The sequence below is a fragment of the Podarcis gaigeae genome (genome assembly GCF_964106915.1).
Source record: "Podarcis gaigeae genome assembly, chromosome: 7".
Taxonomy (NCBI): Eukaryota; Metazoa; Chordata; class Lepidosauria; order Squamata; family Lacertidae; genus Podarcis; species Podarcis gaigeae.
This window is the reverse complement of record NC_139683.1, coordinates 23694069-24162202: the sequence shown is the minus strand read 5'-3', so window position 1 is coordinate 24162202 and position 468134 is coordinate 23694069. Positions and strand designations below refer to the sequence as shown.

The 468134-nt window shown below is 41.1% G+C and overlaps 3 protein-coding genes and 3 long non-coding RNA genes across 16 annotated transcripts; 4 read left to right on the top strand and 2 right to left on the bottom strand.

Moving 5' to 3' along the window:
- The first annotated feature begins 3056 nt into the window (after positions 1 to 3056).
- Positions 3057 to 4398, top strand: LOC310849566. Its single transcript, XR_014566984.1, has 3 exons — positions 3057 to 3338; positions 3625 to 3697; positions 4167 to 4398. It is a non-coding gene; the product is annotated as an uncharacterized lncRNA (long non-coding RNA).
- A 16135-nt stretch (positions 4399 to 20533) lies between these two features.
- OSR2 (odd-skipped related transciption factor 2) lies at positions 20534 to 32091 on the top strand. 2 transcript variants are annotated; one of them, XM_083749830.1, is made up of 4 exons: positions 20534 to 20977; positions 27437 to 28221; positions 29805 to 29904; positions 31620 to 32091. In XM_083749830.1, exons 2-4 carry the CDS (start codon positions 27515 to 27517, stop codon positions 31692 to 31694), a joined length of 882 nt encoding a protein of 293 aa, XP_083605956.1. In that variant the 5' UTR covers positions 20534 to 20977; positions 27437 to 27514; the 3' UTR covers positions 31695 to 32091. The 2 variants fall into 2 exon arrangements, with proteins under 2 accessions (XP_083605956.1, XP_083605955.1); XM_083749829.1 differs by having other exon boundaries at positions 20558 to 20977; positions 31538 to 32091.
- Positions 31987 to 48341, bottom strand: LOC310849563. The gene is made up of 3 exons (XR_014566981.1): positions 47990 to 48341; positions 45015 to 45452; positions 31987 to 35924 (listed from the first exon to the last, which is right to left on the bottom strand). It is a non-coding gene; the product is annotated as an uncharacterized lncRNA (long non-coding RNA).
- A 3330-nt stretch (positions 48342 to 51671) lies between these two features.
- VPS13B (vacuolar protein sorting 13 homolog B) lies at positions 51672 to 451343 on the top strand. 8 transcript variants are annotated; one of them, XM_083749735.1, is made up of 62 exons: positions 51672 to 51761; positions 90261 to 90427; positions 99444 to 99587; positions 126303 to 126420; positions 126627 to 126794; positions 127210 to 127391; positions 130418 to 130592; positions 135300 to 135556; positions 137707 to 137802; positions 138657 to 138779; positions 139198 to 139335; positions 142804 to 142891; positions 145613 to 145810; positions 147422 to 147591; positions 147858 to 148052; positions 149265 to 149389; positions 160204 to 160385; positions 197630 to 197764; positions 200508 to 200681; positions 229722 to 229831; positions 243298 to 243442; positions 249255 to 249385; positions 257307 to 257541; positions 262167 to 262387; positions 275462 to 275668; positions 281740 to 281911; positions 282977 to 283091; positions 285784 to 285925; positions 288440 to 288848; positions 292743 to 292854; positions 312703 to 312906; positions 318595 to 318721; positions 320367 to 320510; positions 339585 to 340287; positions 347200 to 347337; positions 354034 to 354438; positions 370758 to 370960; positions 373486 to 373693; positions 373995 to 374179; positions 383821 to 384017; positions 389501 to 389682; positions 391682 to 392031; positions 403115 to 403276; positions 412067 to 412222; positions 413119 to 413382; positions 414013 to 414096; positions 414260 to 414435; positions 414891 to 415061; positions 415686 to 415887; positions 417636 to 417824; positions 418555 to 418701; positions 420465 to 420748; positions 422480 to 422607; positions 422922 to 423121; positions 430488 to 430603; positions 431708 to 432531; positions 436472 to 436648; positions 437409 to 437579; positions 443719 to 443895; positions 447816 to 447918; positions 448536 to 448785; positions 448878 to 451343. In XM_083749735.1, exons 2-62 carry the CDS (start codon positions 90281 to 90283, stop codon positions 449124 to 449126), a joined length of 12090 nt encoding a protein of 4029 aa, XP_083605861.1. In that variant the 5' UTR covers positions 51672 to 51761; positions 90261 to 90280; the 3' UTR covers positions 449127 to 451343. The 8 variants fall into 8 exon arrangements, 6 of the variants coding, with proteins under 6 accessions (XP_083605861.1, XP_083605862.1, XP_083605860.1 ...); XM_083749736.1 differs by lacking the exon at positions 51672 to 51761 and adding an exon at positions 88526 to 88805 and having other exon boundaries at positions 415689 to 415887; XM_083749734.1 differs by lacking the exon at positions 51672 to 51761 and adding an exon at positions 88526 to 88805.
- Positions 329909 to 336099, top strand: LOC310848104. The gene is made up of 3 exons (XR_014566164.1): positions 329909 to 332991; positions 333119 to 334024; positions 334412 to 336099. It is a non-coding gene; the product is annotated as an uncharacterized lncRNA (long non-coding RNA).
- Positions 451344 to 453739: 2396 nt separating the features above from the next.
- Positions 453740 to 460587, bottom strand: COX6C (cytochrome c oxidase subunit 6C). Of its 3 annotated transcripts, none has more exons than XM_083749868.1 (4): positions 460445 to 460587; positions 454751 to 454878; positions 454506 to 454631; positions 453740 to 453858 (listed from the first exon to the last, which is right to left on the bottom strand). In XM_083749868.1, the coding sequence occupies exons 2-3, from the start codon at positions 454862 to 454864 to the stop codon at positions 454512 to 454514; spliced, it is 234 nt and encodes a 77-aa protein (XP_083605994.1). In that variant the 5' UTR covers positions 454865 to 454878; positions 460445 to 460587; the 3' UTR covers positions 453740 to 453858; positions 454506 to 454511. The 3 variants fall into 3 exon arrangements, with proteins under 3 accessions (XP_083605994.1, XP_083605993.1, XP_083605992.1); XM_083749867.1 differs by having other exon boundaries at positions 460452 to 460563; XM_083749866.1 differs by lacking the exon at positions 460445 to 460587 and adding an exon at positions 458653 to 458782.
- Between the last annotated feature and the right edge of the window lie 7547 nt (positions 460588 to 468134).

Sequence of the window (468134 nt, the reverse complement as noted above, 5' to 3'; positions counted from 1 at the left end):
TATGCTACTGACACATAGCCCTCAGAAGGGAATGCAGTGTGGGGATTTTGGGCTAAATACCCATGTAGCAAAAGTTGCCCAAGTTCCAATCACCACACAAAGGCAGCTTAAGGTCCAAAATAGTTTACCGCTATAGAAGATACAGTTCCAGACACACACACACACAGAGAGAGAGAGAGAGAGAGAGAGAGAGCTTGTCGGCTTTTGACTTTGGCAGATGCAAGCAGAAAGTATTTCTGTTGCTCCAGCTTCAAGACGTAACACAGACTCCGACTCCCAGACTCCCAGGGGGAAGGGACTCACTGGCTGACCCCAACACACAGCGCAAGACCACAGACACTAGTGAAATGACACACCTTAATCACTTATATAGACAACACTAGGTTGTTACTACAGTGGTACCTCTAGTTACGATCTTAATTCGTTCTGGAGGTCCATTCTTAACCTGAAACTGTTCTTAACTAGAGGCGTGCTTTCGCTAATGGGGCCTCCTGCTGCCGCTGGGCCGCCAGCAAACGATTTCCGTTCTCATCCTGGGGCAAAGTTCTCAACGCGAGGTAACTCTTCCAGGTTAGCAGGGTTTGTAACCTGAAGCGTTTGTAACTCAAGGTACCACTGTATAGCAACTGACTTGGCTGACCTTGTACCTGTTGACTTATCTCAGACCATGGGGTGATTTATCCTCATTAAGCAAATTAACCCCTTCTTCCATGTCCAATTCCCTCAACATGCAGCCCTCGGTTTGAAAATATTACTCCACCCCTACAAGAAATACTGCCAAGAAGAAAATTAGCTGTTATAATATGAGATAGGTAACCACAGGAGGGAAGAGTAATATTGCACTCAGGTCTTGCTTACACTGTTCCCATAGGCCTATGGTTGGCCCCAGTGAGAACATGATGATGGAATAGACGGGCTACCTGCCTGATTCATCAGGCTCTTCTTATGTTTTTAACTGCCTTTAAATTATATTTAATGTATATAGATTGTGAATGATACATGGTTTGATGTCAAGTTAATATTTCAGGTTCTTGTATTTCCAAATAGTCAGTAGAGCTGAAGATAAGCTGTTGGCATTTTATTCAAGGTTTTATCTTGGAGATAAGAGAAGCATATTTCTTCCTCTCTTTTTTATTTCTCCTCAGAGGGGGTAAATTCCAACCGTCCTGTCAAACACAAAATAACCTTGCATTCTTATCTTAACATGTACATCCTTAACCCTGGTTATAAATAATACTGTTGCAATCAGAATCTGAAGGCTCTTCAGGGAAGAGATTGCCCTTCAATCTTTCACACAAAAATTAGGTTTGATTGAAACAAACTGTTGAAGAACCTTAGGATTATATTGAAACTGATCCATATCATTTGTACTTGGCTGTCCCTTACTTTCACATTGGCCATTATGGCTGCTGATTCATAATTAATCCAGCTCTAAAGCAATAACAGCCACAGGTTGCCCATAACACACACTGATTTGCAATGTACAAGCAGCCTGCAATCCATGGGGGGAAAACAAGTTTTCTTTTAAAATGTTTTTAAAATTACACACTTTTTTTAGTCCCATCATGGATATTTTGTGCAGATTTTTGTTCTTAATTATCACACATTAATGGTGGTTGGACTATTAAGGTAGGTGTAAAATTTGGGGGAGAGGGAATCCTAATTTAGAATGCAGACCTAACCCCAGTTAGCTGAGAGCAGAGAAGATAAGACAGAGTCTGAACTATGACTAGCCATTCTATTCCAACTTGTTGTTATAAGAACTAAGAGCTAGTGTCTGAGCTTGCTGTTTTACTCCTTCTCCCTCACAATTCCCTTTCCTTCTGAGTTGTGTCTTTTATATTGTAAGCCTATGAGAAGGGATTGTCTCACCACTGACATTGGTAAGGTGCTCTGGCAGCCTTGCTTGGCTAAAGACCAGAGTTAAAATGTTTGAAATAAATTAAGAGCTATGGTGGAAAGCTCTGCTAAAATGCTGTCCAGAGTGCAATACATGTGGAAAAGATTAATTCCATCCTAGGAGTCTTTAGGAAAGGGAACAAATATGTAACTGCTGATATAATGTTTTCATACAAATCTGTGGTGTGGCCACACTTAACAAATGCTATGTCCAGTTAGATGCCTCTAACTGGTTAGAGGTTATTGTAGAGCTAGGAAGAGTGCATAAAAAGTCAACCAATGTTATCAGGGACCAGAGCATCTTCCACAAGAGGTAAAGCTAAATCATGGGAGGCTTTTTAGTTTATTTAAGAAAATGCAACAAAGTAGAGACATTATAAATTTATGCATAGTGAAAGTGGAGAAAGAGAGAGGTCTTTCAGACCTTATTATAATAGAACCTGGTTGTTGTGAGTGTCAGGTGTGCAACTCTGCTTGCACTGTTGGGTGATATACGTGCTTGGGGAGGGTAGAAGAGAGAAACCTCACTTCTTAGACTGTCCTTCCCATGCTGACCTCTTGATCTTCCTTCAGTGTTAAACTGACACTCTTAGGGTTGCTGATCTGACCTCCCTTCTTCACTTCCTCTTTCTTCTTCATCATGCCTTCCCCATGAGAAGAGACATACTTGAATCTCTCCAGCCTAATGCGCAAGAGCAAGCATGGCTTTAGGCATCTCCAAGAACTGGTACCTCAGGTTAAGTACTTAATTCATTCTGGAGGTCTGTTCTTAACCTGAAACTGTTCTTAACCTGATGCACCACTTTAGCTAATGGGGCCTCCTGCTGCCGCTGCGCCACCAGAGCACGATTTCTGTTCTCATCCTGAAGCAAAGTTCTTAACCTGAGGTAATATTTATGGGTTAGCAGAGTCTGTAACCTGAAGCGTATGTAACCTGAAGCATATGTAACCTGAGGTACCACTGTCTTTCCGGTAATAAACATTGCTTTCTTATTTAACAAACTCAGAGTTCCAGTGTGATTGTATGTAGCGTACGGTGTGCTCCTCCTGCAGGGATTTCGTAGCAAGTTTATGTCTGCTGATAATGTAAACTCAAAATGCCATCACTGGGATCATCCAGTTCATCTGACTGTGTTTCATGACATGGCATGTAATTCGTTTATAGAATGCTAAGCCACAGGATGTCACATCCAAGATGTACATCACTACATCTTAAAAGGGGAGTAGACAAATTAATGGAGAATCAGGCCATCAGTAACTATTGGTCATGATAGCTGTAGAGTACCTCCTTGTTCAGAGGCATTGTCTTGTTTGGTTGGTCACTGCAGAAAAGAGGATGCTGGACTAGGTAGACCTTGGGTCTGATGGTGTTGCAGGGCTCCCCTTACACTCTTAAGCCTGTGGATCATCCATACAAGGAATTCAGGAAGAAGCAGCAGGTGGGAAATGGTGTCCAAAAAATTAATATTTGTGTGCAATCTATGTATTCAGGAAGTGGGGGTGCTGGTTACATGTCTTTAAGTAATTCCTGATCAATATGTTGCTGATTGTCCATCTTCCTTTCATCTCAGTTCCGTGTTCCTTCCGGTTTTATTCTTCTTTGTATTTCTTTATACCAGCAGTCTGAAATAACTAGCCACAGTTCTTTTCAGTTTAAATCAAGACACTTCTGTAATGATTGGTCCGCTCTCCTTTCATACAAAATATTTAAACTTCTTCTTTAAGGAGATGAAGTTACTTTATCTGAGAACTGGAGTTTGACTTCAGTGTCAGAAACCTGCAGCTGCAACAATAAGAGGTAGAAATTTGACCCCCTCCAGGTTGAAGGTGATGTGGATTAGAAAAATAGTGTTAGAGAACCTTGCCCTGTGAAATTGTAGCCACCGCATAAATCAGCCAATAGCCTTGGCTAGCTTTTCCACAAATAACATGAAGATCTGCAGTCTCCCTGCTCCTATCAGTACTGGTCATCTTGTTCACTCATACTGAGACACCAGATGTAACTAAGGGGCCCAGAGGGAAAGTAGGAGATGAGTTAAAATTAATAATTGCAGTGGCAACAAACATGTGCTATTCTGATATGAAACGGAAACCTCTGTGATATTTGGGGGCACATTAAAAGCTCTGATAGTGCAGAAAACCTGCTGCCGACTTCAAAACAACCCCATTTTCAAACACTGCTGATAACAAGAGAGCAGATGAAACTTTGACTAGATTTATGTTTTCTTCTGCTCATTCATTCCTAGATCACTTTTTTTTCCTTGCAGCCGCTTTGATCTACACTTCAGAAGTCCTTGTACATCTAACTGGGGGGGGGGGGAGAGAGAGAGTTAGCAATGCATATCATCCCTATTCGCTTCCTAGATGTGGTTTTCTGTCACTGCATAGTGGATGGCATTTTAATGAATGAAAAGGGTGGGGTTTTTCTTACATTTCAGTGTTAAGCCAGTTCAGGTTGTTGTGAGAGGTTTCATTTCCTGCTTCTGCATACTGAATGAAAGAGCCAGGTAGACCAGAGGGAAAATTATAATCCTCACCGCCATGTGTTACTCGGGATAATGCCTTGTGCATCTGATGAAATCTGTTCCACAAAAGTTTATGCCATAATGTGTTTGTTGCTCTTTAAAGAGCCAAAAGACTCTGCTGTTTATGCATTTATAAATCTATCCTTGTATCCAGAAGAAACAAGACTGAAACATATGATAAAGTGGATTCTAGCCCATGAAAGATTATGCCATGGTAAATTTACTAGTCTTTAAACTAGTGTCCGAAGATTCTGTTGGTTTTGCTGAAACCAGCTAACCGTGCAGTCCACAGGAGCCAACTCCTAGGGGCCAAGGTCCCTTTGCCCCCTCCATAAAATATTTGAGGGGGCCTGGGGCCCCCAAAGTTGATGGGCATTGCCACTCAAATGGTGTTTGTGTGCCGAATCTTGTGACTGATTACCTGCCTCCTCCTAAAATATATTATTCAAGTTGACACCCCTGGTGCAGCCCTAATCCCATCTACTCAGAAGTAAATCCTTTTGACTTCAGTTACAGATAGGTAGCCGTGTTGGTCTGCCATAGTCAAAACAAAAAAAATCCTTCCAGTAGCACCTTAAAGACCAGCTAAGTCAGTTCTTGGTATGAGCTTTCGTGTGCATGCACACTTCTTCAGATCTGAAGTGTATCTGAAGAAGTGTGCATGCACACGAAAGCTCATACCAAGAACTGACTTAGTTGGTCTTTAAGGTGCTACTGGAAGGAATTTTTTTTTGTTTTGACTTTTGACTTCAGTGAGGCTTGCTCCCATGTAAGTGAGGCTAGGATTGCCCCTCTGAAAAATAAGATTGAAAGGCCTCCACTGAGAAATCAATAAGTATTCATGACCAACTAAGGCTTAGTCCTGCTAATATTACTTTTAGACTGAAAGCTTAGAAGGAATAACTGTGCTGTTAGAGCTATTAAAAATGCTCACTCATAAACCACAGTAGGGTAATACTTTCATTAGGACCAACCAAAATGTCACAGCGAGGTTTCCCCTTTTCCATAACTTTACTTCAGCCTTGGATGTTAAGCAAAACGGCATCTATTCTTAATAAATGTTCAGGAGAACTTGAAAGTTTCATCCCTTATATAGCAAGTCAATCACAGTCACTCTGTCGGTGAGGGCCTCTTGAAGATATCACCTTATTAGGAGGTCCATTCTGATGATACAGGGTTTGGGAATTGAGTGTGGAGACACCTACACTTTACACATTGGAGTTCCCTACTGTTATATATTAGACAGGTGCCGTCTCTGTGGTATTTTCAGTGTCTAGTGAAAACCTTCCTTTTTCAGCAAGCCTTTCAAGTGGAGATCTTTATCCAATACCTTATTCATATTGGAACTATTTTTAACTTTTTAAAATGTGGAAGTGGTTTTAAATGTTTGTATTTTTTTATATATGGATTGCTCTTAATTGCTTTATATATGGATTTTAAATTATTTTAACACTTGGTTTTATGGTTGTATATGTTTTCATTTCATTTTATGATATATCTGTGTATTCTGTTTATTGTTTTAACCTGCCCAGGAACCTTATGGTAGAGGGCAGGTAAGAAATAAAGATATAAATAAAAGTTTGTTCACCATTCCACGACATTTGGATCAGCTCTAATTACTTAATAATGGACCAACATGACTACTTTTGTTGACCATACCTACTCTTCATGATAATCTTGTTTCTCTTCAATCGAGTAGATTTCAAACCTTTCTCTCCTGGAATGCAAACTCACAGTATGACCATGGCCTCTCAGGAGGTACATAGCATAGCAGAATCAGAGTATGGGAACGTAAATGAATAAGAACTAGGAAAACAAAACAAATACCACCACAGCCGACCACAAATTAATAACCACACCCTAGGCCAACCACAACCTCTCTCACCATCAAAGGAACACAAGTGAACAACAAAGAACCTGCCCATATAGTAACTAAAATAGAAACGTCACCACCCAACCCCACCCCCACCCATCTTTCCCCCCCTCCACCTCTTTCCCCCTTTTCTTCCTAAGGTCCAGTGGCGTAGCGTGGGTTGTCAGTACCCGGGGCAAGGCAAGTAATTTGCACCCCCTAACCCGTGGATTTGCGCCCCCTAACCCGTGGATTTGCGCCCCCTAACCCTAACCCCCAGATGTTGCGCCCGGTGCGGCCGGCCCCGCCTGCACCCCCCACGCTACGCCACTGCTAATGTCTCAACAAATGAAACTGATTTATAAAAATGTTACATGGGGAAAAAATATGAGAGAGACATTGCACACCTTTGTAAATAAACAAAATTCTTTAATAAATTTAAAAAAGAACTAGGAAAACTTGGGAATATAATGTGGGAAGCTGCTCTAGGTGATCATATAAGAATAAACAGTAGGTGGAGACAGTAGTGTCACTAAGGCAGGACTTTGAGGCAGATGTTGAGGACCTCTCTCTCCAAAAAAACACAAAAAAAAAAAACAAGGAAGGCCCTCAAATTTAGTACTGGATTATTTTATTTTATTACTATTATTTTTAAAATTTTATATGCTGTTTGATTGTACAAAAGCCTCAAAGTGGTTTATAAAGAAGATAAAATTATCAATTAGAAATTACAATAATTTAAAGCCAATGCATGCAGAAAATGATCAGCTGCTTTCAGAGTAATTTCTGAAGTAAGTGGAATAATAGACATTATCATTAAAAGAGGCTCCTCTCGTAAATGCATTAGGTCTCTAAAAGTAGTCCACAGTAGTCTAATTGCACCTCTGGGTGGAGAAAGCAACCCTGTCTACTTCAATCCCCCTTTTTAAAGCTTCATTCTCAAAGGAAAAGCAATTATTAGTCCATCACAGTGGGAGATAAGTCCTGAGTTCCCTCTTCAGATGTTATTATATGCCAAAACAAAGCAATTTCATATGTTAGCCACTCATACTTTTGCTTTCCCCCATAACATTTAAAGTCACTTAAAATACCATAGTTACATTTGCACAGCACTTATAAATTTCCTACACTGGAATCACTACCCTCTAGAAGAGAAACATGCAAAACATATGTAGGTTGTCATGTATGATTATCACACAAGCACAGAGTTTGCAAGATGCACATGGAGGGCACACATGCTGCAAAGCTGAGACCAAAGGTGGTTTCTGGTATGTGCATATTCAGAAAAAATAGATGTGAGTGGAGGTGATTGTACGCAGTGAGCAGAAAACTTGTAACATATAGTGGCCCTTGGATGCAGTTGTTCTGGGAGGAATGATGCTTAAAAAATAATAATTAAGCCACATCCTATGCACCAGCTATCCGACTTCTGAGGATTTTTACAAATAATTTAGGAAATGTAGCTGTGACATGTCTCCCGCACCTCAAGCTTTTTACATCTTTACTTGACGTTGCTTGGAATTGGCATTGATTCCCATTGAAGTTACTTCCAGGAGGACCTGATAAAAGTGGCATGAAAACTATTCCACCATATACCCAATCAAACCGTAAACCTAACAAATCAAGTGCCTAAGCAAACAAATAATCAGAGCCTTCCACGTTGCATGATGCTACCCAACTTTTCTTTTTGTTTAATTCTAGTACAGTATGTTGAATTGTGGGGGGGTGGGGGGTGGCATAAATTCAGAAAGGGCGCGCGCTGAAACTTGCAACGATTTCCTTGGCAAAATTGTTTTTGCTGAGCGATTCCACTTCCCGCTGCAGAATGAAAAACTTTTACCCAAATGGTAACAGTGGAGAGACTCGCTTTGCCCCAGCCATGTGCTGCGGAACGTGGAACAAGCGGTATCCCCTACGCTGATATACTGTTCAAAACAATATTTGTGCGCAACGCGGACAAAATTCTACCGGATCTCTTCGCCGTGGGTAAGAGCTGGAATCAGGAGGACCAGGGAATGTGGACTTTCTGCATCTCCCTGCTGGAGTTGTGGGCTCTGCACATCCGAATATAATAACCAAAGCACGGGTGCATAAGGTGTACAATGATCAGAGTTGCCTCCTGCAACATCTCTGCAACCCCAAGAGCAGAAGCCAGGAAGCCTGGAGAACTTGAGACGTCTCACGCGATTGGCTGCGCGCCCCATTCTATACGTCCAATGCTACGTCCTCAACTTGTTTCTCTCGGTGAAAGTCGCTTAAGCGAATAACAGGAGGCGTGCAGAGACTCGCAGGGCTTCCATCAGATAAGGTGCCCAAATACTTCGCTCCTCATCATCCCATACACGCATAACGTTCATCTCGGCTCGTTTGTCCCGGGATGGATCCGTAGCCGCCCAGCTGATTATGGGCCGAGATTAAGATGGCATTAATCAGCTGATCGGTTCAGATTCATATAGCATATCTGAAGTGATTTAGCAACGTGTGGAGCAAAGGAAGGTCTTGGCTACCAAAAGCCGATCGTTTTTATTGTCTCCATAATTCATAAACGCTGGGGAGGAGAGCATCAGTCCAGTGAATGGAAGCATTGATTCCTTGACGCCTAAATTAACATTTTGATCTGAACTGTTTCACCCCATTTAGAAAGTTTTGTTACGTTCGCTCTCTTTTTCTTCTCTTTAGATCGGATTCCTCTTTCCACTGCTGTGGTTGTGGACTCCGTAATAAAAATCTTTAAATAGTCAGGTGCTTGGCGTCCTGTGGCCATTTTAATTGGCTAATCCACCAGGCAAAAACTAGATCCTTAATCTCCGAACATCTTAAGGGATAGGTAGAACTGTAGTAGTAGTAGTAATAATAATAATAATAATAGCAACAACAGCAGCAGCAAATCAGCAGCCTAACAAAGTTAAATAGTTGCATCGCCTTGTTTTTGCATAAAACAAGTATTTGTCCATCAATTATTATTTTTTATCTTCTTCTTTTCTTAGTTCTGCGCACAGACCACTTTAGGGCAACTACAGTTTGGGTTTCAGCTCTCTCGAATCCCAGCCGTCCCGTTTAACTACCTTGTGGCTCTCTGTCTGCAAGGGTGTTCAAAGATTAAATTCCTAGTGCTCTCCGTATTCAACCTGCTTCGCAGATTCTCTTTTCCTCGACTCTTAAAGGAGAGAAAATAGAAGGTGGGATCGGACGGGATAAAACTGCGGAGCCTCGGTTCGCTTTTCCCATTTCCCACATCGACTTGTTTCCAGGCTGGGCCTCTCTGAAGTCCAGACCCAGGCAAATTCCTACCTGAGCGCAAAAAGCGCAAGGCTCCTGGAGCCCAATTCTCGTAAAGCAATGCTACCAGAATGTATGGATTATAATTCGTAAACGGATCTCACATTCGCCCTCGGCTGTGTTTTCCCCCTGAGCCAAAACGCAGCTGCAGGTTCGGGAGGGCTGCGCTCCTGGAACTCTGCCCGAAATCTACTTGCAGGTCGCTCCCTGCTAAGTTTACTCAGGATTTCCATAGGACTTGCTTAGGTTTGCAGTATATTTAGGAAACAAATCCCACGGAACTCGGTGAAAATCTATTTAGGAATGGTCTGTGGGTGATCTTGGTCCGAATGGTACATTCAGAAGGATTAACAGCGCACAGCTATCCAAATGGTTAGTGTAGAATTAGGGGCGCGGAGGGGGTGCTAATCAAATCCATGCCTTTGGCGAGTATGGGGGGCGCGGGGCTGGCGGAGGAGTTAGGAGAGACTTGCTTCGAATTCATGGTTCACGGTAAAAGAAAGCAGCCCTTTCCATGTCTTCCTTTCCCAATAGGAATAAATAAACCTAAAATATTTTCATGCTTCTGGGACGAGGTCCAGAGATTATACAAATGTTGTTGTTTAGAAAACTCAATAAATTGAATTAAAGTAGCAAAGCTCTCTTGCAGCCTGTAATGCACGTTTCGCAATGTAAAGCCTGCATTCTTAGGTTTTGCTCTGGAAGGACGTGGGAAGCAACTTAAAGGCAAGCGATTCGATTTAACGGGGGTCTGACGTCGATCTGGATTGTTCAGTAGAGTAGTACGTTAGGAGCAGCAAGCGCGGAAAGGCAAGTAACTACAAAGTTCCCGGGATTTGACTTCACCAGAAACTCGAACGCAGGAAATACGTGTAAATCCAGATACTCCTCCTGGACTCATTTGGGCTTCAAAGGATGAGTTATATAGGGAAGCTGCGGGCTGTTCCGGGAGCTTTTTTCCTCTCGGGAAAGAGGCGGCCAGGTGGGCGAGGATTTTAGCTGTAGTGACAGATTCTGCGGCGCAGGAGCTTATTTACATTCGCCATAACCACGCCCCTTCTAAGACTGTATAGAGCAAAAGTTGATCTCCAGTCATGTAGACATGAAGGCTTCAAGATCAAGCCAAACTTTTTTCTCATCGCCATCCCTCCTCCAATTTTACTGAGCATCACCCCGCCTAGCGAGGAGTTCTGACAGTCTCAGAAGCTTGCTCCCTGGTTTGTTACATTTTCATTGGTGGTAATAAAGGCGCTGGGGATTTTCCAAAGTAGCAGTTTAGTTGGGGACCAAGAGCAATCTGCAGTCGCTCCTCTTCTTCCCGTGGGGGTGTCTCGACTGAAGTCGAGAATTTGAATATCCCGGGGGAAATTGTGGTCTCCTTTCTGGGTGAAGAAGGTGTTAGTCCTGCTTGTTCCTAACTCAGTCCCATCCCGAGACCACATAACACCGGTCTTGAAAGACCTACATTGGCTCCCAGTACCTTTCCTAGCACAATTCAAAGTGTTGGTGCTGACCTTTAAAGCCCTAAACGGCCTCGGTCCAGTATACCTGAAGGAGCGTCTCCACCCCCATCGTTCTGCCCGGACACTGAGGTCCAGCGCCGAGGGCCTTCTGACGGTTCCGTCACTGCAAGAAGCCAAGTTACAGGGCACCAGACAGAGGGCCTTCTCGGTAGTGGCCCCCGCCCTGTGGAACGCCCTCCCACCTGACGTCAAAGAGAACAACAAATACCAGACTTTCAGAAGACATCCGAAGGCAGCCCTGTTTAGGGAAGCTTTTAATGTTTAATGCATTACTGTATTTTAATATTTTGTTGGAAGCCACACAGAGTGGCTGGGGAAGCCAGATAAATAAAGAAGAAGAAGAAGAAGAAGAAGAAGAAGAAGAAGAAGAAGAAGAAGAAGAAGAAGAACAACCCTACAGACGTGGAAGGTCCGCTCCGCTGCTGCACCTCGGGACCAACAATGCCAGGTGATGGGAGCAGGCAAACAGGCCCGCCCTCAACATCTCGTCCACTGGTCCACCCCATCTTTTATTTCTTCATCGTCAGGGATGGAGACGCTCCTTGTGTTATTTTTTACTTTAAAAACGTTTTATTATTTCTACAACAAATTGGTGCTGCCACCTAAGAGACCCAGGTTCAAATCCTCCACTCAGCCACAAAGCTCTCTAGGCGGCCTTGGGCCAGACACAGCCTCTCTCCGCTTAGCCTTCCTCGCTGGGCTGTTGTTGTGAGGATAAAACTGGAGAGCGGGCATTCCGCGTGTCCGCCACCTTTGAGCTCCTGGGAGGAAAGACGGGAGTATTAAGGGAAATAATAAATGTGCTTAGCCTCGGGGCAGCAGAAGCAACTCAGTTGTATTCCTCTAGTATCTACAGAGTGAGAAGATTTATGCGAGAGCAAAAGGAGAAGCTGTGTGTGTGCTCAGAGTGCTTCTTTTTTTTTAATTCGGGGTTGGCAATTTCGGGAACGAAGAAACAGTGGGACGGCTGGGGAAAAGATGTGCTTTTAACGGTGTGCTTCGCAATTGAAGTAATGCACATGGGTCACCTTAAAGGGAGGAGCCGTCAAACCACTAAACCCAGAATTACCTATATGCGAGACGGATGGGATTGCATCAGACACGCCTCTCGGTTTTTTGCTCTCTCATCTCTGAATCGCCGACACTTCTGCAAGCTAAATGTGTGAACCTTTCCCCTGAAAAGCACAGCAATGATTTAATGAAAGAGGCTACACGTGGTGTTTGACCCTTAAGAGGTATTTCGCCCTGTATCACCGGGCGACTTGGCAAGCCGTCTGGGCATGTGTGAATAATCAGCTGTCGCCCTCGTGTTAGTTGAAAGAAGGGCACCGCTTCTTCCAAGCTCTGAATCCCTCGTTTCCTTTTGATTTCACGACACACACAGGTCTATGAGAACAGTAATGCACTTAAGTAATTTTAGACTGGGGACTTAAAGGTTTAAAAGCCCCCTCCCATCTTAATATGGCAACGGATATTGTTTCTCTTGCTTCAAAACCTAACCAGACAGACCTGCTGCGGGGCAGAGACCTGAGACGCAAATCGAGTTGCTTCAGAAAAGTCTCAGCTGGGTAAATGAAGCTGCCTCAAAAATTATTAGGTGTCAAAATTATTGAGAGCCAGTGTGGTGTAGTGGTTAAGAGCGGTAGTCTCGTAATCTGGTGAACCGGGTTCGCTTCCCCGCTCCTCCACATGCAGCTGCTGGGTGACCTTGGGCCAGTCACACTTCTCTGAAGTCTCTCAGCCCCACTCACCCCACAGAGTGTTTGTTGTGGGGGAGGAAGGGAAAGGAGAATGTTAGCCGCTTTGAGACTCCTTAAAGGGAGTGAAAGGCGGGATATCAAATCCAAACTCTTCTCTTCTTCAAAGGGCTTGATTTGTACCAGCGCCCAGCCCATAGTCTGTTTTCCGCAGGAGAGCCCAGTTCTGGGATATATGAAGAGCGTATCTCAGCATGGGCAGAGAGCACTTGTGACCACCATACTGGCTTAAAATCATCTAACTCTGCGCGAGTCCTGATGGGAAAATATAAAGCCTATTTAGTGACCTAACACGGGTGTTTAAGCCACGAGCAAATGTGGTTTAATGTTGTTTTTCCTTGGGCAAGTAGTTTGAGAGTTTTTATTCAAACGCAGCTTGGCAGCGCTATGAAATCGAAAGCGTGGAGATTCTTCTAAGAATCTCCGTTTGAGTTGCAGCAGAAGCCGGGAATCTGGATTAAATGGACCAGAAGCAGGTTAGGGAGCAGATGGGACCTCTGCAGCGTCTTGGTTCCCAGGCTGTCGCGCTGGGAGTTTTTGCCGGAAGCGCGAACTTTTGAGGTCTGCGCAGCAGAGGCTTCAGCCGAGCTCCAGCGCTGAGACCTAGATCCAACCTCCCAAGCAGAAACGCATCTGGGAAACGCGCAAAGCTTCAGCGGAGACAACAGGTCCATTCAAAAGACAACGTGGGATGAACTGAGCGGCAGTCCACGGGTGTCCCTCTGGGCAAATGAGCCGAGGCCATTTTGCCTTCAGTCATTACAGCTTTATACATTTTGACACTTATTCAAACCCACGCATAAACTAGCCCTGAATCATGCTGCTATAGGGAAAAATTGGTAGCAAAAAACGGGATAACAGACGCCAGAGCATCTATACTGTATTGGATTGTTGCTACAGCGCCATCAAAGTAGGACAGGACAGTCAGATTAATTTGTTTGCTTTCACACGTGTATATGTAATGGTTATTTCTTCACAGTTCTTTTCCATGCGTGTTTATTTCGAATTCAGGTCGCTGTGTTTAATGGGATTAATTCCTAAGGGAGTAAGCCTTGTGTTGCGACTTTTATTTCTACGGGTATTTACTTGGGAGTAAGCCCTCTCGAGCTCAGCAGGGCCTGCTTCTGAGTAGGCACGCTTAGCGTAAGTCATTTTCAGAGTAGGCCCATTGACACCAATTGCCTTAATTTAGTCGTGGCTAACTTGATTTCAGTGGGTCTGAGTATGGCTTAGTCGGAGACCACGGTCCTGCTCCTGTTGTACTAAAAAACAGCCACGTGTGTTTATCATATTTAACCGTATCCAAATATTTTAAAAATACATTTTTATTTGTATTATAAAGAGAGTAAAAGAGCTGTCTCGACACCCCTTTCAGAAAGGAACTCAGGGGGTTAATAAGACCCAACTCGGAAAGGAAAGTTCAGGTAATCAGAGCTTGGTTTTAAAACTGAAGGGGGCTGGAGTTCAGCCAGAGGTGCGACCTCGCTCTTGATTCCAGGTGTCTGAGCAGGGCCGGGTTTGTAGAAAGGGAGAAGCACTCTGCACATGCCTGGATGCACGCCCCTCTTTCTTAGGCCCTCACGTCTCCCTCCAACTCAAAAGGCGTTCTAATCTGAGGGCTGTGCTCTGGGTCCTTACCTGGAGACGAGTTCACCTGCTGTAGGAATTGCCACACCTTTGTCCCGGGTTGGCTAGTGAGAAATAGCATTTGCGTCATTGGCTGCATGGCAAGGAGCTACTACAGTACTGTATATAACCGGGCACACCCAGTTGGTGCCCTCGCTCTGTCCTTAGAGCTTGTTTTCCCCCGTCTGTCCCTCAATCCGCTCATCAGTCCCCATGGAAAGTCTTGTGGTACCTTAAGAACATAGAACAGAAGAAAAACCCGCTGGGTCGGGCCAATGGCCCTCCTCCTCCTCCAGTGTCGTGGTATCGCAGTGGCCACCCAGATGCCGGTGGGAAAACCCGCAAGCAGACTTCGAGCGCAATAGCCCTCTCTCCTCCTGTGGTTTCCCTTTTATTTATTAGATTTATATACCGCTGTTCATCATAAGATCTCAGGGCATTGCTGCCTCCCAACTAATAGTAATCGATAGCGCCCCCCCTCTTCCTTGGATGTACCTAAGCCTCTTGTAAAGTCATTTAGGTTGGGGGCCATCACTACCTCCTATATAGTTTAAGTATGAGCTGCCCTGAATAAATATACTGTACCGCCTTTTACGAGTTCTAGGGTTATGAGAGAGGGAATAAAGCTTTTCTCTAACCGCTTTCTCCATGCAATGTATACTTTTGCAAACTTCTGTCCCTCCACCTATTTCACAGTAGGCGTCGATCCTTGCAGAGCATCCTTTCGGGGCTGCTTCAGAACAGCGTTTTTGTCTTGTCTCAGATATGCCATCCTATTGTCTATTCAGAAGTAAGTTGCTCCGAACTCAATGGCTGCAATCCTAAACCCACTTTACCAGAGAGTAAGCACCATTGAATTCGATAGGACTAACTTCTCAGTAGACATTTTGCGCTTGGCACATCAACTCTATGCCCTGCTAGCGTCCAAACGAAGACACGTTTACTCAAGAAGTAATTAAGTGGCACTGAAATCAATGAGCCTTCTTGCAAGCACAGGAAAGCAAGGCGCACTCAGCTCAGTCTGCAACCCCAAATGCACTTTATTGGGAGTAAGATCCAGCGAGCTCTGTGGGGCTTACTTCTGAGTAGGCATTTACTGGAGCGCGCTGTCCTACTCAGCCCTTTTGAATTTCACAGGATTTATTTCGGAGGGGATCGCGCTGTTCCTTAGTCCTGCGAAATGCTGGTCCCGAGCCCTTCTTTATCAATATCTATGTAGATAAAAGTCTCTATAGAGTGGCTCGATTCTCTCTCGTTTGGATCCTTAGTCTTTCGTGCTGTGGTTTTAAATACACACAACTCTCCGCGCCGCAAGGGGCACAAAGTAACCTGAACAGAGTGACCGTGGATCCTCAGCCTTAGTATCAGTTAGCGAGGAAGTGCAAGAGTGAGCCGGAGCTCCGCCCAAGCCGCTTCTTTCTTACGTGTTAGGGAAGCATCCTGAGCCTTTTCTGCCCCTTCCGCGAGCCGCAAAGCAAACAGATGCCTCCAGGGGGCGCTGGAGCTCTTCGTTTCCCTGCTGCTGCTGCTGCTTCCTAAGCGGACCTGGACAGCCGCTAACCTCCGCGCTTCCCTGCCTTGGCCCCCCAGCCGAGCGCCCCGCAGGCATTTCGTGTCCCCCAGCCCACCCTGCGGGCTCCGTCCCCGGTGCTCAGGAGTCGTCCTGCTCCCCTCGCCGGCTTCCTCTGGTCCTGCTTCCTCTGGTCCTGGTCCTGCAGAGGAGGGCAGGGGCGAGAGGAAGGGGGGCGCGCGCGCGCGCCGGCGCTGCGCAAAGCAGGCAAGTAAGTGGCCGCGTTGCGCGCGCCCGCCGCACCAGGCAGCTTGACAAGCCAGGGAAACGACGCGCCGGGAAACTGCCCAGGCGCCGGGTGATTCCGCCTGATACTTATTTTATTTTATTTTATTTGAGTCGGAAGCTGATGTCTATTTAAACCTATTTATTTATTTATTTTATCTATTTGGGCCTAATCGCTGACTACTAGCTGCCTGCCTCTACATCCGTCCTCCTCTCACTACCTGGTGTCCCACCCACCCGGTTCAGCCAGCCTGCCTAGTGGTCAGGGATAATCGTCGTCGGTGGAGCCCAGCAGAAAAGGTCTTGGAAGGTCACGCAGGTTTCCCCAGGGCTGGTTTTGCGAATGGTGAGCCTTCCAAGGCCTAGAGCGCGTCGCTCCGACCCAGTGTCTCCTAGCTTTTAAGAAAAGCGTAGCGGCGAGAGAGCTTCCGAGCATGGGCAGAGCGCCTTCCGCTCGTCGGGGTGCGAATCCCACACCGCACTCGCCATCTAGGAGATCAGGGCAGAAAGTGAAGCGAGGAAAAGGGCCCGGCGCGCGCCTTCTTGATCTTGCAAAACGAAGCGGTGCGCTTTTCGGTTTGAAACCTCCCTCCCTCCCCTCTTCCCTGCAGGACTCCGGATCGGGCTTCCTGGGTGGCATCACCAAAGGGGGAAACACCGGCTCTGCGAGAAGGGGGTCCCGCTGCGTTTGCATTGCTGCCCCCAGGCTCGCGGGGGGGGAGGGAGAAGCGGGCTGGGGGCGAGCAAGGGGTGTGCGCGCTGCTTGGATGGGAAAAGTCAGCCCCAGCGAGCGAAAGCGGCGGGTTTAGAGTGGGATGCCCTTCCCACCTCATTGCCCTTGGAAAGGAACGCAGCCAAGGCCGGATCCGCTCCCGGAGGGTCTCCTCCGGCTCCTGATTCCCTGACAGCGGCCACCGGTGAGGACTTGCAGCCGCTTTCCCACCGCGCTGACTCGGCTTCGGGAGCGCCTTCTTGCTTGGAAGGAGAAAGTTCTGCTGCAGCCAAAGCGAGCAGTTGCTTGCTGGTCCTGGGTTCCAATCCTGGGCACAAGAAGTTCCTCGGGTGGCCCGCCCCCCCTCTCTGTCCCACCCCCGCCCCAATCCCCTCGGCCTAACCTATCTCACAAACTTGTTGTGAAGATAACACAGAGACACACACCGCTCCCTCTGCCATCACCCGCAGCTCCCTTGCGCACTCAAATGCCCCGCAGAGATTGCGCACCGAGAGAGTGCGGAGTCTTCCTGCCAAGGTGTAGGATGCCGCCGGTCTCGACTGCGCCCAATGGGGCTTCCTCGCAAGTAAGTGTGCGGGCTCAAGCTTCGTCCATTCAGAACCAACAGGACAGGTCCCAAATCAACTCTACAGTATTTAGGGACTGGGAGGCCGAAGCAGTCGTGCATTTGTTTGCGTGTATATTTGCTTGTGTGTGTTTGTTGTCGTTGCTGTTTAGCGGCAGACCGTAGGAAACACACATCAACAGCCTTTCAAACGTCGAATGGATTCGACCCGACTTTGCACCAGATGCTGGGATTCGCTTTTAGCGTCTGAAAGAGTAAGCGGAAAGTCTCTGTTTGGGAAACCAGAGCGAAGGAAAAGCAAAATTTGCTAGCTCTCACCCAGCTTTTGCCCCGCTGAGACACCTGTTGTGCCTTGTAAATTAAAACAGTCTAAGCCCAAGGATTGGGGCCCAAAACATTGTGCTCTCATCGTCGCCGTTGCTCTCTATTACTTGCGACTTTGATAGTGGCATAGAGGCAACGGCAGATTATTATTATTATTATTATCATTATTAGCCTCAGCAGCAGCAGGAGCAACCTCGTGAATTGTTTTGAAGATTCCTTCTTTCACTCCAGTGCCAATACCTTACCCAGCCACTGTAATCCGTGGGTGATTTTGTTTTCTATTATTGCTGAACCTACATAATATAGGGGAAATAACAGCGGGGAAAGATGGTCAATATATTTCCCCTCTCTTTTCATTTTGGGGAGGGGGGACCCAACCACCATGGAGCGCCGACGGGAATTTAATTTATTATGGCTAAAGGGAGTCAATATTGCGCGGGGTGCGGGGCAGAGACATTTGCCGGCGACGAGAATTTCGCTCAGATCCTGCTGCTCTCCGGACATGGGTTATATTTTTAAAATGATAAAAGGTTGGGATTGTTCTTCCTAACTTACGTAGCCATGCCAACACATCGCAGCTATGGCCACGCATGCATTTATCGAATAAATATAGCGTAGCCTCGCCCGGTGGCTCGCTCCTCTTTCTCCGCGCCGTCCTCCGTTCACCTTTGGAGTCAGCCGTCTAGGGAAGAAGTCTCACTCTGCGCCCGTGGTGCTGTTGCAAAAGGCCGCTGGCGCGCAGGAGCAGAGCCACCAAGTCCCACTGCTATCCATGGAACTGAATGAGAAGGTTCCTTAGGACTGCAGCCATTGGGGTCAAGGGGCCAAGATGATGGCCAGGCAGTCCCTTTAACCCCGAAGTTGGGGACGATAAAATTGTCTCGCTGTCTGCCCTGATCGTGCATTCACATCCATTATTATTTTTCTTCCCACCCCTTATTTTCCTGCTCATTGCCATTCTCCCCCCGCCGCCACTGCTCCCTCCGCCCTCTGCATCTTCCTTCTCAGTTTCTAATCATCTCCTGTTTTCTTTTCTGTGCAGGGAAATTCAGGAATCCTAATTGCTTTAGGACAGGAACGGATCCTTCAATGCCCACTCAGTTCCTTATCAATAGGAGACTGGAAACAGGGAGATCTGGGTTTTTTTCGTTGCCTCACTCAGCATCCCACATTTTCCAAAGTTTCCATCACTGGCGTGTTTATGGAGAGTATTTGTTTCGCGCTCATCGTTTGAACCAAACGCGCTTTCGCATCTGGCCCATTTGCCCGAGATCTCTCTTTCTCTCCTTCCCTGTCTCTCTCCCCTAGCTCTTAAGCAGCACGATCTTGCTCCAAGTCCCGAAAGGTGGAGGGTGATGCGGGTGTGTGTGTGTGTGTGTGTGTGTGTCTTTTAACATCATTTCGCCATGTGGATTGTTTTAGGTTTCAGGGAGCCGGTCCTGCACGGTTCCGTCTGGGGGGCATAATCAGCCCTCCGCGCTGCGCTCCGTGCCATTAATGAGTAGTTAACAAATATTCGTCTAAAACGCCGCTTGCATGCAGGGAAAAAGGAGCCCGACCGCAACTTAACCACGAACAGTAATGTGTTTCTATTTATCCAGGGGCTCAAGTTAAACAACCTGTGATTGGTCACTTGGGATAAGTAAAAACAACAACAACATAAAAAATCCCTCTTAAACTGAAAAGGAGGAAAAGTGGTAGCAAAAGCCCCCGAGGTCCCTATAATCTGCATGTATATGCTTCCAACAATTAAATGTATATAAAATATATATTTTTATGTATATATATTTGGGGCAACTTTCTCATCTAACAGAACAAAAGCATTTCCGAATTATAGTCACTCGGGAAGTTTAAAAACTACCTTTCAATATTTTCCTAGATGCGAGATATTTTTATTTATTTCGCCCGGGTAATGTTGGCGGTTCCTTGGGATTCACCTGTTTCGGGTAGAAGAAAATCGTTTGCTCACGAAAGCCAGGTTTTGAGAGAGGATTTCTTCAGCTGGGAGATGATGATGATGACACTAATACTTTGAAATGGATATAACAAAGTGGCGCCCTATATTTTTGTTTTTAAAACACGATTCTCTCGGGAACCTTACAGTCTAACAAATTAAATAAAAAAGAGGCAAAGGAGGGGGGGGAGAAAAGAGTGGAGGGAAAATATAGGATTAGATAATTCAAAGAAGCCTTCTAACCTATCGAGTTCACATTGCTCTGCTTCACACGAAGCAGGAAAAAACCGTTAATGCTCTGAAGGTATTACTCGGAGTGTATAGAGAACATATAGCCAGCATATTTAGTCCATGAAAACGGTGTGTTGGACACGTTCAACTTCTAGGGCTTAGCCTGAGAGACAGCTACCGAAGTTTCTGCAGTTGGAGTAGCCAGAAGCACTAAGGAAGGAAGATCTTGATTTATGCACTGATCGTGTTTTCTCAAAGGGGAAAAAGTCACCTTAGGTAACGTTGGGGGTGGGGAGGGAAAGTGTGGGGCGGGGGGGTGTAGGGGGAGAGAAAGGAGCTCTGCCCCTTTAAAGCCAAGTTGCTATCCAAACAGAAGTAAACAGTGGTGGTGGAACAGGGAGGCGGGGCTTCGAGGGGCGGCCCTCGGAACGTTCGCAACCTCTCGAGCGTTCGGAGGGGGGCGTGGCTTCGAACGCTGGGGCGGCGAACGTTCGAATTGCTGGGGCTCGGGGAGGGACTGCGGGCGGGGACAGAGCCCGCGCCGCGGCGAGCGCTGAAATGCGATGGACCCGCGAGGGGGAGGTCCAGACTCGCGCCGAGCTCCGCCAGAGCCGAAGGCAGGACGGGGCTCCCGGGGAAGCTCTATGCCGGCACTTGACTCGCCGCCTCCCAGCCGCCGGAGGAGCCTGAAAGCCCGGGCCCGAGGCCTCCTGGAGCCGCCCCTCTGACTCCGCGGAAGCCGCCCCTCGGAACATGCCCGGAGCCCCCGGGACTCGACGGCTCCACTGAGCGAGCTCCTCTCCCGAGTGGATCTAATGACGCCGCGAAGGCACTTGCTGGCCTGAGAAGCGCCGGGACAACGTGGGTCCGGGAACGAGGCGGAGGCCCCGTCGGAAGAAATTGGCAAGGGGGAGGTAGGTAGAGTGACAGCTCCGGAATGGTCGCCCTGCTTGGGAACGGGGCACCTGCGGGTGGGAAGTGAGGGATCTGGGTAGGAAGGGGCTTTAGAGGGGCAGAACAGGGGAAGGACCCGATTCTAAGCTCCGCAGGGAACCCCAACCCGGAGAATTGCCCTCGGAACCGTCCAGGAACGGGCTTCTCCAACAACCAGAACCTCCTTGCACTTAGTAATGTGACTGTTAGGATCCTTTGCTCGTTTTACCTGGGAGTAAGGCTCGCTGAGCGCAGGGAGACTTCCTTCCGAGTAAGCGCGCGTGTAGAGCTCAGGCTGGCCGCAGAGGGCTTTGTCAGCCAGCTCGGTCTCTCGCCGAGGAGGAGCGAGCAACTCCTCGCCTTTACTTTCGGTTTGACTCCTGGCGGCTCACACCAGAACAGGGGCAGACCTGTCTTTCGGTGCACAGAGCCGGCTGTGTTCTGCGCGCTCCATAACGCTCCGGGCAAGTGGAAGGGCCTCCAGACCCCCCCTTAGAAAGTTCGCACTCCAAAAGCTTCCAGGAAACCCCAGGTGAAGTCGCATTGCTCGTTCAACAAATCTTGGGCGAAAGATTCCCTTTCCTCCTCTTGATTTGTTGGAGATAGCCTTTGGGAACGCCGGAGCGGGACGGAGGTCTTGGTATTGGCGAGGATAAACAAATACAAATCCGTGGGATCTGGCAGAGATAGTTTTCCCCAACTTCAGCCGGCGTTTGCCTACCTGATAGCTGAGACCCTCGGCGGGCTCTTAGCCTTTCTCCCACCAAGAGCGGTTATTTATTTCTCTCTGACATCCAAGCAAAAACTCCTTTTAAGTCCTTAGCCGTCGGAAGCCCTTGAAAAAGCAAGGCAGAGCCAGCCAAAGATCACGCCGGGAAGACTCTTGTTTCTGCAGACACTGGCCTTAATTAAATTAAGGATTCGGAGTAGAAAGGGAAGTGACAGTGTGTCTAAATAACATCCGTGTTTGATTCGCACCCTGACTACCTCTGCTCTCAAAGGGAAACACTGCACTTTCTGGCCTAATTTCAACCCCCATCCCACCCCCACCCCCACACTTTCTCATTGTCAAGTTTGGCACTTAAACGTATTTACTTTGTACTGCGCTGCTTGCTTTCCGTGGAAGGAGGGTTGTGAATATAGGACTGCAGCCTGCAAGATGGCTCAGAGGGCAGTCAAATCTGTATCTAACGTTGTTCGGGGTGCAGTCCTACGCCTTGTTTTCATTCGATTCTGTGAAATACTGCCTTATGCATCAGTATGGATACAGCAGGTAGAGAAATTCTGCTATGTCTTATTTTAAAAATATACCACCTTTGGGTTGTGCTGAAGCAAAAACAAGATCGGTGTGAATATTTCACAACTTAAACACGTGGCTTTGAAAGTAAACTTTAGCTTTTTTTAAAAAAAAACTTATAGGCTGTAATGGATATCCCATTGAATCAAAGGGCAAACGTGGGCAAAATCTTGTAGAGAAGCGATCCCATGTAAATGAGCAGGTTCTCCTAAAACCTGCGCCACTATTTTCCACGTAAATTTATAAAATGTACGCCTAAAGATCATACTTGTATGAACACTTACTAGGGAATGAAGTTGCAGTGGTTTAACTAGTATCAAGCCCCATTGAATTCAACAGAACTCATTTCTGAGTAGCAATGGTTAGGATTGTGCTGAAATAAATGGAACCTACTTCCAAATAAACATTAATCGAATTGTCTTTTTTTCTTGCAATGGGAAGCTCTGAATATATTTGCTTTTTTAAAAATAAAAAACTAAAATTATATTCAAAAAGTGGCGTATTTTTTCATCATATGCCTTTAATCAGAAACGAAAATGTCGGTGTTAAACAAAAAACCCTCAACTTTGTTGAGAACAATTAATATAAAATAAACCATAACTGGATTTTTATGTGAGCGGCCTAATCCCCAAGTCCTGGCCCTCGGTCTTAAAACAGGTTAACATTAAAAGTAACTCTCGCTTGATTCATTGGGATTGTTTCACTTAAATGTGTATTAAGGAGCACAGCAGCAGGAAGTAAACTCTAATTAGATCAGTAGCACTTAAGTTTCTGATGGATGTGTTTTTAGGAACTGTGAGGGAATCATTTAAACCGACTCAAATTTTCAAGCCGCTTCGAAGGAAAATGTCAAAACGAAATTGGAGTCTCTATCCTTAGCACATTTGCTTGGAAACAAAGACCATCGAAATCCGCAGGACTTCTAGAAAATGTGTGCGGTGAAAGTGTTTGGGGACAAATTGCATCGTGGGCGTGTAAAAGCTGCACATCTGACATATAAATACCTAGGCATAATACTAGTACTTTGGTGCTATGCATTACAGCTATTTTAATACGGAACAGAAAGAGTTTTTTTTTAAATTAAAAAAATCACGTGCTTTCTGGGTGTGTCCCCCCCCCCTTTTAATCTCCGAGAAAACATGTTTTTCTTTCAAGCGTACATTTCAGTTTTTTGTGTCAAGGTCCTGCAGCATGATGTTTTATCTAAATCAAGCAGTCCAGCCCAGATGGAGAGGGGATCCCCTCCCCCCTCGTTAGGAAAGGACGCCCTTGAGTAAGTCTGGAAGCCCCTTGACCCTAGCACTATGGGAGCTCCAGCATGAAAAAGTAAACGAACCTCTTTCCTTTTTGCTTCCCATCTCTGCGTGGCGATGTCTCTTATCAGGATAGCCAGCCCTTGTGCGGTCGCGTTGCAGTGTCGAGGGGGTGGCGGCGGTGGTGGTGTGGGCGCCATGATTTGTGCATTTATTTATTTATTTGCAAAAGGGAAAGTGATGAGTGGTGGGAAAGTCGTCGGGGGGGGGGGGAACGGGAGTTAATAGTTTCGGTTGAACGGGCTGAGTGAAACCCTCTGACTGTCACACACCTCTCATTAACCCCCTTCCCTGCGCACTCGGATCGCATACCAGAGGCAAGGAAGAGGCTGCGTGTTTTGTTTTGGGGTTTTTTTTTTTGCTACCCCTTTTTAGCGCTGCATTAATTTAGAAATGGTCCGTCCCCTCCTCCAACCCCCAGAAGCAAAGCTCTGCTCGGCCCGGGCGCGAGTGGGAACCCGGGCCGAAGGCAACCAGGGCACTTCGGCCCCTTTGGCCCATCAGATGTTGATGCAAAAGAGGAAAATAATGCACGATCAAGTGCGCTTTATGTTGGCACACGTATAAGACCCTGATGGTCTCTGCTCCTCCTTCCCTCTTTGCAAACTGGCGGTGCAGAGAGGCCTACGGCTGCCATTGGAGAAATCAATTAAGCCTTTTGCGCCCAGGAGCGCTTCTATCCAAACTGGTTACCCCTGCAGACTCACAACCCAGCCTCACGATCCTCTATTTTTTGAAATACAAAAACAAAAGACGATGCCTTTAAAGAGGGGGGGGGGTTCAGATTATTTCCACTTCCCGCAAGGCGCAATTCGGGGATAGAGAACCGGTAGCTTTTTTCCGACCAGGCATTTGGAATAAAGCTCAGTTAAGCTCCTGTGACCATCTTCCAACCGGATTATTATTGTGTGTGTTTTTAGAGAAAAGTATCTGGGGATGCCTAGAAAGGAGCATCTGAAGGCTTTATTTCTTTTCTTTCGAAAATTGCCTTGTGAGAGCGAGCGGGACTAACAGATGTGGCCGAGCCCAGCCCGTCCCAGAAGCCCGTTTAAATGCTTAACTCCCAATTGGATTTTAGGGCCGCTTTTATTTTTCTCGAAGTATCACATTTCCCACACTCCTTTCGGGAGGCTGCAGGGACGTTCCAAATGCAATAAGAAAGCGGAGCAAGGAAGAGCCGCCAAGATCCTGGGGCAGGAATGGCCGCGAAACTGAAGTGCTGGATGAGAACAGGGCGGGGGGCGAAAGAGTAAGCCTCGCCCGCCTCCTCGAGCGAGCAGGGCAGTGCTTGCCAATGCTGCTTCTGCGGGGCTACAGCACCCCCCAAAAATAACCTCGACCCCAGATTAAGGTCCGGCTGCCTGCTGGAAGCCTGGGAGCTGAATCCCATGTGGGAGATCCTCGGGGCAGCGCCCTGGTGCGCTTGCCTGTCGCAGAAAACCATCCCCGAGCGAGGTGGCTCTTCCTAAGGACTCTCAATGGAGGGGGCTGGTGTTTCCCCTTGCAGAAAAGCGGCCAGCTGGGCCCTTGGCCAGGGCGCGCGGCTACCACTCGCCTTTCCCTGAAGGCCGTCTGGGAGAGTCCCTGGGGGTGTCCCTCTTGGGTGGCGCCTTGGCCAGCTGAAAGGGATCTACGAGAGAGGAGGAGGGAGGGGGGTATTCCGAGCCTGGAGCGCTTGGCGTCGAGGGGCGACGGGGGAAGTGTTGCTTTTCTCTCTTTCAATTATCTTGATTAATGAGTTGTCGCTGAGGGAAGAAAAATAAGCGCAGCAGCACCGGGGAGGGCCAAGGCGGGCAGCCCCACTGCGGAGAGCCACCAGCCCCTCCTCTCCAAACGCCCCCGCCTTTCCTCGCCTCCCGCGTCGGACCTTTGCTTCCCCGCCCATGGAGACCCCTCTGCTCCCCTCCCCCTGACTTAACCCCGCCAGGCCAACCTCAACCGACGACTTCCAAGGCCCGGGAAAAGGCGCTATATCAGTTCAGGGCCCGCGAAGCTCGCCATTGAAACCTCGTGGACACTTCCGACGGAGCCGGTGGAACTGACTTTCAGTGGCGAGGAGGATCCCAGGCGCTGACCCCCCCTACCCCCTATATGCGACGAAAGAAACAGCCCCCAAGTTGTAATTGTTCTTGCCCTTTCATTCAGCACCGGCCGGCCCTGATCGGTTGGCGTTTTCTATCCCCATTGCCCTCCTGAGATGATGGGTGTCTCGGGCAAGCGCGCCAATTCGAGGCCCAGGCTGCAATCCTGGGTCCACCTGCTTAAAAGCAAGCTCCGCCAAGGCGAACGAGCCCTCCACCTATGTCTCCTCGGAAGTCACGTCCATGAATTTGAACCGGATTTCTCTTCCATGAAAGCATGGGCCAGGTCATCGGCCTTACCCGTAGGTGGTTGCTTACTTGGGAGCAAGCCCCCTTGTAGTCAGTGAGACCCCTATTTATTACATAGTAGGATCCTTTGGTGGGAAATGCACTGGATCGGGCTGCGCGCGTTTGGAAGTGTTTCAAGATGGGGCATCGGCGTCTTCGTTCAGTCTTACAACCGAGGCCAGCTTCCCAAAGGATTGCTGGTAATAGATAGCTGTGATCCATAATACAGCCAAGCAGTGCCGTCGTACCGGTTGGACCTCGTGTGCCCTTTGCATGGTGGAAGGAAGTTAAATCGACCCAACTGAACCTTACTCTCGTGTAATATGTTTGGGATCGGGGCCCCTCCGTTTTCACTGGTTAAATGAGTCGGGAGCCATGTTAGATGCACTGTGCTCGCAGTTATTTCCCTGTGCAGAGGGGGAATCAGCGAGTATTTATCACTTTCCCCTCTCCGCCCCCTCCCCCGCAAGCCCCTGACATGACTTATCGCTTCTTCAGACATCATGAGCTCTTAAAGAGCCTCTTGCTCCCCACCTAGGCGCATAAAAAGTCCATTCGAACAAGCAGGATCGCAGCCAAACGCCTTGAAAAAAAATCTATTTGTGAAGCTCGCTCATGTTGGACGGGAGTCAGTAGCTCGCTTGTAAGGGCGCGCGAACTTCCCTGCTTACACCACCACTGTGTGCGCTATGGCAAGGACGCAGAAACCGCACACCAAAGCAGCCCCTGCTTCCAAACGGCTCCTGTCCTGAGCCTCCAGCCTTGCAGGACACCCGCTTCGAGGGTTTAGTGGCCGGCACATCCCGCTCCTCCTGGGTCGTTTCAAAAATATGGACTTTGTAGTCAGTTCTGCCATCAGTACAACTCGCATTCAGAGAAATGATGGACCTGGGATCCCCCCGCCGCCGCCGCTTTCAAAGATTCTAGTCCTCGTGACCTTGCACGCAGACGCAGCCCTTGCCAGGAAACTCGGCTTTGATTTCCTGATCCATCTACGATACTGGAAAGAAAGAGTCACTCTGCCTAAACCAATTGCGGAGTGTGTGTGTTACAGGGGTCCGTGCGCTTGGCCGGCTTAATTGCTATTTGATATTTTCAGGTGATATTTTATTTGCGTTGGCCTCTTCCAGGTAATGCCGTTCCCTCTCAAAGTTGCTTGCATTTCTGAACATTATATATGATTCCGCCGGTTTGGGGCCCGCTTCACCAGTGAGATCCATTCGGAGTCTGAATTATTCGCCGCTCCAACGACAGCCCTCTCATTCGGACCCCCTAATTATTTATCCTGGTTGCGTATTATTGCTGTTAATATTGTTTAATTCTACTGTACTTCGTCTTAAGGGGCCTGCAACTGTACTAAAACCAGGCCCCTCTTGTCAAATCCAAGTGTAGACGCTGCCCTTGCAATAACCTGCCTCTTGTTTTGTTTCTGTTCCCTTCCCTCCCTCTGTCCCTGCTCAGAACCTGCGCCCGTGCGTGCGCCCCGAGGAGCCGCGGGTCGCCTCTGGCCCTCCGCGGCCAGGCCCGGCCGCTGGGACGATGGGGAGCAAAGCGCTGCCGGCGCCGATCCCGCTGCACCCGTCTCTGCAGCTGACCAACTACTCCTTCCTCCAGGCCGTCAACACCTTCCCGGCCGCCGTGGACCACCTGCAAGGCCTGTACGGCCTGAGCGCCGTGCACACGATGCACATGAACCACTGGACGCTGGGCTGCTACGCCGCGGCCGCCGCCACGGCCGGAGGCGGCGGCCCGGCCGAGATCAGCCGCTGCTCGGCGCTGAGCGAGATGGCGGCGGCGCAGGGCCTGGTGGAGCGCTTCCCCTTCCCGGCGCTGCCCTTCGCCACGCACCTCTTCCACCCCAAGCAGGCGGCCGCCATCGCGCACGTCCTGCCGGCGCTGCGCAAGGAGCGCCCGCGCTTTGACTTCGCCAACCTGGCGGCGGCGGCCACGCAGGAGGACCCGCCCAAGGCGCACCAGGCCGCGGCGGCGGCGGCGCATGGCGAGCTGGCCAAGCTGAGCGGCCCCCTGTCGGCGGCGCTGGGCAAGCTCTCCCCGGACCGGAAGCCGGCGCGCGGCAGGCTGCCTTCCAAGACCAAGAAGGAGTTCATCTGCAAGTTCTGCGGGCGCCACTTCACCAAGTCCTACAACCTGCTCATCCACGAGAGGACCCACACGGACGAGCGGCCCTACACGTGCGACATCTGCCACAAGGCCTTCCGGAGGCAGGACCACCTCCGCGACCACAGGTCAGCTCCGCTGGAGATGCAAAAGGGGGACTGTTGGGCTACTGCCCTCCCTCCAGCATCTTTGGAGAAAAGGGTGCCCATGGGGTTATGCCATGCAGGATCCAGCCACTGCCCGACCCTCCATTTCCCTTGTAAAAGTAAGCCTTATGATGGATGGCCTAGTAGTGGTTCTGAGGTTGAGCTGCATAGCTGTCAACTTTTCCCTTTCCTTGCGAGGAATCCTATAAGGGAATTTCCCTTTAAAAAAGGGAAACGTTGACAGCTATGGGTCGAGATGCCAACCAGCAAGTCCTGGGCTCCAGTTTCCCCCTAAACACACTTAGAGAGGCCTAGAGGAGGAAGGACTGTGTTTCTCAGCCTCTTGTCTGCAGTAGGGAGGTGGTTTGTGTTTTTAGTATGCTGCCCTAACTAACAGGGCAGTTCTCAGTATGTAGGAGGGGCGCCGGTAGGATTTATTTCCTAGGGAACAAGGTTGGGACTGGGAGTGTTGGGTTGATTTGCATAGAAGCAAGTGACGTTGATCAGAAGCAATTTTCTTCCACTTCAGTGGGCCCAACTGAGGGTGAGGGGTGCCTTCAAGGTGGTTGGCTTTCATGACACTTCTTTCCAGGGCTCTGCATCTGATCCCTACCTCCCGATGGGCTTTCCAATCTTTTCCCTTTTGCTTTCTTTTCTAGTCTGTAGGATTTGATAAAGGCTTGGTGATCCCAGCAAAAAGGCAGCAACAAACCATTTTACCTCTGTAGGAATAGCATTTGATAGAAGTCCAGTAAGGAAGCTGCAGAAAAAAAATCAGTAGATTTATAGCCTAGCAAATGTGGATGAAAACTCGAAGGGGAGGGGCAAAGAGAAGGCAGTATGTTCCTTGAAATGAATATTTCCTAACCCTAATGGGATGTTTGTTCTTTTCTGTCCCATACATGCCAGAGAAACAACATTTACAATGTGTTTGTAGCAATGTACAAATGGCCCTTTTCCTCTGTTGCTTGCTCTGAGAAGCTCAAGGGCTTTCTGCCTTTTCTCATCCCATCAAACGATAATGAACTGTGGGCCAGATCCTGTGGGGCTCTATAAACTTAGTAAGGCAAAATTCCAGCTGACCTCAGCTGGAACAAGTGGGACCACAGCCTTTACATGTTCACCTGAAAGCAAGTCCCAGTGCACACATGTGAAAGATTGCATACTTACATAGGACTTTTGTGCATTGCTACTCAGAAGTAAGTTCCACTGTTCTCAGTAGAACATACACTGTAGTAAGAGTGTTTAGGATTGTCTCCTTAATTTGTTAGCAGAAAAGGGCAATGAAGCCCTTTAGATAAACCACTGTCAAGTGGCTGTAGAAAAAAACCCTATGAAAATAAAATTGGAAAAGTAGATTTCAGTGTTGAGTTAGGCTTAGGCTGCAACCTGGAAGCAAGCTTCATTGACCTAAGTGAGACTTATTTCTGAGTCAACATTTATAGCATTGTCCCATTAGTATAATTTTCCCCCAGATACTTGAGCTACATAGAGACTACTGTTAACTGTTATGGCTCTTTCTGTGTCTACACATACTGATTCCAAATGCCTGCATTGGCTTTTAGGTATATCCATTCCAAAGAAAAACCGTTCAAGTGTCAGGAATGTGGGAAAGGATTTTGCCAGTCCAGGACTCTAGCAGTTCATAAAACTTTACACATGCAGGTAAGGTTAGATCCATATTGTTTTAGACAGTTTATTTTTATCTTAATTCTGTTTCAACTCTTTATACATAGCAATATTCATTATGAATAAGTAAAGATATGTAACTGTACCAGAGGAGTGGTGTTGATGGTTATTTAAATTAGATAATTTATCCACTACTGACCATCACTTCGCTTCATTGTGCAAAAAATATGACACAGTCTGAACTTTTATTCCAGATGTTCAGAGTCATTTAAATCATTTTTTGGGGGTGTAAATTGTCTTGACTCATTCTTTATGGTAAAGAAAATAAGCACACTGGGATCTTAGAAGGATTAAAGAAGCCTGCATAAGTTGTTTATGGTTGTGTTCCAATGCACAATTACTTGAGAGTAAGTCACATTGAATTTAACAGGATTTTATTCTGAGTAAACGTGTGTTGGCTTGAACATCAGTTCATTTAAGACTTGCATATTCCATAGCTGGAAAAGATTCTTTGGGAAGCCTGACACTTCTGAAGCAGATGAAATGTATGCTCTGTTTTTAACAGCTCAGATTAAAAAAGACTTGCTTTGTGGAAAGCTTTTCACTGATAGAGATGATGCAAGTATCTCTGGGAAGCTGGGTGGATTAGCAAGAAGCATTTTTCAGTAGATCCTAGAGATGGGGAAATGTGATGAAGTGAGGATTGTCCTTGACAGGCAAGAAGATATATCCGTGCTGTTAAGGCTGTAATCTTAAGCACACTTACCGGGGAGTTAGTTCCAGTGAGCTCAGCTGGACTGACTTCCGACTAAATGTCTATAAGGATCAGGCTGCAAAGAATTGTGATCTTGTACCTACAGCAGATACATGAGCTACCCCTGCCACCCCCACCCCCCCCAAATGCATTTACTGGGAAGTAAACTGTTAATAAGTTCAGTAGAACTTGTCTTCAAGTAGGGCTGAACTCCTAAGCATACTTGTTTCCTCCCTCTTTGTTTATTTTTATCTTCATAACAACCTTGTGCAGTAGGTTAGCTAGAGATATAGGGGATTGGCAGAAGTTCACCTGGTGAGCTTTCTGGCTGAAGAAGAATACAAATCCACATCTCCCTGGTCCAATCCAAGCTTATATGTACTATTCCTGACAAGCTCTCTATTTTATTTTTAGGGACTTACTTCCAGTTAAATGTGCTTATGACTGGGCAGCAAGCATGCTAGGATCCTCACCTTACTTTCAGGACTCTAATCATCTTCAAACTTACGGATATTTACTTTGGAGTAAATCCCACTGAATGCCATAGGATTTACCTCTAAGTAAACACACATAGGATCAGGCTACAAATGCACATACAGCCTAATCCTGTTTTGGGTTTATTTGTTGTTGTTGATTTAAAAAACTAAGAAGTAAACATTGTTTTCTGTGGTGTTTACTGCCCATTTAAATGTGCCTAGAATTGCAGCCTTATGTGGAAACCGCTTCCATGGCATTTAGGCCTGAGAAGGGGCACTTAAAATTTGTGAAGATTTATTTCCCGCTATGGCACTGGTGTTTTGAAGGGTAACGAAACTGGGGAGGGTGTGTGCATATAACAAGAGAAGTTTTGAGAAACTCAGTAAACCAGGTAGTTTGTAAAGGGTTTAATCCTTTGCTTGCTTCAAATCTGAACAGGAATCTCCACACAAATGCCCCACATGTGGAAGAACCTTTAATCAAAGAAGTAACCTGAAAACTCACCTTCTCACCCATACAGACATCAAGCCCTACAACTGTGAGCAGTGCGGCAAAGTGTTCAGGCGAAACTGTGATCTGCGGAGGCACAGTCTAACTCACACCCCGCGGCAGGACTTCTAGAACCCTCCACAGGGAGCTAACTCTGGCTCAAAGGACTTGAACTGTAGAGAAATCTTTAAGCCCATGCACATGTGGACAGATGTATGCAGGGCCCCAGCCTCTCTCCCTTGGCTCCTGCCAAAAGCAGCTGGTGTGGGCAGCAGAGGGGAAGTGACAGCAGCCCCAAGCTGCTTTCCTCGGCCCAAGAGCACCTCTTGTAGATAATAACATCGCAGCTCATTTTAGAGCTCTGTACAGAAACTGTGGCGTCATGTGTGTTTGTGTACTTCTTTTTTTTTTGTCTTACCAAATGCACATTGGTAACAAGGACAACGAGAGTGAAAAAATATTTTTAAAAAGTGTATTGCAAAGTAAACCAGTTTCCCCCCCAACTCTCTCACGTTTGATAATTAATGATTCCACGGAAAGTGTGGTTATTCAGTTCTTCTTTCCGTGTCGGTTAAAAAGCAGGAGAGTACGGTAACTGAAAGGTAAATGGCGTTTCTACTTAAGCTGGGTTGTTTGGTTTCATTTTTTTTGTAAGAACGGTTTTGATTTCTAAATATCGTCTGTACGTTTGTAAAAGGGATCTACATTTTCAAGTGTTTTAATGGTGCAATCCTTTGCATGTTTATTCAGAAGTGAACAGTTGGACCTCAAGATCAGTTTAATAGTACACCTCAAGACATGACTCCTCTTGAGTAAGCTCACTTGTGTTATATAGGATTTACTTTTAGGTAATGGATTTAAAGGAGCATATTGGGCACTAAGCCTCATTGAGCAAATATACAGGGGGAAACGCTGCAGAACTGCCGTTTCTTTACTTGTGAAGACATTTTACGAGCATACATACGGACAGAACATTTAAAGTACACACCAAAGAATTCTGGGGACTGTAGTTTTTAAGGGTGCTGGGCTTTGTGGCCCTGTGAGGGGCTAAACTACAGTTCCCATGAGTCTTATTGGGGGGGGGGCGTTAAATTTATGGTATGAATGGCACGCATAGGGCCAGGCTGCATTAAATCTGTAATGCAAAAAGCAAGCAAGCCCGGGTATCTTTCCTTAAAACGTTAGCACGTTTACCTATATATTTCCTCTCCTACGATTCCCCGTGCAAAGCTTTGAAAGAGAAACGGCAGGACGGGTGGTGGGCTGGCTGGGAAAGGCTTCAGAATCCTAAACCCTGAAGTTATTTATTAGTAACCTATTGGCAATCGAGCCTCAGAAGCAATAATCAGCTCTTCTCTACAGATTGCCTGAGATAGCGCCCCTGCTTAGACTTTGAACGCGGGCGGCGATTTGCCCGGTTTGAGACAGGGACTTTACACCGCCCAAGACGAGGCTGCGGGCCTGGCAGCTCCCTCGAAAACAAATACAGCGCGGTGGGGTGGGGAGGAAGGACCCTGCCCTCTCCTACCCTCCCGGCAGCCGAGCGGGGCTCCGCGGGGCCGCATCCGACGAGGCTGCCCAGGGGGAGCGCGCGGGAGCCACACGATCGCCAAGGCGCAGCAGCAGTGCTCACGTAGAGCGCACGGGGCTGCCGTGGGGAAAGGGAGCCCGTTTCCAAAAACGAGGATCGGGGCGGAGGGAATCGGCGATCACGAAGCGGAGGAAGGGATGCAAAGCGAGCACAACGGCAGCTGCCGAGGGAAGCCAAGCTGACAGCTCCGGGCAAACGCCTCTAGGCGGAAGGCTGCCAAGACGCGCTCTGGCCGGCTTCCCGCGCTGGGAAACACGCGGCGGGGGTGGAGAGAGAGCTCGAGGGAGCCTCGGCTCTGCCCGGGAAAGGCGGAGAGGTGGAGGGTCTGGTTGCTATTGGGTAGATCCGGGTTGTTATCGAAGGTGAGTTTTCTGAGATGGGCCCTTCTATATCCGTAAGAATAGATTCGGTTGCACTGCATAACAATTTTTCCTAAAACATGTGCTGCGGTTACTTGTTTCAGCAACTATAGTATAGTAAAGTTATCAATACAGGCCTAGACATGGGCGCAGCCAGGATTTTTGTAAGGGGGAGCAGTCCTTTTGTTAGAGGGGGAGAGCCTCAGTTAGCTATTTATTTTTTAATATATATATTGGGGGGGGCAGCTGCTCCTCCCTGCCTCCCCCCCTTTGGTTACACTTATGGGCCTAGAAGCCCTCTGTGGAAGGGAGGGGTAACCAAAGCAGCTGTGTTTTATCTGGGTGCCAAATTTAATGGCGTCACAGCCCGGATGTCCCCAAATGACCGTCCAGAGAGCGACCAATGTTGGGGGCAGAAGCATCCAGGCCCCACATAAGTACCTGGACTGGCATCTGGGCACGTGGGACCCAGCAGCGCCTACACTGATTGGCGCAGCATATTTTTTCTAAAAAATAAATAAATCCCACATTTTATAGTTTGGTGGGGTTGATGGCCATGTATCACTCTGATCAGGCACATACATGCTAACAGATGCCTATTTTATAATTTTTATTTTAAATGTGCACTATCTTTTTCTACAAAGTGGTTATTACTCCCAAGTGAATGTGCTTTTTACCAGATGCAGAAGCAAACCCCATTTTGTTCAGGATGGTGCTATGATTTAAGCGAGTTTAAAATGAGAAACTCCATGTGTTCAGAGTATTCCCCCCCCCCCATCACGGTTGGCAAACTTTTTTTATTTGCTCTAATGTATCAGGAATGCAGAAGCAGCTGTAAAACATGAAGTGATGGAGGAAGTAGAGTAATGTTAATTTTGTGCTTCACAACCAAAATAATACACATAAAGGAGGGAAAGGTTGTAAGATCACTGAGTCTGGGGACTAAAATTTCTGAGCTGTATGGGAGGGTGGGGGAAGGCCAAAGGGATTTGGGCCCTTGACATGCATATGTAAACTCATCTGACATATGTATAACCATATAGGTCTACTCTACACATTCTGAAGTGGTAGCAAGAAGGGATTGCTACCTTTATATATATATGAAGCTGCCTCATACCGAGTCAGACCATTGGTCCATCAACTGGATTGTCTACACTGAAAATTGAAACTGGAGTTTTTTCCAATCCCACCTGGACATGCTGGCTAAAAAACCAGGGACCTTCTGCACACAAATTATGCATTCTCCCACTGAGCTAATGCTTATCTGGTTTTTTCCTTTAAAAAAAAAATTCTCTGAAACTCAAAATCTCGCACAACGATGAAGCAGGATAGAATACACGTCTCCCTAGTCTGATATGTTTTTGCTTTCAGATTTTTAGTGTGTGGTGGTGGTCATCATGTAAAGTATGGGAGCATATAAAAATGGTGCGCGCACACATACAACTCAAAAAGTGGTAACAGTGTTCTGCCACCTCATTCTGCTGCAGGTGTAGACCAGGGCCCAGTGTGAAGAATCACTGAGTTGTCCCAAAATCTAGGTGCTTCTGTGAAACGATGCTATGAGATCTGAAAGACATCAGAATGTGACATTGCTGCAAATCGGTGAGGACAAGAGGTGGTTACTCAGTAATGAGGGGGGAGGCTATTCACGTGCTCAGAATACTGTATTATGACTTCACATGCTCCAAAGCTGAGCCATAGTGTGGAAAAAGAAAGGCTGGCTTGGAGCCCTGTCTCAGATTAAGTATAATAGTCACAGGGTCAGTAACATGTTACAAGCCAATGTTCCCAAAGTGGGATTTCAGCTTTGGTGTGACAAACTCAGAAGCTCATATACTAACTACATAACTGACACTGCTTTCTCCCTGTAAGTGCATTATTTTACAGAGTGACCCTGAAACACTGCCACTGTTGCCAGTGAAGATGTTTGCCATATCTCCATATTATTATAGTTTTAACCCAAACGTGTGAAGCATTTTACATTTACACTTTAAAAACTTAGGCAGGAACCCCAAGGCAACTCTTTACCTCCACACCCAACATTTCAAACCACACTTACTTATTTCTTAGGTGCTATATAGAAGTCATTAAAGGTAAGCACAACAAGATTACTTAAAATGCAATATGTTGGGACTGTTTAATCCTGGATATAGTCAGCCTTTGAACCTTGGCCATTGAAATCTCTTTTTTGCCCATCAAAACATCGAAGAATATCGTTGCATCCAAACTAAGCTGCTCTGTAGTTCCACTGAAATCAACAGGAATAAAGACTCTGTGACAGCTAAATTGTCAGAAAGCGTGATGAACAATCTGGATTCAACAGATTTCTCCTCCTTCACTAATCTAGTTCTCTCCCTCTCTGTAGATACTGATTCTTATGTTCAGCCTGCATTTGAGGAGTTAATAAATATAATGGTATAAAAGAGAAGGAACATTTGTGCTCAATATCTCCTTTAGCGTGGGTATTATGTAATAGCCTTGAGGACAGACGTATACTTGGCAAAGCACCTTGACACGAGCGGAATGGAGCTGTCTTCTCTGTGTAGTTTGCTGTTTTATTTACAACACTAGGTTTACAAGGCTTATCTTTGTAATGCTGACCTAAACATTTAAAACTCACATAAGACCATTCAAGTGCTCTTTGCTAAAAATATTCACACAGCTGGGAGCAGCAGTTCTATGAAGTGCGAAGAATGGGCCACTTATCCCCTGTAAAATAAAATTTTTGCATAATCCTAAAATGTAGACCTTTAGGATACATGTTACCAGTTTTAATCACAAATGTATGCTTTATGGGGAGACAGATAGCAGAGCATTCCCTTCAGCATCCCTGGTAAAAATTGGAGGGCAGGACCCAACTCTGATGATCGAAAATTATTACTATTATTTGACCACACTTTACACTAAGGTCCCCGGATAGGTTACAACATCTTGGGGGGGTGGTATTTTCAGCCCCCAGAAATGGGTGAGAAATGTTGGGTGGACCTGGAATGTTTTGAATTTGGAAGAGGGAAGGAGAGTCTTACTATGGGAACGAACAGCAGTGGTTTCCTCTCTCCGCCTAAAAAATGTATAAAATATATATTTGTTGCTTCCCGTGATGGTGGCAGCTGAAGAGTTCTTCTCAGCAGTCACAAAGGAAAGCTATGCAAAAAATGCATTTTAACATTTTTTTCAAGAAAGGAAAGCACTGTTCCCTGCTGCTAAAATTTCCCACAAAACCAGGGGGGTAGTCCCACTCCTTGACAATCTACAAATCCCACCCCTCAAGTTTGCCACTTTTTAATATAGTGGTGTGATGGAGTAATTCATTTCAGCCCTAGTACAGTCAGGGGGATTCCAGAGGAGTATTGGTACAGATTATGAAACATTTCAAGGTGCTCCCCCTTTCTATTCTAATGTTCCATGAAAGTAACACATAGGGGAGCAGCTAGAACTCTTTAAGAAAAAGCAATCTGAAACTGACAAGTTTTAAAGGCATCCTTAAATGCTTATAAATAAGAGGCTAGGCACAATTAAGTGGAGAGGGGATTCCATAGCTATGGGGCCACCGCAGGGAAGCTCCTGTCTCTCAGGCCTGCAAACTTCATTGATCTTACTAAATGTTGCATTGTCTTCAACAGGCGAGGAAGAGCAGATATTGCACAGCACATATGACAATGGAATGCTCATATATTCACTCGGGGTTCAGTCTAAACCACTTTAGAATATATGTAGGTAGGATGGCTGTTTTCCATGAAAGAAAACATCCTTGCACATAGAAAACTAATGTGTCATAGAGAGGGCTGGAGGGGGAGAGTGACTCAAACCTCTCTAGCTGATGTTTTGTGTTCTGAGGAGTTAGTTATATTATAGGAAACAGTATTCCATCAGGGAGCCACCACCTGCCATCTGAAATAGTACAGCCTAGACCTATGCTTGCTATTTCAATGGGCTCAAGGATAGGACTGCACTAAGTCATGCTGTTTGAAAAATGCAGAGCAATTTGTCCTTGACAATCACTCCATAACCATGGAGAGCAGTCATCCGGGATGAATGGTGCAACCCGCCTTAACAAGTGCTTCCTGCTAATGGATGAAGCTAATTTTCTGTGTCCTGAAAGAGAGAGGTTAAAAATTAAGAACCAGAACAGCAGGCCTGCGGCTTTATCACACTGAAGTGAAAAAGAATAGCAGTGACACAGGCTATCTCATAGCTGGATATAGAGTACCCAAACAGTGCAACTGTACATGACAAGGAACCAAATCAGTCTCAATAATATATTGAACTAGTGGGCTATTGAATGAATTATCCAAACAGAGAAGCAGCATATCCGCTTTAAATGTGAATTCAATACTATGAATTCTAAAGTGAGAAAGATTAGCAGCTGTAGCAGAACCACACTTCTGCCAAATTATAAAAAAATCAAAGGTATGAGTATCAAGGACCTTTAAAGCCTCCTGCTGCTACAATTACAGCCCTACTAGACAATTTTCAATGCGGGTGGCCCTGTGGGTTAAACCACAGAGCCTAGGACTTGCCGATCAGAAGGTGGGCAGTTCAAATCCCCGCGACGGGGTGAGCTCCCGTTGCTCAGTCCCAGCTTCTGCCCACCTAGCAGTTTGAAAGCACTTCAAAGTGCAAGTAGATAAATAGGTACTGCTCCGGCGGGAAGGTAAACGGCGTTTTCGTGTGCTGCTCTGGTTTGCCAGAAGCAGCTTAGTCATGCTGGCCACATGACCTGGAAGCTGTATGCTGGCTCCCTCGGCCAATAAAGCGAGATGAGCGCCGCAACCCCAGAGTCGGTCACGACTGGACCTAATAGTCAGGGGTCCCTTTACCTTTACCTTAGACAATTTTCAAAAGAGATTTAGTTGGCCTCAAATCTGCTATCAGGCAAGTCAAGATTTCTGTGTGTGGAGTTGGTTAGATTTTCTGTCCCTGGAGTTGAAGCACCTCCTTCTTGGCCCTTTTGGAATGTCACATTCTTTGGGGTGGAAGCCTTGCTCTGTCATCTGAAGCGTGCTGTAAGCTGTGGTTGCTCAGTGATTACAAGAAATGCATTCTGCCCATGTTTAGAAACACACTTTTCTGAACTACCGCTGTGTAGTCTGGTATCTAGTTTTCAGCCTAAAAGTTTCTCCTCTTCCCTGCTCCACTGAAACACACATTTAACAGCAGGCATTCTGGACCAGCAGGCCAAGTGAAGTTATATTTTTTCCTCCAAACTCTTCACATCTCTTTGGACCAAACTCTCTTACAATTCAGTGGATCAAAACATGAGTTTGATAGCTTACTCAGCATGATGCCTGTGTCATTTTAGATTGCTTCTCACACTGTGGGCAATATAAATGACATGAATTTGTTAGGACAGTGGTTTTCAGTCTCTGGTCAATGGATCAGGGCCAGCCCACAGACTGCTTGTTGCTGGCAGTAGAGGACTCACAGTTTTTTGCTGCCAGATGGAAACTTCACTTGTCTCTCATTTCTGTATTCTAGAACCAGAGATCAAGCACTCAATATCCTAGCACTGGGAATCTGAACCAGCCTCTATTGATTGGCTGGACTGGAGCAACACGTTTTCTCTCGTTAAAGAGGACCACTGCTGTATGGGGAGAGTGTCTAAGACAGGGATGGTTGACTGTGTCAGTTTCAGTTTCTCATTATTCTACATAATTTTTGCATCAGTTTGTGATTTTTATACCAAAAAAAGAGAACTGGCACAAAAGTTCATACACATTTTCCTGTGCATTTCTCAGCAGACCAATAAGTGAGGGAAGGATTCACTGAGGCCAGGAAGTCTGAAAAAGATATTTCAATGCCAATGAAGAATCATATCCAGTCCTCGTCCTACTCAGACTAGACCCATTGAAATGAATGAACATGACTACCTTAGCTCAGTTAATCTTAGTAAGTCTACGCTAAGTGAAACTTAGTTGGATACAATCCAAAGGCATTATCGCTGCAACCCTATCCTCCTTTACCTGGAAGAAAGTCCCACTGAACTCAATGGGGATTGCTTCCAAGTAGCCATTATAGGATTGGACTGTTTAAGACTTACAGAGATAATCAATGGAACTTGGCTGCCCCCCCCTCCTTAAATTTCCCCAACCGCAAACATAAAACAAAGGGAAATATTTTAATTAAAAATTAATAGAATACTGGAATAGGATACTAACACCTTTTGCCTACCGTCATTTTACACAGAGACCTCAATAAAACTCCACTGCTTAAGCACCACCATTTAGAGCAATGCTTTTTTGACATTGAATGCACTGGGATCAATAATATGGCAATATCCTTGTTGCTCATTTAGAGAAAATGGCTTCTGTCTCAAGCTTCAGTAGCTCTTAATTATGAGGTTAAAAGGTCTCGTCATTTTCCAGTAGTGGGAAACCTTTAATGTTTTGTATGTACACATAAGTGAATGGGGCTGAGTGATTTTATTAAAAAAAGAGAGGAAAGGTAGCATTTTTCTTAAGAAAAAAATAATCTGCGGTGGTTTACAAGGTGCAATCACTTGACTTGTCAACCGACATCCTTTGGAGCATTACTCGCTTGGTGAAAGGGTCAGGATCATTGCCCCAGGTGTTTGGAAGGTGCTTCAAGGTGTGTCAGCATATTCATGTCAATTCTGCACCTCTCTGGCATGGATTGAAAAGTACAGTTTCGAAATCTCCCCGTGACCCATTATCTATGGATCACTGATAAGCGAGAATGCAATTGCTCTTGTCTGTCATATTCATACAAGTTTGCCTCTGTGCAAAGCAATGCAGCTGCATTTCAACCTTGTATCTGGAGCTTCAAAGCTAGGGCAGAAACGTGTGAATTTATTTACAGACTGTGCATTAAGCAGTTTCACTTACATTATGCAATGTTTAGACTAGCTGTTGCATAAGTAAGTAAAACAGACTCCAGCTCTAATCCTAAACATATAATTTATTTCTCACATGTGCCTCTGCCCCTTTTCCAGTGAACTCTGGGTGCTGCGCACTTCGTTAATTTGTCTTATACTCTCAACACCTCAGGGAAGTAGGTTAACGAGAAAAAGTAATAGTCACGTGTCCAAGGCAATCTAGATTGCTCAAAGTGTAGTAGGGATTTTTCAGCTTCCTGGTTTCCAGGTTTACCCCTACCTGGTCTAATGCTTTAACCTAAGGTTGGCCATATGTTGTTGGTTCCAGATGCTGCAGAACTACAACTCCCATCATCCCCCACCATTGGCCATACTGTCTTGGGCTAATGGGAACTGGAGTCCGATGAATCTGGAGGGTGCCATGTTGGGTATCCCTGCTGTCACCAGAACTGTACACCACACTAGCATTAAATACTCACTTACTTGAAAATCTTATTCAATGGAATTGGGGCTGAATCACATGACCACCTCTGGCATGGTTACTACCTGTGTATGCTCACGGGTACCATATGCTAAGATGTCATGTAACTCCATGCACACAGAATTCTGTGCAAATTGGATTTTTCAACATGCTTACAAGAGCTTTTAAAGTCTGGTCGGAGCGAAACAATATAAACTTAAAGCCTTTGCAGATGACTTAGTTTTGACTCTGCAGGAGCCAGAATCTAGCACGAAAAGAGTATTACTATTGATTCAAGATTTTGGTCGGGTGGCGGGATTTAAGTTAAACAAGCAAAAGACTAAGGTATTAGGAAAAAACTTGACAGACACAGAGTCAGAACGGTTTCAGAGAGAGACAGAGCTAAATGTGGTTAAAAAAGTAAAATACCTAGGGGTAAACATAACAAAAAAAAAATCTGAGTTTATTTAAGGATAATTATGAGAAATGTTGGACAGAAATTAAGAGAGACTTAGATAGTTGGACAAAATTGAAACTTTCCTTGTTAGGCCGAATTGCTGCTGTTAAGATGAATGTATTGCCAAAAATGCTGTTTCTGTTTCAAACATTACAGATTGTGGACAAAACAGAATGCTTCCGGAAGTGGCAGAGAGATATTTCTAAATTTGTCTGGCAGGGCAAAAAGCCCAGAATCAAGTTTAAGATATTAACTGATGTGAAAGAAAGAGGAGGCTTTGCCCTGCCAGACTTAAGGTTGTACTATGAATCAGCAGCTTTCTGCTGGCTAAAAGATTGGCTACTTCTCGAAGACACTGACGTACTGGATTTGGAAGGTTTTAACAATGCTTTTGGGTGGCATGCATATTTATGGTATGACAAGGTTAAGATTCATAAGACTTTCAAGAATCATATTGTCAGAAAAGCAGTGTTTAATGTCTGGACAAAATATAAAGACCTATTGGAAAATAAAACTCCAAGGTGGCTTTCACCTTTGGAAGCTAAGGCCCGAAAAAGACTCAATATGGAGGCCAAATGGCCAAAATATTGGGAAATATTAGAAAAAGATGGAGATAATTGGAAATTGCAGAGTTTGGAGAAAATGAAAGATAAAGTGCGAGACTGGTTACATTACGCTCAGATTAAAGAGGTTTTTAAAAGTGACAAAAAGCTAGGGTTCCAGGTGGAGAAATCGAAGTTGGAAACGGAATTGCTGGAGCCTAAGACTAAGGTACTTTCAAGAATGTATAACTTGCTGTTAAAATGGAACACACAAGATGAAACGGTCAAATCGGCTATGATAAAGTGGGCACAGGACATTGGGTATAATATTATGTTTGAGGACTGGGAAAGGTTGTGGACCACTGGGCTGAACTTCACTGCATGTAATGCTTTGAAAGAAAATGTTATGAAAATGATATATAGATGGTACATGACCCCAGTTAAACTTGCAAAAATATATCATTTGTCTGACAACAAATGCTGGAAATGTAAAGGAAATGAAGGAACATTCTTTCACCTCTGGTGGACGTGCCCTAAAGTGAAGGCTTTCTGGGAAATGATATATAATGAGTTGAAAAAGGTATTTAAGTATACCTTCCCTAAGAACCCAGAGGCCTTCCTTCTGGGCATTGTCGGCCAGAGGGTGTTAAAGAAGGACCGAACTTTTTTTCTGTATGCAACAACGGCAGCAAGGATACTCGTTGCTAAGCATTGGAAAACCCAAGAACTACCCACGCTGGAAGAATGGCAGATGCAACTGATAGACTACATGGAACTAGCTGAGATGACTGGCAGAATCCGAGACCTGGGAGAGGAGAAGGTTGAAGAAGATTGGAAGAAATTTAAGATTTATTTACAAAAACATTGTAATTTGGTTGAATGTTAAGAAGGATGCTATATCATAAATAATTTGGCACCACTAAATTAGATGGAATTAGGAAGATAAGCGAGATTTAAGAAAATATTAATTTTTGGAGAATCACTAGATCATATTTAAACACTTAAATTTTGGGGATATAGGAATGTAAACAAGGTGATAAATTGCTGGTAAAATTTCTCAGTGATGAAAGTGAGAACGGGAGACGTGAGGGAGTCCAAAGAAGCTATGAAACTATGTTAAGATATATGTTATATTGTTTATTCTTTTTGCATTTATATCTAAAAAATCTCAATAAATATTTTATTAAAAAAAGAGCTTTTAAAGTCTTGTTCAACAGCACAGGTGTCAACAGGATTTTCTGGACCCAGCACACACTATTATACGGATTAGGCCCTGAAACACACTTGCAAACAAGGACACACATTTGCATTTGTTTTGTGCAGTATTCAAATTTATGTCCTCTTCTGCAGGTGGATTGGAGGAGCAAAAGATAAATCAGTGGCAACACATGTAATATATTGTCTGACAGACAGAATGTGAAGCTTTTCCTATAACATGTTAAACTTCTGCCTGCCACATATGCACTGTCGGTGTTAGAGGAATAAGAACCCTGCTTTCCCCCAATGCCAACCCTAAACTAAAGTTTAGGTTGCAGTCTTGTGGCTACTTACCTGGGACTAATCCTCATTAAACACAAAGAAACTTATTTCTGGGTAAACATGTTCAACAGTGTACTGTATTAACTATACAGTGAATTCTTAATGAGTGTTTGACCTTTAGCTCCTAAGTGGGATCTGTTATGTACTGAAGTTCTCACCCTGGACCAGCAGGGGGATACTGTAGATAGTTATGCAAATAAGGGATTGAAAGTGACGTTCAGTGATTGGATAGTTTTAGAAAATTGTTACAGTTACATTGTACTGGAGCGCTATATAAGCAGGCTGACTGAACCCAGGACAGTTCAGTTCTGTCCTGGCCTGTGAATAAACAAGAGCTGTTTGAAGAATCGCTGTGTCGTCTGATATGTTCACCCACAACTTAACAGGAACTATTACAGCAGGAAATATGCCTGAGCCTTATTGCAAAATTTTCATATTTTGTACTTACTATTGGAGGGAAGGATTCTTTAACATCCCCCCACAGTTGCTGTATAGCAGTATTTGAAGAAAATAACTTTTATGGAGATCTCAGATGAACTCACCATGAGAAAGGGGTATATTGGTTGCTATAAAAAAGGAACTGCAAATTATGCAGCTTCCAATGGCTAGAAAATAAGACAGAAGCAGGAAACATTCACTAAAGGAAAGGTGCGAAAAGACATCCCTTTGGATCCCAGGGATTCCTGCTGGGTAGCTGATGGTTCTCAAACCCTCTGGCAGATTGAGATGATGAGACCAACAGCGGATCCAATGGTCAAGAAGGCGGTTTCTGCACATGCTATAGAGGGATGTGAGGGGCAGATAGGACTCATCAACCTGGGAAAATAGCCCATCTAGGAAAAGGAAAACTCTGATCCTAAGCCTCCACCGCCTTGCAGGACATATTTGGGAAAAGAAAAGGCTAAGGAATAAACCCTGCAGAAACCTGGAGCAGAATTCCTATGATGTTTGGATGGCGCCTTGTACAGTGGTACCTTGGGTTACAGATGCTTCAGGTTACAGACCAGAAATAGTACCGCTAACCCAGAAATAGTACCTTGGGTTAAGAACTTTGCTTCAGGATGAGAACAGAAATCACGCAACGGTGGTAGGAGGCCCCATTAGCTAAAGTGGTACCTCAGGTTAAGAATGGACCCCCAGAACGAATTAAGTTCTTAACCTGAGGTACCATTGTATGCCTCCTTCCAGCGATTCCTGCAGCCGAGCTAGTGCCAAACATCTTGCTCTGCTTTTCTTTGAGCCACATCAGCAAGGCTGGGGGGGGGGGGTATTGTTCTCTGGGCAGCCCAGAACCTCTACACACACTGCCTGGGTTTGTGCTCTGGAGAGGTCATTTTGGTGACCGCAGCGTTTGACTTCACTCCCAAAGGCGCACTCCATTTTCTCTAGAGAAAGATGGACGCCAGCAACAACTGGTGTCCAAACAACTCACTTATCGTTGACAGCTCTGCCTTCACTCATAGGCTAAAAACACAGACAGGTGACAGCAGTCAGGCGGGCTCATCTCGCAGTAATCACTTAGAATAGTATCTACATTATACCTGCCTTTCAGGAGCCCTGCTCAATAGCATTAAGAAGGCTTTTCCGTGGGAATTCCTGGGCCACCTCCCTGCGTAGTACCAGGAAATATATTCAGTGCTTACCATGCCAATGATGTTTGTGTGACCCATCTCTTCTTCCCATGCAGTTAGGATCTAGCTATTGTTCCAGTGTGCCAACCATCTATGATCATGCTTCACTGCTTCCTTTAAGAGATTGAACCACTGATAAGCTGCACTTGTTACAGTAGTGTTGACAAGCCTCTTCCTTCAGCTCCATGCTAGTAGTGAACAAAATTCAAGCCCACTTTTGACCAACTTGTTTGGTGGTTCCACCTCTTCAAGACTGCTGAGATGAGCATTTTTCTTTTACCCGGCTTTTTTCCCACACTTTCCATGACTCTGAAAGGTCTTGTTTTATTTGTTGCTGCTCCTTTTGCTACACACTGCTATTTTGCATTTTGCCTTAAAGTGACACATCTTGATTTATTGCTCTTGATTGTCGTCAGACACCTTGTGCACCTCTGATTGGAATAACAGCCTCTAGACATGTAAGAAAAATAAAAAATAAAAAGTTGTATAAGGATGAAATGGCAGCAACGGCAGGTAATTGCCTTCAAGCTTCATAACCGGAACACTTCTACTCTGTGGATAAAAAGTCTTATCACTGAATACCTTGCTCTTCTGACAGTGCATATAGAAACTCCGGCCACATCTAAGCAAGGTCCATTGAATCACTCAACTTCTTTGGTCTCTCCACTACAAGGTGCCAAGTTGCCCCACTCTGGCTGCAATCCTGTGCACACTTACCTGGGAGTAAGCACCACTGAACACCCAGTGGGACTTACTTTCAAGTAAGCATTCAGAATATTGGACTGTACAACTTGATTGCTGGTAGCATTAAAGAGCCATTCTGTCAGTGTACAGATCTATGTGAGCAGCTGCCTTTTAAAAGTCAGACTCCTTGTCAATTTCCCCATATTGTGTGCTTTCTTTGTGTGCCTCCTCTGCGAGAGGTCAGGAAGATGGCAGCATGAGAACAGGCCTTTTCTGCAGTGGCACCCTGCTTGTGGAATGCTCTCCCCAGGGAGGCTTGCCTGGTGCCTTTGTTCCATATCTTTAGGTGCCAGGTGAAAACATTCCTCTTCTTCCAGATCTTTGGTTATTTAAACAATCGGTGGCTTTTTAAAGTGTGTGTGTGAGGGGTATTGTTTTTGTTTGTTACTATGGTATGTATTTTTGCATTTTTATATTGTAAATTGTCCTGTGATCCTCGGAATAAGGGTGGTATAGAAATTTAAACAGCAACAATGATGATGCTTACTCTGACAGCCAGCATGTCTCTGTTGTCTTAGGCAACACCTGCAACCGTATCCTTTTAACTGGAGACACATGAAAGTGTGTGCTCCACCACAAAGCAATGGTCTCTCCTCAGCTTAACATAGGGGTTAGAATCCTCATTGTATTTGTTCTACCCGCTCCGCATGGCAATCCTTGCTCTGATCCAGTACGATCCCTCATGGTGGGTGAATGGAGGTGGAACACTCACAGATATGTTGAGACCTGTGCTTTCAAAGCAATGTGTCTTGTATCAAAGGTGAAGTAGCTGAGGGCTAGACAGCAAACCTGGTGGGCCTCTTCTGTCAGGCACTTGCTGCAGGTGGATGAAACACGGCCCCGTGCTTCCATTCTCACCTTTTTACCTATTGTTTTTCATCCCACCTCTGCAGATCAGCTTTGATCAAATGTCCTAACATATTACTATAACACCTGCCTCTTCCTCATCTCTTTTTACATATTTCGCTGTGATTTGCCCCCCGCTCACTAGAATGAAAGTATTTCATTTTTAGCAGATACTAATGAATGCACAGTGTGATTAACAGTGCAATCCTATGTGTGTATACTCAGAAGTAAGTTCCATTGTTTTCAGTGCAGCTTGCTTCCCGGTTATGTGTTCAGTTTACAGGAGGTCAACTTGCAATCCTGCAGATGTTTATCAGGGAATAAACCTCAGTGAAAATAGCAGAAATTACTTCCAAGCATCAGTCATACTGTGCGGAGGCTTTCTCCAGCAAGGATTTTCTTTTCTCTTAAAGCACTTTCAGGGCTGATTTTTATCATCTGAGGTCCATCTCTATCTGCCCTCACCAAGGGAAATGTGGAGGGTGGCAACAAGAGAATGGGCCTTTTCAGTGGTGACTCCCTGCTTAAGAAATGTTCTCCCCAGGGAGGCATGCTTGGTGCCATCACTGGCTACTTTTATACACAACAACAACAACTTTATTATTTGTACCCTGCCCATCTGGGTTTCCCTAGCCACCCTGGGCGGCTTCCAACAGAATATAAAAACACAGTAAAACATCAAACATGAAAAGCTTCTCTTCAGGTGTCTTTTGAGGCAAAAACATTTATCCAGGCAAAAGCATTCTCTTCAGCCAGGCTTTTGGCCTTTAACATAGAGGGTTTTAGATATTATGGTTCCTTTAATATGTAGGATGTGTTAGACAGCCGTTTATGCATTGCTGTAGTTTTTATTTCATTTTATTTTTATGTTTTATATTATAACTCACTTTGAGTTTACTCTTTGAAAATATGTGACTATAACTATATGAAAAAGGAGTAAGCATAGCTGTCAACTTTTCCCTTTTCTTGCGAGGAATCCTATTCGGAATAAGGGAATTTCCCTTTAAAAAAGGGGCAATGTTGACAGCTATGGAAGTAAATGAGATGGATTGAAGAGTCGCAGCACTAGTGCTGGACCACCAGGAACAGGTCTCGGCCCCCCAGAAACCCTGAGAACCAATGACATCATAATAATCAGCAACTTTTGGGGTTGACTATGCTGCTTCAATTAGAGGAAAGCTTCTGGCAGTCATGTCTGCCATATTTTATTCTCCAGGGAGCTCTCTGAAAAAGGAACAAATAGGGGGCTAACAATCTAGAGATTTGCTCCACTTGATACAGCAAATCTACTCTCTAAAGGACTTTTTAAAAAGGAAAATGAGTTGTGGAGGCCCCCCTTCACCACCATTGCCATCGCCTGATAAACAGGAGGGGAAAGAGAGACTAGGGAGACCGACCAGGCAAGTTTTGAGGTGAAGTGAGGTAATGAGCAGGTCAGCTGGGACATCCAGGAATTTGGAGTCAACATGTAGACCACACCCAATTCTATCTCTTTGTTCTATCGGAGCTGGGAGAGGCATGGCTGAGGTTCTTGGAGGCAGTTCTTGGAGATGGTGATGGGCAGCATGTGGGACAATAAATTGAAGCTGAATCCTGAAATGACAGAGGTGTTATATTTCCTGAATTCTCAAGTCAGGGAGGTGGGGAGATGGCCTGTCCTGGAAGAATCAGGTCTGCAGACTGAGAGAGGTTCTGGATTCACTGGAGTCTATGGTGTCCTCGGTGGCTAAGAGTGCCTTTTTCAGCTGTGTCCAGTTTGCCAGTTACAGTCCCTTTTGGACAAAAATGATTTCAAGTGATCCAAAATGCAGCAGCTAGGTTACTGGCTGGGGGTTCTGTTTAGTACAGTACTAGCATAACCTCTGGCTCCATTGGTTGCCAATTAGTTTCTGGAGCCCAAATTAGTGTTTAAAGTCCTAAGCATCTGAAAAACCACTTATTTCCCTACAGAACCTCTCAGATGTTAAGATAGACAGAGGTGGGCCCACTTAGTAGTTCCACCACGCTCAGAAGCTCAAGGTGTGTTGGTGTGTGTGGCCTAGGAGAGGACATCAGTGGCAGACATTGGGCTCTCAAATTTCAGCATTGCCTAGTAATAATAATAATAATAATAATAATAATAATAATAATAATAATACATTTCATTTATACCCCGCCCTCCCCAGCCAAGACCGGGGTATAAATCAAATCTTCACCAAGGCCAACAGACTGGTCCTACGTGGGCCAGAAAAAAGCCAGGGAAGTCCCCAATTAGGAGTTCCATCACAGAAGGATAAAGGAAAAAGGAAAGGGGGAGGGGATCAAGTTGATCCAAGCCAAAGGCCAAGCAGAACAACTCTGTCTTACAGGCTCTGCAGAAAGAAATCAGATCCTGCAGGGCCCTGGTCTCATGAGACGGAGCGTTCTACTAGGCCGGAGCCAGTGTTGAAAAGGCCCTGGCTCTGGTTGAGGCTAATCTAACTTCCTTAGGTCCTGGGACCTCTAGGGTGTTACTATTTATGGACCTTAAGGTCCTCTGCGGGGCATACCGGGAGAGGCGGTCCCGTAGGTACGAGGGTCCTAGGCCATGAAGGGCTTTAAAGGTCAAAACCAGCACCTTAAATCTCACCCTGTACTCCACTGGGAGCCAGTGCACTGGAAAAGCACTGGATGAATATGCTCCCATGGCAGGGCCCCCGTAGGAGCTCGCTGCAGGATTCTGCACCCACTGGAGTTTCTGGGACAGCTTCAAGGGCAGCCCCACATAGAGCAAATTACAGTAGTCAAGCCTGGAGGTGACCCACACTAGTCACACTACCCTAAAACCACTTCTGAGGGTATTCCCTGTGGGAGCCCCTAAATGTGAGACTCCCTCTGTATGGATGTACATCTGGCACCTTCACTAAACAACTTTTACCTTTGCCTTCCTGCCATTTGCTCTCACAAAATAACCCCTCCCAAGCTTTATTGTCCCCACAGGAGAAGAAATTACGAGATTTCAGTCAGGTAAGTAGGAAGTTATAAAGGGGGGAGGGGGCGGAGAAGGGTACATTTTGAATGAGCAAGGAAATGGTTAAACAGATCCTTACTCCTACCATTATGAATTCAGCACCCCACAAGTGATTTCAATTTTTATTTTTATTTAAAAAACAAATCTTGACGGGAGGAAAAACCACTGATCTGCCCATCACATGAAGTTCAGCCCTACATTTTTAGTTTTTATTGGCTTGTTCCATGTGCGTTTGTGTGGAACTTCAATTCCAGATAATCATGATACAAATAAAACATTTCCTCACTGGAGTGAGGAAAATGAGTCAACTGAGATTTGAGGCAGCCTGTCTAACGTTATTTTGATATGCAACAGGCCCAGAGTTCCTGTTTTTATTACCTGCAAAGGACTATCAGAGAAAGCATCAGCTATTCTTACACTTCTGAGGTTTGGCCCGTTCATTTGCTATTCCAGAAAAAGCAGTTAGATTGCAATTTCTCAATCACTACCTTCACAAGATGCTGCTTCAGAGGACTGTGCAGTTTCGTATGGGCTCCATCTTGGAAACATCTACACACGCTTTGCTGATGAGACCAAGGAAATACAAAGGAAGAATTTGCATGACGAACAGTAGCTAGACAGGCGTACATGGGACCAGGATAAGACCATGTCAAAATTCTAATGCATTTTTAAGAACAGGTGGTTGGGCTCCTACCTAAATCATCACAAGACCAAACTAGGCAGAACTTTAGCTCCATATTTGTGCCCTAAAGTCAGTGCTTTTTGTTTTCTTTTCTAAAAAAATGTTTAGGGGTTCTCTCATTTTCCTACTCATATTGAAATACTGCCCCTCAATGAGGCCAAGCTTAGATTCACAAAATGTTTAGGGGTATGAATACCCCTGTGTCCCCCCAGGAAAAAGCCCTAAAGAGCAGGATTTTAAAAAAACATAGATTGCATCTGCGTGTGTGTGTGTGTGTGTGTGTGTGTGAGAGAGAGAGAGAGAGAGAGAGAGAGAGAGAGATCTGGATTAGGGGGGACTCTAGTGTATGGCTCTAGTGTATGGCTATGTAGTCCAATCTAGATCACACCTCTTGCACAGAAGAATAAAGGTAAAGGACCCCTGACAGTTAAGTCCAGTCGCAAAGGACTATGGGGTTGCGGCGCTCATCTTGCTTTACTGGCCGAGGGAGCTGACGTTTGTCCGCAGACAGTTTTTCCGGGTCATGTGGGCAGCATGACTAAGCCGCTTCTGGTGAAACCAGAGCAGCGCACGGAAACGCTGTTTACCTTCCTGCCGGAGCGGTACCTATTTATCTACTTGCACTTTGACGTGCTTTCGAACTGCTAGGTTGGCAAGCTGGGACTGAGCAACAGGAGCTCACGCCGTTGCGGGGATTCAAACTATCAAACTTCCGATCAGCAAGTCCTAGGCTCAGTGGTTTAGACCACAGTGCCACCTGCGTCCCTTGCGCAGAAGAATAAGCTCCTGTTAAAGAGAATGGGGCTTCCCCTCCTCCGTGCTTGCCAGTATTTGAGGAACAGTGGTGCCTTGGTTTTTGAACGTAATCCGTTCTGGAAGACTGTTTGACTTCCGAAACATTTGAAAACCAGGGTGCAAAGGGTGCTCTGCAGAAAACTGAAAAAAAATAACAGGTGCATTCGAAAACAGAAGCATTTCCTTCTGTGTTTTCTGTATTCGAAAACCGAAACGTTCAGCTTCCGATATGTTTGAAAACTGAGGTACCACTGTATTCTGAACTGATATTAAGGGGGGGGGGGTGCAAAGGATTAAAGTCCCACTAGCCACATCCAGATAAGGCCTCCTGTGCAGCCAATTTGTGTGTTTTAAAAACCAAACAATCCCCATAGTTAAGGGCACAGATTTGGAGCTAACATTATCAGCTAGTGTGGCCCTTGGCTTCGGGGCCCTGATTTTTAAAAATTTCATGCTGACGAGCACAACTTAATAATTAGATAATAAGGCAGCACACCATGTTATTGTTGGGTATAAGGAACCTTGCATACCCCCGGCCAGTAGAGGGCAGGCTTGAAACTAACAGTCAGGGGAAAATAAACTTTGTGGTTTCCCACTAACTCCGCCCCTACCTCCCATCTCTCTCCTTGAAGAAACAGCCAAGAAACTCACTGCCACTTGTAGGGTAAAAATATGAACTCATCCTTGTAAATATGAAGAAACAGTAAGTAAAGAACCTTTTTTCTTCTTCTTCAGTGGGACCTCTATGTGTTTTATTTTACGTTTTTAAGCAGTGCTGGTGAATTAAATAGAATGTGAGAGACACTGCCATTTTGGCAGCAGAACAGCCGCTATATCTTAAACCAGTGCACCTTAAAAGGCAGGGAAATGGCAGATATGCTCACAGCATCCATGGGAACACAGCCAAGGCCCACCAGTCAGGGATTGTGTTGGTGACAACACCCACACATAGTGAGAGCCAGTGAACCCACAAGAGCAAGGGACATGCCCCCTAGCCCAAACTACAAAATGACACCACAGCACCACAAATCCATCAACCCTAATAGTACGAGAGCGAGCGAGCCAGTGTGGTGTAGTGGTTAAGAGCGGTGGACTTGTAATCTGGTGAACCGGGTTCGCGTCTCCGCTCCTCCACGTGCAGCTGCTGGGTGACCTTGGGCCAGTCACACTTCTCTGAAGTCTCTCAGCCCCACTCACCTCACAGAGTGTTTGTTGTGGGGGAGGAAGGGAAAAGGAGATTGCTGGCCACTTTGAGACTCCTTAGGGTAGTGATAAAGTGGGATATCAAATCCAAACTCTTCTTCTTCTTCTTCTTCTTCTTCTTCTTCTTCTTCTTCTTCTTCTTCTGCTGCTGCTGCTGCTGCTGCTGCTGCTGCTGCTACCAGCCACAAGCTAGCTACATCTGAAGGCAACCCTGTACAGTGGTACCTCAGGTTAAGTACTTACCGTAATTTGTTCCGGAGGTCCGTACTTAACCTGAAACTGTTCTTAACCTGAAGCACCACTTTAGCTAATGGGGCCTCCTGCTGCTGCCATGCCGCCGGAGCCTGATTTCTGTTCTCATCCTGAAGCAAAGTTCTTAACCTGAAGCACTATTTCGGGGTTAGCGGAGTCTGTAGCCTGAATCATATGTAACCTGAGGTACCACTGTATCTGGAAATTTTTAATGTCTAATGTTTTATCATTTTTTATGTGCTGTAAGCCACCCAGAGTGGCTGGGGAGTGGCAGATGTGCTTCTTCCCTGGGCCACACCCATCTCACCTACAGCTCCACCCTATTTTAGCTGTGTCACCAGCACATCTTTGCCAGTAGAATCACTATGTTTTTAGAGCGTTCCACCAATGCATCTGTCATGGTGTCCAGGGATAAATGTGATGGCCACCAGATTTTGTTGGACTACAACTCTCATCAGTCCCAACCAACACTGCCAATGAGCAGACATGATTCAGCAACATCTGGAGGCCTCCACACTGCCTTGGCATATTTGTGTTCTGTCGGCATAGCGGACGTTCTGCCAAATCGTAGAGCCCTTTAACCAGCAGAATTTGAGCATAGGACTGTAACCTAATTCATTTATGTGGATTCTGAATATGCCTTATCGCTGATTGCTCATCAAAAAACAGTATAATTTTTCCACAACTATAGCTACTCATGACACCAGAAAATTAATCCTGAGAATATGACACATTTTCACAAAACGGAGTAAAAGCAAATAAATGAATTTATATTTATATTTTTTAACTCTGATGTCTCCTGTGGGTTAAATTATCAGGGCTTGATCTGGCTCCCATTGGAAAGAAAGGCAAAGCTCACATACATTTTCAATGTTTTGCTGATAGAACTATGAACAACTTTGCCTACGGTCTCAGGAAGGCAGGGATTACACATGATTGGAATGCTGTTGTTTATACTTCCACATGAACATAACAGGAATGTGAGGAATGCATGGTTTCATTAATCATGCCCAATCAAACCTATCACTTTTTTAGCATTTTAATTGCAGAATTATTCCAACCACAGAGTTATTTTGTTTTTATCTACTGAGAATACACATTTATTTTTTTCTAACAGTCTACCTCTTTTTATTGGCTCTGACCTAAAAGCCTGTCAGTGAAAATAGAAACTACTGTGAGGGTGTGATCCTGTGGGATGGATTAGTTTGCTGAGCAGCAGAAGGACGCTTGGGAAGGCCTCGAGATGCCCAGGTTTTGAAACCGCTTAGTCCGCCTGTGGGGCAGCTGTGGGGCAGGAAATGCCTTGCTGTCTAACTAGTGGATATACAGGGCCCAGAATTTGAGTATGCCATGGGCAAGGTGGGGACAGATGTCCATAGTGGATACATGGCTGTTGGGGGGTTGAATTCAATGCTAGTACTACCCAGCATAGACCCACTGAAATTCATGACCATGGCTAACTCCGTTCCATTAATTTCAATGAGTCTGCTCTGAGTAGCACTTAGCTACAACCATAGGCTGTACAGTACAGCTCAGGGAAGGTTTTACACACAAGGAACAGGGATCCTGTGTCAAAAAGAGAAAACCGAATTGCTGCCACTTGATTGCTGTCATTTGATTCAATTTATATGTAGGCCCCGTTAGCTAAAGTGGTGCTTCAGGTTAAGAACTGTTTCAGGTTAAGAACGGACCTCCGGAACGTATTAAGTACTTAACCCGAGGTACCACTGTAACAGCATTATAGACTCCACAGTTATCTGAATCCAACATAAAATTGATAAGCGTGGATAAATAACACTGCATGGATCCTGCTGTAATGCTTCCATAGAATTACAGGGGGAAATGTTTCAGGGCAGCTTCTCTTGTTCCTATCAATGGAGCATATCTTGGGAATTTCCCTCTGGATTGTGTTCCAGAACTTCCTGCCTATATAGCTGGGTGCTTAAAATGCTGGATGTCTTTCATCACAGGCAACAGTAACTGTAAATTTGCATTGGCATAATAAATAATGTTATCCTTTACTTTGTTGAGTCCAAACTCTCCCCTGCTACACAAGCACATACACACTTTCACACACCTCTGTTAATATCAGATAGGATCCTAGGTCAGTTCTTTTTTATCATAATGTGTCTGTTGGAGCCACTTTCCCACCCTTTCCAGTTTGGTGTACAGAGAAGATTTGTCAATGTATGTATATTTTAAAGCAGGGGTCAGCAAACCTTTTCAGCAGGGGTCCTTCAGACCTTGTGGGGGGCCGGTCTATATTTTGGGGGTGGAAAAGAACAAATTCCTATGCCCCACAAATAACTCAGAGATGAATTTTAAATAAAAGAACACATTCTACTCATGTAAAAGCACACTGATTCTCACACTGTCCACGGGCTGGATTTAGAAGCCGATTGGGCCGGATCCGGCCCCCGAGCCTTAGTTTGCCTACCCATGTTTTAAAATAACAACAACAGCACAGTATCTTACTTTCATTAAGCTAAGCTTCCTGCTGATGTCATTCTTACATTACAAAGGTCTTAATTTAAACCATGACATAAATGCTTTTCATCAGTTTAATTCTTTCTTCCTTCCCTTCCCCCCTTTTGCTTCTTTGTGCCAAAGTCTTGCATTTTTAAAAATAAAGGGTATGCTGTGTAATAATTGCTGCAGGACAGACGGCTTTATTCTTAAATATGAAAGACAAATGGGGTGTGACATGCATGTGTTTCAGCATGCAGAAGTTATTTCTACAGGACCTCACGTTTTTCCATTCTTCCTCCCCCCCCATAGAATATTCAGCTTCCTTTGAATTTGACCTAACAATAACACTAGATTTCAAGCACAATTCCCAGAAATGATTGGACCGGGAGGTGAAAACTAATTTGCCTTTTGAATTCTCCATCTCACTGTCACACATACTCACACATGCACACACTTCCACACAGGTACTTGTGGATTATATTTAATGACAGCCTTTTAAAAGAAGAGATGAGATGTTTCATTACACATACATATTCTGCTTTGTGTGGTGCCAATAAAGGCCCTTTGCAGCAATGTCAGGAATAATATAAGTGGTTTCTTTTGCTTTGTTTGACGTATGACAGACATACAGCACGGATTCAAAGGTCTTTCAAAGGTAATATTCCCCACCCCCCACAGAATGGACCCTAATTCAGCTTATGTACTGCAACACTTTATGGATGTTTCCCAGGAGTTTTAGAACTCATGAATATAAATTATGAAATGTACTTTGCGTTAACACCCAGATGAGGACACCATTCAGCACTTTCATTTTATTTTATTTCAAAAAAAAATTATTGGTTTTTACAATATTAACGACAAACAAAAACACAGAACAAACAAAACATAACAAACATAAATCATACCCTTATTGAAAATAGCAGTTATTGACTTTGTAAAACAACTTCCTCATTTCCCCTTAGTTGAATTTCATTGTATATCCTTATAACGGTTTTCCAAATCCCCATTTTGATTCCCTTTAAATTAAACATTAACACCTTTAATTCTTCTCCTTCTTGTATTAAACATATCATTTTATCAGTTAACATAAATACAATCCTAAGCCCAATAAGTATCTGGAAGCTATTTCCAGTTAGTTTAGCTTAACAAATTTAGCTAAATAATCATTAAATTTATTCCATTCTTCGTGGTGCACTTTCATTTTAAACCAATCTTTATGTTTCTTTTTAGACAAAAATTGATAGCAGTGGAGTTAGATTTATATTAGACATTGATTTAAAATTTATCTGAGATATTGATTTTGTTTATCCTAATTTATTATATTGTCTTTCTTTTTGTCTGTCTGTGTACACACATGCAAACATATAATGGTTTTAATCACGTTTTGTTCTTCTGCATATTAGTGATCTACTGTGTTTCTTTGAATCTTTAACATTTTTAATTGTATTAGTTATTTTATTATCTTAAAAGCTTAGATTACCTTGGGAATGTGTGCATACAAACGGATTCACAATCATAATATGCCAGGGCTTGTCACGACTTTTAGTCTTCGTAAGGGACCTGGGTTTGCCATGCTGTAACTTTCTAAGAATGCGTCTCAGATTGTTTTGTGTCTGTCCTTCCTTCACTACTGAATTTGGAATCTTGTTGTCTTCCCTTGGAAGCAACCACGTCTGAAAAAAATAGCAGATTATTAATGCACTTACAAAAACAAATAAGGCAGAATTAAAGCACAGAATACGGATATGCTGAAAAGCAGGCTTTTTTGCATTATATTTTTTAAAAAAATACATTTTTACAAAAGGGCAAAACTTGCTTCCACCCAACCAACAAACAGTCATGGTTTCCCCCAAGGAATCCTGGGAAGTGTTGATTGTTAAGCATACTGGGAGTTGTTGGAGACCCTATTCCCCTGCATAGAGCTACAAAGTTCAGAGTTCTCTGGAAAGAGCGATTGACTGTTAAACCACTGGAAAGTGTAGGGCAGGGCATGGGGTCTCCACAAACCACAACTCCCATGATTCTCTGGAGGCTGTTTAGAGTGCTATGATACTGCTTTTAAAAATGGTGAAGATGGGGCCTGGGACAGACTGGAGAGGAAACTTAGCTCTTTGTACCTAATCTCCCTGCAGAGGAGACGACTGAATGCTTGCCTCAAGACAAAGCAGGATGGGAGACAAGTTGCTCGTGCTTACAGTTCTCTTTGGCAAATAGGGATGATTAGGGTAGCAGTGACTCAGTTGGTTCCATTTAACTTAGAATTGTAGAGTTAGAAAGAGAGCTAAGGATCATCTTGTTTGTTGTTGTTGTTGTTTAGTCGTTTAATCGTGTCCGACACTTCGTGACCCCATGGACCAGAGAACGCCAGGCACCTCTGTCCTCCACTGCCTCCCGCAGTTTGGTCAAACTCATGCTGGTAACCTCGAAAACACTATCCTACCATCTCGTCCTCTGTCGCCCCCTTCTCCTTGTGCCCTCCATCTTTCCCAACATCAGGGTCTTTTCCAGGGAGTCTTCTCTTCTCATGAGGTGGCCAAAGTACTGGAGCCTCAGCTTCACGATCTGTCCTTCCAGTGAGCACTCAGGGCTGATTTCCTTCAGAATGGAGAGGTTTGATCTTCTTGCAGTCCATGGGACTCTCAAGAGTCTCCTCCAGCACCATAATTCAAAAGCATCAATTCTTCGGCGATCAGCCTTCTTTATGGTCCAGCTCTCACTTCCATACATCACTACTGGGAAAACCATAGCTTTAACTATACGAACCTTTGTTGGCAAGGTGATGTCTCTACTTCTCAAGATGCTGTCTAGGCCTGTCATTGCCCTTCTCCCAAGAAGCAGGCGTCTAGTCCAGTGCAATGAAGCAATCACAGCTCAATAATCCTGAGGGAGTGTGTTCCACTGTCAAGCAGCTCTTACCATGAGAAAGTTCTTCCTGATGTTTAGTTGGAATCTCCCTTCTTGTAACTTGAATCCATTGGCTTGGGTCCTACCCTCCAGAGCGGGAGAAAGCAAACTTGCTCCAACCTCCATGTGACAGCCCTTTAGAGATTTGAACATGGCTGTCATATCTCCTCTTAGTGTCTCCTCTTATCCAGGCTAAACATACCCAGCTCCATCAACCATTCCTCATAAGGCTTGGTTTCCAGACCCTTGATCATTTTGGTTGCCTTCCTCTGCACACCTTCCAGCGTCTCAATGCACATCTTAAACTGTGGTGCCGTTAATGGACAGGCAAAGAGAGACAAATGTTTAGCCACATGGTCTTAGTTTATTGACCACATCAATAAGTCAGCACAGTTATTGCAAACTCCTATAACATATGTACCCTGTATCTTTATGAAGAGCACTAATTAATGTCAGGGACTGGCAGGGCTCCAAGGAAGGGCCTGAAGAGGCAGGCACCGTGACCACTTCCATTTAAGAGAAGTTGCAGGTTGTTTGCATGCGCCCCATCAGATGAGGTTACTTAAGCTTGGGGGTGGGGAGACATAGTGATGCCGTTGCTCCAAGAGTCCAGCTTGGAGTGCAAACCTGGGGACGGAATGCCAGATACTTTGTCGCCCAGAATGTGTGTGCATGTTCTGTGCACCTTTGGAGCTATTGTAAATGCATGCTTTGCCAATGAAGAAGCAAACTACCGGCTGTTTGTCCTCCCTGGGCTGGGTGGCCTCAGGACAATTAATCAGTGATCCTACGATGTATGTACCTTACTGTTACTTTTTGTAACTGACAATCAAATAATATGTGTGTTACGTTTATGGTGTTGCTGCTGAAAAATTTAATACAAGTTCAAAACAAAACTGTGGAACCCAGAACTAGAAATAGTACTCCAGTTGGGGTCTGACCAAAGGAGAATAGAGTGATACTATTATTTCTTCTGATCTGGACACCATCTTTCTGTTGATGCAGCCTAGAATTGCATTAGTTTTTTTTGCATCTGCATCACACTGCTGACTCACATTCAGTTTGTGGTCTGTTAGGATCCTTTTCACATGTAATGTTGTCAAGCCAGATGTTCCCCATCTTATATTTGTGCATCTGATTATTCTTGCCTAAGGATAGAAGCTTATATTTGTCCCTGCCGAAATTCATTTTCTTAGTTTTGGCTCAGTTCTCCAATCAAGACAGTAGACTGTTCTCCCATCACCCTTGATTTATGATGGTGATCTAATTCATTATTTAAATTGATTTTAACAATAGTGAAATTTCCAGTTTCACCGTTTTTGCTTTGAGCAATTTGTATTTGTACTCTTGCTGCTCCCTTTAGGAAGAAGCAAGCATAGAAAAATCCAAATTATTTCCCCCTTTTTAGAAAAAAAAAGATTCCCTCCACAAAATAAAAGTGGCATCAAAGTCTTCTACCCTGAGGTTTGTCTCTTGAGGTTTAAATAGGGTAAGTAGGAACCTGTGTGGAATACTTAGCAGGTACTGGAGAGTCTTATGTTTAAGATACAACCTTATATTGTTCCAGAAAATGAAACAACCACAATGCTCCTGAATACCACAGATTATTAAGTTTCTATCTCACTCACAACATAATGAAATCCACATCTCCTATCGCTGGATGGCAAAAGAGGACAACAATTGCCCTAACAGTCACAAGTTGATCTTGTTTGGGCAGATATTTCTTCATGATCTCAGGGATGGCAGTTAGAGGAAAGGAAATTTCAGGAATGCATCCCTATAGTGAATTACTCTTGGCTAAAGCTATTCCACACATTACAACAGTGGCCCTCGGTCTGGGCCTCTTGGGAGTGTAGGACACTTGGATGGGGGAATGAACTTCTAGGAATAGATACAAATGAGGTAGATTGAGCCTTTGTTTGCCCCAATGCCTAGAGCTGGGTGGTTAAATGCCCTTGGCAGAGAACCTACGCTAATCAATGTTGGACTTCAAGGGATGACTACACCTGTGTAGCCCCATCATGCCATGGGAAGAAGAGAAACTTGCAATGTATTCCTGGGCATAATTTTAAGGGGTGTGTCAGAGAGACAGAACCTGTCGTATTCCTTTTCTTATGCCAGTGTTTGTTGGTGCCCCAGTCTGAACACAGTAGCAAGCTGGATATATTGCCCTTTGCAGATACACACAGCCTCTCAGTATTCAGGTACTCTGTCATGCAGCCAAATCTTTTGTTTATGTCTTGTGGTTATCAGAAAATCCATTTCTTGCCTTTACTTTGAGCAAGATTTTCACTCTGTGTTCATTAGATCTTACCACAGATCTTTGGCAGACACTCTTAAGTCACAATAAGATATATATAGAGTGTGGCGGGGGGTGGGGTGGGGGCTGATCCCTGACAGTTAAGTATCTTCTATGAACGCCCTCATAATACTGGCATTCTCATGTTTCAAAGAAGCGCTAATTTTCATGGTTCTTGACAAGCCATCTCTTTAGATCCACTATCACATTCTGATAGGAAGCTACAGGGTGTAATGTCATAAGAGAGATAATAATTCAAAGGCCTTTTCTCCCGTTATGAAGGGAAAGGAAGAAGCCCATAAATCTAAGAAGCAGGCATGTACATGCAAAGTATCTGTAACTGCACCGATGCTTGTGTGATGTCAGCCACTCCACTCATTCAAGTGTAGAAACTATAAGCTCAGTTGAGCAGCATTTGTTTACATTACTGAGGTGCAAGGGAAGGGCTGGAGCCGGTTTTACTCCTCTGTCAAGACCAGAAGAGGCCTAATTTGGTTCGTAATAACAGAAGAGCCGTGCAGCATCAGGCTCAAGGACTTACCTAGTCCAGCTCCTATTTCCCACAGTGCCCAGTCAGATGTGTATGGGAAACCCAAAGCAAAGCAAATATTTAATAAAAACTAATTAAAAACAAAAGAGATCCCAGCAACTGGTATTTGGAGGCAAGCTGCCTCTGATCCTGGAGGCAGGATATAACCATCATGACTAGTAGACATTGACGGCCTTATCCTTTATGGGTTTGTTTGATCTCCCTGTAAAGCCATATAATCAGCAGAAGTGTGTGCATTCTCAGTGTCTACCCAGTCTCCAGTCTAAGCGACTTGTCTTGAAAACCAGTACACAAAGCTATGCAAATAAAAAAATAAACAAAAACACCAACAAGTCACTCTGGGTAAAAGGTGCTGTTTCCTGTTTCTATCCAATACTGTAGGCTTAGATTTCTTAGGTGAGGAACTCCGTCTGCAGACCAGAAAGTTGGCCTTTTAAGAGGCTGTAGTTCTCAAGGAGGTGGAACCCAGGAAAGCTGGTCTGGAGGCAGAGGCTCAAAAGGCCTCTAGACTTCATTGGAACAGGTTGCTCACTCCATGGTGCTACCATGCCTTGTGGGCTTCTCTTCATGGCAGAACAGGGTACTGGTTATTTATTCTCTGGTCCTTCCTTTGGGTTTGCCTTGGATTCCCCCTGGCTCACTCCAGACCTCTGTTCATGACTGAGTCCTGGTAAACACTCGGCAGACTAGCAATACAATTTAAGAGTTCCCTTGTGTCTGACCATTTGGCTGAAGAAACATCTGCCTTCATTGGGAGCTCTCCTTGGTCCTGAAAATCCTGACCATGACCTTCTACATGGAAACCACTCCCTACTATCTGATTATTCCCGCTTAAAGCCCTGCTCTCTTTCTGAGTGTCCTTGAGGATGTTATGGGCTAGGGGTTGGCTTCACCTGCAGAGCAGCAGCCTGAAGGAGCAGAGGCAGGAGATCAGTAGGGGGGAAACGCTTCCCACTTCACTTTCCCAGGGCCTTCTGTTGTTCCATAGTCTGAAAAACAGCCACTAGGTTGTTCTATGGTGTCTGGACTGGATCCAGACAGTATTCTGCCTACTTTTTTATTCTGCTGTTGGTTTCTGTTCATCATTGCACTATCTGTCCTTGCCTTGCTGAGTCAATGGCACTGAGTCCACAAGAGTCCCTGACTTCTTCACAGCACAGGTTCTGTGCATTCTACATTTTCTAAGAGATTGAGCCGTGAACCAGAAAGTCCATGCTTCAGACCTCATCTGTATCAGGGATTAAGTGGAAGTCTTAGGCAAGCCACTATCTCTGTCACACTTTCCATCAGCAATATGGCAATAATAATAACCTACCTGTGGGTGTGGTGTAAGGGTTATTGAGAAAACTTATGTGGAACACTCTGAAAATAGCTACTACCATCATCATCTCATCTACATAACTGTGTTGCAAGCTCTCATATTTATCTAGGTGTTTTTTTTAAAATTAGTCAATGTGTCTGGAACCCAGTCCTTTAAAATGCCACAAATCCCAGAACCAGAGACAAAGGTGATGGACTATATGGGATTGGCAGAAATGACAGGCAGAATCCGAGACCAGGGAGAAGAGTCGGCGGAAGAAGATTGGAAGAAATTTAAAGACTATCTACAGAAATATTGCAAAATTAATGAATGTTAGAATGATGTCGGATAGAAATTAAGTGGTTTCCAGCTGTAATGTTTTAAGAGAATATGGAAAAAAAGATTTAGAAATAGGTTGAAATTTATTAATAAGGATTTGCTGAACTAATAATTTGAATTGGAATACAAAAAAGGGAGGTATGAGGAGGTCTGGGAAATAAGTTAATGAAAAATAAGTAATGGAAACTTTATGTGTTTTTTAATTATTTTTATTTTTGTATTTTTGTTATTATTATTATTTTTTACTTTTTGATTTTTATTGTATTATTATTGAAAATCTTAATAAATATTCTTGGGGGGGAAAAAACAAATCCCAGAACCAGAATGCTGAAATAACTAAAATACATTTTGTCAATTAATCAAACTTCCATTTGCTTTCGAAATTTGGAGTTTATTTACATGAAAGTTTTAGAATATGGTGGAAATGAGGCTTTTAATATTCTATGGGGGGGGGGGAATCCTGCAAGTAGAAAACTAGCAGAACAGGGAGTTGGTACAGTAAGAATCTTGCTTTTAGATGGGCTAGTGTTTTTATGGAGTTTAAAAATAAAAATAAAGAGAAAATTATTGAGAAGTAGCTTCCAATACCTGCAGACTGAAATTATAGTCCACTATAGCACCAAAGGATGCTACCATCTCTTTCTGCTGGGAGTAATGTTGTATTTTCCAACTCATTGAAAACTTTTTTTTAAAAAAGTGGTTTCAGAAACAGAGAGATTTAAGTGGAGAGCCTCAACAAAACATCACAAGTTATTCAGATTCATCAATAGAAGAGAAAACACCAATCTGTGCCTTATTCATGTTAGTTGTGAGAAACTTGTGTGGGGAAAAAGGCTTAAAGATCTGTTGCATGCAGAAGCTGAATCCCTCAGTGCTTCTAAACTTTTAAGAAAAACATCACATACATTTATAGTGTTAATAATCAGGACTAGAAACTTGCTTTTTAAAAACCTGATGTTCCCTGAATTCTTCAGGAACTGTTTCGTGATATGCCACTTTTAGGGGCATGTCTATATGGGAGTGTCCCTGACTACAAGTTTGGTAATTTACCACAGTGTTTGAAGCATGGGAATGAATCCCTGAGAAAAGTAGGGTAGGCTGTGGCGTGGGGATTACTATGCCAGCACTATTTGTGAATTATGATTAATGTTACTGAAACGGAACAACCCACCCCCATGTGGGGACATGTCACTAGACACTTTGATGTGAAGATACCCTGAGGCGTATCAGTCCTGATTCATAGATGGTTTTCTGTATTCCAAGTTACAATATGTGCATCTGATAAGGCTGTATCTTGGAGATGTTTGTCCCTAACATTGGAAGCTGTCAATACCCAGGGCAAAATAAACAATTTAAAACATGAACAGACTACGGTGTTTAGTAATCATGGAATGTTTCTAGTTCATGCAGGGATTGTCCTCAGGCAATTCAATCATCATAATTGCAGTTTCACATTGTCTTCTGACATATACTTCTCTGTGTACTCCAGAATCTGGGATACTTTATTTTGAATAATCATGGTTGTCTCCTTCAGGGTCTAAAGAAGCAAAAAAACCCATCAACTACATTCCAAAATAAACTCTCATAAATGAAAAATGACTGCTTGCAGCACTACTTCTCAACATCTTCTTTTTTTTTAAGTGTTTACAAAATTTCCTCCTCTTCAGAAGCAGTGAGGCACAAAGCTGATCACCATTAGGCTTATAGTCAATTTTATATTTGGATATTTCCTAGTGTTGCTGAAGTCAATGGGAGATTTCCCATTCAATGTCACAGAAAGTAGCTTTTCACCATTAATGTGCTGATTTAGCAATGTATTATGGCCAGTTAGTTGCAGCAGGCTGCAGGTAAACAGAGACATTTAAAGATTGGGTTACAGGAGCAGGCATTAGTGTCTGCTTGTCAACACGCTCAACAATTGAAAGCTCCCTGGCAGCCAATAAATTGTTAGGAAAGTGGCCACAGGAAAACTGATGGCTGGGGGCTGCTGCTGACATTATTATTATTTTCCTAGGGAGTAGAGGGAATAAAGCATCCAAAATGTAGAAGCTGATTGCATTCAGTTAAACTACAGAATTCTCTAGTACCACAAGGTGTAGTAATGGCTGTCAAGATGGATGGTTTTAAAAGAGGATTAGACATGTTCATGGAAGACAAAGATACATGCCATCTGCAGGGTTAAAGGTAGCATGTTTCCGAATATGAGTTGCAGGGGAATAACAGCACCTGTGTCCTGTTTCTGGGTTTCCCCATAGGCATAGGTATGAACTTCCTGGACTTGGGTGGACTTTTGGTGTAATTGGGCAGGGCTGTTGTTATGGAAGATTAACAGGATATACTGTAGTATATCACTTCAGATACATACCAATAGTTTGAAAAGTACACAGGTAAGCATTGAGTGTTTCCTCCCAATTTATTTTTTACTCACATGTGTGAGACTTCACGTGTATAGCTCACGTAGCAAACAGCCCCCAGCTGACTTTAGAACAGTGTTTCCCAAATGGTGGGTCCTGGTGTGTACCTGGGTATGTTGCACAATGTGGAACCCCTACCTGCATTTCCAGCGGCTTTTCAGACTCTGGACACACATGCTTTGGTCTAGAAAGGATTTTTGAATTATATGACTAGAAAGACTGGAATTGTCTCAGCGCAAGCATCATCCTGGATCCAAACAACTGCACAGCAGTTCCACATGCCCAAGGGGCCCCTGAGCTTAGGTCTGGCTGGATGCCAAAGCTTTTTTTTTTAAACTACTGAGAGAAGTTTCTCAAAAGCAGCTTGTGATAGGGCATGAAAGTCTGTCATTCAAAGAGCAGGGGAGTCAGAAGCCCCACAGGGGATGCCGAAAACCATGGGCGCACCCAAAATCCAAAACAGATCTTTGGCCATACAATGCAGGAATACTAGACCTACATCTTCTGCCCCTTCTATTTTCCTTCTTATCTCACAACTATTCAGTTTTTAGGGCATAAGGATTATCTACTTACTTTTCTTTCTCATCTCTCTCGTTACTTCTGTTTTTCTGTCGTTCTCGTGACTGGGCCAGTGGGAAGAGTTGAGTACAGTGGTACCTTGGGTTAAGTACTTAATTTGTTCCCGAGGTCCGTTCTTAACCTGAAACTGTTCTTAACCTGAAGCACCACTTTAGCTAATGGGGCCTCCTGCTGCTGCTGCACCGCCGGAGCACGATTTCTGTTCTTATCCTGAAACAAAGTTCTTATCCTGAAGCACTATTTCTGGGTTAGCGGAGTATGTAGCTTGAAGCGTATGTAACCTGAAGCCTATGTAACCCAAGGTACCACTGTAATTTATTCCTTGTTGGCAGTAAGCCTTGTTTTGTATGATATTGCTGAAAAATAAAATAAGATTACAGATATGTGGCCCAGGACCTTAATACCTCAAGGACCACCATTCCTCACGTAAACAACCCAGACACTGAATTCATCATCTGAGGGAGACGCGGAGGGAGGTAACACAAGAACAGACCTTTTTAGGGATGGCTTCCCGTTTGTTGAATGAATTCCCCAGGAAATAACACCTGGCACAATCACTGCCTGCTTTTAGGCAACAGGCAAAAACATCAGTATTTACTCAGGCTTATGTTTTTTAATTGAGAAGGTGGTTGCATAATGTCAGTGGATTTTGTTATGACCGTCCTTTAAGTGGGGTGGCTAAGAATTGTTCCTTTAAAATATGTTGTTGGAAGAGTACTTTAGTTTTCGTTTATTGTTGTTTTTGTCTGATTTTAATGCCGTCGTTATTTTATTTTTACTATGCGTAAGTCATTTTGAGGCACTTGAGTGCAAAAATGCAACTAATAAAAACAAACAATTTGGACTGAGCAACAGCAGCACACATACAATCACAGCAGCTTTTAGCCACAAGTTCATGTGGGTTTGAATAAAAAAACAACCCACACAATTCTGTGCCATAAGCCTAGAAGTTTGTGCAAATTGGCATTGAAATTATATGTCACATGTACAAGATATCTACAATGTATACTGGAATAGATAAAGATAGAAGCTTCACCATGATGCTAATTTGCTCATTGCACCCCTGCAATTCCCATTAACCACATCTGCAGATTATAGGTTGCCAGTCTTCTTAGTCATTTTTGTCCCTTCCAAGGGAGTGTCCTTGGCAGATAGCATGAATACATACTACCAACACACAAACATGATGGGTGGATCTGTTTACCTTATTATTGAGGACAAACAGATGAGCTTGAATAACAGCCCCAATGCCCAAGACATATTTTTATTTAAAAGTGAAGTGAAACTAAGGAGCTTTGCAATATTTAAAGATGCTAGGAACCTAGGTTTCAACCTTGAGTTTCAGGTTTTGCCAATGAGATCACGTGTTGAATAGCATTGAAGCTGAAAGTACAGTAAAATGTTAACAGCCAAAGAATGGGTGGGAACTGATTATATACCTACCTACCTACCTACACACACACAAAATTATAATATAATGTTGCCATTTCTGTACAATTGGACTTTGTAGGAAGCAAAAAAGGGACTGACAGCTAAAATGATAAAAGTGCAGTATAGGCAGAAGCCACACGTATTTGCAAAGAGAGAGACTCGATAGCTGAGTTGGTTAGAGCGTGGTGCTGATAATGGCAAGGTTGCAGGTTTGATCCCTGTATAGGACAGCTGCATATTCCTGCATTTCAGGGGTTTGGACTAGATGATTCTCAGGGTGCCTTCCAATTCTATGATTCTATGAACTTCTAGTGGTATCTGTTCCCTGGTAGGCTATTGAATAAACTCAGCAGTCCTGGAGTTACATTCTCTGCTGATGCTCTTAGGCCTTCATTCAGCCAAAATGTTCAGAAGTGTAGGAGAAAATCTTGAGCTTCAAGGGGTACCAAAATTACTTGGGAACTGGAGCAACTCCCCTGTGAGGAAAGGTTGCAACACTTGAGACTTTTTAGTTTAGAAAAAAGGTGAGTTTTGGGAGGACATGATAGAGGTATACAAAATTACACATGGTATGGAGAAAGTGGTTTAAAAGTTTTTCTTCCTCTCATAACACTGGAATTTGGGGTCTTCCAACATTCAGCTTCATTGAATGATTCACTAGTCTTCTTCACCCCTAATCTTTAGCACTTCTGAGAAGATATACATGCACTTGGGCTGTTAGTACCTCTTCTTGTCTGTCCTGAATCATCCAATGAAGTCCCATTGGGTTGAATGGGCTTACTCCAAGGTAAATTCATATAAGATTGCAGCATAAATGATTCAAAGATGTCTCATGTACAAAATCTAGCGTACTTATATCTATAAAAATATATATGCTTGGCAGTGTATTCAGTCAGCTTAAGAAGTAGAAAGAATAATAATTTTGTATTATATTTGTTCATCACTATTTTTGAAACGTCTCAAAGTGAGTTACAAGACAATTAAAATACAGTACAACTCGCAATTGTTCCTTATCAAAACTTGCACTAAGTATGGAAGTAAAATCCAGACCCAATTTGAGACACGTGACTCTACACCCGCCAGAGTTTGCACAGAGGGCAGTGACTGCTCTCATTCCTTGTGTCCTGCTGCCTAATGAGACTGATGCTGGTTCCTAGTTCTCATTTCCTTATTCAACACGAGCTGCACAAACTGCCTGAATAGGAAACTCAAGCTTCCACAACTTTGCATCTCAAAATCCTTGGGGACATACCAAATTATATATCCCTATTTCTGGAGACAGTCCCCTTAAAGAATTCCCAGCATTATTTTTTAGCTTTAATATGTCCAAGCCACTGAAGGGTTTGCCCCACAAATCCAGCTTCAACATCATCCCATTCTAGCACCTTTATTAGAACTGTTTGGGTGACTCTCCCTCCTTCCATGCCACCACTGCAGTTTTACAGCTCTGGGCTGTGAAAGGTGCATGTTCTGTGCCTAATGTCAAGATGACAAACTCTCCAGTTCCTTGGGGGGTGAGGGGAGTTTTGATTCTGCATAAATCAACCTGCCCCCCCTGTGTGTCTGCATGCGCTTCCTGTTCATATGGGGAAACTGTGCATTTCCCAGCCTTGGGGTTTACTTGTGCTGCCTTTGACAAGCTCTTTCATCAGTCTTGTGGTTCTGTTTTCTGACCTGTTCAGTGGGAACAATGGAATGCTCTTGTGATGATTTTTTTATGTTTGTGCGGCTCTCCTGGGAATGCATTGTCAAGCATGGCACAGGGTGGCATTTAGGTCTTTTTACCTCATCATTATTTGCCTGGAATCAAATCATATTGGCAAGGAAACAAAGAAAGAGATGGGGCGGGGTGAAGACAGTGCAGTGATTTGCTTTTCACAAACCAGAGAAGCTCTTGAGAAGCCCTTGTGATTTTTCTCTCTCATCATTCATTCATTCAGCCTGCCTCTTAAAGTCAAGCGCCACCATTCCATACCTGTATTTACACTTCTCAAGTATCCTTTACCCTCAGCTTTTCATCACTTTACAACATTATGTAAGATGGAACAGGGAGTACTCATTTCTCTTATTAGGGAAGGACATCATACTCAAATGTTACAGGCATAATTGCAAAGCTGTTATAAATCATGGGCTGTCACTGAATCTTAGCCTCCCATGGTGCCATATCCCTTTTGTGTGCTTGTTACTTTAGTGCCTTCTTCTGTGTTGGAAACTAAAAAGCTCTCTTTGCTCTTCTTTTCCACATTAACAAAATGCATTTCTCCCATTTGTACAACACAACGGCATTGCTGACAGCTGTGAACCCGCCCTGATCCACACCCACACACTTGTCAATCAGGCGTAATATTGCAAAAAAGGAAAAAAGTTTGTGTTGCAACATTAAATCAACATTAATCAATGGCTAATGCAGTCATGGTATGACGTTACTGTTATAATATATTTACTTTGAATTTGCTTTGATTAAGCAGCAGCTACAAGCTGAACACAAAGTATGTTGCCACTCCTGTTAGATATGCTGTAGAAACGGGGCTTCGAATATGACCTATCTTGAATAGTCAACATAAGAAGAGTGTGCTGGATCAGGCCAGTGGCCCATCTAGTCCAGCATCCTTTTCTCCCAGTGGCCAATCAGATGCCTATGGGAAGACCAAAAACAGGACTTGTGTACAAAGGCACTTTCCCCACATGTGATTCACGGTAAGTGTTATTGAGGGGCATAGTTTTGAGATACCTTCTGGTTCTCTAAGCCAGAGGTAAACATCTTGGTGCCCTCCAGATGTTTTGGACATCATCTCTCATTAGGTCCAGCCAGCATGGCCAACGAACAGGGAAGAATTGGAGCCCATGACATCTGCTCTAAGCTGTCATTTCACACCCATCATCCTCTTCCTTTGCCTTTTTACACAATAGCAGACATCTAGGCATCTTTCCCTTTTGCTGTTGAACATTCCAGGCTATGCCTGGCCATTTGCTACCAGTGTTTACATTTCTGCAGAACTGGGGACTTGGCACAGCCCTCCATCATGCAGTAAAGGAGCAGCTGAAGTTTTAAATAAGCTTGGTTTTAAGCTTCACTTCTTTGGTTTTAAGTATCTCTCACAAATACAGGCATGGAAATGTACAGCAATTGATTGGGATGAAGAAGAAACAGATCTATAATTTGTCTCCTAGCCCAGTGCGGATATGTATGGATCATGAGTTTGAGATAAAGAGGTTTCAGAAGAAGCTGGCATATTTCCCTAACACAGCTAGGGAGATGCATAGCCAACTTTTGGAACTGTGGATTTTTTAGTGCCTGCATAACTGTTAGATTGCATAATGATTTTATTCAAGGCAATTAGCTTTTAACATTCCTCAAAATAGAAGCAGAACTATAAAATGTGCAACCTTACGAAGGTAGAATGCTTTACCTGGACAATTCACAATGCAGGTATGCCTTTGGAGGACTGAACCCGAAGAAGGAAAAAGCATACTGGACAAATGCACTTTACTTAAAAAACAGTATTTTGTTTTAGCTTTTAAAAAAGTCATAATTAAGCATAGCTCAGAGATAGTTAAGCTTGCTATCAGGAAGAAAATATGAAATAACTGGGAACTCCCAAGCTGAACTGTATACCGCTGTCACCTGTGTGATAACTTCATGACGGTATTCACACCTTGATCTCTGCACAATATTATTGCATTCCTGGCACAGATAATACATGGTTTTTAGGATATATATTATAAATTGATTCAAGATAAACTCAGCCTATGGACAAGGACTGATAGAGTAAGCAAATACTGTGTGTGTGTGTGTGTGTGTGTGTGTGTTGTTACATTTCTTACTACTGTAGTCAAAGTTGAGTAATCTTATGCCTTTGTAAAATGCTATCTTCACTTAGATCTTCTTTAGTAGGCCATCCGTCAATCATAGAACAACAGGGTTCCAACTAAACTTTTTTTTACCAACAACACTCTTATGTCAACGCACCACTGGATTCTGTGTTCATTAGTGACTTCATCTGAGTTACAGGAATATATGATCTTGTGCAAACAGGAAGTAAAGGAAATCATCAGCATAAGTACTTCCCCTTTTCATACTGCAGTCCTTCCTTCCTTCCTTCCTTCCTTCCTTCCTTCCTTCCTTCCTTCCTTCCTTCCTTCCTGGCACTGGCCACTTTTACCTTTTATCTTAGTGAAATTGACAACCTGCTTCAAGTTACTTCCTCAATCTGTTTTCCATCATTAGAATATATACAAATGAGGGACTTGCAGGAGAACTGTACAAAAGGGAAAATGTTATGCAGGCAACTTGCAACTTCAACTTAAACTCATTAAACTTGTGTGTATTCAGCTTTACATGCATGACAAGATTTTTTTTAACTATTAAAAAGAGGGTGGAAAGGGAGGGGCATACCCCTGGGGGGTGACTTTAGCAACCCCACCCGCCATTGCACCCAATGTGTTTTGACTATATGCAATCTTGGGTTTATGTGCTATCTCCAGAACATAATCCCCTGCATACACTAAGAGTTGCCGGTATGCAGAATTGCAGAGTGATTCTGCAAAGACCAAAATGTGGTAAAGCCATACTTTCAAGTTATCATCTGGAGAAGCTGCCAAGGTTGATAGTACTGGGCCAGATGAAACACTGATTTTTTCAGTATAAGACAGTCTATAACATCCGGTTATCAGTATATATTTTAGCTACTGCACAGTCTTCCTTGGTGTGGACCAATGTTTGCTGGCATAACATTTGAGCGAGTCCTGGAAATGGGGAATGGTGTCACTGTGGATGTTGTTGGACTCAAACTCCCATCAGCTTCAGACAGCAATTCCAATGGCCCAGGAGAATGGGTTTGTAGATCAACAATATTTGAAGGGCCACGTTCCCTATTTCTGCTTTAAGCACAATACAGCCTATGCAGTAAGTGGCATCTTGCACGTGCAAAACTATATTAATGGGGTTTAATGCAATAGAAACAGCTGTATGGAACTTTACCTCCATTCTAGCATGGGCAGCAATTTGTCTTCTCCTTTTTGTTTGTTTCGTTCTCTTTTGCTTGGTTGGTACTCTCTTTTTCTCCCCCACCCCTGTAGTTCATATTTATGGCACATAAAGTGGATTGCTTAAAACGCTTACAAGAGCAAGTCAGGCAACAGTTTAACCTTTGACAAAGGGAGCATTTTTAGATTTAACTGAAAGCACTTAGTTAAGAAAAATCTGTTTCCACTTTGCTGATGAGATATTTTTAAACAAATGGCAGGTTACAGCTACATGTGGCAAAGCTATGGTTTTTCTAAAAGCCTGAACTTCCATTCTTTATTCCTGAGAAGTCCAGGGATGTAATCAGAGTCGTATGACCAAGGTACAGATTACACTTCCAAACAAGTTTGAAATGGTACTTCATCACAATGCATGCCCTACAAACCCATTAAATGTCCTCTAATTCTTTCCCAGTGAGACTATGAATGCAATCCTATGCATACCTAAACAGAAGTATATTCCATTAAATTCAACAAGACTTTTGCCCAGGTACATTAAGTGTGCCTAAGGCAGCAATCCTGTACCCACTTACATTGAAGAAAGCATCACTGAACTCAATTTGGACTTTTGAGTAGACATTAACAAGATTGGGCTATAACTCTCATAAGATTGATGCTTAGTAATCCAGCGCATGAGTCATAATGCAGTCTTAATATACTAATATAAAACCCTGCATGGTGGATTATATGTATGTTTGATGTAGGTGTTCTTGTAAACCTGTTGAAAAGCCAAGAAAATAAAGATATTACCTGTCAAACAGGTCAGATCTGGAGAATGCAGCACATCCAATTTGCATGCCCAGATCACTCTCAAAGCTGGAGAAACAGAAGTAACTCATTCTTTCAGCTAGCTATGTTACATCTGAGTTAAGGCACAGGTTTTCCTGGGTATGAAGGCTTCTGGGATTTTTATTTCTTACCCACCTTTTTTTTTTTGTAGAGATACAGCACCGCTATAACATAGATGTCTTCAGAATTTTTATCCACATTGTTCTGAATTCCTGTGCAGTTTTTGCTCTACATAAGAATGCAGTCTGATTTGGCATTTGGAAGGCATATGTTCTAGGTTATTTGAGAAGCACCAGCTTACTCCATTGGAAGACAACATGGCCACCACCCTGGTTAAACCAACATGCTCTGGCATATCTGCCTTGTAGGAAGTGTGGGGCGGAGGGGGGTTATTGGTTTTGTTCATTCGTTTATTATGTATTGTGCATTATGTATTTTTATCTTGCATTTTTATGCTGTGAACTGCCCTGAGATTTTTGGATGGTGATAATAATAGTAATAATAATAGAAGCATTATTTACAGTGGCGCTGTAAGGGGATATCTAGGGTGGGGGGTTGCTGAGCCACGGGTCTCTTGCAGTGGGTCTTAAAACTACTGCAGGAGATTTGCTTTCTCACATTATCCTAGTCCATGGATTTTCCTTGTAAAATCCAACTACAGTGGTTCCTCGGGTTAAGAACTTAATTAGTTCTGGAGGTCTGTTCTTAACCTGAAACTGTTCTTAACCTGAGGTACCATTTTAGCTAATGGGGCCTCCCGCTGCCGCCACACGATTTCTGTTCTCATCCTGAAGCAAAGTTCTTAACCTGAGATACTATTTCTGGGTTAGCGGAATCTGTAATCTGAAGCGTCTGTAACCTGAAGCATCTGTAACCCGAGGTATTATTGTAGACATGGAAACATCCCCCTCTCAGTGCAGTGTTGTTGATGTTGTTTTTAACTTGCAATGATCTTTCAATGAATACGACTTATACTGAGGGAAACCATTACATCAGAATCTATTCTGAGCTGCTGATTCCCTTTGAAACATATCATCTTTGTGTCTCCATTTGCACATGCAGCAAAAGCAGCTGAAGACGCATCTCTTAACACAGAAATGTTTCAAAAGATGCTGGGAGTGGAATGGAAGGAAAATCTGTGTTACTGTCATGCTAAGCTGGAGTGTGCAACGAATGATCCCATCCTTATTGGTATTTCGGATTCAGAACAGGCAGAGCCAGCTGTTTAGGAGTGTTGACTTTTTGAGTGTTAAAAGACACATTATGCCTTCTTCTGTGACCTCCTTTCAAAATTGTTCTTACTGTTCTTAATATATCCAAACCGATAGCGCTTAGGGAATTTGAGGAAACTATTTTACTGCTTTGCATCATCAAGCAAAAATGTATTACAATGCAATCCACTGTGTGCCTATGCAGAAGTAAACTTCTAGGTGTGTGTTTATTTATTTAATTTTTTTAATTAAAAAAACACATTTCTAAACTGCACCTTCATCCAAAACATGGATTCCGATACAGTAGCAAATGTGGCAATACATTTTTAAAAAGAAATCAAAACAATATATCTGAGAAATAATAGGATGTACAGAATTGCAACTTTAGTTTAATTGTTGTGGAATCTTTATTTTGAATGCTGACAAGAACTAGAAAAATGGTACTGGGCATGAAGTTACAGAATTAAGTGGTATATAAATTAAATTAAAGCAAAACAAGTAAAAATATGGGAAGTTCTGGCCTTTGCGTTCAAGCCTCTGCCTGCCGTGCAGCTCACTGCCTTGCAATTGGATTTCAGCCCAACCTGCCTCAAACGGTTGCTTTTGCGATGAGAAAATGAGATAAATATGACAAAGTGCTTTAAAAGGATTATAGAAGCAATTAATAATAATCCCCCCAAAGTTAGATTATATTCACAAACCTGTAGAGCAATTCTATGAATGTTTTCTCAAAAAGTAAGCAGAAGTAATTCACTTCAGTTAAACAATACACTGTAAACCAGACATAAAACATACACTGAATTCTTCATACTCTTAAGGTGAGGATTGGGGCAGCGAGGTGGGGGTTCTGCTGCCAAGAGCAGTGGTGACAATGACAGCTGCTTGTCATTTGGATGGTGGCAGAAGTCACCTGCCTTTTCACAAGAGCTAAATGTTACTAGGAAAATAACCTGGGGGATGTGGTAAACCAGACTTTTCTGCGTAAATTTAAAACTGAAGACCATTAAACAAATGCATATCCAAACTAGCAGAAAAATGAGTCTGTGGTGTCTGGTGGTGTAGAATTGTGTTGTTCTCTTTTAACAGGATATTGTCTGTTTAAATAACGAAGAATAAACCTGGACTGAATAAAATCTAGATTTCCTGTTCAATGCCGCTGACTTTAAAATGGTTTAAATAAAAATTACAGATTGTAGCCAAGTAAATTTGACTCAGAGTACACTTATTGAAATCAATTAACCTAATGTACTCCTTCATTATCTCCTGAGGTGGACGAATGTCAATAACAACAAGTAAGTCATGTGCAGTATAACAACAAGTAAGTCATGTGCAGTAATTTCAAGGGGCCCGCTTTGAGTAGGACTAACACTAGATACAGCCGTGTATTCCTCCACATTAACCTATATATTGGTCCTCATGACGCTTACATTAATGCAACTGCAGCTATTAATATCCTTTTTATATTTGGTTATTTTTGAAGCTTTAACACATCAGATCAGCAAAAAAAAAAAAAAAAAAAGAAAGAAAGAAAGAAAGAAAGAAAGAGAAAACAAAAAGAAAAAAGTGGGGGGAGAGAAGAGGGGGGGGGGGAAAGCTCTACTAAACAGAACCATCTTTGCCCAAGAATTGACCAAGCGGGTCTCCCTTGGCATGGAATTCCACAAAGAAGTCTCTACAACTTGAGGGGCCTTGCCACCAAACATATACTGTACCTTACATGCAAAAAGTCCCAGCAACTCCAAGTAAGGCTGAGCCTACGAAAGACTCTCTGAGACCCTGGTAGAGCTGCTGCCAGTCAGTGTGGGCAGCACAACAGCTGATGAACCATGTTCTGACTCAGTATAAGGCAGCCTCCTATGTTCTTAACTGACTTAGAGACAGTTCACATTCTACTGTTTTTCCTAATGTAAGAAGTCATTGGCTGTGCGCATGTGGTCACAGGGAGAAATGTTAAGTGTGATACAGGGAGAACGTGGATGCAGTCAAGACTTTTATCCAGCTGCATTGATCACAGGAAATGCTACTGGCTGTGTTCAGGCAGATCAAAGACCATCTAGCTGTGAGACCTGCTCCCTGTTTTCAGTCCGACTCATCTTCCACCTGGCCTGGAAGGGCCCTCACTGACTCCAGCTATGAAGTCTCCTCCTGCTGCTGAAGGTCCTTGAGGACCATCTAGCCGTCAACCCTTCAAGATCTGGTCCCTGCTCTCTGGCTCATTTCCTTCCAACCTAGCCAGGTGGGGCCCCAATTTGATAGAGGTGTTGTTGCTTGAGGCAATGTTTACTTTTGTTTTAAGGTTTATGGTTTTTGTTGCTATTTAGATTTCATTTTTGTATTTCTGTTATTGAGTCTTAGTATGAATGATCAGTGGGTTGTTTCATTGTGTAACAGCTCCGTCAATAGAACATGAGACTCTTAATTTCAAGGTTGTGGGTTTGAGCCCCACACCGGTCGAAAGATTCCTGCATTGCAGGGGATTGGACTAGATGTTCCTCACCAACTCTACAATTATATGATTTTATGATCTTAGTGCACATTTGTTAACATGAGACTGTTTTTGTAACGGTTAGTGAATTATCTTGAAATATTGCTAGGTTTTATTATGTGAGCTTTTCTAATGCTGTGAACTGCTTTGAGCATGTTTTACCCTGGAAAAGTAGTATACAGTACACTGGTGGTAGTGATGTGTTGTTGTTTTTAGTGATGATTTGCTCATAAATATAAAAAATGTCACAAGACACTGGAGTTTCTGCTGCAGTTAGTCTCATGCTGTATCATCCAATGCCACTTGACATGAAGACATATTAAGGTTCGTGTTTGGTTTAAGATTAAAATCTGCTGATACTGGTATCCAGTACACAGCTCTCTCTTCCCAGTCTACCACAGACCTTACGTAATCCTATCTTCAGGTAAGCAGAAATCAGCAAATAATTAGCATAAATATTCCCAGCTTTGTAACACACAAGAGACCTGTGTCCCTTTCACAGGATTTCCTTACCTCTACACACAACAAATAAAAACTAACTCGAAGCACAGTTGTAATATTATTTATATATAAACCAGAAACTTAACTTTCCATCCAGGACAGAAGCAATGAAAACAAGCAGACATCTTACTTGCTACTAGTGTTAAACAAGAGCAAGTCCCCAGCTGCCACATTGCATTGTATGGGGATATTTTTGGAGTTTGTTTTGTATGGGAACCCAGGTTTTATAGCCAGATTTCCTGGCAGCACGCTGTGCAGGTTGCATGTGAAATCTGATTGAGGTGAGTGAATTAATGTGGTGGCGGTTTGGAATGTCGTCCAGCTGCCAGTTAGAATTATGTTTGTTTGCCTTTGGCATAAGTGTGAACGGAGCAGCCATACATTTCAGAAGTGTGAGCGTACATTTTTACATCTCACACTAATGAATACATTTTTTTGTATCCTTCTCACTTGGGAGAATGCATTTGTGGCTGTTGTTTACCACTTGTGTGGTACGGGGTTGGGGGGACTTTGACCTCTGATTTAATGCGGCAAATACAGCACTAGATAGATGAACGAACTTAATTATGTCTGCAATTAAAAACATAAACGAGGCCATAAGATTTAGGACAAATTTTGGATGGCTGAAAGGCAGTGTTATAAGAATAACAAATCTTTAGAGACAAGGTTATTGAAATATTTATTTATTTATTTAGCGCAAAAAATGTATTTTCTTTAGAGGGATTTTAAAAAATAAAATAAAAAATCACCAGTTTCACACGCACACCCTATGTCTCATCTTCATGCACAACCTCTTTTATCCACAAGCTGATGGTAATGCAATTTACAACGTGTTTTTCATGTGGAAGGTACTATATAAAATTAAATTGCTGTTACTGCTGATATGGCCAGAATTTCCCCCCCAACCAAAGCTGTCAATAACTGACACTAAACCAATAAGTTACAAAGTACACTGCAATAGTGTCAGACACCATTGGCTTCGCTCTTTATCCTAGATAAACTATTTTCTTTCTTTCTTTAAACAGATTGGAGGTTCAGTAGGAGAGGTTACATTTATATACGGTGTAACCCATTTTTATCACCTTCTAATTAATGCATACAAAACCCCCTCCTTTTATTTGTTTTGTTGACATGATTTTTCTAATATAATGTAGATGTGTCTGCCTGGCCCTGTCTAAATTACTTCAGGACATGAACTTGGGGATTTGAATATGTAACTTACTTTCACAACAGCTGACACGCCAAATTGTGTAATAACAATTACAATTGGAAATAAACTCTCTTTGCTTGCAGTTCTTCACGCTGAGCAATTATATGCAGTGTTTTCTTTATTTGTTTTTAATCAGGATATTTCCTGTGTACAGAGTGTCAAGTACTTGCAATCTAATCAGTTGTGAAGGACACATTAATGCGTAAATCAGCAGGAGAGGATAATGCCCTGGCCTTCATACATTTTGATTTTAGAGAATGTACAAATCTTCAGATATTACGTAGGGCACATGTGTTTTGGTACTCAGACTTGTAGTACAAGACTATAAAATGTAGAAAGTCCCGTTCAGACTGTTGCAGTATGAATGCTTTCCAAGATGAAAAGAGGGTTTGCAATGGTAAAATATACTGCATTCAGTTTAAAACAAAATGTGTTCAGTACCTACTAGAAGAATGGGTAAATCAATCACAACAGATATAAACAGAGGCAATTTTGACAAACATGTTCTATAAAATATGTACAAAGTTCATTGCTTCTCCGATGTAACTATAGTTCTGGAATTTTTGGCACTTTACCCATCATTCTGTTTTCATACACAGAATAAGTCAGGGGAAAAAATATCTCCAGATATTTGTCTTTGACCATCCCCCCCCCCCCGCCCCAATCCATTTTGGACCAAATGTGGACTGTTGACCTATGGAAGAAAGTTAAAGTTGCTTTAATATGAAGATAGGGACATTTGATTGATTTGGAACAGAATGTCTTCATTTTCATGCAGTGTTGGAGAGTATGTGATTGAGTGATAGCCAAGAGGTATATATGCAGATCCTGTTAATTCACAGGCTTGTGAAAACACAATTTAAGGACTGTAGGATCACATGATAATAGATTCCCCTTTCCACAATGAGCTTGATCCAAGTCCCAGGTATGAAAGCACTTGGAACTGAGGTTCGAAATCAGAATGCAATGTTTCCAAAAATTTGTGGTATATGGAACTGGTATTGAGATTTGATAGGCAAGTCTCAAAATGCTAACACTGTGGATTCCATTTCCCCCCTTTCACTTTTACCCTTGTAAGTTCAAGAACATTGCAATTATAGTGTGTTCCATGAACATGGGAACTCCTCCTACATATCCTTTCTTTAAATTTAAACTTAGACCGATCCACCTCTCTTTGACTACTTCCTTGTTTTTGCCAAAATGGCTGCATTTGTCAGCAGCAAAACCTGAACAGAATTTTTAGCTGACCTGCTCCCTCTTCTGGCTGGCATCTAGCTTTGCAGCACCAGAAGGAAAAATAAACAGACTACACGTGCATAGGTTTATTTAAAATAATGTTTCGTGTTTATTTCTTCTGATTATCCGCAAGTTTAGTGGTTTTATTTTTCTTAATGAGAGATCTTAATCTTGAGTGTGACAAGAGAGGACACTGGTGTATAGGTTGGAGTAGCTCAATGTACCATTGGGTATATGATCTTTAGTTTCATTTTTTGAAACAGTGAATAAGTTGAGGTGTAGTGTGATAGCACCACAGGAGTGCAAGATGAGAAGTCACAACTACTAAGGACCTGTGACCAGTAGTGGCTAATTAATCCTTGTTCTTTGCGGGTCTCTGTTTGGGTTCCCTCATCAAAAACTCCCTTTCAAAAATGGCAGATTTCAGTCCCACTGTGTTTTAAGGACACAGTAGACGCCGCAGTGTCAGGCTTCCTGGACATCCAGTCAGCTGGCCCCCAAGTACCATTCTCAGGACACCAGGCCCTATATACCTCCTGCTTCAAAGCTAGCTCCTCAGTCCAAGGAACTAAGCTCTGGAATTGGATTTTTGCCTAGCCCATGCTCCGTATTCCGGGTTGCTGCTTTCTTTGCCTGAGCCCACTCCTGCTTCTGGTCCATTTGGGTGGATAGTCAACTCCTGAAACCTGATGGGCCAGATCCAACTGAGGCCAGAAACACATCAGACCATGTACGTTTTTTGCTCAGCTTGAGATTAAATGACCAGCTGATTCAATTCTGTCAATAGAGCTAATAGGAGTTTGGATTTGATATCCTGCTTTATCAATACCCGAAGGAGTCTCAAAGCAGCTAACATTCTCCTTTCCCTTCCTCCCCCACAACAAACACTCTGTGAGGTGAGTGGGGCTGAGAGACTTCAAAGAAGTGTGACTAGCCCAAGGTCACCCAGCAGCTGCATGTGGAGGAGCGGAGACGGCGAACCCGGTTTACCAGTTTACGAGTCTACCGCTCTTAACCACTACACCACACTGGCTCTCTACTCTAATAGAGAGTAATTACCTGTGCCCAGGGTGGTGAACCACCAAGCCTGCAATCCTTAGGCAGAAGATGAGAAAGAAAAGACTGTCTTGCCTCTTCCAGTGCTCTGCTGGAAATAAGAGAGAATGAGCACTCTTGTGCTTCTCTGTAGTTTCCCTGGTTTATATATATATAATTATTCTCTACTGTTGGGAAGACTGAATATACTCAATGCCCAGCTATTTGAATATATTGAACACTTTTCATACAATTTATATTGTTTAATTATGCAGTGACTGAATACTTAGGATTTCTTCCCACCCCTTCATCCTCACTTATACTTGGGAGCTAAACAGTAAAGAAATTCTTGGAAGTCAGCATAACAGTAAGTTAAAAAACACACACCAGAAGTTGAACAATACATGCAAACCAATGTACTGAATCTGCATAACTCAAAGAACAAATTAATACAATTGCACTCAGACAGAAGTGTACTCTGTGTATATATGGGCCAAATTAGGATCCCTGTTCATATTAAGCATATTAAGGCAACAGGAAAATACTTACTGCTAGTCACTGTTGTTTTCCATAATTATTGTATTTCTAACAGCGTGCTAAGTTTGCAGATTACTAGGATCAGTCCCAACCCATGCTTTTGTAAAAATAAAAACTCTTCCCATGTATTTGACTGTAGCCTCCATATTTTATGTTTTTAGTGAAATAACATTTATTGAAACTGTCCATGTTCCAGTGGGATCCAATGGGATTCCAAAGCGCACAATTAAGGAGATGGAAAACAAAGATATTGCTGTTGTGTCAGTGTGAAATAAATCTGCTTAACTTCTTCACCAATCTTGTGAGATACAAGTAGCCCTTTACTTCTGTTTTCCAAGGTGTCAAATGCACTTACTGCCTTTTTCAAAGAAGTCTGATGTTTCTCCACAAAGCTCATTACATTGTTTTTGGATAAACTTGGGTGGCATCAGTCATACTACAAAAAGACATTAAGTACCTCCCTGGAAAGCAACAGAATCATGCACATCATGGAGTAAAAAACTCTTTTCAGATATTTATATTGCAGTAGGATAGGAGGAGGAGGTGCTGCTCTGATTAGAAAGGAGTAGGAGGAGAGCAAACCATCAGGATGTCAAGTCCATTGAAGAAGAAAAGGGAAAAAAGAACACATCTGTTCTCTATTCTCCTTCTCCCAGTGTCTGGAAACACACAGATCTAATTTCTCATTGCAGCTGGCCACAGGGAGGTCAATTTGAGTGTATTCCTATTCTCTGAAGATTATCTCTAGAATTCTTTGGTTCCAGTCCCAATTTCTAGCTGTCTTCTGCTTTCAGCCCGGTTTGCAGAGTGCATTTTGCTCAAATGCACTTTGTTGAAATTTGTATGTGATTCTTGAATCCACTACAAAGTTGACTCCTGAGTTCCGCAGAGAGGAATCTAGTTCTCCCTTGTTGGTTCACATGTGGCTGTTGTTTCGTATGATTGCCTTTAAGCTCTCATCCCATGCGATTCTCCATGAATCACTGCCCACTTAGTTGCTCTCAACTTCCTCTGCTTTATGTTTAGATTTTAATCATTTTCCTTAGAATGTTACAAGGGGTTCATCTGTGCTCCTGAAAAGGAACTCTCCAAGGCTATTGACAGGATGTTTTGGTATTTGGTCAATAGGTTGCATTTCAGAAACAGGCAGAAAGAACTCTTGTCCAAATAGCACATGCTCTGAGCTGATTGGGTAACATCCCAAAGCTCCCCTTGTTGAGGGGGAGAAGGTTCAGCAATGGACCAAATGACTTTAGCGTGCATGTATTGCTCCTTTGGGGTTCCGATTATTTTTAGACTTTCAGCTTCAGATTAGGCATACTGGAAGAAGATTAATGAAACTTTGGAAGGATGGTGCAGAAGATGATTTGCTCCCGAATACTTGTTGGAATTATGTGGCCTCAATAGTTCTTTCCAGAGTGATTTCTATATATTCAGCTGCTTGTATTCCAAAAGTAGTTGAATAGACATTTCCTGGTTGAAAGGATAGGCTCACCAGCACAACCAAATACTTTGCTGCCCCAGCCAGTATGGCCAATGATCAGGGATGATGTCAGTTGTAGTGCAGCAACATCTGGAGGGCATCATATTGGCTTAGCCCTGCTCTCTACCCGTGGGCTCTAAGTAGTAGAAATGCATGCTGAAAAATCATTAAAAAATAAATAAATTCTGGAACACCAAAGTGGAAATTCTTCTTTTTTTGAGATTCTAGTTTGATCAATCATATGTAGCCAGAGCCTCTTGGCTCTACTTTAATCCATTTAAAAACAATATATCCTATAAATTGATTCAGCTGGATAAAGCATGTATGGGTGGCTAGGTGGTGGGGAGACAAAATGTGTTAATGGATGGATTTGTCTAGTTTAAACAATATTTTCGAATTGTTTGGCATTAGGGTGAAAGAATAAGAGCCGGTAGATGTACGGTGGGAATAAAGGTTTTAATTCTTTTTGGGTATCAATTTATGATACTGTCAGGCTGTTCTTAGCACTTTTGGCTCAGGAGAGGAAATGGACTTTAGTCTAACCTTAAAGACTTGAGATTTGGAAAAGTCAGCAGTTCCTTAATGTTTGCTGCTCACACGGGAGTTTTAACTGTTTGCCAAATTAGTGAAGCAACCTTTCCATCTCCTTCTCTAAAGATGGCAGAAAGTGTTTTGTTTCTGGAAGAAGGAAATGGGGATGTTGACCCTATGCATTGGAAGCATTTTCCTTCATCTCCTGTTGAGACATACACTTACATATGAGCAGGATTTACACAGCATTGTAGGAGGAAATGGTCATGCAAAAGCAGCATTTTTGAATAAACACAAATAAAAATGTGAGATCACTGCATATGTAGTATTTCAATAAGAAATCTACTATTTCTAACATCTATGTGATACTCTTTGAAAACAAATGGTTTCTGAGAAAGAAGTTGTCATTCATGTTTCACTCTGCAATAACGTTGTCCAACTTTGAAAAACAATGAATATTTAATACTGGTAGAAATGTTTCATTCAAAATGCCAATTTCCATTTGGGAATAATATTCATTTGTTGTAGCTCAAATCTTCCCAGAATATCTAAATGAGTATGTATTTTATTAAAAACAGGGTGAAGCTGCTTTTGAAAGTTCACAGATTTTATTTCTTGTAAGACCAAGGGCATAAATCTGAGGACATCTGGAGGTTACAATAAATCATGGACCGTTTCTTTAAAAAAAATATTTTAAGGCTATTTATCATATTTGTACATTGTATACTGCAACCAGAAACACTTTTGGGTGGATGCTTCTTGGTTTCAGAAGTATTCACTCATGAGATGTTCAAGTGAAAGATGTTTTGTGCAATGGAACAATAAAACACAAAATGGAAAATTGCAAAATTGCAAAATGACTTCAAACATTTTGGTCTCAAATCTGATAAGAAGGTTGAGAATTACTGTGCATATCCTTAATCCTCACAATCAGTTTTATGTTCAGGATTATTTTGCCAGCAAAACATTGAAGCATAGCTCCTGGAATACTTTATTTTTTTTAAAAAAATGTTTGATTAAGGATAAAGATGTTTATGATGTTTGTTATAACATCATAAAAGACCCCAGCAGAATTGTGATTTCCCCTTCTCTTTCCACTACATTAATGGATAGAAGACTGAAGGTTGTAAAGACATTATCAATAAGTTTCCAAAGTTTAATGCTTCAAATGTCTGTCAAAGGGAGTCATATCTGATAATAACTTTAGTCTCATACATGTTTTAATTGTCTGTTATTATTTCCAAATGTCTAATGTAGTTTGAAGATAATCTCCCTGTCCATGATATTAGGTGCAGAAAATAAAGGACCACCATCTTGTGTGAAATGTCTCTGGTTTTTCTTTTCCATGGGAAACCTTAATATTATGGATAAATTGGAATACTCTACTGCATTTCTAATCAAAGGTGCAATATAAGAAATGACTTTATTGCTGGCAAGACACAGCAAAATCTAAAAGATTGAAGTTCAAGATACACAGCCTAAATTATGTTAGCCTAAATTACTTTTTTGGAGTGTAGAGGAATCATATTATTTCCTCCACATTAATAATGTTTTTTTATTCTGCGTAGAATGTAAGGATTAACAGTTCTGTAAGATGTCTTGTGTTCCTGTTAGGAAATGTGGAGTACATTATGTCAGCAGGAGGCCAGCAGGTTGCCTCAGTGACACTTAACTTGCCATTGCTTACATTGTTATATCTCCTTATTCCTTTTGCTCAGGTTACCGTACAATGGTGTTTCAAGGCCAAAAGAAGATACCCTATTATTGCCACCTACTGGCTATAACATAATACTTCTCAATTATAATTGCCCATAAACTATTATCTTCTAAGAACTTCCACAAAATTGCCAGCACTTGACCCTAAAGATTTTTGTCCTGAAAGATATGACCCAAAGCTAAATTTAAAAGCTGAGGTTATTCATCTTGTGGAAAAGAAGCTCCCTCTCAAATAACCCTATACTGTACTTGATTATCAACTCTTTCTTCTACCCTGAAAACTTCGCAAAGTGCCAACCTATCCAACAGTGAGATAGCTATATGAGGTTATATAAAGGCTCCAAGACACCAGAAGCTGGTAAATTCTAGTTGGCCAGTTGGTATACATCCTATTGGATCATAGTTCTAGGCCAATGACGTGACAGAATCCAACCAAAATTGAAATTGAAATGATTGGCTGGAGTCAATAAAAGAGCAAGCCTTGGGCAAAGAAAAAGTGCTACTGGTGTGCAGCTGTTGGGTAGCTGAAGTAAGAGTTGGAAGTCAGGTAGTGGGTATTGAGGAACTTCAGAAGTGACTTGGACAGGCTTGGGAACCAAGAGCTATCATCACTAGACTAGGACTGAGAATGTTCATAGGGAAGAGTTTATGACTGTAGAGACAAGCCTCAGAAGAATTCTGTAGCCAATTGTCAGCAAGATTGCTGAAATATTGAGACAGAATGTTGGCTGGACCAGGGTAGAGACTGAAGCAGAAGTCCTATGAGAAGTATGAGAGACTCTAGAAGGAATAGGGCATTAATCAGATTGAAGACTTCATAGTCCTGAGTTCAGGACTGTTATAGGGAACCTGGCTTATGTTTGGATAGCGGGAGGAACTGAAGTGCAAGTGGCAGGAACCCTGTATTGTGTTGGTTATACTGCTTAAAGTTATAGTAACATATTGCTGTAGTGTATACATACTTATTTAAAGTAATTGTAGCAAAGTAAAGTTTATTACTAGCTTATTAAGTAACCAAAAATACATACATCACAATATGTTTATGTTAACAATTTTAAATAAAATGTAGTATACTCTGTATTTATATTTGGATAGCTGTGCCTTTTTGCCCTATGCTTAACCATAGCTACTGATGGATAAACATATGAAAGTGCTAAATGATAGTGAGATAACATGGTGGGTAGCAATAACAAAGGGTGAAGAAAAAAATTGATGGGTCATAGCAGGGAAAACTAAAAGTGTGAAATAACCCCCTCAATAATAAATGAGTGAGGTATTTTCCACGAGGACAAGTACATGGATTGGTTTAAAACTATAACGTGAATAATATTCCAAATTCCTTTGTCTCAGAACCCAGAAAAGGATTTTCATCAGAATTTTTTGTTACATTAAAATTAAATGTATGCTATACAGAGTTTCTTGTAATCCTTTCATTTGGCATCTGCACATCTATACTTCAGCCCAGGATTTCTATTCCCTCCCAGAGAGATTTTAACCCTTTTCAAGAGTTTCCTAGGGCAGCTTACAAAAAAAGTTTAAATTACAATAAGATTAAATCAAAACAGAACATAGCAGTATAATTGAAAATATACCCACACACCAGCATAAAAGCAGTGTACAAATTATAAGCCCTGGGAAAATAAAAAGGTCTCTGCATGGTGCCAAATTTACATCAAGGTATTTGCCAGGTGAGCCACCCTGGGAAAAGCCTTCGACAGCCAGAATGCCATTCCACTGAAGCTACCTGCCACACCTTAGAATCTTACGTAACTGTAGATTACATGAATACTGAAACACAGTTGTAGTTAATGACAAAATAAAAACTGACAAATCACCAGGACTGGATGGCATCCAGTTGAAAATTCTTAAAATGAACCGACCTGGACTCTGTGATCGTCATCTGAGGCCTTTCTTTGTGTGCCTTCTCCATGAGAGGTCCAGAGGTTGGCAACGTAAGAACAGGCCTTTTCTGTGATGGCTCCATTTGTGGAATGCTCTCCCCCCAAAGTGCCTTAATTACATATCTTTAGGCGTCAGGTGAAAATGTTTCTCTTTAACCAGGCCTTTGGATATGTCCTTCTAAATGTGTTTGTGCCAGGGAGGTTATTGGTTTGTTTTTGTTATGTATTTTGTGTTTTCACTTTGTATTTTTATGTTGTGAATTGGCCTGTGATCTTCAGATGAAGGGCAGGATACAAATTTAATTAATAATAGTAATAAAATTAAAAGAATGTGAATGTGAGAATATTCAAAAATATGCAGTTTGCTTCTAAGACCAGGCTCCATACCATAGAACTGGAAAGTGGCCAACATAACACTGATGATAAAAGGCAGATTTACTGGGGTTCATGAAAGTGAGACCAATTCGCTTAATATCTATCTTGGGGAAAATCCCATTGTGTTTAAACTACAGTGGTACCTCGGGTTAAGTACTTCATTCCAGAGGTCCGTACTTAACCTGAAACAGTTCTTAACCTGAAGCACCACTTTAGCTAATGGGGCCTCCTGCTGCTGCCATGCCGCCAGAGCACGATTTCTGTTCTCATCCTGAAGCATAGCTGTCAACTTACAGATTTGAAAATAAGGGACCAGCAGCCAAAATAAGGGACCTGCAGCCTCACCTGTTCCAGGCACTCCAGTCTTCCTGTCCTCCTGCAGTCTGGTCAAACTCATGCTGGTAGCTTCGAGAACACTGTCCAACCAACTATGTAACCAGAGCTTTGCACTGACTGCAAAGTTTGTAACAGCACGTGCAACAAAATGACGTCCAGCATTCAAAAAACCCCTCAGCTTGCATTAACTAGCCACACACAAGGCATACAAGCTCCACCCCCCAGTCGTTCTTAGACTTCTTATTGGGTGAGCAACACAGCCAAGCAACACAGTTGGAGCCTCCCTCCTCCCTGGCCAGCAGGGAGGGAGGGAGAGGAGCTGCTTCCTTTGAAATTGAGGGACATCATTTAAGGGACATCAATCAATAAGGGACAGCAGTGGGACATGGCGCTGGAATAAGGGACTATCCCTTCAAATAAGGGACACTTGACAGCTATGTCCTGAAGCAAAGTTATTAACCTGAAGCACTATTTCTGGGCTAGCGGAGTCTGTAACCTGAAGCGTATGTAACCTGAAGTGTATGTAACCCAAGGTACCACTGTATTTCAAAAGTCTTTCTGTGGCTCTAGGCAGACCACAGTGCAGGGTCCAGGAGAGCCTCTTCAGGAAGGTCCTTCCACCACCGGAGCCTTTTATGTTCCCCGAGGCTGTGCGGGCAGCGCGTGGGAAAAGTCGACAAAAGGCGCCAGCGAGGGATCCCAGGGCATCTCCAAGAGATAGGAAGAAGTAGTTAAGAGATGCCTGTTGTCTTTGTCCATGGAGTTTTCAAAGACAACAGGCATCTCTTAACTACTTCTTCCTATCTCTTGGATCGCCGAAGAATTGATGCTTTTGAATTATGGTGCTGGAGGAGACTCTGGAGAGTCCCATGGACTGCAAGAAGAACAAACCGATCCATTCTTAAGAAAATCAGCCCTGAGTGCTCACGGGAAGGGCATATCCTGAAGCTGAGGCTCCAATGCTTTGGCCACCTCACGAGAAGAGAAGACTCCCTGGAAAAGACCCTGATGTTGGGAAAGATGGAGGGCACATGGAGAAGAGGACGACAGAGGGTGAGATGGTTGGATAGTGTCTTCGAAGCTACAAACATGAGTCTGACCAAACTGCGGGAGGCAGTGGAAGACAGAAGTGCCTGGCGTGCTCTGGTCCATGGGGTCACGAAGAGTCGGAAACGACTAAACAACAACAACAACAAGTTAAGAGATGTGGCCCACGAATACAGCACTTTCCCCTCTCTCCCTCCCGCCTTGCACAGCCCCAGGTCCGGGCAGGAAGCCGTCGCCGGGAGCTCCGCGCGCCTCCTCTCCCTTCCTCCCTCCCTCTCTCCCGCAGCCCTTCGCGTCCCCAGCTGAAGCCTCTCTCTCGGAAGCTTCCCGCCGGATGGTGTCACCGCCAAATGCGTCCGGCGAAACGGAGGCGGCGTCGGCGGTTGTTGTTGTGAGGCTGGAACCCGGAACTGCCTCGGCGGACGACCAAACCAACCAACCTCAGGCTCTCTTGGCCCTTGGCGACGCCTTCTGGGCTGCTGAGCATGAAGGGCCGGGCTGCGGACGATGGGGCGCCTCGCGGGGAGTGAACCACCGCCGGCGAGCCGCTAAGCAGGGGAAGAAGCCCCATGAGGAAGCCGAGGCCGCGGTAGGGTGAGGGGCGTTTCGGGGGGGGGGGCGGCGAAGGGCGGCGCGCGCGCTCAGCTTGAGGGGTCTCGGGGTGCCTGGCGGGGGGCGTTGAAGCAGGAGGAAGGCGGCGGGGAGAAGTTGTCGAAGAGGCGTGTTGGAGAGAGACACGGGTCCTGAGCCTGGGGGGCATGAGAATCAAGGGTTGGGTTCCCCGTGGCAGAATACGCGCAGGGCGACTTGCCCTCCCGGAACCCACGTGCAAGAAACTGCTAAAAGTTTACACCTGGTTGGTTGGACGCTTCCCGTTTTTGGGTCGCGTGCCAACAAGGACGAAGTTTGTATGGTGGTGTTGGCATTAAGAGAGAATAGCGAAATAGCTTACAGCTGTCACCTGTGACGCTGTGTGCCGAATGCATTTGGTTGTGTTTAGGATGAAGAACGTTTGGGACATTACAATAATCCCATATGTTCTTCATCCTAAACAGAACCAACGCATTGTTACTGTAGTAACCTGCAGTTTGATAAGAGTATGGTATATATTTAAAGTAGGTGAATAAATGAGGAAATTAAGTTATTTTGGATATGCAGAAGATATTAAAAATAAATTTAAGGAACCGCAGAAAGAGGGGGAAGGAGGTCAAGTTTCAAAATGTTAAAATGATTGTAAAATTGGTGAAATATATAAACCTGAAAAGCATAAATAATGTTTTTTTAAAAAGGACAGAACACCCCTCATAGCAAAAACCCAATGTTTTTTTAAAAAAGACAGAAATGCCACCCCTCATAGCAAAAACCCAATGAGTGGCTGGGGAAGCCCAGCCAGATGGGTGGGGTATAAACAAATTATTATTATTATTATTATTATTATTATTATTATTATTATTATATATGTTTGCATGCATTGCTTCAGATTTGTTCCCTCCTACTAGGCACTTTAAAAGGAGTTGTTTTAAACTGATACAATAGATGCATTGTTTTGTTATTATGGGCCGCATACAAAACTTACTATATTTGGGCTGCAAATTGTCATTGGAAGTGATACACAAACTGGTGGTGAGATTACGTGAGCTACAAAACTTACAGCTTTGGAATTGCTGCTTAACAGCCTGTGCTGCAAACTAGTTAAGAGAGAGAATAACATTATTTAATAAATATTGTGTTCAGTCATCTGTAGGTATACTTTAGTGCTAAGATACAAAGTTTAAAGGGGCCTGCTACGATAGCCTAAGCCTGTGAATGCTTACTGGAAGTCTCCTGTATTTGCTGTTCTTAGTATAAACCTCACTGAATTCAGTGGGTCTTCTCAGTTGAAATGCATATGATTTGAATGATGCATGGCTGTTAAACTGCATCAGTTTAAATCCAAGTACATACTCTGATTTGAAGGTTTCTGGCAGTGGCAGTAAGTTTGCTTTGTACAGTATTTTTATGCATACTAGGAAGATATAACATGAGTTTCTTTTCTTTTTTAAAGGTTCCATCAACAAAGACACAATGCTTGAGTCGTATGTGACTCCTATTCTAATGAGCTATGTGAATCGCTACATTAAGAACTTGAAGCCTTCTGATCTACAGCTATCACTCTGGGGAGGAGATGTCGTTCTTAGCAAGCTTGAGTTAAAACTTGATGTACTTGAACAGGTATGTTGTTCGTTGTGCTTAACTCAAATAAATTAATGTAACATTAAATAAGCTGTCCTGAATTTACTTTGGGTGAATGATACCCCTTTTTAGCATTATTGAGACGTGTATATTCCATGTTTCTCAGGAGTAAAATCATGTGAATTTAGGGTGCAAACGGTGCCTTACTACTCTGCCATACTTTTCTATGTTAATGCATGAAGGTATTTTATAAATATTTTTCTTCCATGTTTGTGAAGCCTGGCCTCCATTCCTCTCTCAAGGCCCTCCGTTGCTCAGCTCAGGCTGCCTAATTCTATATTGGTGGCATTTCCTTCCCACAAACATCAAGCACCTTTGTACTTACATCTTCTGTTGCTCAGTACGCAAGAAGCCTTGCGGTACAGCACTATAGGCCAATTGAAGTTGTCTTCCTTGCAGTGAGTTGTTTGAAAAGACACACTTTATATTCCCCTGCATATTTCCAGCTGAATCTTGCTAATTTAAGCTGTTTCTCTTCTGAATATTGTGTTGAAAAGATAAAATGGACTTTCTACAGAAAAGACTGGCACAATATAACAACAGTCTTGTGTTGAATGCCAGCAACATCTTGTTTCTGTAACTGATGTTGCATGTTGTTGACTTGGGGAAAATAACTTTGGTTGGGATCCAGTGATGCAATGTATGTATACCATAGCTGTCAACTTTTCCCTTTTTTAAAGGGAAATTCCATTATTCCAAATAGGATTCCTCGCAAGAAAAGGGAAAAGTTGGCAGCTATGATGTATACAGGGGAGAACCATACCTGCACCTGTTGTTTGCTTTGGTACAGCAGTTCTATTGCTGAAGAGAGAAATTTCAAATCCTCAGATGTGTGAATTGTTGCATCATAACACAGAAATGTAGGGATGACTGTGCATGGTTCACCTGCTATGTGTGCAAATCTTGAACATTACGTCTTTCCTCTGGAGCAGTGTTAGAAACTGATATATGAAAGCTAGGAGCTAAATGGCATCTTAAACCTAGGTTATGGGCGCAACAATGGATTGTCTAGGCACACTTTTATAACAAGAATACAAAGCTGACAATGAATGAGCTGCAGCTAAAACGTATGTTCATTTTTCATATGGTCTAGTCCTTATCTGGAGCCTGCAAAAAACAAAGCCATGCTTCCCCTGCCCGTCTCCCTAATAGGGTCTCTGCTCCAGTATTCAGAGAGTGGCTGGAAGTGGGGAAGTCCTTCTTTTCTTCTACTCTGCAGACAAGCCCTGGATTCTCCCTATACCCCCTTTCCTTCATATAAATATACAGTGGTGCCTCGCAAGACGAAATTAATTCGTTCCGCAAGTCTTTTCGTCTTGCGAGTTTTTCGTCTTGCGAAGCACGGTTTCCCATAGGAATGCATTGAAAATCAATCAATGCGTTCCTATGGAAACCGCCTTCAGACCAGGTTTGGGGACAGTCTGTCCCCCGACCTCTTCTGAAGGCCGACGTGGGGGGGCGAAAGTCTTTGCTCCCCCCCCCTTCCCGGGACAGCGGAGACTTCTCTGCTGTCCGGGGCGATCTTAAAATGCTGGCGGGCGGCAGCGCTGCCGCCCGCCAGCATTTTAAAATCCCCCGGGAAGGCAGGCAGGGGGGACAAAGACTTTTGCCCCCCACCCGCCTTCAGAAGAGGTCCAGAGGGCTCTCCAAGCTGCGGATAGCAGCCTGCTGCCCCGCGCGAGGGGCGCTCTTAAGCAGAGCGCCCCTCGCGCGCCGCAGACATTCGCAGCTTGGGGAACCCTGCAGGACTTCCCCGCAGGGCTCTCCAAGCTGCGGATAGCAGCCTGCTGCCCCGCGCGAGGGGCGCTCTTAAGAAGAGCGCCCCTCGCGCGGCGCAGACATTCGCCGCTTGGGGAACCCTGCAGGACCTTCCCCGCAGGGCTCTCCAAGCTGCGGATAGCAGCCTGCTGCCCCGCGCGAGGGGCGCTCTTAAGAAGAGCGCCCCTCGCGCGGCGCAGACATTCGCCGCTTGGGGAACCCTGCAGGACTTCCCCGCAGGGCTCTCCAAGCTGCGGATAGCAGCCTGCTGCCCCGCGCGAGGGGCGCTCTTAAGAAGAGCGCCCCTCGCGCGGCGCAGACATTCGCCGCTTGGGGAACCCTGCAGGACTTCCCCGCAGGGCTCTCCAAGCGGCGAATGTCGGCCCCGCGCGAGGGGCGCTCTGCTTAAGAGCGTCCCTTGCGCGGGGCAGCAGGCTGCGCACCTTCCCCTCTGTTCCCGGACCTGTCCTGAAGGCTTGCGGTGGGAGGAGGGCTTTCCACCCCACCGCCAACATTCAGAATGCTGTTCTGAATGTGGCGGTGGGGAGGAAAAACCCTCCTCCCACCGCAAGCCCCAGGAACAGAGGAGAAGCGCTGCGCACCTTCCCCTCTGTTCCCGGACCTGTCCTGAAGGCTTGCAGTGGGAGGAGGGCTTTCCTCCCCACCGCCAACATTCAGAATGCTGTTCTGAATGTTGGTGGTGGGGAGGAAAAACCCTCCTCCCACCGCAAGCCCCGGGAACAGAGGAGAAGCGCTGCGCACCTTCCCCTCTGTTCCCGGACCTGTCCTGAAGGCTTGCAGTGGGAGGAGGGCTTTCCTCCCCACCGCCAACATTCAGAATGCTGTTCTGAATGTTGGCGGTGGGGAGGAAAAACCCTCCTCCCACCGCAAGCCCCGGGAACAGAGGAGAAGCGCTGCGCACCTTCCCCTCTGTTCCCGGACCTGTCCTGAAGGCTTGCAGTGGGAGGAGGGCTTTCCTCCCCACCGCCAACATTCAGAATGCTGTTCTGAATGTTGGCGGTGGGGAGGAAAAACCCTCCTCCCACCGCAAGCCCCGGGAACAGAGGAGAAGCCCTTCGCGCCTTCCCCTCTGTTCCCGGACCTCCCACCGCAAGCCTTAGGACAGGTCCGGGAACAGAGGAGAAGGCGCGCTGCGCTTCCCCACTGTCCCCGGAGATTTCCCTATGGGCTTTCGTCTTGCGAAGCAAGCCCATAGGGAAATTCGTCTTGCGAAGCCGCTAAAAAATCGGAAAACCCTTTCGTCTTGCGGGTTTTTCGTTTAGCGAGGCATTCGTCTTGCGGGGCACCACTGTATATATTTTTGGCACCACAAACAACACATATTAAAAGCCTATAAAACTGATGGCAGAGATACCTACCTTGAGTGTCTAGTTCGCAAACCTAAGACCTATAATATTTTTTTGTGTAGAAGATAACCCCTAGATCTATTGGAAGCCTAGCGAGGAAGAATTTCTCCTCCCACACCCTTAGCGCCAACAGGGGCAGTTTTAATCGGAAATCTTAGGCGCAGTACTGCACCCAGAGCTCAGAAATTCCCTGTCGCAAAATGTGCCTAGAACAATGGGAGTGTCGAACACTGCTCTGGAGAATAAACTCTGTTCATCAGTTGATATTACTTCTAACTCACTGTGCATTTTTATCATTGTCCTTTATAATATATAAAAAAACTTGCTTTGGCAAGTTTATCTACTTACTGTTAGTTTATCTACTTACTGTATATTTATCTACTTACTGTTAGTTCCCTCCCCTCTTTTGCCAAGTGTTTTTTTTCCGAGAATTAATTTGATTCAGTGTTGTTAGTCGTGTGTTCTGTGTTCTATGATTTTTAGAATTTTATGATTTTTTTTTTATACAGAACCATGATAGATAGATAGATAAGTTATTATGGTTGGAGACCAGCTTATAAAACACACTTGGGGGTACAATCCCAGAAGGAAAACAAACATTTAAAACAACATACAACAGTAAATTTTAAATTTATAAATGTGATAAGTGTATAGATACTTATAAGCTATAAGAAGCTACCGCAGAGAAATGACCCAGAATCACACATGGAACCGAGTTCGGGGATTTTCGTAATGAACTAGTTTGAATTGGGCGGGGGGGTGGTCTGCACCTACAGATCTGTATACAGAATCTGGTGGCCATCCGGGTCGTCTCATGATCTTTGCCTAACAGGAAAAGGTCAAATTTTTGCTTTTCTGGGAGGTCAGTGAGCCTCACCAGCAGGGGATCAATGGTCTCACTACGTGCCTCTTCGTAAAAGGGACATATAAAAAATAAGTGCTCTGGACTTCCTATATCCCCCAATGAACAGGTGCAAAGTCTCTGAGCATATGGGACTTTTTAAAAGGATCCTTCCAGGACCAGCGAGGGCAGAGCCGAGCTTCTGGCGAATGTAAAAGTCCTTCTTGCATTTTTGGATATGAGAAAGAAGAGATTTGCTGCCGGTGTGGCTATATCTCTCTTGATTTCTCCAATTTTATAGTCTGGGCACCTTGAGCAGTCCTGTTGTCTCTCGGTGCCTATGATTCTTTGCCTAACCGTAGCTTTTGCTTGGTCCAACGCCAGTCTTAGAAAGTCTTGAGGGGCAAAACCCAGTTTCTGAAGGGTGTTCAGGACTGCTGTCTGCCAGCCTGACTGGAACTGGTCGCAGAGGATCAGGGGAGCACATTCAATGACAACCATTTGTAGATTAATGTTAGCCTCCACTCTCATCATCCCCGTTTCTAGTCTGACCCATGCGTTTGAAATGCATCTGGGGGCTTGTAGGAGAGCTCTAACAAAACCATGATATATTTTTATGAACTAGATGTTTATAAATGGTCTTATAAATAATATATATATATGTCTACATCATATTCATGTGATTAAAATGAGGAATATTTTTTATCTCATATGGAAGTAAAAAAGATTAATAGATGAAAATGAGCTTTGTTGAGCAATGTTTATGAAGTTTAAAATTGCCACACATTGGTGTATCTGAAACACAATATAAAGAGCTACAGTAGAGCTACATTATAGAAAGGCTTTTGAAATTGAGAAAAGATTCAAGATCAAGTGTCACACATGGTGTGGAGGAGGCTAAGAGGAGGCTGCTTTTTGAGGAATATGTTCTGTGTTCTAGCATAAACATTAAAATAATAACTTCTGAAGGATTCTCAAATTGCTTGGCTAAATTGAACATATTTCTAGACCTAGAAATGAGTTTTAGAAAGAATGTGGGTATGATGTATCTGTTTAAACTTGCTTGTCATTAAAATGGATGTACACATTTGTTCTATGTAGCATCAATCAACATACTTAATAAAGATAAATTCTCATGTAAGATGTTGGACTATATTCTTTTTTGACATATGTATTCTTGGCAATCTTGCACTTTCGGTCAGCATATTAAAGAAGCTCTCTTCATCTAAACAAAACAGAGCATACAAAACAGATGTTTCATTTACTCAGGAGTAAGTTGTCGTTCAGTGGACTTTCTCTCAAAAAGCTGCATTGGATTGCAGCTTTAAGTGGTGTCTCCTGGGTTGTCAGCTTTTGACATCTGACATGATTCTACATTTTGACAACCTCACTTTGTTAAGTTGAAAACGTTTGTTGGAAAAAACACCGACCTGTATTTATACAACAAAGAGTGAGTTAGGCAGCTGTCATAAAAGGCAAACAAGTTGTTTTCAAACTTTCAGCAGCTTTCTATTATCCACTTTTATGTTTTCTTCACTTCTATTCTCTACCCTGATGAAGGCTGAGCTCCTGTGTTTCCTCTTGAAGCATTAGGACAGTGGCATTGAATCTTCTATCTTTTCAAAAGTTGTGAAATTGCTGTACACAATAGTTCATGGGAACCTATATACCTTAAAACCTAGCTTATAAACACAGCGGACCTGAACCTGATCTCAAGAAACAGTTGCACATCTTTCCATAAAAACAGAATTGAACAGTAGCCCCTAAAGTAACTTCTGTCCCCTGCAGCATGGTGCTATCTCACAAACTGCTGCCGTAATACTGTGCAAGGGAGTTGGTGTGTGTGTGTGTGTATGTGTACACACACACACACACGCACACACGCACACACACACACACACACACACACACACACACTGGCCTATGCATGTATACACTTACACCCTTTCCTGAATGGTTGCAAGTCTCTGTGTAAGAACACATGACCTTGATGGATTATCAGGCAGGTTCCTTTGATGTACCGTTTTTGGTGCCTGCTTAAATCATTTTTGTTTAGGCAAGCCTGCCCAGTCCCTGACATATAGATGTTAACATGTTTTTTGATTATTTTAACTGCTTTTATGTAGAAGTAGATCCCATTTCTCATTGGCATTACATCTTGAGTTCATGCATGATGGTTCCTTGTTCATTCAGCCTCTTGTTATTCAATTCAACAAACAGCAGTTCATGTATATGCCAGAGTGCTTATGGATCAAGGCAATTTTATGTAGGATCAGAATATAATGTTTCCCCTAGTCTAATGTTTGTTGTTAGTGACTTGTCTGGAGTTCCTTTTATATGTCAAAAGTGAACTGCAAATGTGCCATGCAATTCACAGTGCAACATCCCTTAATTATGACACAGTTGTGGAATAAGGGGCTGACTTGTTATACATTATTGAAACCTATTGGGTGAGCTACCTGGGCCTCACCTGACTCAGATTGGCCTGCCTTAGTATTTTGTGTGGCACCAATCCAGAGGGTGGAGGGCGGTTGCTCCTGGGGGGGTGGTCTTTAATATTCAAATTGAGTCCACCTTGTTAGGACCACCTCAGAACTTTATGGTCACCTTAACTATTGTGGGGCTATCTCAATATACCAGCACATATTGCATGTCTGACAACTGATCTGGAATTTGCTACAGAGTGAATTTGGAATGATCCAGTGGCACTGCAGAGTTTGACCCTATTGTGGGTGGAATCACTCACTGGTAAAGTTTGGATTAGCTGTGGCTGCCTCCCCCTATGGAGGTGCGGGACCCATTAAGATGGATTTTGGAGGAATAAATCAGCCCAGTTCATGGCTAGGTCTCAGGTGGTACACATCTCAGAGCAGCTACAGCCAGGCTGTGAAGGTGTATAATCATGCCTACCATGTGGCAACATTGAAAACACCTATCTCACAACTGTTGCCTCCTCAGTGAACTTTTTTTAGTGGCAAATTAGTGGTCTGGTTAAATCATGTTTGGTAATAAAGATAGATAATTGTGGAGGATGCTGAATGCTATTTGTTCTGACTGGTAAGGAGGAGTCAGACTACTGCCGAAGCCATAGGTATATTGTATGAAGCTTTCCAAGGAGAAGCATGGTGGAAAGTTGGATTTAATTACCTCTGAAGTTTTATTTTAGTCACTGGAGAGTAGAGCATGCAGGAAAAGGTTGCCTCCTCTTCTGGAAGGCAGGGTTAAAACTGGAACAAACTGTTAAAGGTGGCAAGAATGACAAAGAGGGAATCTTCTTAGCAGCCTTACAGGTCTCAAGGCCTGTGAGTTTTGTCAGGACCTCGGAAAGAGGAGAGAAACACCAGCTGTGGCATATTGCCACCTTTCTCTTTTGTGTGTGTTCTGTTTCTACTATGGAAAAGGAGTGGGAGATCTTTGCTGTTTATACTTGTGGGCGATGATTCATACCACTCAGGATAAGGTCCTGGATGAGTTGGAGAGAGGGGTGAAAGTTGTTAAGTTGCGCAAAGGTCACAAAGTAGAGTGGGGACTTCTTGCTGGGTTTTACCCAAGTTATTTTATTAAATTGACATTTGTAATTGCTGCCCTTATTGCAGTTGCTTTGTTTTCATTATCACGGAACTGTTTGTTGTTTACTGGGCGTGTTGATATGATTTTGTAACTGCTGTACATGGTTATATTTTTCTGTATGTCCTTTCTACTTTGTTCTTTTGTTTCCGCACTTTTGGATTGAAAATATTCAATGAATAGCAGGTTATAAATATTTCTAATAAAAAGTAAGTCACTCAAGCTCATTGTGCTTTATGTAGCACTTTGAAGGCAAAATTGCTCATATTTGCTTCAGACCTGGTGTCATAATTGTAGCAAGCCCATGTTTTTAAAAAGGAAGGCCCTGCTTTTCCCGTTGAAGGGGATGAACCCATGTGCTGATTATACGGGGCAAGGACTACTCTGTGGCAAATGCCCTGTATGTGGACTTCCTTTCTAGGGAATGTTCCGTTGTTTCTTTCCCTTGATGGCTTTCAAATGCCAAGAAAGATGTTCATCTCATCTTTAGCACATGGTTGAGGAAGTGGTGTTATGTTTTTATATTTGTACTTTGATACAAAATTTTAATTGATCTTCTAATTATGGTTTTGAGTATATTTTTGAATTCTCTTAAGAATTCTGAGCTCCTTGGAGAGGAAGGGTGGCATAGAAATTTAATAATAAGTGTTTATTTGAAGGGAACCTCAGGATCCACTGCCTATCTTGAGAATTCAAGTTTACTTTAAGCCTTTGAGTCTCATGTGTTTGTTTGGGGGGGGGAGGGGGTTGGATTAGCAGTGTAAGACCATTTCATTCATTCATTTATTTATTTTTGTTGGATTTTAGTGGCCATTGATAATTAGGCAGAGGGCCTTCTTGGTGATGGTGCCCACCCTGTGGTACGCCCTCCGATCAGATGTCAAGGAAATAAATAAGTATCTGACTTTTAGAAGACATCTGAAGGCAGCCCTGTTTAGGGAAGTTTTAATGTTTGATGTTTTATTCTGCTTTTAATCTGTTGGGAGCTGCCCAGAGTGGCTGGGGGAACTCAGCTGGATGGGCGGGGTATAAATAATAAATTATTATTTTTATTATTACAAGTTTGGATTAACTGTATATAGTTTATGGATTTTATTTTTATAAGTTGTGCTTGTTTTTTCAATGAGTCTTCAAGCTTAGAACTGAATAAAAGCCAAATGAATGAATGCAGTGTGTGTGTGTGTGTGTGTGTGTGTGTGTGTGTGTGTGATGTGTCAGAATAGATACAACTTGACACACATTGGTTATGTTCTTGGTTTATTTACGGTATATGAATGAGGTAGTTCCCCATTATCTGGGAAACTATTTTGAAATGCACCAAAATTTATGTCAGACAGCTTGCAGCCGAAAAACTTGCTAAATTGTATTTGGATAACTGCAACTACATGCTCAAGCCGCTCATTTTGTTTCATTTTGTTTTTAATAGCTAGCTTGGTAATTTGATATGACTTTTGTTTTCAAGGAGCTGAAACTACCATTTACATTTTTAAGCGGACACATTCATGAACTGCGCATCCACGTACCATGGACAAAGCTTGGTTCCGAGCCAGTTGTGATTACAATAAATACAATGGAGTGCATTTTGAAGCTGAAGGATGGAGTCCAGGTAAGAAAACAACACGCAATATATATGAACTTATTGGATTTTACAGGAACTTGGATACATGGTTAGTTTACCTAGCAAAAGGCTACCATGATGTTCATCTTATCCTTATGGGGTTTCCTCCTGAAAGTCACTTTCTATTGCTGTCAAATTGTGATTGGAAGCTCAGTTTCTTCTTGATTCCACTGAATCTTTGAAGAAGGTGAAATGTGTTTCTTGCTGTAGCAATCTTTTAGACTAGCTAAAATTGTTCCAGTTTTCTACTAACTAAAAATCTGGATCTCATTGGTGGAGTTGAGTACTGGCATCCTTCCAAAATGAGGAAGTGATGTAGGGAAACTAGTAGTTTTTTATTATCGTGCTTCAATATTTTCATACCAGTGCACTTACCACATTTAAATTTTGCTTTTAATTTTTATTTCAATTTTCTTCTTTGTCATCCTGGAATTGATCTTTGTAGTTGAGTTTTTTCCTTTTTTAAAAAAACAAAACTTTCCCATCAATAAGATGTTGAATGTGCAGAAGGGATGGGAGGGATGTTGAGATGGAACAACAACAACAACAACAACAACAACAACAACAACTTTATTATTTGTACCCTGCCCTTCTGTCTGGGTTGTTCCAGCCACTCTGGGTGGCTTTCAGTACGGTATAGTGAAATAGATTCTGGTGTTGTGTAGTAGCCCAAGTTTTACTTTCTCTAGATGCTAAACTTATGAATATGTGCTTTTTCACAATGATAAACAATTATTAAAGCGTTTAAAAATAATAATAATACTTATTATGAAAGAAGGTGGCCAAGGAGTGGAGCAGTATGTGAGCTTGGTTTAAACCAGTAATGCACAAAATTGTGTTTATTTAATGAAGTTTAAGATCAGAGGTCTGTGGTACATGCCAAAAGTGGAAAAGTACCATTCCCCTAATATATTTCTTCAGTTCTACTATGCAAAGCTCCTTTTTCTACCTGTTCTGCCCACACAATCCACTTTTATAACCCACAATAGTAAAGGGAAAGTTAGTGTTGAGACACAGTACATCTCTGAAGGTAAGACATGGAGTGGGGCTGTGGAGGGAAGACTCTTGGCTTCATTCCCTGCTTGTAAGCATCCCAGAGATGCCGGGTGGTATCCAACTAACTTGTCCCATCAGCAGAAGGAATTATGCTCGTGCGATGGAACGTCTACCCTCTCCTCCGCGCACCTCTCATTTCCCCCCTGCGCAGACCTGCCATTAATCTCTGGAATTCACCATCCTAAGGTGTAACAATGGCCACTAGCTTTGATTACATTAATTATCTCCCCACCCCCTGATTTATGGAAGATAAGAAACTGCTAACAGGGAGTTTCAAGGTGGTACACCACTAAAAAACAGATGCTAGGAACTAATGGAGAAAGGCCATTGCTCTGCCTTTGAGCTTCGACCAGCCATACACTGTTGGGAGCAGAACCCCAAATCACTCTTATGCCTCATATGCGCTGAAAAATACTTTTGTCTTTGAAGATTAGCTTTCCACACAGATTTACTTAGAACATTTTTACTTTGCCTTTCAATGCAATAGTCTCAAGACAGATAATAAAAACAAAAATAAATGTTCATTCACTCATAGTGGTGGTTCTCCACCCCAAGGGAGTTTTGAGTATATTCTGAAATGGATGCAGGGATAAGGCAAAAAGTGCAAGCGTTCAGGTGCTTAAAGTCTTGCACAAAGACTTGCATTCCTTCCATGCTCTACAATAGCAACCAACTGGAAAGGCTTACAAAATTCCAGTATTTCCGGGAAGTTTAAACACCTCTGGAGCCACTTAATGTGGAAATCTGGCTAATCAAACAAAGAAAGCAAAGGGATGGGTTAAGCCAGAAACAGTTTGAATCCTTTTTTCTAGATTATGCTATTCACTTATACATTGTGGCACATAGAAAAACACCGTTAGGTTGTTGCAGTATCCTCAAGGACACATGAATTACTTACTGGATTGATATAATTGTGTCCAAGTTTGTTTTATATCTGTTTCTGTGTTAGATACATATATATTGCAAAAAAACAACAACAAAAACCCCAGTGAAATAAAAAGTAACCATTTGAAGCAGCAATGACAAGCAGTGATTGCAGCTATAACTGGTATATTTAGTGGTCAAAAGTTAATCTGAATGAAAATATTTTAAGTCCCTGAAATGGACTGTGCTGCTAGATTTGGCAATTTCTTGTCAGAGATGGTTCTATAATCTCAGGGCAACATTCTCAGCTGTTGCCACTAATTTTTAGAAGGCAGTTGAAATACTATTCTTCAAATATTCTACACCTAGGCTTTAAAACCAACTCTCAGCATCTAGAATCAACCTGGCATCTAGTTGATTGTGTACTTAAATAATTGGTTTATTAAATCTCTTTACTCCATTATATTCTCTATTCTTCAGTCTCTGGTTTGTACAGTGGATGCTCGGGTTGCGAATGTGATCCGTGTAGGAGGCATGTTCGCAACCCGCAGCATCCACAACCCGCAGCGCCACGTCTGTGCACATATGGGTTGCGATTTGGCATTTCTGCGCATGTGCAAAGTGTGCTTTGCTGCTCCTGTGCATGTGCAAGTGCTGAAACCTGGAAGTAACCCGTTCCGGTACTTCCGGGTTTCGGCGTGTCCGTAACCCAAAAACGCGCAACCTTGAAGCGTCTGTAACCTGAGGCTGGAAATTTCCCACATTTGTATGCTATGTGAGAACTGGTACTTTTGGTTGGGTTGGCACATTGTGTACATTGATTAAGAAATTGCCACCGCGTTCCCACTTGAACTGTAAAACCAAAATGATCACATGACTAGGAAGGGAATTTCTCCAGTTAGAGTTCTCCTCCATTGCATGAGTTTAGTGTATAAAATTGCTATGTTCTGTCCTTCATACTGAGAACGGTAAAAGTGCAGAAAGTTCAGCATAGAGTTGCTATTATTTTTCCTAGAGATGAATTGATTTCAGAAATGATATTCATACTTGGACAAAAATATCTATTGTGTGCCCATCTTTTAGCAAATAAGTTATTTGCTCTTGTAGCAAATAGGTTCTTCTCACCTTTCATATAATCTACCTACATAAATTATTCTGCAGAAGGTGAGAAGAACCTATTTGCTACAACTCTATAAAACCATAAAACTCTACTACAAATGGGCTGATGATAGCTGATGTGCTTGTGATGGCTCTTAAATGCTTTGATATGCTTATGATTTGTGCTGAGATACAGGAAAGCACTTATCTTCATCTAAGTGCTTATGCACTAGTATATTTGGAGCACATAGCACAGTGCCTGCATTTTCTTACAGTGAAAAATGTGTTGCGCTACTAGGCACAACAGCATTTTGCTCTCCGTTTTAAAAATTAGGAGCACTACTAAATAAATACATCTATACGTACTATATATGTGTACATTTTATTCATTTTGTATTATCTACAAAGTACCAGGCTGCTGCATACAATGCTCTAATCTCCTTAACAGGCTCCTGTTTAATAATTAGCTTGGAAAAATCTGACTACCTCTGAAACATTATTTGCATACATTTAGATTATTTAATATTTCTGCATAATGATATAAATCTGTTTAAGAAGTCTGGTCCTCGTTATGCCACCCATGCAGTGACACAAACACACGTATATGTATGTATTTAAAATATTCAGAACACTAAGTATTTTTTTCAATGCAAAAGGTAGACGTTTCAAGGCCAGATGTCCCATAAGAAACACATTTTAGAAGCAGCAAATTACAACTAATTATAGAAGCTGCAGAAACAGATTTGTAACACATGACTTTGTGCAACCCAGAACTAATATTTGATATTGGACCATGCAGATGGCTACTGCTGGAATGATCATATTTCCTGCTTGCATGGTATTTGAAACTTGAATTTTGTGGTGCATACGGCAAAAGGTCAAATGTCACAAATGTAAAGCACTCTCAAAACAAGTATTTGTTACAGATGTTTAAGAATCTATAGTAAGAGGGGGATTTTGAAAATTACAACTGACATTTGGACAAATTATTCCATGGTATGTACAACCTTAGAGAATAACATTTGGATTTATGCCAATGATAGGATTTATCTTTGTAATAATAAGAATGTAAATGAAAGCAATCTCTTCTCTTTTTTGAACATGTATTTAGGAAGTTATAAATTCACTTCATTTCATGACAAATAACTCCTTTTGGATTTCTGGTTCCCAAGCTCCCCTGCCCCCCGCCCCAAGCTGCTTTTAAGAACTTCAGGTACCAGCTTAAGCCCCTTCTTTGTATTTTATAATATAATATATCTTAAATTTGTAAAGGTTTTGTAAAAGTTGATTTATGCATATGGCTTCCATGTAGCCCTTTACCCTGATAAGAGATGTAATATCTCTAAATCCACTTCCATATTATTTATTTATTGTATTTCCCTGTTGGAGAATAAATCTGATTAGTTCATAGGTTTAAACATCTGCACCAACAGATTTTTTAAAACCTGCACTTCTGTTTTATAGTTAATTGACATTTGACTTTAAGTCACCTTTTGACTATAAATCAACTTTTGAGTTTATAATATAGCAAATAGCATTGTGTCAAGAACCTTGTGGAAAATTACAGTAAGTAGTTAATTGGCATGAACTTACTTCAAATTTGGCTAATTATGAATAAGGCTATCATATCATGATACTTTATTCTGCATTTTTCTAGTTGTTCATGAAGCATATTGTTGTCATAGTAAAGTCATAGTATGCAGTATAGAAGAAGAAGAAAGAAGATAAGAGTATAATTAGATCAGAGGTGGAGAACTGGGTCTGGTCTGTGTCAGAGTTTTATTTTCCCCAGCACTCACAGGCCATGGTTGACAGGTGGAAAGGGCCATCCACTTGTTAATCACATGATGTCACAATGTCATCAGATGACTTGGTTTTGACCAATCATTCATCTGATTGTAAAGTACTGCAGATCCTGATTGATTGTTGGCAAAGTGCTGTGCACAGAGTTTTTCAGATGTCACTGATCACCTTCAAACCCCATTTGACACTGCCATGTCTTTACCTGCTTCACACTTGCAGGGCAGGTAGGTGTGGCTTGGCCAAAATGGCACCCCTGGCCAAATTGGGAGGTATGGAGGGACTAACTACGCATGTGGACTGAAGGTTCTTGTGATCTATATATCAATATAGATCAGGACCATATGGACAAGCAGTGAGAGTGTGTACTTGTTTTCTAAATAGATGGCTTCTTGTCTCTTTATTTTTCAAGCCTAATGTTTTGCAGAAAAATACTCAAGGGTTAGGGGAAATAATATTTAAAAATGGGTTGGGATCACACATGCTCTGTGACCTGTAGATATGACAGTGGTTTGCTTTGGTCTTCAGTTGCCTGCAGGTTTTCCCATTATTGTTAGTGACAGTTCCTCAACCACAAAGTTTAGGGTGGGTATCTTGGGAACAAATGGAAGAGAGCCGAAATCTTCATAGTGTCATTTATTAATGTGTACACACACCCTTACTTCAGACCATTTCCCCAGGGTTTGAGTGGGGTCATGTGTGTACTTTCACCAGTTTTATTGATGACCTTTTTGCTGGGAACTAGAATATGGAAAGAGAGTGGAGTGTTCCCAAGCGAGGTGGACCTGCAGAAACCTTACAGATTTCAGCTAACTAGCATGCCAATCATTGCAATCCAACCTTAAAACCTTCTCCTGTATACAGTATACCTACTATGATTATACCTCCTGCATCTGAAGAAGTGGGCATGTCCAGAAGAACTTATGCCATATTAGTGCCATAAGACTCCTTGATTGTATATGTGTTGCGAGTAATCAATGTGACATTTCTCAAGTTCTCATTTCTCTGTTCTGTTACAAAACTTACTAAATTGCGTGCAGTTATGATGTTGGAGCACAGACTTGGTTCAAGTTCCAAATGAAATGAGTACTTCTATAACATCCATCTCCAGTTGTTCAATTTGCTTTGAAATTGTTTTAATATGTTGACCTAGTAAACTGTGATGAAAGTTGTTTTAGACATTGTAATAATAATCAAAATGCATACTTTATGGCAAAACACTGATTCCTTCTCCCAAGTTCTTTGGTAAAAGCTTTCAGAGTAAGCAGTGCAGTCAGGAGAGGACAAGAGGAGCAACCATTTAAAATGCAATCAGCTAAACTAGTATGGCCATTTGCAGCAACGTAGATGTTTTGGAAGAGAAAGTAACCTGCATGTTGCAAAACACATTTATCAGTTCCTAACACATGAAGGGTGTGTGGTTCCCATTTATGGGGAGGGGAATGCTATCTCTGCCTACAGCTCTGGAAGCAGTCTGCCTCAAGCCATTACCACCAGGCAGCGGAATTCCTTCATCCCTGTTTCTTTTCTCCTCTGCCCCAGCCAGCTTTTAAAATGCTATTTTTTTCCTGTGTAGTTTCAGAGTGGCTGGAGCAACCAAGTTAGATAGGTGGGGTACAAATGATAAAATTATTAAAATTATTATTATAAGAATGTAAGAAGGGGCAATATTTTAGTTGCTAAGATAGAGGGTGATACCCAGTGATGTCATACTCCAGGTAGACTCCTTGAAATCAGTGGATTTGTCTTTGAATTTCATTGAGTGTACTCTTGAGTATGACTCAGTTGGATATAATCCAAATCAATGCTTTATATAATTTTATTCTGGTTGTGTTGCTTAGGGGCAAAGAAAGTTACTTACTGAAGTGAAACAGGACTGGGCACTGTCAGTACCAAGTTGGGAGATGGTTTGGGAACCCCTTGTATGCTGTTTTGAGCTTCATGAGTGAAGAAAGGACGGGAACATGAATGTAAATAAGTAAATAAGTACATCTAAGTTGTCATATCTGCATAGCTAATAAGAGCAAGAAATGTAATGCCCCCAATACCTTGGCATGTTACAATGTATAATACTAGGACTAAGTCTTGCCCATCCTTTTTTTTGTGAGAAAACTCATACATAAACATACGTTATCAATGATTTAAGGCTATATTTAAGCCAGTGCACAAAGTGACATTAGAAGCAAGCCTATTCCTTTTCTTATCAATATAGTCAGGTTACTAGAAGTAATGGGAGGACTGTTCAGTATTAGACCTAATCCTTTTCAAGCTTAAACTTCTAAGATGACTCTCCTTTTTTTAGCATGCTATGAGGCATGAAAGTAGGAAGATGCTTCCAGAGGACAAAAGAGAACTTCATCAGGAGTTCAACTATAAAGGAAAAGAATTAATCCGCTACAGTAATAAAAGAAAAAAAGATTGCCTCAAATAATTATTGTAAATTTGCAATGGGTAACTCAGAGGGGAACAAAATATGGTCCAAGAAAAGAAAAACAAACAAAATCAGCAACAGAAAGTGAACAAAATTAAGGAAGGAGGAGGGAACAATTCAGAGTATAATTACATGCTTAAGTCTTTACAAACAAACAAAATCTGAAACACATGTAAAAAATGAATTTTGCAAGAATATAACTTGGCTTGAAGAAGTGAGGGAATTGTGTATCATAAAAGCAATGTGAAAGAAAAAAGTCCCAAGGACCCTTAAAACATTAACACACTTTGGTTATGTAATTTTTCCAAGAAATCTTAAACGTCAACCAGTATGGGATGCACCAATTTAAACTACACATTTAGCCTTCATTTGCATGTAAAAGTTAAGCAAAGTTAGTATGACTGTAGTGCTAAGATTGATAGCATTTTAATAATACTTACATATATATTTCTTTATTTTTGAGGTACTATTGCATTTTGTAATCATGTTCACTTAAGAAGGATTATGTACTATTTCTTTCTCTTTGGGGTCTGTGCAGAGAGAATGCTGCTGATTGCTTTTGGTCATGGCTAAACACTAAATACATGAACTGAATGTATGGAAATGGTTCAAACTCTCCCTCCTTGTTTGCTTTTGAGCCTAATAGTGAATTCCCATTACTTTGGCAGCAGTGTTAATCACAGTAAGGGCAATCAGGAGCACTATTCAGGTGTTAACTACAATTGCACCTAAGCAGATCTGGGATGGGGAGTATATTATCAAGTCTCGCTCCTCTGGCATATTGTCCCCATTCTGTGTACAGCTGCCCACAAGCCTTAGGGTGAATGTCTGCAGTGGTGAGCTGCCTCTGTGCAATAACATTCCATGTGTGATTTAGATCAGGGTTTTAAATTGTGTGGAGTCTGATGTAGGTCTTCATCTGCAAACATGGAACCAAAATAATGTGACAGAGTAGGGGGTTGGCAGTGCACCCCCTTGTGTTATTGCTCACATGCAAGTGCAGTCAACGCTTGAATCGGCTAGGATTTCCTCTTACAATGAATTCAAAAACCCAGGTTAAAGCTGCTTTTAAAAAACCCACTGTTCAGTGGAAATCTGGGTTAGAGCTAGGTGGGATTTCTGTTTCACTGAGGACAATGTTACTACCAATGTGGTGGTTAACCCAAGTTAGGTCTGGTAGGAGGGCATTCACATCCAAGGGGGAGAGAATGGGAGAAAGAAAGGCATATGTTTTTGTAGCTTGCTTCCCATTCCTTAAACATGAGTTGGTCCTTTCCATTTTGCTGGTTCAATAAGTTCCCATTAAAGGGACTGATGTGGTCCACCCCTTCTTAGCTTCAGTGGTTCTCTGCATCAAGGATTCCCATTTGGTTCTTCTTAATCACATACCATCAATCTATCATTTTACTTCTTTCCTGTGCCATAGACTCTGCTGTCCAAAAATCCATAACATTCTAAAACGATGAACTTACCAATAAACCTGTGGTATTTTATAGCAGTTCAGCCAAAAATATATATACTGCATTGCTTTATTTTTTTAAAAAATGTTCTTCTAAAGAATAATATTTTTTTTTTGCCCAATATGCATTTGAGAAGGAAGACTACTAAAAGAAAAAAATAAATTCTAAATAAAGCTTCCTTGACTTGATAGCTTCATTTTCTTGTCACTTGCCTGGCCATAACTTTGTGCAGTTGTTCCATACATTAAAAGCTGAATCATGTCAATCTGTTATTTCCTGCAGTGCTTACATAGTTCAATTTCCACGTATTTACTTGCTTTGTAGGCTCTACTAAATCTTGGGTGTATTTCCTTTTATTGGTTTTAGGAAGCCGCCCTTGGGAAAGAATGTATAGAATCTTCTTAAAATTTAAATTTATTTCTCTTGCTGGAGAACATTTTATCAAAGAGGAAGGTTTTGCCATATGCCCTAAAGTTGCTTAAATTCCAAGTGTTTGAGTTCCTAGGGGAGAGCATTCTGTAGCTAGATCCTCTCAACCGATAATGCTTTAGCTCCGGATCGCATGCATTTGTCAGGAATTCATAAATGTCATTGTCCCACAAGAGTGCAGCTGTCTTGATGGGTCATGGGGATGTATTTGCAGATGTATTGGAGCCCTAATTAGTGTGTGTTATTTTATGTAGCAATTTTAAATCTTAAATGGAATACATTGCAAACTGTTTATGCTGAGCTGATTTGTTCATGAAATAATGATTGCACTAAAGGGAATGTATTTAATGTTGGCATTAGTTTTAGCAGTTCAGTGGAAAGCAACATAATGCATCTTATTTAAGTAATTGATTGGTGATTAATAGCATAATGACCTTTTTTTTTAAAAAAAGGAGCATGACAACCTCCTTATATGGATCAGGTTCTTAACAATTTTGTTGATTGTTAAAATAACCTTATTTGCAGTCCCATTGATTTTCAGTAGGACTTAAGGCTGCAGTCCTAAACATAATTGCTAATGAATAGTTCCCATTGAACAAAGTAGAACTTAAATGTTTACTCAGAAATATGGAATTGCACTGTAAGCATTCCAACTTCTGCGCTGAACTGAGTCTGCACAGTCCTTTCAGCTTTGTGTCTGATCCGACCAGTTGCAGGTTTTTATGCCCTTGCTATGGGAGACAGGTGTTCCCAGATCCTTTCTCTTGTAATAAATTTTATTAGTTTTCAATTACAGTCCAATAATAGCCTCATTATAACAATACCAATTTATAATACAATTATTAATACCAAACATTCAAATACTGAATTACATAATTTAGTTAAAGTGCCTGCTAGATTTGATGGTTTGATGATTTTCTTTATTTCTGCGTTCCAAAATCTTACTAGTTTCAATTACATTCCGGTCATAATAATAATCCCTCATACAGCAACTGCAATACTAATAGCTTCTATTTGTATTGACACATTAAATGGTTTATAAAACTGCAAGTAAATAACTCAAACTATATCCTTGTTCATCCTATGTGTGGCAATTATTCTGTCCGTGGAGTTTCTTCCTGTCCTTGTAAGATGTTATGTCTTTCTTTCCCCCTGATTGTTGCTGTTATCTGTCATGCCTTGGGCAGAGCTGATATCCCGTTGTCGTTCCGGAAATTTATCCATGTTCCTAGATCCTTTTTGCCGTTTTCCTGCCCTTCCACCTTATCAAAGTCCACTATCCACAAATGAGCTAGCGGGACCTACTCACAAGTAGGAGGGAGAGGGAGTCGGATATGTTATCACTGTGCACAAGAGGAATTGGAAACAAGTGGTGGCATCTTCAGGTAGGAAGGGCAGCAGCAAGGAGGCAGGGCTGGGCTTGCCTATGACACAGTTCTGTGTTTGCCGCATATTACTTTAGCCCATAGCTGTCAACTTTTCCCTTTTTAAAAGGGAAATTCCCTTATTCCAAATAGGATTCCTCGCAAGAAAAGGGAAAAGTTGACAGCTATGCTTTAGCCAGTTAATGTTCATGGTGCTCTAGAGCCAGTTTCTTCCAAGTTTAATTAGTGCCAGATGCAGGGAACGTGGAGACAGCAGTGAAGGAAAGCCGAGGGCATTGTCTGCTATCCAGCTTTTAACTTTGAACCACTTTGGGTGGATAGTTGGAAGCGGAGGCCAGATCTACCCACTTTTGTTGCCCTATTATGCTAAGTTATGTGGCCTAACTACTAATACATTGTGCTGGAAAAATATATGACACCAGTTGCTGAAAGTTGGTATCAATATATTATAATGTGTTACATTATAATAGATTGTCTTTAAAGCAGACAAATCAATTGATAGCAGTCAAAAGAGTTTGTGCATCTGCTTTGCATGCCGAAGGTCTGTGGTTCAATTCCTGCTATCTCCACGTAGGGCTAGGAAACCCCCCTGCTTGAAACCCTGGAGAGCCACTGCCAGTCTTTGCTCTGACTTGGTATAAAGCAGCTTCCTGTGCTACTAAATCCTTGTGCTTACTTAACTTACATCAGGCATCCCCAATCTTGGCCCTCCATCTGTTTTGGGGCTACAACTCCCATCACCCCCTAGCTAACAGGACCAGTGGTCAGGGCTGATGGAAATTGTAGTCCCAAAACAGCTGGAAGGCCAAGTTTGGGGGTGCCTGACTTACATAAAGAAGAAAGGAGAACTATGCCAGAGGTTTCATTTTTGGTAGTTGGAACAAAAGCTGCAACTAAACATTTGCATCTTCACTAAAAAGTTGTGTTTCAGTAAAAACGAGTTCTTATTGGCAAATTGTAAAATGTTCTGAAAAGGAGAGCTGAAATTCTGCTTTGATTGAATGTAATCTACATAATCTATTTCCAGGCTGAACATTTTTTTTGGCGTGCCAATCATCAAGAAGTAGGTGGGATAAAATAAGAATTGGAAAAGGCAAAATAACAGCACTTTAGTCCTTCACAAAGTAGTTTGGCAACAGCAGGAGCCACATTTTTCATCTGTTTTCTACTTTGCAGAGGCAGTAAAGTACACATTGCTGCCCCTTCAGCCTTGCAGTCTCTTTAGAGACATTGCCGTTTGTCCCCACTGATTTTCTTCCCCTTTTTTGGCTGGGTATAGAACTTGCAGAGGTGAAATTTGCAGAGGATGGTAGAACTAGGCACCCTTCTTGACTGAATCCTAGTTTCATGCGTGATTTTGAGGACCCCATTAATCATGTAACTTTGGAAATTGCTTTAGTTGTATGTGTTTTTGAATGATAGTATATCTTAAGATCACTCCAAGGAAAGAAGTGAGTGTCTATTTACTGGCAGATTTTGAAGGGGCTAATTTACTCTCTTGGCATGCTTACAAGAATTTCATTCCAAGATTAATGCCTATTATTCTTGTGTATATCTTCAGTGATTTATACTGGAATTATTCCAGATTTACATTAGTTCAGAACAGATCAAATTCTGGCCCTTAGTGTCCCATTATATTTTGCAAAGGCCTTAGATTGGTGCAGTTTAACATTGAAAAGGTGAGGTAATGCATTTAAAATTTTACCTCTGAGAGGAAGTGGGTTTTCCTTATTTGATGATTGATTAAAGAAGAGTTAAATTTCTGGGAGTGTGTTTTTAACATGTTTCTATAGCAGAAGTGGTAGTTGTGCATTAGGTATAACCACAGATTTTGTAGTGGGGGAAAAGTGTAATGTGCCTTAGTTTAATTCTTTAAGTGCCTTCTACAGGTCTTGTTACAGGTCTAAATATAATTTCCTTATACTTGAGAATAAAGTGGGTAATGACTCATTTCTATACCAGGCCAATATGATTCCCTTTTTCAATTATAGTCTCTTAAGACAGTAGGGTGGTGTTCTCTTAACCATTGTTAAGCGATTGGGTGGAAGGAAGTGCTTATATTGTATTTGATTTCATTTCCTATTAGACCTATTTCAGGGCATGCAACTGGTGCTCTTTAACTCATGGAAGAGCTTTTGATTCAGTGGATGCTTTCGCTAATAGAAGTGGAGTGCAGGTCATTTTTGCTGATGCACCCTCCCACCAAGTGCCCCTTGAAAATCAGCTCTGGATAGAACAGTGGCTGTGGGGCTTCAGAACCAAGGGAAACAATCAAAAATTGGCACCCATCTTCTGTTCATGGATCAGAGCTTTTCAGTGAATAGAAGGGCATCAGTTGTAGTCCACTGTCATTGTATTTTTTCTTGTTAGGAGATGGTAGCCTGGCTAATAATTCATACCGTATTGGCCTGAATATAAGCCATACCTTTAAAATTCAAGGGGAGGGGGAGATAATACCCGAATATAAGCTGCTCCCTTAAATTTCTGCAGGCACTCATACCCATTACGTTTTACCATATGTCTGTTTCAGCAGCGATAATGTAAAAGCCAATTTTTGTAAGGTCGCGAATTTAACTCTTCACGGTCAGAATTTGGGGGGGGGGGAGTGAGGCTTATATTCAGGCCAATACGGTAATTTGTTTACTGGCAACACTTTGGTAGGTACTTGATGGAGCACAGTACATCATAGAATTGTAGAGTTAGAAGGGACCATGAGGGTCATCTAGTGCAGTGTTTCCCAACCTTGGGTTCACAGCTGTTTTTGGACTACAATTCCCATCACCTCTAGCTAGGCCTATTTTGGGGCCATTATATGTTTTATATACATCCGCATTTTAGATTCCCGGCGCCGGCAACTAAATCTTTACATTATTGTCTTAGCATAATTTAAATGTCATAACGCCAGCAATATCGCTTTGAATCTTGTTTGGTTGCTTGTCTCTAGCATTTTTGTCTTATCCTGCTATGGCTGTATGCTAATGCAATAAAGGTTTGATTGATTGACCTCTAGCTAGGAAGACCAGTGGTCAGGGATGATGGGAATTGTGGTCCAAAAGCTGCCTGAGACCAAAGGTTGGGGAACACTGATCTAGTGTAATCCCCTGCAACGTAGGAATCTTTTGCTCAACTCAGAGCTTGAACCCACAAGCCTGAGATTAAGAGTCCCATGCTCTACTGACTGAGTTATTCCAGCTCCAGTCTGTCCCAGTCAGTCATAACATTTAAAGTAGAAAGGTCATGGAATGTGGAATAAACATAAAAATGAATCCCACTCTCTCCATAGGCATGCATTGAAAAGGCGAGGGGAAAGTTGAAAAAAACAGTAAAACAACAGGAAAGTTTTATTTCCTAGTCTTAGAATGGTATGGCTAATTCATGATCCTTGTCTGCCAAATGCCCATTAATCATCTGCTATCACTGCTATTGCTTTGAAGTCCCCACTATTTGCAGTTAAGTGATTAGGTGCAGAAGGGGGTTCCTTGTGCAGAACTCCCTCATGCAGGGCGCTTTGTGCAGACATTATGTATCCAAGGAATTTCCTTTGGGAAGCCAGTGGGTGCTTTCCCCTGCATATACACAACCAGGAGAGCACTTAAAGGCTCCCAATTTTTAACGACAACCATGTATCTCCCTGCCCCATACTGACATCACATATATATCCACTATACATTTTTCACTGTATGCTGAAGATGCACCTCTTTACCCTGGCCCATGACACTTGAAATGCAGTGGCGTAGCGTGGGTTGTCAGCACCCGGGGCAAGGCAAGGAATTTGCGCCCCCTAACCCGTGGATTTGCGCCCCCTAACCCTAACCCCCAGATGTTGTGCCCGGTGCGGCCAGCCCCCTTGCACCCCCCACGCTACGCCACTGTTGAAATGTATGTTTTTTTAATTACCCACCCAGTTATTGTGATTGCAATTTGTTTTTAATTGCTTTTAATCTTGAATTTTAAATTGTTGTGACCTGCTCTGGAACCTTAAGTCAGGTAATAAGTAAGTAAGTAAGTAAGTAAGTAAGTAAGTAATGCCGGTTAGGTGACTGGAATTTGAATCCCTGGCAGACCTGGTTTAGCCTGTGGACCAGAGCGCCCCTCACCTCTGGTTTATTGGAAGGGAAACAAGCCTTGTTCTTGCATGCTTCCTTTTTGGCATGCCTAAATTCAGCATTGATATAGGCAGGCACGTCCTACAGGTAGGTCGTGATCTATTGGTAGATCACTGGATGTCTGTGGTAGATCACTGGTAGATCACCGCCTGTTTTTAACTCTGTTTTTGACCTGAACCCCAAAAAAGGGGTAGATCACTGCTAGTTTTTAACTCTGTGAGTAGATTGCAGTCTTTTGGGAGTTGGCCGCCCCTGATAGTGATTTATTAACCATAGTTCTCCATGATACCCAAACCAGGAAACTTTGTTTTAACCACTCCTCACAGAGCAAGATGTCTGCCAGATAATATTGTAATAATAATAACTTTTACTTCTATCATAGTCTAGCTGCTTCATGAATGTTGCACATACGCATGCATACACAGTCTTCTATTCTGGACTACACCTGTGATAGACTTAGTGCAGGAACTTTATAACAGGACTTAATTCTGGAACCTGTTTCCATTGCTGGAAATTGATTTTAGAACACTGTAGAAAAGAAAAAAATAAGTTTGTAGCTGGTTGTGTGCAGAATATTCTAATTTTATTACTGAATAAAAGTAACTATTCACGTAAGACATTTTAAATTACTGGTTCCTTTGAGAGTGAACAATTTACGTTTCTTAATATGTTCTGCTTGCTTAGAAAACTGTGGTTTAACAAACCACCATATGTGGGCAAAAGCTAGGTGTGAAAGACAGCACATGAGAACAAGGCTTTTTCTGTATTCCGTGGTGAAATTTAAGAGCTATTTAAGTAGCACTTCAGTGCTAGCAAAAGATGTAAAACAACAGAGGTGTAACATACTAAGGGAATTTTCTCTTTTCAACTGAATTGGCTAAGAAATTTAAGAATCAATGTAGATAGATGCAAAAAAAATGTTAGGGAACAGTGATTTTCCTTGAGATTAAGTGTATACGGCTTTGGAAAATGTTCCCGCAAACGTTATAGTGTTTTCTATGCTGTTTAAACATTGTGGAATCTATTTTTCATGAGCCTAATAAACTTTAGTTTTATTTGCCACACAGAAATTATTGTAACCACTGCTTTGTCCTCAATAAATCAAAAACCAAAAACTCTGCATTCTTTTTGAGGCTGTGGTAACTAACAGAGACCCACATCATTGTGAATAAGATGGTAATGGCCTAATTCAAACCAACTTTTGAGAAAGAAGCCAGTGTGTGCTAAGTAAGGTATTTGGAGACAGTAAATGAAGTGACTTAATGATTCACTGCTTTAGAAAATGAATCCTTTCCCACCAGTAGTGTCAGGATTCAATTAATGTATTGCTAAAGTGGGCCTGTGGTGTTCATAGAAGCATGTGATTTATTCAGACTCAGATATGTTACTTTAACATTTCTAGTTTCGACGCGTGGGTTCCATTCCTGATAAATACAGAAGATTAATTCTATGGGCAAGGAGAAACCCTTGAATCCCATGGCGTTTTGGCAGGTGGAGTGCAGCTCATGAAGGATTTTCGAAATGAAGAATTCCAGCCCAAACTGGGTGACTCACTGGAGATCTGCAATGGGATCTCCTGTCTCTATTGTGCTGAGGGCTGATAATGAGCTGAAAAGCAGGATAGATATGATAAAATTAAAATTGAAGCAATGCCATGTCTTAACAATTTTTTAAAGAGCTAATGTAATTACTCTTTCTGTGGCTATTGGTGGTTCTACGTCTTAACTTTCTAGCAGTGTTGGCCTTACGCGTTCTCAGATTATTTTTCTGCCTTTACTGGTAACAATCTTTGCTGCTAATAGTGATCAGTAAGCATTGTACAAAACTCAACCTTTTTACAGAGAAGAAGGAGAGGCTAAATCTGCTCTGTGCTCTGGGGGCCTAGGAGATCTTGCAGCTCTGGAGTTCACAAGGCCTGGAGCAGGGGTCAGCAACCTTTTTCAACCGTGGGTTGGTCCACTGTCCCTCAGACCATGTGGTGGGCCGGATTATATTGGGGGGGGGGGAATGAAGGAATTCTTATGCCCCAGAAATAACCCAGAGATGTGTTTTTTAAAAAAGGACACATTCTACTCATGTAAAAACACGCTGATTCCTGGACCGTCCATGGACCGGATTGAGAAGGCGATTGGGCCACATCCGGCTCATGGGCCTTAGGTAGCCTACCTCTGGCCTAAAGTCTAAGAGGAATTTCAAGAGAGAGAAAATATATGGAAAAAGAACAGTTACCAGAATCCAAATTTTGTAGAAATTTTACACTTTTCCGGCAAGGAGTCTGAACCCATAATTTGAGGCCATTCATTTTCATGGTAGTACAGATCTTCAGGCCAAAGCAGTGTCCTTATATACCGGTAGTCCCTGTAAATCCATGTGGGAATCATTAGGACCTGCTTGGTGATAAAAGGGCTTAAGGCTGCAGTCTAGACCTTCCTTATGCTCTCTGCTCACTTCAGCTGGCTTCCTGCTGGCTGATCATATCTCACTGAGATGTGGACTCAGAAGCAGATAGCATATTCCAAAGGGATCTTTGCAAATATATGGGAATTGCACATGAAATAAGAATAGCGCATGAAATAACTTGCCCTCCAGTCAATGCTAACTGAAATAAGCAAGGTATATTACATCCTTTAGCTTTAAAGTTGAGACTTTCAATATTTTGGCAATTATTTGATGTGTAGGAGAATAATTCATTAATGTTTGTTCCTGCCTTTGATTTAGAGATCTGCCAATGGAACTATTTGATTTCTGGCAACTCGGCAATAGAGTTGAGCTTTACAGCGCTGCATATATAATTAACTGAAACGTTGCCATGGGATGCCTGTGGGAGTTCTTTTCATACTAGTTGGTTTGGCTGTCGCTCAGGGAGTTGCTTTCAAAACTGTTTCAAAACTATTTTGGTAAACTTAAGGATCATATGAGTAATGAGTCACATTGTAAAACCGAGAGCCCTGAGCTCTTGCAGTCAGGGGATCACTTCAAAAGTGGACAGGCGTGCATTAAAGGATTCGAGATCACTTGTATTCTTGAATCCAGTGTTTTGATTACCTTCATAAAACTCATTTTCTTAACTGAACAAAAGCTTCTGCTTTAAGTGGTGAGCACTGGCTTGGCCTTCTAATTGTAAACTCTAGTTTTTTGTGAAACACTGAATGCCACAGTACCTCACAAAGTAGTTGCTAAAGGTTATCATTTAGATTTTTTAAAAAGAGTTTGGTGACTGTGTATTAAAACGTAGGGTTGCAGTCCTTCTCACACATTGAATTCAATATGATTTACTTCTGAATAGATGTGTAGGCTACTACTAATAGCTACAAACATTCCCAAATATTGAAATTCTTACATGTTTGGTACTGTACACATTTTAGATCATCAGTTAATTTTATAACATGTAGCATGTCTGTTTGCTACACGTTGCTGTTACAGTAGATCACAGAAAACTGTCAAGCAACTTTATTTTGCACCATACTTAATGCTACTATTATTGTTAATTCCTTTATAAATTGCTTCCTATGAAGTATTCTGAAGCAATTTACAATATAATAAAACACAAACACACACACTGTGCGCAAACCTTGGTTACAGCTCATGGATTGTTTGGAGTGAGACAAACCACGAGCCTGGTTTGGATAGTGTGTTAAGACAAATCATGACTTTGCTCATGGCAGCGAAGCAGCAACAGGACAGGAGGAAGAGCAAAACCGCTGCAGTCTCCCATCAGGGAGTCTGACTGTATGTTTGCATGTTCACACCAAGACATAGGTTGACTTAGCATAATGTGCAAATCAGCTCACTGTGTTCGATCATTTAAGGCTTCTCCCTCTCAAATTATATTTTTATAAACTAGAAGAAACAGGTTCCTAAACCTTTACTCCACATTTAATGTGCTGTTATATCCTGCAGTATCTTCACGTATTCTCCCTGCAAATGTAAGCACTATTAACTTAAAATGCTTTTGATCCAAATCATCCTCCAGAGTCATTTTTAAAGCACATTTTTACTACTCGCTGTTGCTAAATCTAGCAAAATATTTATTTTTGGGTAGAGAAACATGATCCAGCATCTCCAGGAATATTTTGGGTTTATCAAGATTCGCAGGATTTGCTTTTCTGTCTTTTTAGGGGAAAGTTCTCCATACCTATACACTACTGATTAATTTTCCATGGCATTAAAGAAATTCCTGACTATGTCAACCTAGAAATATAGAAAGCCCAAAGCTGAGGTTCAATAACTCATAATGGTATAAAGTGATACAGATTTTAAATTATTTTGTTATCCAATTAAGTCAGGAATAGACCCTTTGAAGTAAATGGACTTAAATTCATCATGACATACCACCCTTTGTTTGGGCTTTTGTCATCTTTTGATACTGCATATTCTCATTGAAAATATCCTGGTAAAAGTTCTAGGTTTCTGTTATGTCTTTAGTAGCTGTTATAGCCATCCTAATTCCAAAGCCCATGATCCTAATTTCTCCATTTTGTTGCTCCAGTATCAATACTCTGATTGGTCCCCCTTTAACCATACCGGTACATATTATTTTAAACTCCATGAGCTATGACTTACCTGTTAAGACCCAAAATATCTTCTTCTTATTATTCAGTGTGTTTGTTTCCACTCCAAATTATTTGAAAGCTCTCCTGGGGTACATTATGAAGACTTCCATAGACATTTCACCTTGCTTTTAATTAGGTGTGCTGTATTCCTTTCCAGCAAAGCTACATGCCTATCAAATTGCACCTGGTTTTCATACATCATTATCTGCTTCCGACTTGTGAGAATATTACTTCTAAGGTCATGCCATTGAGTTTGTGGTCTTATCCTTGCATTTCTACATCAACTGTATTTGTCTGAGGAATTAAGCGACACCAGTGGATATGAGCCATGCATATGCACGCTCAGCAAAATGTTTGCTTTTCTTTTGTTTGTTCCTTTAAACATATGGCTCTGTTGTTGCCTTGTAGAACCTAGAAAGCAGGAAGCTATTCCTACCCTTGATTTACATAGAATGGGAAATCTAAAGTAGATTCTTAATCTGGACCATAGAGAACTTTGTGGTACCCCAAAAAAGATGTATGTGGGAGGAGTCAGTCATGCGGCAGAATGTCAGTATATAACATGAATTAAAGCAATTTTAACATATATAATGACAGAATAATACTATACTGTAATAGTAAAATTTGACTCTACCTTTGCTACAGACTATTACCATGGTTTGCTTTAATTTGAAACTTTACATTATTTTCTCTGTAAACACTCAATACTCCCCAAGCTGCTTCTATCTGGCATTATGTACGAAAATTGGAAGATGCATCCAAAATTTTACTTTCCCACACTTCCCTTTTCCCCTATGTCACTTGTAAATCTTTCTTACTCCATTCTGATCAGCCTGCTTTCCATATTTTTAGTAACCCTAGTTGAATACTGGAAAGCATCTCTTTGTTTTTTTTCCTTTTCTTAAAGTTTGAAGATCCCCCACACCCATTCTTCTTCTTGGTTCATCTGAAATAAGTACTTAGTAAAAGAAATTTATTTATTTGCTGTAATTATGGCAAAATAATCCGGATAATTCAGTAGCAGAGAGAGAGAGAGATGTGAATATTGCTTTTCATGTAGGCTGTAAAATCTTGCAACCTTGTGCATAACTTTTCAAATGAAATTATTTACACAATGGATGATTATGTATCTATTCAAATTATGTAGCATCCAAAAATAAATATTGTAACTTTTAACAATTTAGAGTGCAGTAATCAAGACTGGATTGGATCCAGAGAAGAACAAGCAAATTTATCTAAGGCAGCTGTGTTTCCCTGGCTCCTCCTCCCCAGTGAACCCCACTTGAACCCTCCCCAAACTCCTACTTTGCTAGACTGACACAATTCCAGAAGTATATTGGCGAAGTGAAACATATTCAGAGAACGGTTATAAGGATGGCTAAATATCTGACCATCAACTTATATCAGAAAAGTCTGAGGGAATTGGCTCAGGTTCTTATCTCAGTGCTTTGCCACACCTCAAAAAACTGAACAAGCACGGCACAGTAAGCAGTGCTGTAAGTAAGCACAGTAAGGACAGGATCACACTTCAAAACGACCTTGACAGATTGGAGAACTGGGCCAAAACAAACAAGATGAATTTTAACAGGGAGAAATGTAAAGTATTGCACTTGGGCAAAAAAAATGAGAGGCACAAATACAAGATGGGTGACACCTGGCTTGAGAGCAGTACATGTGAAAAGGATCTAGGAGTCTTGGTTGACCACAAACTTGACATGAGCCAACAGTGTGACGCGGCAGCTAAAAAAGCCAATGCAATTCTGGGCTGCATCAATAGGAGTATAGCATCTAGATCAAGGGAAGTAATAGTGCCACTGTATTCTGCTCTGGTCAGACCTCACCTGGAGTACTGTGTCCAGTTCTGGGCACCACAGTTCAAGAAGGACACTGACAAACTGGAACGTTTGTCCAGAGGAGGGCAACCAAAATGGTCAAAGGCCTGGAAACGATGCCTTATGAGGAACGGCTAAGGGAGCTGGGCATGTTTAGCCTGGAGAAGAGGAGATTAAGGGGTGATATGATAGCCATGTTCAAATATATAAAAGGATGTCACATAGAGGAGGGGAAAAGGTTGTTTTCTGCTGCTCCAGAGAAGCGGACACGGAGCAATGGATCCAAACTACAAGAAAGAAGATTCCACCTAAACATTAGGAAGAACTTCCTGACAGTAAGAGCTGTTCGACAGTGGAATTTGCTGCCAAGGAGTGTGGTGGAGTCTCCTTCTTTGGAGGTCTTTAAGCAGAGGCTTGACAACCATATGTCAGGAGTGCTCTGATGGTGTTTCCTGCTTGGCAGGGGGTTGGACTCGATGGCCCTTGTGGTCTCTTCCAACTCTATGATTCTAAGCTTTCAGCAGGTGGCTACAAATGTTGGCTAGGCTTGGTAAGCAAGTGTTGGTTTCTGCAGGTCAGCTTGTAACATCCAGTCCCACCATAATAGCACAACATTACATGAATTTATTAACACAGATATTCATTGAATGAAGTGATCTAACTGTTGATATTTTTAAACAAAACTTTTTATCTAAGATTATTTCCACCGCTTTTGACATGGTTTCCCCCTTTCCGATTGTACAACTATTTTTCCTTCTGCCCCCCACCCCCAAATAAGCCCTCCACATGTTTTACACAAGTTAAAATACTGAACAACATTTTTGTTCTTTTTTTTGATACAGTCACAAGTAACGAGGGGAAAGTGTGGCTTGAATTAAGGTAGAATACAGAGGATTTCGCCCATTCACCCTTTTTGAACTGAGATGTACATTGATTTGTTTTAAATAAAAATGTTTGCTGTTATGAATGTTAATAAATGGAAATATAGTTGATTCAAGCTACAATGCAATATAGCTTTTCTAAGCTGCATGGACAGAGAGTTTCAGTGATACAATCAGGGAAAAACTGCATCTAGAAGTAAACTCTAGCCTTAGCCTGTGAAAATTCATGCTACAGAAGTGTTTGCTTGGCAATTCTAAACACATCTCCTAATAAGTAAGCTACACTGGAGAAATTAGAAGTTACTTCCAAATAAACATGCACAGGACTCCTTTTTCAAATGTAGCTCATTCTAATGGTGAAATATTGCCAGGATTGCAGGATTGGACTTGCCTCCCTTTCCTTTTTTAATAAACAAAACCTAGGAGCACTTATTGCACCAGTAAAAACTGCTTGTAACCAGTTTGAAACCAGAGTTTCAGATATTAAATGGGGTGTGCATCCTCTGGGTTTGTATTAAACATGGTTCATGCTGGTGCAAACCATGATGAACCATGGCTAAGGACAGTGGGAGGAAATTCCTGTGGGGGTGGATAGGAGTTGCAGAAGTGAATTCATGACCCTAGGACCAGCTTCTAAACTTTAATGACATTACATCTTTATTTCACTCTATGCTGATCTGTATTCATGGGACAGTGCTATTTGAAATTGGTGTGTTTAATGTGCTTTCTTGAGATTTATATTTTTTAGCATAGCATCAAAATGTTTAAGCCTTTTAAAGTACTGATGATTATTTTTCCAAATGTCTATGTTTTCATTAGTGTGCCTTAGCTTTTGGTGTTATTTTTGGCAGCAACGGAGCAGAAATAATCTTGTTTTCAGTTATTTGATTTGTACGTAATCCAGGACATTTTATTTAATGTTAAGCCACTTAAAAATGCTACTTGTCTCTGCTTACGACTTATGAAGGAAGTACCAAGGCCTGGCTCTATCAACTTGGGATTGAGGCCCTTTGGATCTTAGGCCAAATTGATCCACTGAGGATACAGCCCATTGGTTGCCCTTCCCTTATCGAAACCACTTTCTGTCTCAGGAAACATGGAGGAGGGGAATAATCTTAGAGGATGCAATAGGAAAGAGAAGGGGGGGTGTACACGTGTATGAAGAGGGGTTTGTTCTTTAATGCATATATATTGCTGTTTTTCCCGCTCCTGCCTCAAATCTACAGAATGATTTCAGAAACTTACTTGGAGCCGTGTTAACAAATGCAGGATAAGATGCTGGCATGTGTAGACATAATACTAAGTTAGCTGGCATAATGTCATCAGATCAACTTGCAGCCCCCGACTCTTATTCACTAACATCTGTCTCAGGAGAGCACTTTGGAGTTGCAGAAACAAATAAGTATATAAAAATATACAGTGTTACCATATTTTTCTCTTGTATAAGACGCCCCCATGTATAAGACAACCCCTGTTTTTTTTAACCCAAAATTAAGAAATTAAGTTGTTTAGCTTTTTTGGGAGGTGGAGGAGGTCACTTCCGCCAATCGCTCACCTGCCTGCCCGCCACTGCCAGTTATACACCTCGCCGCAGCCGCCAAATGTCTGCTTGCTCACCGCCACCATCAGCCCCCGCTCACTTGCCGCAGCCGCCAATCGCCTCCCTGCCTTGCCACAGCTGCCAATTGCCTGCCCAATTGCCACAGCCGGAGCCAATCGCCAGCAGGCCTTGCTGCAGCCACCAATCACCTGCCCAATCGCCGCTTCCAATCTCCTGCTTGCTGCTGCCGTTAATCACACGTTCCCCCCCCCCCGCATTCATTATCCGTGTATAAGACGACACCCAATTTTTGCCTTTTTTTTAAAGCAAAAAGCATCTTCTTATACACGGAAAAATATAGTATATTGTATGTTTATAATATATATGTAAATATATATAAGCGTAATATATGTAAATAAATAGTGGGCAAAGTAGCATTATTCACCTTGGAAACCAGCTTTTCTCCTTTGTGAGCTATCCCTAAAATACTGGAAGCACCGACATCCCCTTTATCTTCTCTATATTTCCAATAATAGTCATGCAGACAGAGAAACCTCCCATTTTACTTACTAGCCACCTTTCATCAGGTGGCAGTCCCAGAAGTGTCAACGCAAAAAGACTCTTAAATATTTATAAAATTAAAGTTTGTCTTTTTTAAAAAAAGCCTGCTTCATCACGAATGCCATAGTTACAGGGGGAAACTCGGCAAAAGTAAATATGAGAGAGGTGGATTGTGAAACGATTATAGGAAAAAGTATTTAGAGTTCTTTCAGATTTAGGCACCTACAATCACAACTAAAGCTTTTTTGGAATAATTCCTACAGTTATTGAAACCTTTTCTTTTATGAAATCCTCTATTTGAATTCAAGCTAATAAAATGGGAAAATATCATTTACATTTCTTAAACTTTAAAATGTTTGTCATATGCTGTGACCTAGATTTATTAGACTGTAGTAGTTTTAGTGCATTTTGGCTGGGAAGTGTGTCATGACATCAGTGTAATCTATGCAGTATGTGATTTCAGTTGGTCCCAGTGTTAAATATTTTCATAATTATGCTGGTTTTGGCAGTTAACTTGGAACTTTTAATGAACATGTTTTATTTCTGGGCTTGTGAGCAGCCACATATGTTTCAAAAATTAATTGTGTGTTTTCAGAGTTAACATTGAGCAGAAATATGTATGACTGCAGATTGCTTTGACATAAAAGGTCTAAATAGCAAAATAGTTCTTGTAAGGTCATGGCCACATGTAATAATTAGGGTTTACATATTGTGTTAAAGATATCATTAGCTGTTGTTCACTTAAAAAATAATATTTTGAGAGCTTCACTTTGGGGTGATTCCCCCGCCCCATGTTGATAAGAACAAGCATGACTTGGTCTGCATGTCACATGAGCCAACATCTCAAACAGGTGGAAAAGTAGATCTGGCTAGTGGGTCCCGTTTTGCCAGGTGGCTAGCTGTGCTATAGAAGAAAAGCCAAGCCAAGCAAGGCTTGAAGTTACCGCCTGTGGGGGTGATCCAAGCCTGCTTTCTGCAGGGATCGGCTGTGCGACTGAGTTCTTCATGGGAATCTTGGTTGCACAGCTGACCCAGTGGGCTTGGAATCGCTGCCTCTTAGCTGATAGCTGGTGACTTCAAGCCCTTTTTGGGCAGAGGTCAGCTGTGCTACCCAGCAGTCTTGTTCTCACTGCCAGTCAGCTGATCAGCCCTGACAGCAAGTCTTCTTTGCCAGTGAACCATCAGGAGTACAGCTTGAGGCTTTTGATTTTCTGTTGACAGCCACATCTGTGCTTGCCCCACATATGACATCCAGTTTGGGGCAGATGTGCATGGTTTGTGGGAAGACTGTCTCACATATTAAATTGGGATCTGTGCTGCGCCTTATTAGGTCTGTGGGTCAGAGTGCTACTACAACATTCCGTAGAAGCCAGCACTTTTGATTTCTTTCTCTCCCAAACAAACCACAAAAGGAGGCCAAGGACAAACCTTAGCTGCCTCTCATGGATTGCTTTGAGAGAAACAAAGCGCAAATGCTTTCTTGCACAGAACGCTAAGATAGTGCTGCAGTTAGTTTTCTCCTGGTTTGGCAAAAGTAGGTGTGGCGTGGCTACACTTTGAGCAGCACGCACTTGTATGCTGCTCTTTCATGGTAAACTATAATGTATTTTAGGCTATGGCTTCCTATGATGTGCAAACAGGGCCAGAATTTGATAACCTTAAGATACACCTTTTGAATCCCACATTCTTCAGATATTAATTAAATAGAGATACAGTGGTACCTCAGGTTACATACACTTCAGGTTACATACGCTTTAGGTTACAGACTCCGCTAACCCAGAAATAGTGCTTCAGGTTAAGAACTTTGCTTCAGGATGAGAACAGAAATCGGGCTCTGGCGGCGCGGTGGCAGCAGGAGGCCCCATTAGCTAAAGTGGTGCTTCAGGTTAAGAACAGTTTCAGGTTAAGAACGGACCTCCGGAACGAATTAAGTACTTAACCCGAGGTACCACTGTAAACATAAATGCAGGGCTTTTTTTAAGCTGGAGCTCAAAGGAACTCAGTTCTGGCATCTCTCAGGTGGGCGCCATTGACATTCTAAGAGAAAGAGGGAGTCATTCATGGTGAGTTCTGAGCTCTTCTTTTTCTAGAAAAAAGCACTGCATAAATGACTTTTTCACATCAACAAATACAAAGAATTGAAAGAGGTGTCAAAATACCAAGGTTCTTTGTTTATTACATTAAATAATTTTATATTAAAAAGTGATATTTCCGTTGAAAGGGAGAATTCTAGGCATCTTACACTCTACAGATGTAGTATCCTTTCATATTGTTGTGAACAAGTACAAACAGCCATTGTGGCGGTCGTGTAACTGTGGTCTGAGAAATTTAAGCCATAACCCCCTCTGACCATGCATATATGGTTCTTTGAAACTGTTCTGTCCACCAATCCAACCATTATAAAATGTTTAAAATGGGATAAGCAATTATAGAGCACCGTTGTCAAATTGTTAGCACTTTTGTTTGTTTTCATTATCTCGTGGTCAACAGCTTTTGTTTCTAAGGTATTAGACCCCAACTTATCCATTCTGCTGTTCATTCCTTCCCCTATTACATATTTAATTAGTATGTATCTTTCTTACCTTTGTTACTTTTCACTAGCAATCTGTTTTTTATTCTTTATTTTCTTTTAAAAAAATTAATCCCCCCCCCCACTATTTTTTTGGGCCGTTGTGGATTCAGTATGAACATTTGTTAACTTTCATAGGATGATCATGAAAGCTGTGGTTCAAGTTCAACAAATCGTAGTACCACGGAAAGTGCAAAAGCAGCAGTGAAACCAAGAAGAATTCAACAGACTACTCCTGACCCAGATTTACCACCAGGTACTTTGTGATAAAAATTAATATAGTTATTTTTTAGGACTCTTTTGGCGGTTGTTAGTTTGCTTGAAGCTCAGGAAGCCTGATGTTTTGTTTTATTTAAACAGTTGATATCTCTTCAACTGGCATTTTTCCCCCCTTCTGTATTTGGTAACTTGTTAGTAAGGTTCCCAAGCAAAGGGTTTAATAAAACCATGATTTCTTTTTAGGCTATGTACAGAGTTTGATCTGGCGGGTTATAAACAATGTCAACATTGTCATCAATAATCTCATACTCAAATACGTGGAGGATGACATCGTTCTGTCAGTCAATATCACTTCAGCAGAATGTTACACCGTGGATGAATTTTGGGATCGAGCATTCATGGACATATCTGGTAAGCAGACTATTGAATTTTTAAATGACATTGTACATTTTTTTTAAAGATAATGTTCTAAAATAATTTTGCAGAAAAAGTGACCAGAGAGACAAATATTGATCTAGTTAAGAGGTGAGCTTTATTCTCTGAGTTTCCCCATTGAGTTCTTACAACATGATGCATTGTACAGCTTCAGGCTTTTCAGATTCTGCACAGACTTGAAGCAGATACCAAGTAGGCAGCATTTGTAACTTCCTCACTCCTGCAGTCTCTCCAGTGTTTCGAATAAAACTTTGGATATCTTAAACTTGTGAAGGGTCCTTTAAAAATGTTTCTATGTATTAAGTAGTGTGAAATAAATACGAGCGTTTGTATAGTATCTACTTTGCTTTATCTGCTAAGAACTGAGCAACATTTTTCTTTCTTTTGAAAGCAACTGATTTGGTCCTAAGGAAGGTGATAAATTTTTCCGACTGCACGGTTTGCTTAGACAAAAGGAACGCTAGCGGCAAGATTGAATTTTATCAAGATCCCCTGCTTTACAAGTGTTCATTCAGAACTCGTCTACATTTCACTTACGATAATCTTAATTCTAAGATGCCATCCACTATTAAAGTAAGTACTTTTCTAGATCTTTTAAATTTGATGTATGAATTGTTTTTCACCATGTACTCCTAAGAAAAATGAAAATTGACCACCTAAAACAGATTAATTTCTGCTCTGCCTTTGGGGACCACTCATCTCTGAGCCTCCAGATGTGAACATTGGGTGGCTATAGCCGTCCCAGGACTTTGTGTCCCAGGAAGAGTAGTTTGGCTGTTAGCGAGTTACTTCAACCATTCTATACATTTTTTTGAAATACAGCTTCTAGCATCAGTGTGGCTAATTCATCTTACTTAATTTAGCTACTTCTTCATAGTGTGAGCTTAAGGATACTTAATTCTGGTACTTGTATGGATAATAAAAAGGCTGACTGGGGTAATAGATAAGTGAGAATTCAAAAATATTATGATGTAATTCAAGGTACTTAATAGTCTTTAATGAGATTGTGTATTCTAATCCACTTCAAGAGAGGATGCACATACTGTATGTGGGAACAGTGGTGCCAGAGCAATCTGAAAGCCTATAACAGCATGTACTGTGGGTGTTTTGTGAATTTTTGAAATTAGATTGAGAAAGCGAAGTATTGTCTGTTCTGAACATGTTTCCAGATGTGTCCATGAGTACTGTAGTTTATCTGTCCCTGTGTGCAGCTAATTATCCTGATACTATTGATGCCAGATGCCGCATAGGAGTTGTTTTGCACATACATTTATCCAGTAGCATGTGGCTGTAGGGTCTTAATTCAGACTAACAATTCATTATTAGGTACTTAAAGCTATTCAGTTTAGTTTCAGTTTGTTTAACTGTAACAAACTTTCTCCTGTTTCTAAGCCAAGGATTGGAAGCAGATATCCAGAGCGGTTCAGGATCTATATGGCTCTTTCTAATCAATACAACTATCAATCTGGCATTCTCTGTAGCATTTATCCGAGCTTAATGTTCTCTCAGATCAAGCATAGGCAAACTCTGGCCCACCAGATGTTTGGGACTACAATTCCCATCATCCCTGATCACTGGTCCTATTAGCTAGGGGATGATGGGAATTGTAGTCCCAAATATCTGGAGGACCGGAATTTGCCTATGCCTCTTATAGATCTTCACAGTTTGCACTGCATGCTTTAGTTTCTAAATACAATGGTACCTCAGGTTAAGAACTTAATTCGTTCTGGAGGTCCGTTCTTAACCTGAACTGTTCTTAACCTGAAGCACCACTTTGGCTAATGGGGCCTCCCGCTGCCGCCGCTGCTGCACAATTTCTGTTCTCATCCTGAAGCAAAGTTCTTAACCCGAGGTACTATTTCTGGGCTAGTCTGTAACCTGAAGCGTCTGTAACCCGAGGTACCACTGTACTAAAATGGCGATAGGGAAGCTTGTGCAGTCCAAGGGCTGCATTGCCTCACGAGCAACTTTCCGGGGCTTCATCTTGGCAGGCAAGAACCATTATCACAGCTCAATGACACATTCCAGCCTGGCAAAAACACTCAAGAAGGGAATGAAGCTGGCCTAGGGAGCAGTGTTGACTGGTGAGAGTATCAAGGACCAGGCACTCAGCCTCCAGCCTGAGTTCCTCACACCTGTCCTAAAGTCTATGACAAGCACCGTAGACAAAATTACTTGTCAGATTCTGGAATTGATATTTTCTCAACTTGTCTACAACTTTACTGTAACACTAGATGGAAAGAGATGACAGCTAAAGTCATTTTGAGATATTTGTGCTCAGCAGCTTCTGAAACATAAACAGGTTCTTCTATTAATCATAATAAACTCTGACATGCTAAATGCACTTCACTGCAGTACTATGTGGCTATTGTAGGTAAGCAGAATATTAAATCTTGGCCTTCTCTCTCTCTGAATCTTAAAGTTTGCCAAATTTTTGTTTTTGATCGAGGAATGAAGTTCAGTTGTGGGCTTGATCATTAGCTTTCATGCCAGGTTTTAGCAGAGGGGATATTTTAATGGCAGAATCACAAACTTCTGACAGCATATAATGGAAATTTTGACACAGTCTTCACTAATGTCAATTGGTGCTGTGGTTCTAATAAGGAATTCTGTGTTTTCTATTCCTTCATTACTTATATAGATGGTTTTAATGAATTCTGAGTTACCATAAAAAGCATGCCAGGGAACATAGATTAGTGTGAGCATAATTATAACTACGTTTATAAATAACTTGCCTGGTTATCTCTGTTGGTGGCCACAGTTCCTCATCAGGGTACCCTGGAAAATCTGTCATTAAAAATGAAATTAACACAATGTTTAACATACTTCATAATTACAATCTTCATTTGCCTTAGATGTATATTAACATTTACTTTTAAAATCTGAATTTTGTCTCTTGTCGCTTATGTGGAGCCTGGTCCTATATGCATGTTTAAGTCTGACTGTGCTCAACAGAATTTATCCCTTATTATGCACAGGGACGCAGGTGGCGCTGTGGGTTAAACCACAGAGCCTAGGACTTGCCGATCAGAAGGTCGGCGGTTCGAATCCCCACGATGGGGTGAGCTACCGTTGCTCGGTCCCTGCTCCTGCCAACCTAGTAGTTTGAAAGCACGTCAAAGTGCAAGTAGATAAATAGGTACTGCTCCAGTGGGAAGGTAAACAGCGTTTCCGTGTGCTGCTCTGGTTCGCCAGAAGCGGCTTAGTCATGCTGGCCACATGACCCGGAAGCTGTACGCCGGCTCCCTCGGCCAAAAAAGTGAGATGAGGGCCGCAACCCCAGAGTTGGTCACAACTGGACCTAATGGTCAGGGGTCCCTTTATCTTTACCTTTATGCACAGGTCACCATCTAAGACTGGAGGAGAAAGGCACTACTGCTTGTGCAAGGCAGTTCAGCTGTATTCTTATAATTTCCCTGTCCTACTGCAACTCCGGTAGCCCACTTATGCTGTTCCAGAGGATCCATTGTTGCACAATTGGAGTTCCATTCATTCTTCCTTTCATGTATTGTAGGGAATTGGACCAGATTACCCTAGGGGGCCCTTCTCAGCTCTACATTTCTTCAGATCCAACTCAATGCTTTTCTCTGTACTTGCAGATCCACACTTTAGTAGAAACCCTGAAGCTCTCCATTACTGATCAACAACTTCCTATGTTTATTCGAATAATGCAACTTGGAATTTCACTCTACTATGGAGAAATAGGCAACTTTAAAGATGGAGAAAATGAAGACTTGGTTTGTCACACTAAGGATGTTTTGGGGAACATCTCAGGTAAGACAGATTGAATTCGTTCACAATCCTCCAAAACCATCAGAGAAATTACAGTTCAAGTGCAGATAATGCAAAACGAGTAACTGAATAACAAGTAATTAATATGTTAGCTTCCTAGAGAAGCTATATGTAAGATTGTGAAGGCAGAACAAATGTCCATATAAACCGTTTCATTTTGGTCTTTTATGGAACAATTTTTCCAAGATTAAACTGGAACTTTGTAATCCATTTAAACAATAACATTGTGTATTATTTTTAGGGCAATGACAAATATTTCAAATTGATTGCAGTCTGTGTTGTATTAAGGGCTTGATTCTTTCTAGGGTTGGTTAAAAGAGCTCTGTAACTGAGTTTGAGGGCCTCTGTACTAAAGGATTGCCACCAGTCATTTTCAAAATATGTACCAAAACATGAAATAAACAGTTCAAAATTCTTTCTTATTCTTACCTTAAAAGTACCTGGAATAATCTGATACTCTAGATTATTCTGTAAATCCCATATTTTAATTTATTTAGAAGTAGTCAGCCCTCAAGTCACATCAGCTAACTTTATTAAAGAACTGATTTAATAAGTCAATAGAGCAGTTTGCATCAGAAGCTATGTACTAAGTATTCTTTTTCATTATTTATAGCACCTCATTAGTATTAATTATCTAAAATGCAACATGACTATTTAGGCATAGTTGTTTGCTGCAACCTGCCATTTTGTGTGTGAAAAAATAGATATAATGTAGAAATAATGTAGTTACAGATGGGTGTGGTATCCCATGGTGCCGCCTCTACTAACAGAAAGGATCTTTCAATGGAATGGGGAAGGAGGTGGTTTTTGATGACGATCCCTGCAGCCCCATACAAAAACCCAAATTTATTTAACAAAATTTATATACGGTATCTTTTGATTGTAGTAAAACCTCTCAAGTAGTTTACACAAAATGTTAAGATTATTAATAAAAAACAGTTCAAAACATTTTGAATAATTAAAATTAACCGTAAGAGAGATTTAAACACATCAGCAGCTACATGCCGGGATAGGTTTGCCTAAACAAAAATGTTTTAAGCAGGTGCCAAAAAGAGTACAGTTGTACCTTGGTTGTCGAACGCCTTGCGACTCAAACGTTTTGCTCCTGAACTCTGCAAGTGAGTGTTCTGGTTTGCGAACGTTCTTTGGAACCCGAACGTCTGATGTTGCCTCCGTGGCTTCCGATTGAGTGAAGGAAGCTCCTGCAGCCAATCGGAAGCCGCATCTTGGTTTTCAAACGTTTTTGGAAGTCGAACGGACTTCCGGAACATATTCCGTTTGAGAACCAAGGTACGACTGTACAGAGAAGATGCCTGTCTGATGTCAAGAAGCTGTGAGTTCTAAAGTGTAGGTGTCGTCACACTAAAAGATTGATTTTATACAACAGTGGAATGAGTATTATGTAGCACCTGTATCAGTTCTGCAGATCGAAGCAGTTGAGAGAGCACATAATGGGGTAAAGTTATCCTGTAAGTACGTAAACTGGTTCCAAGCTATTCAGGGCTTACTGAAGAGGGTTGAGGAAATCCCTTGGGACAGATTCTTGAGGCACTACCAGCCAGAGAACACAATCCTGGCCTAGATAGTCTGACTCGCTGTAAGGAGCCCTTATATGTTTGATTTCATTGTCCTGGTAACTAGGGTAGGCTGGCTGCTTTCACAGTTTACATTGCCTTTATTTTCATTGGTCTTTCTTATAGGCTCTTTAAAAAGCACAAGATTCTGGAAGCACAGTACTTTTAAAGGGTTTACACATCTTGCAGAAAAATTATGGCCTGAGGCATCAGTTTGTCCGATTAATATGCCATGTCACTCTTGACATAGGAATCAAAAATAATCTCTACAGTTCCTATCATGTTCGGCTATTAGACCACCAGCTAATTCAGACTAATATAGCGATGCTTTATTTGCGGGGAAAGGCCATTTATAACAATGTGAGCTTTTTCCTTTTAAAAATATGCATCTGGACCATAGCTCTGAGCAATGCTTTCACTGCAGTGGTAGAAAAGCCAAAAGCATCTACTTTGGTTGCTACTCATGTAGGAATGTGTTGTTGAAGACTTTGTCTGCTTTTATTATGACCTACATTATAATATTAAATCCAATATCAATATGTATAGACAGGACGTGTGCCTAGGCAACATATCACATACCATTCAGTCTGTACAACCTCTTACTTTTCGCATTGTTTGTACTGCCTTTCTCATGAAATAGAATAATGAGTAGAACAAAAATGATAACAAAGGAGATATTAAGATGCATAACTGATTGTGCCATTTCTCTCAAATTAATAAAGTGTGCAAAAAAGTTGCTGCTTGTATCTGTATGGTGGTGGTTAGTAGATATTTTCTTGTTGTGCCACATATTCTGTGTTTGCTCAAGTATTTCATTTTCATATTAATTATAATTGCCTAGTTTAATAAGCTTTGTGGTGTCTAGTTTGTATTGGTTAATGTTAGGGGGAAGAAGCCAACTCTACTTCACTCCCACTCAAGTGGAACTACTGGTATCTGTGGTTTGGGTATATGCTGGTTCAGGCTCAAATGCAAATAGGACCCCCTACCCAAGCCATCTCCTGTTCTGAAATGTTCAGGATAAACTCTGCCTTTTATCTAAATAATAATAATAATAATAATAATAATAATAATAATAATAATAATAAATTTTATTTATATCCCTCCCTCCCCAGCCGAAGCTGGGCTCAGGGCGGCTAACAACAATCAAAATAGTCCAACATTCTAAAAACATTCATTATAAAATTAATTAAAATCAAATTAAGATCAAATTAATGGCAACCATCAAGCAAAATTCTGTGCAGATTGCCAGAGGAGGGGGTCAGGCTGCGCCCTGACCAAAGGCCTGGTGGAACAGCTCTGTCTTGCAGGCCCTGCGGAAAGATGTCAGGTCCCGCAGGGCCCTAGTCTCTTGTGACAGAGCGTTCCACCAGATTGGAGCCGCGGCCGAGAAAGCCCTGGCTCTAGTTGAGGCCAGCCTAACTTCTCTGTGGCCTGGGATCTTTAGGATGTTTTTATTTGCAGACCGCAAATTTCTCTGTGGGGCATACCAGGAGAGGTACGAGGGTCCCAGGCCGTATAGGGCTTTAAAGGTTAAAACCAGCACCTTAAACCTGATCCTGTACTCCACCGGGAGCCAGTGCAGCTGGTATAGTATAATGGGGAAGATATTACAACATTCAGATGGTACTGCTGACTGTCCCATCTCAAAATGCGCAGTCCCAAAGTGTCTGAATTAAATTCCCACCACCCCCTTCCCAACCTACTTCCAGATGAAAAAGATACCCCAACTGTGGTGAATTTGGGAAAATAGCACACACTATCCACAGTTTTCTAGGCTCTTCTGCAACATCTTTGCTACAAACCATAGTTGATTAAAAGTTCACATAGGTTTCTGAAGGTATGGATTTGATAACTTTATCCATCAGCAAATGGTGACATAAATGAAACCTAGCATTTTCCTGCCAGTCACAGTTGTCACTACCTTTAAAGGAATAAAATGGGACCATTTCTGCTGTTGAAGGAGGCCTGTTTGGACATAATATACTTGAAATTGTTCAAGAACAGTTAATCCTTGCATTAAGACTGTGCTGGTGATGCTGCCAAGGCCAGGGTCCAGCTTGTGTTAACAGCTATGTAAGCACTGATTGCATAAGTTTAGGGATTTTGCCTGATGTTTGATATCAAAGAACCTTTTAAGCATTTGCAGTTCATTGGTTTACTTTTCCTGTTCATCAGCTCCGGAAACTGAGTAAACGTTATCAGCTAAATTAGGCAGGGATTTTAAAAAAATATTTCTAATTGGTATAAAACATAGTATTTTTTGCCGTGTTTCCTCTGAAGAGAGTTTAGTGTGAATCGCTTAAGTTCACTATGAGAATTCTGACAAGGAATGTATTTCATAACTTGTGGAAGGGTGTATAGGGTGTCTTGTAATTTGCTGCTAATTTAATTCTTCAGTTTTTCATTATGCTGGCTATTGTGTTCAGTAGTACATTTCTTTTTCATAGTCCATACCCTCCAATGTTTATCCAATGAAAATAGGGACATTCCATTCCATAATGATAATTTTACTGTTTATACCCTGTATACATTATTGGGTTGCCCCAGCCACTCTCGGCAGCTCCCAACATATACAAAAACATAAAACATTAAACATTAAAAAAACTTCCCTATACAGGATTGCCTTCAGACAGCTCGGGGGTGGGGGGGTCGGATAACTCCATACCCTCCAATATTTCTCAAATGAAAACAGGGATACCCTAAGGAAAAGTGGGACATTCTGGGATCAAATCAGAAACCGGGGCAGCTTCCCTAAACCAGGTGGACCTTTATAGTTTGGATCAAAACAGAAGATTTAGGACAAAATGAAAGCCAGATTTCATAATTTTAATTAGAGTTTTAAATGTAAATTATTTAGTGTTCATCAAATGTGACTTATTTGAAATGATACCAGGAATGTAATATAAACAATATAAATGCAGGGTGCCCAATCCACATACAGTGTACTGGGCCCAGAAAATATTGTTGGCATCCCTGTTCATACTGCAAGGTATAGTATATATTGTTTAAAATACATGTTGTATGTAAGTATAAAATAAAATGCATCTTGTTTCTAGTTTGTGGCTAATACTGTATTTCAAGCTGAATAATCCCTGCTTTGCTTTTTTTAAAGGTGCAGAAGATGAAATAGGCCATGATATGCAATTTATTTCTCCAGAATCTTATGTTCAGCAAGATGATGATCAACAGCAGGGATGGGTGTCGTGGGCCTGGTCATTTGTACCTGCTATTGTGGGTAATGATGATGAAGAGGGAGACTTTCTTGGAATAGATGATGGAACAACAATGAATCAGCATAAATCGCCAGCAGTTAAAGATCCCATTGTTTCTATAGGATTTTATTGTACAAAGGCTACTATTACCTTCAAGGTAACATTAAAAAAAACCCAAAACCATAAGTATATTTCTAGTCATTTTGGCTAAGTGCTCGGACAACAAAAATAGATGGCAGTATATGGTCGTTAGTTCTCATTGCGGAAAACAATGTATGTTGGTTCACATATAGTTGAATACCTTTAACAGTGCAATCCTACATATGTCTATCTCACTGTTCCCCATGAATGTGTAGATCATCTGAAAGCTAACTTTGTTAGTTTTCAGATGATCCAAACGTGTAGGCATCAACTTTAATGCTTCCAGTCAAGAAGCTGATTGATCATTGGGTGTTCACAGTAGATCTATGTTCTACTCTGGGGATATGAAGAAGGAAGCAAGTATATTTTTTCCCAGAGCACCAGTCTCAATGCAATGATTCGTCAACATCAACTTCGTTGGACTGTTCATGTTGTGCAGATACCTGATGATCGTCTTCCAAAGCAACTACTCTATTCCAAACTTAAAAATGGAATGCGTAATGCTGGTGGTCAACAAAAGAGGCTTAAAGATTCTCTCAAGGCAAATCTTAAACAATGTAGTATAAACACCAACAATTGGGAAACACTTGCCTATGAGCGCTCCAATTGGAGAACAGCCTTTACCAAAGGTGTCATGCGCTTTGAAGACACTTGAACTCAGGACGCAAGGCAGAAATGCACGCTTGGCAAATCCACACTGTGATCAGCTCCCACCCAGAAACCCATGTCCCCACTGTGGAAGAATGTGTGGATCCAGAATTGGCCTCCACAGTCACTTACGGACTCATTGTTAAAACCATGTTTATGGAAGACCATCTTACTCGACTGCGGATGATCGCCAAAGAAAAAAGAAGAATGTTCTACTCTGGGGCTATGAAGAAAGGAGCGAGTATATTTTCTCCCAGAGCACTCACAGATAAAATATGTTATTTATAATCTAACATGGAACCCAGTGGCCTCAACTCTAGTTCGGATATTATTCCCACTAAATCTCATAATAAACTGCTAGTGTATAGAGCGTCCTTTGCTGAAGTAGGTAAAACCCATTAAAGGAGACTTTGTTTTTTTCCTTGTGCATTTAGGATTATACATTACAATAATTTTACCACATCCTAACATCTTGAATGTTATATTTTTTACACTATAAAATGGTATGCATAAGAGAATTATGCTGGCACTTAGAAGGAAAACATTAGAATTCATTGTTCTGCTTGAATGCTAAGAATGTATGGAATTAATTTGTGGTTCATATTTTGGTCAAAAACAAGCTCAGGTTTCTGCATTAGCATTCTGAATAGCTGATACCACTCCAGCTTAAAAAAAAAACCCCATGCCAAATTAAATGTTGCATTTTCCTAATAATGTCGAAAATTGTTCTTGCAATGTTTGAGTTCTTTTAATCAATTAATTGCTTTTCCTCTACAATGATTGCAGACAGCTGAAGGGCGGGTTTTTTAATCCTGTTTTACTTGAGCATTTGCTTTATAGAACTTAGCTTCAAAACAGCAACCATGTGTACACACAGTTGGAAATAGCTAAGTAATGAGAGCTTCTAGGAATTTTATGTTATATGAAAATTAGAAGGAATTATTTCAGCAGTTAAAGATGCCAGAGTTAGGAGCTGTTAGGGCTAAACATTTAAATGTTTCATTATTTTGCCCTTGTTTAATGAATGATGTTGAATAGTCAAAAGTGCACCATTGATCTCTTTTTGCTGCTTTATTCATGGTGATCAGAGCATAGACAAAATGTAGTAGATTTACTTATGATTGAGGTTTGCAAGGGTTGCTTAAGTACATCCATCTTGTGAATTACTTCCTATGCTATTATAATAAACTGTCAAGTTTATTCTGTCAAGTTCATAAACTGAGTTGCACCTGCGTATCTGTTAGATTACCTTTTTATTCATTGTTTATGTAACTGAGAAACTAAAAATGTTTCAGTGTTGTTGTTTTTTTTAAATTGTGTCAGTACATAGATTAAAGTTGTTATTTTCTAGTGTGGATAATATATTGCAGCTGTTTTAGCGCACCTGTTTCCTGCCCAATCATAATCACCAATAGTAAAATTTAATTTGTCATCCTCTCTTCTACACAGTAATAATAACTTATATGTAGCTAATACTAATGTTGACTAATGGTAAGTGTTTGGCATATTGTTACACAGCTCACAGAAATGCAAGCTGAAAGTAGCTATTACAGCCCACAGAAAGTAAAATCCAAAGAAGTAATATGCTGGGAGCAAGAAGGAACTACGGTAGAGGTAATTTTCCATTACTTCTGTATATTTATAGTAGATTTCTTGGCATCAGTATTTATTTCATCAGAATCATTACTTTGTACTGGCAGTTGCAGTATTGATTTTATATTCACTCGTTATTGGATGGCTATAATAAAAATATAACTTAAATAGAGCCATTCTTGGACTTTAGCTGTAGTACTCTAGGCAGTAAATAATAAGCTCTCAAATCTAGTGTACATTATTATTGTTCTTTTACTTCATTTGTTTCTTAATTAAGTGCAAAAACTGACCACAATATTCCTGCTTATACATTCATCCACATAAATATTAATTTTGGATAGATAGGTGTGCATTTATTTATGTATTTATTAGATTCAGACCCTGCCTTTCGTTCCAAAGGTGCCTAGGGTGGCAAACAAGGCATAAGATGATAAAAACATATTTTAAAAATCTTAAAAAACAATTCCAGACTGGGAAAATCTCAACTTAGAAGATTTGTTGATAGATGAGAGTCTTCAGTAGGGGCCGGAAAGACAACTTAGACAGTCCCTGTCTAATATTCAAGGGGAGAGAATTCCAAAGGATAGGCTTGGAATAGCCTTGATTCTCATTTTTCTCTTCTTGTCCCTTGTCCCGTTTGTTTTCTTTTCGTTTAGATTGTAAGCCTGTGGGTAGGAAATGTCTTGTTTTGATTTTATGTAAGCCTCTCTTGGAGTGGAGTGCAAATGCTATAAAAAAATAAAAAATAATAAAAATAAAGGCAACAACATGCAAGTTAGATAGGTGAGCCCAACAGTGTGTTGGTTCTTGACTAGAAGCTTAACTCTCTTCCGGTTTCTTTATACACACTCAGCATGTTAACATTTTCCCCCCAGGTCCTCATGAGTGGAGAACCTTTCTTCGATTGCCAAATAGGCTTTGTTGGTTGCCAAGCTCTTTGTCTCAAAGGAATTATGGGAATTAAAGATTTTGAGGAGAATATGAATAGAAGTGATGCGGTAAGTACAAGTTACGCTTTGCTAGCTTGCAGACGTGCTTTGTTAAAAGAGGGCATAAAATATTTTTAGAATTTTTCAGAAAAGCCCCAAAAGCCGCATAACTGGCTTAGCCCTTGGTAGTGTGGCAACAGCAGAAGCGGGGCGGTGTGGTAAGGAGTGAAGAAGCTGCAATTTCCAGCTGTCTACCAGCAAACTTGCTTGTTCATGCTTAGCTGCGGTTTGGCTTATCATTGTGCAAAGAAGACCATGGTGGGGAGGGGGGGGACAGTTTCTTCGATTGCCAAATAGGCTTTGCCAAATAGGTTTCTTCAAGTACCATGTTTATAAAGAAGAAATCAAATAACATGTTCTTTTGTTTGTTATGTTTTGTTACTATCTTTCTATTTCCACTGATATATTTTCCCCCCTTTTATAAAAGGAGGCCTACTTTTTCAACTGTGGTGAAAATCTGAGCACAAAAGGGATGACATACCTCACCAATTCACTATTTGATTACAGAAGCCCTGAGAACAATGGTGTCCGTGCAGAATTCATTTTGGATGCAGCCGCTCATAAGGTCTTAAATAAGTTTTCTTTTAAAATTTTGGATTTATGCTCAGTGTTCATATCCTGTTGCTTATTTTGTCCACATCTATGTTCAGCAGCTCTGATTATGGAGTCAGCGTTAACACCTTATTTCTACTAAAGTACTTTGTCACTTAATGAGTAGATGAGTTATGTCACAATGAGCTGCTTGAATTTACTTTTCTTGCACATTTACTTTTTACTTTTCTTGCACATTTTACTTGAATGCCCAAAGGCCATAACTAACTTAGACCTTAGTCTTCTTAAATTAAGCCTTATTGAGCTAAGTTGGAAAATGATTATTCGATAGCTGGGATAGCTCAGTTTGTAGAGCATAATCAAAACAAAAAAAATTCCTTCCAGTAGCACCTTAAAGACCAACTAAGTTAGTTCTTGGTATGAGCTTTCGTGTGCATGCACACTTCTTCAGATATACAACTAACTTAGTTGAACTAACTTAGTTGGTCTTTAAGGTGCTACTGGAAGGAATTTTTTTTGTTTTGACTATGGCAGACCAACACGGCTACCTATCTGTTTGTAGAGCATGAGACTCTTAATCTTAGGGTCATGGGTTTTGAGCCCCACATTGGGCAAGAGTCCTGCATTGCGAGGGGTTGGACTAGATGACACTTGTGGTCCCTTCCAACTCTAAAATTCTATGATTCTATGAATGAACCACTTTTAGGGCTTTCACTGGGATAGAAATTTGAAGAGTAAATAGATAAGAGTCAGTCTTTAGTAGTGGGCAAAGGCACAGAGTGTTCAGTTTGGAGAAGAGAGACCATGGTTCAAATCTCCTTCAGCTATGAAGCTCACTGGCTAATTATTGAAGAGTTTATCTCTTTCAGCATAAGCTACCTTTAAAAAGTTGTTGTGAGTAAAAATGAGAGACCTGAGAAAGCTGCCTTGAGCTTCTTGTAAGCAGGGCAGGGCAGGCACCTGATAACATGAACATAGCCTTAAGGCTTATTCCCGCTATAAGTTTTTGTACTCGGGCATGTGTATCAGAGTACAAATTGCTCAGGGTCGTATTCAGCTATGTTTTACTCAGAGTAAACCCATTGAAATGTGTTAATATTGACTAACGTCCATAAATTTCAATGGAATCTGAGTAAAACAGCCTCCAAGTTTTCACTCAAATATAAAGAGGTAGCAGAGGTAAAATTAGATACCTCTTCTTTTAAAATATTCAGTAGTATGGCTCAGATCCATTCCTAGTTGGCGCTTGCAAGTACTTTAGAGAGCTGCACTTGATAGGAAACTGTGAATCTATACTCAAGTCTAAAATGCTAAAATTAATACATTAAAAAGAGATCAACTCTTTAATCCTTAGTGTGTCTCCACTTTGAACTGGGTTGTCCTTCATATTTGGTTTCTCTGTTTTTGTTTTTTAATGAGATGTGCCCTTGTGAATTGGACTAAAGGTCCATTTAGTTTAGCTTCATGCAGTGGTAAACCAGAACAGCACGATCAGGGCAAAAGCTTGTGAACTACAGCCTTCTTTTGCTGTGGATCCCCAGCAACTAGAATTCAGTAGCATACTTCCTTTGAACATGAAAGTTCTATATAGCCATTTGATAGATTTATCCTCTGTGAATTTGTCTAATCCCATTTTCAAGCCCTCTAAGCTTGTGACCATTACCACATCTAATGGAAGTGAATTCCATAAATGAATAATGTGAATAAATACATTATTTTGTCTGACTTGAATCTATTATCAATTTCATTGGATGATCCTGAGTTATAGTACTATGAAAGGGAGAAAGACAAAACTTTTCCCACACCATACATCGCAACATTATGCTGTCCCTTTAATTGCTTTCTCCTGAAACAAAAAAGCTCAATCTCGTTTAGTCTTTTCTTTTAGTAAAAGTGTTCAGCTCCTGAGTATTCTGGTTGCCTTTTCTGTGCCTTTATAACTCTATGATGCCTTCTTTGAGTTGCGGCAGTCAAAACCACACACAATTTTCCAAATGTGGCTGCACCATAGATTTCTACAAGGGCATTATGATATGGGCACTTTTATTTTTAACCCCTTCTTAATGACATCTAACACAAAATGTACCCTTTTCATAGGTGTTGTAGTGGTTGATGTTTTGCCTGCCACACAGCTCAAATTGTTTGCTGGTTAAAAGGTAAAGGTAAAGGTACCCCTGCCCGTACGGGCCAGTCTTGACAGACTCTAGGGTTGTGCGCTCATCTCACTCTAGAGGCCGGGAGCCAGCGCTGTCTGCAGACACTTCCGGGTCACGTGGCCAGCATGACGAAGCTGCTCAGGCGAACCGGCACCAGAGCAGCACACAGAAACACCGTTTACCTTCCTGCTATTAAGCGGTCCCTATTTATCTACTTGCACCCGAGGGTGTTTTCGAACTGCTAGGTTGGCAGGCGCTGGGACCAAGCGACGGGAGCGCACCCCACCGCGGGGATTCGAACCGCCGACCTTTCGATCGGAAAGTCCTAGGCGCTGAGGCTTTAACCCACAGCGCCACCCGCGTCCCTGTTTGCTGGTTAGTCATCACCTATTAGCGAAGTTAGGATTTTTTTTGCTGCCTTGTTCATCATTTTACACTTTTTCATATTGAGCTGCAATTCCCATTTTGCTGCCCATTCACCTAGTTCAGATAGATTCCTTCAGAGCTCTTTATAGTCTGGTTGGGATATTGGTATTATTCATTAATCTAGCCTCAACTCACTGCTCATTCTTAAATCCAAATCATTTCTGAGCAAGTTAAAAAGCACTGGTCCCAATACACATCCTTGTGGGGCATCACTCTTTTTTTTATAACTGTGTGTTTATATCATATACTTCTTTTTAGTTACCTCATCCTTCACAGAGCAGGAGAACAGAGAATTCCATGTATATCATTACTGCCCAATAAACTCATTTTGTTAAAGCTGCAAATTCTCCTTTTATTGGTAGTAATAATAGATTCCATTTACTTAAATGTCAACCTTCATGTCTAATGATGTGATTAGAATGTTACTTACGACTCACTGCTTCCTAGGAAGACAAGAGCAAACAAATACCCACTGAGTCCAAATAAATCTGATTGTTTTCTAGCTAGATGTCCTAAAATGTTTCGGAAGTTGCAAATGTTAGATATGAAGTTTGCCCTAGTCAGCTGGTTTACTAGTGAGTGAGAGGTCAAGCTGAAATAATTGACTCCGCTAAAGACACTAATTAACTAGCTGCTTTGGAAAAGTGGACAAAACATCCAGAAGAGTTATAGATGTCTTTTTGTGTGGTCTAGTCTAGATGTTGCATTAGCTATCTGAAGGATGAATTCTTTGGCTAACCTCTGTCCTTTGTTTTGATAAGGTTTACCATGTATTCATGCACAAACCCAAACAAGTATATATCTCTAGTACTTGACTATAGCCCTGATACCATTGGGTTGTAATCTCAAGATTCTTTCTTAAGAGAACATTAGTTGTATGTACTTTGCTTTGTTGGTAGGAGATGTACACAGAGATAGCTGGAATGCAGAGGTTTGGGGCTTTCTACATGGATTATCTGTACACAATGGAAAGCACCAGTGGCAAAGGTACTTCATTGCTTTGTTTGCTTACTTTTTGAATAACAGAAACAAAGGCTTCTTCAGAGGCACCTGACAGTCCTTGACCGACTGTCCTCAGATTTACCTTTTTGACCTAATTTAAAAACTGGATAGACTTGCTGAAAATTTTGAATTCTAGCATGCTTGTTTGCTTATATACCCTTTTTCTGACTTTGCCCTAAGAAATACAGCAATGTGTGATTTGATATGACTGCTTTGCTCATGTGCTTTGTTATCGTACAACAATTTAGCTTGAGAAAATCTGGGTTCAAATTGCTGTTCAGCAGGGTTGTTGCGAAGGCACATCTGGAGGTGGGCAGAAGAAGATCCTTGCTGATTCTCTTAACCCCTGTGCTACACCTTGCTGTTCAGCAAACATATTTTAAAGCAGCTTTGCAAGCTTTATGCTGGCTTAAAGGAAATAATCCAGTCTGCAAAGGAATAAACTGTGATGATCAATTAAATTTGTATACTGTCCATTTAAGATGATAGGGCAGTTTACAACGTTAAAATGCAGAATGGGAACACAAAATACCTAACAAAAACAAATAAAAACAAACCAGTAACCCTCTGGGGGAGCATTCCATAAATGGGGAGCCACCGCAGAGAAGACCCATTTTTGTGTTGTCACCCTTCAGACCTTTTGTGGAGGAGGAACACGAAGAAAGGCCTCAGGTGATGATCGCAGAGTTTGGGTTGGTTCATATGGGGAGATTACATTAGAGAAAGATGAAAGCTTCTCTTTTGTGTGTTTATATTATAGTTACAGTCAGTGCTTTTTCCCTAGAAAAATAGGTGTCAGTACTCGCCGTGAAGTTGTTACAGTGAGTGCCACACTTTTTAACAACAAAAAAGAGGTGCGAGCACTGCGTACCCTTGACTACCCCCTGAAAAAAAAGCATGGGTTACAATATTACTTACAGTGGCATCCTATGCATGTGTAAGCAGCAGTAAATAATAGATGCCTTCACAGTATTAGGGCAGATGAATATGATCTGCTTTATGTAAAGGACAGGAGTCTAATAATCTCTCCAAAGTCAAGGTCCTTCAAAGTGAAGGACATGAACAAGCCTTGGGCTTCCTTGCTTGCTTTCCGCTTCCCTCTATGAGGAGGAGACTGGAAGCTCCCATTTCTGTTTTAGGTTAAGCAGAATTTAGAGCCCTATCTGAACTATGCTCTTAGACCACCTCAGTGTGAGAGGGCTCTGTGTGATCAGAGCACTCATGCTTATGGGTGTTCTAGTTCTGTGGAGTCCCTGCACATGAACAGGGGTTTGCATGTTGGGTCTTCTTTGTAGACAACTGTGTTCAACGTGAAGCTGAAGGAGGAGACTTGATATGTTTGGCGCAGTGCTAAAGGCATGGCCCTGCGTTCAATTAAGTACAGCATTGCCCTATATCTGAGTAACATAAATAGGGTGGGAACATACAGTGGTGGGAAACTTTTCCTAGCCCAAGGGCTGCATTTCTTCCAGGGGTTGCATGCCACTGGTGTGCAGAGCAAGTCCTTCCAGGGGCAGAGCAACAGATGTGTCTTCTAACTTGGTACTGTAGGATACATTCCATCCATGCAGAAATTAGAGATTTCTGCACACACACACCCATTTCTTTGTCTTCCAACAAAGCAAACAAGAGGCATTTTCACAGCTTGAGAGCACATTCCGGCCAGGCAGAAGCACTAAGGAAGGTACTGAGCAGAGCCTGGAGACAGCCTCAAGAGTTAGAGGGAGAGGCCTGGAGGATCCACATTTGACTCCCAAGCCTGAGCTTTCCCAACCCTGACTTAAACATGTTGTAAATTGTGGTTAATCTTGACTGTGACCAAAGTTCTAATGAACTTGAAATCAAAGCAGCTTTCTCATCCCATTAAGTGGTTATTTAAAAACACAGCTGAGTTGCAGTTGGCAAAAAAGCATGTGCACTATGGATATGGGTGGTTTAAAACCCTGTCTCCAATTTTGAGTATATAGTATAGTACAGTTGTTGAGACCATGTGATTTGAGCTTTAAGCCTCCCGTTTTTCAGCTCAATATTGCTATTCACCTCCTACTTCATCTTTCCTTCTGTAATGGACAGGGAGAAGGAAAAGTGGGCCTCCCTGTGAAAATGCATTGGTGATCTTGCTTGTATTAGTTTATCTTGAAAAAACAAAGTGCAGTTAAAGCTATTGTGTGAGAGCTTATAGCTGATCACTGATAATTGCAAGAAATTGTTTTTTCATAGGTAGTTTTTTCTGTCTCTACCATTCTCCCAATCAGTGTTAGAAACAGAGATATGAAAGCTAGGAGCTAAATGGCACCTTAAACCTATATCATGGGTGCAACAACGGAATGTCTAGGCATACTTTTAAAAAAATAACAATAATACAAAGCTGAAAATGAATGAACTGCTGCTTAAATCCTTATATTCATTTTTCACATGGTCTAGTTCTCATCTGAAGTCTGCAAAAAGCAAAGCCATGCTTCCCCTGCCCACCCCCCTAATATTCTTAAGAGAGTGTCTAGACGTGAGGCGGCAGAAGAAGGTCCTCCTTTCCTTCCACTCTGCAGTTTTTATCTGAAATCTTAGGCGCAGTACTGAGGCCAGACCTCAGAAACTGCTTGCGTTAATGAAATTCCATGTAGCAAAACACACCTAGAACATTGGGAGTTTCAAACGCTGGTCCTAATGCACATATTAACTATCTGTAAATGTATATATATATTGTAGTTTTAGTGTCTGGAAACCAGCCAGATGTGACTTCAGTAAAGAGTGAAGACTTTGGCCATGTTCAGGAGATGTCTACAAAAACCCTTATTGTGGGCCCTCTCAGTCTTCGGCTTGATAGCAGTGCAGTGCACAGGATTATGAAAATGATTGTTTGTGCTCTGGAACATGAATATGAACCATACAGCAAGTCTAAGCAAGGTATGTCGTGATTTAATTCTTTCTTCTTTCTTCTATTTTTTTACAAATAAAGTAGGAGAGCTTCAGTGGAAAAATGTTAACTGCAAATAATGTGTGTGCGAAAAAAGGGAAAGAGTGGTAGCGGTTTATTTGAATCTCTTCATTGTTATCTGTGGTAAGAGCCCAAACAGAATCTGTTTGTGGCACTACTGATCTGACCAATGCAGTGTTCCATTAAAGTAGCCATTTGCAGCACTTTTTGAGAGGGAACTTTTGCATGGGGTCAGCGGATTGGGCTCTGACTCCACTCTGATGAAGAGCAAAGTCTTCTTGGGAAAGTGGGTGGCTCCCAATCAAATTTTTGCTCCTGTCTGATTGAAGCAGTCATGTCACCTTTAGCTCCCATTTCCCCCACTCCTACTCAGGCTAGTTTCTTGAATCTTTTCTTTATCTGTTCCTGTTTGCCTTCCCTCCCTCCCTCGTTTGCTATCCCTACTAAAAAATACTTTACATAAAAACTTTTCCTTTTCCACCCACCCCACCCCTCTGTTAGTTCTGTTAGTTTTCCTAGTTCCATTGGTTGTTACTATATTTGGGGAAAGTGGATTCCTGTTATTTCCTTAATTATGCTGTCTCCATGGGCTGTTTGAGCTTGGCAAGTCTGCAAAACTTTCTCAAAGAATCTTTGTTCTTGCTTCATGATCACGGTGGAGTCAGAGCCCAATCGGGTGACCCCCATGATGCCATTTGAGATCCGCACTTCAGATGAGTACCAATTGTACTTTTTTAGGAAACTGGAGAACAAGCAATCTCTAACATAGGAATATCTTATTTACTTATTTAGCTAGTGCTATCACACTTTACAACGAATAAGAGGTCCCTTCCCCAAGAGCTTTCAGTCAATTTAAGAACTGTCACACAGGGCATAACCAAAAAGCAAATAACAACTCAGAACATCTGAAGAAGTGTGCATGCAAACGAAAGCTCATACCAGTAACAAACTTAGTTGATCTCTAAGGTGCTACTGGAAGGAATTTTGTTTCAACTATGGCAGACCAACACAGCTACCTACCTGTATCTAACCCAGAACTAAGACAGTCCCAACCCTCAGGCTCACAGTCTAAAAGGATGTGGCACATGAGGAAAAATGGTGGTGGAAGGGAAAAGCAAGCTCAGGCAGAAGTTCTTCAAGTTATAGTTCTTATAACACAGTTATGGCATTCTTTCTATGTGGAATCTGGCTTTCTAGAAGAGCAGCAACTCCTCACCGATGTCACTGGCAATTCTGTCTGTCCTGCCCATTCTTCTTCCAGATCAGATTTAGGAACAGAGCAGGTGACAATGTCCACACCAGAAGGACAGGAGAGCTCCTGCCACACAGTTTTTCCCTCATACCGCTGACTTGATGGCACTTAAACTGAACTGTGGTGACAATTTAAAGGCAAATATATAAAGAGCCAGTTTTATGTTCCTTGTGAGAAATGCAACAATGGAAATCTCTCTGCCCTTTTGACATCTAGAGGAGCACAGAGTGATAAAAAAAATAATAATAGTTATAGTAGTAATTATGGAAGACTATGTACATTCCCATTGATAATTATGTTAAATTTGAGTAATTATAATTTATTACAGATTCTGTAGATGGAACTAAAGCTATGCCAAGCCCAGAAGAAGTAGCAGCTTTGGAAGAATATATTCCAACTCGGATCACAAACTTCACAATTCTGAAATGCACTGTGACAATACCTATGGCTGAATTCAACTTGCTGGGCCACTTGTTGCCTGTTATCATGGGTCAAAAGGTACCATAATGTAGTCTATCATGAACTATATTTGGAATTAAAACATATGCACCCAGTCAGTTACATATGTTTATTTCATATAGGTTAATTTAGTGTGTATATATTTGCATACATGTTAGACGTGATTTTAAAAAAACAGACTATGCAGACATCTAGAATGAAACTTTTTAAAAAAGTTAGATTTGGAAATGTTGGGCTGTATTTTTAAATTTATGGGGTGTTACATTAATTTGGCTTGTATTTTTCCTCTACTATATTCCCTGAAGAGTTCAAGCAGCCTCTTAAATACTACAAATCTTCAGCCTTTGCGTCCTCTGCCTTGTATCCAAATACTGGTGGACAAAATGGCCCTGGAACACTCCATGCCAATGTATGCTGAACAGCTTGTGCAGACCGTCAGCAGCCTTAGCCAGCCATCTGATAACTTACTTCACTATTGTTACTCACACTGCTATCTTAAGGTAAAACATTTTCAATACTTTTTTTTAGTTCATTGAAAATTGCTAAGACTTCTCAGAAACATTATTACAGAGCAATTCTAATTCTGGCAGGGAAGCAGCAGAGTGGAAAGGAGTGGCATATCATCCACCACATTCCGAGTCCTGATGGAAGGGTGGTTCTGGTTTTCTGTTCACTGTTCACTGTACCATTTCCAAGCTTGTGCAACCGAGGACTCAAGGATCAGGCCTCTCGGGTTAACAGCAGGGCTTTGGATACAGTAAATTCAAAGGCTCTGGCATCCGAGACCTGACCTTGGGAGGTCCTTCTTTGTGTGACCCTCCATGAGATGTCTGGAGGGAAGCCACACTAAAAAGCCTTTTCCGCAGTGGCTCCATTTGTGGAATGCTCTCCCCAGGGAGACTTACCTGGTGCCTTCATTACATAACTTTAGGCACCATGCAAAAACTTTCCTCTTATCCCAGGCCTTTGGCTAATTAAGCAATCTATGTGGGGGAGGGGGTTATTTTTGTTTTGTTACTATGGTATGTACTCTTGTGTTTTTTTATATTGCAATCTGCCCTGTGATCTTCTGATGAAGGGTGGTGTAGAAATTTTTAATGATGATGATCATAATCATCCCAGACAGAAGCCCTCTGTTTTGCAGCTACTATAGTGGTACCTCTGCTTCTGAACTTAATTCATTCCGGAGGTCCGTTCTTAACCTGTAACCATTCTTAACCCGAGGTACTACTTCTGGGTTGGCGGCGTCTGTAACCCGAAGTGTTTGTAGGCTGAGGTGTTTCTAACCCGAGGTACCACTGTATTGGCAGTAGCCCTCTGTCTGCTAGGACAAACCTGGTGCCTCCACCATGGTGGAAAACTGCCATGGTTTCCTTTCTACCAGCAGAGGCTTATACTGCTGCCCCCCCAAGCCATCAATGTGGGTTGTTAGGATTGCACTGTTATACTGATATCATGATAATATCATGTAATTATAATACTCATTTTGGTTTAGATTTGTTAATGTTTAGTCAGTTATTTTAAGTCAGTAGGACATACTGTTCCTGTGATATAAATTGTGTGCATTTTCATAGAAACATGATTTTCTATCTTACATTTTTCTTGGGGATAAAAAAAATTGGCTTCAAATCGACATTGGTTTATATTAAAGTAAAATAATTTGTACTGATATTTTTTGTTACTGTACAGCTTGATGTTTTGGTTTGTTTCAGATATTTGGTTTTCAGGCAGGGCTGTCATCACTGGATATTAATGGATCTTATAACTCCCCAGTTTCAGTTGTTTCTCCATTCAGTACTGCTGTTTATGGCAAAATGCTTAAGCTTCCTAACTACTGGTGAGTATTAAATGCTTTATATTCACAAGCACTCTACGTGTGGGTGCATCATGGGTACATTTTTATTTTTACTGTTCTGTACTACATTGCATTATACACCTCTCCCTTTCTCTAGATACATGCACACATACAAATATATACAATGTCTGTTTATTAATTTTCTGCATTAATATGTTTTAAATATTGCTGTCTCTGACCACATTGCTTAGACTGCCATTACCAAAAGTGTTCTTTTTCTTGTTAGAATTTTAGACCAAAATGTTTGCTACTAATGCATGGATATTGCTATAGATTTGTTTTCATTTGTTCTGAAATGAATACCATAACTTATAGGTTGACACCAAGAAAAATGTGTTGAAGATGTCTCTTCTCATTCAACAGAGTATCCCTTAGCCCTGAGGGCTGATGCCAGCTGCAGCAATATCTAAAGTAATCTAGAGAGATGTGTGTGTTCCTTACTCACGGCATCTGTGAATGATATTTTAATCCAGATATTAGTGGTACTTTGCCATATTTTCATAACTGTCACAAAAATCTTGCAGTGTACTCATTGGCCACAGCCTCATTTTCTTCATATTTTGTATGAGTCTTGTCATATTTTGCTTCACTGGATAGTTCTTGTTTTATTGAGTAAAACCTTTGTCCATTCAGGTCTGTGGACAAATTCTGCTGTAAGTTCTGTTACAATATTAGATATTCAATGGGCTATTTCTGTATAATGACCAATAGCCACATTTGAACTTGAACAAATAGGAGCAGTTTACACTTGAACAAATACTGCCTATTTAATTTTCTTGCTCATCTGTTTCATTGGAAACAATTAATTAATTCAAAGTGATTGCTTTCTATTCAGCTGCTTTTCTTAGTAAAGGAAATGCTTCAGGCATTCAAGTTTTTGAAATTATGTCAAAGCTGAAAATAGTATTTATCTTTCTTGTGATGTGTATGAATACAAAAACTACTTTCCAGTGGATTTCAGATCACTGCACATACATGGATCTGTGTGTGCATGTAACATCTTTGTTTGCCCAGGTGTTTATAGATTGCTGGCTTGTTTTGCCAATCTTTACTGTGCTAAGTAATGTCTTACTTCTATTTTGATTGTTTTAATATAAGTGTTTTAGTCATGTTGTACACTGCTTTGGTATGCACATGAAAAGTCACATAGAAATCTGTTTTTATAAATCAATAATATCTGTATATTAATGATTAATTCATATTGGTTACTGGTATTTTAAAGTTAGTAAGAATAGTGCAGTGGAGAAAAACATTCCCAAGCTGTAACAGATGCATTAGTTAAACAGAGGGAGAAATTAATATAAAAAAGGTTTAACCTGACGTTTGTAGCTAGTGCAGTGATTAAACTGGATTAAATCATTGCCTGTTAATATATGCATGTACAAATGTGTGTGTGCATGCACACAAACACACATACAAACATTAAATTGTACTAAGAATGTAAACTAAGACCAAAATATAATAATTTGAGGATAATGAAGTAGAAACAAATGAATACTGCAGCCACATTGTTAAATGAAGTGCAGTATGAAGTGAATAAAACACCAGATGAAATACATCAAATAGCACTTGAACTAAATCGAAATCAGCATGCGGACTGAGAGCTTCATTGAAGTCATGAAATGAGTGGGAACTAGTCTGGTAGAATAACCTGGTAATGTCATTAAACTTCCACTCTTTTTTTCCTCCCAAAAAATTATAGCACCTGCTTTATTTGGATTTTGAGATTTCACATTCCAGAGTTGCCTAAAGTGCACACATCTGATGATACATATGTTCTATATACACAACAGGTCATAGTTTTTAAAAACAAAGACACTTTATGAACTGTTATGGAATCCCCTAGGTAGTATGTTTTGAATTAGCAGTGAAAATCTCAACTTTATTTCTGACATAAATCTGCAAAATAGCTTTCATTTTTCTTGTTTAAAAATAATTCCAAGCGATATACATCCAATATATGGTATTACTGTAATATTTGCGCTTTTCAAACTGTATTTGAAAAACTTGGATAACATACCTCATTGCCTAGATGAAATAGCGTCATTAGAAAGGAGCAATATTAACTTGTTTTTAAAATCAGCAAAGAAAAAAATAGTTCTGTAAAGTGTACTACTTGCTACTATAGCTTTCAGTGCTAAGATACACTAAATATCTCAGAACAATAAATAATGTTTACAGATATGACTTTATTGTCAGAATGATAACACTTACCTTACTAATTCCACATTTTATATATTTTAATTTTCAAATACTAAGTTTGTATTTTGCAGGCAAGAGAGTTGCTCCCCCATAAGCCATTTGAGTGGTGTTGCTTAAGAGAAGTAAAGTACCACCATGAGAATTGTCTTCCCAGAGAGAACAAATTTTCAAGATACTGTATTTTTCCATGTATAAGACTATATTTCCCCCCAAATTTTTTAAGGTTAAAATTTGGCGCCGTCTTATACATGGAATGTTTAAAATATTTATTTCTTAATTTTGGGCTCAAAAAATAGGAGTCGTCTTATACATGGGGGGGTCTTATACACGGAAAAATACGGTGCATTACACTTACCAATACACAATGACAAGGGAACATCTGAGTAAAAAATTGGATTATTTTTTGTTTCTCCAAGGAAATATTCTCAATTCTCACAGGGAAGAGACATGTCCAGGATGCTTAATAGGCTTTTGGCTCTCTTGAAATGAAGCTTGAGTCCTTCTAAAATGGAACATCTTTTGACTAAACTTTTAAAAGATGCAGCCTATGTTCATCACAGTGATGCCAACTGTGGTTGAGAAGTGATCCCCACACCTTGTTACATATCAGTCTTATTCAGCTTTAGTTCCACATGCTGAGGAATGCTGGATTAAACATTCCAGGGCATTTGGTCTTTCAAGATGCTACTGCATACCTATGTCACATTAAAGACTCCATTACTATTCAATATCATATAATTAATCAATTACATTTTTTCATTCCATTCCAGGCTCTCTCACTGATCTGAGGAATTGTTTGGTAGTATACCTTACATAAATAAATTACCATAAGTTTATATTTATTATTTTATTCATTTATAACACTTAAAAATACTTCTACACGATTTTCTACTGCAAATTCAATATTGATAAACAATATATCAACACACTTAAATTATGGAATCCTCCAAAATCAGTAAGGACCATCAGTTAAAATTTAGTTGGTCTTATGTTATTTTTCTTAACGTTTGGAAAGCTAAGAGTGCATGTTTCTTAGGTTCATTCACAAATTTTAGCTCAGTGAGTAGTCATCTTCTGCTTGCTGTTGCTGGACTGAAGCCCAGAAAAGAGAGACTACTTCCTCATCCTCAGATTCCAGGTTTTTGTTTTTCTGTGCAGCCTTGAACATTTTCTCCAGGTCTCACATAGCAGATAGAGTTACAGTAATTTTTCCTCTGAGACTACAGCTTCTGGCTTTACTGTGCATTGTTATTGTGTAGTATTATTCTTTGAAATAAGGAATCTGAATATCCAGGTCTGAAAATTTGAATATTTTTGACAAAACCAAATATTCCAGTTGTTATAGCCAAATGATCATATTGTTCTCTTAGGATTATGCCGTATGTTAGGTTTTTAATGTTTAGTTTGTAAGTTAAAACATGCTTGGTGTTGCAAAATATGTTTTTGGTACTGGTGTACACAGTTGGAAGGTCAGCAGTTTGAATTCATGTGACGGGTTGAGCTCCCGTTGATCTGTCCCAGCTCCTGCCAACCTAGCCGTTTGAAAGCATACCAGTGCGAGTAGATAAATAGGTACCACTGCGGTGGAAAGGTAAATGGCGTTTCCATGTTCTCTGGTTTCCATCATGGTGTTCCGTTGCGCCAGAAGTGGTTTAGTCATGCTGACCACATGACCCGGAAAGCTGTGTGTGGACAAACGCCACCTCCCTTGGCCTGAAGCGAGATGAGTGCCTCACCCTATATTCACCATTGACTGGACTTATCCATCCAGGAGTCATTTACCTTTTAACCTTTTATGTTTACACAGTTGCAAAAATATTTTTGGTCTCCCTGAGATGTCTTCCCATGTTAAATGTGAGGCTGCTCTCACACCAGATTCCTAAAACCGTTTTTATTTCATAGTGGTAGTATAATATAAATCAGTATATTCATAGTGGCACACAGTTTTTCATAAAACTAATTGGTTGAATGATGGCATATTCTACTGCATTCCCTTTTTTAGTTTGTTGCTTCCTTAATCCTAAATCTATTTACTGTAGTTAGAAATGTGTCCCACTGATGTTTTTGCTGATCTTGTCTAATCCTCTTTAAAGCCATTCAAGTTGGTGGCCATCACTGCCTCTTTTGGGATTGAATTTCATAGCTTAATTTTATACTGTGTGAAGAAGTATTTTCTATTGTCTCTCCTGAATCTTCCAACATGCAGCTTCACTGAATGCCCCTGAGCTTTACTACTGTGAGAGAGGGATAAAAATTCCATATTTACCTTCTCTGCTCCATGTATAATTTTACACCTTCATCATGTATTTCCTCCTCTAAACCAAAAAGCAACCAAACTTTGTAGCCTTTCCTAATAGGGGAGTTGCTACATCCCCTTTATTATTTGGGTTGCCCTTTTCTGAACCTTTTCCAGCTTTACAATATCTCTTTTTCAGGTGAGGCAACCAGAACCATGCACAATATTTCATGTACAGTTGCAGCATAGATTTCTATAGCAGCATTATCATAATGTTTTCAGTCGTTTTCTGAATGATCCCTAGCATTGAATTTACCTTTTTCACAGCTGCCACATACTGGGTAGACATCTTAATCAAGCTGTACATTACAATCCCAAGGTCTTGTTCCAGGTCAGATACCATTAGCTTCAGACCCCATGGGGCTATATGTGAAATTTATATAGTTTTGCCCCAGTGTGTATCATATTACATTTCCTTTCTTTGAACTGCTTTTGCCATTTTCTTATTTCATTAAAAATGCTGCCCATTCTTTCAATTTTGAGAGATCCTTTCAGACCTCTTCACAATCTATTTTTGTTTTAACTATGCCAAACAGTTTGGTATCATAGGCGAACTTCTCACATCTCAGCCCTAGCGCTGTGGGTTAAAGCCTCAGCGCCTAGGACTTGCCGATCGAAAGGTCGGCGGTTCGAATCCCTGCGGCGGGGTGCGCTCCCGCTGCTCGGTCCCAGCGCCTGCCAACCTAGCAGTTCGAAAGCACCTCCGGGTGCAAGTAGATAAATAGGGACCGCTTACCAGCGGGAAGGTAAACGGCGTTTCCGTGTGCGGCTCTGGCTCGCCAGAGCAGCGATGTCACGCTGGCCACGTGACCCGGAAGTGTCTCCGGACTGCGCTGGCCCCTGGCCTCTTGAGTGAGATGGGCGCACAACCCCAGAGTCTGTCAAGACTGGCCCGTACGGGCAGGGGTACCTTTACCTTTACCTAAAAAGCACAGGTTGCAATACTGATCCTTGAGGGACTCCACTTTCTACACCATTGTACAGTGGTACCTCAGGTTACATACACTTCAGGTTACATATGCTTCAGGTTACAGACTCCGCTAACCCAGAAATAGTGCTTCAGGTTAAGAACTTTGCTTCAGGATGAGAACAGAAATTGTGCTCCGACGGCGCGGCAGCAGGAGGAGGCTCCATTAGCTAAAGTGGTGCTTCAGGTTAAGAACAGTTTCAGGTTAAGTACGGACCTCCAGAATGAATTAAGTACTTAACCAGAGGTACTACTGTATTGGGAGAACTGTAATATATAATAGATTTGTGAGCAAGAAGCAATAGCCCCTTTCATGAAATATCCATGTGGATTTTCAATTGTGGACATGTATTTTAGTTAACTAACCTATCAAGCTCCTCTAAGAGCCAAACCATATTAGTTCCTCATGAAACAGTATTAGAAATTGTGTTGTCCCTGACTTTAACAACAAAAGAAATATGTTGGGAAGTGTTCAGAATCTTTTCCCCACCTTAAGTGTTTGCCTCCCTACAGCATCTCTGCCTGAATGCTTTTCTCCTTAGCCAGGCTGAGCTACTAAAAGACTGGGCCTAAACCATTTGGGATATTTGCTGTGGAATGAAATCGGCACTATGCATGGGAGGGTTCCCCACCCCTCTTTTACACATGCCTTCTGCTGTTAAAATTTGATCTCTTCCTGCTCTTTCTATATTAGCCTTTGCTAAACTGATGGCCAAGGGACCTGGGTGGCGCTGTGGGTTAAACCACAGAGCCTAGGACTTGCCGATCAGAAGGTCGGCAGTTCTAATCCCTGCAAGGGGGTGATCTCCCGTTGCTCGGTCCCTACTCCTGCCAACCTAGCAGTTTGAAAGCACGTCAAAGTGCAAGTAGATAAACAGGTACCGCTCCGGCAGGAAGGTAAACGGCGTTTCCGTGCGTTGCTCTGGTTTGCCAGAAGTTGCTTAGTCATGCTGGCCACATGACCCAGAAGCTGTACGATGGCTCCCTCAGCCAATAAAGCGAGATGAGCGCCGCAACCCCAGAGTCGGTCACGACTGGACCTAATGGTCAGGGGTCCCTTTACCTTAAACTGATGGCCTCCACATATTTTGGACTATAGTTCCCATCAGCCCTAGCCAGCACAGTCTGGGACTAATGCAAGTTGTAATCCAAAACATCCAGAGGGCACCAGCTGGTGAAGGCTGTTCTGCATGGTTGGGGAAGTTCTTTGTTTAAATGAATTGAACTGTTCCCACCACACCTAGTTGATACCATTCAGGAAGTATTCTTGCGAACAAATAGGGAGCACTGCACCCTCTCTCTTATAACACTGCAGTACTACTAATAACGATACAATGTTATAATTTTATTAATTGGCATTGGTATTTAATAGTTGGATCCTACATCAGTCAATAATCAATCAATCAATCAATCAATCAATCAATCAATCAGTCTCCTTTATTGGCATAGAAAAAGTGCATTGTATACATGGATCAGCCTTTAATACCAATTTGTTACCCTGAATGAACAGATTAATATGGAAAGTAGATAAAAAGTGCATATATACATGTATATTTAATTTAAAGACATGGTGCTCTCTCCATAATTTCTATGTTACAAAATCATGAGCATGTTTCTTCTTGTAGCAAAAGAACCTGATCACTAGTGATCCTTGAAAACTGTAAGGTACATGATGTTTGAGAGTGGTAAGGGAAATTGTGGTTGGATTTACAAAGTTAAGTGTGACATTCGTATTCCACAGTGTTGGTCTATCCATATGTGCTTGGGTATAAGTAAAAAATGGCAGACTTGCATATCTCTCTTTATCATCACCACCACTACCGTTATTAAATTTAAATTAATATTACTTCAAAGATGGCAAGGAAAAACAAACAGCCTTGTGACTGTACCGGAAGTGATGCACATTATTTGGCTGCTGACATGTGTAACTGATTGGTAAAATGAAGTTGGTGTTTTAACTAAATGATCAATACCACTATCAGTATACTTGCAAATATTTCTTTTTCCAAAGAGCTAAGCATGTTAAAACAATTTCTTAATCAATTGTGTAAGTGCCAACTGAAATGTATCCATTTTTTTAAAAAAAGCAACACATACACACACACCCTCGCCCCAAGTCATCACTAGGTTCTGGTAGCAGGTTACTGGTCTTGTGTTGGAAAAAATGAACTAATCTTATTTTACTGTACAGGATATGAGTAATAAAAAAAATTAATTTTTGGAAATACTTGGCAGGTTCCAGTCTTACATTTGGGGACTCTGTATAAACTTTTGGAGCCAGCTGTTCGCTGCTATGTTCATTCAATCACTATGAGGTGTTGATTTTAAAGGAATGGGTTGCTGTTTCTAAAGGTACACATTGCTAATATTTCACAGCGAGCCTGTGGACTTGCATGGATTGGTTACATTAGTCCCTTCACATAGAGGGTCAATTCATTTTCACATTCAAGAACAGGGATTAGAATTGCTTTAGCAGTATGTCAGATTTATCTAAACTCTTTAAGGCAACTTACATCAGGGTAAGCAAGTTAGAGAGAAAAACAAATGAATTTTAAAGCAATTCACTTAGGACAGAATCTTTTTTTAAAAGAAATTCCATGCCAAAGCATGGCAAACATTGCGTGTTCTTCTTTCCTTAAATTTATACTGGAAATGTTCCAACTTCAGCTTTAATGAGTGGCAGATTCCCTTAGCTCTACTAAGGTTTATTTCACCCTAAAGAATAATAATTGGATTGATAGTTTTTTAATCTGTTCTGCTAAATAGGCATATGTTGAAGGTCCATTTTTAAGGACAGAAGTTGTGAAACAGATGCTTTATAGACAATAAATGGAAATACCTTTTAAAACAATTTGGTGTTACAACAAATTCATAGCAAAACATTACCAAAACTAAAGATAAAAAGATGAGAGATCTATTTGACATGATAATGATCATTCTTACATTCATTTGCATTTTACTCTGACTACAGGAAAATGTTTTCAAAACTTTATATTTCAAAACAGTTATAATAAAATTATAAAATAGCTTTTCATCTAAAGGCAGTTGAAGCTAAAAAAAAATCCTTTCAGAAACATTTGCTGCACATATGGTACAGTAGAATGTACTGATTTTTTGTATGTGTCCTGCTTTTGAGTGTGTAATATTTTCTTTAAGTTCTCCCCATTCACTGAAAATCAGTATCTTTCTCCCAGAGGAAGTATTAAAAATACAGTAAGTTTTAAAATTTGCATATTGGTAATTTTTTTTTTATTTAATAAAGTGTTACTAGCCATCAGGGAACTTTTTATGTGAAAGCTGTAAGTTTAAACGTCACTGTAGTTCAGTACAGTAGCTGTATTTCACATCAAACCAGAGGCTTGTTTTAAAATAAAGTTATTCAAAGATTCTGCATTATGAATAGTTGTTATTGCTACTGATGTTTAAACCCACGTGCGTTTATTTTCATGAAAATGCTTCCTTGGAATTTAGAGATTCTCTGTCAATGCTTACGTCCATGCTTTGTTCATGACACTTTACATTCCCACTATGTGGTCTGCTCACAAATTACATGTAGTGTTCAATATTCAGAAGAGCAATTTGGTCCAATAAAACACAACTACGTAAAATATTTGAATTAGAATAATAGATTAGAATCAAATAATTGTAGAGCTGGAAGGGACCATGAGGGTCATCTAGTCCAACCCCCTGCCTTGCAGAAATCTTTTGCCCAACGTGGAGCTGAAACAGACAACCCTGAGATTAGGAATCTCAAGTTGTTACACTTCAGATATGGTATAGATTCTTAATGACAACAACAAAAATCTGCCCTTCATCAGCATCTGCTAGGGCAAGTTAAAACAGTATAAAAATTTAAACAGTCCAAACAGAACAGAACCACAGGAATAAGGTGGAACCTGAAAACACGTGTCAGGTGTCAAAGTGCACAGTAAGGGCTGTGTCTTTAACATTTGCCGAAAGCTCTATAGCAATGAAGCCACAGACACTTCTGCAATCAGTTTATACCAAGATCTGCTTGTTCCAGAAGTAATAATTAATGATAAATAAATAGCATTTGTATGACTTTCAAGTGTTCAAAGCACTTCACATACTTTATCTCTTTGTATAGGAATCCTTGCAAAACGTAAGGAGGGTCAGTATTATTATTGACAAGTTAAGAGAGACTGGCCACCATGGCAGATGCAAGATTCATTCTAGGACTTCCTGATTTGGAGTTCAGCCTCTTAGCAATCAGCTCTCTGTTTCATGACTTTGGCATGGGCCTTCTAAAATCCTCACTAACTTATCTTAAAACAAGCTTTTTGCAGACAGGCCCCGAAGCAACAAACAACATGGTGGCTAAGTTTTAGTCCATTCAAATTGGCATCTTGGGGCCAATTTTCTGAGAACTTCTGATGAACTAGAGGTAGAAGTACTCATTTTGATAAATACAAACATGCTGGAGGAGAGGGCAGCCCTGTGTTGAGTTGTACCTTTCCCTTCTCTCTCCATAATGTATCACGACACTTAATACTTCTCATTGGGCCAGTTCGGATGTAACAACCCCATGGTTTAGCAAACCGGGAATAAACACCAAGTTGGACCCACATGCTCTTGTCTCAGTTCTCTCATACTCCCATTGCAAGCTAGCTTCAGCTCCATGATCTTAGTTTGTTTAGAACAGAGTTCCCTGTCCGATCCCAGTGGGGATACCTGGCTTTAACATCACTTTACAGAGATCTCAACCAGAATTTATTCCTGTCTCTCTCAATGAACAATCTATATCAGTGGCTGTTGGGGCCAGAGAATGCACAATATGAGAACACAGTAAGTTTAATATGTGTTAGAGAGGGAGAACTTGACATAGGCTTTTTGGCAACAGCTCCATGTTGCTTGTAGTGTGAATCCTTATACAAGTTGACGTCCTTCTGCCTTAGTATGTGTTATTGTCTTAGTATGTGTAGAACTTTTGAATTGTTGAAGTGTCTAAATTGTTATATGCTGTTCCCCTTGTCTACATCAGGGGAAGGGGTGAATATTGTGGTTATAACTAAACATGGAAGTTATGTGGAATTCAAATACAAACCAGCTATAGGTTTTGTGAGAATGTGAAGTTCGGCAATTCATTTTTGGAACATTCAATGTATACTCTTTAGCAAAATAATTGTACTATTGCTTTCTGTTTGTTGTAAATCACTAATTTTTAAAGTTCACATAAAATGAACATGAACTAGCCATGTTTTCAGTGAGCTTTTCCAGTGTTGCCGCTCCTAGGGATTTGCCATTTGGCATTTCTGCCAATAAGCCTGTATACAGATTTAATCATATTTTTGTTTCTGTTGTATTTTCTAGGTCCAAGCGTTCTCATGTTGCAGTTAAAGAATGTATATTTGAGCTTCCAAGTCTGACAATTCAAGCAACAAGAGCCCAGACCTTCCTAATGCAAGCTATTTGGCAGAGTTGGGCTTATACTGGAAATGTTAGTTCACCAGTTGTGAATGAAGCTTTAGTGAATGAAGTCTTTCAACCATCTGGTAAATACTACTTTTTTTCTTACCAGTATACTTAACTGATATCTCTGCCCCAGTACAGTATTGCTTTTAATTTTCATATATTGAACTTTATCTTTAGAATCTAGCATTTAAATACATTTTAGTTGGAAAATCAGTTTGAATGTACTATCAATGAAACTTTCTGCTTATAGATTAAGAAGTCACCAGGCTTCACTCTTTGCAAAAGCTTCTACATGCTTTTAAAATTGCTTTTCTTCATTTTGGATGTGTCATAATATAGTAACCTAAGGAAATTTACATGTAAACCTTTGGAATAAAATATATAGATCTTGGTTCAGTGTTTCAACCAGGAGTGACTTGAACCACAGGACAGTGTATATATTTTACTGTATTATATTGGTTGCAGAATTGTAAATGTTTAGAGGTTGCAATGTTTGGAGGGAGGGTAGGATGTTTTGACTTTAAAGTATGAAGAGAGGCTTCTGTAACAGCTTTATATGCTGTAGTGAATGTTTATGTCTGTCTTCTAAATGTGTTTCTATCTTGTTCTGTTGTTATGCCTGGGGAAAATGCAAAACAACTTTTAGTGTAAAGAAAAATATGGAAGATACTCTGTTTCTTTCACTGCATGCGCCATTGCACCCACTCTACCTTGGACTTTTCTGTGTTGTGAATGGTGGTTGGGGCAGGTATTAAATTGAATGAGTAAATAAATACAGGCACCCCCCCCCCCCACTTACGTGTGACTGTGTATACGCATGGCACCAGGAATAGAATCATATCACAATATGGCGGGAGCTGGAGAGCCCTTGTGGCTTACGAGGAGAACCTCCGCAGAGCCCAAAGAGGACCCTAGTGAGGGCATAGGAAGCCCCAAATAGACCTCAGGAGCACCATAACTTTATTTAGGCTGCTCAGCCTCCCTGCCTAACAGCTGGCACACAGGTTAGCACAGCAGCAGCAGCAGCGTTCCTGCACATCCTCCAGCTGATTCCAGAGCTTCAACTCTATATATTTTGGTCTGGATTGGAGAGAGAGCTGGAGAGCAGGGGAAAATAGGCATTTACAGGCTTTTTAGAGGGTGCTCCCACTTTATGCGATTTCACTTATGCACATGGGGGTGCAGAATGTAACCTCTGCAAAAGTGGGGCTACGCCCTTACACTTTAAAAGCCTGAGAAGAAAACAGCATTCATCAGGAGAGATTACCCTCTGCCCCGTGGCTTACCTGGCTTGGTTTTGCGCACTTGGGTGCAGAGCAGGAATACACCCATTGTGCTGAATCAAAGAGACTAGTTAGAACCATTGGGGGCGGCTGTGCATAATTACTGTTCTTTATTAATTTATATACTGTTTAATGCCAAAATAGGTTTCAAAGCAGTTTACTTCAGAGGTTTATTTTTTCCTCTCTGCTTTCCACCTGTCTGGGAGCCAGGGCTGAGCAATAGAGCAGCATCATGGCACCCCCTGCAGTTGTTCCCTCACAGAGTGAGCCCTTTCCTCTCCTCCTTTGGGGGAGGGAGATGAAGGGACCACCCAAGATCCATGGCTGTGGTGTGACCCACCCAGCTGCCACACTCCCACAAGCATGCGCTTGGTTGAGGAAGGAGAGTTGGCATGCCAGTTCTGGTCCAGCGGCTTCCAGAAACCTTAAAGTGGCACCCAGCAGCAGCAACTAGAGCTCACAGATGCCAAGATGCTGCAATTAATACCCCCAAAATAATACTCCCGGGAATCTCTCCTATTTTCTCACCCTTTTTAACCTCAAGAATTTTACCAACAGCATTGTGGTTGCTCCAGTCTGTTTTTTTCCTCTCAGTGTCTCAGAGCAGGCATATGGGAGAAGAATTGCTCCTATTAGCGTTTTCTCTTTTGTAGCAGTTGCTCCCCCTTTCCCTCATCTGTGGGTGAAAGTGCCTAACTGCAGTACTGAGGCCTAGCAAATTTGATGGGAAATGGGTAAGCAGTACTGTACTGTTAGTGAACTGAGGGTTAGTATGTTTCTTAGTGGAGTGTAGGCTGCAGCACCTTGTGGTGGGTGCTTAAAATGGCTGCTGGATTTAAGCGTCATGAGAAGCTCAGGATAGTTTCCCATCCAGGACGGGCCGGTTGTTGCCAGAAAGCTGGTTTCTCTCCTTTGGTGGAAGCTTGGCAACCCTCTTAAACTCCATTGCAGCTTTGTGTGGAAACGAATGGGTCATCTCGCTCCTTATTCGCTCCAGAAAACACTACAGTGGTACTTCGGATTAAGTACTTAATTCGTTCCAGAGGTCCGTTCTTAACCTGAAACTGTTCTTAACCTGAGGTACCACTTTAGCTAATGGGCCTTCCGCTGCCACTGCATGCTGCTGTCGATTTCTGTTCTCTACCTGAAGCAAAGTTCTTAACCCGAGGTGCTATTTCTGGGTTAGTGAATTCTGTAACCTGAAGCGTATGTAACCCGAGGTACCACTGTACATTTTTCCTTTCAATCTTGAGACACAGAGGTAAGAACAGCATGTAAAAGTAGGCAGCTCTTTGTTACTCCTCTCATGAGCAGATTACCCCCCCCCCCGTCTTTTTGTTTTTAATGTGGTGCAGGGTGTAGTACGAAAAGGGGAAAATGGCAACTCTGAGGGGATAGCCTTTGAGGGAAGGAATGGTGGCTCCTAGACCTAGACCTCCTTCCCTCAGCAAAGCTGACCACCTCCCTCTGAAAAATTAGCACAATGTTGTCAAGGAGCTGAGGCACACACTGGAAACAGGCACACAAAGGGACCTCTCTCATTCTCTCCCCCCCCCCCGTGTGTGTGTGTGTGTGTGTGTGTGTGTGTGTGTAAATCCAAGGACCATGCTGCGCTCTCTCTGTGTGTGTGTGTGTGTGTGTGTGCGTGCGCGCACGCAGGGTAAACTACTCCCCCTGCAGACTCCCATGTCCCCTATTTGTGTTGCTTTTCCGTGTTCAGGCTTAATTCGATAGGGCGATTGTTGTGTTGTGAATGGAATAGGATGCTAAAAAGAATGTTCCTTCAGAATGGTGGGATGCTCGTGGGGGTGGTCTTATTTCTTTAAAGTTAGGCTAGCCCTCTCCAGATAGGAGGAGCGTAACTGGGCCACCAGCCGAGGCTAGTGTGCCCGAGAGGCCACTTGAGCCTCAAGTGACGCTGGTGGAGCCGTAAGTATTCCCAACCTAGTTACCTCCTCCTTCAGAGGGAGTGTAACTCCATCAAGAACAGGCTACTTCCCACCCATCTGGTCTAGGGAACCACCATGAACAGTGCCTCAGTCTTGTCTGGATTAAGTTTCCGTTTATCGGCTTTCATTCAGTTTTCCCCCAACCAATTTATTCTAAAGAAAAATTAAAAGTAGTTGAATTCTCTTTAATACTCCTTTTAAGGACCATTCAAAAGCAATGAATGATTTTTGCTCAGGGAATGCTGATTGGCTGTTGAAGGACCTATGTTTCAGAAATAAATAAATACAATGGGATATAAATATATTACCAGAGTTACAAGAACGACTCAAGAACATTTATGTTTTATAATCAACTGTTATTGTTAAAATATGTTTGGGTAGAAAATGTAAATTTATTTTTTTGCCTAAGTAAAAATCAATTTATCTCGGGAAAGTTAAAGTATATTGAATTAGTAGAGTGTGAAGTGGTCAAGTTTTTGTTTCAGCCCTGAACTTCTTAGATGATTTTAGACAAGACACTATATTTTGGTTTGCCTGTAATAATTATATTAGTAGCATAATTTTATTTGTATAACTGGGAAGAAAGCTTAGCAAAAAAATACTTGCTGCATACATTGCACAACATAATAAGTTTACCAGCGAAAGATTGCCACTGGCAATTCTAGGCCTTTCAGTATGCATTATGCATTATGTTTTCAAATTTCTGTTTATCATAAACCTACTTTACTTTTTATGTGTATCCTAGAATAATCTGTACAACTAGAAAGATGAAGATGTCCGAAGTGAAGATCTAGGTTTAATATTATTTGTTTTAAACTGAATAACTGCATTGATAAAAGCTATCATCTCCTGTTTTAGAGTTCTCATTAAATGGTTATATTTAGTGCACCTAAAATGTCTGGCAATAGGCCTGCTAGAATGCTAGGAAAGCATGGATGCAGTTGCACATGCTTTGGTTTTCCCAAGAAACTGGAATTGCTGCTGCACTCTCCTTGTACTGTTCAGGTAGTTCATAATTTTGTTGACAGTCCAGTTCCATTAATCTGGTATTTTTAGGAAAATTGCTTGCAGACTTTAAATTTCTCTGCTTAAGGTGATCAAATAGGCATTTGCATCCTTCATGTAAATGATGTATTTAAGTTAAAATAAAATCTACTTTCCAGAAAGTAACTGCAAAACTATTTTATGCAAGACTTCATGTGGGATACCTTAATGGTTGAATAATAAATTTTACCTCATAAAAATGAAATTCAATAATACAGTAGCTTTCTCAGCGCAGTAGCATCTGGTTAAATCTCAGGAGAGCCAATATTTTCCAACTCATTAGGATCATGTCATTCTGTATGTCGTCAACATTGACTTAGCCAAGCTACCTTTACTTACATAACCACCAAACTATTAAATAGGTCTCTTGTGGAGTGAAGTCAAATATTCCTCTTATTTTCCTTTTGCCTTAGAAGAAGAGAAGAAAATGTACATGTTGTAACATTTAAACATCTGGTCGAAACCACATCAGGGTAATGCTGAGGAAAGTAACAGGATTCAGAATTCTTCCCAGGTGTGCATATAAAAAGGGTTTTGGAGTTGCTGCATAGTTCTTTAACCACTTAGGAAAAAGATTGAAATATAGTGATTTGCTGTTCTAATGCCCCTGTTTGAAATCTGCTTTCCCCCTCTTTCTCCTCTTTTTAAAAAACATTTCTGAGTTCAGTTGTAATGCAGGTTGTTGAGCTTTAATCATTTCCTTCCAATGTACTGGTTGGAATGTGTGTTCCACATAATACAGCCAAGACTGGTGCTTATTTTGGGCGCTGCAAGTTTTGATTTTAAGCAGTGTGCAATCTGTGTTCAGGGTTGTGTTTTCATGAGTAATTGCTTGGTTGTGTTCAGAGCACATATGGAAGAACCTTGCAATGTGTAAATGTTTCGTTGTCTCCTGTAGATCATTGTACTTCCAAGAGTTTTGATTCCTGAATAGGCTCCTGTGCTCAGAGCTATTGTGCTGTCTTAAATCTGTATTTCACTGATGGGTTTAGCATGCCATTCCAGAGAAACTCATGTTTTGCCTGTGGCTTGCTAGAAGTTGGTATGGGTTGATATCTGTCACCATAAGGACTCTTGGCATTTCCTAGCCTCTTAGAAGCAGATTTTTTGTTGCTGGCTGAGCAGCAAAGAGGTGATCAGAATAGTTTGTAGCAGGGTTGCCAACTTGAATAAAATATTGTGGGGTCCCAGGTAAGTCCTGCCCCACATAATTGATCACATGATGCAGTGCACACGCTCCATTTGAATGGGAATGCCCATCAACTTTGCGGGGGCCCAGCCCCTCAAATATTTTATTGTGGGGGCCGAAGCCCTCACGGCCCCTGGGAGTTGGCTGCTATGGTTTGTAGGTATACTTCAGAGTGATTTAAATGGATCTCCTACTCAGATTGTCATGAACTTGGATGAACATTTCAGGTATTTTTCAGAATTGGGTTGCAGGTAGAGGAGGAAGTGGGAGAGGTAGGCAACACTGCACAAGCAAGATTCAGAAAGAAATATAGGGAATTACAGTGGTACCTCAGGTTACATACGCTTCAGGTTACATATGCTTCAGGTTACAGACTCCGCTAACCCAAAAATAGTACCTTGGGTTATGAACTTTGCTTCAGGATGAGAACAGAAATCGTGCTCCGGCGGTGTGGCAGCAGTGGGAGGCCCCATTAGCTAAAGTGGTGCTTCAGGTTAAGAACAGTTTCAGGTTAAGAACAGACCTCTGGAACAAATTAAGTACTTAACCCAAGGTACCACTGTACATAGAATATGTGTGGTAAGCCTGCTCAGTTTTGCTATTGGATGAGATCATGTCTCATGTAACCTAGTTCTTAAGCATTTAAAGGGCTTATGCTTAAAAAGTTTTCTTCGGTTTCTGTAGAAGAAAGGCAGGATATAAATTTTTAAAAAATAATTAAATTTCATTATTGAGAACCCAGCTTCGTCACTGACCACTTTGGTAGCTGCCCACTTTGAACGCAAGCTGCCTGCCTTTTTGTCTACTGTAAAGCCATTGTAAATGTTTATTTCATTTAGTTCCTGGAAGTCTAGGTGTTTTGTTAGCTATCCAGGATATTAATGCCCCAGAAAAGTGAAGTGTAAATATTGTAATTAGCAATCTGAAGATAGCACAGCTGATTTAAGATGACTGCAACAAGAAAATGACAGTCAAGCACAACTTCCTTGCAAATCTGTGCAAGAAATACACACTGCGTAGTCTTGAGCCAAGATAGATGCTGACAGCTGAGATAGCTTCAAAGAGTTGCTGTTCCAAATGCTCGCAGTAGAAAGAGCTTCAAAGGCAAACTGACTCAGCTGTTTCCCCCCCCCCAAAAAAAAGTATTCTCACACTCTTAATCCTGTGCTTTCATTACCTGTCACCTTTTCCCATGCAAAGTTGAGTAGTTAGTGTGTGCTATCACTTAAATTGGTAGAAGTAAGCTCTGAGATTGTTGAATTGTGTGGTACATTGTGGTGAAAGAGAGAAACAGGGTGCTTTGTTAAGCAAATAGTTCTGCAGTTCTGCTCATTCTACTAGGTACCCCACTGGTTATGTAGCATCGTGTGTTTTCCTGTGCTCCTTGAACCATTAATTCATTTTGCTGTTTCCCAGCATCCCCTACCCCAGTGGATTTTTCATTTTCATTTCAATTCATTTTGCTGTTTCCAGCATCCCCTACCCCAGTGGATTTTTGATAGCCTCAATGTTAAGAATTGGATGAGAGCAGCAGTGGTTCTCGTGCCCAGGAGGCACAGAAGGAAATAGAGAGAGGCCATCCTAGACTTCATTGAAACTGCTCTACCTGGTGCTTTTCATGGGCAATGGGCAGGATTCCCTCTCAGTAATCCTAAATTTAATTATGTATATGTAGCTCCTAATTTTTGACCACCTCATGAGAAGAGAAGACTCTGTGGAAAAAACTCTGGTGTTGGGTAAGATTGAGGGCACAAGGAGAAGGGGATGACAGAGGGCGAGATGGTTGGACAGTGTTATAGAAGCGACCAGCATGAATTTGACAAAACTCCGGGAGGCAATGGAAGACAGGAGTGTCTGGCATGCTCTGGTCCATGGGGTCACGAAGAGTCAGACACGACTAATCGACTAAACAACAACAAGCTCCTAATTTAAATTCATTAGCTTCATGCCTGTAAGCAGGAATACTGTTGTTGTTGTTGATGATGATGATGATGATGCAACATTCAAAGCATCAGTGATCAAATCACAATCATCAATAAATACAAGTAATCTTGCCTGAATTTCAGCAGTGCATGATTCCACAGTTAACAGTATTGTTTTTATTGATTATTGATTATTATTGTTGATTATGAGTCCTGGAATACCTGCTCCCTGCCTTGCAGGCCTTTTCCCACCTGGCCTGGGAGGGTGGGGTTCTGGCTGACTCCAGCTACAAAAGCAGAAGCTGCTGAACAGAATCTTGGGCTGGGGTATTGTTCAGTTTTTGTTGGAGGTGAGGAGTTGTCGCCTATGTCAATGTTTTGTAGCTTTACTTTGGATCTTAAGATTTATGTGTAAATTGTTCAGTGTGGCTGTGTACATTTTATGTTTTGTTTATTGTTTATGATTACTTTTTTATGCTTGTAGCCACTGCTTTTTTATTAAAAATAATGTTTAGAGATACTCTCTTTTTGACTCAAGAAAATCACCATTTTATAGTTCAAATTGGGAAAAATAAATACAGTAAATGGATAAAAGTACAAAGATTCACAAAATGTTTAGGCGTATGTGTACCCCTGTGTCCCCCCAGAAAAAAAGCACTGCTTGTAGCTATGTAATTTTTTAATGCTAGAAGCCGCCTTGAAGATGGTTTTAACCTTGGCAAGGTGGCATACAAATAAAATGATTGATTTCTTTGTGTGTCACTCCAAATATCCAAACCTCAAAAAGTTTGTACCTCCAACTACTTGGGTTAATGTCAGTCTGGATCTGTGTATTTTCTTGTTGAGTCGTAAACATAAAGAACCCCAGCTTTCTGATAGATAGTTTATATTGAATTTGCTGACTTCAACGAAGATAATTTTGGCCAGGCCTTCGAAACTTGCTAACAGTACTCTCTATAAAGGAATGGATGACTAAAACTTGAGATAGGTTGGTTTTTACAGCAAGAGCGTAGGAATCAAAATGCAGGATCTGTTGCTCATCAGAATTTCCAGGCGCTTACTACCAAAACACTTTAAGTTTATTCTTGAACCCGAGTTTCACCAGTATTGCTAAGGGCTGTTTAATGCTGTTACTTTGTACATTTCGGCACCTGTTTCACAGAAAAGAGTCTTCTTTCTAGGATTTATGTGCACAATAGAGTTGTCTTCTAGATTGTTTTCATCTGTGTTAGGAACTGTTTGATATTTAAGTTGCACAACTGTTTCCCAACAAAAGTCATGTGACATCAGCACTGAGGTGCAATAAGAGCTCTCTTAGGATTACATTAAACAGAATGGAAGACTTTGAGTATGTAAGGTTGTGTGGCCTTGAGTACAGTTTATATTTGATATATGAGCTGTCACATAGCTGTTGCATGACTGAGATGTGCCTGTAAGCAATGTACTATGCAGATGGGTTTTCTCTGAAACAAAGCCAGAGACTAAATCTGAATGTGTTCATTTGGAGGGTAGAGAAGGCTTCATAAAACATATGGAAGCATTTCTATGTTTTTATTAAATAGGCCTTTTAGTATTTAAGTGGTTTTGATAATAAGGTTGATGCCAGTTACCTGAAATTTCAATGTCTGAATCTAGATGTGGGAGATATAGTTAGAATAATATGGTGAGGAATTAATTTCTTTGTAAGTTAACAGTTTTTTAAAAAGTATGGTTAGTTATTAAGTATTAAGTATTGCAGTTAGTAAATGCCTCAAACGAGTAATTTTTTGTCTTCTCTAAGCATATTTATCCAAGGACTTCCTAGGTAAATTTCTTCCTACTCATTAAATAATAATATATTTTTGCTTTGGATGTAATCCTTTGGGGTCCTATGTAATTTATGGACCAAATTCCGCCCATGCATTGTGTTTCACTGTGGTTCCCAAGACTGACTGGACAAGACTTCCTTTCATGTTTCTCAACTGTTTTAATCTGTAATCTGATCTCTGATAAATTTCCACTCTGACTTGCATAAGCCCTTCAAGCTTCCACATGTCCTCACCCCTTTTCCTCTTTATTTTCTAATTGTATCTGCGGCTTGCTCATATTCTTTATACTTTTAATTTCCCCTCAGTGTTATATTGAACTAGTCCTCAGTTTCCTAGAATGTGCTCTATCATACATGATGGCCTCTTCTTTACACTTGGCACCAGTCCTCATCCCTTTCCTGCTTCATCCAATATTTATTGGTTAGTTTTCCTTTCTCAACTCACTTTACACATTTTTCTCTAGCACCTCCATCCTTCTTCCCTTTTTGGGATTGATTTTTAATGTCTTTTACCATACATACTCTGTTTTTGATTTCTGCTCTATATCTTCCAACCTCTGTTAAAGTGAGCCCCAGGTATATCCATTGCAGCATGCAATTTCTTATCTTTTATTTCCCATTTATTTCTGTTTACTAGATCATGCAGCTTTTTTTCTGTGTCTACCATTACCTATTGTTTGAATGTAAAACCATTATGAGATCTTGATTAGTTGTGGCTCCCATTTTTATAGCAGTGCTTTTCACTGAAGAGAGTTCTCTAGGGCTACTCACCTAACATCTTATGGATGTCAGTGAAGGTGTGGAGCATGCAGGAAAGGGTTAACTCCTCTTCTGGAAGGCAGAGTCAAAACTGGCCAGTCTGAAGAGGAGTGAACCAGCCTGGACTCTGCCTTTGTTGGAAGAACAGAGTTAATTACAGTGGTGCCTCGCTAGACGAAAATAATTCGTTCCGCGAGTCTAGCGGTTTTTTCATCTTGCAAAGCAAGCCCATTGACAGCTTAGCGGATTAGCGCTACAGCTGTCAAGCGGCTTCCAGCGATCAGCTGTTAAGCGGCTTATCAGCGGAATAGCTGATAAGCGGCTTAGCGGCTTAAGAAAAGGGCGAAAAAAGCGAAAAAACCCCGCGGGGGGATACAAGATTTTTTTCGTCTTGCGAAGCAACCCCATAGGGAAATTCGTTTTGCGAAGCGCCTCCAAAACGGAAAACCCTTTCGTCTAGCGGGTTTTTCGTCTTGCGAGGCGTTTGTCTTGCGGGGCACCACTGTAGTGGCTTCTACATGCCATTTCTGAGGGTGCAGGGCAGCTGCTTTTTCTTGAAAGATGTAGGGAAGGGGGTTGTTTTTGTTTGTGGTTTGTCCTGTTGCCTCCTTCACTTCTGGTATTCCAGTTACTGATGTTGTTAGGAAAGGCAAAGAAGGGTGTTTGAGTGGGAATAGCAGGTATTTACACGTGGAAAATGGGGCCCACAAAGTCACAGAGGTAGACAGCAGTATGTGTCTAAAAAGTGGCATGCTGCAAACCAGCACCACAAAGCCGGTCCAAGGAGGAGAACAGTAGAGCGGCTTGGCACCCTTACTGCTCACATGGCAGCAATTATTTTCCCAAAGCAAGCAAGGTAGCAGGAAAACAGCTTAACACACTTCTTGCTACCCTGCCAATGCTTGTTTCCCTATCACTCCTTGGAGGGGGTTGATCTCCTCCTGCTTCTGTAGCCCACCCTCATGCTCACTGGGATTCAGGTGGGGGTTTCTGAGGAGAATCAGGCAGGAGGACAGTCTCTCTCATCTCTTCCTCCACTTTAAAGGCTTCTATTACCTGCACACCCCTGCTTTGACTAAAACGTTGGGTTGCTACAACTTCTTGCCAAGTCATGTCCATGAGGGAGAGAGTAGGCTATGTGTGGGAGGCATGTGTCAAACTCTGGCTTTTGTCATGGGCACCATTTTGCTTCCCACTTCAGGGAATGAAGGAGGCATGGACAAAGCCTGAGAGTCCTCAAAAAGGTAATCTCCAGCTTGAGGCAGAGCTTTAGGGGGGGGGGGGAAACCAAAATTCTCTTCAGATACGTTAGGCTGGATTAATAGAGAGGTAGTTTTCATGTAATACCTCAGGCCCCAGTAAGTGATGTAGAAATAAAAGGTGTAGATGTCATGGCTCCATTTCATCCTTCATACTCTTCCAGTTTCTCATCTAGGAGTGTTGCAGTAATGGGAAGGGGTAAAGGTAGGTGGCACAGAAGTCATAGAAACAGCTGTTCCATGGGGACTGGGAATAGGAGTTCTTCTCCTTCCAAGTCCAGATGTTGTCTTCATGCCAAGGACTTAAACCCTAATTCAGAGGATTTTTTCCATTCCCTGAACAGCCACTATCAGCTCCAGTTCCACCCTCTATCTCAGGAGGGGGTGAGGAAGAGACTTCTTCGTAAAAGTTTGCTTCAGGGAGAGAAGAGTGCAAACTGTCAAGTGAACCATTATCTCCCCCTGCCATTACAAAAGCATCTTTTCCACACTGAATTTTATCTACTTCTACTCAGTAAAGCTATAAAGGCCTTGCTGATAGAGCCATACAAGTAGTCTACCAGTATTCCTGAAGGCGGAGGAGATAAGGCTTGGGGAATCACTCAAGGTTTTTCTTAGAACAAGTCTTTTAGACCCAGTAGTTTATTAGTGTCCTCAACTCATTTATAGCACTTTATCTCAGGAATGGGGAGAACCAGACAAACCCAATATGCCTGCCACTTTCACAGAAATTTTGTGTGTCTTACCCAAAGCTGTTATGGTCATTCTGAATGCACTTCCTGTTTCAATTCCTAAATCTGTGATTTCACAAAATGGTGTCAAATTTCTATTTGCTAGGCCATAGAATGAACAATGCTGTTTATAGATAACTTCATGACTGGCCATTAGCCCAACTTCATCATGACAAGGACTTCTTTCCTCTGTGAACTGCTGTTCTACTGAAAGTGCCAGCTGAAGCATCCCTCAAACTCGTGTCTGCAGCACCTCAGCTAGCTCCATCCATGGGGCAGCTGCCACATTCAACCCACACACTGATGCTTCTATAAAGCACTGTATGGCACCTATTTTGACTCACCAGTCCACCAGTTAATGTTTGTCAAACACTGTATTCCTCCGCTTTTGGCAGAAGGGTCCTTCAACAGGTAACAGAAAGTTCTCCCTGTCTTCTGGGCATCCCTTTCTTTTATCACCTTCCTGTTCCACTGACCAAGAATGGCAACTTGGATTTACTGTGAAGTGTTTTTTCCAGTCAGTGGAGAGTGGATAGTTAGGAGCAGACTGTTGGTTTCTGCTTCCTTCACTGAGCAGCGAAGTGCTTGTCACAAGACAATGTTTACATTCCACAGTCAAGTGCTGTTGGGTTTTCTCACGGGAAAGGTGACTGGATGTGACGTACACTGGTTTCCTGTTTTTCACTGTTCGTTGCAGTTCAGTGTGATTCTCTCCGTGCTTTAGAGGAGAGAGGATGCCTTTCTCTGCTCCGGCAGAGGGAAAATGTTTTTCTGTAAATTACCAGCTTTGAAGTGTAAATAAAGTAATATAGAGCATGTTGGCACGTACTTTTCATCATTCCGCTGTGCACTGGACACTGCTTATCTCCAACATTTGGTTCCGGGCCCAGAAAAACGCAGTGTTTTGAGAATGGACTCCAGAAGTCGGGCTCCTGGCAAAGGAACAAAGGAGCAAAGAATTGGAGTGCCGGCAAAGGATCGGAATGCAGAGGGCCGGATCGGACAATATCTCTGCGCGTCAAGATGATTTGATGAGGTATGTGCTACAGCTCCGGGCAGCCTGCCAGCTTCTAATTAATGGCTTTATGGCTGGACTTTGAACTTTTATAGCCGGTTTTGCCGTGGCACAGGCAAAAGGCTAGAGGGATAGATTTTTCCTATGCTGGGGGAAATCGAAAGTAAAGCAGCTGCAGCAGTGTCGCAGCATGAATTTAAGACAGCAGAGAGAACTTTCACTTTTGAACTTGCCTTTGGAATGCGGTTTGAAACAGCTGCAGATAAGCAAAGCAGTTAAGCAGAAAGGCACAGGTTCACAAAGCAGAGGCTGTTTTTGAATTTGCTTTTGGATTGAAGCAGCTGTACACAGACACAGCTTGTATGAAGCAGCCTGATTTAAAGCAGCAGAGATGACGCAGAAGGCTAATGCCAAAGTCATGATGGCTAGCTGCAGAAGGCTGGATGAGGCAAGTGGGGAATTTGATGCCAATCAGCCAAATGCTCAACTCACAGTAGCCTGTGATACTGCCATGATTCTGAATAAAGCAGATTGCCAGGGTGCTAGCTGCATCAACAAGGGGGAGACTTCACAGACGTCATCCCATAGTGCAGTGGAACCACCAGATGGCGCCAAAGCTTTGAAGGCAGTGAAATGCTACTCGTGTGGACGTCTAGGCCATATGAAGAGGGAATGCAGATATCCCAGGGCCAAGACAGAGCAGCGCAGCGAAAGCTCATCGCGTGGAAAAGGCCGAGGCAAAGGCAAAGGTCCGGTGTCCAGGACAACGCAGCACAAGGCAATGGTCTCACGCTTCACTCCAAAGGTTGCAGAGGTCCAGAAGACGTCTAGATCTTTCTTCGTTGTTGATTCGGCTGCAACGCATCACATGTGCAACGATAAGCGACTGTTCGTGTCTTTTACACCGCAGGAAGGTGCGATTCACCAGGCGGATGACCACACAATCCCCAGTAAAGGCTACGGAACTGTTGTTCTTCACAGTTTGGACTTATCGATACAGGATGTGCTTTATGTGCCAGATGCCAAACATAATCTGCTCAGCGTTGGACAGCTGAATGAGCGGAAAATTGACGTTTCCTTTAAGAACAAAAGGTGCATCATCACAAAGAAAAATGATTATGTATTGCATGCTGAATATGTTGATCGTTTGTATGTTTTGTATTTTGATGATGTTGTGCAGGATGACACTTGTTGCATTGCAGGTTCTAACAAAAGTTTGCATGCAGAATGTATTCACGATTTTCATCGAAAATTTGGTCATTTGCATTTTGAGGCAGTATCTAAAATGCCTGCCTTGGTTGAAGGTATGACTATTAAACCCTGCAGGTACCACATGAAGTGCAAGGCATGCGCAGCAAACAAGGTGAAAATGGCTGCGAAAGGTAAGGTGTCTAGTAGGCAAGCTACAGAACCATACCAGGTTGTTCATGCTGATTTGGTTGGACCACTAGCGCCCTCTTTGGGTGGAAACAGGTACTTCATGGTTCTCATTGATGCATTTTCCAGGTATATTTATGTGTACAATCTCAAGCAGAAATCAGAGGCTTTTCCAAGGTTCAAGGAATTCTGTGCTTGGTTGGGAAATGTGCATGGAAAGAAGGTAAAGACTCTTTTCAGTGATCGCGGGGGAGAATTCACTTCTCAGCAGTTTGAAGCTTTTCTGACTGAGAAAGGAATTCAACACGATTTGTCTAGTCCTCGCTCGCCATGGCAGAATGGACTTGCGGAACGAGCAAATCAGACATTGCTTCAAGGGTTAAAAACCTTGCTGCATGATGCCAATCTTCCAGAGAGTTATTGGGCCGAAGCTCTCTCATGTTTCACTTACAGTTATAATCGCAGGTTATCTTCAGCGATTGGTTGTACCCCCTATGAGAAGATGTTTGGCAAGAAGCCATACATCAAACACATGAAAATTTTTGGTTCTGACATGTGGGTTCACTCACCACAAAACTCCAAGTTAGACAAGCGTGGATTGCATGGTATCTTTCTAGGTTATCAGAAAGGGTCTTACAGAATAATGATGACTGACTCTAAGGCAATTAAGCTCACAAGAAGTGTTGAGTACAATGCCAAGTGGGGGGAGAATGTGGGAATTTTCCAATGTTATCCTGATGACAGTGATGAGACTGAGGATAGTCAAAAGCAACCACAACAACCCACACCCACTGATGAAGGTTCTGATTCTGAGTCTGAAACTGAATCGGGTGATTCAGAGGATTTCAAGAGTGCGAAAGCCTCTATGCGACCCTCTGAAAACTCTGATCAAGAATTGGAGGAACCATTGTTCACAATAGGTCACTTTTCTCCTAAGAAGGAAGAGGAGAGTGTTGAAGACTTAAGGCTAATTCGTAGGTCACAGAGAGCGACAAAAGGCAGACCTCCAAAGAGATTTGCTGATGAGTTTGCTAAGATAGCAGTAACAGCTGTTAAAAGCTCCAAGAAGGTGTTTGAACCTTCAAGTTTCCAAGAAATCCAGGATTAGGATTCAAAGGAAGCTGAGCCATGGTTAAATGCCATGAAGGCTGAGCTTGATTCCTTGGAAAGGAACAAAACATGGGACCTTGTTCCAGTAGTTCCAGGAATGAAACTGCTTGGAAGCAAATGGGTCTTCAAAGCGAAGACAGATCAAAATGGCAAGATAGTCAGACACAAAGCCAGATTGGTAGCCAGAGGTTTTGCACAGGTACCAGGTGAAGACTATCACGAGACCTACTCACCCACCGTGAGGTATGAGAGCATTAGGCTTATGCTCAAGCTAGCTGCAGAGGAGAATCTACACATTAGTCACCATGATGTGAATACAGCTTTTCTGTACGGATCTCTAGATGAATCACTTTATATGCTTCCACCTGATGGCGTACAGGTAAAACAGGGATTTGTTTGTGCTCTGAAGAAGTCCCTTTATGGTCTCAAACAAAGTGCACGGTGTTGGCACACAAAACTCACTGAAGTATTGTTTTCTCTAGGTTTTAAGCAAGGGAAAGCTGATCCATGTGTATTTGTCAAAGAGGAGGGGCAAAAGAAACTGTATTGTTTGTTTTATGTTGATGATCTTTTATTCTTTTGGGAAGATGTCACAATGTACAATAACGCCCTAGCTCAATTGAAAGAGCACTTTGACATGAAAGATCTTGGTGAGGTAAACAACTACCTATCTCTGGAAATAGAGAGAGATCAAGATGGTAACATTCTAGTACACCAGTCACGTAAAATTGCTGATGTGTTAAGCAAACTAAACCTGATGGATGCTAACCCTGTAGACACACCGATGACAACAGGTTATCAGGTAGATGACACTGGAGAAGCATTTTCTGATACTACACTGTACAGAAGTGTGCTAGGCAAGCTAAACTTCATTGCCAGATGTTCAAGACCAGACATTGCTGTTAGCTGTAATTTGCTAAGCAGACAAGTCAACAATCCTACTGTTAAGGATTGGAAAGCTCTGAAACGCATAGCGCGGTATTTGAAAGGCACTATGCATTACAGACTGAGATTTAACAATCAGAAGTCTGGTGGTCTTGAGATATTTGCAGATGCAAGTTTTGGAAGTGACACTACAGACAGGAAAAGTACGTCTGGAGTTTGCTATAAGTACAATCAAGGTCTATTTGATTGGTCATGCAAGAAGCAAACAACAGTTAGCTTAAGTACTTGTGAAGCTGAACTGAATGCACTGTCTTATTCACTTAAGGATTGTGAATGGTTGTTACAATTGTGCAAAGACATGAAAATTCCTGTCAAATGTCCAATCCAGGTTTACCAGGACAACAAAGCATGTTTGGCTTTGCTGAATTCTGAAGGTTGTAAGCAAAGCACGAAGCACTTGCAATTAAAGTTGCAACATGCTAGGGAACGTATTCAAAAGGGACTCGTAACGGTGTCCTATATGCCAGGTAATGAAATTCCTGCTGATGTATTGTCCAAGATTGTATCAAGGGATCAACACTGTACCTATGTGCAGAAGTTGGGTTTGTACTGATATTGTACGAACACGCTGCCCAGTGATGTTCACAGAAAGGGGGAGGATGTTGGTTTCTGCTTCCTTCACTGAGCAGCGAAGTGCTTGTCACAAGACAATGTTTACATTCCACAGTCAAGTGCTGTTGGGTTTTCTCACGGGAAAGGTGACTGGATGTGACGTACACTGGTTTCCTGTTTTTCACTGTTCTTTGCAGTTCAGTGTGATTCTCTCCGTGCTTTAGAGGAGAGAGGATGCCTTTCTCTGCTCCGGCAGAGGGAAAATGTTTTTCTGTAAATTACCAGCTTTGAAGTGTAAATAAAGTAATATAGAGCATGTTGGCACGTACTTTTCATCATTCCGCTGTGCACTGGACACTGCTTATCTCCAACAACCCTCCTGTTTAGTTCTGTCTACCTGTTTGGTTCCTTGTTTTGTAATTAAATTGGTCTGAGTTACAAGGTTCTTTGAATTGCAGCTGTGTTCTTTGTTGAGGCTTAATCTGGAGACTGGTGGAAGGTTGCTACCTCTTCGGGCTGGTCACCACGCTTGAGATGGTAGACAATTTTGTCTGCCTGGGTTCCTCCATAACCAACAACCTCTCTATCGACGCTGAGCTGGATAAGCATATTGGCAAGGCAGCTACGGCAATGACTCACCTCTCCAAAATGGTATGGGAAAATGTGGTGCTAATGTCCAATACCAAGATGGAAATCTACCAGACTTGCATGCTAAACATGTTGCTTTATAGAAGTGAGTTGCGGGCAGCTTACAACTGCTAGGAGCAGCACCTCAATGCCTTCCAAATGCACTGGGTCAGGAGGATTTTGGCTATCACATGGCAGGAGAGTCTCCAACAAGGAAGTGCTCTCCCAAGCCCACATTCCCAGCATGTTTGCACTCCTGTCTCAGCGACGTCTACACTGGCTAGCTCATGTCCATAGAATGGGAGATGGCAGGATCCCCAATGACTTACTCTATAGGAAGTTGGCTTCAGGAACGAGGCCAGTTGGCAGACCAACTCTGCATTACAAAGATAATCTGCAAACGTGACACGAGGGCTGGCATCATGAAGCCTGCTATGTAGAAATCCCTTGCAGACAACTGCAGTGCCTGGAGACAGGCAGCCTGGTCATGTATCCATAGCAGCGACCAGAGGAGGAATGACTGCTGGGAGAAGTGCAGAGAAACACCATGGTGCATGTGCAGCAGCACAACTGGACACCTTCATCTGCCCCTGCTGCAACAAAACATGTCTCTCCTGTAGGTACTGTAACCTTCCAACAGTTTGACTTCACCCTGAAAGGCGCCCTGTTCCATTGTCTCCCAAGGCAGACAGATGTCAACCAAGTACAAATTCCAAGTTCTCCCAGACCATTCACAGATGGCCTGGCATTTTGCACCTGGGAAGCGCATTTGTTGCTCTTTGTAAAAAGAAAAAGAAAAGAAAAGAATTCTATCTGTTCTGAAATGAGCTGGGAATGATGTTATGATTCTCTTAATCCCCTATTTTTCTTTCAATGTAAGAATTTATTATCATATTTCCTTGTGTATGAAATGAACATAGGAACTCTTTGTAATAATTGGTGTGTGGTATAGATTTGTAAATAAAGTGTATTTGTGTAAGTAAAGGTAATTCCCCCAGCTCTTAATCAGCTCTAACTCCCCCAGTGCTTAAACATCTCATACTGCTGCTGTTGGGGCTCAGGGGGCTTTTTTTTGTAATGCATACTTTAGTTATTTTGGGGGTGTTGAGCCAAACAGATTTTTTCTCTTTGTTTGATTTCCACTTTTAATTTCCCCTGATATTTTTTATTTCCTATGGCAGGGTTAACATTTATTTCAAATGCTTGCATATTTAGATTTCCCACATACTGTGTAGTCACTGGGGTGGAACAGCAACAACTGTTTTCTATTGTTCCCATCTCCTCCTCCTCCTCCTCTCCCCCGCCCCCTTCTCTCTACAGTCAGTGTGGGCACCACAATGGACTGTCTAGGCACACTTTTTTAATAGCAAGAATACAAAGCTGAAAATGAATGAACTGCAGCTAAAAACGTATGTTCATTTTTCACATGGTCCATTCCCGTAATATTCTCGTGAGGGTCCCTTTTCCAGTCTTCAGAGAGCGGCTGGACAGTGAGGAGGCAGAAAAGTCCTCATTTTCTTCCAGAAGTGGCAGTTTTAATTTGAAATCTTAGGCTTAGTACTGCGCCCAGAGCTCAGAAACTGCTTGCATTAATGAAATTCCCTGTCGCAAAACGCACATAGAACAATGGGAGTTTTGAACGCTGTCTACAATATGTCTTTTAATTTATAGATCCTGGTATGCTCATTTTAAAATACCAAGATAATGGCACAAAACTGATAGTTCAGGTTGTAAAAAGGGACACAATGCCTGTTATATCTTAAGCACATTTTCTCTAAATTCTTTTGTCATATGTTCTGGTCCTATTTAACAAAACTGCTTTCTGTTTCTTTGAAAAGTTAGAAGAACTGCACACTCTTGATTTTTTTGTTGCTTATTGATCAACGTGTCATCTAAAGATGAAATATTTGGAATAAGTGTTAGTATCTAGGCCTCCATGGTTGCAGTCCTATACACACTTAGATGCTAATAAGTCTCATTCAAAGTAGTATATCAAAGAGTGTCCAACAAGTTAAAATCTTCAAAGAGACCAGACTTTTCCACATAATCACTGTGGGTGTTAATATCGGACCTCAGTAGTAATTTAGTACTGGGGGCTTACTGTTGTTCCCCTAAACAAAATGTCTAGGGTAATATTTCTATGTTTGATAGAATTATATGCTTGATGGATCAGGGGGATGCTGTAGATGCAGTGTATCTTGATGTCAGTATGGTGTTTGACAAAGTAAAGTCCCTCATGATATTCTTGTGGAGAATCTGGTAAAATGTGGGCTTGATAATGTTACTGTTGGTGTATTTGTAGCTGGATGACTGACTGAATCCTGCATCATCCTGGAAAAAAGTAACAAGTGGAGTGTTTCAGGGTTCTGTCCTGTGCCTATAGTTGTTTAATTTCTTTATAAATGTATTGGATGAAGGAATTGAGGGGATTCAAATGACCGTAACAGATTGGAGAACTAGGCCAAAACTAACAAAATGAATTTCAGTAGGGACAAATGTAAGGTTCTACACTTTGACAGGAGTAATCAGTTACAAAAATGTAAAACAAAGGGCACCTGGCTTGCCAGTAGTATATGTGAGAAGAATCTTAACATGAGTCAGCAGTATGATGACATAGCAAAAAAAGCTAATGCAATTCTATCAACCGAAGTATAGTGTCCAGATCAAGGGAAGTCATAGTACTGCTGTATTCTGCCTTAGTCATACCAACTCCTGGAGTAATGTGTCCCGTTCTGGGTACCACAATTTACAAAGGATATCGACAATCTGGAACATGTGCAGAGGAGGGCAACCAAGATGATCAAGGGTCTGGAAACTAAGCCTTATGAGGACGCTTGAAGAAGCTGGGTATGTTTAGCCTGGAAAAGAGGAAACAGAGAGGAAATAAGATAGCCATCTTCTAATATCTAAAGGGTTGTCACGTGGGAGATGGAGGAAGCTTGTTTTCTCCTGCTCCGGAAGGTAGGACCTGAACCAATGGATTCAAGGTACAAGGAAGGAGATTCTGACTAAACATCAGAAATAAATTTCTGACAGTAAGAGCTGATTGACAGTGGAACTGAATCCCTCAGGAGGTGGTGGACTCTCCTTTATTGGAGGTTTTTAAGCAGAGGTTAGATGGCCATCTGTCATGGATTCTTTAGCTGAGATTCCTGCATTGCAGGGGGCTGGACTAGGTGACCCTTGGAGTCCCAACTCTACCATTCTGTGATTCTATACTGTGTTTAAACTTTGTTGTTGCCTACCTGGGTTACAGTAAACCTGCATACCGTACTAAATGCTCTTGATAACTGAATTCTAAATGCAAGTTTAGATGTGTAACATTCTGCTTAGTATTTTTGCTTTGAGGAATTTGTATGTGAACGGGCTCATACAAACAGCCCTAGTTTTAAGAAGTGGTATAGTTGCATACTTTAAGATAGTAAAGTTATACACTGGTTGTGCATCACTCAAATTGTAGGCCTCTTTTTGCCAGACAGAAAGGAGACCTTGGAAGTGATACTACAAGTTCTGAATGTAGTGGTCTCATTGCAAGTGTTCCTGAGAGAAATGTGGGTAAAACTCTTAGTGTGATGCATTTCAATATTGAATTAATTTCTAAAAGAATGTCTGCTTCTTATTTTGAAGATAATGCCATATTAATGTATGCTTGGCATATGAAAATGATTATGGAAATAAGGGTGTGAGATCTGAGCTGCATTTTCAGTTGGAATGTAATACAGCTTCTGTTAAAGACCCATGTAATTCAACACCTCTGCTAATAGAAATATTAATGTTTCTTGTTAAGGGTAATGATCTCTTCCATCTTTATATGTCTCTCTTGTTGTTGCTGGGAGTGGTATTATCGTACATAGTCATAGATAAATTGCAATTTGATTTTGACACATTTCCTCCATTTATTGTAATTAGGATAAAATGGATTCAATTTTGCTTCCCTTTGAAATGTATCTTGTAGACCTTCCTTTGAATGGAGAACTGGTGGCTCTTTCTACAAAGCAAGATATTAAAAGCATTATATATCATAAGAATTTCACTTTCCCCAGTATACCGAAGAGCAAAAAAAGTACAGTGATTAGGCTTAACTGGGTGACCTTGAGCCAGTAGTAACTGTCTCTCAGCCTAACTTACATCACAGGGTGGTTGTGAAGATAAAATGTATGCTACCTTGAGCTCTTTGGAGGAAAAGGTGATATATAAATGCAAGAAAGAAAGAAAAATTGAGATTGTTACTTCTTTTTCAACGCACTAAATGATCCAGGTCTTCTCATTGCCCAGATCATGAAGCATCCTAGAAATTTTTACAGGAGGTTGGGGAATATTTCCTGTCTGTTGATGTGTGAAAGTGTCCTTGTCAGCACAAATGAGATTGGGTGGTGGTACACAGGCTAAATTCCCACCTGAGTGATTTATGTCACCAGTTCAAGACCTGCTACGTGCTTGAGTCCAGAAAATAGGTTGGGTTTAGGTGACAGTAATCAGAGGTGAAACATAATTGCATCACCTCACTCTGTAGTTCTCTGTGTGTGATTTACCCTTAAATTAAGTTCAGACCTGAGAGCTTGAGATAAGGCCTATAATAAGGTAGTTACTTTAATTAAATTCACAGTGTTCACTTTTGTCTCTTGGATGAATTCTGCTGATATAATACTGGAGTGGAAACAAATACTCAACACATAATTTTGCCTACCAACAGGCAAGAGCAGCACTATTTCCTGAACACCTGTAGAATTTTCTGTGATGTTGTTTGCTGATCTGGGCAGTGAGGAAATCTGATCTTTTGTTATATATTATAGGAAGCCAGAAATGGAATGAATGAATGAATGAATGAATATGTGCTAGAGAAAATGAGGTTTAAGCCATGTTTTAGATTTTACCAAGTTTGAAAACCATAGTTATGACTAAAATTATTTAAATCCTACCTAAATTTAGAACTAAAGGTGTTTCAAAGAGCTCATCTCTTAGTTTTTAAGTATTTCAGTATATGCATGAGAAATTCTATGGGTGAGAGCCCCCTAACTAGCCCCATTAGTGGAAGCCCTAGTCCAAGCATAGGCAAACTCGGCTCTCCAGCTGTTTTGGGACTACCAACTCCCATCATCCCTAGCTAACCGGGCTAGTGGTCATGGATGATGGGAGTTGTAGTCCCAAAACATCTGGTGGGCTGAGTTTGCCTATGCCTGCCCTAGTCAATAACTTTTCCCTGTGTAACAGGACTTTCTGCTGTCTGCTCCCCCTACAAAGCCCCCTGCACACCCCAAAATTGACTCCGGGGGTCTGTACTGTATGCAAGGGAAGGAGAGGGAGGATGTTCTGTCTGTTAAGCTGAAATGCTTGTGCAGATGGGATGGTTGTATGAGCATAGCATTGAATTCCATCCTGTCTGACTATTATTGGTAGATAATGTATTAACATGGACATTTCATATATATTTTTAGTGACAACAGACAATTGGAGATTTTCAGCAAAGTGATAAGTGCAAATTGAGTCACAATGTCTGCTGAAAGAATATACTGTACTTGGATGTGAGACTGCATACCAGTTTCTGCTGTATCCAGCAGAATCTGTATCCAGATTTTCAAAAAAAGAAAAGAAAAGATAACCATTTTATATCTCATTGATCTTCCCTCCACATCCATGAACCTATTCAAGACAGATCCATGAATATATAAACTAAGTCTGTAGAAACAAAAAAAAAAACCTCAACCCATTTGTATTGTTCTTTCGCATTAAAATAATGCAAACTCAAAACAGTGGTAGTCCACTGATTTAATTATGAAGAGATGCAAGAGATAGTATTTACTGGAGGCGAAGGAGTTCTTGAAGATTAGGCAGTTGTGTAGGTTCCAAACAAGTAACAGAGCACACATTTTGCTAACTTAAGACATGGCTTAATTTCATTAACTGTGGTCTAATATGTTGTGCATCCCACTCTTGGTAAACCACAGTGGCATTTACTGGCTATTGCTTCAAAGCACTACTGTTTTTCATCCATTTTCATTGACGAAATGTGTCATAGCAACATTAGCTAAAGTCTGGAAAATAGTTCTCAAGGCTTTTGCTTTAATGAAAAATCTAACATGTACTGCACTTGCTGATATAATCAAGTCAATGGAATTTCCAAAATCTTGACTTAATGTCTTCTGAGTATGAAGCAATAATGTTTTTATGAAGTAGCTTTTAAAAAGCATTTGTTGAAGCAGAGAGCAGATGGATTAGAAGGGTCTGTTTGTAACAGCAATCAGCAATGATCATGGTATACTATTACAATCACCCTATAAAATAGCCCGTATTAAAAAAAAAGTGGAAAAGGAAAAGAGAGGTTGTGGGAGAAGGGGAAACATCCATATATGTGAAGCCTGTGAGGGATCTGGAGCTCCTTATATTTTGAGATTGTTTCTCCAGCTGTCTTGATGAACATTAGTTTTCGGTCTGCAAACTTCTATGACTTTAGCTTTCATTTTAACTTTGTTTATAGTAATTATGGTTATGGTGACTAGAGAGATATTTAATTATAATGTTTCCCAGACCCCTGTTCTCAAAGAAAAAATGCAAAAGCTAAGTTGTGTTTTAAAATGCTTCCATTTTTTTTGCCTGCACGGTCATGACAGGGTAAAATATGCCTGCCCGTTTCTGACTCTATAGCTACTGCCAGTTTCTAGAATCATTGGGCCCTTTCTGAGTTGTCTGATCTGTTTAGCTCAAGTTTGCATACTATTATTTCTTCTGTTGTGTCTAATAAGATAATCAAGCAATCCTATGCTCTATTTAAGCTGTGGGGGCACCTATTCCAGTGCAGACTGTGTTTCTTTGTGTGTGTGTGTGTGTGTGTGTGTGTGTGTGTGAGAGAGAGAGAGAGAGAGAGAGAGAGAGAGATCAAGGAAGGAACTAGTCAACTCACAGACATAGAGACACACTCTCCAACACCTCTCAATTTCACCTCACACACAACCCAGCATGCATGACTAAGTCCCTGGCACAGGGAAGAGTGACCCATTCTGTCAGAGTTCCTGGCAAGCCCTGAACGCAGTGGCTCAAATGCACACGTGCGTTTGACACGTGTAGACTCCTCAGAAATACCTTTTTGACAGAGACAGATTTAGGGCAGCACAACCTGTTTCCCTTCACAGGGCTCAGAGCCAAGGGGGGTGCCTTCGTGCCTTCTTCCCAAAGCCTAGTAAGCGCCTGCTTCAGGAAGGAGGTGTGAAGGCTCTGACAGGGTCCTAGAGTCCTTCCCAATGGGGAAACTGTGGTCCCCAAGAGGTTGTTGCTCTCACATAATCCAGCTAGTCCCTTTGGCTCACCACTCACCTAGCAAGCCATGTGACCATGCCCTTCCCTACTATTTTGTCTGACAGGCCGCTGTATTATCAGTGCAATTGTGCTGTCCTTGGAATGTGGTTGGCTTCTGAAAGGATATAGGATTTGACATGTCTGCTTCTTCCCTATTCCATCCATGTATGTACCTCATTTTGGGATTCAGACAGGTAGAGCAAACACTCCATGTATCGCTGTGGTTGTGTTGGCATAATTTATTTCTGCTGGCACAATGGGGCTTCCGCTATATCCTTTTGTATCTGACTCTCTTATTTCTGTTTAGGCAAATGGATCTTTTCTGTCATGCCAGTACTAATTTAAATGGCCTCTTTCTAATTTATTCAGACAGTAATGAATGCCTATTAGGTTGCAATTTTAGGGGTAATTTTCAGTGTTCTTTCTTAGATTGCCACATTCATTTTATTGAAATGTTTTTAGTTTCTGTCTACTAAATAATATCAGGTCCCCCCTCCCAAAATTTGAATTTTCATGAACACATTTTGTACAGATGAAATGTGATCGCTGAAGAGCAATTGTATTAAAGTGTGTATTAAAAGCGCCAATGCAGATATAATCCTAAATTACTGGGGTAGGTGGAGAATCTCAAGTTACTTTAGTGGGCCTTCTTTTAATTAGGATTTATTTGTATGTGATGAAATCACTGATGCAGTTAGAAAATGCACAGCAAAAAGTTTCACTGTTTCAAAAACTCACACAGGAAAAAACCTGAAAATGCAAATAGTAAGAAAGCAGTATAGTTTGGGAGAGTGATTGTAGCTGTGAATGTTGAGTTTTGCATCTTTTAAAATTAATAATTAAGCAGACTGAATGTAAGAGAAAGCAAATATAGGCTCCGAAATGTTACAAATAACAGCACCAAATAAAATTAGTATTTCATTGTGTAATGCATTTAGCCTTATAGAGGAACAGTAAAACTAAGTGGGAGGTAAAGCTCTTGTAAATAACTTAACATTTGTAGTTGTGATCACCATACACCCCTCTAACTTAGCCTAGGATCGCTTGTGCTGGGCACATTCCTAAAAATGTTCCCTACTCAGTAGAAATAACGATTTGATTGAAATACCAGAAAGCAGGATCCAACTATAGTGACTCACTAGCAGACTTGCTTGCTAACTTTTATTTCCAAGAAAGGCCACTAACCCCATTGCTTCAATAATCCTCTGTGTATGTTCTGGCAGGAAGGTGAGCCCCACAGCTGTTTAGCTCTCCGTGGGGCAGTCCTGCTCTCACCAAGCTGCTACTTACAGATTCTGGTTGGGCATTTGTCTTGCATTTTCACACATCACACCCTTAAAGGATCTTATGACTTCGATTGGGGAAGGTTGGCTTTCATATTCTTAATAGATTTGTTCAGAGTGGTGGAAAACAACACAAGGTTATGTAGACGCAAGGAAACATCTTTCACCCAGATGACTTCACCCTTTACAGAAATGTGGTGGTCTAATGATAAATGGATAGACAGATAGATACATAGTGGTGTTTACTTCTTGGTAAGTTTGTTTTGGATTGCTGCTAAATGGGAGTTAGTTCTACTGAGCACAGTGAAGATTACAGGATTGCTGAATATCGAATTTGGCTCTTTATTATTGTATTGCTACATTTCTTCTGTTCTGGATACACTGGGTTCAGGTTCCATCTTTAGAAGAAGTAACCCCCCCCCCCCCACTCCTTCCCTGTGTTGCTTAATTTATATGATAGAATAAAACAAAGATTCAGAGAACTTGCTCAGCAACATCTTTTTATGTTGTCTCCTTAGAAAACATTTAAGTAAAATCATTTCCCTTAAAAAAAATTCAAATTATATTTTCAAAATAAAGTATGTTAAAAACCTAACTCCAGGGGGAGTTTTCACAGCACACCTTAATATATTATTAACTAAGCCTTTAAGTCTCCACATAAGGATCACAATATTTAAAACATGCTTGCAATTGAGCTCCATCACACAGAGAGATTCACATTGGCAGGCATGATCTGTGCTGTCTTGGGATTTCAACTCTATGCATCTTGTTATGGCGTCCTATGAAACCATCATTGTCATGCAGATATTTTCTTGACAGGCGCCTCATGACAGTTTTAATGTGTGAAGCAACCCAGTGTCTCCCTATGTCATCTCTCTGGAGATGGTATAGCCTATTAGGGTAATTTGTTAGAGATCAAGGAAATCAGATTCTAAAGCTGTTCTCACTTCACTGTACCTCTCTTCATATGGTAAGCAAGCTATATTCCACCAGTTAAGGAGAAACCTGTTGACTCAGCTGCCTACCCTTAAAATGTATCCTTAATTTTTGGCCTGGGACACTGGAAATTTTTGGGTGATTTTGTAATTGCCAGATTCAAAGCTGTCAAAAATTTGCATAAACACATGATACTAGTATGACATTTTACAAGAGAAATCTTTTCTCCATAATTTTATGTCAGGCTCAGAACTCCGAAATATTTGTGCTCACCAAAAATATGTATAAACCTCTTAAGTCGGTTGATCTTAAAAATCCATAGAGCAGAGAACGTTGTATAATTATGGCAAAATAAAATATATAACCAACAGGAAGTTTCACAATATACTAATTTGAGTTGATTCCAATGATCCTGCTAAAGCCAATGCAAACAATTGTAACATCTGTCAAAAACCACCTCTAGCGTAAAACCCTTTTAACATTTTACACATAATAAACTATTTTATATATAAACTACCTTATTGTTTATATTGCAAACTAAAAAATAGCCACTCTTTTTCCAGCATTCAAACAAAAACTTTAATAAGTAGACATTGCATAAAAATGACACAATCCAGCAGTTATTTCGTAAGGCCGGCATAATCATAAATTTGCCATCCATGCTTTTCCAAAAATACTAACCCATATTGTTCTCTCTGGACCTGTTGCAGAGATGATTAATCCAGCTGCCGAGGTCTCCCTTTATGCGTTTGATGGAACACTTGGCTTGCTAGGCTACAGCTGTGTGTTTATGTGCAGTGCACACCTGCAGGGGTCTGACAAATAGCTGTAGTATGCACAGTATACAAAATTACCCTGGCAGTGCTGCAAATAAGGAAGTTTCTGTTTTGAAGTCCATATGTGTGAGAGCTTGAGATGCCAGCTGGGGTATTTTTGTTGCGTTGCACAGATGTAAAACTGCCAACTGATTTTATACCAAATAAAGGCTAATCTTTTTATACATACTTGGTGTCAGAGTTATGAAGTGGTACGTAAGAATGTTCTCACGACTTAAGCGTCTTTTAAAATAAAAGCTGATGTTTAAAAAGGCTCTAACTTAGAATGTGAGTAGAAAAATAGAAACAAAAATAGACTGCATTTGTTTAGATAAATGCTACATTAAAGTTCCCTAAAGGGGTTATTATCAATGATGTATAGTTATTAGGTGCAAATCATGATAAGGATTTGATTTATTGTATGCATATCCACTATATTACAGAACCTTTTTTCCTGTAGGTCACTTCATCTCTGTGTTGAATCCATTTTATGGGCTCTGAAATGTGAAAGCCAAATGTATATTGCTACTTAACTTGAAAGCTTTGCCTTCCTGTTTTCAGGAGTATAATTTGTAACAGATTGAAATGTATAAAACCAGACACTGTGTACACGTTTAGCATTTATTTTAGTAAATCAAACTTATTAAATATATTTTATTTTTCACAGAATAGAACTTGGCGCATTTCTTTTGAATGTGTGCTTAAAACAAATAAGTGTAAAGGTAGTAAATATTAGTCAGGCTTCTGTAGATGTTAACAGCCAAATCCTTGTTAGATATATGATTAGGGCATATAGCAATAAAGAAGATAAAATATATCAAGTGGCTTGTTAAATGGGGGCGGGGGGACTTGCCTCTTGTAAATGCTTCTATGCTGAATCTTGAGAGCATGTGCTCTAAGGTTCTGACTTCAGTGGAGGAGTTAAAAGTTTGAGGTCATATGAATTCCAGTGGAAGGCAAGGTACATATACAACCCAAAAGGTTCTATTGAGCAACAGAAGAAGAGTGCACCATTTTTCTATGCAGAAACAGAAACTAGGGAGTAAGGATCAGAGCAAAGTTTGAAAAAAGGGGAAGCAAGTCTGGAAAGCAAGAAAACTAAGTCTAATGTGGCTTTGATGAGTTGTTTAGATAGAGAGGGTAGTATTCAGCTAACACAGGATTCTCATTTCCTGTTGGCTGGTGGTGTGCAAAGAGGAAGAAAGGCAGCTTGGATAGGAATTTACCCCTTATTACAACCACTACTGTGATCTACAACCTGTCCCCCAACTGTTCCCCCCACCTACCGCTATGGGACATGCATAAGTGGGGATTTCCCTATTTGGCCCTGCCTCCTTTCAGTGCCATTTTGGGCGAGTGTGTGAGTGCATGTGTCAATGGGAACTCAAGCAATGCCACTGCTCTGCAGGGTAGAGCTGATGCACTCCACATGGGCGCCCTCGCTCCTGAAACTAGTGTGTGCATGGTGGGCGGGGGCTGGAGAGGGCAAAACAAGATTAAGATCAGAAGCAGAAATATTTCGTTATTGTGGGGAAGGGAAGTAGAAACACACATCACAGGACACACATGCAGACATGGTCCTTTCCTGCAACATGCTCCATGTCCCCATAAAGCTGGATGACTATTAAGGAGGAGGAAGGTTGCCTGCGGGGAGAGGTAGTGAAGAAGAGGGTAGATGGATGTTGGGGGTAGAAGGAGAGAAAAACACAGAAGACACTGTTCACTTTCAGAGTTATTTTTAAATCCCTACTTACAGCACACACATACATCCAGGTACACACATCATCAAGCTGCTTTGCTATTTTCTTGCATTTTTCAAGCCCTCTGTATAAAACCAAGGAACTGTTAGTTACTGAAGCTGGGGAGGATTTTTGTTTGTGCGTGGGGAAGAAGATTTTAAGAAAATGCAAAAGTGTTTCCCCACTTTTTTGCCACTGTTTTATTTCGGGAAGATGATGGGCTGCAAGTTTAAGCTGCTGGCTCCCCAGAATGTTCCTCAGAGAGAAAAGAGAGATAGATAATCCAGAAAGATGTGGTCTGCAAGTTAATGAAAGGACAGCCCCACTCCCCCAGGGCTCCCCTGAACGGTTGTCAAGTCACCCCAAGGTGCCACGGCACTCTGCTTGAAAATCAATGTCTTGGTTATTTTGATAGTTCCTTGAACAAAAGCCACCTTTTAGCATATTTTGTTTTCTCATTATCAGCAGATTTAGAAAACAGATATTTGTATTTGATACACAGCATGGGGCTCACTTAAAGTCAGGAGACTGAGGGTAGATGGTGAGTTTAAAAATTGTGAAATGAAATTCTGTTGGACTGTGATGCTAGACTCAATTAGGCATTATTTCCTTTATTGAGAATACTTTATTAAGCCATTTAACAAAGGTTATTTAAACAGAATATTGGACCTCCTGTGAGAGGCAATACTACAAAGATGGCCATTTTACTTAGTGACAACTTTAACACTTCTAAGAAGGTTTTCACTTCAAACAGCTTGCCGCCACTGCAGGTTGCATGTATACAGTTGAGAGTTTCTAGTTTTTGGCTCGTGCACAGATGTCTTTCAGTAATGCTGGCCTGTAATTTCGTCAAATTGCTTGGTTTATCAGCAGCACATGTCATCAATCCTAGAGTGCTTGCTCAAGTCAGGCCTCAGAATTCTTAACTTACAGATGCAGCTGCAAACAGGTGAACTGGCAGAAAGTAATTTGTGCAGCTTGGTGGCTGTCAGACAAAAGACAGACAATCTGTGTTTTAAACAGATTGCAGGCCTTGCATGAGCCAGACAAAAGGGATTTCTACAACTGCAAATAATTCCAAGGTTGACATATTTTCCTTTCTGCCATTAGGTGATTTGTTAAAATTGGAAACAATGAATGTAATAAATCTACACAGAAACCGGAGATAAGATGAAAGAAAAAAGGAGATCACTAAATAAGTTTACATTGCTTTGTTGAAAAGGATACAACTGACATTCATATAGCTTATTCTCTTGCCAAGTTACGGAGTTAGTCTTTGTAACTCACAGAGCTACTTATAGGCACATGCAGATGTTACACAAAGGCAAAACATCAAATAACAAGAATTATTTGTGCATTATATTTATGAGACACCTCATAAAATAAATTTTCTCGGCATCATACAAATAAAAAGCAACACACCTTACAACAAAGGTGGTTATCTTATACCCATTTACCTTGTAGCAAACCTATTGAACTCATTAGGTCTTACTTTAAAGTAGACACATATGGGATTACACAGTAAATGAGTTTAAAAAACAACTAATAACAGGTGATAAAAAATTAAAGAGCTTTTGTGAGGCAAATAGTGAGCTGCTCTATTTCCCAAGCTGCAAAAAGAAAAAAGAAGAAAAAGGGGGGGATTTACTTCCGAAGTTTATTTAGATATTATTTCTTCTGATAGCTAATTGTGTCAGATGAACATTTTATACCCGTGGGTATGATACAGTGTGCTGTGTGATCTGTGCCCAAAGGCTTGCATTGCATATGTTTGCAGAGAAGGTGAGATCATCATCTAATAAAGAATGGTTTCAATTTGTCTTAGTGAATCAAATGGATACCGTATTTAAGGGGGGGGGGGGAATGCACTCCTACAGGTTGCTGTCTGCAGTCCAAATCGCTGATCAGAGAGTCTTTATACACATTGGTAATGTGCTGTGCAACATAAGCTGAAATATATTCCACAAGGGAGGAAAACGGAATAGTTTACATACACTGTTCCTAAGTGTAATGAATATAAAACTCCATTACTCACTTTAAGCAGGTGCTTTTTATATGAGGCTTAAAAAAAAAAAAGACTTCTGGTGAAATTATTGGTTTCTACAGGCACTTAACTTCCAGTGGTCTGACCAGATAAAGAGGCTAAAAATACTATCAAAAACATTTCTTTAATGCTTTATGGGATGAAAGGTTAATATCCTTTTGATAGAAGGAACTGTCATTTTGGACAGTAAAGTCAAAAATCCAAAAAGACTACTGTTGTGTAGTTCTGCGGATCAGCAGGTGTATAGATCTCAGATAGGATGGGGTAAACAGAAACATTTCAAGCTTTTTTTGGATTAAATTCTAGTTGTGATTTCAGATACTCCTTTGTATTAACATCCATGCCAATGACTGAGGAACAGGGATAATCTGTATGTGTTTTACTTGTTTTCATAAGTGTATATTGTATTGTTGTGTTGTGCTGTGGGATCTCATGGTGAAGGGCAGAGAAAAAGTCTTAACCAAATTAGAGGGGATGAAGTAATAGAGCGGCTATGACCCTGTTAAATGGCATCTTGGACCATTTGCTCACTCCTCTTTTCCTTACCTTCCACACAAGATCATGTGTTTCTGTGGGGGTTGCAGGGGAGGAGTCTTTCCCCCTTTGGGTGGGTATGTATTTAATGCCTTTACATCTGCATACCTTGGGGTTCCCTCTTCTTTATGGGTGGAACAAGTTTGGCTGCAGTGTTGTAGGTACAGTGGTACCTCGGGTTACATACGCTTCAGGTTACAGACGCTTCAGGTTACGGACTCCACTAACCCAGAAATATTACCTTGGGTTAAGAACTTTGCTTCAGGATGAGAACAGAAATTGTGCGGCGGCAGCGCGGCGGCAGGCCCCATTAGCTAAAGTGGTGCTTCAGGTTAAGAACAGTTTCAGGTTAAGAACAAACCTCCAGAATGAATTAAGTTCTTAACCCGAGGTACCACTGTACAGCCAACCTGAATTCAGTATTAGAGGGAGTTTGTTCCTGTTTCCTATTAACTGTAATAACAAAAACACAGCACAGGACTGTGCAGATGAAAGGACCAATACTAGGTAGATAAGGACTCCTTTGGGTCTCAGTGCTCCTGTTCTGCTTCTGTATGACTGCCTATGTAGGTTGCAATCAAAGGCGTAGCTGAGGCATAAAACTCTATCCTTTCCTTATACTCTGAGATATCAAGGACGTATTTTGTTCCATTATTTTTCCCATTTATTTTCTCCTGTATGAGCAATTAGATGGGCATTTGCCCTCATGGGAGGAAAGTAAAGCACTGGACATAGCACTGTAGTGGGAGCAAACCTTTTCCACACCCCCCCCCTTTCTATTGTGTGGTTCACAGACACATCACCACTCTTAAATGAACATCTTACTAGAGCCAGTGTGGTGTAGTGGGTAGAGTGTTGTGCTAGGACCTCAGAGACAAGGGTTCAAATCCCCTCCCAGCCATGCAGCTCATTGTGTGACTTTGAAAAAGAATAAGACAGATTCAGGGAGAACCCCTGTGGCTATTAGTTGTGATAGGTAGAAACAAAAACTCACAGGCAAGTGAGATGAGCTGTTCCCATCATGACTCATTTCTGACCTTACTTGATGCATTTGTTGAGGATAGTACACTACGTCATACTTTTTGATTGACCGAATGTTATTATGATAGAATCCTTTAAAGTATTAGAGATGACAGAGTCAAAGTAAACCTACCCTACCAGCAGGGTATTTTAATAGAGGATTCTGAAAGCTAATTTTGTGTCCTTGCCCTCATCCCTGGGTTTGTATTTCTTTTCTTTGATCCAACTCTTTCTAATTCCTGATAGTGTTCAATTCTCCAAGAAGTCCATAAATAATTATAACTGCTGTAACAGGGTGTGGTGTGTTGTTAGGTATTGCTACCAAATCAGTATTTTTTCCTGTTATTTTTGATTGCAAATTCAGCAATCCACTCTCCACTATAATTATTCATTTTTATAGACCTTCTTTGATCTATTTTCTCTTATATTTTCAGTATCAACATTTTGTTCTCCATTGAATTCATAGGGTGGAATTCAACACTGAGCTATGACAGACGTTATGTTGGTGCAAGCATTTCAGATTGTTAGATGGAATGACATCCACTCCCTCTCCTGCTCCTATGCAGTGTTCTAGGGGATCTCCTGACATCCTCCAGAATCAATTTTGGGGGTTGTAGGAGGAGAGTGAGGAGAAGGAGAGGAGGAAAGCTGTGTTGCTCAAGCTGAAGTTTTTGCATTGATGGGGCTCATTAGATTAATCCCACCAATAATTATTACTATCTAATGGTTTTGTTATGCTAATTCCACTAGGGACTAAAATACATGCCCAGACATCTCAGGGAATCCAGACTTCTATTCAGCAAAGCACTATTATATTATACATACATGTAAGCCAGTTGTGGGATTTTGTCCCCATCTAGGTCAACATTTCTCAATCTTAGCTCCCTAGATGTTGTTGGACTACAACTTCCATCATTCATAGCTAGTATGGCTGGTGGTGAGTGATCATGTGAGTTGTACTTAGGTCCTAAATCAGGCATCCCCAAACTCGGCCCTCCAGATGTTTTGGCACTACAATTCCCATCATCCCTGACCACTGGTCCTGTTAGTTAGGGATGATGGGAGTTGTAGTCCCAAAACATCTGGAGGGCTGAGTTTGGGGATGCCTGTCCTAAATGCTGGGATGGTTAAGATCTGGAGCACAGAGCTGAAGATAGGAAGATGAGGTGCACTTTGTTCTCAGTGTCATATCAAGTCTTATGGGACAAAGTAAGCAACCTCCAATCACTAAGCATATATGTGATTGTAAATGGGAGAATATTCACAAAAGGCAAGGGCAGATTCCTCTTCCATCCTTGAGAACACCAGAAGAGTCACACCCTTTTGATGTCCCTCATACAAATAAATGGTTGCTATTCATTCCAAGTAAAGCCTTGAGCTTGAGGATTCTGGAGCAGTGGAAGCAGCATATGGACATGCTTGACATGGCCCATCCTCCATTGAGAAAAGGGACTTGACTCAGTGGTAGAACACACATGTTCAGCTTGCAGAAGTTCCCAAATGAAGTCCACAGCATCTCCAGAATGGCTTGGAGAAACCTCAGTCTGAAACCGTGGAAGGCTGTCGTCAATCAGTCTAGACAATACTGAACTAAATGAACCAGTGGTCTCACTCAGTATAAGGCAGCTTCCTGTGTGCTTTTTATCCAATCCTTGGGAGGCTTTTGAATTTTTTTGTGTGCAGAGCTTTACACACACACACACACACACTCTCACACTGATGGGCATTTTACTTCTACTTGGTGTTGAAATCAAGTTTTATTCTGGTTACAGCATTTGTATCTTGCTGTTCTACAGAGGAGCTCAAAGAATGTCACATAGTTCTCTCACCTCTCCCAGTTTATCCTACCCTGTGAGGTAGGCAAGGCTGAGAGATAGTGACTGGCCCAAGTTAACTCATGGCCAAGTGGAAATTTTAATCTGGGTCTCTCCGCATGGGCTCTAAATACAGTCGTACTTCAGAACTTGAGCACCTTGGTAAACATATTTTTCCGTTCCTGAACGATCAAAACCTGGAAGTGATCTGGTTTTCGAACTTTTTCGGAAGCCGAACGTCCAACGTGGCTTCCACTTGACTGCAGGAAGCTCCTGCAGCCATTTGGAAGCCACGCCTTGGTTTCTGAATGTTTTGGAAGTCAAATGGACTTCCGGAACGGATTCCATTCCAGTTTCGAGGTACAACTGTTTTAGTTTCCATGATGATGTCCCCTCCACCTCCTGAAACCATTGAATTGCAAACAAAAACTGATCACCTAATTTTATTTTGTCTCTGCTACTGAAATGGGATTTGATTCATAAAAATGGTATCTGTACAGTAGTGCAGCCTTATAACTGCCCCCTTGGGCCTTGTAACAGTGTTTGATTACATTGTCTCATGCTATTTTTCCACAGCAGGGATGGCTCTCTTGAAAAAGCACTGTTCTCATCTTTCGGTATGTGGCCCCATAGCTTTTAAATACCAGCTGGCCACAAGAGTTTATAGTGGAAAGAGGCCCACTCATTTATTATATAGCAATCGGTGCAAACTCACCAGCTTTGGTGTGCATGAATCTGCTACAACACCAATTAAGCAATTGGAAAGATATGGCCTGGTGTGCCATGTGAAATGAAAACCAACATTTGGTATTAGTGGTGTTGACCAAGTAGTAGTTGGTGTGTGTTAATGCAAATGTGTTGCACACTATGCAAATACTGCAGCCTACTTTAGCTAATGTGAGGGGTGTAGGCTTCTCTAACGGGTTTCATCTATGCTCTGCAGTATGCAGCTGTAGACTTTGTATCTAAATTTTAAAAGGCGTACTTTCCGGTTAGAGAATATTTTGTCCAGCATGCAGCTTAACAGAGCAATTATTTTATGTGGTTAATGGATGTTAAGGTGCATCATTTGAATATAACAGTCAGGCATGACGACTTCAAAGGGTCAAGCAGATTTCATTCATTTGGATTTTTGAACGTTATTCAACAACCTTCTTTTGTTTTGTTTTCCTGGTATACACGGAATATGATCTGCACCCCTTATTTCAGACAATGCACAACTTGTGGATCGTATTCAGTGGGTGGATGAGCTACCTGTGCAATCAGTCTCTCTCTGCTACCACTGCAACCTCCTGTACCCCCAAAAAGCGAGTCCAGAGGGTCTGGGAACCCACTGTGCCATGCCATAAGGGGCTGCAGAAAGAAGGGGGCATTGCTCAAGATTGCACAAGCAGAGCTCTGCTGTGTTTGGAATTCCCACTTTTGTACAAGGGAGATTTCCCCTCCTTCCCTGCAACTCACTTTTTCTCACAGGTGCCCAAGCTAACTTTTCCAGATACTGTGAGTTAATGCAGCTTTCCTGAATATTGCCGTTTATGAAATAATAGCAATGGATACAGCCAAATGTAATGTGGGTGGGTGTTCAGTTAGCTTTCCTGTGCAACTGCCAGAGTTGTGCACTCGTGACCTGTTACATCCCCCACCGTTGCAGTTCTAGGTCTCTCTTCAGAAACAGCTGCCAGTAAGTGCTGAGTTGTGCCAAACTGTGTGGTAGCCTCCTTGAGTGTACAAATGGAGACAGAAGAGACCACCAAACTGATTTCCACTTCTGACCTGAAGCAAAGTTTGAACTTTGGTTTCCGTAAAAAGATGACACGTGTAGTTACCTGCTGTGCAACTCAGCTGCAAAAGTTTAATTTTTATTTTGCTACTGAACCAAATGGTTTTAAGTGAAATCTTAGACTTTTTTTTTATAAAAAAACCTCGTTTTAACACTTTGAAATTACAGGATTAAAAAGAGGAGCTAGAGGAGCCTGGCTTGCCTTTATATGACAGTGAAAGCAAAGTTTAATGCATATATGAATATGACCAGCTAATTAATTTAATGCAACGTTCTGTGTTTTTATGTATAATAAAGATCTGTATTCTTATGTAGAAGAGATATTTGTATAGATCTATGCATATAATAATTGTATACTATAAATAAATTATCTTTAGAATCCAAAGAAAAATATTGTAAAGCAGATAATTAAAGTATAATTAAATTTAAATGTCTTGGTGAAAGAATATAAAAATATTTAAATTCAGCAGGCTAGTACATTTGCAGTTTTCTTTTATTAGGTGTGAAATCTAAGAATCCCCTGCCAACTCTTGAGGGCTCAATCCAGAATGTTGAATTGAAGTACTGCAGCACATCATTGGTCAAATGTGCCTCTGGGACCATGGGATCAATAAAAATTTGTGCCAAAGCCCCAGGTATGTGCAGCTGGACCATGTAAAAGTTTATAGCCTGTGTAGGAGAATTGGCCTTGCTTTTTACAAGGAGAGTTACTGAAACAAGAATTTATTCATTGTTCCTATGAATCAGATGTATTTTTAATTTTTTTGTTTTTAGAAACAGGATAGGATGATGTAGCATGGCATCGTCAAAGGTAAAAAATAAGAAACTATGTTAAGGTGTTTTGGTCACTACAGTTTTAAAGGCATTCAAAAGGCAGGTCAAAATCAAGAGTCTGCTTGATAATACTCTGAATGTGAGTGTAGAAATTCTGAATTCTGTATCTCCATAATGATTAAGTTTTTTGGGGGAGAAATGAAACATTATTTCCTCAAATGCCAGACACATGAAGTGCACAACATTTAAACTGTTTTGCATATGAATGTAAGATTTTGCTGAGTATTACCGATATCTAAAATTGGATGGATTCTGTATCTGTGCTTAAATATATTGAATGCTGGTTTTCCTGTGGTTTTTTGGACTAAGAATCACAAAATGTCAGGTAAGAGCTTCCAATTTATGCATCTGGAGAAAATGACAACTAGATAAATATAAGTGTCCTAACAGAATATGATTGTAGTCTTAGAATTAATGATCCATAAATAAGTTTCAGTTAAATAATAGAAAAAATAGGGGCAGGGAATCAATTGCTAAAGCCTATTTTGGATCCAGTTAAGAGAAAACAACATGGCTACTTGAAAGTGTACCACCTGCTATAATTTACTCCTTAGGTAGATTTGCTGCTGCTGGACAAAAAAGGAAAGAAAAAGCCCTGCTTCTGATTTTTCCCTAAGGCCCCTATAAATGAGGCCAGTACTATAATTGCAACCAGAAGGAGTGCAACACCACACAGCAGAAAGATGACAAAAAGGCCAAAGCCAATTTGTGCAAAAGGAGATAATTGAAGTATTAGCTTCAGTCTTTTATGGCAAATCAAGAAAACTGATTTATAGCATATTAACAAATGTTCAGGTAAATTCGCAACAATATAGTTGACTTGTGCACATTTCAACTATTAATCAAGAATAATAATTATTCCTTCAGACTAATAACTTATTATTCACCATTTGTGATCAAAACTAAGTTGCACCCACTGCAAATAATACTACCTTATAAGTCACTGTATTATTAATATAATGCAGACAAAACCAGTATAAATTTTGTGCTTATCTCACCATTTTGATTCATTACACATTAAATAAGGAGCCCTAATTTTGGCAGCTCATTTTCACTTGCTGGCTAGACATGCCAGCCTCCTTTGGCTATTCAATGGCCATAGTAATTCCATATTTAATAAAGAGGATACAACCAGTCTGGCCATCTATTCCCCAGGGATATCCATGCTAAATTATACTTACAGCATCTCTTAAATAAGTGAGGTACAGACAATTCTGTATTAGCAGCCCAAAAAGTGAGTGGTAAAATCTACAAATAATCACTGTTTCATACTGAAAATATATACCAAAGAGAGAACAATGTGTTCAGATTTTATGTCTTTGACCTCAGAGTTTGACCATATTGATAAATCAGATTTATGTCAGAAAATTGAAAAACTGGTTTTAAAATGTTCAGCATTCCTATGTTCTTCCTCAGGACACTGGATATAGAGTAGTTTAGTCATGGAAAAAGCTGTTTTCTTCTAGTTAGTTTATGTTGCCATGGTTACACACCGTGTCAACCCTCACGGTTTGCCGCTTACCACCCAGTTACAATATTGAAATGGCAAAACTGCAAAATCAGCCTAAGTTGGGGAGAACAGTGTTTTCTATGACCTGTCACTGTGAAAGAGCAGTACAACGTCCTCTGAGGAAGGCATTTCAAATGTGTTGGGAATTCAGATACATTTTAAAGCTAATCTTTCAATAAATCTGGAGTCTTTACACTGATTGGCCTTGCCCTTCTCTTATTTTCTGTATTGTTCAGGTATGTAGCTGATCAGGAGAGCAATGTATTGGACAGTCTCTCAGTCCTCTCAAAATATTTTTCTCCTGGTTTTGGGGCAGTTTCTCTAGTTTTTGACAAGTGGATGCGGCAGCCAGCAGCTGTCTTATCCAGTTTGTCCCATATGCAGAAGAAGCATTCATAATAATTATTTGGAGCAAGTGAATATTTTCTCTGTGATCTTTCAAAGAGACATTGCCTTCCACCTTACAAAGTCAGTAAGGCTGAGGTATGTCCAACCTACCACAGCATAGTGGACGGTTGGCAGATTAGTCCTAAGCTTGATTCACTTATCTTTGTCCTTTAGTCTTCATAATAGGGAGGCAGTAACCTCCTCACAAACTTTTGCTCTCTTTCCAAAAATTGATTTTGAGGAGGCTTCTATTATAAGTGAGCATATGTATGACTGGCGCTCATATGTTCAAGTAACACCGAGACGTAAACATTTAAAGATGTTTATTTTATATGTTGAAGCTCTGAAATCTAATGAATTTAATGCTTCCATAGAACATGGAACATAGCCCTGAAATACTTTGAATATACTTAAAATGTTTGCAGGTAAACTACTGATATCATCTTTTAACCTATGCAAATTATTTAATACATTCTGACCGTTTTTAGGAAATGATTAATTACAGATTATTTCTGTCCTTAGTAATAGAAAAGGCAGTGTTATCTGGTTTCTTCAATACAATAAATGTCATTGTGATTATATAGTTCTCTGAGGTTCACTGAACATCTCTTCACCAAACCACAATGTTGTTGTTATAATACACTTAGGAGATGGTGGAAAGGAGAAGCTGATCCCTTTAATTCAAGGCCCATCTGATACCAGAGACTTATACAGCAGCAAATGGCTTAATGAAAGCAGAAAGCCAGAGTCAATCCTTGCTCCAGATTTGTTTGCCTTCACAATTCAGATCCCTCAACATAAAGACTACAGCTACAGTTCTGGTGAGTGCAGAAATTATCAGAAATATTTGTTATGTTATGTTCCTGTATCTAATATAGTATTCAGAAGGATGGTAAATAGTGTTAAGGGAACCGATGGAAGCCAATGGAAACTACATGTTTCTCACATTGTTTGTGAAATACATTGAAAGGCACTGCAATCTCATTAGGAAAGCTGAAATTCAAGCCAGCTATTGGAATCTTCTTGTGTTCTTCTAAGGTATAGTATCTTAACACGGTCCTGGGTTGCTTTGCATATATATTGTCCTTGTGCTACTTTTATTTTTTAAAGGCATATGATTCATGCTTTACTGTAGGGGTTGCCAGCCCATTGTCTGCCAGGTTCCAATGTGCCTTCCAGTCATTTACGAAGCCTGTGAAATGTTTGAATAAATCTCCTTTGAAACCCATAATGCACACGAGTTTCTGTTTCTCCACTGGTTGACCTCTCCTATGCTGACCCCTAAACATGCCCACATTTCATTGGATGCCAGGATTGGGCACCTACCCTCCTTCTTTTCTGAACTGAGTAGGGATACAAAAAGCTTCTATCTGTCAGTGAGCACAGCAGTGGCTGACCTGCAGGTAGGTGCCTTTTTTCCCTTTTACTTTTGTGGCCATTCCCATGCAATTTTGTGTTTCTCTCTCTCTTTCTGCTCTCTTAAATGTGGCAGAAAATCCTGCAACAGCTGTTTTGTGTCTGCTGCCTATGACACGTTCACAAAATTCCAGGTGGACCTACTGGCCCCAAAAGGTTGGCAGCTACTTTAGTGCTATGTGGTCAAACCTGAGCCAAATGTTGAGCTCTCAGGCTGCCCCTTCTTCTCTAATAGATTTCATAGCAAGTCAACTTCAAACCATAGGTCGTAACGATGACTTGTTAAACTAACCAGGATTTCTGGTTCAGACACGACATTAAGAAAGTGATTTGTAACAGTCAGAATAAACTCCACCGAAGTCCTCCTCCCAACTGGGGGGCGGGGGAGGTGAAAGAGGAATGGGGCGCAAGTTAGCTTGATATTTCACTCAGGCTTGCTCAGGCAGCGCTAAACAATGGGTTAGCATAAAATGTGAACACAGTCTAAGTGTTTCTACATTAAATGACTGAAATGTTATTAGGAGCTCTTTAGAATTCTGTGCAAACTAGGTATTTAGCTTTTAGTCTTGCTTTTAGCTGTACACATTTTGAATGTTGTGTGGCAACACTGAGCCATTCCTTGCCGCTTTCCATCATTTTGTTTATTTATTTAACAAAATTTATATACCGCTTGATTGTAATGAAACCTCTAAGCAGTTTACAAGAAAACATACCCGTTTGCAGGATGTCATGGAGACCCTTTAATTGGGCAAGCATGAAAAATGCGGATGGAATCCAAGAATTTTAATTGGCTGAAAAAGGCCAGGCTTTGGTTTTAATTCTCATGCTCAGCATATTTTGTTAGTAATTCAATATATTCTTTAAACATTGAGAGCTGCCTCCAGTTTTTGAAAGAAGCCCCCCCTTTAGATCAGACCAAGATGCATGATGAGAGGAAGTGCTCCCTTGTCATTTCATTTAACCATCTGAAGTGGTTTCAGGATAGTGATATGCACTATACATACTCAGACATAATGCGGCATTTCATATTTGCAAATTAGCCTGATTTGTCCACCTGTTTTCAGAGGGCAAAAGCAATCAGGAAGGTTGTAACAAGTTTTGAATGTGAAGACTCAGAAACTGTTTTACTTGCAGAAAGGATGAGACAGTAAAAGTAATAAATGAGTTGGGAAAGCAGATTGAAATAAACCAAATCAAACCATAAGATACTAAAATGCAAGTTTCTTATTTTTACTTACGTAGTTTGGAAAATTTGTTCACCGCCCGAAGGTGGCTATTGTTCCTAGTTACTGGAGTCCGTTGCTTGGGACTCTCCCAATTGTGCATATACAATGTAATAATAAATCACTTGATTTTGCATTAATATTAAACTCTATGCCATATTTCCTTAGTAATGTTGAAGTTTGATCTTGTTTCCTTTTGTTAATCCTGTAGAAGCCATTCAAAAAACAACACTGTAAATTTGTTTCAAGTATTTGCAATGCAACAGATCGTATTTTTCAAAGCGATAACTTCTTTATCTTTCTTAAAATTTTATGGGAAAATCTAGGCCTTTCTGCATCCTAATAATGTTTGGTGTGGTGGGATATTTCACATATTACCTTTTTTACTTCTCCCCCAAAGTATAAGGAACAAGTCCCATACTGCAATCTGCAGAAACATAAATTATAGCAGCAACAACAACGTTACTTGATACTTCCATACTTTGTAAAGGTTAATTTTGTTCAGTGGGGTTAATTGGAAAGGAAGGGATGGGCATAAAATCCAGGTTTGCTGCCTCACTTTTTTTCCCATTCAGGAGAGGACAAAATGAAGTTGCCCACATTTCTCATTCATAATTCAGGTCCAAGATGCCATCAACTCTAAAAGGGCCTAGACTTGAAACAGTGTTGCTTTAAAAAAATATATATTAGGTAAATACACATGATCAAAATATTTAATTATTAATTAACTGGTGGGCTTTTAAAATGTATAATAAATGCATCAAAACATTGTAGTAATTAAAGACAATTCACATTTATGATTTGGGCATAAAAGCATAAAAATGATACCCATCTATCTTGTTACATTTCCTCTTCTCTCCCTGAGGACTTAACTATGTACTTTATCTGTAATTGTTGCCAGTTTTCTATCACGTTCCCACTGGATTTCTGGTGCAAAAAAAAATCTTATCCTCCTGCTGACAGAGCTTGCTTGAATGATTTCATGCTCTTAGCATTTTTGTTCACGGGAATTAGGAGCAAAATGTAACTGCAGCTGAACATAGCATCTATTTTTGTAATTTTGAAGTTTATATGCCATTATTGGAACTAAATGAAGAGATACAGGTGTTCTCCAGCTCTAGTCTGTTGGGATTTCTTGATGGCCGAAGCTTGAAAAGAAAATGCATGTGTTTTCAGAGTCAAACAGCAGCTGTGAGACAAGGATTTATGCTTTTCTCAGAACTTTGGGATTTCAAAATGTTACATTTAATCACAGGCACAGAAAGAGAGCAAATGTTAAAGATGTTACATCTGAAAGTAGGGATTGATCTCTTTACCATACCAGTCAGTTGTGGGAATAGAGGAACAAAATAGTCTTTAATCTTAATATGAATAATTTCAAAAGTATTATGATAGCTGCCAGTACTCCGTGGTCAAGGTACTTTCACTGGGGCACGGAATAATTTAATCTTTCCCACAGAATTTGATATATTTTCATTACTTTATCTTTGAATGCTTGGTAAGAGTCCTGTAAAGTTTGATGAAGCTAACAGTAATTATTTTAAAGTCTCATTGAATTTAAGTCTCTCTGAAATCAGTTGGACTTAAAAATGTCCTTTTGTAATTTTGAAGAGCAGATTAAAAATAGTTTAAATTCTTACATAGGGTTTGCTTAGGTAAAAATAATATCAAGATGAGTATTTGATAGTTCATTGTCCATAATCTCCATGAGGAATGAGAGCCATCTACAATTTCTAAATTGCTTCTGTCTCTCTTAGGGAGATTTCCAGATGGCACTGTGTAGAAATATATCATAATATTTTGTGTGAAACTAAACAAAACAACAACAACAACAACAACAACAACAAAATGTACATAATATAACAGAATACACTGGCAATAACAGAAAGTTGACGACATAAATGCTAAATAAATGAGTCTGTCTAGAGCAGAGTTTAGGAAAAGAGCCCCATCTGATTATGTCAGTCGCCCAAGGGGAAGTAATCTCTAAGGTACTTGGTGTCCAGGCCATTTCACACTATATAGCACTAGCACCTGATGATAGTAATATATACAGTGCGCACACACACACACACACACACACACACACACTTAACCTTTTTAAAGGCACAACAACATTCCAACAGCAGTCATTGAATTAGTACATGCTTTGCTGTGGTATGTTTCTGAATTAGGGTCTGTGTTTCATAGTTGCTATTAGATACTTTTATGGGTTGAAGAAATTGTTTTTTCTGATGCTATGCAGGTTCTCCTCCTGCCAGATCCTGTGGTGAGGTCATAGTTCTCTATTTATGATGTAATGTTCTGTTCCTATGGAAATTGTGATACAGCAAATTCAGCATTTCAGATTTATAAAGATTAAATAGGAGAAACAGAAGGGATATGAGCAAATGCAGTACTTTAAAAATGAAATCTTGCTGATTTAGAAACAATAGCAGCCATAAGAATTAAATTATAGCTATTCAAAAGGTTTAGCTAATGTAAATAGCTATAATCTCCTTTAAGTTGTTTCTACAAGTGTAAGTGATTTCTTTTGTACTCTGTAAAGGGGCTTTGGATACTTCAGAGAACCTTGTTCAGCCCCAAATCACTTCTGCATCTGCTAGCTTATAAAAATCTGTGACAGTTTTAGGGTTATGAAATGTTGTGATCTAGCTACCTATAGCAAGTGAGAAACAATGCATTTCCTGTGTTGCTCCTGTTGCAATTTCAGATTATGTTAGGGGCATGTTGTTGTTGTTATTTCGTCATTTAGTCGTGTCCGACTCTTCGCGACCCCATGGAACAGAGCACGCCAGGCACTTCTGTCTTCCACTGCCTCCCGCAGTTTCCTCAAACTTATGCTGGTAGCTTTGAGAACACTATCCAACCTTCTCATCCTCTGTTGTCCCCTTCTCCTTGTGCCCTCCATCTTTCCCAACATCAGGGTCTTTTCCAGGGAGTCTTCTCTTCTCATGAGGTGGCCAAAGTATTGGAGCCTCAGCTTCTGGATCTGTCCTTCCAGTGAGCACCCAGGGCTGATTTCCTTAAGAATGGATAAGTTTGATCTTTTTGCAGTCCATGGGACTCTCAAGAGCTTCCGACCATATTTTGCGCTCTCCTCTTTCACCCTCATTAGAAGGTTGTTTTAATTCCTCATCACTTTCTGCCGTCAAGGTTGTGTCACCTGCATATCTGAGGTTGTTGATATTTATTCTGCCAATCTTAATTCCGGCTTGGGATTTATTCAGCCGATGAATTCTGCATATGTTAAATAAACAGGGAGACAATATACAGCATTGTCGTACTCCTTTTCCAATTTTGAACCAATCAGTTGTTCCTGTAGTATCCAGTTCTAACTGTAGCTTCTTGTCCCACCTAGAGATTTCTCAGGAGACAGATGAAGTGATCAGGCACTCCCATTTCTTTAAGAACTTGCCATAGTTTGCTGTGGTCAACACAATCAAAGGCTTTTGCATAGTCAATGAAGCAGAAGTAGATGTTTTTCTGGAACACTTTAGCTTTCTCCATAATCCAGCGCATTTTTGCAATTTGGTCTCTGGTTCCTCTGCCCCTTTGAAATCCAGCTTGCACTTCTGAGAGTTCTCGGTCCACATACTACTTAAGCCTGCCTTGTAGAATTTTAAGCATAACCATGCTAGTGTGTGAAATGAGTGCAATTGTGCAGTAGTTTGAGCATTCTTTGGCACTGCCCTTCTTTGGGATTGGGATGTAGACTGATCTTCTCCAATCCTCTGGCCACTGCTGAGTTTTCCAAACTTGCTGCCATATTGAGTGTAGCACCTTATGTTAGGGGCATATTATAGTGTAAATCCAAAGTTTTCTCCATAGGCACAACTGTTGGTTAATCAGGGAATAGTGGTGGTTTTATAGACAAAGGAAGTTAGTTCCATTCACTACAGTTCTGTGTATGTAGTTCTATGCTTTATGGAATGTACCTGTATTTTTGTGGCTGTTCAATGTAGCGGCTGTAGCCTCAATAATCTGCCAGGACCAGGTCCACTACCCATACACTGAAATGTACAAACCCTTCCCTTGTTGTGCTTTTTATTTATTTGATTTATTTATCAAATTTCTATCCTGCTTCATGATACATAAGGACCCACAGGGCACTTTATATATGAAATAATACAGTGCAATTACACTAAGGCAATTTTTACCATCTCTAACAAATAGCATAGCTCTGAGGTAGCATATCCTCTCCACCTCACCCCACCCCATGCAGCTTTCATTAGGTCATTGAGGCTTTTTCCACTGCTATTTCATTCCCTCAATTGCTGGCAATGGCTGTGTGTTCCTTACTGCCTTCCCCTGTGGACTGCTGGTCTTTTTGCTATCTAAGTGCAGGGAAGGAGAAGTCCAATGCAGCCACTGTGAACTGCAGAATGATGGCAGCTAGAAGTTCCCTTGCCTTTCGGTTTCCTCGTTAGTCCCTTCCTGAAGGATTTCAGGTCCTTTTGCCATTCAAGTGCAGAGGAGAGTTTTAGCTTGTCTCCATGAGCTAGTAGTGGTGACAGGGAGGGAACTACAGTCATACCTTGGTTTTCAGATTCTTTGGGAGTCCAGCATTCTGGTTTCAAAAACCAGAAGTGGTTGTTCCATTTTTCGAATGTTCTTTGGAACTTGAACATCTTCCATGGCTTCCAATTGGCTGCAGGAGCTTCCTGCAGCCAATCAGAAGCTGCGCCTTGGTTCCCAAATGTTTTGGAAGTTGAACGGATTCCATTTGACTTCCAAGGTACCACTGTAGTTTGGACTGGTGGGAAATTTAGGACAGGAGTGGGGAACCTGATAAAATGTTAGCAGTGGTGTCTCCAGTTCTGTGTCTGCTCAGAATGAACTCAGGGAGAATGACCCTCAGGGAGGGAGAGAGTTGGCTATGTTTAGCTTGGAGTAGACTGAGAGGTGATGTGATGGCCATCTTCAAATATCTGAAGGGCTGTCACATGGAAGATGGAGCAAGCTTGTTTTCTCCTGCTCCAGAGTGTCGGACCCGAATCAATGGATTCAAATTATCAGAAAAGAGTTTCCGACTAAACATGTTTGGACCCATGTTTGGTTATAATGAAGGTTCTTACAGCCTTAATGCCAAACCGACTGGGACTGCACAGCTGCTTTTTCTCTAAAATAAAAATGGCCAGGTTGGACTCCTCTTGTGAAGCAAGAGTTCATCCAGCTCAGGCTGTGGAAGTGACAAAGCAGGAGTGAACACTTAACACACTGCTCATTCACAGTAAACTACAATAAGACACAAAGTCTGGCTAATTTTTGCATGTAAACACAGTGGCTGCATTCAGGCATATCATTGTGCTATGACCTAGTGTTAGGATCCAGCCTTAGCAAGCCTTGGTATTGTGGACTCTCCCCTCCACTAGCATGGTTGTGATTAGGAATTCAGAAGCTTTCATTTCCTTTTTCCAATTAATCAGTTTTTGCCATTCTATCTAAACACTAACTCTGAATGGTCTTAATGATAGTTTATTGAAACAAATCAGCTTTTTAAACCTAGGGTTGAAGATGTTGTTGTTGTTTAGTCGTTTAGTCGTGTCCGATTCTTTGTGACCCCATGGGCCAGAGCACGCCAGGCACTCCTGTCTTCCACTGCCTCCTGCAGTTTGGTCAAACTCATGCTAGCTTGTTTTAATAATCTATAGTTAAGACTAACTAAAGTTGGTTTAGGTTTGCATGAAACGTAAAACTTGGTTAGTCAACAGCAGATGTGAAAGCTTCTGCCCGGGTGGGGGGCTTTATGAGCCTTAGACTCATTCCTGTAATGATAAACTCTCATTTATTCTTATGTCCAAATGCAGGTATTGGCACAGTTACTTTTCGGTGTTACTCTCCAGCGCTTGGGTTCTTTTGGCTTTGAATCTCCAGTAAGGCAAAGTAAAATATATGTGAGAGGCAGAAATATTTGAGAGGGAGTTGAGGATGTAGCTGCGTTCAGATTCCCTTGCCTCTTTCTGCTTGTTAATAATTACTGCTAAATGTGGGTATTAATGATTGTTTTAGTACATATTTGTACGTGAACTGGTAACCAAGCAGCTGCATATGAATTGTATGTGTTATAATTTGCCTTCCAGCTGTGATTGTATAATAGATACTTGATTATTTCCAAAGAGAGAACAGGGAAGTCCTCAAGGCTAACTGCTGAGAATATGAAAATTTTATATCCCTCTAACCTAAACATTTTCTAGTCATTGGACGGACGGGGGAAGCCCTCCATTCCACCTCTTTCTCACTCATTTTGAAGACCTCAAAAAGCACATTTAGTGCTGAAGTCCATGCTGGTTATTAATGCTTCTCATTTACTTAAATGGTGAATATTTTGTCAATGTAGCCCAGCAATAATACATTTTTTTTTTATGCTGCTGACTGAAATGTAGTAATTTGTTTGCATGCAACAAGTAATTTAGCACATATTTGGCAACTTTCATACTAATTTTTGATGGTTTATATATTGGCAATATTTGCCGAAGAAAATGGTACTCTTGTTATGTGTTTTGGATTTTTTGGTAATGCATTTTAACATATGAAACTATCAAATAATTTTAAATCTTAAGTCTAAAATTAATAAAGAATTAAAAATAATTTATCTTAATTTCTCCCACTATTAGTAAAATATGGTATAAGGCAAACAGACCCTCCAACAGGGATGGCTAAACACAAATGTTAATGTATTTGGAGTGAAACATCTTTATTAAGTTAATACAAGATGTAGTCGTGCCCTACTTGAATTACTCATTTATAATAGCTGAGCAGCAGCCTGCATGTGGACTTTGAAATCCTGGGAAAATAAGATGCATGCATGCATTCTGAAGTCTTTGCTTTAAACAGCTGGAAAATGTTCCAGTGAGTAGTCAGCTACTAGCTGGTGTCTATTGTTTCTGTCTTCAGGGAGACATGATCAGTTTAATTACTGACTAGCTTCATTATTCCTTAGTCACATTCTGAGTTGTGAACTTGGTCAGTTTATATAACTTCAAGGTTTAATTGGCCGTATTAAATAATTATTCTTCTCCTTTGTCTCTTCTTTGTGACTGTCTACAAACATAAGCAACTCCTTCAGTAACTTGAACTCAATTACAGTTAAGTTTGACAAGTGAGTTGTCATTTTTGACATGTGCAGCCAGGATAATATCCAGAGCCAATGTTTTGGCAGCTACAAAGCCAAATATAAGAGCAAAAAAAGGTTGTTCAATGTTTTTTATTGTACTGTGGCACATAATTTTAATAATGATACAAGTTGAGGAAAATATGTACCTATTCTATATCCAACAGTGTGCTTCGTGGGGTGCAAAATACAATCTTTTCCTCAAAGGGATTTATTTAAGAAAATTGGCCCTAAAGTGGGAAAGCAGAAGAAGGAAAAACAATTCAAAGAAGTTATCCAAATAGTGGTTTGCCAACTGTTTGGTCTTTGCTTCAGAAGCAAATTTTCTACCTCCTTTTGCATCTCCAGAGAGCCAGTGTCATGGAATTTGACTGGAAGTACTCAGGCTGTTCCAAGTCTGTCCATTTCCTTAAGCAAAGCAGAATGAGGATATTTGATTTGTTGTTTTGAGTTGTAGAGCAATTTTGACAATTTTGGGTGTTTTGTGAGGTAGAACAATGTGTTTGGTTCCATGACATACCACAGTGATTTCCATTCCTGATATTTATTATCTATTATTTTTGGCGTTTTCTACCTGAGGGAGAGCCCTGAAGGAAACTGAATGTGATGATTTAGTTTCTCTGTGCTTATTCTTTTTACATCATACCAAATAATTTTAAGGTAAAGGTAAAGGTACCCCTGCCCGTACGGGCCAGTCTTGACAGACTCTAGGGTTGTGCGCCCATCTCACTCTGTAGGCCGGGGGCCAGCGCTGTCCGCAGACACTTCCGGGTCACGAGGCCAGTGTGACAAGCTGCATCTGGCGAGCCAGCGCAGCACACGGAACGCCGTTTACCTTCCCGCTAGTAAGCGGTCCCTATTTATCTACTTGCACCCGGGGGTGCTTTCGAACTGCTAGGTTGGCAGGCGCTGGGACCGAGCAACGGGAGCGCACCCCGCCGCAGGGATTCGAACCGCCGACCTTTCGATCGGCAAGTCCTAGGTGCTGAGGCTTTAACCCACAGCGCCACCCGCGTCCCACCAAATAATTTTACATCATACCAATATAAGCGTTAGAGTTAGAGCTTTATGGATATCATGGTGCACATAGTGGATGCAGAAAGACAGAAGCAACTGTGTTACGTTCAAGGATTTCTAGACAGATAATAAGGATTTTTAGACTTCAGCTGTTCATATGTATTCTGTATTCTCATCTGTTCAAAGTGGGGCTAAAGCTCAATGAATGAGCATCTGCTTATCACACTTAAGGTCCTTCTCACTGTTCTCTAGGCAGCACTAATGGAATTTTTTGTGACTAAGGGTTATCTACAGTGAAGCACTGTGGGAATATTTCATGTGTGCAAGGATATGTTTGTGCAACATAATGTTCTCTCTCTCTTCTTTGCCCGTGTGCCCCCTAATTCTGTTCTAGGGGTTTCCCCAACCATCTGGAGCAGATTTGGGCTGCACATGTAGGGGAGGGGGAGGTTCAGTAGTGCAAAAGGAGATCCTTGCACTAATGGAATTTGTTAGCTGAATAATTTACTTAGAGCTTTTTGAAGTGGTACTGTGATTGTTACTGTATTATCAAACAATTAAGTATGAGTGGTTAGGTCTCTGCTTCAAGAGAGTTATGATATACAATTCAGCATGGGGAAAACAAATAGAAAGGAGAGGGAAATAGAGGAAAGAGTAAGTGGGGAGAGATGTTGCCACTGCATCTCAAGTTTCCGAGGTGCCAACATTAAAAAACAAACACACACCAGTCCTTACTCACATGCTTACAGTTAAATAGATGTGGTACCAAAGGGAAAAGGAACAGTGAGGAAACAGGAAAACAAGCAAATCCAGGAGCTAATTCTTCATAAAGTTTCATACTACAGTGGTGCCTCGCTAGACGAAATTAATCCGTTCCGCGATTCTCTTCGTCTAGCGGTTTTTTCGTCTTGCGAAGCAAGCCCATTGACAACTTAGCGGATTAGTGCTAGAGCTGTCAAGCGGCTTCCAGCGATCAGCTGTTAAGCGGCTTATCAGCAGAACAGCTGATAAGCGGCTTAGCGGCTTAGGAAAAGGGCGAAAAAAGCAAAAAAAAAAACCCGCCGGGGGGCAAGATTTTTTCGTCTTGTGAAGCAACCCCATAGGGAAATTCGTTTTGCGAAGTGCCTCCAAAACAGAAAAACCCTTTCGTCTAGCGGGTTTTTCGTCTTGCGAGGCGTTCGTCTTGCGGGGCACCACTGTACATATAAATATTAAAAGTATTGATGAAAGCTCTTAGTGATGATTAAAAAGGTGCATTTCGAAGCCTTAGATGTGGTTGCAGCAGCTGCTATGGCAGTTCCAGTGTTTGCTCATTGAAGGTCCCGTGGTCAGGAATATATAGTTATTTCAATTAAATGCACTTAGGCTTATTTACATTAGGGTGAGGGCACTGTGATCACCTCAGTTCACTGCCCATTAACTACAGAACACCTTGTATCCAGTTATAGGAATTAAAATGAGGTTATCCAAGGGTACTAAAGGAATTTGTATTCTCAGAGCCTCTGTCTATAATCTTTGAGAATTCTTGAAGAACAGGTAAGGTCCCTACACACTGGAGATGGGCAAAATTTGTCTCCATCTTCAGAAAGGGTAAAAAGGAAGATCCAGGCAACCTACTGACCTGTCAGCTTGATGTCTATATCAGGAAAGGTCCTAAAACCTATAAGAAAACACTTGGTCTGTGACCATTCAGAAAAGAATGCTGTGATTTCTAAGAGCCATATGGGTTTCTCAAAAAAAAGTCTGGCCAGACAAATATCAATTTTTATTTTTTTTGGATAGAATTGCAATCTTGATGGACTAGGGGAATTCTGTGGACATAGTGTATCTTGATTTCAGTAAGGCTTTTGACAAAATCCCCCGTGATACTCTTGTGGAGAAGCTGGTAAAATGTGTTCTGGATGAGGTAACTTTTGGGTGGATTTGTAGCTGGTTGACTTGCCGAACCCAAAGAGTACTCGTTAATGGTTCCTCATCATCCTGGAAAAAGGTATAAGTGCGGTGCTGTAGGGTTCTGTCTTAGGCCCATTGTTGGATGAAGAAGTTGAGGGGGTGCTCATCGAATCTGCAGATGAATATAAGATGAGGGACACCTGGCTTGCCAGGTAAAAAGGATAATGTGAAAAGGATCTAAGGGTTGACCACAAGCCTAACACGAGTCAGCAGTGTGATGCAGCAGCAAAAAAGTTAATGCAATCCTAGGGTGCAGCAACAGAACTATGGTGTCCAAATCAAGGGAAGTAATAGTACCGCTCTATTCTGCCTTGGTCAGATCCCACCTGGACTACTCTGTCTCATCTTCTGGACACCACAGTTTAAGAAGCTTATGGACAACCTGGAATGTGTGTAGAGGAGGGCTACCAAGATGATAGAATCTGGAAACTAAGCCTTATGGGGGTGGGCTGAGGGAATTAGCTGTTTTTAGCTTGGAGAAGTCTGAGAGGTGATATGAGAGCCACCTTTAAATATCTGAAGGGCTGTCACATGGAAGATGGAGCAAGCTTGTTTTCTCCTGCTCCCGAGGGAGTGACCTGAACCAATGGATTGAAATTACAAGAAAGGAGTTTCCTACAAAACATTAGGAATAACTTCCCAATGGTAAGAGGTGTTTGAAAGTGGAATAGGCTACCTTAGAAGGTGGTGCACCATAAACAGGAGTTGGATGGCCATCTGTCATGGATGCTTTAGTTGAGATTCCTGCATTTCAGAGGGGTTGGCCTGGATAATACTTGGGGTCCCTTCCGACTCTTCAGTTCTGCTTCATGACACTTCAAATAGAGGACTGGGTACACAAATGAATGAGTTAGCACAAAAACCAAATTAATGAGCTAGCCACAAAAACCAAACTCCTTTTCTGACTCAGCAGGGGTGGGGGAACCTCAAACACACCAACAGACAAGTATCTGAAGCAGCTCTTTAGCCACCAATCTAACTAAATCATCATAGAGTAACGCCTTATCCTTGTATTTCCCAGTAGTTTCTCTACCCTCACAAGGGATTGTGGCAGCAAACAGTGGGGTAATTCAGGGATGTCCCACTATTCTTGTCTTTTATATGTGGGTTTTAAGGGCCGTTGGACACTGCCTGGGCATGGTAGGTATGCATCTTCTCTAGATGTTAAGCTCTTTTTTCATTATTGGCTGTCACTGAGTAGAGCAAGCTCCTCCATGGAATTTCTATACATAAGAAAGATTATTAAGACCTTTACGAATTTAGAAAAGGCTGCAGGAAAGTGATCAGCATTCCTGCCTAAAATTTCAGAGAATGCAGAAGGGGAAAACAATTTATTGCCAGCAGCTGAACCCCGTTTTCCTCTTGAATTATTCTAGCTGTTTGTTCAAGTAGCACATATACAAGTTGACCCTATAAAATAGCCTACCACAGTGTTAAGGAAATTACTAACAGCCTGATCATATCTAGAGCTTAAAGTGATGTGCACAAAATATACGAAGGAAAGTGGCACATCTGTACAGAGCTTTGTTCCACTTCACTCCCCAAATTGTTTTTATTTCTGCTACAACTATGACAGCATTAGATGGACGGAAATATCCCCAGGCTTTTCTGGAACCAACCAATGGGCAGTGTGTGACCCTTGTTTTGACAGGGACCCCTCTCCATGTTACTGCTAGTTATGGCTGCTGTCTTGGTACAAGGGAAGGGGACAGCTCCCAGTTCACATGGCAGATTTTTAACTCTGCTAAAAATATTAGCATATGCAGCATTCTGTTTTGGGGGAAAATGCTTTTGATGAGCATAATTCAGGGCTTATTTTTAGCCATAACTCACTGGAACTGAGTTCTGGCACCTCTGCGGCATTGTGGCACGTTGGCACATCGCTCAGTGCTGAACGACGGAGGCTGCTGGCGGCACTGCGATAAGTTCAGTGTGGCAGGTGGTGGTGGTGGTGGCGTAAGCAGAGAAGCTTTTTAAGGGGAGATCTCCAAAGCTCAACAGCTTCAGCTGGGTGCTCCCCCAAGTTTCGGCACCTCTTTTTCCAGAAAAAAAGCCCTGGTGCCATTTATATCTCTTCCAAATTTCTGTACGCTAGCGATTACAGAAAACAAACATGCAACTTTGCAAGTAACAGAAAATAATCCAACTTAAAATATGCTCTTAATCGGATACATGAAAAAAATAAGCGTTCAAGACTCAATTGTGTTGAGTGATACATTTTAAAAAGACATTTGCTACTATAAGTTTAATTTACTATTATATTCCATTTGCCATATATGTTCATTTGAATGCACTTAGATCTGATACACATGGTATACCTAATGTTTTGTTTGCTCAAGATCAACATTTAAATATACGTTACCACTTTATAAATTTTAAAATATATAAAAAAGGCTGTATGAGTCCAAGGAGATACTAGTTTCTTTCAATGCGTTTTGCATATCGTAATTGTTTTTGCTAGTAGGTGCAATTCAATCTGAGTTATCTGTAGTGCTCATTATATTTGTTATGCTTTGGATCAAAAGAAAGATAAAACAGATTCAGTTACCAAGCACAGAATGATTTAGGATTTTGTCCGTACGATAGAGGGGAGCTGAAGTTTAGACTTACAGTGAATAATTCTGAGTAGTTTTCTGTGCCATTAGCGGAACAAATTAAACTTTCACTGGTTGACTGCATATACCTAAACAGTGCAGTGTGGGAGGATTATCAGCCAGTTAGTCTTATTGGTTTATTGGCAGCAGAGCAGATTTAAACCAAATTTTCCCATGGCAGAGGTACTGTACTCAAAATTCCAAAAGTTGTACTAAGAAATTTATGAAGTGGTATGAAAGTAAATTACTGAAGAGCCATCAAAGTAAGCATGTTATTAATTGACAATTTATTGACTTCATCCTCAGTGCCAGTTTTTTTTTAAAAAAAGAGGATTAGCTTACAGACTGTGCTTTGAAAGCTGTGTGAGGTCTTCAGTTTAAAATACTTCAGTTAAGCTGTAATTAATTAACTTAATTAAACAAATATTAGTAAAAAAACAAAAACACACTTATTCTTATAGATCTGGAAAAGCAGTAGTCACGAAATCAGCATAAATACCTAATCGAAAGTGTGAATCTGGATCTGGTTAGGATTGAATGCAACACTGGCTATCTTTGATCTTCTGAGAAACTTGGGACTCACTCAAGTGAATCTTTTGCTGACAGCACTTGACTAATTGCCTTAAATTGCATGATACGTAGCCCCCTTGTTGCCTATGGTTAATAATGTATAACTTGTTCAAACTGCTGAGCTTGCAATTTATGTTGGCAAATTGTTGGAACATGTATAGCAGTAAAAATACAAAATCTGCTTTCCCAGCTCAGAGGCTTGTATGACTTCATTGTGGCATGCATTTTGGTAGGCAATAGTCTACTTGGTCGGTAAGACTGAGCTGCCAGCTGAGACTATTACCATGCAATGATAAGCTTCATGTTGTGAAGGAGCAACACCATCTCCACCATACACCATACATCCTCTCTACCATACATCTGAAGTAGCACATTGTGCAGATGCTGCATATGGAGGCTAATATGTGCAGCCACATAGTCAGCATATTAATTTGCTAGGGGAAGGATTGTGCAAATTGGGCAACAACACCTTGAGACCTCTGCATGGTAGGCACATCATATGTGTCAGGTGCCTGCTGAAGAAGAGGGCTGTCATTACCATTTATCCACCACACAAAATTCTGTTGCTACCTTTTAAACATCAAAACTTCACCTATGTCGAAATGAGTTCATTAGATGCAAGTAGCAGTTTTCATAGAAACGTAGAATTCTGGAGTTGGAAGGGATCCCTGCAGTGCAGGAATCTCAACTAAACAATCCATGACAGATGGTCATCCAACCTCTGCTTAAAAACCTCAAAGGAAGGAGAGTCCACCACCTTCTGAGGGAGTCGGTTCCACTGCATACCTGAAGGAGCGTCTCCATCCCCATCGTTCAGCCCGGACACTGAGATCCAGCTCTGAGGGCTTTTTGGTGGTTCCCTCATTGCGGGAAGTGAGGTTACGGGGAACCTGGCAGAGGGCCTTCTCGATAGTCATGCCCACCCTGTGGAACGCCCTCCCATTAGATGTCAAGGAAGCAAACACCAGACTTTTAGAAGACATCTGAAGACAGCCCTGCACAGGGAGGTTTCTAATGTTTGGGTTTTTTATGTGTGTTTTAATATTTTGTTGGAAGCCACCCAGAGTGGCTGAGGCAACCCAGTCAGATTTTCAGCATATAAATAATAAAAATATCATCATCATCATCATTATCATCATAACCACTGTCTGTCAAAGATCTCTTACTGTCAGAAAGTTCTTCCTGTTGTTTAGTTGGAATCTCCTTTCTTGGAACATGAAGCCAGTGCAGAGCAGGAGAAAGCAAGCTTCCTCCATCTTCCTTGCGACTTTTCATAGTTCCAGTACTTAGTTCCTTATTACAGTATAGGTCGGATGTCTCAACATATACTGGCCTGTTATGTATTTTATTAATAGTATTTATAATCCTCCCTTCACTCAAAGGTCCCAGGATAGAAATATGTGCAGTCTAAACCAAGATTAAACAATGAGATCAAAACAGCTTTACACAAAATTCATACTTCAGTTACATATAAAACCAGCAGTACAGTCGTCATCATCATCATCATCAAACACCTCCCCCTCTCCAGAAGTGTGGCCAAAGAGGTATATCTCCACTTTCCACCAAGATCACTTTCAAATGTATTGTAGTGATATGGTGACACCTCCACCAGATCATTATGTGTTTTTCCTTTCTTTTTAATACTCCTCCTTCTTTGGCGATCACTCGTAGCCGAGTAAGTTTGTCTTCCATGAACATGGTCTTAACAGTGTGTCCATAAGTGACTGTGGAGGCCAATTCTATTTCATTTGGGGCTGATGATGATCTCAAGTTCTAGGCAATTTCATATTAATGGGAAATGCATTAAAATGATATGCCTCTTTCTATAACAGCAGACTGCATGAAATAATTGGAGAGGTCATTGCAGTCATTACTTAGGAAAACTATGATAGTGTGGGTTAGGTTTTTCTTTTGGAGTTTTGAGATCAAGAAGTTTTCCAATATATTGCAATAAATAAAAACTAAAAATAGAAGAAATCACTAACTAGACAAAAGTAAAAGAAAGCTGGCAGAGTCTAAATGTATTTAGAAAGAACTGGACTTCTTTTGTTGAGTTTTGTAATAAATAAACTGTTGTATTCAGGGTGGGGTTAGTTTTTAATAAAAATAGATCTTGAAAGATATTTTCAAAATCTATAGTTTTCCAAAATTTCTACATGGCTAGATACAGATACAGATATAGAAGATTATCCACCCAGTTTTCTAATCATCACCAAGCAATTGGGAATGATCCTCATTATCTGTTCTCATTCTCTACCTTCTAGAGTGAAATGTTATGTTGTCAGAAATATTAGGAATGATTAAAGATAATTACTGGTCCCATATTTAGCATTTGAAATCAAATTTGAAGCTCCTTGTAAGTGCTGATCAACTGTGACCGCCGTTTAGCCTGAATTGTGGTTAACATTGTTGCTGGTATAATGTTTAACCATGGTTGAGGCCTTTAGTGGGAATTTGTGCTCCAGAAGATAACCCGTAGAAAAGGAAGTATTATCCCATGCCCTACTCACATGGTGCACTGTGAAGAAAGATGCAGAAATGTCCAGAGAAGCAAAACAAGGGGTTAATTGGTTCTTGGCCTTGTATTTCACTGTATATATGTACAACTTACAGCACAATTCTATATATGTTTATTATATTCAAAAGGAAGTCCCATGGAGTTTACTCCTAAGAAAGTGTACACAGAATTACAGCCTTGGTCTTTCAAGCTGTGTTGAGGTAACAGGTCTTGATCCTTTCAACTTTTATACCAAAGGAAACATTCAGAAGCATAAACTTACTACCTATTTAATTTCAAGGAATTGGATAATTTATAGGATATAGAGATCCAATTTGGTTTCGGAACCAAATATTAAAATGTTCACACTCCTAAGCAGTTTCAATCTTTAGAGACATCGAAGCATGCCTTAAACTTAGAAGCAGATGACCGTGGCTAATTTTTCTGCCTTACAGAACTTTTGAGAAACAAAAATCATCAAAAGGGGAAACAACCCCACCATTTTAAATGGACTACCAAGGTTCTCTTTTGAAGTTACAGAGCAAGTAAAAAATACACTTTTCTCAGTAATTATGTTAAAGAAAGGTTGGTAGGATACAGTTTAAACTGCTTATCAATTCCACTTTCGACAACAAGTTGCTGAAAGCAATTCCTACAGCTTGACTTAATGATTTTCTGATGTTTACAGCACTGTTTTGTTTCAGAGCCTGGGTCGCAGCAAAAAACTTCCCCCTGCTTTTATCTATTAATGAAGCTACTGTGTACTATGTGCCCCTCTCCCTCTTTATGACAGTCTATTCTATCGCACCCACCCTAGATTCATTACTTCACCCCATTAACAATCCGTGCAGAGTCCTCTGCTAGTTTTATGAGGCAAAACCACAAAATGTCAGGTTAAGAAAACCCTCTCCCAAACTTCTCTCATAAAATACTGACACATAATACATTACCTGTCAAGTATCTGTTTACACAGATTCTCACCGAACTCGCAACATGAAGTTTAATATTAGAAAAGGTGGATGATGAATTGTCTACTACTTTTTTTTAAAAAAAAGCCACTGGATGTAAAATATTTGGTAACTTTCTAATCATAATGCTGCAGCGATCCATACTTTAATTAAAGGAAATAAAAAACACGCTCAACACACAGCAGCATGATATGGTCTAGGATTGTGTTATTCAATTTGGATTCCTAGGTAGTGTTGGAATTATCCTTGACCATTGAGATAAGCTGGCTAGAGACGATAGTTGCAGTCCAACAAATCTAGGGACCCAGGGCTGAAGAACACTAGCCTAGGACACTTTATTCAGAAACAGATGTCTTGTAGTAAGATACTTTAATTATCAGCATTATTCTGAGGAAAAACCATCCCAAATGAATTTTCTTTTCTTTTGGAAAGCAGTTTTGCCACACGTAAGTGAGAAGAGAATCGTAAGTCACATATGTACACTTTTAATGGATTGGCTGGATGAAAATATTGATATCCCACCTCTTGGGCCTGAAGAAACATTTGAATGGTTCACAATATAAATGAAAAACAATACTAAGTACACATAAAGGTATACCCTTATATAAGATATAAAACTAAAATGTCTGGTGTTCTGTGTGGCTATGATACATCAAGAGATGCCGAAAGGTTTTTACAGAGCTGTACTGAAGATGATGTGATGTGTGTGCAGATTAAAATTTTTAAAAATAAAGTTGGAAAGATGTAAAATGAATCTTCATTTTTAGTTGCTTGTTGCATTACCTGTGCGAGTGAGGCATACGAAGCAGCGTCACTCACTCGGAATAACCTGTTGTCTAAAGGCACCTAAGGCCACCAGCTTGCTGAATCCGAGTCTGTCTGTCTCTGAATGGGTGACTCTGCATAGGAAACACCTGTGAGCTGCCTTGGGTTCTATGATGGAAGAAAGGTGGGACAGAAACACACTTCAGCTTTGGTTAAATCTGTGAGTCTGGACAATTCTAGGAGTCATTTCTCAAGCCAATTACTGCCCTGGTTTCAGAATTTAGTACTTTCCCCCCTTTCTTTTCTTCTTCTTCTTTTTTACAAAAGGTACTAAAAAAAGTATTTGCCTTTACTTCTCCAGGCAGCCATATGGCCTAGAATTTATTAGTTCCTCAATGTCCATCTCAGTAGAGCAGAATGTGACTGACCTGGGAATAACACAGTGGTCTCCCTGTAGGTGTGAAGCATGCCAACAAATTGTCCCAGTTCCCCCTATGAGGGGAGTGAATAAAGGCAGTGGTTGCCATGGGACAGAGCAAGGTTGCAGGAGAAACTGATGGACAAGATCCGAAAGTGTTCTCTAAACAGGGTTTAAAAAGGCTCAATCGTGAGAGTGGAGCATTCAGCCATATGTTACTTTTCTTGATGCCAGGAAATTTCAGTAGATGCTAGATGGTTTCTGAGGTGTGTGTCTTAGAGGGTGGGGCTGTGCTTGCTAGCCTTACCTTCTGTTGCACCTTCTGCTCCCCCTCCACCAGGTGTTGTGTGGGAAAGTCCAAAGAGGGCACCTTGCTGTACATGCATAGGCTCCTCATCTGATTATGAATGTAGATTGCGTATGGAGCCCACGGATGAATAGGGGAGCCTATTCCTGCTTCAGACTTCACCCACCCACCACCCATGCATAGATGGGGATGGGGACTGGGCTGGCTGGCAAAAGCAGCAAGAGGAACATTGGAAGTTGTCTTCTATGGAGTCAGATCCATCTAGCTCAGTATTGTCTACTCTGACCGACCATAGCCCTCCAGGGTTTCAGACAGCGTTCTCTCCCAGCCCTTCCTGGAGAATCCAAGGATTGAACCTGGAACCTTCTGCATGCAAATCAGATGCTCTGCTACAGAGCCAAGGCCCCTCTCCATCTCAGGGATAGGGCTAGCAAGCATGGCCCTGCTTTTCTTGCCATACGATTGTAACCACATGGGACATGTTTGCAAATCTGTTTAACCAGTTAAAGCCGGCAGTGGGAATTTACAATCTGGAAGGGAGGGCCTGAAAAGAAGGGAAATGTTATCTTATGTCTCACTCCCAATTAACTTAAGGATAATAATACAAAACAAACAAAAAACAGTAACCCTCACAACCATATTATCTCTGGTCATCAAAAATTGACATACTTTAAAAAAAAAATGTCCTTCTGTATTTTAGGAGTGCCACAAACAATTTATGCACAATCCCATAACATTTTGGAGAAATTATATGAGAGGATGGCTAGACAACATTTACTTCTACTGATGGCCCTGATGAAAGACCTTCTCCAAAATGTGTCAGTCTTTGAAATACATTATTTGTGGCATTCCTGATAACTTTTCTCTCTTTGTTTTGCTGGCTGGTGTAGTTCCCTCCCCACCCCTCTTTTTTATTTCTTCTGTATTTAAAAAAACAGCAACCATGCAGATTTTTTCCTGGAACAAAACAGAGGAAAGGCTCTTGTGAAAACAAAAATCACCTGATCCTAGTTACATATGTTTAATCTTGCTTTAATGTAATTTGTAACTGTAAGCAGGATTATAATAAAAATTTGCAAAGGTTGCAAATATGGAACAACAGGTTCATAGAACAGAGGGTTGTGAATGTCTGAGTTGATCTTACTGGTTATTTTGATATTCTAGATCATTCCTGGATCAGATTTGCAATTGAGAGAATTGTCAGCTTTCTGTTTCTGTGACTATACTTAGCTTCAACTGTTAAGGTCCTGCTTCAGTAGGCAGAGAAAATCCATCTGCCATAGAGGAAACTCCTTATTAGTTCCAAATTATGAAGAAAACTGATATCTTTTCAGTCTTTAAGCAACTTCCATCTGTAATGAACCCTACAGTTCCTTCTGGCAGTCAGCTGGAGTTATAGCTATCAGCTTAATCACCAGATATGCTCCATAGCTTTGACCCTCTTCAGCCCTGGATAGGGCAGTGTCTGTTCTTTGAGCTAACAACCTGACACAGATAAACTTTTCCTTTCTCTGCACCGGAAATCTGCATTAGTCTTAGTCTTAGCCAAGTCAGGTTGTGATTTAGTCATAGTACTCGTCTGTGACTTACAGCAAACAAATCTTTCCCATCTTTGACTTGCGTGCAAACCAAACTTTTTGCGCCATACCTTTTTAAAAAAACAAAACACAACAAAATTACTGTGGTTGACTCCTAGTTATAAACCTTCCTGGCTTTTTTTACACTCCAATAAATTTGACTAGTGGGTCTTTTTAATACATAATACATTTTCATCACATCCATGAGTAAACTTTCTTTCTTTCTTTCTTTCTTTCTTTCTTTCTTTCTTTCTTTCTTTCTTTCTTTCTTTCAATTTTAGGTGCAGTGATCATCACGACTTAATGCAAAGATTGCAGATTTGATCCCCTTAAGGGACAGCTGCATATTCTTGCATTGCAGGGCGTTTGACTAGATGATCCTCAGGGTTCCTTCTAACAGTACAATTCTATGACGTAGAGGCTTTGCATGTGGAATTAACATAAGTCCTGAGTTAAGATTGTGAAGTAATACGGAAATATCTCACCATCTCTGTGCTAATGGACCTTTGAACTCTTGAGAATCCAAACAGGGAGATTTGAGCACTGTGTCTTGATTTTGAATTTCCCTGATCCTACTAACTGACCCATCAGTGTATATAATGACATAAACAACAGGCCTCCATTTGCAAATTACAGATGGGAACTTAACTTACCTGGTGGCAAGGATTATTAATGTGGTTAAGAAAGGAAAAAAATTATTATCTTAAAATAAAATGTGCATACCTAGCCATTTTAGCTGTTAAATTGTATGTATAGATATGGAAAATGAAAAACAGCTCTGTACGTGATTTGTGTAAAAATAATTTGTACGCATTATTCTCAGGTTGCATTGCTGCCCCTATCCCAGCCATCCGTTAATGGTATCTTGTCAGTTTGGGATGCAGCACTCAGATAACTGGTTCTGTCGCTTTCAAGGGACACCATATGCAGTCCAGTGGTTTTTGATGATTTGGGACTTGCTTAGTCTTGTTGATAAGGCATGCATTATATCTTACCATGATACAGGTTCCTATACTTGGCAGTATTTCATGGTGGAAAAGTAGAGAGAACTGGGAAAAAAGATGGTAGAATCTCTTAACCATCTACTGTGATGTTTTTATGTTGCCTTATAGATCAGTTGCAAACACACAGCAGTGGCTAATCCCAGGAACATACTTCATCAGGATAACATCATGACTGAAACTCTGAGGTAGACATTAAGATGTGAAACTGCCAATATATTTTGTTGAGAGGAAAATCCTATACACACTGGAGACATAGCTGGACACTGGGTGGTCTCAAATATAATTCTTCAGTGTCATTTTAAAAGAGGGCTGTTTGGTAGACCATAACCTTAATGTTTTATATTTACTTCTTTCTGATGAGCAGCTTTATATATTTTTTTCATTGAGAAAACCCAAGGCAGTTTTCTGAACAAATAATTAAGGTAACTATAGCACAGTTATTATTTTTCTTAAACGTTACTGCCCCCATATGGACACAATGATGAACATACGCTAGCAATGTAGGTAAAGCTTCTCCCTAGGTTGCATGGCTTTAAAATATCTACTTTAAAGTTTTAATCCAGACAGATATAAATTAAGTTTGGGTGATTAATGGTTAAATCAAGTTGATCACGTCTCCAGACTTTGTGTTTGCCGTAATTACTTGTTTTCTGACATACCAAATATACTTCAGTACTCACCTCAACTGATTGCACCTGCAATTGCTTAGTGTAGTTTACTTTCCATAAAACTTTCTCATTTTTGTATACTGACCATCTTTCCTTTCTGAGGATAAATTTATAATGGGTTTTGAGGTGTTTAAGGTTTGGTAAATGCTTTTCATGGTAACTTGGACCCACAATAACTACTGCGTTACTTTCATAACCTGTAAAGCCCAATTAGAGGTGGCTTCATAAACCCCTGAAATTGCAAAGTCTACCCATCCTTATCTTTAAAAACATTTGTAGCTGCATCCATAGAATAGAATTGCTGACAATTGCCAGACATTTCTGAATGAGGCACACACAGTTTGCACCTCCCATTATTTTCTGGGATTCACTAGATTGTTATAAAATTTCCAGGCTTGAAATAGGTGGGGTTTAAAGATTTTTAACAAGCTATGTGTGCGTGCAGGGATTATAAGGTTTTAATAACATTAAAATTTACTGCTACTACCACAGCATTTTTAAAGTGGAAAGCTAAAGAACAGTCATACTTATTTTTAATCAGTTAGAAGTACTGCATGCCAAGTCAAGTGTTCTTTATTTATTTCAAGTAGTTCATTCACTGAATTCTTTGACTGTCCCAGAGGGCTCAGTGTGGAAAGGATGTTTACAAGTACAAAGTCTGAGTTATACACACTGCCTGCTCAACTCCAGTTTGTTTCATGTGCTGTGGAATTGGCTGTTCTTTTCAACTTTATAGCTGCATTTTCGAAGACAAAAAGCACAGCTGGATTTCAGAATCGGCAAATAGTTACAAATTCTATATTTTCTCATGCTTTTTGCTGTGATCAATACATTTCAGTACAGGAATATGGCATTGACAAATTTAAAGTAGCCTATATGTTCAGTCTTGGCAGAAAAGAGTTTGCTCCGTCTCTAGCTGTGTCTGTTAATGCACCAGAACTATAATCTTCTTAAAGCCCACTTGGAAATTTTAATGTGTGTGCCACCTTCTACATTTATAATGTTTAATGACAGTGGAATTCTGTTTGTGCCACTGTTTAGAAATTTGTCCATAATCATCCAGCATAGGAGGTATTCACATTGGTAGGTGCATACATGCATCTAGATTAATGTGTATATCACATTGATGTCTGTGTTTGATCATGGCCAGCTTTAGGTCTGGTGCCTAAAGGTGTACAATGAAGGTGCCAGTCAAATATCCCTGGGGAGAGCATTCCACAAACAGGGAGCTACTGAGATCTTGTGAACTGCCCTGAGATCTTTTGATGAGTGGCGGTATATAAATATAACACATAAATAACAAGTAGTAAATAAATACTTGTGTTGCCACCATCCAGACCTCTCATGGAAGAGGCACATGAAGAAGGCCCTCAGATTATGAGGGTCCAAGTGTGAGTAGGTTTATATGGAGAGAGGTGGTCCTTAAGGGTATGGTGGCCCTGAGCCATTTAGGGCTTTATAGGTCAAAGCTAGCACCTTGAATTGGACCCAGCAACTAATTGGCAGGGAGTGCAGTTGGGCCATGATTGGTGTAATAGGCTCAAACTTTCTTGCCCCAATGAACAACCTAGCTGCCGAATTCTGCACCAGCTGAAGTTTCCGAAACGTCTTCAGAGGCAGCCGTACGTATAACACATTGCAGTAATTTAACACAGAAGTTACCAGAGCATAGACAACACTAGTTAGGCTGTCCCTGTCCAGATAGGGGCACAGCTGGGTCACCAGCTGAAGCTGGTGGAAAGCACTTTGCATCACTGAGGCCACCTGAGCTCAAGCGACAGCAAAGGATCCAGAAGTATCCCCAAGCTGCATACCTCTCCTTCAGTGTAACCCCATTGAGAGCAGGCAGATTGTAAGGAGTGAGTTGTGTGTCATCCATATACTGGTGAAACTGCACTCCAAACCTTCCAATAGTTTTGTATACAGTGGAACCTCAGGTTAAGTACTTAATTCGTTCCAGAGGTCCGTTCTTAACCTGAAACTGTTCTTAACCTGAAGCACCACTCGATTTCTGTTCTCATCCTGAAGCAAAGTTCTTAACCTGAAGCACTATTTCTGGGTTAGTGGAGTCTGTAACCTGAAACGTATGTAACCTGAAGCATATGTAACCTGAGGTACCACTGTAAATGTTTAAAAGCATGGGAGACAAATAGAACCTTGTGTGGACTCTACAGCATAGCCACCATGGGGCCCGCAGAAGTCCCCCAGTGTTACTCTCTAGTAGCTGCTCTGCAACCAAGACTGAAGCCAGGCTGAAATGGGTTTAGATAACCCATTTCAGCCAGGAGAATTTCACTGAACTAGCACCACTCTCTAGATCACTTTATGGATGATATGTCTAAAACCATTTGGACTTGTCAAAGACATTTTGATGTCTGAAGTGAAGCAGCAGACAATGTCCCCTAGCCAGTCAAGGTGCATAGTAACTGGAACATGACATTTTCTGTAAGTTAGAGCAAACATAATCTACATTACTCTGCTTCTTGCTTTTCTTTCCAGAGGACTGAAAGCATGGCTTTACAAAACCTACATATAAAAAAGTTCCATCTATCACTGTGTCTGGCTAGCTTGTGCAAGGCAGCCCATGAGGGAAGGTGGTCATTGGGCTGAAAAGGTTTTAACCACCCTTGATTTAAAGCATTTATACTCTTGTCTTTTCTTAATAGAGTGCAAGGCAGCTAACAATAATTAAAATAACAAAAACTAAAAAGCAGCACACTTAACTAAAAATATAGGAAATGCAAACAGCCATTCAAAGCAAATTTACCAAGCATGTTACAGTAAGTTAAAAGCAGTTCAGTGAGAAAGCTATTATTGCTCATGGCCCAAAGCCCAAAAAGGAAGATTTCTACAATTCCATCTGAAGGACATTAAAGAGGGGGCAAGGTGAGTGCCTTTGTGGGGGAGTTCCAAAGCCTGAGTACAACTAGTGAAAAGGCCTTATTGCTCCAACTTGACATACTGGGTATGCCAGTACAGTACATACAGCGCAAGGGCATCCTTGAAAGTAGCCTTTAGAGAATAGCAGGGATATCAGATTATTTTTTCACAGAAAACTTTATTATTGCAGAAAATAATTTAGCTTCTTATAGTATGCATAGATGCTTAACAGGAGAATGGTTGATTTCTGGGAGTGGGGGTGCGTTTCCTGGTTTCAGAATGAAATGCAGGCACATTCCATTGAAGTCTATGGCAAAACCTCATGGAATTTTGATTCTTACCTGATAAAACTTGTGTGTGTGTGTTTGAATTTTCATGCTGTATAAGAGACTCTTTAGCCTCTGCTTCAGCTTCAGCTATAACTGAAAATTATCACAGTACTCTGGAGTATCCAATTGGAAAAGTATGCTTGGAATGTCAGTGTTTTGGCAGTATGCAGTAGCATCAAAACACCAAATGTTGTCTGCTACACTAAAATTAGAGACAGTTGGATATTTCCTTTTAGTGATTTATAGATCTGTTATGTACCAGATTGTCTTGTATACAAAATGAAAGTTGTTTGCTCACATTCATACGGGATAAGTTGTGCTATTTCTAGGCTCATGTGCATTAAAATCACACTCAAACATGCACCCATCCACACCCCTTCTGTGTTACATAGAGAGGCACCTTAGTTTTTCCATTGGATATTACAGGCACAGGCAAACACGACCCTCCAGATGTTTTAGGACTACAACTCCCATCATCCCTAGCTAACAGGACCAATGGTCAAGGGATGATGGGAGTTGTAGTCCCAAAACATCTGTAGGGCTGAGTTTGCCTGTCCCCAGGGGAAGCTGAATATGTTTAATTGGCCATATCAATTTGTGTAATACTAATAGGCTATGAATGTTTAGAATGCTTCTTGTTAGTTTACTGGAGTCTCTTGCTGCCACCTCCATTACTAAAATACATGCTTGCCGGAATCATATTCTTAGCTACAGAAACCTTTCACGTTATTAGAACGGCAAAGTTTGCTATGCTGTGTAGAAAACAAATGCCATGTAGTTTCATACTGAATATTTATACTGAGTATTAGATTACAAAAAAATTATTATTTTAGCTTTAAGAAGGTTAAATGCTTGGGAGTCATTTAAACTCTAATTAATTTCTCTTAATAGCTGTCTACTTGCAAAGGACAGTGGTATGATAATTGTTTTATGATGGTTAGTGTTTTACTTAGAAGCCTCCTCTCCTGGATCACGTGAGCATGAAAGAATATGACACTTCATATGAAAAAAAACCCAGGACTTCTGTATACATGAAATACATGTATACATGAAATACATATACTGCCTTATTCAACACATTATGGATTTTGTGATTGCAATAATGTTTCCAATATCTCTTTAATAAAAAAATGTAGAAGGTTTCTGAGCTGGCATATGTATGGCTACTTCTATGTTAATATACATTGTACAGAGGCAAGTGGTTTTAGCCCTGTATATTCCGTTATTTGCCAGATATAAGAGTGGCCAAAAAATCGACAACAAAGGCTGACTTGCTACTTGTTTGGAAACTGCAGTAAATTAAGGGCCATTGCACTCATACTACAATCATACATTTGTTTATTGCGAAAAAATCCTATTGAAATCCATGTAAGATTTATTAATAATTAAATATGCTTAAGACATTTTGGAATGCATTTCAATAAATTTGAGTTACTATAATTATTTCTAAAAAAGAAAAGGCATTTGTCTAACACCTGTCTCTAAAAATCTTCTGCAAATTTATGATGAGACCCTGATACCAGTAGAGCTGATAGAATTTTTTCTTCTTCTTTTACTAACTTTTAGGAGAACAAGATCAACTCTTCAGTTTTTGGTATTTTAATTGAATTAGATACTATGTAACCATGACCTAGAAGTCTTTTATGTTTTAATCTTTTGATGTAGTATTCCCATGGCAATATATAAGGGCTCTCACTAAGTGTTGCTCTCACTAACACACACACACACACACACACACACAGAGAGAGAGAGAGAGGGGGGGGAAGAAAGCCAGTGCTGTTGTAAAATAAACTTGTACCATACTTTTCCATCTATAAGATGCCCCCATGTATATGTTGCCCCCTATTTTTAGGGACTCAAATTTAAGAAAATTGGGGGTAATGGCACAGAGTTGTTGAGCTTGGGCGTGGGGAATTGCTCACCCGCACGCATCACAAAATCTGCGTCCCATCACTGGCAGAAGCTGCCTATCACCCACCCAACTGCCAGAGCGTCAGCCAATCAACACCACCCATTGACGCAGCAACAAACACACGCACAATAGCTACTGACAGCCACGGCAGCAACCAATCAAATGTCTACCCTATGCACTACGCATGTATAAGATGACCTCCAGTTTTTAGCATGATTTTTAAAGAAAAAAACATAGTCTTATAGACGGAAAAATACTGTGACTGGTGTGCATGTAAAATCACCTGATGCTCTAACTCAATAATTCAGTTTTTAAAGTGTATTCTGCTTGTGGCTACTTAATGGAAAATAATTGCAATTTTTGAACTTAAAACCATGGAATGGGTCCCTCCAAAATGTACTATGTAATGATAGAGTACCCAGCATTGCAGCTACCATTCCTCAACCTTCCTTCTAATGTTGACTTTTATACTGTTTGTTTTGTATTGGAAACTGCCCCAGAATTATATATGGGGTTCTGTAGAAAATAACGAGTATAGGTGTTTGGGATATTGCTACCCACGGTGTGTCCGAGATGAGAGGGATTTTTTAAAACATTTTTTCCCCATGTGTGTAATCTGTACATCTTTGTTATTTCTTTTGTCATGTAGGAGCCGTGCTTTTGGCCAGCATGCAGGGATTAACAGTCAATATTGATCCGATTTTATATACTTGGCTCACGTACCAGCCTCAGAAGCGAAGCAGCAGACCGATGCAGCAGGTAAGAAATACTGAAATTCCTTCTCTTTCTGTCTACTTAAGTAGAATGTCTTGTCTACATTAGTGGGAGAGAAAACGAATGCCATCATCCTGCATCTCTTATAAGTATCTTGCTGTTCTTCAATAGTAGAAGCACAGCTGTGCTTATTGTTAAAAATAGGAGTCTTCTGATTTGTTAGTTGTTGCCTTATTTTATCTATCTATCATCTATCTATCTATCTATCTATCTATCTATCTATCTATCTATCTATCTATCATCTATCTATTTTAGTTTACCCCCTTTGAGGACAGCATCATTGAAAATGTAACTAATAAAATCAACAGATTTTATCCTCTCTAATGTAAAAAATGTATCTTTAAACAGGTAATTTGTGTGAAAACTGACTTCATTTTAATGATTTATGCCCAGATTAAAAGAAAAGGTTACATTATTTTTAGAAGATAGCCAGATATATCTTTGGCTGTTCTCTAGGGGGTAAGCATGCCACCATTGAATGGCAGCCACAAAGAACATTTTTCTGACTGTGTGAAGTTATGTTTTCTGATCCCTGGGAAGTAAGGAATGAGGTCCACACACATAATAGGACTCCCCATCCTACTTTCCCTTCATGCCTCCTAAATCTTCTCTAGGGAGTTGGGGGAACTCCCATAACAGGTTTAGGGGGTGCAGGGGGTGAAGTCCTTACCCTGCTTAGTGATTGATATTCACGCTAAGTTTTCTGACCCGTGTGTAATAATATACTGTATAGGTAGCATACTTGGCAGCAGGAGAGGCTAACCTGTGGCTGTCCATATGTTGTTGGACTCCCAATTCCTATCAGCCCTAGAGAGAATGGCCAATAGCCAGGGAAGATGAGAGTTACACTTCAGCAACATCTGAATGATATATTTGCAAATAGGACTAATAAGAGTTTTAAATCAAAATGTTAATATGTTAAGCTGATTCTTTAATGGCTAGCTAAAAGTTGAACATGGCATTGTATTGTTCATGAACATTCTTCTTTAAACGTAACTTTAGTTAGGAGCCTTATGCTTTCAGAATATAGCAACATATGTCATATTTGTCCTTTTCCCACTGCAAATGAAAACGCAAGCCAAATCGTAGCGGCTGTTACATATTTGAATAAGGATCTATGTAGTTCCTGTTGCAACTATGTGGTTAGTGCTTTAGGGGCAAAAGAGGATGTTTTCCCATATCTGCATTTGGCTTCCGCATGTATCTGAACATTTCTCCCCATTTTGAATAGTGAACAATGTGGACATTCAGCTTAAAAAAAAATAGTAAAGGTCCATGAAAAAGTTGAATGCCTGCATAAATCTGCATAATACCTTCTGACTTTCCTTACTGATCACTAGTAAAATACAGTATTTATTTCTTTTTTATAAAGGAAAAACAGATAACTTAAGCTCAGCTAAAAGTGTTGATTTATGGAAAACCGAGTTCATAATCATCCAGTATAACATCCAGTTATGATTATTACCCTGGCTGTCCAGAGTCTAAGCTGTGCTGCTGATGCCACAACACCTCGGGACACACCCTATCTTTAAACAGGATATGCATTAACAAAGGGGAAGATTCAAGGGGAATATAAAGTTAGTGGGAAAAGTTTAGGAGCTGATGTCGTTGCACAAACTTAGCCGTCACAGAATGTAACAATAATAACTGCTGCCCTAGTGGCTGTGCAGCATCTGTCACAAGCACAAAACACTCAATAGATTGGGCTGTAGCACTGTGCTGAGAGCAATTTTCCCAGTAGCGGAATGGTTGTTGTGCTTGTGGGCTGCAAAAACAGGAGATGACCCAGTGTGAAATATGCCTTCAAAGTCTAATACAGTGGTACCTCGGGTTAAGTACTTCATTCATTCTGGAGATCTGTTCTTAACCTGAATCTGTTCGTAACCTGAGGTACCACTTTAGCTAATGGGGCCTCCTGCTGCCGCCGCACCACCGGAGCATGATTTCTGTTCTTATCCTGAAGCAAAGTTCTTAACCTGAAGCACTATTTCTGGGTTAGCGGAGTGTGTAACCTGAAGCATATGTAACCTGAAGCGTATGTAACCCGAGGTACCACTGTACTTATTTAATGGGGTGGCCAGTGCCCACTAGACTTAGTGGGGCTGCTAGGAGGTCATGGACGCATGGGCAGCGAGTGGCCAAGTTGTTCTGGTTCCCTACCCCCCCCCCCCCCGCAAATCACTGTGGACACTTCAAGCATTGCAGTTTGACTAAAAGCACCTAACTAAAAGTGTCTTACTTTGGTTCAGAAGGGGTCTCTGCTGTCACAATTTCTGAGTAATGTACATTACTCAGAAGTAAGCCCCACTGAATTCTATGGGGATTACTCCTTGGTAAGTATGTACAGGATCCTGAATTGGTTAATCTTAAAGGTACTACACAGGACTGTTAATAAGGGACCCCATAATTTTCCAGATCTACGTGAATAGATTATTTCCTTCTCTAGCTTATTCACTTCTACATCCCCCTACCCCACCCCCAAATGCAGGATATAGTGGAAGGATATTTAAGTAGAGTAGGACCTAGGAGACCAGGATTAAAATCAGCCATAAAACTCACCATGTGATTTAGCGCCAGTTACAATCTCTCAGGCTAACCTACCTCACAGGGTTGCTTTGATGATAGCATGGGGAAAAGAATATCACCTTGAGCTCCCAGGAAGAAAGGTGGGATGGATATAAATGTAATATCGGCACATAAGGAACAAATAAAATAAGTTTCTCTCCAGCTAGCTTGCCCCTGATTTTGAACTGGGGTAGGGGGTCAGGTTCAAAATAAGGAAAAAAGCCTAACCTGAAAATCAAAGGAAAAGTAATCAGGGACACAATCAAGATATTCAGGCCTTGTAGGCCCTCAGCAAATCCAATTTGTCTGCTGGGACAAGTTTGCCTAAGTGTGTAAGTCATGATCCCATACGACATATGGGCACTGCTGCCGGAATTCTCATCTGCAATGTCCTATTTTTTGTAATAGCATTTTAAGTTTCCCAAGGTGTCTTTTTATCCTCACAACAACCCTGTAAAGTAGACCATAGTCCAATTTTAGCAAAACAAACACTGCAGCGCTATCAAGTTTATTTTATTTTATTTTAAAATTATGGTATAAGCTTGGGGAGGGGGCCAAAGTCCACTTTATCATGTGCAGTAGGCTTGGTAATCCGTGAAAGTTCATGGAATAAAACATTTTCTAACCTCTAACATGCTGCTTCACTATTTCATTTCCACTGTAAGCCATGGTTAGTTGGCTGCCCCTTTGACTGAAAGCATACAAGAGTAATGCTCCCAGCACTGCAAAATGAGCCAGTGACAGAGAGGAACATTAAATTCAGTTCCCAGATCCTCTGGTGTGGCTCTTTGTTAAAGTTATGAGGACAAGGAGGCACTTGCCAATAGGCTTATTGAGAAAGAAAATGTGTAGGCAATATTCTACCCAATCAAAATGCTGTCTAAGTGGTTTAACAATTAGCACCACTGATTCCTCCTCTTCTCAAACCACATCTTCCTCTCTCAGAGGAGACAGCATTAGGAAGTATAAGTCCCAGAAATAAATGCCACGAACATGTACAGAATTCACTAGCATCACCAGTGAGGAACCTCTGCTGCTATGTAATAAGATGATTCCACAACAGGTATCCTTTGCATAAACACAGGAATGCAGAACCTCAGAACTTGTCTCAAACCTAAACACACATGGACAAAACCTGTAGTTCCAGTTACCCACAAATGTTAAAAATTGCAACACACACAGAATCCACCCACCATTTCTTCTCCATATCCTTCTCCCCCTGTCACAAAATATTTGCAAAGTATAAAGTTAAAAGTTGATAATATTGAAAGATATTTGCACACCTCACCATTGTTTTCTTCCTAACAAATACTAACGAAAAGCTAGCTGCTCTAAACTAGCAACCACACCCTTCGCCATGCTAGCTAAAACGAATGTGCTTTGAGGTCTGGACATTGCCCTAGGGCAGCCACGAGCATGCTTGGACTGCCCTTCAAGGTAGCCCTCCTAGGCTAATACTGAGACTGCTAGTTAGCCTCATAACAACAGATATATAGTGTGACTGACTTTCAGACCATCCAGTCACATGGTTTCCTGTTTAGAGACACAGGGGAGGGACCTGTGTGCCCTCTCTGTACCTTTACAGAGAACTGATTGGCTAGAGAGAACTGTAGATTGACAGAAATGCTTGCAGAGCTTCTCCACGTCCAAACAGAAGTATAAAATGTGTCTGGGACAGGAAAGAGTGTGTGACATTGACATTTTGTGGGGGATTTTTTTTTAATTGCTTGACATTTTCCTTGGGAGGGCTGTACCATAGTGGGCCTGCCTCCACTGAATGTTTTTGATATTGCTTTTGTTATATAATTAATAACATCAATTTTTCTAACATACTCCTTTATCAATCCAGTTGGTTACTTTTGTACCTTTACATGCTGATTGCAGCATCTGGGCTTGATGAGGCATGTGGCCCTCACCTGTTCTGTACCTCCTCCAGCTGAGGAATCACACACCTCCTCCCACAGCTAGCGAGCCTCACCTGGCCAGCTAGAGAGCTGGGCCATGGACCTTTGCCTGCCTTAGCCAACTAAAGCACCCCTCCTGCTGTTCCCTATGCCTCAGAGCCTGCCGTGTTCATGGGGACAGGGGCCCCTCTGGTGATGGGTCCTGCTACTCTGGTTTCTGTGAATTGACCCCCATTGCCTTGCCATCCTCCATCACCCTGTGAGTACTTCCTTCCCCATCCCCAGCAGTATGTTGTAGTCCCAGCTGCACCCCTCGTGGGATCCTCTTCCTCCTTCCCATCATCCTGCCAATTCATGGCAGGTATTGGTGTTGAAAAGAAATAATAATCACTTTAAATGCCGTTGCTGAGGTATAAAGAAGCTTTTTTTAAAAAAAATGAAGGAGACCATCAATAGTATTGCGTTAATTTTATACCATGTGTTGAACCACGAGGTAGGAAAATACTATTTTTATTCATACCAGCCTTCAAGGAGCTCAGAATGGCAAATTTGTCTTCTATCCGAAGTACCAGCAAGGCCCAGACTTCATTAATTCCCTTTAAACATCCTTAGACTGGTCTCTGATCTGCTATGTGTAATATACAATCTGTATGCCAGACACTTAACTAACTAACTAACTAACTAACTAACTAACTAACTAACTAACTAATTAACATACATATGGCACATGTTTCCTCCAAGGAGCTCAAGGTGGCACACGTCTCTCCCCTATGCATTTCCCCCTCTCAAAACAACTTTTTGAGACAGATAAGGCCAGAGATGGTAGCAGGCCCAAGTTCAGCAAATAGCCTTCACAGCTGTGTTGAGATTTGAAATTTGGACCTCCTAGTCCTGCGGTGACACTCTAGCCACCACACCAGCTTTCTCAGCATATGTATTTTTTAGCACAAATAAATAGTTTATTGATCTATAGCTGGATACTTTAATTTAGGACTTAAAATAGTTAACATTCATTCAGGGGAAATGTCAAATTGAGTACCCCTGATAAAGCTCACTTTTGAGGGTCAGTCTACTTTTTGCTACATTTTAGTTAATGTTTTCCAAAAAAAAACACATGTGGGTTTGGCCGCATTAATCCCATTGACTTCAACAAATAGAAAGCCTCTTCCCCAGCTTTGAAAATATACCCCGTAATGCTTGCTCTGTGGCTTTAGATATTTTCCACAGTGATGCATTAAAAGGTTAGGTAAAAGCCATGTAATTATTGTGCATTCTATACAATCTTGTGACTGTTCAAGAGGGGGGGGGAAGCATATGTCCACATGTGTTCTCCTCTAACCATCTGGTCTACATCAAGACAATATCTGCATTAAAAATAACTGTAGTGTTCTATATTTGTCAGCCTTCCTTGAAATACAATTTTCTAGTGGAGATCAATTTAGACACAAAATTAAGACACGTGTGCATTGCGTGAAGGGGAATTGTGAGTGGAATGAGGCTGCAGGGCTGTGCAGCATTAGGTGTAAATGTCTGTTAGAGAAAGGCTTTCCTTTGCAAATGTCTGTGCCTGATACGTTGCTGTCAGAAACAGAGTCAGACACACCTCATTACCTTGGGGCAGACCAGAGTTCTCCACTCACATCCCTTTGTTTGTGTGATTCCTCTTCATGCAGCATACAGTGTAGTGAAACGTCCTGTAGATACTTTCAACTACCATAACACTTTTGTTTGCACAAAGAAATGAGAACAGTGAGAGTTAATAGTTTATAGACATGGAAGGTTTATTTGTTTGTATGAGGACCAGTTATAAATCATCTCCATACTGTTGGTGATTCCGCGGTTCTCAACAAGAGATGACTCTTGCTGTTCTTTATTAAGCTTTGTCTTAGGGTCATCCAGAGAGGAGGAGGAGGCTTCATGACACAAAAAAAGGTCATTCAGGTCCCACTTTTCTGTGTGTGCAATTGGCACACAAACACTCAACCACTCTGCGTGTACTTAATCTGGACAACAGTGTTGAAGGACTATGGCCCACTTCAGATGTTAGGTACTCCACTTAACAAACCATACTAGGTAATAGTTTCAGTCTCTTGTCTGAGAGCCAACAATGGTTACATTGGTTCAGACATATTGTAAACCATACATGTGAGTGAGACCCAGGATGTGAGTTCTATAGAAGAGGGATCTGTGCCAAAAATGTGTCAGACATTTGACCTACTTCCCCTTAAGACAATTCCAGTGCTACACAACTGTTCTCCTATCCCTGGGAATTGGTAATAATGGTGGACTTGCCCCCTTGGCTCCAACTTGGGGCACCAAATAAATATGTAAAAATATGCAATTTCATTCTGAAATAAATGCTAATTTGTGCTCTGGTGGATGTTGTATAAAGGATACGTGCAGAATCAAAACAGAAAACGTGAAAAGCTGTTCTTATAATAAATATGCTATTGGATATTTTGCCGCTTCTTTATTGCTGTTTACTTTGCTATTAATTAGGTGAGTCACCTAGTTCAGTGTTTCCCAACCGGTGTTCCGCGGCACACTAGTGTGCCGCGAGACTTTGCCTGGTGTGCCGTGGGAGGGAGGCGGGCTCCATGTGCTTAGAGCAACAGGCTGCCGCCCCAAGCCTCGCGCGCCCGACGGGAGCTCCTGCTGGGTGCGCAAGGCTTGCAGACACTCGCCCGAAGCACGGGCAGCCCTCCGTAGGGCTCCCTGTGCTTCGGGCAACAGGCTGCCGCCCCAAGCCTTGCGCGCCTGGCAGGAGCTCCTGCCGGGCGCGCAAGGCTTGCAGACACTCGCCCGAAGCACGGGGAGCCCTCCGTAGGGCTCCCTGTGCTTCGGGCAACAGGCTGCCGCCCCAAGCCTTGCGCGCCTGGCAGGAGCTCCTGCCGGGCGCGCAAGGCTTGCAGACACTCGCCCGAAGCACGGGGAGCCCTCCGTAGGGCTCCCTGTGCTTTGGGCAACAGGCTGCCGCCCCAAGCCTTGCCGCCTGGCAGGAGCTCCTGCCGGGCGCGCAGGGTTGCAGACACTCGCCCGAAGCACGGGGAGCCCTCCGTAGGGCTCCCTGTGCTTCGGGCAACAGGCTGCCGCCCCAAGCCTTGCGCGCCTGGCAGGAGCTCCTGCCGGGCGCGCAGGGTTGCAGACACTCGCCCGAAGCACAGGGAGCCCTCCGTAGGGCTCCCTGTGCTTCGGGCAACAGGCTGCCGCCCCAAGCCTTGCCGCCTGGCAGGAGCTCCTGCCGGGCGCGCAGGGTTGCAGACACTCGCCCGAAGCACGGGGAGCCCTCCGTAGGGCTCCCTGTGCTTCGGGCAACAGGCTGCCGCCCCAAGCCTTGCGCGCCTGGCAGGACCTCCTGCCGGGCGCGCAGGGTTGCAGACACTCGCCCGAAGCACAGGGAGCCCTCCGTAGGGCTCCCTGTGCTTCGGGCAACAAGCTGCCGCCCCAAGCCTTGCGCGCCTGGCAGGAGCTCCTGCCGGGCGCGCAGGGTTGCAGACACTCGCCCGAAGCACAGGGAGCCCTCCGTAGGGCTCCCTGTGCTTCGGGCAACAAGCTGCCGCCCCAAGCCTTGCGCGCCTGGCAGGAGCTCCTGCCGGGCGCGCAGGGTTGCAGACACTCGCCCGAAGCACGGGCAGCCCTCCGTAGGGCTCCCTGTGCTTCGGGCAACAGGCTGCCGCCCCAAGCCTTGCGCGCCTGGCAGGAGCTCCTGCCGGGCGCGCAAGGCTTGCAGACACTCGCCCGAAGCACGGGGAGCCCTCCGTAGGGCTCCCTGTGCTTCGGGCAACAGGCTGCCGCCCCAAGCCTTGCCGCCTGGCAGGAGCTCCTGCCGGGCGCGCAGGGTTGCAGACACTCGCCCGAAGCACGGGGAGCCCTCCGTAGGGCTCCCTGTGCTTCGGGCAACAAGCTGCCGCCCCAAGCCTTGCGCGCCTGGCAGGAGCTCCTGCCGGGCGCGCAGGGTTGCAGACACTCGCCGGAAGCACGGGGAGCCCTCCGTAGGGCTCCCTGTGCTTCGGGCAACAGGCTGCCGCCCCAAGCGGCATATAGTCAATATAGGCACAGAGTTAATTTTTTAAACATTTTCTAATGGTGGTGTGCCTCGAGATTTTTTTCATGAAACAAGTGTGCCTTTGCCCAAAAAAGGTTGGGAAACACTGACCTAGTTATATTCTCTCTCTCCCCCCTCCCTCCCATTTATATTCCAACTTCCTTCTATAGAACTCAGAGTGGTATAAATAGGATTTCTTTTTGGTCTCCCATTCAGGCATTGACCAAACCAGTCCTGCTTAGCATTAACAAAGTTGCTGTATCATGTGTCTTCAGATCATGTCCATTATGGTGGCTGAGTCTAGATTTTAATGTAAAAAACCCGTAAATTGCCTTTGAAGAAAATGCAGCATCAGTAACTGCAGCTTGATAGTTGGCACGCATCCATTTCTTTGTATACCAGGAAATGGCTGTGACTTTATATTGAAAAGTATAAGGTTCTATTTTTATTGTTGTGTGACTCTCTTTTATTGCCATCATGTCAGTTCCAAAGCGGTAATGTAATAAAGGTAACAGGGTATTATTCTATGTAAGTAGAACTGTTTTTGAAATGTGGAGCTATTCATTATATTTTGCTCAGTTGTAGTAGCCTCCAGTAGAAAAGTGTTTTCAATAATGATGTTGAATAAGTAAGCTGAAATCTCACTTCTTTCATTGCTTTTGTTTTTATTCAGTTCATTTTGGATTTCCGAAATAGTGCACTAGTCTTTGTTATTTTAACTCATTTGCGACTACTCATTCTACATTCATATTTTATGGCTTTGTTTTTCATCTGTTAATTTTTGCCTGCTGTAATTGTTACCTCTGTTTTATATACATTATAAAATGAAAGAATATTAAAAAATACAAAAAAAATAATGCACTAATAAAACACACTGCATTGTTCAGGAGCCTAATTCAATTCTCTTTCTGGAGAACAAAATAGCATAAATCCGTCATCACAACCCTTTCTGAGCCATGAAATTAGTTTTTTTTTTCATGTGGGTCATACATCCTTAGCATTCCAGAGATGAGAATTTGAAATTTTTAATACTTCATACACGGTGCCATGGCACAGATGTTTTCAGAGCCCTAAAAATAACTGAGCACTTCTTTTAAATGATGCATTCTTTCAGAAAGCTCATGTGGCTTATTGAAGCAGAATGTTGTGACTGAGTCAGTCCAAAGTGCACATGCCAGATCTTCCTGTGTCCTCTGGCTTTTCCTTTCCTTTTGCTTCACAGCTCCTGTTGTTGAACTCACAGAACCTACTTTCCAAACTTGGGAGACTTTTAAAAACCATTTGTGGTGTGGTGTGGTGAGGAGAGCTGCTGAAGAAAACGAACGCATGCAAAAACCATTGCATGCTTCCTCTCTTTTTCACGTTGTGTTATTGGCTTCCCAGAATAGCAGTCTAATATGTTTGTGTTTTAATGTGGATTTAGATTTTGTTTTTATGTGCCTTTGCCCCCCCCCCCCCATTTCAATGCTGATCCTAAAGTTTCTGCATGGAACTAAGTCAGGGACAGCCTACCCATGAAGCAGGGTGAATCAGCTGCCTCAGGCAAGGCCCATGTGGGTCCCACCCCTAGCCTGCTGCCTCCACCACGGGCGGTGAAGTGGCACCGGCACCAGCACTGATTTCTGGAGAGAACTTGCCAAAATATTGCAAGATCTCACAGAACGCGAGAGATCATGTAAGATCTCACTGGTGGCGCTTCTCTGTGGTTTGTGCTGTTGGCAGAGGAGGGGGCAGAGGTGGCTAGGCGGCAGAGTAGGAACAGTAAGGTAAAGGTAAAGGGACCCCTGACCATTAGGTCCAGTCGTGGCCGACTCTGGGGTTGCGGCGCTCATCTCACTTTATTGGCCGAGGGAGCCGGCGTACAGCTTCCGGGTTGTGTGGCCAGCAGGACTAAGCCGCTTCTGGTGAACCAGAGCAGCGCACGGAAATGCCGTTTACCTTCCCGATGGAGCGGTACCTATTTCTCTACTTGCACTTTGACGTGCTTTCAAACTGCTAGGTTGGCAGGAGCAGGGACTGAGCAACAGGAGCTCACCCCGTCGCGGGGATTCGAACCGCCAACCTTCTGATCGGCAAGTCCTAGGCTCTGTGGTTTAGACCACAGCACCACCCGCGTCCCTGTAGGAACAGTACTTTGCAGCAAAATGGGATGTGCCATCCCATAAGTAAATGTCATTTATTCCACCTGATCTTGCTCTATTCACATTATTGTGGCAAAATTACTAATTTTCTTCTTTACAGTAAAGAGACATATAAAAGCAGGTAGACTAAAAAGACTCAACTATTTCTCAGTTTTGAAAAACAGGGAATTGTCGCTGAAGCAACTGCTAGGCAACTGTTGGTATAGTGTGTATTTTGTTCAAAGGACACTAGCAGCCTCATACTTGGTGTTGCTAGGGGATTCTAAGAAACAAAAAAAAAAGTTTTGAAATCAGATTGGCCTGCCATGTTGATGTGAAAGATGGATCCTGATGTAGTTCACTTGATCCAGTGAAGTAGATCAGGATCTACCTTGGGTGTTTGTCTGGCAGTTTTATGTGATGCAACTTACCAAAGAGGTGACAAGATTTAAACAGTAACTTAAAATTTAAAATGAAACCCTATTGATCATATCAGTGAATTGAGATGTTGTTAATTTTGTAAGACATTTCTGGTATCACTTAAATGTATATCAATACAGTTGAGTATCTTCATATGTTTATCAATTATTGTCAGATACTGTACATCATTTTCAAAATTAGCAGGAACTTTGGTGTGGATCTTTTTATTTGCCACATGCAAATTGCCATATTACCTCCTCATAATGCAAAACAATTCTGACTGAATGTATTTTCTCAATATTAAGCAGTTTTCTAGAGATAGTTGACATAATTAGCATAGTTATATTTGAATAATTGAAATCTTTAATTCTCATAAATACATTCCAGTTGCTTAGTTTTCTGTTAACTGGTGAGTGTTTTCTTCTTCTAACGTTAAGGTGGCTGTGCAGAAGTGATAGAGATAACAAATCAATGTTGTATCACTTGCATAAGAATCCTTCTCATGTTCTCCAGCTGCGGTGCAGTTGTCATTTGCTATTTTTTCCAACTGCAATTTCCTTGCTGGTTTGTGGCTAAAACCCAACATCTTGATCATTTTCCACCCAGTTTAAGATTGATCTTTCATTTACTTTATAGTTACAGCCAGTAGTGCCAAAAAGCTGGCAAAATTGTATTGGGTGTCATCAGCTTCAGCTTCAAGCCTGAGTGCAGTGAGCAAAGATGAAACAGCTGTTTCATTGTCCAGATCAGCACCCAGTACATGGCCATAATTTTTTCCATCTTTCTCTGGCTGTGATCATTTTTATTTCTCCCTCATTTCAAATAGCATAGTGTACAATATTTACCCTTCTCTACTGTTATACCAAACTGACTATATTTTCAAGTCGTATTTTTGCATCAAACTAGTTGTACTGTCTCCGGCTTTTGTTTTGCCAGGATTTCACCTTTATTTTATATTTGACATAGTAGCATCTTGGCAACAGTATGGTCAGTAGTAGAGAAAAGAGGAGGGAAATGCCTTGTTTCGTACTTTTTTTTTAAAGAGGACAGGTGTATGGGTTTTGTTTTTTTTAGAATTGTAACTCAGAATTAAAATGACATGTAGCAATCCTGTTTTCTGTATATTGGCATCCAATCATAGAATTAGGAGCTAGACTTCAGGTGTCACTGCAATCCTCTAGTCTTAGTATGAAGAACTGGCTGCATACATAACTGCCCAAGAGGAGAGCTCCTGTTATGGGTCAGGAAATGGTTAAGCAGTGGGAAGCAGGCAGTAGGAATAAACTGACATCTTTCCAAACAGAGTTATGTACATCGTTGAGTTTGCCAAGGATCGCTATTGGGAACTCTGCTTTTTAACTTCTTCACAAATGATCTAGAGTTAGGGGTAAGAATGAGGTGGCCAGGTTTGCTGATGATACTAAATTGTTCAGGGTCATTAAAACAAAAAGAGATCGTGAAAAGCTCTAAAAGGACTTCTCCAAACTAAGAGAATGAGTGGTAAAATGGCAAGTGCAGTTCAATGTAAACAAATGTAAAGTGATGTGTGTTGGGTCAAAAAATAATAATCTTAATTTCACATTTATGCTAGTGAGGTTTGAAGCGGCAGTGAAGGAGAGCTTGGGATCATAGCAAGTATCTTGAGGAAGATGTTGATCCTGTGTTTGGCAGCTGTGAAAAAGGAAAATTTTGTGCTAGGGATTATTAGTAAAGTTTTTCTTCCTCTCTCATAATGTTAGAACATCCAATGAATATGAATGCTGGAAGATTCAGGACAGATAAAAGAAAGTATGGGAAAGTTAGACTGTGGGACTTGCTCAGATAGCTGCCATCTTGAAAGGCTGTACAAGTGCATTAGATAAACACATGGATAAACACTGTTTATCTGGGAGCCTGTAGGCTTACACATTTGCACTAAGCCATGGTTTGTCTTAGCATGATGTGCAAACCAGGTTTCTGACTCCCATAGCTGTAACTCTGCTCTACGATATGAGGATAATAATCCTGAAGGATTTGCTTTGGGACAATTCTTAGACTGGCATCCAAAACAACTGCAGGGCCACCAAAACTGTTGACAGTGACTAACATTACAATGATGTGTAATGTTAGGGTTCTTTCAGTGGAAACTTGGTAAAAGCTTGTTTTCTGTAATTGTTAGGAAGAACAAACAGAGTGGAATTGTATACAATAATGTGACTATTAAAGCTTTTCATCATTCCATTTTCACAATTTGCTTTGGCATTCTATATGCTTTAGTTATTAAGTCAAAGCTTTTCCCTAGGAACTTATGGTGATAAAAGTACTGCTTTTAGTGCCCTTCCTGTGATATGAAGTATCTTTTCCTATGAACTGCTCATAGTTTCTGAGTAAGTCACTGTACTTTTCTTCTTTTTCTAGCAGTCTGGATCTGTTTCTCTGGGGACACCAGTGACTAGGAAAAAAGAGGATGAGGTATCAGTTGGAAGTACGCCTTTGGCTAAACAGCAATCAAATCAGGCCTCTGAATATGCCAGCAGCCCTGTCAAAACAAAAACTGTAACAGGTATGTTTTGTTTTCAGTTAAATCAACCCATTCTCCAGGAACTTATTCCCCCCTTGACATGTGTACATTCCTGCAGGGTCAGGTGTATGTATTGGAACACATTTCTGCAGTTAATGTAGGAAGCTTCATATACAATTTCTTCAGTTTTAATTGATATATTTTCAGTTCAGTTCTACAATGTTAGATCACATTTTCTAACTTTAATCCCAAATTATTTTTATAGTGTTGTTGTTGTTTAGTCGTGTCCGACTCTTCGTGACCCCATGGACCAGAGCACGCCAGGCACTCCTGTCTTCCACTGCCTCCCGCAGTTTGGTCAGGCTCATGTTTGTAGCTTCGAGAACACCGTCCAGCCATCTTGTCCTCTGTCGTCCCCTTCTCCTTGTGCCCTCAATCTTTCCCAACATCAGGGTCTTTTTATAGTACTTTTTTATAGTACTTCATTTTAATACATTATTGGGTCAGCTCAAGTTTGCTGGCCTCTCCAAAAAGATAGCTGTTCAGGGAATGCTTTAGTGAACATAGTGTATCTTAATTTTTTCAATGCTGCTGTATAAACAAGACACAATGTGGTATAATGGCAAAGAGTGCTGTGTTTGGTTGCAGGAAACTTGAGTTGAAATTCACACTTTGCACTAAGGCTTGCAAGATGGGTTTGTTTTTTTTGCAAGTGTAGATGGAGATAACATATTGTAAATAATAGGTCACCTGGTACATAATGCAGGAGGGTTATTATATTGCATGCCATGCTTTTGGGCTTCTTGGAGGCTCCTCTGGAAAATGGGATGCTGGACTAGATAGACCTTTGGTCTGAAGCAACAGGGCTGCTTTATTTCTTTTCCATTTCCATTTACATTAACATCCCTTGCAGTGGAGGCTTCTCTGTTGGATGAAGTGTAGCATAGACTGCCTGAGATTCTGAGCCACCCCAAACTCCAAAGCCATAGTCCAGTCTTTCTCCTGTCTCCCACAATCATTATTAATGCATTTTCTACTGATTTAGAGGCTTCCTATATACTGTTGCCCATCTCCTCTGCTTCGTCAATCAAAACAATCACCACCAGCAGGTTCCATCCCTTCCCTAGCAGCTCTCTCCCACAGAAATGACTTCAGTAGGGCAGTTGATTCTTTTGATGCTACTTAAGGCGTGGTCAGTGACTTAATTTCTCTTTATTTCTCAAGAACAGTCTCAGGGAACCAAAGTGTTGATGGCTGCATTAGTGGAAGGGAGTGCCCTGGGTTTTATGCCTTGCTGCTGTACTTTAGCACAGCTGAGGGTTTGGCCACTCATCTCTTTTAATTCAGCTATGAAGAGAAAAGACCACAACAAGTGTCTTTAATTTGCTGTCTCATCTTTTGAGGAAAAACTGTATCTTAAATCAACCCTAGAGATGGATGGAATCAGTTTCAAATTATTTAATGAAATTAATATTTGCTCATGAAGAAGGAAACTTTTCTTGGTGGGACTGATACATTTTTAAAACGTTTCCGTTATAATAACATACTTTCATTTACCAGCTCAACTTAAATCTGTTTCTTTTTCTGTTAATTGAATCTTTAGTTTTATTGTAAAATAATTCTGTGGAACTGAAACTTGCAATTAATGAACAGCATATGGTAGATTTTATTCTCTTAGGAGATTGTTTGGTTTGATAGCTGTTAGGCTTTATTGTAATTTTTTGGACTGTTTGCATTTGTTGATTTAAAAGTCTGCTGCTACCTATCAAATCTTAAAATTAAGATAGCAAAGATTTTTGGAGCCCATTTTTATGCATGCTAACTTGAAAGCCCCAGTGAGTTCAATGGGGAAATATTCCCAAGTGAGTGGGCATAAATTGCAGCCTTAATTTCACAAAAAATGTATATTTTAGAAAACTTTTGAGTGATTAACAAAACGTTCTGTGTACTGTCTTAAAAGTCCTTTATGACTTTCAGTTACAACATGAGTCTTAGGGAGCTGTCTTGAGAACTGCTAGAAACTGATATTGTATATTGTGCTCTGTGATGGCAACTTTGGTGGCAGCTGGTATATAGCTTAAACTCCTGTTCTTTGATTCTAGTAGTTTGGGAAGTAATGGCAACTGAAACTTTGTTAGAAATAAAGGGTGGGAAAATATGATTTACTCAGGAAATAATAATAAAAAGCCCAATGTTTTACAAACACACAGAGACACACAGCTCTTGGCCTTGCTCTCAAAATAAATGGCCTTGTCTCTTCTGAATTCCCAATAATTTTCTCAGCTGACATTTTCTTGTCCCTCTGCTGTTTGGAGACAAACAAAGGTTATGTCATCTTGAGGTCAAGACTTGCCACTTTGAAAATATTCCCTAGTTCCGTGTTTCCATTACTGAGCATTCAGCAGAGAGCCTTCCATCCAGACATATATCACTTTTTAAATATGGTAGAGCTTTTTATAAGTTCAGCAAAAGTTTTTGTGCCCGTAATAATAATAATAATAATAATAATTTATTATTTGTACCCCGCCCATCTGGCTGGGTTTCCCCGGCCACTCTGGGCGGCTTCCAACAGAGATGAGAAATACACTAAAATGTCACATATTAAAAACTTCCCTGAACAGGGCTGCCTTCAGATGTCTTCTGAATGTCAAGTAGTTGTTTATCGCTTTGACATCTGATGGGAGGGCATTCCACAGGGCGGGCGCCACTACCGTAAACTATTTTTATTGCTTGATCAGTATACAAGATTTGAACATTTTCACAAAGAGGTGTTTTAACAAAATGGCCCACTATAGTCCTTAGGTATCTTCACTTACTTTGAGCTTTTAGCAATGTGATTTCTCAAAATGAAAAATGTATAGGGAAACTACTTCCCTTCATTTCAAGAGATACTAGAAATGACCACCACCGCCAGTATGCAGTTTTCAGTCCATGGCTAGAATTTGTCAGTGGCTGAACAGACTATGTGAATTCTTATCTTCCTTTTTAATTTTGTTGGACTTCTGCCATCCTTCTCCATTGGCCATGCTGGCTGGGGCTGATGGGGGTTGTAATCCAGTATCTGCAAGCATCATGATGGCTATTCCTTGGATTAGAAAATTGGCTACGGAGAGGGACCGTTTAACCCTTTCCCTTGCTTGCTCTGCCCTGAATCCTTTAGCGTGCACGAGGACATCCTAACTGGCAGCTATATGAGGAAATTCAGAAAGTGCTGCTGGCAATTTAACCTCCATATCTTATGTATCATTAACTATGTATTATCACGGTCATGAGGGAATAAAACGTGGACACTTCAGGAGGCTAATTAGATGGTGAGACTTTTATAGTCTTTCTGCAACACTTAGTGGGGTTTGAGGTGTCTTAGAGTATGGTGTGTAAGTGTATGAGTTAAGTCTGAGCCCTGAAAGTGACATGTTCAGTCCAGCCCTGACTGATGGAGGCAGTGATATATGGAAATAATTCAAAGTTTCATCCATTCTTTGTAATGCGATATTTAATGTTATTTTTCTGTACGATAAAATTTATTCATGATAAAATTGCACCGTTATGTTAAGCTCCTCCTTTAAGCTTTTTTTTATAAATCACAATTTATTTATATTCCCTCTCCTGTTTCACTTTTGTGAGTGACATTCCCACACCTCCACTTCACCTCTGTGACTAAATCCCACCCACCCGTTTCTTTCCTTGCTGGGTTTGTCACAATCCTAAAAGGATTTCACATCCTAATTAAGAGGAAAGAGGTTTGTTTAACATTGGGGTTGATGTAATACTTAATTGCAGAAGTGAACAGTACATGCAATCCTGTGACCCTCTAGCAATTGAAAGACCCCTAACCATTACATCTACACCACCTCTTTGAATGGAGGAAGGGTGTTGCAGAAGTAAATAGAGTGAGCACTAATAAGTTGGGGCAACTGGAGCATTAAAACTAGCTGGAAAATACCCAGAAAATTTGGGGATTCAGTGTTGGGCATTTGATCCTTCATAGTTATTTTTTCTTGGTTTTGTTTTGTATAAACCTAGCAAGCAGACCCAATTTGAATACAAAACTGGATTCATTCTTAAACTTAAATGCTAAGACTTTGGTGGGCTGTGAAATCTTTTGGCAGAAGGGAAGCACTTAAATTAGGAGATCACACATTTCCGTTTAGTTAACTGAAGGGCTATTGTTTGTGTGTGCCTGCTGTGCAGTGGATGCTTGAACAAGGATGCTTTAGGTGGGTGAAGAATGTTAACTAGACATGAAAGAGCGCAATATTTTTATTTAAATCTGATATTTCCCACAAGATTTGGACTGGGGGAAGAACTTTTTCCGGTGTATTTTTCACATGCTGGCAGTAATCCATCAAAACAAGCCCAACCATGCTGTTTTGTAAAGATTCTGTTTTTGTCTTGCATACTGCTGACCACAAGTTTTTATTCATATTGATGCGGAGCACATTGTACTGCTTTCTCTTTTGTGTATCAACATCTTCATCCTTGGGAGCTGGTGAAAGGCACCACAAGTGATTAGAAGCAGCAGTATTTCTCTTATACAAAACTTATGCAAAATAACTTTTAGCAAAGGCAGCTTTTACAACTCAATAAAGTATGGAAACCATAAGATGCTTGGTTCAGGGGGGGAAAGCGGGGAGGTATCCCAGAAATTCAGGTATCTTGTTGGGGTTGTTCTGTCAGCAGTTTGCATACATAATAAAATCTACCCATTCACCACAGAAAATGTCTACTTTGCTCCCAAGGCAGTCAGACCTTTCGTGCTGTCTTTTCATACATTGTGAAGTCACAGAGCTTATCATACCATCTATCATTGTGCCTTCCAAGGTTTTCCAAAACCGTATGATTACAAGTCTGCCATCAGCATGAACCCAACCAGCTCCTTACTTTTAAGATTTTTGTTTTGTCCATCTGAGATGTTTAGCAAAGTCAGCGTAGAAATAGAAAAAGAACTGGTTTAGTGATCATGTTAATTCCCATGAACTCTTTCCCCACAAGTTTGCCACACAAGGGTATTCCAATCCCAACAAAGTTAGTAATATGGCAACACTAGCAAATCGGAAACAGGTTTTTATTTATGTAAGATAACTTACATAATTACTGGGGTGTAATGCCAATGATACACAGATTTTTACATCGTTCCCTTTAGTTACATGGAGATCAATGTTAACTGCTTACTACCTCAAGCTTGTTCCACGCTGAGAAAGTGAAGCAATTGATTTAAACATAGTGCACAGTTACTCTGTCATTGTAATTTATGTTGATATTTATTGAAATTTCCTATTGTCTTTTAATTTTGTTATCCTCATTCTTTGATAAAAGATACTTGGAAGATATGATGTTGTAATTGTAGAGGATCTATAAATGTGATATCCTGCTTGTTATGTGCTTGAAAGAGTGATGCTATTTATAAATAAGCAAATAATAAAATTATGAATAAAATGCATGTACAGATAGCATCAATTTTTAAGGAATGTGGTATAAATTGAAGAGACTTCCTAGATTTGATAACCAACTGCTGAATTGCTATTTCAGGTTCTTTGGCACAATCGAAGCTAAAATCTCCCTCTTATTTGCCAAATGTTTTTGTACTAAATTATTTGAATGTAACCACTAGCTTTATGAAATGGTGGAATGCTATTGGAATAGTTTAAAAATCTGACTTTTCCACAATTGCTCATTTAGTTCAGTTCAACTAAGGCCTGTTGAAACTAATGGAATAAGTTACTTCTGATTAATTAGAGTTACATAGGTTTAATTAGAACCTATGGTGACTAACTTTGGTTAGATTATGCTACTATGCACCATGTAAAACAAACTTAAGTTCTCAAATGTATTCTATTGTCCTTTTATTTTTAAGAATCGCGACCTTTATCAGTTCCAGTGAAAGCCATGCTGAGCTCATCTGAAAGCTGCAGCAGAAGTCCTGAGGAAAAGATGAAAGAATTTATTGGGGTATTGTGGAATGCAGTCAAGCGCCTTACACTTCAGGTAAGATGCTGGTTGGGGGGCGGTGAGAGAGAGAGTGGAATATTTGAAATACTTGATACTTTCTTGGATTTTAGCTTATTTTGAAACCCTTGTAAGATAAGTCCCCAGCGTTTGTTTATATAAGAAATGATGAAGCCAGTCTTAAGCACTTTAAGCCCCTTTGGTTGAAATAAGAGAAGAGTTAAGTATGGTCTTCTGCACATTGTCTTGTGTGTAGTCACATGTAGCAATAGCGGTGCATTGACTGTGAGCTTTCTGCAGTGCCTTGTTTGTTTGTATATTTTGCACAATATCTCATGGTCATTTATAAGCAGCAGATTAGCGCTGCTTTTAAGAACTCCCATCATCCAAATATCCAGTCAGACTGCAACCTATGACTATCTTTTGATTTAAAAAAAGAAATTAAACTTACAGGTTGTTGTGAGAACCCAGTAAACAGTGCTCCAACTCCAGTGTATGACAGACTTTTGCTCCATTGCATTTCCTGTTCCCTTGTATTTGAAAAGCACAGATTTCCAACTACTACAGATTGCCTTGATTATCTATATACTGTTTGAATGGGACGATTTGGACATTTAAGTCATAGGTTCCTCTATTCTCAGCAGAAATTCTTGTCAAGTGATAGCAGGGTGTTTTTCCCCCCCTGTTGGGATTGTCAGGGAGATTTGAGCTCATGGCACTTGGGTGCCTTTTATCATTCATTTCAATTTGTAACTAACAATGCGTTTGTACTTGGGGGAAGTAAAGTTATAAATCTAGCTCCTGGTAATGCAAATTGGTAGTCAGCCTCAGGAATGCATCCCTCCTTAGGCTTAAAATCTAGAAGACAGGATGCATGAGGAAAAAGGAATGGGAGGAGAGAAAAAGCCAGCTCAGGCACCAATTCTTAAAGTTTTACATTCCTATAGCACAGCTATACAGTTCTGCCTATGCAACTTCTGGCTGTCTTGGAGAGCAACCCCTTCCCCAGAAGAACTCCCTGCCCCACAACCAGATCTATGAGCAAAGCATGTAACAAACAGCACCCAGGCCAGGAGTTCAGGGCTGCTCGTGCTACACAATTATTTCCTCCAACTGCTGACTTGATGCTAGTTGGGATCATCAGTAGAGCGGGCTTGATAAAGTCCTCCTCTCTCATTGATGTCTACGGCAGTTCGTTGTTTTAAATATTGATTTAAGGGACTCCCTTGCTAACCATGTTTCAGGCTAACAGCAGTCCTGTCAAAGTGCTTAACTGCAATTGAGGAGGGATTTGCTTGAGATGCAGTTGAGGTGTGTATGTACCCAGTGTTCCTGATTTGCTAATCACATTTGCAGTGTGTTTGTGGAGCCAGTGTTGCATCTGTTCTGGCCCTTATTATAATGCCCAAGGTATTTTTTCTATTCCAACAATGGTATAGCATTCTCGGAGTTCCACCATCACTAAATATAGAACAACAATCTGAGAAAACTTGAAAGCTGCCCTTCTCATTGTAGTCAGCCAGGACTTATGTGGATGTATTTTGGCAGTATGGTTTGGGGATAGTGATTTACAGGAGATTGATTTTATAGGATGACAAATATAGACTGAAAAGGAGTCCTGAGTTGTCAACAGACTGTTGTCTTCATAATTTGAAAGCATGAAAGGGTTGTTCTTTGTATTTATAAATAAACACATAAATGCTTAGAACAGAAACACCTGGAAAATTTACTTTGGATCCAAGGCTAGTGTCTGCTTGGCTGTTTTGCTCACAGTAGTGTCTAGCATGACAACTCTGTGAACTAGGCTTGTTGTAAGTAGTTATGATGTAATTTTAAAAATGCTGTTATGCAAGGGCTTTTTTCTATAGCTGCTAACAATTTCAGCATAAACTTTGCAGTGTCTTTTGGCAACTATAGTATGAGGGAGGGAAGTGTTCACTTTGCATGTGTTCCTGGTACTAATAGCTGCTCAACTTATGAAGTAATGTAAACACAATTATTTTTAAATGGTTGTTAATGCTTGATTTCATTGAGAATAACAAGGGTTCCACATTTTGGCATGAGTTAATAATGAGTAATAGTATGTTAAGCACCAACCAAATAACTCCACATTTTTACTATGTTTCACATAAATACACTATTATCAAAATGTTCCTTAAGTACTTTATAAAATGAATCCTTAGTTACTTGAAAATATTTGAATCAGTATTTTAAGTCAACATGATTTGTATTAAATGACATATTGAAAACAAAATGAAATGGAGTTGGAAATATGTTGATGGTGTGGTGAGTGCAGTATGGAAGGCTCTTAGCATTGAATGAAAAGATAGCCAGAACTGGCGCACACAGAGTGCCTGTACTCTTAAGTGCTTTTTCCTGAACTGTCCATGTGTGAGACTTCCCCTTCCCCTCACCCCTTGCAGCGCTCCCCCTACAGCCTTAAAATCAATTCTGAAAGGTTGGGAGTCCCTCCTGAGCAGATTTTGGTAATACACAGGAGGCTGCAGGTGGAAGAAATGAAGGTGAAATTCTGTGGCATTAGCAGAAGTTCTCTTGTGCAGTTAGACTCCATCTTAACTGGCTATTCTATATACTTTGACAAATTATACTCTTGGGTTCCCTCACCTGCTTTCTGATTGTGACACAGTTCCTCCTTCATTTGCACTCATAGTTGTTCTAGTAGAATGTCTAAACCCATCAAGTCAACCTGACAGGGATCTTTGCTGCAGTACAGTATAATATTTCCAAAGGAAACATTCCCATTTCCTCTGTGTGTGTTCATAAGATCACCACAGAAAGCAAAAACATATGCACAAAATGTGACCTTGGAATCAACTCTTTGCTTCACCCTTTGGCCTTGTTCCTTCCTTCTGCCTTGCATTACTTGCTGCTTACCTTGGTCCTTCCATACCTGTGTTCATTGATCTCCATTCTTTTGATCACCGGCGCTGAATTCTTCTTGTTGGAGTTGCTCAAGATGCTGGTGTGGATCATCTCAGGATCTCTTGTGAACACCATCCAACAACTGGTTGTTGCTAATTTCTAGGCTGTACAATGTCATAAAATCATAGAATCGTAGAATTTTGTAGAGTCAGAAGAGGACCCCAAGGATCAACTGGTTCAACCCCCTGCAATGCAGGAATCTCAACCAAAGCAGATGGTCATCCAACCTCTGCTTAAAAACATCTAATGAAGGAGAATCCACAACTACCCAATAATATTCCTGGGTCCTCCCTCCCCCCCCCCAAAAAAAGCCCCAGCATAGATTTGTTTGAGGCTGAAAGCTGAGACGTTAAGGTGTTGGAGTTGATGATGGAGTTGTATAATAGATTGGAATGGGGGGGGAGGGAATTGGTCCAAGGACCATGGTCCAAAGACCAGCCAATCTTCCAGGCGCCATATACCAGGGGTGGGTGTGTCCAGAGGCAAAAAGTGGGAGGAGCAAAAGATGTGGCTCTTACCTTTTTAGTGAAGGATGTGTTAAAGCCATGCACCATTCGGAGGTTTCTATACATACATCTCTCCATCCTGGCAAGTAAAACATATTAGCACTGTTGATGGACACATCCCATCCAGGCAAAGACACTTAAGCAAGAGATGTAGTGGGGCTGATGAGGAGTGTGGTGTAGTCAGAGGGGGTGGAGCCTGGTGAAGGGAGCATGGCTAGGGTGGGTGGACTGAGGGCCAGACAGGGATCCCTGCAAGGCTGCATTTGGCCCCCAGGTGTGAAGTTTCCCATCCCTGTTATAGATGTTACCTCTCTCCCTCAATCCCACCTCTAGTGTTTCACAAATTTTAAATATTATATTTGTCATAGATTAATATATACAGTCATTACAATTTAAAGTGTTTGAGAAAATCCCTATTTTACAATACACAATTTAACATTTAAATCATGTGGACATATGAAGTACAATTCTTAAAAATATGAACCGGTGCAATAATTTTCTGGAAAGATCTTGTTCAAATGAGAGATGACTCATAAAATTACTGTGTTTTTAATATTTATTGTGTTTTTAATATTCTGTTGGGATTTGCCCAGAGTGGCTGGAGCTACCCAATCAGATGGGCAGCATACAAATAATAAAATTACTATTATTATAATAAAATTATTAGTGAGGGCACTTTTTCTCAGACTGTATATGAATTATGGAGACTGTAATGCTAGTCTCCTTTGCAGGTTTGGTGTAAAGATTGCTTAGAAAATGTAAGTGAAATATTTTGAAAATGTGCCATATCAATATTGATATTACCATTTTAATACTATATTGTTCTTTTTTTCTAATAGAAAACTAAAACTTCCCTGTTGTGTAACTTAAAAATCTTATTTGGTTCAATTTGAAGTCATACAACAGGAGAATTTTAGTTTCTTACTACAGTATAGACTGATTTTATTAGTGTGGAAATTGACACATTTTGAGACATTTTATCAAGAACAGAAAATAAATGCATATTTTGAATGCATGTTAGCTGCCCTTTGTTGTTCTTTTATTAGGGAGTGTTGCGTAGCAAGCACAATACTTAACATAATCAAAAAGGAGGTGATTTTGTTTCAAGAATTTGTAATAATTCCTTGTCTTTAACACACAAGTATGTTCGGTATTGGCAAAAGAACACGTTGCTACCAAAACTGAAATACGATCCTTGAAACAGAAAGGATGTTGCCATGGAAAAATGAAGTAACACTCAGTGCAGCTGTGATGCATTAATGAATAGGATATTTTTTTAAAAGATCATTTGTGTTTGGTGTGGCTTAGAGGGTCCCAACCAGATGGTTTCCATGAATAGGATCTGACCCCCAGCTTGAGGACTTCTTACTGGCAGATTACTTCATTTTCTTTCCCTTGGATTGTCAGATCCTTACATTAATGTAAGATTTACTGCTGCAGATTTATATTCAGTTATATAAATCAGTCACATTTCACATTAAATTCACAATTTTAGACACACAGTTTAATAGTTATTTTTAAAGTGTAAAAAGATTTATTTGATAGCTTTAATATAAGCTATTGATGTAACTTTAAGAGTACAGGAATTTTAAGATATTTGGATTACATATATTTTTAAGCACTATTTCTATCAATAAAGTGATACGTGATACATTCTTGTTTAATCAAACAACTAATAAATTTTTAGAAGTACTCTTCCTTTTCATTTACTCTCTCTCTCTCTCTCTCTCTCTCTCTCTCTCTCTCTCTGTGTATGTGCAGAGCACACACAGTTACACATCTGTGGTATCTGAAGAAGCTTTCATGCACATGAAAGCTCATACCAATAGCAAACTTAGTTGGTCTCTAAGGTGCTACTGGAAGGATTTTTTAAAAATTTTGTTTTGACTACAGCAGACCAACACAGCTACCTACCTGTATCTACATACACATGCATGTGCAGTTAGTTGGTGACCCCAACATAGAAATTTGTCCAGGTGTGAGCTGTCCAGGTGTGCATCAAGATCTTACATATTCATATGTTTTGCAGGAGTGCAAATGCCAGCTGATACTTTTTCATACAAATACCAATTTATTGTGAATAAATTGTTTCTTTTGTGGGGGCAGCAATTTCGTAATTTCAGTGCATGGGCTTATACATATGCACAAAGAAATGAACACTAATTGGGGGGTGAGATTCTAATTTGCATATGCCCCAGTCTTATTTTTTGACGGAACTGGTTAAAAAGCCGTCACGGCTTCAATTTCTGTTGTTGCTGTTTTTTTGCATATTCTTATAAGGGACGATTGAGTTGTTCTGGAATAAGAGCCTGGCAGAAGGAGGAGAGTTTCCTTAATATGGGTCTGAAAGTAGCTTCCCTAATACAGGTTTGAGCACTTAAAAGCATCAAGCCTTAAAACCAACCAACAAAACAAGAAAAAAATGTGAGGATGTCTGTGATTCAGCCGTCTAACAACATTCCAACAATGCATAGTGCTGGATCCTTATGGCAGCAGCATATGGGGCAGCATGGTTAGGTAGAATGAAATGCAGCTGAATGCTATGCAAAGATTAGAGCTTGCGACTTTCTAGTGCTTTCCTCCCTTGGTGAAGTACAGCAGTACCAGAGGACATGCAAAGTTCACTCCGTCTTCCCCATTCGATTGCCAGTAAAGATCCTTCTGATCTCTCATCACCCGATAGCCATCCTTAAGCTGTAACTTTGGTGCTGCTAACACAGTGGTTTGACTTCATCTCCAGAGGCACACTCCATTGTTTCTCGAGACAGACGTATGTCAACAATCGTTTCCCTGTACATACCTATGTAATATCTAGGTTCATTTAGGCTGCATTCTTAGCCCACTTAAAAAGGTAAAGGTAAAGGACCGCTGACAGTTAAGTCCAGTCGTGAACGATTCTGGGGTTGCAGCGCTCATTCTTCCTTTACTGGCCGTGGGAGCCAATGTTTGTTCGCAGACAGTTTTTCCGGGTCATGTGGCCAGCATGACTAAGCTGCTTCTGGCGAACCAGAGCAGCGCACGGAAACACCGTTTACCTTCCCGCCAGAGCGGTATCTATTTATCTACTTGCACTTTGACGTGCTTTCGAACTGCTAGGTGGGCAGGAGCAGGGACTGAGCAACAAGAGCTCACCCCATTGCAAGGATTCGAACCGCCAACCTTCTGCTTGGCAAGCCCTAGGCTCAGTGGTTTAGACCACAGCGCCACCAGTGCCCACTTACCTAGGAGTAAATCCATTGAATTCAGTAGGGCTTCTCTGACATGTAAGGAATGCAGCCTTACTATATCTTACTAGTTTTTGTGTAAATAGTATATATAAAAATTTATTTCAAACGTTAGTATTATTTCTAGAAAATGTTACGGATTGGCAAATTTATATTTCAACTGGTTTTTTGTCATGTAATTTTCTGCACATACACACACAGAAATTATTGTATTGAAAATATAATTTTTAAATTATAGGGTTGCATGTGTTTCTATATTATTCAAGTTCCTTTACCAACGCAAATTATAATGATTGGTTACATGAATAGTTTACCTGTTTTGTGCACAAAGCTACTTAAATTGTGATCTTTTATTCTAAATGTGATGATTTCAGTTATGGAAATTTTTGATAGTTTTTATTTCATGGGGGGCAAAGGAGAACTATATTTGTAATGGCAGATAAGGTAAGATGCAGCGAATGAGTAAGGTTTGCATGACTGATAGTACAGGGAAGGAGCATCTGGTCATAATTGAAGCCTATGAATACTATATTCTTTTTGGCCCACTGTGTGCACACTTTCCCTTCTAAACATGGACAACATGCACATTTTCAGACCTGTTTCTTGTGCAATGAAAGCAAGAAACCTTTTGATTCCCCCCCCCCCCAACATAAACACAAAGGCTAAATTTCCCAAGTTTCTGTGCCAGTTATCGCATTCCATCTACACATAACTGCAGAAGACAGATCATACTAGTAGTATGTGGTTTTGGCAATAATGAGCAATATTTGGCGAAATAATGAAAGTTGTACTTTCATTACATTTGTTGAGAACGATGCAGGCTTCACAAAGCACGAGCATCTCAAACTACAAAGAAAACAAAAAGTAGCAATATATGAGCTACTAGTCAAATCCGAAGCCTTAGCTAGTGCTAACAAAAAGGTAATAAATGGCAAATGGAGCAGGATTTTCTTCCCCTCTTTTTTGTGAGTTCACTTTCCAAATCAATCATCTCTCTTGGAAAGAGGTGTGGAAAGGTAGATATATATTCAGCTTTTTGTACAAACGGTTTTCTGAACAGGTTTATAGGCTAAAAAGACACCTCTTTAGGTGTGACTTCTTTCTAAAAGATTTCCAAAATACAAACCACCTGCAGCTTGGGGGCCTTCACTTGAAATTCGGTTCATAAGTCGTAGAAATATTTGTAGCTGATTTTGATTGTTGCTGTTGTGCGATGCTTAGATACAGTAAACACATCTTAAGGTCTGTTTATGAGATTCCCTTTATGGATTTGTTTTTGTTTTTCAGCTTGAAGTTCAGTCCTGCTGTGTGTTCATTCCAAATGACAGCCTGCCATCTCCTAGTACAATTGTGTCTGGAGATATTCCTGGGACAGTCCGCAGCTGGTATCATGGGCAGGCTAGCATGCCGGGAACTCTTATTCTTTGCTTACCTCAGATAAAGGTTATGAGTGCTGGCCACAAGTACATGGAGCCCTTGCAAGAAATCCCCTTTGTTGTGCAAAGACCAATTCTCGAAGAAGGTAGAGTATAAGATATTCTAAAAGAGAAAAGTTCATTCTATGGTCATCATTTTCCCTGTGTACATTTTCAACGTGCTCAAACCTTTATGTTGAAAAATGTCCTTCAGAATGCTTTTTTTGTGATTTTGCTCCTGAAATTGTGTTACTTGTTCTTCTCACTTCTCAGTCTTTAATATTTTTGAAGGTCATCGTTCCTTCTATTGCTGTGGTTAAGTTGCCTGTAACATCCAGGCTTATCTTGTTTATTGCAACAATTTATCTATATCTATCTATCTATCTATCTATCTATCTATCTATCTATCTATCTATCATCATCTATCTATTCTTTCATACATTATCTTCCTCTTGTAAACTTTTCCCATCAGACTCATTTTGTACCCTCTTTTATAGTTATCTTGATGTTCTTTTTAGTGATACAATATGAATGATTCTCTTGAAACCCTGCATGAATGAGGTAGTTGCTGCTGAGAGCTCCTCTTTGTTGACTTTTCGTAGCCTGAGGATCTGCTGTTCCGTTACATGTGCTTGCCCTGTTTTCGTTGGCTTGAAATGCCCTTCTAAGATGCATTGAATCTCTTCGTAGAAAATGTAAAGCTTGTTCCTTATTCTCTTTCTACTACTGGCAGTCCCCCCCCCCCAATATATGGAGGGGTTTTGTTCTGAGTAACTGCACACACTGGTGGAATCAAGTATAATTGAAACCCACTGAGCCTGTAAAGTCCTTCCCCGCCCTGCTCCACCCCTGCCCTGCCCCGCCCTTTTAGCAACATTTCAGTAACATCTTTATGATGTTTCCAGGTCATTTCCGGGCTCAATGTGATGCGAATATACACAGTCGCACACATATTAGATGCACGTAAGTGTGGGGCTGCCTGTACTTGTTCTTTAACACATGAAATTATTCATGAAAACTTGTGTTTAAGTAAACCTGTTCCAGAGGGACGCAGGTGGCGCTGTTGGTTAAACCACAGAGCCTAGGACTTGCTGATCAGAAGGTCAGCGGGTCGAATCCCCACAACGGGGTGAACTCCTGTTGCTTGGTCCCTGCTCCTGCCAACCGAGCAGTTCGAAAGCACACCAAAAAGTGCAAGTAGATAAATAGGTACCACTCCGGCGGGAAGGTAAACGGCATTTCCGTGCGCTGCTCTGGTTCGCCAAAAGTGGCTTAGTCATGCTGGCCACGTGACCTGGAAGCTCTACGCCGGCTCTCTCAGCCAGTAAAGCGAGATGAGCGCCGCAACCCCAGAGTCGGCCACAACTCGGCCTAATGGTCAGGGGTCCCTTTACCTTTACCTTTAAGCTTGTTTCTATCTATTGGTTCATCCAGCCAATAATCATTTACCAAACAGTCAATTATGGATGCTTTCAGCTGAATATATATTTGGGGGGGGGGAGGTGTGAGTTCATGGCAGCCAGTGTTAGGTATCTTCATGATTTTCATCTTCATCTGTGAGAGGAATAAAACACAGTGATCATGTTTAAGCTGCTATGAAAATTGCCACTGATAATTGTCATTCAAGTATGCTTCATATACATTATCATAGAAATCCTCAGAGTTAGGCCAATGCTAATATTTTCATATTGCAGTAGTGGGTCTGAGACAGCAAGGGTGATGGGTGTGTGTGTTATGTTTTTTAACTGAGATTTGAGCCAGGACTTCCCAGCTCATGGTTTAGTGGTTCCCAATAGCCATCTGTTTAGTTTGTAACTGAGGTAAGACTTGCCCCATGTCCTTTACAGGCCTTGCACTTGGCCTCTCTACTAGACAGTAGTTGTGAGAACAGTCAACATTAATAGTTGCTGTTTTTCAAATGTGTAGTTTGCCAATTTCATGTCATAACATGGCAACATTTGGGAAGGAGCTATGTTTGCTATTAAGCTCTGAATGGAACGTTCCTGACAATTGTGGTAGGTTTAAAGAATGACATATGTAGATTATTTATTTTTGTTAGAATAGGAAATACATGCTATCCATATTTTAGGCCGTACACTATATGAATTTCTTAAACCAGCTTATGTTAACCATAGACGTAAGTTTCATCTGTATTTGTGCAGTGTTGTTTAAAATGATAGTTTAGGCTGCAGTCCTAATCTCATTTACCTGGGAGTAAGATCTATCAAATTCAGATTTACTCAGATTTAGGTAGGGACATAGGTAGGGCTTGAACTGCCATGCCTGTTTTACTGCAATTGGCCTTTCTTAATGCACAAAATCAGATACAATGTTTCCATTCTGTGACTTTCCTTAAAATGTGATTTGGATGTATCAGAAGGTACGGTATATTAAAAGATGCATTCAATATTCATGAAATCCAGTGTTTTTGCAAATAAATAAATAAATAAATAAATAAATAAATAAATAAAATGCTTCACATGTTCTTTCTAAACTCTCAAGTAAAACTAGCTGTGTCCATTTAATTCTATCTCTACCCCTGCCTTTTGTATTATGAATTTAGTGTATTGTATTCACCAAATCACAGTAAATGTTGCCTATGTAAAGCTAGTGCTAATCTGTGTACATGGATCAAAACAAAAGTTGAACCCAACTGTGGCCATACACCTCATCATTTGAAACACTACTACCTAATGTTCTCGGAACTCGCTCAGCTGAATTTGTACAAATACCCGTAAGTCTGGATGAAAGCAAAACCATTTGGCTAGGTGGACTTTCAGCACAGTAACTCCCCACAGGTTACATTTTGGATGAAGCTACAGTGCTCATGTTTGTAATGAGTGGAATCATCATTCAGCACAGTTCCCCATTGAAAAAACTCAGTGTTCTTCTGATAAACATAATTTTTTGCTTTTCAATGCTGATGCCACCCTGCCTGATATAAAGAGAAGCATGTGTAGACATATATATCTGAATAATAATAATAATAATAATAATAATAATAATAATAATAATAATAATAATTTATTATTTGTACCCCGCCCATCTGGCTGGGTTTCCCCAGCCACTCTGGACGGCTTCCAACAGAGATGAAAAATACACTAAAATGTCACATATTAAAAACTTCCCTGAACAAGGCTGCCTTCAGATGTCTTCTGAATGTCAGGTAGTTGTTTATTTCCTTGACATCTGATGGGAGGGCATTCCACAGGGCGGGCGCCACTACCGAGAAGGCCCTCTGCCTGGTTCCCTGTAACTTGGCCTCTCGCAGTGAGGGAACCGCCAGAAGGCCCTCGGAGCTGGACCTCAGTGTCCGGGCAGAACGATGGGGGAGGAGACGCTCCTTCAGATATACTGGACCGAGGCCATTTAGGGCTTTAAAGGTCAGCACCAACACTTTGAATTGTGCTCGGAAACGTACTGGGTATTATAGACATAATGGGTGACATCCAATGCTGTCTGTGCAGCGAACTGCCCCTCGTGCAATGGGGCTTCTCTTTCCTGTTCTCTCCCCTCAGCATCCTGCATCCCCCCAAAAAATATATTCTCTGGAGGCTTAGGGGATCCTCTAGGGGCAATCAGCATTTTTAAAACAGATTCTAGGTCATTAAAGCATTAGAAATATATTTCTCTTTTTACTTACCCATATGAAGAAGGATAAACATTCCTTTAACAGAGTTTTTGCTCTCCATTGTTGGTAGGGAGGGAAATATTTAATTCATGGTACATTTGTAACATTGTAAATGATAGTGTTGATCAAGATTTCAGCTCTTTAAGAACAGGATGTAAAATGTTAAGAAGGTTTTGCCAAGAGCCGAACAAAGTAAATGGAGTGAAATATTACTTGGGGACTACTGAGAGTGTTCTTAGCCCACAGCTACCACTGCTATTGGTCTGGAAGGTTGCCATGCTTGGACTCTCCAGTTGCATAGTAGCTCTCCATGTTAGGGAAATACATTTCCCAAACTTGAGGCAGGTAGATAGCAAACACATTTGCGCTGATAGAATCATCTCCTTAGTGGTATGCTGACTTCTGCTTAATGGAACTAAGTTAGTTATATCCATTAATTGCAATGGGTCTACTCTGAGGAGGATTATAATTGCTACAGCCCTAAAATCTGTTCAATTATCTCAAATTGAATGATTACCCAGAACTGCCATGCCCTCTTCTCATATTCCTGTATTTGTTCTCTTTAAAAACTTTGCTGTCAATGATGTGGCATTTTAAGCAATTTTTAGATGTTTTATCTATTTTTGAACCCCAGTAATCAGAATTCTTCACTGCGGGAGATGTTTTAAATTGGAGGCTATAATCCATCTAAAACCAAATTATTCTAAGTCCCATTGAAGGGGAAAGCATAGTCTTAAATGCATCCTATTGAAATCAGTAGAAATTAAAAGTACTTATGTTGACAGAGTAATGGGTGATTGTTATAAAAACAATGGCAATATGGGGGTTCATTACATGGACAGGTGCAAAATATGGAATATAATAACAGATATTCTTGATATGTGTATTATATGTAGCAGGAGATGATAAGGGCTTTGTTAATTCTAAGTTCCACACAACACAATGTGGTTGCTGGTGATCATTATTTGATTTGAGCAATTTTTTAAAATTAGTTTGGTACAGGCATCGTCCAGTCATGAGGTGGGTTAATTTATTTAATGTATTAAGCTTTTGATATTTTCTTTATGTATTGAATATTTTGCTTTGTTCTTGATCCACTAGGTGATGCTTTCCCTTGGACAATTAATCTGAATCATTTCAGCATATATACTCTTCTTGGGCAGCAAATGACCCTGAATATAATAGAACCAATGGGCTGTACTTCTACTCTAGCAGTTACGTCACAAGCGCTACCTTCTGCAGGATCTGAATCCAGGCACTCATTCGTTGTGTGTCTTCATGTTGACCTTGAATCTCTTGAAGTAAAATGCTCAAATCCTCAGGTTGGTGCATTTGTTTGATTTATTGGGGCAAATCAAAAATGGTTGATTTAAGAATTACTATTCTGGGTTTTGTAAAAGAAATACCTTTTTTTAAAGCTCTCTCCCCCCAGCCTCAGAAAAAAGGAGCCATCAAGATCACTGTACTTAGATTAGATTACAATTTGCTTTGAAGCTCTTTTAACTTTCGTAATTTAAATTCGTCTCAAAGTGTAATAGCTACGGCACATAAATGCATCTTTTGGCTGATGGAGTGAAATGACTTGCAGATGTACTGTTCAGTGTTGGGGCCCAGCTTTGCTGTCACTGTGGATGCATCTGTTGAAATGATCTAATGTAGTCTTTGTGCAAATTAGCACATACCTGTTCTCGTTCAGCATAAAATACCGTCCGTTAAGGCGAAAGGCTATTTATTCCCTTATTTATTTATATAGTTTCACTCTGGCTTTCCATCCATGCACTCCAAGGTGCCTAACCACAACTGGAGCATAAAAGATTAAAATATACATAATTATTACATTTTTAAAAAGCCAGTAAAATTCAAAAAGGAAAGCAGGAAAATAAGTCTTCAGTCACTGCCCACACCAAAAGCACATTGAAATAACAGCATCTTCATCTTTTGTCCGAAGCAGGGGTGGAAGGAGGAAAACCAACTGGGTATTCCAGGGCAAAATATTTCACATCAGTACCACCACTGAGATGCCCCTGTCCCATGTATCCACGTAGCATAACACAACTAATGGTGAGATAAGTGGCATGGCTTCAAATAACAATATAAGCATGCCAAGTGAGCTCATAGGACATTCCTTTAAGCATTTGAGGCCAAAACCATTTTGTACTTTTAAGGTTCAGAACCAACACTTTTAATTTGGCTTAGAAGTTTTTCGGGAACTAATAAAATTGATATAATATCGGTGTAATGTTCTAAAAAAAAACCCCAAAACAAAACAGGCCCCAATCAGGCTGTTGTATTCTGTATTCTGTATTCTGCACCAACTCAAATTCCAAGTGCTCTTCAAAGACAGTTCCTTGTAGAGCAGATTGCAATAATCTAATCTGGATGTAATCAAGGCGTGTGTAACAGCGACCAGATCCAGGCCTGCGTATTAATTGTATTTGATTGCATGGGTGGAGCACAACACCTCCTCCCTGTTCTTCACCTCATTAGCAAGGTGCTGAGTTGGAGACAGTCATGTCAGGGGTTGCAGTTCAACCCGAAAATGGTTTTGGTAAAGAGGGTTTCTAATGGTAGCAGCATGCTGCCCCCCCCCCAATCTTCTTCCTCTTCTTTTTTAGCTAATAAAAGCTGTCAACTTGGGCAGCGCAGCGTAGCAGAGCTCTGGCCACTGTTCTTCTCATGCAAAACCAGCTCCTTTTAAAAAGAAAGAGGGAGAAAATGTTCAAGGAATATATGATGATGCAATTAATGCATGCCTACAGAGGACAGACATGTAATTAAATTGCTATGAATAATTATTTGCTAAATTATGATATGCATAATAGGTATTTAAAGGATTGCTCTATTGCATTTACATCACTTCTCTGTTACCTATTTGCAACCACCTGTGGCACATCACATATGCTTCTGGAGGGTTACCTAAACTTCAGAAACACCTCTGCAGTAGCTGGCGTGGAAGGCAGGGAAATGCAGTGGTGCCTCGCAAGACGAAAATAATTCGTTCCGCGAGTCTTTTCGTCTTGCAATGTTTTTCGTCTTGCGAAGCACAGTCCGTCGCAACTGCGCCTCTTCAAGCAGCTTTAGGAAAAAAGTGAACAAACTCGCAAGACGTTTTTGTCTTGCGAAGCAAGCCCATAGGGAAATTCGTCTTGCGAAGCGACGCAAAAACCGAAAAACCCTTTCGTCTTGCGCGTTTTTCGTTTTGCGAGGCATTCGTCTTGCAGGGCACCACTGTGTTACAAATTCAGATACAAATTGATGAGATTTTTCCTATGTATTTTTATATGTAAAGAGCACAGTGTATAGCAAAATAGCCAGCACAGTCCAGAAAACTGCTAATTGCACACCTGTGGGTCTGGTGTGCGATGTGATTTCCCCTCTTTCATCAGCATGGTACTATGTGACTTTCTCCAGCTGCTTTCCCTTCTTACATTGCCTCATGCATCTCTGTCTTTCTATTGTTGACACATTGCCAACAATTCATTGTACCTAGAACCTGCTCTAGTGGATAACCTCCATCGCCGAACAAGCCCCTGCCACCCTCAAGCTTCTCAGACAGAGGCAGTGAGGCAAAAGCCAGATACTCGTCTGGCCTGTATTTCATAGATCAACTTATGTTTCTTGCATGGAACCATTACTCCATGTTGCTAAGCAGTACACCTGAAAATGCCCCCCAGGACGAGATAACCTGTATCTCGAACATTCTGTGGAAAGGCAGGACAGTCCCTTAAATAACTTAAATGCCCGTTCTTCCTAATTTTCCCATTCCCAGGTCAGCAGGATGGGTTGTTGGCTCCGCCTCTTTGGTTGAAGGCAGGGCTCCCACCATGCATATTTTCATCAGTTCCTGTGTGTTTTCATCAGTTTCCTTTGAGCACCCACTTTGATGACAAAGGGCTTAACAGGGGTTAGTGTTGCTGCCACAAGCCTGGCCGGTCCCCGGAAATTCCTGTTGGTCATGGGAGGCACAATAGATTGCTCTGAATGACAGCTCATAGAAAGACCCAACAACTGCTAGTCTCCTTAGCTTGAGAATGCCTTGTTTCTCTGGGGTAGAGGCAGTAGTCTCTGCTTTCAAAAGCAAGAGTGACACCTAGAGCCAGGGGACTTAAGCCTGTTCCCCAGCTCAGAACATTCAGGTTCTAGGTTTAGCTGGTGTAGGGTTGCCTCAATTGCCAGAGGAGAGCTGTGTGCTCAGGCTAGGCTAGGCATGCACTAACTAGTGATTTGGAGCTAATAGGATCTGCACTGTGTCTAGCATGATTCTCAAAACAGCGCTTTCTCTCTCTTGTGCTGAGGTCCCTATTATAAGATTTGAATAGGGTGTGTACATTGTTAAAAAGAGATTTGCGCATCTCTGGATTGTTAGTCTTGCTTTTAATTATACTATACTTCTAATTTTGAAGATAAGTTTCCAAAGCTACCACAACATTTACGTAGTATTGCCAGAGTTGGGAATGAAAGGGACCTCACACCAGTACTGCCTCTCTTTAAATTATTATCTGCATATATGGGAACGATCAAACAGTTCACTTCAGAGTTGCCACCAACATGCTAAATAGAAACCACCACCCTCTTTATAATCAAATGCAGTTAATAAAATATAATCAGATACATTTCTAACCAACAAGTGAAACCTTAGGTCTTCTGCAGGGTTGTTTAGTGTTTCTTTCATGTTATAGAAATGGTATTGTCAGAGCCACCCGAGGTCCCAGCTCACAAGAGACCAAAGTCCAGTCCGGCTTATATACAAAAGCTTTTATTGAAGAACATTCTTGGTTTTACATCCGAGCTCCGTGGCTCTACGTCTGTTACCCTTAGACCGCTGAAGTCCCCTCTGAGTCAGTCCCGCCTCTACACCAGTTTAAGAGGCTTGTGCTGGACCACCTCTTCCTCTCCTTTCTTTTCCGCAGGGTCTTTCTGCCCCCTGTGTTCTCTCCCTCCTGGACTCCCCAGAGGCTGAATCCTCTGACGCCTGCTCCCCCCTCCTTCGCGCTTTGGGACCAGGCTCCTCCCCAGGACTCTCCTCACTTCCGCGCGCCTCCACATTTGAACTTGGCGCGCGTACGTTGCTTCTGACCTTCCTTTTGACAGTTACACTGCTCTCGGTACTACTCTCCGCCCCTTCCGGCAGGACGTCTTGCGCTGATCTCCTTCCCCCCTCTGCTTCCTGTTCTGCTGCTTCTGACACACTGGTAACTCCACCCCCTTCACTCCGTTCCGGCGGAGAAGCCGGTCCCGATTTCCAACTCCCACTGGGAGTTCCCCCTTCGTTCCCCTGCTCCTGACTGTTTCCCCCTCTAGCTCCCCTTGGCCTGACCAGGGGGGCTCCTCTTTGGGAGTCCTCCGATTCACTGGACGGACTCATGGACAACCTCGGGTCATTGTCATCCTCTTCCTCGTCGTCCTGGGATCCTTCCCCCTCGCTCTCTGTCTCCTCCCCCACCTGCGCCTCTCTCCCTGAACCCCTGACATCCATCCCCCCCTCGAAGCCCCCCCTTCCCCCCTCCCGCCCATCGGGTGCAGGTTGTGGGAGCTGCAGCTCTTCGGAGGTAGATGCAGGATACAGTTCGTCTACTTCAATGTCCTCTGCTTGCAGCTCGGTGTATGAGTGTTCGAATTCGGGTTCTTCACCCAAAGTGTTCTCAGCTCCCTCTTCCATTGCCACTTCGTCTGGTGCTGCCGGCCAAGGACCCGTCAGCCATTTCCTGCGCCAGTCTTCCTCTGGTTGCTCGTCCCACCAATAAGAGGGTTCTGTGTCCACCCCCGAGCACGATCCCCTGGGCGGGCTTGATTCTGGCGTTCTCTCCTCGGCGGAAGAAAAGCCCCGGAAAGTACTGTCTGAAAGTGTGGGCGTAAAGAGCCAGTCATCAAAGTACTCGGCTGGCATGGGTCTATGCGGGAAAAGGGCATGGAACTCGTCTTTTAGAAGAGGTTCGTCTAAAGCGTAGTCCGGCACCCAACTGTTGGCACTGGTCGGAGTACCCTCTCTGGCTAGAAAGTATTCTACCCCCTCTTCCCCCCATCTCGAGTCCAGGATTTCTGTGACCTCGTTGAGTGGTTCGGCCCTAGGCGCCCCCTCCCTTTCGGGCGACTCTGTGCGTGGGTCCGGTACTGTTTCAGACTCCTGAAACCTGTGCGGGGTCTTGTAGGGAGTGAGCACCGACCTATGAAAGACCGGGTGCACTCTGGAACCTTCGGGGAGAGCCAGTCGAAAAGCTACAGGGTTGATCCTAGCCTCCACCTGGTACGGCCCCAGCTGCCTGTGCCCTAGTTTCTTCTTAGCCAACGACTTGGCTGGCATCGCTTGGGCCGCTAACCATACCCAGTCCCCCACCTGGATGTCCTCCCCCACTCTCCTGTTTTTGTCCGCCTGCACCTTATATGCTTGTTTGGCTAGCTCCAAATGTCTCCGCAGCTCTTCGTGCACCTCCTGCAGTTCTGCTGCGAACTGGTCGGCCTCTTGCGGCACCCCCTCTCCCAGTGCTATGAAACCCGGGAAGGTTCTGGGATGACGACCATTGTTCGTGAAGAACGGCGTCACCCCCGTCGACGCGTGCTTCGTGTTGTTATAGGCAAACTCTGCCATCGGCAGGTAGTCCACCCAAGCTGCGGGTCGCTGATTGGCGTAACATCTCAGGTACTGCTGCATGATCGCGTTGACCCTCTCAGCTTGGCCGTTGGTTTGTGGATGTCTCGCCGACGCTAGGTTGATCTTGACGTGCAGGATACCTAGAAGCTTCTGCCAAAAATTGGAAACAAACTGGCGTCCCCTGTCGGACAGGATGGACTGCGGCAGCCCATGCACCCTGAACACGTGATCGATGAAGAGTTTGGCAGTCTGTTCCGCCGTCGCCACCTTTGCGCATGGAATGAAGTGCGCCATCTTGGTGAACAGGTCCACTACCACCAGTACCGCCGTCTTCCCCCTGGAGCTGGGCAGGTCAGTAACGAAGTCCAATGCTACCCTCTCCCACGGTTGCTGTGGTGTCTCCAGCGGTTCCAGCAACCCCGCTGGCTTCTGGTGTACTGGCTTGGACCTTTGACAAGTGTCACACCTGGCGACGTAATCCGCTACCTCTCCACGCATCCGGGGCCACCAAAAGTCCCTTGCCACCAGTTCCATTGTCTTCTCCTTGCCGAAATGGCCCGCACTGGGGGCGTCGTGCAACTGCTGCAGAACCTTTGCGCGGAGCTCGTCGCTTGGTACGTAGAGGGCACCTTTGCGAGTTAACAGCCCGTCGCGTAATTGGAACTCGTCGTCTCTCTGTGAACCCCTGCGCAGCTCCTCCATCTTGGATTGTGCGAACTGATCTACTTGCAACGCGCGTCGCACCGCGTCCAGGTCGACTGCGATGGCAGCGCACGCCCACGCCTGCGGTGCGAAAATGTGCTTGGCCGCTACTGGCGCCGCTTCATCGAGATATTGCGGTTTTCTGGAGAGCGCATCGGCTATAACGTTGGAGTCCCCCGGGATGTACTCTATCCTGAAGTCGAAATCCGCGAAGAATTCCGCCCAGCGCATGTGTCTTTGGCTCTGGAGCTTCGCCGTGCGCCAATACTCTAAGTTCTTGTGATCCGTGCAGACCTGTACTGTGTGCTTGGCTCCTATGAGGAAGTGTCGCCACGCTTTGAACGCTGCGTGAATGGCTAACAGCTCCCTGTCCCATATGGTGTAGTTTTGCTCCGCCTTGCTGAGCTTTCGGGAGTAAAAGGCACCGGGTCTCCAATTCCCTTGCGAATCTTCTTGCAGGAGTACGGCTCCAACCGCTCTGTCTGACGCGTCGGTTTCTACTCGCATGGGCCTGCCTGGATTCACGTGCAGCAGCTGCTCCTCGGAGGCGAAGAGGCTTTTAAGCTTCCGAAAAGAGCGCTCCGCCTGTTCCGTCCAAACGAACTTCTTCTTCTTGGAACTGAGAGTGTCCGTGATCGCTGCTGTCTCCTTTGCAAAACCTCTGATGAATTTGCGGTAGAAATTGGCGAAACCGACGAATCTCTGGACTTCCTTCCGATTGCGGGGGCTCTTCCAGTCCAACACCGCGCGGACCTTGACGCTGTCCATGGCCAGCCCCTTGTCGGACAGCTTGTAGCCGAGGAAATCCACCTCCGTCACATCAAACTGGCACTTCTCTAACTTGGCGTAGAGCCTGTGTTCCCGTAGTCTCTGCAGGACCTCCTTTACGTCCCTCTCATGAGCTTCCTGCGATTCCGAAAAGATCAGGATGTCGTCGAGGAAACACACACATTTCTTGTAGAGGAGTCCCGCCAGCACGTGATGCATAAAGGCTTGGAAGACGTGAGATCCATTTTGGAGACCAAACGGCATAACTCTGTATTCATACGTGCCCAGAGGCGTGAACATGGCCGTCTTCCACTCATCGCCTTCCCGGATGCGTATGAGGTTATACGCTCCACGCAGATCCAACTTGGTGAAGATCTTCCCTTTCCGCACGGTCGCTAGGAGATCATCAATCTTGGGCATGGGAAAGGCCTTGGGCTTGGTCATAGAATTGATGGCCCGATAGTCCACAATGAGTCTTTTCTGGGGCGTGTCCTTCTTCTTCACAAAAAACACAGGACTGCCCCCCACTGCTTTAGATTCCCAGATGAATCCACGCTTCAAATTATGCTCTATGAACTCTCTGAGTTCCTGCATCTCGTCCTCAGACATGGAATACAGCTTCGCAGTCGGCAGCTGCGCCCCCGGCAACAGGTCGATCGCACAATCATAAGGTCTGTGGGGCGGCAACCGGTCAGCTTCCTTCTCGCAGAAAACCTCCAGGAACCCCTCGTACTTGCGAGGTACTGCCTGCACCATGCCAAGTCGCAGCTGCTGCTCAGCCCCCTCCTCCTGGCAGGACTGGATGCAATGTTGAGCACAGTACGATGAGCAAAAGGTGATCTGACGTTGGTACCACGCTACAGCAGGACTGTGTCTCTCCAGCCAACTCATGCCTAATACTATAGGCGTGTCAGACAGGTGGGTGACATTGAAGCTAATGACTTCTCGATGATCTCCAATCCGCATCACCATGGGAGGTGTCTGTTGCACAACTTGCCCTCCTAGCAATTTCCTGCCATCCACCGTGACTACGTTCAGAGGCGTTGTTGCGGGCAGAAGCGCTATGCGATGCTGCTTGACGAATTGCATCCCCACGAAATCCGCGTTGCTCCCAGAATCGATCGTGATGGGTACTTCTAGGGTGGTTCCATTAGGCAACTGAAGTGTTGCAGTGAGCTGCACCGCTGGCTTGGGTGGTAAAGGGTCTGTGGGTCGCAAAGGCGCTGGGGACTGCTCTATAAACTCGCCTGGCTGAGCCCCAGCAATTCTGCTTCCAGCCAGGCACTGTCGTTTCCCTGAGGTTGCTCTTCTTGGATCACTTCTGCTGCTACTGTTGCTAAAGCTGCAGTGTGCTTCTGGAGCCTCTGGGGGCACTCTTTCGCCATGTGCTGTGCACTGTCACAGATGTAACACTTCCTGGTCCCTCTAGGAGGCTTCGCCTTTACTGCACCGGAAACTGGGGCTCTGGCTGGTGCTTGAGCCCTAGCACCACCAATTTCCATCGGCTCCTCTCCCTGCCTCACAGGAGGCGAGGGATGTGCCTGGCCGAAGTCCCTGGGGATGAAAGGAGGCGACCTTGCTGGTGCACGCGCCTGGCGTCCTTCCTCATTGTGCCAAGGACGTTCCTCGTGTCGTATCCCTATCGCAAGAGCCCTCTGCACCACGTCCTCCAGGGTCTGAGGTCTGTCGCCCCTGGCAAGTTCATCCTTTATGGGGCCGCTGAGACTCTCCCAGAACAAATCTCTCACAGGTTTGCAGTCTTTTTCCCAGCCCAACACAGTCAGTAACGCGAAAAATCGGGAATGATACTGACGCACAGTGGCTTTGCCTTGCCGCAGTCCATGTATTTCCCTGCGCGCAAGATCAAGATCCACGGTTGACTGGAAACAAGCATCCATCGCTTTAATAAATTCATCAGAATTGCGGCGGGCAGGGCCATCTTCGCGCCACAAATTGCGCAACCACGCTCTAGCTTCCCCATGCAAATGAGAAACAATAAATCCCACTTTCTCCTCCTCATCTTTAAAGTCATTACGAAGCAAATGCAGTGCATACAAGACGTCTGCTCTGAAACTTGGGTAGTGCTTCAGGTTCCCATCGAAGTGGGTGACTAGACTGCCCCCCCGCCTTCCAAGTCCAATTCCCTCCGATCTGGACCCTGGGAACCCTTCCCTGCTTGCACGCTCCCACCTTGTTTGCAGGTCTTGGCAGCGCTTCTCCATTTCGTCATTCTTCTTCTGAGATGCAAGGACTGCAGCGGTGAGTTCGGTAACTGCAGTCCGCAGCGTTGTCAGCTGTTCCTCCGCACTCATGGCCGTTACCGTTCGTGAGCTTTGCAAAAAAAAATTTTGCGTTCTTTGTGAGGGGACTTACTGTCAGAGCCACCCGAGGTCCCAGCTCACAAGAGACCAAAGTCCAGTCCGACTTATATACAAAAGCTTTTATTGAAGAACATTCTTGGTTTTACATCCGAGCTCCGTGGCTCTACGTCTGTTACCCTTAGACCGCTGAAGTCCCCTCTGAGTCAGTCCCGCCTCTACACCAGTTTAAGAGGCTTGTGCTGGACCACCTCTTCCTCTCCTTTCTTTTCCGCAGGGTCTTTCTGCCCCCCTGTGTTCTCTCCCTCCTGGACTCCCCAGAGGCTGAATCCTCTGACGCCTGCTCCCCCCTCCTTCGCGCTTTGGGACCAGGCTCCTCCCCAGGACTCTCCTCACTTCCGCGCGCCTCCACATTTGAACTTGGCGCGCGTACGTTGCTTCTGACCTTCCTTTTGACAGTTACACTGCTCTCAGTACTACTCTCCGCCCCTTCCGGCAGGACGTCTTGCGCTGATCTCCTTCCCCCCTCTGCTTCCTGTTCTGCTGCTTCTGACACACTGGTAACTCCACCCCCTTCACTCCGTTCCGGCGGAGAAGCCGGTCCCGATTTCCAACTCCCACTGGGAGTTCCCCCTTCGTTCCCCTGCTCCTGACTGTTTCCCCCTCTAGCTCCCCTTGGCCTGACCAGGGGGGCTCCTCTTTGGGAGTCCTCCGATTCACTGGACGGACTCATGGACAACCTCGGGTCATTGTCATCCTCTTCCTCGTCGTCCTGGGATCCTTCCCCCTCGCTCTCTGTCTCCTCCCCCACCTGCGCCTCTCTCCCTGAACCCCTGACAGGTATCTTTCCGTATTTTGTGTGCAAACAACACATAGGGTATTTTAGTTTTTTGTGTTCTTCCCATGGGAAAGTAGGCCATTTACGTATTTTTTGCTCTATAAGACTCACTTTTTTCCTCCTGAAAAGTAAGGGGAAATGTGTGTGCGTCTTATGGAGCGAATGCAGGCTGCACAGCTATCCCAGAAGCCAGGACAGCAAGAGAGATCGCTGCTTTCACTGCGCAGCGATCCCTCTTGCTGTTCTGGCTTCTGAGATTCAGAATATTTTTTTTCTTGTTTTCCTCCTCCAAAAACTAGGTGCGTCTTGTGGTCTGGTGCGTCTTATAGAGCGAAAAATACGGTATACATCCATGGTGTACGTTATAGATTTAGGTTCAATACAGCTTGCAAAAGCTTGCTTGCAGATAGGCATCTCAGGCACAACTATTCTGAATCATAGAATCATAAAATGGTAGAGTTGGAAGGGATCCCGAGTGTCATCTAGTCCAACCCCCTGCAATTCAGGAATCTCAACACGTGTTGGTGACATCTCTGTTTCGGAATACATTTCTCAGCAGGGGTGTGAGATCTCGAATTCTACACCACCTTCAGGCTTCACAACAAGATAAAAAGGAGCCAGGAGCCAGAGTGATGTGTATATTTTCTTGATTGCTTATTTACTTGTGCCTTAAGAAAGTGTTATGAAAAAGCACCATTAAAAGCTGCCATAATACAATAACAAGGCACAGAAATGGACAGATGCTGCAACTGAAAGACAATTGATGGTTTTTGTCTTCTTTTACTTTGCCTTGCAAATATTTGGCTAAACCCTGAAGAAGAATTGTTAGGTATATGGTTTTACTGTTTTAGAAAGAGCACTCTGCTACGGCCTCTACAAGTGTAACACTGGCTCCTTTTTAACCAATCTAATTTATTAATTGTGATGTTTAATGCTGTTCTTGGTTAGGGTGCTTTTGAAACATTTGTATTGAGTTTCATTATATTGATTTGTCTTGCAAGCTGGCTTGAATGCCCTTTGTAAACAGAAAGGCAGAATAGAAATATTTTTATAAATATATACATAAATCTGGAGCCTGCTTTGGATACTTGTATTCCCTCCTCGTCCCTCCACTCACTTTCCTTCTCTCTTCTTCTATAACCACAATTAAGCAGTTTATTGGCAGATGGTTTCAGATACTCTTTAAAATGTTTTCTTACCAAAAATGTGGTTGAAAACCTCCAAGTATACTTTCTGTTGAAGAGCTTAGCACAGAAATAAATGTATGCCATAGCCCTTCTAGGATAGTGCCACTTCCATAGTTACAAACAGTGTTCCCAAATTTTGGCCACAATTTTCTTTCTGTAAATAAAAGTGTCTGGGGCAAGATAGATCCCACAAAATCTATTGATTTTGGGAATTACGGTATTTTCTTGTCCCAATCAATTTTAACCTCTTAGGAGTCTCACATAGTTTATCATGCAAAAACTGATCAAGGGAACAGGTTATATATAGTTTTGTCTTCTCCTGACATAACTCACATAGTTTTGTTTGTGACAGTCTTGTGCTCCAAGGTACATTAGAATTTGGCTTGAGGTAACAAAATCCTCCACAAAATCATCTCTGTCAGTTTTTAAGTTTTTGTCAGTGAAGGTTAGGAAACCATTACTTGCAGTAACATTGGTGCTGAAAGAGGATTTTTACCAGGAAAGAGCTTTCCATTCTTCAGGCTAGGATCCTGTTTGTTAGTAGCTTTTAGCAGGAAGTCATTGCATTATGTGATATCCACATTGGCATAATACAGTGAAGAATTTAAGAAGTACAGCGGTACCTTGGTTCTCGAACAGCTTAGTTGACGAACAAATTGGCTTCCGAATGCCAAAAACCCAGAAGTAAGTGTTCCGGTTTTCGAATGTCTTTCGGAAGCCGAACATCCGCTGCAGCTTCTGCTTGAGTGCAGCCAATTGGAAGCCATGCCTTGGTTTTTGAACGTTTCAGGAGTTGAACAGACTTTCAGAACAGATTAAATTCGAGAACCAAGGTATCACTTTATCTTTTCTGTGGCCTAATAATGAAATTTCAGAAAGTATTTTCATGCCACAGGAGACTGGGAGAGAGGGCTTGCATGAATCATTGACACTTGATCAGCTTATCAAAGTATACTAGAAATAGGTCAGATATTTTTCAATGTTAACAATATTAGTTTTATGCTGTACTGCCATCCATATGTGCCATAATCAATTTCCTTATGACAGTTACCTATGTAAATACTGAAAGATGTTAAATGTATAAATTTAAAAAGTACACCTCTTGACAAAAAGCTGTGTGACAAATTGCATGAGGACTGCTTTCTATCAATGTTCGATTTAAATATTAAACATTAAAATATTAATTGAGAGGAATTTTGGGCTCTTACAAAAAACAAATACCTCCAGTGCTGTAGCTATATAAAGACAGTGAAACCAAAACCTGAGGATAAATCATATTCTCAGATGTACAAAATTAAGTCCTGTTTTCTATCAAATTTAAACTGACAACAGTGTTTTTCTGCATCTGTTCTGCCCACATTAGAAGCCAACGTCATTCTCTGGATATGTCCCGAGGCTGAAGCTTCTTTATAATATATGAACATTTTGATTCCCCTCACCCTCAAATAATGGCAAGCTGGGTATGGTGTCCAGCTGTGCATCTGCTTATGTATTGTGTTTGCAGATTCCCTGTTCTTTTTAAAATACAGTATGTGGCAAACTGTTGTCATACAGATTCTATGATTAATGCTTATTTGTGAAGCCTTGTGTAAATACCTTAGAACTGAGTCAGACAATGCACAGTTATACAGAGTGTTTTGTGAATACTGAAAAGACACATTCCAAGAGACTTTTCCCCCTGCATACTGAGAACAGCTTCATATCTACCATGAACAAATAATTTCACATTTTGCAATCTATATTGCCTTTGTTTTTAGAATTTGAGTCCACTGAATGGGATGAGCATTTGTAAGAGCTTGTGAAAAAGTGTATTTTTTTTTAAAAAAAGTATGTATTAAAACTCTACCTTGCATAGGGTTGCATTTTTATACTGTACTTTTACATTTGTTACATGCTTTTTACCATAGCAAAAATGCTGAGGTTGGGATTTTTACATTATAAAATCTTGAAGTTTTAATGATTTGCTGAACCTTATTACCCTTTTCCCGTTTAAGGTGCAACTTCTGTATGAACTAGCAGATATAATGAACAAAGTCTGGAATAAGATTCAGAAGAAGGGTATTTTGCACCACCCTCCAGCTTATACAGAATCCACTTCAGGACCTGCACCTCCAGGCTCCCCTGTCAAAAGTAGTGTTGGGACAGCTCCACCAGATACCAGCACATGTAGCCCATCTGCTGACATTGGGACAACTACAGAGGTAATTAAAAATTATATTGACATGCTATGGTAATTGGCTAAGAGTCTGAGCAAGTGACCAAATAGGAATCAGTAGGATAAAAGATGTAAATAAATGAACATGGGTAAATATTCATTGAGGTTTAATGAATCATGCTCAACATCAAGCCTTCACAAGACAGAAAGAAGTGATGCAAATAAGAACATTATGAATGCGTTCATGGTTTATTGTCACGTATATGAGCTGCAGTGAGCTTTAGGCTTGTCCTTCTCCACCCCCTCACTATCCGGGTGCAGCAGTGAAGAGGAGATTGGAAGCTGTTGCTTCTGTTTTTGTTTAACCACAGTTCTCCACTTAGAATCATTAGGTCACCGGATTGGTCACGAGGCAAGAGAAGAAGCTCTTTGGGAATGTGGGCAGCTCCCAATCAGCTTTTTGCTCCTGCCTGAATGAAGCAGCCACATCACTCTTGGCTCCCACTGTCTTGTGGGGCATGCTTTTAGTTTGCACTTTCTGGATAGAGTTGCAAATTATTTTGACTATCATCCTGAAACATGAAGAGCCATCTTGTGCTGCTGCAGATAGAATGCCATTCCCTGTCTCTTTTAGGTGGATCTATATATAACCATCTCACTTGTTTTCATATTAACTCAACCAAGTCTGGTCTAACTATCTTACTTAAGCCAATGGCAAAACCTATATGTGATTTGTAAGCTTTGCCCACAGGGGAAACAAAGCAAAATTCTAAAGGAATGCCTGTCCGATAATGATTTTCCTTTTCCTTTTCCTTTTCCTTTCCCTTTTCCTTCTCCTTTTCCTTCTCCTTCTCCTTCTCCTTCTCCTTCTCCTTCTCCTTCTCCTTCCTCCTTCCTTCCTTCCTTCCTTCCTTCCAACATTTTTGGTCCCGGTTGGGGGATCTGTGGCCCTCCTAGATGTTGTTGAACTCCAGTTCCCATCATTTCTGACCCGCAGGATTGATGAGAGTTGGAGTTCAACAACATCTGGAGGGCCATAGGTTCAGCAAAACTGCTTTAGGCAATTTCTACTTTAAGCAAAAAAAAACCTACCCAACAACCTAGATTTTTATTGTATTTTGTTAGTTATCCATTATACTTCGTTACTCATAAATTACCTCATTTTAGCTTCAGCTAGCTTTCTTCTAACATCAGATCTGACTCAATAGGTTTACATGAACACCTAGCCAATTGCTCTGCAAATTGATAGTAAAAATATACTATGTTTTGTAATGATTTGTTTAAGTAGGCCATACTGGCAAGCTATGTTTCAGTCTCTCTCATGGCATTCTAATTCCAGGGTGCTTCAGCATGTGGTAGCTTTATTTAAAAAGGGAGCAAGGAACAAACTTTTCCCCTGCTTCCTTAGAGAAGCATTTTCCTGGTTACATTAGAGCAAATATATTAGTTGATAGCTGATGGGAAAACCAAACACGGGATAAGGTCTTTCTTGACTCCACCAAAAGTTCCTTTTGGATTATCTTTTGGTATGGACCAGGATTTACTTTCAAAGGATTCACTTGGTGGAGAATAGTTCTAGGGACACCAGTAGATTCTGCCCCCTTGAAGAGGCTGTGATGGTGCTTGACTTGGACTGTACCACCTACCTTGTTTATGGCACCTTCATCATTCTTAGGCTAGGGTGGCAACAAGAGCAGAGATTCAGAATTTGACTGCAGAAATTATTAAAGAAAAGGAGTCCATGAGAAAATAGGTTAGATTTAGAGACCATAAATCTCTGAATCAGGAATCATCTGAGATCTGCATATAGCTTCTCAAATATTGTTAACTTCTTTTACTCTGTATTGTGAACAATAATAGTATAGTAAACTCATTAAGTTTAAAAGAGTTTGTTTCATCAGTGTTTATAATATTTTAGCTATGTTTCAATTACTGGAACATGGTACGGTGTAACATTTCCTGGATATATTTAGATTATTGTTGGAAGGGGGACTGCTCTGAAATTTGTTACTGTTTTGTTTATACATCCAGTACAATTTATGTTTAAAGCCTTGAACGTTGTCAAATAAAAATACGCTTGCATCCTTTGTATGAATTTTTGACTTCAGACATTTCACAGTTAAAGCATACTACTTCTCTTCTGGACCAGAATGATTATTTTGAAATGTTTCACCCCTCAAAGTTCTTTCAAGTATACAAGTCTTTCCATAAATGAACTTGGGGGGGGAGGGGAGTTAGGGTGGTATGACCCACTCCAACAATTGTTTGTATTAAATAGCATATGAAGTATTTATTTATACTATCCGTAGATGATTTATACATTTAAGCTGTGAGTAATTCTTTTCATGCTGACAGGTTGATAGGGAGTGCTGCTCTCTTATGTGTGCAAAGCTATCAGGATTCCTGACTTTCAAACTGGGTGGTGGCTAAGATGGAAACATGAGTGAGAGGCTTAAGCACCAGAGCTTAGAAACAGTTAATCATTTTTACCACCCCTGTATCGGAGCGAAGGTAGTATAGAGTACAACAGGCCACTTGTTACTGTTTACTTAAGTACAAACAGTTGAGGAAGTGTTTAGTCCTTGGGGAAGCTGTATGATTGAACAGAAACACAGAAGTTATTTTGATAAGGCAGAGCAGTAATTTACCCAAAACTCTGATCATCCCTGAGCTTTAATGCGGGCCAAGGATGAAGGTCCTATATGTTTGGTTCCTCCAGATGAATAAAGATAAATTCTCCTAGAAAAATAAACTCACTATTTTGGGTCAATTTGCAAGGACCGGCAAAAGAATTAAACTGTGTACTTTAGGGCTTGGCATGAGGAGGGGGTGGGAAAATAGTTCGGCCTTCTAGATTCTGGCATTTTTATGGATTTGGATGCAAAGTGGAAAATTAAGGCATAGATTTACTTAAGTATGCATGCGAGGGATTAGGAATTCGAAATAAAGTGGAACAAGAAATAAAAATGTTTCTTGTCAGTATTCCTAACATTTTGATTGGAACCTAATATTTCAAAAATAAAAAAATAAACTTATTTTTAAAAATAGTATTAGAATTTATAGCAAGAAATTATTCCCCAGTTTGTCCAAAAGTGTCTAGACAGCTTTCAATTTAGTGGTTGGAAGAGCTAGTTTGGCATCCATCATGGGACCCATTGTTACGATGGCCTCCAAAAACACAAACCGCATGCAAAGCTGTTTGTGTGAAACATGATTTTAGACAGTTCTAATCAGGACATTAAAATCATTCTCTGTGCAGTTTTTCTTGTGTTGTCTTAATTGCACAACCAGTTTTCTATGCAGTTTACATTCTTAGCTAAAGTCACACCAGCAGTTGCTCATTTCTTCCCGCAACTTGGATTAAGCCATAAAATGGGAGATGTTTTGAGCAATCATCTTTGAGCATTTTTTCCTTTTCTTATATTTGACAAGGAATGAGAAAAACATTGAACAATTTACATTTCTGTATACTTCAGAAGCAAGGGCATGATGACCCATGCATCTGTGATAGATTTTCTGTAATGTTTGGTTCATACAATGAGATATTATGTGATATTTTCATGCAGTTATTACCTAAGAAGTGTTGTCGGCTCAGATAACATTTGTAGTGTACTTCTGAGAATTTGCTAGGTTTGCTATTGTATTCACTGGAACACAGATTTGAGTCCTTGAAAGTTAAACATGTGGTAGATAATTACATACTCATTCCTTCTGTAGAGAATGATTGAATATTTCTGAAATGCTTAATTTATGTTAGGCTCCATGGATTTAATTAATGCTACTACAGGTGAAGTTATGCCCTAATTAATAACCAGTTGATTATCTGTGGAGAGTGATTGAATTTCTAATATATTCAGAATATATTTTGAAGCCTTTTCCCACACTCGGGTTTTTTTCTTCAAACATTGCAAAGATATCTGTAACTTCCAACTGCTAAACACAAAACAGATTTCTCTGGAAGGAAGTCCTACATCTCAGATTAAAGTCTGAAACAGCTGAATGCAAAAGGTTTTTTAAAATCCAATTTATAAATATCAAATCTTGCCATGACCTTGTTATTTTCTTCTTTCTATAACTTTTTGTTTACTATTGTTAGGATAGATCTTTTGTCATGTAAATTAATCATTTTTGCAATTAGGTCAGTAAAAAAATCATATATATGCAATGAGGGTAGGAGTCTCCTCAGCTGCTGCCATAAGCATATATATATATATATATATGTAGTCTATAAACTATAGTTTGGCAGACATAACTCTGAAAATGATCAACAAAGAAGTTCTGCAATGCTGCTGCTTTCAAGCACATGGAAAAGTATTCTTTTATTAAAATTAAATCACTTGGGAGCAGCAAACCTATCCAGAGAACATCAAAACTGACTTGAACTTCATTTTTGGATCAACAGAGAACAGGTTTTCATGTTTTAAACATGTAATACTTTGACTCCTAGTAAGATACATTTGTTTAATTCTGTTATGGTAAATCCATACATTCCTCTTGCAGAAGGTTGATTCTGACTCTTCGTCGCTTTTAATTTTTAGTGTTCATCCCAGGTTATTTGTCTGTCTGTTACATGCTTTTGTGCCTGACCAAGTCAAATGCATTGTAACTGGTTTTCAAAAGTTTATATGAAATTTAGATGAATTTTTTGAGAAAAACTTGATGTCAGAAGTTGAAAAAATAATGATGGATGTAGGTTGTTTAGTTACAAAAGAGTATATCAGGGACATCCAACTCCCAAGAGATTGCGATCTACTCCCGGGAGTTCAGAGTTGTTGAGCTATTTTAGAGGAACAGGTCTAAGTTGTTGAGCTTTTTTTAGAAGGGACCTTTTTTTCAACAATAACTGTGCAGAATTAAAATAAATCGCTCACCAATAATAAGGCCACTAACAGACAGACGTAGCGTTACAGCAGACAAGGATCGCTTACTAAACAACCGTTTAGGACACTCCTGCACTATATGTATATGTAGGCAACCAGTACAAACTCTTCAGTAGTAGTATTATATTGTTCTGGACAACTGAACCCGACAATATTCTAGCAGTTGCATTTTGCACCAACAGCATCTTCAAGGGCAGCTCAGTTTAGAGAGCATTATAGTAATCTTGCCAGGAGCTCATCAGTACATGGGTTACTGTGGCCAGAGTTTCTCCATCTAGGAATGGCAGTAGCTGATGAACCACAATAGGCACTCCATGACACTGACACTATTTCAAACTCCATTGAGAAAATTGGATCAGGGAGTACCCTGAAGTTAAGCACCTGTTGCCTCAAAAGGAAAACAACCCCATCCAAAAGAGGCCATTTACTCAATTATTGGACCTGAGAACCATCATCTCACAACGCCTTTGCCTTGTTGGGATTCAACTTCAGTGTCTTGTGTCTCATCCAGCCCATTACCACCACCAGGCATACTCAACCAAAATTCCACTCTTTTCTGCCTCTGCATTGTAATTCTGGTGGAACGCTTTGCCTCATGAGACCAGGGCCCTGCAGGAACTGATTTCTTTCCGCAGGGCCTGTAAGACAGAGTTGTTCCGCCTGGCCTTTGGCTTGGAGCCAATTTGATTCCCTCGCTCCCTCTCTTTCTTTTTTCTTTTCCTTCTTCTCCTGCGATGAGGCTATATTTTAATATTTTAATGTTCCATTATTTTAATATTGTATTTTATTTTTGTTTTTAAGTTGTAATCATTCATCTTGTTTTTATTATTACTTGTAAGCTGCTCTGAGCACGGCCTTGGCTGGGGAGGGCGGGGAATAAATAAAATATTATTATTATTATTATTATTATTATTATTATTATTATTATTATTACAGTGGTACCTCACAAGACGAAATTAATTCGTTCTGCAAGTTTTTTTGTCTTGCGAATTTTTTGTCTTGCGAAGCACTGATTCCCTGGGTATTAACGGTTTTAAGAAAAAGGAAACAAACTTGCAAGACGTTTTCATCTTGCGAAGCAAGCCCATAGGGAAATTCATCTTGCGAAGCAACTCAAAAAACCAAAAACTCTTTCGTCTTGCGAGTTTTTCGCCTTACGAGGCATTCGTCTTGCGAGGTACCACTGTGTTATTATTAAGTTTCTACTAATGTTTTGGGGTTTGGGTTTTTTTGGCAGGGTGAATCTCTACAAGGTGGCGATGATTCTCCGTTCTCAGATTCTGTTACCTTAGAACAAACAACAAGCAATATTGGCGTATCAAGTGGACGTGTTAGCTTATGGATGCAATGGATGTTGCCAAAACTCACTGTAAAGTTATTTGCACCAGATCCAGAAAGTAAAGGAACAGGTATTGCATACAGAATTTATAAAACAAAACTAGTAATTTGAAGTTACCTGGCAGATTTGTTCCAACAAGTCTTCTAGTATTAACAGAGATGGCATTTGGGAGTCCTAAATCTAGTCTTCAGACTTATTTATTTGAATATTTAAGTCAAACTCAACAAGGAAAACTCAGGGTACGTTACAGTTCAAATGACAAAACAAATATAGAATCCCATCCAATTAAATAATAAGATAAGCCCAGAAAGATTTAAATCTTAACTTGCTACTCTCCATCCCCAGTGCATCTATGACTAACTTCTTTTTCCAGCTAGTACATCCAACCTTTGCAACAGATTACTATTTGGCAAATGCTGCTTTTTTATGGCTGCTTGGAGATTGCTTATATATTTGGGGTTGGATCCAGAATTGCCCTCATACAAATGGAAGGGCTCCTTGTGTTCACAGAAAGATCTGAGATCAATCAGGGACTCCTATCAGAATAAGGACTTTTAAGATTCCACTTTTCCATTACAGCTCCCCTACCCCCAGTCTCACCTCCCATAATGTTCCACTGAATTCCATAACCACCTGGAGTAGTTTTTCAGAGGACAGAAGGCACTGCAGAGAGAAGGAGGCCTCAAAGTATGGTCTCAGTTGTTCCTTGACAAGCAGGGCTTGTGTTTGATGCCCTTCAAACTTGGTACCAAATGCAAGCTCCCCTCGTGTCGGTCTCACTCAGGAACTCCAGAGTGCAGTCTATCCCTGGCAAAAGCTTATCTGCATTGACTGCAACCCCTGCATGGATCAGCTGCACTTTGGAGTTCCCATTTGAGTGCCCCCAAATGCAACTGATCCTTCTAAATGCAGGGTGTGCAGTCAAGCGCCAAGCAGCCGGAATTAGCTGCAGAGCTATTCCTTTGCAATCCAACTTGCCGCCTTTTATGGAATACCTGCAATAGCTGTATAGGAAGACTTCATTTTTGGGGTAGAGAACTTTGAATAAAATGTGGTCGATGCATATATAAAATGACAACTTCTTAAGGGTTCGAACTCATGGCTTATTTTCATTGGATATTTATTTATATTGCAGAAATATGTGTTGTTGGTGAATTAGAAGACCTCAGTGCCTCAGTAGATGTACAAGATGTCTACACTAAAGTCAAATGTAAAATAGAAAGCTTCAATATTGATCACTACAGAAACAGGTAGCAACCACACCTTATGTGCATTATTATTATTATTATTATTATTATTATTATTATTATTATTTGTTAGTGCTCATGTGGAAACATTTTACTCTTCTTTTTTATCGGGGTGGCAAACCTGTTTCAGGCATTGACTCATGGTCAACATTTCAGGGGCTGTATCTTAAAGTGGGCACGGCTGAAGTGTGAAAGTGGGTGTGAGGATAACTACAGCTCTGAGTTGAGCATTAGAGGTGTCAAGGGGTTAGAAAGCAGAGAATGAGATTAACTCCTCCTTTTTGCCAGCACCTCCTCCCTCTGCTGAACCTCCGTTTCATGTCCTGCGTTGCCTGGAATAGTACCCACTTGCCCCTTTCTAAGGCATACTTCTCTTTTTTTAACCTCAGTGCCACTATCCAACAGCACATTCCACTAGAGCAGCCAACATCCTCATCTGCCTTTTCTACCATACATCTCTGGGAGACGACTGCTGTTGTAGACCATACACGGCCACCTATCAGAGGTTAACTGGGGTATATCTCACAGAGGCACTTCCCATGCTCATCTTAGAATACAGTGTTGGGAACTTACCATGAACATTATTCTGAGCTGAGTCCCTTGCTGGTGTCCAGGGCCACACTCTGTTAGGTGGTTGCAACTAATCACATATAGATGCTACTCTTCTTTTAACTGGGTCTCTGCACTCCCTCCCCCTTCCTTACAGAGTCTGTGTTCTGGGGTGTTCTTTGTTTCTTTCATTCTCCTTCCCTTTATTGTACATTATGCTCAGCATTGGCATGAAACACAACCGAGGTTCAGCAGAGGCGGAGGCTGTCAGCAATGGTGATTTCCTGCCTTCTGAAAAGTTAAGAGGAATTACAACTCACTTAGACACAGTAAGCTTCCATCTTCCCATTCTCAAAGCTTCCAAAGGTCTTTCCCATCAGCTATTCTACACAATTTTAAATAAAATATTTTTATCACTCCATTACTCATCCAGCAAATAAAATAAAAATTAATGGAAAATTTTTAGATGGGGAGGCATGGGGTGCCCCACAAAAAGCCTATTGGCACCATGGCATCATAGCATTGTGTGTGTGTGTGTGTGTGTGTGTGTGTGTGTGTGTAAATAGAAATCTCTAATATTTTTAATGTGCTTTTTGAAATTACACATTTTGGCAGGCCACAAAAACAGATTGGATTCTCAAATATGGCCAGTGGGCTGCTGATTAGTCACCTCTGTCTTTAGTGGTAGTCATAATAATACAAATAAAAAAGAGATGATTTGAAGTGATATTGCTTTGCCGCAATTTGCACGTGGAAGAAAGCAGCATTAGTTGTAATAAGAAGAATATACTCAGTTTGACAAAGAACATGCCTCTGCTAATATCTGTAGGTTTGATACAAATATTTACCTTCATAGTCTCTGGAGAGCAATATGTAGTCTTATGGTACAAACTGAAGATTATTTTAGGTTACCTTTCTAATCATTTTATCATGGTGGTTAGCTTAAGACACAAAGCTGGATTTCATAACTATGGAACCAGAAGCTGATGTTTTGTATTTGACATTAATTATACTTTAACTATCACCTTCTGGAGTTATTGTGTTTATGACAATACTTGTGTGAAATTTTGCAGCAATAACAAGCATCCTGTGGAATTAGGAAATATCTGTGCACCGAAACCTTAGCATGCTCTAGTGAAAAATGGCTTGCAATCTGACAGTAAACAATTTTCTTAGTTTTTTCTTCTTATTCTTCTAATAGTGTAACTTTTTTTAAAAAAATACCCCACATGTATTATAGTAATTAATTCAGCATGCTTTTCATATATCTATCCAAATTATTAAAATACTCTTTCTGTCTACAGATTTAGTGCAAATGCTGAGGGGTTTCAGTTGGCTAAATTCCGTATTAAAAATAGTAGTATTCTTTTCTTGATGCTAATCTTCCAATGTAAAATTGCTTAACACTGGTGGGTTTCTACAGTTTGGTTTGCAAATCAGAATGACTACTATATATATTTTTTAAAATATTCAAAATATAGTTTCATGTAGTTTAAATGTGTAGATTCTGACCAGCTGCAGAGAACAGATAAGGTGAATGTTGTGTTTTCCAGACCAGGAGAAGGTTGGCAGTCTGGACTTTTTGAAGGCATATTCCTACAATGCAAAGAAAAACTTGTGGTGAGATTTTTGTAGCAGAATAAGATATTTAACCAAATAACTATCCTAAAATCTAAACATTTTTTTTCTCATGCAGAAGGGTGAAGGACTGCAAGAATTATGGTATAAACCACCAATAGCTTTTAGAAAGTCAATTTGTTCTTGTGGAAAAGGAGAAAATACAATTTCCAACTTTTAAAAAGTCCATTAGTTCTTGCACTCCATCTCTTTCCATTCTAATAAAGCTTCTGTTCCCTTTTTATAATTAATTGCAAATCAAATTACACTTAGTCATTACCTAGGGAGAGTCCTGCTCTACTTTAATTCCTGATAATTTTTTATTCTCCTGCCAAATAATTAGACTGTGGAAAGTTTCAACTTTATGATTTCTTTCTTTTGATTGAATTGAATTGTGATTTTTGAGGTGAAGGACTTGCAAAGCCTGCAATGGATATTGGCCGAATTCAGCTTAGTTTTAAAATATATGATTTCCCCCCCTTATGGCTTTATATTTGTTTTTTTGCTTTTTTGCCTGCATCACCTCAAGCTTTGGGGAAGACTCTTGGTCTCTGGGGAAATGTGGAGGTGTCTTCCTTTCCTGTACTGACAAGCTGAACAGACGTACATTGTTGGTTCGACCCGTCAGCAAGCAGGACCCTTTCAGTAACTTCTCTGGCTTCTTTCCCTCTGTAAGAAATCAATGCAATATGTATATTACAGAACTTCCATTAACAAACACTGGTTTAGAATGATGAACAGCTACTCATGCAAAAGCTTCTTTATCAAGCTGGTGTTTTTATTTTGTTCTAAAATAGCCTCTCTCTCCCAGTAATGTTCTGGCAACAAGTGTGGTCTGTCTACACAGTTGGGAAATAGGACTGCTGCAGAGCAAAGGAAGAATATTCACTTGAGCATCTTTGTGTGTTACAAATGTGACCCTAAAGGAGAGGTCACTTTGATGTTTTACGCTATCATGCATAGGTTCTAGATAACTCCTGAAATATTTGAGTCCATTGATTTTGGTGGCTCTGCTCTGAGCATGGCTTAAGCAAACATATTACTAAAATTCAAAGCTGCAGATAATTGGTTTTATTAGGTCCAGCTAAAGTGCCACAAACTAGTGATGAGGCTTCAAAGTTGTCCAGAACTCTTCTTCAGACACTGTGGATTAAGCAGCCAAAAAAAGTGACGTGGGTGGAGAGAACTACTCTCAGCTTTAAAGATACATAGACTACGAAATTTTTGTGACTTTGGATACCAACAATTGGTCTGGGGAAGATGGGTTATTCTACTGTGGCCAGTGCTTTTTTCCTTAAAAAAAAATAAAAATGCTCACTTTCATTTTGACTCAAGAAAATCACCATTTTATAGTTCAAATCTGGAAAAATAAATACAGTAAATGGACAAAAGTACAAAGATTCTCAAAATGTTTAGGGGTATTCCTGTGTCTCCCCCCCCCCCCGAAAAAAAGCACTGACTATGGCTTTAGGGGTTTTTCCCCTAATGGACCAGTGCATCTACATACGCCATGTAGATTTTTACAAAGGGTCCAGATTTCAGACATCCACATATGCATTATTTATATTTGTATATTTAAGATGTGAATCTTAAGATGTTCCATTTATTGGGAGTAAATCACATGTTACTTTCCAGTGAGAAATTTCAACTTGGTGTCAACCTGTGGTGTGTGATCACACCTTCCTCTCCCTTGGCAGAAAAAAAAAATCTGACTATTTGATTATGGTGTCTCCCTGACCACCTAACTGAAAATGTACTTATCATTCAACAGATCAAATAGCCAGGGAGATAAACACAGTATAGTCTGGTCCCCTTGTTACTTTTTCAAGGGCTCGAGGTGAGAAAGAGCCTGAGATTTTAACTAAGTTGAGATTTTTTTCCCCCATGGAGAGTAATGAATGAACAGACAGCATCAATTAAGAAACCCAGCAAGGAAGGTTATTATTATTATTGGTTAGTGGAAGTTCTGTTCTCCATGATTATTTTCTGTCAAGGACATGTACATGCAAAATTACTGTTGCTACTTATCCGAGTTACTTCATTCTAACACAAATGAAGCTAATTTACTAATTCTTTACCATTTTTTAAAAAATAATTGCATAAATGTAACTAAATAATCAAGTGTATCTGAATGGCATTGTTTGAAAATGTATAAAGAGCCATTTGTGCTATTAGCTAATTGGGCCGAGATACATGTGTCTTAGTAGAACATAAAAAGAATATGTCCAAAGTCATTGAACGTACAGGAACATTATTCTATTTGCAAAGCTCCTGTTTAAACAAGCATTTCCCCATTGATTTCACACAAAGGGTTGCACATTCTCATTTCCATTGTATGAATGGAAATTCCACTGTTATTGAAATGAATGGGGTTCCTGCAGAAATTTGGATTAGACCTCATAGAGTCAATTCGTTGACTATTCTGCTATTGGCTTTGGTGGGATTTTGGTTCTCTGCAAGCAGGGAAAGTCAAATTTCCCACCATTGCCATTTCCAGTAAGATTAGCACTACTCTGTTTTGCACCAAAATAGATGCATTTTTCACATTTGTCTTTTCAAATTAGTAGGAACATAATGGATAGATATTAGGTCAAATCTTCATTCAGAAGGTCTGGTTCAGACAAAATGCTATGACAGTGACTTGTAGTGAGCTCTGCCTCCTTCTTTGTGTGCAAAGGGGAAATCAAAGCTTCCATTCTTGGTTTTGAATACCTCCATACTTCCAAGTCCAGTTTATTTTAACTGTGGCTTGTTGGCAAATCAAGATTAAACCATAGTTTTCAGAGTTTGGATGTAATAGAAAACAGCTGTATATTGAAAACTAAAAGGGGAAGCTTTCATTCTGCTCTTGCACACAAATGAGGTCAATGAGGCATGTGAGCCTGAAGCTTGCTATAGTTCATTGCATCTGAACAGAAAGATGTCAAAGTCAGCATACCCTGATCTGAAACAAATGCATTTTAAAATATCAATTGTATGTATATTTGTATTTGAATCAGTTCTAAGAGTAGCCATGGTAGTTAACATGTACTACATATTCACAGAAACCTTTTCATCTGATGTTCAGGGAGGTGTATAGCTGAAAAGAAATAAAAAATGAAAGGGTTGTTTGACAAAAGTTCTCCTAATTTTTACACAGTGCAAATGGATTACTTATTTCTCACAATTTCTATTTCCTGATACAGGCAACTGCAAAACTTTTGGATGGTTCTCATCAGCAACATGGATTTCTGTCACTGACTTACACAAAGGCAGTTACAAAAAATGTCCGTCACAAATTGATTTCAAGAAATGAGCGAAGAACTTTGCATAAATTATCTGAAAGTTTCACTGATGGTTCTCCTCATTTCCTTCATGAGATTCTTCTCTCGGCTCAGGCATTTGATGTTGTCCTCTGTTTTCCTTTTCTCAATGCAATTGCAAGTATATTTCAGGCAAAACTGCCAAGAAGCCAAAAAGAGAAAAGAAAATCGCCAGGCCAACCTATGAGGACTCATATTCTCACATCTCGGAACTTGCCGCTTATTTATATCAATACTGGCGTAATCAGAATCTTTTCCCCCAAAATGGAAGAATTGCAGCACAATATTGAAGGTACTATATTCTCCACCTTATATTAATACAATAAGCATATTTTTCTTGGATACTGTTGTTCATGAAAATGCTGTCTCCACTATATATTTATGAAGGGTCCTCATTGGCTTGTTCTCCAGTTTTACTGATTTGCAAATTTTAGAGAAAATCCTTTAGGAGTCCAAAGAAAGCCTTGCCTGCCTTTCCGGTCATAGGATACACGTCAGCTCAGGGTAGCTACCTCAGCACTGACCTCTCCAGGTTTCCTCTAATTAACCTTTTCAGGGAAACACTTGTGGCAAATGACTACTGTGCTTTTGTTATATGTGTATATTTTTGGCCTTTCGTTCAGTGCTCAGCTCTACTGTGTCAAATCAGTGGTTGAAGTGGATTCATACACTATCTATATCTAGTATGCTTAATTAAATCTAAGGTTTTGACATAATAATGGGCAGTAAACCTCAATTTGCCCTCTGTATTTTACATAAAATACGAGTTTCAGGCATGCATAAAGATACAAGCAGTTGTTCAAGAATGTACAGTGGAACTTCGGTTTTCAAGCGTCTCAGAAGCCGAACGTTTCGGAACCTGAATGCCGAAAACCCAGAAGTAATTGCTTCCGTTTTCGAACACGCCTTGGAAGTTGAACGGCTTCTGAGGCGCGTTTCTCAATTTTCACCATTGAAATTGCCGGCAGCCCTTTGCGCCTCGGCTGTCGAATGTTTTGGAAGTTGAATGGTCTTCCGGAACAGATTACGTTTGACAGCCAAGGTTCCACTGTACAATTGCTTTCTAGAGTGCTCAACTATCCCTCCCCTTCCCAGGGATATGTCTTGATTGCTCCAGGAAGTTTTTTATTGTCAGAGATTGAAGTGGGAGAAGAAAGCTAGGTAGATGGCTTCGTTTCAAATTCGCTCAGTCATGGCCATTGAAAAGTAACAGGAAGGCACCCCATCCCACTTTATACCATTTTGAGTTCTGCCCACTTCTCATTATTTTACCTGGCAGCCACCTGCCTTTTCACTTCCTGTCTTGATGGAACACGTTGAAAGACAGCAAACAAGCATTCTAATAGGAAACTTGTGGCCCTCCAGAAGTTGCTAGACTCCAATTTCAGCACAGCCAGTAGTCAGTAATAGATAGGATCTGTTGTCCCTCGTCTTCTGGACGTCCAAAGACGTCTCCCCCTTGCCAGCTCTATTACCTACAGAGAATATAGGTAACCCCGTTTCTGTTTCCCTAACCCCGTTTCTGTTAGGGACCTAGAAGACTAGCTTGTTTTCTCCATCTTCTTTCAAGGATTTGCTCAGTCTTCTGTGTGGATAAAATTGTTTTCTGCTAAGTAATTAATAATTGGTGCTTTTTGGACAAATCAGTTAATTGCGTTTTGATCTAGAGTAGTTTCCCGTGATCTTGAAAGTGGCTTCACATAGAGCAAAAGATCCTAAATGGAAATTTCATTTGAAATTGCCCAAAAAGGAAATCGTGTCAGACTCGTTTGTTAAATGTGACAAATGTGCTAATGCCTATTTTGTGGTGGGAGGCAGACAAATAGACAGATGTCCACTTTATTGATATACAGTGATATTCAAAATTCATATAGATTTGCTTTGTGTTCCTACTCTCAAAGCCCAAATTAGTCAGTTTGCCTATTGTTGGGCTGCATACTACAGGAAGATTTTTTTTTAATGCTGTTCATAGGATTATCATTCTGCACATGCTTCTTCACAAAAGCTGTAGCAATGTTAGTTCATTTGGGTGTTGCTGAATGATACTTTATTTGATCATCAGTGAAAGCATGCATGAAATATGATGCTTAGAGCTACATTTATTTAACAGACTTACTTTAAAAGTCTACAGATGAGTTAGAGGGAGCCCCCGGAGTCAAATCAGCACCACTAAGAAGCTAGGTTTGATGATTTAGAAGTTGTGTAAATTTGATAGCATAAATGTCCTGTAGTTTAAAAAGAAAAATGTTCTTGAGGTTAGCTTAGACATCTACCAAAGTATTTGTAACTGGGGAAAAAATGAGTATCTATTTAGCCTGATTAAAATACAAATGCTTTGTCCACTTAACTTCCCACATAGCCATGGCCTCCCAACCCTATTTCCCCAAATAGTTTATTATACCTTATCTTCAGTGCAGTTCCTTAATGATTTTTGATGTATTTCATAAGTATTTGATAGCATTGCCTGACACACCCACACCCCTGCCATGGTTTATTCATTAGCTGTGTGTCCAGATTGTTAATCATAGCCTCAGTATGACTGCCTGATTCATCCTGGACGCATCTCAGTGGTGTTGCAGAAGCCAGCTTTTATATACACAACACACATACACATGAGTCTTCTGAGCTGCATGTGAAGTTTGCTTGTTCTTTCCACATCAAGCAACGTGTTATTTAGTAAAGTACTTAGCACTCACCACACTCTTAGCATCTGTAGCTGAAAGCTTAGCTTTCAAAACAAGTTGTCTGCGATATCTCACTGGGTGGCCACAGATGGGGAAAAGGGATTGAAAGCTTACGTACATCCTCAAAGCATAGGCTTGTGGAGAACACTAGGCCCAACTGCATGTATATATATCAGATGTCACTGTCAGCTTCTAAAATGTCATAAAATCCTTCATGGGCAAAAAGAAATGTTACAAGATACAGAGTGCAGGTCTCTGTACTGAAATACATGTTCACTTCTTTATTTCTTCACAGTATACCTTGTATTTTTTTAGTAGCTGTGTTAAAAGTAATTGCAATAGGCACAATATTTAATAGGAGCTAAAACTGTTAAGATCTCCAAAAAACAATTAAACACTTATTAGGTAATCAGTAAGCTTTCATATGTCAATACCCAACATTCTTTTCCATTCTTCCAGCAGCCAGTCCAAGAATCAGGACTTAGGGCATAGCTTTGCCAATAGGGAAATACTTGTTTGTTTCCCATTCAGCTTTGTGGGGGAAAGTATATAGACTGTAGATTAGGACACCATTGGAGAAAAATATTGTTTCTTACTCCAGACACTGAGAGAGGTGTAGGGAGCAATTTTAGCTGCCCACCCCCCAGCATAGTGTACCTGAGTCCATCCCTTTCCTTTCCTCTCATATAAATGGGTGCCCCACACAAAGGCTGCATACACACTATATATTTAAAGCACATGATTCCCCCCCAATCATAAGAACTGTAGTTTACCCCCCACAGAGTTACAGTTCCCAGCACCCTTCACTACAGTTCCCATGATTCTTTTGGGGAAGTCATATGCTTTAAACATACAGTATACGCAATACCAAAGATGCACAAAGAAGCATTCATTCTCCCTTTTCTCTCTCTGTCTGTCAGAAACAGATACATAAACACACTCATTTCTCTGTCCCTGTAATATCCCCAGGGACACTGCACATATAATAATTACAGGCATTTCACTAGTTAACACTAGTCAATTTAAATATATTCTCATGTTATCCTGATGGTGTTAGGAATGAGGGAAGCTACATCAGCCAAAATAGCATGACTACCAGGCCTAGGGATGGGCAGGGGAACTATATCTGTCTATCTGCCTGCCTGTCTATCTGTCTATTTTTTTGGTATTAATTGGTTTACCAGTAATTTGATTTGAATTAATTTTATAATGAAATGATTTTAGAATGTTGTATTAATTTATTGTTGTTAGCCGCCCTGAGCCCAGCTTCGGCTGGGGAGGGCGGGATATAAATAAAAATTTATTATTATTATTATTATTATTATTATTATTATTATTATTATTATTATTCTTCATTGCAGAAGTTAATAATAATGATGATGATGATGTTATGGTTGCTCCACTGAAAAGTCACCTCACTCATTGCACTGGAAATACCTTCATTAATACATCTGGCTCTGTATGTATACACAAATGTTGTTTGTTTCCTACTTCAATTGCAGATAATAAGACGAATAAGGAAGATACTTTGGTACTTAAAATTGGCTCTGTGTCGATGGCTCCTCAGGCTGACAATCCTCTTAGTAGAGCTGTGCTGAGGAAAGACATTTACCAGTAAGTGTTTTTTATTTGACAAATTAGAATGAGAAAAATGTTTGAAAAATCCAGAAATGTTTTTTAAAATCAAAACAATATATTATCTTGAGAGAGAAGATATGAAATCATTAATCTGGCATGCATGGTTGACGACTGGGATTGTATTGTTTTACCCCTGCCTGCACATTGCACATTGAATAGTATTTGCCTAGCCCAGTGCACCCGAGTTCTGTCTGCATAATCTGTACTCTTGATTTTGTATTCAAGACATAGTGTTCATGTAGTTTGAGCAGTGCATGTTGGGTTCTGCATATATAAGCTCACATGCAAAAATAAAGTTGAATACACAAAGAACTGGTAGGCAAAGTAAACTTGCATGATCCTGAGCCCCTCGCTAATTACACAGTTTAAACATCATCACAGGGCTGGAATAAAAGTTATCCAGTAAAACATGTATTCTGATGAAAATCTTTTTGTATAGAATTTTCCTTTTTTACATTGATTACTGAATTATCGTGCGTGCTTTCATATTTTTTCAGACACTTCAACGGTCTATGAAGCACTGATGAACAATAAATTAATTTTCAGTTACGTTATCATGATCTTAAGGGCTCCCCACCCCTGCAAGGAAAAAAAATCAGTCAGGAAAGGGATCTCTCTTTTTTTGCAAATACCTTCTCTCTCAGTAGCTGCCTAGTGTGAAAGTGATTTTCATAATGTTAAATGGTTAGCAGACATTCAAAATGCTGGACTGTTGATGTCATGTGGATCAAAGCTGTGAAAGAAAGCAAACTTCTAAGGCAAAGTTTCACAGTAAACACATTCTTTGTGTGAATGTCGTGCTCTGGATTGTGTCACTGACTTTCTGCAAACCACACTAATCATATGTAGGCAGCAAAACTGGAGAACATATGTAATCAACATGATAAAAATAATATATGATTCTTAGTAGAGTTGGCACTGCTGAGAAACATGAAAGTATAGTTGCAAATAATACCAAGTGAGAAAAGTCACAGAAATACAGATGAACAAGTGTCTTATGCTTCCTGTTGGTCTGTTTCTCAGATGTGGCATTTTTTTTTTTGTTTGAAAAGTACTTCGAACTGTACTTCAATAGAAGTATGTTACAAACATCAAAATCCTTTCCCAGCAGTAAAATGTTTTACGGCTTTAAAAATGACAGATATTACTTTGTCAAGCATAGGAATTCCTCAACTGGTTCAGGCTCCTTGCAACTTACCAGTTTCTATCCAAGGGGGTGGGGTGGGGGGAGAAGCTTTGTCATAGTGCACTTAAAGGTGGGTTTGCCTCTGAATACCATTTTCACATATTCAGAAAAATGTGATATATGAACTGGTGTCATGGGTTTGACTTGGATATGGACCCATAAAAATCAGGAATGTTTTCCTTGAGCATGCAAGCACACCAAGAAAGCAATTGTGTCATCTTCTCTAGGAAAATGAAGATTAGATGGAGTGATAGGATTGAATGGCTTTCTAGGAAGCTTACAGATGAGAAAGTAAAAATAAACACCCAGGGTACCAGAAGTGCATATCCCCCCAATATACCTCTATGTGCTTGAGAAAGGTGTGCCAGGGTAGGGCAAAATGTGCGTCCGTGTGAGGTATTCTGTGAATGTCCTGTTTGGGAAAAAGCATTTGAGATGCATGGCTTTTTGTACTGTGACAGCTGTGAGGTTATAGAAACAACAAAGAATCTTGTGAAATCTTAAAAGACCTCTCTAGAAACTGAGGTTATGATAGTACAGTGGTACCTCAGGTTACATACGCTTCAGGTTACATATGCTTCAGGTTACAGAGTCAGCTAACCCAGAAATAGTGCTTCAGGTTAAGAACTTCGCTTCAGGATGAGAACAGAAATCGTGCTCCGGTGGCACAGTGGCAGCAGGAGGCCCAATTAGCTAAAGTGGTGCTTCAGGTTAAGAACAGTTTCACGTTAAGTACAGACCTCCGGAACAAATTAAGTACTTAACCTGAGGTACCACTGTACTGTTGTAACCAAAACACTACGTTGGCAGTGGCATAGCGTGGGTTGTCAGCAAGTAATTTGCACCCCCTAACCCGTGGATTTGCGCCCCCTAACCCTAACCCCCAGATGTTGCGCCCGGTGCGGCCGGCCCCCCCCCCTGCGCCCCCCACGCTACGCCACTGTACGTAGGGTATTTTATACTGTGTACTGTTGAGAGGCACATTGTGCAGTTTGGGGATGGAAGCATTATAGACTAACTTCCTTCATCAGTTCAAGCTTAATTTATTTTTAAAAGACCTAGTTCCATGTGAATTTCAGTGTGTAATGTGTGGAGCAGCCCTCAATACATGATTATAGTGCTGCATTGTGGTATGAAATTCTATAACCTTTCTGTAAAGAAGAAAGACTAGATGGCTTCATGCATTTGTGGCAGGGGATGGGGAACCTGCGCCTCAGACATTGCTGGACTATAGATCCCATTATCCCTGACAATTGGCTATGCTGGCTGAGGGTGATAGGAGTTGGAGTCCAGTAACATCTACAGGGCTACAAATTTCGACCTCTGCTTTATTGTCTCTCAGTTAACACAGTTTATCATTCTCACTTTGATACAGCAATCACTTACAGCTGTACTTGACATCCAGTTTTTCACTGGGGCATATTTCTGTCAGATGAAAAGCTGAAGGGCTACACAGAACTTTGTTCCATAGAAGCCAAGAAACAAGAACTAAATGTATTTTCATCTGAAACAGACAGATGAACCTTTTCTTAGTTGCTTGTTTGAATATTTATTGTACTACTCTTTGGTGCCCCAAAATTCTCCCAGGATAGTTAACAACAAGGTGCAAAAACACAGTGCACAATTTAAAACAAAACAACAAACAAACAAACATAAAACAGCAATATTTACCAAATAAAGATGGGTATAAAAGCTAACAAGTCACAGATCTAAGAGGTCTGGGCAAATAAAAAGGACTTTATTCAGGTGTCAAAAAGATGCCAGACTCTGCACCAGGCAGACGAGAGTCCAGAGAGCATTCCAGAGCTGGGGTGCCACAGCAGAAAAGACCCAGTTCCTGGTTCATACCTGCCTTACTTCCAAAGGCATAAAAAACAGGGGAAAGTTCATATGTGAAGTTCATTTGTGAAGTTCATATGAAATAAAGGGATCCTTTTGGGGGCCCGCCATTCAGGGTTTTGACTGTTAATTAATTAAACAACGAATTGTGCTCAGAAGCAGTATAGAAGCTGATACTGCTGTTTTAAGACTAGAAAGATACATTCTGTATTTCCAGACAGTAATCTTACTAGTCTATTTTGGCTCAAATACATTCTTAACAATGTTCAACAACAGCCTAATGTACGTATCGTGCACGATGGTGGTTAAAACAGCTCCTTCCCTGTGTCTCCATATGATAAAATGTGGTCAGGGTGTATAACATGGTATACATGGGGTGTTATTGTTAGGATCAGAGGATATACTGGAGGCTAGATGGAAACCTTTGAGGTGTTGACCTGCGTGCATCCAGCTGCTCATCCTTAACTATTAACAAGCCGTTTCCTTTGTGAGAATACTTGAAGTTTGTTAGAATGTGGAAGCAGTTTGTAGGGAACCAAATTCTCAGAGGACTGAAAACATGAAGTTGGAAGTTGGAAGAATATCCCACTATATTGTCTTATTTGAATTTCGAAGCACTTATTTCACCTTGTCTAAAAGCAGCAGGCATCTCACCATTTAAGTACATTGAGCTGCCCTTTTCACCTCCTGTTACATCATGACTGGTGTTCATGGAGGCTACTTTATCTTTAATGGCTGGTAGATGAATCTGTACTCCAAGATGAGGCTCCCCTTAACTTCACTTAGGTTGGAAATCTTGCCTGGTAGTAGTGCGCCTGGTTCAGTTTAGCAGATAATGTGAGTCTCCCTTGTGCACAAGCACTGTTAGTATTAATCACAATTAAATCCATATTTAACATGTCGGATCATTTACTCAAGTTTTCTGCAGCCTCTAAGGTTTTGCTGCTGAACCTTGATATTCACAACATCATACTGTTTTTGTATGCTTGACAGGAAAAAAAATTCGTACAGAGCACTAGAAAATGAAGTCAGGGTTCATCATGGTCTAGGGCAGGCTTCCTCAGCCTCGACCATCCAGATGTTTTTGAGACTACAATTCCCATCATCCCTGACCACTGGTCCTGCTAGCTAGGAATCATGGGAGTTGTAGGCCAAAAAAATTGGAGGGCCGAGGCTGAGGAAGCCTGGTCTAGGGAGATTATTTCTTAGGTGCCTAACCATAGGTATCAGGGCAGAAAAATATATTTGGGAATAGTGGTGAACTTTTGGCTCTCAAATTTCAGCAATGGCCTGTGTGACACTAAAATCTGGTGCCCCTTGCCTCTCACACTCTGTTTTACAGCACTGTTGTGCCCCCCCCCCCCAGTGCAGCTGAACCAGTTGTGCTATCCTAAATCCGCCTCTTTGGGGAAGATTATTACACCAGAGCACTGCTATAACTAAGTAGCTTCATGATATTAATAAATCTATGAAAATGTGGAGAGCTGTTTTCTACAAATTTTCCAGACTCTCTGATTTGGATGTGAGAGCTAGTCTTCAGGATTTGGAAGAGCAGTTTTCGACGGGTGATTAAATTATATGATTTCAGGTCTTTTCTCCTGTATGTCAAGCTTTAGAGAGCATGACATGCATTCTTTTTTGGACCAAAGCAGTAAAATGCCCTAGTGTGCATTTTGCTGATGTTGCCCGTTAGCATGCAATTGTATTTGTATTTAAATCAAATTCCAGTTGGGCAAATAGCTGACTTTCCACAAAACGTTTCATTGTCCCTTGGGCTCTTCCTGCTGATTTCAAAAATATGTTTTTGAACAGTCATTTCAAGGATACTTTGCTGCCATATATGTTTAACATTGACATATAAAATCTCTGGTTGTGGTAAACAGTGTTACTGTAAAATAATTCAGAAAAGCTTCAGAAAGCTTACTGTTACCATTCTTTATTAATGGCTTGTGAGTAAATATAATTTACATTGTATTTGGTTTCAACAAATGTTTTGTTTGTTTGGAAAGTATTCTCTAGTAATATTTAAAACAGATTATTTTCTTTCTTTTAATTATGGTGGAATTTTAAGTTGAATATAATGTGAAGGCTATGCTTCTGTTACTAAGGTAACCATATCCTTGTTGTAATGAGACATTTGTTAACTTCTGTATACACTTGTGGTTCATTCCATAAATACTTGTGGGTTCTCTGATGTCCTTCACAAGGTTTTATCTATGACAAATTTTTACCACAGCTCTTGAAGTGCTTTGTGAGAATGGGTGTGGGTTTCTTTCTTCTTAAAATTATTCTCTAAAATCTTAGCACATTTTTAAAAAATCTCCCTCTTCAGCTTTGTTGCTGTTTAACGTATTCCATCCTTTTTTTTTACAATGTGGAAGGTTCACCTATTGAAATAGATTTATCACTAGCCCTTCATTGAGTTAAGGGGAAACGTCTTCTGTTTATTCATTATGTAAGTTTATTTTACACCAGTATTGTGGGACCAATACCTTATCCCAGGTCTACTTTTTATTGCAAAATTTACATTAAGGATGGTGAACTTGTTGCCTTCTAAGCTACAACTCCTATTATTCTTGACCATTGGCCATCTTGGCGGGGACTAATTGGAATTGTACTGCAGCAACAAATAGAGAAGCATAAGTTACCACCTTTCACAATCCTTTTAGTATTAGCTAACATGGTGTCCTTTGAATCCCAATTTCCCTCAGCCACAGCTGGCATGGCCAGTGGTTCAGAATGATAGGGGTCGAATCTCAACACCATCTGAAGAACAACACTTTAATTCCTCCTGTTCTAGGGCTGGATGCTGTTTTCCCAGTGAGTTCCATGTGTGGAAGACACTGGCAGAGCAGACCCCGGCTGCCTTAAGGACTGAATCCTCTGGAAGATCCAATCCTGCTGGGGTCTGCTTCCAGCTGGGGAGCAAATGTCTCAGTCCTGCTGAATTTGACTGTACACGTGTGCTCCCCTGCAGAACAGGCATGTGCAGGAAAACTTCTTTTACTCTATTTCCCCTACCGCCATGCCCCAGATCATATGGGATGCCCATCCCACTGCAATCTGGGGCTGTCTCCATCTGACTAGCCTGGTTCTGCTTAAATCAGCCCAATACGATTGGGGCTTCAACTGAATCCAGCGTGCTGCCCTACCAGATACATTAACTGATGGGAGCGCCAACATTGGTATTAATATAAAGTAACCCTGGAATTCACTAGCAGACACCTAAAAACAAATCTCTAATTTAATGGTAACTGATTTGATATAAATAACATCTTCTCACAAGTGGAGACTAGTGTGACAGCGCGAAGAACTGTAGCTGGCATAAAACCACCATTGAAAAATGTCTTTGGCATATGTCTCCTGCATGTTGTGTGCATTGATGTTTAGCTGATTTAACTTGAAGGCTTTGTGTTTGGCTTTGGCAGGCACAAAAGCAATGGTGTACACTGTGGCTTCCTGCAGCAGGAACTAAGTTTCAAGGAATACTTTCCCTCTTGCTGCCAAAATTTACCATAACAGTACTGTTGGAAATGACTGAATAGTTTACTGTTTGCCATTTTACTACATTTAAACTGTTCAGGTTTAAAAAGTTTGTTTTCTATATGTTTTCTTGTTTTGCTTGATATTTCATGGGAATCTGTCTTCCTGTTTTACTTCTTACTTCTTACTTGTTTCATTCAGGTGGTATCTGCTACTTTTCAAATAGTTGCATGTTTGCAACCAGGGCTGTAGTCCTAAGCAGTTGCCAAGACCTCTGTCTAATTGAACCCAGTAGGGCTTAAGTTTGAGTAAATATGCATAGGATCACACTGAGTTCTTTGGTTCCCTTGATATCAATGGAATTTTAATCATGCTTTACCATACAATAATGCCTGACCCAGTAGCAGCTGGCAGGGTGAGTGGGATTGTGTTGCTTTCCCATCTTCTAAACAACTTGTGTCACTGCTGGTACTAACAGGGAGAAGGTGAGAGGTAAGGCAGCAAGGAGTTTAGCATTGTATGGGCACAGTGTCACATGCACCACTGCTGCACCCGCATCACACTGAGCTCTGTGCTGCCTTGTCGCTCTCCTTCTTGATACTAGCAGAGATGAGAGAACAACAGAGATCCACCCATCTCATCCCACTGGCCAGTCCAGTTTATGTTTGCAGAGAAAACATCCCTATGCATATTCTTTGCTGGATAGGAATTTTGTATATCTGCTGATGCCTGTATCTAGAATTCCTTTTCCTTATCAAGCTGCTGAGTCTATGCATGTATAGCCTGATAAACAGAGTTGAAATCCTGTCTATAGATATTCAAACAATTACAAGTGGGTGTAGTGTCCCAGTTTTCTTGCTTCTGCTAAACAGCCAAGTGGCATAATCTCTTGGGTTACAGCAGGGGTGTCAAATTCAAATTCATCGGGGGCCGCATCAGCAGTTTGGTCACCCTCAAAGGGCCGGTTCGAGTTCGAGTGTCTTCAAAGCCCATGACACCTTTAACAGCTGGATTAAGTAATGCAGAGCTTCTGGCTCATGGAACACTACACCTTGATTTCATTTGAATACATATATGAATATAAAAATTGTTTCCTGTTTGGCTTGGTGTTTAAGTTACACAAGATGTGCAGGTTTTAATTTTTCTCATTCCCCAAATTTTAATCGAGCATTTGTTTGGATTTTTTCCCCTTTGCTACCTACCCTAAACCTTTGAGGAGGGCGGGAACTGATGGCTGGACCCTGTAATAACATTGAGGAAAAAATTGCATGAAATAAACCAATTCCTTATCAGCTTTTTTCCCATATATAAACCAATATAAACCAATTCCTTATCAGCTTTTTTTCCATATATAAATTTTTGCAACACGCACCCTGCGGAAGCCGCGCCTGACGTTATTTACGTATCGAATTTGCTTTTGAATCGCGAATCCCCAGAGGCAGAGGATGCTGTTCATTGGGCAGCACGGAAACGCGCCTAAAGAAAGAAATAAAGAAAAGCAAAGCAAAAGCACGCTGCCCCGAGTATTCACAGGGTGCGCTCCTGAAACACAAGTGCGCTCTCAGTCTCCCTCTCTCCAACGCGCGCGAAGCCGGCTCTGCCCTTCTCCACCTCGCGCAGGCACGCTGCGCTCCCACCGGGACTTATTTCACCCGGCGAGCCTGAAAAGAAGGTGAGAGCAGCGGCGGCAGCCTCCCATATCCAACCCTGCCCTCGCCGTGTCAAATAAGTCTCGGCTAGGTAGCTGGAGGAGGGGGAGGTCTGCGCCTGCGCAGAAGGGACCCGAGGCGCCCTGTGTGCGCGCCGCAGCCCAAGCGTCCCTCACAGACATATATAGACCAGGCTACACGGGCCACATGACGAGGTCTCGCGGGCCAGATTTGGCCCGCGGGCCTTGTGTCTGACACCCGTGGGTTACAGCCAATATCTGTAAGAAATTTAAACAACTGATGTCAAGGGTATTTAAGTATTATGTATGCATGTTACAAATTAGGAAGGAACAAATGGCCATAGGAATGATGTAAAATCGGTTGGGGAAACCACATCCATGAGCCTCTTTGCAAGTGAGACCAGGCCTCCGGATGCATGAGGATAATGCATCCTTAGAGCCCTGGAAAATAGCATTGGGTCTCATCAAGGATGAGAGTGAAGAGCTTGCCTTCCTCTTCAGCCCAGTGCCATTGCAAAGACATGTGTGACCTCAGGATGAATGCAGCAAGCTACAGCCATCTCCTAAATTGAAGGCTCTTCAAGGCTGTATGTGCAAGGGATGAGCAACTTAACTTTCTGCTTTGACCTAAAACACATTGCTGCAGTTTTGCTGGTTTGAAAGAAAGCCTAAACACTGAGTCCCAGAAGCCAAGAGCTGAACTTGTGGGCTGCTTTTTTTGCTGCTAGATACTTAATCTGGCAACAAATGGCAGTGCAAATGTGCAGTCATTACTCAGTAGTAATTTTGGAGGGATTGGTGGACAGCAGCGGGATAGTCATACTAAGATTGGTGTTGACAAATAGATGATGGAATATTAGCGGATTACTGTTGTAGTTAAATGTGCATAAATTTGTATCCAAATAAAATGAGTTGTAAGGATTTTTTGTGTGAGAGGAGTTAGAGGTGCCTTTTAAAATGTCACCCACCATCCATGGTTTTTGTAAATACATGTATTAAACATTCTCAAATCTACTGCCCAGAATAACTGGAAATAACTTTACATACATATAGCTTATCAGTCAGAAAAGACAGAGATGTTATGTGGCTTCATGCCTGGGAGGTGGGGAGGCCACTTGCCCTGGATGAGATTGCACTCCCCTGGAAGCAGCAGGTCCACACTTTGTGGGTGCTCCTAGATTCAACACTATCCCTGGAGGCTCAGATGGCCTTAGTGGCCAAGAGTGCCTTTCTTCAGCTACAGCTATTTCATCAGCTACTGTTTGACAGAGATGACATAGCTATTGTATTCCATGGTCTGGTTTGGATTATTGCAATGTGCTCTACATGGGGCTGCCTTTGAAAGCAACTTGGAAACTTCAATTGGTCCAAAATGCAATGGCCAGATTACTGGCTTGGGTTCCCTTCAGATGTCCCGTTTTGAAGCAGCTGCACTTCTTGCCAGTTCGTTTCTGGGCCCAATTCAAGGTGCTTCTGTTAGAGTTTAAAGTCCTAAATAACTGAGGCCCCAAATACTTGAAAGATGATCTGCTTCCCTACAGGCCCTCCCAGGTGCTGAGATTGGTGGAGGGAGCCCTTTTGGCTGTTCCACGGCCATCAGAATCTCTGTGGGCAGTGGCCTGGGGGATGGTATTTTCTGTGGCAGCCCCTAAGTTGTGGAAGTGTCTTCCTACAGAGATTTATCCAGGGCCTTCATTATGCACCTTTCAGGAAATGCTGAAGATGCATTTTTTTACCCTGGCTTTGGACACTTCAGATGTATGTTCTGTAATGTGAAGTTGTTTTAAACTCTTTTTTATATTGTGTTCTAATTGTACAGTGATTTGTGGCAGTATATATTATTATTTTGTGTATTACTCTGCAAAAGCAATTGGTACAACCAAAGCAATCACTTCAGTCAGTGGCGTAGCGTGGGTTGTCAGCACCCGGGGCAAGGCAAGTAATTTGCGCCCCCTAACCCATGGATTTGCGCCCCCTAACCCGTGGATTTGCGCCCCCTAACCCTAACCCCCAGATGTTGCGCCTGGTGCGGCCGCCCCCCCTGCACCCCCTACGCTACGCCACTGACTTCAGTTTCCTCTCCTCCGCCCATGTGCCCCAGGAACTTCTTCAGAGAGTCCCCAATACTCTGGAGCTGATTTTGAGGGGGCTGCAGATGAGAGGAGAGAAGGGGGACATTCCATTCCACTAGTACAGTGGAACCTCGGGTTGCGGACGTAATCCGTGATGGAGGCACGGCCACAACCCGCAGCGTTCGCATCCTGAAGCGCCGCACCTGTGAGCGAGTGGCGAAACCCAGAAGTAACCTGTTCAGGTACTTCCGGGTTTCCCACAGTCCACAACCCAAAAACATGTAACCTGAAGCGTCTGAGGTACGACTGTACAAGTCTCTTGTGTTAGCAGAATTGGAGCTTTGGATACCATCCAATTAAATTATATAGCAATATTTCTAAACATGTAATATTTCTAAATGCAATCTGATTATCAAAAGCTGCAGTTAATATGAGTTTAAGAACTCTCAAGAAATTTTAAACAGCTCTGAAAGGCACAAAATCTGCTTAGTTATGCATAGCAAATCTTGACAACTAAAAGTTTTAAATATGATTCAAACACCTACATGAGCTCTCCGCCAGACCCCATCAGCAATATTGGAATGTAATGAGGTAAAAATTAAAAATGCAGATCACAAGTTCAAAGGCAAGTACATATACCATATTCAAGAGATTAAAAAAAAAAAAAACAACTGCCCAAATTTGTAGTTTATTACACATAAATTTAGGGTAACTTGCCACAATACATTGATTTTGTAATCGCTTTAAAGAGCCTTATCCATGACTGTAAAAGGAGGAATTCAATAGACAGTATAAATTTGTCTTATTTTGTTTCTTAACTTGAGAAGCAAGTGGCAGTTGGGAGGGGCACATTGTGGAAAATTAATAATTCTGACCTGCTTTGTAGGTTTCTTGTAAGCTGTACTGAAATAATATATGAACAGTTCTTCAAGTACTCAGAAAGGCTGAGATGAATGACTATTGCCTTCTGGTTTCTTGCCTCAGGCTCTTTATTGCCAGTTCACTCATTCATCATAAGGAAGATTTTTGGCTTTCATTTCTTTCTCCCTGCCTTCTCTTCTAGACTAACCCGTTTGCCCATACCCTTTCAGAGAATATTAATGTGCAGATTTCATTGAGGGCCTATATCCCTAAACCTTCACAGTCTTTCCCAGGGCTTGGTAACTTTTAATATTTTTATTACTGTTTGTTTGTCTCTGAAAGCAGACAGCTTTTACTCGAAATCAAAGGAATATAATGTTTTACAGACGTATATCAAATGCTTTACATACATTATTTCTCTGAAATGACTGTGATTCTGTACACCTTGGCACCCACCTGGCTTCTCTGGGTATATTATAATTTCCCACAGATTTTTACATTTAATAGTCAAAAGCACAGCATACGCATTCTACTGAATTCTGACACTAAGGCTAGCATACCAGTATAGAACTCGCAAAACAAACATACTAAAAGTTATCATCTCTAAAACATGTGAATTAGAATAAGAATAGAGTATCTTACTTAGTTACTGTTACTTCTTTGTCAATGCAGTCTTCCGTGGTTAATATTTCACTGATTCATTAGAACAAGCATTTGCTGAAGACAAGACTTTGAAGAAAGAGCAAATGTTAGTTTTGTTAATGTAGCAGAGTATTGCATTTCAACTTTGGGAAAGGATAGTTGATTGATGCAGCTTGGCAGGAGGGTAAGGCCCCACATGCTGCTGAAGCAGGGTGAAAAAAACTGTAGATTATAATATACCTCAGGATGGGTGTTTTAATATGTTTACATTTTTTTCTGCTTTATTTGAGATGCTGATAACACTAGGTAGAATTCCACATTTCTTATTAACCTGGCTTGTATCACATTTAATATCAAAACACCACATTGGGTATTTCTGTGGAAACTCTGACATGCATGCTGTTCAACAAATAATACAATAAAAGTGTGAAACTATAGCAATTTGGGTTTCTCCCCACCCCCATAGAATATAGTTCACATCATAAATCTGGGTCCTCCTTATGATTGTAGTTATTATGAATGCAGTTATTAACTAATGTGGACCCCCTTACATTAATTTTTCCCACTATATACTGTATAAACAATTGCATAAGAAATTAGAATGGTACAGATATAATGTGTGTAACGTATTTTCTGTTTCTATAGAGAGCACAGTACATATCATATGTATAAATTATCTATTCAAATAATTTCAGTGTGGTCATTAGAGGATTTGACCGATATCCACGTATGGGTTTGATAAACTGACACAACAGTGAAAAAAGAACTCCTGTCCCATGTCAGCTTATCAAACACACTATGGATGTTCTGTCTTTCACCCGACATCAAAATAACATCCACAGAGTAAATAGGAAGCTTGTGTTCAGTGAAACTCAACCTCAGTACTTCCAGGTGAATATATACAGCACCTGATAAGGCTGAGGTATTGTACCACTAAACAAACAGAACCTTGAGCAACCAATGAGTACCAGGTATGACAAAATGAAAATGGGTGTAGAATCCGAAAGAGGTTGTTTGCCTCAGTTTAGTGTTAAGCCAAATATTTATGTAATATTTTAGAAAGCCAAAACCTAGTGTCCTGTTACAGACAAGCAATGTTGAGTTCTGAGCTAAAATTATTTAACCCGTAAAACAAATCAATAAAGAATGTGTTATGTTCTTACATCTGGTTTTAGCACCAGTTATTTCTTCTTGCTGCTGACATTACTCCCTGTTCTTTGTCATCCTTTCTGAGTCTATTTAGAAAAGTTATGTTCCTCTTGTGACTGGTGGAAATGTTTTATCATCCAAACATATCACGAAACCTCCATTTAGAATTATGCATCTGCATCATTTGTACAGCTATCAAATCAACATTTAGAATAAGTCCTGCAGTAAAAGTAAATCAACATTATTCTCTCTGAGCACAAAAAAGTATTAAAATTTTCACTCTCACTTCAATTTTTTGTTGAAGCGTTTAAACAAGAAACAGATACTTTTTAAAATTACCAGGCAGAATACACATTAACACAGCAAAAAGCTGAAACTTAGTTGACGTTTACATTTCCCCGCATTTAGCCTGAAAAGATATAGTTGCCATACTTTACCTTTTTTCCCCTCCCTATTGTGCTCCAGATATACGTGTAAGAGACAACTGCAGTGGAAAACCGTCTTCTGCTTATTTGTGGTAAATTACTGTACACAGAGCTTTTTGGAACAAGGCACTACTTTTAAATGTCTGGTCACCTCACGGGATATGTAGTGCATTTCCTGCCACTAGGATAAGAGGAAGGAAGCACAAGGCCAAAACGTTTGATGTGTGGTCTACTGTAATTCCTTTCATGTGTTCAGTGGCTTTTGTAGGATCCATGTACTACAATCAATTCTGACCATGCTGTGGTCCATTTCATTAAAGCTGACCTTCCTAAATGGAAAACAAATTCACATTATAGTGGCATTCACCTGCCATCATTACAGGGGAAAGAGTTATCATATTTTGCCCTTAAGCTGATTCTTTTATAAGTTTTGTGAGAAGATTTCCTTTGGCTTATAAAGCTCATTTGAGTGTGGAGATAAAAATGCAAAGAAGAGGCTCAATATTATTTTTCAAAGATTAATATATTAATATCCTAAGATAAACTGTGAGTGAGAGGCCTCTTAGACTACTTTTCATAGTACAGCTGCCATGCGCAAGCCGTTTGGAACTCTCTGTGTTTTGGTTGCTGCCAGCTTCCATTCATTTAACGTAAATCAACTAGCCATGCAGATCAGTTCCCATTGCAAGAATTTAGATCCATCTATTTTTGCTCCGTGTCAGTTTCACATAGTGTGCTTATTCACAATGCCCTTTCTGTCACTTTCCTGCATTAATCTGTGGGGTGGGGTGGTTTTTGTTTTTTAACTCCCATCTCTTGCGGGGGCGCAATTAGTGCCAGCACCGTCCGTTAAGAGTTTGGGTGTAATCTTCGACACCTCCCTTTCCATGGAGGCGCAGATTGCAGCTACAACAAAGGCGGCATTTTTCCATCTCCGCCAAGCTAAGCGGTTGGCTCCTTACCTCTTTCGCCCTGACCTAGCCACTGTGATCCATGCGACGGTCACCTCCAGACTGGATTATTGTAACTCGCTCTACGTGGGGCTGCCCTTGAGACTGACCCAGAAACTCCAGTGGGTGCAGAATGCTGCAGCGAGACTCCTTACGGGGTCTTCGCTGCGAGATCACATTCACCCGGTGCTATACCAGCTGCACTGGCTCCCGGTGGAGTACTGGATCAGGTTTAAGGTGCTGGTTTTAACCTTTAAAGCCCTATACGGCCTAGGACCCTCGTACCTACGGGACCGCCTCTCCTGGTATGCCCCACAGAGAAATTTACGGTCTTCAAATAAAAACATCTTGAAGGTCCCAGGCCACAGAGAAGTTAGGCTGGCCTCAACGAGAGCCAGGGCTTTTTCGGCTGTGGCTCCGATCTGGTGGAACACTCTGTCACAAGAGACCAGGGCCCTGCGGGACTTGACATCTTTCCGCAGGGCCTGCAAGACAGAGCTGTTCCACCAGGCCTTTGGCAAGGGCACAACCTGACTCCCTCCCTCGGCAATCTTCGCGGAGCTCTGGCCCAATGGCTGTCAGTGGCTTGAATTAATTAATTTTATAATGAATGATTTTAGAGTGTTGTTTATGCTGTACTTTTGTACTGTTTTATTGTTGTTAGCTGCCCTGAGCCCGGCTAAGGCTGGGGAGGGCGGGATATAAATAAAATTTATTATTATTATTATTAAAAGAATCTATGAAAGTATTTTAAATAATACTTAAATATTTCTTTGATTATCTTGTCACAAAATGTGCCTTTATCTTTTCCCCTCAATATGCACATATCTAAATGGATGTTCATACGCATTTTGGTACAATTTTTGAGCTGAGCACTATATTGCAAAATTCAGGGAAGTGCAAAATGTAAAAGATAATTACGTCCTAATTCATGCATTAATCTGGGAGGTTCAAATTTAGGTCAGTTAAAAATATGGATCAGATAAAATTCTCCACCCCTAATTGGATGCTGCATGGGCACAAACTGTGTAGTGTGGGCTAGTCTATACGTTGAATAATATTGACTTGTGGCACGAGGCAGCTGCTGTGCAGACTCAGATCAATGAGACCTCCATGCCAAAACTGTTATCATGAGAGGTGGCTTGGAATTTGGGTTTATACCAACAATAACATTGTTATGTGAAAAACAATTGTGTACCATTTCCACTTCTGTGTAAAATGCTGATGCAAATTCAGTTGGTGGCTCATTTGCCTTTCCCTGTTTAGGGAACCTTTTAATATTTGATGAATCATCGTATTTCAATATTCTGCTGGAAGCTGCCCAGAGTGGCTGGGGAAACCCATCCAGATGGGCGGGGTATAAATGATAAATTATTATTATTTGCCAGACAAGATGCAACCTAGGGGATCTATGAATAAGACGTTTCATTTTTCAAAAGTGTTAACAAGTAGCAGGAGGTGCGCCTAATTTGTATCAATACTGTAACACTAGGATAGGATCTTAAAGATGTCGTCGTCATCCCCTCACCATTTTCCTGATTAAAATTACTTCACCACCATAACACACACACCCTATTTTTTCCCATGGAAGAAATTCAAATATCAAAGTGATACCTCTATCTGTTGTTTCCCCGACTGAGAAAATAGCAAGTGGGGGAGGGGAGAAATAGGTGACAAACCCTCCCCAGTGCCATGGACCTTATTCAAAGGGGCTGCTAATGCAACTTTAAAATGACTACTAATGTACGGTATTTAAAAGAAAAAAGGGGGGGAGTCTAATTACTATTAATAGTACTGCTGCCTCATGTCCAGTTCTGTCCAAAGTATAGCACTGACACTCTTTGATGGTTGAGTGAAATTTTCTTTCATTTACAATTTTACAAATGGAAACTGAGAACAAAAGTTGTTGTCTCAGCTTGTTCCCTGATTATTATTATTATTTTAAGAAGTAATTATTAACATTTAGATCTATACACGGGGCAAAGCAAGTCCACAATTTTGACAACTGCACCAAAATAAATTATTTTGCTAAAGCGACAGTTGTTGATTAACTTAACCAGTGGTGGTCTTCCACTAAATTTCACATGTTTTTGGTGGAAGGTGACAGAGTGCTCCATGTGTACTTCTCAACAGGATGGGGAATGTTGTCATGTGTAGAATAAGCATATCACATTTTTGTTGAAAAGTAATTGGTTTTAGTGAACGTTGTAAAAAATGTATAATTCTTCAATCTGCATTTTTTTTTCAACAGCCAGAATACAAAAGGCAGTTTGTGCAGTTAACACTTTTAAAGTATTAAAAGTGTTGCCATAGACACCTTCTCAAGCTTCTGAATTGCTCTTCAAATTCCCCTGAGTTCATTTTGGTTCTTGGGCACAAGCAAGAACATTTCAAATAAAGGATGGGATACACAGCACATGGAAGCTAGCATTTGTCCTCCTTTTGAAAAGTGCTTGCAACAGATTATTTTTTGCTTTTTGAATTTGAGGGCAGTAATCCATTGGGGAGAGGAAAATCACATGACCCTAAAGAATGTGCATACACGGTCTCTGGAGCCTGGTTAAGGGCAGGTTACAGTGCATCCATATTCCATGTTTTAGCTTTACAACCCTGTGGAATGTATTCTGACTGAGGCAGGTGGGAGTGTGGCTTTCCCAGTCACCCAGGAAACCAAAGCTTCCGAAAAATAACCTTCAGAGCCAGACATTCCCAATATATAATATGAATATTCCCCTAGCTTTGGAGTGAAGAGAAATGTGTGAAAGTAAGGCTTCCTTTAATAAATACGATTAAGCCATACATCACTATTATTTATATCCTTTTTCAAAACTTCTATTTTTTATTTTTGGTTTCTGCAGTCTTTTATAAGTCTCAACTGACCTGTAAGGGAATACATTTGACTTTCTTACAATGAACCTCTGAATTATGCCTATTCAGCAGTGAGTAATAACTGATTCAACATGAGCTGTGTCTTATATAAACATACAAAATGCCTGACCCAGACTAAATCAATTTAAAAAGGAAAACATCAAAGTTATGTTTCCTGTTACATGCTTAAGGTCTTCTTTGGGTGTATTACATTAGTATATTATTTACCAACTATAGTAGACTTTTAGTTTATTCTCTGATGCCACCTGCAAAGAGAACAGTAGACAACGTATTGGATACAATAAATTGTACGTCTAATGTAATATGTCACAGTGATTAAGAGAAGCTTTTACAACAGGGATCAGGAAGTCTTTAGCATACATTACAGTCCAGTTTTTAGTTTCTATAATGTTCTTATGCTGCAGAATGTGACCAGGGTAAAGTTCAGAGGGGCCACTGATTGCCTTGGGTCATGCCTCACCTGGATTTTAAAGTCCCAAGAAAATCTCCAGGGTCTTAGAAAAGGGGTGAGAGACAGAAACATCTACGCTTGTACCCCTGAGAACATTAGCTCAATTCTCTGAGCTGTGCCGGTGTTTTTTTGGTCTGAACTGTGTAGCAGAAGGAAAATGAACTTGTACATCATTTACGAACATCATCATAGGCCCTAATCTGTTTCACTGCCAAAGGAAGTGTGTTGGTAATATGAGATGGGGATCTGTAACTCCCCCCCCCCACGAGAGATTTGACTGGACTGTTCCATTATGCTTGAGCAGTCAAGCACTTTTATTTTTCATCAGGCTTTTAATTTATTTTAATTGTAAATTAATTTTGCTGTTGGTTGGGTTCTTTAACTCTGTTATGGGGTGGCTGGCATGTGATCCTTCAGATGTTGTTGGACTCCAGCTTCCATCAGCCCCAGCCAGCATTGCCAGGAGTCAGGGATAATGAGACCTGTCGTCCAACAACATCTGGAGGACTACATGCCAGCCATCCCTTGCTTTATTCTCACTCTTATTGCATTATGACTGTGTTTTATTGTTGTGAACATGTGCATTAGCGTATTGATGAAGAGTCATCTGCATAGCTGTCAACCGTCCCTTATTTGGCGGGAAACTCCCTTATCCCAGCGGCGTGTCCCGCTGCTGTCCCTTATTGATGATGTCCCTTAAATTTCCTGGGTTTCATGCTTGCCCAGCTGGGAGGGGAGCAGCGGCTTGGGTCCTCCGCCGCGAGAGAGGGAGCGTGCTGGCGCCGTTGTCCTGGCACGAGGAGTTCCATCAGCCCTTCCTCGCCTGGGAGGGGGAGGGGGGAGAGAGAGACTCTTGCCACCACCGCCTGCCCCTTATTGATGATGTCCCTTAAATTTCCTGGGTTTCATGCTTGCCCAGCTCGGGAGGGGAGCAGTGGCTTGGGTCCTCCGCCGCGAGAGAGGGAGCGTGCTGGCACCGTTGTCCTGGCACGAGGAGTTCCATCAGCCCTTCCCCGCCTGGGAGGGGGAGGGGGGAGAGAGAGACTCTTGCCACCACCGCCTGCAAGCCCGGAGGCAGCAGCGATGGTGGCAGCTGAGGAGGCGGCCTAAGGGAGGAGGAAGAGGAGGGGATGGGGAGGGATGCAGAAGGGCGGTGCTTCAGCGGCCGCCGTGATGCCACAACCGCCTCATGCCGTCATTGACAGCATCTGTCAATCCTACCAATGTATGTAACTCTTTATAATAGCAAAATCCCTTATTTTGGCTGCTGATCCCTTATTTTTGAGGCTGTTGGTCCCTTATTTTCAAATCTGTAAGTTGACAGCTATGGTCACCTGATATTTAGAGGTGAGCTCCTCACTTCAATTCCACCCCCTCTTACTAGCACATAAGCGTCTTGCTCCTGTTTTGCAGCAATTTAAAATGCACCCCAGGTCTCCGAACTCAACTTTTGTTTGCTACACTGGGTACAAATGGGGCAGCTGTTCCATTCTACTCTGATACAGGGCTGGGCATTGTCTGTGGCTAACACGTAAAGGGCAGTCCAGATGGCAATTTCCCCTCGTTAATTTTGAGATGTGGCAGAGTAGAGGGTTGGCATGCAAACTCTGGATCCAAGTATTTGTTCTCATGCACATACTGACCTCAACAGTATGAGGCAAGATGAGATGGATAAGGCAAAACAAAGGTACTCTAGCTGTGCAATACTCAGGCTGAATGCTACATGAGAGCAGAGCTCACATAATGTTTCTACAGCAATTGCTCTCCAGCTGAGCCTTTTGTAGGAGCTGCAGATTTGTCTCGGTAGCTGGTTCCACCTTCACTAGATGCTTCTTCATTTAAAGGGATGCAGTGGAACAGAGGAGAATTTGGTTGTACTGGGGCTTCTGAGATGAGTCAGAGAAGACCATATGACATCCTTAGTCCAGAGGCCTTTTCAATAGAGAAGGTGCTTCTGAGGGTGACTTTAAAGCCATTTACACCTCCCACTCTGAATCACCAACCTCATCCTCCAAAGAAGGAGAGTCCAGCCCCAGGGCCATAACAGCCATTGACCTAATAATTAACCCTATTGTTAAGTTACCATTTGTTTAGACTTTCTGCCCACATTATGGCCTTGAGACTTGCTCCAGTCCATAATCTCAGAGATGAAAACAATGCAACCTCTCTCTATTATCTCTTTATTTATTAATTTTTTTGTCACTATAGGAGAGCACTGAATCTGGGGATTCTTCGTGATCCTGGATCAGAGGTGGAAGACAGACAGTATCAAATAGACCTCCAGTCCATCAACATTGGTACTGCTCAGTGGGATCAATTGAAGCCAGAGAAGGAGAATGGTAAAGGGAGGACAGTGCCAGAGAATGAAAGGAATTCTCAGAATCCAGCACTTGAGTGGAATATGGCTAGTAGGTAAGAAAGCAGTGCGAAAATAGCGCCTCGTATTCTTTAGCAAAAAAAAAACTTTATGATAATAACATCCCACATATTTCAGCTGAGCATGCTGTTGTTTGTACATTCAAGTGTGTTTGCATTCCCTAGCAAGCATGTTTCCCGTGAGCTAGAGATCTGGACAGTACACTTAAAGTTTTTGTTTTGTAGCACTGTTGCAGTGTAATTTCCGTGCAGATAAAGTTATGTCTGTATTTCCATAATAGCTTATAATATGGCCATAAAATATATCTCCAGGCTGAAACCTGGCATTCACATTTCCAGTCTATGAACAACAGAGTTGTTACCCTTTTGTTCTTTTACAAAGTTTGAACAAAACCAGTTTAGACATTTTTAAGCCGGCAGAGGACAAAAAGAGTTCCCCTCCTTTGTTGGCTGCAAACCAGTTTCTGTGCTTCTGTAAATGAAAACAGCTGCAATTTCTGAAATGACAAATTTCTGCTGATTTGTTGATATGCAAAAGAGGGCTTCCAGCTCAAGTCTACTTATAAATGTTACTTTGACATCTTCCATTTTTAGTGTTCCATTTTGATTATATTGCTACAGTAGACTTTGATGCTTTTTTCCAGTTAGAGGTCATAGTAGCCCTGTGCAGCTAACATGCTTTTCAGAATGAGTGCTGGGGGAGGAAGTTGGGATTGTGCCTGGTGAACACAGTTTATGCCAGGCCTGTCTGTCTGCACAATCTCTACCCTGCAAAAATGTACAATATGGATAACACCAACATAACCTGTTGGTAGTTTTAAATACCCGGGCATTTACATCTCTGAGGACCTCTCATGGACTGCAAATATTAATATGGTTGTGAGGAAGGTGCAGGGGAGGTTGTATTTCCTGAGAATGCTCAGGGGATTGAATCTATCTCAGCACCTACTTCTGTCCTATTATCACAGTACCATTGAGAGTGTCTTAACCTATAGTATATTATCGTGGTATGGGAGCAGCTCTGAAATGGATAAAAAAGCTTTACAGAGAATAATTAAAATTGCCCAGAATGTTATTGGGCTCCAACTACCAACCCTGGATGAGATCTTCACGTCTCGCAGCTTGAAGAAGTCACACAATATCCTGAGAGATCCCACCCATCCTGCTCACAACCTCTTTGAACTGTTGCCTTCGGGCAGAAGATACAGGACAATGAAAACACGAACCACACGCCTTCTGAATAGTTTCTATCCAAGAGCTCTGATTGCACTAAATAATGATCTCAGGGCCAGTTGTAAGAAATAGCAAGCAGTGAGTAGTAAGGAATGAGATAGGTTTTAGGTTATGCTATGCTTCTAATAGGTTATGTTATATCTGGATTATGTTATGTTTTAATAGATTATGTCTGAATAGGATGAGAGTGTTGGAGATACGTGCAAATGTGTATGTGAATCCGGTCTTGGGTGTTTGATTTTCGTTGTTGTGTATACTGTGTATATACGGACAATGACAATAAATTTATCTATCTATCTATCTATCTATCTATCTATCTATCTATCTATCTATTTACATTCACAGCAGAATACTGAATTGTTGTGCTAGGGTTTAAGGGTGGAGCTTTGCTCCCAAATCTATTCGTTGTACAAGTATATGGTACACACAGGGCTATAGTGTGACAAATCAATGGTGACATTTTGTTACTGCTGCATGGAAGATATAACATGGTAGACTTGGGATAAATGCTTTTTGTTGTTGTTGTTGCATTAAACTAAAGCACTACATTTTGATTCCTGAAGTATAGTTAGTATTGTTTAGTTATGTTTCTGTTTTCTTTATCATGGCTATCTGTCAGGGAACTGCCATCGGAGAGTCAGGTGGTGGAAGGGCTCAAGGAGGCTAGGAGAGCCTCGGATGCGGAGGAAGGAACCAGTAAGGGGAGAGGGAGAGTTCCTGCAGAAACTCAATCGGAGGAAGGGCTCCAAGATGTTTCCAGTGAGAATAGCGGGGAGGGCTCAGGACCTCCGCTGGGGACGCCCACTCCGCGGAGGAAACTGTCACGCAGAGAATCCAGAAGAAGAGTTTCCGTCAAGGAACTCTTATGTTGGAGTAAATTCCGGAAACGCCCACTGACGGATTCTGCCAACGATTGAGGTAGCCACGCACCCATGGCTCCTCAGACTGGGAAAGTTTAGGAACTGATGGTAAAGCTTGGAGGCTTTAAACGCTTACGCACGAGCAGCCCCCCTTTCCCATTACACTATCCAAGCTGTTCACACTGTCTTGAACAATCTCCTACATATTCAGGATTCTGAGTTAGCCCAGCAATATAAATATGCAGAGATAAGGCAACAGAGTAGATGTCAGAAGACATGAAGGATCTAACCCAGTTGAAGCATACACTAGGAAGCTACAAGATGTCTAACACCCTATTTAACAGACTTTAGAATATCACACTGACTCTTATAAATCATAAATGTTAACTGTAATTTTGTTTTAAAATGATATAATTTTTAATGACTTTTTAGAGCTGGAGACTTTCAATTTTCAGTCTGCAACGAGTCTTTCTATAAACCCCAAAAAGTCTAGTTTGCAAAGGAAATGCTGATTCCACAGTAACTTTAGCTATGATCATGATAGCTGTATAGCATGTACGTTTGTAAAAACAAACCACAGGTGGGGCCCCTATCAGATGTTCTGAAAAATTAAAGAGCCTTTAAAAGCTTTGCAAATGATTCACTGCTCTTATCTATTAGATGAAGTAAAATGTGCTGATATTTATAACTGAAACTCTTGATGTAAAACATCAAAAACTCCTTTGGTGCCTTCAGTTGAAGCACTTAAGGACTGGATCAATGACAGTAGTTTAAACGATTTAGGCAGATTTGAGCTTTTAGCTGTTATCAGAAAGACTAGATAATGGTCAAAATGTAAGAAAATTAGAACATGGTGTATTCCTCTATGCACATTTCTTAAAGGGAGGGGAACATGGATCACCTTTCCTTCTTTGCAGAATGCCATTGTCTTTGTTTCAGGTTTAAAAACACAGTGTATGGGCTTTACTAATGTCCCTGTGTGTCTTATTTCAATGGGTGCCAAATTTATAATGGAGCGTTCTAAATATTCCTCTGGGATGTAGTGGTAGAGAACCTATTCAAACATGCTCCCCCCCCCCCCGCCATGGGAATGTGCAACATGTGGAAAACATATGGCTGGAATGGAAAATCCAAGTGGATCTCACAGGACAGCTATGATAAAAGGATAGCATCAGCTCCTGTGCCCTGATATTTCCTGCAAAATCCATGTGGATGTTTAATTGTGCAGGTCTTCATGGGATTCAGCATAGAGGCTTGAATGTACTATGATAAGCTAATCAACAGGAAACATGCATTTCATTTCTCTTACTGTAAAAATGTTTGTTAGACACATTTTCTGATAATTTTTTTTAACCCGCATTAGCGCTTCCCAATAACTAAAATGATTGTTGCATCAATGATATTAGGAGAGATCTAGTTTCCATTCCTTTTTAAAAATGGCTGTATGGCTAAGTGACCCATATCTTCTGCAGCACAGTAGTAATCTGCACTGTTATAGTGTGCATGAATGGAAAGGCCCAACTAATATACTTATGTAACCAAACTTGTGATTCCTGGTATTTCTCCATTATTTCTCCTTATAATTATTTTGTGTGGACATACAACAGCTTTTTTGTTTTCTCTATTACTCTAAACAGATGTTCTTTAAGGTATACTAAGATGGTCAGCTACTTTAATATTTCGGAAAGTCTTGTCTTTGAAAAAGGTATAAATACGTAACAGATGCCTAAGTGGATCCTGGAGTGAACATAGTGTGGTCATAGTACCATCATTACACCGTTCCTTGTTGAGGATGCTCATATGGTACCCAGCTGTCTCAAGTTAGCAGAACACTTAAGGATAGTATAGTGTGGAAGACTTAATTAAAAAAGTGCAGGTTTATTTCATATTATTTCTTTGGGATCACTGAAATGGACACCTCATTTTTGAAGACAACGTTGTCCTCAGTTTCTCTTTATAGTTGATTTAATTCTAATACCTGCTTTAGCCATCTTCCTAGATCAAACCATTAAAAAAGAAACTTAAAGACCATTTTAATGACTAGGAAATTGGTACTGATGTGTAGTAAAATAGTGAACAATCTTTCCTTTCTTTGAATATCAACCAATGTGACGATACTAGAGGGCTGAAAATGTCAACTCTACTCTTCCACTATTATTTTTTTCATAAACCATTAATTGCCTCATGACTTCATTTTTAACCTGGGAATTTGCTTAAAAAGACCTTAAATGTTAGCCTAATAGCCATTATATTCCAATTGATTTTCCATCTCATTAACGGTAAGCGGTAGTCCATCTTTGTAAACATCTTTCAAATAATACAGTTGTTTTTCTTTCCACACATCTATATTAAAAGCTCTATATTTATTTTTGAAAACCCAGTGGAACTGTAATGGAATAATGGGTGAGAGGCTGTTGGACCATTTTGTCCAAATTTTGAAAGTTTGTAAATGTGAATGGATTTGTAAGCCACCGTAAAGAGCATAATTTGCTTTTTGAAAGTTACTACTTTTATAGGGACACCATCTATTACCAAGTTCTCTAATGTGCTCCATATATTTCTCTTATTGCCAGACATTAGGTCTGTCATGTTGCTAAGTTGGCATGCATTGTAATAGCTGTTTAGATTTGGGAGACCCGATCTTCTAATAGTTGAGTCATGGTACAAGCAAAGATTTTTAAATGTGTGGTCTGTCGGATTTAAATATGAATTTGTTTTAATTGCAGGCGCTCGGTCCATAATAGAACGTTTCATTTTGTTCAAGCGTTGCATGTCCATATTTATTATATTCCAGACTTTGCTATAATTTGTCCGATAAAATTTGTTTAATCAGTTATGGGCAACCTGAATGACGAAGTATCTGAAGCTTTTTTCCTAGCTATTGGGCTTTGTAATATTTTGGAGAAGATTGCAGGGGAATATGAAAGAACATTACTTCCAATTTTTTAAATTTTACCTTAAGTCCGGAGACATTTAAAAAGGTATCCAATTGTATACTCAATAACCTTCCAGCATTAATTGAGTCCGATAAGCAATACATAAAACAGTATGTCAGTATGGAGTCCCAGAATGTATTCCATTCCATTGATAGTTACAACCTTTCCTGCTAGAATTTGGTGTAATCTCATTGCCAGGGGTTCTATAATTAGAGCAAATAATACAAGTGATAATGGGCAACTTGGTTTTGTCCTGAGGCTAAGTTAACATTTTTGTGAATTTGTATTACTTATCCTAATTGTAGCAGATGTAATATCATAAATATTTTCCAATAGTCTTACCAGTTTAGGGCCAAATCCAAAAAAAGTTATCACTCCGATTAAGTGCTTTAGTTCTACACAGTCAAATGCTTTAAATATATCTAATGATAAACACACTACTGGTGAGGCAGTCTGTTAATATGGTATGTTATGTTTAATAATTTCCTACTTGGGTCTGCAATTTTATGCCCCAGGACAAACTGAGCTTCATCCAGATGAATATATTTCCCAATAAAAGTTTTCATTCTGTTAACCCTCACTGTTGTGAAAATCTTGTAATCTAAGTTGAGTAGAGAAATTGGGTGATATGATTCCACTAATGCAAGTTCTTTTTTAAGGTTTGGGAATTAATATAAATTTTCTTTTTCTTTTAGCATCAAGCGGCATCAAGAACGAAGAGCTATTTTAACTCCAATTTTAACAGACTTTACAGTGCGAATAACTGCAGCTCCTGCCATCATTTTCACAAAAGTAATCTCACCAGAGAATTTGCATACAGAGGTTTGTATTTGACTTGAGATGTACTCACATGGCTTTCAGATTCATGTATCTTTCTGAATGCAGATATTTGCAATAGTTAAAATGCTACATTACGTTGAGTTTAATTATAAAACAAAAACCCACATTAGCTATCAAAATGTTTTTTGAAAGGCTCAGTCTTCTGTAAATCCTTGTGTGTAGGTCAGAAATAGTGATTATTGCATGTATGCTAAGAAGTGCAATAGATGGTAATTGTATGCATGTTAGCCTGTGTTTCTGTGTTTCTTAATTACATTTATAACACACATGCACACTGTTTAATCAACAGAGAAACCCTGTGAGGTGGATTAGGCTGGCAGCAGAGATGGACAAATTAGTTTATTTCTGCTCCATGTCAGTTTCACATGTGTCTAGTCATATGCCTGGTTCATCCTTTCCAACACACACACACACACACACACACACACACACACAAACACTTGCATTTGAATTCTATACATTTCTCCCTAAAATACATGTCTTTGATTTAAGACACAGCTCCAGACCAGAATGCCACCTCTACATTTCCTTGCAGCTTTCTTGATTTTTGCTTCATCCAGTTGTTTCCTTCCTTTCCGTTTTCATCAGTTCCTTACAGATATCACACAGCACCCTCTTTGCTCTCAGCCCAGTTGGAAGAGGAACCTATCCTTGCTATCCTTTCACTGTAAATGCCAGGGATTAAATATGGGGGTTGTGGGGCATTCTATGTTCAAGGGATATTGTGTATTGATGAGCTGTGGCCCATCCTCACAATGCTGACTTGCTACTGCAAATGTGCTGGAAATGAAATCTAAAGGAAAATGTTAAATGACCTAGGGAATTGCTGTGCTGTAGAGAAGGCATTCCATGAAAAGTAACAGATGAATTTTACTGTAGCTCTTGTTAAAGAATGTAAATGTTTTGGTTATTTTTTTTAATCAATTCCCTTGATGAAATTCAGTGAGGAAGGGAGAGGCCTACTACAGATTACTAATAAATACTTATGCACATGTCATGATAAGGGTTATGAGCATCTGCTTAGTAAGCAAACCTGCTCATTTTCTTCTTTCCATCTCGGAAGTAATTTGCCAGAAATGGTCAAAAGCTTTTCCTATGTGTTTAACAACAGCCATAAAATAATGGTCATCTAACTATAATTCTGCCAAGATGTCAACAGTAGTTTACAGGCAGCTACAAATCAATTAAGTCGGTTATTTGTGGGTTGCAATGTACAATTTCATTATAAACCAAGATGTGTTTGTATTCCACAATGTATATCTGTCATTGAGAGCAAGGAAAGGGGAAGTGTAGTTCTCTGCCAAGAACATGAATAGAGTCTCTGACAGCCCAGAATTTGATGCAACAAAGAAACAGGACCTCACACATGAAACAAACAAAATGTATCTTAATCATCAAATATCCTGTTGGAAGCCTAGTGGTATGCTATTCCACCACTCCTCCACCTGATTTCCTTTTACAGATGGTGCACAGTGCTTTTCTGCCTGAAGAGATAAGAAAATGTTAATAGTCCCAATTTGGAAAGTATAAATAGTCTACATTGTGTTTGGTTAGAAAAGAAAATTACATAATTGCCTTGAAACAGCTGGTATCCATTGACTTTGTTTTACAAACTTGTTTTTCACAGGAAATTTTAGTATGTGGCCATTCTTTGGAAGTGAATATGACAACAAGCCTGGACTTCTTCCTCAGTGTGGCTCAAGTACAACTGTTACAGCAGTTAATACAGACTAATATGGTTGGACTGGAACCATCCAATAAAGCTGCAGAGGTAACTTCGTTCTTTCAGAGTTACTATGGTTCATATACTGCTATTTCCCCCCATGTGCTCTTCAGCATGTTTTTGGCTAGAAATGTGTGTTACCATTTCACTGCTACTGAAAATGTCACCTCAGTGTTGGGGTCTCTCCTTCATGCTATTTATGCAGGGACAAAACCCTGTGACATCATTGTGGTACATTTTTCCTTGGTCTCCTTATGCTGTCCAGATCATTTGAGGGGGGAGGTATTCCTTTTCTCTTCTTCCATTTATTGGCAACAGTAAAACTGCCAAAATCACATTGACACAATCCTTCTGATGGGCCTGCTGGGTGATCCGTACCTCTGGTGTTCAGATAGGCAGGCTTGCATGTCTAGTCCTTGAAGTCCTTAGTTTTAACCCCAGTCCCTGAACACATGAACGAATGTTTATTATTATGGCCAAACAGCCAGCATAAGTCCCTAAACACATTTCTTAGGTATTTCATTTATTGTATTATTTATCTTCCTTTTCTTTTAAGATACTTAAGAGTAGTTTACCTGGTGTTCCAAGTGGTTTCCCATCTAGGTCTGGTCTACGCTGGCTTTAGCTACAGTAATAACATAATAAATACCAAAAAGCTACAGTATTCACCGGAATTTCAAGAGAAACTAGTCCCTGCCCTATATCATGGGATTGATTGGGGGTTGTGGGCTTAATCTTAATCACACAGTGAGGTTAGTTCAGTTTGCTGAATATCAATTTGACATGTATTTATTTCATAAAGTGTATGCACTGCTTGATTGTAAAAAAACACCCCGCAAACAGTTTAGAAAGCATAAAACAGTAAAATCAAGAAAAAATAACAAGCTTACTTTAAAACATATGAAAGTTAGAATACAAAATACAAAATAAAAATTTTACCTCAACTTTCTAACCATCAGGATAGGCTTGCCTAAACAGGAAAGTTTTTAGTGGTGTCTATTAGAAGCATATTAAGTGTCAAGAGAAAAGGGCAATTGTGACACTTGACTTGCCACAATTCTCTGGCAGACGAGGCCAGTTGTGCAGTTTCATTCTTATCCTTTCTACCACTACCTTCTACCTCTGGCCAGTAATGGATTCCAGAGCTATGAATCAGTTATCTGCCTTGGTAAGGTAGTACCTTCCCATCTCCATGCATTTTCTTTTTGGAAAGGCAGATCATTCAGTGGATGGTTGAATGTGGTGACAAAGGGATATGTGCATCATTTTACCATATTCATGTTTGCATCCAGGTGGCCTTGATTGACTGGCTGTTTGACACAGTCAATGGACTGAGTTGTTCATAAGCAACACCTTTATTGGGGGCCAGGAGAATTAGCTGGAGAAGTGTTAATTGGAAAGTGGACTGCCCTGTCTGCTTCCTATATACAGGATATATCAAATGATGTAACATTTACTAGAGTTGCATGACTTGGTTGCTTGGAAGGGATGATGACCGGAGAGGCTGTATGTGAGAAAGAGGCATACCCTGGTATGGCAGGTCTGTGTCACAGCAATGTTTCTATTTTTGTTGAAATGCTGAATACAAGACATACCGTTTTGCTTTTTCTTGGATACTTTGCAATCATGGGGCCTCTTTTGGAAGTTAGCTTTCAGAGCAAGTATACTATGGGAATATTTGCAATAAATAACTTACAAGGCAATGTTTCCCATCTTGGTGGAATGGATAGAATCATAAAGTTGAGTGTGTGCCCAGAATTTTAATTTAGGGACGGTGCTGCTCAGAAATCCGGTGCTTTGTCCATACGGTCGTACAAACTTTGACAATGAAAACCACTTTAAAAATATATAGCACTTTTATCATGTCCAGACAATGACACACACACTCTAGTTCATGCGCTTCTTAATTAGCGTAGGCCTTTTAAGGTAAAACACTTATAATTTTGTATTCTGCTATAGAAACAACTGGTCAGTCAGGACATAGCTATTTAATGCCTTTGCATGAAGTGATTCATTCCATACCCGCTTCCACAACCAATCCACTGTAAGGATTTCAAAATATTCACCCCAGTTTTACTGTGGTTGGTGTCTGCTGAGATTCTGTTCTGAGAGGGAGGAGCTTAGCCAACACAGCACTTCAGAGACTGGGTGGGAAGCGACAGAAAGAGCAAACAAGTTGTGTTGCTTTAAATTAGGGAACCATGTCAAGGTTGTTTGCTTTCTCTGTTGTAGAGAAAGGAGAGGACTTAATTTTCTTGTAACTTGTCACAGAAAAAGTAATCCCACAGCCCTTAGATTCTATATCTACTCTTCCTAGCCTTGCTATTTCTTCCCTTACTCACTATTTAACCTTTCTGTTTATTCCCCTGCCCAGACCCTTGCCTTTGCTGTTTCTTCCCATCAGTTCCAGATTTACATAAAGGCGGAGTGGGCTACAGCCCAGGGCCTTGTAATCCGGGGGGGGGGGGCTCAGTCTCTTGCCAAAATAAAAAACAAAAAAGGCAGATTTTACTATCTAGGGCCCTTTGCTTAGTAACATTAAACATGTGGTGTATGAGTCTGTGACTATAACAGTTACACAAGTGTGTACTTACTGTTTAGTAAAGTTCATGGGGGCTTTAAAGCTACTCAGAACCAACCGATAATGTCAGCTATGAAGCGATACAAGTGTTCAGATCATGGTATATAATTATAAGGTGCGTTTTGAGAACACGTGAGGATTCTTTTATATCATTGTGAATCGCAATAAAATTTAATTTTGACTTTTCGTGAAAATAATGAGTAAATGATAATAAAATGGTGCTACCCCTAGCTTCAGCTGTTCCTAGCTATCCTGACCTTTGCTCCTTCAGCTGCAGTGGGCTGCTGCTGACCCTGTTATGATGGATCTATAACTGGAACTTCGCTTTGTTTCCTCTCTAATCCTCAAGTGTCAGACTTGAAGTCTCAAACTTCTCTGCCACATACAGGCAGAATTACACTTGTCCAGCACTTCTAATGGGGCTGGCTTCTGACCACATGGCACGCCCAACAGTGGTAGGGGTGGAGAGATGTGGGGGGTTGCAATTTGGGTACTGTATTTTTTCTCATGGCAAGAGTGATGGTGTCATCTGCCAAAGCGGTGTTTGCCAGCCTTCTTAATATGTGTTATTGAAGGACAGGTCTAGCCTGGCACATGATCTCTTTCTTTGGAAGGCTTCGCTCAGAAAGTCACTCAGTAAAGCTTCATGGCTTATCAAGGATCTGAGTCCAGGTCTCCGCACCCAAAGTTTCACATGCTATACACCACAGCACCCTTTTGACTCTTTGTGTGCCTGGGGAGTGGCAGTGGGAAAGGTCCTGAACTTCACAATTTACCACTGTATTCCTGCAAACATCCTGACACAGCTATACTCTTACAAGAGATCCAGGAGCAAACACAATGATGTGTGTTTATTGGGAGCTTCCTGGCAGTGCCCATTTAAAAACCCTCCATGCCTAACTAACCCTCAGAATGCATTTTAAACTTTCATATCAGCATACAGACTGTGTAATAGCTCCAGTCTTTAGGAATTTTGATCGTTTCTTTTATCTTTCTCTGGGAGTTGTTATAAATTATTTTATGGCAGAGGGCTTTTGTTTTCCCTTGCCTCCCTCTCACAACCATGTTTTTCTTCTCTGAGGAATGAACAGCCAGAAGAAGAAATAAAGAGCCAAGCATTTGTTCCCCTTGCTATATGCTTTCCAGCTCCCGCTAGAAGCTCTCTCACATTTCCTTCACCAGTAAAGGAAGGCCATCTTCTGTTATCTAAGCTGCAAACACCTCCTCCAGCAGGCAGCCCTTTGAAGCATCTACAAACTGAAAGTTCAAAGAAAACCAACAAAAAATATCCAACTTTAGGCTGATTTATTATCAAGGTTTCTGAAGCTAAATATATATAGTTTGACTAAGAAATGACAAATGGAAAAGAAAAGCCATAAATCTGCAAATATTTGCAGGATGTAAACACAAGGGAAAGGGGGAAATGTTAGTGTTTCGCAAGAGATCACTACTAGAAATCAGATGTTGATATTCAGAATGGAATTGTTTTAGAGGGAGACCAGGCAGCCTATTGCCTGTGTTAATGCATAATGCCATAAAATTATTTTGCAAGGAATCATGTTGAATTGTTTAAATTAAACTGAATTAAACACTAGAAACACCAGGCTAACCTCTCTCTCCCTCCTTCTGCAACTGTTCTTCACTCTCCAATCCTGCACCTTCTCCTGCCTCTGCCTCTCATTTCCTGGCTGTTACAGGTTCTCCCCGTTCAATGATCACTTTTTCCAAGTCAGTCTTCAACCCCTCCATCCTCTGCTGCCCAGAATCCAGCCACCACTCCTCAGTGTCCAGCCAGCCCCTACCACTTCTCTGTGGTCACTCCCAGGTTGTGGAATGACCACACCTCTGAAACGCATCTTGCTGCATCACAGTATGTTTTTCTGTGATTGGTGCAGCTGCACCTCTTAACCCAGAACTTTTTTTGAAGCAATGTCTTGTCTTCCTCTGTATTAATATACACTGTTATTTTGTGGGTTTGTTTTATGATTTTAAGGTAATCCTTATTTGTTTTTTAAACTGTATTTTTATTATCCATCTTGAGACTATTTGGTGAAGGGTTGGCTTATAGGTTCAGATTATCACTGAATGCCTAGCTGTAGTTACAGGTAGGTAGCCATGTTGGTCTGCTGTAGTCGAAAGAAAGAAAAAATTCCTTCTAGAGCACCTTAGAGACCAACTAAGTTTGTTATTTGTATGAGCTTTTGTGTGCATGCATGGACAGTATTCTCAAAGCTACCAACATGAGTTTGACCAAACTGTGGGAGGCAGTGGAAGACAAGAGTGCCTGGCATACTCTGGTCCACGAGGTCATGAAGAGTCGGACATGACAAACTAAAGTCTCTATCTTGAGAATTTTCCCTGTTTTTAAACTTTACTTAAAGCCCAAACTCACTTGCAGTCGTGCAAAGTGCTCTAGGGGAAGCCTCCCAGCCAGTCCTGGCCACGATTCCTAGGATGATATAACACAAGTTAAATTCACCGTTTTGGTGAAGTTAAACACAGGTAGCGTGGGGATGGAGAGGAGACAGATGTTTGTGGAGGTTAATCCTAAACTAAAGCCTCAACATCTTTTGCCTCCTATCACCTACACACACCGAAGGGGACAAAGGAGGCAGCAAGAAGGCTCTGAAGGGAAGCGTCAGGGACTGACATGCTTTGTTGGCTTCCTCTAGTCCTTCTCTGATGCAGCTGTACATGTATAGCCCTTTGAGGATCAGCAGAAGCTAGCATGGTGCAATGTAGCTGGAAACAGGGGACTGTCAGCCCAGCATGCTCCACGGGAGACAGGTGGATTCACAGGAAGTGGCAGGAGTTTATGCAGTTCAGGCCCAGAGCAGCCATACCATTCTTACCACCCCACCCCCACCCCTTCAGCAGCCATGCTTCTTCTATATAATTTTGTTTTCGTCTGAATTTTAAATATTGACTTGGAGGCTATATGATATAAAAGGAACCCTCCTAAAGTACAAAAGCAAAATGCTACTGCTACATTACAATAATTGAATAACAAGGTGGTTTTAGAATGTGGGCAGCAAAAGCTGAGTGTATCAAGACTGCATGGACTAGATGGATTTGGAAGCCGTAATTACTTCGTTCACAAATATCAAGTAATCATCAAATTAAACCCACTTCCAAAAGAACCATATGTAAGTAATAACATATGTATACTTCTGAAACCAGTGTTATAGAGTAAATTAAATGTTTATATTTTAACAAAACAAAAAACATATTGTGTAGAGGCTAAAGAAGAACCACATAATTAAGGCCAAAAATGGTTGCTCTTTGATCTAGGTAGGTGCCAAAGGACAAGGCATTATTTTATGCTAATGCCACATTCTGAATTTGTTGATACCTCATGCTACAGTTCTCAGATCCTAATTCATACACAGTTGCCTTATTCTGGTAGAACTTGCTTCCTTAACATTGCCATTCTTTTTAGACTTTTCATTTTACTTGTTTATCTGTCGTTGAGATTAAAGCACTTAAGACAAATATAGAAGCTTCTGTGGGATTCTTTAGTTTCGGTTAACATAACAAAGATCTCACAGCTCTTTTATGTTAAAACTTGTTTTGCAAAAGTTAACCTTACATTACTTAAGGTAATGGAGAAGCAACCTAAATCATCTGGCATGTTACTTCACAGAAGAAATATTTGTAGACAATGCACTGTTGAAGGAATCAGACACATTTGCTAGTTTAGAAAAAAAAAATCTTAATTTTGAAAGAATTGTCAGGGAACTGCCATCGGAGCCAGACGGAGAGGGTGGGCTCCAGAGGGATTCCGGAGAGCATCCCGGGATGGGGAGAAGCAGCTCATCTTCTGGGGAAGGAATTCAGCGTAGCACCAGTGGAGAAGGGGGGGCAGATGGGGGAATCGGTGAGGTGGTCCCATGACTCCTCGCCGGGGACCAGCTGGAAGAAGTTCAAGAAATGCCCACTGACGGATTCTGCCAGCGATTGAGACAGCCACGGGCGAGTGGCTGTCCGGACAGAAAAGGTTCACTCAGGCAACCCAGCCAGGTGTGGCGCCGGTTTACACATGAGCAACCCCTAGAACCATTACAAGAATGAAGCTGAAACTTTTCTGTAATTCACTAAAGATACTTGATGACCTCCAACAGTGGTCACCTACCAATGGAAGAGGCTTCTTCTTGAGTGACCAGACAGCCTCTCCTCCATACTTCAGTGCCTTGCGCACTCCCAAAATATGTTCCAAAGGGCTGTGAGACCCTTTGGAACATATTTTGCTCCAAAGGCTCCAATCTGAAGAAGATTTGGTGAACACACAGGGGGGATGACAAAGCCCCACTGCGTGAATGGAAGTCCACTCACATAACATTGAATGCTGCCTGATCCTTTCTTTGGGGTCATCTGTGTATAAATCTGTAAACAAGTGAGCACATTTTCTTTCATGTTCATCAAAATTCTTGTATCAGGCTGGAAGCAAAAAAGCAATGAGGAGACAATCAAATGTTTCTGTGTCTGACAGAAACCCCAAGCAGGCAGTTTATATTCATAACAAATGAAGTAGCAGGTTAGGTTGCTCGTTGTGCAAAAGGATCTAATTTTGTGCCAAACGCTTCAGAGAAAATAAAAATGATGGAATTAATTTAGATACATATTTGCACCCAAGGGCTCCTGTTTCAATTAGTAGTAGGGGTAGGTCTGAATAACTTCTAACTTTTATATTTTAAAAGGGACATTCTTTTGAATCACGTTTTCTCCTGTAATTACTACTCCATTTGCTTTCTTATTATTTACAAGCACTTCTGTCCCCTTTTCCATTAAACACAACCAAGATGGCTGACAGCAACAACAATAGTATAGTCTAAATAAACAAATGAACTGAAAACAACAGTCAACATTTAAAGGAGTTTAAAAGAATGGCAGCAACTAAATAGAGGGTTAAAATGTTTTTAAATGGTAAGTTCTTAAAGGTCAGACATAAATAAAAGGTAGACATGTTGAAAATAAGATTTTGTATGGGTACATTGGACAGACACAAGTCCAGTGTCAAATTCTGTTGCTGGATAAGTATATAAATATTTGTTTCTGAGAGTGCAGATAACCATTAATTTTCTTGCCGTTATTTCCCCACCCAAAAAAAGTAGGGATGTCCCCTATCAGGAAGGATTGACCCAGGGCTTCATTTCATTTCATTTCATTTATTTGTCAATTTAAGGAATGTATACTCTACCCTTCATCAGGGCAGATTACAAAAATGTTATGGGCAATATCCAATTGAAGTTGTACTCAGATTAGACCCATTGAAATGAATCCCATCCCATAATTATAATAAAGCAAGAATATCAAAATACAAGATCAATATAAAAATGCACCAATATTTGGGGAGGCAAGGCCTCCAATGTTCAGAATGATTAGGGGTGGAGGAGGCTGAGTGTGGAGTCAAGCATGGCACAGCTTCAGTGACTGGCTCCTGCTGCTGTTGCTGCTGCTGCTGCTGCTGCTGCTGCTGCTGCTGCTGGGAAGGAGCGGGAAAACAGCTCCTAGTGGTGATGGCAGAAAGAGGAGGCCAGTTGTGGAACTGAGGGTAGCACACCTTGGCTTGGCTTCAGTGGCCGGTGGCTCCTTCTCCACCTGTTGCGTAAGGGAAAGTCAGGGGAAGCAGTCCCTGGCTGGTGGTGGTGTCAAGAAGAAGAGGCTGCGCATGAAAGAGAAGGAGCCACTGGTCATTGAAGGTGTGCTGCTGCTGCTGCGCTTGGTTCCTCCCTCTGGCTCCTCCCCACATCACATGTGCATTATCCCCCCCCCCCCGAATCTTCTGCTCAAGAGGATTCTGCTCAATCCTCTGTTGTAGAACACCCATTAAAAGAAACTTTGGTATTCTCCAAGACAGTAGCAGAAGGGGAGTATAAGGAGTGTTAAGTATAAAGCTACCTTTTTCTGAGTCAGACTATTGTTCTACCTACCCAACTGTTCTGATCTGATTGGCAGTGGCTCTCCAAGGTCTCAGGCAAGCGTCATTCTCAGATCTTTTAAACGGAAAGGTTGTGGATTAACCTGGGGCCATATGCCTGCAAAACATGTAGTTGCCACCAAGCTATGACCCCTCCATGTAGCAGGGGGAAGAAGGAAAAGGCATTTGTTAAACTTGTCTGTGGTATAGCCAATTCAAGGAGAATTATAGTTTGCACACACACAGAGTCCTTACATGAATTCAGGGGGTTGTGGGAGGGGGTATTTCCAGTAGAGGGTTATTTGGTGCATGCTCATGGAGGGAAGTGTGTGTGGACTGGCTAGACTGTGTGTATGTATCAAATGGACAGATAATTCAATTTATTTTAAATCTCATGGTATAAACTTGGGGTGCACTTCTGCTAAAATGCACTCTACACTGCAGCATTAAAAGACTACAGTCCACTTAAACCTGATATGGACAAATGATTTGTCCATTTTTATTTTTATTTACCAATTTGAAGTTACAATCCAAATATTCTTGTCGTTAATTATAAAGTAATGCCTTTTTTGTTTCAAGCAAATTTAAGGCTACTTTGCCATTTGTATTTCCTGTGAAAAAAACCATAAATATTGATAAAACAGATTCCAGAAAGCCGTATACAAGAGGCCAGACAGCTTAAATGTAAAGTGGCTGATACACATGCTGTGCAGATGCCATTGATTTGTTACACACACACATATATACAGAGAGAGATTATTTCTGAAAATCCCTACATTTTTCATACAGTTTTAAACGCTTCTATTAATCTGTAAGATGCTAACTGTATTTTGTATCCAAAAGTTAAAACATGTATGGTAAAGTTAATCAATGTAATGCAAATGTATTGCTGCTTTTTCTGAAAATTCATACTTCAGGTGCCCTAGCAACGTTCCCTTCTCACAATACAGCCACCATGTGGAGGCCACATGAAGCTATCTCAGCTGAGTGGCTGCTCCGTACAGCAAATTGTTTATGTTTACTGGCTCCCACCCATGTGTCTTATTTCTATACTGTCAGAAACAGCTTGGAAATTGTGTGGACAGAAGCCATGTGGTTAGCGAGTGCTGAGGGCCACTGAGTACAATATGGCCACCACCTAGACACTGTTTGAAACAGTGAAACTACTTGGCAACTGTTCCCACGTAGCACACCATGATCTATAAAATGGCTTGCCATGCAGAGTCTGTTTGAAGCAGGAATGTTTGGGGCTGCGTGCAGAGAAACCACACGGCAAGGTACATACCACACAATGAGTTGGCATATACACATGAAGCATCACCACCACATGGAGACAGTTTCAGGCAACCACCCTAAGAGGTCCATATCATGAGAATCAGCTCACACAGATATCTGCCCACCCTGCGATCCAAGCTACCATACAGAGGCAGTTTCTGGCAGCCTCCATGTGGCAACTGGGTGGAAAGAAACCGTTTCTTAGTAACTAAGGTGTCAGAGTTTGTTGTAATGTGTATTAATGTGTGCGTTAGTATGAAACAAATTATAACGTCATGGGACCAGACAGCACAAATGGCAGCTTTTCCTACGTTAATCCCCATTTATCCAGTGTAGCATAAGGATTTTTAAAAAACCCCAAAAATTGGAGTAACAATTACTGGTTTATGGTTTTAAAGTATGCTACATTTTCTTCTTTTTGTATTAACAAATGCTTATCTAATTAGGTTTTAGGAAAGTTTCATTGGAAACATTGCCTCCCTTAATAAAGAAATGGAAAGTTATTTGTAAGCCAATGCTCTCCTTGACACTAGTGGTGCATTCACATGCCATGTGAATTTTTTCTTTAGTACTTGTGCAAGAATTAGTATGTAATTCATGTATTGTTTACAGATAGAAGAACACACACATTCATGGGCAAAGGAACTGGGATTTAATCATCCTCTAAAAATGATTGTGGATCGGAGAAGCATGCAAGCTGTTCTGGGTTTTTCTCACTTTAAATAGCAGCCTGAGCAAGCAAGGTCAGAGTGATGCTTCTTGGCAGTCTGCTGTGATTGAATTCACAGGTAGCCAACATGGCACCCCCTAGATGTTTTTGGACTGCAACTTCCACCAGCCCCAGCAAATATAGCCAACAGTCAATGGTGATAGGAGTTGTAGTCCAGTGACATCTGAAGTGCCCCACATTAGTTCCCCTTGATTTAAACAAATTTCTGAGAACTCTAGAGATGTGATGCTAGGCTTCCTCAGAGTCCTCTCACAGAGTTTTGCACACTTTTGGTAGCAGGTAGTACAGTCAAGGTGGCACTTGCAGTTGATCTCAACCATTGTTCTAGTACAAAGGAGTAGAAGCCGTTTTGGAGGTTTCTGGGGCCCAAGTCGTTAATCATCTGCCCTGCCATCTTAAATATCTAGCATACTGCATCCTAAGCATTTTTTGCTGGCAGAGAAGGTAATGGGAATTTAACATGGTCTCTTTATTTTTCTTTTCTTTCTTGTAAAAATCAGATGTGATTCTATCCTTAGCATACAGTTTCCAGAATATAAGTGCCCCACTCACATGACCTTAACTTCATATGTTATTCCAAAGGATAAACATTTGTTGCAATGGATTATGTAATCCTCTGTTGATAAAGACTTAACATTTACTTTTTCCCCCTAGTAAAATTCAGCATGCTGGCCCATTACCAAGATGATAATTGCCCCCAAGAAGTTGATTTTCCCTAAGAAAAATCATGAAAAAATTCTGCAATCAAAAACATAAAAGATAAATCATGTACTTGAACCAAAATAGATTTCTGCCCTCGTTTTTAAAAAAAAAGTTAATCTGAATTATTTTTATTTATTTTTCAATGTGTTTGAGAACTAACCCTTATGGGTCAAGCAGTTTAACCTGAGTGTTAAGTGCAAGATTGGGTTCAGTCCAGATTTTAAGGTCTATGTTATTTGGTTATCTGAAACAGACCTCTATGTTATTGGGATTACATTTCTTTTTTTCTTTGTGTTACCTTAATTTAGTGGTCTAAAAGAGATGAATGTTCTAGCTAGACCCTTTCAAGGCCTATCAAAATATTGGATAAAATGTGTCAGACCTTTTCTAATGTCTCATATATAGCTTAAAAATTTTACTAAAACTTCACAAACCTAGCTTGGTAGCGAAATGGATTGTGTTTTGTTTTAACTGTTTAAATTTTAAATAATTATTTAGACCTTGAACAGCTAACTATTCTCCTGTTTTATATTGCAAAGCACACAAATACTACATCTTAGCTATTTATTCCAAATATGTTTTTAAAAGCTTCTCCTTATCTAAATAGAATGCTGTCACCTTAAGAAATTTGTTTAAAAGTGTTACACCAAACTGGCTTTCATATTAAATCACAGTATGTTGAGAGTGCTGGATTAGGACTTTGGAGCTCTTGGCACAAATCCTCACTTAGCTATGAAACTCACTTTCTTATCATGAATTTCTTCATGCCAGTCACCCCCTCCCTTTCTCAACCTATTCTATCTCATAGGGTTAGTAGGAGGATAAAATGAGGTGACCACAGTTTTCCTCCACTTACGTTCAAGCTGTCTCCCAGCTTCTTCTCTATCTGGGCAATCGTGTTAGCAGCCCAAGCCATTTGGATGTTCAAGAGTTTGGCCAGGGCTTCAACAGGAGTGCCAGTCATGGCAGCTAAAAAAATTCCGCAGAGCTGTCAGGAAACCCATCAACCTCTGAGGGCAGATCATCCTAATTGGTCCCCTGCCTCTGCAGAGGGGAAAAGTTTCTGAAAGCCTCAATCCCAACAGAAAATGATCTAACCATGACAAAGAACTGATGCTAGTATCTCCTACTTTCTTATCACCCTCTTCCTGCCCTGTTGAGAAAACAAAGTCCAGTGTGTGGCCTGCCACATGCATTGGGCCAGTGACATGTTGGGACAGCCCCATGGTTGTCATGGCAGCCATAAAGTCTTGAGCCACCCCAGAACCAGTCACCTCAGTAGGATGCTGAAGTCTTCCAAAACTAGCAGTCTGGGAATCCTAGTGTGTTCAGGCACCGAGAAAGAGAAACGAAAGCAATAGCAAACATAGACATCCTGTGAACAGGAAATACGCAGACTCTGACTCACATAGCCTGCTCCCTTTTAAGGTGGAACGGAAATATCCTAACAGGCACTGCCTACGAGACCAGTTCTGTCAGTTCAGGCAGGGAGAATGCTGGGCAGCGAGGCAGGCAGTAAGCCACCAGAATTCCTATTATGTCTTGACTGCTCAATGCCAGGAACACCACCACCACTGTGAGTTAAGTTCAACTGAGAGTTGCTCTTAATGGCTGAATAAGAATTTAAACCTGGGTCTCATAGGTCCTATTCTAACACACTTAATGACTCCACAACACTGGCTCCATAATCCCCACACTGTAATTATTTATGGGTGGTTTTTTTCCCTTCATATTTTGAGCTGATGTGGACTCGAAAGGATTTCCATTTCCATAGGAATAGGGAAAAAAATGAATCCCCTTTCTAAAATTCTGATAAAAGGAATCAGAATTTATGTTCATGCTCTAGTCATGATATTCTTGCCCACAAAAAACATTTAACTTTTAGCTGGAGCACAAAATTGGGTCAGACGTCATAATGAAGAAGAAGATATGATTGGCACGTTTACTCTGTGGTTTCACGCTTGCAATTTGTTCCATATTTTATGTGATGTGAAAAATGAGCTCATGATTGGCTAAAGATGTTTAGATGAGAGTTTGAAAATGACTATGATGCAAGTTGGAAAGAGGACTTAAATAGTCCTGTTACATAATCATAACTAAAATAAAATGGAATTGCTTCATGCAGATGTATAACATTCTTCATTCAATGCACCCACTTCAGAAGTATATTCTGTCTTGGCTATGTGACCTGAGGAGTTTTCTCTGTTGTTAAAATATAGTACCGGAGCCAGTAAATCCCTGAAATATATTTTTGCCACCACTACATATATATTTTCACACAATTTAATTCAAACATTAAAACAAGCTTTGTGTTAAATCAATGTTTCCAATTGGTTAAATGATATATTAAACTACTGGTAAATGATATATTAAACTACTGGTAATGCACTCATGTCAGGGACGTGGGTGGCGCTGTGGGTAAAACCTCAGTGCCTAGGGCTTGCCAATCGCATGGTCGGTGGTTTGAATCCCTGCAGCGGGGTGAGCTCCTGTCTTTCGGTCCCAGCTCCTGCCCACCTAGCAGTTCGAAAGCACCCCTAAGTGCAAGTAGATAAATAGGTACCGCCTTATAGCGGGAAGGTAAACGGCGTTTCCGTGTGCTGCGCTGGTGCTGGCTCGCCAGAGCAGCTTTGTCACGCTGGCCACGTGATCCGGAAGTGTCTCAGGACAGCGCTGGCCCCTGGCCTCTTAAGTGAGATGGGCGCACAACCCTAGAGTCGGACACGACTGGCCCGTACGGGCAGGGGTACCTTTACCTTTTTTAATGCACTCATTATTTTAAGTTGTTCACTTTTGGAACAATCTTTTTGACCATCAAGGAGAGATGATGGCTCAAGCAAGGGGAAGGAAGTAGTTCCTGATTCCCTTGGCAGAGCAGATGAGCAAGGCAAAAATCAGCACCTGGCTAGGAGACCAGGGTGTGGGTCTAAGACCATGGATACCACTCCTGCAGCTGAGGAAAAGAAGATAAGTTGTCTTAGTAAAATACTGGAGCAAATAGTTAGGTTGTGTAACAGGAGTATGTAGTCATGGATTAGAGGCCCCCATCTCCAGAGTGTTGCATCTGCACATGGATTAGAGGCCCCCATCTCCAGAGTGTAGTTAAAGTACGGATGCTGCCTTCCTCAGCTTTTGGCTCATTCAAGATCGTGAAGTTTGCAACTATGGGTTCAGTGTTGTGGAGGTGGTCTCCAGTGCCAACAAACCCACAGGGGATGGGCAAAGGCATGGATCCATCTCTTCCTTAAAATTGCAGTTGTTGGAAGACGTTGCTTCTAAGGAATCCTAGTCTGAGACTTCCCTGCCACAAATAAGCATATTACAATTGCGTGTGTGTTCATAAAGCAATAAATGATATGCAAGAGAACTGGATTTTCTTCCAGGCTATGTGTTTAAGAAAGTTTTTCAGTTAAAGCAGGAAAGAATAGCCAAATAATTTTATACCAAAACTATTTGTGATTGTAAAGAAATCAGGTCTGTTTCAGTCATTATTTTAAAGTTGCCAATTTTTATTGATTTTTTATTGATTTTTAATCTATATACTATAAAGGAAGTATAACACTGTAGTGTTAACAAGCTGTAATTGCAAGCCTCTCACTTGAACAGCTTGAACCATGAGGTTTTACAGAAAATAGTCCACGATCCAAAGAACATCTTAGAATCGTGTCATGGGGCTAGTGTTAGCCTACTATGATTTTTAAACTTGAATAACTATTACCATGCCATATTACAAAATGCTTTTGAAACACTCCATTAATAAAAGAAGAAGAGTTTAACCTTCTGTTAGTAAGACAGGTCTAACCTTAATGGGGTCACTGTAATTGTCCCAAATTCTGTCTGGCATAAAATGATTTTGAGGCTGGCTTTTCATTTCCTTGATTTCCTTGGAGATTTTAGTTTTCATATTAATACATTGGACTGACAGTCCTTGCCAACTATTAAGGTAATACGGCTGCTTAAACAGGAAGATTCATGACATATCATGGCTTTAGTAATAAAAAGCACCTGAGCATATTTACAACGATGCTTGAGGATGCCCAGCAACAGGAGCGTGTGTCCGTGAAGTGGACATGTACTGTAGCAGCTATAGTTAAGCCTTATCTCTCTATCTTCCCTAAATGCTTTTGAATTCAAGGGGTTAAGCTAGTAAAGTCACTTATCTCAACACATGACAAGGAAGAATTTGCCACAGTTCCCTAGCTACTAGCATAGCTTTCATCACCTTCTCTATAGAGACTGCCATGAAGTGAAAGGATGGAGAAAATGCACTGAAGCAATCTAATAAGTAAACTATCAACTTGACATTTTTCAGCGATTGAAAACTTTTTCACGTAGCAATTCATTCAGACAGCGAAACTGTAGAATCCCTCTGATTTAAGGCCCATCTGGTTATGCTCAAAGTTTTAAAGCTATTCTATCAACATAAAAAAAATAATTCCAAGTTGTATACTACTTTTCTTCGACAAACTATCCATTTTTAAGCCACAAATATTTTCCCAGTACTTTTAGATTTTATCTAAAAAGTATATTTTAACAGTATTTTAAATAGTTTTTAAAACAATAACAATTTATCTTGATAGATGACATGCTGTGTTTTTTCATTTTATTTTAATTAGCCATTGTGAAACCAAATTCCCCTTTGTTTTATTCCTTTGAAAACTGTTTAATTACGGTTATCATGCCAGATATCTTAAAGGTTATTTTACCAATACAGTTTCATTTAACATAAGCCATATGGAATCAATAGTGCTGTTTCCTAAAGTAAATGCTTGGAAAATCTTACATTCATATGTTAAGAGTGCACATCCTTTCCTCATTAGTTGGAAAGTACAGGGATTTTGGCACAGGTTCTGTGTGGAAGCATTGTGCAGCTTTTATATGGATTTTGTTTTTAGCCTTTGATGACACTGTTTAGAATAGGAAGTATCTAATAAGTAAAGCATTTTGTCTAATGTGCTGCCAGTGTGTTTAATATATGCCTGGAGGTCTGAAACATTATCTTCTCCACTGCAGTAATATGCATTTAATTCTCTGAAAGCAGAAGGTCGAACTTTTAAAAGGGACTCAAAGTACATTTTCAACTAAAATAATTTAAAACACATGTGATAGGGGACCTGAGTAATGTACAGTTGGTTTTTATGGTTTAATCATGATCATGTTAATGCACACCAGTAGCTAATTAAAGAAAACTTTTATTGTTCGTTTTAAATGGGTTATGTAAAGAGTAAGTGAACTGATATAAATGCAGCTCAGCGATAAATGTTGCCATTACATTTGCTATCAGGAAGCCGATATTGGTGCTTTTGACATCTTTAAAATATTGGCCCATTTCTTCCATAACAAAGCATGGAACGTTTTTAGAGTTCTTGCATTTGGAATTGTTCACCAGTATAAAAGGATATTCCATTTGATGCCCAGATTTATTGCCAAGCTTGCCTTTTAAAGTTAATAGCTGCAAATCCCAACTCAGTAACTGGCTAAGTGACATATAACGATATATATCCTCCCAGAGATCATCCCTAGCAGATCTGTGTGTCTTGCCATAGCCCTTAAGGTCTGCTGGATATACTTTCCTGGAGGCATTGCCTGTGTGCCAAGTCAGAACATCAAAAGGTGATAATGCTGGTGTACTTTCTAGCTATGCAACTCCCTCCCCTCAGAAGCCAGTTTAATTCCAAGTCTGGCTGCTTTCTAGAGACAGTACTGGCCTGTTGTGACTAGTGATTGATGGCTTTATCAAGCTTTTCTTATATATTGCTTTATTGGGGGTTTTTTGGGGGGTGGATTTTATGGTTTGGTTTAATATATTCTACTCTTTTGTGCAACAGCTTGCACTTCTGGATTTGCATGATAAAAAAATTGTATACAGTGCTTCAATACAATTCTTACTAATTTATTAGTGAGACACATACTCAAACCAGTGTTCTATTTTGCATAATATTTTGAAAAATAAGGCTGCTGTTCTGTTTTGTACAATACTTTTTTTAGAAGCAAAAACCATGTGACAATGCGTTAATAGAAATTGCCTGTTCAAGATAGAACGAGGGATTTGGGCATTAAAAAGCAGGGTGGGGAATCATGCTTCTCTGTCATTAATTGATAGTGCCTGCTGTATACTGTGCAATATCAGTACAGGACTCACCACTCCTACTCAGATCAGCCTGTGTCTAATATAAAGACTTTTCCAGCCTGCTTCAAAAGCCATCCCAGGATATTTAAATATCATGGGCTTGTCAGGGTTACGGTAATCAGTGCAGAAGTTTAAGAAATAGGTATTGAATTCAAGTTGGAAAATCTGTAACTAGGAAACAAAAATGTATAGTATTAATGTTTCTCCTTGCAAAGCTATGCTTCAGTAAATTGATAAGTCTAAGGAAATAGTTGTTTCCTTTGACTCATAAAAAGTCACTATGTGGACACATTTCAGTGGGGATTTTTTTCTTATATATTTTATGCTGAACATCTTCTAAGTGGACCATATTGCCTTTTCTTTAGCAACAGGCCTATTGGGAAGACAGTGGCATTAGTCCCAATTCTTTGCTTAACCACTCAACAGTTCTTGTGGTATACAGCAATGCACTGAGTGGGAACAAAGTCAGCAGGACTTGTTTGTCGTCATGACTTCAACACACAACATCCTGTTAGCGACCAAGATGGTTTAAAGATGTGAAAGGCAAACAAGTGGCTCGCTCAAGGAACTGGTCATATTTTCTCTACAGCAGGGGTGACTAAACTTTTTCAGGCTGAGGACCATACTGACTCATGCTCCACTCTCTCCTCCTGGGGCCAAACTGGGTGTGGCAGAAATGTATAAGTGGGCATAGAATCATAAAATGGTGGAGCTGGAAGGAACCTTGAGGGTCATCTAGTCCAAATTGCAATGCAGGAATCTCAACATGTAGCCCCCTCCAATCTACTTTGAAACCATACTGGACCCTGCATAGCCTTGCAAATGTGCTTGCAGAACAGCCAGTGATAATTTTGTTAAGAATGAGTTCTCAGGGGTGGGGCTCAGAAAAGTCTTTTGGCTCCACAGAATCATGGCTGCGGGTCGGGGAGGCTATGAAGCAGTCAGTAACAAATATTGTTTTATTTTTATTTATTTTGATAATAATTGACAAATTTGTAAGCTTTGGGGGATGACAAAAAAATCTTTTGGCATCACAACAGGGGCCTATAGCAACAACTGAGTTATAGAAATTCTAATAATATTTTTTAAAAAAGGAAGAATTTTGTGGGTAATCATGGTGTCACAGCAGCAGATCAGTAATCCAGCCAGCAATTTTAAATACTATATACTACTGGCAAGCCAGGTCCCTCCCCCCCCCCCCATTCCATTTTATATTTGTGCAGCTGGTTCTTCCTGCCTAAGTGTAGAACCTTACCTTTGTCCCTATTGAAATTCATTCTATTAGTTTGGGCCCAGTTTTCCAATCTGTTAAGATCATCATGAATCCTGAGTCTGTCTTCTGTGGCAATAACTACCCCTCCCAGTTTGATGTCCTCTGCAAATTTGATGAGCATCCCCTCAATACCTTCACCCAGGTCTGTTATTTAAATATAATTAATTACTTAAAAGGCAGCTGATCAGTTCAAACATCTTTAATTGGCTGACACACTATCTTTTGAATTCCTAAATGGTCTGAAAAACAAATTAGTTTGAACTTAGGAAACATGTATTCCTCCTGCCACATCTTTCACTAGCATGTCATTAAATATGAGTCACCATTTCTCTGGAACAGACACCTGCTGAGTTTTCATGAGTGATTCCTATTTTAAAGTTAACTTGGCAAGTTTCTTTTTTTATAGAATTCTCTCTCTCTTGACCTCATGTTTATATAGCAATTGTTTTATGTTGTGAAATGGAAATACTTAGGATATGACTATTTTAAGTTAATATGCTATTTTTCTTCCCAGGTTTCCAAACAGGAACAGAAAAAAATGGATACGTCTGATGGAGGCATGACTGAAACATCTTCACGTTACAGTGGAGCCCAAGACAGTGGCATTGGCAGTGACAGTGTTAAAATCAGAATAGTCCAAATAGAACAACACAGTGGTACCAGCCATCACCGCATTGCCCGTCCTTCTCGGCAGTCTTCTATCGTGAAGAACCTGAACTTCATTCCCTTTGATATTTTTATTACAGCAAGCCGAATATCCTTCATGACTTACTCATGTGCCAGTTTACCTAAATCAAAATCGATGGAAGATCAGAAAGATGGAGAGAAAGCAGCCAAAACTTCATTAAACCTTCCTGAAGCAAACTTGAGAGCTGAGCACGATTTCAAGAAGCCCAGCGGAGCAGGCATTTCATCTGTAACAGCAGATGACCTATTGAATGCTAACAGTTCACTGCCTTCTGGGAAAAAAGCAGGCCTTCTATCTCTTGAAAGTCTTCATGCTTCTACAAGATCATCCGCTAGGCAAGCCTTGGGCATAACTATCGTTCGACAGCCTGGTCGCAGGGGAACTAGTGACTTGCAGTTAGAACCATTTTTGCACCTTGTCGTATCCCAACCTTCTTTGATCTTAAGCTGTCATCATAGAAAGCAGAGAGTGGAAATATCTGTGTTTGATGCTGTCCTTAAAGGTGTAGCTTCAGACTACAAGTGCACAGGTAAGACCATTTAATGTCTGGCAGAATAATAATTCTTTTGTTCAGAGATTACTTGATGTACTATGGACAGCTTTCCTTCATGACCACATAATCTGGCCTGTGCTCAAGTTCAGAAACATTAAAAAAAAATCTTAAGAAAACAGTACTGTATAGCTAAACATTTCAGTCTGAAGTGTTTCCCCGTTTTCTCGCACAAACCAGTACATGAATGTCATTGTTGTTTAGTCGTTTAGTCGTGTCCAACTCTTCGTGACCCCATGGACCAGAATATGCCAGGCACTCCTGTCTTCCACTGCCTCCCGCAGTTTGGTCAAACTCATGCTGGTAGCTTCGAGAACACTGTCCAACCATCTCGTCCTCTGTCATCCCCTTCTCCTTGTGCCCTCAATTTTCCCAACATCAGGGTCTTCTCCAGAGAGTATTTTCTTCTCATGAGGTGGCCAAAGTATTGGAGCCTCAGCTTCAGGATCTGTCCTTCCAGTGAGCACTCAGGGCTGATTTCCTTAAGAATGGATGCGTTTAATCTTCTTGCAGTCCATGGGACTCTCAAGAGTCTCCTCCAGCACCATAATTCAAAAGCATCAATTCTTCGGCAATCAGCCTTCTTTATGGTCCATCTCTCACTTCCATACATCACTACTGGGAAAACCATAGCTTTAACTATGTCACTATTAACCTTTAAAACATCTAAATTGCTCCATATAAAATGGAGTGCTTGCTGTAGAGTAGTACTGTTGTTCCTATGAGATCTTTCTTTTAAGCAGCACTGCCTTAGGAGTACTGCCTTTGTAAGTGCTGCTTTAAAAACATTTGGGCCCATGAAAAGCCTTCTAGTCGGCTTATCAGATCCAAGTATTAAAGGGAATCTGGATCTGCTGGTTTTTCCCTGGGGGCTCTACTTGAGCAATGCACATTTGGCTGGGGTTCCCCAATGATTTTTAAAAAGATATGATTGCATATCAGTGTTGTTTTGAAGGGTCTGTTCCATGCTGCTGTCTCAACCCCATTTTCACTCCTGAAAACGTCGTGTCAGCCACTTGTCCACTTGGTAACGTCAGGGGTTTGATTTCAAAGGGTGATATGAATACTGCACAGACATTTGTGGGGAAGTGGCCACAACTAAGAGGACCTTTGCACAGAATGGAAGGACCGTGCAGGAACTATCAACCACCCTGCTGCCTGGGACCCTTAGAAGGAGCTGCTCTCCTGCTCTCTGAGGATGGGGCAGGGGTGGTGGTAGTGGGGAGATCCCTTGCATTTTTGGCAGAAACCTGAGTGCGTTTGAATGTTACTGGTTTTCAAAATGTATTAGATTTTGTATTTGTGTGGCATCCTTTCTGAGCCACTTTGGGGGCCTTTTTAAGGTGGCACTTAAATAGGCAAGAACAAAAGATCCCAGGTTCCACCCCCAACCTAAAACACTGGAGAGTCAGCCAGCATAGACAATACTAGGCTAGATGGACTAGCTAGCTTCCTAGCTTATTGTGCCTGATCATGTACAGAAGTAAGGACTACCATATTGGTATGTATGTGCATCATTTGCAGAAAAGGATGAAAAAGAAATGACCTGAAAGAGAATGATTTTCTACTTTAGTCCATTGCCAGTAACAAGCATTAAATAGGAAAGAAAAGACCAATCTTCTCGCTGACAAAACTGACAAATGGAAGAATTTTGATCCGAGATACTGTTTCTCTATCGCTCCAAAATATGGATATTCATATTTGAAATTGTTGGCCTAGATTTACTTTAACTTCTTCAGCATGTGATAGCTTTAAGATTAACAGCAGCAATCTTTCTCCTCTTGCCAAACTTTGGGCAATCCATTTCATTTTCAGAAAAGAAATACATGGTTAGATTTAGATGTAATACACCACATTTTTATTCTCCAAATTTCTGCCTAAAGATATTAACAAGTTTGTTAAATGTTTTGAGCAAAAAGGAGAGTAAAATCATAGTGAGAATAAATGCCATCTGTACTAAAGCTATCTGTAGAATAAAATACTGAAGAAACTGTACTGATACCTTGGCCGGGATCCAAAGAGGTACTTTAGATGTACCCAGCAAGTGCAAAGTTTTCACCTTGCCTCTAAAATCCCCTCTGTTTTTGTGTAGTTTAGATTTTGAACATGTGAGCAGGGCCTGTGTGCTGTATTAGTGTATAGCACCAAGTATATTTTTAATACTTTTATAAGGAATAAATGGTGATGACAACAGTGGGGACCATACACACTTTTCTTTCTCTATTCTGAGATGTAACAGGAGCATTTTAAAGCAGCATCACTAGTATATGTAATAGCACGTGCTCCTCAGATGGGTCTAGTGTGTGGTCATCAGGTAGGTCATTTTCCCTGTTTTCAGGACTTTACTGGCATCTAGAATGTAGATTAATGAATGAATTGACTGCTTCAGCCATGAACTACAGTGGTACCTCGGGTTACATATGCTTCAGGTTACACACTCTTCTAACCTAGAAATAGTGCTTCAGCATAAGAACTTTGCTTTAGGATAAGAACAGAAATTGGGCTCCAGCGGCAGCAGGAGGCCCTGTTAGCTAAAGTGGTGCTTCAGGTTAAGAACAGTTTCAGGTTAAGTACGGACCTCCGGAACGAATTAAGTACTTAACCCGAGGTACCTCTGTATTCCATTTTGGAATACTTTCTGTTCACGAAAGTTTCTGAATTCTGAGTTCCACTGTAAAGAGGGGTACTGGTAATTCTAGCAACCAGACACAGAAACTTACTTACCGTGCTACTGTTTGGCCACTTGCTTGAATGGTGTCAGCTTTGTATCTAGTCCATCTGCCCATTGCCATCTCTCTCCTCTTTGTGCCCGTGTCTGTGGTGCCTCTTAACTATTTAAACCTATAAACAAACAACCAGATTTAAATTAAGGTATTTTATCAAGTAACCAGTATTGCATCAAAGCTGTTGTTGTGGTGGATTATTTAGCAGTATTTCATTGGCTTTATTTTCAAAACTTCAACCCTTAAAGCACAGACTACTAAGAAAAATAAATGTGGCTTTACTTTGACCAAACAAAGCAACAATGTGGCTCCAAGAAGTTTTAATTGTCTCATAATTGTCAGGATTTGTGGTCAAAACTCACTATTCCATCACTCCCGAGGAATGTGGTCATCCTATCGTGTCAGCGTCATCATTTGGCGGTTAAATTTTTTTTAAAAAAATTAGATTTGCCACACACATCTCAGGGATATTTGGCATGTATTCTTTATTACCAGAAAATATGTCATTGGGAACTGTGCATGACATTGTTTAAACTATTTAATTCAGTTAGTAGCATTAATATTCAAGCCAATTCCTGCAGCTCGGGTCTGATGGATCATCTGTTAGTACTTTGTGGGGGAAAGTGGTATCTTCCAAAGAAAATGTAGGGTTCTGAAATAAGAAAGTGTGTGTGTGTGTGTGTGTGTGTGTGTGTGTGTGTATCTCTAGCTTGTGGGCAGAGCTGCCCTGAAGCTGAAGACAGCAAGGAAGCTCCTCATATGGAAGTGTGATAATACATACACCACAGATGTTCTATAAAGAAGCCGTTGCAGCCTGTTCCTGATCTGGTGTGATAGGTTGGGACACTGGAGGAGGAAGTTACTACTTCTTTCTCTCTGCTAATATGATAGGAAACGCTACCTTTCTCCACTGTCAATTTATTCCTAATCTCTGCTTCTTAATTCTGTCATACTAATAATGCATCAGCATGTCTTCCTGCCTATATTCCCCCCCCCCCCCTTTAAGAATCTGAATGACTTTTGTCAAAGCTTTTTGAAAGTTTAAGTATAGAATACAGTACCTACTTATTTATAGACTGCACCAGCTGCATAGAAAGCTGCCTTATATCGGGTTGGACTTCTCCCATCTGCCCCAGTTTTGTCTACTCTGACTGGCAGTAGATCTCTCCCAGCAGTGAACTTTCATGAAACCTTCTACATGATCCTGTTAACTTAGGTGTGCCAGGGATTGAACCTGGGATCTTCTGTATACAGAACATGAGCTGTACCATTAAGATGCCATTCCTCCTCTATATTACATTTTGAATTTTTTGATACAACAATTCTAAGTGGTTGGTGAGGCAAGGCTTCCCTGTGCTGAAATCACAGCACATCGACATGTTCTGTAATTCTAGTTTTAATCGTGCTTTTCACTAGTTTATCCATGATTCATTAGGATGATGGTTTTTATATAATACAAATCATCAGGTTATTCAGATTATGTGCCCTCCCAGTAATCTTTTTCTTTATCTAAATTTACAAAATTGTGAAGCATATTCCATTAGAAAATAAATGGAATCTGTTTCTCAGACAGAATCAGTGAACGTATGCAATTTCTCCTTCAGACATAGTTTGTTAAGTATCCATTTTAGCAATCTCAAAATTTTTGATAGGGATTGACAGGTCTAATGGATACCCTCATTTAATTAATGTTACATCTGGTGTATTCTCTAGGGTTGTGTGTGGGGTGGTGGTGGTGTTTGTGTTGTTCTTTTTTACAAAAACGCAATTTTTTGATTGATGCAGGACAAAGCGCCACCTTTCGGAAATTCCCCCAGGAAATCAATTCTGCCTTTGAAATCCCAATAGTGTCCACGAAAATCTGGGCGTATGGCAGCCCTAAGAAGAATTGTGCTGCTTCACAGCAAGCACTCCATTTTACATGGAGCAATTCAGATGTTTTAAAGGTTAAGAACAAAATGAATGTACTGTTAGGAAACATACATTTGTTGAAAAATCAACAGTTTCAGTTTGAGTTATTTAAGAACTCTCAGGTGAATATTAATGAGTTGTTATTTTTTAATTTGTCAGTTAAACAGATATACTTGGTTTTATAGAGAGAATGAGAATTTGAATTTAAGGACTCATATAAAGTAACCAAGCATAATTGGATTGCAGTATGACAAATTTAATTTTAGTGCATGAGAATCTATAGTATTCGATGAACAATTATAATCTCGTTGACACCTTTAAAAAGGCAAAAGTAGTTGGATGTTTTATATATTATTTCTGGATTTTAAAGTTTTCAATACAGTGCTGTTTTACATATGCATTTTTGCTTTTTCTTTGCTTTGTGATCTTTTCTGATGAAAATTGTATACGAATATTGGAAATAAATAAAATGAACTTGAAGGGTTGATTTTTACAATACAAAACACCCAATCTTGGTGCCGAAGGGCATTCTATGCAGAAAATGCCTTTAAGCTATCCAGTATTGTATTCTTTTGTAATTAGAGCAGGCAGTAATTTTAAGTGAAAGAAAAGGGAGAGCTTATTGTAAAACATATAGTGCAAGCTTGCACAATGTTGTAAAATCAAGACCTGAATATTGATCAAATAATGATATTGAAAAACTGACAGAGGAATGTGCTAACTTTTAATTTAACCTTTGACTTCCCATGTAGAACTAAAGTCACAATTACTTGGTTTCAGTATGTTATTTGAAATTACACAAGGTTTAATATCTGCCAGGTTATATAGCAATCCTGTGATTAAGTCAAGAAATGCATTCCAAAACAGACTTTTATATGTCCATACCACACTGCCATATGTAGACTATAAGCAAAAGTATGAAACTACCGTACTTGAAAAGAAAGCACCGCATCCTACTTGTTAATAAAGCTATTGGTAACATATTTAAATTATCTAACTATCAGGGAGCAGTATTCTCTGCAAGCATCACTATAGAACAAAAGAGGATTAAGGGTCATGGTGGTAATGCAGTGTGGGATTAAGCCAGAATGAAACAATTTTGTGGCTAAAATTCTTAAAGCGGTTCTTTTTAATGCTCAAGCACTGCAGCTACTTAAGAACAGAAAACAAAACACCCAATAGAAATATTATAACAAAGACTGTGGGTTGCCATAGATTTTAAAAGTTTTATGCAGTGCTGATTTCTCATATACATTGTCCAGGACATGAAGAAAGACAGAGAACTGAGAAGTACCAAATGTGAACTTTTAGTCACAATTGGGAATATTAAGGATTGAGCAAAGGGGTTTCATTAAAGAGGGCCAAGAGGAAAAGCTACCGAAGTTAACTTCAAAAGCCTAGTAGTAAAAGGGGATTGCAATGTCAGTGAAACTGCAAACTGTATCAAATAACCCATAAGTAGAACCACTCTACTGCATTTCCAAACATGTGGTTTTCTGATCTCTAAGGCTTGTTTATAGTTTATTCCTTTTCTTATTTGCTTGCTTTTACTTTTGTGCTTATCGTTTGAAAAGAATGCTACAAAATTCTCAATGCATTGCTAATAGAGTTAGAAATTAGATCACAGACCTATTTTGAATGCATGGTTAATAGGCACCTATTAGTTGCACTGAACTTAACTGTTTATACATGGCACCTTTAAACATTTGATGGTAGTATCTGATGATTTGCAGCCATTTCTATAATTATCATATTATAGTATTTATATGAGATATATGTGTACACTGTGGCCCGGTTTGCAAGACAAAGTAAGCCAAACCATGGTTTACCAGGGCCGGCTGAATGCATGGGCTCCTGGACAGACCCCATACTTCTGGTTTAGTTCTCTCCTCCCTAACCATGAGCTGTTGTAAAAGTTTGTTCTTGGCTACAGTTTGTGGTTAGTGAGTAGATACCATAATCACAAGCCTGGTTTGGACACTTGGTGTTGCACAGGAGCAGAAAGGACCAGGGAGGAGAAAAGCAGCTGTGAGTTCCTTTCCTGGAGGCCACCACTTCTCACTCTCCCATCAACCTGCAATTTTCCTTACTGTGTCACATGAACCAGGACTTTATCTATATAAACTAGATGGTATATGAACCAGCCATAGATATTTAAAAGCTATGAATGCGCATTACTTCCCTTCACTACTTTATTACATTGTTGGCTGTCGTGTATTAGCAACATGTCATAACCAGACTCTTCTCACTGTGGTAGACCCTGGAAAAACTCTCCCAGAAACTCTGGACTATTGCAAGACTTGGTTACAGACAGTGGCAGGGGAAATCGATGCTAAAAGCGGCATCCCACCTCCTCTCATCTCATTGCAGATTAAAGACTTCCTCAATGGACCAGGTAAGCATACCGTTATAATTACTCTTACAAAGCAAGAGGCACAAGCGACAGTTAGGTAAGGTTCAAAGTCTCCCTCTTTCTTTTAACCGGTAGTCTTCACTGGGTAACCAAGTCCATGCTTCCCAGTTTCGTGTCCGATTGTGGGCTTTTTGTCCATCAGTTTTCCCAAGGATTGTTGTTCGTTCCAATTCTGCAGTAAACAGCGAGTTTTCCCAGAGAAAGCAGCAGGAGGAGAGAAAAAAAAGCCCCACTCAGACATGGACATGGAAATCACACACCTGTGCTCGGAAAGCAGATTGCAAAAGGAAGGCTAGATAAGCCCTTAGTGTAGTTTTTGACAAAATAGTATCAGTAGTAATTCACAGTAAACAGTATGGAACCCTCAGCCAAGAGTTGATCTGGGCTGTTTGAAAACCCACATGCATGGAACAAGTTTCAAATGATCTAAACAAAATAATCTAGGTGGCACTCCACACATAGGGCAACATGACCATATAAATAGTCGATAAAGAGAGTAAATACATCGCTACAGATGCTGGTATTTAAGTTGTGTGCCATTCTATAAATATGTGGGCTGATGGTTTATGTTAAATAATTCCTTAAAATTATATCACAACCATAAATATTCCAAGGTGTATACATTTATTATTGATTACTGTAGGGACAACTAAACTAAATTTGTTTTTCAGCACTTTTATTTCAACTCTTACAAATGCTAGCAAAATAAATTCCAATTATCTCAAAATTTATATAGTGAATAAATGTCAAGCTATACTGTGTTTTTTAAACCAGCTCTTTCCATTCATTTGTAAATTACTTAGGAGAAATTTATTCAAGATTTCAGTTTTTATGTAACTCACTTTATGTGACATTTTTTATGTTTTTATGTAACTCACTTTATGTGACATTTTATACTAATAAATGCAAATGTGTCTGCGAAAGATTTGCCTCCTTAAATTTACATTACCTGTTTGTAATGAGAGAGAGAGAACTTCCCTGAGGTCTCCTTCCCCCTCCCCCTCTCTCTCCACACCTATACTAAGTACATTTGCACACACTGAGAAGGGACTTGCATGCTGCTAGGTTAATGTATGAGAGAGAGAGAGAAGGAGACCTCAGTCACCAAACTGTGGTTTATTTTTAAACAAACATCCTTAAATTTAGCACATCCACAAGAGTTGTTCTTTTGTACATGAGCTGGTAGCTTTTAAAGTTCTATTTTAACATGCACCATCTTGTTCTCTATTTGCAGACTAATAGTGGTGAACTGCATTTGAAAAGATGCAAAGTTATATTAAGCCCTTGTTGGTCAGCTAATTGTTACTGGCCATGATGGAGATTATCATATTGTTTTATTACCTCACTGTTCTTTCTGATGGATAATTTAATATTTTTCAAAGATGAAAACATCAAATTTGGGAATGTTTTGGCTTCGCGACATACTTTATCCCAGTCTTTGTGAAAATATATTACAAAAACTCAGCAATTCATAAAGTTTAATATACCTAATAGTCACTAATTCCAAGTCTAAAAAAAATTCAAGCTTTCTTCTGCCAAAATGCACGCCCTTCTTGTTTTCTTGGAAAGACCTGTATGTATGAAATTATAAAGTTCATCAAATTTTAGCTGTATGAGTTATTTTTATGTACAACATTTTATCCAGTAAAAATTAAGGAATATGATAGATTCTGTTTTATCTTTCAGCAAAGAGGCTGCAAGTGGTTTGTTTGTCTAGGTTTTCCCCTCCCCCACTTCTGTTGGTCGCATGTTGTGATGAATAACATGCCTCTCGCCATACATAAAAAAGCACTTTGTAGGGTTCCCTCCCCCTTTACCTCCAAAGGCAACAATTGTACCCATTAGCAAGGTCAGTGGTTTGGAGAAACCTGGAAAATAGCAGCTACCAGAAACCCACTACAATAATATCTCCAGCAGGTGATAGATTAGTTGGAACAAATTGGAACCATTGCACTTCGACAATCCTGGTTTCTTTCAAGCTGTTTTAAAATGTCGTCATTTTAATACACAGCCTCAGCCCTGCGGAACAGTCCACAGCAGGTTAATTTGAATCGTATGATGTGTCACTGCCCTCAGTTGACATGAGCTCCATTCCATGTGTGAAGCCATAATAAATCCATTCCCAACCGAGGCAAATTCCCTGTGAGAAGGTGAACTAATCCAGGCCTCACACTGGCATGTTAGCCCTCCATAATTGAAAGCAGGGCCACCTGTTCCCAGCACAGTTAGCCTATAGAGAGAGAATTAGCATTAGATCAGATACTTACTATATTGAAAAATCATTCATATTTTTGCGAGTTCAGCTGTGGGCTGCTTAGCATGACATCATATATAAACCTAGGAATGTGCCCACTTGATCCCAGTTTAACAGTTTTGTTAACCATGGTGTTGGTTAACTTTGAAATGAGAATTTTTTGATTTAATGAGAGCTGACATGTGAGAAGGGGAACTGACCGGGGTGCAGACTTTTCTAATTAACTTAGGGTCATTTGCAAAAACACTCAAACACTCTAGTAGGGTTTTTTTTCATTGCTTTGTTACAAATAGGTTTTTGAAATAGTGACGTAATTGGATAGCTCCATTTCTTAATAGAATGAAGAAAACTGTGCCAGATAGTAAATATTCATTAACACAGGTATGGTTTTAGTTGTTGCAAAGCATAGTTCTAGGAAATGCTTCAAACAGCAAGAAATAGTACCTTCTCCATCCATATGAGATATCACAGTCTTCATAGTCTTGCTTTTGTTTTCATCAAGTATCTCTCTTCACACCCCAAAAGCCCTTGAGCTTTTAGGTTTTCACTATATGTCTTAATTTTGGATAGATTAATTGTTGCTGAATTATGGATGAGGGTCTTATTTGTATTCCTTGGGTGTTTCAGTCTGTGAACTGGAGAGCCTTTGATCCAGTGGATGACTCAGCTGACAGAGGGAAAGGGAGATAGTTTTCACCAATTCATACTCCACCACTACAGCTACCTTAGCCCCCAGAATATCTATCCAAGAAGGAGCAAATCATGATTGTAATGGATCATGATTGCGATGGAAATGGTACATACTGCTTTTTCCATATGTACTTGCAAAGTAGGATAGTGAAAATAGCAACAGTGGGAAGCAAAAAGAACGAGTTTCTGTCCTCTTCTTTTCCCTTCCTCCTCTGCCATTCTGATAGATTTCACAGTGACCTGGATATGCTAAACTAAATCATGGCCAATAATGAACCTTTGGTGTAAAGTGGTATATAAATTATATTCAATAAATAAATGAACACAGGAGTGTACAGCTTCCTGAAGAGGAGTTAGAGGCTGTTTCAGTCTCTCATGGTAATTTTGCTGCTGCACCATGCTGAATGTAGGCACAGCTTGGCTTAGCATGTCATCAAAGCCAAGGCTTGTGGTTTAGCGCTCTCCAGATTAAGCACATGCTGCAACCAAGGTTTGTCCTACAGCAGTGGTGCCCAAACTTTTTTCAAGGAGGGCCAGATTTGATGAAGTGAAGGCCCGTGAGGGCCAACCAAAGTTGTTGCGCTTTTTAAAGAAATTGTTGAGCTTTTTTTTTTTTTAGGGTTGAAGTTGTTTAGGGTTTTTTTGAGGATTTTACCCCATAAACTGCTGAAGGGGCCGGATTAGGCCCCCAAAACGGACTTTGGACATGTCTGTGGTAGAGCCTTTGGCCAACAAGGGAATCAAAGGTGTGCTAAAGGTGGGAAAGGAGATTGCAGAGGAGCTGAATGGATTATTTGCATCTGTCTTCAGAGCAGAAGACTCGCAAGTAACATAAAATTAATAAGGTGAAACAGGAGAGATGCGAGCCGGGAAGGGTGACAGAAGTGCCGGCCGGGCGGCGACTCACCTCACAGGCAGTGCGCCATCCCTTTGGCCCAGGCGAGGCGGCGGCTGCTGCTGCTCGGTGACCTCCTCGCCCGTCTCCTCGTGAGGGAAACGCGGTGTCGGGGCGCCTCTGGTGGAGCAAGGCCACTGGCCTTTGCCTTCCCCTCCGCCTTCCTCCTTTTCGCCGCACCGCCTGCGCCTCCGCCGCCTCCCGCTCTCGGCGGGCCCTCCCGGGCGTCGGGCTCCGAGGGCAAAGGCGCCCCTCCTCAGCCCCACTCCACCACGCCCATCTGCAGCAGGGGCCCCGCCGCCGTGCTCCCACCAGCCGCCCTGGCCGCTTCGCCTGCCTCCTCCTCAGGCTCGAAGCCCAGGTTGTCCCGGCTCCAGACCTGCCTCGAGCAAGGTGAGAGAGGCAGCGACGGTGAGCAAGACGAAGGAGGAGGAGAAGGAGAAGAAGCGCCGACGACGACTCCGCCGCCGATGCCCGGCGGGTCCCACAGCCACCCCAGCTCCAGGCCGCCAGGAGGGCAAAGTCCCACCATGGCCCCCCGACCCTGGACGAAGGCCGCCTCCGCCTCAGAAATTTTCTCTCAGGCCGGCCGAGTAACGGCGCGGGAAGGGAGCGCCTTCGCTTTTTCCACTGCCCGCCTTCCAGCCCCCCAGCCCCGCCCACAGCGCGCCGCCTCGCAGGGGGAAGCAGGCTGGCGGCTACACGGGCCACATGACGAGGTCTGGCGGGCCGGATTCGGCCCGCGGGCCTTGTGTTTGACACCCGTGTCCTACAGTTTATGGCTTGAGGTTGGTCTGGGAGAGCTAAACCCTGGTCTGGGGGACTCTTAAGTGAAACTATGGATTAACTCAGTGCAGCACAGTGCAAAAAGATCTCAATCTCCTTTCCCTGAGCCTGCATCATGCTAAGCAATGATTTGGCTTAGTGCAGTCTTTCTCACATTTGGGTCCCCAGCTGTTGTTGGACTACAACTCTCATCATTCCTAGCTAGCAGGACAGTGGTCAGGGATGGTGGGAGCTGTAGTCCAACAATAGCTGGGGACCCAAATTTGAGAAATACTGAATTTGAGAAATATTTGAGAAATACTGACATATGACTTGAACGATGGAGGAAGCTGAACTAAAATGAACAGAGAAATTATTTTAATGAATGGGAGCATCAAGAGCTGGACAATTAAAGTGGAGATTCAGGGCTTGGAGAAGAATAATGGCCAAGAAAAGAAAAGGAATAAAAGTATAGGATAGGTCTTTTGTTCATTGTATCATTAGTCCGGCATCATGTACAAGCAATAGCAAAGGCTGGGCAAGGTTGTTAGCTTTAGCATTTGGATCAAGAAGAAAAGGAGAAAATAGACAAGCTTTTCACATTACACAACTTTTAAAGATATCGTTAAGGAACATACCTCTCAGATAGCATCAGGTGAACAACTAGAACGACCTCCCTACAGGCACTACATTAGAAGCAAGTTCAGTTGGCATCAGATAAACTTCCAAGTATGCATGTTCCAGTTCCAGTTTGGCAAAAACATCATGAAGAACTGAGATTTTGAATTCAATAGTTAAATGAGAACAATGTTTATAATCCAGTAAGGAGCATGAGCACACTGAAGACTTTCAGCAGTCCCTCAGGAAAGCTTAAAAAGCTGTTTGGCAGTTTAGTAACATGAACTTCCAGAAAGGAAACCTTTGGTCCGGACTGTGGTCCAGTTCACACATAAAGTTAAACTAAACCATGGCTAAGTGTGACTATGGGAGCATGTGGATAATCCTAGGAAAAACTTGTGCTGTGATGCTTCTCTGGTCCTGTTGTTGCCATGTTACCTGGGGCTAAGGCATAGTTTGGTTTAGCATTATGGCTGAGCTCAGGTTCATGGCTCCTCTCTCTGAACACAAGCCATACATCAAGAACCAACTTTGGCTAAAGCTCATGGGTTGTTTGAAGCAGGTGTGGCAAACCCTTGGCTCTGCAAATGTAGCTGAACTACAACTCCAGTCAGCCCCAGCAAGCATGTCCAATGGCCAGGAATGACAAGAGTTGTTGTTCATCACCATCTGGAGGGCCAAAGCTTCTCCACACTTGGTCTAAAGGGAAACAAACCATGAACTCAGGTGTAGATGTACAGTGGTACCTCAGGTTACATATGCTTCAGGTTACAGACTCCGCTAACTCAGAAATAGTGCTTCAGGTTAAGAACTTTGCTTCAGGATAAGAACAGAAATTGTGCTCCATTGGCGCAGCAGCAGCAAGGCCCTACTAGCTAAAGTGGTGCTTCAGGTTAAGAACAGTTTCAGGTTAAGAACGGACCTCCGGAACGAATTAAGTACTTAACCCGAATTAAGTACTTACCTCTGGGTAGTAGGACTGCAGCAGGACTGAAGGAGAAGCAGCATAACCACAATTTTTCCTTTGCATAGTTTTACTTTAAGGATTCCCAACACTTTTACTACATAATCCCCTCCCCCCATCTGTAAAACAATGTTCTTCTCATTATGTGTTTTGTTAAAACATTTGCTGCAAGGGCTGCACTTTGAATATTTATGAAATTATAAATGCAATTAGCCAAGAACAGATTGCTGAATAATTTGGGTTGTATTTAACTATGTTTTACTCAGAGTAGGTCCATTGAAATTAATAAACATGACGAAGTTAAGTCCACTAATTAATTAACTTGGAAGTAGGAAGCCAGGTTATTACCTTCTTTGAAAAGCAGAACTTTTCATTTGAACTTTCATTTTACAGTAAATTAAGTAATTGTTTGAGGATGCATAATTTTTATAGGGGGGGAAATGGTTAAGACAAATTTCTCTCTCCACCCCTACTTTCCTATTTGTCCCACAGCGGAGATAAATGTGGATATATCAAAGCCTCTGAAAGCAAATTTGAGCTTTGTCAAGTTGGATCAAATAAAACAATTTCTGAAAAAGATCAGAAGCAAAAGTGATGATGAGACTCAGGAGGAAAATGCTTCAGCAGCTGATAGCCTTCCAAAGAAGGATGACACATTAACATCCCAGTGTTACAAAAGCCAGATTTCTGACTCTGAAGACCATGGTGATGGAGGACAAAAGGCATCCCAAGAAAACTTATGGATGGGCATTTCCTTTTGTCAGAAGGTTTCTATCCACACCACTCAGATTGTCATTTCTATGGAAACTCGTCCAGATCCTAGGAAACCCTGCCTATTAACATCTTTATCAAATCTCAGTGGAAATTTGAGTGTCAAAGCTAGCTCAAAGAGCAAAGGTAAGAACATTTTAAGTCCTACTTGTTTATCACAATGGTATCATGAGAACACTGAAATAGAAACAACTTGAATTAGACACAAGGCACTGGTAGTACCAGTGGATTGACATGCCTGTCTGTTGCTCCCATTTCCAGTACTTAAATGCCAGAGATCTCTAGAAACAATTTTATTCCATGGCTCACCTGTGGTTTATGTAATTTTACTTAGATTTGATCCCTGAAAACAGAACTTTAATTCTGCTTATTATTGAATTTGCATGTCAGAATATGTGTGAATTTGCATGTCAGAATATGTGTATGGTTTAGTTAAACTGAGGAAACTGCTAAAATAATTTAAGTTAAAATAATATATGTGCTTGAAACAAAAATAATGCAACACTTATAATATGCTTTGGACTCTGAACTAGAATACAATTTGTTTATATTGATTAATTTGCAAGTTATCAACTTGAGTAAAGCATTGGCTCCATAAGATACAATAGCACATAAAAGTACCAGATGATTTACTGAATATGCTCCTGCATTATATGTGTATGAATGATACCCATGACTTTGTGGTATCTACTATGTGCTCAGAGGATCAGTACAATTCGCCATCATAGGCCCAGTTCAGATAAACCAAGGTTTAGAACTCGGAAGATTGGTCCATGTGATCTTGTGCCTCCCCTCTTGCACATATTAATTGTTACCACCACCACCTTTCTTCCTAGGTTTGGCATTAGTTGTTAGTACTAACCCAGTGCAAAAATTAACCAGATAATTTAAGTGAGTTTCTGGATCAGTTCAGACAAAATGTGAAACCATGGTTTAGCATTTCAAGGACAATAGGAGAATTTCAATGTTGAATAAATCAGTTTCTTGTGATGTCCAGACACAGGAAACCATAATCTATTCTACCTGTGGTTATTTAAACCAACTAGTTCAAATCCTCTAGCTGTAGTTTCAGAGCCTGAATTATTCAGACTAACCACAGCTAAAATAAACATGTGTTCCCCCAGATTCAGATATAATGGTAAACTGTGGTTAATTCAAAACTAAACGTGGAAGCTTTCAATTGTTCCCCTTGATGCATAAAGAGAAGAATGAAGAGATGAACATGTATGCCTGAGGCTCACTGCAGGATGTTCTCACAATGTTAAGCCATGAGGGCTGGGGAATTTGTGACCCTCCAGAGGTTGTTAGACTCCATCTCTCAACAGTCAGTACTGCCAATCATCAGATTTGATGATAGTTTTTATCTGGAAGGCCTCACTTCCTTCATTCTAGCGTTACACAATTACACATGAATTGGGCTTATGAGTGTACTAGGTTTCATTCTGATCTGGTTCGCTGGTGTCAAATATACAAGAGTGAGTGTGGAGTGCTTTGAGGAGTGTGCACAATTCTGTGGTCTTTCCCTTTTTCCTGTGACCTGGTTTTCCTGGAGCCTAGTGAGTGGCATGTGAATATCACCCAACAGAATTTGAGACATCTGTCCCGTTTGTTCGATAAAACAATGGACTATGATTGCCATGAAGGGAACAACTCTAGACAAACCTTGAGCTCATACACTCTGCTGCCACTTCTCCTATTGTGGCACAGCCACAAAGAGAAGATCAGAGATCTTTGGCTTCCAATTTTGACTAATAGCAGCTTGTCATTTTGTCCAAACCAGGACAAACTATGGTTAATCTTAACTATAGTTTATTAAGGCAAGCTGGCTGTGTAAGCAAAGGTTCAGTGTTGACTTGTTTATATAAAAAAACAGATAAATTGTTGTTTTGTCGGAATAAAGACAAACTGCAAACTGTAGTTAGTCAAAAGCAGAAGCAAAAACTTCCAATTCCTTTGCAAATATGCTCAAAAGGGGGGGGGGGTCACATGAGATGGAGATTCATCAAGGGTCATTCCCATAATAATAAACCATAGCTGTTAAGTCTGAACAACCGTAAAACATTTGGTGTTTTATTGAAATATTGGAAGCGTATTGAACTGGGGATGAAATACTACTTAGCATATACTAAATCAATATGCCATAGATTTACTTTTTTAAAAAATGATAATTTAACCATCCTATGGTTTGAAGTGGGGGGACGGACGGAATCCATGTTGAAATTATGAAATCAAGTTCCAAGTTTTCTCCACTAATTCCATTAATTATTGGAAGAACACAGAGCTTAACTGAAAAGCATGGATCATAAGTGGTTTATCATTAAGCGTTTGAATTTAGTGCTATTTTTTAATGCTATGTTGGGGAATCTCATAATAAAAGTCATTTAAATTGTACATTTTCCTCACTGGATATTGGCCAGGTTTTAGTGAGTTGGCATAAGTAGCTTAAGAGATAAAGATAGCGATTTGTAGCTGAGAAATATAAGTTCCAGGCCAAGCGAGGTGATTTATAGCTTTTTCATCAGGAATCTTCCTTCTCGGGCCAATAAATCTTAGCACTTTTTATTGTTTTAAAAGTTAAAAATGAAAAATTTAAGGTTCATAGAACATGAAAGACTGTGGAAGTGCTAGAGGCCAAAATAATTTTTATCCATTAATAAACTGCTGTACAGACAAGACCAGCTAAGGCATTCCCACCCTTTTCCAGTTGTGTCTCAATTGTAGCATGAAAGACCACCGGCAGGAAAGAATACACGGCATTCTTAACATATTTACGTACTTATGAGCCCATCTTGTCAGTTCTGATTGTCCTTTTCAAACGCTTTTCCCTCAGCTTCTCTTGCATTATTGCTCATCTGGTATGTTTCAATTTCTACAAGAAGTCCCTATATCTCCAAGCCTAGAGTCCTTCCTGTTCTATATGAGGCTGTAAAGAGCAATTTGGCAGGCTGAGCAGTAGGTATCACTGATTCTTGAACTTCATCCATCTGTTTCAGCAACATAATCTTAGTGGGTGGGTGGGTTGTACCCAGACCTGGTTCCAGGTCTTGAAGGCATATTCTCATCTGCAAGACTTGTGCTTGACTGCAGCTTGACAGTCACCCTCACTCACGTGCCCACTCACCCAAGTTGGCGGGTGGCAGTGGTGACCAAGAGCAACAGGCGTGGCCCAGAGAATCAGAAAGAGGAGCATGAGGCGGCTTCTTTTCCTAGCCACCATTACCACTTGCTCAGTGGCCCTTTCCTCATGAGTTGTGGTGGCTGCTCCTAACAGATGTTGCCACTCACCATTTCATTTCTTTGGACAGGCAAAAGAAGATCAATGGCAAGTAGCAGCTGCTGCCACTATCTGCCTTCTGCCCCTGTCTGGAAGAGAAATGTGAGGGAGTGTGGGGAAAAGGATTGGTAGCTGTCAGGGGACTGCCATCTGAACAGGGGAGGGAGGGAGGGGAATACAGAGAGCCTCTGATGCTGCTGAGGAGCAGTTCCTTGTCCAGCGGTGAGGGAAGCCACACCTCCAGTGGAGCAGAGGGGGAAGGGGATAGCCTGGCGAGGGGAGGCCTCGAAGATGTGACTGAGAGCCCAAGTCCCTCACCTAGCCCAGCTGGCCAGGAAACAGACATGCCATTTCCGTCGCCCAGCTTGCGCAGAGGGATGAAACGTAAGGAGGGGAGGCGGAAATTTGAGGTGTCTAAGTTCTTATGTTGGGGACGCAGGTGGCGCTGTGGGTTAAAGCCTCAGCGCCTAGGACTTGCCGATTGAAAGGTCGGCGGTTCGAATCCCTGCGGCGGGGTGCGCTCCCGCTGCTCGGTCCCAGCGCCTGCCAACCTAGCAGTTCGAAAGCACCTCCGGGTGCAAGTAGATAAATAGGGACCGCTTACCAGCGGGAAGGTAAACGGCGTTTCCGTGTGCAGCTCTGGCTCGCCAGATGCAGCTTTGTCACGCTGGCCACGTGACCCGGAAGTGTCTCCGGACAGCGCTGGCCCCTGGCCTCTTAAGTGAGATGGGCGCACAACCCCAGAGTCTGTCAAGACTGGCCCATACGGGCAGGGGTACCTTTACCTTTACCTTTACCTAAGTTCTTATGTTGGGGTAGAAACCGGAAGGGGCAGCTCCCGGAAGCTGCAAGTGACTAAGACGGACATGAACTTTGGGGTTCTGCACTGTAAATAGTTTGCACCAATAAAACCTGTAAAAGACAGGTCGGAGTCCTGCCTGGTTACTCGCGAGCAACCACTTCCACACCTGACAGTAGCCCTCGCTCCTGTGGCTGTAGTGGGACTTCACAGTAGCTCACAAACCATTGATTCCCATTGATGATGGCATATTCCTCCATTCTAGAAATCTCTTCCACATAGTTTTCTGTTATGCAAGGGAGAAGCATTATAATCTGCCCTTCTCCCTGACATGCTAGGTAGTTTTGGCAGATGGGGAAGGGTCCAGGTGGGAGGAACCCATCATGTGAGTGACCGCCCACCTGCAGTCTGAAGTGGCACAGCCCAAATGCAGGTTGAACATTTCAATGAGAACTAGCACATTCTTCTGCAGTCAGTTATGCTCATACACATACATGGTATGAAGGAAACTGTGAATTTAAAAGCAAACTGCATGCAGATTTCAAGAATGTTTTTAATTCAGTAAGAACGCATAATAAAGTCATAGCAGTGTCAGACCTAATTAAAATGAAAATTAATCATTGAAGGGGAAGAACATCACTAACCAGATTGTGAAGAGGGAAAGGCGAAGTGATTTCATATTTCTCTTACTGTAGCAATAATGAATTTCAAGCTGATCAAAAAACAAATAAACCCAAAAACCTCCCACAGTTTCTTGATCTGGCTGTAATAATTAATGTAATGAATACATTCTTGTTTTTAATCAGTAGCAAAACATGTTTCATGTGTTTTAATCTCGGGCATTTCGAGTAATTTTAAAAATAGAAAATACTCATAGGAACAATAGGATAAATGCATTGAGTTTCATTCAGTTATACATTAGCTGATAAAAAATTCAGATAGGACTGCCATAGAATATATATTTTTATTAAAGTTTTACTGTGGAAATATATAGTTCCACAGGTAAGCGTAGTTTGCCTGAACATAAAATTGCAGTAGCTACATCTAAAAAAAGAGAGAGTATAATATTAAAAATATGTCAGTCGGCCCCTTTTTATTTTTCAAGTTTTATGGATATACCTTTTGAGCTGAATAGAGCTGATGTTGGCATATGAAACTAATACACAAATACTTCACTGTGTTTCGGGTTTTTACAATCGCATAACTATGGTGACCATCTGCAGCAGCTGCATTTTACGAATTATTTGCTGAAGCAAATGGCGTACAATGACAAAAAGTAGTCATCTCAGATGGACTGTTAAAACAGACAAAATAGCATTGCTTGCCTTTTATACAGAATGGCCATCTGCTGTACAGATGTTATAATAAGGAATGACTTCAGATTCAATAATTGTAGAAAATGTTCATTAAAACCTCAACAATTTGCACTTGTTTACTTGAATCTGCATAATTCTCCCATGAGACAACACAACACACTTGGTTTTTTATTTTAGTTCTCACTAGCATTGGCTTTGATCCTTTTTGATGTGCTGACTTTAATAAACATAGTCAAAAGGCGCTGTTCAGAAAACATCATGGAAAAAACTACAAAGGAACAATTATAGCAGCAGAAACTACTCTAATCCCTTACTTACGCAAGCTATTTTTAGTGAAATATGTTTTTTTACAAATTTTATTTGACAGTATTTTATAAACAGTGTAAAAGGCCTCTTTTCCAGATGAGTCTTTGTGTAAGAGATGGAAGTTGGTTTGTAATGTAAGAAGAATCTTATGTGCCGAGAACCATTTTTAAAACCCTCGCTTGGGAATGTGTTGAAGGCATGTTTCCTCCTTTGTGGAGGCAAAAACAAGAGCTTATGACCTCGGCTAATGACTTTAAAAGAGTTTTGATTAACTGATAACCTTGCATTAAAATATTTCCCCCCAGATATTACTAATTAGGACCTTTTAATCAGGAATTTTAATAGCTAGGTTTTTGTCCTACTTTGTACTTTCATAATTCTGAAAAATGTGGTTTCCTTTTACTAGTTGTAACTTATATATTTTTTCTTTAAAAATGACAACAACACCTCGATCCATGTAGAGAAATTCCACCGGCAGAACATGCTCTGAGGGGTCCTGCTTGCAGAGCCACTGCTTGAGTCTTCTGTGTGCAGAAACTCGAGCTAGCAGAATTCCACATGTTTAAACAGACACATTGGTGACGCATGCCCTGTGGTTGGGTAGTCTGTTCTTCCGCTTGGAGCTAATCACGTTTCATATTTATGTGTGAAATGTTTATAATGCTTAATGTAATAATAAAAAATAAGTGGTTTACATAAAAACAATAACATTCCTAAAAGCTAGATGAAAATAAGATTAAAAACAACACAACTGTATATTGCAAACTGAGCAGCGCACAAATCAAAAAACAAAATGTTAGAAGTTGCCCCACTATGCACCCTAGCATTTTGCACAGGCTGTAACTTCCAAGCTAGGTGCAAGTGAAGCTCCACAGACAGCACATTAAAGTAATATAATCATAATGCTCCCAATGCATGGGCCACCATGGCAAGACAGTCCCTGCCCAGGAACAGACATAGGTGGTGTTGTGCACTCTGAACCACTGAGGTCACCTGAGTCCCTAGAGACAGCAATAACTGGCTATAGGAGTGTCCTCAGACTATGCACCTATAGAGGAAATGCAACACCATTCAGAGCTGGTGCACAATCCATTCCTGGACCTGGGAACTAACTACCCATCCATAGGATATTTGCCTTGTCTAGATTCAGCCCACGACTGCATCCAGGCAGCAGTTTAGCACCCGCTCAGCCTCTTCTGATCCAGATGTTACTGAGCAAAAGAGTTGGAATCATCAGTATGCTAGTAACACCTTACCCCAAATCTCCTTGAGATCTCCCCTGGAGACCTCATACAGATATTAAATAAGATTGGAGTTATTAAATGGAGTTGGGTCTTGAGTTCTATACCAAGCTTTTAAAAATGTATATTCTGTTTACAATTATTATTTAACTTTTCAATGAAAACAAGGGGTATCTACGTCAGAGAGATGTGTGTATTGTATGGCTCCAACTTATAATGCATTTTTTTTTAGTTTCCTTTTGTGCACCTCAAAATTATGCAAGCAAAGCTATAAATACATTTTTCAAACAGTCCTTAAATGGTCTTGAGGTGGAAGGAAGGAGTAGTGATATATGTATTCTGCAAAGTGAAAGGATCCATTTAAAACAACAAACCTCTTTAGCCAGAAAGGACTTTAGTGCCTTGGGCTAGAGAAGGAAATGTACTGTATAGCTGCACTTCAGAATAACATCTGTTGTGGTTTTTATTGTGTGTGATATTTTATCTTTAAATATTCAGCAACACACACACACAAAATAGTCTAAATTTCTTCAAAATTCTTCAAAATGTAGTGCAGTGGAAATATTTGCAAAATATTAGAAATCAGAGTGGTTAATGATGAGTATTGAGCAGAAAACATTCTTCCCCAACTGAGAATTAACTGGTTCTCATGAGAGAACTCTACTAAGATGTTGCAATGGCCCTTGGATGCTTCAGATCTATAAGTTAGCCTAAGGAGAAATAAAACATCAAATTAATTTTGACTACCTAAAATAATATGCTAGAGTAACAATCCATTTACAGCACCCAGAAGACCTTTGTTACTTTTAGAAAGAACTGTAAACTCTTTCCAACACTTGAACAATAGGAAATGAATTCTTTGTCAGTAAAAGCCAGAGGACAAACTAAACATTTTAATGGCCACCGAGGATTGAAGTGGAAGTTCAGCCTGTAGACAGCTATACAAATCACTAACGAACCGTAATGAATATTGGGTGTAGGCATCAGGGTCCTGTCAGTTTTGACACTGTGTCCCAAGTAGCTTAAACACAACACTCAAGGAAAGGTGGAGACCTCATCAGGTCTCTAACATCTGGGATTTTATTTGTCATTTTGGCATACCCTACAAGCGCAAAAGAAAGAGTAAAAGGGGATTATCCTGACAATGAAATGAGTTACTGAATCTTGTGATAATGAAAAGCAGAACAATTCTAATTCCTTTCTATAGTCCCTGAGGTAGAGGTGCGTTTATAGTTCTGCAGAACTAAATGTAGGAGGGAAGAACAGATGGCCTAAAATCCATGAAATCAGACACCACCTAATCCCAGGACTGAGTACCACTATTAATCCTGGTCAGGTTCCCTACTGTTACTTTATAATAGAGTTCAGAGTTGCTACTGATGAACTGGCATGTCCTATCCCCCCCCCCCCCAAATAAATACAAATTAACTGTAGCTTGCTGATTTTGGGAAAGAAAACGCTCAAAAGATATATGCCCATTAAAACTGTAGTTCCACCTGCCAGTTCACTTAGGAAAGTGCAAAGCAGGGATGACATTCAGATGGTCTGATCTTAAACTATTTTGTTCCTTTCAAAACGTTTCCCCCCCTTACTGTTACATTCATAATGGATGTAATCGCATATCCTCTGAGAAAGGAACATTTTGTTTATTAAATTGATGGATGTGCTGTGCATGACATCGGTACGTTGGAGTCCTGGACCTGACACATTATATTTTACTATTATAAAACTACTATCAGAATATTGTTAGCTGTAAAGTTATACTTTGCTGGAACAGCTGGGATCTAGTAAATAGAAGATGGAAGGGAGACTCCCGAGATTAGGGACACAATCTTCCAGAAACTTTTTCTTCACATGCTTTAAGAGGGGTTTGCCCTACAGAAAAATGGAAAGTGTGCATAGGAGTATTGCTACTTTAAAATGTTCTGTCTGAACTGAATTTAACAACCACTCCCATATTGTCATTTCCTTACTTCCCAGTTGGGTAGTAATAAACTACTATACTATTTTCAAGCATAAGGCTTAATTGTTTTGAACTGCATTCTTGTAGTCATTTATTTAGTAGATCATTCTATGCATAAAATAGTAGTTGACTGAAGGTGAAAAAGTGTCCAGAATTAGGGCAGTATTTGCTGTGAACCAAGTTGCTGAAACAATAAATAAATCAAAAATTATCAAATCACTGGCTATCTTGTGATTTCCAGGCTGTTTAGCGTTCAGTATTGAACATGATGTACCTGCTTAGCCTTGCTTAAATGGAGATGAGCTCATTTCATAAAGATAACCATCTTTGACTTTGCTTCTGATTCATCACTGGCCTGAACTCCACTTGAACCTTGTTAGACACAAAACAAGCAAGACTCCTGGCCCAGGCTATAAAATATAATTAAGCCCTTTTGAAAAGATGCGTAAGAGAGCATTGCTGTCTGCCCCTCAATATATATCCCACTACCGCCAGCACAGCCAATAAAGTTAAATCAAGCACTGCCTGCAATGGATTAAAGTAATAGATGTTCCTGAATTCTTTGTGTTTGAAGTACTTGAAGAAAATACATGCTCAAGCTGCCAGAGCTGCTGTAATGCAGGAGGGACATACATTAATGATGAATTCAAGGATTTGGTCTGTTCAAGGTCATTAATTTCTGTTTACCATTGGTAACACATCTTGTGTTTTTACAGAGCCCACATGTGGCCATATACAATGCTGAAAAACTCTCTCGGTGAAGAATGGTTAATTGGTAATGCAGAAATATAGTACTCTTGGGGAGAATGAACCATCACAAGACTCTGTTTCACACTAATGAGAAATCCAGTAGTCTAATTCATTGTACTCGATCATTGCTAGCATTTTCACTGATGTCTTCTGTTTCTTTGCTGATGGTGTTGGTCTGGTCATTCCATTTAGCACACAATTTCTGTTAACTGGTGTACCTGCTCAACAGCTCTGTTCTTTCATCTTTTAATATTCAAGCGTGTGAGTCTCTGCATAATCTTTTGAAACCCCATTGACCATTTAAAATTGGACAGTGGGAGGATCCGAGAAAGAACACATCTATATGGGGACAGCGCTTCCTTTGAGCACTTGCAGTGACCAGAGACCCTTTCAGGGAGTAAATAACTGCATCAGAAGGTTGGCGGTTCGAATCTCCGTGACAGGGTGAGCTCCCGTTGCTCAGTCCCTGCTCCTGCCAACCTAGCAGTTCGAAAGCACGTCAAAGTGCAAGTAGATAAATAGGTACTGCTCTGGCGGGAAGGTAAACGGTGTTTCTGTGCGCTGCTCTGGTTCGTCAGAAGCAGCTTAGTCATGCTGGCCACATGACCTGGAAGCTGTACGCCAGCTCCCTCGGCCAATAAAGCGAGATGAGCGCCGCAACCCCAGAGTCTGCCACGACTGGACCTAATAGTCAGGGGTCCCTTTACCTTTACCTTTATCCCTCATTAGTTTTAAGAGCATAAGCCCATTAGAGATGTCCTGCTGGATCAGGCCAATGGCCAATATAGTCCAGCATCCTGTTCTTATAGTGGCCAACTATGGAAAGCCTGCAAGCAGGAACTGAACACAACAGCAATCTCCCCATGTGGTTCCCATTAACTGGGATTCACAGGCAGTGGCGGCTAGTATTGGCTGTGGAATGGGAATGAAGCAGGCTTACTTTTCGTCTTGCTTGTGGACCAAAAACAAGCCGGATATAGCTTGAAGGAATTATAGATTTTGTGGAAGAGTTGCAAGAGAATGAAATGGAAAGGCGAAAGGTGCTCTAAGATTTCCTCCTCCTTAAAGTATAACATACAAATATAATTATGTATGTATGTATGTATGTATGTATGCTCAAATACCCTGGGGAAAATACAAAATACATGAACCACTGGAATTTTGCTGTTTGCGAATAGAAGACCCTTGCCCTTACTTATTTGCTCCTCTCAACTATCACTGTGCAACATGTTTTAATATCTCATTTTCAACAAGGATAAATAAGTCAAATGGTGGAGGGCAGCCTTTGGTTTTATAGGATTTTAATAATTCAGTCTTGATGTCATTGTCATGCAAATCAGCTTCTGGATAGTATCCATCCACAGACTTGCGGATTTGTCAAGTGGTCCTAAATCATTTCCAGCTGTATAAAGAATACCTGGATATTCTTTGCTAACATATGTCATCCCAGACTAATCTTTATAATGACATACAGAAGCCTCGTTGTAAAGAAGCCCGATTGTCTCTTGCTCCATCAGCACGGTGGTACATCCGACTGCTATTATAGATCAAAGCAGAGCCTGACAATGTAAGGCTGGCAGCATTTTGTAAACATCATCCAAACCAAGTGCTTCATTTTTATTAGTCTCCTGAAGGGCTATTTTTAAAAGTCGTGAAACTGCTTGCTCCTCGTGCTAAATTATTGCGCTCCCTGAAAAGTATGCGAGGGCACAGCGAGCGGCGATGCGAGCCGAGCGTGTTAACTTCTGGATATCACAACAGTCGTTTGCGAAGATACATTGATTCAGTGAGCTGCCATATCAGGTTGAGCTGAAATTGTTGCCATGATTTAATCTATTTAAAGGCAAGAACAAATTCTACGGTAGGTTTTTGAGGGAGGCCGAAGGAAGCTGTATAAAGTCCTTTGGGTGAGTGGGAAGGGGAATTTCACTTCATTTCATCTTTTCAAGCGGAGCTATTCAGTCATAGGAAAGTAACCTTATAAGTTCATCTCATACTTTGTAATTCAACCAGGTGCTTAGAAATCCTAAAATAAGACTCTGGGCACACTGATATATGTTCCATTGGTATTCTGCGCTTCTTTCCTTTAGGATGCAAATTCCGTTTGTCCACACATGGCAGCCTATTGAGATTTCTCTGAATGTGATGCTCCACTGAAAGAAGCTTTACTAAAGCCCATGCCTTATTTCACTCACCATTATTCTTGCTGTATGTTCATAGCTGTCTGTCTTCAGCTGTTTTTAAAGTACTTACTCCGTTAACCCTCTCATGATTGCACTTTGTGTGACTTCTGACTGAATATTCCCCTTCATTAGGTGCGCTGTGATTTATATAGCAAGATTTATTTCACCTCAAAGACGGAACAGAACAGCTGAAGAAGAAAGTTATAACGTCCTTGAGGAAAATTCTGGCTCTTAGTAAGATTAAAATAAAAGAATACATTTCAAAATTGTCCTGCATCCCAGTGCAGTTCTTTTGCACAATGTAAATCATCAGCGCTTGAAATTCATAGAGCCTTTTTCTTTTATAGATCATTGGGGCTTGAATGAAATTCATACCACTTGGAATGTCTCTTTATCACTATCCCACCTAATTGAAAATACAGTATATTCCAGCATTGATGCTGTTGTAGGCTTCTAGATATGCCCTTTGGTGAAAAGCTTTTCTTGGATCAGGCTTTGTGGTATAATATTTTTACAGGGCCAAGCAAGCCAAGTGACAATTTCAGCTATGCCAAGGAAGCAGAATTTGCCCCGGGATCCCTTTCAGCATTAGAGGACAGTTTGGTAACATCACAAGGGATTGTGGGCACACCCATCTGGTCACACGTGTTGATGTTTAGGGCAGTAGAAAAGTTTTGGGGTGGTTCTGTGGCTCAACAGTGATTTAAATAATAGGTAATAGGCCTCAGCTTTTATGGCCCGCTCCCATTTATGTTTAGTGATGGTAGGACTTGGTTAACCAGGATCCCTGGATAGCCATAGCTGCATTTATTACAAGCAGTGAAACTAACTTTGGAGATGTTAGCTCAGTGAAAGGGTGCTTGGGTTGCATTACATAATTCTGTATTGCAAAAAATGCCTGCTGGTCCTCAGAAATAAACCTTTCAGAAGTAGATGTGGACCAAAAGGGGCTGAAGAGGAAGGTCCTTGTCTCTGGAACATTGCATTGCTCTTATCTTAGTAGCTTTCTGCTATTAGCTAAAGACACATGCAGGTTGCATCTTGATATTAAAGGGTTGCATGTTCATGGGCAACAGCCGAACTACCTGGTAACAATTTTGTTGCATTGAGTACTGCACATAGGGAAGGAAATGGGGGTAATTTCCCTCTCTCATTTCTCTTTCTTCAGATACCTCATTAGAGTCCTAATGAGATCTTAAAAGGGGAAGTACTGAGGTAGGAAGCTTTATTAGAAGCAAGGAACAAAGGATATATGTATCCCTTTGTGACATGATTTTAAGAGGGCAATGACATAGAAGAGCAGGGACGTGAGGGAGCATACCTCCAGTACTTCCCCTTTCAGTACTTTCATTGCAGGAGTGATTATGTCACTTGCAGGAGCACTAGTTGCCAGTGCTGAAAACTTGTGAGTTTCATTCATTTACCTGGCAAAAGCCTCTTCTGCGCTATTTTAAAAGACCAAAAGGTTTATTGGTTCTTTACTTTTAGAAAGTAGCATTTTTAGTCCCTCTTTGGTGGTGCAGTCATGGAAGTTGTCACCATGAGCTCCTGCACTTCAAAATTTTCCACTAGCCCAGTGTGCAGAGAAATCCATTCAGGTGAGAGTGACTAGGCAGCAATAGGTTGGCATAATAGAATTCTCACCTGCTGCCTACTTCCTTCCCTGAACATGCATAGTCAGGAGCCTGCTTCCAAATCTTTTTTATGACAGAGGACCTGAGTGAGTCAGGCATGTACTGTGCTTGTGCACAGTTGTGTTTTAGCTGTGGGTAGAGGAAGGTAGCTTCCATTGCATTTCCTACTATTTTTATTTATATCAACCTCTCACACGTTGGTGATGCTGTTTTCCCTACACAAGAATTGGCACTCACACCTGTTCAGCAGAGGGATGATCGCACTGGCCAATGGTTGGTTAGAGTATAGGGCAACTTCTTGTGTTATGTGAACCTGTGGTCCACTCTGGGTCTCTTAACTGCAGTTTAAGAGAAGTCCCCTATTAGGATTGCACTGTCTCTGTGAGGAGTGTGAATCTGGTGCCTGTGTGGCTTTGCTTTGGCATGTGCGCCATTTTGTAATCCATGTACAGATGTTCTTTGACAGAGGCACCTGAGCAACACTTGGTTTGGGGCCTGAGATTTTTCCATTCTTGCTATCAAATTCAATAAAAGCTTTGTGCAAATATTCATTGCCAAAAAATAAAAAAATGGCTTGTGCACATTATTGTTCTGTAACATAAACCTTATTCTTAAGGAGCAATAACCCAATACATTTATGAAATTATTCTTGGCATGATAGTTACATTTGGAAATTTACATTAAGGAAGCAGACCAATTTTTCCTAATTTCTAAAAAAGATTCATAAGCAAATCCCTCTGCTTCTTCCTCCCCCAGCACATATTTGACACAGGTGTGTCTACATTATACATGGGATAGAGTTTTGACTTATTAGAGTTCATTCTTTTAGCAGACATTTGAAAATCCCATTCTCTAATACAGCTGTCTGTTGTATGCCCTAGGTGTTTTCTTAATCTTTCATCTTTTATAAATATTAAATTACATTAGAAAAATAAGCCTTAAGCGTTACAAATTAAGTATGCCGACATTTAATATTCACAACGATAATTCAAAATATGAATAGCAAAGTTGGTAGTGGAGGGGAAGACTCCCTGATCCTTAAGTCCAGTGTTACACAATTTAATCTCCTAAAGTGTGGATGGGTGGATGGGTGGGTGGGTGGGAAATAGGTGCAGGACTTCAAACTACAATAGAAGTATATGGAATTATAGGCAATCTTTTGCTCAGATAAAATAATTTGGGGACATTATATCTAGCAGTGTAAGCACTTCAAGATGTTATAAACATTAACTGCAAATAGTTATGTTACTTTTTTACATATAGCAATTTATTTTGATAGTAGAAATAGCAAAAGTGGCAAAATATATTCAGTGAAGAGAAGGTAGAGAATGGTCTACAGTGGTGCCCTGCAAGACGAATGCCTCGCAAAGCGAAAAACGCGCAAGACGAAAGGGTTTTCCGGTTTTTGCATCGCTTTGCTTATGTAAATTGTATGCAACTGTACGTTCTCTTTAATTTTCTTTCTTTTTTTCTTGGCAATGTGAAAGTGCCTGGGTAATGAAAGCATCCGTTTTCTGCTTTAAACTAGTTAATGTTGATGGCTATGTAGAAATTGGGAGGAACTCTGGTTAAGAATTTCAAGATATGGTTTGTTGAAAGACACCAGGATCATGCTATTGTTTGTGATCCTGGTTGTTACTGAAGTTAGTAAACACATGGTTTAAATGAAGCTGAGTTTGCTCCAGTTTGTTTTTAAACCGGAAGTTGCTGCACTGGAGGTAGAGAGCAAGGAGCGTTTGAGCCTTCTTCTTACCTTCTTGCTTGTTCACGTTTCTGGAAGAGGATTAAGAACTTGAACTCATATTATTGTTCTAAGGTACTTTAATCACCGAGTAATAATTTACAGAACAATCCACATTGCAGCTGCTGCCCAGCAATGTGTGATGCAGCAGCAGAGCCGCCATCACATCTGTAGCCCAGAAAGAAGATATGGGGCAGGCAGATTGCTGTGACAGCCTAGTTTGGGCCCAGTGCCATCAAATGACAGCCGTGGGGTTGGCTTGGGATCCAGTGGGATCCAAGAACAAAGCTTTGTACAGCTTGTGGTTTGTCTAGAGTGAAACAAACAGCAAGCCTGGCTTCAGATATAAGATAAAGTCAAACCATGGCTTTTCTCCTGGTAGTTGCAGCAACAGTAGAGCAGGGGAGAAGCTAAGTAGCTGAGAATTTACTCTGAGTACCCACACTCTCCTGCATTCATGTTTAACCATGGTTTTGGCTTAGTGTTGTTACATGTGAACTGGCCTCTGTCTTTCAAACTGTAGCGTTATGCATTGTATTAACAACTTGGCAGACAAAATCACATTTCTTAAGCTCCCTCTCAGCTGGAAAGGCTGAATCCTTAGCTCTTTCTAGTCACAGTCCAAGGACATACAGTAGATGACTTGAGTATGTAAGTGCCTGAAAAACCTTTCAAGATAAGTGAAGTGGTTTTGCCGCAGAATCGTTTGCATTTGATGCCTAGTTTTTTCTCCAGTCAAGTAATATTTTCATAAATATTACACTTGTGTTTTTAAATATACAGAATGAGAAGTTCTCTTTGTAAATTGCCTTGTGTTTTCATATAATATGAATTAGTTGCTCATGGAATAAAACAAATGGTAAAAATTACTGTTTTATGCACAGCTATGGATGGACCTACAGTGGTACCTCGGTTTATGAACTTAATCCGTTCTGGAAGTCCGTTCTTAAACTGAAACCGTTCTTAAACCGAGGTGCTCTTTCCTTAATGAGGCCTCACGCCCTTCCACTGTTCAGATTCCATTCTTAGACCAAGGTAAAGTTCTTAAACCAGGACACTACTTCCGGTTTTGTGGAGTTTGTAAACCAAATTGTTCGTAAACAGGACTGTTCTTAAACCGAGGTACCACTGTATTGACCTTTCTTTCTATGAAAGAAAATGATACCAATGTATTTAAGAAATGGGTTTGTACACACAACGAACTGTAATGATATGTTTTTTGTCCATTTGAACATTAGGAATAATTAATGGATCGTCATTTATGCTTGACATCAGTGATATCCTAATTAAGACAAGTGTCCAAGAAAAAAGCAGAACTCTGGTTGGACCTGTTTGCTGCTCGGTCGCTGTAGAAGCCAAATGGTGTAAACACAGCGGTAATCCTGGTCCAGAGCTGTCAGTTCCAAAAGTCTATGTTGATGTGAGAGGTGGACTGATGCAGGTTTGTATATGCATCATGTTGAGTAATTCTTATTTGTTTAACTATGAACGGTGTTAAGTTGAGGAGCATGAAGAAAACCCCCCACACCAGATTACAGAACATTTTAAACCATGTGTATCGCCCAAAATTTTGTGTGTGTGTGTGTGTGTGTGTGTGTGTGTGTGTGTGTGTGAAAACTTACATTCAGCTTTGAGTGCCCCTTAGGAAGTATCCAATTGCTAGCAAAACCCTCTTCAGCACTCTGTGCTATGCAAGCATGATCCTGGTTTGCAGCTCTAATAAGTAAACACCAGTCTTATAGCAATATTGAAAACATTCACAGGAATCACTTCGTAGTGTTGATTGTGACAGGTTTTCAATATTCATTTTACAAAACCTCTCCTAACTTGAAAAGAATCCAACGTTTAGTGACTAAACATGGCAGATGTTCCAGTGCCTAGTTGCTGTCTGTTTGTTGTTAAAAAGTGCCAACCACCAGAAGCAGAAATTCCATTGATACCTCCTGGTATCTGGCATTTGATAGAACCTGAACCACAGATCAATCTCCAGAGAAAAGGGGCAGGAGCTGCAGAGGGGCACAGGCTGGGTGTTGGTAAAGACGTCAACCCACAGAAGCAGCCCTTTGGGCAGATTACACGACCTATTTGCTCAAACACTTTCTGCAACCTGTAGCTACTTTAGGTATTTTAGGAGAGAGGAGGAGGAACACGAAGACTATCAGTTGCTAGACAGCGGCCTAGTTTCTACCACATGCTCAAGCAAACCTTGGCTTAGCAGGACTGTGCAAGTATGCTGCCTCCTGCCTTGCTCCTTGCTAGTCCTTTCGACTGCTGCCAAGTTGGGACTTGTGCTTATGCTCTCAACGCCACTAACCACAAGATGCAGCCAAGTGAAGAGAGAGTTTTGCCATGAGCCTCAGTTTGAATGTCACTGCTGTGGGGAGAAAAGCATGGGGGTAGAATTGGTGTAATGTGGCAGCTAAGACACTGAGCCTGGAAGTCTCCTTTTCAATTTTTACCTCAGCCATGTATTCTTAAGGGGACCTCACTCTCTGCTCCCCATTCCTTTGCTATATTGGGGGTAAAAGTGACTTCCTTTGCAAGATTGTTGGTGTGGTGTTTGTTTCTTTATATAGTGCCATCTGTTGTAGATGGTGCTTTACAAAGAATGAGAAAGCAAATCCATGTGCCAATGAGTTTGCAGTCTAAGAATAGACACAAGAGAAATAAACAGAGAGCAATAAACCTCTCCCTCTGTTGACCTCCAATAGCTGATTTTTCAGAGGCCTGCTCCCTATGAACCTGGAGGCAGCATATAGTCATCATGGCATATAGCCGTGGGATGCAGAGTAAAAAAGAAGTAGGATGTATGATTTGCTGGGATTTATTATACACAGTACGACTGATGTAAGGATTACAGAAAGAATTTACGTGATGAGCTTTGAACACTAGAAAAGTCATTACATTTCTGTAATACCTTTTGTTGTCCTCCTCCACATCTTTAGAGGCCTTGAACAAATTGCAGGTGCTAGTTTTATCAACTGTATATGACCTTGATAAATTGGGCATGTTCTCTGTTTCATATGGAAGCCACGTTTATAGCAGGTTTTCTTATTACACCACCTTAATTCCCACAGGTATCTGGGGGCCACTGTGAGAACAGGATGCTGGACCAGAATGACCTTTGGTCTGATCCAACAGGCTCTTCCTGAATTCTTAATGTTATTCCTTTCAGTTTCCTTTTCTTACCCACCATTTCTAAAAAGTGGCCAATGACAGCAACCATACCCTTAGGCCAGACCCCACTATCCTCCTGTAGATTTACCTGTGCAATCTAAGCCACATAGTGTCATGTACAGAGCAGGGGTGCCTACTTGAATAATATATTTCACAAAACAGCAGAGGTATTACTACTATGGTGTAAGTTTTCCTGAATTCCCCAACATCCCATCTTCTTCCTTTTTTGTACATAGCAGAGGATCAGCTTGCCCCTACTCACCTTCCCCAAACATATACCACAAGGAAGATCCCAGTGTCTTCTCTGTATCTGTATTCCATTAAGTTGATTGACAAAAGGCTATGCCTCTTTTATTTTTCTTCTTCTCTGGGGGGGTTCTCTGATTAATTTTAAAGGGTATTACATCCCATCATAGACCTCTGTCTCTTTCTACTTGACCTCTGCTTTGTGCAGAGGAGCAAAGCCAAGAATCCTGTCTTTTCTGCTTGCTACTACTGGAGGGTATAAGTTTTATTTTTCTTTGATTTAAGGAAGTTCACTGTGAGCTGTCATAAGAAACCCTGCTGCTAGTTCCTTGCACTCAAAATCTTTGCCACTATAAATAGCTTCTGCTTTTTTAAATATTTCAGGGCCATGGTCTAAACTTCTAAACCCTTCAAGATGCTCGAGCCTGTTTATCTGATGTCTGGAGAATTCCTAGAATAAACTTGCTAGCAATTAAGCTGGCTTCATGAATGGCTGAACACAAAGTGCTTAAATGTTGCTAAATTTAGCTTTCTTTTTATAAGGTTTTTTGGGGACAAGAGCATTTGAACTGCTTACTTCTTCTGCATGAACTTCTGCAAAGTTACCTTGTCCAAGAAGGCAAGATGCACGGGCAGAGCACCGATCAAGCACATTTGGTGCAGAGTCCTACAGACAGGAGCCAGAGTTCTAAAACAGAGCATACGTCAGACGATCTGCGAACAGGCCTGTTTCAATACATACAAGATACAGGTACAAATAGCATTTTGAAAACGCACATCAATAACAAAATAATTTCAGTAGTAGGCTATTAAGGATCACTTTCCTTTAACAGCATTTTTTTGGTAATTAAAGAAGCATCTGGTAGAAAACTACCTTTTGATTTCTTTCCATTTTACTATGACCTTTTAAAACTCAGGGAAACTGCTTTTTTATTTTCCCTCTGTTTGATCCTAAGAGATTTGTTTTTAACTGTTTTGGTCTCATAAACCAGCATGCTCCCTTTTTAGAAATTATATAACCAATTACAGCTTTTCCCCTCCTAATTTGATAGATGCGCAGAAACTACCCAGTGCCTATGAAGTTGTGTTTTACAATGAAACAGAGGATAACCCAGGAATGATGTTATGGAGATACCCAGAACCCAGAGTGCTCACGCTTGTGAGAATCACTCCTGTTCCCTTTAACACCACTGAAGATCCTGATATCAGTACTGCAGACCTGGGAGATGTTCTTCAGGTGGGTAGGGTTTTTGTTATTTTGGAAAGTATATTTTCACAGTGCTGGTGGGAGATCATTTATTATATATATTTTAACACGTCTCTGGTTTATAAGGGTACAAGGGACTTAGGATGAGTGAAACTGTTGATTCTCGATTGCTTAAAGTTTACTTTAAGCTTCTGATTTGAATAGACCTGAGAAAATAATAAGAAAAACTCTAGCTCTCTACAGACATAATGTTACAGGGATCACATACTTCCCACCCCATGGCCTGGACCAGATTTGTTATTCAACCTGCTTACAATTAACCTAGAGACAATCCTAAACACCTGTGCAGAATCCTGGATTAAAGCCTGAGTTCCAAAGGGGTGCTTGCTAACATATATCAGTGTATTTATTTCATCTGTTCATACATATGAAATATTTCCATGGAGATTGGGGGTCCACATAGATCCACCGTTGTCACTCTGCTTAGGGTCTTTGGGGGCCATCAGCCTATCTAGACAGGAAAAACCTGGCTGCAGTAATCTATGCTCTGGAAACCTCATGAATGGGTTAGTGCAAGACTGTTTGGAAACTGCAGCTAGTGCAGAATGCAGCTGCTGATCGTTGCAGACGTGAAGCAGGCTAATCATATAACATCAATTCTGCCACAGCTTCACAGGCTACTTGTATGTTTCCAAACCAAGTCAAAGCCCTAAGCTTTGGAAACCAATTCAAAGCCCTAATATATTGGAGCCCAGTATCTTTTGGAGCCTCTCACCCTTGGACCCTTTGGTCTTTGTCTGAGGCCCACCTCCACATGCCCCCTCTGAGGAAGGTTCAGTGGATGACAAGGGCTCTTTCAGTTGTGGAAAGCTCTTCCCAGTGAGGTTCACTTACACTATCATTAACATCCTTTCGGCACCAGGTAGAAATATATCTCTTCTCCCAGGGATTTGATGGATTACTATGTCTTTGCTGCTGTTTTATTGAGTCTTTTCTGTGAGTTGGCATCTGTCTGTCTTCAGAGACAATGGAGTGCGCCTCTGGGTGTGTGGTCAAACTGCTGTGTTAGCAGCACTGAAGTTACCTCCCCGGGGCAAGCCTGGGCCGTGTGTATAGCAGTCTTGGGCTGCCCAGACAACAAAGTTTTTGTATGGCTTTTATTGTATTGTTTTTTTTCTTTAATGTTATGCTTTATTCTCTTACAATTTTGTAAGTCACTTAGAGACTCATTGTAAGTCACTTAGAGCATCAAACAACTTATAAATTGAAATAGTAATCACAATAGTAGCCTTTCCTGAGAGGTCCAGGGTTGTCCCCATTTCAGCAAGGACAAAGAAGCCCATGCTCCTCCAGTATTAGGTGGGCTGTCTTAGGAAGCAGCAAGGAACTGCTATGGAGAATATCAGTTTTTATTTGTTCTCATACAGGGAACTCCATGTATGACATGGCTGGACCCAGATTTGGGGTGGGATCTGTTCAGAATGTTGCAAATGAAATATAAAAACCAGAAACCATTTTAAAATTTATTTTGCTTGTTGTCCAAAGTAGGTTTAGCATTAAAGTGGCAAGCTTAGGCTGCAATTTAGTCACATGACATGTAAATTGCTTTTGTTGGTCCCAAGTCAGTTCTCTTCAGCTAGACTATCTTTGAGTTTTTATATTTGAAATGGCTAGAACTTTTTCTCCCTTTTGGGGGGACTGTTCATTTTAACGAATGTCAGGAACGCTTTGATTTAGCCAGATTTCATCAATTCGAAAAAGTGTCTGTTACGAAGAAGAAGAAAGCAAAACATTATATGGTTATCTGAAGAGCATAAGAGTTTTGCTGAGACTCAGTAGAGGGAAAACCTAGTTAATCAGCCCAAACTTTGGAAGTAAATGCAAGAATCCAGCAATATTTGTTTTCTTTTTTATATTTGATTCCAGCAATATGTATAATACAGAACAGTAGGGTAGTTCCTTACCTTGAAGAGCTTAAGGTCTAAAATTCAACACAGGGGAATCTAGAGGAAGGGGAGGGAAAAGGAAACTTGGTAAACAAAAGTTAAATGTGTCAGAGCTATAAAATAAAGACTTTGGATCCCAATGTGGTTTTGCATGAGCAGAAAATGATCTACCATTTCCCACCCTTCCACAGTATAAACCCATGCTGTTTTGAAAGGTTACCTGATCTCAAGTGATTTGAGGGGGGGGGGGGTGTAGAATGGAAAGCCCCACTGGATCTTCAGGTCCAACCAAATATGTGCTACATTTCATTATATGTATCACTGGAATTTTTAGGTGTAAATGAATGGATCACATTTAGGGCAGATTTATTGTCTAAGTGCATCAATAAGCCTGTGCTTGTCTAAAGTATTCCTGCACTAAGAGTTTATGAGTTTGGTATTTTCAACACTATGTTACCCTATAAATAGACAGCTTTTCAAATACTTAGTTGCTCCTTAAAACAGTGGCTAAAGGAAGTATGGACTTTAGAGCAATTGGCTTGAGATTTACTATAAGTCATAACTTCAGGAAATATTTGACATGGCAGTCAACAGGAAACTAATTATGATCAACGTCAAAGGCATTAATTTTTCCTTTTAACAGAAAATACCTCATATTTGGCTGATTCCATTTCCTTTTTGTTTTGCATTCCCCATTGAGACTGCAAGGTTGAGCTGGCATTTGAGAGGCTGGGAAAAGGGCTTTTTGGAAAACCACAATTTTTACTGATGTTTGACTCATTTCTCAAATTTCAGAAGCAAGTATTTGGGAAATCCAAATAATTTGGGCATGACAAGGTAGTGAGTTAAGTTCATAGCATTAGCAAGGGAAGATACAAAAGTTCTGCCACAATTATTGACAGCAAAGACTAACACTAGCCTGTTCTAAATGCTAGTTATAGCAAACTGGTCAAACAGAGATTTTTTTGACTGTGTAATCTCTTTCTCTTGGCATTTTAATTGGTAAATAAAATGACCACAGCTTCTTATAGGTAAATGAAATGAACACAGATTTTTCGATCTTAAGGGTGTGATCCCATGGCCTTTGGGTGGGCATCTCAGGGGCCATAGAATATATCAGGTCTCCCTCTTCAGTATCCAAGAAGGAGCTCTGGTGTCACCTTAAAAACCTCCTAACACCCCTGCACAACTGCTGTCAGATCTCCAGTGTCACTGGGCACCTGAAGGGGGTACTCTGTGGGAAGAGTGAGAATTACTTGGATCCAAGACTTTCTCAGTCCCCTAATTCCCCCCCCCAGACAGTGATTTCCCTCCTACAGTATTGTTCCCAATGGGGGTGGGGGTTGGTAAGAGTGACCTCCAAGCCCAACAAAGCTTAGGGTATGGATGTTAAAACAGCCTTCATTTCTCACCAACATAACCACCTTAGGACTGCAGCCTAAATTTCGTCTGCTGCAAGGTTCCCAACCTCTGATGTCCGAACATCAAGATGTTTTCTTAGATGAATTTGTGATTTTTTTTCCATACATGGATATGGAATGCAGGCAGTATTTGTATGTCTGTGGGAGCTCTCAAGCTTGCAAGCAACTGCTGCATCAGAGTATCTGCCACTTAGAGCTATGTGCTTGAAGCCCCTGTGGTAATATCTTGAATGCTATCATTTTAGCCTCTGAGTGCTAAAATTACAATTTAGCAGCACTGTTATTGCTGGGTGCAATCCCAGAACCACTAGTTAAAGGATCTCTGGTAACAGGGCTGGGAAAGAGGAAACTCTTGCCTGATATGATGGAGAACTGCTGCCTGTCTACTAGGTTAGATGGAGCAATGGACTGATTTGCTATAGAGCAATTTATAGAGATTAAATATCCATACAGAGAGTCCACAAAGCACTACTGTTGTCTGACCTCAATCCATTATGTATCAATTTGTCTTTCTTAAAGTGCCTTTCTTATTTGTTTGCACAGCACGTGATGTTCTCTTCCCCAAAGTTAGTTGAGAGCTAAATAAACAAGCAAATGCCTACTAGCATGTTGAATCTACATTTCAAGGTGATATGTAGAGTACCGTATTTTTCACTCTATAAGACGCACCAGACCATAAGACGCACCTAGTTTTTGGAGGAGAAAACAAGAAAAAAAATATTCTGAATCTCAAAAGCCAGAACAAGAGGGATCGCTGTGCAGCAAAAGCAGCGATCTCTCTTGCTGTTCTGGCTTCTGGGATAGCTGCACAGCCTGCATTCGCTCCATAAGACGCACACACATTTCCCCTTACTTTTTAGGACAGAAAAAAATAAGTCTTATAGAGCAAAAAATATGATACCTATGAAAGCAGTTCAGTATGAGATGTGCTTCCATAGCTCTGTATAATACATAGCTCTGCATCCATCGGTTGCAAAGCCAAGCAGTACATATTAAGAGCAGAATATTTGTACAACACCTTTCTGTCTGTCTTTGCAGTCAAACTTTTAAGTGACCTCCAAGGGTATTTGTACAACAAAAGACAAGAGAGGCATTCCTCATATGAAATTGGTTTGAGTCTTATCAGCATGTTATCATATATATATATATATATATATGCACACATGTTTCATGCATTGTTCTCTCTGTGTTTTCATGAAACCAATATTTTAAATATCTGTTTGTTTGTTTCCTTTTTAATGAGAATAAATCCAGTCTTTGTAGCACATTGCAGTCCACAGCACACCTGCATTTGCTCCAAAACCTAGTAGCTTGATGAATTGATAAGATAAGCCAGCCACATGCTTTCCCTAAAAATAAAGGAATGCCGCATATTTCTTCATAAAGGTTAAAAAAGTATTTCTCAGGGCTCTTGAATTACCATATTCTGATACCAAGGGAAAATAAAACCTCAGCTTAGAGTCTTGTTTGTACTTAGAGGGCTTTCCGGACAGGAAGGCAATCTTGATGCAATGCAGCAAAGCCACAATACCAGTGGGGCATTACAGGTGAAAAGCGTGCAGCTGTACCCCGTACCACAATGTATTACAACTGTACAGTGGAATATTTCCTGAACAGAAATAGGGCTTGGTTAACTTTGTTTCCCAAGAGTAGATCACATTAAAATGTTATAAAATCATGATTTCCTGCATTTGAATACTTGTGGTTTCTCAACTGGTTCCAATATTACAAAGGGGGTTTTATGGCTTCTATTAGTTGAAGATGTATAGAAGCCTCTTTCTAAAGTCATCTAAAAGGCAGGGAGATAATGTAAAAAGAGAACTATATTTTCCCCCCCATGCAAACATGACTTCTCTGGCATTTCAAGTATATAACTGAGTGTCTATGGTTTATTTTATAGAACATAATATGTACTCAAGTGTAGTGGAATGGGTATATATACTAGCTGCTTGATGCATGTAACGGTCATGACTTGGAAGCAAAATGCAGGAGGTGGTTGTTGTTTTATTTTAATTTTTAACATTAGAGGAGAACATTTTTAACATTAGAGTTTATTTAAGGCAGAGGTCCTGTTCTTAATTATATGTGAACAACTCCCACTGAAGCCAAGTTCACCAAGGCGTCTAGTTTGTAGAAACATATCATGTCTTCCATTGGGTCACGTCACCTCCATATCTAGAATAAAGAAATGCATGGCAATATATAGTTTTACATGGGTTTTTTTCATTGAGTCTCAGAATTTGTTGGAGAAATTTAGTGGCTTTGCATTGTGTCATAAATTATCCTGAGTGCGCTCTCTCTCTCTCTCTCTCTCTCTCTCTACCAAACATGCATATTCAAGGATTAAAGAGTAAAGCTTTCAGATAAGAGACAGACAGTCATGGAACTAGGCACCTCTCATTTTACAAATTAATCACTGACTGTGAGGTATGTTAGTTGAACTCAAGTGATGTTCAGGTGGCCCATTCACTTGAGGGAAATACTGTGGATTTTTTAAAAAGAACATTGGCTTCTAGGGGACACACAAAATGACACTTATGAAATGTAGATCAAATAGTTTTCTTTACATTTGTGTATGTGTGTGTGCATGTGAAAGGGGGGGGAGAGAGAAATGTATAAGGGAAATGGCAATAAACGAGGGGTGGGGTGGACATTCTGATATATTGATCACTAGCAGCTTTTTCTTTTCAGGAAGAAGCTTGGGTTAAAACAAAATTGTAGTTTGACTTCTTGCAGATAATACTTCCCCCCTGCTTCTTTTATTTAGATGGCTTTGGTAAGAAGTTAGAGTTCACTCACGAACAAATGTGTGTATTTTCTGTCTACTCTAATATGTATGCTTTGTTGTACAGTAGTTATTTCTGGAATAGGAATCCCTAAGGAAAGCAGGAAACAAGTTGTGAATTAGGAACTTCTGAAATGAATTGCCTGAGCCCTGCATTACCCTGCTTCCCCCGCCCCTCTTGCCACTTCCATATATGCACTGCTCTCTTCCCTTTGTCCCCTCAGTCCCCACCTGACACTTACCCGACCCACTCTCCTCCCCCAGTCTCTTCTGTAGTGGCCTGATCCCTATACTGCACTCCCCCCCATTTTCTCCTCCCCATCCCACTTTCCCCCAATACTTCTTACCAAGCCATGGAAGCTGTCATTCCTTCTTCTTTCAGTTTTTTCGGGCCCCAAACCCCTAAATTCAGCCGTCAGTCCAAGAGGTATGATGGGGAAGTGAAGCTGGCCAGCAAAGGAAGGCCAAAGCTTTCCTTTGCAGTGCAGGTGACAACTGGAAATACACTATGGCTGGTGATATCAAAAGCTGTGAAGAGATGCAGCAAAATAAAAAGGGTCTCAGACCTCCTATTCTCCTAGCCTCTATCAGGATGACCAAACTCAGGCACTGAGGGCTCATCCACACCAAAGGTGGCCTGTTTAGCATTCCAGGGAGCTACGTACAGTCAGGACTCTCAGGCCACCCAGCTTACTTAGACTTTAGCACCCACTGTCCCCTCATGCAAGAGCATGTAGGCTTCAGTAGCAGCTGCTTGGCCCACCTTTATAGTAGGAGGCCAAGTCATTGTCGTCATTGCCCTGCCCTGCCTTTGACTACTTCTGTTCAGCTTCATTCATAAACTTGGGTCCCATGCAACACATGGAGAACTGAGGTGTGTGAAATTCAGAGAGCTGCTCTGTTCTGGCTGTGTGTGTGTGTGTGTGTGTGTGTGTTATTGGCACTATGCCAGGGTGCTTTCCTTGCTTTTATTGTGGAAATGGTAGGAGCAACATCCCAGGAGGTGAGCATTATTTGAAATGTAGGTAGAGTATTAATCATTTTGAAGACAAAAGGAATACAATTTTATTTTTCTTATGGGACACTTTCTAGTGCAACTAATATCCTCACTTCCCTTGCCCATGAGTCATTTTGTGGGATATACTTGATATCCAAGTTTCAAACTATTATTTTTGGCAGCTGCTACTGCACAAAGCAGTCATCTTCCTTTATATTTACCAAGCCGGGCCATTAGTAATAACCCCCATCCACCCGCAAGGACAAATAATGTGATATGCTTAGAAATGTAGAGTTTAAATCAGTTTAAATTGCCAAATCCAGTTTCCAAAGCTCTGAGCCACTGTAAACCCCATGCATTTCAGTGGGACTTTCCTCCTTGCTAGGCCTTTGGGTGTCAGGCTATAAATCACTCTTAAATATTTCACACTGCAAAGTTTGATATTTTTCCGACTCCCAGAATCTAACTAGCATTCCTAAAGGGGATCACTAAAGGATGAATGTGCAGTTTTTATTTTACAGCATATTACATTTTCACTGTATCTTGTATATTTGTTAACATATGAGGGCTTTTATGTTTCACACATATTAAAATTAAAGATTATGTGAAATTAAATCTTTGCTTTGCTTTTTTAATAGCTGTGTGTTTGGGTTGGTGTTTTTTTTTAAGGCCTTCTGTGTGTTTGGGTTGGTGTTTTTTTTAAGGCCTTCTTCTAGTTAACCTTCCATAAAGACATTAGAAGAGCTCTGCTGGAACAGACCAAAGTCTCATCTAGTTCAGCATTCTGTTCTCAGCTGGGGCGCCAGGTCCAGAAGACCAAGCCCTTTTGCACCCCCCTATATTTTCAGAGTTGGGCTGCCCCACCATCCCAAAAGTGCAGAGGTGAATAACAGAGCTGACCATGTTACAGTCGTGGAGGGGAATGAGGGTTGAAGCAGCAGCTTCCAGCTAGTGGCAACATCAGGAGGAGGAGCTACCAGCCATTGAAGCTGTGCAGATGCGGCGTTTGGCTCTAACCCAGCTCCTCCCAACTCCTGACATCATGCGTGTGACATTGGCCCCCCAATCGCCCTTTGGTTTTCACAGTGGCTAACTAGACGCTTATGGGAAGCCCAAAAGCAGAGCCTGAGTGCAGTAGCAGTCTGCCCAATTGTTATTTGACTGATTTCTCGTGTGTGTAATCACATGAGCTTGAGAGTAGGAAGCTTAAAGGTAAAGGTACCCCTGACCGTTAGGTCCAGTCATGGACGACTCTGGGGTTGCGGCGCTCATCTCGCTCTATAGGCCGAGGGAGCCGGCATTTGTCCGCAGGCAGCTTCCAGGTCATGTGGCCAGCATGACTAAGCCGCTTCTGGCGAACCAGAGCAGCGCATGGAAACGCCGTTTACCTTCCCACCAGAGCAGTACCTATTTATCTACTTGCGCTTTTTGGCATGCTTTTGAACTGCTAGGTGGGCAGGAGCTGGGACCGAGCAATGGGAGCTCATCCTGTTGCAGGGATTTGAACCGCCGACCTTCTGATCAGCAAGCCCTAGGCTCTGTGGTTTAGACCACAGCGCCACCTGTGTCCCGGTAGGAAGCTTAGCCTGTAGTTTTCCACAGGCCTCCAATCTTCCAGTCAAGTAATCAAAATTTTACAATTTCTTAATTTATAGTGTTTAGGGGGAGGGGATCCCCTACAAATCTATAACAATATTGGATCACTTGGTGAAATATTTGGTGGGTGATATTTGCCCTTTCCATAGGATTGAATATGTAGAGCTTATCGGGACTCTGTTTTGCCACTTCCCTTGCTTAATAGCAATTTGAAATTGGTGGAGTTTTGGAGTTTAGTGTTGTCAATATGTTCTACTTTTCATAATCTGAATAGGTAGTATCTGTGACATTTCTAAACTGGTGCTTAGATACAGTAGGGGGCTGTACAGCAGTTAACAAGATGATGCTGTATCTAGATAAGAACAAACTTTAGATGGTTGGTTTCCACTGTGGCTTAAGAGAGGTGGAATATCCTTTCTTGGATGGATCACACCCTTTCTGAAAAGGGCCCAAGTGGATAATTAGCTGCTTACTGTTATAGGTTCTGATCACTAACATATGTACATTGGGAAATAATACTTTCTGTCTCCAACTGTATTTATACTATACAGAAAATTTAAGTCACTTAATCAATGTCTTAGGAAAATATATTCTTGATGCATGGTGGAATTCACAATTCAGTTGTGTTTTAGAGTGTTTAATATCTGTTCATAATGTGTTTTTGTGTGATCCTGGGGTGTTTGTACAAATTGTCTGGTAGTAACAGGAGATGTATCCTAACCCCATTGAACTGAATGAAAACCCATATCAATGCCAGCTATATTAACATGAAACTTCTAAAAGAAATCTGCTAAGGATATGACTGAAGAGATATCTTGGCTATTTACCATTAAAATTAAAATAAACCAGTAGTGTAGCTACAAACGCATGTTTTTATATTTGTCAAGAAATGTCAAGCAACTAAGATTTGTTTGCTAACTTTACAGATTCCCTGCAGTTTGGAATACTGGGATGAGCTCCAGAAGTCATTTGTTGCTTTCAGAGAATTCAGCCTATCAGAAAGCAAAGTTTGTGAGCTGCCACTGCCTAATATCAACTTAATGGTTGACCAAAAAGAGCTTGTAGCCTCAGATCTTTGGAGGATTGTCCTGAACAGCAGCCAGAATGCAGGAGATGACCAAAGGTAATCAAAACTGCAGTTGTTTGATGGAAATGCATAACTTCTGGTATCAGGTCACAGAAGTAGGTCACCAAAGCAAAGAAAGCCATTGACTCTTCCCACAATATATTATTTGTGGCAAGAAAGCTTGCTAGCCTGACAGTTGACTAATACACCAAACACTTCAGTATGCCGGTTTGCAAGACTAGAAGAATGCTAAAATCTGCATGGTCAAAACACATAACTGGGCAAAGATTTCCAAAATACCAATTTAGACATAGAATCATAGAATTGTAGAGTTGGAAGCAACCCTTAGGATCATCTAATCCAAACCACTGCAATGAGAGCCAGTGTGGTGTAGTGGTTAAGAGCGGTGGACTTGTAATCTGGTGAACCGGGTTCGCTTCCCCGCTCCTCCACATGCAGCTGCTGGGTGACCTTGGGCTAGTCACACTTCTCTGAAGTCTCTCAGCCCCACTCACCTCACAGAGTGTTTGTTGTGGGGAGGAAGGGAAAGGAGAATATTAGCCGCTTTGAGGCTCCTTCTGGTAGTGATAAAGCGGGATATCAAATCCAAACTCTTCAATGCTGGAATATGCAACTGTCCCATATGGGGACTGAACCTGAGCAGCCACACAGAAAACACCCCTGATAAATACCCATCCAACCTAATTACTGTGTTTCTGGTACTTATTTGTTTGCTTGCTTGTTATAATTTAATCTTGTTCTTTTTCCAGTGACTTCAGGGTTCTTCCCCCCCCCCTTCCTGCTTTTATCCCCAAAACAACTTGGTTAGTCTGAAAGCACAGGCTCATCCTACGTGCCCTAAGGAGGATTTAAACCCAGGTCTCCCCAGGCTTGGCTGACATTTTAACCACTACACCACATTGGATCTTAGAATGGACACAGGAACACAGAAGGCTTTTTTATTATTATTAATCTCTCCCACTGAAGTGTCATGAATACCTTTGTATCGGGCACGGGATACATTAGGGGCTGCCACCTTCTGTACCAGCCTACCTCTGTTCTTTTCTGTGTCCTGACTATGGCAACAAAGGTCTTTTCAGTGGTTGCACTGAAATTATATTATTCTTTGCTTCACAAGGCTTGATTGATCCTCCCTTATGCTGTTGTTTTGTGAAATGGTGAATACGTTTTAATTCCAGCATACCCTTGTTTTGTTGTTGTTGTTGTTGTTGTTTAGTCGTTTAGTCGTGTCCGACTCTTCGTGACCCTAGTAGGTAATTTTCTGTTATATGTCTTTATTTTATTTCCTGAATCTCTCTCTCTCTGTAGGTGTGTCATATTTTTACTTCTATAAAATATTGTACTTTCTAAATGTTTCTAAGTGTAAGCCTCCTTGAATGGTGTGTAGAAGGGGGGATATAAATCATTACAAATAAGTAAATATACATACATACATACATACATACATATCTATTCATCCATCCACACATTCTCACACAAAAAATAACAAAGTAGTTGAATTAGGAGAGTGGAGTTTGCATATTTTTTGTAGTGTGTGTGTGTGTGTGTGTGTGTGTGAATAATTCAGGGAAGAAAACGGATAACAAATCAATAAAAAGTATTAAACATCTGGTTTCCATTGATCATACTAGGTTGAAATGATTTCTTGATGTTAATTGTGAAGGAATGCATTTTCATCACTGAGAAGCTAAGTGTTTCAGACAAGGTTAATTCCTCTGAATGTGGGACCTTCGCAAAATTACCTTCGTGGTCAGCTTAGTACCACAGAAATGTGAACTCTGTGAGAATTGAGCAAAAAGCTTGTGGAATTCAGTAGTGCTCCCCCAACCCCTTGCCCTTATCAAAGCAGTTAGAATTGCAGTCACAATTCTTGTTCATTTGGGATTTATCACTGTGCCTGAGATTTCATTAAAAAGTGTTATCTGAAAGGTTTTTTTGACAGTGATAGCCCTGCTATAATTTCTTATTTCTATGTGGAATATTATGATGTGGAAAATATTCATTGTTCCCTAAATTGAAAAATAAAAGCATAAATGTTTACTTCCATTGACAAAAGAATAATATGACTCAGAAGGTACATTTGAGGCATTAGGAGATGGTGCTGGATAAGTATAGGGACTCTGGAGTGTGACTATAATTTTAGTCCCTAAACAGCTATACCGGTGTTTGTAATGTAAGAAAGCCAGTGTGATTTAACCAGCAAGAAGACAGGCTGATAAATAGTAAGGGAGGGGAGCAGCGAGGAAACTGAGGTTAGCCTCTGCATGAGGTGGAGAGGGTGGGATTTCATTGTAGCTCTAGGGAGAGGGATTTCAGGTTAGACTTGCTTAGAACTACGAAAAGAGAGATGCATGTGGTTTTGCTAACTTAAAATTGGAAAGAGGAAATGCTGCGTATCAATTTATCAGGTTAGCTGTATTATACTTGCAGGCCTAGGAATTAGGAAGCCAGTTACGGGTATTCTTTTATGCCTTTGCAAAGTGTCAAAAATTTCCTCTTGCCTCTCCATATATGCTTTGATAGCATATTTGTAGCCCTCCATATGGTTATTGAACTGCAACTTGAATCTTCACTGAGCATTGGCCATGTTAATAAAAGTTGAATTGTAACAGCATCTGGAGGGCCACAGACTCCCCATCCCTGACCTAGCACAAGTAAAAGGTAAATACGTATGCCCTAAGACAAAGATAATTAGATACTGGGCTGTCACCAATATGCTGATGACACTCAGCTCTATCTGCTGATGGATGGCCACACTGACTCGGCCCCGAACATACTGACCAGATGCTTGGAAGCTGTGGCTGGATGGTTTCGTGGGAACCGATTGAAACTAAATCCTTCGAAGACAGAGGTCCTATGGCTAGGTCGGGATGGCATGGGGATGAGGGACCAACTCCCTTCTCTTGCGGGGGCCCAATTAGTGCCATTGCTTTCCGTTAAGAGTTTGGGTGTAATCCTTGATGCCTCCCTTTCCATGGAGGCGCAAGTTACAGCAACAGCCAAGGCGACATTTTTTCACCTTCGCCGCATCAAGCAGTTGGTCCCTTACCTTTCCCGCCCCGACCTGGCCACAGTGATCCATGCGACGGTCATCTCCAGGCTTGACTACTGTAATTCGCTCTACGCGGGGCTGCCCTTGAAGCTGTCCCAGAAACTCCAGCGGGTACAGAATGCTGCAGCGAGGCTCCTCACGGGGTCTCTGCCATGGGAGCATATTCACCCAGTGCTTTTCGAGCTGCACTGGCTCCCGGTGGAGTACAGGGTCAGATTTAAGGTGCTGCTTTTGACCTTTAAAGCCCTTCACGGCCTAGGACTCTCGTACCTACGGGACCGCCTCTCCTGGTATGCCCCACGGAGAGCCTCAAGGTCCATAAATAACAACACCCTAGTGGTCCCAGGCCCTAAAGAAGTTAGATTGGTTTCAACCAGAGCCAGGGCCTTTTCAACTCTGGCTCCGGCCTGGTGGAACGCTCTGCCTCATGAGACCAGGGCCCTGCAGGATCTGATTTCTTTCCGCAGGGCCTGTAAGACAGAGTTGTTCCACCTGGCCTTTGGCTTGGAGCCAATTTGATTCCCTCCCTCTCTTCCCCCCCCTTTTTTCCTTTCTTTTCCTTCTCCTCCTGCGATGAGGCTACATTTTAATATTTTAATGTTCCATTATTTTAATGTTGTACTTTATTTTTGTTTTTAAGTTGTAATCATTCATCTTGTTTTTATTATTGCTTGTAAGTCGCTCTGAGCCCGGCCTTGGCTGGGGAGGGCGGGGTATAAATAAAAAAATTATTATTAAATTATTACCATTTAGATGCCACTCCTGCTGGTACTCAACTGCTAATGCTATTCCTCTGGGTTTTCTTTCTACTGTCAAAAGTAAACAAGCTCCAAGGGGAGCTCAGCTACTGGGCTTTGCACTGTGAAAGTTCATCCTCTCCTACTCTCTGCAGTTGAAAGGAAAGGGTTGGTTAAGGTAGCATTCACACCATTAAAGCATTTGTATGCTACTTTCATAGTCATGGCATCCTCCAAAGAACCCACAAAACCCAAATTTATGGGTAGTATGAGTGCTTTAAGTTTATGGTGTCAATGTCACCCAGGTTTTACCAGACTTCTTTTCGTTTTGCCCCTAAAAGCCGAAAGGTTTCTAAGATGTCACATAGCGTATCAGTAACCCTACCTCTGTCTGTCCTTATGCATAAATGCCCTTGTATGGCATTGCTCTTCTTTATTGTATACTGTAATGGTGTTCCAGTTGTGCACATCCTTGGCAGTCCTAAGGCGCTGTGGTCTAAAACACTGAGCCTCTTGGGCTTGCCGATCGGAAGGTCAGCGATTCGAATCCGCGCGACGTGGTGAGCTTCCGTTGCTCTGTCCCAGCTTCTGCCAACCTAGCAGTTTGAAAGCACACCAGTGCAAGTAGATAAATAGGTATCGCTGTGGAGGGAAGGTAAACAGCATTTTCATGTGCTGTGGCACTCGTCACAGTGTCCCATTGTGCCAGAACCGCACATACTGGCCACATGACCTGGAAAGCTGTCTGTGGACAAATGCTGGCTCTCTTGGCCTGAAACGAGATGAGCGCCTGAAGTGAGATGAGCGCCTTTGACTGGACAGGAGTCATTTACCTTCACCTTATCCTTGCTTTTATTAAGTTACAAATTTAAATCTCCAAACAAAAAGAACAGGGATGATTGCTACCAATTAGAAAGAATTTATATGTGTGTGTATGTCACACCATGATGTTAACCTATATAACAGATGGTGGTGTTGAACTCCAACTCCCATCAGCCTCAGCCAGCATTGCTAATCGTGAGCATTGATAGGATTTGTAGTCCAAAAACATCTGGAGAGCCACAGGTTAGCTACCCCTGCTATATAACATTTACAGTGGAATCCTATACCTGACTACTTAGAAATAAGCCCCATTGAGGGGATTTGTGGATGTTTGAAAATGATTGCTGAATAATTTTTGGAAGCATTTCATGGCACTGCAAATAGTTACTGAGAGGCAATGTAATGGGATAGTATGTTAATGGTAAAATTACAGCTTTAGATTTCTATCTTAAAATCTAGGTCTTTCCACATTTGGGGAAGTCATTTTTAGAGGACAATTTAAGTGCAAATAGGAAGGAGAGCAGTATTGCTTGAGAAGTGTGCAGTGCGTTTGTACTTATGTGATAGGCTCTGGTTACATTTTTAAAACTCCTGTATTGTGGTGTTGAAATAAATGTTCAGACATTTATGAAAAAGTGTTTAATAATTGCTGAAAGGTTGTTCCCCTCACCCTTTTCTCCTCAAGAGTACTTTCCTTGTTCAGATATGCTAGCATTTTAGAAAACTTTGCAAACTCTTCCCTAGAAATGATGTGTGCCCCAGTTGTGTCGCTGTGGTTATCCAAAATAATCACGGTCTGCTCAGTGTTTGTGCCCCAAACACAGCATTGCAAATGGTCAAATCCCATGATAAGCACCAGGATATATTGAAATAATACACTTACATGTTTGGTTTTGCTTTTGCCACAGCTCCGAAAGTGAATCGGGCTCTCAAAGTGCTTGTGATCAGCTTGTAACTCCTACTGCCCTAGCAGCCTGTACCAGGGTAGACTCCTGTTTTACCCCTTGGTTTGTTCCTGCCCTTGGCGTTTCAATTCAGTTTGCTCATTTGGAACTTCACCTTTGCCATCATCTGGATCAGTTGGGCACAGGTACGTGTAGTACACTCACAAGAAGAAAACCGTAACTGTTGTTTTTACATTTCCTCATCATCACCCCACCTGCTTTATATTTGCAGTTTCTTGGTTCCTGGAACCATATGCTCAGATAACTTGCAACCATTTATCGGAAGCAAGAATGCGTAGGAAAGAGTGTTTTGGGATCCAGTATCTGCAGAAGGCGCTGCTGCCTTTTCGAAGTCCTGGCTAATGGTCATAAGTTCCCCCTTCACTTTATTTTGGGCCATCTGATAGAACCAATTCAGCCACTTGCCAGCATACTTGCACTGATGCAGGAAGTTTTTACATCCACCTTTATCAAAGAAATTATGAAGCAAACTCCAAGCAATGGAAGCTCATTTGTTACTCTAAAAAGAAGGGGAAGGGGAGTCCCATCTGTTTTTGTTCAGTAACTATGTGCTGCTGTGTTAATGTCAAATTTATTCCAAGAAATTTTGTTAGATTGTCTGATATCAAATAATGCTTTCCAGGAAAGATGAGCAAATAACTAAGCACACTTCAAAAATAGGGTTTCTTACTGAACTTGTTGAGCCTTTTAAAAAGAAAAACACAACCTAACAGCTAAATATTGGAAAAACAAGTTTTGCTAACGTTAATATGTACAGTCTTGAATATAGTAATGTATGCCTTCTTCCCCTTATCAGTTGTGCACGCACTTCCATATTTTTGACTTTTCAAATGGTAAATAATGAAAAGGCAGAAGCTGCTTGAACCAAATGCAGTTCCTGTCAGTATTTAAATTTTCCTTTTTCAGAAAGAACTTTCCTTAGGCAGCTATTATCATTGTATTCTCTGCTTGTTTATTCATAGTGGGACAATTAAATATCCAAAGCTGTGGTTACTTCAGACTTGCTATAGGGCAGATAATTTCTAGGATGTTGGCTCTTCAAGTTAAAATCCCATTATTCTGGATTGGTGACATCCATTTACTTAAAATAGCATCTACATTTTTAAAATACTGTATGATTTAATTTACCTAGGATAGTTCTGTTTCCTTTCTACTTTGCTAATTGTAGATATTTTTCTGTGTCCCTTATGTGTTCACCAGATGTTGAGGCCATTACTGTTAATAGTTGCATTTTTTCTCCAAAGTGCACATCAGTGCTGTATCTAAACAGATAATCATATGAGTTTATCTGCATTAATCCCTCCATCCTAATTTGGTCTCCAGTTTTTACTTTCCAACATATTTTGTTGGCTCTGATCTGTAGTACATATTTCTACTACTATTGGGCTATTCCTTGATTAGCTCTATTTGTTGTGTAGTGGAATTATTTCTGCTGATTCTGTTATTGTTGTCATCGTAATTGCAATGGTAGTTAGGGATAACTAGTGTTTCTACTTAGTGTGGGGCCTTAGTGTACTAAATTTTGCCCAACACAAAAAAGACTTCATTGTATTACATTCATATCCCACCTTTTTCCATTGTGGAACTCAAAGGAGTTTTATGTGGGATTCCCAGGCTGTTTCCCATTCAAGCACTGGCCCGACTCAGATTTGGTTAGCTCCCACAAGAATTCTATCATGTGCCTTTAGACCATTTCAAGCCTATGCTTAAATATGCACATACAGAGCAGAAACCACAAGCTTTTGAAAAAATAAATATGGCTCAGCTCAGACCCAATCCAGTCAGATAGGTAAATGTACATGTACATACTTAACTGTTTTGATTTAGAAGAAAGTAAATAATATAAAGTTCCTGACAGCACTGAGTCTTTGAATAACAAAATTTTTATTCTTTATTATTTGTCAGTATTTAAATTTAAGGTTTCATTTTCATTTCCCGTGTGCTTATTCTGGTTTCAAATAAGATGGGATTTCTATATAATAGTGGCTACTTAACTGAGCTGAACAAATACATTGATTTATTTATTTTTGTAAAGTGTTCTGCATATATTGATCTACTGAACACACTCATTCCCAGTCTGCATTTGCAACATTGTACTATTGATTTCCCCCCTTTATTTCACAGTGCCACCAAAGTTCCTTCATCCATTTATCTCTGATAAAAATGTGCCATCCGAACTAGAATATTTGATCATTTCTTTCAAAGAACCACACTTCTATCTAAGGCAATGGAGTGATGGATCCATCTTCAAGGAGATCCAGTTTTCTACTAGGATTGACTGCAAACTGTTGGAATACCGAAATGTAACAATGCAAGCTGTTGTGAAGCCCTTTGGTGTCCTTGGACAGATTGCTGTTTCTGGCAATTTAGCGGAAAAGATACTGGATGGAAATGTGATGGTGGATCCCATATTTATAAGCTTCGGGCAACATGCTATTCACTCCCTGCATAAAACCATCCAAGCTTGGCAACAGGTAAGGCCAACAGCTAAACGTTAAATGAAAATGTTAATCTGGATACCCTTATTCAGGATTTCTGAAAATGGGCGTTAGTAGGGTGAAGGGAGAAGGAAGATAGGGCACACTGTTACCTCCCCTTTTTGCAGAACCAGAAACTTGATTGAAAGTAAATTAATAGGCAAAGTGATAGCATACAACATCATAAACACACAGAACCAGTTCACCTATAATGCCAAACCAAGTTTCAGTATATTTTACATGAGCTGGCAGAACATAAACACTTCTAGAAATGAATAAAATGCATTTGCAAGCATCAGACTCATGTGCACCTTCCTCCTTCGCACAGTCAGATTCAGTTGTTACTTCCTTTTTAGCAGAAACCATACTTTGCCATTATAACCAAATTGGCAAGCAATGGTTCGCACCTGCTGTTTGCATCAGCAGTGCAAGCTATGGTTTAATGGTGGTTTGCATTCTGACAAGCCATGATTTGCTGGTTTGGTGTCATTCCCAAGTATGGTTTACTGCAAACAGGAAGCAACTAACTGATCCTCGGCATATGGGAGGAAAAGCAAAGGGACCTTGTGGGCCCACAGCTAGTTCCTGATTTTCCAAACCATTGGGATAATTCAAAGCTGCCATGCTTGACTAAATGGCACTTCCACTCTCACAAAGCAGTCCCCTAAATTCTGCCAATTCCCTGCTTCCACTGCAGCCCCTCATGCCCATCTTATGCCATTTCAGAGGGCGCACTGACTCTCCAAAATACCATTTTCTGTGGTGGAGGAGGTTTTATTGGTTTGGGGCAGAAGCCCCACTGCATTAGCAGAAATCCACTCGCAACTCCCTGGATGCAATTCAGTGGACTGGAGTAGTACTTTTCTTCTAGAAAAAAAGGTGCCATTACTCACCATGGTTGTTACAGCAAGTGCCATACTTTTAAACCAGTATTTCTCTTCTAGAAAAAAAAAGTGCCGGTACTTCAGGGTGGGGGAGCACGAGTTTGGAGGATCAAAATCTTACATCTTGAGTTGAGCCATGTCAGAATGGGCAGGGGCTGTGATAGTGGGTTTCTGTCTCTTCAGTTAGCAGAGAGCTAACTGTGCAGGGCATGTGTGAACTTCTGAAGGTTTGGCAAAAGCTTTGGGAAATATAGCCTTTCACTTTATTGTCAGATTTCTCCACACTTTAAAGTAAAAGTCTTTTTATTATCACATAAAACATGTTTTCAAAGGAAATTAAAGCTCCTTGGGCCATTTTGGGTGGGTTTAAGTCTATGCCGGTGAGATCAGGATCTGACCTGGTGAATTGTAATATGTAGTATTTCATTGTACTGTGGTACCTCAGGTTACATACGCTTCAGGTTACGTACACTTCAGGTTACAGACTCCGCTAACCCAGAAATAGTACCTCAGGTTAAGAACTTTGCTTCAGGATGAGAACAGAAAATACGCGGTGGCGGCGTGGCGGCAGCAGGAGGCCCCATTAGCTAAAGTGGTGCTTCAGGTTAAGAACAGTTTCAGGTTAAGAATGGGCCTCCTAAACAAATTAAGTACTTAACCCGAGGTACCACTGTATGTGTTTTAGAAAGTCAGTGACGTTGGGATAAGCAACTATGAGGACCAAATGCCATGTGAGATGGAGATGTGGTCACAGATCTTTTGGGTTGTTTTCAGTGTTAAGCCTACAAAGAGTAAATTTATTGAAATTATTTTACATGACTTATTTAGATTCATTAATTTCAGTAGGGCAACTTGGAGTAAAACGTAGTCGAATAAAGCCCTCTGTCAGGTATCTCTAGCTATTTCCCCCTCGTTATATCATTGAAAGCATTTGCTACATCTTGCATCCTATTCTGTTCATACAAAAATAATGGTGCAAAGCAATCCAAATATATATGTAGATTATTTTCCCCTGCAATTGTTCAAAATGCCTTGAGTTGTCCTAAGTTATCCAGGCCTGCAAGAAAATAATTTTCTTTACCAATCTAAATACCAAAACAAAGTACTGTGCATTAATTACCCATCGCAGAACTACAATAGCAAAGCTAGAAAAGATAAAAACATCTGTTTCGTATCAAGAGTTTCTTTTTTTCAAGCCATTCCATGGTTTTCTTATTGTAAAAGGACGTTCATAAAACAAGAGCTAGTGTGATTTAAATCTTTACAGCTGGTTCAAATATCACTGTGAAAAAAGAGTCTTTGTAGCTCCAATTTCTGCTTTTTGTCATATTTTGAGCAATGTGCTTAACAGAAAACAAGCAAACAGAGTTTTGGATGAGGCCCGTTACGCATGGGCTGGCAGGGCAGCAACTACTGCAAAATGGCCTTCAGAAAGGTCAGTTGCTTTGTGCTGTTAAGGAGTATCAGACATCGTATACATATAAATAAAATGTAGTGTATAAATATTTAAATGTCTGAGACCACATCAGAGTGCGAATGACTGACTTGGACTACAGGGTGCCTTACAGGAATACTCTTGAGTTGAAAATAACAGAATTGTATATTTGATTAAGTAGAGCCATATGTTGCAGAGCAGCGTACTCCTGACAGGTACATTCTAGGAATAGTTGGGTCTGATTTATACACGGGGGTGGCAATGTTCAAATGACCCACAGAAGGATATGCTTCTGTAATTGTTGTTGTAATTTTCTCGTTTCCTCTCATGTCAAGGGTTCTTGCCACCATCTTCTGATGTGGTGGGTGGGTCTCCAACCCAGGGCGCACTTGATTAAAAACTCAGCCTACTTTTAAATTAGGGGACATCAGACACAGAAGTGGACCCAGAGCTGCTTATTAACGTTAATTGTTAACAACATGTTCCTTATGTGGCTTCTCCTCCTCCACATACCGAAAATTAGCTTCCCACTAAGGGTTGTTTGGTGTGCAGCGCTCACAATCAACACATTATTCTGCTGGACAAAGTCAAGAGCCACCACCGTTAGTTGAGTTTTTCACATTTTCTAGCTGAATTATTAGAGACAAGTAATTTTGTACACATTGTAGATGGGAGCTGACATATGAAGCATAAAGCAATTTGGCCTTGCACCTTTAGGTCAAGAGTTCAAGATTAACAGAAGCCTCTGTCAGTATTTGTTTCTGCCAATATGCGGACTAATTTTTTCCCCTAAATAATGATGGTAGTTTTAGAAGTAGAATTAGGCTTTAAAGACATCATCAGCCTCTTTGCTTGTAATTCTAGGTCACATGTTCAAATCCCAAGATGATGAATCTTTCCCTTTTTTCCCCAAGGCACTGATTCTCTTTTGTAGGCAACAGTCTTAAGAGTCTAATGTCTTACAGTGGAAAATGCCTTCTAAAAGACCAGGGGCACAATTTAGCCAAAACGATTTAGCTGAATTTTAAGCACCTGCTTAACTCTCCCATTGAAATTAAGGGAACAGAAACGTTTTTAACTTCAGTCAGCTGATTGATCAACTGATTGTTAATAAGGTACATTTAAATGCCAGACTCGAGTCGTTTATTGTTGAAAGCAGTTCTAGAAGTCTTGAAAATGTGCACTTTTTTGCCAACAAAAGATTGGCCCAATAAAATCCATCCCCTCCTCATATTTGTGTTTGAACTGTAGTAAGATTTCATTTAAAAATAACCAATTTATAGAGCATATAGGTGGTTTTTAATTCAGCAAGATTGTATAAGTAAAATGAAAATATGTGAAAATGTATCATTTGCTTCAGTTGCATAATTCTTTATTGCTTTAAAAATAGTTCTTTGAAATGAAATATAGTGGAGACTCTCCACATATTCCATAGTATTTCATTATTGCAAATATTTAGGGATAATGAATTCTGTGGTGAATGGGTCAGTTAAGTAAGAAAGCCCCGGATATTTCATTAGGGAAATGTAAACCATCCCACCAGACACATTCTTGTTAAAATAATTTCTAAAGTGCCACAGAATTTATTACAGGCCACTTTTTAAATATGACAAATCCATGTGTTTAAATCCGACAAGTTTCATTTGATGGTTTACTTTTTTTAACTACCTAAACAATATATGTGTGTGTGTGTATACACACATACACACACGTATAGCTTTAATACCCATTCCAAGGAACCAACCCTGTACCTATCTTGGAAGACAGTGATTGGGAAGACTCACCCAATGAGCTTATTGCATGTGCAATATAGACACAGATGGGATTGTGGTGAGTGGTATATTTTACCATGCTCTGCAACCTCTTGAACCAGCAGACAAATCCTACAATGATATATGGTGGTACCTCAGTTTAAGAATAGCCCTGTTTATGAACGATTTGGTTTACCAACTCTGCAAAATGGGAAGCAGTGTCCCAGTTTGTGAACTTTACCTCGGTCTAAGAACAGAATCCGAACCATGAAAGGGCACCGGTGGTGGGAGGCCTCATTAGGGAAAAGCGCACCTTGGGTTAAGAATGGTTTCGGTTTAAGAATTGACTTCCGGAATGGATTAAGTTCATAAACCGAGGTACCACTGTACATGTGGCCATCAGGACATTTCCTATCTTCTAGGAAGTTCCAAAATATAGCTGCTTAATCAGCCCTGCCTTAAAATTAGATCAAACAAAAGTGCAGCCTCAACTACACATACGTAGTTTTTACAGAGTTTTTATACAATGGGTGAGTGGGCGTTCATAAGCCTATATTAAAAGCCTATACTGTGGCACTTCCCCATTTGAAAGGAAATATGTTTATTCCTAAATATTCTTCTTGTCTGATACAGTAATTGACAAGTACAAATAAAAGGGTTATAGATTTAAGGAGGCTGTGATAGGTCTAAATCCTCCAAAACTCCATACATGGATAGCTCTAATACTCATTCCAAGGAACTGACGAGAGGTGTACATAGAATTATTTATTTACAATAGCCCTGTAAGATAGATAGACTGGAAGACAGTGATTGGGTGGACTCACCCAATGAGCTTTGTGACTGAAGGTGGCCTTGAATATGGGTTTCTCATTGCATTGCACTGCACCACATTACCATGAAAATTTCTTTAACTGGAAACAGATAAATGAGCAGAGAGCTATATGTTGGTGAAAGTCTGTAGTTCAGGAGTATATTAGGCTTGTTTTTCTCCTTTTCTTTTTTCATGATACTCCCCAGATCTCCCAAAGGGAAAATAAAGGTCTAGGAATCTAGTCTAGATGACATTGGTGCCTTTTCTCTTTAAAGTGATCTGCCCATAGACAGCTTGGGGTGTTGAAGTGCTGTTGAATCTTTTGCTTTTTAAAGCCCCCCTCCCCCCGCCACCCATGTCTTATTCTATAAATGTTTATTTCAGACTCCTGTTTTCTTCTTGTGCATTCAATCACTTCGCCCAGTTTGGTTAAGTTTGTACACACATGCACCTACCTTACTGTGGCCATGCTAAACATGTTCCCATACCTATCTTTTCCCTTTTGTTTTTTAAAATTGCAGTCCAGTTATGCCTAATTAAATACATCAGACTCAATCAGCCTAAGCTGATGTGTTAAAATCATGGAATGCTGGGATTTCTAGTGACCATCACCATGCCTAGGAATTTCAGTGAATGTCTCATGGGCTGTGAACACCAAAATTCTTCTAAGACTTTTCATACTTCTCTTTTCCAAGAGCTCAGAAATACATGCTGAGAATATATCAGGCTTAGCCTGCCCCACTTCCTTCAATGTCAAACGTCTCACTCTCATTGCTAAAGGGATACACCTTGGTCACAATTTCTCTTGGACTGGATGTGGATGGAACAAAGTGGTGAAATCCTTGTGTTCCCTTGATTGTTTTCACTCTTTCAAAGTGTCATTTTAGGAACATTTCTTCTTTTCTATTCTCCTCATTTGTTGAAAATAATAACTAGATAGAAAGGATGTTATTGTGGCACCAGTTAAAGAGTTCCAGCAGTGTCATAATTTTGTTTGATATGTATTTTGTTATAATGTTCATGAAATGAAGTACTAACAACAATTATTTCAAAGCATTAATTCTATCATTCAACAGCAAGCTATCAGCTAGCTTTTCATATATATTTTACTTGAATAACTTTCTAAAGAAATCCCTGAAATAGCTGATGTTATAGTTTGAAGTCTTGTTTATTCTATTATGTTTTACTCCAAGAAAACCCATTACTCCTAAATAGAACCCAATAAGGCAGACATGTATGTACAAAATATTTTTGTTTAATGTGATCCCGTTGAGATCCCAAGATGAAATTTTGCAGGTAGCTCTTAGAAATAGTAAATAATCACTACAGTTTTGGACATATCATTTGACATATCATATTAAGGCCCATGAAGATTGGTATTTTTAGTTTTGAAATATCTTAATTCTGGGCTGAGCTTTTATGGTTTTTGTGTAATCAGGCAAGGTCAAAAGTATCAATTTTTTTAAATTTCAAACCCTCATAACTCTAAAACGGGATGAGGTAAAAGAAATTAAAATTTAAACTTGGTTCTGATCATTCCACAAGTGTACAAAATATTAAGAAAATTGGATGACATGATGTAAAAAATGGATCATTTGATTTGGAATGACCCTTCAATCCTTCGGTTAATATAATCAGTAAAATAGAAGAATTCTTGTATGGAAAAAGTAGCTCTATTTTAGCTGGCCTTATTTGAATATTACATTATATCTTAAGTCTCAACTGGACAAAAATATATGTATGACTTTATAGTGTATAAAGTGATATTTAATTGCTTCAAATGCAGTTTCTAAATCTATGGAGCTTATTCTGGGCTGCTGTACCTATGCTAGTAACTAGAAGATAATATACTGACATTACAGTGTAGACTAGAACTTCGATTTGCACAGTGATGATCCAGTCTGTTGCAGCCCCCTCCCAAACAGATGCTTAGCTTCTTGGCGACCATCCTGTTTCCGTTCTTTTAGATTAGGGATGACCAACTGCTGTATATCTGGAACCACTCTTTTCTCCAGGTGGTGGTCCTGGGCCAGAAGTGTATTATGCTTTACGTGCTGACCCCTCATAAGTGGCCAGGCTTCATATACCATTTGGCACCATCTAGCAGTAAGGGCTTTGCAGACATGCAACCAATGCACTGAGGCATAGTATTACATATAAATGTGTACATTTATGTATTACATACATATTAATACAAATAGAATGCACAAACTTTTCTATCAGCTACACAGGTTTTAAAAGTATGATTGTTTCCCTTGGACTCCACTGAAGGTAATAACTGAGTGCATAGATTTCCAATAACAAGCAAATTCATTAACAAAAGCTGCATATCTATTTGGGGGTAAATCCCATTCAACTCAGCGGAACTTAGTTTGAAGAATGCATGCATATGATTGTCCTGTAAATCTGGGCTGATTGGTAGAGTGCAAGCCAAACCTGTTACCTCTAACCCCATGAGGTTTTACATCTGAGTATGGTAAGATGTCACTGACAATTTCATGCATAAGGAAAAGAAAAATGCTTTCAAATAGTATAAGGAGTTTGATATTACTCATCTGTTCTCTACATAGGTTTTCTGCTCATAGGCTTAAGCCCATAACCATGCAAAAATATTCACTTCAGTAAACTGACAATAAAACTTCAAATTAACTTATTCCACTAAGATGAATTTTGAACATGTTGCAGTGCTAAGCTTTCAGTCTTTCTGGGTACAGATTTAACAAGAAAGTCCAGTAGATACTTCCTTGAGGGGGAAATGCTTTATATATTCCTATCTATACTTGATAGCAACATACTCAGTTCTTTAGATTTTAAATCCTTCCTTTAAAGAAGAACATTTCATAAATCTGTAACAAGGAAATCCATGTATGTGGGTAGATTTCTGAGCATGTGGGTATGGCAGCTTGACAATATAAAGTAATAGATCCACCACTGTAGAGTGCCAAAACAAACTGTGTGCTCTGAAGTGGCACCAGGAATGTCAGCCTTACTTTCCTCAGATACACTGTACACCCAGATGCTCTGTAGTAGTCTTCCCTGCTTATAAAATGCGAGTCTTTGGCTGTTCTGCTGACCTTTTCTGTATAGAATATGTTGATGAGAACAGGGCCAAATTAAACACCGAGATTTATACTGTAGCATGGAGCCCATGGCTTCAGAACTCCCAAAGGAAAATCCCCTTAAATCTAGCTCTATCTCAGCTACCTCTGGGACCCATCCCTGCATTCACCCATTTTTTGCCATACTTAACTGGTTCCACCTCTTTCACCTGCTACCTTGGGGGACAGCATTTAAACCAGCATCCCCATATTCTTTAGAATTGGATAATATTTTTGTTATCTTTTGCTGGATGTCAGCATGTGTTAATCAATATATGTGTGGATGGACGTCCATCTACGGATAAATTTTGAAGAAAGTACAAGGTGGATATATAAGCCTCCTATATAGAGTGAGCACATGGCCAAAAAAGAGGAAGTGTATCATCCAAAATGAGAATATGGATTTGAATAAAAATTGCATATGCATAGATGCATATTTAGTAATACTATAATTTAAATAGATACACAATGCATCTCACTATTGCAGAAAAGACTGTAACCAGGTGACCTGTGTGCTTTCTCATTCCCTTTTGTAGGCGCTGCTATCTGTTGATGGGCAACTTCTCTCTTAGGATTCTTGAATTTTAAACAGCACTTTTAAATGCACAGCCCTTCACATAGAGTGCTGTCCTCTGTAAAATAGGATGCCTTGTCACCCTAGACCTATGTGGGAAGGGTGCAAGAAATATGTCTTAACATGACTCCTGCCATTCCTCCAATATTTTATTCCGCCTCTAGAAAAGAAAGCACTAAAGCCAAGGGGAGATGTTTTTGAAACGCAGGAATGCAGTAAGAACATAGTTACTCATAACGGAAAACGAAGTACTGTATACACATTTGAATATCTGGTCACCATAGAAACCAAGTTCTGCTTTGTGTGTGATGATGGGGGGTGTTCATTTAATGGGTGGAAATTTTGTATACCCAAGAACTCAACATTTCTTTTTCTTTTTTTCTTTTGGTCAAAATGAGGTGTTGACAACAGCAGCTACCAGACTGAGCTCTGTGAAAAACTAGTGGCCAAAAAGCAGTTGGCTGGCTAGAGAGACCTGGCTATCTTCCTTGTTTTTATATGCTTCTACGCATTCTCTGGCATTTTGCTGACAGAATCTTGAAGCAGCTGTAATCAGCAAGGGAAGAGCCTGTGTTGGTACTGGTGCCAGGAGAAGATGCTACTATGGAAGAAAAGGACAATGGGAAATCCAGCTCTCTAACAGACTGAAGGCCATCTTGAAGCTGCCAAGCCAACCAGGGGTGGGGCAGTGGTGGTGGTTAGGGAAAGTCAAAATGGTTGAGGGGAAAGGCAACAAAAAGGGAAAGGAAACATTGCTTGGATTATATTGACTCAAACGGAATGTGTGAAACCAAAATAGAGTTCTTCATAATGTGGTATACAGTATTACATTGTTGGAAAAGAGACTGCTGTGAGTTGGAAGGTAGCTTCAAGCTGATGGAAGGACTGGATAGGAATATTTAAAGTCAATGATACAGATCTCCTTGAAGGACTTATATTGCCATCTTCTGCTGGCATCAAATCATTCCCATAATGCAGTGAGTTACAGGGATTAATGAACCCCTGAGACATTGGTAATTTATATCAACCATCAAGTAAGCCTATCATTCATACAATACTACCAGAGGAAAATGCCCAGTTTGCTCGTAGCTCAAGTCTGATCACTCAGACCATCAAAGAGGATACATGTGGATGTTCAGGAAGGATGATCACTATACTGAGGGAGGACCGTGAGATATTTTCTACAATCTAAAACAAACTTTGAAAGTACACTGAGCAGTGTAATACTTCAAATGCCAGAAGCTGTCTGTGTGCATAAAAAAAAAAAATTCCAAGTGGATTTGCCATGCTGTGTGGTCAAGGTTTCATGTCCACACCTGTCCTTCTGTATATACATATTAATACAGGAACCTTGCTCTAGAATACTGAAACATTTCAGAGTGAATACTGAAGCATTTCAGGACACTTGTGAGTTGACACGGCATCAAATTACTCTTTTACTCCACAGAACCTTTGCACAAAGTGGACTTGAGTAAGTTGTATTTGCTTAAGTCAACGCAACAGAGCATTCTGGAAGCTAAAGGTGAACAGTGGGGTTAAGACCAGTTTAGAGAACTGAAAGTAAATTTAAAAACAAAAAAATCCAATCTCGGTATTTTGATATTTGTCATTTCTGCTTTAAAAAAGGAGAGCCTGTTTGAGTGTGTATATGCAATCAAACATCAATTGTAGGAAAGTGCAGACTTTGATGCTATTTTACTTTTTGCTCCAAAAAGTATTAAAAATACATTTTATGTTTCAGAAACCTCACACTAAATCCTAAATATCAGTTCAAATGTCTTTGAACTAGTGTTTTTATTGTCAAAACCCAGGCATCTCAAATATGTGTGGATGCAGAGGGTCATTTGGAAATCTAAGAAACTGTAATCGGTCCCACAGGATATGCATTTCACACACAAAAAAGAAAGACAGTGCTCAAAAACACTCCACCCCTGCAAATGCAAAACTACATGGGGAAAAAATCAGGTAACACCTCCCCCCACAAAACAAGCAACTCCCTCCCAACCAAACAACCATCTCAAAAGCACAAAACTATCCCTTAATTATAAAGAAATACAGAAAGTTGGAACAGGCACGGGGGTCTTAGCAAGCACTGTGGGGGGTGTCTGAGGACACCAGGTTGCCCATAGGCAGTATGTTGGGAACCCCAGGCATAATGGCTCATGAGTAGGTTTTGTATTGTTATGTAGAATCTCCTCAGGCTGTTCTGAACACTTCTCTGCAGTAGTCTCTGGTGTTAATTTGGCTCAGATAATCTTTTAAAAGTTGTTATTTCATTGTCTTTTTGCTTGTGGTTTACAGTTCAAGGAATATAAATATATTTGGGGGGTACCCATAAAAATATATTTCAGGGTACCCATAAATTGCTTTGTGATTTTATGATATAGAAATAAAGTTCTGTAGGAAAAGCTTGTGACAAGGGAGGGGTTTTTTTTGTGTGTAGAAACATTCGCCACTGGCAGGCAGCTGCCAAACATATTGCAATTAATCTGACCCTTGTTTGGCTTTCATATTCTTTTCCTTTCAGAACCAGTGCCCTGAGGCAGAAGAGTTGGTCTTCAGCCATTTTGTAATCTGTAATGACACACAGGAGACACTGCGGTTTGGCCAGGTGGATACTGATGAAAATGTTTTGCTGGCTAGCCTCCACAGTCACCAGTACAGCTGGCGCTCTCACAAGTCCCCGCAGGTATGAAAGAAAAAAGCATTACAAGTGCAGCGATTGTTAAAATTGGGTGGTGTTTTAATCATTGATTCTGGTTTTTTATTCAAGCATTCAGCTATCTTTAGCTTTCCAGATTCCAGCTGGAGTCACACGCTTTAGCTGCAAGAGACACAAGAGATAAACAAAATGGATGAGGAAACCCAGAAGTGTTTAGATTTCATTCAAGTTTGGAACTGAACACCCACACCCTTTCCAAATGAAACGAGAGAGAGAGAGAGAGAAACAGAAAACGGCAAGCTTCTGAACCCAAAGTACAGCAGTAATTTGTCAGGTTTAAGAGAGAGAATTTAGTCTTCAGGTTTTGGTATTTTAATCCTAACTGTGTGGACACAAAGCTCCCATTGAAAATAAAATTGCCGCTGTCATAATGCCTTCATGCAAATCTATGGTGTTGACCACACTTGGAATACTTGCTGTGTGTGGTTTCAGTCTCTGCATGTCCAAAGGAGCAGAAAAAAGGACACTAAAATGATCAAGGGGCTGGAGCAATTCCCATGTGAGGGAAATTTATAATACTTCTGGTTTTTTAGTTTAGAAAAATGGTAAAAGAGACCGGGTAGAGGTGTGTAAAATTATGCATGGTGTTGAGAAAGTTGATAGAGAAAGGTTTTTCTCCCTAACTTTAATAGTATCAGGGGTCATTCAGTGCAACTGGGTGCTGGGAGATTCAGGAGAGACAAAAGGAAGTTCTTCACATAGGTAAACTGATGTGACCAGCTTCTATTGCTTTAGAAGGCCACAAATTGATGGAGGATAAGGCTATACCTTTTATATGCCACCTCCAGTACCAGAGACAGTATGCTTCAGTTGCTATGGAACAACTGCAGGAGAGGACTATCATATTAATGTTCTGCTTGTGGGTTTTTCATAGACATCTGGTTGGCCACTGAGAGAAGAGAATGCTGAACATGATAGGATTTTTCTCTGATTCATCTTATGTTTTAATGGTTACCAGTCCCTCAGTCTCCTATTGTATTGCTGCTGCTGCTGTTGCTGCTGCTGCTGCTGCTGCTGCTGTTTTCCCAGAATAACCTGCAGCCCCTATGGAGGAAGGATTGCAGCTTTCACTTCTGCTTAGGCAAAATCAGCTTGCAGGCAACTTATTTAAGTGCTTGAAGTTATTTGCCATTTCTTTAAAATTCTGCATTTTAATTACCTTTTATTCCTTTGGCAACCGGTGCGTGCTTTTTTATTTTTCAACTTTTCTCTGGCAGTGGAATGCTCACGACAAATGTACATGAAAATCATTGTGAAGATACAAAACCATATTCTTCCATTAAGGAAAACTGCTACATCAGAATTGGTTTTAAATGGAAGTTGCATCTAAGAAGGGAGAGCTCCTTACTTCACCTTTTTACTATGCTTTACCTCTGGTCAAGCCAAATAGAGAGGCAGTGAGATGCTATGGAAGCCTGCTTCATTTGCCATTTGTCTCCCAGCTGTAAATTTTACAAGCATTTACAAGCAATTGAATCAGAATGAGGAACATTCAGTTATGAGTGGCTGCATTAAACATGACAAAATCCTACACAAAATACACTTCTTTGGTGGATATAGCAGGTAGCCTGCTTGTGATTTTTGCACCTCTGTTATTTCAGTGTAAGCATGATGGCAGGCTGCCGCCCAGCGTTTATATCTCTGATACAATGCACATACTTGTTAAGTATATGTATTGCGACCTGCTCTTTCCTGCAATGAAGTGCCTTCTAGGTACATGATGATGTGAATATCAGCCCACAGTACTGTAGCATATGATAACTCATTTGTGAATATCCATGAAAACAGTTATCTGATTTCTCTCTCTCTCTTTCACACGCACACACACACTCATGCACAAGCACAATCATAGCACCTAAAAACATAGCCAGGGTCACAATTTGTTCTGGGTTTTTGTGGGAACTGAAAGTAGAATACTTGTTCCATAACTAATGTAATTTATACTACCATAAGAGTGATGGCTACTGGTTTATAGGTGGCTGTAAGGATTATATAATAAGGAGTCTAATAGGGATGAAAATACGGAAATAAGACTTATTTAAATATTTTAACAGATAATGGGATTTAAAAGAGGACAGGGATTTGGTGAATTTGATGGTAAACAGGGAGACAGGGAAGGGAGGTGTGGGGAAGCCAGGAAACAGGGTTAAGAACTTAGAATTTCAAAAGAAAAATGTTTTTTTCTTTCTTTTTTATGTACTCTTTATATTATATTCTATACTTTATGTTTTGTAATGTTTTGTATTGTTTTGTTTATTATATGTTTTTATGTATTCTTATAATTTTTTTTAATAAATACCTTTATTTATGTAAGAGACAATTGGGAAACAATGTAAAAAGTCAGGAATGATATATAGGCTTTTTTCTCAGTTTGCTTACACATATTTTATGTTTATGTGTAAGCAAATTGAGATTTCAAAATGGTCTTTTAAATATAAAGAGTATTTACACAATTTTATCCTTACTGCAAGACAGTTACAGATATAAATTTGTCAATAATGATGCTGGGAAGCAGGATGATGTACTCAGTGGGCATATACTCTGATCCAAGATGTTTTTAGGCCACATTAATGTATAGGTAGATGAGTCCTTTATCTGCAGGAGTACCAGTTTTGCTTTATGCTAAGATGTGAATTCTTCTCCTTCTAATCACACGATTGCCTGTGAGATGCAGCTACAATATCTGGATGACAGTGTTATCCTGTATATTAAGGACTAGGATCTAGGAGCCCTGAAGTCCAGTTTCTGTTCTAGACTTGTTTATGTGTCCTCCATTCCCAAACTACAAGAATAATCAACCTGCCTCACAGGGTTGCTCTGAAGTTACAAGTGATAGCTCAGGGGGGGGGGGAATAAAAATGAAATACATGTGATTAGTGGTCTAAGTAATTTATGTTTGAGTTTGTTGTTTTTCTTGTATTGTTAGTTATCAGGTCTGTGAAATTCAGGTTGCTGTGCTATTCTTTGGAAGGGGGCAGCTGACTACAGTGGCTCTTCTTATATGAGGAATGAATGGTGTGCCAGAACGAATGGGCATACAGTGTGAAGCAGAGCAAGGGAGAGATATGGAAAGCAGGTCAGCCGTGGAGCAGCTTATCCTACCACTGGCTGGAGATTAGTTCTTGATTCTCTGAAAAGTTAGATTATTGGGATGTTTTCTGGCAAGAACTGAACTAAATGAGTAACTCTGTTGAATGGCCCCCAAGCCTTGTAATATTTTCTGTGTTATTATTGTTCTGCTGACACTTTATCGCCTCTCCCATGTCACCAGAATGTTGAGATCTCAGAAATGAACCATTTGGGTAATTTAACATACCAGGAGCGTGGGGCGCTTTTTGTGCATAAGTGGATTCCGTTCGTTAAATGCTGTAAAATCCCCACACCCTGGGTGTAGTTTGTGTTGTGAATTTTAAACAAGAACTCACGATGCTCTGTTCTCTGGAAAGAACTCTGGACATCTTGATACCTTGTCATCTCAGATAAGCACAGTTTTATTTTTAACACCGTGTCCTAATTTTTCAAAGTGGGGTGTATAAGTCTACAAAATTAATGCACCTTAATTAGGACTTCAGATTGTTGTGCATATTTTATTGTGGCACATTCCAAATTTCTTTATTGCTGGAGACGTTCTTGAGGAACTCATTATCCAGAGGTCAGAACGGTGCCCAAGCATGGACAAGCCACTCGAGTGTCAGATTAATGGAATGCTAGATTACTTCATAGTTTTGAAGTTATTTCATTCCTCATGATAATTCTCATCTTGCCAAGTTAGTGAATTTTAAGAACTCTGAGAGCAGATTGTGAGATAAATGTGAAATATGAAATAATCCATACTTTTGGAGTCAGGGACTTTCCTCTAGGCATTAGTTCATACTTGACTTTCTTGACTCACACTTGGGGATAAAAATGAGTTAGGACAAGGTCTCAGATACCACATTGCCTTACTGGGAAAGAAAATCCACTTGCACAACTTTGGACAGCTCATGTTTCTTGTTACACAGGCACTAAGCAGCAGCAGTTGCCATAAAATACTTTATTTAACCTTTGCAAAAATGTTTTTTTTAGTATGGCAAGGCAGCTCAGTTAAATGAAAATAAATAGTTTTCAAAGCATTGGGTTTCATTAAAATTCATATCATTTAAAGTATTAATTTTTCTTTCACTGATTAAAGTTGAGGAGAGGTGTTGTAATTGACTGTTTAGAATAGATAATATAAATAAATGAAAGGAGTTTTAAGATTCCTTTGGTTTTGCTGTGGCGGTACAAAGCTAAAATCTCAAAACACATTTGCTTCAGAAGTAAAAGCATATAAATAATTGAATCATTGGATTTAAAGTAAACAATTTATTTAATAGTCACTATGCACAGGCAATATATATATTCTATTTTATTTTCTCATATTTTGAAAAACCTCTGCAAATCCCAGTGAGTATGAGGGACTTCTCTTTTTTTTTCACCTGGAATTTCTCAAAATTATCCACTCCCCAGCATTCTTCCAGCTCCATAAAAGTTCATTTTTTTAATGCTTCATTAATGTAATGTAGTTGAGATTTTACTTCATTGGGAGACACTAGATCTCTCTCACACACACAAACATATATATTAGATTTGAATCTTGCATTTGCTCTAAAGTTCTTGACCTTGCATTGGGTTCAAGGCATTTCTGATATGGTTCTGCACAACTTTGTATGTAGGAAACTGGTGAAATGTCTTTACTTTCAACAATAACTTAGTGGCAGTATTTGCATGCAACAATAAGCCAATAACCTTGGTTTAGTAACCCATAATGTACACACAGCCCAATTGCTTCCTCTTCCCTCCTCCTCTGGCACAAGTAGGTAAACAAATAGTTAAGCATAACAACCGAACCCAGGATTGTGGTTTGCTTCTCACTCATAGGCCAATATTTGTAAGTCAGCAACAAACCTTGGGTTAAGTCTTGCCAAAAATCTCTTGTTTATTAGAGAAAAAAGCCATAATACCAGAAATGGAATGTTATGTTAGGCTGTTTTGTTTAGCTGCTCATGCCAATAGAGGGGCAAAGAGGTAGTGATCAAACTGCATGCACTAGCTGGCAGCTTTACACACTATGGTTTATTAAAGGTTCTTGGCTTCTTGTTAAGGGAAATGCAACTAATGGTCTCATGAAAATCTAACATTAAAGTTTAGAAAAGTAAGAGGTCTTCTGAAGGCCTATTTTTCCAGACTGATAAGCAACATGAGCTGCTGAATGTCATAGTAAGCAGCAGCCCATCATTAGATCCATTCCTTTAATTGTGATTCAAGCTACGGCAGAAGCCATACTGCTCTGCAAAACAACAAAATGTTTGGCCCCATGGAACTTAAGTAAAACTCTTCTGTTCAGCGGTATCTTTTCAGGAATCTTCCCTCAGAGCCTGAGTTCTCTTTGTCACCTGTTATGTTTCTTAATAGGTCTAGTAATCTTTGTAAAGCAACTCTACAGAAGATCCATTGTATATAGGGAAGATCTTATCCCTGTTCTTTATACTATTTATGACTTCTTGATGTAAAATATAATAGTGGTTGTCAGGGGCTCAGGAGCAGAGGCACAGGGGAGAGAGGAAATGGAGAGCGAAGGGGAAGAATCTGAGGGCAGCGTAGGGGAGTATGACAGTGGCCCGAGAGATTCCATGAGCTTCTCCAGCGAATCAGAAGATTCCCAGAGGGGGGCGCCGATGGCCAGGACAAGGGGGGTCCCAGGGGGGACGCACCAGAAGCAAGGGGCCAGCGGGGACTCCCAAAGCAGCAGCGGGAGATCAGGACCAGCTCCCCCACCAGAGCGTAGTGGGGGGGAAGAGTCCCATGTATCAGGGCCAGCGTCTCCTCCAGCAGGGAGAGAAGTTGAGTCAGGGCTGACCACGCCTCTATTGGAGAGTGAGGGAACGGAGGGGAAGTCAGGTCCAGCTAGCCCCCCCAAAGGGGGAAGCAGTGACAGGAGCAGTGTAACGGTCAGGAGGAAGGTTGCCGGCTGGGCGCGGGCGCCAAGTTCGAATGTACAGGCGCGCGGGACAGCAGAAAACCCAGATTGGGAACCAGGTCCTAAAGCCCGCCGGAGGCAGGGGGAAGACTCAGGGGACTCAGCGTCAGAAGAGTCTAGAAAGGGCAAGACCCCAGCGGACAGGAGGACCCAGAGGAGGAAAGAGCAAAGGAGGAGGTGGAGCAAGGCTAGAGTCTTAAACTGGTGTCTGGGGGGAGGAGATTCAGACAGAGCTTCAGCGGTCTAGAGTTCAAGACGTAGAGCTGCGCGCCGCGGCTTTGAAATCGAAACTGAACTTCAATAAAGACTTTTGTATATAACAAGAACTGGCGTTGGTCCTTTGTGAGCTGGGACCTCGGGCAGCTCTGACAGTGGTCAAATCGCTTTTCACTTAAATCCTCTCCTGTTTGTTATCACCAGTCCACATATCCCAGACTGGCTTTCCCTTTTCCAGCTTTATCACTCTGCAACCAGAAGTTTTAATTTAGCAGCATCTCGTGGCATTGATGCCTGGTTCCTTAGCCAGCCTCCTTTGTTGCAGCATCATGAATTCCTTGTCTCTGCCAGCCTTGCTAGAACCCACAAACTTTCCCACTTCTGATGATTGGCGTACAGCGTTGATGACTTAATGATTCTGAATGGCAACGAATAAACAGTTTGGCTCAAAACTAAATTTAGTAGCTGAAAATAGAAATCATGCAGGCAATTCAGATTAAATATTGAAGGAGAACAAATCACAGTGGACTCTGTAACCAAGGCCAAAAATGATATGTGAGTCTTAAATGTTCCCCGTTCCTTTTTGTCTCTCAGTCTTGTAAGCCAATTTAAACATTTCCATGAAGGCTTGTGGCTCCTACATCTGTAAATTAGGTGGGTGGTTCTGAACTGGGTTGCACACCCACTAGATGAACAGGTACATAGTCTGGGGATGCTCCATCATCCATTATTGTTGCTGGAGGCACAAGCACCAAGGCATCTTAGCAAGCATCTTTCACCAGCTTGGCCATCTTGTTCTGTTTCATACCTTCCAATGCAATGCAGCCCAAATCTGGCATGCCTTCTTCCAGGTCTGCTCTCCCACCCCAGTCACGTGACCCACATGAGGTAAATTCCCAACAGTTCTCAAAATGTATGGGGGGAAACTTAAAAGGCAGCAAAGGTATCCCCTAAAGCAGTGGTTTAACTTAATTGGCTGAGTATGATGTTTGCTTAAGTGTGCTCAGGCTGCTCATTCTGACTGCCATCTTGGAGTCCTTAGGATGCCCATTTAAATCATAAGGCACCCAACAAGGTGGTAGTAGAATCAGTGCTCGAGTTTTGTGGGGGGAAATAAGGAACCCTTTATGAAATTCTTAACCCTGGCTGTTGAATAGTACCCAAGCCCCAGGAGAAGCAGGTTCCATTGGACACCTGGTGCTGTATGAAGCAGCAGTGGGAGCATGGAGTCGTGAAGCTCCCACAAATCAGTGAGATATAAATAGGAATTATTTCCGTAGTACAGAGCTTACAATGTCATCAGATACTCGCTCCCAAGAGTACTGTTTTCCTAGCCTTTTCATACATTTAACATGAAATGCGCATCAATCTCCGTGGTGCATTGTTAGAAAATAATCAGCCAATGTTTGTAAAACTTTTGATGTAAACTGATAGCATATTCCTGGGTGATATGAGCTGGCTGTTCATACAAGATGGGAGGAGATGCTCCAGAAGGGAAGTTCTGTGTTCAGACTCATCATTATCTGTCACAGAGCATTTGTTTTCAATAATTTTTGAGCACATAGGGCCAGCTTTTGTATAGCATACCTCCATTTGTTTGTTGTTTGTTTGTTTGTTTTCCCCGCTACCATTCTCTCTCAACAGTCAGCAGCCTTCTCATTTCTTTCATTTTGGGTATGCGGCTTCTCCTCCATCCCCACCACCACACACACAGGAGGCTGTGAGCAACTTGGTTTCAGCCACAGCAGTTGTTTCTCTTTATTCTGTGACTAAGATTTAAATATCAAAGCCATTAGGAGCTTTTATGTCCCAGAGTACATTTTCCCCTCAGGGTATACTTATTATCTTGTATATTTGTGTTAGTAGTCAAGGCCTAACTTTTGTAATTCAAAAGCCACCCACTGTATTGAATGTGTTTGTTTTACAAGCAGTTTTGTGCTGAGGGGACCAAAAATTGCCAGCAGGCTACTGAGTTGTAACATCTTAGCCGTTTGTTCTTGTGGCTCCTTCTTAAAGGTCAAAGTCAAACTTCACTGGAAAAAGCATAATTTCAGTCCATTAGCCTTGATTCATTGCCCTTGATGTGTGGGGGGCTTCATTATCTCCTTTTTCTAGACCTTGATGTAACTTTTTTTTTAGTACTGTATTCATAAATCAGAAAATGTGTGACTTTTTTTTTCCTGGGCAGCAGTTTCATACTGAATAACTGAATGATAAACCGGCTTCATTTGGCCTCTATTAAAATAGAGAAATGTACTTAGAAATTCACCTTTAAAGACTGGAAGTTTATTTATTTAGTTTATTAAATATAAAGCACATGATTACCAAGGCCTATGTTTCTTTAGTACACTGGGTAACAAGGGTCATACGGCTTTGTTTGTTTTTAAAGAAAGGTATTAAACATGTTCAAATCTTATAATGAGAACTTTTGCAGTGATGGGACTTGGGTTTTGCTGTAAGGTTAGCTGATTAGTACAGGTCAACAATTAATGTGCTGCTTGTTTGCTTTTGGATAGTTATTATTATTTTTTTATCTTTTTCAGCTGCTACATATCTGTATTGAAGGTTGGGGAAACTGGCGGTGGTCTGAGCCATTCAGTGTAGATAATGCAGGAACATTTATCAGGACTATTCAGTACAAGGGAAGGACTGCATCACTTATTATCAAGGTCCTGCAGCTCAATGGAGTACAAAAACAAGTGAGTGTTCTTATGCATGTACATTTTGCTCAGGAATTCTTTTTCCAACAAACATTAAGTTGTCCAAGAGGATGCCACAAGTAATTAAGTATTACTTACCGTATTTTTTGCTCCATAAGACACACTTTTTTCCTCCTAAAAAGTAAGGGGAAATGTGAGTGCGTCTTATGGAGCGAATGGCACTGCGCAGAGAGGGAGAGCTGCGCAGCGCCACTTCAGCGAAGTGCCTCTCCTGCGAAGCGGGAGGAGGAACAGAAGGGGCTCCGTTCCTCTTCCTGCTTCGCAGGAGAGGCACTTCACAGGAGAGGTGCTGCGCAGAAACAGTGGCCAGCTTGAACAGAGTCCCTTCTGTTCCTCCTCCCGCTTCGCTGAAGGGGCGCTGCGCAGCTCTCCCTCTCTGCACAGCGCCCCTTCAGCAAAGTGCCTCTCCTGCGAAGCGGAAGGAGGAACGGAGCCCCTTGATAAGTTCCATCAGAGTTCTTAGACACTTAACATCACATAGAGTCTTAATTGATTTTGGTGAGCAGCTAACTTCTTCTATCTCCAAAATTGCTTAAATTGAAAGCATTCACTGTGACGATGCAATTGAATTTAGTATTTAGTTGAATATTAAATTATTGGTATCTGGTCAAAATAATATTTTACTGATGATTTTTCATTAAAACTTTATTATCTAGATTGTTACATTTGTGAATTTGTGCCAGCAGCAGTTCAGCAATATACTGGTTCAAATGTAACGTGAAAACATGATTTGGTGGACAAAGATTGTTATAGCTGAACTAATATTATGTCTCTTTATCTCCATAAAATAGACATTTTTCAACTTAAACTTTATTGTAAAAATCAATTCATATAAAATATTTATTTGTGTTTGTGTCTCATTGTCCCTGATTTAGATAATTATTTCTGGAAGACAGATTGTGTGTAGTTACCTCTCTGAAAGCATTGAAATGAAAGTTGTTCAGCATTACACTGGGCAGGATGGACAAGCAGTTGTAAAGGAACATTTTGACTGCCTTGCACCCAAGCAGAAGCTGCCATCGTATGTCCTAGAAAACCATGAACTAACAGAGCTGAGTGTGAAGGCTAAAGGAGATGAAGACTGGTCAAGAGATGTCTCTCTCGAGTCTAAAGACACTGAATATAGCACAGTCATCCAGGTACACAAACAAATTGTTTGCAAATCAGACGTTTGTAATTTTCTAAAAAAAAACCTAATGTGTTTTCCAAGGTAACGATTCTCTTATTATGAATGTGGATTTTGGATGAGTGTAAGGATACTAATCACCCTCAAACCCATCTGCTAGAAAGAGTGCTTGTTTTCAGGATCAGGTGGGTGGAGTAGGATTAACCCTTCATCTCCTACTACAGTCCATATTGGACCTACCCACCCACCCACTGGGAATTTGCATTGGGGAAAACTCTCATTGATGCCAATAGGAACTTTACTCCTGGTGTCAGTAGGTGGGCGTAGAACCCCTGATCCAGAATGGACCCACAGTTGAAGCCATAGGGTAAAAGCCCCCCTATAACTGCCGTCTAGGTCCTTATCCAGACTTGGGCACCTTCTGTTTATTTAAATAAAAATGTGAAATTGCTAAGTGTGCAAATGGTTTCATGCATAGTTTAGCCCTATCTAAAATAATGTGCAAAAAAAGAGAGATGGATTTTCTTTGAAAACTGGTCTTCTTTTGACTTGCAGTGTGTTGCTACATCAGATGATACAAAATATTTAGCTCCACAAGGCTACCGTAACCTCAGGCAATACCTATCTTTTTTCTTGTCTGCAGGTGCCATCATCAAACAATTCCATTATTTATGTATGGTGCATGGTTTTGACATTAGAGGCCAATTCTCAAGTACAACAACGAATTGTGAGTACATTCCTCATTGCCCAAATTAATATGACCTCACATGTTCTGAAACAAATTAAGGTCAAACTGACCCACAGCAGAGATTTAGTGACAGTCTGTTATAGCTGGAATGCTGGATCCACAGTTAAAAAGCTGAAACTGTTCTACTGCTTTGATTTTGTAGATTGTTTTCAGCCCTCTTTTTATCATGAGGAGCCATCTTCCGGATCCCATCATCATACATTTGGAGAAAAGGAGCCTGGGACTAAGTGAAATGCAAATTATTCCTGGGAAAGGGCAAGAAAAACCATTGCAAAATATAGAACCTGATTTAACCCATCACCTCACCTTCCAAGCCAGGTATAGTATCTATACCTAAGCATGCTGGGCTGCAGGATGAGTTTAGCGTCGGAACAAAAGTTTACTAAAACCACCCGTTTCTCTGATGGGTAATGGAGATGCCATTGTGCAGTATAGACCCAAGACTGATTTTTGTGTGTGAATGGACTGTGCTCAGCATGTGCTCAGATGTGCTCTTTTCCTGATTTTTTCTTACAAATATTATTTTATGTATACCACTTAGAGAGCTTTTTTTTATTAAGTGGCATATAAACGTTAATAAGCAAATAGGCTAAACAAATTCCAGTTGTGTTTACCACCACCTCTGCCACTGTCTGCAGCTGGCCTCTGTTGGTGGGTCCACATGTCTATTAAAAAAAAAATCCCACAAGCCTGAAGTCTGGTGTAGAGCACACACTCAGTTTCTCTGATTAACCCATGCAATGAATTACATCCTTGCTTTCTTCTCGTGGCAGGGAAGAAGATGATCCTTCTGAATGTGCAGTCCCCATCTCGACAGCACTCATTAAGCAGATTGCCACCAAATCAAACGCAGGAGGCACTGCAAATGAAATACTTGCCGATTTCTATGGGAGCTGCAGCTCCCCCCAGTCTGTGTGGCCTTATACTAAGAAGGATTTTGTCAGGTACTGGTGTCTTACTATTTTCCTTTGGAGTTGCACTACTTGCAATGAAATAAATACATTTGCAAATGGTAGGATCCTAAAACAACTTTTATTTCATTGGAAGAGCATCATATTTTCAGCATTTATCAATAACTTTTCTAGGTTTATCAGCTGCACCTGCCTCCTGGATAGAAAAGACACATCTTATTTTGTTAGCTCCTTAGCTTAAGCAAATTCCAAAGCAGAGAGTGGCTTTTCATATTGCAACATATTGAAAATATTTTTAAAAATCAGAATCATATTTTCAGGGGATCATTTGCTATCATATTTGTAGGACTAAGTAACTGCCAAGGAGACTGAATGCCAGGTGTTGTCCTGAGACTACTTTTAATTCAATTATTTCAAAATGTGATTTGCTTTTTGATCCTTGAATAAAAGCCTATTTCAATCAAAGAAGAAAACCAGCCTAAATCAGGGACAGATTTGCCCTGGCAGAATCTCTTTGTATTTCAGAATCATATCTGTTATCAGGAGGCACTACAGTGTAACAAAAGCTTTATGAATGGCTAGGATGATAAACTGCAAATCTTACCAATGAATTAACCATTTTCTTTTATCTCTCCTTTGATACGTTACTTGGGAAAGCAGCGAACAGCTCACTCAGTGGGATAGCCCAATGCGAGTGAAACTGTCAGTGTGGAAGCCATGTGTGAAAACGCTGCTGATAGAGCTCCTGCCTTGGGCTCTGCTGATCAATCACTCCAAGTGGGATCTTTGGCTGTTTGAAGGCGAGAAGATTGTCCTGCAGATACCTTCTGGGAAAACAATGATACCTCCAAACTTTCAGGCAGGCATACTATCCAAAACAATATGCATTGTTTGATTTTAACCATTCTCTTTTCATTTGTGTACAGGGACATCAAAGGTTGCAAGGCCCACAACACATCCTACACAATATGTTTTTTATTTGTCAGTACGTGCAAACATAGACAAACATGCAAACAGTGGCAGGCTTATTCCCCATATGGAGTCTGGGTACTTCTGGTCAGTTGTTTTGTTCCTAATGTGGGGCAAGCAGTGAATATTGCAAATTCCTCCTTGGATCATAGTCAGCACATCATTGCTGTGAGAAATGAGAATAGCTACCACTTTTTAAGCTATGAAGAATTGTAAAGGGAGTCTTTAATCAGGAAACGGAAAATATGGTCATTGCATTTGGAGCCCCTAAATAAACTGCACCGAGACCCTTTGAAGCAGCTTACCCATTTCCTAGTTTATAACAATAAATGGCAGCCATCTACTGTGGATTATTTCAGTGTCTTAATTTTTTTCCTATGAACCATTTGACCACAGGACCTCAAGATGGGCAATTCATGTACAGATTGAATTCTATACTGAACTACCTTGAATATATGTACTACCTTGAATATGAGGGATGCAGGTGGCGCTGTGGGTTAAACTACAGAGCCTAGGACTTGCCGATCAGAAGGTCGGCGGTTCGAATCCCCACAATGGGGTGAGCTCCCATTGCTCAGTCCCTGCTCCTGCCAACCTAGCAGTTCGAAAGCACGTCAAAGTGCAAGTAGATAAATAGGAACCACTCCGGCGGGAAGGAAAACGGCGTTTCCGTGCGCTGCTCTGGTTCGCCAGAAGCGGCTTAGTCACACTGGCCACATGACCCGGAAGCTGTACGCCTGCTCCCTCGGCCAATAAAGTGAGATGAGCGCCGCAACCCCAGAGACGTCCACGACTAGACCTAATGGTCAGGGGTCCCTTTACCTTTACCTTGAATATACGAAAAGTAATCTCAGCCTTGGCTTATACATTTAGCCAGTTCGGCACTAAGGTAGCATGATGGAGGAGTGGCTTAAGTCCCTCTCTCCTACAAACAGCCTCTGGTGTCAACTAGGACCTGATAACCAAATGCACTCAGGCAAAGTCTGGGCCTCCCCCTGTGTTTTTTTAAGAGTGTGTATGAATAGAATGCCTGCATCCAGACTGTTCTTAGCCTTGAGTACAAGTGCAAACCTGCAGGGTGCCAGGAGAGTTTTGTATGCAGAAACTGAATGTGACAGCCGTTGAAAATTAGCTCAGGTGCAGAGTAGGTCATTTGCAAACATCAGAAGTGCTTGCTCCTCCCCAACAATGGAAAAAAGTTTATCTTCTGTGAATGATCTTACCAAACATATGTCTGTTGTGCTCGCAAGAGTGCATCCTCTGTGCAGTCACCTATAGAGTGAACCTAAAGGAGTTAAAGATCATGCTTAGGGCCCCAGCTAGACTGGGTACTTGGGTAACACAGTTGTTCTACCACATTACTGCTGCACCACCCACTAAATATATAGACAGACTGTGGCTTAAGGATACGGAATAGGAACATTGAATAGGACCATGAAATCTTGTGATGAAATGGAGTTCAGCATACACATTTGGCAACACTGCTTGATATCGCACAAGCAAGTTGCTGGGGAAAATATATAGAATTTAAATGTGATCAGATTTACGTTTCCGATCTCCTCTTGTCTTATATTGAGTGGAAGTATTGAAAACAGGAAGTACTGAACATGGCCCCCAATTTATTTATTTTTGTTTTAGGAAGCTTTTCAAATTGGCATATACTGGGCAAACACTAACACTGTGCACAAGTCAGCAGCAGTCAAGCTGGTCCACAATATGACATCACCCAAGTGGAAGGATGGAGACAACGAGGAGGTGGTGACATTGGATGAGGAAGGATTCGTTGAAGCTGAGATAAGGCTTGGAGCCTTTCCAGGACACCAAAAGGTTAGAAATATTTAAGAGATTATTTCCTAATGTTGAAAGGAGAAAAAATATTATGTCATTCAGAAATATGGTAAACTAAGAACATTTACAAGATGAACTGATTAAGCATACCCAGAAGAAAATCGTAATTGGGAATGGTCTGTTCATATGGATTTGTTTAAAATGGTAGAATAACCTTAGCTGCCTTCCCCGGCACAGAGTGATTGCAAAAGGAACATCAAAATCATGTCATTCAGGTGTCTTTTCAGACCCAGGGCCCACTTTTAGCATTTGAGGACCCATTTCTGAATCCTTTACCATATATATGCATGGTAGTAGTGCTCTTGTTACAACCCACTAGTGGATCCCAACCCATCGGTGATGTAGTTCAGCTGCCTGCCAATGACAAAAATCCACTCTTACCACATGCCTGAAAGGTAACCATCCAGACTCTGCTGCAGAACCTCTAACAAAGGGGAGCCTGCCACCTTCCAGGATAGTTTGTTCCACTTCCAAGCAGCTCGTACCATCCTAATGTATGGTTTAAATTCTTTAACTGAGGGATAAAGTGGCAGCAAACAGTGATTTGCTAATAGATTTTCTTCCTTGAAATAGTGCTTAAGGTGGTGTACATAATAAGGTTCCTATATTTTTGAGCATCAAAATGAATTGTTTATTTAGCGGTTCTTACATTGTTGGAAAATATTTGTCCTTTACCTACTAATGTTCTGTTCCTGATATTATCCTGCAGCTGTGTCAGTTCTGCATTTCTTCGATTGTTCAACGTGGTATTCAGATCCTGCAGATTGAAGACAAGAGCATCATCATCAATAACACTCCGTACCAAATATACTATAAGCCACAGCTATCTATTATGAAGTCTCAACTAATAGAGGAGGTAAAATATTAACACTGTATTTTTGTTTTAGCTTCTACAGTGGGTATAAATTTCTATTTATATAAAGGCTAAACTTCTTATTGAAAGGAAAACACTGGATCAGGACTTAATAAAAGTCACTCGTTTTAGATTGTTTTAATTGAGAACATAGATGCCACAATACAGTTGACCATGGTAATTAACTTGTGATCTCTGCATAGTTGCGGATCTTGATACTGTGTAGAATTAGTTCTGCTTGGTCCCCATATGTTCAGAAGCTGAAGGCTGCTGTTGAAACAGAGGCAGCATAATCCATCATAGCTATTGAAACAGTTCTAAGAATTCCCATATAGAAAAGGTGTATCTGGTTTATAAGCACTGGGAAATAAGCCTCATTGAATTCACTGGGTCTTACTTCTGAGTAGGCAGTGTACTGTCAGGGCCTTAAATCGACTGTACTTGCTGATAATAGCAAAAATGAATAATAGCTATATTTATTTATTTAAATTATTTTATAATCCAGTCTTCATTGTTCACCCAATCCCAGAACCAGGAAAAACATAAAAATTCGGTAAGGCAATATTTCATTTAAATACAAAACGTAACATCAAAATATGTTGTTGTTGTTGTTGCTGCTGCTGTAGTTGTTGTTAACTTTTTATACAACAACGTAGCCAAGAGAGGGGCACCACTTTAACCAAATGCTCGGGTGAGTAACTACATTTTTACCTGACGACGAAACTCCATTCACATTGTTGCGAACTGCACCTGAAAACGATTCCACTATTGAGAATATCCTCTCACAAGTTGTCGCAAGCCATATCGCAGAGAGCTGAGGCACCATGAGGAGTCTGGGCAGGTATATAAGGGAATAGGGGTGTTTCAAGTATATGTACAAGAAATGCATGTATAAAATAAACTAATAAGATGATATTCACGAACAGATACCACTGCAGTTGTAAAATGCTGTAATTTCAGAAATCTAAAAAGCAAGTAATGTAAAGTTCATGGTAGTTTGCAAGCATGAGTATAAAAACCAGAAGCAGCAGTCATGTGTGTGATGCTAGCAGGACAGTCCACTGGGAGCAGGGAGGAGAATGGAAGCAAGTGGATTTGCTGATCCACTTTAGGTAGCAGAATATCTTGGCGCAGCCCTGCATAGGTCTATCAGGGAGAAAAATGCACATCCTATATTGCAGTTGTTCACAACTCTTTAGAGATGCTTCATAGTTCTTTGAGTACTATTGCCCTGGATTATCTCGGAAATACATCTTTCATTGGTGTATTAAATGACAGGCAGACTGTTCTGGATACAAAGGAATGCTTTGGCTTTAATTAAAAAAAAATCAATGCAAACTTATTTAAAACGTACGTTATAAAAGCTCACATTACTTCCTTTTTTGGATTTATGAAACTACTGTTTTACACTGCTTCTCCTATAAGTTTTTGGCATTACCACTCAGTGCCTGACTATAAGGATATCCTACTATACCAGTGCTTTTTTCAGGGGGGAACACGGGGCGCATACCCCTAAACATTTTGTGAATCTAAGTTGGGCCTCGTTGAGGGGCAGTATTTCAATATGAGTAGGAAAATGAGAGTACCCCTAATTTTTTTTTAGAAAAAAAGCATTATACCATACCAAAGAGAAGTGGACGCCGGCAAGATGTTTGGAGATTTAATGTAACCTTGTGAATATTTTGAATTGTCCCCCTTACAAATTTTGCAGAAACTGAAGACTTGCATTAAATAGCTATGTACTCCCTTCCTTGTTTCCTTCCTAGTACTTGCAAGTTCCAGACAGCAGTACATTCAGCATCTGCTCAGCTACAGAGACAGACACTGCCAAAGCAAGTTCTGTTGTTTTTTGGGACTTGATGCCTGATATTACCCAGCCAGTTTCTGATATGCTCCCTCTTCAAAAGTACATGTTGCTAAGCTTCAAACATAGCATTAATCGCCACACCATTTCATGCTGGAGCCCGCCAGCTGTCATCCGGCAGGAATTCCCAAGGCAGAGTATAGCTGTACCCCTTGGAGGTAGAGCTGAAAATGGATTCTGCACCAGGTATGTAGAATGCATGTGAAGGAGCTTTATATTGACAGGCAGAGGGCAATGCCAGTCTTCAAAAATGCAAGGGGTTTATTTAAAAGTTAAAATAGTGAGGCTGGTCCTCAGTAATGTTATAGGCCAGGCATCCCCAAACTCGGCCTCCAGATGTTTTGGGACTACAGTTCCCATCATCCCTGACCACCGGTCCTGTTAGCTAGGGATGATGGGAATTGTAGTCCCAAAACATCTGGAGGGCCGAGTTTGGGGATGCCTGTTACAGGCTCTTAAATACAAATAGAGTGTTCTGCTTTTAATTGCTTAAGCTTTGTAATTTTTGATATGAAAAATGATTTTGTTTTCTGTTCATCTACTTTAGTAACACTTTAGTAGCATCTTGATAGCTTGAGAAATAAATGTGCTCTCAGATAGCTTGTGAACAATTATACTTTTAATAATCCAATTGTATGTGTCTCTGTCTTCTACAGCAGTTTGGGAAGAAAGTTAGCTATTTAAAATGGCACAGTATATGTTAAAAGAGGAGGGGGCGGGGAAACTTGTCTGGGAACTATACTGAGAAGTCGGTAGGAAATATAGAAAACTTTCCAAGTCTGAAAGGTTGCCTATATCTAAAATATCATCCCCTTTTGAAAATAAGCCACTCCGTGTAGTAAAAATTCCACTGCTTCATAGAAGAGATTATTTCCGTTTCCTGCCTCCAAAGCTGATGTTGTTCTTACTGTATGATGCAGATCTAAATAAAGAGCTATACAGAGCCACGTAAGATCAGAATCAGCCATATGGTATTGCCCTTGCTGTGAGCTGTGTGGGAGATGCTTTGAAGACAATGTGTGCTTCAATCTCTGAGCATTGAGGAGGGAATACCTATATCAATTCAATTACTCAGCAGTGACTCTTCTGGGTGATTTATGAATGATATGGCTGGACTCAAAGAGATTCCAATATGGGCCTTAGAAGAAAGGATGCTGACAAAATACAGTGATCCTAACAGGCGAGAGCAGGAGTCAAAAGCAGGATTATGAGAAAGAAGAAACTGTTCCCTCTTCCAAACTGACACATTTTTATCTTTACATATTCTTGGGGGGGGGGGGGAATCACTCTAATAGAATAAAGGTGAACAGGCAGCTTTAAAAAGAATATGTGCGAACAGGAATTTGTCTGTGAGCCCAATGATGTAGGCATCACTTTCAATGGGCATGATGCATGATGCAGTGCCCATCAACCCCAACCAGGTTCAGGGATGTTGGGAGTTGTAGTCCCACATCCAGAAGAGACCCATTGGCGGGAGGTTTCTTTCTGTTTCATTGGATTTTTATTGCTTTTTTGCATTTCTTTTGTACCAGCAGCATGCAAGTTGCTTTACGGTGTATGCTGGTTTTCCATGCAAGAAGGCTACTTAATAGAATTACCATCAAAAGTTACTTAGAAAATAAAGTTTCTTTTAAAATCCATGAAAACCGAGGCCACCATGATGCAAACTTTTGAACTTAAATATGTTCGTAGGAAGTTTGATCCTTTGTTGACATTGTTCCCTTCTCTTTCTTTTGAACTTCGTGTTGCTGGACACACAGCCACTTTTTTTTTTAAGTGGGCAAGTATTCATGAGATCTTGGTTTTAACTTCCCATAACTGGTTGTTCTTTCATACATTACTAGGTTGGTATGAAATTTGTAACAGTAAATTAAGTTGATTTTCAGATGTCTAATGTTACAATCTTGTTCGCTTTAGAGCTATTGCGCTGACTTATCAGGAACATCTTGGGGTGACGTACTTAACTCTATCAGAAGATCCTAGTCCTCGCATAATTATCCACAACAGGTGTCCTGTCTCATTGCTTGTGAAAGAGAACATCAAAGGTATGTGATTTATCCTGCTTCGACATAAAATTTAAGCCTTTGAATTAATTGCCTTGCTTGCCTCTTAAATTCTTAATTTAAGAAGTGTGCTCAGAATTAACATATTTAATTCAAGAAGCAGTTTGTGTACGAAGAGGATATGAAAGGGGGGTCTGAAAAATAAGCAAAAAGCAATAATTGTATTTCCTGATAATTTCTTGGGCAGAGTTTGTTACAGTCTAGCTTGTGTGTGTGCATTGAAATCAGATGAAACTGTGCCATAAATACAAACATCTTTCCTTAAAGATCTTTCTGGATCTTTTATTAAATTCCAGACACGCCAAAGTTTGATATTTACTGCAAGCACATTCCAGCTGAAAGCTCAGTACACCATGAACTTTATCATCAAGTTTCCGGCTATCCAGATTGCAAAATCAAAGACCTGGTGCCCAGCATCCTTTTGAAAGTTGTATCATCAGAGGAATTAACAAATGAATGGAGTGATTTTGTGGATATGAATAACCAAGGCACACAGGTTAGTTCTTTGTTTTAATTCTGCATTTCCAGTGTGGTAAAATGATAATGTGAGCATAGAGTTAAATAAATTCAACATCCTCATCTTAAAACACAGGAGTTGGTTGGAAGTAAATGTGTTTTAGAATTAGGGTCCAAACACAACCATAACTGGTAAATGGGGGAAATTTCATGTTCAACCCCCATTAAAATGATTAGAAATTGAACTTAATATGTTTGTGGGGGACTCCCACTCATTTCCATGGTGGTTTGTGCAAGGAGGGAAATGTAATACCTAATGGAATTTTTGTTTCCCTTGCACCAGAAATTTGTTGCCATTGTTGTGACCATTGCTTTGGCACCGAATGTACACAGGATCTCACAGGATCGTGGGACATTTGCTTTTTCAGTCCAAGCATTAATTTTAAGTCAGTGGTTTCAACCAGTGTGCTGGGGTGCCTTGAATGATGATCGGGGTGCCATGGGCAAAACTGGCCTCTGTTCCTCTTTCCTTCCCTCCCACCTCTGATGCCCTCTTGCATCTCTGCCTCCCAAAGGCTTGCACAGCTGTTTATTGCAGCAGCCCTGGCTACAAGTTCCCCAGGCGAATGGTGCCTCTGGCAGGCAAGTCTCTTTGGGGTGGGGGCGCAGCTCAGAGACCAGGGTTGGCAGCTGTGGCTGCACAGAGGACTCCCTAGGAGAGGGGAGGGGAGAGGAGACTCAGGGAACAGTCCACAAGGGAGGGTGTTCAAAAAAGGGTGAGAGGCTGCCAGCTCTGCAGGCAAGGGATGACATAATTAGGCTCCTGGGCTCCACAGAAATAATATAGTTGGTTAAGGGAGCTATGGACTCAAGAAGGTTGAAAACCTCTGATTTAAGCTAAGTGTTCTTTCTTTGTCTAGTAAGAAAGCTATGTATGTATTTACTGAAATTCACATCTGCCATCCACGATCAGAGGCAGCTCTGGCTCAGATTCCAAAGTTATTTGATTGAAGTGTTCAGAAACAGGCAAGAGTTGCAAGGGGTGGGGGAGCACTTTCCACAATGCGAGATTAAAAGGATACTTGGTGAAAAGAATGTCTCTAAATGTAAAGAAACGAAATAGAAATACTTCCTCCGCTGTGTTTATTTGACCTGTAGAATTAATTACCATCAGGAAATCTTCAAAGAAATAATTTAGCAAGATGTTATTTCATATATCAGAGCAGTGCTGTGGCCGCTAATAACATTTGTAAGCCAAGATAAGGGTAGTACGGAAACAAAAACTAATTTATCTAGCTTTTAATAACATGGTTGGTTTTGGAATGGGTCCTTCCTCTCTGCTGTGAAGTTAGTGCATTCCAGGGTTATTCACCTGACTCGAAAGCAAATGAACATGGGTCACTGGGAGGGATATTGTTAGATGGCTCCAGCCAATGGCGTTATGATGCAGTTACAGTAAATGAATTCTGGACCAATTAATTATTAAGATATAGCATTTAGATATAGCAATGTTTCTACTATCAGTAAACCTAGGAAATAGAAAGTGGGTCTGACTCCTGTAATTTTTCTTTAAGAAATGCACATTCTTTTGGCGGAATGTGTAGATTCTTCAGTTTCCAAAGCCAACTAGGCTGCCCAATTTTTCTTCTGCCTTAATCAGTCGGAGATTCAGATTATTACTTATTAGTGAGATTGTGCGTTCTCCCCATTCCTTCTGCAGCTTTGGCTTCATCAGTGCCTTTGTCAGGTCTCGCCAATAAACTACCTCAGTAGGAGCACCATATTTATGCTGGTGTTTGTTACTCTGGGTGGCAACTGGTGTTTCCCCCCCCCTACTGCACAGTCAGATTTTTTTCCTGCCCTGTCCTGTTCCATTCAAGGTGGTTCTCTCTCACCAGATCATCTCTAAAGGTAAAGGTAAAGGTACCCCTGCCCGTACGGGCCAGTCTTGCCAGACTCTGGGGTTGTGCGCCCATCTCACTTAAGAGGCCAGGGGCCAGCGCTGTCCGGAGACACTTCCGGGTCACGTGGCCAGCGTGACATCGCTGCTCTGGCGAGCCAGAGCCGCACACGGAAACGCCGTTTACCTTCCCGCTGGTAAGCGGTCCCTATTTATCTACTTGCACCCGGAGGTGCTTTCGAACTGCTAGGTTGGCAGGCACTGGGACCGAGCAGCGGGAGCGCACCCCGCCGCAGGGATTCGAACCGCCGACCTTTCGATCGGCAAGTCCTAGGTGCTGAGGCTTTAACCCACAGCGCCACCTGCGTCCCAGCGCCACCTGCGTCCCAGCGCCACCTGCGTCCCAGATCATCTCTACCCTTCTCTTATTCTCACTTAGCAGAAGCAGACTGGATGGCTTTACAACTGGATTTCAAACTATGCTAAGAGTCCCAGTCTACATTCACATGGTACCAGGAGTGTTGCATGACTTACTTGTGCTGCTACTGGAGTGGAAACCATCACTGCTTTTCCATCAAGGCATTCAAGGGAAAGCTTGGCCAGGGCTCCTAATCTGACCCCACTATACACACACAAATGCACACAGCCCATGAGCAAACGTTTGCCTCCCATTTCCCTGTATAGCACCCCCCCCCCTTGTTCTTTGCCCACATTCTTTGATCCAAGTGAAGAAGGGAAGACTTGACAGGAATAGGAGAGATGTGCTCAGGCCTTACATTTTTCATATCTCCATAATGATTTGGTTTTCTGAGAATATTATTACATAATCCTCTTGAAGAAGAGAACATGTTTGGTTGCCAGGCTTTGTAATGCCACATGTTGGGCATGAAGTCCCTCCAGATGTTGTTGGATTCCAACTCCCATCAGCTCCATCCATCTTGGTCAGTGGGCAAGGATAATGGGAGTTGTAGTCTAGCAGCATCTGGAAAGCCGCACTCTGCCATATGAAGATACCTCCACATGTGGGTGCTGTGTCCAATATTTTGCGCCTGGAAAAATGTATGTTTCCCAGATAAATGCATTCATAACCATTGTGGTTGTTCATCTGTTGGGCGTAGCTTATTTCTGAGAGGGGTTAGTGCCATTCCTCTTCTGGGTTCAGTTACATTCTGCTAGCTGTTCAGTCTTGCCATGGCATACTGTAAACATTTTTTTCCATAGGTAGTGCATATGAAAGTTGGCATTGATTTTCTGCATTCTCAACAGAGACCTGCATTTTATTGCTATTGCACCATTTAGCTCTTGGCTTTCCTTTAGATATTTTCTATTTCATAAATAGAACCTTCTTGGCTTGTGTGTTCAACCTGCCTTGGTGTAGCTCCATAAAATCCACTCTGCATGCTGCCGTTTGGTTTCTTCTTCCATAAAAAAACAAAAACCCAAGCATTGCACTCTTGACTATGGAAAAAGTAGATCAGGCTACAGCTATAACAACATTCCCAAGTTGTCAGAGCTGTTTAAACCAAGAGAGCTACCCCCAAAACTGTATGTCTTGCAAACCACTGCATGTTACATAATGTTCCTACTGATACAGATTCTGCACTCCCCTTTGATTGGCTCCTTTGATTTCTCAAAAATAGCATTGGAAAAAAATGAAAATCGTTCTATATTTAATGTTGCCTCTATGTAATTTCCTGAGAAATAAGCTTTTCTAAGTGTTAATCCCACAACCCCATACTTGAGGTGTTTTGAATCATGCTGAGTTTTTCCTTTCCAAAGCAGCATCAACAGCAATAAAATTCTCTAGGGCAGATTATTGCTTCATGAGCAAATATGCTACTGCCCAAACTGTGCTGTCTTCTCTGCTTTTATTTTCACCTGAAATAAAGAGATGGTGTTACCTTCACCATAACAAACGATAGAAAGAAATGTCGGTGTTCTGGAAAAAATTGTTAATACAATCCTGATCTGTTTGCTTTGGTACTGAGACAAAAAGGAGGGCCACACTGAAAATTGCCAGATAAGGAAAAAGAGAGGTGAACCTTAAGCAAGAGCCTGAAAGAGAAGTTACTGGCTCAAATACACTGCCCCCACCCCACCCCAAAAACTACCTTCCTCAGGGACAATTGTTTCTCCTATTTAATTTTTTTTAATGATTCCTCAGAATGCTCTTTAACATAAGATGTTCTCCTGGAACATTTCTTTAGACTCCTTTTTTAAAGGATTACCTTCCTTCTTGCTTCACCACTCATTTAGACCCACAGCCTAAATTTGAATGTCTGGCCATCCAAGTCTTTATTTTGGTAGGCCAGGGGACCTGCTCCACAGTAAAGCCATAGATCAGGGGTAGGGAATCTTTTTCAGCTCAAGGGGCCACATTCCTCCATAGGCAACTTTTCAGGAGCCACATGCTACTGATGGGCAGGGGTCAGAAACAAAAGTGGGTGGCAGAATGATGGATGTGGCTCTCCTGTAGTAGGCCACATGGCTAGCTGCACCTCAGTGAGGAGAACCTTTCACAGACTTTGAACTGCCACTGAAAGTTCCTTTTCCATGGACCCCAGTGCTGTGCACTCAGTCATGTATAGGGTTGACCAGTTTGGCTGTGAAGTAGACACTGTGCTAAAATGTCCATAACAAGACTTCCGGGTTGGCGCCATAGCCGAATGGCGGATTCCCTCCGAGCTCCGGAGGGAATCTGCTCGACAGGGGTCGGGTCCTGCCGTGCCAGCGACGCGGGGACCCTCAAAAACCACGGGCGCGGAAGCCCGTGAACCTGGTGACTCGGCGGGCACCGTTTGCGCCCCCCCGACCCGCGAAGGAGCCTTTTTAAAGGCTGCGGAGCGGGGGACGGGGAGCGGTGCGGTGCTGTGAGTCTTCTGCTTCCCCTGCCGAGCGAAGCCGCATGCCATTCGACGGAGAGCGCTGACTTCTTCTTGTGAAAATTTGGACTAAATCTAAAAACAACAACCCGTGAGTAATTTGGAAATTGGACTAAAAACTTTCTTGGATTCGGTACGAGCGGGGGAGGTGCAAAAAGGAAGTCCGTCTCCCCCCCATTGTATACAATTTAAAGCAAGGATTTGACAACTAAGGTCGAGAGAAGAGCCTTTTCTTCATTGGATAAAAGTTATTAATTCCACGGATTGATAGCATAAGTAATTGTGCTGAAGGATGAGAGCTAATTTTTTGAGTTAAAGTGCCACCCATCCCAGGACCGGGAGTGATCCGCGAGAGGAGCCTGCTGAGGAGATATAGAAGATTTTGACAGCTGTCAAATTAGCTGTCAAAGTCAGAAAAAATAGAGAACTTTGTTTCTGATGTTCCTGCTGGTTACATTAGATACAATATAGTTACAAATCGCTGAAAATAAAGAAGAACTGAAACAAATTAACTTGGCTTTTGGGTTGGAAGTGAAAGGAATACTGAATAACCAGAATCCCTCTAGTGTGGGTTCAGGGACATTACAAAAATGGAAATAGGTCGAAAAATACTAGCTGACCTGGATGAGGTTATTTTTCTCGTGAGAAAGTTGCGTAAGTTGCAAGAGCAAGGTCATGTTTTGTCTACAAGTGCCATAACTTTGAAGCCAACAGTAAAGGAATCTACTGAGTTGGAAAAGGACTCGAGGTACAAAACCCAGGCAGCTGAACAAGAAAAGAAACTTGAGAAAATTGAGGAAGTGGAGAAAGAGATATATGTTGAACAGGAGGAGCAGGAAGGAGGGGCTGCAATGCTGCAAAAGGCAAAGGAGAGCCGGAGGCCTGTCAGGATGGACATAAAAGAAAATAAGAACTGGATGATAAAAACTGGGTTTGAATTGGAAAATGAGGAATGGAAAGATCTCCTTTTGTGGAGATCTGAAGATCTATGGTCTATAAATCTGATCAAGGTGGAAGTTGGAGCCTTTCGGCTATTTGGACTTAAAAGGATTGAGAAACAAGACTTGAGCTCCACCTCTAAATATGGAGGTCTGGCTGGAAGGAACTTGGACATTATAGGGATCGTGCCCCTCCGAGACTTGGTGTTTAACATAAAGGACTTTCAAAGAAACCGGCAGAGAGGGACTGAGAGAGATTTAAGGGCCTCAGACGTAAGGTTGCCAGGCTGATAATAGATGGACTAATGGACAGTGGTTCGGGGATCGAAACCGGGGAAGGGAGGGTGGGGTTTGGAAATCCAAAGGGTGTACAAAAATATTCTGATTTTTTCTATCTCTTTTTCTTTTTGTGTTGTTACTAGTATTAAAATGGGGAATTCGTGGAAGGGAAACTGGGTCGATCTTAGAAAAAGTCTTTAAGTATAATGATTGATGCATATAAGCTAAAAGTTGATATATAAATTGAATTTAATATAACAACAAACTAAGGTTAAAAATTTAGGGATAAGAACTTGTTGAACAAATTTTTGGACATGGAATATAAGAAGGGGAGGCGAGGGGAAGTTGTGGAAAAAAGGTATTGAAAATATGGATTGCAAATGTTGAATTTTCCTTTTTTGTTCTTGTTTTTTTTTTTTTTTTACTTTTTTGTCTTTATGTACTACTTGAAATTCTAATAAATATCATTTTTTTAAAAAAATGTCCATAACAAGCATGCCAGAGCTGGAAGAGTTGCCAGACAGGAGTGCCTGTGTAACTTAATCCAATATTGTGCTAATTTCTGAGGTATTCCCGTCTTCGCGCCAGTTTTATGTGAAATGTGAAATAGTTATGAAAAGTTACATATGAAACATCAAAAATGAATCACGTTGAAGAGAACGCTTCCCTTTTCCATGCAGTGGGAGCATTTTTACACTGATGACTTTTAAGCACTTCTCCACGCTACCAGGCCATAGTAGTCCTGAGATTATGAACGTCTTGGTGGCATGTTGAAGTGAATGATACTTCAAATAGCAGCCTGCAAATGGATATCAGTGGTCAAAGTACAAGATATTTTAGGCCATAGTTTCAAAAAAAGGTTAGTCAAATTATGTAGAACTCTGTCATTAGCCTCCTGTTTCTCCCCTCTCTCCCCTACTGCTAATAGGAAATTCTGCTGTTTTGAGGAGTTTGGTAATGTATGTTTATATGCTGCCTTGCTTGTGCAGTAATATACATACTACAAGCCTTTTTTGAGTTTCTGCCTCACAGAAATGATTGCAGGACTGTGTGGCATACAACATGTGGCAGTGTGCACAAGCAAGCAAAAGAAATGGCAAGAGTGAGGTAAAGAAAAAACGTCTTGTGCCATGTCCAGTTCTGGTGGGTTTTAAAGAAACCAGATGTTTGAATTGTTGGATCTTTGTGTCTGATGCTGTAGGAAATCTGCTTTTATTATTTCACTTGAAACAGAAAGTTAAAACTAAAAGCTGCAATTTCCAAACAAGTTGTGTCACTATATTTGTACAGATGTCTATAGAACTACGTTGGAGTAAGTGTTTTTAGTCCAAAGAGTATTAACATTAATTGGCTCAAGGTGTAGCTGTATTTCATAAATTTCTAAGTAAGCGTTTTCTCCGCTTCTAGATTGTGTTCTTAACTGGCTTTGGCTACGTTTATGTGGATATTGCTCATCAGTGTGGAACAATAATTGTCACTTTAGCGCCTGAAGGAAGACCAGGACAACAGATCAGTTTGAACAGGTATGCTAAAACTGCTTTAAAAGGTCATAAAAGAGAATTTTCCCATGTTCAGTCCTTTAGGTGTGAAGTGACTTATTAAATCTAGCACAACTGTTTGTTTTGTCTAGTGTTGCTGCGTATGTGTTGCGTATGTTTAGACCACATGTTAACTTTTTGTATATCACAGTAAAACATGACAATCTTAACATCTGAGGTCATGTCACCCTAGGATAAACACGAAATGCCTGGTACAATAAACAAGGCTAAGAGAGGACACACAAGTTTAAAGTTTATTTGGCCAGATTGGCAGTCCTTACTTGCATAGAACTCCCATTGAGATCTGTGGGAGTTCTCACTCATGATGCAGGGCAGAAGAATGGTCCTAGGCAAACTAGGTAGTCGATCATCTTTATTACAGCTCCTTATGCCCCAAAGTTACAAAACCTTTGTTGCAAGCCACACTCAGCTTGAATTATAACACCACCTTTTTATAACAGTTGAAGTTCTTGGCTTCCAGAGGTGCATCACAGAAAGAGCAGGGTGCGTTTTTGTGGATTTTGCTTATATGCCCTATAATGAAGTATTAATACCCATGAAATCAGTGATTCCCTGTGCTTAGTAGCCCACTTATTAGTTAAGTTTTGCCAAGAGTAGTTAACGCTGTAAAGCAAGCAACCCATCATCAGTTTAAAATAGTTACAGTGATTTAATAAGGGAATATATTGCTTCCATAATGTGAAGTTAATGATCCATATTAGAAACGCTCTGTTTTGTCTGCTGCAAAAGAGCCAAAAAAGTAACATGTGACAACGTGTGAGGATATTTTACGTTGTCTGCTTTAGCTTCATGCTACATTGCAAGTACGACCAAGAACTACTGTGCATAAAATGTTATAGTGAAGGTCAAATATATCGTTATGTTAAATGGGTGGGGAGGATGTAACTTGGCATAGACAAGCAATAATACCTCTTTGTATGCTTTGGCTGTAGGTATTTTGATCTCTAAATCTGGTTCCTATTTATAACATTTGCACATTGACGTACCCGATTATCATTTTTTCCCTTGGCTAATTTTATTTGACATTGGAGGAAACTAGTTGCTATTGTTTCTCCCCACCCCCCACAGAACTCAAGAGCAGAGCCTCCTTCTTAAAATGTTCATCAGCCAGCTGAGCTTCACTGTATATGATGACATCACGAGCCCAAAAACATCGTCTGAACTTTTGCGGTTCACAGTCGACCACATTTACCTTCATATGATTCCAGTTGCCAGCTACCTTAGGCCTCTCTCTCATGAATTTCACGGAGAAGCCACCAGTGGCCTTCAGCAGTTTTATACTCTCCATATCTATTGTGGAGACCTGCAGCTGGACAATCAGCTTTACAGCAAATCCAATTTCCATTTTCCTGTCTTGCTGTGCCAGGGAGAGAAAAACGAAACCACACAGTGGACCAAAGTGCACAACCTCATGGTATCCAACAAAGATCTGGAAGAATATAATGAAAATTCCTTCATCAAACTCTGCCTCACTCTGTCGGAAGAGCAGAATTTGCTGTTTCATGTGAATGACCTCAGCTTTGAAATGAAACCAGCCAGGTTATATGTAGAAGACACATTTGTTTATTACATCAAAACTTTATTTGAGACCTACCTGCCAGACAGCAAAGGCATTTGCCATTCTGCAGAAGCCTCGGCTATTAGCCGGATACTTCCTGAACCAGTAAGGCAGCATGCAAATGCTTTAGCCAATCCAGTGAAATTAAGGAAGTTAGCAATCCAGCCAGTGAGCCTCTTGGTCAGCGTCCATGCTTCCCTGAAGCTCTATATTGCTTCAGATCACACTCCTCTCTCCTTCTCTGTGTTTGAAAGAGGACCCATTTTTACAACTGCCAGGCAGCTCATTCATGCGTTGGCCATGCATTATGCTGCAGGAGCATTATTCAGAGCAGGTATGTTTGTTCCATACTTGTACCTTTTTGACATAGCCCAATGTTTGCAGCATGTGACTAAGTGCGTGAAAAGAGACAATTCAGGGTACACTTGATTACACACCAATGATGATCAACAAGCTTAAATCCACATAACTATGATCAGGCTGCCTGTTGTTTTTTGTTGGGGAAGTCAAAGATGACCAAGGCTTGGACATCACATTGAGTAAAATGATAGATCTAAAAATGCTATGAATGTGAAATAGTAGAGATCAACATTCTCTTGCAGGCTACTTGCAAAGCCTGTGAGAAATATGGGAATAGTATTCTGATTTTCTTTCTTTTGTCCTAGCCAGCCTGCACAACTCAGAATTCATAGCAACTAATTCCTAACATGAACTCAACAAAAGGAATTTCTTTCATGAAATTATTCAATCTGTCTCGATACATTTGAGGCAAATTATGCCATTGAACACTGTTTTCTTGTTCAATCTCCTTTTGGCTGCCGTTTATGATTAGCAATCTGTCTTTCTTCACAGAATCCTCATGCTAGACTGGCACACAGATGTTTATTGTCCTTTGATCTGAAGAGTGTGTTTGTTTTACTGATTCTTTCCCATACAAGATCAATAGTGAGCAAACAGTCTATTAGATTAATGGATACCTTGTCTCACTTCCATACATGTGCATTCATAAAGTGACTCCATCTCTGTTGTACCTTTGCTATATAGGAACGTGTACATTTCAGTGGAAAAGGAGACTAGCCTTTGATCACCCACAGCCAAGGCACAATTGCTTTTGCTGAAACATGATCATTATCTTTCTCCATGCCAATTGCTGTTGTGCCCTGTACCATTCAACAGCGTAACAGTCTGTGAACCAGTTTTATTGTGTGTTATGTGCAATTAAGAAAGTCCTACTTATTCAACAGTCACGTGCACATTATAACACCATAGCCGGATAGGCTACTTGTAGGAACTTGGAGTGCTCTTTGATCATACCTGATTCTCTTATAGTGCAAGCCCATGCAGGAGCACATTCATCTACATCAGGGTTTCCTAAACTTAGGTCTCCAGCTGTTTTTGGACTACAGTTCCCATCATCCTTGCCCACTAGTCCTGCTAGCTAGGGATGATGGGAGTTGTAGTCTAAAAACAGCTAGAGACCCAAGTTTAGGAAACCCTGGCCTATATGGACTGGCACACAAGTGACATGCTATGCATAAAGAAGATTCTGGCTTGAGTTCCTGGCATCTCCCAGAGCTCTAAGAAAGCCTGAGACCATGGAAAGCTACTACCAGTCAGAGTTGAAAATACTGGGCTACAATAGCATATCGGACAAATAGACTGATTTGGTATAAAGCAGTGCTATATGTTCATTTGCCATTCATTCATTTATTTAAGTTGTATGGTCAATAATGATGGCTTTCCTCATGACAGTCCCATCACTTGGTTGTGCAAATTGGATACAGGGCCAATTCAAACAGTCTAACAGATCAGACTTCTTAGGATAACAGTGAAGTGGTATGCAATCTGAAAGGTGAGTCTCAGAATCCCTTACGGCAGGGGTGATTCACTTGTGACCCTCCATTTGTTGGACTGTGATTCCCATCATCCCTGGTCATTGGCCATACTGGCTGGGGCTAATGCGAGCTGGAGTCTCATAACAACCAGAGGGCCACAGGTAAACTACACTTGCCTTACAATGTTACAGGGGATGTTAGGGCGCAAAGCTTGCTATAAATGTGATTTGTGTATTGGACTCAAGTATCTTCTGCAACGTTTGCATCCTGGTGTGCATATGCAGCTATTTGGGATGGTGCCTGATGAGACACTGCCATTTGGCTGAGTCCCAAGAGCGAAAAAAACTCTTCAAGTGGTTTTTGTAGTTTCACATATTTGCAGCAGGATCAGATAAACCCCAAAGGCATAAGTCTTGCTATATATGCACATGTTGGCGGAAGCAGCAGCCAGTCAGCAAGTCCCTGTGGAATGTACCCACACATATTTTTTAATGTAAATCCTAGTATGTAATAGACAGGTTTGTGATGGTGATGATGATGATGATAATTTGAATTGATATACCACCCTATACCTTGAGCCCTTACTAGCGTTTGGTTGCATTCATTTGAATCGTTCCTCCACTTGTGTTCAAGCCGTCTCCAAGCTTGTTTCCTTGCCCTAAGCTCTGGAGAATACAAACTTGAGCTATGCTACTCAAACCACTGAAACCAAACTCCATAAGCATTGACCGTTTTTCTAAAGAGGACTGTCTCTTGGACTCCTCCATTCTAGGGCTCTGAACAAACTGCACAGCACAGAGGAACTGATATGCCCTCAAACAGGAGCCAGCTTAGGCCTTAGGGTGCCAGGACAAAGGAGAGGAGCAGGTTTTGGGCGGAGGGGGGTGTTTGGTAGCCTGTTTGCAAATTAGCTATTCAGACTCACTGTGGAGTCAGTGAAAAGGCATAGATAGCTCTTAGTATATGAGACTCTGAAAAAGGAGAAGTCAAAAGGAGACTTTTAAGTTTCAGTATATGCAGAATCAAAGTTTCTGCTATTGAGGGGTCTGGTTCATGTAAGTGCATGAATAACAATATATTTATTAGTTTTTAGGGTGCCACAAGACTCTCTTGTTGTTCTTGCAAAATTTAATTCAGAGAACAATTCCTTGTGATGAACATCATCAATAGAAGTAAATTTTGCCCACCTGCTTACGAATCAGGCAGCGTACCAAGTTACTCCTGGATTTTCCACATACAGTAAACTTGTTTGACTCATTAATTAAAATATATAAATCCCTCTCACATTATGATTTGTTACAGAAGTACGTTACTGAGGCATACCATTGACCAAAAAGTACAGATATGGGAAGGGGAATTGCCTGTCTGTTCTGCCAGTACCTACTATAATTGGCAGCTCAGTTGATCATTAGCTGCATGATTAAATGTCTTTGTTTTACTTGTACAGCCAATGCACAACCAAACCTGCAAGCAGAGACCACTCCTGTAGTCTTCTGAAGTCACAGGCTCTCTCCAGGTAGCCTCATGGGGCTATTCTGTTGGGTGCTGCAAACATCCAATAGTTGTGTGACCTTACAATCCCTTTTGACAGTTCTTTTCTGGCTTCCAAGGCAGCATAGCAGCACAGCTTGTAGCAAACAAAGGACAATGCGCTTGGACATCAGGCTACCTGCCAGCAACTGTAATTTTATGGAAGAAACTAAATCCTAGCTATCCTCCATACTCATCCCCTTGTGGGGAACTCATAAGGGATCCTCCTTCTGAGTAACATAATCAGCATGCAAATGTCATTGCTGTTTACACAACTGCACTGAGCAAAAATCAATTTATCTGGCTATAACTAGACTCTGCAAGAAAGTGATCAGCACAGAGCTGTTGGGGTGGATTAGAATAATTCCTTGTGCACTTGTCAAAAATCTGCATCCCCTTTCCCAACACCCCATCAAGCAGTTTGACCTTCACACTCCCCCAAGGCTGTACACTGCATCACTGTAAACTAGCTGTCATGATTCTTTCACTGTGAGGACGTGAAATAACAAAGTTGCTTTACAAGATGTAAAGCCTTCTAAGCAAAATAAGCCTCTGCTCCTATTACTTCGAGCTATTTGAATGCAGCATCCATCTCTCCACACGCAGTTTTAGCAGAAATACGGGAGGCTCATGGAAGGAAGTCATTTTAAAGCTATTTGTGTTTTTGCCAAAGGGATTTCTTTGATTTAGAAAGCATGAAAGATTGCCATTGCTGAATCCGTAGTGGATGAGCTATTTCCCGTGTTTTTCTCAAAGGAAGTTCGTGATGTGATAAATTTCTGTGTAAAAGTGGGATGGAGGGAGGGAGAGTGGAGGGGCTTCCCCTCCCTTCCTTTTTGGTTAAACTACTTTTTCTGTAGTTTTAGTGAGCATCAACTCCCTTTCTCTCTCTCCTTTTCCCTTATGTAGGATGGGTTGTTGGATCTCTGGAGATTCTTGGCAGCCCAGCCAGCTTGGTAAGAAGCATAGGGAATGGAATCGCCGATTTCTTCAGGCTCCCATACGAAGGGCTGACCCGTGGTCCTGGAGCCTTTGTTAGCGGAGTATCCAGAGGAACAACATCATTTGTAAAACACATTTCCAAAGGTAGATACCCTGCTGCATTTTTTCTAAGTGTTTTCAAAGACAGCGCTGAAGCTCTCAGATTTGCCGTCCTCATCTTAGTTCTAGCTTGTTGGGTTTCAGCAAAATGCTGGGAGGGTAAGAAACCTCACCAACCCTCTGTGTTTTTAAAGCAAGCCGTTCCCTTTAACATTATCCTAGAAACACTCGCGGTTTAAGCTTTACCGCATGGCCACTTTGTCATGCAGCAACTGAACGGAGATGTTAAAGAAGTTCAGTACTTTTGCTGCACCTTGGAAATCCTACACCACATTGCCTCATCATATGTAGCCTTTTAAAGAAGGAAAGTAGGCACCATCGTGAAGTATTTCTGAACATGTTTTTGGAGAAAGCGTACATCTGGATTTTCCTGGGCTTGGACACAGACATAGTGCCATCTTGTGGCTTCAAAACCCAGCTGCAAAATGCAGAGGATTCAAAACAAGAACTGTTGCTCTTCTAGCATTGCAGAGGTCCCTATGTAGACTCATTTTTCTGTATCTGTGTGGCATTAGATTAGCTGAGCAATTATTGCTAGAAAGCTTGACGGGTTACAGTTATGCCAGGCCTGATAAGAAGGAAGACTGAAGGGCTGTGGTAAAACCTGCACTGTACACCAATAAAATGCATTATTGATCCTTAACATAACAGAACTACTGTATAGATTTTGTGCCTTGATTGAATGGACAAAATGCCATGGTTTCAGCAATTTGTTGATTTGACTTCCTAATCTGTTTGCACTTAGGTACACTGACATCAATTACAAACCTAGCAACGAGCCTTGCTCGGAATATGGATCGGCTGTCCCTGGATGAGGAGCATTACAACCGGCAAGAAGAATGGAGAAGGCAACTCCCTGAGAATCTGGGAGAAGGACTGAGACAAGGCCTCTCTCGGTTAGGCATCAGCCTTCTAGGTAATGGTTGTATGATTTCATGATCACTATACCCAGTCTTTGGGAGGATGGGCTTCAAAAATAGTTACAAAAAAGATTTTCTTATTTTTAGGATGTTCATTTGGGGATAGTGTCCCCCCACCTCCCCCCCCAATTCTTGTGGGTTGAAAGACAAGAGTGAGACAGGCTTTCACAGTATATTTGGTCTCATGGGGCAATAGGTGCGTAGCTGTTGGAGGCAAGGGTGGGAAAAGAGCAGACTGCACTGAGCAAAGCACACGTCCTTAGCTGCAGTTAGCTTTGCTGCTTTTTCCCCTTAGCAGAAACTGACTGGTATGTTCTTAGGTTTTGTTCTCCACATTCATGCAGACCATGAAGACTTATGTCAGATCCAGCCAACTGCCAAGTGAAGGGCATGGGGTCTAGGGAAGAAATTCAGGCAATGCTGACAAGGCAAAGGCAGAAGGTCCATCTGTTATGGGGTAGCAGCAAGCTGAGTTCTCAAACTGTGGGGTAGCTGGTGGTGGTGGTTGTGATGTCCCAATGAAAGTTATAATTCTGAAGAAGATGGAGCCTTCCTCTTCCTAATCAGGGGGTAGGTAGATAGATTGTCTTCAGCAGAAAGCTGTCACTGGCCTATATCCTCAAACAGAAAGGAAGCTCAAGGATATGAGCTGCTTTGTTTATTTGTGCACAGCTTTACTTACAGGAGGAGACAATTTTCCTTGTTCCGGTCCTCTTGTTATGCCAGTGTTGAGTTAGTGTTTCACATAAAGCAGCAGCCGGTAATCAGTTGCATATGAAAATTGTCTTTACCTGTGGAACAGGTAGTTAGAGGCTGAGCATCGCAGGGTAGAGTAAATTCAGGAGGAGGAGGCAATTTCATGAGAAACAGGGTTCAGATCAAGTCTGACCTGGAACCTTCTGTGGAAGTGAGGTTTTGCAACATGGCCTGCCTTTGCTTATCAGTGTTGCAAATTCAGATCGGTATGTTCTAGCTCCCCGCCTGTGGTTAGCCTGTGTATACAGCATGGGGATAAATCCCTGGCCATATATATCCTGATGAGAAACTGCTGCAGTCTCGAGTTCCCGACTGAACAGGTTATCCTGCTCTTTAATCCAGCATTAAATATTAGATTCAGTGTTCTGTTCCATTGCAGCTAGACAGGTTACAAAACATTTTCTGATGACCTTAGATGAGAAGGGAGTTTAATGCACATTTAAAAAACAAGCAAAAGCCAGCTGCATTTAAAATAGTGGCTGCAAGGGAATACATTTTTATTGTTAATAGTAACTGTGGATATTTAGAAGTACAGTTATCCTTTAATTTAGATGTGGCAAAGGATGCAGGGCGGAATGAATGTCATCACGTAAACAATATAGATACAGAGACATGCTCATTCCAGTGTTTCCTTTTAATGAGCTACGGGAAAACCTTTCAGACTGGTTATTTCCTTTGCATCATAGATAACTTAGATGCTTGTTTTTGTTTGAAAAACACTTGAGTATAGTTCAAATGTCAAGTAAACGTTGACAAAAAATATTTCTGCGGCAGAAACGGTCACATCGCATCAACGTTGTATAATATTAAAACTCCAGCCAAAAGACTTAGCTAGGGGAGAAGATCACCATGGGTGTTTTGAACTATTACTTGCAAGTTTAAAAATTAACCACTTCATAGTAATTTGTGAAATTAAAGTAGGATTTAAAACTGAACTGTTTAGAAACATGTGCGTTGCAGAGCATGCATGCATCCATTTATTAAACTAGCAAAAGAACACAATTTATATTGCTCAGTAAAATGGTTTTGTGCATTCTTGGGAGTATGTATCACCCTAAAAGATCGAAATGCTTAGAAATCAGAGGCTTAGAAATTTAGAGGCTAACTTCAAAAAAATATTCACTTTTAAATTTTTCAGTTGCTATACAATTCAACCTAACAGCAGAACTCTACATAAGAAACCACCAGGCTGTCATAAACAGCAGCACCATCTCAAGCTGTCTTTGCTTCTTTCCAGTAACCTGTACTACAATTTAGCTCCTTTCTGACATTGTTGTGCCGTGTATTTCACTCTCCACGCCAACAATATTTATTTACTTCTAGGCTACCTTTTAGGGAAAACCCTCAAAGCAGCTTGCATAAAAACAATTGAAGAAATCAATAGGCTGTCCCAACCTGGTAACTACTGGTGTTATTATAACCAAGTCCCATTTCCCCTGGCCATTGGCTCTGCTGGGAATTGTAGTCCAGAATATCCAGAGGGCACCAGGTTGGAGAAGATTAGACTACAGTATCATGTTTCAAGGCAAATGGGCAGCATCTGGACACAAAGTAAGTTTAAGTAGCTATTATAGAGAGAGAGATTCAACACAGAGCTGCCAGCTTCAGTGGTAGATTCATATTTCTTTTAATGTATTGCCAAGGAATTGGTGAAATGTTGGAAATTAGGTTAGGGCTGCTGGAAATTATTTCATAGCATGACATAACAGGGGCTTTGAAAAATGCAGGATGATGCAACAAGACTTTTTAAAAATTCCCTCCTAACAGCGGGTGAGTGCCATTTCCTTCAGGTGCAAAATATCATAGTCTATTAATAAAAATGTCCATGCAGCAGAAAGCTGGTTTCCTGAGAGTGGGGAATGCAGATATAAAAGAAGTATATCTACAGGAGTTAGGATCTAAAATACTGAAGAGCAGAATCTTCAACAAAGATCTCCACTAAAATGAACCGGAGCAATTGAAGATCTGTCACATTGTCCTTCTAAGTTACTTGTATACTCAGCTCACAACAGTGAAGAAAGGTTGATCTAAAGGGTGTCAGTTTTTAAGAAGCATTGTTTTCTGTTTTAGCTACGATAGGAAGCAGAAACTGGAGTGTTCTTAATAGACATCCAGAGTGTCCACCACTTAGTGGGGCTACTGGAGTCTACACCACCATATACCGGTAACTCTGCAGAAATGTTCCTCAGCAGTTCTTCTAATTTTTTGGAAGTTAGTAAAATCCACAGTCTGGTAGAAGTCATGGCATCAGCAAATTGCTCTTAGCTTAAGCATATATGAGATCTACTTAATTTATCTTTCTCTAAAGATTTCCACTCTTGACTTTGTCTGGTTGTGGAAGTGACAGTTGTTGTTGTTGTTGCTGCTGCTGCTGCTGCTATTGTTATTATTAACCCTACACCAGCAGGTCTCAGGGTGGGTTACTAAAATTTAAGATTCAATATTAAAAACAATTAAAACACAGGTATGTAGCCATGTTGGTCTGACACAGTTGAAATAATAAAAAATAAAAAAATTGTCCAGTAGCACCTTATAGACCAACAAGTTTGTTCTGGTATAGGCTTTCGTGTGCATGCACACTTCTTCAGTGCTTCTTAAAAACTGCACATGGATGCTTATACCAGAACAAACTGAGTTGGTTTATAAGGTGCTACTGGACAATTTTTTAATTATTTTTTTCAATTAAAACACAGTCACAGGGTGAGCCCTGAAGACACATCTCAGGTGTCAAAGGTACGTCTTCAGCATTTGCCAAAAGCTTTATGGTGAAGGTGCCAGGCTTTGACAAGAGAGTTGCACAGTTTAGGAGCTGCCACAAAGAATGCCCTCTCCTGGGCCACAACCACCCAAAACTTCTTAGGGCAGTGGAACTAACAAAAGAGCCCCTCTGCTGATCTTAATACCCAAGAGGGTCTTTAGGGTAGCAGGTGGTCTCCCAGATATTTGGGACCTAAATTGTTTAGGACTTTAAACACTAGTGTCAGCTCCTTAAATTTTGGCCCAGTAAGGGACCAGCAGCCAGTGCAGCTGTTTTCAAACAGGGGTTATACGAGTTCTAAAGGCAACCTCAGCCAGTAATTTTGGCCAGTTGAGTTGAATTGGAACAGTAGAACCCCTGTTTTTCAAGCAGGTTAGACATTGTGCTGGAAATCTGAAGTTATTGCTGTTATATTTAAGCATACCAGACTGCTTCTTTTTCTTTGTTGCTGCCTTTACTCAAGATATGGACGACAAACTTTAGTTTATAAATTGGCTTAGACTGCAGTTGCCTGCACTGTTTTACTTACACAGAATGAGGAACTTAACCCGTCTCTCTGATTCTGTTTACAAATTCTTTATTGCTGAAATAATGCCCACTGTTCTTAGTCACAGAAGAAATTAACCACCCAAATAAATATATGCACGTACATTGTAATGTGAACAAGCAAGTGCCCAGATTGTATCTTACAAGTGAGAGATTAGCAGGCACAGTTGTTCATGGGGCATCAAATTTCATAGTTTGCTGTGCAATCCTGCATGCTTGTATAGTTCTGTAAACAATTGGCCCATCAGCACACCAGGCCATTAGTGTCATTCTTGCAATCTCTGCTTTGTCTCTCGATAGGCTGGTAGGTTGTGATATGTCATGGCTCTTCTAGCTTCCACTGGCTTATCTGATGTCATCAACAGGTTTTCCTAAGGGGTCTCAAAAAGTCCCAGTGCAGCTATAATTTGAATGCAAAGCACCCACAATAAGAAATATTCAGAAGCATTGCAGAACATAACCATATTGACTAGTAGCCATCAAGAGCCCTCTCCTCCCATGAATTTGTCTAATCCTCTTTTAAAGCTATCCAAGCTGGTGGCCATCAAGAACAACATTTTTATGAGACTGGATTAACTGAAAAGCAAGATTCTTTCCTCAAAAAAATAGAAAGCAATGAGGGGCAAACTACATGTTGCATGATGGCTGCATGTCGTGAAACACTGATGGCCTCTTCTGTTATCCCTTACACATTAGGGAACTTCACCCACCTTCACCATTCTGTGTTTTTGGGAGTAGCCAAAATCGATGAACAGTAACATTTGATTTCAAGTGCACATAGTGAACTGCAATTGACCAAGGTGCCCATTTTTGTTGTCCACATAGAACTAAATAGATGTCCCTTCCAGGGCAGCTGTTTGATCTTTCTGTTTGTACAAAGAGGTCTAAAGACTTTAACCAGTGATTTCCTGTGTGCTGAACAACCATGGCCTATTGCTCAGGCAGCTAAGCTTCAAATTGTTGTCACGTAACACCTTGTCACTTTGTTCAATCATTGTCCTTTTAGTGAGTTCCAAATAGCTTATCCATCAAAGTTACAACATCTAGAGACATCTCTGTGGTAAGTGGCTTGAGTAAACTCGAGATCAAAGAGAGATCCCACCTTACATACCTGTTTACATTTAAGAAGATTTAAACTGCAGTCCTCTGTTGATACTAAAAGCCGGAGGGGTCATTAAGGCACTTGTAAAAGTTTGACCCATGTACATTAAAGTAAAATATGGTTGTGTTCACAAAGATAGTAACAAAAAGTCCCAAAGCCTAATTCTACTAAGCTTGGTAATATATCAGAGGTTGCATTAGTTTATGAGCATTTCTGGCAATAGAAGGGGATATTAAAATGATATATGGAATGCAGGTCTTTTTTTCTTATGAAGTCCATCTTAGGCTTACGTGAAAATCTCATTTCCATAGCAGCTAAAGAACTCTGAATGTTAGCAGACATTTATTCTAATCTAACACACACACACACACACACACACACACATATATATATATATATATATATATATATATACACACACACACACACTACATGTTGCATATATATATATATAAAATCCTAAATCCTTTCCAGTCAACAAATGCACTTGGAAAGAAAACACCTAGAATAAATGCATTATGAAGCCACAAACCTCAGCTTAGTGAGAACATACTAGCTTCCAGGAGTTTCTTCTTAGTTCTAGCTCATGGTTAGTTGGAAAAAACTTAACCAGGAGCCTAGGTCTGGACAACATGCTCAGCCAAACCTTGGCTCAGCTCCGCTCAGCGTAGCAGGGGGAAAGGGCTGGGAAGGAGCAAATTGTGTTAAGCTCCTCCCTGGAAGCCTACACATTTATGCTTTGCCAGGGTTTGGCTGCGCATGAAGTATGAACCAGGCCAATGTAAATGTTTATATGAAAAAGAGAAACAGAAGAAGGGACAAGCGGAGAACTGAATTCAGTGTATTCCTCAGGTTAATTGGTATTCCTTATTGCTATATTAGGCAGGTGATACTCAGATTCTCAGTCCAATATTCTCTGTTAATATTTATTCTTGTTCTGGGAGTTTATCCTTCTGTCATACTCTCGTTACAGGTGCAATTGCTGGTATTGTAGACCAGCCAATGCAGAACTTCCAAAAAACGTCAGAGGCCCAGGGTTCAGCTGGACTCAAGGCCAAAGGTGTTATCTCTGGTGTGGGGAAGGGAATCATGGGAGTTCTCGCTAAACCCATTGGGGGAGCAGCTGAGCTCGTGTCACAGACTGGCTATGGTAGGTTTCAATGAATTTGTGAAACTCTTTGTGTTCTTTATTAAATGCCAGTTTTTTTCTTCCATAATAGGTTTTTATTGGTATAATATACACACACAATTACAACAAAGCCCCAAGTCCCCATGCCCCCAGTCATCATCCTTATACCCCCAGTGATATCTGGTTGGATAGCCGCATAATTGCCTTTTTGATCAGTTGAGGATAAATATCTGTATAAAGTTTAATGTCCAGGGTGCTATTTGGAAACAGATCCTATGAACCATTTTAGCCAAGGAAGTTGACAACACCCTAAGTCACAAGGTCATTTTCAGTTTTCAAATTTTGTTTTAATTGTAGCATGTTGTGTTCCTGCAGATTTAAAATAGTGTTTTCATAGAATCCTAGAGTTGGAGAAGGCACAGAGTCATCTAGTCCTATCCCCTACAATGCGGGACAGATGGCCATCCAACCTCCGATTAAAAACCTCCAAGGAAGGAGAGTCCACTACCTCTCTTGGGAGTCCGTTCCACTGTCAAACAGCTCCTACTTTCAGAAAGTTCTTCCTGATGTTTAGTCAGAATCTGCTTTCTTATCACTTGAAGCTAAGGGTATGGGTCCTACATTCCAGAGCAGGAGAAAACAAGCTTGCTCCATCCTCATGCCCTTGAGATATTCGAAGATGGCTATCATATCTCCTATCAGTCTCTTTACCAGACTAAATATACCCAAATCCCTCAACTATTCCTCATGGGATTGTTTCCAGGCCCTCCTTTGCACATTCCATCTTGTCAGTATCTTTCTTAAATTGTGGTGCCCAGAACTGGACACAGTATTCCAGTTGTGGTCTCACCAAGGCAGAATAGTATGGTATTATATGCTGTGAGCTAACAAGGGAGGATTTGGGACGCGGGTGGCGCTGTGGGTTAAACCACAGAGCCTAGGGCTTGCCGATCAGAAGGTCGGCAGTTGGAATCCCCGTGATGGGGTGAGCTCCTGTTGCTTGGTCCCTGCTCCTGCCAACCTAGCAGTTCAAAATCATGTCAAAGTGCAAGTAGATAAATAGGTACCGCTCTGGCGGGAAGGTAAACACCATTCCTGTGCACTGCTCTGGTTCGCCAGAAGCGGCTTAGTCATGCTGGCCACATGACCCGGAAGCTGTACACCAGCTCCCTCAGCCAATAAAGCGACATGAGCGCCACAACCCCAGAGTCGGTCACGACTGGACCTAATAATGGTCAGGGGTCACTTTACCTTTACCTTTTAACAGGGGAGGACAACCCCTACACACACACACACACACACACACACACACACATATTTCTCGATAGCTCAGTTAGTTAGATCATGGTGCTGACAATGCCGAGGTTGCAGGTTCGATCCTTGTATGGAATAGCTGCATATTCCTACATTGCAGGGAGTTGGATTAGATGGTCCTCAGGGTCCTTCCAGCTCTAAAATTCTATGATTCAAGGTACGTCTGGCTACATTGCTCAGACTCTGCCTGGCAGTTCTTATGCTGGCAGTTAGATCTGCCCTCCTGCATTGTGCAAAGCTTCCATTTACCAAACTGAGTGAGGATGCTTCCTGCTGTTTTTGATCAAGAGGACCTGTACCTGGGGAGTGGAGAATAACTGCCAAAGATAATGTGAGTCCTGCTATAGCATGTTAACCACTTACTCCAGCACAACCCCACAGGTACAGTTGTTCCATTAATTGTTAAATCAAAAAATCTAAGGACTTGCAAATACTTTACTTTTTACTCGTATAATGTGAAAGTCCCTTTTTCTTTAATGGGCTCAAGGTTTCCCTTCATAAAAGATGAGTCACTGACCACTTACACTGGCAAAGCCCCACTGAAGCTTTTAGATTTCCATTAACTAAATCTGTGGAAATCATTTTTTGCCCCAAAGGTTGTCGAAAGTCTGACCGCGAAGTCTCTCTGTTAGGCTCGCCAATGCTCTTTCAAACATTTTGAGGTAACAATCATGTCTGTGAAAGACCTAAAATGAAAGGCTCATGGGCTCCGTTTATTTGCAAAAAAATAAATTTGTGTTTGTGTCCAGCAGTTATGCCTGTGGAATGGGACTTCCTGGCCCCAAGCACCTCCCTCCTGTGACACCCCCCCCCCAAAGCATCTCCTGGAGGATGGGAGACCATCAGGAAAGGCTGGACTGTGACAAAGGGGGGGGGGGATTTGGATGCAACTATTGCCTCTGTGTATTTGTACTTGTCTTTAGACTGCTGGGCAATTAGAAGTCTGGTGTACAGATTATTTTCCCATCATGACCATATAAGCTTTGGATAGCTTGTTTTTAGTGAAAACTAAGCCTTTGTGGGATGGGGGGTGGCATAGAAAATAAAAATACAGGTAAGTTTAATTATTTTGAAACCCACAAGGAAGCAGTACAAAGCTGGGAGATGCTGTGCGTAATAGGCTTCCCATGTATTATTTTTAAAATGTTAGCAAATGGTAAACAACCCAAAATAACATAGAGATGCAAACAGTGGCTTGGATCCAGAGAGTTACTTTAAGGGAGGTCCACAAGGTTACAAGCACCCAGTAGGATTCACCCTTCCCTGCTTTTGCAGTGGCCACACACACACACACACACACACACACACAGTGGCTGCTGTCCAGAAAGCACAAATTCAGAGTTACCTTGGGTGCACAGAGAGAGTTCCTCCCCTCCTTTTTTTTTGGATGCTAGCCAGTGTCTAAAATATTTTACTCTCTATATCCATTGAACAATAGTGCTAGGAGAGGATACACAAGTGGCTTCAGATCATAATAGATGGTACTGCATGGCTGAGGACCCTCATCCCATCTAGACTGCAAATGGGATTATGCCCAATAAAGAGGATGGGAGACCACACAGAAGTCAACACATGTTCTTTCTTTCTCCACTGCAAACGACATTTTCATTCGCATAACACTGTAAAACCTCAATCAGCTAATTGTTACAACTGGAATGCATCTTCTAAGCATTTCCATAAGCAGTTAAATATTAAACTATACCACCCCCCTTGCCCAACATAACCAGTGCATTACTTAATCTGGGCATTAGTTATTAGTTTTATGAAATGGACTCTTGAGTTGCTTACACCCCAGTGCAAAAACGTCTGCTTTGCTATGGAGTTACTTGACTGATCCAAGTCATTCCTGCCTCCCCTCCCCAAGTGCTTACATCTTAGTGCTCAGTTCTTTGCTGCATCAGGCTTAGCCTAGCTTCGATCCGCCTTGTAAAACTTTTATTATATCTGTGAAGTTTTTACACCCCGCTAATTCTCCGTCTAATGACCATGCCTTCATTTATAAAAATTTACAAGCCATCAGAAACCACACATGCCAGGTCACCCCTTAGCTCTGGCAGTTCTGCTCAGAACAAACAGGAAAAGAAGCTGCTCCGCAGAGCTTGGCACAATGAAGCACTCCTCATATTTTGGATGCCCCAGGAGAACCCATAAACGTTTGGGATCCATGTTTAGCAGCTGGATTAAGTAACCTCTATTGAAATGCAGTATCTATGGCAAGCTTGCCTTCCAATGTTTACTAATCATGACATGAACATGGAAGAATCTGAATATGAAGCAAGAAAGTTAACAGTGGCCTTGACTTTTTATGCATACATTGTTAAATGACGTTTTCAGTCCCATTCTGGACTGATGGCTCTCAAGAGCATTATGTTTCCCCTAATTGCTCGTATGTGACTGACATTCTGTCTTTTGTTTATTTCTAGCTAATGCTAAAATCCACCAGGGTTAAGTGCACGATTATTGTATTCTAATGTTGAATGAATTATCTCCGCTAGAGTGTCCAAAGATGTGACATCACTTTGGATCTGCACTGTTTTATGGACTACTCTAAGAAGATGACATCACTACAACATGTTCCTGTTTTCCGAAAAAACAACTAGTAAAAATCTTAACTTCTCTTACCACAGGTATTTTGCATGGAGCTGGACTTTCTCAGCATCCCAAACAGCGTTATCCTCCAAGCGATCAACATGCTGAGCAGGCACCAAACAGCCACGTCAAATACGTCTGGTAAAATTATTGAGACACTTGCTCATTTTTCTGTCCACATTGTTGATTAATAGATTTTGGCCCATGGTCAAGTTAACAGGCTATTGGCCTAGGAAGAGGTTGAGTTACAACAGTTTATTTAGGAACGCTAAGCAGAGTTACTGCACAGAGGCCCATTTTGCAAATGATAAGCAGTTGATCTCCTTTGAGCTTTGTAACTCCGATGCTACTCTGTTTGTTTATCTAAGCTTTTACTTAGTTGCCTTTGCAGTGGACCCAAGTTCTGCACATTTCCAGAAATAGCTGCTGGTTTCTGCTCTGTGTTTAGTTCCAGCTTCTTGGGGTGGATTCTCCACGGGGAAAAGAAATGAGTTGGAAAAAGAGAATGCAATTATGAGCATCGATTAGGTCAGCTTTGCTGCAGATGATTAAGGAGTTTTGATAATGTTACAAAATAAGCATGACATCCTTTTGATTTAAAACTGAAATGGGATTTGCAAAAACTGTGGTGCTTAGTATTCTTCCAGCTTGCTGTGATTCTTTTTATATATTTTTTAATGGCAGCTTCACTGAGAAACGATGCAATTGACCGTATCCTTTGAGCACAAGTTCCTAATCTTGAATTATTCTTTTAACAGGAAAATGCTTCAGTCTCTAGGGAGGCCAGAGGCCCACATGGCCTTGGATGTGGTAATTGTGAGTGGATCAGGCCAAGAACACGAAGGATGTTTGCTGCTTACCTCAGAGGTGCTGTTTGTGGTTAGCGTCAGTGAAGACACACAGCAACAGGCATTTCCAGTGACAGAAATCGAATGTCTACAAGACAGCGAACAAAGCAATCTGCTGAAGGTGCAACTCAAGCAGCAAAGAGTCCCTTCTGATTTGGAGGTAAAGCTTCCTAAACACTGATTTGTAGCCTTTATTTAAATTTGCAGCATGAGTGCTGTACATTTCAATAAATCTGCGTTGTCTCATTTCAGGCAGATGGAGTAAGAGAGAGATTGTCTGAACAGCAGTACAACAGACTTTTGGACTACATCACAAAATCATCCTATCACTTTGTTCCCAGCACTTTATCTGCGCACACCACAGCACAAGTGGTAGCTGCCGAACCCATTCCTACAACAGTTAAGACTTACCAGTACCTTGTTGATCCTGTTTTTGCCCAAGTATTCATCAGTAAATTTACTATGGTAAAAAATAAAGCCTTGAGAAAGGGGTTTAATTGAGAACACCCAATGGCAAGACTTGTTTTCAATTTTTAAAGTAACATCTATGCAGTTGCCTAATGTGAACTTTTAATTTCACATTGTGTCAAACACATGTGTTTAAACTTTGTGGGTTGGTGTAGTAAAGTAGCACTTAAAAAACAAACAAACCCACAATAGTCTTATTTTTTGCCCAGCCTATATGAAATGTGCTGATTCTCGATCTCTGTGCATGAGGCAAAAGTTCAGGAAATATTAGTGATGCAAACCTTGTTATAAGCTAAGCTGTCTAGTAAAGGGAAATGTAGCAGCCCTATAGAATGACAGTGAACACGTTCAGTCCATTCTTTCAACTGGAAATCAGACAGTCAAGGGTAAGCAAAACTCTGCATGTTGCAGTGTTCTTGTCCCAGAAAGAATATCCGTGTTCTCTGTGTCCTATTTTAGGGTCTGCCAGTTTCTATTATAAGCAGAGTTTATAACTCAGCTGTAAAAACTAGCTCAGGGCTGAAACTTTTACCCTAAGTTTTCCATCCAATAGCAAAACATTTCCTCCCACTCCAACTGAAAGCATTGAAGTGGCTGTTTTAAGTTACTAGTGACAGCTGGGTTTTAGCACTGCTCTAACCTTATAATAGCCTTCTTTATTTGACTGAAATTCTGCAGGACTTTAGTCCTTAATATAAACTAGTGCCTTTGTGTAGTTTGGAGAGCAAAATGGTAACTACGGCATTAATTTATTTTTGAAACTTCCTGTCTGTAGTAATCTTATTCCCCAGTCAGATTTTTCTTAAGACTTTTGAATGTATATGATGTTGTGGATTATTGGGCAATACATAATTATGCAAGGTACGTCATCTCTTATTATTGTGGGACCAGTATTATGCATCGTATCAATTTTAGGAGTGGTGTTCAGTCAAGTGTACCAAAAAAAACCTAGACAAAACTCAGTCTCCAATCCAAGCTGCATTACTCAGAGGTCAGTCCCACTGTAAGTAGTATGATTTACTGCCAAGGATATTGTTTAGGGTTGTTCTGTCAGTCTTGTTACACATTTCAACATAAATGCTAATTGTATGCATTAACTAATCCTGAGGCCTATATCTGTGCTCTTCAAAGAGTTTATGTAATTTGAATATTTTGTTCTAATATTTAAAGGTTAAGAAATGGAGATTTAAAACTAACAAATGTTAGTTTTACTATAGCTCTGTGGATACAATTTAATGAAGATAGATGAATCTTGTACTAAAACGATCTAGGAACTGAATAATCTGGAAGCAAATAGATCACTCCTTTCAACATCTTTGTCACCACTTTCTACACTGAAAAACTCACTTTAATTGGGAAGGACTTGTTAAACCATAAAACTAAATTCCAGTAGTTTGGGGTTCTGCTCCCAATGCTGTCCCTACTGTGTTTGAGAAGTCACATTTCCCACCCCTTCCATACAAAGACAAATATGTTACTGAGTACTTGAAGCCTTATCTAAACCACTGCATAGAGAATAAATAAAATTATGACTGATGGGACTCAATCCCATATTGGGGCTATGAGTCACATCACATTTACATTTACATTTAGTCTGATTTGATGGCTTCTCACACCCTTAAAGGAGCTCCCATTTGATTGTCTGTGGAGTTCTCCTTGCCCATTTAGGATTTTAGTGTTTTGAATGAGTTTTGTTATAGGCAATTCAAATTGTTTTCTCCTCATTTATTTTAGAAAAATCACTGTTGCCATAAAAGCTATTATTTTTCTGGATTGCAATGGGATCAGCAGTTTTAGGTTTGAGAAAATCTATTTAATGTGGGTTCTTAGCTATTATCTGTTTCTGCTTCAAAACTTTTGTTCCAAATGATACTCCTGGCTCAACCTCTCAGGGCAAGAACTCAACATTATTCTGTGGAGATTCTTCCTATACTTCAAAACTATGCCCAAGACAGGAACTGAAATGAAACCAAGTCATTACCGTAATAATGATCTATTTTTGTTGTTGTTGACATCTCCTTTGCATTCTTGGTACAAACTACAAGAACATTTTGATTTAAATGCTTCTCTTGTAACCCACTTACTTCTGGAAGCCATTTTTCTTATTTATTGATCACGATGAGTGTGAAGTGAACACAGCCATTGTTAACATCTCATATGTTGACTTGTCAAACTGGTCATTGTTTACCTTTGAAAATGTATACATTTTATTCTTGAATCTTTTATGGGAAATAAAGAGTTATATTGCCAGTGTTGCATGCTGACTACATCTATTAGAACAAATTTATTCAAGGAAAACAATTTTTGTGACCCACACACAGATAGCTCAGGCAGGCAGGCAAGCCACCATATTGGTTTACAGGACTCTTTACGACTCATCTTTGAGTGAACTGAACTATTCAAATATCATTTTAGCACCTTTCTTCAAAAACACCTTCCCTGCTGTCACCCAATTCCTGCAGACACACAGGAATGGTGGGAGGCACCAACAGGGCACCCTCTCAAGGAAGACTGCTGGGAGGCAGTGTCAGAAGCTGAAAAGGTAACAGAGTTTAGTGAGCAGGCAGAGGCTGTGGCAGAGAGAAGTCTAGAAGCAGAATCAGGAGAAAGGAGAGGCAGAGATAAGCCATACTGTCTCCCCCTCCTGCTGCAACAAGCCCCCCCCCCCCCACTGGGCTCCCAGGACCAGAAACCTGGGAGAGGAGGAGACTTAAGTCAGCTGTGGACTTTCAGTCTGTACAACTGCCTCATAGAGAGGCAAGACCTACTGAGAAGGCTCATTAAACCTGGTGCTCCTGAGCAGGCCTCATTTCTTCTAATAAAGAGTTAACATCACTAACAGTGACTTACTGCTAGCTGGCTCACTGACACACGCAGTCCTTGCTTACGATGACAGCATAATTTTGCTGCAGCTACACTACTTATATCAAGAAGCTGCTTTAAATGAATAGTGCCTTTCCATGCTCCCTGCACAACCCTAAAGCAAAACACAACTTTTATAGGAATTTTCCAAAATCTATCTACGCTGCCCCAAATGTTCAGTGAAGCGACAAATCCCCATAGTTCTGCAAGCATTTTGGTCCATCCTCTGTAGACCAGTTTAAAGTAGTACCTCATATGCTCTCACTGATGGCAAAACTACTCTTTAGAATAGAGTTTCATTAGTTTTAATGGTTTCAACCTAGTCCTGCAGTTTATCTATATGAATAACACAATCACCCATCAAAAGGTTGCTTGTGATCTTTTGAGCTGGCTATAAAATCTTCACATAAAGTAAGATGCCAAATTAAGCCATCTGTATTGTATTTTCAAGCTTGTAAATTCAAATCCCGATAGCAAAACATCTACTTCAAATGGACCATTAACATCAACACTTTGTATATATACACATTCTCCAAAACCATTCACTCTAGTAAGCTACTTAGTAACTTCTTCGTTGATTCAAAACACAAAGTTGCAGTAACAAGGGACTTTCAGACTTTCCAGGCACTAGACTCTTGCCTTAAATTAGGGAATACATTTTTACTGGCATTTTTACATCAGTATTTGGAAGACCTCTAATGGACAAACTCACTCACACACTGTTCCATTAAACATCAGCTGGAGAGCTGTGTACCGCTGGAAGCAAGACTACAGGATACTAGCGGACAAAGTTCAAGAGTGTGCAACGAGCAAGAATGCAAGACCTAAGGAAAGCTAAATGATCATTAAGCCAGTCACGATGAGATGTTTTAAGGACTTACTGGGAATATCTGAAAATACAATTACAGAAGTTGGCTGCTAGTTGTGCAAACTAGACAGCTATTAGGGGGAACATAAAAGCTGGCATGCCTGTGAAAACAGATGTCAAGCCTGCACAATACAGATACTGCTATGTCTGCAAATGTGCATCCTTATCCACAACTAATCACACAACTACATATATCCTCCCTTATTGTAAGGCAAATTGTTAACTGATCTTTGCTGAAGCATGTTCTAGTACCCATTCGGTATTTAATCAGCTTTTTTAGAGGCAGGTGTGCCCATTATGGACCTAGCAATCATCCAACACAGCCCAGCCTAGACCTCTCTTCCTGCCTGGCTCCTTTAGAGCAGTGGTGGCCAAACTTGACCCTCCACTGTTTTTGGACTACAACTCCCATTATCCCTAGATAACAGGACCAGTGGCCAGGGATGATGGGAGCTGTAGTCCCCAAACAGCTGGAGGGCCAGGTTTGGCCACCACTGCTTTAGAACAACAATGACCTGCAGCCCTATAAAGTTGCAGAACTACAGCTCCTATCTTCCTATCAACAATGCTGGCTGAAGTCCAACATCTGGAAGGCCGCATACTCCCCACACCTTAGAGAGACAAGTGTTAATAAACAAAAGACCAGGATAAACCAGATAGAAGGCTTTTGTTCTCAATCTCCCTACCCAGTTTCAGTGAAAGGAAGATGTAATTAATCAAACATAGAATCCAGCAGATTTTTCCTCTCATTCATCAATCATTCTCCAAAAGCTTTCTAAGAAAACTTGAAATGATGACTGGCAGCTAGTACCTCAACAATAGTACGTAAGGGGGGGGAAAACAATAGTACATAAGCATTCTGGAACAGATATTACTACCTCCTCGCTATCCAGTTTGAAATAAGTCCAAACATCACTTAACTGAAGTACTTAATTTAATGATCAACGTTACAGCATGATCAACACCAAAGGGGATCACAAGGAATAGTTCACTGAAACAGTGAAGTTCAGTTGTCAGGTATCCGGAGAGGAGAGTCTGAAAAGGAAGAAACAACAAGTTATAAAATGAATCTGTTTTTAATCTCAAGGCCACTTATGCAAAGGTTTTTGTGTAAAATGAGCAACAGGATGCTTTCACCTATATATTTACGCCCCATGAAAACCAGTATTGTGTAATAGATATAGGAGTTTACACACCAAGTTGGACAAACCAATGTGAACAGAGACAAACGTGTAATACACATATGCAGATAAGCACCTCACTGCAGGCATGATTAACAGTTCTACCACTAGGGGGCTTTGAATAAAACAGGTTTTGAAAAGTGGGTAGGAAGGCAAAAGCAGCAATACAGCATAGGTATTCCAGAAAAAGAGGTCAAATATTTAAAAAAGTAAGGGGGCTAGGCCAAGGGACAGGGAAAGATAGCAGGCCCCATCATGGGGACTGAAAAGACAATATATAAATGTTTCTATAAATAAATAGGTTCAGATGAGTAAGTCTTTAGTAGAGATTCAATCAAACACAAAAGCTAAAAAGTAGAACATTGCAGGGCTATCAATTGATAATAAGTACATAAGATGGGTCTGGTGGATACAGAGCTAAGACAAAACACCCACCATACCTAGTCAAAAAGTAATATTCTTCTGCCAAGGTTAGACAATGGAAAGTTTTCAGATACCTACTCATGATCATTTGGGTGGTGCACTTTCAAACACCCCAGCTTTTCTCATGGCCTCAAACTCCTTCATGGCATCATAGGTTTTATAGAACTCAGCATATGCTCTTTTCCTTGGTTCAGCCACACCAAACTAAAGAGAAAGAGATAAGACCGCAAGTTATTACTGGAAAAAGTTGCATCCTCTCACTAAGACAGTCTTAATAAAAGAACTAACTCACAAACTGACTTCTTAATGCACCACATTCTGACCTTGTATCCAGCTGCACATCCTATCGAAAAAAGGAAAGCCACTACAATGTGTTTTCTTAGACGACTGGCCAGGAGGCCTCTCATCTGGGGCTTGGGCAGCAAAGCAGCAGACATGGTGATGGTTTCTCCTAAAAAAGGCAAATCAAAGAAAATTTAGCAAGGGCGTGCTGTCACAAAAGCATCTCTACGACCAACAGTGAAAAGCATCAGCAACAAAGATGTGGTTATTCAAATCTCTAAACCCTATGCAGCTGAGCCAAGCTTCATAGGCAAGGAAGTCACTTATATAGCTCCCCAAATTACTCAGAAATTCCTGTTTCTTAGATTTTCAATAAATATCTAATGAGGCATGCATAGAAGCTCTACAACCTTTATCACTTCAATAATATGTCTTACTTGTAGACTTTAATTTTAGCCTTACACTTTTGGATGCAAGGCATCATTTGCCCACACAATAGGAACAAATGGGTGTGTGGAGCAGGGGGAAGACCAAGGGCAATTAAGCAGCCTTATTTGTTTGTTTGTTTGTTTGTTTGTTTGTTTGTTTATTTATTTATTGATTGATTGATTGATTGATTGGATTTATAACCCTTTTCAGCCAAAAGACTCCCAGAGTAGCTTACATACAGTCAGTTAAAATAAGACAGCCCATGCCCATAGGCTTGCAATGTAAAAAAAACACAATATACAAGGGGAAAGGGACAGTGACAAAAGGAACTCACTCAGGCACCAATTATTAAACATTTGTTGTTATAGTGACCACTAGGCTCCATTCAGGTAGGAGCTAAGATTTTGACCAAACTGACGGAACAAACTGCGCTTTCTATCTCTCCCCCAGAGGCAGTCTGCTGGAGCGCCTTCCCACGTAAGTAACAGTTGAGAGAGGCAGCCTAACAGAGCTGGCCAATCACAGCAGAGCTTATGGGAGTGCTCTGCCTCCCATCTCTCCCACTAATAGAATGGCTGCTTCCAAATGAGAGTTGAGGGAGGAGGCCTGATGGAGCTGGCTATATACAAGCTATCCCAGTTATGGTTCATAGAGGACAAAAAGTTACCGTGTCTGCCCTGTTTAACCATCATTTTGCATCTGGTTCCACCCCCAAAGACATTACACATACCTTGGTTTTCAAACAGCTTAGTTCTTGAACATTTTGGCTCCCAAACGCTGCAAACCCGGAAGTGACTGTTCCCGTTTGTGAACTATTTTTGGAAGCTGAACATCTGACGGGGCTTCCACAGCTTCCAATTGACTACAGGAGCTTCCTGGAGTCAATCAGAACCAACATTTGGTTTCCAAACATTTTGGAAGTCGAACAGACTTCCAGAACAGATTCCGTTTGACTTCCAAGGTACGACTGTATTTTATGCTCTGTTGCTAAAGGTGCCTTCAGTATCGTAATTCTGGACACATTTTCTTACAATATTGTAAATGCTGTGTCATATGGAAACATAACACCTCAGAGCAGCACTCGAAATTAACCACTCGCCAGCTGTTTCTGTGACACAGGAGCACCACCTAGTGACCAAGTTTAGATTTCCAGTCACATAGTTTGTGACCCGCTGTGCGAGAACCACAGCATCAGTTTTCCCTTTCTGCCTGATCCCCAATAAGCCTTTTGATGTGCTAAAAGGTTTGCAAACAAACAGATAAGCAATTGGGGGGAGGAGCAGCAGGAGAGATCCAGCTGTTTTGCCTCTGGTCACAGAAAAACAGATAAATTGGTGCAAATTCTATAAATTAGAATCTTTTAGAAACGGAAGTGGGGTCCATTTGTATGAACTTTTAAGTGCAAGTGATGCCAGTAAATCCTAGTTATCAATATGGAACGGTTATCTCTTTTTTTCTTTTTAAGTGCAAACATTCCCCACAGACTTCCTCTCATCCACACTCAGTTCATACACTACAGCTGCAATGGTAATTTGGGATGGGGGCAAACCAACAAAGAAACTAATGGTCTTGAAAGAGTGGGGCATTACCTACTTTTTAAAGATTTGAATGAGTGCTCCTGTACCATTTACAGGGAAGTGCTTTACAGAAATTAAAACATTAGAACTTTGAAAATAATCACATTACATGAGCACGAATGGAGAAAATGTCCCTCACTGGTAGCTCCATCTCTCACAGAAACTGTGGCTTTGCAAACTGAAAAATAGAGTTTCAACCCAGTGAGAGCAAGTGTGTGTAGTAGATTGTCTGTAGGACCAGGACCTGGGAGAGCTGGGTTCAAATCCCCACACTGTTACTGTCCTATACATGTCTAAACTTAAGTCTCACTGTTAACCTCTGTATGACTTGTTTTGCTGTGGCTGGTGTAACCCTCCAAACACCACAAATTACAAAAAAAGACCAAATAAATTCTCTATGAAAAAATAAATAGAAAGTACTGTTACATTGAGGGGAAGGGTGATTAGCCATTGTTTTTGCACCTGTAACCCAGGTTTCACAAGCCGTGTAGGCAGTTTCTAACGCTGCTAGGAGTGATGTGCCAACGTGAGGAGCAGTCACACCTCAGAGCTGCCAACTCTGAATAATGTAAACCTAATGTCTTGGATGCTAACAAAGAGCTCTTTCCTCTCCTACTTTTGGGGCCCATACAAGTTTCTTTTGCCAGTCTTGACTTTTCTACTTGACTCACTCATGGTTCACAGTGGATCAATATTCCACTGATAATAGCTTTCCTCTGAGTAGATGAAAGGAATGTTTGCAAACATTTCATAGCATCACAGTAGCTTAGCCAATGACAGGCTACAGGTGAGTTTGGCTTCAGCCAATCAGATACAAAACTATCCAGTGGGCTATATCCTTAAATATAGAACCTGATGAGCTCTACATTTAAGTAAGCAAACAAAACCTCTTCCAACACCTCCAATTCACATAACATTTACTTATTTTTATCCATACATCTTTGCCCAATAAATAAGATTCTCAATGGTTGAAAGAACTTAGACATGCCCCATTGGTCTTTGGGAACTGAGCACCAACCCAGCCTCCAACAAGAACCCATGTAAAACACGATCAGGTTTTTGCCAAGTTCTTTCAGCTACTACAGATCAGCTTACCTCAATGAAGCTAGCTATGTTTAAAGACTCCTCCATGCCAGAGATATCAAGCTGGATCATCTGCAGGTCTTTGCATTTGATAACAATGGTGCCAACAAAACATTTTTCAATGGAAAAACCATTGAAAACCTTTACCCTATGCCCTGCAAGGCTTATGCTGGCAGGGTGGGAGAATGGTCCACTTTCTGTTTTAACTTTTTTCCTTTTACGCTTAAGTTTCCACTCCCATTAAAAACAGTGGTAGGGAAAGCAGAGGGAGAGATTTAGTCACACTCAAAAGCATCTCTAAGTTTCTTGCTGGGCTGCAGATTGAAGCCACTTGCTGGAATGCCCCATTTTTAGCTCTTCTGATGTCACAGCTTTGACAATAGTTGGGCCAGGACTTTGGAAGAGCCAAAGGTGGCTGGGAGGCAAAATCCAACTTCTGACATCAGAGGAATAGATCTGATGTATCCGACGCCCTCACATATAACTGCATCCTAACTATCACATGATCATATAATTACATTACATAATTGTGCCCTAGAAGAGTTGGTCATGGAACCGACCAATCCTTGACTTCATCTTAAGTGGCACCCAGGACCTGGTGCAAGATGTAACTGTTGTCCAACCAATTGGGAGCAGTGGCCATAGTACCATTAAATTAAATACACATGGACATGGCCAAGAAAATCCAACATGGCCACATCAGACTTCAGCAGAGGAAACTTCCCAAAAATGAGAGGTGTGGTAAAAAGGAAGTTGAAAGGCAGCATCAAGGTCAAACCACTTCAACATGCTTGAAAGTTAAAATTACTTAAATATGATTGTAGCTGAAGGGTGGCTAGAGAGGCAGTTGGTACCTTGGATGACAACTGAGCCAAAGGTATGCTAAAGGAAGATGAGATTGCAGAGAAGTGGAATGTCTTCACAGCAGAAGATATAGAAGATATCTGTTCCTCAGGTAACTTTTGCAGGAAGGAAGTATGAGGAACTGAGGCATATAGTAGTGATGAGGGATGAAGTTCTAGGCCTAATATTAATAGAAAAACTAATAACCAGGTCTGGGTAGCATCAACCTAAGAGCTCTCAAAGGTGAGAAGCAGTTGCAGCCTTGGTGGCTTTTTAGTTTAGAGAAAATGTGCACGAGAGGTGGTATGTCTAATGAAAACAGTGGATAGAGAAAGGTTTCTCTCTCTCATAACACAATAAATCATGGATATTCAATGAGGCTGAATGGAGGATTCAGGGCAGATAAAGGGAAGTACTTCACACAGCACACAGTAAAACTGTGGAAATCGCTCCCACAGGACGTAGTGATGGCCATCAACTTGGATGGATTTAAATGAGGATTAGGGAAGTTCATAGAGGTTAGGGCTCTCAGGAAACTGCAGGATGAGAGTACTTCTCATAGGCATCATGTTGGGCACACTGAGAATGGGATACTGAAATAGGCCAGTGGCCTGATCCAACAGGCTCTTAAGTACAATTTTCACCTGCTCTTCCTGTTTCATTCAATGTGGTGTACATGGTCCCACTCCCCTTTATCCTCAATATTCACTCTAGGAAATAAGTTGGGCTAACTTAAAAAGACTGGGCCCAAGGTCACCCAGTAAACTTTGTGGCTCAGGATGGAACTAAAGTCAAGTCTCCCAATGCTATCTACCACACTGTATGGACAATTTATATACTCAGTTTTACGCACAAGCCTAAAAAACGGAGGGCCCCGACAAACTACCAGTTAGCTACTCAAAGTTTAGTTTCATGCTTTGGGGAAGCAGCACAGCTCAACACAATTCTTTTCCATTCACAATTTTGTTAAAGGGATTTGCGACCGCAAGTGCCCACGTTCCAGCAGACGACGACTAAGAATTTACCCCTACAGCTTTCTGCATTTTCCTAGGCTACAGAATTGTGAGGGCATGAGACATACATACACACATACATAAACACAAGCACACACACACACAACATGAAGGCCTGCAGCCTCCTCTTTGTTTTTAAAAATGTAACATTGTCTCTCCATGCACACACATGCTGCACACATGTATGGAGAGGGGAACAAAAGCGACGAGGAGCCGATTTCTCGCCTTGGGCCCCCTAAGCGCAAGTGTGTTCAGGCGAGAAATTATTAAAAGTCCCCGAAGGCCTTCAGAAGCTCGGCCCCGCCTGGGCGTCTGGTAGCCAAGCAGCTCGCCTTCCGTGCACCTGAGGAGCCTAATTTCGAGCAGTTCCCCACTGACGCGACTCCAGCACCTCCTTTGCAAGGAACTGGGAGGGCGGCGAACAACTCCTGCCCGGGCCAGGGGCAGCTTCCTTGCCTGGTGGCGGGGTGGGCGCAGCTGCCCTCACAAGCACCTCACGTTGGCGCCATTGCGATGGGACGGGCCCCTCCCAAGGCAACAAGGCCGAGGAGAGAGGAGACGGGCCTGGCCGCAGGGTAGCCAAGGACCAAGGCCCAGACCTCCCCCTCAGGCGCTTCTTTGTCCCTTTTCCTCCTCCGAATCCAAGCCAGCCGAGTCCTCCGCCCCTCCCCCCAACGGCCCAACGGTCGCACCAGGAACGCGCCGCTCTCTGGAACGCGCGGGAGGGGGAGGGCGAGGGAACAGGCACGGGCGGGCCCACCAACGAGCCAACCCCCTGCAAAGCACTCACGTCTCACGGAAAGCGCTGGAACCGCAAGGTCCTCCTCGCACACGCAAGTATCCTGCGCTGTCCTTCCTCGTTCACCTTCCGAACCGCAGCTCCCGCCTGCGCACGCGCGTTGCGATCGAGGGCTACGGGAAGGAGCTCGGGTCAAATTTAATAGGGCGCGGAATGCGCGGAGGTTTCTCCTCCCGCAGTCTGATTCTGCGTGTTTATATTTGACTTCCTTCAGTAATGTTTTGTTCTGGGTTGTTTTATTTGATGTTTTAATGTGTGGTAAAACCAGGTTGAGATTTTTTTAAAAAATCATTTAAGGCATAGAAATGAAAATGAATAATAATAATCACAGAATCGTAGAATTGCGGCGTTGGAAGGGATTCCCTAGGCTCATCTATTCCAACCCCCAGCCTTCTGTGTAATAGCCACACACACTGACCCAGAAAGGCTTGGGCTAGCAACTCTTCCATCATGTTTGTTTTAATAGCCCCTGCTTCATATTAAATTGAAAAATAAATCTAGCTGTGAATGTGTCACAGTCAAAATCAGATTTCTTCTTCTTACTGTCTGAGGCCAACTCTTGCCTTAGGACCAACAGATGTAAGACCCAAGACAGTATACCACCATTATGAATCTAGGACGTTAAATAAAATTATCAAAATTGTATCAAAGTTAGAGACATATCTGTTAAGATTTGTTGATTAAACACCACAAATATTATGCAGTAATACAATTCTAGTAACAGCACACTACAAATCTGCCATCTCACATTTGTGTGATTCTTCTTATTTTCCAGTGATACCAGTTAATTGTTTCTATTACTAAACTTATGTGCTATATCCACAACATTTTTGGGTCACTTCTAGACTAATAGTATATTGCGCAAACCTCCTGATTTGTTTACACAACATTTGTGCAGAGGTTATACGATACGGCCATCACATGGTTGTTATCCTCTTATTTTTTAACCGCATAAAGCTCATTTTCTTCTCCCCCCGCCCCCTTTGAAGCAATTGCACAAAAGCACTATTTAGCTGTTCCCATTTATTGCAGGATGCCCACTTTGTGGTAGATTATGAGGATGCACTCTTATTGTACATACAGCATGTACCTGGATGTGCAAAAGTGAGACAGTCTGAAAGCACCCCCGGTGCCATTGTTTGGTTTTAAGATTTAGATAACTCTTATCTAAATCTAGACAAGGTTCCAATTTACAAACCTCCAGTGAATCAAGCTTTTTAAAGCTTAGACTATACTTGGCATCAGTGTTTTCATTGCAAAATGGCCTGTTTCTACTTTATTGTTTCGTTAGAAAAGAATCTAATTAAGAAATAGGGGATCTCATGTTTCTTCTGCGTTGACATGTTTGAGCTTAGTGATTAACAGAACTGGCAATAGATAGCAGTGTAAACAATCCCACTTAAACGTATTTTGATTAAATGAATTTGGTGCACATTTTCGCAAAGCACATTTGGCCATGTTCAGCATGGTACGCTATGTATACATAATGGAAAAAATTGTGGCAGCCTCCAATTCCCACCCCCAAGCAGAAGGTATGCAATTGCTACAATTCATAGCCTCCCATCCCGGTATTAATTAGCTTGTCTCACCAACCCGAGCTGTAATATATATAAATGAAATTCTAGAAAGGCATCGGCAAGAACAAGATGTTGAAGCCAAATGGAAAACATGAACCAATAAAAAGGCTGAGCTAGTAGAAGGGCAAGCTTAGCCTTTGAAGTTGTTTCAAGTACTGCATGCTTTAATTTTGGGGTAATCGTATGACGATAGATACAAACAAGAAATGCAGGAACAGCTTTTGTAACTTTGGGGCCAAGTGGAGACAAATCAATGTGTTGAAGGTTACCAACAATTGCCACAGCCATTGAAAGCATTAGTTATTGTTAAGTTGGATTTTTAATCACCGGCTTGAAAAAGATTTGTGAAGGTGGCGTGAGCACAAATTTCCAATGCCAGCACTTTTTAAAAATAGGGGTAAAGCACCAAAGTACTTAAGAACCTAGAGAAAGAGATGATCTTAGTAGTTTGGCAAACAATAAGAAGCCTGCATTTCTTCATATCCGATGTTTACATTGACTTGTTCAACTTAATGGACCTGTTTGGGGTTAATTTACCATGGCAATAAATTAATGATGAGTGCTCAAGAAACATGTAAGTTGCTTGCCATCATTATTTTAGATCATACTCTTTTGGGTTATGTTTATATGGTTTTAAAACAAAATTATTATTGTTGTTGTTGTTGTTATTATTATTATTGCTTTTTTAAGAAAAAAAGGTGCCGGTACTCACCATGAAATTGTTACAGTAAGTGCCACATTTTTAACATTTGGGGGGGAAAGGTGCTGGTACTGTGTACCCTTAAGGACCCCCAGAAAAAAGCACTGATGATGATGATGATTATCATCCCCCAAGCTTTACTCTAAGGTGAAGGGGCAGGTTGCATCAAGTGAAACACGATATTAAAAACAGTTTTAAACAATTTAACAATCACAGAAATTAGGTGGATCATTGTTGTTGCTGCTGTTACTATTGAATGCTATATCACCTGGTGTCCCCATGGCCACACACTGAGCCCCACTGAGCTGTGGGTGTAAGAACTCTTCCCAACCATCCCCAAATTTGGTCACCTGGGAGTGGGAGACTGGTTTGGCATGATGTGTTTTTTACTTTTACACAGGGCACCAGAAAAACAAGAGTCAAGGCTATCCCCCTCCCAGAAGAAAATCCTTTGTTTAAAAAAAATGCTGTTCATCTTCTTAGATTAGCCAATGCCAACCTGATGCCCACCGGATGTTTTCAGCTACAACTCCCATCAGCTCCAGCCAGCACAGCTTTTAGAGCAAAGATGGTAAACTTTTGGCCCTTCAATTGTTAGACTACAGCTCTCATCAGCCCCAGCTAGCATGGCCAACAGCCAGAGATTAGAGGAGTCCAACATCTGGAAGGCCCCAGGTCTACCATCCCTGCCTCAGAGGCTCAGCACTCTTATGCTGTACTGATCCAGTATTGGGGCCTTGTCTAGCCCCTCCCCTTATTTTTCCACGTAGAAAGCACTCTCCAGCCTCCTTCTCAACCTCTGCATCCTGCTCTGGCAGCAACAGCGGATTGCTTAATGAAGTTTTACTTTCACTCGGTTTAATTATTTGAGGGCTGTGTGCTCCTTGCTCTATCCCAGTTTCCCCCAAATATATGTTTTTATTAATAGTGGGGGGTGTCCCTCCCCCTCCCCATTTTAACAACATTATAAAAGGAGAGTGAATGAGAACAGCTTTAAAAAGTGTTTATAGGGTTAGAAAATACAAGGTTTGCCAGGTGTGTAAGCTTCAAAGCATACTACTGTGGTATGTTTTTACATAAGATCAGACTAGAATGATTTAGGCCTACCTAACAGAAGGTTCTCCATTTACAGAATAAATGAAAGGGTGCCATTTTGCATTTAAAAAGGATCTGGTTGGCCAAATCTCTGGATGAGTGTACTTTGTGAGTCAGTTTTTCCATTTGAAGGGAGGACTCCCAGATAGCGTTGATAGTATAAATGTAAAGGGAAAGTGCCATGCCTTTCCAGTGCCTCAGAGATTTCCAAATGTGCAGCAAGGATGAGCCAATGTGATAAAGATCTGTATAAAGCAGATCTTTTAGCTCTTCTGGGAAGATGCCCAGTTGAGATGGCCTAGGAACTGGGCAAATGGTTTGGCCTCTTCTTTTGTTGATTGCTTGATACGTCTAATCCAAGAATTTAAAGATTACCTCACGAACCCACATGTGATAGAAGCAGCTTTGTGTTTTTCTGCAACCCTACCAAGCATAGTGAAGAGTGAATGGTGGAGTTTAACAGTGAAATGACAAGAACAAAGCATGAGTTTTAAAAAGATTTCTGAATTTCTAACCAGCTTTTTTTTAACAAAGGGATAAAGAACAATGTTTATTTCCACACCCCAATATATTACTTGAAGATTACATTGTTGAACTTTGTGTAAATAGCACGAGGTTAGGATCCTTATTTCTCCCTGATCATGCACTAAACTCTTAGCTGGATGCCATCTTGGCTTCCCTGTTAATAATTTACCTTGAACACCCAAAAATCACTCCTGTCTGGGGGCAGAGGGTCCCAAGGAGGTGTCATGGCAGCCTATATAGCTTTGGATATTACTGAGCAACCTCCAGAGGCAGTCATGGGAGGAAGGGGGGAGAGCAGGCTTTTTGCCTCCCTCTCCCACCATGTTTGAAAGTACCAGATACGAAAAAAGAATTTGTTCTAATAAACAGTGTAAACACCAAACAAGACACATGCTAGCTTTATTAGCCTTCTGTTAATATAACATTCTAAAATGGGCTTAACGTTGCATCAGAGAAACTGAAAAGCTTGTTAGAACTGCATTCTGTTATTGCAGCTGCAGAAGTATTTAATCCATGCTAGGGATCATTTGGAAAGGGACTAAAAATAAAAGTGTCAATATACGGTAATAACTCCACTGTATAAATCTATGGTGGGACTGCATTTGAAATACTGTATACAGCTCTGCTCACCTCACCCCACTTCAAAAGGGATACAGTGGTACCTTGGTAGTCAAACAGCTTGGCTCCCAAACAAAACGGTTACCAAATGCCACAAACCCAGAAGTCAGTGTCCTGGTTTGTGAATGTTTTCCAGAAGCCAAACATCCAACACGGCTTCCGCTTGAGTGCAGCAAGCTCCTGCAGCCAATCGGAAGCCACGCCTTGGTTTTCGAACCGTTTCGGACTCCCGGAACGGATTAAATTCGAGAACCAAAGTACCACTGTATTGTGGAGCTGGAAACGGTTCAGAAAAGAGCAACAAAAATGGTCAAGAGGTGTTGAAATTTTGGGAGGTTGGATAGTTACAATGGAATGGTCTCAGTTGTCGGGTGCACATTTTTATTCTTATTTATTTATGATTATTACTTTGTCAAAATAAAATAATTTAATTTAATTTAAAAATTTAAAAGGTGATTAAGAGGACGCAGGTGGTGCTGTGGGTTAAAGCCTCAGTGCCTAGGACTTGCCGATCGAAAGGTCGGCGGTTCGAATCCCTGCGGTGGGGTACGCTCCCGCTGTTCGGTCCCAGCGCCTGCCAACCTAGCAGTTCGAAAGCACCTCCGGGTGCAAGTAGATAAATAGGGACCGCTTACCAGCGGGAAGGTAAACGGCGTTTCCGTGTGCAGCTCTGGCTCGCCAGATGCAGCTTTGTCACGCTGGCCACGTGACCCGGAAGTGTCTCCGGACAGCGCTGGCCCCTGGCCTCTTGAGTGAGATGGGCGCACAACCCCAGAGTCTGTCAAGACTGGCCCGTACGGGCAGGGGTACCTTTACCTTACCTTTATGATAGAAGTACCCAGTTACTTAAATGTACTGTGTGTATCCCACATGTAATCTTACCCCACTAACAAAGTCACGGAAAGGATGAAGTGAAGATATTGCTAATACTGGATCTAAAGGGGAAAAGAATCATTGTTCATTCAAATGCACATTGAAGACAATGCAAAATTTTGCAGATGTGGGAAATGCAAATAGCAATTTAAGAGCTGCTTGTAGAAACTGCTTAGGTAAACAGACAGCTTAGATTAGTAGAATGACCTAGCATCAGGTATCGTTGAGAGAAATGTCAGCAAAGTGCAACGCATTCAGAACTTTTAATAAGAAAGAACTGATTACCAAACGTTTAATTCCTCTCGACATCCACCTCTGCTCCTGCAAACACTTTTTAAAAAAACCAATGCATCAAAGCACATCAAAAATACAACTAGGTAATAGTAATATTTCATGGCATTAACATAAAACCATTTCTTTAAATAGTCACAAAGAATGATATTAGATGGTGTCCGCCCACTGATCTCTGCAATCAGTGCAGACTAAGAGGGAAGTTTCAGCAGTACCCCCTGCAGCTGTGCACCCATCGGAAACTGCACCATGGGGCCCCCAGTCTTCTGAAGCAGATTTGGGGAGGCACAGAGGGTTGCAGGGGGCAGAATGGATTGTCCAATGAGGGGCTGGTAGTTGAGTGGTAAAGAATCTGCTTTGCATGCAGAAGACCCCAGGTTCAGTCCCTGGCGTCTCCAGGCAGGGATGGGAGAGAATCCCCTCTGATCCCCTAGACAGCTGCTGCCTGTCAGTGTAGGTAATTCTGAGCTAGTTGGACCTGTGGCCAGACTCAGTATAATGCAGCTTCCAATGTTACTCTGTACCAAACATTGCCACTCAATAAATCTGTTAGTCTTCAGGTGCAATAATGCTGTTTTTTATTTTAAATAGCCAGTTGGGAACAAAACAGATGGGGCACGATCAGAAGTAGAACACTTTTTCAAGTTCAATTGATTTGCAGGGAAGAGACTTGAGGTCATGATAAACTTTCTCATTAAAATCAATTGTATTCAAAAGTGTTTAACTTGGCTGGATCATAACTTGGCCCAACTGTTGGCTGGATATATGAACATCAACATCAATTTGTGAAGTATTCTGGAAGACTTAATGTCGATAAAGGAATGAATGAATTACAGCCAGTCGTGCAAAATTCTACCTATGCACCAAAGCAATTCCAGCTCCTTTATGACAGGCAAATAAGACATTCAGTTACACCACCTCCATCAAGACCACAAGAGAAACAAGTCGTTTAACTGAATGGGTGGATATACTTCTGAAAGGCTGGATAGCATTCATATGACATTTTATCCTCTCTGACATGTATCTGGATAATATCCTTCACACAACAAGTCCACCTAGTATGACTCAGAACAGAGCTACCAATTAAGATATACAGCAGGGTCTTTACAGTAGTTATTAAATTCTTCAGAATACAGTAGACATGGAAGAATGAACTGGTGGACATTTGGACATGGGTAAACCAAATGTTGGGTGTGTAGATAATTTTAGATTGTACTTTTTATTGTAAAAATAAAAAATGGAAGCTACCTAGAAGGCTCTTTAATATATGATGTTGACCCATTGCTACTGTAATTTCTACTGAGAAAAGAAATGATCCTGATTGCAGTTGTTTATCACATGCCTAAGGAAGCAGTCTACCAAGAGATGGATCTGAACCAAATTATCAGTAGTAAAATTGTTCATCATTTAACTGGAATGGTGAAAAGGGAAGGAATATCTAATATGTGTGGGTCCTCCCACCCCACCTCACATCACCTGTAAGAACAAAAAAATTTCCTTCCAGTAGCACCTTAAAGACCAACTAAGTTAGTTCTTGGTATGAGCTTTCGTGTGCATGCACACTTCTTCAGATACACATCTGTAACTGGATCACCTGTAAGCTATAGAAAGAATAGGCTGTAGCTTTAAAAACAGTATGATAAACACCAGCACAGACCTTACAGGGAATTACAGTCACTCGGGAATCTTCACATAGTGGGTTTTTCATATATTTCTAGCATTTGCTAAGCAACGGCCTCTGTCCTTAGGATAGCTCTTTCTACTGATACTCCAACATGCCAGAAAGCAATAGTAAGCGCCTTGATTTTGCTTGTATCTTGATAATCAGAATAAGAATAGTACTAACAGACCCTCTTGCTAATATCATTCCCAACCATCAGCAGACTCACAAGCCATCTGGATCCCTCCCCCTTTGGCTCTGAGCTGCACCAAGATTTATATTTCAAAGGGAACTTGAGCAGGGATAGCTATCTTTAACCAAGGCTGTTTGTCCATATAATTT

Coding starts and splice junctions, on each gene's coding strand:
- OSR2 (XM_083749829.1), top strand. CDS start 27,515: ATGGGGAGCAAAGCGCTGCCGGCGCCGATCCCGCTGCACCCGTCTCTG. Junction 28,222..29,804: donor GACCACCTCCGCGACCACAG/GTCAGCTCCGCT, acceptor ATTGGCTTTTAG/GTATATCCATTCCAAAGAAA. Junction 29,905..31,537: donor ATAAAACTTTACACATGCAG/GTAAGGTTAGAT, acceptor AAATCTGAACAG/GAATCTCCACACAAATGCCC.
- VPS13B (XM_083749735.1), top strand. CDS start 90,281: ATGCTTGAGTCGTATGTGACTCCTATTCTAATGAGCTATGTGAATCGC. Junction 417,825..418,554: donor CCTTTCCAGGACACCAAAAG/GTTAGAAATATT, acceptor ATTATCCTGCAG/CTGTGTCAGTTCTGCATTTC. Junction 432,532..436,471: donor AGGAGCATTATTCAGAGCAG/GTATGTTTGTTC, acceptor TCCCTTATGTAG/GATGGGTTGTTGGATCTCTG.
- COX6C (XM_083749868.1), bottom strand. CDS start 454,864: ATGTCTGCTGCTTTGCTGCCCAAGCCCCAGATGAGAGGCCTCCTGGCC. Junction 454,632..454,750: donor GATGTGCAGCTGGATACAAG/GTCAGAATGTGG, acceptor CTTTCTCTTTAG/TTTGGTGTGGCTGAACCAAG.